Source organism: Lissotriton helveticus, chromosome 6 (genome assembly GCF_964261635.1).
Source record: "Lissotriton helveticus chromosome 6, aLisHel1.1, whole genome shotgun sequence".
Lineage (NCBI taxonomy): Eukaryota > Metazoa > Chordata > Amphibia > Caudata > Salamandridae > Lissotriton > Lissotriton helveticus.
Window position 1 is genome coordinate 1,378,060,518 of NC_136067.1, and position 556,255 is coordinate 1,378,616,772.

Here is a 556,255-nt window from a genome sequence, read left to right on the forward strand (position 1 = left end):
TTAGATGATGTGTTTAAAATCGTTTTTTTGAAAAATATTAGGTTTCTTGATATGTACTGCTAGAGCTTCATAGGTTGCTTGGGGTATATTTATAAGGCATTTGAGTCTCTCTGATGTTATTTTTCTCATTTTAATTAAAGACCTTTCCCCGTGGTGCAAGGTCCTTGTAAATACGCCCCCATCTGTGCTTGGCAAATTTAGATTTTAATTCTTTGACTAACATAGCCATGTTAAAAGTGACCCAGAAATGGTGCAAGGGCCTTAAAAAAACGCTTTCATGTGTCTTAGGCCATTTTAAGTCATTTCCCCTTGAATGTAGGTATATCATTGATTTAGATGATATGTTTAAAAACGATTTTTGAAATCAATTAGTTTACTTGATATGTAGTGCTAGAGTTTCATAGGTTGCTTGGGGTATATTTAACCTCTTCAGCGCGACCGCGATTCCCCCTCCGGTGCTAGGCCCTAATAAAAACGGGCGTGGTCATGACGGAACGGTTCCGTCATGAGCACAGCTCAACCGTAGCTCATGACGGAACCGTTCCGTCATGAGCATCGAAGGGGTTAAAAGGCATTTGAGTCTCTCTGATGTTATTTTTCTCATTTTAATTAAAGACCTTTCCCCGTGGTGCAAGGTCCTTGTAAATACGCCCCCATCTGTGCTTGGCAAATTTAGATTTTAATTCTTTGACTAACATAGCCATGTATGCCTCTTTTGCATCACTGTGCGTCACTTTTGTGACGCAGCTGCGGTGCAAAAGATTTGCTATGTGGCGACATATTTAAAAATTGATGCATCTAGGCAGATGTGTCATGCTGTAAAGTCCCGTGCCACATGAAACCGTGCAGCAGTGATGCAAAACATGCACCATGTTGCAAGACAGGCCTCATTTAATCTCCAACAAGATAAGAAGCTGAATCTTCTGTAAATGTCAAAATTGTTGTATACACTGCTCAACTTATGTGTACTCTTTGATATGCTAGAGTCCATCTGCACTATGAGATACCTAAGCAAAGGAAACACAGGTGATGTGATTGTGAAATGAGGAAAAGAAACTCCACATTTTTCAATTACATCACCTGTGTTTCCTAAGTTTACGAATGACATTGTGCAGATGAGGTTTAGGTCTGTCCACGGACACAGAAGAGGTCTGGCCTTTGTTCAAGAGTGAAGTGGACATGACTTACTTCATTGGTAGGTCTTCACATGTATTATCTCCTCTATACTCTTCAACAAGCGTAAATTTAATCTGCAACCCTGAGTAGGCCTCACCTTAAACAAACCTCTGGATAGGCCACACCTTATCGTCATCCTGAATCAATCATTTAACATGTTAGGGACAGATTTATGATAGGTGTGTGCCTCGTTTGCGCCGCTGTGCATCACTTTTGTGACGCAGCGGCGGTGCAAAAGATTTGCTATGTGGCGACATATTTAAAAATTGATGCATCTAGGCAGATGTGTCATGCTGTAAAGTCCCGTGCCACATGAAACCGTGCAGCAGTGATGCAAAACATGCACCATGTTGCAAGACAGGCCTCATTTCATCTCCAAGAAGATAAGAAATTGAATCTTCTGTAAATGTCAAAATTGTTGTATACACTGCTCAATTTATGTGTACTCTTTCATATGCTAGAGTCCATCTGCACTATGAGATACCTAAGCAAAGGAAACACAGGTGATGTGATTGTGAAATGAGGAAAAGAAACTCCACATTTTTCAATTACATCACCTGTGTTTCCTAAGTTTACGAATGACATTGTGCAGATGAGGTTTAGGTCTGTCGACGGACACAGAAGAGGTCTGGCCTTTGTTCAAGAGTGAAGTGGACATGACTTACTTCATTGGTAGGTCTTCACATGTATTATCTCCTCTATACTCTTCAACAAGCGTAAATTTAATCTGCAACCCTGAGTAGGCCTCACCTTAAACAAACCTCTGGATAGGCCACACCTTATCGTCATCCTGAATCAATCATTTAACATGTTAGGGACAGATTTATGATAGGTGTGTGCCTCTTTTGCGCCGCTGTGCGTCACTTTTGTGACGCAGCGGCGGTGCAAAAGATTTGCTATGTGGCGACATATTTAAAAATTGATGCATCTAGGCAGATGTGTCATGCTGTAAAGTCCCGTGCCACATGAAACCGTGCAGCAGTGATGCAAAACATGCACCATGTTGCAAAACATGCACCATGTTGCAAGACAGGCCTCATTTCATCTCCAACAAGATAAGAAGCTGAATCTTCTGTAAATGTCAAAATTGTTGTATACACAGCTCAACTTATGTGTACAATTTCATATGCTAGAGTCCATCTGCACTATGAGATACCTAAGCAAAGGAAACACAGGTGATGTGATTGTGAAATGAGGAAAAGAAACTCCACATTTTTCAATTACATCACCTGTGTTTCCTAAGTTTACGAATGACATTGTGCAGATGAGGTTTAGGTCTGTCGACGGACACAGAAGAGGTCTGGCCTTTGTTCAAGAGTGAAGTGGACATGACTTACTTCATTGGTAGGTCTTCACATGTATTATCTCCTCTATACTCTTCAACAAGCGTAAATTTAATCTGCAACCCTGAGTAGGCCTCACCTTAAACAAACCTCTGGATAGGCCACACCTTATCGTCATTCTGAATCAATCATTTAACATGTTAGGGACAGATTTATGATAGGTGTGTGCCTCTTTTGCGCCGCTGTGCGTCACTTTTGTGACGCAGCGGCGGTGCAAAAGATTTGCTATGTGGCGACATATTTAAAAATTGATGCATCTAGGCAGATGTGTCATGCTGTAAAGTCCCGTGCCACATGAAACCGTGCAGCAGTGATGCAAAACATGCACCATGTTGCAAAACATGCACCATGTTGCAAGACAGGCCTCATTTCATCTCCAACAAGATAAGAAGCTGAATCTTCTGTAAATGTCAAAATTGTTGTATACACTGCTCAACTTATGTGTACTCTTTGATATGCTAGAGTCCATCTGCACTATGAGATACCTAAGCAAAGGAAACACAGGTGATGTGATTGTGAAATGAGGAAAAGAAACTCCACATTTTTCAATTACATCACCTGTGTTTCCTAAGTTTACGAATGACATTGTGCAGATGAGGTTTAGTTCTGTCCACGGACACAGAAGAGGTCTGGCCTTTGTTCAAGAGTGAAGTGGACATGACTTACTTCATTGGTAGGTCTTCACATGTATTATCTCCTCTATACTCTTCAACAAGCGTAAATTTAATCTGCAACCCTGAGTAGGTCTCACCTTAAACAAACCTCTGGATAGGCCACACCTTATCGTCATCCTGAATCAATCATTTAACATGTTAGGGACAGATTTATGATAGGTGTGTGCCTCTTTTGCGCCGCTGTGCGTCACTTTTGTGACGCAGCGGCGGTGCAAAAGATTTGCTATGTGGCGACATATTTAAAAATTGATGCATCTAGGCAGATGTGTCATGCTGTAAAGTCCCGTGCCACATGAAACCGTGCAGCAGTGATGCAAAACATGCACCATGTTGCAAGACAGGCCTCATTTCATCTCCAACAAGATAAGAAGCTGAATCTTCTGTAAATGTCAAAATTGTTGTATACACTGCTCAACTTATGTGTACTCTTTCATATGCTAGAGTCCATATGCACTATGAGATACCTAAGCAAAGGAAACACAGGTGATGTGATTGTGAAATGAGGAAAAGAAACTCCACATTTTTCAATTACATCACCTGTGTTTCCTAAGTTTACGAATGACATTGTGCAGATGAGGTTTAGGTCTGTCCACGGACACAGAAGAGGTCTGGCCTTTGTTCAAGAGTGAAGTGGACATGACTTACTTCATTGGTAGGTCTTCACATGTATTATCTCCTCTATACTCTTCAACAAGCGTACATTTAAACTGCAACCCTGAGTAGGCCTCACCTTAAACAAACCTCTGGATAGGCCACACCTTATCGTCATCCTGAATCAATCATTTAACATGTTAGGGACAGATTTATGACAGGTGTGTGCCTCTTTTGCGCCGCTGTGCGTCACTTTTGTGACACAACGGTGGTGCAAAAGATTTGCTATGTGGCGACATATTTAAAAATTGATGCATCTAGGCAGATGTGTTATGCTGTAAAGTCCCGTGCCACATGAAACCGATGCAGCAGTGATGCAAAACATGCACCATGTTGCAAGATAGGCCTCATTTCATCTCCAACAAGATAAGAAGCTGAATCTTCTGTAAATGTCAAAATTGTTGTATACACTGCTCAACTTATGTGTACTCTTTGATATGCTAGAGTCCATATGCACTATGAGATACCTAAGCAAAGGAAACACAGGTGATGTGATTGTGAAATGAGGAAAAGAAACTCCACATTTTTCAATTACATCACCTGTGTTTCCTAAGTTTACGAATGACATTGTGCAGAAGAGGTTTAGGTCTGTCCACGGACACAGAAGAGGTCTGGCCTTTGTTCAAGAGTGAAGTGGACATGACTTACTTCATTGGTAGGTCTTCACATGTATTATCTCCTCTATACTCTTCAACAAGCGTAAATTTAATCTGCAACCCTGAGTAGGCCTCACCTTAAACAAACCTCTGGATAGGTCACACCTTATCGTCATCCTGAATCAATCATTTAACATGTTAGGGACAGATCTATGATAGGTGTGTGCCTCTTTTGCGCCGCTGTGCGTCACTTTTGTGACGCAGCGGTGGTGCAAAAGATTTGCTATGTGGCGACATATTTAAAAATTGATGCATCTAGGCAGATGTGTCATGCTGTAAAGTCCTGTGCCACATGAAACCTGCGTCAGTTTTCATATAGGTGTTTTGTTGCAAGGTATGCATTAATTTGCATGAAAGCCCTGTAAAACTAACACAGTGAAATTTAGAAGATTTCACTGAGTCAGCTTTATAGCATTGCTGAATCAAATCCTTACGCCTGTTTGAAACAGGCATAAGAAGTGATGCACCATGCAATGTGAGGGTTCCTCCTGTGCATTGCAGTAGACATGTCGCGCTTATGACGTGATTCCTGCAATGTGCTGCTTTTGCGGCACAGATGCGTGACGCATCTGTGCTGTTTTTGCTCAATGGTGCTCCACATTGTAAATTCGGCACACTATGGGTGGCAGAGCAGCGGTGCACATTAACTGGTGCATCCGTGGGGATGCGCCACTTAGCATAAATCTGCCCCTGTACATTTAAGTATGAGCAGGGGACACAGAGTCGGTGAGGCTTATCCAAGGTTAAGAAGAGATGAGTCCTGTTCACTGAAAACTTGGACATAGGCCTCACCTCCTCAGCATCGCTGGACATGGCTAAATAATAGCTGCAAAATGTTACTGTTGTTAAACAATTTTACTATTATAATCTCTGAGATTTGTCTCTTACTCTGCAACATCTCATTGTTGTTCTCTTTCTTTAAAGATAACGACAACATCAACCATGACTGACAACCAGCAATCAGTTGATTTAGACCTTATCATTGAACTTGTAATTGAAACGTCAGTGGAAGTAGATCCCTTGGATGATTTAAATTCTGAGGATGATGAAGAACATGATGAGGATGCCGATTTGTCAGAATTGTATGACATAGGGTGGGAAGCTGACGTGCTTGAGCCTATGGAACTATAAACATTTATTTTTAAAATTTATAATAAATGAAAAGTAAAAATGTAAACCGTTTTATTTAAAATTAAACACACCTTCAAAAACAGGTTATGTGTAGTGTCTTCAATAAAATATTAAAATATGCTCATAAAATTAGATCAGATTCACATATAAAACAGCACAGGTAAAATGAAGAAGAATTCCATTTCTTTTCTGCTATTTGTGTATTCTAAATTTGCCAAAGCACTAAAAAATATTCTATGTATAAATGTCAAGTAGTGTGTTAAGTTTTTGATGACTGTTATTGATTTACTGTTTGGTAATAGTGGTTAATAACATTTTTTATTATATTTTACCACAGATTCAACTGCAGATCATTTCAAAATTTGAGAATGCCAACCAAGGATAGACTTAGAAAGGCTGCAAAACGTCAAAGACAGCAGGTCCATGAAATAATGCAGCAGTCCTCTACAAAAAAAACTTGTCAAGTCACCAAGAAAGCACCGGGTAAGACCACGAAAACATTCATAAGAAACATTTGTAGAAAAAAAAGTAGTAGTACAGAAAATGTTTTAGTCCAGAAAAAGAGAAGCAATTTAAACGGAAAGGAAAGGCCAATCAAAAATGTTACTGCTAGAGCAAGAGATAACTCTGTGCATGAAAGTAGAAGGAAACAACAGTTTAGGGACATTCGTAGACGAATGTTGCGCAACAGGATAATTGGCAATTTGTTAAAAAATATTAAGAAAGGTCAACAGAAAGTGGTTTTTTATAAGAGAAAAAAAAAGTTGAGAAAGTTATTGATCAGGCATTTGAAATAAAGCGAAAGTTATTTATTTTGATAATCAATAGAATTAGGAAGCTAAACAAGGCAATTTATGATTTCAAAAGAAATAGTAGATGGAAGAGAATAGTTAATCGTAGTAATTTTTGTGAAGTTTTTTCCGGAGAATGGATGCATAGTTCAAGTTGTGAGGCATTTTTCAATGAGGAGAGTTATTTCCCGGATAATGATTTGGTGCATGCAGTTGACACCAGTGGTCGAGCTTATGAGGTGAAAGATGGTTGTCCAGTTGAAAAAGAAAAACTTGTGACAACAGAGACAGAAGAGGTGTTAGGTAATGAGGTTTTAGGAAGACGTCCTAAGGGTCCTGTGTACACCTGGAAGTGTAGTAGTATTTGCAGTGTACGACAGGATTCCATCAATTTGCTTTGTGATTTTGTACGGACATTTAATAAGAAAAGTTTGAAGCAGAAAATGATGTTGTTGCAAGAATTAGATCCTTGCAGAGTGAGAGAAGTGACAGGTTTGCATGGTCATTCACTGGCTTGTCTTTCCAGGAGAGTATGCCAGAGTGTTTTTCATCATTTCAGGATGCTAGCAGTGCATCATAATAAAGTGAGGAAATTAGTTAGAATGTTGTATTATGCTAAGAGTCCAGCAATTATGCTTAAACAATTATGCGCTGCTCTTTTGCATGGTTCTGAAATAGATGTGAAGAATATTTGTGAAGAAATTGAGTTTTGTTACTTTGGAAGTAAAGAGGAGAATGTTGAAATTGACCCAGAAGAAGAGGGTAATGTGGAAGACAGTGTACAGGTTTCCAGTACAGATAATTTTCAGAAGGAAATTGCCACGTTTCAGGTTAAATCAAGTGAGAGGCCTAATTTCACTTGTGTGTGTTGTCGACGCACTTATTATAAGAATCAGACTAAGTTAGTGGATTTATATGCAAAAAGTGAAAGGGAAAATAATAGTGAATGGAAGGATTTCGCAACATACTTGATGGTAGAAAATTGTTTTGATTTGGGATCGGATCAACGTGTGTGTACTTATTGTTGTAACAAATTAAATCAAAACCAGATGCCTGCTAGTGCGGTTCATAATAATCTGGAATTGGTTGAGATTCCTTCTGAATTGAAGGATTTAAATACTTATGAATCTATTTTGATTCAAAGTATCCATCCCTTTCAGGCTATTGTAAGAATGGAGCCAAAGACAGGGAAATTGCCTCCATCAGATTTACAGAGAGGATTAAAGGGAAGAGTTGTTTATTTGCCTCTAGATTTGAAGAAAAACATTAATACAATTGGAGTAGAAAAAGTGGAAGAGGAACCTCTGGTTATCTTAGTTAATGGGGTTCCGACAAAGAATAAGAAAATATGGCAAGATTTAGTGGATGTTAGGAAAGTCAAAAAGGCAACATTGTATTTGAAAAATAATAAGTACTATAAGAATGTATATGTTGCAGAAGAGGAAGTAAGTGAGGAAGAGGATAGCGATTTGTGTGCTGGTCAAATTGAGAAAGTAGAACCCTCTAAAAGTGAAGAAATATATGAACATTATAGTGTTCATCCTTTGCATTCCAAGGAAGTCATGGGGAATGCTATTGAGTTGTTTCAAATGAAACAAGCCAAAGGGAGTCCCATTAGTGTTTGGGAGGAAAGTTTGGAAGCTCGGTGTTTCCCACAGCTATTTCCAACAGGTCAGGGAGGAAGATATGATGAGCGACCTCATCAAATTCCTGCTTCTGAATACCGGACTTTACGATTGTATGCAGGAGATGCTAGGTTTCGACAATGCATTCCCTATTTGTTTGAAAGCGATCTGTCTGGACTGTCATATGCAGTGAACCACATCTTGAAAAGTGGTATACACATGCAAAACATCTCGGCAAGTGACTTTATGGATAAAGTCAATGTCCAAGAGAGTATTTTGGATTGTCACCTGATTAATCTCATGGCGTGTCAGCGTGGTACTAATGAGTACTGGTACCGTCGTCATGGTGATTTAAAATGTATGCTAAGGAACTTAGGAACTCCCACATGGTTCCTCACTCTGAGCTGTGCCGAGTATGGCTGGGAAGACTTACTTGAATTTCTACGAGAGGCAAATGGAAACATTGAAAACATCGAATTCAAGACACCCGGAGAACTGTGCTCTTTGGATCCAGTCAATGTATGCAGGTACTTCAATCATAGATTTGAAGCTATGATGTCTTTCATCATGAACAAGAGAAATCCACCTCTTGGAGAGGTGTTGGATTTCTTCTGGAGAAAGGAGTACCAAGCAAGAGGTGCTCCTCATATACATATGCTGCTATGGATCAAGGATGCACCTAAATTTGGAACGGATCCAGAAGACTTAGTGATGAGTTTCATACAACAGTATTCTACGTGTGCTGTTCCAAACGCAAAGGAGAAGAAAAGCCTAAGAGAAAAAGTTCTACGTTTCCAAAGCCATCGTTGTGGAAAGTACTGTCGTCGTAAATTCAGAAACAAGGACAAGTTCTACACCAAATGTCGTTTCGGCTTTCCACGACCGGTGATTTCTAAAGGAAGAGTAAACAGTTTGATGTCTTCGCTGCGACATAATGTGATGAAGAAATCACCTAAAAACACATACAATTTGAAGAGGAACGAAGAGTCCAAGTACATCAACGACTACAACCCAGTGATTTTGTCCATGTGGAATGCTAACATGGATATACAGTTTGTGGCTGATAACTGTATGGCTGTGGCTCGGTATGTGACATCTTACATCACCAAAAAAGAAAAGACAGAATTGAAGGATATGTGGGAGGACATTTCCCATGAAAAGAGCCTCAGTAAGAAGTTGTACAGTTTCAGTCTGAAGATGTTGTCACATCGAGAAATCGGAGCTTACGAATGTTCTGACCGGTTGTCTTCAGCAAGTCTCTATGCCAAATCCAGGAGTATCGTTTGGGCGAGTCTTGGTCTTGCTGCAACGCGTAATCGAGTTCTGAAACCTGTGCGGGAAATTGAGTATTTGGCGGAGAAGGAGCCAAACAGTACTGATATTTTGAAGACCAACATGTTGGATACATATTATCCAAATCGAAGCAGTCACCTCGAGAATGTTTGTCTGTATGAGGTTCTACAAAATTACATATTCAAGAGGAACATCAAAGAAGATATTGTGAAAGGAGTGTATGCTGTAATTGGAAGTGAGGGATGTCTGGTCAAGCAAAGAAAATGCCACTTGGTAAACCATCGAAAATTGAGTGGCGAATCTCCTGAAAAAAAGGAGTTTTTCTATTTAGCACTTTTGCAACTTTTCAAGCCTTGGCGTGCAGAAGAGGAACTGCTTGGAGATTTCCTCTGTTACGAAGACTCTTTCACTGCTGCCAAGGAGACCATAGAATGTCCTGCTTTTCCCAAATATCTAGAAATGTTGAATGCGGAAATCGAGCAGGAAGCAACGATTGCAGCCGAGATTGCCAGAGACAGTTCTCAGGACAGTCAGAGTTCTGTTTCATTGAGTCAGGATCCACTAGGAGGACCTGTTATCGAAAATGAAGCTGCCACTGCCATGAATGAAGTGGAAAGAGCCATGGCACATGCTCAGGAGGATGCGGTTAACTTAGAAGACTTGGAAAGACAACTCAACGTTGAGCAGAGGAAAATATATGACGAGGTTACCAAGCAAATTGATCATGGATTAAGTCATGAGAAGAAAGAGTGCTCATGTACGTCGTTGAAGCCTGTTCGACTGTACGTGAGTGGAGAAGCGGGAACTGGAAAAAGTTTCCTCATTAAAGCAATTTCATGTTATTTGCAGGAAAGGACTGAGTCATCGCTGTCTTGTGTTGTCACCGCTCCAACTGGACTGGCAGCACATAACATTAAAGGTATTACTTTGCATCGTCTACTGATGCTGCCAGTGGAGCATGACAACAAATTACAATACCACAAGTTATCTGGAGATGCTTGTTGTGAAGTTTCAAGAGTCTTGAGGAAAATGAAACTTCTTATCATTGACGAAGTAAGCATGGTTTCCAATGTCATGCTTGCCTTTGTGCATTTGAGAATGCAAGAAGTTCTCAAAACAGAGTATGATGTGTTATTTGGTGGCAAACACATCATTGTTTTCGGAGATCTTCTGCAGCTGACACCAGTGAAAGGACAACCTGTGTTCAAAATGCTCATGCATGAAGATACCAGGAAGTGCCTAGGGAGCATTGGCAACGTAAATATATGGTTAAACTTCAATTATGCTGAACTGCATGAAAATATGCGTCAGGCGAAGGATGAAGATTACAAGAATATTCTACAAGATGTTAGAATTGGAAAAGTGACCGAGCATGGGAAAGAAGCTTTACATGCACGATTACTGTCAAATTTATATCCAGAACAAGATGTTGTGCCTGAGAATATTTTTCAGAAAATTACTGAGAAGAAATCTGGAATATGTTTGATGCCAACTCTTGCAGAATGTGCCATCTTCAACAACAAAATGTTGCATTTAGAAAACCAAGAGATTGTGAAACTGGAAGCTATTGACAGAGTAGAGCATATGGGATCAACTATTATTTTGTCTGAGAATTTGAAAACAAAATTGGATTCATTAGAGAAGACTATATCTAAAACTGCAGGTTTTGAAAAGACTCTGAATGTGTGCTTAAACTGCCGTATAATTTTAAGAAGGAATTTACATGTTGAAAGAGGTCTGGTAAATGGATCATTGGGTAATGTTGTTGATTTTGTGAAATACAGAAATAGAGATGGAATTGAATTTTTAAAAAAATTTGATGGCATTGAGGAAGTACAGCTAATTGGTCGTTGTTCTGCTAGATTTTTGCTTGTAAAAGACTTATATGTTCGCCGTAAGCAGTTTCCTGTTTGCTTGGCATATGCGGTGACAATCCATAAATCGCAAGGTTTAAGTGTAGACAGTGCATTGGTGAATATTGGCAGTTCTGTGTTCAAGGAGGGTATGGCATATGTGGCATTGTCACGAGTTAGAACTTTATCGGGATTGTACTTGATTGAGTGTGATGTCACAAACATTTGTGCGGATCTAGATTGTGTTAAGGAATACAATAGGTTAAGAAGAGAGTATGCGCCACATTAGCCTCAATATCCTTTCTTTGAGAAACGTGTGGTAGGCCGGAAACAAAGAAATGTGACCAATACTAGGGAGGTTATAGCAAAAAGACGAAAAGTCGATGAACCTGAAATTATAAGCAGAAACAAAAAGGATTCTGTTGAAGATGTTGTTGGTTTTCAATTTGAAAACAGTTCTGGTGTCAACTGCTATGCTAATGTAGTGGTTAATGTTTTGTTTTCTCTAGAAAATGTAAAAGAAGAGATTGTGGTCAATTCTGATCAAAGATTTTGCAGTTTGTTAAATTCTGTGTTAGAGAAATGTAGCACTGATAGAACAAAAATAGAAAGTGTGTCTGAAATTCGAAATCTGTTAGACAGATGTTCAGGTCAAACACAATTCTCTCAAAATATTCAGCAAGATTGTCAGGAGTTTTTAATGTATATGCTTGATGTATTGCATGCTGAAGGTGTAGATGTAGATCACCTGTTTGGGCTTTCTTATCAATGGCAGCATGACTGCGAGAACTGTAGGGTATCAAGTACTACTAGTGTAGACTCAGAAAGATTTATATATTTAACTTTGCCAGACAGTAAATCAGTCTCCTTTAATAAGCTAGTAAAAGCAGCTGATCACAACATGGAGTGTAGCCAATGTAAATCTGAAATGATGTCAACATTATTTATACGAACATATGGCCAGTATGTCATTTTAATGTTCCAACGATGTAGGCCTGATGGAACAAAATTGACAACTTTAATTAAAAATGTTGTGGCTTCGCAGTTGTCAATATCAGGAAGGACTTTTGTAACTGCAGCAATTATATATCATGACGGTCCTTCAATAACATCAGGACATTACACAGCTTATTTAAAGTCTAGAAATGGCTGGTCATTCTGCAACGATTCTGTTTTAATTTTCAAAAAAAAATTGCCGTATGACCTTAAAAATTCTTACCTGGTGTTTTTAAAACCAAAATTTTAGGGAAAGAATCTCGGGATGTACTCTGAGGAATTTCAAGAGGTTCTAATGGCTCCTACACGATTTGGCCTTGAGGATAAGTGTAGTACAGAGACATAAGTTCTTACCATAACACTTGACGTCATGGAAAAATAACTGCACTTTGAATGAGTTCAGAAAAACTGTTTCTTTTTATAAGCTAATTCAAGCAGCCAATCAAAACATGGAGTAGAGGGAATGTAAGTCTGCAATGCTGTTTACTGTTTTATATTGCTTTGTGATTAAAAGTGATGTAGAGAATTAAATAATTGTAGTAGTCATAGAGGTAGTGTAAGTCTGCTTCATAGTAAGCAGTATCAGTGTCATAGGAAATGTAGAACATGAGTGAGCAAGAAGGGTAAGATATTACTAGTCCAGGATTGTGAAAGTGATCTTGAACGTTTTCTTTCTGAAAGTTGCGGAAATACAAAATGACGGGATTTGCTTACAAGAATTCCAAGAGTTATAAATGGCTCTTACATGATTTGGCCTTGTGGAAACGTGTGGTAGAGAGCGAGAAGTCATTTATTGTATGTAACATATTTTTCAAAACGATGGAGGTTTTCTTTCAGAAAGTGGCGGGCTGAAAATAAAAACAGCACAACCGAGTGTAAGCTGTTCATAGGACATCATTCGACGTCATGGAAAGTAAGTTACTTTTGAGGAGTTCTGATTTCTGATTGGTTATGTTATATGGGTTTTTTAAACACAATCATTTTGTTATATGATGAATACCTTCAAGTCACTGTTTTTAGTGAAATTGGATACATTCTGAGAACAGCAAAAATAAACAATTTAACATGTATAATTAATTCTGTACTGTTTGTATTTATGATGTACATGTAGAACTGTGTAAGAGGCATGGAGAAGGTGAGGCTTCTGTAAGTGTCAAAGTTGTTGCATACAGTGCTCACATTCTACGTAGTCTTTCATATGATAGACTACATTTCCACAATGAGATACCTAAGCAAAGGAAACACAGGTGATGTGATTGTGGAATGAGCAAAAAAAATTGCACGTTTTTCAATTATATTACCTGTGTTTCCTAACATTACACATCACATTGTGTAGATGAGGTTTAGGCCTGTTCCAGGAGACAGAGGAGGTCTGACATTTGTTCAAGAGTGCAGTGGACATGACTCACTTCGTTAGTAGGCCTGCACATGTATTACCTCCTCTATACTCTTCAACAATCCTAAATTTCATCTGCAACCCTGAGTAGGACTTACCTGAAACAAATCCGTGGATAGGTTACACCTTATCAGCATCTAGAAACAATTATTTAAAATGTTAAGGGCAGTTTTATGAAGGCTGTGTGCCTCTTTTACGCCGCTGTTCCGTCATTTTTGTGTAAAAGATGCACCATGTTGCAAGATAGGCCTCAGTTCATTTCCAGCAAGATACCGTCAGTTTAAAATGTATATAATTAGGACTGTGTAGGGGGTATGGAGAAGCTGAGGCTTCAGTAAGTGTCAAAGTTGTTGCATGCAGTGCGTACTCTTTCATATGCTGGACTACATCTGCACAATGAGATACCTAACCAAAGGAAACACAAGTGATGTGATTGTGAAATGAGCAAAAGAAATTGCACGTTTTTCAAATACATTACCTGTGTTTCCTAACATTACGAATCACATTGTGCAGATGAAGTTTAGGCCTGTCCAGGGAAACAGAGGAAGTCTGAACTTTATTGGTTGGCCTGCACATGTATTATCTCCTCTGTACTCTTCAACAAGTCTAAATTTGATCTGCAACCCTGAGTAGGCCTCACCTGAAACAAACGTCTGGATAGGACACACCTTATTGCCATCCTGAAACAACCATTTAAAATGTTAGGAACAGTTTTATGATGATTGTGCACCTCTTTTGCGCTGCCATTGCGTCACTTTTGTGAGACAACAGCAGTGCAAAAGATGCACCATGTTCCAAGATAGGCCTCACTTCATCTGCATCAAGATACTGTTAGTTTAAAATGTATATCTTTAGGACTGTGTAGGGGGCCTGGAGAAGCAGAAGCTTCTGTAAGTGTCAAAGTTGTTGAAAAACTGTTTGTCCTTCAATCTTTTCCCTTGTCTTTTCTAATTTTTAAATACATGTTTTAATATTTTTCAAATGTTTGTTATCTCTTTCACAGATTGAAAGTATAAAAATAACAAGTGAGTAAGTTAACGACAATTATAAGGTAAATGTTTTGTACTCTTTTCATTACATTTCTATCACATTCACCTACTATTAGTTCCACAGCTTCATTTCTTTAACCCTCAGTTTCCTGCCTTTGCTACTTCCCTCATTCCTTTCTCTATTACCTACTTACTCTACTCCTTCCACTCCTTTTCTCAGTCCCTCTCTTCTCATAGTTCCTCACTCTTGTTCACTCACTCCGTCTCTATTACTCTTAGTGTCTTTGACTGATCACTCTTTCACTACTTGTTCATTATGCTTTCTCTGTGTAGTTTAAGCACACTAAGGGGCATATTATGAACACAGCCAATAAAATTATTGCTGTTTTTATCGGCAGAAAAGTGCTGCAAAAGTGGTTTTAGCGGCAGTTTTCTGCCGCAAAAGCGGCTTTAGCGACACATTTCTGCCGATAAAAGCTGCAAAACTTTTATTGCCTATGTTGATAATATGGCCCTATGTTATTTACATTTCTTTGCTGTTTCAATTATTCTTTTTCTGTTACTTCTTCTTTTCTGCTTTCTGTTTTTTCTCTCTGTTATTCCACATGTTTTAATCTTATTTTGAACATTCACTTATATTCTCTAAGAAACTCTTCTTTGTTATTCTTCTACTCTCTTTTTTTTCTTTCACTTCCTTATCTATTTTGTTTTTCACAATTATACCCTCTTCCATCTTTTCTTCGGTAAATAAATCTATTAAACAGTATCTCTGGTTTACTCCCTATAGCTGTCTTTCTTTTAACATTACTCTCTGTTTACTTCCCTTATACTTACTCTTCTTTTTTAAAAAAAAAAAAATGTTTGGTTCACTCCCGGTTCGCGTACCGGGGAGCGAACGGGGAAGCGAACCAAAAGAAATAGAGGTTGCCAGAGTGCTAAACATTCTAGCAATTTTTTTATAAAGGGGAGGTAGTTCTGAAAAGAACTTTTTTTTAAATGTTTTTGTTGTTTTATATATTTTTTTAATTTTCTGAACATTTTTTGTTTTTTTTGTATTTTTCGAACAATTTTATGTTTTTTTTGTTTTTTTGGGAGGGGAAACAACAAAAAACAGGCATTGGAAAGGGCTCAACAGGAGCAAAAAAAAATTTTTTTGGGGGGGCGTTTAGAGCACTTGTGATTTTCAAATGCTCTGTTTACTAAGTTAATGCTCATATTGGCACATGAGAGTAAGGTACCGCAATATATACAGAAAATCTTCATGTGCACAAAGTTTTCCTGTATGTTTGGCACTGTTTCCCGTGCCTCTGGCCCCGACAGAGATATCTGTGTTGATGTCCTGGCCACAGGAGTTGGTGGGTTGTCCTGCAGGTCACGCATCTCTGCCCGGCTGTAATTTAATGGATGCCACCTCTGCATGTGACGGTGCATAGTATAGTTGCCGTAACTATACTTCTTATCTGTGCCTCTAGATAAGTCCTCTTTGCATATGAGGCACGTCACATACCGAGCATTAACTTTTTTCTGTCCTTCAGGAAAAGAAAAAAACTGCCAGATGAAACTATTTTTATGATGGGATACCCGGGGCTCCTCTTGTAAAAACTGTGGTGCCTGTATTTCCTCTTCCTCTTCTTGATCCTCTTCCTCCTCTGTGTTGGCAAGGAACTGTGGAGGTGGTCCTCTCTTCCTATGAGGAGGTGGTGGTGGTGGTGGGGGTCCACCAGCTGCAGCTACTAGAGAAGCCATTTTCCACTGAGCAAAATAGGTCTTCCTTTCACAAAGTTGAAAGTCAGAGTGAGAAAAAAGGTGGGGGCTTTCATCATTTGGGAAAAAAAATAGTTCTAAACCAATGAAAAGTGTTATTTTTAGGTCACCTGACCTAGCCTTACATCATTAGGAAACCAAAAGTGAAATGAACCAATGAAAAGTTTTATTAACAAGTCACATGACCTGTTACGCTTATGTTACGCGCTGCGGAACGCGCCCCGGATCGCTTCCGGTTCGCGCTTTGGAGCACTTCCGGGTGCGCTAACGCGGCGCGTCATAAGACGCATTACGCGGCAACGCGATACGTCGCGCTTTCGCGACGCGCCCCGGATCGCTTCCGGGGAGCTGCGCTTCGCGTCTCAGTTCGCGTACCGGAGCACTTCCGGGTGCGCTAACACGGCGCGTCATAAGACGCATTACGCGACAACGTGATACGTCGCGCTTCCGCGACGCGTCACGATGTTGATTTCTAACGCGGCAGTTGCGCAAACGGAACATTTACTGGTGCGCGGACCGGGTCGCGGCATCAAATTGAGCTAACGGGAAGCTTCCCGGTTCGCGAACCGGGAGCGAACAAAAAAAAATATTACAAAAAAAATTATTAATAAACATATAAAATATATTTTTTGATTTAAAGAAGAATACATTTTACAGCTACAGATATTAGCTTTTAAAAAACCAATGAAATTCACTGAAAAAACCATAGGTTATAGACCATATATAGTTAGGAATTAGCATTTACAAAACCTTGAAAATTCACTGAAAAAACCATAGGTTATAGACCATATATAGTTAGGAATTAGCATTTAAAAAACCTTTTTTTACTCACACAAAACCATTGAAATTCCATATATAGTTAGTAGTACTAACTATATATCGCGCACCCGCAATCCACTGCTGATCATGTCACATATTACATCATTCATGACATGGTCAGTGACATCACTGATGACATCACTGCTGCTCTCATCCGTGACTCACAGAGTAAATAATAAATAAAATGACGGAGAAACACCAATGAACTTACTGAAAGGAGAATTGCAACATGTGTTGGACTCCATCCCCCAACATACACCAGTGGGACGTGGATGCAGACACGCCCTTGGAGGCGGGTGGTTAATCAAATAAAGGCGAACATACAACACATGCTGGTTTCATTTGTGCTTTCTTCAGCCCAGGAAGAAGGGGCGGCAAGCCCTGAAACGCGTTGGCAGCAATCACACTTTTAACGGAGGAAACGACAAGGCTGCAGATTGAAGGCTGGAGGGTCGGGGGCAGAAGTGTGCGATCCTAATGCTTTGGGCACTTTGATGGTATATTTCGCACACGGCAGCCCTGCCGTGGGGATCAGCACCACCGTCAGCTGAGGAATACGACAATCTGAAGCTGAATGAGGCCGCCGTCGGGAAGGTTCCTGACATTGCGGCGCTGCCCTAATTGCGAAATTAGCCCTGCTGTTCCCATCCGTGACTCACTTAGAGTAAATAATAAATAAAATGACGGAGAAACACCAATGAACTTACTGAAAGGAGAATTGCAACATGTGTTGGACTCCATCCCCCATCATACACCAGTGGGACGTGGATGCAGACACGCCCTTGGAGGCGGGTGGTTAATCAAATAAAGGCGAACATACAACACATGCTGGTTTCATTTGTGCTTTCTTCAGCCCAGGAAGAAGGGGCGGCAAGCCCTGAAACGCGTTGGCAGCAATCACACTTTTAACGGAGGAAACGACAAGGCTGCAGATTGAAGGCTGGAGGGTCGGGGGCAGAAGTGTGCGATCCTAATGCTTTGGGCACTTTGATGGTATATATATATATATATATATATATATATATCTAGCTAGTAACATTTAAAAACACATATCATTTCCCTTGGTATGGGGGGAGAGAGGGAGAGAGAAATAGAGAGAGAGAACGAACTGGGGGAAACTTGCCCTATGTGTTTTTTGCTGCCGAGAGGCTCACTGGCATGTGACTATAGCCTTCTCAACATCAACTTGCACAGCACCTAAGCCAGGCTCAAATGCAGAGGAAGACCAGTAGACGGTCCAATCCCATCAGGTTGGAACTGTAACACAGACCACCCAAACAAGGGGCTGGGCTTCTCTGCTTGTTACTGTTCTCCAGACTGGAGAAAGACATGCCCCAAGGCTGCAGAGTGAGAGTAAGATGGGCTCCACCTCTCGATGCATCAGACCTGCTACATTGAACCCCGAAGGAGGGAATGGCTCAGTCCTCCGGTGCAACGGCAGCTTGGGGCCTATGCACCAAGATGATGGTCCAGGCTTCGCCCAGTGGGGCGACAAAGCCTCTGTAGCAGGTGTCTAGTTCTCGAAGAAACCTTTGCCCTCCAGATGTTTCACCCTTCCCTTGGATCATGATAACTGGTTAGTGATCAGGTACTGATGGATATAGTCTACCGAGCAGGTACTTTAGCCTTACCCTGGTTACTTACACCAATTGCATAGGGCCAGATAGGGTGACCTCCACAAGTCATGGGGCAGGCATGAAGGGTGTTCAGTGCCACACTCAGTAGCAGAGACCCAGTACTTACCGCCTATTTCTTCCTCCTGGTGATGAAATGTAATATCTCTTTTGAGATCTGTTCCTTACTTTGATTTTACTCCGTTTGCAGTACACCAGATGTACAGGTGTACACTGGATTATTAATCCTAAAACACGAGAAGCTGAGCGGTTATGTGGGTCAGCAACTAGAAACAGTCAACATTACAAAATGCTACTGCAAAAATGACAATCTACCAGGTCTGAAGAAAGGAGGATGAGATGCATGGCATAAAATGGCCTAAAAAGCCCCCAGAAAAGTAGACATACGTGCTTTCCAACAAGCCAATTCTTTTGCGGAATGATCCCCTTTGTTCTGTAACTTCGAACTATTTTTGCACAAAAGGAATGAACTGCCCAGATGCAAATTTCAAAGAGATGATGCAGGCCAACTAATAGACATTTTCTGTCATAGCATGAGCATGGTTCAGGCCTAACTAAGAGACCCAGGCCCAATCATTAAGGGGCTGTTGAAGAAACAAAAATGTTAGAGTAAAATGGACAGAGCTTTTGAGGAACCGAATCGAATCAAAAGGGGGAAAATCTCAAACATTAAACACACTGACCCAAACACAGTCACTGAAGTAGAACAAGAAGCAGCTTCAGGTGCGCTTGGCCTACTGGAGAAGCTAAAACTAAAGTGTTCAAGTTGGAAATAAAAAGTGGAAGTAAAAGTACCAAAGCTAAGAGGAATGGCGAGGAGATCACTTTAAACAGACATCTAGGTTCCAGTACTAGCGCTTTTTTAAATATGGAAGACCATGCTGATGCTTCCAACAACTTCAGGCTAAATTTGTCACTGTTTGCATCTACCAGCACCATCCTACTTTCACAATGGATGGTGCTGTATGTCATTTATAATTGCTCTAGTAATCCCCTTATTAATGCAGCTAGAGGAGCTACAAGGAGTCACTAAATTACAAACATAGGGGCCGATTAGGATTGCGGTGAATCCGCATCCTCCGGGCCGGCGGAAGCCACCGCCGGCCCGGAGGATGCGGATTCACCGCTGCGGTGATTGAAAAGACCCCCCGCCAGATTAGGATGGCAGGGGGGTCATCTGCGGAAGGGAAGACCGTCCGCCGCACTCGCCTTCCGACCGTGGCGGAAAAGCTCTAATATGGTGGCGGTGTCTATCAGACACCGCAGCCATATTAGGATGGGGCAGAAAACATGCTTTTCCGTGGCGGCTTTTCCGCTGTGGAAAAGCATGTGATCTTTTGTGTTTGGGGGCCTGTTGCGGGCCTCCAGGGTTGATGGGGGGTGCACATGGGGGTTACCTATGGTACCGCCCTACCTTTGAATGCACAAAGCTGCAGGCACCGCGCAGTGCCTGCCGCTTTGTGCATGCAAAGGGAAAACATGCATATTTAACATTGCGGAGGGTGCTGCTTCAAGCAGCACCCGCCGCAATGTTAACTATACGTGATGTGACCGCCAGGGTGGCGGTCACATCCTAATTCTGAGGGAGGGAATGCCGCTCGCCCTGCGGACGGTCCCTCCACCTCGGGAGTGGCGGACGGACGCAGGTCCGTCCGCCATCCTAATAGGCCGCTAAATTACTTTCCTAAACCTAGACACAGAATGGAACCATAAATAAGTGCACCAGTTAAATTTGTTGTCCATGAAGTGACAAACATGATATTATTCCCCTTTTTGAGGGGCAAAAAATCCTTGGCACACAAACGGCCAGGATACCCTCATGGATGAATTGTGTGCTTTACAATTACACATAACATACACATCTATCATACATAACAGCTAACTTTTTAAAATTCTGCAATACTGCCATTAATGGGTTTTGGTGAGATCGAGCCATGTGATTTGTACATCACCAGACCCTCGAGATGGCAATGTAGGACCATATTACACAAGTTGGCAATTTTTTTTTATATTTAAAGTTTATTTTGGATAGTCATCTTGAAAAGGTGATTTTTTTGTGTTTAAAATTGCTTCTAACAATGTGCACTAATTGCAATATAAATATTTAGGTTTCCTGCAAAAGCTGTTTATAAAACAATGGACAATCGGAAAGGTCAGAGGACTGCAGGATTTACCAGATTTAAGAATTAAATGCATTTTACACATGATTTGACAGATAATTTGCGAAAGTTTCAGATTTTATGAAAATGGCTGTCAGAAATGGATGAAAACAATATTGACAGAGACTGTGCTGCATAATTTGCAATTTTTGCTGCATAATTAAGAAAACAATTCAACATAATTTGGTCCTTGATGCAACATATCCTAGTAGCCCATGCAATGCTAAAGCGGTGCAGAGTGTTTTGCGGGCTGCCATTATCATGACGAAATCGGTATTTCACAAGGAACCATGAAAGGTTTTTATATATCATTGCACTTTTGCAATACAAGTATCCAAACATATGTATACAAATGCTTTAAATAACATAATGAAAGATACAGACTCTTTCTTGCCCAGTCCCTTAAAAAAACTTTACTTTCTTTCGAACGTAGTGTTAAAAAAAACATTTTTACAGTAACTTTTAAAGTCCTCTGGTTTTGCCTGATTAAACATGGTCATGCCTAAACCCATTTCAGTTCTGTGATGCAAGACCAGCTGCATAAAATGTTAACGTTACAGGTGCCATCCTGCCAGTTTGTAAGTAGTGATGTAACAGACAGAAATGTCAGTAGGCTATTTAGTTCCTATCACAAAATGAATTACTCTCAAACAACTTAAGCACATGGTTCATGTATAAAAAACAACTTGAACACTTTCTGAAGGCATGGTATGCGGACAGCAATCTAACAAATGCAATCTACATGAGGTCCAAACCAAAAAAAACAACATAAAGATATGTAAAAATCACACATAAGCTATGTCCAAGCTGTGATGTAAACATATGCCGTTAAGAAAAAATAAAAAAAATAAAAATATATATGTGTATATATTTCAGTGTAAACTTGTAGCTTGAGGTACAAGATCAAGTCCCACATTTTCTCTTGCAGGGCAAGAGTGCAAGCTTCCGCTCACTGCCATGGCAACACGTTCTAAAATTGCTAGAAAGAAAATGCAGTTTTTAGCGGGTCAGCCGGTGGCTTCTCCGCAGATTGTCCTGTGCAATGACAGCCAACTACGATAACCTGCTGGTTCCTGACCCTGAAACCACAACTTGTCTCATACAGGGCAATGGCCTTGGGTTGTCATGAAGACGTCTGGTTGCATGGCCTGAGCTCAGAATGAACAGCTGATCTCGAGTTGAAAGACCTCATAAAACTAGAGCAGATTCAACACATTCTTCATCTCAACAATGTCAGATGTAGTGCAGATATACACATCAAGTAACATCAGTAAAGCAGGGTGCCGTCAACCTGGATGGAGATCCAGCACCAGAATGACTGTTCCATGATTCAGAAAACTAGGGGCCCATTATGATGTCGGGCGGATTGCCCCCGCCAGACTGGCGGGGGCAATCCGCCGACAACCACACTCATTTCCCCCCCGCCATATTAGTTAGTATGGCGGGGGGGACCACGGCGGACGGAAAGACCGTCCGCCGCTTTTCCGCCCCTGTCGCCTTGCGGCCGGGGCGGAAAAGGAATAATAGGGTGGCGGTGTCTATTAGACACCGCCAGCCATATTACAATTGGCCTGGGCAGGTGCCTTTCCGTGGCGGCGATGCGGTCTTCACTTTGGGGGGCCACGAAGGAGGGGTGGGGGTTGCACACCGGGGGGGGGGTACCTGTGGTACCCCCCTGCATTTGCATATATAATGCGGTAGGCACCGCGCGGTGCCTGCCGCACTGTGTATGCAAATGCATACATGCATTTATGGTATTGTGGGGGGCGGTGCAGAGAGCACCGTCCGCCACAATGTTATAAATGCAGGATGCGGCCACCACTGTGGCGGCCGCATCCTAATACTACCCACGGGACCCCCGCCCTTATGGCGGGTGGTCCCTAGTCCCGATAGGATGGCGGGCGGACTAAGTCCGCCCATCATCCTAATGACCCCCCTAGACACCACTAGTGGAAATAGAAGCTGATCTTATATTTTTTTTGTAGTTTTATATAGCACGATCTTGACCCGAAGGTATCAGAGCGCTTTACATGAGCACCAGTTGCGTTACACAAGGACACATTCATTTTTTTTGTTAGGCACGGGGAGAATAAATGATTTGCCTAGAATCACAGGATGTCGAGCGTCATTGCTGAGACTCTAACCCGGTTCCTCAGATTTGAGATTGACCGCCCTAGCCTTTATACCACATCCTCTCCCCTACTGCACAGATTCCTTTATACCTTTTTGAATCTGCCAAAGTGAATCATCAGCTGCAGGTTCATTTGAAAAATAACCCAGCAGACAGTGTCCATCACACATGGTGAGCAGTCAAAATATCGAAAATTAAATATCGACCTATACTAATATCGAGGTGACAATATCAAAGGGACAGAATATCGATTTAAGAATATCGATGGACAGAATATCGACCATAAGGTAAGTAATATTGATTTTTTTTATATCAATGTAAGTAATATCGAAGTTAGTAATATCGATATCCACTATATCGATGTTACTAATATCGATGTTACTAATATCGATATTTATAATATTGTTATGTATTTTATTATGTATTTAATATGTATGTGTTATATGTGTTATGTTAGGTGTTCTACTTGTTTTAAAATATATATATACAATTTTTATATGTTAATAAGGTTTTTTTAAGGTATTTTTGTTTTTTAGTACCGTAACGGGTTGTTTATAGGGGAATAGGGTGAGAAGTAATTTAATTATACTTATTAATTATTAATTTTTAGGAATTATAGATTTGTTTTAATTATTTTTTGCATTTAAGTTCTGTAGCGGGTTGTGGGTTTATAGGGGAATTGGGAGTGAAGTAATTTAATTGTAATTGAGTAATCATTTATTTTAATTCATTGGTATTAATAATGATATTATTGTTAATTAATTAATAATGGGTAATACATTTGTATTAATTGGTAATTAATTTGTATTAATTGATTAATTGATAATTTTGTTACGTGTATTATTTTATTATGGGAGTGTGTTGTGTATTTATAGGGGAATAGTGTTGGAAGTAATCGAAATCGAATTAAGTAATTATTAAATGTATTGTTTGGTATTGATAATTAATTTATTGGACATTAATTATTAATTGGTAATTATTTTAAATTATAATTTGATTATGAAACTTAATTTATTGTTGTTTTATCATTAATTGGTAATTAAATATAAAATATTATTTATTGATACATGTAAATTATTTGTTTTGGTATAAAAAATAATGTAATTGTTCAATATTTGTTAATTGGTAATTGAGTATTAATAATTAATATGTTTTGTTATTAAACATACTTTATTGTTCAATATTTATTATTTGGTAATTAATATTTATGTATTATTCTTTATTGGTTTTATTACTTTATTGTTAAATAATTATTCATTGGTAATTATGTTTTTTATAATTATTTATTGCTATTTGTAAATAGTTTAGAGTTATTTAATAATTAATTCCTTAATTATTTTTTTTAAATTATTTGATTTATAACTATGTTATTTTTAACTTCTACGCTATTCAACACTTTCCCTACTGTTGCACTCTCTGGTGTTGGAACAGTAATTTTTACCCCTACGCTATCCAACACTTTCCCTACTGGTGCACTCCCTGGAGTGGGAATAGTAATTTTTACCCCTACGCTATCCAACGCTTTCCCTACTGTTGCACTCACTGGAGTGGGAATAGTAATGTTTACCCTCCTGCTATCCAACGCTTTGCCTACTGTTGCACTCTCTGGAGTTGGAATAGTAATTTTTGCCCCTACGCTATCCAACACTTTCCCTACTGTTTCACTCTCTGGAGTGGGAATAGTAATTTATACCCCTATGCTATCCAACACTTTCCCTACTGTTCCACTCTCTGGAGTTGGAATAGTAATTTTTACCCCTATGCTAGCCAACACTTTCCCTACTGTCACACTCTCTGGAGTGGGAATAGTAATTTTTACCCCTACGCTATCCAACACTTTCCCTACTGTTGAACTCACTGGAGTGGGAATAGTAATTTTTACCATCCCGCTATCCAACACTTTGCCTACTGTTGCACTCTCTGGAGTTGGAATAGTAATTTTTACCCCTATGCTATCCAACACTTTCCCTACTGTTCCACTCTCTGGAGTTGGAATAGTAATTGTTACCCTTATGCTATCCAGCACTTTCCCTACTGTTACACTCTCTGGAGTGGGAATAGTAATTTATACCCCTACGCTATCCAATGCTTTTCCTACTGTTGCACTCCCTGGAGTGGGAATAGTAATTTTTACCCCTACGCTATCCAACACTTTCTCTACTGTTGCACTCTCTGGAGTCGGAATAGTAATTTTAAGCCCTACGCTATCCAACATTTTCTTTACTGTTGTTTTTTTGGGAGTTGGAATAGTAGTTCTATTCCCTCCACTATTTAATATTTGTTGTATTCTTTTAGTTAATGTAGTATATAATAAATTTTAAAAATATTAAAAGTACATTTAATTTTTTTAATTTGTTATACATAATTTTTATTTTATTTATGTTATTGTTTTATGTGTATAGATGTTTTTGTAATGTATAATATTTTTAGATAATTTTTAAGTTATTAAAATAATTATTTAAACTCATTAAGTATATATATTAAATGTATATGTTTAATTAATGTTTTATTAAATTATATATATATATTACTTATTCATTTTAAACATAAAATATTTTTAACTATGTTTATTTTATTTATAAGTATTATTTAGTTCATTTTACATATTTTTTTTAACTAAAAAAATGATCTTTTTAATAACGATATTTTTGACATCGATATTTTTTTTCTCGATATTTTTGTACTTACCATGTTGTAGATAGGATATCGATATTCTTGTCATCGATATTCTTGCTCCGATATTTTTGTAGGTAGATTTTTTGATCTTCGATATTTTGTCAGAGATTCATCACACACTAGTCGTTTTTCTCTCCGTCAAGGAGCTCTTTCAGGGGTGAGCTGCCAGAAACCAAGAGAGACAATCGGACAGTCGAGTTCTTCACCAAAGGCTGGCTTGCTGCTTTTACCGGGGACTCCACTGGGATAACCAGAGAAGTCTCTAACATTGACTTTCTCCTTGTGTCATTCATTCGAATCATCTCAAAGTCTACTTCTTTCCAGTCTCGCGCATCGTCGTCGTCTTCGTGATGCCCTGGCCCCGACAGCAGCGTTTTCCTGTCCTCGCCGTCTCCCATGTGCTTTGCAGCCCTCTCCGGTGTGGTGGTTGCTAATTTGTATGCGACTGGGAATATAATACCTGACATCACAGCACATCCCAATATTGTGTACATGAGTACGGGCAATTCCTCAAATTTACCTTGTAGAAATCCCACAGTGACAGGAATGCCCATCTCTCCTAAGGCTGAACCGATGACGATCAGAGAGGCTGATTTACCGCTGATTGTAGTGTACTGCTTGGCCCAGGAAATACCACAGGGGAGAGCGGCAGCCATGGAAGCACCATAAACCATAGTGCCTGCCCAAAACACGATGAGGTTCTGATTGAAAAGCACCATAAGAAGGGAGGACGCTGTGCAGCCTATCAAGCTGAAGAGAATCATTGTGCCGGGATAAATACAAACTGCAAAAAAGATGGCAAGGCCTCGGACTGCAGCAAAGGCGCCCCAAAAGAGGGAATTCAGCTCTGCTGCTTTTGTCTCCTCCATGTGGACGAAGGTAGTAGCATAAGTATATACATAAGAACCGTAAGCAACCTCTGCACCAACGTAGACTAAAAAGAAGAGGAACAAGAGGAACATAAGAGGGTTGTGGTACACTGCAGCTTGCTGCTCATCTTCCGATTCGTCAGTTTTCTCACGTTTCTGGATACTTCTTAAAAAAAAAATTAACAAAACCAAGGAAACCAACAAAATGTAAGTGCCGATTACAATATAGGGCAACATGGCAATTGAGATTTCAAGTCCAAACAGCTCCATGTTTCTGTTGTGAAGGAGTCCGCTTGTATTCTTGTTTTCACTCTCTTGCAAAGATATCAGGTCCAGAGCCATCTTGGAAAGCAATGGAGCAACAACGGAACCTAAAGCAAAACTGAAGTGAATGGCCTGAATATGGGGCCCAGAATTCTTGCCCCAGGTATCCAATATAACGACGTTTCCACCTGCAGAAAAAGAAAAAACATTTACATCAGTGTAACTACCAAGACTCGCACTACTGAAAGCATTCTAATCACGCCATCATATTTTAAACCACAAATTGTTTTTTTTTATTTTTGGAAATGAAAAGACACAAACATGATTTTCTACCTGTCGATGGAAAAAGATTTATAAGTGTGTATTTGGTAACATACATTTTGCTTAATATTTAATTAGTCAGTAGAATAATGTTTAATAAATAGAAAATAAGTATAACCTTAATGTTTCTTCCTGAAACAGCAGTCTTGCAAGATTTAAGTCTGGGCAGTGAACTCCGCTCCACTCGCGGAGCTTGCGGAATTTTCTGCACTCCGTGTTACGCGAAGCTCGCGGAGTTCCGAAAAACTCCGCTTCGTGTAGCGGAGATTCTTTCCTTGCATGCGTTTGTCAAGGTCAAGTTGGCGAGCGAAGAAAATCCATCTCCCGGACGGATTTTTCCTCGTTCGCAATCGTCAACATCAAGTTGGCAAGTGCAAGCATGGAAAATCAACCTCCCGGTGAGATTTCTTAACGCGGGCGGTCAGATTTCTCATTGCGAGTGGTCGCGTATGTTCGCGACCACTCGCTTTGAGAAACCATCCGTTCGCGTTGAGAAAGCTGCTGCTCGAGTAAAAATCTACTTGAGCGGCAGAAAGGAAGCAGAGCCAACTTGCGCTTTGCATGGTGCCGTTTGCAATGATTGCACAAGCACCTGGCACTGGAAATCACCACAAACTGCATTTATCTAAAGCACTCCGCTTCTGCGGAGCTCCGCGTAGCGTGGCAGAGTTTTCTTTGCACTTCATGGAGTTCCGCAGAACAGAACTCTGAGAATTCCGCCCAGGCTTAGCAAGATTGAGAAATACGGGGGAGAGAAGTTGATGGTCAGGGTCAGGGTCAAGAGAAGAGGGTGGACTAAGAACTCTAGCTATTTTTAGAGAGGAAAGCATCATCAGGAAGCATCCGGCAGAGCATTTAGTTTGTTGAGATTTATTTCCTTGTGTCCTTTTGGGCCATAACTTTTTCATTGCGATTAAAATAACACAAATATATCTGAATAGAATGCCATACTCCATCGCGATGATAAATCAGCATCACACAGAATAGTTGTGCCACATTGGGCGGACAAGTGATTTGTTACAAAAACTCATTTACTTATCTACTTCTGTATCAATAAGTTCATAGTCCTTATTGAATAAATTAATGGAAATGGTCAAGAAAAGATAATAACAAGAACAAAATCTAAAGAACAAAATGGGAATCACACTCCTTATCTCTTAGTTGCGGGTATGACGCTCCTGTCTTGAAAACAATAATTATTACACAGATTATAATCATCAGGTGAAGCCTCTGTTTATTTTTGGCTCCTGACAGTCTTATGTAGAAACTCTCCTATCTTAATGCTTTCATTGGCAATAGCTTACTCAATAGATGTGGCATTGTATTTATGCCTTGGAAGCACTCACACACCCACTGACAGACCCACAGAGGCACTCACACCCACATACACCCATACAGCCACTCACACACCCACCCACTCACAGACCCACACAGCCAGTCACATACACACTGACATACCCACTCACAAACCCACATATACACCCACATAACCACTCACACACCCGTACAGCCACTCACACACCCACTCACCAATACAGCTACTCCACAGCCACTCGCTTACCCATATAGCTACTCACACCCACTTATTCACTTATACACGCACTCACTCATGGATACACACAGTCACACAGCCACTCACATAATATATACTTGAAATAGTATCACTCTTTAGTAGTGCACAAGGTATAATAATTTAACTTTTTGTAGTACCTTAGTATAAATGTTTAACACTCAAACTTTTACGAAACACTCACAATCACTGGATGATGTCATCATTGTGACTGGATGATGTCATCAGCGATGTCATTTGAGATGCGTCAGTGATGTCACTGACCATGTCATAAGTGATGTAATATGTGAGGTCATAAGCAGTGTATTGTGGGGGTGTAAGTTAGCTTAGGTAACTATAACTGCTGAATTTCTATAGTTTTGTGTGAGTGAATCTGAATATAACTATAACTTCTCTGCAACCTCTGTTTTTTTCTGCCAATTTCAAAGTTTTAAAAAAATTCTATTTTTTAACTATAACGATCCTGTCCTGTAGCCTTTGTTTTTTTCAGTGAACTTATAAAGTGTTTTTAATTCTATTTTGTAACTATAAGGTTCCTGTAACCTTTGTTTTTTTCAGTGAATTTCTACAGTTTTAAAAATGTTATTTCTTTACTGTAACCTGTAACCTTTGAGAGTGGGTATGTAAGTGGCTGTTTAGGCCAGTGAGTGGGTCTGTGAGTAGCGCTATGGGGCGGTGAGTGGATGTGTGAGTGGCTGTGTGAGTGTGAGATTGCGCTCTAATACATCAGTGATGCATTCACCTGCATTAAGGATTTCATATCGTTTTTCAAAGTGTAATACAAGAGGAAACACATTTGCTTTGCGTTTGCGAAGTCCAAGAAGTTAGGATAATTTGTGCTTTACTGAAGTGGAGCTTCAACTGGGGCATATGATATGTTTATAAGTGCTTCCCATTGAGGTTTAATTTCTGTGAAATGGCCATCAGTGTCAGAATGGAACCTTATCTTTCCAAGAAGAGTCCACAGTTTTGCTGAAAATGTCTACCCAACTGGTGTACTTTCTACTGGTTAACTAGTAAGTGCTACCTCGTTGGGTAAATGTCTAGTGCATAATCTACACTACATCTGCATAATGGACTAGGAAGTAATGTCTCCAATGACCTTGTGTGCATGACATTTCGGCAATGTGATTTTTCCTGCTGCATCTATATCCACAAATCTGTGATAACATGAATCCTCATCAAGAGAAGATGATGAGACTACAAAGAGGTGAATCTCCACCAACAGGGGTACTTCCTCTTAACTATATGAAGTAAGTGCTTCTTTCTTTGGTGGAGATGTCCTCGACATTATAAAAACGGCACCAAAATTCGGGAAACGCACTTGGAGGCTTTTGGTAAACTGTCCATCAATGTGGGAAAAGGTGGGTAGACCTTTGTATACCACTAAGGAAAACGGGGTTGGCCAAACGAGCGGAGCTTGCTGATGATTTTGGGCATTTCGATTCTCAGGATAATTAAAAGGGAGAACCCTGGATTCTGCTCTCACTAGGAGACGATGAGAAGATTGCGTTCCAATAGATCAACGATACATTCATCACTATTAAGGATTACAGCTTGTTTTCAAAGTGGAAACACACTTGCTTTGCGTTCCCCAAACCCAAGAAGTTAGGATAATTTTTGCTTTAGTAAAGGGGAACTTATCCCAGAGGGCCCGACCTCTACATCCTGGGTGCTTTGGAGACCACCCAAGGCACCCAGTGTGCAATGTTAGGGACCGCGGGGGGAGACTCAATACCCCTGGGGTCCCTGCCTTCTCCCCACCTCCAGCGATAGTTGGCATTACTCCACACACAGGGAGCAGCCACAAATGCTGCTCCCTGCATGCAGGAGCAATTCTTTCATCTGTTTTCCTGCCCTCTGGACAGCACACCCCCCTCTCCTTTCAATTTGCATGGGCCGGGCCCGGGAAGGTGGCCTACGGACAAATATTGTCCGGGAGGGAAGCTGCGCGGCCTCCCTCTCTTTTTTGAGTACTTTTGTGCCAAAGGGAGGTAGCGATCCCCAGAACAATTAGGAACTAACAGTGGGGTCTGCCACCCCTCTTTTAATTTACAAGCCGCGGGACGATGGTGGTCCCCGTGGCCTTTAAAGGCCTGAGTCCCCCTCCTATTATGGAGGTGGTGGACCCTGGGGAATGAACTACACTTGGGGAGGGAGGCTACATGCGCCCCTTCCCTTTTCTTTAATAATTAAACCATGCCCCTGGAACCAGGCTCACCAGGGCGCTGAAAAAAGAACAAGCACAGGAGAATGTGCTTGATTTTTAAAAAAATGTTGCAGCAAATTCGTAGATCCTCACGATTTTGCAGCAAAAAACTATTTAAAAAAAGGCTTTTTGGCCCTCGCGGTATTCCTGTTGACCCCAGCACCAGGACTAGGGGGTCAGGGTATTCGTACCCTGTCCCCTTTTCTTTATTTTTAACTTTCTTTTTGAGACTTGAGTCCCAAAATGACTGCCCGCGCTTCCTGGTTGAAGTGCTGTCAGCAAATCAGAGCTCTGCACGAGATCTGCAGGATTTGCTGAAAGTTTGTGCCTCTAGATATACACATTTTTTTTCCCTTAAATATCTCAAAAACTACCAAACAGACTTACACCAAATAACAAAAAGGACACTTTCTGGGCAAAGAGGTACGTTTATGCCAAATTTGGTGTAATTCACTCCGGTGGTATGAGCTGTATTCGTGTTCAAAATCCCTGTGAGAATTTGCATGGGAAAAACACATTTTTGGACCCCCACACTTTTTCTCAGCCCTTGCTTGACGCATCACCTTAAAACTTTCAGCTGTAGTGAGCGGCAAACTAGTTTAGTGAAGATTCGTAAAAAAAGCTTCTCCTATGGAAACTAGGTCCTAACTAGAACCACCTGGCAACCGTCAGTTGGTTAAAAAAAAGAAATTAAATTAAAAAAAGAAATATATATATATATATATATATATATATTCCCTCGCAATTTGCCTCGTCGCAAGGGGAGCTCTGTTGTGCTGGTGCCATCAACGGGGTCAAGGCAGTCTCCCGTTATTATTCAACACAAAGTTCCAAAGGATTGATGGCACTCCACTCGGGGATGATTTTCAAAGTATTTTTCACTTGTTGAAATAAAAATACTTTGAAAATAATATATATATACCTGTCTGTTTCGATCAGCAGCCCGCCCTCAATCTGGAACCGCGGCAGAAGAAGAAACGGAAGACCCAGCATGCAGGTGAGTTTTTTATTTTAGGCACACCTCGTCAGCATAACGTTTCGGCCTGCCCAGAGGCCTTTGTCACATGACGCAATGAGGGAAGTGAGCAAAATGTAAAGTGCAAGTGCATAAGAAACAGTACATTTCATTGGCTGACACTGTAATAGGGGGTGTGTCCTGTGATGATGGACATAGAAAACACATTATCCAAGATGCAATAGTGAGGTAATCCCAAAACATTATCAAAAATTCCTGTGTAAATACATATACTATTTCGATTATGAAGAATGCAAGGTGCCAAATCTATATTTTATACAATAAAATATGTAGATAAAAGCTAATAAATAATTTTATATTTTAAAAAACCATTATATTAAATCTCATCGATTTTAGCACACCTAAAACATGGGATATTTGTGTTGAAATACACATTTACCTATCATAAACAGATTATGTACTCTGGATATATGTGATTTGGGGCCAGAGAAATCATGTTTACTTAACCCTTACTTAATTTTGTTATTTACCATCATGAGTGGCTCCGCTGATGTTAACGTCTACCCGAGCCACCCAACCCTATAAAAAAGATCGGGCTCAACTCCCAACTCTTTTTTTGAAAAAAAGGAACCCAGACAGCAAATTATTTGTACATTGTGATGAAAAGAAACAAAAATGTGTTGGTAGTGAAATTATATATACTGAAAAAAGACCAATTACGGTGCAATCTAACATATGGATTATACATAATTCATATGGTGTGATACCAATTCCGTTAAAATAGAAAAACCAGGAACATTCTAATACTACGTACACCACCGGTCAACCTAGCTGTTAATACATAAATAGTTGAAACAGTGGAAAGATACAAATAATATCAAGGTTAATGTCTGTGAAAAACTATATACATCAAGTTTTCTTCATGGACGATTGCAAATGCTTAATGGAACATCAATTGGATCCCTAGAGACAAGTATAAAAATCCTCTGTAGAGTTGAGGCCACGAGGAGTTTTGCTGTCCATTTCTAAAATATATCTTGTCTCCAGAGCTCTCAAGATACCTTCCCTGTTGCCACCTCTCCTCAAAGGACCAACCGTGTCTATGGCATAATACCTGAGGAGTCCACTGTTGTTATTGTGGTACTCCTTAAAATGCCTGGCGACTGGGTACGCGGCATCATTTGTATTGATGGCTCTTATGTGCTGGAGTATCCTCTTGTGGACCTGCAATTTGGTGCTACCAATATATTGCAGGCCACACGGACACTCCAGCACATAAACCACGTACTCGCTCTTACATGTAAGTTGTTTATTAATTTTCCGGGGCACCACGGAAAACGCTGTTAGGAACTCTGTTTTGTTAATTCCGTGCAAGCATGCCTTACAACTAGAGCATTTTCTAAAGCCTTTACTTGCAGCCATCCAATTTTTAGGGGGGGATCACCTCAGGACTTGATTTTACTAATGCATCCTGCATGGAATATGCCTTCCTGAAAGTGATCGCTGGTTTCCTAGGCATAAACTCCCCAATCACTGGATCTAATCTAATCATGTTCCAGTGTTTGTTCACTATCTTCCTTAGTGCCCCGTGTTGTCTGTTATAGGTCCAAATGAGTCTTGTTGGTTGATGTACCTCGGTTTCAGGGGATATCTGAGCTTTTTTGTGGATCAAAGCGTCCTTGCGGGACAGGGCATTTGCTTTATGAATAGCTGTATCAATTAAACTCTCTTTGTACCCCCTGGCTAGAAAACGTTGTTTACTAGCTAACTGCGCCCTTGTGCAGTGATTATCTGTACTACAAATGCACCAAATTCTGAGCATCTCCCCATAGGGGATGCTTCTGATTAAATGCGGGGGTGATGGCTATCAGCATGCAATACAGTATTGCCCGCAGTGGGCTTTCTGTATAGTTTTGTTTCCAACCTGTCCTGATTGACCGCAATCGTAATGTCCAAAAAGTGTGCCTGAACCTGAATGAGATGAGACGTAAATGCCAAGTTAAATACATTGCAGTTCAAGGTTTCAACAAAGTTAATTGCCTCCTCATGTGTACCACGCCAAATCATCAGGACATCATCGATGTACCTATACCATCTTACGATGTGGCGGGTGCAGATGTCATGGTGATCACCATAGAGGACCTGTCTCTCCCAGTAGCCCATGTGCAGACAGGCATAACTAGGAGAGAAACAGGCCCCCATGGCTACACCTCTGACCTGCTGATAATATTGATTGAGGAACATAAAATAATTATGGTTTAAACAAAAACTGGTCATAGTTAGCAACATTTTGTTGTGTTCAGCAAGTTCAATCGGACGTTGGCCCAGATAAAATTGTATAGCTCTCATTCCATCTGCATGCACAATACTGGTATAAAGAGATGTTACATCAAGTGTTATTAACCAGCAGTCTTTTTCCCACTTTACATCATTAATTTTTCTCAAAAAGTCACTTGAATCTTGTATGTAAAATGGGAGTGCTGCAACATATTCCTGTAGAAATGAGTCAATATAGGTCGTGGCATTCTCTAACAACCCACCACATGCCGAAATGATTGGTCTTCCAGGCGGTTTGGCGGCATTTTTGTGAACTTTAGGGATTAGATACAAGACAGGAGTGATTGGATGGTCATTTTTCAGAAATTTTAGTTCATCCATGCTGATGAACCCACTCGACCGCCAACCCATTAACATGGAATAAAAATCAAACTGTGCTTTTCTCATCACTCCAACATCACAGTGCGTGTAACAATTTGGATCATTTAGTTGCAAGAGTGCCTCCTCCATATATAAATGTCTAGGCCGGAGCACGACGTTTCCGCCTTTGTCAGACTGTCTGACTATCATGTTGCCATCCTTTTGGATTTTTTTGACCAGTTCGTAATATTCATTGTTGCACCTTTGATTGTGTTGTTTAGATATCAGTGTCTTTGCATGCAATGTCTTGACTTCCTTTATCGTGGCATCATGAAAAATGTCAATATTGTCAAAGGGCGTTGTAGGTGTGAATGTGGAGCGCGGTTTACATTTTGTTAGTCTGCCTACAGGAGCAGATACTTCCTCCTGTGTGTTTTGTGAGGAAGATGCTTCCAATCTCAACGTTTCCATATCCTGCATCAAAGGGATATCATTCACCACTAGCCCCATAGTTGTTGGCGCACCAGCAGACCTGCCTGCTGTATTGCGTTATTTGTTGTTAGCAAAGTGCTTCTGCAACTTCAGCTTACGCGTACATTTAAAGAGATCTATTCTTACATCAGCGTAGTTAAAGTCGCTCGGGGGGCTAAAAGATAACCCCATTGACAAAATTATTTTCTCAGAGTCAGTTAAAACAGTAGAAGTGAGATTAATCACAGACAAACCATTATCAAGTGTATTGGATGCATTGCTTACTTCTTTTTGTTGGAGTTCCACCGCTTGTAGTTCTTTTTCTTCGGTTTTGCGCCTTGTGTTGCAAGTTCTGCGCTCTCGTCGCTTGGTGCTAGCGCTCTTGTTTGAGGTGGAATTCTGGGGCGCAATGTATCGCGTCTGTCCTGGCGTATGCAATCCAATTCTTGAGCCAGGGTGTACCGGGTAAACCCCAGCCGCGGTGTGCCTCTGGAGGCATCCGATTCAGACCCACTGTCCATATTCGAACTAAGGTCTGTATTAGTTGAGTTTTCAGGTGACTTGGAACGCGATGGTGCATTGGGCACTGAGGTGCTTGCCACTGTTAGCGAACTTGTTGCTTTATTGGCTTTGATAGCATCGTATTTACGGGCAAATGTGAAAATACGGCCCTCGTTGTAATCAGTCTTATCTCGCTGGAATTTAAATGTTTTTCGTTTCCTGATTACATCTTCCTCTTTCTGAACCCTCTGCATCATTGCTTCTCTGTGTATTGTACTCTCTGAAACGGCGTCCGCATTATCTGTGCACAAACTTTCAATTTCAGCATTAATCTCATCAATTTGCGCTTGGATTTTCACCCGGTCACTCTCCGCGTATCGCACCAGCATTGTTACCAAGCGACGATACGAGTCTAAACTCCATTCAGCCCAATCCCTGAGCATTTCCGGGTCTAAATGTTCGTAACTGGGGGCTAGCATGACTCTTAACCCCTGAGGAATCCGATTAACCTCGAGATATCTGCTCAGGGAGCGGTGCTCCCACCACTTTGCCTGTTCACGCTTAAGGAGTTTTTCCAAAGTTTTGAACTAATCACGAATGCCGGAACCTCCAGTAGCACCTAGTTCCTCGGAAATGTTCACAAACGACCCCCCAGCCGGGGAGTCGTCAAAAGCTTAGAGAGCTGCCACCTCTCTCCCTTTACGTGCGTCTGCTGACATGGTGTTTGCCGAATTAAAGTGCAAAAATGCGTTTTTCACTCAATACGGGGAATAAGCCTCAATAGCTTCCAAGCCGCCGTATATTGCACAACTTCCCCACCGGAACAGTCCTTGTATCGCCGCTCAGCAGCGGGTACTCGGCACGGTTCGAGACAACCGTCCCACCATACCGGACCCGATCTCGGATGCGGCAATAATCTTCAGTGTCCAGGGGCTGGAGCAGTCTCTCCCCAACGGAAGAAATAAACGACTTCCGGGTAACCGGGAGTCACGGCTTCTTGCTGCTCTGCCACTTTGCGGGGAAGGGGTCTTCCAACACCGGAGAAGCACTCAATCGGTTGTGTAAATGCCTGTCTGTTTCGATCAGCAGCCCGCCCTCAATCTGGAACCGCGGCAGAAGAAGAAACGGAACACCCAGGATGCAGGTGAGTTTTTTATTTTAGGCACACCTCGTCAGCATAATGTTTTGGCCTGCCCAGAGGCCTTGGTCACATGACGCAATGAGGGAAGTGAGCAAAATTTAAAGTGCAAGTGCATAAGAAACAGTACATTTCATTGGCTGACACTGTAATAGGGGGTGTGTACTGTGATGATGGACATAGAAAACACATTATCCAAGATGCAATAGTGAGGTAATCCCAAAACATTATCATTATCCATAACAGCTCCAGCCACTTCCGAATCCCGCCAGCGGCGGTACGGCGAAGAAGGAGGCACAGACCCCGCAGTTTTTTAAGGCAAGAATCTTCTTTATTTATTTATCGACCCAAACACAACGCGTTTCAAGCCCTAAAACCCTTGTTCACGTATATATATTCACAAAAAAAAAGGTTACAGGAACTTTATAGTAAGAAAATAGAATTACAAAAAACCTTAGAAATTCTTCAAAAAAACCCAAAGGTTACAAGAACGTTATCGTTACGTTCAGATTTTACGCACACAAAACCACAGAAATTCAGTAGTTATAGTTATCTCAAGTTACAGTAACTCGTGACTCCGCTATGCACAGTTTTCTCATCAATAATTTCACGGCAAAAGTTGCAGTGATATTATCAATGATGTCATAGAAGATGTCATGAGTAATGTAATACATGGGGTAACTGATAGTGCATGGCAAGGGAATGAGTTATAGTTACTTGAGAGAACTATAACTTTTGAATTTCTATGGTTTTGTGTGTATAAACTTTGAGCCTAACTATAACCACCCTGTAACCTTTGCTTTTATTTCTGTGAATTTCTAAGGATTTTTAAATTCTATTTCCCAACTATAATGTCCCTGTAACCTTAATGTTTCAGTGTATTTGTATGGTTATTTAATGCTGTTTCCAAACTATAATGTCCTTGTTACCTTTGTTTTTTTCACTTAATTTCTACAGTTTGTAATGCTATTTCCTAAATGTAATGTCCCTGTAACCTGGATGTGTGAGTGGTTGTGGGGGGTGGGGGGGGTGTAAATGGGTCTTGGGGATTGAGGCTGCAGGTGGCGCTTCCATTTTCTTTAATAATTAAACCATGCCCCCAGGATCTGGCCCACCTCGGGGCTGAAAAAAGAACAAGCACAGGAGAATGTGCTTGTTTTTTGACAGATGACTGGTGTACATATAGGGGTGTGTTGATGGACTGGCCTTTCCTTTCCGACCCTGCTTTTAAAATGACAAGTGTGCATATAGGAGTGTGTGGAGGGACTGGCCTCTCCTTTCAGACCCCTTTCTATGACTGGCCTGTCCGCTCAGACCTCTCTCTTGGATGATGGGTGTGTGGAGTAAGGAGTGGAGAGGGACTGGGCTCTCCTTTCAGACCTCTCTCTCAGATGAAGGGTGTGTATATTAGGGTATGTAGAGGGACTGACCTCTCTGCTGAGAGCTCTCTCTAATGATGGGTGTGAGTAGCAGGGTGAGAGGAGGGACTGGGCTCTCCTTTCAGACCTCTTTCTCAGATGACAAGTGTGCGTAGTAGGGTCTTTGATAAACACCATCTCCAGTAAAATTCCTTCCTACATTAACAAGTGTTTATAGCAGATTGTATTAAAAAATCACCTACTCCTTCCTATTTTTCACGATCCCGCAAGAGTCATGCAAGATTGCAAAATGTTTTGAAAATAAGAATGGACTATTTACTCATCACAGTACCTATTTGTAACACACTTCTTCTAAAAAAAACAAGGACCACGATATACATTCCTAATAATAGAGTGTATTGAGACTCAACTACTCCTTTTTACTATTCATGACCCCACAAGATCATAAAAGTTAGTAAAAACAAAATACATTTATTTTCTTCACAGTAGTGTTCCTTTAGGCATCTCTTCTCTAAATCTAGGGGGACAGCATGCCGTTCTGCTGCCCCTTATATAACTTTTTTTTACTTCATTTCCACAAAACCTCAAATGTTCCACAGTAAATCAGTAATGGCAGCCATTATATTTCTAACATTCCAACAGCCAGCCAGAATGCTTGTTTCCGGTCCAGGGAGGACCTGGCTTGGCAGTTAGGTCTGGACTGTTCCCATGAGGCACAGGGTCAAGACTGATTTGCATATGGCTGGGTCTAAACTGGGTAGCATGGTGAGCAAAAGAACGATGGATTTAACCTAGATCTTTTGACTGAGGGAGAATGTTTGCATTGTCAGCATTCGTCCATCATTTGTTAGCTGTAACACTTTTCACCCTAAGTGGGATGGGTTTGCCCAGACGTGGGTCACTTGCTCACTGTGCCACTGGATTCAAGCTAGCCTGGCTGAAGAAGGGTGACATAGCCTAAAACCTGTCGCAGGATGCTTGTTTCCGGTCCAGGGAGGACCTGGCTTGGCAGTTCGGTCTGCACTGTTCCCATGAGGGGCAGGGTCAAGACTGATTTGCATTTGGCTGGTCTAAACTGGGTGGCATGATGTGCAAAAGAACAGTGGATTTAACCCAGATCTTTTGACCTGGGAAGAATGTTTGCATTGTCAGCATTTCGTCCATCATTTGTTTGCTTTAACACTCAATCAGATAGTTAGCAGTAAATAAAGGAGAAAAGAGGCATGTTAGGTGGAACCACTCTCCAAAGAGGTATACATGAAGTAAAACATGAACCACTATGAAATAGAGCCATCAGATAAAACCCCAGTGGGAATACACACAATCAAAAGAATAATTTTTTATAAAAACATCTCACAATGAAACAAACGAAAGATAATCCGTACCTTAATGAAAAAGGTGATGTAAGACTGAGAGCTCGACAGCAGCATCTGGTTTCCATGCTGAATCCAAACAGTAGTATTTGGTAAGGATAGGGGCATTCGACCGCGTTGTCTGGAATCAATACTCCAGCAAACAAGGCTGTGATGTAGCCATCTTTCTGGTTCAGTGTGCAGCAACTTACGTGAACAGCGGTCTTCCTGCTTTGTCGTGCCAAAAAGCAATAGCTGGTGATACCCAACAAGCTACACTGCCTTTTGAGAGTATATAGCCCTTTCTGGGATGTGCTTAAGAGACGAGAAGCTGATCAGATTTTCTGAAAGGTTTTGTCTTTTGAATATAGAATTTCAAGCAACAGTTGACATATAGAGAAAGGGAAGCCTTCTAAGCAGCAGAAGAAGGGTTCTTAAAGTATGTTGACAAAACTATAGGCTCAATCAGATGGACAGAAGTCGGAACCTCAAGGATGAATATTGGGTTTGTTCTCAACAATACTTTATACTCCTGGAACTGTTGAAAAGGCTCAGTGCCTGTGAAGGCCTAAATCTCGCTAGCTCTCCTGGCTGACGTCAGGGCCTATAGAAGGGCCGTCTTCCATGAGACATACCACATATCCACTTATGGATAGGTTTGAAAGGTGTTTTCATGTGCTGGGAAACAACCATATTCAACAGCCAGGATATTGCAGGAGTTTTATTGGTGTGAAGGCTCCGAATAGGCCCTTCATGAATTCCTTTACAGTCTAATGGACCATAGTGAGATTTCCCCAATCTTTCTGCAGAAGCTGGAAATTGCTGCTAAATGCACCTTTATGGAAGAGTGTGCCAAGTGAAGGAGATATGGTAACAGTTGCTCTGGAGAAAAGTGAAAGGGATGAAGATCATTCTTGATGCACAAGTGGTAGAATCTTTTCCATTTCACCACATTATTTATTTGTGGAAAAACTTTACTGTTCCTGGATAAATTTGGGTTCTGTTTGTATAGCACGAGATCCAAACTCATGGTCATGAGGTGCCTTGCAGACAAATTGAGAGACTTTATTTGTGGGTGCAATATCTGGCTGTAGCTCATGGAGATCAGGTTGACCGCCAACTGGAATTGGTTGGGTGGACACACAGACATTGGGAGAAGTTCCCTGTACCAATATTGTCTCTGCCATGCCTGGTTATGAGAATGAGATGAGATGGCTTTCTCTTCATCTTGCGCATCACCCTGGGAATGAGAAGGAAGGGAAGAAACGCATCTGTATCTGAAAAGCATTCCCCCCAAGAACCTCTCTGAGTGAATCTGCTTGCAAACGTGTCACATTTCTTGTTGAATACATTTGCAAACAGGTCTATGTTTGGGGGTACCCCTTTCAAGAAAACGTGAGAAAAGTGTGATCTATTTCCCATTTGTGGCATTGATGGGTTGCCCTTCTGAAATAATTCATCCATACATTAGCTATGCTGGGGAGATATTCGATGTGCAGCAAAATACAGTGTTTTAGTAACCACTTCCAGATTTGCTGGGTTTGAGCCTACAGGTTTTTTGATCTCATTTCCCTTTTTGGGTCTGAGACTACAGTTTTTTTTTATCTCAATTCCCTTTTTGGTGAGATAAAACATAGTTGTGGTATTGTCAGTTTTCAGCAGGACAGATGATCTGCAAATTCTGGGCAGAAACGATAGGAGTTCTTGGAATATGGCCACCAGTTCTAGAAGGTTGATGTGCATCTGTGCTCTTGGACGGACCACTTTCTAGAGGTGATGTCGATGACATCTTTGATCAAGCCGTGAATCTGAATCCACTGGGCATTCAGCTGCTCCTGTAGGTGACAGCTTGGAATTAATGGGATGCATGAAGAAAGCATCCTCAATATTGATTTGCACATCTTCACTGTAGTGGATGTTCTTTTTTTAAGGGAAGTGGGTGTCTGTATTATTCTTTGCACTCTTTCTGTGGTCGGTTAAGCTTTGGCGACCGTGGTGTCCAGATTGACCCCAAGAAACACCAATGATTGGGTTGGAATGAGAGATGATTTTTCCGTATTTAGTTGGAGTCCAAGAGACTTGAATAGCAACCGACAAGCCAAGGTAGATTCTTTTGTAGGCGGTAATGTGGATCCCTTGACCAACCAATCGTCCAGGTAGGGGAATACCTGGTGCCCTTGTCTTCTCAAGAAAGCAGCAACTGGTGCCATGCACTTTGAATTGATCGTGGCATCCTGTCACCTTGAACCTCGGGAACAGACGATGATTTACGTCAATGGGAATGTGAAAGTATGCATCTAACAGGTCGAGAGACATCATAAAATCCCCTCTGTTGACAATTAGCAGTATCTCTTGCAAAGACATTATTCTGAAGGGTGGCTTCTTTATGTATTTGCCCAGCTGCCTGAGATCCATGACCTGTCGCCATTTCCTGTACTTTTTCTTAATGAGGAAGAAGTTGGAATATAAACCTTTGCCATGCTGCTGGAAGGGAACTTCCTCTACAGCTCCCTTCAAGAAATGCACAGAAATCTACTGTTTTAGGGGAAAGAGATGTTGATGTGCTCTCTTGTGGTGAGGATGACAGCAATGCTTTTGAACAAATTCCAGGGTGTGATCCTGATGTATTATTGTGAGAAGTTGGCCTGATGTGCAGTGTTCACTATTCTAGTGATCACTATATATCAGTCCAAACAACCCTTATTGATGATTGGTTGTAAGTCAACCTTATAGACCAGCTATCCTAGTAGCATGGATACGAGCAGTCTAAGGCTAAGACTCTAGAGGGCGTGTTAAGCCAGCTGTTTTACCATCACATTACCCCTTGAACACCCAGTGAAAGGACACCACACAAGTGTTATGAAAATAAACAATGTATTTATTAGAATCACAACAACCCTGTACTCTTTATGAGGACAGGGTGCTAAGCACACAACAAAACTCTTATGAAAATACTTAAGTTAGCACGTTATACACAAATGCCCGAGGGGCACGAAAAACCATATACTCTAAAAGTGGAATGCGAATTACTAGCAGGTAAGTAACGATTCTCAGAGGCTTTGGGATCGCTAGGACTAGACTACTGAACCTTTAGATTACTAGCAGGAGGCCTAGGGAACTCGGGTGCAGAGTGTGCACTCTCACGCGGGAGGCGGGACAAAGTCTATGGAAGCTAGAATTCACAAAGTTAGTGTTCACGGGCGAACCCGACCTGGTAGGGAGAAAACGACAGTGGATCCTGACCCTTGAATAGTGAGGCTATGCTGAGACACCGAAGTGCCGAAGTTACCTAGCCCAGGGGCTGCAGCTGCATAGGTCTGAAAAGACGTCGGGAATCTCGTTGCCGGACCAGGAGCCTGGAAGAAGGAAGTTGCTGGCAGGCGACCAGTGAAGGAAAGTTCGATGGATCTAAGCCTGGATCAAGGAAGAAGGAAACCTGAAAGCAGAGGGGACCAAGTTCTTGAATCACTAGCCAGTGATTAAGTGGGCACCAGGATGGCACCGGGCGAAGTCACCGCAGTCAGGTGAGTGGGCGCTGCTGGGCTCTGCAGTCTCTGGGACCAGGAGGCGTTGTCGGCGACCAGGATGGAGGTGCGAGCTGTCCCACGAAGGTTCTTGCTGTCGACGTCGCTGGACCCAGGATTGGGCAACAAGTCTTGGCAAATGCAAGGCCCACGCGGTGGACCTAAAATGGCGTCTTAGCCGGACCAGGAGGGTCCAGGTTACTTCTCCGATGGAGGGAAGCAAGGGCCAGTCTGGAGCAACCAGACCAGCAGCAGTGTTGTCGTCGGGCGTCGTTCGGAAGGCCACAAGCCAGCGGGCTAGTAGCCAAACAACGCGGTGAGCAGCAGAAAGCAGAAGGGCCCCACGCCGATCGTGGAGATGCTGGGGGGCTGCTCTTCGGTGCTGGAGCTGCTCAGGGTGGGGGCTTCTCGGACCCCAAAGCACTCACCAGGAAATTGCTCGGTGGGCTTGCTGTGCAGAAGTCGTGCAGTCTTGGCGATGGCCGGTCCCTCGAGGTCTCGTCGCACCCACGGTTCTCAGCTGTGCTGTAGAGGTGGGTAGAGGTCAGAGGTGCCAGGGAAGCCGGGTCTCGTCGAGCTGGGCAGTCGGATTCCGGAGGAAGGACGTGCAGCAGACCGCAGTGTTCTTAGATGGTGCCTGCGGATGCAGGGTGACTACTCCTTAGTCACAAGGGAGAATCTTGAGGAAGAAATCGTGAAGTCCTTTCGTGGAAAGTGGTATCTTGATTCCAAAGATGATCTGATTTGGAAGGGGGCCAGTCTCTACCTTTATCTTGGAAAAGGGGGCTGGCACGCGACTAAGTCCTGCCCTAGGGGTGGGACCAGGAGGGGGGTGGTTACACCCACTTCCTTGGCGGGCTTTTCCCCAGCACAGGGTCTGGAGTGTCCCTGGAACTGGTTTAAGCCAGCCTATGCACAGTGAGCACCGGGGTGCCACGTGCAGTCACCTTCCTCTGAAGCCCTGCCTACCTACAATACACAAAACCCTGTCTGGGACGGTGCTGGCACCGCCCCTGGCAGGAAACCCTTTGTCCTTATCTCCTGCTCTGGGAGGACTCCCAGCAGCAGGAGGGCAGACTTGTGTCTCGGTGGCAGCATCCATTTTGTGGATGCTAAGGCTCTGTCTGACTTTTAACCGGGTTATAGGTTACATGCATGTCTTGTCCCTCTAGAAGGGTGGAATGCTAACCCCGTCGCCAGAATTGGCGAGGGGTTAGTATTCCAATTCGTATGACACCTTACTCGACATGTTTTGATAAAGCGATACCAGAGTTGGCATTTAACCGCGAGGATTATAATGCACTTAAGAGTATATGGTATGCGATATCATGGAAACGGCTAAGGGATAGATCCCGAAAGCCGCAGACAGGCTCAGCTCATGCCAGAGCACCATCTCACACGATTCCAAGCACTCTGCCTTCAGGATTGTTAAGGCCTGCCATAGGAGTGACTGATAGGAGATCTGTGTGTCCATTTTAGGGTTAGATATAGGTATACTATATCTAAAGCAAAGGGTGAGTACACCACCTTGCCCCAGCTGTCGTGCAGCCAGTTGTGCCAGTTTAGTTAGTCAGCCCAGGGGTGGCATAATACATGCTTCAGCCCCTGGCAGACTTCTGGGTACACCTCAGCCCTGGGTACAGGGACTTGGAGAGGGCCCAGTGCCAATTCAGTACCTGAGTACAATTTGGATAGAGAGAACAGCTAGGCTGTGGGTCTGATTAGCAGGCCCACAGCCAGGGAAAGTCGTAAACCAGTGCAGCAAAAAGCAAAAATCTGGGTGATCATAGGATTGCAGACCCTACTCTCCTACATGACCCCCCCCCAAACTTTGGGACAATAAACTAACCTTGACCAGGTGAGTCGTCTTGCTCTAAGTGGAAATACCTGGAGAGCCCATCAGCATTGCTGTGATCAGTACCAGGTCTATGCTCCACTGTAAAATCCATCCCCTGTAGGGAAATGGACCACCTAAGCAGTTTGGGGTTTTCACCCTTCATCTGATTTAGCCACAAGAGGGGCTTATGGTCTGTCTGAATGGTGAAGTGAGTGCCAAACAAGTAGGCCCTCAGCTTCTTCAGGGCCCAGACCACAGCAAAGGCCTCCCTCTCAATAGCTGACCAATTTTTCTCTCTGGGTGTCAACCTTCTACTAATGAAAGCAATAGGCTGATCATTACCATCAAAATTCAGTTGAGACAGAACAGCCCCCACACCCAACTCAGAAGCATCTGTTTGGACAATGAATGGCTTGGAGTAATCTGGACTCTTTAGGATAGGTGCTGTGCACATGGCCTGCTTTAGGTCATTGAATGCTTTCTGACAGCTTGCTGTCCGCTGAACTTTCTTTGGCATCTTCTTGCTTGTCAGGTCATTAAGAGGGGTCACTATGGACCCATAATTTCTGACAAACTTCCTATAGTACCCAGTCAGGCCCAAGAAAGCTCAAACTTGAGTCTGGGTGATTGGAGGAGTCCAGTCCTTGATGGCCTGTATCTTACTCTCCAGTGGCTGAACCTGGCCTCCACCTACAAGGTGGCCCAGGTATACAACCTGTGTCTGCCCTATCTGGCACTTTGTGGCCTTGATAGTGAGGCCTGCCTTTTGCAGAGCCTCTAACACTTTCCTCAGGTGGACCAGGTGATCCTCCCAGGTGGAGCTAAAGACAGCAATATCATCAAGATAAGCTGCACAGAAGTCATCCAGCCCAGTGAGGACTTGATTCACCAACCTTTGGAAGGTGGCAGGTGCATTTTTCAAACCAAAGGGCATTACCACAAACTGATAATGCCCACCAGGGGTAGAAAATGCTGTCTTGGGTTTGGCCTCCTCAGCTAACCTGATTTGCCAATACCCAGCTGTCAAATCAAATGTACTTAAGAATTTGGCAGAAGCCAATTTATCTATAAGTTCATCTGCTCTTGGAATTGGGTGGGCATCAGTCTTAGTGACTGCATTGAGGCCTCTGTAGTCTACGCAAAACCTCATCTCTCTCTTACCACCCTGGGTGTGAGGCTTTGGCACTAGAACTACTGGGCTAGCCCAAGGGCTATCTGAGGGCTCAATGACTCCCAGCTCCAACATTTTCTGCACTTCAGTTTTGATGCAGTCTCTAACATGATCAGGCTGTCTGTAGATTTTACTCTTGACAGGCAGACTGTCTCCAGTGTCAACATCATGGGTACACCAATCAGTTTGGCTGGGTGTCAGAGAGAACATATGTCTGTAGGATTGCAGAACTTGCCTGCAATCCTGTTGCTGATGTTCAGTGAGGCTGCCACAAAAGACAACACCATCAACTGATCCATCATCAGGATTCTGAGTGAGCAGGTCTGGGAGAGGGTCACTCTCTTCCTCCTGTCCCTCATCTGTGGCCATGAGCAAGCTCATGTCCTTCCTGTCAACATATGCCTTGAGCCTGTTAACATGGAGCACTCTGAGAGGGCTCCTGGGAGTTCCAAGGTCCACCAAGTAGGTAACCTCTCCCTTTTGCTCAATGATGGTGTGGGGCCCAGACCATTTGTCTTTCAGAGCTGCTGGGGCCACTGGCTCCAGCACCCACACCTTCTGTCCTGGCTGGTACACAGTCAGAACAGCCTTTTGGTCATGCCAAGCTTTTTGAAGTTCTTGGCTGGCCTCAAGGTTTTTAGATGCCTTTTCCATGTACTCAGCCATCCTGGAGCGGAGACCAAGTACATAGTCCACTATGTTGGTTGCAGGCTTTTTGAGAGGTCTCTCCCATCCTTCCTTCACCAAACACAGGGGTCCTCTTACAGGATGTCCATACAGAAGCTCAAAAGGGCTGTAGCCAACCCCCTTCTGTGGGACCTCTCTGTAAGCAAACAAGAGGCAGGGGATCAGGACATCCCATCTTCTCCTAAGAGTTTCAGGTAGTCCATGAATCATCCCTTTCAGGGTCCTGTTGAATCTCTCAACAAGCCCATTGCATTGTGGGTGGTAGGGTGTGGTGAACTTGTAGTTTACACCACACTCCTTCCACATTGCAGTCAGATATCCTGACATGAAGTTTGTACCTCTGTCAGAAACGACCTCCTTGGGGAAACCCACTCTGGAGAACACTCCAACTAGGGCTCTTGCCACTACAGGTGCTGTAGTGGTCCTAAGGGGAATAGCTTCAGGATACCTGGTGGCATGATCCACCACCACCAGTATAAACTTGTGCCCTGATGCTGTCTGGGGTTCCATTGGACCAACAATGTCAATCCCCACTCTTTCAAAGGGAACCCCCACCACAGGTAGTGGTATGAGGGGGGCCTTTGTTGTGCCACCTGACTTACCACTGGCTTGGCAAGTGACACAGGAGCGACAAAACTCCTTGGTATTCTCATTCATATGGGGCCAGTGAAAGTGTGAGACAAGCCTGTCCCAAGTCTTTGTCTGACCTAAGTGACCTGCAAGGGGAATCTCATGGGCCAAGGTGAGAAGGAAACCTCTCAGAGACAAGGGGATGACCAGCCTCCTGGTTGCACCAGGCTTGGGGTCTCTTGACTCAGAGTACAGGAGTCCATCTTCCCAGTATACCCTGTGGGCACCTGTGGCATTCCCTGCAGCCTCAGCAGCAGCCTGCTGTCTGAGGGGTTCAAGGGAAGGGCAGCTCAACTGTTCCTTCCCCAGGTCTGCTCTGGAGGGTCCCCCTGAGCCCAGAAACTCAACTTGATCAAGTTCAAGCTCTTTAGGCTCAGTTTCCCTCAGCTCTTCCAGATCAGCCTCCTCAGAGACTTGATCCTCAACCTGGGGCAAGGGGGAAGGCAAAGCCTTACCCTTACTGCTCTTCTTCTTGGAAGGTGTCTGGTCCATAATTTCAGGATCCAGCGCCTGTTCAGTGGGGCATCTTCTGGCCTGTGACCTAGTCACAGCAAGCACATGTGCTGGCAAGCCTAACATCTCCATGTGAGTCCTCTGCTCCACTTCTGACCATTGTGATGACTCCAAATCATTGCCCAACAGACAATCAACTGGGAGGTCTGAACTGACTACAACTTTCTTTTGTCCCTTCACTCCACCCCAGGAGAAAGCCACAATTGCCACACTATGACTAGTAGTGACATTGCTGGCATTGGTCACCAGGAAATCAGTACCTGGCATGATCTGTCCAGGGTCCACAAAGTTAGGTGTCACCATGGTGACACTGGCACAAGTGTCCCTATAGGCCTGAGCCATTTTGCCATTTATCAAAGGTGTCTGCCTGTATTTGCCCAAAGTATTGGGACTTATTTCAGGGGACATATCCATATCCCCTGTACAGACAAGGACAGCCTGAGTGAGTGTGCCAACTAAGTTGTCAGACCCCTCAGTACCCAAGGTTAACCCAACTAATGCCTTGGGAGGTACACTACCACTACTGACTGTACTAGGGGGTGCAGTTGCCTTAGGGGCTGTAGTGGCAGGAGTTTGTCCTCCTCTTTTGGTGCACTCACTAAACCAGTGAGATTTACTTTTACAGTACTGGCACCACCTTTTTGACTGGCCTTCTTGAGTCTTCTTCTTCTGGGAAGCCTGACCCCCACCCTCTTTGGTTTGTTGGGGACCTGGTGAAGACTTCTGGTCATTTTGCTCATTCTTAACATTACCCTTCTGGTCTGCTTTCTTCTGACCACCCTGGTTCTGGTTCTGGTTCTGCTTGATCCTTGTCCTGACCCATTTGTCTGCCTTCTTTCCCAATTCTTGGGGAGAGGTCAGATCTGAATCAACAAGGTGCTGGTGCAACAACTGGTTCTGACAATTGTTTAAAATGTGTTCTCTCATCATTAGATTATACAATCCTGTGTAATCTGTAACCTTGCTACCCAGCAACCAGCCCTCCAAAGCCTTAGTGGCACAATCCACAAAGTCAGACCAGTCCTGAGACTGAGTTTTCTGGGTGTCTCTGAACAGCAACCTGTACTGCTCAGTGGTTAAACCAAACCCATCAACCAGTGTATTCTTCAGGACCTGGTAATTGTTAGCATCCTCTACTCTTGTAGTGAGGAGCTTATCTCTACCTTTACCATCAAAGGAGAGCCACAGTATAGCTGCCCACTGACTCTGGGGAATGCACTGCACAGTGCAGGCCCTCTCCAGAGCAGCCATCCATTTCTGGATATCATCCCCTTGCTTAAAGGGGGGCACTATCTTAGTCAGGTGTTTAGTATCTAAACCCTTCTCTCTATCTCTTGGGAGTTTGCTGCCACCAGTGGGAGCTAGCCCACTCATCTGCTGCTCTCTAGCAAAGGCAAGCTTCTCTTTGGAGAGGGCAAGTTCTTCCCTTTCAATCCTCAGTTCAGCTTGTCTCATCCTAGCTTCATGCTCCCTTCTCTGAGGGGAAGTAAATCTCCTCTGTGGAGGATTCCTTCTCCCCTGAGAAGAGGCATTAGAGTGCAGAGATCTATTGGAGTCCCTAGAAAGAGATCTATCTCTCCTAACTCCAAGGTTAGGCCCACTTCGGGTTAGTACTGGGGGTCCCCCAGATCCTAGCCCAAGTAAGTCTAAGTTGGCCCTGGTTAGCCTTCTGACTACCTCAAGACCTTTGTCTACCTCATCCCCAGAGAGTTCCTCTTGATCCTCCTCCTCAACTGCAGTAGCAATGTTGGGGAGATCTGGATCCTCAGAGGTTCCCTCTAAGGCTGGCATGTTCTCATGTAACTGAGAAAGCTTTCTGGCATCATATGTCTCTAAGAGACCTATCAGAAAGGGAATGGTGGGGTTAGACCCCTGCTTCAGTTTCCTGGAGACACAGATCTGTCTCATCTCCTGGAAACTGAGAGCTGCATATCTTGAAGTGACCTGTGGAGGGTCAACACTGACCAGGGGAGTCTCAGTAGATTCTCCCTGGGTAGACATGCTTTTCTAGTGAGGTGTAAGTGGTGCACTTACCTACACTATATGTTTGCCTACTGATCCCTTGCTAGAGTCGTAGTTTAGGGTGTGCTAGGCCCTAGGAGCTACAACAGCTGGTTCAGTAGAACTCAGAGTATTCTAAGCTAAGTTATATGTACCTTTAGTACTTATGTGATCTTTCACAAGATATTCTTAGGGCATGTGTGGTAAAACAACAGCAAGCTCAAATCCCAACCGCTGCTCACCAATGTGAGAAGTTGGCCTGATGTGCAGTGTTCACTATTCTAGTGATCACTATATATCAGTCCAAACAACCCTTATTGATGATTGGTTGTAAGTCAACCTTATAGACCAGCTATCCTAGTAGCATGGATACGAGCAGTCTAAGGCTAAGACTCTAGAGGGCGTGTTAAGCCAGCTGTTTTACCATCACATTACCCCTTGAACACCCAGTGAAAGGACACCACACAAGTGTTATGAAAATAAACAATGTATTTATTAGAATCACAACAACCCTGTACTCTTTATGAGGACAGGGTGCTAAGCACACAACAAAACTCTTATGAAAATACTTAAGTTAGCACGTTATACACAAATGCCCGAGGGGCACGAAAAACCATATACTCTAAAAGTGGAATGCGAATTACTAGCAGGTAAGTAACGATTCTCAGAGGCTTTGGGATCGCTAGGACTAGACTACTGAACCTTTAGATTACTAGCAGGAGGCCTAGGGAACTCGGGTGCAGAGTGTGCACTCTCACGCGGGAGGCGGGACAAAGTCTATGGAAGCTAGAATTCACAAAGTTAGTGTTCACGGGCGAACCCGACCTGGTAGGGAGAAAACGACAGTGGATCCTGACCCTTGAATAGTGAGGCTATGCTGAGACACCGAAGTGCCGAAGTTACCTAGCCCAGGGGCTGCAGCTGCATAGGTCTGAAAAGACGTCGGGAATCTCGTTGCCGGACCAGGAGCCTGGAAGAAGGAAGTTGCTGGCAGGCGACCAGTGAAGGAAAGTTCGATGGATCTAAGCCTGGATCAAGGAAGAAGGAAACCTGAAAGCAGAGGGGACCAAGTTCTTGAATCACTAGCCAGTGATTAAGTGGGCACCAGGATGGCACCGGGCGAAGTCACCGCAGTCAGGTGAGTGGGCGCTGCTGGGCTCTGCAGTCTCTGGGACCAGGAGGCGTTGTCGGCGACCAGGATGGAGGTGCGAGCTGTCCCACGAAGGTTCTTGCTGTCGACGTCGCTGGACCCAGGATTGGGCAACAAGTCTTGGCAAATGCAAGGCCCACGCGGTGGACCTAAAATGGCGTCTTAGCCGGACCAGGAGGGTCCAGGTTACTTCTCCGATGGAGGGAAGCAAGGGCCAGTCTGGAGCAACCAGACCAGCAGCAGTGTTGTCGTCGGGCGTCGTTCGGAAGGCCACAAGCCAGCGGGCTAGTAGCCAAACAACGCGGTGAGCAGCAGAAAGCAGAAGGGCCCCACGCCGATCGTGGAGATGCTGGGGGGCTGCTCTTCGGTGCTGGAGCTGCTCAGGGTGGGGGCTTCTCGGACCCCAAAGCACTCACCAGGAAATTACTCGGTGGGCTTGCTGTGCAGAAGTCGTGCAGTCTTGGCGATGGCCGGTCCCTCGAGGTCTCGTCGCACCCACGGTTCTCAGCTGTGCTGTAGAGGTGGGTAGAGGTCAGAGGTGCCAGGGAAGCCGGGTCTCGTCGAGCTGGGCAGTCGGATTCCGGAGGAAGGACGTGCAGCAGACCGCAGTGTTCTTAGATGGTGCCTGCGGATGCAGGGTGACTACTCCTTAGTCACAAGGGAGAATCTTGAGGAAGAAATCGTGAAGTCCTTTCGTGGAAAGTGGTATCTTGATTCCAAAGATGATCTGATTTGGAAGGGGGCCAGTCTCTACCTTTATCTTGGAAAAGGGGGCTGGCACGCGACTAAGTCCTGCCCTAGGGGTGGGACCAGGAGGGGGGTGGTTACACCCACTTCCTTGGCGGGCTTTTCCCCAGCACAGGGTCTGGAGTGTCCCTGGAACTGGTTTAAGCCAGCCTATGCACAGTGAGCACCGGGGTGCCACGTGCAGTCACCTTCCTCTGAAGCCCTGCCTACCTACAATACACAAAACCCTGTCTGGGACGGTGCTGGCACCGCCCCTGGCAGGAAACCCTTTGTCCTTATCTCCTGCTCTGGGAGGACTCCCAGCAGCAGGAGGGCAGACTTGTGTCTCGGTGGCAGCATCCATTTTGTGGATGCTAAGGCTCTGTCTGACTTTTAACCGGGTTATAGGTTACATGCATGTCGTGTCCCTCTAGAAGGGTGGAATGCTAACCCCGTCGCCAGAATTGGCGAGGGGTTAGTATTCCAATTCGTATGACACCTTACTCGACATGTTTTGATAAAGCGATACCAGAGTTGGCATTTAACCGCGAGGATTATAATGCACTTAAGAGTATATGGTATGCGATATCATGGAAACGGCTAAGGGATAGATCCCGAAAGCCGCAGACAGGCTCAGCTCATGCCAGAGCACCATCTCACACGATTCCAAGCACTCTGCCTTCAGGATTGTTAAGGCCTGCCATAGGAGTGACTGATAGGAGATCTGTGTGTCCATTTTAGGGTTAGATATAGGTATACTATATCTAAAGCAAAGGGTGAGTACACCACCTTGCCCCAGCTGTCGTGCAGCCAGTTGTGCCAGTTTAGTTAGTCAGCCCAGGGGTGGCATAATACATGCTTCAGCCCCTGGGAGACTTCTGGGTACACCTCAGCCCTGGGTACAGGGACTTGGAGAGGGCCCAGTGCCAATTCAGTACCTGAGTACAATTTGGATAGAGAGAACAGCTAGGCTGTGGGTCTGATTAGCAGGCCCACAGCCAGGGAAAGTCGTAAACCAGTGCAGCAAAAAGCAAAAATCTGGGTGATCATAGGATTGCAGACCCTACTCTCCTACAATTATGTCCAACACCTATTTGTTCATAGTGATGCTCTCTCATTGGTTGTAAAAAGAGGAGGTGATGGTTTGAAGGTTGACTGTGGTGGTTCGAGGTGAATAGCGCCGGAGAAACTACACTGTTTTCTTAAAGTAACTTGGACTTTTACCCCAGAGGCCACTGAGCATGCTGTCTAGAGTATACCGTGTTGGAGGCACTGTATTACTGTTGTTGCCTGGTGTCTTGGGTTCGATATCCTTGCTGTGTGTACGGCTGATACCTGTACAACTGGTAAGAGGATCTCTGAATGTATTGTCCTCTTCCTCCATGAAAGGACTGAAAATGCCTTGCTGCAGCGTTCCGAGAGAGCGCACTGTGTCCATGTTAGGCTTGATGGCCTGAAAGGTGTCATCCATATGCTTGCTGAATAAGTTCTCCCCATCAAAGGGCATATCCAAGATCTTGGCTTGGACTTAAGGGCGGAACAAGGTGGCCTTTAACCAGCCCTGTCGGCGCAGAACTGCCGTGCCTGCCATCTGTCTAAAAACGGCGGAAGACATGTCTATCGACAAATCAATAACCTCAGACGATGCCATGGCACCCGCTTGCAGAATTTCTTTTGCCCCCTTCTTGTCGTCTGGAAGGTGATCGAAGAGAAATGCAAGATCGGACCACATTTGGTGGTTATAGTGACCCAGAATGGCCAATCCATTTGACACACTAATAGAGGTGGCTGCCTTTGCTGCAAAGTGTTTGCCGATGTTGTCGAGCCTTCTGCCTTCCTTATCTGGTGGAGCTGAACAAGGGGCAGAAAGATTTCCGGAGCATCGCTGTGCCTCTTTCATAACCACTGAATCTGGGTGTAGATGATGTATCAATCAGGCAAGTGAAGAGTAAGAGGCCTAATATTTTTTGTCTATCTGAGGAACCAAAGCGGTAACTAAAGCTGGGTTCTTCATTAACTTTAAGCCTTCTTCACACATATAAGGGGGTAGATCTTAAAGATTTCCTTGTCGAGTTCTAAATCTAATACAGAAAATATTCTGTTTGCTTGATTGGGAGAGGCAGATCGAATCTCTTGGATGAACATTCCAGTAACTCAAGAAAAATTCCAATATCCTCAGGAGAACTCGCTGGGGAAAGGGAAGGTGAAGGTGACTATGGAGCAACATAGTAATTCCATTTCCAACCTGATGTATTTGGGTCTTGAAGCAATTCTTCCTCAAGCTGATCATCTGCATCGCTGTGTATGCAATCATCTCTGAAGGTGATGGTAGGAAGTACAGATCTGACCTCTTGTGTAAGAATGGGCATAGGACTTGTAGGCAAAGGTGCTGTAGCAGGTGACTCTGTGCGACCCAGAGTGAGAGGGATTGGCGCATGTGTTTCAGGAAAGCGTTTATAATAATAATTTAGCACATGCCTTAAATCAGTGACCAAAGATATGGGCATTGCAATGGTGTCTCTCCTTGAGTCTTGTGGTTTTTTATAGGACTCTTCGTAAGGGTAGTGCTCTGGGAAAAAGTAGTATTGATGGGATATGGGCTGCTGGAGAGCTGTGAATGAATAGTCCCCTTCCTTGTAACTGGGATTGACCTTGTCCTTGAACTTTACCCTTAGTTGTGAAGGCTGGTAAGCAGGACCGAAAAGCCAGTTTTTTCCTGATTCCTGCATGTCGAGACAGTGGGCCAGAGGCAGAGGAAATACCTTGCTCGACGACATAATTTCTAATCTAATCTTCGCAGAGAAATTCTCAGCATAAAATTCAGCTTCTTTTGTGCCTTGTCGACGGTCTGGTGGACAAAGAGATCTTAATAATGGTTATGGTTGCCGACACTGGTCTCGTCGACGGTGATGGAATGGTCGTATTTGGAATGACCGTCCACGAGGTGGTGGTGGTCGTCATGCCTTTCGTCGACAAAGCTGTTGTCGTCCTAGTCCGAGTGACCATCATCACCAATGTTATGGGAATAGCCATCGACAAATTTCTCATTGATTCCACAGCCATAGACGACGGGTTCGTTGACTGCCTCATTTTTGTAGATGGAGCATTTTTCTGAGGAGTGAGAGGCACAGAAGAAGATGAAGTGAACGATTTCTTCTGAGCAGAGCATGAAGAGGAGCCATTACAAGCTGGTTTATCAGATCTTGATTTTTCAACAGCCTTCAGTTTTTTAGGATCTTTTACAGATGGGGTAGAACCCTAATTATTCCGTTTTCACTCAGGTGGAGAGCGACTTGGACCCTCCTCCTCATCTGAACCAGATTCTAATCTGGTCTTTTTCTTCTTGAGCCATAGTAGTAGACTGGCTTCTCTATCTTTAGGAGTTTGGGCGAAAAGGTTCTGCAGTGTTTACATTGCTTTGGCTTATGGTTAGGATGCAAACAGTATAGAGACTCCTTATGGAGATCTTCAGAAAAGAGTGTTGCCTTTCATTCATTCATTATATTCTTTATTTCGGTTGTGAGACCATAAAAGACAACAATTCAGGTCAACAATTAAAAATATTTAGAAAAAAGGTTTAAGAGAATAAAATACATTAAAAAAAAAGAAACGATCTTTCATAATTTATGAATAACCACAGATAAAAAATAAATTTCATTAAAGTTTTAAAAATTGCAGACGGGCCCACCACATAGCAGCAAGAAATCGTGAGGAAGCAAATACTATATGCATACTAGTGTCATGTTTTAGGAGCCTATACGCATCTGTACAATGAGCAGCACCAAGATTCTTACATAATTGCTGTAGCTCTCTTCTTCTAATCTTGGTGTAGCCTTGGCAGACAAAAAAAACATGCAGTTCTGTTTCCTCGGCTAGACCACAGGGGAGGCAGACCACGGGAACATCTTTGGACCATTTTTTAACAAATGAATACAGGGGGAGACAACCATGTCGAAACTGCAGATAAAGTTTCCTGGCTATGGTTCGACATATAAAATCCAAGCACGGCTCTAGTTGATAAATGGCTTTTATATCCATAAACTGGCGGGTCACAGAGACGATATTAGGGTCCTCTAAGATGTTATCAAGTTTCGTCTCCCAGTACCTGTTGCATAAATATGTGCACGTAACCCTGGTAAGGGCAATTAGGGGACCCACCCATAGCTCGGAACAGCATATCTCATTTATGCTTTTCTTGATGTGCATTGGCCAGGGTAACTTCCCTGCCCCCGGTAGTCTAAGTACCTCTTCCAATTCGGCTCTGTACTCCGTCAGCTCATTTGTTGCTCACAGACGTCGCCTATCCACAAGACCTGCATGGCCTGAAAAGTCTTTTCTTACATCCCTCTGACATACTGAAGGTCATCTTGAGGAAAAAGACAGTACCTTAGAGCTGTAACAGCCCAAAGTTCTCTTCCTTGAGAGGAAGAAAGGGCCAGAAGTTCACAATTTGTAACAACTGAGCAGAGCTCAGGCAGTCTCCCTCATACACTACGTGTGGTTAGAAATCTGAATTATAATGGCTCTGTATTTACATTTACATTTACATTTACATTCAATCCTTATTTCCCTGGCAATCCACCCATCTCCTACTTCTGGGATACCATTCCCATGAATACAGCACATCCCAAATGAACAACCTATACTTCTTCCCTTTCAACTCACTTGCTCTAATATATTCTTCTAAATTATCCTGTTTATTTTCTCTCCAATATCCCTTCAATGGGGCACTGCCATGTTAAATCTTTTGCTTATGAGGCGGACCTAGTCCTACAAGTGCAACCCTGTGTCACAATCCCTTTTTTGTCCTCCTAACATACCATACTGGTGATCCTATATCCGGTGTGTGGCTGAGACTGGTCTAGCATCTTAGACTCTCTACAACATTTAGACATATAAAAATATCTTATTTTACTCTTGCAATCTCAAAAATAACATACTTTTATACTGCAGTTTTAGTCTGCTGAGTCCCACTATTATCCCTCCTTGGAGCAAGGACAGTCATCAGTGTATACTTGTACCATTCCTTGCAATGTTTTTCTATTCCCTTAATCCCTAACAGATATATCTTCCTCATGCATTCAAGAGAGGTGCCATTTCTAAAACTAATTCTATATCGTTGGCCAGTCTGGGTCAAGTCTGTGAAGGTTATACCTCCAGTATAAAACTAGATAAAACTTCAACCTAGCTCTTCAAGTGTCCAGCAATGGGTGATCCACAATCCATTTTTAATCTTCCGGTCTAACCCTGGTAAAGCCTCATTTCATATTTTCCTAGAAAAGGAGGAATCCAAATACACAAAACCATAAAACATTTACAGCCTGATTCATCAACGGGCCGTTTTGCGAGCCCCTAATAGCGATTCATAGCGAATCGCTATTAAGGACTCGCAAAACGGTATTCATGTAGGAATTGCTAAATAAATAGCGATTCCTACACATTCCTTATTTGCGAGTAGCAAATTGCTAATCGCAAATAAGGAATAACTCCCCATTCATTCCTATGGGCCAAAAGGCCCATAGGAATGAATGGGGAGTATTCCTTATTTGCGATTAGCAATTTGCTGCTCGCAAATAAGATAGCGATTTCAAGGGTGCCAGGGGTGTCCAAAGGACACCCTGTAGCACCCCTGAAATGTAATATACATTGGAGTTGCGCACACACATGTCCAAAGGACATGTGTGTGTGTAACATGCAAAAGAAAAAAATGCACTAAAGTGCTTTAATCTATTTTTTCGCTATTTACCATGAAGTCAGACTTCGTGGTAAATAGCGGCCAAATATAGCGAAATAGCAATTTAAAATTGGTTGATGAATTGCATTTAAGGAATCTCTAATAGAGATTCCTTAAATGCAATTCCTCGCACAATAGCGAATTCTGTAATAGCGATTATTGCATTTGGGATGATGAATCCCAAATGCAATATTTGCACTCGCAAAGGGCCAGATTCTCAGAATCTGGCCCTTTGCGAGCCGATTTTCGTTTCATGAATCAGGCTGTTGATCTTCCGGTCTAACCCAGGTAAAACCTCATCTCATATTTTTCTAGAATAAGAGGAATCCACAACTACAAAACATTTAGGGCCTGATGTAGGTAGCCTAATACCGGTCAGTATTACCAAATTTCGGCCGTTTCCGACCGGTATTAGGCATTTGAGATGTAGGGGCCAAATCTAAGGATTCGGTAATTTACCAAATCGGTAATTTAAGGAATCGGTACATTACCGAATTCTTAAATACCAATTTGGTAAATTACAGAATCCATAATGTAGGGAGCACTCAAGTGAGTGTATTTTACATGTAAGGATTTGGTTTTTACCACCAACTACAAGTTGGTGGTAAATATCGAAAACCTGTGGAAAAGCAAATTTGTGCTTTTTCAAAAGTGCCATGTGGCAGACATACATGCCATTAGGGCATGTATGTGTGCCACATGTGCAACCATGCACTATACAGGGGTGCAACAAGGTGTCGATGTGACACCCTGCCACCCTTGTAAGTCTTCCCCTATTACCGATTGGGTATTTACTGAATCAGTAATTCTCATTCATTCCTATGGGCCTCCAGGCCCATAGGAATGAATGGGGAATACCAAATCGGTATATACCGAATCGGTATTTACCGAATTTTACCGATTCTGTAAAATTTACCGAATTATTAGCTACATACTATTTACCGATTCTAAAATACCGAATCGGTAAATTCGGTATTTTAGAATCGGTAAATAGTATTTACCTACATATGGCCCTTAATCACCCAGTATAACTTTGGATATTTCTCATTTCATTTTTTTTCCAGAATATGCGGCGTCCACAAATACAAAACATTTAATCATCCGGTCTGACCTGGGCTATGCCTCATCTCATATTTTTCTGAAATAGGAGAAATCCACACAATATAAAACATTAAATCATCTGGTCTAACCAAGGTTATGCCTCATCTCATATTTTTGTAGAATATGATAAATCCACAACATATAAACCATTTAATAATCCGGTCTAACCCGGATTAAACATCATCACATATTTTTCTAGAATATGAGGAATCCACAAATACAAAACATTACTGTCCTGTCTTCTATTTCTCTATTGACAAAAACATGTGTCACATAAAGTGGTACGGAGTCCGAGACAGTCTTATCTATGTGACGATTCAAAAAGTGGGGGTGGTGATGGACAGAGTATCTGAATTAAACAGAACACTCGTACCCAGTCAAAAGATCAGGGCTTGATCCATCACCGTTTTTTAGCTCACTGCACCATCCCAGCTCAGAACCTGGCTATATGCAAATTAGTCTGTCCCTGGCCCAGTGCATCATGGGAACAGGGCAGACCAAACTACCAAGCCAATTCTTTACTGGAAAAAAACAAGCTTCCGGGGACCGGTTTCTGGCATTGCAGCCGTCTTCGGCCCGGCTTGCTTGAATCCTGATGGTGCAGAGAGCAAGGGACTCACATCTGAGTATACCCTGCCACACTTGTGGTGGCTAAAACGATTCAAAAAGTGGGGGTGGTGATGGACAGAGTATCTGAATTAAACAGAACACTCGTACCCAGTCAAAAGATCAGGGCTTGATCCATCACCGTTTTTTAGCTCACTGCACCATCCCAGCTCAGAACCTGGCTATATGCAAATTAGTCTGTCCCTGGCCCAGTGCATCATGGGAACAGGGCAGACCAAACTACCAAGCCAATTCTTTACTGGAAAGGAAACAAGCTTCCGGGGACCGGTTTCTGGCATTGCAGCCGTCTTCGGCCCGGCTTGCTTGAATCCTGATGGTGCAGAGAGCAAGGGACTCACATCTGAGTATACCCTGCCACACTTGTGGTGGCTAAAACGATTCAAAAAGTGGGGGTGGTGATGGACAGAGTATCTGAATTAAACAGAACACTCGTACCCAGTCAAAAGATCAGGGCTTGATCCATCACCGTTTTTTAGCTCACTGCACCATCCCAGCTCAGAACCTGGCTATATGCAAATTAGTCTGTCCCTGGCCCAGTGCATCATGGGAACAGGGCAGACCAAACTACCAAGCCAATTCTTTACTGGAAAGGAAACAAGCTTCCGGGGACCGGTTTCTGGCATTGCAGCTGTCTTTGGCCCGGCTTGCTTGAATCCTGATGGTGCAGAGAGCAAGGGACTCACATCTGAGTATACCCTGCCACACTTGTGGTGGCTAAAACGATTCAAAAAGTGGGGGTGGTGATGGACAGAGTATCTGAATTAAACAGAACACTCGTACCCAGTCAAAAGATCAGGGCTTGATCCATCACCGTTTTTTAGCTCACTGCACCATCCCAGCTCAGAACCTGGCTATATGCAAATTAGTCTATCCCTGGCCCAGTGCCTCATGGGAACAGGGCATACCAAACTACCAAGCCAATTCTTTACTGGAAAGGAAACAAGCTTCCGGGGACCGGTTTCTGGCATTGCAGCCGTCTTCGGCCCGGCTTGCTTGAATCCTGATGGTGCAGAGAGCAAGGGACTCACATCTGAGTATACCCTGCCACACTTGTGGTGGCTAAAACGATTCAAAAAGTGGGGGTGGTGATGGACAGAGTATCTGAATTAAACAGAACACTCGTACCCAGTCAAAAGATCAGGGCTTGATCCATCACCATTTTTAGCTCACTGCACCATCCCAGCTCAGAACCTGGCTATATGCAAATTAGTCTGTCCCTGGCCCAGTGCATCATGGGAACAGGGCAGACCAAACTACCAAGCCAATTCTTTACTGGAAAGGAAACAAGCTTCCGGGGACCGGTTTCTGGCATTGCAGCCGTCTTCGGCCCGGCTTGCTTGAATCCTGATGGTGCAGAGAGCAAGGGACTCACATCTGAGTATACCCTGCCACACTTGTGGTGGCTAAAACGATTCAAAAAGTGGGGGTGGTGATGGACAGAGTATCTGAATTAAACAGAACACTCGTACCCAGTCAAAAGATCAGGGCTTGATCCATCACCATTTTTAGCTCACTGCACCATCCCAGCTCAGAACCTGGCTATATGCAAATTAGTCTGTCCCTGGCCCAGTGCATCATGGGAACAGGGCAGACCAAACTACCAAGCCAATTCTTTACTGGAAAGGAAACAAACTTCCGGGGACCGGTTTCTGGCATTGCAGCCGTCTTCGGCCCGGCTTGCTTGAATCCTGATGGTGCAGAGAGCAAGGGACTCACATCTGAGTATACCCTGCCACACTTGTGGTGGCTAAAACGATTCAAAAAGTGGGGGTGGTGATGGACAGAGTATCTGAATTAAACAGAACACTCGTACCCAGTCAAAAGATCAGGGCTTGATCCATCACCGTTTTTTAGCTCACTGCACCATCCCAGCTCAGAACCTGGCTATATGCAAATTAGTCTATCCCTGGCCCAGTGCCTCATGGGAACAGGGCATACCAAACTACCAAGCCAATTCTTTACTGGAAAGGAAACAAGCTTCCGGGGACCGGTTTCTGGCATTGCAGCCGTCTTCGGCCCGGCTTGCTTGAATCCTGATGGTGCAGAGAGCAAGGGACTCACATCTGAGTATACCCTGCCACACTTGTGGTGGCTAAAACGATTCAAAAAGTGGGGGTGGTGATGGACAGAGTATCTGAATTAAACAGAACACTCGTACCCAGTCAAAAGATCAGGGCTTGATCCATCACCGTTTTTTAGCTCACTGCACCATCCCAGCTCAGAACCTGGCTATATGCAAATTAGTCTGTCCCTGGCCCAGTGCATCATGGGAACAGGGCAGACCAAACTACCAAGCCAATTCTTTACTGGAAAGGAAACAAGCTTCCGGGGACCGGTTTCTGGCATTGCAGCCGTCTTCGGCCCGGCTTGCTTGAATCCTGATGGTGCAGAGAGCAAGGGACTCACATCTGAGTATACCCTGCCACACTTGTGGTGGCTAAAACGATTCAAAAAGTGGGGGTGGTGATGGACAGAGTATCTGAATTAAACAGAACACTCGTACCCAGTCAAAAGATCAGGGCTTGATCCATCACCGTTTTTTAGCTCACTGCACCATCCCAGCTCAGAACCTGGCTATATGCAAATTAGTCTGTCCCTGGCCCAGTGCATCATGGGAACAGGGCAGACCAAACTACCAAGCCAATTCTTTACTGGAAAGGAAACAAGCTTCCGGGGACCGGTTTCTGGCATTGCAGCCGTCTTTGGCCCGGCTTGCTTGAATCCTGATGGTGCAGAGAGCAAGGGACTCACATCTGAGTATACCCTGCCACACTTGTGGTGGCTAAAACGATTCAAAAAGTGGGGGTGGTGATGGACAGAGTATCTGAATTAAACAGAACACTCGTACCCAGTCAAAAGATCAGGGCTTGATCCATCACCGTTTTTTAGCTCACTGCACCATCCCAGTTCAGAACCTGGCTACAAAACGGTGATGGATCAAGCCCTGATCTTTTGACTGGGTACGAGTGTTCTGTTTAATTCAGATACTCTGTCCATCACCATGAAATTATTTTGGCCACCATAAATGTGGAAGGGTATGCTCAGACATGAGTCCCTTGCTCACTGCACCATCAGGATTCAAGCAAGCCGGGCCGAAGACGGCTGTAATGCCAGAAACCGGTCCCCGGAAGCTTGTTTCCTTTCCAGTGAAGAATTGGCTTGGTAGTTTGGTCTGCCCTGTTCCCATGATGCACTGGGCCAGGGACAGACTAATTTGCATGTAGCCAGGTTCTGAACTGGGATGGTGCAGTGAGCTAAAAAAACGGTGATGGATCAAGCCCTGATCTGTTGACTGGGTAGGAGTGTTCTGATTAACTCAGATTCTCTGTCCATCACCACCCCCTTTTTGAAATTATTTTGGCCACCATAAGTGTGGAAGGGTATGCTCAGACATGAGTCCCTTGCTCGCTGCACCATCAGGATTCAAGCAAGCCGGGTCGAAGACGGCTGTAATGCCAGCAACCGGTCCCCAGAAGCTTGTTTCCTTTCCAGTGAAGAATTGGCTTGGTAGTTTGGTCTGCCCTGTTCCCATGATGCACTGGGCCAGGGACAGACTAATTTGCATGTAGCCAGGTTCTGAACTGGGATGGTGCAGTGAGCTAAAAAAACGGTGATGGATCAAGCCCTGATCTGTTGACTGGGTAGGAGTGTTCTGATTAACTCAGATACTCTGTCCATCACCACCCCCTTTTTGAAATTATCTATGTGACGGCACAACCTTAGGACGACCACCCATATGAATAGATAGACTTTAGTCAAACAAGGTCTCTGCTTACTTTAATTTATGTACAATTTTATTCATTTGGAGAAGGCTTTATTCCTTCGGGCGCCGTCGGTCTAGACAGGTATAATGTAGCCCAGGGCTTTACAAAATGACGCATATCCCTAGATGCGTCACATTGTAAATATGTTGCAACGTGGCACATTGTTTACGACACCGCTGCGTCACAGAAGTGCCCCAACAGTGGCGTAAAGTTGTCGCAAGGGGCTTCTAAATCTGCTCCAAAGAACTAAAGACTGTGTCAATTAGCTGCAGCAGGCAGCTGTGTATATATTCACAGAAAATGCTGACTTCATACATATCTTAAAAAGCAATAACAAGCCACATAATAATAGGTGTTAATAATAATCTTTCACAAACGCCAGATCACCTGCGTCCTTAAACATGTGTCCTCTTCTCTCTCCTCCCCATATAGTAATCTTAACAGAGCTATAATGAAACATTAACCTTTCCTCCCCAGATGGATAAGTGTTTATTGCTCTGCTTCCAAGAGTTCTTATCTGGTATGTTAGAATATGTATTAAGTGCTCGATTACATGTGAGGGTGACTTATTGCTGATCACTGGAAGGCAATGTTGTACTAGGTTAGGAGGCCTAATGTGGAGAATTAAAGAGTCAGGTTTTAAGGGATTTTCTAAAACCTAAGAGGTTGGAGGAAGCTTTAATATAAAAAGGAAGTTCATTCCAGGTGAGAACGGTGGTCCACACAAAGCTGCGGCCACACCATGTAGCTCGTTTGAAGCTGGGAACTGTAACTATTTTAGTTGAAGAGGATCTTGGTGACCTAGTACGCTGTACCAGTTGAAACCATTTTTTGAGAAATAAGGGTTCTTCATCATTCAAGGCCTTAAAGACAAGGCACAGAGCCTTGACAGTAACTTTCTGCCTGATCAGTAACCAGTGAAGCTTCCTTACAAGCATGGCAACAGAAAGACACTTTAGAGTTTTCAGTAGGAGCCATGCGGCAACGTTTTGCAGAGTCTGCGGTCTGTTTAGCACATGCTAATGGGCAGTTAGATACAGGCTGTTGCAGTAATCCAGTCGTGAAAGAGCAAGGGAGGTCACTATAGTCTTCTGAAGTTGGGGAGGAATAAAAGGAAAAATCTTCTTAATAAGCTTTAGGGTATAGAAAATCTTGAACGAGACTGCACTCACTTGATCGGCGAGGGATACCTTATCATTGATTATGATACCAAGATTGCGGGCTTTGTTGACAGGTAGTGGAAGAGGGCCCATGTTCCGAGGCTCCCAGGTGGGCGTCTAAAAAGAATGGTCAGTCCCAAAGAGCAGAACCTCCGTCACACCTAAGTTCAATTGGAGGCAGTTATCTGCCATTCAGTGATAAACGGCCTGCATACACTTGCTAAAAATTGTATCCAGTTTCTATTGAGTCACTGGCCAAGGACACCACGATTTGAGTAGTGTCTGCGTAGGCAGTAAGGCAAAAGCCAAACAAGTGGATGAGTTTCGCAAGGGGGAGGGTAACATAAATGTTGAAAAGCGTAAGGTAAATGAAGAGCCATGCGGGACTCCACATGGGAGGGAGAAGGAGTGAGATACAAATTTCTCCAATCTGACCGTTTTTTTGCTGCCAAGAAGTAACCAACTAAGAATTTTCCAGGCCCTGTCAGTGACACCGATAATCTTTAGATGATTCAATAATCTGTCATGGTGTACAGTGTTGAATGCCACTGACAGGTCCAGAAGTATCAGTAGAGATTTTCTAAGTTCCTCATTTGCTTAGAGCCACCTCTGTGCTGTGTCCGGAGCGAAAGTCAAATTGAGTTTCTTCCAGATGATTGTTGTCCAGGATACATTTTACTAGCTGAATGTTCATTTCCTTCTCAATAAGCTTAGCAGGCAAGGGGAGACACAATATAGGGCGCAAATTATTTGACTCTGCGGGATCAAGGAAGAATCAATGTTTTTTTCAGATAAGCGGAAAACTAGCAGAGTGAAACATGTAATGGAAAATCTTGGTCCTGAAGGGCGCTAATGTCTCTGCGATGGAAGTCGCTATCTTTGGTGGGCAGGGGTCCCCTGGGGATTCAAATCTTGCGGCTTTCATCACTTTTGTGATAGTTTCAATAGAAGGTGGAGAAAAGGATTCAAACTTGGACCTGTTGGAGATGGGGTTGAGGCTGATGTCAGTGTTGGCCGACAAATTGCTAGGATGAGAAAATGTGCTATAAATGTTTGATACATTTTGGAGACAAAAGTTGGCTAGAGATTCACATAAAGATTGATTGGCACTCAAGGAAGATCTAGTAGGTTATGTTGTAAGCTTGGTCACGGTTAGAAAAAGTTCCCTGGAAGAGTTAGAGGCTGCTTAGATATTTTTTAGAAAAGTACCCTTTTAGCCAAAAAGATCATGGCCTTGTAGGTGTTGAGGCAAGCCTTGTACTTAGTTCATTCCTCAGTCTTATAGTGGCATGCCACTCCTTTTCTTGCCTTCTACAGGTTTGTTTATATGTTCTCAGGTCTTTAGAGAACCACAGGGCTGTGACCTTATTTCTCTTAAGTTTGATTATCTTGAGAGGGTTAATGTGTGAGCAGCCGAGTCAACCCAATTGGTGTATTAGGTTGCGGCAATGTCCAGATCTTCCGAAAGAGTAGATTGTGAATTGTGTAATAGTTTTGAAAGATTATCAACATCAATTTTGTGCCAGGCTCGAGAAGCTACCATGTGAGGAGATGACCTGCTGGGCGAAGGAGATCCCCTACCTGTGTTCAGGAATAGAATGGCTGAATGGTCTGTCCATGTTAAGGGTAAGATGCTACTGATACTCAGAGAGGAATGATTAGAGAAAATTCCATCTAGAGTGTGACCAGCAGAGTGTGTGGGACTGGTGATCATCGGAGAGAGTCCCAGGGAGGTCATTGTCTGAAGGAGCGTAGACGTGGCCAGGTCAGCCAGGGCTTCCAGATGGAAATTAAAATCCCCTAGCACAGTAAAGTTGTTAAGGAGGATATCTGCTTCCACTAGGCTACCAATACTTTGGTTGAAATTAGAGCCAGGGCCGGTGGGCGATATATCAGTGTCCCCTTAAAAGCTTGAGCACTGGGCAAAGAGATGCAAACAGAGAGCGCCTTACAGAATGTGGCAGTCAAAGAGCGAAACAAGATGGATAGAGTGGTTAGGTAAATGATAGCCAAGCCTGGCCCCCTCTCTGTTATTGGGTCTGTCTTGGCGATGGATTGCATAGCCTGCAGGAACCACTGCAAAGATATCAGGGGCAGATGTAGAATGGGCCCAAGTTTCCATAATGAACACCAGGGCGGGTTTGTAAGTTTCCGTAAACAAGAGGAATTCTGTATTGTGCCTGACCAGCGAACTAGCATTGACAAGTGCACATGAGAGGTGGATGGCGACAAAGGGAGAAACAGTGGAATTACGAGGGAATATTGGTGGACCGGAAATGGGAGCGAGTGGGTCCAGGGATAGTTTACACTGTGGACAGGTGAACCGGTCAGTCAGATGTAAACTGGAAATATCGGCGATAACTGGGTTATTGCAGTTACTTTTAGAGTGTAGGGCTAGAAATGCTTTACGGGTGTAATTCCGATGTGGTCCTAGACCTAACATGAAAGATCCAGGGGGACTGACGCTCGGCGCGATCTAGGTACTGGTGGACTTGCCTTTAGCGTGTCTGCTGCGCGCGGATACGCTTTTCCGTTCTAAAGTATCCCACCATAGATGGAGGGGGGGGGCGTGTTGAGGGGCAGTGACTTACCGCGCTCTGCAGCGCACAGATTTGATAGAAAGGGTGGGTAAAATTAGGATTCAAACTGGGGTCTCGCAACCCCTGGGAACATCAGCAGGCTCTCCTGATTGGTGTTTCCTACTGCTAAAGCAAAGTACAACTAAATTAATAGTGAGAAAGGTTAACCACATAAAGTTAAAATAAAGGGCATCAGCCTTGTCCGTTATGGCGCTCGCCGCACCTAGAACTGTTGGGGGAGACAACCAACTCCTAAAAGATGGCAGCCGAGACTGCCTACAAGGGAATAAAACCTTCAGTTTGACGTTTGCCAGCAGTAAGTCGCGTCTGCTTCTGCTGTGATGGCTCACCTGTTGTGGTTTTGTTTGTGTGCTTATAAGTCTCTCTAAACTGCATGAGAAAAAAGAGTGGAGCAAGAACATTTTACAAATGTGCTGGCATAGGGAAACAGTCTCCTTTGCAATGAAGGCAAAGCCTACCAGTACAAATTAATTTGTCCATTTTAGAAGTAAACCAAATTTAGCAAATATATCAAAAGAAAACCACATTTGTTTAAGCCAAGAAACAAACATGGTTCACACTTTCTTCAAAAGACATTTAACTTTCCAATTTCTGAGAGCAACTTGACAAATAAAGTAAAAAGCGTGTTTTGGTGTACAAAAAACTCTACTAACACAATCGATAAAATCTAGCTTTCATTTGTATTTGTTTAAAAACTAAGAATTTACCTACAAAAAGCAACGCTAATAGAAACACTTTCATTAACTGGTATCAGACTCTGTATCCTATATGACTTTGACTTAGGTTTTATTTGACCATATATTTCCCAAGTTACAACTCAGCTATCAATGGGAATGGAACCCCCTAATCTACCTCCACTTTACTATACTCCAATCTACCCTACTCTACCCCAAACTCCCCCTCCCCAATTCCACTCTAACCTACTCCAATCCTCCCAATCTACCCCACTCCACTCTACCCTACTCCAAACCACCCCACTCTACTCCAATCCAATCTAGCCCACCCCAATCTACCCCACTCAACTCTACTTCACTCCAATCCAATCTATCCCACTCCATCTACCACACTCCCCTGTAATTCAATATAACCCAGTAACCCCCAATATACCCCACTCCAGTCTAACCCAATCTACTCCACTACACTTCAATCTACTCTACTCCACCCCACTTCACTCCAACCTACCCCAGTTTACCCCGCTTCAACCTACCCCAATCTACCCCACTCTATTCCAACTAACCTACTCTAATCCACCTATTCTACCCCACTCCAGTCACCCCGCTTCACCCTAACTCACTCCACTCCAACCAGCCCCACTCTATTCCATTCCATTCCATTCTAAACCACTCCAATCTACCCCACTCCATTCAGCCCTACTCCACCCCACCCTTCCCCAATCTACCCTGATCTACCACACTCCTATCTAACGCAATCCACCCAAATCTACTATCTACCTCAATCGACCCAAAGGTACCCCACTCCACTCCAATCTATTCCACCCCATCCCACCCCCCCACTGCAATCTACCCCACCCCACTGGAATCTACCCCACCCCACTGGAATCTACCCCACCCCACTCTAATCTGCCCCACCCCACTCCAATCTGCCCCACCCCACCCCAATCTAACCCACTCCAATCTACCCCACTCTTCTCCACTCTCATCTACGCCACTCTACACCACTACAATCTAAACCAATCTACACCACTCATGCTACCCCAGTCTACCCCACTCTACTGTAAACCAATCTACCCCACTCCATGCTTCTCAATCAAAACCAACCTAACCCACTACACGCTACTCCAGTCTACCCCACTCCATGCCACTAAGGTGTAGCTATGCTGAACAGCAGCCACACTGGTGTACAACATAGCTAAAACACATTGCCAAAGCCATAGCTCCAGCATAGGCGAGACCTATTGACTTTGCCAATGCTTTTTTTCTACACCGTTAGAGGCAAAGACGGGGAAATTCAATCAATTGTGACAATACAATACAGCAATGTATACTGAAACCATTTTAGCGTCACCATCCTTCAGAATGGGGGTGGGTGGGTGGGAGTGATACGCAATCTGTAGGAAAGAGAATATCCCCCAGAAAGACCATTACTGAAGGTAACTAACTTTTTGTTCAGATGGATACTTCTATCGAAAGGTTACTCACCTGTTGGAATAGATATCAAAAGAAGCACCCTGCCAGGTTTTGGGCCTAAAGGAATGGTCAAACTAGGACATCTTGCATTTCTACTGGAGTGAAATGGCCACACTTTTTGTAGCTGTCAAGAAGAATTTGACAACTCTAACCTCTGAATCCAAAAAGCAGTGTTGGCCGAAGGTGTGAAGGGAATCCCATGTAGTTGTACAATAGATGTCAACCACTGCAACCCTCATGAATTGGGTGGTGGGTCAATCAGCATCAGCGTTCTGCCAGCTGTGACAGACTTGCTTTTAAGGGGAAGGGAGAAAAGGAGAAGTGGACACTTCAAAATAAGCAGAACCCCAACATACAACGTCAAAGACTCAGACCCTAAATGACATTTGGTGTCTAGAAAAGGACTATAAGAAGGGGAGGTTGAGATCCCAAAACCTGACAAGCAGCCAGACAGGCTGTGTGAGGAGGGGACGCTCTGCAAGACTTCTGCCTGTGACCAAGATTGGGGGCCAAGGTCTTCTAGTCTCCCTGGTAGGTGAGGGGGACGTCACCCATGAAAAATCAAGATCACCTGCCCGGGAGCACCAGGGCCTGCCTTCTTGCCAAGACCAGGGTGCCCTGTGAGGAAGAGGAGAGTGTTGGAGGGAGCAAGGTCCAGTGGGGAGCCCTACTGAGAGCACTCCTTGAACAAGGTGTGAGGAAAAGGGCTATGCACCAATCAGGTCGTTGCCTGTGTGAAGGAACAGCCTGGCGACTCCCATATGCCAGGAGAGGGCCGCCGTTATCCCAGCCATGTGAAGTGCTGTATAGGAATCGCCAGGCCCACACCACCGTGACCCCATATGCCAGAGTGGGCCACTATTTAACTTTTATGAACCTGGAGCGTGAGAGTTGTCCTCATCGAAATTAGTGACTTCGGATGCAGGAGGGACTGCTTTAGTGAGGGTGATCACACTGGGAGAGTCTGTGCCCAACTGTAACATAGCAACCCCCAATGCCAGGAGGAGCTGCCGGTACCACTGTGGCCAAGTGTTCGGGTTGTGGCCCGGACGAAGAGGATTACTGCTAGAACCAGCAGATCAAGCCTGCTAAATGCTTCCCTGAGGATCACAAGGACAACCCCGAGGACATTGAACTCTCGCCGGAGCTTCAGTTGGGAGCCAGATAATAAGCCCATACCCACCTTAAGGGAAGAGTGACTTACCTTGTGTTGGCTGAAGAAGCCAGCAGCGCTGCTAAAAGGAGAGAGCCTGTGCCTGCCGGGTACTGCTGCATAAACTGCAGGCTGTCTGTCTTCACCAATCAGGATCTGGACTCTGAAGTACCCACAGAGAGGGCCTTTGCTGCACCACTGAACACTTTAATACCACCGGAGTGGGAAAGACCAGACTGGGCCTGGGCCTAAAGGGCCCCGCAGGTCCCGCTGCTAATGTTGCTGCAGCACCATACACACTTCTAACTAATAACTAAGGAGTCAAAGGGGAACTCTTGAGTACGGCCTACTTGTTCACATTCCCTGGATGCGGCCACTGATGAATGGGGAATAACCACAAACACGTTACAAGTAAGAAGGTAGGACAAGGATTGGCTTGACAACTACTAGAGCCGTGACCTCCATGGGACTGTGTTATTGCTTGTGCATATCATTATTCCTTTGCATGTCTCGAGCTAGAAATAAAATACTTATTTTTCTTATAAAAGCAAGTATATATACTGGACATTGATTTATTATTCGTAGTGTTTGCACTTTGAGTTATGAATCGCATTCCCTTACCTGTTTACACTCCCCCCTCAGGGGGAGCTTTCGACTGCTCATCCACAGCTAAAACTGAGAGTCAAGTGCAGAAGGGGTACTTGGCCCAGTTCCACCAGATCCATAGTAGACCGGGGACATTAGGAGTAAAAGGCCTCAACCATCCGGGTTGGGGCCAGTTACACCTACAATCACTGAGGCCCTCTGAAAGGGGTTCTGAAAGCCTGTGTTACCCACAAACAAAACTAACCTCCTTTCAGGGTCTCAACCGGTGTAATCTCACCCCCATCTTAGTGAGGCGAGGTGGAGGCTAGACAGTAAGGAGGGTAATGGACTGACCAAGGGAAAGGAAAGCTCTGAGGACTAATTGTCTGGGAAGACACATGTGTAAGGCAGACGGACACACAACCTTTGCAACTCACTTAATTGTTTTGCCTAGGTAACAGCCATAAGATAAACTGTTTTAAATGTCAGTAATCTCAACTATCAATCTGTGGAGGGGCTCATAATGAGAACCAATAAAAGAGGTCAGCCTATGGTTTTGATTTTATTGTGGCAAAACAAATGGGTTTGGTGGAAACAGATTTTTCAATCCAGTCAAAAACCGAGTGATGGGAGATCTGAACTTAGGTGGTTGGTCTAGAAGTTTGAAAAAATCTGACAAGGATGCAATGTATCCTTTGACCGGGCCCACGGCAAATCCCTGCTGGACTAGTGGGCAAACTGAAGGACCGATCTCCATGCCATGTCCGGGTAAATCTATTCTACATTCCCAAGTAGACCATCTTGGTAGAGTGGGTCAACAAGCAGACAATATCACATCAAACACCTTTGGTGTCAGCTGAAAGGAAAACTGGTGCCCCCGCTTAATCTCCAGGTGTGAAGGTGGGGGCTCTAGAGATGGCGACTAGGATATGAGGTTTACCCTCAGTGAAAGAAGTAGGGGACACCAGAAGGTCTGCGTACCACAGCCTTCTAGGCTAGTCCGGAGCTACAGAAACAATTTAAGCTCAGTGTTGGCAGATCTTCCTCAGTACCCAAGGAATCAAGAGTATGGGACAAAACATGCAGTGAAGTGGAACACTCCATCTCAAGCAAATCATATCCTCCAAGGCTCCCGGCAGCAGAAACCAGAGTGCACAGAGAAGGAGCATAGTCTCAAGTGGAGATCCATCAGAGGGGTGCCCCACAGGGCAACTATGTGGTGTACCCCTCCGGATGGAGATACCACTAATTGTCAACAAGATGAAACTGACTTAGACTGCTGGTCCTGGTGTTCAGACAGCTGCCAGATGGTTGGCAACTAGTAATAGTCCTTGCTGGTGTGCCCAGAGTATTGGCACTTCCCAACAGAGAAGCCAGGACCCCATTCCTCCCTGCTTGTTGCTGTACCACATCACAGTTGTATTGTCTGTCAAAATCTGGATCCAGAAACCATGAAGAGATACAGGAATTTTAAGATCCCTGAGCTCCTGAGATCGGCCATAACAACTGTGATCACCATTGTGAAGAAAGTGGTCATTAAAGTCAAGTTTGGAGGACTGCAAACTGGTAGTGAGTGGACCTGCTGAGCAAATGAAGATCGGCATTAGGAAATACATGTCCTCCAAGTCGAAAGACACCATCTAGTCTTCAGCTCTGAGTGCCCGAAGAACGTGAACCAGCAGCTTTAACTTTTCTTTGCATATGTAACAATTCAAGGGGCTGCAATATTTTCTGCTCTAGAACAAACCCCACTATTCCTCCTCCTACTGGATCCGCAGAAGATCTTCTAAGTGAAGGGGCAGTTAGGTAGGGATCAAGTGCGGGGGAAGATGGGGGAAGTGTAGGGACACTGGTGGAAGGGTAGGATACCCCCTTTCTACAATCTGAAGGGCCCAATGGTCTAATGTTACAGCCCTACAGACTGGAGGATACCAGTTCTCCCAGAGGATGCCCTTGCTGTTTCAAGGGGAAACTAAAACTGCCTTCCAGGTGGCGCTAAGAGAAAGAAAAGGATTGGTGGGTCTGATAGGCCCTACTTTTTCCCCTGCCTCTGTCCTGCCATAGCAGTGGGTTCTGTTTTTCAGAGTGCAAGAAGCTCATGGATCTGAGCCAGACATGCCAATGCAAGAGGAGCCCATGGCCTTGTCCATTTAGGACCACCTCAAAACACTCTTTAAGGTGATTTGGTAAACCGGTGAAAACGATTGCTGCATATCCCGAAAAGCAAGCATATATCTGCCTAAGAGATAGGCAGCATTAAGGAAGCCAGGTTACTGAACGGAAACATTTTCCTACAGCTTCTAGCTTTTTGATTTTCTGTCAGGAATTTGAGAAAGGAAAGCTGATGGATTTTCTTTCGTTCAGGAAGATGCCTGCACCACTAGACTTCTGTAGAGGGATAGACTGTCAGGAATAGTGGACCACCTGGAGTTGGCCTTTATCTCCTTGCCACCTCGTGGTTCACTCGAGACTGAGTTGGGCTTCTCCCTCACACCACAGATCACAGGCACAAATATGGTGACAATCACATAGAGATGCTGCAACATGCACCTCCAGACAACAAATGGCATCAGATTTCACGCGAAACATACAGACCAGGTCAGCCTTGGAGTGGAACAGCCACAACCATTCAAGCGCTGCGAGGCCTTCGGGTATGTACGCGCTATATAAATATAATTTTTCATTTCATTTCATTTCACCTCTCCCTGGTTTCAATACTGCCTCATTAAAAGGCTGTAGAGGTTCTACCGAAGTGAATGCAGGTTGAAGGACTTCTGTAGTAGAGTTTGATTTAGATTCTCCAGAAGAGGTAATTCCAAAACAGCAGCCGCCTTCCTAAAGACAATATGAAAAGGTCAGTTCTGTGGAGACTTGCCCTGAGACCTGAGAGTCAATGTCCAGTGAAGTATCTAGCTCACCAGTGTTTTAGATTAGGTGGTCTGCAATGTCTGAAGAATGGGGTGGTAGCAAAGTAGCAGCCTCATAGCAGTCATCTGTGCCATAAGGCATCCCTTCTGGCATCTCCTTGGGATCTGAATCAGACCCAAATTGTTCGCGCAAGGTCTGCCAGTGGTAATGGCGGGTGGAGGCATGTTCCTTTCTGTATCTTTCTTCTTTCATAATTCTCTATGCCTCTCTTCTGGACCTCAAAAGTATTTCTGCAGTGCCCAGTGCTGGCTGTATCATGGATGACAGAAGCGGCATCGGCAATGGTGTTGGTAGCGATTCCCACAGCGGAAGCGATATCGGGAACAGCAAAGGACCTACTGGTGAGGTTCTCAGCGCTGTGATGAAAGAGGATAGAACCGAAGGTGTTCCAAATAAAACAAAGGTAAGCTTGTGGTGGGGGAGGACCCACCAGCAGAAACCTAAGTGGAGCATCTGCTGGTCCAATGGGGCTCTTTGGTGCACCTGCGGGGGCAGATACGCCCCAATATCTCCATCATTACATGGAAAAAAAGAGCCGAATCGGCCGCTGGAAATAAGGACAGCTCTGCTATGGAGAGAACAGAGGCAGGGATGGGACTGACAAAGGCCCTGGAGCTAACAACGACAGCACTGCTGGGGATTGGTTAGTAAGGAAGAGTTATATCCACCTCTGGTGGAATCAGAGTGGGCAGAGGGAGTTTGCACTCAATCAGCGTTCAAGGAAACCACCACCAGGTCTCTTATGCTTCTTCAATTTTACTCTGGAGGACCTGGTGGAAAGAAAAGAAAGAGAGGAGGCCGTGGAATGCGAACAACGTTAAGAAAGACAATCGTTGAGGGCCATAAAAAATGTGGCCTTGTGTTCCTGAAATGGCTTAGGCTTTCATACTGGGACTCTGCTCCCGTGACTTTGAGTCTTGCCTTGAACCCAAACACCGGAAACAAACTTTATGGGGGTCAGTGACAAACATTTGACCATCACAATAGGGCTTCAACCCTGAACTCCTGGGAAGGGACATCCCTGAAACACTAAACTGAAATAATTTTAGAGAGAATTCTCTGTGGAGAAACACCAGAAATTGGGAGGACAGATGCACCGGATCTGCAACCAAGGCTGCAGAAAAACACAAAATTAAATTGATGCACTCACCGCTGGTGGATGTATTATTGCTCAAGTGATGTCACAGTGAATTTATTTCAGGAACTGAGAAAGAGCCAACTTGACCACAATGTCCAGTCTGGCACCTGGGGACCTTCAAAAGGTGAGGAATTTGCAAGTATTTGTATCCATCAGAAAAAAACTATTTAAAACAATTTTAAACAGCAATGCTGCAGCACAGAATTTGAACATGTACTATGCTAAGCAGTGCTTAATATAGACTTTGCATACAAAACAAGGAGAGGGCAAAATAGTTATATCCGTTTTAGAACTATTTCTAAGAAGTACTTCAAGCCAACTGCAAGCAGAGACAATGCAAGGCCACTAGGCTACTCCCTCAGAAACATGGCTGTTTTAAAGTGTTCAGAGTGTGAAGTCGATCAGCCAACCGAATAAACAAACTCAAGCCAGATGGATAGCTACAGCTAATCTGTTGCAAACCAAAAGCAACCTATTTGTAGGTACTGGACACTTCAGGCAATCCCAAAGCCCACCCCAACAAGGGTACTCACCTCACCTTGCTCTGTTACTCCTCACACCATTTACAGATTTCCAGTGCTGCACCAGACTCAGTCTGGGAGGCCTGTTAAATCTGCTCAGCTGTACAGTCGCAAGCTGCACAGAGTGCGCTTTCTCCCCCAATGTAGCCTTCCTACTCTAAAGGCAAAAAGTATTACTTCATTATTTTGTAAATTCCACACTTGTTAACACTGTCTGGCCATTGGTTACACTCCATTAGTACTAGTTTAACACCCAAATATAGCAATAAGCAACAGAAAGCTGATCAGTCAACTTTTGCACAGGGCTCTCTGCTGCCCAGCAACATCTTGCTGCGTTTTTTGTTTGTGCTAGAATCTTTTTTTTCTTAAAATCAACAGATTATGCAGCAGATGAGGGATTGCGAGGAAAATGTGCAAATCTTTAATTATGCAAAAAACACAGCAGCCGTATAATTGCATGATTCCAATGGCCCTTTGCATAGGGTTCAGGATGTTCTGACTATTGTAGCTGAGCACACACCTCATCGGGGAGGGTATCCAGGCGCTACCTAAGAAGGCGACTGAGTTGGCAGTTTTAGGTCTAGATAAAAATCTAGATTTTCAGTTTCTTGCAGGATTCAAGAACTGAAGAGGTGGCTCTGATGTGTAGAGTGAGGTCGTTCCAGGCCCAGGGTGCGAGGTACAAGATGGTGCGGCTGCCAGCCATGGTTCTACGGATACCAGGAGTGTAATCGAGCAGGGGGCAAACATACGCTTCTGTAGGGGAATGGAATGCTAGGTTTTGTAGACGTGGGTGAGGAGCTGGAAGAGTACATGTTTGTGGACAGGGAGCTAGTGGAGCTCTTTGAGGTGCGAGGTGAGGTGATGTGTGTGCAGGGAGGAAACCTGAGTGTGATTCAGGCTGCTGCATTGTGTATGACCTGAAGTCTTCTGGTCAATTGGGCGGTGGTGCCAACAGAGTATGTTGCTGTAGCCCAATATGCTGACGATGACGGCTGCGGTGACAGTTCTGCATGTGTTTATTGGGAGCCATCTAAACACTTTCTGAGTATTTGTAGGGTGAAGAAACAGAATGAGGCCACCAAGTTGGCTTGGCTGGTTATCAAGAGATGGTTGTCCATCACTATGCCCCGGATCTTGGCTTGATTAGCCAGGCAGTGTGTTGGTACCACATCTGCTGGCCACCAGGTAGAATTTCATTGCGAAATGTTCTTGAGGAAGAGTACTACTTCTGCTTAGTCTGCGTTGATTTTCGGACATTTGGTCTTCATCCAGCTGGCGACTTCAGATAAGCATTAAGTGAAGTTCTGATTGTTGGATGTTTTATTGAAAAGCCAAAGTATGAGCTGGGTGTCATCTGCATAGGAAATTATGTTTATTTTATGGGATCAGATTATGTTGGTGAATGGTGCCATGTAGGCCTTGATCAGCAGAGAGCCCTTTGGGAACTCCCCAGATGAGGTTGGCGGCGGCTAAGGTGTAGGAGAACCGAGACTGGGTGTGTCTGATGTCAGAAAAAAGCACACCATTGCAAGTTTACTGTCCTGTTCATTATGTCTCTTGTCACAGGGATACGTTTTTAATCATGTGAAACCCTTTTCCGTGTTACGTAAAAAAGACTCCAATGGCATCAAGTGTATGGCATTTGGACATAAACATCTTGTATCTAATTCCCAGGTTAGCTTTCCCTTGAAAGAAATGGCCAATAATTAATCCACAGAATTTTGTAGGTTTATTTATATTTAGTTTCCTTCTTTTTTTTGGTTCACAAACGTTTGAAACTCCAGGAATAATGCACGTGTTCATTTCCATGCTGAAATGTGCGCTCAAGTACTTTCTCACGTTGCAAGCACGCTTTGATAAATGTGACCGGCAACGTCTGACAGCAAGCTTTAAATAAGGGCCAGGCTAAGAACTCCCCACTTGACTTAATTGAATCTGGACTTGAGTGGAATTCATTTTTGGCGCCCGGCACGAACAACAGAGTCATTAGCGCAAGATCCACAGGATTGAAGCATCTAAGGAAGAAGTCGGCTCCAGCGTGGGACTTCAAAGGATGAAGACGGCTCAGCGCGGAACTTCAAAGGGAAAAGACAGCTCCAGTGCGGGACATCACAAACCTTCACAGCTAAGTCCGAGAACTCTGAAAGGATTACGGGAGCCTCTGAAAAGCTTTTTGTTTTCCTTTTATTTAGTTTTGATCACGTTTAACCCATGACATTCTGGAAAGGTTAAATAGGCCTTCGGACAAGTTTTGTCTAAATGAAAGATATCGCAGCAGATATTATAAGAAAAGCATCACAGCAGACATTGTATTATCTAATTTATTGTGCCAGACTCTAGTATTGTATTTACAAAATAAGTGTGTCTATCATCTTTTACGAACAATTGTTAACTGGTTAATTCAAAGATGATTTTCACAAGTAACTAATTACAGATCCTGTGTCAGAAAAGATCCATAATTAATAACTGTATACAAGGTAAAGTGCAACTCAAAATAAGACATTTATTTTTTTAGGTTGGCACAGCCCATGTGATACTTATAAGATACTTTATCTTTGTCTTTTAGCAGTGAAGATATTTGTAAATCATTTGCACAGGATATGTTCATAGAACTCCGGAAACCGGTTCTAACAATTTAAGATCACATAGAAAACCGAGCATTACCAAACAGGTGAATAGAAAGAAATAATTAAAAGTTTTAGAAGGTAGAAAACTTAAATATCAGATAAGGAACTCCTGAAGTAATTTGTTTATTCCTATTTCTACAGTCAGAAGTAGACGATTCAGCACACACCTTCTTGGCGGGTCCAGACAGCAGAATCAGACTGGATCTCTTCTCTCTCTCTGTTTCTCGTCCCATAACCCCTTCCCTCCTTCCATATTTGCCAGGTTCATTATTACACCAATCAGTGTAATCTGAGAAATATACAGTGGGGGTTGGGGTACATTCATCGTCCCTGTCGACTTCCTGGATTTCAGGTGAGTGGTGAGATCAAACCAACATCCGGGTAGGAAGGAGCAAATCCATCAAGCAGAGGTGCCCTCTTATGCCAGCTTCGGGCGGCGCTGAATGAGTATTGAGTAGGAGACAACATCGGAGGCAGCAGACAGGTCGAGTACATTGGGAGCTACAGTGGCTCCTCTGTCCATGATCAGTTAGGATGTCATCTGTGGCAGCAATTAATGTGGTTGCGGTGCTGTGGTTGGGCCCAAATTCAGATTGGGAGGGTTTGAGGAGGTGGTTGTTCAGGTGGTTGGCCATTCGCTTTTTGTTGACTTTCTTTAGGACTTTGGCAGGTTAGGGCAGTAAGGAGATTGTGGCTAGTTAGCTCAAGTTTTAGGGTCTGCAAAAAGGGGGGAGTATGGTGGCGTATTTCCAAGTGTCCAGGAAGGTGGCTGTGTTGATGGAGTCATTGAGTACTCCAAGTTGAGTCAAGGTTGTGCCTTTGTGATCAAGTCCTTTGTTAAAGAAGATGCGTGGGATCCGAAGGAGCTAATGAGTGAACAGATCACAGTCACTGAGGTTACTCCCATGGGGATGGGCAAAGGAGGTTATGTTGGTTTCCAGGGTGCTTGTCTTGTTGGGCTGGAGGACTACAATGGTGGATACATCCAGCTTGGGGCAAAATGGTTTTAGATGTTGCTGATCGTGTGGCGGAAATAGTGGGAGAGCTCGGTACAGAGGTCCTGAAGAATGGGTGATTGTCGATCAGGCAGTGGATGTGGTGCAAACCTTTAGGATGGCAAAGGTTCTTTGGAATAGTTTGTGCTATTTTCAATGCCTTCGGTCATTGCTGCCCACTTGGTGGATCAGATTTGCTGGTGGGGGAACCTGAGGGCTTACTTGCATGTGCTTATATTGGTGTGCCTGGATCTGTGCACTCAAACCTGGTCTGTCTTTTACTGAGGAATATGCATTTCTAGTTTGACCCTTTGTCAGACAAATGATCTTATCATCCACAAAACTGATATTCAACACCTTGAATTAAATGACTACATTTTAACAGACTGTGCTTTGTGAGGTAAACTGAAAAGCAGGAGGCAATATTAAAAACGGAGGAACTAAAGATAATTAAGTTGCTGCAGTTTTTAGTGACCTACTATTCACTTACATTAAAAGAGACCTGCTCAATGGATGCCGTTACCACAGTGTCTTTTGGTCTTGTCACCTAGGATACTCCTCATACATTCCCCCCCCAGTAGTATGAATGAGACCAGCAGGAAACACACCTTGTCAAAACAAAAAAAAATACTAGCAACACCATGAGAGTATCAAACAATGATGCAAGAGGCATCCATATCAACAATATGCTGGAAAAATAGCAAGCACTGATACTGTAAGCTAGGTATCTAGTGTTTGTCTTTTTGGATGAAAACAGTTGAGAGCCATGGATACCGATTAGCAAAAGATGAAGGTGTACCAGATTTTAACTGTCCATCTAGTGGGTAAGTATAAATATAGTAGTGCAGAACAAACAGAACTAGTGTTCCTAAATAGGAATCGTAGTATTTTGACAACTTCACTAGATTCCTGCTATCCACCTCTCTTCCAACAGAACATCCCCACTCGCCTGTGTCAGATTTAATAGGACCTGTGAGTCTATCATCTACATACACAATCATAGCTATGTGCAAGAATACTCAGCAGCATTTTTTCTTTTATTCTAAGACAGCTATTTTCACTAAACACTCAGAGATCACAACTTCTAGGCAGTTCAATGCCAGTTTTACATGTTTATATTGTCACCTATGGTCCGGGGGTCCTGTCCCTCTCTGATTAAGTGCACTATGACAGCTACAGGACAGCTTCACTTGTGGCTCAGTTATTCTACTAGTGCGGCTTCTGGTTCACTTCTTCACAATGCAAAATGTTGCTATTTCTGAGAACTATTGGGGTTTGTGTGGCTCTCTAAACCTGACCCTAGTTTGTTTATACTGAAGGATTCATGTTGCAGTAAAGTAAACATAATTACAGATCAATGTTTTTTTTCAATTAATTAATCTGTCAGTCACAACATTCAGCTATTAGCAGCAAGTTGCATGCAGCACCATGAAATATTACACGCAGCACCCTGAAATGTTGCTCACCAGATGGTCTGTCTTTTGGGCGTTTCTTTTGTAAGTGCAACACTTTAAAGGTACCTATTTTAGGAGGGGGTAATAAGTCTTTTCTTACTGGTTGTTCTGATTGTCTCCTCACCAGACATTTGGTAGACAAGGAAAGAGTATGGCTAAAGGTCCATGATTTCAGGTTACTGGAACTCACAGAACCCTGTTGAAAGCCTCTGTAATGAGGATTCACGCAATCTTAAACAGGAGCTTTGAGTTTTATGCTCTATACACATACAAAGCTAAGTGCACAAGTTGGCAAGTGATAGCAAATGAACTGCAAATTCGTATAGGAGAGGAAGTGTCTCAGCTATCCCTGCTATCCAACTAAATCAAGGGTCTTCCACACCACCCACAGTCTAGATTACATGCCTGCTTGTTTCAACTGGAGCAACTGAGTTCAGTACTTAGGCAGGGGCACTCCACAGTATACTGCAGGCAATCTGGGAAGAGGTATTCATAGCCTGACTGACTCTGCTAGCACCTCACATAGGCGGACTTCAGGCCAGCCAATATGCTAAGCCAACGAGGCCCAACAAATCAAAGAAGAGTAAACTTGCATGCATTGTGCTAAGTGGGGGATTACTGGCAGTGAAACTGTGCATATTTGGCAAGATTCTGGGAATTTGCAAAGCGTGCAAACAAGGAATTATGGAAAAATGTAAGGTATAGTAATTGGAGATTTTTAGCAAACAGTGAAAATTTACTAACCGGGGCATCATTGAAACCGCAAGTATGCAAATTAGTCAAGAATGTTTCGGGATTTCAGACTTACGGTCTCAGGAGTCTACTTCTCGAGGTATCTGGGTTTTCAAGATGTGAGTGTCCAAAAAACTACTTTAAAAACACAGCTTTCAATTGTTGAGTTTATTAGTAGCCAATGAAGTTTTATTAGTGCTAGAGTAATATGACACTGTCAGGGCAAAGCTACTACAGCTCCAGCAGCACGATTCTGTCTCTACTGTAATCTTGAAAGAATATTTTAGAGAAAATGAGTTGCAGTAAACTAGGTGAGAATCAACCGTATATCTCTGCATTACTGCCCTTTCTTTTGCATAAAAAACAAGAGTAGATCAAAAAGATTTTTCAGTGAAAATTACAAATCCTGATTAGATGATCATAATGCTATTCCATGTCTATTTTTGAACCAAAGGGTAGGCCAAGCATTTGGACCTCATGAGGCAAGCCCATCTGCAGATCTTCCACCTGCATTAATTCATAATTATTCTAGTTTGCAATCAAATGTTTTCAACCAAGCATTAGTAGTTTTTATCATCCTCATTTAGAGCCAGCCCATCATTTGTGATCCAGCTCCCCAACATTTGAATAATTTCATTTAGTGTAAGGACGTCTTCACTAGGTTATTACAGAGTGGTATAAAAACTTGAGTTATCATTGGTGTATATGTGAAGGTGGCTTATCTGAGCTGGCATGGTGAGCAAAGAATGATGGACTAGAACACTACCTGAGCAATTCCTCCCATTACATTTTGTGTGTTTTTGGGAATAAGACAATATAATAAAAAATAAATCAAAGAAGCACCAGCTCTTTGGCCGTCGCTAATCAAAGATGAACTATGTGCCAAGGAGTGGTAGAAACTGTGTGGTATATTAAGACTTGAAGGTAAAGAAAACGTTTACATTGGATACAGTTCCCTAGAAAACACTGCTTGCAGCTAAGTTACCAAATCGCTGTATACCACACTCTAAAGTGGGTACAATTGTAGCCTATTTCCTAATGGGATGACATATTTTATTAGTAGGTTAACCACAACAAAATGATTTTATACGGGTGCACTTTATACAGGTGGATCCACACAACTGAGTGGTTTGTCCTCTGAATCGCCCGGATTCAGACCAACACCTTCTTCCTTGGTTCTGTTGTCACAGATGTGCAGTAAATCCTCACAAATGTACTTTTTGTATTACTAACAGAATCACCTGTTGCATTACTGCTGATATGCTGCTGCTGTGGCCTGAAAATAACTTATTTTTTAAATTAACATTTACAGTCTGTCTTTGTCTTCTGAAGGTTTCCATACACTTTAAACCCAAACAGTGGCCTGCTGCTGAAAGGCACATTAAAGACAACTCTTTAAAGCATGCATGAACAGCAGTACTGTATCCAGAGTCATGGTGCTGTATTATCTATCAGAGACTGTATGGTGGAATGCCCATCTGCATCCAAGTCAGTTTCAATGAATTTGACAGATGCTATAGGGAACAGCTTAGGACTCATGGATTTGTTAGTCTGTCAGAAGATTCATCAATACAGACATCTAAATCACTCTCCAGTGGGAAACATCCTTAACCACGAAGGCTTTACTACGTGTTACGTTTACAACGGTATATTTACCACGTAAACGTCTTTGCAATGTATTCTCTCATAGTACTGATCTGCTCTACTCCCACCAGTATGTATTGTCATGGTGACAAAGGTTTAGCAAAGTTTAGCAAATCATACATTCCTCTCCAGTATGACCTGGACGTTTCTTGGACTGTGGCTGCAGCTGTGGCCATACTCAACACTGAGTGATATATTAGCGAGGGAGACTGAGGTGCACATAAAAAGGTGAAAAGGAAGAAATACGTTTGTTTGACAACCTGTATCTAAGATTCCCATGGTCATCCCAACAACGAACATCATAGCCGTCAGTAGTAAAGCTTTTGTACACCATGGAATAACATAAAGGCCAAGGGATGTTGTCAGCATTGCCAAACCTACAAGAAAACAAAATCAGTATGTATTAAAACAAAAGCAATTCTACATGTTGGCAACTCTGCATAATGTTCTTTGTCTAAGTCAACATTTTTTTGGAATGCATATAAAAACGTGGTAAGAATTAGAAGAATCATAGTCCTAGGAAAGCAAACATTAAAAAAATCTGCATAAGTCAAATATGGAAACAGTTGCTAATAACTGATGTAAGGACCTACTGTTGAATACATGATTTAGAAAAAAAGCCCAAACTACTGCAATCCTAGAAGGAAAACTCGACGAGAATAAGACTTCATCAGCATTCAGAATTCAACCTCCAACCAACTAAAGAGGCCTTGGGCATGGCATAGCAAAACAAAGAAATTCCATGCAGAACCCCGAAGGAAGACAAGGGGTTCAGAGGCTCCCTAAGATTCGAGAAAACATGTTACTTGTTCTGCCTACGTCCTCCAAAAAAGTGGAGATGTTTGGCACAGGTATGAAGGTTGACCTGAGATCCATCTTATATATCACATTTAAATCATTCAAGGAGTGCACACACAATTGAAACTGCAATTCATCTGTTTACATGTTTGATGTATGATGGGATTGTTACCTTGGCATCACGTTGTAGTTCTCATCATAGGTTTGTGACTGCAAACACCTTTGATAGACCTCCAATTGGGATGTAGTGTGCAGGTGATACACCAAGGTATCATTGCGTATACTCTCTGGGTGATGATTATGCAGAGTACCCAGCCTGAGGGTTAACCAGGCTCAGTCCATTCTATAGGGGGACAGAAAAGTGTTTTCTTAAGAGTTTACCATGTATGAAGTGAAAGCCTTCTTCAAGGGGGCTTGTCTGGTTCCTCAGATGTGGGCTAAGGGCATTCCAAAGCTGCAAGTCCTGTGGTAGATGGTTCTACCCCTGTACTTCGTATGATGCCTTTAAGCGAGCTTAGGCACCAGGAACGTATTGCCACATCAGCCTACAAAAAGTTATTGCTCAACTACTGAACATTCACATTGCTTAAGTTGCCGACTTATGTTAACAATGTGATGCATGCGCTCAATCATTAAAAAGGTATTGTAGGAGGGTCTCTGTGTACAAAGCGCAGAGGATAAGAAATACATGTCCTGTGCTGCAGCTAAATAAAGTCTCCAACTTGCACATTACATAGCCTGGAGCAGGCTACGCATTACTACTGCAAGTACACATGCACAGGGGAACTGGTCACTTTATTGTCATGGTGACAAAGGTTTAGCAAAGTTAGAAATAAGGTTGGTGTCCGTCCAGCATTAATAAGATAGCATGCATGCATTTATGGATTACATTATTAATTACTATGTAGAGCAGCACTAAATATTTGCTGCCCCTTTTAATGACACTGCTTAAAGGTCCAAGTGACCGTCCCCCAGATGCATCAAGCATCCATTTTGCGATTCCTTATTAGCGAAAAATAAGGACTCGCTAATAAGGAATAGCAAAATGCTATGCAAAAATACTCGCTCAAAAAATAGCGATTTCTTAAAATTTCTTAATTGAGACTCGCAAATTGCAAGTCGCAATTAAGGAATACCTCCCCAATCATTCGTATGGGCCTAGAGGCCCATCGAATGAATGGGAAGACATTCTCAATTTGCGAATCGCAATTAGCGAATCCAAAATTGAGAAAGCAATTTCAAGGGTGCAGGGGTGTCCAAAGGACACCCTGTTGCATCCCTGAAATTGATCTGTGCACATATGTTGCGCACACACATGCCCTTAGGGCATGTGTGTGCACTACATGAAACTTTGAAAAATGCACAAAAGTGCATTTTTCAAAGTTTTTGCAAATTACCATAAAGTTGAATTTCATGGTAATTTGCTACTCCTATTAGCGAAATCGCTAATTTTTTAACTTTGATGCAATGCATTTAAGGAATCTCAATTTGAGATTCCTTAAATGCAAGTAATCGCAATTTAGCAAATTCTTAATTTGCGATTTTTGCATTTGGGATGATGCATCCCGAATGCAAAAATACCGGTCGCAAAGGGGCAGATTCTGAGAATCTGCCCCTTTGCGAGCGGATTTTACCTTGATGCATCTGGGCCTATATGTACGCCGGCACTGGTGGGAGTAGCGCAGATCAGTACTATGAGAGAATACATTGCAAACAAAGGTGTTTGGAATAGCAGCTGCTTTATAGGCATAGGAGGAAAGGCATGCAAGACAGACTGATACAATTCATCAAACAAGAACTTTGTCCTGGCATCTCTTCTCGTCTTCAAAAACCGTGGCTGGAAAAACACTGCTTGTAAGATGCTGCTAAAAGCTGGAGTGTGCAGAAGGACGTACGTCCAGAGTGCTCACCGTGCCCAGGACAAGGTGCTATGCCACAGCAAGATGGGCATACAGCTACACAGATGGCGCTTTTAGATTAATGCCACCAGCAGAATGACAATTCAGCGAAATCCTGGTTCCCCAAGCAGTCTGTCAGACATGCAGTAGATATCTGAATAGCCGATTCCCTACCCCTCTTTAAGGTCCATTCGCAAAGCATTTAGGGCTACTGTTGCAACTGACTCGGTTACTTACCGGTAATGTTCATTACTCCGAGTCATAGTCTCCCTCGTCACAGTAACCATGGAGCACCCAGTGATCCGGAAACAGCATTCACCCAATCAAAAAGGTCCTCACCCAAGATGGTTGCCCGGCAGGAAGTACCTGCCACCTGACCTATAAGGGTGGGACCTAGACAGGAAACATCCTGAAATATAAAGCAAAATCCATTGTTCGTCCCCCCACCAGCAAGGGCGGGCTGGAGGGAATAAGACTGTGACGAGGGAGACTATGACTCGGAGTAATGAACATTACCGGTAAGTAACCGAGTCATTACCTACCTCGTACGTCTCCCTCGTCACAGTAACCACGGAGCGCATACCCAAGTGAAAGAGGAACAAAGAACAGACACCAAGATGCCAGAATTGTTTTTTTTTTTAATCAATGCAGACAAGAAACACAATTAGTGGACAGCCGCAATGACAGCCGAACAAAAATCCCCAGAAAAAACGCCCCCATCCTCAACCGATATTGGGAAACAAAAGTGTGAGGGGAGGACCAGGTAGCAGCAGCACAAAGATCCTTAAGGGAATCCCCTTTGAATGAAACCCAGGAGGAAGCCAAACCCCGGGTAGATCGACCCTGAAAAACCGGGGTAAGGGACACACCTGAATGGCGGTAGGCCAGGGAGACAGTAGTAATGCACCCAACGGGAAAGAGTGGCCGTGGTAGGGCGATGACCCTGCCAGGCAACACCAAAGGTAACAAACAAAAAATCCACCTGGCCAAAGGAGGCAGTACGCTCCAGGTAGATCGCCGGAGCCCTGTTCAAATCCAGGGAATGGAGCCGAATTTCCTCATCAGTAGAAGGGGAAGGGAAAAAGGCAGGAAGGACAATATCCTGAGACAAATGAAAAGCTGAGGAAACCTTGGGAAGAAATAAATCAGGACGAAGGACCACTTTGTCAGGAAAAAAACTTAAGAAGGGAGGATGACAAAGCAAGGCCCCAAGTTCCCCCAAACGACGGCCAGAAGTAATGACTACCAGAAAGCAAACCTTCAGGGTCAGAAACTCCAGAGAGACCGAAGTCAAAGGCTCAAAGGGAGAACCCTGCAAGGCATGAAGGACCAAGGGAAGATCCCAGGGAGGGACAGGAGCAGAAACGACAGGCCACTGAAGAAAGAAACTGCACAGAAGGAGCGAAGCCAAGGTCTCAAAGGGAACGAGAGAGGACCCCTAGAGAGCCTTCATGGTGGACCACTGGCTGTTGGTGCTTTTGGTGGCTCTCCTTTGGCCTCGCCAGTCTTGGTATCCCCTCCTTCTTCATCCGGCGGTTGCTCCTCCCTTTAGGCCTCTGACTTCGGTCTCTCTGGAGTTTCTGACCCTGAAGGTTTGCTTTCTGGTAGCCATTACTTCTGGCTGTTGTTTCGGGGAACTTGGGGCCTGGCTTTGTCAGGGTTAGGCTCTGGAGGGCGGCTTGGTGGCCTCCTCAGTGTGCCTCCGTTGTGTACATGAGGCGGGGACTCTGTGACACACCATATGGCACTGCTCAGCGCTCGCACGATTTTGGAGGGGAGTTCTGGCTTGTCTCTCTGAGGTATTGGGATGGGAACTTCCTAGGTCGCTGAAGCTTGTCCTCCTTCATGTGATGGAAGCGATCAGGGGGAATATCTATAAGCGATATCTCATGCTCCTAGGTTTCATGTTAGCGAAGCGGGATATAGCTAGAGCCTGAAAGGCGGTGGTTGCCCCCTCCGTTTCAATTTGGAAGAATGGACTGGACTTCTGTATGGGCCTTGAACTCCCCATCTTTGAGGCTAGAGGGTGCCCCCGGAAACACTATAAGATCTGGAGGGGCTGGGCGGATTATCGGGGGCTTGAGCTGGAGCCGCCGCGGGGGGGGGGGGGCTGGGGCCGAGGCCCTGAGTAGCCTGTTGGCCTCTCCCGTACCTTACGTTCCTTACCTGTGCTGTTCGCAGTTCCTTGGTGGGAAATGGTATTGTGAAAGTCAAGCTCTTGTGTAGATCAATGGCAGTTCGGGTCTGTGATATATTGTTCCGGAATAAGGGGACGATACGTTGGGGGGAGGGGAGGGAATGGGGGTATGTTGGTGGTTATGCAGGGGTTGATTTTATTTGTATTGCCTTTCATATTCTTTTGTTTATAAATGTGCAAAATTGTCAAGGTCAATTTTTGTATCTTATATGCCACAGTTGTCTCTGGGACTCAGGGATCTGCGTGGTATGTGCCTGTGTAAAAAAAAAAAAAAAAAAAACTACCACTCTACTTTCAGTGCAGAGGGAGCCATCAATAACTATTGACATGAGGTTGGCACTAAGCAGCTTACAGCGCCATCTTTTTGAAGACTCTGTGATGGATAAGCCTGAAACCCATTTTTAGGTCTCGCCTGAGCCAGCGCATGCGTTGATCTGGCGAGACATTTAGTGAGTGAGCTTTAGAAATCCCACTCCCATTTTGCCTGTGGCCTAAAGCTTGCGGTTACGCGCACGGACACGCCCACACCCGCCTTCTGGCTTTCCTCGTGGCACCCTTACAGCGCGCGATCAGGCGCCATCTGGCTTTCCTCTCGCTTGCTCTCCCAAGCCCCTCACTACGCCCCTCCCCCACCATAGAGCGAGTCTCATGGCCGCACATCTTGTTTTTTATGGCTGTCTGCCTGTTTGCTTTTCATTTGGTTTTCTTTTCGTGACCCTACTTTATTTTGACTCCAAACTGATTGCTATTCAAAAAGGTTTGGCGGAGTTCTAAGCATGACTCACCTATGTGCGCCTCGGGGACTGGCCTGTGTGCGTGTATCTATCTGTGTGGAGGACTGCACGTCTGCGCGCAATCGCGATCACTTTCACTTTTTTACGGCCGCGTGGCCATGTCACTTTCAGGGCAGCTAGGCCAATGCTTGTTCTTTTTTACAGCTGATTAAGGGGGAATTTGCTCATGGAAGCGGCCGGCAGGGTCCATGCAGCACGGACTCGGCACTGATTGCTTTTCGAAAAGATTTGGCGGAGTTCCAAGCATGACTCACCTATGTGCGCCTCGGGGACTGGCCTGTGTGCATGTAACTATCTGTGTGCAGGATTGCACGCCTGCGCAGGATGTACAAACGTCTTCCTGAATTACTGTGTGTAAGTATACAAGTCTGTGTGTCTGGATGTGTCTCCTTGTCTATGTATGCACGCCTCCCTCTGCTACCGTTTCCCTGTGCTTGAGTGTGAGTGTGTATATGTGTGTGTCTCTAAGGGATATGTATGTATTCGTGTTTGTGAATGTGGGCCTATAGCTGCCCCTCTGTATGCACACATATGACTAGGTGTCAATGCAAGTGGGCATATGTCTATGTTTATATTTGTATGTATTCTCCTATATTACTGAGCATAGTGCCTATGTATGTGACTGTTCCTACCTGAGCATGTATCTGTGCCTAAATGTGCATTTATCAGTATTTAGATATGTACATGTCTGTATATGTGTGCTATATGTTTGCACCGTGTGAATATCAGCATTAATTATTCACTCTTGCACATTTGGAGGGAGTTCTTTACCACTGTAACTAGCAAACCCACAGCATCACTCATCATCACACAGGATCAACACAGCATCACTCAGCGAAACCACAGCATCATTCAGAGCCAGCACTGCATCACTCAGCGCAACTGCAGCATCACTCAACGCCACCACCGCATCACGCAACGCCGCCACAGCATCACTCAGCGCAACCAGAGCATTACTCAGCACAACCACAGCATCAGTCATCGCCACAACAGCATCACTCAGCACCACCACAACAACATTCAGCGCCACCACAGCATCACTCAGCACAACCACAGCATCACTCAGCACCACCACAGCATTACTCAGCACACAAAAATATCGCTCAGGGCCACAACAGCATCACTCAGTGCCACCACAGCATCGCTCTACGCAACCACAGCAACTCAGCACCGCCACAGCATCACTCTGCACCACCACAGCATCACTCACCAACAGCACAGCATCACACAGCATCACCACAGCATCACTCAGCGCAACGACAGCATCATTCAGAGCCACCACAGCATCACTCAGCACCACCACAGCATAACTCAGTGACACCACATCATCACTCAGGGCCAACAATGAATCACTCAACAACACCACAGGATCACTCAGCACCACCACAGCATCACTCAGGGACACAACAATTTCACTCAGCGCCACCCCAGCATCAGTCACACCACCACAGGTTCACTCAGCACCACCACAGCATCACTAAGGGCCAGCACAGCATCACTCAGCACCACTACAGCATCAGTCAGCACCACCACATCATCACTCAGCTCTACCACAGCATCACTCAGGGCCACTACAGCACACTCACCTTCACCACAACATCACTTTGCACCACCACAGCATCACTCAGGAACACCACAGCATCACTCAGTACCACCACAGCATCACTCAGCAGTGTCACGGCATGAAACAGCATCACCACAGCATCAGTCAGCACCACCAGAGCATCACTCAGGGCCACCACAGCATCACTCAGGGCCAGCACAGGGTCACTCAACGGCACCACAGCATCAGTCAGCACCACCACAGCATCACTCAGCACTACCACAGCATCACTCAGGAACACCACAGCATCACTCAGTACCACCACAGCATCACTATGCGCTACCATAGAATCACTCTGCAGTGCCACAGCATCAATCGGCGTCACCACAGCATCAGTCTGCACCACAACAGCATCACTCAGGGCCACCACAGCATCACTCAGGGCCAGCACAGCATCACTCAACGCCACCGCTGCATAACTCAGGGCCAGCACAGCATCACTCAACGATACCACAGCATCACTCTTCTTACACTTTTTAATTACAACTTCTCAGCATGCTGCACAGCAACCACACTTCTCTACAGCACAGCTTAAAAACGTTGGTAAAGTCAATAGCTCTACCTAAACACTTATAAGGCCCCCCAATGCATAGCCAATGGGTCTCGCCTTTGGGACATTATAAGTGTTTAGTTATCCAGCACAATATCCTTCATTAAACAACATCAAGTGTTGCATGGCTCATCACTTATAAGGTCCCAAAAGCTAGACCTATTAGCTATGCTAATGCTTGTTTAATGGCTGTGCTGGAAAGGGAGAGTTTACATTTACTAAAAAAGAGCCTGCCCCACTTGAAAGAATACAAATTGGCACTGGCATAAATGAAAGGTTTATATTTTTTTCTAGTTTAGCATTTTTTTATTGGGGTTTTACAGTACAGGTTTCCGTTTGAGACCAGCAATAATGCATTTTAATAAACATTTGCGAGTATTTGAATATCATGTACAGTTACAAAGTTTGTGATGTCATCATATGTCTAGCCCATTAGGTAGGTTATCTTACAGTAGTACAGGTGTCATCTCCTTGCTAGTCTCGCCTTATGTTGGTATGGTCTGCTGTGTCTGATTAGGTGAGTAACTCGGGGCGGAAGTTGGTGTGTCGCCCTCTCCTCTATCCTTGTATGATGTACCCATTAGGATACCTGAACATCTTCTCTATCGGATTAGGTCGGTATCGGAACTGCCAAGGGGGAGAACAGAACTGTGGAACTGTGGGGGGGAAATTGGGTGGGGGGGATGCGCAAAGCATATGAGGTGTGCGTTTGTGTCAGCTTGTGATGTGACTAGCTACAATTTGGTTGGTCTGTGCTATTGAGTATGTGGGGGGAGGGAGAACTCGGTTGCAGTAATGGGTGAGAACCCTTCGGGTACGTTCCAGGTGTGCCGTCTGTCATGAGTGTCTTGACGTTACGCAGTGGTGGCTGGTGTTTGCACCACGGGGATAGGAGCGGAGTTTGGGGTGGGGGCTGCGAGGCTTCAGGTGTTTCTCCCTCTGCTGTCTCTTGTGTGAATTGGAATAGCAACTGTGCCCATTCCATGGATACAGGATGTTTACGTGTTCCTTTCACTTCCTCCTCCCTTAGAGTCTCTTCTTCCACTGCCCCCCATTTTCTCATTACGCCCACCCAGGCTGCATCCGTGGGCCCAGTTGGGGCTCGCCAATGCATGGCTATGCCCCTCTTTGTGAGGAGAATAGCTAGGGATGCAAAGCGCCATTGTAGTTTTTCAGACTATCTTTTGCGGAGGATTCCCAGAGCGCATGTTTCCCATGTGGATATGTTCAGGAGATTGACTGTCACACGGAGTGTCTGGTGTACCCTATCCCAGTATTTTTGTATTATGTGGCAATCCCAGAACATATGTCTAAAGTTCGACTCTGGAGTTTGACAGCGGGGGCACGCGAATTGTGTGTCGGGATAGAAACGGTGTAATTATTATTATTTTTTTTGGTTCGTAAGAGGTTTATTAACATTTGTCATCAATACAGCTATTGCGCCTACAACCCGGAGGCCGGCTACTCTTTCAGTCATGTGTTATTGAATATGTCACACAGCTATTTAGCCGACAACCAGCGGTCCGGCAGCATCAATATCAGAGTACGTACACGTGTGAGTAAACATCGGTTCTAAGCATCAATACCTCTTACTTTTGTATTTTATAAACATAACTGTAACTCTTGATTCAGTATTGTGAAGAACATCATACAGCTCTGCTCTGCGCACGTGACTTGCTCTCCCTGCGGTCCCGTCTGTCATTAAAATAGGTAGTCCCTCCCAGGATTCCACCCCATTGTGTACCTCTCCTAGGAACCCCCTAAGGCCACAACATTCACCTTCATTCATCCAGGTCCTCCTCGTCTGAACTGTCGGTGTCATCTTCATCCAGCGGGTCGCATATGTCTCCCCGGTATTTATTCCAGGGTGTCCATATTGCATTCCATTTACGCGGGTTGGCTCTCTGTTTGTACACCGCTCTTTCTGTCACCATAATCATATCCATGTTGTTACACCACTGGCCCAGTGTAGGTGTGTCTGGCGCCCCCCACTTTTGTGCTATATCCCGTTTCGCTACCATGTATCCCACTGTCGTCCACAATTTCCCGTGGCGTGTGAGGTCCGTCGGTCCCCAGATATGTAACAGGGCCGAACGGGGGTCTGGTATCAGTGTCGTTTCTAGCGTCTGTGAGATGGTGCGAACTATACGTCTCCAATATTCCGCAATGTTAGGGCACTCCCAGAGTGTATGTAGGAAGGTACCCTCCCCACCACACCCCCTCAGGCAGTGCGGGCTGTCTGCCCTGTGCAATTTGCACAAGGTCGTCCTTGTGAAGTATATTCGGTGTAGGACCTTCAATTGGACTAGACGGAACCTCGCCGATATGCCCGCCTCCCTGGGGGAGGCTAGTGCCTCATTCCAGTCAGTTTCATCCATGTCACCCAGTTCTCCTACCCACTTCTCTCGCAATTTGAGTAAGGGGTCCGGCAAATTGTGCAGTAACTTACGGTATGTGAGGGATGTGGCGCCCACCTGCATGTACCCTGTTAGCAGTCTGTCCTCCAACGGTGAGGACTCCGGAACTGTGGTTCCCGCTGGTATTGCTGCCATAAGTGCATGACGAATTTGGATGTAGCGATATGTTTCGTTTGGGCCCAGTTGGTAGGTCTGTTGGAGTTGTGGAAATGGGACACCCGCCGCCCACATATCTCCCACCGTTGATATTCCTATGGTGTCCCATGCATTGAAACCTTTGGATTGTCTCAGGCTTCCGAGCGCCCTAGTGTCCCACAACGGCGTCATCTGTGTTATAACTCCCCTCCATTTAAGCTTCGCCTGTGCGCTGTGCCAGAGAGTCACTGTGTGCTTGGTCTGGCCCATTAGCCTATTTGCCTTCCCCCTATGATACAGCGGTGCGAGCAAGCCCGGTACTCCTAGTTGATGTCTGTCCGCCAAATACGCCGGGTCGCCCTGCGGGGCATGTAACCAGTTAATAATGACTTTCAATTGCGCCGCCCAATAGTACAGTTGCATGTGAGGCAGAAGAAACGGTGTAATTTATCTGGCGCGAGGTATGCTCGGTGAAGGCCATTGAACTGTATATTTTTGAAGTGTGCATTCCTGGAGACCTTTTTCAGATATTCTAGTGCTTGTTCCCGTTCTTTATCGTGGAATGCCCGACCCACGTCGTCTTCCCATTTCTGTCGCAACCCGTCTAGGGAAGTGTTAGTCAGCTCCCGGATTGCCCTGTAATGCCAAGTAACTAAGTGTCTGCCTATCCCCATCCGCAGAAGTGTGTGCAGCACTGGGTGCGTCTGAGGTTCCCCGTCTCGAAGATACCAGTTTTGGCAGCCGCTATCTAAAAGTTGCCTGTGCAGTAGGAATTGTCCTGGCGTGGGGTCATACCACTCGACCATTTGGGCATATGTCCTCAGTTGTCCATCGTGGAACAGAGACTCTACCTCGTCACGTCGTGGTCAGCCCAAACCTGGAGGGCTCCTGTAGTGTAGTATTTGTCTTTCCGGGGGAGTCCTACTAAGGGGAGTAATGGGGAAAATAGGGGCTGTCCTTTTGACATGCGGTGTATCCGTAACATACATTTGCGGGCCAGGGATACCGCCAGACGCGTTTGTGCGCAGTGGTTTGGTACCTGGCATTAACATTATCCTGATGGCTGGGAGGGGTATTCAGCCTTCATCGGTAATTGTTTGCCCTATATGTCTTTCCGCTGTCCAGTGAGACAGCCATTGGATTTGTGCCGCTAGGAAGTATGCCTCAAAGGATGGAGCTCTCAGCCCTCTGCGTGTCGTGGGTAAGTATAATGTGCACAAAGCTACTCTATGGTGGCCGTCTCCCCATATCAAGGCTATGAGTAGTGTGTCTAACTCCCGAAAGAAGGAGCGTGGCGGTATCACTGGGAAATTTGTGAAGTGATAGAGCAGTCTAGGAACCATGATCATTTTGGGTATGTCTACGCGTCCGATGGCAGTGTTTTCCAGAAGTTCACCGCCGCGCGTAGTCCCGCCAATGTTTTACGCTGATTCCCCTTGTAGAGGTCTTCGGGGGAATGGTATACCCGCACTCCTAGATATTGAGGGGCTACGGTACTCCATGTGATTTTCTGGGTGCCCACTGTGATGTCCATGGGTGCTAGATGAGGACTAGTGGGAAAATCGTAGATTTGTCCCAGTTGACTTTGAGACCCGAGGTCCCTTCGAAGTCCTGCAGCATTGCCCCTATCAAGGTGAGGTCATCTGTGGCGTCCCGAACGTAAATCAGAAGATCATCGGTGTACAGCGATACGCAGTGCATCGTGTCTGCTATTGGGATACCCCACGCCTTCCCCTCCCGCCGTAACCGTATGGCCAAGGGCTCTACTGCTAGAGTAAATAGGAGGAGGGAGAGGGGGCACCCCTGCCTGGTCCCTCGTTCCACCAGGAACGAGGCAGATATAAGTTTGCCGATTCTTACCCTGGAGGTGAGACCCTTATAGAGGAGTTGTGTGTACGCCAGTAGAGTGGGGCAGACATTTATTTTCTGGAGGACCGCGAACAGATGTGGCAATGTTAGTGTGTCGAAGGCCTTTTCGAGGTCTAGGATTAGGCACGCCGCACGCGGGAACCGGTCTTTTACCCTGTCTTGGATGTGAAACAATCTGCGTAGATTTTGCGAGGTGTTACGCTGTGGGACAAAGCCACATTGGTCTGGGTGTACCATTGCTGGAAGGATTTGACTGCAACGGTCAGCTAATATTTTCCCCAGGATTTTACAGTCTGCATTTAATAGCGTCATTAGTCTAGTCTATATGAGGCTGGAAGCGTGGGGTCTCTATGGCTTCGGAAACATCATCAGGATCGACTCCCGGAGCGAGCCCGGGAGTTCACCTCTGGTCAGTGCATCTTCATACATGGATGCCATTCGGGGTGCTAGTTGGGTTGCGAAGGTGCTATAATACTCGAGCGGGAAACCGTCCATACCGGGTGCTTTGTTTCTCGCTAATGTTCTAATCGCCTGAGTTATGCCCGAGGGCATGATCTTCACCTCCAATTCCTTCTTGTCTGCGGGTGGGATTCCGGGCATGGGCGATGGGCCGAGAAACGGAGTCAGCTCTTGGTGTGTCGCCTGTGTTGGGGCTCGGTAGATTTCTGCATAGTACTCATGAAATATGTGCATTAAGTCTACTTGCGAGTGCTTAGGGTTACCCGCCTAGTCTGTCAGTTCTGTGATCGGATTTACAACTGTGTCCTGTTTGGCTAGCCAGACCAGGAGTGTCCATGCTCTATTACCCTCCCGATGTACTCTGGTTGCATATGTGCGAAAGTTATATTTGCGGAGGTCGCGCATGGTTTCTGTATGGGATGTTTTAGCTTCTGTGATTTGCGCCAGAGTGGCTTTCCCTTGGTCCATGTCTTTTGACAAGCCCGCCAGTTTAGCCTCTGTATTTTGCAGTGCACTTTCCGGCATTCTCCGCACTTCTACTACTTGTTGGATGCAGTGTCCACTGGTGCTGACCTTAAACGTGTCCCATTCTATTAATCTGGAGGACGCCGTGCCGGTATTAAGTATAAAGTGTTCTTGGATGTGGTCCCCATAAATTTGACGAACCGCCTGATCAGGCATGCACTCTCATGGTAGTTTCCACGTCGGGACGGGGGGTTGGGGCGGTCTCCATCTAAGGGTCACTGTGTGTGCATCATGATCTGACACAACTCTGCCTAGGTAGTCTGTGTGTTGCACCTTAGGTAGGAGGGCTGCGGAGCAAAGAAATCTATAGAGCCTGACTTGTAAGTCGTGCGGGATGGAGTGAAAGGAGTAGATTTTAGTGGTTGGGTTCCGTGCTCTCCAGGGGCTAGATGTAGGTAATTCTATTTTACCACTTCTTAAATACCGAATTTTACCGATTCGGTATTTAAGAAGTGGTAAAATAGAGGGGGGTGATGTAGGTATTTCAGAATCGGTAAATACCGAATCGTTAAGATTCGGTATTTACCAATTCTGTAAATACCGATTTGGTAATGCCCATCAATCAATCAATCAATCAAGTCATTTGTAGAGCGCACTACTCACCCGTAGGGTCTCAAGGCGCTGGGAGGGGGGGGGGGTGCCGCTACTGCTTGATTCCTATGGGCATTGAAGCCCATAGGAATCAATGGGCATTACCGATTCCAGGAAGGGTGCAGGGGGTGTCACTTTGACACCCTCTAGCACCCCAAATACAGGCATGTGCGCCATGTGGCACACAGACATGCCCTAAGGGCATGTCTGTCTGTCACATGGCATAGGTGTGCATGCACAGATGTGCATGCACACCTGAATTCGGTATTTTACCACACAATAGGATTGTGTGGTAAAATACCGAATTCTGAAGGCCTGTAGCACTGTAAACAGTCCTACCTACATCTTGGATTTACCGAATCGGTAAAATTACCGATTCGGTATTTTACAGATTCGGTAAGTTTACTGATTCGGTAAATTTACCGAATCTGTAAAATGATGCCCCTACATCGCAAAAACCCATTTACCGGTCGGTAACGGCCGAAATCGGCCGTTACCGGCCGGTAAATGACCACCTACATCTGGCCCCAGGTGTCTACCAGAGCCCACTGATCCACCCACTGTCGGAAGTGTTCCGTCTGTTAGAATGCGGGTGATTGCGCTGACGGGGGTGAGATCTGTCTAGGTGAATGTCCAGGGTACAATTGTAATCCCCCCGTAGGAGCCATGGGATCGATGTGTGTTGGGCCAGTACGCCCGTGAGATGACTCCAATATTGATCCTGCTCTACTTTGAGGTCGTATATGCTTCCCAGTAGTATTGGTTGGCTTTCTAATAGTCCCATCATCAGAGCGTATCGACTATCTTTGTTCACTAGTCTTGTTTGTTCCCTGAGTGGTACCCCTGATCTAATCCATATTGGTGAACACCTGGCGAATGCGGAGTACGTCGTGGCTCACATAATGCCCCACCATTTTTTATGGAGTTGGCCTACCTCTGCCTCCGTCAGGCGTGTCTCTTGTAAAAGAGCTATCTGTGCTTTTTGTCTCTTAATATATGCTTAGACGATGGTTTGTTTGTTTGCCGTGTGCATACCTCTAACCTTTAATGTGATAAGGTTGATGTCTATGTTAGGAATCTTGGTTGTCATGTTGTCTGGTGTCTAGTCGGAGCTTTCCCTAAGTGCAGTGTTCTCCTCGTCCATTGTCCCCTCCCCTCAACATGTTGCCAGTCGCTTACATATTGTTTGCATTGTCCGCTTCGGTTTTCTCGTTCCACCAAGGGCATCTGGGGAGTTGGAGAGAAGGAGGGGGTAAACTCAAACAACGGGAAACATTCCCAACTTGGGGGACCCATCGCACGGGGCAATCTGTCCAAACTGTATTTCATATACTAACTTTAGTTTGTTGCTGGAGGGCGGCGGCTCTACATCCCAGCCAGTTGCTAACACTACGGCTGCCCGCCTGTAGAAAATGTGACAGAAGTGCCCACGGATGCTGTTTCTGTTCTCAGACACCCATTTCAGTCTGGATTAGTGTTCATTTTGTGGCTTTTGTGACAAGTGTGAATGTCTGAGGTATTGTTATATCTGGGTGAGATATTGTCATGTCTGCTAGTGTCCCAGACATAAGCTGAGCCATCTTCTCTGTTTACAGAAGCCTCAGTACTGTTATATCAGTGTGTCCGTCATTTGAGGGGTCCCTATCGGGGGTGTCATTGAGCCCTCTCGGGATGTGTGTGCATCACTACCATCTTCTTCCAAACTGAACAAGTGTGGGCCTCCCTCTACTTCCGCACTCTCTCCTGTTAGTTTCATTGTTGCCGCTGCTTGCAGAGCTCTCCTGCGCTCCGTCATGATTTGTGCGAGGTAAGGAGATTTGGTAGTGGCTGAACTGGACCGCGCGCTGAGTTGAGTGAGAGTGACCCTTCTAAGTTGTCGACCTTACCGTCCAGGTGGTTGATTACTTTGCGTACCTGGGGGTTTTGTAAAGTTGGTCAGGTGCTGCTTCACCCAGGTGTTCGCTTCTGCTGGGTCTGTAAAGAAGTGCGTGGCGCCATCGTGGATCATTTTGAGTCAGGCAGGGAATAGTAGTGCGTATTGTATGTTCTTTTGACGCAGAATGCGTTTAACTGCTAGGAAGGAGGCTCTCTGTTGTTGGACGGTTCGAGAGTAATCTGGGAAGAGCATGACCTGTTTGTCTTCTACTCGTATCGTCCCTTGCTGCCTGGCTGCGTGAAGAATGGTGTCTCTGTCCTGGTAATGAAGCAACTTCAAGAGGAATGGTCGGGCGGCAATCCCTGCTTTGGTCTACGGGCCGGGACCCGGTGTGCTCTCTCTATAGAGAAGTAGGGGTTTATGTCCTTCGCTTGTGTGAACGTTGTGATCCAGGTTGTAATGTATCCGATCGGATTAGAGCCCTCCACTCCTTCCGGGAGATTCATGATTCATATATTGCTCCATCGGGAGCGTCCCTCCAAATCGTCCGTTTTATTTACCAGGATCTTTATTCGCGATTGTAGATCTTTTATAGCATTGTACTGTTGCTGCACTTGTGGTCCCATGATTTGAAGCGTTTTTCCCCACTTGGGCGACTTTATCTGCCAATTTACTGTGGTCATCTCGGAGGAGGTTGAGCTCTATGGCCAGTTCACCAAATCTATTTTCCATAGTTACTCTGGAGTGTTCTATGGCAGCGAATACCTTATCTAGCTTGCTGGACATGGATTCTGAGCAGGATGATTCTCCTCCTAACCGGGTTACATAGGAACTGGGGAAGTCACTGCTGCTTCGGGGCTTGCGACGTTACTGTTGCGCGTTGACGTCCCATGGCGGGTGCTCTTCCTTCGCCTTTTAGTGGATGGGGTCTGGTGTCGTGTTCCACTGATTCACACCTCGGGGGATAGCAAGCTGTTGTGTCAGGCACCTTCTGGCTTGTTGGCATCACTCTTCGTCTCCCCAGGGCCAACCACACAAGCCCAACCGCTGGTGCATCTCGTGCACGATCGGGTCTCCCCCCTGACCTGTTCAGCTGTGAACGTCCCCAGGCGAATACGCACCCGCCCGCACGTCTCAGATCCAGGCTTTGTCACTGTTGTGATTCTTCTGCCCCGATCAGTGCTTGTCACCGTGCGTTGAAGTGTGCGGGTGGCCGGGTTTCGTGCTGTTCAGAGGAGGAGACCAGGGAGGACCCCGTGGTGTAATTCCCTGGGTGGAGCACATGCGCTCAATCTGTTCCCGTTGTCTGGTGAGTCAGGTCCGTGCCAGTGGGGAGCAGATCGATGATTCCGGAGGGGAAAGATGGCGGCTGGGTGTACCAGGGGAGCCAGGGCCCAGGTAGTATACTTTCGACAGTCAGTGCGCCCCTCCCTAGTACTAGCCACTATCCCGGGCTATGTAGCCACACTCCAGGGAGGCCCAAATTGGATACAGATAGCAGCCGATGGTGTCATAGAACACCCGTGTCCAGATATGTGACGCTTGTATCTGGCTGGAGGTCGCTATGTCTCAGTTCCTGGTTGTCGTGCTTTATGTAGGGCTTACCCCACCTGGTGTAGCTGGTCCACGTTGGGTTTCATCTAAGGGGTGCACATTATGCAGTGCAGTGGATGCACAGGTGGAGAGTCGCTCCCAATGGCGCTGCCAACATGTCACCCCCCCTCGAGTCCCCCGCGCCGTGCAGGGAGGGGGTTGTGTCTCAGGGTGGTATTTCAACGGGGGGTCGCTGCGGAATTCATGCAGTACAGTCTGACACATGGAGGGGGTCGTAATGGCTGTTTTCTGATTTTTTGCACGCGCCCTAGAAAGTGCTGACGACCCCTCTCCCCTTCTCACTGCGCGCCTCGAGTCCCAGTGCCGAGAAGAGGAGGGTCACCGTGCCTCAGCTTCCAGTCGCCGTGTCCGTTACGTGCGCAGAGATTTCCCTATCTGGTGCTGCTGGTCAACTCTGTAGGGCCTACGCGGTGTGTGGCTTTCCCTCCCTAGAAGGTTTCATTTGTCAGGCGCACATTGTGTAGCACGATGGGCATGTGGGCAGAGGTTTGCTCGCGGCATCACTGTCAGGGTGATACCACTCTCTGCGCGCCTCGAGTTCCGGCGCCGTGCAGAGAGGGGGGGGGTGCGCTGGCGGGAGGTGATTTGGCGCTGAGGTGGTGCGGGGCTCATGCACTGCAGCCCGTCGTGTGCAGGGGCGTCCCTCGTTGTACCGGCGAGTGGGGACACCCGAGAGCGGGTCGATTATCTGCTGCTCTCTCACCTGTCACGCCAGACGGCTCCCCCGCTGGTTCTGCCTGCCGGTCACGCCTCTTCGGCACTGGAAGGCAGGCGCCCGTCCTTCGTTCTGGTTGTTTCTCAGAGTTTCGGCGGGGACGCCATCTTGTCAGCGATCCGTAGAGGCCGCTCCTATTATAGAATTTGTGGTTGCAGCTATGGGTCCAGGCTCATCAGGCCGAACCCTGTACGGCGGCAGCTCAAATGCAGGGTTTTACATAGATTGAAGGCATTTGGGGCTTGGATTAGTGGAGATTGCCCGGGAGGCCTCAAGGAGCCTCAGGGAGATGCGTCCGCCATCTTGGCCGGCTTGGCCACGCCCCCATGAAAGATTTATATTTATATGGCATTCTTTTTTTTTATTAAGTGTGGGATACTCAATGACTCACAGTAGTGACCCCTGTACTATTAACCATAAATCCAGCACGCAGGAGCAATAGCACACTTTACAAGCAACTTTTTTATGTGGCAAGAGTAACTCAACTTCAGGCCATGTACAAGGATCCGCAATGGTGTTAGGTGTCTGCAGCCATATGATGGGAATGGGGGTAGTAACATGCAACCAGGACAGTACAGTGTGCAGCTGGATGTTAATGTACACAGGCAGGCTGTCCAGAAGTGGTAGATCAACAAACTGTGCAGCAATTGTGCCTGGTTCGAAAACTGTATGGCGCTTAGGAGCTCAGCTCCACCCAGGTTTACCGTATTTACATACCTGCTGTCATCACACCCAAGAGCCGCTCTCTCTAAAAAGGCTATTGCCTAGTCTTAGAGCAGGGTAGGTGGATGTCATCATAAGGAATATGGACTTTGTACAAGATTAAATTACTGAGACTCGTACATTTAAACCTCCTTCAGCTAAACCTGTGAGAAATTTAAGAGAATCCAAACTTATCAGCGAGGCAGGCAGCCAGGAAAGTATTAAGAAGCCAAAGGTCCAGTCAAAAAGGTTTATTGTAATGTTTGGATGAATGAAGCATCAGTTCTAGAGCCAAAACCCACAAAATTGTGTTTTAAATAGCATGGGGAATGCTATGCCCATCACCAAATGCACATGCAAAGTATAGACACAACCTAGTGAGGGAAGGAGGCCTCAAATGCCAGCTTGTACAGAGAAATGCCAGTATATGCGCCAAACAGCCTATCAGATTTATTATGTGCTTGGTACACTTTGTAACCCAAAACAGATGAAACAAAGGTTTCCTTGCTGGTAGCAAAAATTGCGTGCTGCAGCTCACATTTATAGTTAGATCATCACACATCACTCCATCATCACATGCAGGGGTTTAGCATGGTACCAGAACAATGTCTCGCATTAGTAGTAAAAACCTAAGGTGCACACACACAATTCAGATATCAAAAGCACCTTGTATGGTTCTTATTTCAATTCCCAATGTTTCACCTGCATCCACACCTTCTGCCAAGGTGTAAATATTAAAGGGGCACCAATACCAGTCAATAAGAATACACCATGACACCGCGTTTAGCCAACTGGTGACCCAGCCTGACCACGTCAGTGCCGGTCGCTCTACCCGCCGCGTGGCCCCCTCCAGGAAGTCACCCGGTCCCCTGCTGCCACCGCCGCCCGATCCGCTGCCCTGACTGCCCCCGCTGTGGACGGTAGTATCGCCATAGCACTTCTGTTGCTCTGCTGCCTTTTGTGCTCTGTCCCCTGTTGCCGTTTTGCCATTCTGTACTGCTGCATTGTATTGTTGTGCCGTTTTTGCTCGTTTTGTATTGTCTAGCCCCACTGGTATCGTTCTGCTCTGCCCCCTGTTGCCGTTTTGACCCTCCTTGAACTGCTGCATTGTATTGTTGTGCCGTTTTGCTTGTTTTGTATTGTTTAGCCCCATTGGTATCGTTTAGCTCTGCCCCCTGTTGCCGTCTTGCCCCAATTGTATTGCTGTACTGTATCTTGTTTCCGTTTGCCCCATTGTAGTGTGTTGATCTGCGCCATTTTGTGCTCTGCCCCCTGTTGCCGCCGTCTGCCCTAGCCCCAACTTCTGGCCCCGCTGCCCACCCCGCTTCCTGCCGCTGCACCCCCGCGGCCCCGCCCCCACTCCTGCTGGTTTCCCCGAGCCTCTCCCATTCGCCACCCCGCTCCCACCTCCCAGCTGCTCCTCCCTCATTCCGCCCCCTCCACTCTCCATTTATGGCAGAGTCAGCGCGTACGCCAATGGTGTGCCGAAGGCGCGCCAAAGGTAAGCCCGTCTGCGCCCGTCCGCGCCTGGACCGCGCCCAGCGCCAGACCCCCTGGCCCCCGCAGATGCCACCCCACCTGCCGGACGTACAACGCCGCCACCCTCAGCGCACTCAACACCGGACGCCTCCCCGGCTGCCACCGAGCCACCCCAGGACGCACCCACGGACCCATCACCTGCCTATCCTGCAAGTTCGCCTGCATCCGGACCTGCACCCCACCCGCATCCGCCAAGCCAAACACCAACAGCAATCACCTGAAGTGCATTCTGCTCAACACCCGCTCCGTCCACAGACACGCCGTGGAACAATGGAACCTGCTCAACACCACAACCCCAGACGTCGCCTTCCTCACGGAAACCTGGATGAACGCCTCCTCAGCGCCCGACATCGCCATCGCCATCCCGGATGGATACAAGATCACCCGGAGGGACCGCGTCAACCAAACCGGAGGAGGCATCGCCATCGTCCACAAGAACACCATCCGCATCACGACCAACTCCGACGACACCCTCACAACCGCCGAACATCTTCACTTCAAGATTCACACCGACCCCAAGACCACACTCAGAGGCACCCTCATATACAGACCCCCAGGACCCCGCACTCAATTCAGCGAAGACATTGCAGACCTCATCAGCCCACATGCCCTTCCCTCCGCCGACTACATCCTCCTAGGAGACCTCAACTTCCACCTGGAGAACAACAACGACAACAACACCACCACCCTACTGGATAACCTCGCTAACCTTGGACTCAAGCAACTGGTGAACACCCCCACCCACTACGCCGGACACACGCTTGACCCGATCTTCTCCTCCAGCAAGCACATCTCCTTCAGCCACTCCACCGGACTCCACTGGACAGACCACAGCTGCGTCCACTTCAGCTTCAGAAAGACCACAACTCACCACCTCCCGCAACAAGTTCCCCGCAGGAACTGGAACAAGATTACGACCGACCAGCTCATTGCAACACTGAACCTGAACCCTCCCGCCAGATCAACGGACCCCAACCAAGCATCCCACAACCTGGCACAGTGGATCACCCACTGCACCGACGACCTCGCACCCCTGAAAACCTATCCCATTAGGCCCGGAAGCAAGAAAGCCCCGTGGTTCAACGACGACCTCAAGAACTCCAAGAATAACTGCCGCACCCTTGAGAAAGCCTGGCGAAAGAACCCGACCATAGACAACATGACCGCCCTCAAGCACGCCTCCCGCAAACACCACCAGCTAATCCACACCACTAAGAAGACAGCTTTCAAGGAACGATTAGACAACAACGCACACAACAGCAAGGAGCTCTTCAACATCGTCAAAGAGCTCTCCAACCCCTGCACCGGTAACAACGACATCACTCCCTCACAGAACCTCTGCGACTCACTCGCCACGTTCTTCCACAGCAAGATCGCAGACATACACAACAGCTTCGGTGAACAGTCCACACACCCAACCACAGAACCGACGTCCCCCACCACCTCCCTCCGCGACTGGACCCAAGTCAACACCGAAGACACCATCAGGACGATGAACACCATCAACTCCGGCTCACCAACCGACCCATGCCCCCACAACGTCTTCAACAAAGCCGATTCCGTCATCGCACCCCACCTCCGAGACATCATCAACACCTCCTTCGATACCGCCACCTTCCCGGAGAGCTGGAAGCACGCCGAACTCAGCGCCCTCCTGAAGAAACCATCAGCAGACCCCACCGACCTCAAGAACTACCGCCCCATCTCGCTCCTCCCGTTTCCTGCCAAAGTCATCGAGAAGACCGTCAACAGACAGCTGGCTGCCTTCCTCGAGACGAACGGATCCCTCGAGCTGGCTGCCTTCCTCGAGACGAACGGATCCCTCGACCACTCACAGTCCGGCTTCCGAGCCAATCACAGCACCGAGACCGCCCTCATCGCAGCCACTGACGACATCCGAACCCTGCTCGACAACGGGGAAACAGCGGCCCTCATCCTCCTGGACCTCTCCGCAGCATTCGATACTGTTTGCCACCGCACCCTAGTACAACGCCTCAGCAACGCCGGCATCCAAGGGAAGGCACTGGAGTGGATCATCCCGTTCCTCGCTGGAAGAACACAGAGAGTCCGCCTCCCCCGTTCAGATCTGAGGCCTCCGAAGTCATCTGCGGCGTGCCACAAGGATCATCACTCAGCCCCACCCTCTTCAACGTGTACATGAGCCCCCTCACAGCCATCGCACGCCAACACAGCCTCAACATCATCTGCTACGCCGACGACACCCAGCTGATCCTCTCCCTCACCAACGACCCCGTCACCGCCAGATCCAACCTACACGAAGGGATGAAAGAAGTAGCTGAATGGATGAAGAACAGCCGCTTGAAACTGACAAAACGGAAGTCCTCATCCTTGGATCATCACCGTCTGCCTGGGATGACTCCTGGTGGCCCCCGGCCCTAGGCAGCGCACCCAAACCAACGGATCACGCACGCAACCTGGGCTTCATCCTGGACTCCTCCCTGTCGATGACCAGACAAGTGAACGCTGTCTCGTCTTCAGGCTTCAACATCCTAGGCATGCTCCGAAAGATCTTTCGATGGATCCCCACCGAAACCAGGAAGACGGTCACCCAGGCACTTGTCACCAGCCAACTAGACTACGGAAACACCCTCTACACCGGAACCACAGCCAAACTGCAAAAAAGACTCCAATGCATCCAGAACGCCTCCACACGACTCATCCTGGACATCCCACGCCACAGCCACATCTCCGGACACCTGAAGGACCTGCACAGGCTCCCCGTCAGCAAAAGAATCACGTTCCGCCTCCTCACCCACGCACACAAAGCCCTCCACGACCTAGGCCCCAGGTACCTCAATGACCGCCTGACCTTCTACACCCCAACCCGCCAACTACGATCGACCAACCACGCCCTCGCCGCCGCTCCACGCATCCGAAGAGCCACCATGGGAGGAAGATCCTTCTCCTACCTGGCAGCCAAGACCTGGAACTCACTCCCCATCCACCTCCGTCTTACCCACGACCACCTCTCTTTCAGGAAGCAACTCAAGACCTGGCTGTTCGAGCAGTAGCGGACCCCCCCCCCTCCCCCAAGCGCCTTGAGACCCTCCGGGTGAGTAGAGCGCTATACAAATTTCTTGATTGATTGATTGAACTGGGAAACAAACAACAGATCATCATCAAATTAGGAGGACAGGGGGATGGTTTTTAAATTAGGAAACAATGGTATGACTGGATTCTAAAGATCAGCATATGCGAGAATGTTGGTTCTAGGCACTAAGGGGCAGATGTATCAACAATCTGTTTTGCGAGTCCTTAATTGCGATTTTTTGCGAATCGCAATTTCGGAATCGCAAAATGGGATGTATGTACATTTTTGCGATAAATTAGCGATTCCTCAAAAATCGCAGAATATTTTGCGAATTTACTGTGATTTCTTAATTAGCGAATTTCGCAAATTAAGAAATCGCAAAAACGTGAATCTGCAATGCAGGAACAGGCTGATGACATCACAACCGGGAAGTTTCAGTGATTGCTTGCACCTGCTTGCCTGAGCCACACCCAGTGGCAGTTGGAAGGCTGTTGTGAGGCAGAGCAGACCTGTTTGGAGGGCAATGGAGTCCCAAAACACACAGGAGGAAATGTCTGCAGAAAAGAGGAAAAGGAAGCAAAAATTCTCTGAAGAGGAACAAGAAATCCTCATTGAAGAAATGGTTTGTAACCATGAGGTTCTTTTTGGCAAGAAAGCACTTAAAGTTCCTGATTCAAGAAAAAGAAAAATCTGGTTGGAGATCCAGGAAAAAGTAAATTCAGTTGGAGTTACCACTCGCTCCATAGAAGAAATAAAGAAGAGATGGTATGACATGCGACTAAGATCCAAAGAGAGGCTTGCAGAAAGGATTAAAGATGCGAATAAAACTGGTGGTGGTGCATCATCTGCAGACCAACCTACACCCCATGAGGAATTAATTGAATCAACCCTGCTTCCAGAGAGTGTGAGTGGAGTGGCTAACATTGATAGCTCTGACCCTACACCAACTACACAAGGTAAGATGCATGCAAAGAAGTCCATAGATTGTGTATAATGCATGTCTGTGTGTCCTGTGCTTATACTCAGTTTGAGAAAGGTAGAAGTCTAGTGAGACTGTTAAACCTGTAGCAAGCAATGCATCATGGGATTTGTAGTGCAATCATGAATGTCACACATATCATCATAGAAACACATGAGTTGTTTGCAATTAATATTGAAGGTATAAAAACAGTGTAGTCCAGGTTATTGTTATCAACGAAAACACTTTATTTGTTAGAAAGACACACTCATATATCTCACTCTACATCCACAGAACAATCAAGGGAATCCAGGGAAGAAAGTGATTTGGATAATTCACCTCCCCATGTTACAACTGATACAGAAGGAGGAGGCACTGATGCCACTGCCCTCAATCCAAATATGCACAGAAAGCGCAGACATGTTGCTCCTCTGCCACCAATGGAAGATGATGATAATGTAGATGCAGGTACCGTACCCAGTGAGACTGACACAGTGTTCGCTCAAGACTCACAAGACCAACCACACATACCAAGGAGGCCACGGTCATTCAGGTTGGAGACATGTAGGAGCAGCAGTGGGCAAATTGAAGGAGGCACTGTTTTTGCTGGCCTTGAGCAGGATATGCTTCATGTACAGCGCCTGCAACACAAGGCCCTCAGGTCAATCAAAAGGCAGCTTTTGAAATTAAATAAAAATCAAGAAGGCATGGCTGCATCAATAGAAAAACTCTGCCTGACCCTTGAATGCACAGAAAGTGCTCGCAACAGGGCTGCACAGACAGCACATGTGAGGATGCATGGGTATACCAAGGCAATTAACAGGCTTTGTTCTGTCACTAGCAATTTCACCAGGCGCAGCATTAACATGCAGTGTGAAATGAGCGACTGCACACGTGACATGGCTAAAAGCTTGGACAAAGTGACCTCTGTGGTAGAAATTATGCAAACATCCAACTCTGGCGCAAGCGCTCTCCTGGGCTCAGCTGATAGTGAGGACACCTGCAGTAGGAGCAGTAGGAACCCCACTCCAACAACTCAATTGACCCAGTGCAAAAGTGGAAGGCGTGCTAGTACAGGACCTGCACAAGAAGGCATGCAATCACAGGAACAACCTGCTTCAAGCCGCCAGCGCAAGAAGTAACATTTTGAATAGCAATTTATTCAGCATTAATGCATTGTGGAAGCTGTCTTTATGTTCCACTTATGGCTATTTTCATTTCCTTCATTATAAAATTTAAAATTTTTGCACAATGCACTATGGTTTGTCTGTTGTGGATTAAAACAACAATTGCAAACATGAGTCTGTAGTTTGGCTTTTCTTACCTAAAAATAATTTCTTGTAATCTCTGTCCTTCTTTGTCGGCCAGCCATTGCTCCAGCTCCTGCTACAGCCATTCTAGGTGGAGGTATGTCATCATCATCAGATGAGTCAGACTCACTCACTTCAATGTCTGTGCCTTTGCGCATGGCCATGATGTGCAGCATTGCACATGTTGTAATAATTTTACAACAGGTTTCAGGACTATATTGCAAAGCTTCTCCACTTTTGTGTATGCATCTGAAACGGCTTTTTAAAATTCCAAATGTACGTTCAATGACCCCACGTGTAGACCGGTGTGCCCTGTTGTACCGTCTTTCACTTGCATTTGCAGGATTCAAGTAGGGTGTTAGGATGAAATCACGCACTGCATAGGCACTATCACCTGCATGTGAGAAAAAAAATAGTAACTGTATGTTCCATTTTCAAATGATGGATGGATGGATGGATGTTTGCATGAGTGTTACTCACCTAGCAGGTATCTGTCTCCAAACTGACCAGCACTCAGACGTCTATGAATTGCGCTATGTCTGAAGATATAGGAGTCATGTGTGCTCCCTGGATACTTTGCCACAATGTCACTGATAATGTATTTGGCATTGCATATGATATGCCCGTCTGCGCCCGTCTGCGCCCGTCCGCGCCCTGACGGGACCAGGGGCCACCCCCCCTGTCTCCCGGCATAGTTACACCACCACTTTCTTAAAATCTCTGGCATCTGGCATTCATCATGTGGATAGGCGGACCCTTGAGAAGCTCTATGTACATCGGTTACTGAGAGATGAGGCGACCTTTAAATCGGAATTTACCGCTGGTAAACCATGTAAACTCAATATACGTGTCCTGAATACACGCTCCTTGCACAAACACAATCTAGAAGTGTTTACCTTGCTTTATGAGAGCGACATTGATGTCCTAGCTCTTACGGAGACCTGGTTAGGGGACTCCTCAGCCCTGGATATCATTGCAGCCCTTCCAGACGGCTATGAAGCACTATGGCTTAATAGGCAGGGAAATGAGAGAGGAGGAGGAGTGCGCATTATTTTTAAGAAACATCTCACGATCACTAAAGCCCTTGCTGAACACCTTGAGGGGGCTGACCTATTAGGGGGTAGGATTTTGTTTAAAAATTCTTGCCTCCTATTTATGGTAGTCTATCGCCCCCCACAGTCCCCTCCCACTTTCACAGACCTCTTCATGGAAGTGGTTACGGACCTATGTACCCGTTACGAGAGACTTTTAATTGTAGGTGATTTTAACTTTCATTGGGACAGTGCTTTAAAGGATTCCGCAGTATGCTATCTTGACTCTGCAATGAAAGCACTTGACCTCTGCCAGTTAGTCGATAGTCCCACACATATTAAAGGTCATATACTGGACCTTATTTGGTCGTCACCGCCCTTGGCTAGCCAGATACAAATTACCCCGTGCGCTTGGTCTGATCACTTTCTTCTGAGTTGCCGGGTCCCGAGTGACTGCCAGCTACCACGGCCACCCCCAGCCTGGAGATTAATTCACGATTGGAAGAAGGTTGAAGCTAGCTACTTAGCCTCTGCCCTTGATACAGTTATTGGCACCCACTCACATCCAGGTAATTTGGCGCAAGAGACCGACCAACTCACGGCTACTATCTGTTCTGCTCTCGACCTAATAGTACCTGTGAGAAAGGTAAAAATCAGACATCAAGAGCATGGCGCCCCTTGGTTTAATGATGAACTTAGAGACCTAAGAAAAAAGCTTCGCCAAGCCGAGAGGAGGTGGCGGCTGGATTATAAGCCGGAAGATCTTAAGCTATATAAATCTTTTTTTTCTTCCTATAAACATGCAATCACTGAAAGGAAGGCTGAATATTATGAGGGTAGAATTCAGTCTGCTATTAATAAGCAAAAAGAAACCTTTAAAATTCTGAAAGAACTCAGTCATAATAAGGAGGTTAAGTCATCAGATACTCCGATTGACTGTGATGCTTTCCAGGTTTTCTTCCTACAAAAAGTTGATGACATCCTTCTAGAAATAGAAAGTTCCCCTCTGAGCCATGGCTCCCCTTTCCAATCCATAGCCTCCCCTCCTCCTGAAACTCGGCTTGCCGACTTCCCTCCCTTGGATGTTCAAACCTTATCCTCATTGGCAAACCGAGTGAAATCAGGCTCACCAGCAGACCCGTGTCCTCCAAGAATTTTCCAAATGGCTTTGCCGAGTCTAGAGGGTCTCATTCTTAAATTACTGAATACCTCCCTGGATACAGGCTACCTTCCTCCTGTGCTGAAAGAGGCCAGAGTTATTCCCCTACTTAAAAAGTCAGGTGCAGATACCTCTGTCCTCAAGAATTATAGGCCGATCTCCCAGCTTCCGTACTTAGCTAAAGTACTTGAACAACATGTCCTCAAGACACTGACCATTTTTTTTGAGGAACAAAGAGTGTTACATCCTAGACAAGCTGGCTTTAGAGCTCACCACAGCACAGAGTTGGTGATGTTATCTGTCCTGGATGAGTTGAGAATAATGGCTGACAAGAAAGTATCGAGTGCCCTGATTTTATTAGACCTTTCAGCGGCATTCGATACGGTCAGCCATAAAATTCTCCTGTCTCGCCTGACTAATGTAGGGATAGAGGGACCTGCCTTTCGATGGCTTGAATCCTTCCTGACCGACCGAACGCAGAGGGTACAGTTGGGGGATCAGGTATCGATTGCCGGTTCCCTGACATGCGGTGTTCCACAGGGCTCGGCCCTGTCACCCCTGCTTTTTTATCTTTATCTTCAACCGTTGGTGGAGAGTCTGGCTCAGTTGGACTGCCAGGTTTTCAATTACGCAGACGACACTCAGCTACTTGTACGGATTAATAACACCAGTGTCAGCCAGGATCACGTACAAGAAGTGCTGCGTTTTACAGCAAGCTGGATGACCGATAATTCACTCAAAATAAACCCAGACAAGACGGAAATCCTGGCTGTTCCATGTATCAACAGCCCTTGGTGTGACCTGTTTTGGCCGCAGGAACTAAGAGTTTCTCCTACCCCAGTTTCAGTGGTTAGAAGCCTGGGTATTAAAATCGACGCCGACCTCTCTATGAACAACCAAGTGTCGGCAGTGGTTGGCACCTGTACAGGGATACTGGGGAGTTTGCGGAAGCTTGTCCCTCTTCTCACTACTATTTCCCTCCAGGTCATTGTCTCGTACACAATACTGTCTAGGCTGGATTATGGGAATGCCCTTTACATTGGCCTCCCCTGGAAATTATTAAGAAGACTACAGGTTGTGCAGAACGATGCGGCACGCCTCATTTTTAACCTCCCTAGACGGTCCCAGGCTTCCCCACTGCTCTCCAAACTACACTGGCTACCTATCAGGCAGCGAGCATCTTTTAAGGGCCTTTGCATCGCCCATAAGGCCATTTATGGACAGGCCCCAGCATACATCAGGGATCGCCTGATGCGTTACACTCCTGCGCGGGCTCTCCGGTCTTCTGCTGCCTGCCAGTTGGTTGTCCCACGGTTTAATTCGGCTCGCAAGGGTGGGATAGCTTTTTCCACGTTGATTCCACAGTTTTGAAACAATCTTCCCGGAAATCTGCGTAAAGAACCGATTCTCCTTCTTTTTAGGAAAAAACTTAAAACTATCTTGTTTTTGGAGGCACTGACCACAATTTAAGTCTGGCCTTTCCGGCTCTAATGCACTGTCTGTTGTAATTTTTTCCCTAGAAGCGCGAAGAGACCTGATGGTGAACCTGCGCTATACAAGAATTAATTAACATAACATAACATAACATAACATAACATCTGGATGTTGAGAGAGTGGTAGCTTTTCTATTACGAAATACATATTCTGTGGCTGCAGGTGGAGTGATAGCAATATGAGTTCCATCCAATCACATGTGGAAAGCGTGCGATTTGATCGAAATCCATCTTTGTTTCCTGTAAGGCTTGTTGTGTATTTGATAAATATATATGATGTTGGAGTCTCCTCAGCATTGCATCCAGGAACACATGAAAGAAGCGTGATAGGGAACTTTGTGACACTCCACCAACCTCTGCAATGACACTTAGAAAAGACCCTGAAGCCAAAAGGTGCAGTGAGCACAATACCTGCACATGTGTTGGGATTGATTGTGTCCTGGCTGTAGGATGTTCCAAAAAAGGTTCCAATTCATTCAAGAGGTCCAAAATGGTGTGTGGATGAAGTCTGTATTTGTCATATATCTCCTCCTGAGTCTGCTGGAACAGCGTAATGCGTATTCTGAAGATTCTCTCCTGTCTCTGTCTCCTCTGTGCAAGAGCTTGAATGCGCAGCCTCCTGGCAATCAGGTATAGTCCAGCCATTTTGGAATTGAAAATAGTGCATTCTGGGTGCCTTTTTATACTTTTTTTCTGTTACCACCTGCTTTATTTGGTGTTAATTGCGATTTCTTATTTTGCGATTTTCGGAAATTCGCAAATTGCGATTTTTACATACATCCTGTTGCAATTTCTTAAGCTGTGATTTCTTGTTTGCGAAGTTCGCAGAACTAAGAACATGCAAAATAAGGAATCGCAAACAAATTCTCAGAAAAACACTTCTCGCACACTAAGAAATCGCAAATATTGCGATTTCTTAAAATGCGATGCGTTTTTTTGATACATGCCAGTTACACTTTATTTTGTCGCAAACGCTGCGAAATTGTGATTCGCAGAGTTTGCGACATAAAAAAAGCTTGATACATCTGCCCCCTAGAAACAAAACACTACCAGAGAAACGACTGCTATTAAAAAGGATACCAATGGGTTTTCGGATGGTCCTAAAAGAGCAGCTTCAGTGATGCTTCTGTTGGTCTAACATCAGAGCCTTCAAAATATGGTCATTTGGATGAAGATAGTCCTGCCCTCGTCGTGTTTGTTTTTTCATTTTGGGATAGTAAATACCTATAAACGCTCTCATACCAAGGATCATAAGGGCTGGTGGCTTGAGCATTTCTTGGAAGGGTTTATAGTGGAAGGATCGCTAACCCCAAAATATGTCCGGAATTTGATAGGCAACAACATTTGGATTGCAGCTTTCTACAGGCACTGTAAATTGTGCAAAAGGTAATGAGGAATACATGGTCAAACAATGATTTCATAGGCAACTCTTGTTTGATGTTCCTTGAGTGTCTTACTGGCATGACTGGCTGGAGCGCATTGAGAAACTCAAACGAGAGCACTATTTTTCAATAGTTCTAAGATCACCTTGATTAAGCTTGAGATCTGAGGTGGAGGGAAGAGGAACTTCTTTTATTAGACACTGGTGGAAAGACTCCTGGCTGCTTGGAATATTTGCAGATTGGAGACCCCAAATGCCCTTAGGTCGGTGTTCAAATAGCACCCTTCTAATGGCTGCATGCTATTGTTGATAAAAACATCATGGGTATATGGGGAATCATTTACAACGAGGACTTTTCAATTAAAATTCAATTTCAGGCAGCATAAAAGTAGAAATGTCCTTGTTCGGTAGGAAGAGATTCATTTTTCCAGAGTGGTACGAGTGGGTTGGCAGACATGTGAACACATTTACTATCAGCATGAAACAATTCTGAGGGCTGCTGTGTGTCCCAGGAGACATCATCCGGAAGGCCAGAAAACGTGCCAGAAATAACAACCGCCAGGGCCTCCTTGAAACCAGGGAGCACCGGACGAGTGATGACACCACTTGCGTCACGACCTTCACCCCGCTGTCTAACAGGATAAAGCAGATCATCATACACAACTGGAAGATGCTCAACGCTGGCTCACTCAAAACATTGAGCCGCCCAGATTTGCCTTCAAGCGCACAGCTAACCTACCAGACCAACACAGAGCCACAGCCCAAGAAGAAACCCCAGGACAGCACCCTGTGGAACTTGCCCCCTGTAGCAGGACATCATCCATGTGGTTCATGTAGTGCCTGTTCCTCGACAAGACACACCAAAACTCTCCAGATGTAGGACTTCTCCTGGGAACAACGCACACACGCAAATTGTAACACCAAGAACTGCGTGTATATGATCCCATGCCCCTGTCAACTCAGATACATTGGGACGACCACTACACCCATCAAGACCAGGATCAGTGAGCACAAGAGCACCATCTGTCGCGGCCGAATCACAACCAAGATGACAAACCACTTTATCGAAAAAGGACACTAGTGTTAGGAGATACAGTGGACCATCCTGGAGGCTAACCAGACATGGAGTAATTCTTCACTCCTGAGACGTGAGCAACAATGGGTTCATCGCCTATCTACCCACACACGGGGTCTCAACAATGAGATACCGTGGGTTTAACTAAAACACTCACTGCACTGGCTTTGATAGCCTTCTGACCCCAACAACCCCACCTGAGGTAGGGTAGCTCTATCTGCCCGTCTGTCTTATTCCAGGTGGCTTTAGAACTGTAACGCCTACTGACATAGAGTAGCTTACACTACCTTACAGTCTAACTCCTGGTGGTCTTACCACTGTTACACCACCCTGGCTCTCCCTATCACCCAGTGGGTGTATACTGCACACCCCTCATCAACATCCTGACTATGGGCTAACTTGACTGCTATGCACTTTGTTCCACATTTCGCTTTGGAACACACTTGCTCACTGTCTTATGTAACTGCATATTGCCATTTTCCATTTACCGACTTTTGTTACTGACACAGCTTTCTTTTACAACCTGCTGTGCATCATATAACTTGCTTTAGCGAATCACTTGCAGTGGGCTGTATTCTTAGTTTTCACTTCTATCATGCCTCCCTCTTTTGGCAAGCTCAACTGGAGAGTACGCATACTTTATCTCCGTGGCAACCGCAATAGTTAGTCTCCCCTACGACTCAGTCACAATGCGCAGGTCTACTTTAGCAGTTTCGACACCCCACGCAGGCACAACATGCAGGGACACCTACACTGCACCCCTACGCCTCCCCGCTTAATGATGAGGCATTCCGGAAGGGGGAGCCGCCCCAACCGCCAACTCGCTACTATATCTGGACGTCCACCACTGTGGCCAGATAACATGCTGGCCGGCGTCAGGACAGGGAGGTGCTGAAAGGCAGCATTCAAACTGAAACTGTAAGTAAACTCATGAGACCGGTGCCCCCAAGCTCGCACAGTAAGTTGCTGCTGCGCTTTTGTTGTGGCGCGAGTGTACTTCTCTCACACCTTTCTTCCCATAGCCCGTAAAGGTGTGGGTCTACCTACGCCCTAGCCCATGGAGTAATCCTCCACGTGACTCTAGGTAAGAGCATTTCTCCTCTACTATTCAGCAACGCGGCAGTGTTTCTATCACTTTACATATACAGCACCACTGGCTAAGTGCAATACTTGCGCGTGTTGGGCCCTCGGGACGGGCAATTTGTCTCACGCCGCAGCACTGCAACAGTGTTTCTAGCATGTTATTCTGAATACCCAGCACCACTGGATCAGTGCATTTCTTGCGCACCGTGGCCCCACGAAATGGGCATTCCTGTCACAGCGCTTTCTCACACAGGGGGTTGCTTCTCGAGTACCGGTAGGGCCGCACTCGTGTTCCTCAGCTACCTGGTGCAACCTGTAGCCTGCTTGCTGTGTACACCTGGACGGCCACCACTGTGAGGACCACTTCCATGAAATAGGCAAAGTCAGTCTCACGTCTCATGCGCCATGTGCGCGGATTTTATGTTCTCTGTGGAGGCACATAATAACGTCTCTGATTTATGTTTCATGTGTGTCTGTTGTTTTTCATTCCTAGGTCACATCAGGAGCGGTTCAGGTATTTAGTTGTAGCCCAACTGTAGTATTTAACCGCATCGATGCGGCGGCTTTTCCCGCTGTACGCGGCAATTTTAAAATCACCGCGTTACATGACGAGCTCTGCTCGTCATGAGCGCACGGCAGGTTACGCTCATGACGAGCTGAGCTCGTCATCAGCCTGGAAGGGGTTAACAGTTGTAGCCCGCCCTGATCTCACAAAGGGCTCCATCCCCTCCACTCACTTGCACTTTCACACCACGACTTGTATTTGGTGCGGATGAAGCGCAATGGATCCTTGTGACCATCTAGGCGCGAAACATGTCGACCTTTTAGTTACTGGCGCACATTAATGCCTATTGGAGTAACGCACGACCTTCGGGTTTTTTAGTATGACAAGGCTACCGTCACTATAAATATACCCTTTTTGGAATCCCTTAGCCAGTTTTATCCTTCACAAACACTTTCACTCTTCACATAGGACTCACCCCACATACCCGTACTCATCTGATGGCTGTTCTCAAAAGATCTCCACCAAAGTGACCCTTCGGGGGTCCTGTAGGGCATTGCAGCGCCGACCCGACGAGGAGCAAATGCCCGATGATGAATCATGACATCCTTCGGGATGTGTGAGGGCAACAAGAGACAAGACCTGTTCTTGCCTCTGAAAAGTGGATTCTAGACCTAAGACCACCCTCTTGCTCATTCTCTCCTCTTTTCCTTTCGGTGAGAGGGTGACTCCTTTGCACCCCTACCTATGGAACAGTGACCCCCTTTTGGGTTTGATGCTCTGTGAATGGAACACTTGATCTGTCAGGACTTTTTGAATCTGGAACTGAAATGTTTAAAACAAATAAACAGCAGCGAGATGGTTTCTTTTGTGTTCTCAGGAAGAATAGTAACTCCAGAGTTGGCTTAGAAATAAGCATCAACCTTGGACCCCTTTTCTGCAAGTCAAGGATGTGTGCCTATGTGTCGTGCATTTGATGGGCAGGTTGACACCCAACTGATATCTAAAATAGCAGGATAGGAGGCTTCCTGATAGCAAATGAGGAATACAAGTGTGAATTGCTTAGCAAAGTTTTAAGAAACCACACTGTCATGCACAAAAGTATGCGAGTCACATATCACTACTTGCGACCGTAAGAAATGACCCTAAGATTGTATAAAAGGGCTGATCAGTCAGAATTGTTAAGACTGAAAAGAATTGCAAAACGATACAAAATTGCAATAACGCTACATCGATACTGCTGATCCCCAAAAAGTGAATCATTAACATCAATTTGCACACCTCACATACAAACACTTTGCAGATTGCACAGTCACAAAACAGTAAAACTGCATGTGCAAAATACCGTCAAAATTAAGCATGTCATGATCAGGGGCAAGGTATAAAACCACATCTAAAATGCAGCACAAGCAGCCATGATGACTGGCCTTTATGTGATTGTGGTGAGGAGTGGATGCACTGGAAGCCCTGCACTGGAGGAGAAGTTAGGAGCAGATTTTTAGACAGTCGCCTTTTTCGACCAGATAGAGGAAGAGGCCAGATACAGACATAGAAAGGCGTCATACTAGACTTAATTGATGAGTTAGAGCCGACGCTAGCTAGACAGACAGATTCGACATAGGCCACCCATCCCTCGACACATTCAGGTTTTATGCTCCCTGCGTATCGAAGGAGGAGTTTCCAAGCGACTATGGAGTAGCAGGATGTATACCAGAGTGCACTGTAAATGGCATGTACCAATTTTACGCATTCCATGCTGTATACATAGACATGTAACTCTCTCCGAGTTCCCCAAGGGATTTGCATTTCTCTAAATTATAATTTTACAAAACTGACAGATATTTTTTAACATGATAGGATGCACTGATGGTACACATATTTCAATATGCCTCCAACAGGAACAGCATACCTGTGCAGGTATAGGTAAAAAACAGCACTCGCTGAACAACCAGGTGGTGTACAATTCTGAATACATTTTCACTGACCAGTTGACAGTTATCCTGGGAGTACACATAACGCTTTCATGTTTCAGTATTCCGCACTTTGCAATCAACTTGGAAGGGGAGATGGGAGTTTTAATTTTTTTTGTTGCTAGGTGAGTGTCAGATTCCATGGTGCTGTCTCACGCTACAAACCTCGTGGGTGTGTTTCAGGTCACACAGTGTGAATGCCACTTAACTATTGATTCTCACCCCATTTCTGAATCTACTGACAGAGAAGGACTGTTGCTACAATGCAGCACTTAAGCCAACCGGTGCAGTTATTGAAAGAACATCTGGCAAACGGAAGATTGAAGCATAGCCCTGTCATATTCTGTAAAATGAGTGCAGCTTGTGAAATGCTCCGCAGCACTGCCATGCGAAAGGTCTTGCCAGGACAATCTGTAGATGATGATCCAGAAGTCAAAGAGGGTCCTCCCTCCTGCTTGTATTGTAGCTCCGGATAAGTCATTGAGAAAGCTGCAGAGGGGAGACATAGAAGAGACTCAATTACGTTTTTCAGTCTCGCCTCTAGACAGCGCATGTGCCATCTTGAAGAGACATGTTCTATATACTTTGTGGGCTTCAGCCTGCCCATAGGCTTCCCATTTCCTGGCTCCATCATTACTGGCTCCATCATCGCTCTCCTATTCTTTTTCCCCATATTTCCATGGCATGCATGCCCCTTCCTATGTTTAGCCCTCCCCCAGAGCATGGCCCAATTACTACTATCCATCCACTCCTCTAATTTTAGGAACTTCTTTTTTCTTTGTTTAAGAGCCCTCGTCAGGAGTGTTCGTGTTTTCACTTGCTCGGAGCGCCGGTAAAAAGGCCTGTAGATCTTCTTATCTCATCCCATGTGCTGAGCTGTTATTTGCTCTGCCTTTAAACTTTTCCTCCTCCTTTTGAAGTCCTTCTTATAAAGTTGGCTCCTGAAGACTCCGACGAAGCCCAAAAATGATCGACACCAACCGGGTAGATTTAAATATAAGTACGATATTTCACCACTGCCTATAATAGTTCTCTTGTGCTTGTTCTTGGACTTCGGGTAGGAGTGGTTATTTGCATCACAGCTCCTGTCCCCAAATTATCAAAGCCACCAACACCTTCTTCATTACCGTGGGCAAAGCAGGTAGGCACGGTGCTACTCTTCTAAAATAACTGTACCTTTGTACTGCACTACCTCGAAATAAAAGCTGCACTCGGAGCCATACCGGCTATGATTGCTCTCTATCCCAGTACATTGCACAGTTACTCACCGTATGCTGGTTGCTCTGCTCACCCTGAAGAGGCTGTAGAATTAAGGTAATTCATACATTCTAAACAAGATTCAACAAACATCTGATTGCATGGCATGAGCTCAGTTTATCAACATTATCGTGTGTTAATTCCTGTGTAGAAGATATATTTTCAGCAAAGTATTTCTTGTCCCTCCAAGGAACACAGCGTTCAGCACTAATGCCTTCTTTGTATATCCTGCGGTGTGTCTGTTACAAAACGAATTCCTGAGCTACACCTTCAAGTAGCCATTGCTCATAGGAGTTTTTGTGTAACATCTTTATCACATATTATGATAGTAAAGTTCAAAATATGGTTTTAGGTTTGCGATGACAATTATATCAAATAATGGAAGATACAAAATAGCTTTATTTGCCTTTAAATTATTTTACATGGCAGTGCACGGGGTTCGTAGCCTCGGTAAACTGGCTGCTGTGTGAGTCTGCATTTTCAAACAATTAGTCCATTGTTTATGTCAATGTCAACCCTTGTCTAGATTGAAAGTGTATTGTACGCTGTTCCTGACACAGCAGAGTCTGCCTGCTCTCTTGTCCGCTTTGCTCTCTTTGCAGTGGAGGTGTGCTTCTAAGCAACCCCTGACGCTGCAGCGCCAAGCGTGTCCCAGCTTTTATCAATGTGACTGAGGAGGACCAGGTGAGGGTCTCTACCGATCCTGGGGACTGAATTTGCCCCCTTTAGTCTACTTGTGTATCATTGCATGCAGCGTCTACTATTGTAAGCCTCTCTATAAAGAATAATGTGTGGGTTTCTTTGACACCTTGCCTCGCTCTTAATGTATAGAGAATACTAGGGGATTATGCCCTTGCAATAATCTGACATTTATTATGCCAGTACTTAGACCCACAGATCACCAACAATACACCTGGACAACTGCGATTCATGCTCTTAGTTCCGTCTGCCCCTGCTACGTCACCACTCCCCCCATTGCTGAAGGTGATGCCCCCCTTACGCTCGCAGAGGGCTACATGACATTAACATTGACAAAGACAATAGCTCTCTCATTGCCGTGACCTATTGGCTTTGACAAAGCTTGTTTTGGTGAGCTATGTACAAAGAGCCCTTACTGAAGACGTACAACCAATAAAGGGATTTCAATAAACAATTCCTTTTATTCATACGTTCATCTCAACACTGAAAATCCACATGGGAGGATCACAACATTGTCTCACACATGGCAAATACAATTGTAATTTTGTGTACCTGGAAGGGATGTACGTTTTCCATTTTTTACCTCACCATCTGACAATCCATGTGGTGAACCCCACCTGTCTTACACCTGCTTGTACATAATAAGGTCTGCCCCTGCTGCATGTACTAGTTGCATCCTCTTGAACTGAGACTAATCACACTGGAACCTTCCTTGCTACCTGGAAATGGAGTGCAGCCCTAAAGAGCAAGTTACTTACCTTGAGTAATGCCTTAACTGGTGGAGTATCTATCTACCCACAGATTCCCTACCTTAGAATATCACCCAGACGTCAGACTGGATCCGGAATTATTTTTAGCAGTCCCATTGCGCACCAGTAGGTGGCATTGTTAAGCCTGCATGGTGTTGTCAGCCTTTCTGGAAATGACATGCACTGTGCCTACAGAGGAGGCATCTCAGTACGTAGACCTCAGTTTGTAACTATTTGCCAATGCTAGAAGCACAAAGTGTGGTCCTAAACGATCTCTTGGAGGTGAAATGTACAGTTCGTAGAACGGGAAGATGGGAGGGTCAGTAAGGAATATGCATGTAGATAGAGTCTCTACCAGATAAGGCAGATCCAAAGGTAAGTAACTTGTTCGTTTGATAGAGACTTCTAGCTGCAGATTTCTCTCCTTAGAATAGATACCAAAGCAATCTCTGCCTGCGGGTGGGTTTGCAAATCTGTTAAACTAAAAAATCCTAAAGAGCTATACTGACAAAATGCCCATCACAGCAAACCTTTTCGTCCAGACAGTAACACATGCCAAATGTGTGCCGCGATGCCCACGTAGCTGCCTGACAGATGTCCAGGACTGGACTTCTCAAGCTAGCACAGTGGTCACAGCTTTGGCTCTGGTGGAGTGAGCCTTCAACCCCTTACGGGGTTGCTTCTTGACCATTGCGTAGCAGATATTTATACAGAGGACAATCCATCGGAGGATGGTTCTCATGTGTACATCATTTCCTTTCTTTGCACCCACAAATCCAATAAAGAGTTGATTGCTCATCTGGAATTCTGTGGTGCTATCAATGTAGAATGATAATGCTCTTTTTGGATCCAAGCAGAGAAGTCTCTCGTCTTCCATGGTAGGATGGGGGGGGGGGGGGGGGCGAAGAAAGTTGGCAGTGTGAAGCTTTACCTAATGTGAAAAGGAGTGACCACCTTGGGTAAGAAGAAGGCAGCCTGTCCAGAAAAAAGGAAGTATATGGGTAATTGACAGAAATAGCCTGTAATTCGCTAATCCTCCTGACAGATGTTATGGCCACAGGGAAGAATATTTTGATGGTTAGCAGTTTCAAGAGGGCAGCTGAACATGGGCTCAAAGGGTGAACAAATTAAAAAGGTGAGAACTACAATAAGATCCAATGGGGGCATAATGAAATGTGTAGGGGGAAACGTGCTTCAAATCTTTCAGGAAAAGAGGCACAATGGCTGACTTGAATCCGGAACCACAAAAAAAGCAGTTACTTAAGCTGTGCCCAAAGCAAAGCTTTAACAGGCAAGAGATAAGGCTAACAAAAGGACTTCAGACAAGGGTGCAGACAGAGGAACGCTGGATGTGGCCAAACACCAAGCTACATATATGTCCCATCGGTAGGCATATACGGTTTTCATTGAGGGATGCCTGGCTGCCAGAATGACATCGCACACTTCTGGAGAGAGATCAAATACCCTTACCTGTCACCACTTAATGTCTAAACATATAGATGAGGAGTGTGCAGGTGCGGGTGCAGGACCCTGCCATGTTGCTGTAACAGCAGATCCTCCCGAAGGGGCAGCCTGATCGGAGGACAGATGCTCATGCGGGAGTTTGGGATACTAGAATCTCTATGCTCAATCCAAAGGCCACCAAAATGACTTGGGCTTGGTCGTTCTGATCTCCTTGAGAACTCGGGCAGTAGTGGTATAGGAGGAAAGGCATACAGGTGTCTTGAGCTCCACTGGGGAAGAAATGAGTCTCCAAGCGAAAGCCACCTTGCAAACTCCAGCAGACAACATGCTGACATTGCGTGTTCTCGGTGGTGGCAAATAGATCTAACCAAGGTTCTCCCCAATCTCCAAAGAGACCTTGCACCACCTCCAGACAGAGACACCATTTGTTATCCAAGAGGCATCAACGGTTCTTCTACTCAGGTGGTCAGAGAGCCCGTCAGGTGTTCAACCAACAGGAACATTTCCCGATGTTCCAGCCATGTCCAGAGACACAGGGTCTCTTCACAAAGGGTTCACAACCCCACCTGCTTTACCACATGGCGGTGGTGCTGTCCGAGAACATTTGAACCAGCCTTCCCTTGATGGAGAGAAGAAAGGATTTCAATGCTAGGCGAATCGCTCTCAGTTACAACAGGTATGTGTGGAGAGGAGATTCCACTAGAGACCAAAGTTCTCTGATCTCCTTCCCTCCCAGATGGATGACCCAACCCAGAAGTGATACATTTGTCACCACTGTAAGTTCTGGGTGGAGAAGGTAGAGAGGTCTGCTGTTGATCCAATCACGGTACTTGAGCCTCCACCATAGAACTTTTGTAATTCCTTTCAATATTTGCACCAAGTCAGAGTGAGTACACTGATGCTGCACCCACTGGGACTTAAGAACCCACTGCACAGCCCACATATGCCAATATAGATGTTTTACCACCAGGTTGCAGGGGGCCATGAGACCCAGCAGCCTCAAAGTTAATCTCAGAAAATCCAGCATAGAGGCTGAAACATCGGAGGAATCACAGCACGAATATCCTGGCCTTGCTGTTCTGGATGACAGGCCAGAAACTGCCTTGTATCCAGACAGCTCAGATGAATGGAAGTGCCTGAGAGAGAGTCAGGTGTGAGTTTGGTACGTTTATAGTTAATGGCTGAGAATGCAAGGGGTCAGCCATAGTCTGGAGGTAGGATACAAATGCCTGGGGCAAGTGTGCCTTTATCAGCCAGTCTTGGAGGTAGGGGAAGACTAGAACCATTGACCTCCACAGATGTGCTGCAATCATTGCCATCATCTTGTTGAACACCCAAGGGGCGCTGGTAAGACCAAGGGGAAGCACACTGAAATGATAATGCTTGTGGCCCACTGTGAACCGCAGATAACACCTGTGGGCAGGCAGGACAGGATATGGAAGTAGGCATCCTGCAAGTCCAACACTACCATCCAAGTCTCCATGGTGGAGTGCAGACAGAACCTGAGCCAGAGTGCGCATCTTGATTTTTTCCTTTACCAGGAAGTTATTGAGAGGCTTACTATCGGACAGCGGAATCCACCCTTTTTCTGCAGCAGAAAGTAGCGGTAATAGCAACAATGACCTACTTCTGATGCGGCACCCTCTCAGTTGCTCCTTTGCCCAAAAGAGCCAGCACTTCCTGGTGAAAGAGCGAAAGGAGATCTTCCATCAGCTGAACAGGGAACGGTGGCAAAAGTGGTGGGGTTTGTTGGAAAGGTAGAGCATAACCCCACTGGTCAATCTGAAGCACCCCTTTGTCCGATATTCTCTCCTGCCATTGGGACAGTTGGTTTGAGACTGCAGCCGCCAGAATGGGGAGCGGATTTGGTAGACATCTGGCCTTGGTTCCCACAAGGCTTGGGGGAGCCGTGTATGTGGCCACTAAAGGACTGAGGTGCCTGCTGACTATGGAGGCTAGGGAAAAAAGGACACAGCTGATATCTGCTACCACATCCATGGAAGGAGCGGAAGGCGGAATATGGCTATCACAGGGCTATAGTGAGACCTCCCTCCCCACAACCCAGCAGTGGTCGTTCTATCCTTGGAAACATCAAGAAACAAATCTGCCTTCTCACCAAAAAGGCAAGTGCCATTGAAGGGCATGTCCCTAAGGGATGCCTGGACATTCCCTGAAAAGCTAGTATTCCTAAGCCAGGCATGATGTCAAAGTGTCACAGTGGAAGCAATGGCTCTACCCAGTGAGTCAGTCTTATCTAATTCACATCTGATTTTGAACTTTGTTGCATCTTTCCCGTCAGCAATAGCTTAGGAGACTATGGCTCAGGCCTCTGCCGAGACCACGGGCAACGCTTTTGCAACCATATCCCATACAGTATGGGAATAGTGGCCCAATAAGCATGTTGTGTTCACTGACTGCAGTGCAAGGATGGTGGAAGAGAATGTCCTCTTTCCAAAGGTATCCAACCTCTTCCCTATCAGATGGTATGGTAGGAAACATGCCAGGATTCATTTTGGAGGTGGAGGCCTGGACCACCAGGCTTTCAGGGGTGGGATGCAGGTTGAGGAAGGCTTAGTCCCAAGTTGCGGGGTGATGGCTGCCGGCGATGGTCCTATGCACAGGAGTGCCTGTGTAGGGCTTGGGCCAGCCCCAAACAGGACATCAGTGAGGGCTTCATAAGAGGGGAATAGGGGTTCTGAGGAGAACAACCCAGGTTAACGCACCTCTTTCAAGACGTTGCTCTTAACTTTTCCAGTGGGCAGTGTCAGGGTCAGGACCTCAGCCGCCCTCCGGACCACCATCCCAAAGGAAGCCCCTGAATCCGTAGCTACCAAGGGAGGTGAAAGGAGGCCAGTGTCTGGTGAGATGTCCAGACCACAGGCATCCAGCAGGTCCTCATACTGGCTGTTGTCAACCATAGAGTCTCCTAGGGGGGTCTGAATAACCGTAGGGATGCTCAAATATCTTCTATTCGTGTTCCTCTGAGGGTCCTTCAGGAAAATAGGGCTCCATCTCCAATTAAGGCCATGTGGGCCTGGTGGGTCCTAAATCCGACATTGTGTGACGCTGGCCTGGCTCTGTATCAGAGTCTGGAATCACAGTGGCATTGGTTGCACCAGGAACAGCGCCACTGGAATGATCCCCAGAGGAGGTCACAAAGTCATGTCCAGGGACAAACTGAATACACCAACGGATCCCAAGGGTCCGGCTGGAGCACAGTATGAACCTGTCGGCGAAAACTCAATCAGAGTCCTGGCGCCCAAAACTGAGGCTTGTTGCCTCATAGAATTCTTGGAGTTGGGTGGGGGTTGCTCCGGGAAACTAAGTGCGGAGTAGGCTCAGCAGGGACAACCTGGAAGTGGGGCCTGGACTTGTGGCGTCGTTCCCGTGCCTGCTCCAATGAATGGTATCATTGTGGATGAGTTAAAAAAAAAACGCTTTTACTTCTTCTTATGGGACTTACTTGAAGAAGTCCAAAATGATGGCCAGTGCAAGCGACTCAGAGAGCAGTCCGGGGACTTACCTCACAAATAGGCCATGGACTGGTGTAGAGTTGCATTATGGCCTGCTCGTGGATAGCCTTTGGATTCATCATTGTACTGCATTCCAGGAAGGCTTTGGAGTTGTGATCCTGCTCCAGGCACCACACACGCACCAACTGGGGGTCTGTTGCAGACATTTGCCTGTGACAGGCAGCACAAGGTTTGAAAGCAGTCAGTTTCTTGGAAGACATTCTTCCTAAAAAATGCATAAAAAAGAAAGACAGACTGGTCGATGGAAGTCGACAAAATGGTAAAAAAAAAGTAATTAAAAAAGCAACTGAGCTTGATCCCTATCTGCGTTGGAGTGCAAATAAATAACTGAGGCCAGCACACAGGGGTGTCGCCTATATAGGCACGCAAAAGTCACTTCCGGGACGGACGACACCACGTGGAGCGAACGAAGCCACCTGCAGCTCGCAAGAGGGCTGCTAAAAAATGTCTGGTTCTAGTCTGACGCCTGGGAAATATTCGAAGGCAGCGGTTCCCAATCTCTGCACCGCAGCACCCTGGTGCACTGTTAAAACTAGCCAGGGGTACCCCAAACAGATGTGCACCAGTTTGGGAACCATTGCAGCAATCCTTTCCTTTAGTGTCACTGATACTGTGCTTCATGTTGTAACTTCAACCTCGTGCAGTCTGTGGACAGTTCATTTCCAGCTGAACTTTTCCTTCCGGTGTACTCACTTCTTTGGTAGTTCACAGCGGCGCATCCAGGCAAAGCACTGTCCCTCCCACCCGCTCTTGGTCTTGCGCTATGGATGACGTTCTCTAAGAGAAAGTGCAGGGTGCGAAGGAAGTAGGCAGTGCTGATGCTGCAATATAGCAGGTACACCAGCAGGAAAGCCACTGCCAGTATAAGCCAGAGGCAGTTCAGAAGGGTCAGTTTAGTGTCCATGCCCTAGCGTACACAACATGGCTCGGGCAGCTGACTTGCAAGGGTAAAAGTGCATGTGGTCAAAGCTGCCTCCTGTTTCATTAGTCTGGAGGAGAGGACCAGCGTGGAAGCCCTTTATTTAATGCAGGCTTGCGGTTACCATGTGTGCGAAGCCTGCAGGCTTTAATACTGGAAATACAAGTTGCTTCACCTCATCTTGTGCTATTAGCAATTAAATTAAAATAGATTAGTAGTACTTTCTGAAGAGTTGTGTACCAGCTCTGCAGTCCTAAAGCGATGAGATTCCAGGAAAGAGATTTAAGAGATTGCAAGCAAGAACAAAAAAAAACATTTTCCCAAGAACTAAGGGGCATATTATCAAGCAGGGCGATAGCTAATTATCGCCGCTTTAGCGGCCGTTTTCGGCCGCTAAGCGGCGATAATCCTATCGCCCTATTAGCAAGCTGTCGCTAACTGATGTTAGCGACAGCTTTTAGGCGATAGCGAGCGGTTTGGGGCCCGCTTTGCATGTCAGCAATGTTTATCGCTAATGACATGCAAAGTGGGCGTACCCAACCAGTTAGCGACTGAAAGCAGTCGCTAACGTCGCTATCGCCTATTAGCAAGGCAGGCGTAGCGATGGAAATATTCATGCTAAGCGCGAATATCTCCAAATACTAACACCTGCCCAGACCAGTTCTTAGCTATGTTATCCAATGGGAGGTGGATAACATGGCTAAGAGCATTTCGTCGCTAATGCGTGAATATCGCTGTATTCTCAGCAATATTCACGCATTTCGCCGCTATTGCTGGATATTTTAGCACAATGGAGAAAAACGTTGCTAATAGCATGTTTTCTCCACTAACATATCCAGCGATAGGCAGCGATAAAAAAATCGTTGCTAAGCCTATTTAGCGATAATTATCGCTACTTGTTGGTTATATGCCCCTAAGAGTTTCTTGCGTAGGTAGAGTGCTTTAGAGCTTTAGTGGAGAAGCGATAGCAGGCCCAGGATGACCACTGCTCCTCCTGCTCACGGTGTGTGCCCTGCAGACATCCAGGAGGCTAAAGTAAATACTGCCTCTCTGAGATGCTCTAGGAACACAATTGGCACACAGCATCCAGCAAAGGCTAGAGGGAAGGATCTAGCAACTGCATCCGTGAATGTGCTCACTGTTGCCACTGTAGGCAAGAGGGAGGCCGAATGATTATAATACCTTCATCGGCTTGATCCAATTATTTTCAGGGAGGAAAAATGAAAGTACTCCAGAGCCAGGCTTACATCCCCGACCAGCAGAAAAAAAAGTAACATAATGGGGAGCCGTGGCCAATAGGTCAAAGGAGATGCAAGTCGAAAAAGTTTAGGAACTGAGAGAGCGCAAACTGATCTAATTGTATGAGTGCACCACACTTACCTGTAGTAAGCACAAATCATGAGGAGAAATGCCATGAGTGCTAATAGTATCTGCAAGTATATTCTAAATGTATAGCTAATGTAGAGATTTAAGTAGAAGTGGAACTAATACAGAAATGTGTGACACTATATGATTTTATTAGATGTGATTATTCTTGAATCTATGTCGTGTTTCTTTTAAAATATAAGATGGTAGGTGGTTAAACGCAGAATGTGGTAGGCCTCAGGGCCAGAGCTGGAGGGAAAGGGAAGGTGGTTCTTTTCACGACACAGTTTGTATTAATGTTTTGGTCATTGCATTAAATGGGCCATGATTTATAAAAATGTTTACTGAATAATAGAATAAGAGTATTAACATGCTTTAATTAATGAAGAAGTTGAATGCTATAATCATTATGAGAAATATTGTAGGCCTGAAATGTTTTAACGTTGATTTACACGTACATGTCTGGGCTGAGAAATGTTGCAAGCCTTTCTTTTTGGAAGTCTATGAGAGTTGGGTTCTTGGCGGCAGATATCTGTCTGCAACAGGAAAGGGGGGATCCAATTATAAATGAATGAATAGAGGTCTGTTCAGTAGACGGCCCAGACATGGAGGAGGGTTCTGGAATGTTTAAGGGGTATCAGCGGGCCGGAGAAGAGTCTGAGAAGCAAGGTCAACTCTAATGTATGAGGCCCAATACAAAGCATCATGGAAAAAGCCAGAAGCTACACCACGTGAGAGGCGTCTCGCAAGGGGCGTCTCAAATGTTGTTGACTGTTTTGTATTAGGGACAGCACCCCTGGGTGGAGTTAGAGCAGAGACCTGAGGACCCTTTAGAGAGCGGATGGGTAGGCAGAGAGGGGTCATGACTGGAGAACTATAGGTTTTCACCAAGAGACTTAGAGTGGGTGACTTCCCTTGGGGGTCATTCACTGCTGACACCTTTGTTAGGTTGGGACTTGGTTAAGTAGGGATACCATCTAGAGCAGGGTAGGGACAGCCTAACCTTTGCGTTTTCCTCCAACCTAAATGAAGGAGAGATATGCGTCTATGCTGATAGCTTTATTATTCTTAGAACTTGTGTTAGTGATTTCTGTTGCTCGTCTGAGGGCTTTCCGAGAGCACATGTATGTAATTGGACCTGTGTATCTCGTGAATCTCATTTTGAGATGCCTGTATTTGCAGCTTATCATATCTTTACAATAAACTTTTGAAAGCTAGAAGTTGTTTGTGATCTTTGGGAGCAGAGTCCTTTATTGGGTGAACTAACTTGCAGATGGGTGTACTGTTTTCCTCCAAGACAGGCAACAAAGGTTCAGTCGACCAGATCGAGGTTTGGATCAATAGATATAAGGTATCGATCAAAATCTCGCCCTTTCAGTTGGTAGCAGAGGATGGTTGCCTTCTTGAGGACGGTGACCTAGGCCAGGTTAGCTTACCCCAAGGCCCCTAGAGATCGATGATCGGAAGAACAGCCCGCCGAAGAAGATCCGGATGACGTGAGACAGAAAAGGCAGCAGTATCGGTCGAGAGTGAGTATAAAGGGTTATGCGTGTTAGATTGCGGTGTTCTGTATTGTATCTATGTTGTAATGTCTGGCGGAGTTGAATGTCTGTAGAGTGACTGTGGAACAGGTTGTGAGCGCGCGCAACCGGTGGAAATCTTAAGTTCAAGGAGAGCTTAAGTGGTTCGGGTGTATCGGACACCCAGAGTAATTGTCAACTAGTGTGAAGGGGGTCATGAGGTACCATTGATCACCCGAAAGACCGAGATAGGGGGAACGTAAGAGTGAGTGCGTGAGTAACGGACGCTGGTCGGAAGTTACTGTGTGTGTAAGCAACCTATCAGAGAGCAGTTGTGTTGACAATTACAGATAGACTGTGGACGTACAGTCGAGAGAAGTGACCGCTTGGTCGGAAGTAGTCATTTTTCGGTGTATGAATGGGACGCATGCATAACCGGGAGACGAGTTGAGAAAGGAGGGGTGCTGCTGCGAAGCGGAGAAAAGTGACGTCAGAAAGTGTCGCGCAGTGATTGGCCGACCGGAGAAAGACCGCGCTGTGATAGGCCAGCTAGCAAAGACGTCAGACAGGGTCGCGACGTGATTGGCCGACCGGAGAAAGACCGCGCTGCGATAGGCCAAGCTAGCAAAGCCGCGACAGGATTGGTGGATTGTCATCAGGAAGTAAACAGAGTAGCGAGGCTGGATATTGTGCGCATAATTATGAAGTGTTTTAAATGGCTGAAAGCGGTGTTTAAAAAAGAGAAGCGGGGATCGTATGAAGGGGAAGAAGCCCCGCCGGAGGGTACGCCAGCTCGTTACATGGCAGTAAATGTTGGGTTGCATACGATCCTTTGGATATCAGAGTGGAGTAAGATTACTGAAGGAAATGAGGAACTGACGTTCCCGAAGTACGGGACGTTCAGATTAGAGGTGTTACATCGATTAAAATCAGTCATGACCTCAATGAGACCCTTGCCTAGACCAACCCAGTTTGAAGCTCTTGATGCATGGATTAGGGCAGCGCATGAAAAGAATATGAACAGACGACAAGAAAGGGTGAAACGATCGGTAAGGGCAGTGCAGGATGCCAGGTGGGATGCGGATGCTAAAAGATGGAGAGTGCATAACATGGAAGTAAATAAACTGTACCCAGTGTTAGAGGTGTCCGTAAATAAAAGTCCCCTGGAAGAAGATGATGAGAGCGAAACAGAGGACAGCCTGATAAACAGATTATTGACAGACAGGCCACCCCCGTATAATAGAGCAGGGGGAGAGGTCGAGAATACTGAAGGAGAAAAGGGGGGCAATGCAGGAGAGCATAGACCGCTTCCCAGTTCAGAGTGGGATCCTGAGCCAAAGAAAGAGCTGTCCCAGCCTAGTCAGGTGCAACAGGTGGTCGGTAGGTTTGTGGTACAAAGAGCGCCGGAAACGGAAAGTGCCACATCCTACCCATTACCAGATGCACTACAGGTACCTGTTACCATAGGTCCTATAATATCGATATATGACCAAGAGAGAGCAAGAGGGGAAGAACGGAAACAGAAGGACAGAGAAAGAGCAGAGAAGGCAAGGAGGAACGATACCACTAATTCCCCAAGTCAGATGCCGATACCCAGAGAGTGGAGCACCCCGATGCACACAGAAGGGGACCCAGGAGGAGATCCTGGGGGCCCTAGATGGCCAATGGATCTGAGGGGATCTGGACGAAAATCCTTTCAAGAGCTAAATGAGTACATGAAGCAGTGGGATGAGGCAGTGAAGGCTCAAAAGTGCATCATAGCTGCGGAAGCTGAAAGGGAAAGTCAGGACAGCCGAGCTCGGACTCACTGCGGGGCTGGGGAGAGCAGCCCGGAGTGGGACTGTAGAGAGAGAGAAAGTAGGGGAGTCACCCATTGGGCCCGGAGTGGAGGTAGAACAGACCTAGAAAACGGGGGCTCCGGGAATGGGAGGGTGGCGCGCCCAATAATCAGTGAAGAGGAGAGAAGAGCGCAAGAGTATAGAAACAGCTTTAAGTGTCCACACTGTGTGCCCGGCACCAGAGAACTGAATGGGAGTTGTGAGAGGACGCACCATAGTCCCTGTGATGACAGAAATGAGCGCAGCCCAGGGAATATGGGGAACCAGGAAGGATCGTATCAGATACTGAGCGATACGAGGCAAAGAGAGAGTAGAGAGCAGAGGGAAGATAACAGAGAGGTGTGCGGTGAGAGGAGAGAAGAAGAAGAGAGTGGGGGTAACAGGCCCGTGTTCCATCATCTTCCAAGATCGGATGGCCGAGCATGGGACCTGGAGAGATGGGAGCAAGGGAGGGCACCCATTAACTCTCCCGAGCCCAAACGCAGAGCTCGAAGTTGGGATGGTAGGGAGACCAGTGAGCCCCCTTCGAAAGACATATTGCGAGCTGAGATAAAAGCCAAGAGACTCGATGTCGCCAGTTTAAGGTCAGACCTGGATGACATGGTAGATGGTACCCTGCCTTTAGAAAGAATGGAAATGTATGAACAGGATGAAATACTGTATATGGCAAAGGACATTACTCGAAAAGCGAGAGCAGTCCATGAGAAGTTAGTCGAACTAGCAGGCAAATATATGGTGGACTTGTCAAGAACCAAAGCATTACAGGGTAACCACAGGCTACATTACACAGATCGAGACTTAGATGAGAGGAGAACGATTGGGCTGAAAACGCACATAAGGGAACTGATCGCTGGAATAAGGACATGGAGGGCACTAGATAAGTGGGAAGAGAGGTGGTCCAAGAAAGGGACCGGCAGGAGAAGCATGATTGGTATGACACCAGGACAGCAGGGAATAGAAGCTTACCCTTTGCGTGAAGTTGCAAATGGGAACTATGTGCATGTCCCTTGGAGTAGGGGAGATTTAGCTGCTTTTACCAACTCCTTCCCCAAACTACGGGAAAACCCAGTGGAGTGGTACAAGCAAGTGGAGAGATTTGTAAAAATCTCAAAGGTCCTATGGATAGATCTGAACACGCTGTTTGACATTGTAGTACCAGGCGATTTGTGGACAGCATGCAAGGTTAGCGCTGAGTGGCCCACAACGGAGCCAGAGAGAGATGCTAAGACTAATGGGCCGTCCGAGATTGTGATGGCAAAATTCGAGAGAGTGATGACTTGGCTGAAAGAGAAAGTGCCAATGCAAGACATAGATTGGGTCAGAATAGACCGAACAAGACAGGAACCCAAAGAGACAGTTCACGAATATTACGAGAGATTGCTGAAGGCGTTTAAACAGTATAGCGGCTTGGATGTAATGGATCCAAAAGACATAGGGCAATTTGTGTCCAAGTTCGTCCTGGGACTGAGACCGGATATTAGTTTAATGATTCAGCAACACTCGATTTGTTGGCAAACTAAACCCCTAGATGAAATACTGAGATATGCCAGGTACTGCTGTGATGAGATAGACTCCAAGGCTAAGAAACTAAAAGAAAAGTTGATGGTGGTACAGATGCAGGCAGCAGGAAAGGGGGGACAACAGCAACAGCAGCAAGGAACAGGTACAGGAGGAAAGAAGCAGTACAGTCAGAACAAGGGCAATGAGGAGAGTTCCACCTTTAGACCCAGAATAGATATAGCTGCCTTGAAGAAAACGACTAGGTGCCACCAGTGTAACGAGGTGGGGCATTGGAAACGCGAGTGTCCCTACAATGTAGAGATAGGAGAGCAAGAGATAGAGGAGGAAGAGGTTCAGAGCGCGCCTACAAGAGGGGTAACGCCATACCAAGGAAAGGTGCTCAAAGGGGGGGGGGCTCCTCCCCGAGCCCAGTTCCCGCAGCCTCCTCGAGTAGGGACTGTGGGTAAGACCTATAGACAAATGCCCCTGTTTGTGGAAGGTGAAGAGTGCTATTATGTGGACCCATTAACCGGACAGAGAGTGGAAAGAGAAGACTGCACCCTTGGGGCAGCCTTAGAGGTGGATCAGAGGGGACCCTATGTCGAAGCAGAAGTAGCAGGGTGCCCTACGACATTTCTGGTGGACACAGGAGCCACTAGATCCACGATCAGATCAGCTGCAGTTCCAGACCTGCCCATGTCTGGAGAGACCATACAAGTGGTAGGGGTCGCAAACAGGAGAATAACCAGCCAATTGACAGAACCGGTGCAGGTGAAAATAGGGAAGTACAGCGATGAGCACCAGTTTGTGGTTTGCGATTCAAGTCCTGTGTGTCTGCTAGGAAGAGACCTGTTGTGTAAATTGAATTGTACTATATACTGTACACCTCAGGGAGTGGAGGTATTGACTAATGATGATGATGCAGATTTCAAAGTTGCAAACTCAAGAATATGCGTGGAGCTGTACCCTACTTTGACAGTAGATGAGCTCCCCTGGGACTTGAGAGAGACAGTGGCACCAGAGGTATGGGATTTCACTGGGGAAGAGATAGGTTTGGTCAAAGGGGTGGACCCAGTGAAAATTGTAGTGAAACCGCATGCTGAGTTCCCAAGAACACCCCAATATAAATTGACTCCAGAAACGATTGCAGGCATAAAACCCGTGATCGAGTCCATGATTAAACAGGGAATACTGAAAGAAATCGTGGGTAGTCCATGCAACTCCCCGATTATGGGTCTGCAGAAACCAAATGGGAAATTTCGGATAGTACAGGACCTTCGAAAGATTAATAACATAGTCGTTTCGTGTTGTCCAGTGGTACCGAATCCATCAGTGATACTGTTTCAGATTCCATTCCAAGCTGAGTGGTTCACTGTGATCGATCTTTGTCAGGCTTTCTTTTCGATCCCTCTGGACGAAGAAAGCCATTTTCTTTTCGCATTTAAGCTGGAAAATCGCGTCCTAACATGGTGTCGTATCCCTCAAGGGTATACAGAGAGCCCATCGATCTTTAACCAGCTTTTGAAGAAAAATCTTGAAAGTCTAGTGCTGCCCCAGAAGTCAGTTCTGGTCCAGTACATAGACGACCTCCTTGTGGCGTCAGAAACAGAAGAAGCTTGCAGGGAGGACTCCATTGCTTTGTTAAATCACCTAGCTGCCAATGGGCACAAGGTGTCCCCGGGAAAATTGCAGTACTGCCTGACAGAAGTGCAGTACTTGGGACACAGAATAGAGAAAGGCAAACGAAAGGTGTCACCAGACAGGATAGAGGCGATCATGAAAATGAATGCGCCTAAGACACAGAGAGAGGTCAGGATGTTCCTAGGGATGGTGGGTTATTGCCGACAGTGGATCGTGAACTTTTCACTGAAAGCAAAGCCCTTGCAAAAACTGACGCACAAAGAGGTGAGTGATCCGGTACCATGGGACAAAGACTGTTTGATGGCATTCTTACAGCTGCGAGAGGACCTGTGTCGTGCTCCGGCATTGGGAATGCCTGATTACAATAAACAATTTTTTCTTTACTGTTGTGAGAGAGAAGGTTGTGCGTTGTCTGTGTTGGTCCAAATCCATGGGAATGCCCGTAGACCAGTTGCTTATTTCTCGGCTACTTTAGACCCAGTAGCCGCAGCGTTGCCCGGATGTCTCAAATCCGTTGCTGCAACGGGTGTCAGCATTGAGAGATGTGAAAATATTGTCATGGGGCACCCGTTAGAGGTGTGCGTGCCCCATTCTGTTGAACTGTTGATGACCAGGACCAAAACACAGCATCTGACCAACAGCAGGCTCACGCGCTATGAGCAAGTTATTCTTGCTGCAGAGAACGTGACCCTCAAGAGATGCTCTGTTTTGAACCCTGCCACCTTGATGCCACTTCCAAATGATATCGATGATGATGATGAATGTACAGACCATGACTGTCTTGATGTGACTGAACTATGCACCAAACCCAGACCCGACATCGTAGATGAGCCACTGACTGACCCAGATGAAATTTTCTTTGTCGATGGCTCATGTGTAAGAGACGAAGTTGGGCAGTTGAGAGCAGCTTATGCTGTATGTACAATTACTGGAGTTGTGGAAGCTGGGTGCCTGGAAGGAGTACACTCCGCTCAGGTAGCCGAGATTATTGCCCTGACACGTGCTTGCTTAGCAAGCAATCAAATTCGAGTTACCATATACACCGACAGCCAATATGGGTATGGGGTAGTTCATGATTACGGGCAGTTATGGTCTCAAAGAGGTTTCATGGCCTCCTCAGGCTCTCCCATTCGCAATGGAGAGTTTGTGCGCCTGTTGTTAGAGGCATTGCAATGCCCAGCAAGTATCGCAGTTGTAAAGTGCACCGCACATACCAGAAATGAGGACTTTGTTTCAAAAGGCAATAGATATGCAGATGAAGTTGCACGGTATTGCGCAGAGCAAGGGTACTCTTTCACAGAGGTGGAAGTGGGTGGAATAAATGTAAGAACTGAATTAGCCATGATACTGGAAACTGTTGATACTTGGGATGAACTGTCAAACATGCAAGAAAATGCTCCTGATTCTGAAAAAGAAACATGGGAAAAGGCAGGATGTGTAATGGGTGAGACCCATTTTTGGGTCTCAGCAGACGGCAGAGCAGTGTTGCCCAATGAGATGGTGAGTCCAATGGCCAGACTCATACATGGTCCCGTACACTTAGGGAGAGATGCTATGCTGAGAGTGTTTAGACAGACTTGGTACAATCCTAAGTTTAGAATAGCAGCAGAAGCAGTGTGCCAGCGTTGTGTGACCTGCCAGCAGCTGAACGTAGGAAAAAGAACACCAGTTGCATTAAGTCACATAGGAAGGTCTGGAGGTCCATTCAATCGAATGCAGATAGATTTCATTGAAATGCCAAGGTGCAACCGCCTCCGCTATGTCCTGGTGGTTGTTTGTGTGTTCTCCAGATGGGTTGAGGCATACCCTACACGTAGGTGCGACACCCTCACAGTGGCCAAGTTACTGCTCAGGGAACTTATTCCTCGCTTCGGGGTGCCGGCCTTTTTGGAATCAGATAGGGGAACACATTTTAACAGCGAGCTGGTGAAGATGATTTGTGTAGCGCTAAATATTGATCAAAAGTTGCATTGCAGTTACCGACCAGAAGCCTCAGGGATTGTGGAGCAGATCAATGGCACGATCAAGGCAAGGATAGCGAAAGTGTGCTCCTCAACGACCCTGAGTTGGCCTGATGCCCTGCCATTGGTTCTCATGAGTCTTCGTAGTACCCCAGACAGAAGAACGGGGTTGTCACCACATGAGGTGTTAATGGGGAGAGCAATGAGGCTGCCATCTATCCCAGCTACTGCACTGTTAAATATCACAGATGCTATGATCCTGGACTATTGTAAGGGGCTGTCTGACGCCATTCGTTCTGTGTCCCTTCAGGTGCAGGCTGCCGAGGTTCCAGCGTGCCAGGGCCCGTGCCATGACCTGTACCCTGGGGACTGGGTCCTGGTGAAGAAACATGTGAGAAGAAGCTGCTTGGATATTCGTTGGCGTGGGCCCTTCCAGATCATCCTGATCACGAATACAGCTGTAAAGGTGGGAGGCCTGCCCAATTGGATCCACGCGTCACATACGCGAAGGGTTCCAGCACCTCTGGAAGAAACAGCTCCTCTCTCGGATAGACGTCCAGCAGAGGACCGAGAAGCCATAGAGGGGGCTAGCCAAGCTGTAGAGGTGCCAGCGGAAGCAGGGAACGAGTCTGACCAAGCTGAGGACGGTCAGTACAACAGCGAAACAGAAGACGCTACAGAAGGAGAAAGTAGCTGGGAGTACGAGTCAGACCCTGACAGGTCTGAGAGAGAGCGAGAACAGACAAGAAGGAGAAGGAGTAGAAGGGCACGTGGAGAAGCTAATTGGCCGCAAAGAAGGAGCTCTAGCCTGAGGTCAACTCCAGAGGTAACCCTTCCTCCGATATCAGAAGACTCAGACCCAGAAGAAGGTGCTCAGGGCGCTGAAGCACCGGACCGAAGAAGGTCAAGAAGAGTGCGTGTGCCTAACAGAAGATACTCCACACCTGAGTGGACATATCTGGCGACAAATGTCTGTGAAACCGGAGACAGGGAGGATCCGAGCGGTGGTGGTGTCCAGTTCTGAGCCCATTATCACCGTGGAAATACGACTGTTGGTACCCGGTGTCGAACAAGAAGGGTCACTAACATTCATGCTCCCCAGACCTCCCCGCCTCAGCAAGTTAAAACACATGTTTCTTACAGAATTGCAATTCCCCGACTTTGGTACAACGATAACAGCACATGAAGAGCACAATCTTCGCTTGGAAATATTGAACTATGCTATTGAAGCTGCCACAACAAATCTGATAGTAGACTGTTAAAGGACTTTGTAAATAAAGCAAGCAGAAAAAAAGAAGATTACCTAGCGCCCAGGAAGCAGAGAATTTTAGGGAACTTCCCTTGAGTTGATGGAGAAGGGCTAGGGTTGTCTTTTTTGAACTGTTAAAGGACTTTTTGCGAAGAAGGTTGTCAGCCTCCAGTTGTGTGGATTCTAAAGACAAAAGGATTAAAAAGAGACTGTAAAGGAACGAGAGGAAAAGAACTTTTTGCCAAGATAAGAGAGAGCCATATTGTCTGACGAAATGGAGGCCGGCACCCCGAACCGCAGAGCTAAATGTATAATAGGTACACTAATAGTAGGAGTGATAATATTAATAGCTTTAGTGGTAACAATTTCTTATGTAAAGGGACATGAGGAAGAGGCAAAGGTAATTGATGTGAATTCTGTAGAAACGCTTACACCCACTGTTGCTGGTGAGAAAAGGGAAAATACTCAAGAGAAAGCGTTATTAGCTGCAGAAGCCCGCAGGTTACACGTAGATGAGTCCCAAGGAGACTTTAGGTCAAATGCTTATGCTAAACTTTTATATGAATACGTGGATGCCATGGAGGTTAAGGATTGCTACGTCTGCATGCAGTTGCCGGCGTCTGTAGATGAAGGAATTCGCTATCATCACCTCCCTCTGACATATGGCATTACATGTAGCTTATTGCTTAGTATATTTTATGAGAGAGATAGTTTTGAATACTATTTCTCCAATTATGATTCAGTGTTGCCAGAAGTCCCAAATTATAAGCAGATGAACAAATGGGATTACTGGAAGAGTGAAGACAGATTGGCCAAGTTCTTCATTCCTTGGATTACCTTAGATACTTCACATGCCCGTAGAAATAACCTGACATGCAAGGTGTCAGAAGTCGAGAAGAAGTTCATAGGGCAGGTGGATGATCGATACAGAAGACAAAAGATTTTGAAAAAATCAGGACAAGGGAAAACAGATTGGACCGAGGAAGAGAAGTCACACCAGAGAAAGGGTAGTAGTGGTCCAATAGCTTTAGATAAAGCGCAGAGAGGAAAGCTATGTCTTCACAGAGCCAAACGTATTATGAAAATGTATACGTTGGAGAAGTTGACTGTGAACATGCTTTTAATTTAGAGTACTATACTAAGGATTTCCTGAAGGGAATGCAAGTGATTCCAAATGTGTATTTTGTATGTGGAAGAAATGCTTACGTGAGACTACCTGACAACTGGTATGGATCATGTTACTTGGCAATTGTCTTCCCCAAAATATATCATGCACAAGACTTAGTGATCATTGAGGGCAAGACATCTTCGAGGGGAAGGAGAGATGTAGGCGATGCAGAAATGGTTGGAGATGTCTTTGGAGCTATGTTCCCTCTTTTAGGTTTAATCCTTAATGATGTTAAAATTAGACGACTGGCAACAGTTGTCGACAGGTTGTCTGCCAGCACTGCTCAGTCCTTAATGCTGGTAGAAGGAGAGATGCAATCGATAAGGGCTATGGTTCTTCAAAATCGTCTTGCATTAGATGTCCTACTAGCAAAAGAGGGCGGAGTCTGTAAGGCTTTGAAGGTCCAGGAATGTTGCACTTACATTCCAGACAATTCGAAGCCCCTTGAGAAGGTTATTAGGAACATAACTAATATTCACAAGGAGATCGAAGACTTGAGTAGAGAAAATGTCTGGGAAAAGGTGGGCCACGGAATGAGTACAGTTGGAAGGTGGTTTTCCACCTTAGGCAAAAGCTTTGTTTGGTATATTCTAAAGCCTATCATCATAATATTGATCTGTGGGATTATATTGTGGGGATTGGTGAGGGTATTCAAATGGTACAGAGCAAGAAGGTCAGAAAGGGCCCAAAGAGAGCAGCTGCAGAGATTGGCTGCCATACAAGATAATCAGTACAGGAGTCTGAGGGCTCTGGAAGCGCAGAGAATGCTACCAATAACTTCAGTTTAAATGTTAGTGATGACCCCGAGAGGTCATCAAAGGGGGGAACTGAGAGAGCGCAAACTGATCTAATTGTATGAGTGCACCACACTTACCTGTAGTAAGCACAAATCATGAGGAGAAATGCCATGAGTGCTAATAGTATCTGCAAGTATATTCTAAATGTATAGCTAATGTAGAGATTTAAGTAGAAGTGGAACTAATACAGAAATGTGTGACACTATATGATTTTATTAGATGTGATTATTCTTGAATCTATGTCGTGTTTCTTTTAAAATATAAGATGGTAGGTGGTTAAACGCAGAATGTGGTAGGCCTCAGGGCCAGAGCTGGAGGGAAAGGGAAGGTGGTTCTTTTCACGACACAGATTGTATTAATGTTTTGGTCATTGCATTAAATGGGCCATGATTTATAAAAATGTTTACTGAATAATAGAATAAGAGTATTAACATGCTTTAATTAATGAAGAAGTTGAATGCTATAATCATTATGAGAAATATTGTAGGCCTGAAATGTTTTAACGTTGATTTACACGTACATGTCTGGGCTGAGAAATGTTGCAAGCCTTTCTTTTTGGAAGTCTATGAGAGTTGGGTTCTTGGCGGCAGATATCTGTCTGCAACAGGAAAGGGGGGATCCAATTATAAATGAATGAATAGAGGTCTGTTCAGTAGACGGCCCAGACATGGAGGAGGGTTCTGGAATGTTTAAGGGGTATCAGCGGGCCGGAGAAGAGTCTGAGAAGCAAGGTCAACTCTAATGTATGAGGCCCAATACAAAGCATCATGGAAAAAGCCAGAAGCTACACCACGTGAGAGGCGTCTCGCAAGGGGCGTCTCAAATGTTGTTGACTGTTTTGTATTAGGGACAGCACCCCTGGGTGGAGTTAGAGCAGAGACCTGAGGACCCTTTAGAGAGCGGATGGGTAGGCAGAGAGGGGTCATGACTGGAGAACTATAGGTTTTCACCAAGAGACTTAGAGTGGGTGACTTCCCTTGGGGGTCATTCACTGCTGACACCTTTGTTAGGTTGGGACTTGGTTAAGTAGGGATACCATCTAGAGCAGGGTAGGGACAGCCTAACCTTTGCGTTTTCCTCCAACCTAAATGAAGGAGAGATATGCGTCTATGCTGATAGCTTTATTATTCTTAGAACTTGTGTTAGTGATTTCTGTTGCTCGTCTGAGGGCTTTCCGAGAGCACATGTATGTAATTGGACCTGTGTATCTCGTGAATCTCATTTTGAGATGCCTGTATTTGCAGCTTATCATATCTTTACAATAAACTTTTGAAAGCTAGAAGTTGTTTGTGATCTTTGGGAGCAGAGTCCTTTATTGGGTGAACTAACTTGCAGATGGGTGTACTGTTTTCCTCCAAGACAGGCAACAAAGGTTCAGTCGACCAGATCGAGGTTTGGATCAATAGATATAAGGTATCGATCAAAATCTCGCCCTTTCAGAACCACTGATCTAAGGTAAGAAATCTGTGGCTAGAAGTCTATCAGACGTAGCAGTATCGAGTTTTAGTTTCTCCAAAACACTTGTGATCTGTACCAGGTTTCTTGTCAAGTTCTCATTTTTGAGAAATTACTCTGCCTGGAGATTTGCTGAGCGCCTACACATGGTGGATGTAATAGCTACTAGTCTCGCTATAGATACACCAAATTGATGAAGACAACTGTCAAAGCGAAATCCTCTGTGCTTCCCTAACACACTACAAATTCATGGAGTTGAAGTCATATTGTACAATATTTTGTCATTTCTCGTCCCTATCGGTCAATTCATAAACAGTGTTGCAGTTTTCTTTTCCTGGGAACGTCCACCAAGCTTTGGGAAATGTTGAACAAATATATCTCGTCCTCTTTCCTGGGAGGACACTCCTACATGGCCTTGCGCTGATTAGTAGTGGCTGGAATGTGGTCTCTCTTGATGTGACACAACCTACGGCAGGAGTGGGTGTGGCTGTTTTTGAAGGCTGGCACTTAATTTTGGTGTTTCCGTAACTCCCTCATTTGTCTCCATTGCCATGCTTGTATGGTTTCTAGAGCACGGTGTGCTTCCTGTGCTTCGATATGGGGTGTTTATTTCTACACTGTCCGTGGGTCCTCCTCCTTTGTCTCACAGCGGTGACACTCTGGAAAGCTGCATCTGTGTGGAGACAGTAGTCCTGATGAGTGTTGGGGCAACGCAAAGGCTCTTCGCAAATTTTGCATATGACATTGATAATGTATGGCTGCTGCCTACATGTACCGACCACTGTATATGATTATTTTCTATATTACATCTGTGAGCTTCTTTGCATGAATGTCAAGCTATTTACCGCCCTAGGACACTGCAGTTTAAATGTGGTGGAGAACGATGCTGTGTGATCCCACTGTAAATGATGTAGGCCATTACAGAGAGTAACGTATACAGTGGAGAAAAACACATTAACGTCAACATGATACATTTTGATCCTTTCTGACATGTAATTCTATCAATAGAGTCACTACCTGAGGATGAGGAGGAGCCAATAAGTAGGAAGCTTCAGTTTACTTAGTGGTGGTGCACCTTTACCTCTTAGTTTGTCATGGTTTTGTTTGCCTTAATGAGAGGGAAATGTAAACAACTCTTGCTGAACTCTTTTCAAATGAACTCTTACTAAATCCTTTCTCTAATTGGAAACTGGAGTCTTGAATTCCAGAACTCTTCAACTTAATGTACCTTTAAATGCAATTAAGGATGGGCCATCTGTACAGAAGGTAGAAGAAGTACATACCTATCTCCTCTAGTCTAGAGGAAGATTTTTAGGGAGAAACTTTAAGCCAAAGAGCAAGGAGTAGTGTACCATCTCGTTCAACAAAAAATGCATCAGGGTAAAAGCGCCCTGATTATTGCCATCAAGAGTCATAAGAGGGATGATGTCCAGGAAACAAGAGCTGAATACAAACTAGTTACAGCATTGGCAAAACAAATATAGGACTGCCAAAATTGGGACCTCCTCTTAGCCGCCTCTAGGGGAAACAAACAAACCCTATTTTGGAACTTAATTGCCTCCGGAAATAGGGATGGAAGCTCTAGGATTGATAATGGTGTAGCAGCAGATGCTTGGATTGCCCATTTCACCATTTTATACCAACAAAAACCTGTGACACGCCTACCCTTAGAATTTGCTGACACTCTATCATGCAATGGCAAAGTGGGGGGGGGCGAAAGCTGTCTCCCGCTGATAACTTGTAAGGTAGTAGAAGATGCTATTAGAAAGATAGCCCCCCCAGGAAGGCATCCGGTATCGATAAGATACCAGGAAATATGTTTTTATCAGAAATAGAGATGAGGGCACCTTTATTTTACGATAGTTTTAAATGCTATTATAAAGGGTGCTAGTATCAAAAATCGTGGGCTGGGACGAAATCCTCCCCATATAAAAGAGGGGTTGCCCCTTGGATCCAGCCAATTGCAGACCAATTAGTTTAACTGACACAGTGCAAAAACATTTTAGCAAGGTCACACTGGGAAGACTGCAGCATTGGTTAGAAGACTATCATATTCTTTGTCCCCTCCAAGCAGGTTTCCTATCAAATACCCCAATGGTGGATCAGGTCTTCAGACTGCAGATGATCCATTACAAGAGTGTTAACTTTGAAAAGGCAAGGCTGTATGCAGTCTTTGTTGATCTAAGAGCTCAATTTGACCTTGTCCCCAGATGCTTGCTGTGGAAACGCCTCGCCAAACTGGATATCCTGACATACTTGTGCAATATAATTGAGAGACTGTACCTGAACAACTATGATCAAATTTGATGTGGCAAGTTGGGCGAAGTTACCAACCATATCCCAGTGAAGCACGGCATAAGGCAGTGATGCGTATTAGACCTCACCCTTTTCACTTTGTTTTTAAATCATCTCTTAGTATTTTTGAATAGCTGCGACAATGATGCCCCACACCTAGCCGGCCAGAGGGTCCCAGCCCTCATGTTCGCAGACAACACTCTTGTGCTGTTAAAAACGCCCATGGGGCTGCAGAAAATACCTGATGGCTTTAGCAGATTCTGTGGAATGAGGAGGCTGGAGACAAACTACAGCAAAACAAAATATATGGTTTTTAATCCCCGATCTTCCTCGAGTACTAACCCTACTTTAGATGGTGTTCCCCAGGAACAGGTCCAGCTTTTTCAAAAAGGTGGTCCTGTTCCAGGGGAACTCTAGGGGATTACTCTAGATGTGACACTAGACTGATCATCACATGTTGCAAAAAGACGATTAAAATTAGAGCAGCACTGTGGGCCTGCTGAAGCTGTACAAAAAGTATTTCTGTAAATTTGCAGCTCCAGGTGCTCAATTATATTTGCAACAGGCATTGGCGGTAGCACTCTATGGTGTAGGGATCTGGGGCCACAAGAACAGCAAACCCATGGAAATGGTAGAAAATAGATCCATGTGGAAAATCCCATGTCTACCAGTCAAAAATCCTTTAGTCCCCATGAGGCTCGACAATATATTGAAAAGATTGGACTTCGTCCCTTAATTTTCTGGAGATGCATTTGGGCCACCCTTGAACTATTATTGCCCTTTCGAAATGGGCTGGCAGATATCCTTAGACATTGCTATCTCTTTACCTTGGATGAGATTTGTTAAAGATTCTCTAGTGGGAATGGGCCCGATTCACAGAACTAACTTAAGACAAAATCCTAAACGTACAACTTTTAGTATTCACAGAATGCACTTACTACTTTTGGTATTCACAGAATGGATTTACGACTACTAACTTTACGTCCGCACTCGGGCCGGAAATTCTGGCCCGGAGGTGGAGCTTCCGGCTTGGGGCGGAGCTTGCAGCCCAGAGGCAGAGCTTCCGGCCCAGAGGTGGAGATTTCGGCCATGGCAAAATCCCCATCTCCGAGCCAGAAGCTCCACCTCCAAGCTGCAAGCTCCGCCTCCGGTCTGCAAGCTCTGCCTCCGGGCCGCAAGCTCCGCCCCCAAGCCAGAAGCTCCGCCTCCGGGCTGCAAGCTCCGCCTCCGGGCCGGATTTTCCGGCCCAAGTGCTGACGTAAAGTTAGTAAATCCATTCTGTGAATACCAAAAGTAGTAAATGCATTCTGTGAATACCAAAAGTAGTAAGTTCATTCTGTGAATACCAAAAGTAGTAAGTGCATTCTGTGAATACCAAAAGTAGTACGTTTAGGATTTTGTCTTAAGTTAATTCTGTGAATCGGGCCCGATGAGTTTGGACAACCTGTGGAACGACCCTATGGGCTGTTGTAATCTCATCTCTGCTAGAGAGCTAAAAACAATACTACACTTATAAGCGCAATCTCCTCTTAACTTGGCCAAAGGCACTTTAACAACTCTGTTTCTTTTGATAACAGACAACTATAACTACAAGTCTTGTTTAGATTACATGAATCCTAATCTAGCAAAGAAACTGTACATTCAGTTCCATCATGAGAACTTGCCTGTCAAATGTTTCACTTCAAGATGGTCAAGCTCCTTGAGCAATCCAGACGAGGGGTGTAACCTCTGTGGGTACAAGAAGGAGGACATACCCCATTTTTTATTTTTCTGCCTATCATATAAAGAACCGCAAGCAAAATGGCTGATTCCGATTTGCCGGAGGCTGAGTGTTAGAAGATATAGGGAATCCCACAGGATCCTCAAAGCTGATACAACTTTTTACTTGGTCTTTGCAATGTCTAGGTATTTGCTCCATACTTGGCTAATGAGGAAGAAAAAAATAGAAAACCGACAATTTGTAAGTAAATAGGCATACTTTACAAGTTTTATCCTAATCATATTTCCATTGATATTTATTTTCTTATATGTGTTTATGTATGGTTATGTGCACATTGTACCTGAATTCTAACCAATTGGTCTATGGTTGTTACCTTTTAATATAACAATGCTAGTATTAAGAATTGTTTTTATATTTCAAACTTTATCTTTGCATCTCTTTTATTGTATTTTACCAAAATAAAGAGTATTTGAATGAGAAAAAGGAGACCAACCCCATTGTGCTTAGTAGGGGCAGAGGACTTGTATATCAAGGAGTACACCTTATGGTGCAGTCTATGATCTTCCTTGTGCTTTAGGTGTGTCTCTTGCAAAGCTACTACGTCATGTCGCGGTCAAGAAGAATTTTCCATAGCTTATAACATTTGCCATGAATTGAATCCTTTAATGTTCCAAGTCAAAGTGGTGACTACCATGATGTCTCGGCAGAAACTGTCTCATTCTACAGCCAAATATCTGTTGTGAGGACCAACCTCCACCCCTCCACAGCTCGAGCGGTCAGAAAATGTATATTAGACCCTTGAGCCTCCTTTCATTACATCCCAATCCCCCTACCTCCCTCCCTTCTGCCACTGCAGATTTTACCCACCCATATACCATTAAACAAGTGTTAAACAAATGGCAGAGCCATTTCCATCATCTCTCTCAGCGTTAGCTTTGCAGTTTCGGTGCTGAAGAGTCGGATGGCAGATCAATGCTTTCCCTGTCATTTCGGGCGATGCTGTGAGAGCCACTGCCCTCTTTCCACGCCGGTCACAGAGCTTGTGGCTGCTCTTTCCAAATCCTCCTCAGGCCACATATTCTCAGGGGTCACCACCACCAGCAAGGCAGCGGCTTCATTCAAGTCTGTGAAGTGATGTGATTTGTTTTGGTATTTGAAGGAAAGGCCAAACGGATAAATCCACCTGTATTTGATGTGATCTTGGTGAAGTCTGTCTGTGACAGGTCGAAACTGTAGGAAACGGGTCAGAGTAGCAGGGAGCAATATCCTAAAATAGGGAACAAGTGGTGCTCTAGAACGAGACCACTTCTGCTTTCCATGTGGCCTGTAATATTGACTTTTTTACCTCGAAGGAATGGACTTGTGCCAACATGTCGCTGGGTCGCCTCCCCCTCCAGGTGCTAGCAGGCTAACACGATGGACTCTATCCATCTAAATGTTCATCTGATCATTAGCCAGCAGTTCCGAGAACAGGCCCACCACAAAGACCTCCAAGTCTGGCCCTCCGTGCCCTCTTCCAGATTGCGGAATACGGCGGATAGCTCGAGCCAGGCAGACCCATCTACGTCTGCCTGATTCGAGCTATCCGCCGACTCCACGCTAGCTCAAGATGAATTCTCCCACGACCGATCACCCCCGGATCGGCTGTTTTCCATACGATCTTTCCTTGACTGAGCTTCCACGCCACGTCTGAGACGTCTCTGCCCACGGCGATTTCCTCTCCGTGGCATCTGACCCAGCACTGCACTCGAACCCAAACCAGTCCTGATGATGATCCCGATTCATGTGGATCGAAACGTCGTCGACACACCAGCGCAGCAATAGGCGCTCTACATAGAATGGTTCACGAACATAACGATTGTATTTAAATCAATACGAACTCTTTAAGTCATCCGGAACCATACTGTGCTAAATTGTTCACTGTATATATTTCTGCATTAACCACCTCGAGCCGCCCACGCTGTTCACTTTGTCACCTGAGCTGCTACTTACGGTTTTCACTCACAAACCACGAGCACCACGTGCAATTTGGGTTGCTATAATTGTTTTTATTTATGTAATACAGTGCTGATACAACTGTAAATTACTTTCCTTTTCCTTTATACATCTACCTCGAATGATTTATAAAAATGATGCCATGAGCACATACTACAATCAAATAGAGTCTCCTTGTCTCCTTGTCTCCTTGTAGATAACAGCGTATGCATATCCTTATTAATCGCCTCTGAATAATACCAGTTGGGACACTTCTTGTTTCTATCATACATCCAGGATGTAGCATAGGTCGCTTCACAGGAGGATCTGCAGACGCCGCATGTAGGCAAAGTTGTAAGGAGAGAGAGTGGCTAGGGTTGGTTTTACAGGCAGCAATAGACATTAAGAGGCACGCACCCCTGGTTGCATAGTAATCTAGGCCCTACACTTCACCATGCAGATCTCAAGGGCATCGGGCACTGCATGCATGCCCGCAGCATGTGTGGTCTCTCCATGTCATGGTCTCTCTATAATAGGCCTGGGCCTTCTCACTGTGAGCCTGCTGCATGGCGCGGCCGCTATTTAAAAGTCAGGCACTGTAACCTGCAACGGCTCTTCAATGTTCAGTGTGCCACAACCCAGCCTTCCCAATCATAGCACACTCTCAGTTCGAGGAGCACAAGGCCATTAAATAGCACTAGCGAATCTGGAAGTGCCGGCGCAGTGTAGCTGTGAAAGCACGTAGCTTGGCTGGTGCTATCGCACCGGAATCCATTGCCGCCACCGGTCAATGTTCACACCTTCCCTGGTTGCTCGTGATACTGGATTCACCGGTACATGGCATGGGGTGGAAGAGCGAGGGTAAGGCGGTCCCACCCATTGTGGTCAAAGGGCCATGACTCAGCCGTCGGGTGCCACCCACACAGTTCTGTGGAATCCGCCACCAGGCGTCCCAAGGCGTAGAAAGTGGCCCCCGCAGAGCCACTCAGGTCCTTGTCAGGGCTACATCTCAAAACGCCACTATTTAAAAGGCTTTGGCGCCACTCACCTTGTATCGGTGTAGGAATACAGTGGAGCCCATGTGACTCACTTCCACTTGTATAAGCCTGTTTGAAAAGCAATAAAAAGGTTTCCCCCAAAAAATTTTGGACTGCAAGGATACAAACATCTGAACTTTGGCATTTCCATTGCTGCCACATTATTTCAGAACTGTGCTCAGGTGGTGTCAATCGCCATACTGAGACAGAAAAGTATTAGCAATGACAACCTGTTTTATGCCACCACAATCACTAAACACAACACAAAGCTATGGCTCATAATCTAAGTGCTCACTGCAAATTGTCTGAAACACAACTAAAATAAATGAGAGTTCCTTAAATCCAGCATGGAATTCTTTGGGCACCAATTCTATTCACAGTAATGTTGCACCTGGCCACATGTAAGTTGAAAATGTGGAGGCTGATAGCCCTTCTCCCCCTGAAATTATTTTCTGAAGTATTCTAGGCATGGTAGCCTACTGTGGAAGGCTACTCCACAACATGATATCTCCCACAGGTCTGCTACATCACCTTCTCAAGTGGTCATTGGCGTGGTGTTGGTAAAAAAACCAGGAGCGGTTTGGGGTACCAAAGATGCCCTCTCAGCAAACCCCCATCTTGAAGGTAATGATTAAACTAAAGAGACACAATTTGCAGTGGATGCTAGCACTACTGGCAGTGGAGCAGTCCTACTACAGAAACCAGGAAGGAAGCAGTTGCCATTTCATGGGAGTGTTGCTACTTCCATATGTATCTGCACAAGCATCTATTTCAAGTCGCCACTAGCCACCAGCCCACTTTTCTACGTTTCGAGGGCATCAGTTAAACCACAGAAGGATAGAGAAATAAATCTAAGAGCTGTGGAAGTATTCCAATCATGGTATACAAGCCTGGCTCCCACAACTCAGGGGTCTACTGTTCTTAGCACACAAACCAGCCAAAAGACATGAGGCGCTATTGGCAAAAGAAACTGTGAGATATGTGAAACGTGGTGAAAGCTTCCTGACCCCTACCCATTTCTATCCAAGATATCTGCGTGGCAACTGCTGATGACAATTACTTGCATTTGGAGCCGGCTGGGACTCGATCTGTCTTCTGAAAGTCCCTTCTACAAGGAAAATGTTGCTGTACACCAAGACCAACAGATAGATCAACTTGGTACTAGGCAATGTCTGCCCTAAGCAATCAGTCACAGAAGATAGTCTTTCTTGTGAGGTACACCCACAGAAATACCTGTGTTTGTGGAAAGAACACATTGTGTAACTGCAAAAAGAATGGATGATGGACAGAACGCTGAATAAATCAAACATTCACCCCAGTCACAGATCTGGGTTGAATCCATTGTTTTTTGCTTGCCAAGCCATTCCAGTTTAGACCCAGTCATATGCAATTCAGTCTTGACTGAGCTCCCCATAGGAACAGTCCAGCCCAAATTGCCAGGCCAGGTTCTCTCTGGACCAGAAACAAGTATCCTGGGATCGGTTTCAGGGTATCACCCCTCATAAGCTAGGCTAGCTTGAATCTGGTGGCATAGAGAGCACGGGACCCACGTCTAGGCATACCCTTCCCGCTTAGGGCGACAACTGCAAAAAGAAGATATGATGGATGGAATGCCGAACAAATCAAACATTCACCCCAGTCACAGATCCGGGTTCAATCCATTGTTGTTTGCTTGCCACACCATTGTGTAACTGGCAGATATTTAACACAAGGGTAATTTCGCAAAGAAAAATAAATCCACACTAAATGAAAGTCAGGTTTCTTCATCTCAAAGCTATAAAGGAAATCCTGGTAAACTGATGCACCATTTGCCAGGCATCAGGTGTACTATGAAGTCCTGCCCAAATCATCACCAAAACTACCCTTCACAGTTTTGGACCAGGATCAGTGTGGAAATCAGTAGTCTGCCAAATGTCCATTATTTTCAGGTATTGAATGATGACTACACTAAATATCCAGAAGTAGGGATTGTCAGCTCAAAGTTGGAGAAGTGTCTAGCCACTAAGAATAATCCAAGCAACAGGAACCAAGAATAGACAACCATTTCATGAGCAAGAATTTCCACAATACCTTGCCTCCATGCGAATCGAGTCTTCCAGAATCACACTTCAGTAAACCCTCCCCGCTCAGTCAAACATGCACATAATCTTTTACTTTTATTGTAAACGAGCATTTGCACAGACTCCACCAACAAGTGAACAAAGAACTTTCTGAAGGAGTAACAGAACATCACACGTGACAATTAGTCATGCACTACATTCACTAAGCATGGGTTAAGGTGGTGGTGGACTCAGCCTTGCATACTCTTTCCTCAAACCTCAGGCAATTGAGGAAAACACTAAGCTCCAACACTTAATGAAAAAAATAAGAATATCAGCAGAAGGAGGGGTTCCCATGAATCAAAACTACAGACTGGGAACCTAGTTATCCATGAAAGCAAGCATCCTTTGAAATGGCACCATGTATTATTCCAGAGGTGAAAAGTACTGTGATCACCATCACAAAAGGCTGAAAAGAGGTTATAAAGAGCATCTCACAATTCAAAGCACTGAATCAGCAGGCATCTGCGCCAGCCGGACTATCCCTCCAGAGATCACCTTCTGAAGAGAGGTCCGCCCAAAGACTAGACACCGATGAAGTGACATACCAGGTTGATGTCCTTAAGGCAACAGTAAGCACAGATGGAGATTATGTTCCTGTGGCTGATGACAGGGTGTCTCATTGTATACCATACCTGTCAATCAAAGTATGGTTTTAGACTCAAAAGGGCTCCCTCCAAAAGACTGAGACTACATCTTGTACAGATGAGCCATAGTCAGTTAGATCGTGAGCAATCTTGCCTCTGATAAAATGTATTCTGCCCCTTCCGTTCCCACTTTGATTGTCCATTCAGTTGGTGAAATACGGCTTGCACAGTGAGATCATGCCTGAAACCCGCATGGATAGGCATCCATGATGCCCGCTTAAGAATGAAAGCTGTAAGCAAGCAGTCTGACATAAAATGAAACCAGTTTATGTAATTTATTGAGCTTTATAAGGTCATGGATTTCTGAAGATGACTTGCAACAGCCTTTTACCTTACAACATGTGGTATTTTACTACTTATAATGAAGAGGCCCACCATTGTGCTCTCTCTCTCGCTCTAAACAGCTTAATTTCTTAGGTCTCTGGCTTTTTCATATGAACCAATATGGTTGCAAAGGTGTAAAATAAATGTAGAATTTGTAGTACAAAACTAAATGGAGAACGAACAGCTAGTAGCTCATGCAAAAAATATGCAGCATAGTTGAAGACTTTACAAAAACAGCAGTAGTTCATCATGTGTGGTAACATGCAGAGAGTCCTGCCCTGGACTAACATACTATACCCACTGCAAGAAAACAAACAAAAAAACAACTAGTGGACTACTACATGGGCCCAGTATACCTGGACAGGGGATGCCTACAGAAGCACACGAAAGTTTGGAAAGATTGGCCCGGGCATAGATGGCTATATTTCGAGCCATATCATCTCCTCAATGGTCCTTGGAGAGGGAAATAAAAGCACTTGTGGTCGCTTCAGACGGACTTCATGATTAGCCTCCAGTGGGGCAAACCTGTGTGGCACACTCTGAGGCACTGCAGTGTGAATTGTGGAGATTTTGTTTTACTTAACTGCTGGCTCTGTACGAAGCTGAGGTGTGTTCTAAGGTTACAACTCAAAAAGTACAAATAAAAATGAATGATTGCTTAAGGTCTCAGTTATTCTAATGTAGGGAAACATCAGACAATCTGGTTCACCCTTTCGTTTGTTGTACGAAATTGGGTACTATATGACACTTTCCCAAGGACTGAGTGCACAATTCTGCCAGGTCAAACACAAATCATCCCCCTAGTAGCTATGGCACTGGGCAGCCAGGCAAACGTACACAAAATGTGTAAAGTATTTAACAGTACTAAACAATTAAAAAGTCAGAAAACATAGAGAAGTCCCACAACAAATTTCTAAAAATTAAGAAATATTTAGTAGGAAAACTTACAAAAAGGATTAAGATCTAATAAGGGTAATGGGCGATAATGTTTAAAGCTTTTATTTAAAAAGCACAAGAAACAGCATAGCGTCTATGGGCGTGGTTTACTTGGATCTAGGTACAATCTGAGACAGACAGCAATGTATTGGAAGCCCGCTAACTCTAGTGGTTCCACTCAGTCAAAGATTTTTACCTTCTGATGCAGTCTTTTAAATAAAAGTAGAAATCCTCTAGTGGGGCAATGTTGAAGGCTATAGCCGACGAAGTCCTCTCAAAGTCAGACAGCAGTTCAACAAGGTCCTGCTTAAGCCATTTGTTTTGTGAGGAAAAGCTCTCATTGGGAACGTTCAAATTCAGGCATGCCAAAGTCCTCTAGCTGGCCGGATACGTTTAATGGTTAAAACTTCTACTGTGGTACAGTCTCCCTTTTTATACTTCAAAAATCTCTAGCTGGACAAGTGGGAGGCTGTAGTCAGATAAGGTGCATCTAAACCAGAGACCTTTGCCTCGAGGGTATGTCTACTGAAGTCTTCTTTTGGGCAGCAGGAAGTTCTGAGCAAGACAAACCTGATTTTCTTGCCCACTCATACTGCACCTGGGCAGATAGCCTTGGTTGGTTAGTCCAGGTCCACTGCAGACCAGAGTCTCAACGTTCTCTTCTTTTGGAGCAATTCCTCTTGATCACTTATTAGACTCCCAGGACCTCAGGGATAGACCGTAGAGCCCAGGATGCATTCCAGTGGAGGTCACCAACAAACTTCATTCAGGGTCCACTTGCCACTGGTCAATTATCACTTCAGGAAAATGCAACTTGAAGGTTTTGGTGTCCCTGTAGCTAAACAGGAGCTTAGCCAACTGACCCTTAGAGTCCAGTTCTGAGTACCAGGTGCAAGGAGAAGAGCAGGTCCATCCCTTTGGGTCTCCACACAGGTCAGTCAGCAGGCGTTGTCCTCTTCTGTAGGTCTAGAAGGTTCTGAGGAGTGGAGGACGAGTTGCTACTTTTGTAGAGTACACTAGCCACTGGGTAGGAAGGACTGGTGAAATACTTTCTGATGAATAGTTGAAAAGTTTCCAAGGTCAACCTTTCCCCCTTTTCAGCACAATATGTTTGCTTTACTTCAAACTATCTTAAAGTACACAATTCCTATTGACTTTTAATATGGCAGAGCCTTCTGCTTCTGGAGTAGGCTGGTGCTCCTCCCTGGAGTATATTCGTCGTAACCACAACAAAGTGGTTCTGGGACTAGCTTCCCTCCCACTGTTAATGGAGTCAACAGGCTATAAGGTGCCCTGGGATTGAAAAACCCCTCTTCCTCAGGTCTAACTTGTGGATGAATGGACAGGTGTAATCCTGGTTCCTTTCAAATGAATAAAGTTTCTGGACATTCTAAAATGACCCGTCCTGAAATGAGCTGAACAGCATTCCTCATACCCATGCCATCCGGCCAAAAAGCCCAAGTCATTGTCTCTGCACTGGGAGCAGTTTCACACCTCGTCAGGGGTGAAGAATTGTCAGGAAGAGCAGCTGCAGACATGCTAATGCTTTATCCTACTGAAGCTTTAGGCAGGAGAAATATATCTTTCCAAAAGTCACTTTTCTGATATAGGTTATCAAGAGTCCACCTTCAGGAAACCTTTGGGTTTTTCGTAAATATAAAAAACAGAGGTTGAATGGACTTAGTTGCTTTTTCTAAGCCATTTGCATTGTAATTTAACTTTTCTCATAGAAAAAACTATAACACCTACACAGTGAAATGCTTTTGAGGGCTAGTAACTTAGGCACATGCAAACCACAAGATCCTACACGTTTCATTTTTGTATGGTAAGCACACTACCTTGTCACCTCCATGGCCTACTTAGCTGTATCTGACTTTGTGTCTGGCAGAGAGGGTACTTCATCTAAAAGGTGATGGAGCATCCTCTCTGCCAAACTAAAGTTGCATCTGCCTCATTCAGAGTGGGGTGGAGCTTCATTATGTCAGCGCCAAAGACTATGCCATCTCCACCAGCGACATACATATGTGACTGACCGAGAGAGTAAGGCTCATTTGAGGTATGGCCATTTGAGCGCTCACCCGATTAAGAGGGTGGTTAAATGGCCAGTTTTCATGTCTGTCCCTTACTGGCTATGACAGTAAAAACATTTTAAAGACCCCCACATCATGGGAAAAATCTCCTGTGAGGAGGAGGGTCATTGATGTTTTTATTTGCAAAAACAAAAACCCACTTCAGGATTTTGTTTTTAAAAATACCCCTTCCCTCCAAAAAATACTGAATGTACGCCATACAATTCCATCAAGTTGATGGAGCTGTCCATCAAACTTTCAGTGCATTGACTGGAATTACTGTGATGGCAGTTCTTGCTAATGCAAAAGATATCTGCTGGGCCATCGAATATATCTACGTTCAGCTTGCAAAAGCTCCCTCGGGGTGACGCAATTCTTTACTCAGTAACCCTGACAGGGTAAATCCTGTCCCCTGAACTCTAAAACAGACCCTACAAATTTTAAAGTGTGTTTCTCCCCCGGTATTTTGACAGATGCGCCTATAGGTTTAAATGCTGAGGCAGGCAAGCTACTAATATAGGACTGAAGTCACGTTTCCTTGTCGGAATAGTGGATGGTAAAATATGTGCTGCAATCCACAAGTGACATTTAATGTCCATGTCATGGGTGTATTTCCTGCACCACATACCACGTCTCTACTGAACAGTTAAATATTCTAGCTGGAGATAAGCCAATTTTTTTCAAATCTTAATTTCATATTTCCCTATACTAATTCACCACTAATGCTTTTTTTGGGTTCTGCAGTAGTATGATACTCGCAGAAAAGCGATTCGACGCCTCGTCAGTGGTAGTAAACGCTATATAAAAATGCAATTTACAATTACATACAATGGGGACTGGACAGCAGTGCTCCAGTGTGCAGGGTTAAAAAACCAGCAGCATCAGCCCACAAAAAAATGGGGGTGACTACACAAAAACAGGCATTTATCACAAATGTTTGAACAGCTGTTGTAACTCTGCCCCATGATCTGTCTGTCTGTTGGTTCTAGCAACAGGCACAGTGACGTCAGAACCCAACTCTAAGTGGTTACAGTTGAGCAGCTACATAATTTTCTTATTACAGCTTACCAATAATGTCATAACTACACAGGAATATGAAAATTTATGACAGATTTTATGCATGTATTACAACTTTCCACGTACTATTTAGTTATTACTAAGTATATGAATTTGTTCTCAGTATCCACAGCGCCCCCAGCATTCTATTCTTAAGAGGAGAACTAAAACCCTCGTATTATGCAACTTGCTTCCCCCCCACCACCGCCCACCTCTTTAACCCACTACTGTCTCTAAAACTTACACTATAGAGCAATTCATTGAAAACTTGCAGCCTCCTATTATGATGCGCCCTTCCTTCCAATAGGAGTTTAGTGTTGACCTTGCCTACCTCACCTCCACCATGTCACTTCCGCTACAAGGAGTGGCCAACGTGTTATCAACTATCTCCTTATCTCAATTACGAGTGCCTAGTAGCAATTAAATTCTGCAGTACGCAGAATACAAAAAGAAAAAAAAGCAAACAAATCCCTGCTAGACGTTCTTGTTTCTCTCAACCCAATACCTCGAAACATTATCAGACAACCACCTTCATAACGTTTCAAAAGCCTGTGTGAGGGAATGATTAGAGTTCAGGGGAGGGATGGATAGGCAATTTTATTTTTTCGTTTCAGTTTGTGACAGGCATCAAGCAAATTACAAAAAAAATAAAAATCCTCACCTTTGGGGGCGTGGCTAGCAGCCGAAGATGGCGGCAGCATAATAGGCGAGCTCCGCAGTTGAAGCGGCCTCCGGTAAAATCCGCATATTGATCCATCACACTAGGATCTGCAGCGGTGTGGTAAATAAATAAATAATACCCTATTTTTGAATGCATAAATGAATAACAGATAGCTCAATAAATAAGAGTCAAGATTCGAGGTAGTAGGAGTTTTGCAGGTTTAATACAGCATACGGACAGGAACAGGACAACCTGCACGGGAATAGGATGGCAGCTGCCGGGGGCAGGATCGGGACAAGGGATAACTTTTTAATAACAGTACATGAGCATATATACATAGCGCAAACACATAGCATTACATTGCAATAGGCGTAGCAGTGGGTGGAGCAATGGGCGTGACGCATAGCAGTCGCGAAAGATAAGGGTGAAAAGAGGTGTAACAGGGCGTATACATAGACATGTGATGCAAACGTAACAGAATATGTCATAAATGGGGTGGAAACCATGGAGGGGGCTACCTAAGGAGCCGGGACCTCTAACCTGATGGTGCGCGCAAACTGGCAATGACGTGTTACTAGGAGAAGCTGGGGCTATGAACTCTGTGCTAGGAGCAGAGACTGAAGTCTGGAGAGTCAGGGCGACATGTACCTAAGCAGTATCTAGTATCTGATGTTTAGAGAACATGTTGATATAAACTAGAAGTCAGGAGGGGAAAAGCTAACAGACTCTAAGACTGGAGCATGCATTATTCTACATGTAGTGCGTGATGAAGAATATTAAATGACCATTAAATGCAGTATTTCTCTTACATGGAGACGTAGAGGCTAGACAATGACGGAAACTATTGATGCGATTCAGTAGCTTTAGGAATGCAGAGAAGGAGGGCTGTACTGATAACTCGAATCATAACATACTCTTGGCAGACTCAGAGGCAGAGCCAGGCTGAACCGGGCACTGTGAGGCAGGAAGTAAGTGAAGGGTCGAGGATACAGGCGGGGGCTGTATCGCTCCTCAGCGAGGCTTCAGGGGACAGGAGCTGAATCTGGTGTCCAGGCCCTTTTGAGGCCTAGAAACGGAGATTTTACAATGGAATAACGTGCACACTGAGAAACGTGGCAACGTAGCTTTACATAGGCCTGATATTCGTAGTATTCACGAGAACTGGAAACTGACATACTAAAGGTGGACACAACTATAATTGCGTCTTTAATCGAACATGGGGAATAACATATGCATATTAATCATGCACAGATAACATATGATGGATGACACGTAGGGACACAGAACATAGCAAAATTTACTTTTCCACATTCCCTCCTTGTCACTACGTTTCCATCAGCAAACATCAATATTCATGATACCATCTATCATTTCATACAGTATCATTTGCTCGTCTCGAATTTTCTTGGAACGGGTTTTAGAACGGGGCTTGGGACTAGGAATACAAGAGGTAGCACAAATGCCGCAAATCGCAGGGCCACATTGTATACAGAGGCAGCAGCTAAATATGATCGCTACTGCAATACCTAGAAAGGACAAGACTTTCCATCCCCAGGCGGAAATTATATTCCAGAACCAACCGGACCATGTCCAGGTGCCTGGATTTTGGTGTAACAGATGGGCAATTTTATGAAGTCTGGTTATAGCTGAATAAACAGACGGCGCGTTATTTGGAATGAAAATGCAGCAACTAGATCCGATGACTCTACAGGCCCCGCCCCTATCGGCCAATATGACGTCAAGGACGAGACGATTCTGGAGCACGACAATTCTCATAAAGGATTGTTCTTCGGTTAAATTACTTAGAGCAGAAGTAGTCTCAATTACTACTGCTTCAAGGGTTCTGGTTAACCTACGTATCAGTTTACTATTCACAACTGTACCTAAATAAGGGAAGACACCTTTATTGATATCTATATATTGTTCTAGAGTAGTTTCAGTATAATCGACAATCGGGAGGTTTCTCTTGTGTCTTGTATGTACTAGGTGGGAATTCCTATGGTAGTCGGGTGGGGCTAGAAAAACAGGTGGCAGTAGGAAGGCAATGTAACAGGTTCCCTCCCAATCGAGGGGCAGACGAACATATGCGGTCTGACCACAAATAAAATAAGAATGACGTGAAGCTTTGAAAATAGATTTCCCACTGTCACTATACTTGACAATAGTAGTACAATCACTATGTCCTACATGTACGGAACCATTATTTCGGACACATAATTCGCCTTTGACTGGTAGTACTGAAATTGCAGGTAAGTCTGGAGTAGTATCAGACTGAACATTCAGGACCATGAAATTCGAAGAATAATTACCTAAATTATACACTTCATTTTCTAGATCTAACCCGGTTCTGTGGGGGAGACCTTGCTTGTCTGGAAAACATGTACTGTTAAGAAAAGACATATCTGTTGAGGATGACGTTAACGTGGACCATGCTCCACACGAACCATTATGTGAAAAAGGATAAGGAAAGAGTGGCAGAACTCCCTTCGGTGTCTGGAAAGGGGGGAGTCGACCACACACCCAACAATTAGTGGCATTGCTGGTCTGGTGTGAATAATGTAACATGCGGATGAAAGAATTATTTCGCATAGCGAGGCGGTAAGAGAGTTCATGAGGAGGCAGATCACTAAACGTGTGCTCCACCGTAACATTAGCAGACTTATTTACATGAGAAACTGGAAAATACAGGTAAAATGCATAACTGGTGCAGGAAATCATAATGCTGAGAAATAATATGAAACATAGAAAAACGATACATCGGATTGAGTTTTGACTAACTCTCTCACTATGGGGGTCTATTTTATACATGTCAGAAACAGTCTAACCGTTTCACCTAGGGGAGGACTTAGACAATCAAACTGGCTGACTTATTTTACTAGACCGGAGTTTCAACTTATACTCCTGCTGTGGAGTTTTCTCTAACGGGGAGGGTGCAGTATCATTGTTCTTTGCGGGACAGTCCTTAAGAATAGTACTTTGGTAATCCTTCAAATCCTGGGAAATGTTCTTTGAGACCGGTTTCAGTCCATAAAATTTCTTTATATGTGAAAGATGCACCCAGCCTTTGCGTCCCTCCAACTTCACGGCTGTACGGGTGGCGAGGAGGACCTGTCGGGGCTCCTTCCAGCGAGGCTCTAGCGGACTTGAGCGGTCAAAATTTCGCACCAGGACCATGGATCCTGGAACGATTTCATGCGGTGCCACCTCGGTATTGTCTGGAAATGCGGCGGCAACCTGTGAACGACAAGAGTTGAGGGCAGACATCAAGGAAGCTAGGTAATCTGTCAGCATATTACTTGAAACATCGGTAATACTTCGGGGTCTGGGTGTACCCCACATGTTAGGGGGGCGGCCGAAAACGACCTCATACGGGGACAGACCTGATCTGGAATGTGCGACCATGCGCATATAGAACAAAGCGACTGGCAGAGCTACTAGCCAGTCCACACCTTTCTCTTTACATACTTTGGCGATGCGAATTTTCAGGGTCTGGTTATGTCTCTCTACGAGACCTGCTGCTTCAGGGTGGCGTACACAATGGAACTTCCACTGGTACCCTAACAAAAGGGAAACATGCTTCATTAACTCTGAGGAGAATGGCTGGCCGTTATCAGAATATACGACCCTAGGGAGTCCATAACGGGGGAAGAACTCACGAACCAACTGCTTGGCAGTGGTCGCGGCTGTGTAATCTGGGACTGGATATGCTTCTGTCCACCTGGACAAAGCGCATACAACTACAAGGACATACTTGAAACCTCGACATCGCTCCATCTGAATATAATCCATCTGGAGGACTTCAAAAGGGTGGTCAGGAGGTTGGAATCCACCTTGTTCCACCGGGACACTTTTACCTGGATTAAACTGACAACATATCATACAGGTACGGACTTTCTGCTTGGCTGCAGCTCGTAAATGCTTGTTGAACCAAATGTTCTGGATACTGTCTAACATAGCTTTTTCTCCTAAATGTGCTGGACTATGTGCAGTATTGATAATGACTTGAACCATAGAGTCGGGGAGAAACCAAGTGGCTTTTCCTTTCGTTAACCATCCTTGATCTGTCTGGACCCCTCCTTGTTCGGACCATTTCTTGATTTCTTCGGGAGTAGCATGTAACTGGATATCTATGACATCTTGAGTAGGGTCCTTAACTGTCATACATGTAGTCGGATCTGGAGTGTGTGTCATGTTAACTGGAATGTCTGGAGTCTGAGCTGTAAGCTTGGCTGTGCGATCTGCTAGATCGTTACCCTGGGAAATAATGTCAGTAACTTTCGTGTGTGCCTTGCATTTCATGATAGCAATGGATGTCGGTAAATGTATTGCATCTAACAGAGCTTGAATAAGGAGACCATGCTGAATCTTGGTTCCATGAGAAGTCATGAAACCTCTCTCCTGCCAGAGCACTCCAAAGTCGTGTACGACTCCAAATGCGTAGCGTGAATCTGTGTAAACATTAACTTTCCGGTTCTTAGCGTGTATGCAGGCTTGTGTCAGAGCAACTAGCTCTGCTGCTTGAGCGGACAGGGTGTCAATACGGTGTGTCTTAATAACTTCGGTGTCGGTAGTCACTGCATACGCGGCGACTAGTTCTCCTGTACTTGTTCTCATACATGAACCATCCACATAAAGTGTCAGGTCGGGATCTGGTAATGGAATATCTGTCAGATCTTGTCTTGGCTTTGTCGTAATATTAACTACTTCCACACAGTCGTGTGTGTCCGGACTTAAAGTAACTGATGGTAACAGTGTAGCAGGGTTCAGGATGTTGCAGCGTCTGATTTCTATATGTGGCTGAAACAGTGTCAATTCATAACCTGTTAAACGTGCAATTGTCAAGTGCTGAGTCTGTGTTCGGTTTAAAAGAACTTCCACGGAGTGTGGAACTTGTACTGTCAGGGAGTGTCCTAATACTATGGAATCACTTTGTCTGATAGCTAGTGCTGTGGCTGCAACTGACTTGAGGCACGCAGGGAGAGCCTGGGCTACAGGATCTAATGTGCTCGAAAAATAAGCACAAGGCTTGTATTGTCCTGCTTGATCTTGTGTGAGAACAGATAATGCTGTACCTTCGCGTTCTGTGACGAAAAGTGTAAAAGGCTTACTGTAGTTTGGTGTAGCTAGAACTGGAGCTTGACATAAAGCTTTCTTTAACTCATTGAAACTGAGTGTATGTTCAGATGTCCAAGGGAGGACATTCGATACGGCTGCCTCCTGTGTCGTTAACTGTATCAGTGGCTTGGCTAGAAATGCATACTGAGGAATCCATTGTCGGCAGTAAGAAGTAAGGCCGATAAAAGCACGTACCTCCTTCTGGGTCTTGGGCTGAGGAAGACTCGCTATTAACTGGATGTGCTCGAAAAATAAGCACAAGGCTTGTATTGTCCTGCTTGATCTTGTGTGAGAACAGATAATGCTGTACCTTCGCGTTCTGTGACGAAAAGTGTAAAAGGCTTACTGTAGTTTGGTGTAGCTAGAACTGGAGCTTGACATAAAGCTTTCTTTAACTCATTGAAACTGAGTGTATGTTCAGATGTCCAAGGGAGGACATTCGATACGGCTGCCTCCTGTGTCGTTAACTGTATCAGTGGCTTGGCTAGAAATGCATACTGAGGAATCCATTGTCGGCAGTAAGAAGTAAGGCCGATAAAAGCACGTACCTCCTTCTGGGTCTTGGGCTGAGGAAGACTCGCTATTAACTGGATACGGTCAGGTGTCAACTGCCTACCCCTCTTGGACAGTAAGTGTCCTAAGTAGACCACTTGCTGGACACAGAATTGAAGCTTCGAAGGGGACACCTTGTGCCCCATCTCGGCTATGAAATACAGAACTGTGAGGGATGCTCGCTCGCAAGCACGTTCAGAACGGGCTGTGATCAATAGATCATCGACATACTGGAGCAGGGCAGTGTCAGTTGGCATGTGAATGTTGTCCAGTTGTCTCTTAAGTGCTTGACTGTAAATACTAGGACTTTCTGTGAAACCTTGAGGAGCTCGTGTGAACATATAGCTCCTTCCATTTAAACAAAATCCGAAAAGGAACTGGCTGTCTGGATGAATGGGGACACTAAAAAATGCATTCTTGAGGTCGATTACAGTAAAAAATGAGGCTTCTGAATCAATGGCTGTTAATAGGGAAGAGATATCTGGGACAACTGGGTACTGGGGAATAATACATTTATTAAGCTCTCGTAGGTCAATCACTAATCGATATACTGGGGGTGCATTTGGATTAGTACGTTTCATGACTGGAATGATCGGAGAATTGCATACATTGGAGTCAGTTTCTACAACCACTCCTTGAGCGATGAGCTCGTCAATAATTTTGGATAAGGCTGCTACAGCCTCCGGTGGCAATCTATACTGTCTGATTCGTGGTAACACTACACCTGGCTTGAGAGTCACACGATGGGGTGTGATTTGCATATAACCAACATCAGTTGGACCTTGTGCCCATAGATGCTGCGGAACATTGGACAATCTGGGATCAAAATCTCGTAATACATAGTGACCCTTAAAGTCACGCAGGAACAGACGTATTCCCTCTGGGGAACAGCATATAACTGCACCTAACTCTTTCAGTGTTTTAATACCTAATAGATTCTCTGGACATGACTTAGTAAGTAACAGATCAGTAGTACGGGACAATGGACCTACTTCTAGAGTAACTGGCTTTGATATTTCATTTACAATGGGTTTTCCTGAAAATCCAAGGGAAACATTTCTTGAGCCTGAGAGCGGAGCCCCTGGAACTTCGGCGTGGCTAATAGTGGTCCTACTTGCCCCTGTATCAATCAGAAACTTTCTGTCTTTCCCTAATACTTGACTGTGAACATAGGGACCTTCTTGATCTACAGGTATCTCGATGAGAGGCAAGCCTACCTCCCTCTCTAGGCTGTTTCATGAATATGGCTGATACTCTGGATACTCAGACTGTGCATACTGGTACATCTGCTGTGTAACGTGCTGTGTTGCAGCGATGGGCTGCGGTGCTGTAACTGTCTGTGGTGCATTCTGTGGCTGAGGAATCTGTGAAACTTGTTCTTGTCTAGGCGGACGTGGTCTTTCTTTAGTCTTACCAGTAGCTATGTTGTGTTTCAGAACTGCACACTCGTTTATAAAATGACCTGGCTGTTTACAATAATTGCAGTTCCCTTTAACGGGAGCTGCAGGATGACTGGCTTGATTCGGACCCCTCTTCTGACTGTCTTGAGGAACAGATTGTGCAACTAGTACTTTCATTTTCGTGTCTTTCATACGTTTTCTCTCGTGTTATTGCTCTTCTCTGATTCTATTCTGGTGGTATTGGAGCATCTGTAACATCTGGGACGGGGTATTAGCTTGCCAGGTACTTTCGACTTTCAAAACTCGATTCTTAATTTGTGGACTTGAATTCTCGACTAATTTAGTAACAAAAAGGTGAGGGTATGACTCACTACTTGTCTTGAGGCCACTGTTGATGCTAAAACATTTCTCAAATCTAGAATAAAAATCACTAATGTCTTCGTCTTGTTTCTGTTTACAGGCTGAGATTGCATCCCAGTCTTCCTTTTTCGTTGTTAACAATCTGGGTAAAACTTGAATCAATAATTCAGGTAATTCTTTACATTTCGCTCCAAGACCGGTACCTGGTACTCGTGCCTTATCTTCAGCTTCTAGAACTGCCCAATCGATCTTTTTCTCTCCCACCTCCCATTCTTTTTCCTTGAGCTTTTCATACACCCCTGCGGGCAGCAGAACCTTTAACATTTTAATTATATCTGGATACGTGTATTCTCCCATACGGAGCATGTCTTTTAATTCTCGATGGAACCCTGCTGGATCTTTATCATGACAGGGAATTAATTTTTTCATCTCTAAGAGTTCCATCTTTGTGATCGGGGTGTAAACAAACACTCGTTCTAGTTCGCCACCCGTTCCTCTAACTGGGTGGACTTCTCGTAACGGATTCTGTCTCTCTATGTAAAATGGTTTACTTTCTGGGGGTGAGACATGAACAAAATGCGGGTTCAAAAACGTTCTATATTTGTGACGCTGTTCTAGAATGACACTAATTAAATCGGTACCTAAACCTTTCCATCTATACTGGAGTAACTCGTTCAGGATATCATGTAACGGGCCTGGATCAGAGTGCTGACCCTCATACAATGTAATGAGGTGCTGAATCATATACATACCCGCCAGTCGTTGCTCGGCTGGGGGCATTTTCAGAAACATTTGTGCCACTATTTCGTCTGGAAAAGTGGTAGAATCAGTAGTCCATCGGACTGCTGATCGGGCTAGTTCTTGTTCATGCATAGTACTTAACTCACTGTAACCGATTCGTGATTTCAGAATGTGATCGGTAGCTTGAAACACTTGTTCTAGAGAACCTTGTTCTGGTGCTGGATGATGGAAAGTTGACTTGTGTTCTAGGCGTAAATGGCGATCTGGAAATCTAGATTTTCCTACATACGCTATTCTGGCGGGATTCTCGTCGTCTACCTCTTCAGTATCAGAGTTACTTTCTTTCTCGCTTACTTGTGCTGCTTTACGCTGTTCGTGTAACTTTATTATTTCTTTACGGATTTTCTTGTACATACTTTCCATAGCACTGATGGTCCTGTGCTTACCCTCGGCTATATTATCACTCCACTTTGTCAAGGTTCTCATTTCGGCTTGATCTTTGGACGGGTAATCTTGTTCTCTTATTAAACAATTAATCAAAAACTTTAGTATCATGAGCTGGATCTCGGCTTTCCTTTGAGACATGACTTCGCCAATGCTTTCTGGATCATCCCCTGTACGGATGAAACGATATATTCTGTCTAGATCTTCTTTCATATTCGGTAGGGTGACTAGATACTCGGCCACCTTTCTTACGCGTAATGAATATAAAACCATATTATCCTCGCCTGGGACTGGATCATAGCCGCATTCATTAAGGGCTTTTCTTATTTCTGCTACAGACTGATGTCTGGGCGTACGCTGTGACGCTTGTGCATGTAATTCGCCTGACGTTAAACGCTTATGTGGCGGCGGGGTCTGAGGAGGACCTCCTCCTGCGGCCCCTAAACTAGAATCGTCGACTGATCCTCTTCGTACTAGTGTGGCAGGAAATTGAAATGCAGGCTGAACTGGTATGGCGGGCTGGACCGGGGGGACCGTAACAGGTACTGCAAGGGGTACCCCGGTGTCTGGAGAAACGGGGAGTGCCTGATTTACAGGGACTGGCGGAGCGCGAACAGGATTTGCATATTCTGGGACTGTGTCGTCCAAATAGGACGAAATGAAAATATCAGCTGCGGTCGGTTTGTGACGTAGCTTGGTCGGAACTAATGGTGGCGGAAAGTTACTGGATGCCTCCGGGGTCGCTTTTGGCAGGCCCTCGGCAAGAAGAGGATACATACCCTTAATAAGAGCATGCCTCTGTCTGTCTGACTGTTCGGTTTTAACTTGTTCACCAATCTCGATTAATTCCCTTTCTTGGGCTCGTTCCAAGGATTCTTTACTTAATTCTGACTTTCTGATTTCTTTTTTGGTTCTTTTATGAGATTCTTTGCGCCATAACTCGATGGCATCTTTCTGTGACTGTCTGGCTTTCTTTTTCCATAATGCTTCTTCTACTCTCATGATGCACTCGGCATCCCATGTGCCTGACACAGGCCATCTATACTTTTCCTCTAACTGTTTGGTATACTCGACCCATAAATCTAGATACAATATGGCGCTTATGCCATGCTTCTGATACATAAAATGACCTGGACTGTCCCTAGGCGGGACAGGAACTGCTGCTTCCAGCAGACCCTTTCTAGTTTTTAACTGACGTAACTTAGAAAACAAGGGCATGACTGAACTGTAACTGAGACACAATACGTAATTACACAATAAACACGAAAACTACTTCACACTCATACCACGACATCAAGATACATGAAGAACATTCAGAATAACAGTTCGAACAGAATACAACCTGGAATACAGGACACAGAATACCTGAATTTTCTCGAGAACAGAACTGACTAGAACAGAAACTAGATGCACTGCTGAAACAGTACGAAACTTACCGGTCTCATAAAGAGACACGTCAGGACCCGCATCCACCGAAGTGGACACTTCGTTTGTGGGTCTGTGTACCACCAACCCACGGACCAGAGTCAATTAAATTGACCCTGTCTAGATACTACCCCAGTAACGGTACTCACCGGGCAGCAAGAACGGAAGGCCTCGGACTGGACTGGACTGCTACGACGACGGACGACGACCTTCGGACTTCAGTTACGGGTGGACCTGCGGATACCTCGGACCTTGGACTCTCGGCTTGGGCTCTGGTCGGGACTCGCCGCGTTCCTCCACCGCCTCGTCTGGATGCTGGACCGCCTCCTCCGTCTCCTCCGTGGGCCTGAGGGATACTTGAAGCAGAAATATCTGCACGTGCACGGTATGGTTCCGTCACGGCTGCAGAGGGTCAGGGGGCCGGCGTGGCTTCACCGGCGCGTGGGGAAAGGGCAAGTCCCTGTTCGGGCGCCATTATGTGGTAAATAAATAAATAATACCCTATTTTTGAATGCATAAATGAATAACAGATAGCTCAATAAATAAGAGTCAAGATTCGAGGTAGTAGGAGTTTTGCAGGTTTAATACAGCATACGGACAGGAACAGGACAACCTGCACGGGAATAGGATGGCAGCTGCCGGGGGCAGGATCGGGACAAGGGATAACTTTTTAATAACAGTACATGAGCATATATACATAGCGCAAACACATAGCATTACATTGCAATAGGCGTAGCAGTGGGTGGAGCAATGGGCGTGACGCATAGCAGTCGCGAAAGATAAGGGTGAAAAGAGGTGTAACAGGGCGTATACATAGACATGTGATGCAAACGTAACAGAATATGTCATAAATGGGGTGGAAACCATGGAGGGGGCTACCTAAGGAGCCGGGACCTCTAACCTGATGGTGCGCGCAAACTGGCAATGACGTGTTACTAGGAGAAGCTGGGGCTATGAACTCTGTGCTAGGAGCAGAGACTGAAGTCTGGAGAGTCAGGGCGACATGTACCTAAGCAGTATCTAGTATCTGATGTTTAGAGAACATGTTGATATAAACTAGAAGTCAGGAGGGGAAAAGCTAACAGACTCTAAGACTGGAGCATGCATTATTCTACATGTAGTGCGTGATGAAGAATATTAAATGACCATTAAATGCAGTATTTCTCTTACATGGAGACGTAGAGGCTAGACAATGACGGAAACTATTGATGCGATTCAGTAGCTTTAGGAATGCAGAGAAGGAGGGCTGTACTGATAACTCGAATCATAACATACTCTTGGCAGACTCAGAGGCAGAGCCAGGCTGAACCGGGCACTGTGAGGCAGGAAGTAAGTGAAGGGTCGAGGATACAGGCGGGGGCTGTATCGCTCCTCAGCGAGGCTTCAGGGGACAGGAGCTGAATCTGGTGTCCAGGCCCTTTTGAGGCCTAGAAACGGAGATTTTACAATGGAATAACGTGCACACTGAGAAACGTGGCAACGTAGCTTTACATAGGCCTGATATTCGTAGTATTCACGAGAACTGGAAACTGACACACTAAAGGTGGACACAACTATAATTGCGTCTTTAATCGAACATGGGGAATAACATATGCATATTAATCATGCACAGATAACATATGATGGATGACACGTAGGGACACAGAACATAGCAAAATTTACTTTTCCACAGCGGGACGGTACCGACGCCCAGGACCGGGCGGCACGGAAGGGGACAAACGGAACAGAAATCCGACGTCGGGAAGCGAGGTTCAGAGCGCAGCCCGCTTGGGCCGCCAGGAGGTGTTGGAGCCGGGGAGTTGCCAGCGGAGGTTAACTGACGGGAAGTGCGGCAGGCTGGGCGAGACTGCACCGGAAGTGCCCGTCCGAAGGCGAGCTCGAAACGGCAGAGGACTCGGCGATCCGGCATCGCCATTGGACTTAAGGGGCCGGGGATCAGTGGACCAGACATCCCTGCAGGCTACTCGGGATCACACCCGGTCAGCATCCGGAGGTGGAAGATCCCGCGACCTCGAGAGCTGAAACCGCCATTTTGGGTGTGGAGTACGACCAAACCCAGGGAGGAAGACGATGGGTGTCCAGTAACAGCCGAAAAGGGACCCGATTACACCGGCAGAGGGCAGCGGAAGTCGTCGCATAGACCGGTGAATACCCGGTAAGAGAGGGCGCCACTCCCAGGCCACACACCGGGCGGGGGCGCAGTTGCAGGAGGTGGACCGCCGGCGCCTGCCCAGAATTACTGTCCGCTGCCTCCCGATCCCGGACCCGTCTTCTCGAGGCACCCGCACCCCATCAGTTGCAGTGGTGTAGAGAGGGGGCGCGAACTCCAGCGCCGGGACATAGCGCCTCCCGCCTCGGCGCTGCTGCTCTGTGACAGAGCCCCTGCATACGGCGTTGGAGGTATACTACGCACATGCCTCATGAGGCAGACTCTTTGGTGATTCCCTGCTGAGACCAGTGTGCCGCCGGCATAGACACTGCTACAACCGCGGGCGGCGCCCGCCACCGATGCGCTGGAGACGACCGAGGGGGCTGCCTCACACTAATCCTTGTCACAGCGGGCACCACGCACCGGAATATACAGGGTTACCTGGACACAGCGGAACCATAGGCAACATTCAGTAGACTGTGGATTGGCGACCGGCTGGGAGAGGCAGAAGGCACAGATCATACCCGCCAGTGGCTAGGCAGTGAGAAGGGGACGAACTCAGTCACCCAGCAGACATTGGGACCAGCCAGCCCACTGCACGTGACGGTCGGCGTCTACAGGAGCTGCTCCCCGACGGAGTCGACACCTCTGGTGCCGTTCTACGCGACAAGAAACCCCTGCGAGGCGTAACGGACGGGACCACTGGGATGGCCGGCAAGGGGTCGAAAGGCGGAGCTGCACAATCCCGTCTCGAAAAATACGCCTATGGCCAGAACCCTTCCTCCCCGCCGGACGCGAAGGCACAGTCGGGCAAGACCACGGATGCGACAGGCGGCAAGAAAGCGACCTTAGACGATGTGATGCGGGCCCTCACCCAGGTACAAGCAACAGTGGGGTCGATCTCCACGGAAATCACGCTAATACGTGCAGACTTCCATAAAATGATGGAAAAAGTGAACACGATGGAACTAGTGACTAAGTCGTTGGTGGAAGATGTTTCTGAACTGCAATTGAGTGTGGAACGGATCTCAAAGGAAAATAAAGCACTGTGTGACAAGCTGGATGACCAGGAAGGGCGCTCGAGGCGCAACAACGTCCTTATAATAGGGGTTCCAGAATCGGAGGACACGAGAGCAATGGACTTATATGTAGAAGACCTAATCAAACAACGCCTCCAGCCCAAGGGTCTCTCGGCCTTCTTTACAGTGGAAAGGGCGCACCGAGTCCCCGGGGGACGCCCGAAAACAGGCGCTAACCCACGGCCAATCATAGCGCGACTCTTCAACTTCAGGGACAGGGATGCGATCCTCCAAGCAGCAAGGAACTCTCCCCTCATTAGAATTCAGAACTCCACACTGGCATTCTTTCCGGACTATACGGCGGAGGTCGCACGGAGGAGGAGAACATTCTTTGAAGTTAAAAAAGAACTCAGGGCAAGAGAGATTCCCTACTCAATGCTCTTTCCGGCCAAGCTGCGAATAGTGGCAGACAACAAAACATGGTTTTTTGACAACCCGGAAGTGGCGACAGAATGGCTGGATGGTTGGAGGCCAGTGGGCCAACCTCGCCGCTCGGCCAGGTCGAACACGCATCGCACTGGTGGATCCCGTCCGGGCTCCCAGTCACCCGGAGGAGGAAATGGACCACAATCGCCTCTGAACGACATTCCAGAAACGGAAGATAACGAAGATCAATAACTTCCTGAGATGGCCTTCCCGGCCAACGCTGACCTGAAGTGCCGCCATGGACACTGGGCGGAGAGCCCCCGTGTCCTAGAGAGGGGGCCGCCGACTCCGGAGAGTCCTTCACCCCAGCGAGCAAGTACTGTGTTTTTGGGTTGGGATCAGGCACTCTGCTAAGTTGGGGGGCGGGCAGTTTCAGGTCCGTTTAGCAGGGGGGCAGGGAGGGGGGGTGTTGGGGGTTGGGTGGTTTGGGAGTTAAGACAAGGTTTCAATGGTCAAGAGTGGAATCACATGGCACGCACGCGTAGTATAATAGGTATCGGGCAACTCATTAGACCTCAGTCGCTACGTCACATTGGTGCTCACAAGCACAGACACTATGGCACACGTCACACGAGCTGACACAGGGGGGGGGGACTCCATAATGGGCCACGTGACTCCGTTGAGCCTCATGACCTGGAATGTGAGGGGCCTGGGGGACAAGGTCAAACGAGGCTTAGTAATGCAGAGTATAAGACGATCGAGTCCGGCCCTGGTCCTGCTCCAAGAGACGCACTTAACAGGCACAGCAACGCAGGCCCTGGACAGGAAAGGTTACCGGATGATCGTCCACTCGGAATTCACCAAGGGGGCCCGTGGTACAGGAATTCTAATGCACCATTCCTCCAGATTCATAGTCCAATCCACGGCGACAGACACACAGGGACGTTTTGCAGCGACACATGGGCAGTGGGAGGGGAGACAGCTAAATGTAGTCTCTGTGTATATTCCGCCAGCGCTTCACACGGTCGCTCTTCCGGAATTAGGGAAATTCCTTCTGGAACTGCCGGAGGGGGACCTCATCTTAGGTGGGGACCTCAATGCAGTGGCACATAACACACACGATAGATTCCCGAGGCGAACTCAGTCTCCTGGGCCCTCCCGGCTGCACGACTTTTTGGAAGCTCAGGGCTTGGTAGACCTCTGGAGGCAGTTCCACCCGGACGATCAGCAATACACATATCACTCGGCGGTCCATGATAGTTTATCACGGATCGATTATTTCCTAACACTAGGGCATGGACGTCTCACGATAGCTGATGTACAAATTAAACCCAGGGGTATATCAGACCACTCCCCGGTGACACTGGTCCTTTCCAATCCTGACCGTACCCGCAAACGCATTTACCCGATCTACCCAGGATACCTTAAAGTGCCTCTAGTGGCCAAAACACTGAAGAGGGGTACGAGGTCCTACTTCGCAGAAAACGAGGGGTCGGTGGCCTCTCCCACTATCCTATGGGAGGCCTACAAAGCGGTGCTTCGAGGACAAGCTATCTCCACTATCACAAACCACAAGCACACACAGAAACAGGAATTACTAGACTTAGAAGACAAACTGGCCAGGGCCAACGCAGCCCATGAGCTTGACCCGACGAGAGACACGCTGCATACACTCCGGCTGAGCCAACAGCGTCACACCGACCATATCCGTCACAGGGTAGTGGACTCCATAGCAACGACGGCACACAGGTTATACGACATGGGGGAAAAAGCTGGTAGGCTCCTGGCCTGGTTAGAGAAAAAACGGGGGGGACAAAGGGCCATATTGCAATTGAGAGATCCTGCGGGTGTACTACAAACCCGTCCATCACTGATAGTTGAACTCATGGCGGACCATTTTCAAACAGTATACTCCCCAGAACTCGATGTTACGCGGGAGATGGCGGAAGCATCCCTCGCGGGGGTACCCACTCGCGTCTTGTCGCAAGCAAACAGAGACGAGTTGGAAACTGACCTGACTGTCGAGGAGATACAGATGGCGATCGCGGCACTGCACTCTGGGAAAGCGTTGGGCCCCAACGGGATACCAATCGAATGGTACAAAACCATGTCGGAGACGCTCGCTACGCCCCTACTTCACATGTTTAAGGATTGTCTGGAACAGGGACAGCTGCCGCCTGACCAGCGTGCGGCGACCATAATAACAATACCGAAACCCGGCAAGCCACCGGAAGAATGCGGGTCCTACCGCCCAATCTCCCTCCTTAACGCTGAAAGTAAAATTTTGGCGAAATTGCTGGCCAACAGACTGTTGCCCCATCTGCGACACCTAATTCATCCTGATCAGTCGGGGTTCATGCCTCACAGGAGTACGGCGATGAATCTCAGACGATTGCATGGGGTACTGGCGCGGGCCCCGCTGTTGTCGGAGCCAGCGGCGATACTCTCGCTCGACGCCAAAATGGCGTTTGACATGGTGGAGTGGCGCTACCTATTTGCGGTGCTGGTACATCTAGGTTTTGGCCCGAAATTCATAACTTGGGTTAAGCTCTTGTACACATGCCCGGTTGCGAGAGTGGCGGCGAACGGCCACCTCTCGAGAGAAATTCCCTTAGCGAGAGGCACAAGACAAGGGTGCCCACTCTCGCCGTTATTGTTCGCCTTAGTGCTGGAGCCCTTAGCCACTATCATTCGGTCCACCCGGTTACTGCGTGGCATACAGTGGGGAGAAGACTGGGAAGATAGGGTGTCGTTATATGCCGACGACATGCTAATTTACCTAACAGATCTAACAACGGGTATTCCGGTATTGCTTGCTTTGTGTGAGAGGCATGGGACATTCTCGGGATACAGGATTAATTGGTCAAAATCGGTACTTTATATGCTACACGGCACACCGCCGACCCTGAGTAATGATTGCCAGTTGATACTAGAGACCGTCTCCTTCAGATACTTAGGGATCCAAATTACACGGGATCACGCGACATTCCAAGAATTGAACCTTAGGCCGCTACTCGACAGGTTGAAATCGGATGTGCGTCATTGGAAAACCCCCCCATTGACGTTACTAGGCAGAGCGGCACTTTTCAAGATGTTGGCATTGCCCCGCTTCTTATATGTCCTGGAAAATACGCCAGCGATGGTCCCACCAGCATTCTTCCGACAAGTGTCAACTCATCTGTCTGGTCTACTGTGGGGCAATAAACCGGCTAGGGTCGCCCAGTCGAAACTGATTAGAGACTGGTATAGTGGAGGGATAGCTCTCCCCAATCTGGAACTATACTATTGGGCAGCCCATCTTAAGGTGATCAATCAATGGATACATAGTCCACAAGATGACCCGGCTTACTTATCAGACAGACGTCAACTAGGCACAAACACCCTTCTAGCCCCACTCTATAACAAGGGCCTGACGGCGAAACTGAGTGGCCCAACCAAACACACAGTAATAATATGGCATAAAGCCCAAACACGACTAAAGTGGGAGGGAGTGATTACACGACTCACACCCTTGTGGGATGCAAAAGCTCTGGGTACTTTGAGGCATAGTAAAGGTTTTGATCAGTGGGACAGCATCGGGATTTCTACGGTGGGGGACATGTGGACGACCAATGGGGTAGTCTCCTTCGAAACGTTGAGGGAACAATATGAAATGGGCCTTACTGAAACGTACCGCTATCTACAGATTCGACACGCACTGCTGACGGCGATAGAGCCAGGTACTACTATTCCAGAGTCGGCCCCGTTAGAGGACCGACTACTCACGGACTACATGGAGGCCAGAGCCACCTCCCTCACCTACCGTAAACTGGTCAACAATCTACCCGACCCGTTGCAAAAACTGAAAGAGAAGTGGGAGAACGAGGTAGGGGAGTTAGATGAAACGAACTGGAATGCAGCTCTGGCATCACCTAGAGAAGCCGGCATCTCGGCGAGATATAGGCTGGTTCAATTTAAAATACTGCACCGAGTATACTACACTCGCACGACTCTACATAAAATCCAAAGAGCAGATGACCCATACTGCCTCAGACACTGCGGGGAGGAAGGCACACTGTTCCACACCCTATGGTCTTGCCCCAGCATGGTGAACTACTGGCGGCGAGTGACACGCCCGATCTCACAGGCTTTACAAATCCCAATCACACCAGACCCGAGGGTATGTTTGCTGAATGTATGGGGCCCGAACAACTTGACTCCACATGGAAGAAAATGGGTAATCATAGACATGATGCTAGCAAAGAGAGACATAGCACAGAAGTGGGGGGCACACGAAACACCAACCCTGGCACAGTGGTGCAGAAACATGGACATGCTTATGATGGTAGAGAGGGCGGTCTATCAACAGAGGACGAACCCACGTAAATGGAACAAAATTTGGTCGCCCTGGAACACTTATAGGGGGGATATATGTGACCCACTGCCAGAAGAGGAGGACGTAGACAGCTCGGGGGAAGAGGACGATACAGAGTAGGGGTGGGACGGGAGGGGGCAAAGGGCGATGTCAAGAGGGGCACTGAGCTCTAGTGCACACAGGGCTGAAATGGTGGATGAGCAAAATGTGATGCAGATGCCTTGACTATTCTATTGCCTCTAATGACACTATCGATATAATGCTTGAATTGGGCCACACTTCCACTCAATGACCTTGCAGTTGAAAGTTATTTCATTAAAATGAAAGTTGCGTTAAGGGTTGGCTGCAGCTGAATGTTGAGGCTGCACCGACGAATGTACAATCTTGTGATTATACCAATATAGATGCAACAATAAAATGTTTAAAAAAAAAAAAATCCTCACCTTTTATCCAAACAAATACAGAAACAGCTGTACACAAGTCACCAAAACTATTTGGCATTTTTAAACGAGGTTATTCAATGTTTAACCACTTGGATGCTAATGACAAGGGTAACTCGTCATGGAGTTTCCATTGATTTCAATGGAAATTACATGAAGAAGAACAAATACCCTTAGCATCCAAGTAAATATGCTCACACTCCAACATGGCTAACTCGAACAGTCTCTGGACAAAATATTTTGCCATCATTTCTAGCACAGCAATTATCATGCAAAAGACTTGTAAGGCAACTTGCAATATACATTCCAAGCATGGGTATGGCTTATTTTGGACATGGATGCACAAGTGATAAAATACCGCCCGCAATATAAAAACATATACACTTTGAGGTAGCTTTTACCTAGTAGAAGTTGCTGATTCATGCAATCAAAAAGAATCCCTCCAATCATCGAACCGCCAAGATACCCCAATGACCGGCCAACAATAATGTAGGACATGTTGGCCACATTGGAATTCACATTCTCAGACAATTGTTTAAAAGTGGGACCCAAGACAGCAATGGCCATTCCCTAGAAGAGAAAAAAAGGAAACAAAACAATTTAAAATCCTAGTTTAATTACACTAAGTACTATGCATTTAAATGTTAATACAAGAAATGTGTAAACAGAGAAATCGCATCCCCGTCTAAAAGCTGCAGAATGCATGTATAAGTAATGCAAGTATAAAACTGCCCTGTGCGGTAATTTAGATGGAATAAATTGTGCATTTCTAGGTTGTAGGTATTAAAATCAAACAGCTAGTAGCTCTACTACACAGCTGTAGCTGTCTGCCATCGACCTCATGTTACACTATATGCAACATAGACTTATAATACCAACAAGAGTTGGCTTTTGGAGGCTATCGTATGCTGCCATTTTTTAAGAGTTGTCATTGCTTGGATGGGCTTTAAGTAGTAACCTCTATTGGGCCACCAGAAGCCCTCTCGTGTCCATGCCAACATTTTAGAAGGGGACAGAGGGAGATTAAAACAAATAATAATCGGGAGAATGTATTTTCCCCATTGAAGGAGAGTCAAAATGAAGCCATTTTTGGCTTTAAAAAAATCGGGGATCTCCCACCTGTATCTGGTTAATTGGCATGTATGGTCTCGGGCCCGATTCACAGAACTAATTTATGACTAAATCCTAAACTTTCTACTTTTGGTATTCACAGAAGGCATTTAGTAGTCTTAAATTCGGATTTTGTCTTAAATTCGGATTTTGTCTCAAATTCAGATTTTGTCTTAAATTAGGATTCTGTCTTAAATTATGATTTTGTCTTAAATTATGATTTTGTCTTAAATTAGGATTTTGTCCTAAATTACAATTTTGTCTTAAATTACGATTTTGTCTTAAATTACGATTTTGTCTTAAATAAAAATTAAGTTTTACTTAAGTTTGTATTAAGTTTAACTTAAGGCAAAATCTTAACTAAAGACACAATCGTAATTTAAGACAAAATTGTAATTCAAGACAAAATCCTAATTTAAGACAAAATCCCAATTTAAGACAAAATCGTAATTTAAGACAAAATCCTAATTTAAGAAAAAATCCTAATTTAAGACTACTAGATGCCTTCAGTGAATACCAAAAGTATTAAATTTAGAATTTTGTCGTAAGCTAGTTCTGTGAATCGGCCCCACGGTGTCTGTACACCCCTGCAGGATGTGGCCCTGCTGCTCTCATGCTTTTGACTTTGCCAGTGCTTTGTGATTTTCATCACAAGCATTGGCAAAGTCAATAGTGTAATCTTGCCAGCAAGACTGAGAAAAAATAAGGGTGAGCAATCACTGCAAGTGCAGCAGATGCCGGAGGGAGGGAGAAAAGTGGGGGGGGGGGGGGTTAGAAATAACGCTCGGTATAATAATACGATATGCGGAAGCACAATCTTTCAAAATGTTTGTAATATTCAAAATGCCACTAAAAAGATGTTTTGAAAAAATAATAATTCCAAGATGGGCACCTAGCATGCATACAATGCGACCATCTCGTAATTATAAAAAAACAAGCATTTGCAATTCAATAGGTCTTGCATTTGTGAGAGTTAGAGCTACTGGCGTTGTAAATTAATGTTTTTACCTATGTGTTTTGTTCTTGAATATAGTGTATGTATGAGGTGTGGTGTGGAGTGGAATTATGTGGGTTGTATTGGAATTGTTAGTTGTGGAATTGTGTAGTGTGCAATTGTGTGTTGTGTGTTGTATTTGTGTAGTGGAATTATGTGGTATGGTGAATATTTCAATTCAAAATCTTTATTCGGACATACACAATCCATAAAAGCACAAACAATTCTCACAAAATTAATCATTTCACACATATAAAAATTATCACAAATATAGCAAATTATAAATATAGCATCATCAGAAGATAAAATGCCAAAGTACAGAGTACAAATAGTTTTCATACCAGCAGGGATGTTTCAAGTTGTTTATATAGCACCATCATTTAATAAAGTGACGAAGTGCAAAGTGCAAATAGAAATAGCAGCAGAAGGGAATCGGCTGATAAATAAAACATCCAATCCAATATAATTATCAAGAGTTCATTGAGGCACGCGAACGAATAGATAGTGGTGAGAGCTGCAGAGAATTGATAGAAAGAAGAATGTGAGGGATAGGTAGTTTGTGTAGGAAGCGGTCATTGAACTTGAGACAGAGGAGCAGAAATAGTGGATGAGACATAGAAAAAAGGCGAGAGCAGGCCGCAGATGAATAATGAGGGAGGTGTTGTGTATGCAGAACCAGAAACTGGTCTTGAAGACCTTAAGTTAACCATATGAGAGAGGCGGGAATAGGGCGTGAGAGAGCGAGAGAGATGGGTGGGAGAGAGTATGTGAGAGAGAGATAGAGGGACAAGTGGAAGGGGCACCTACAAGGGAGGGAGGTGAGAGGTGGAGTAGTGCACAGCGTGAGCAAGTACATGAAGGTAGCATGTGTGAGTTGGTGGGATAGAGAGGAGACAGGTAGTGTGAGGGAGGGATGAGAGAGGGCAGTGGTAATGCGAGATGAGAATGGGTACTGGAAGTGTGAGAGAGAGATGAGCGCTGCAGTGGGTGTGTGGGGACAAATGACAGTGTTGGTAGAGTGTAAGAGAGAGATGTGTAGTATTGGAATTGTTTGGTTTGGAATTGTGTAGCTAGTAATTAAATCATATTAAGTGTATTGGAATTATGTACAGTGAGAATGTGTGTTACGGATTTAATAATAATAATAATAATTATAATTATAATAATAATAACTTTATTCAATTTGATACACAAACCATAAAAGCATATAAATAACAATCATTACAAATGTTTCACAGGAATACGTTTGACTAAAATAAGCTAAAATCAAATATCATTTGCATGATTCCATAATTTACTGTGTGTTAACAGGGAAATAAAACTCCGTCATATGCTCAATCCCCCCCTTGTTATTTGTAGCTTTAAAAAGTTTATCACACAATAGAGAGTAAAAACATCAGTTGACATTTTTAAAAACAACAAAGCTACCCGGGCCTGCCTGAATCGAGCTTTCCGTAACAGGCCCTTCAGAAACAATTTCCTGGAAAAGGCGTAAAACTGGCAGAGTAAAACTAAATGAAGGGTGTCCTGCGGAGACCTATTGTCGCAGCCGCAGGGCCCTCTCTCCTCTAAATTTATAATAAAACCTGCCGGTACTGCCAATAAATGATGGATGCAATTTAATCTAAAGAGGGTGATCAAAAATCGGTCTTGGACACTTGTCATTAGTATTAAATATGTATTCTATGCCCTGTGATGTTTTAACTAAGATATGATCTCTCACTGAATGTTTCCCCAATTCGACTATTTCGTGCTGCGCCATAGCAAACTTTAGGTACAGCGCTTTAATATCACCTTTGTCTTTTGATCTTATTGTCTCTGGTTTGTCAAACAGATCTGTGTGCCCTAAGTTAACAAAGAAATCCCTAACGTATTTCAACCGTGGGCTTTTCCACGCATACTCCAGGGAGAGACAATCCCGCACTACCAGCCTTGTCAGACCCACCTCTGCATTGATCCAAATCGTCAACCAACATACTAGGGGCTTCACTCCCACACTATCTGATATATACCTAACCTGCAATTCCTCATGCGCACAGTATGCGGGCGTACTATGTGGGACCTTCAGCATCCGCCTCAGATATTTATTCTCTCCCCTTTACAATTTGGTGGGCTTAACAAATCCCCACACCTCGCTCCCATACAAGACTTTAGCACAACAGATGGAGTTATATAATTTTAAAATCAAGCCTGGTGTCCAACACCCCAGACTTTAAGCATAATTTGCAATTGAACCCATGGACTTGTTCAAAGTCAGACACTTTTCCTCTATTAAATGTTTGAAGTTCAGGTGATTGTCAAAAAACATACCCAAATAGGCAAAGGCTGGGGCTTTGCCTAAGGTGTATGAGCCTATGGTGTATTTATATTTTTTACTAGGCTTCTTTCCCATCTCCATTACATATGATTTTGTAAGATTAGAGGACATGTCCAAGTGATCCATGAATTTCACAAAGCCCTCTATTAAACGCTGCAAACTATGTGGGGTACGGGCAAGAAGCACCGCATTGTCTGCGTACAGCAGAACCGGAACTGTTCCATCACCTATTCTAGGTATATTAGCCTCGATGTTACGCAAGTTGGCATCGAGCCCATTAATATATATAATAAACAAGAATGGCGCTAAAATGCAACCTTGTCTAACCCCACTAGAACACTTAAAAACTCTGTAACTTTCCCCTCTTTTGTGTATCTTACAGCTGCTGTTATGTTGGAATGCAGTCTATCACAAAAAGGAGCTCAGAGGGAAAAGAAAGAACAGGGTTGCCCTTCACTCAAAAAACATCAATACCAATGAAACCCTGTCTTGTGGACGCAGATCATGTCAGTGTGCCATGCAACAGATCAGTCTCATATGAGTGTTTGCCTTGGCATTACCCTCTTAGCTATCATTTTTTCATGGGTATCTACTGCAATGCGTCCAACACCTAAACTATTTTTTAGAAAAAACGATATTCTTTATAAAAAACGGGGAAGAAGATTTGGTATATTGATTAACATCTCTTGACAGTCGCACGGAACGCCACAAAATGACTGAAAATTCAGTCTAAGTAGTGCATACACCAAATACTATTGACAATGTGTTAAAGCAAATTCTGCACAAAAATCATCTGCCCAAAAAATGTGTAGCGAAGAGAGCGACACCTCACGGGAACACCACCCTCGGGGTAACTGGCAAATTCTCACCAGACTGGGCCCCTTTTCTCATCACTGGTCGTCATTCACTTCAACAAAAGAAGAAAAATGTGTCCAAACAGGACCCAAAAAAGTGAAAATGCGCTAAAGCAGAACCGTTGGAACTGCTAGTGACAATGCAGTGTGATTAAAATCAACAGGCACACCTATTCGCAACCTTTTATTCCTAATTTTAGGCGTGGACTGTCGAATTAAAAAGGCTGGTAGCTAACATCGCATACCATTACCTATCGCCAACATGTTTCTCTGCCTCAAAAGTAACGGCAGATTCATCAGGGCAACACACCTTGTCACCACACCACTGTTGGACACTTTGTTCTGTAGCGACCTCTAGCAGCTTTCTTGAGTCATACCAGCTGTCGAGGAAAGTGGGCTTAAACGTGATCCTCCTGTAGTGAGGTTTTCTTAAAATACACTTTGGCCCTCACGATTGTGATCATCAATCAGGCAATTGAACGCCGCAGACTGATTTGCATATGACCATGTTTGAACTGGGGTGGCAGAGTGGGCTAAAGAACGGTGATCCACACAACACCGATTTTAGACAGTCCAATGGTGTCCCAGTGTTTGAAGCCTTTGAGCCCGTTAACTTCTGGGATCAAGGTGCAAGCCCACAGGGGGTCTCTCAAGTAAATTTCAGATACCATATTATTGACCTCAGGCTACTGTACCAAATGGTTAGCGAAGTTTTGGTAGGGAGGGGGAGGAAGTCAGCTGGGATCCTGCTGTACAGGTGGGTCAGGACTCCCCGACCCTCCAGTGAGCTAGAGCTGAAAGGCCGGATCGTTTTACTCCCTGAATTGCCAGTCATTGATTGGAAGCATCTGAGCTGTCCTATACTAGCATTGCAAATCAGGAATGCCCGGCCCTCCTTCTTATGTTGATTGTACAGTACACCAGGTGCCCCAGTATGAATCTCAGCTGGGACTACTAGGCCTCGTGGGTGTCCTATCAGGAGTAGTAGCAAATTTAGATACCCACTCTCCCGAACCCATAACTACATCTGCGCCCAAAAATAGTTTTATAATGCAGGTAGGAACTATAGATGCAGAAAAAGAGCTGGCGCCCTTACTAGCCCGGAACCCCTCGGGGCAAGTGCAAGTTGATACTGCGAGCCTGGGTCTCCAGTTGAGGGTGTTGTCGTGGAATATTGCTGGGATTAAAAACAAACTCCTTAACCCTGATTGGATGCAATTCGTACAAAACTATGATGTATGCATGTTTCAGGAGCCTTGGGCTAGAAAGGATAACGTTATGAGGGGCTTTGCAACATTTGATGTGTTAGCCACTATGGAAGGTAGGGGCAGACCTTCGGGGGGCTAGGCCCTTGGGTTGCTACCCATCTGGACTGCACTGTTGAACTGTTGGACGCCTCCTCAGATGATATCCAGTGCACCATTCTTACCCTTAGTGCCTTGATTAAGATTGGTTTCATTAATATCTATTCCCGTCCGGTTATCACTGGACAGGAATCAAAGACCATAGGCATCCTTTCTACACTAATTGATCAGGTTCCATCGAACACGAGGATAGTGATAGGAGGTGATTTTAATTGTCAATTTGAGCCTCTAGCTTTTCCCACTGATCCTCTGCTTACCGCTGAGGACTCTCTCTGGCTAATTTCTGTCCTGCAAATTACCCCGGTTAGAGCTTGGACCCCCCTTGTTTTACAGTTAAATGCAATTACACTAACAAACGCACTGGGGGCTTGTAATGGGCGTACCAAGTCAGACCAACCACGTAATCATACATTTAATAGATCTGGCCAATCATCTCTGCTCGACTACATCCTAGTAGAAGTGGGCATATGGCAATGGGTGATTGACTTTGCTGTTCTCCCAAGGCATGATAGCGACCATAACGCTCTGGTTCTTGACCTCAAGCTCCCAGACCTTCATGGTCTTCCTGCTAATGGCCCCCGTTCTGATTCCACCCTATCCTTGCATAGCAGCAAAAGGAGAATTAGGTCTGATATATTGAAGAAGTCACCAGGTAAGGTGGCTACCCTCTATTCCCTAATTATTTCCCCTTTGTTGGCTCTGGAAACAGCAGCGCAGAGACTTAACTCTCCCGATTCCATTACCCAAATTATGGATGTCCATTCGGCCCTGATCACTAGTTTAACCAACATTTTCAATCCCTTGATGCACTCTAAGGGCGAAAGGTCCCTGAATCTGATCTGGTACAACAACTCTTGCCGTATGGCAAAAAGTGCCCTTATTGATGCCATAAAAATCAAAGACAGACCGCTGATAAAAACCAGGAGAGTTCTCTATAGAAAGTTGGCCAAAGAAAAGTGGGAGTCCGAAAGATGGGATGCGATTAAACAGGCCCTTACTAACAGAGACATGAGGGAGTTTTGGTCCCTGGTCAGAACAGGTAGTTCCACAGGGAGCTCACCTACTGAGACAAATATGGCTGCAGAAGCTTGGAGACTCCATTTTCAATCACTGTATTCCACCCAGGATTCCATGGAGCCCATAGATGACACCCCGCCAACTCCCATGGAGAATCCTACAGAAGTTCCTGACTGGTTCACCTTGACTGAGGTTTTAAGTTCCATTGGGAAGCTTCCCTTTGAAAAGGCCCCTGGACTTGACAAAATTCCCGGGAATCTATTTCGGGAAGAGGCCAATATTTGGGGCCCATACCTATGCGTAATATTTAATGCCATCTTAAGTGGCATGAAAATCCCGGATACCTGGCTAGGGGCCGAAATCTTTCCAGTACACAAAAAGGGATCCCCCTCCTGCCCACGAACTATAGGCCAATCAGCCTGATTGATGTAACACAGAAGCTGTTTGCCAGGATTATTTTAGAGCGCCTCCAGTCCTGGATGGACGAGCGCGAGATTTTGAGTGTTTATCAGGCAGGCTTCCGTAAAAACGTCTCTACTATTGACCAAATCTTCAGGCTCCAACTGTTATATTGGAAGACGGTGACAATAAAGGGTGGGAGCCTCTATTTGATCTTTGTTGATCTTAAATCAGCCTTCGACTTGGTCCCCCGTCATAAACTATGGGTAGTCTTGGAGGAACTGGGCATTCCATCTTACTTGCTCTCCCTGATTAAGTGACTGCATACTGGTAATTTTGCACAGGTTAGGTATGGGAAACACGGGGAACCGAATCCTCGCTTCTTAGTGGACAGGGGTGTACTCCAGGGGTGTGTTCTGACCCCCACACTGTTCTGTCTTTACATCAACGCTCTGGTGGAACGACTAAATAAAGTCGCCAATATTGATGCCCCAAAGCTTGCCTGTGACAAGGTGCCAGCAATGATGTTTGCGGATGACACTTTGTTACTTTCTAAATCGCCGATGGGCATCCAAAGGTCTCTTGACTCCTTCTCTCTATTCTGTAAAAACAGGGGGCTAGAGATTAATACATCAAAAACCAAGTTTATGGTATTTAATCCTAGCAAATCTTCTCGCCCTAATCCTACTCTAAATGGCGTCAAGTTGGAGAGGTTAGCAATTTTCGACTATCTGGGTGTTACCTTGACGGAAACCTTTGGTTGGGGTCAGCAGCAAGAAAAGGCAGGCTTGAGGTTAGCGCAGACGAATGGGGGCCTAGCAAAACTATATAGGAGCTTAATTTCTAGACAACCGGGCTCATTGATAGAGATCTATAAAGTTCAAATCAGGAGTGCCATAATGTATGGGGTGGAACTTTGGGACACTGCCCTGTAGGTGCACTGGTTAACTCCGAGAACAACTTTGCGAGACAGCTCTTGGCCCTACCCCCAAGTACCCCTCTCGTCCCCCTACAAATGGACATTGGGCTTAGACCTATAAACGAGGAGATTGGGCTATGACCCTTGACCTTTTGGCGCAGATTATGGGCGACCAAAGAATTAGTAGCTTATCAGTTGGAAGTAAAGGCGATTCTTGGGCTCCCTGAGGTGGGAAAACTATCCTGGTTTGCACGTATAAAAGACCTGTGCTTTAGACTAGGATGGACAAATTTATGGACCCATCCCGAGGAAGCATCCCTGACAATCTCACAACGTGGCCTAGTCAATTCCTACAGATCTTTCTGACTGGCTGAACTCAAAGTAGGCATAAAATCTGGCGATCTAACATCTGAGTTTTTTAATCTCAAAGACCAGTATCTATTTGAGGTTTTTCTTGATGAGGTCTCCCCGCACATGGCAAGGAAACTTTATGCCCAGTTTAGGTGGGGCTGTTTGCCAGTAAATTCATTTACAAATAAATGGACTAAAGCCCCCCAATGGGCTGTCCTGTTTGCGAGAGTCACAAAGAAACCTTTAAGCATGTCTTTTTCTACTACCCAGGCTACAAAGCACCCAGGAGGTACTGGCTTTTACCACTATGCAGGAACATGGGGTTTAGAGAGCTACGGGTGGCCTTTAGAGTTATGCGAACTGCAAAGCACCCCCCGATTGTTTTCGCTGTGTCCCGCTTCCTGAACTCCATGTGGCTTAGGCATCGCACGTTTTTAAATCCACCAAGAACATGTTAAATGTTCAGTCCGTCTTCCATTGCTTTGTTCTTTTTAATAATGAACTCCATGTTTTAAATGTTTTTAAACTTTATCATTTAAAACAAAAAAACTTGTTATTAACTTGTATAATCAATTATTAATGGTATATTTTGTAATGTTTAAAATGTTGTGATGTTTGTATTTTATGTCTGCTTTTATGGTATTTTATGATCGAAATAAAGCTTGGAAATGGAAATGGATTTAAATAATTGAGGGGGTAGTCTGCAAGCGTATTGCTTTATTATAAACAATATTTAGGGAAGGAAGATCATTTTGTAAAGGGCACTTCAGCCCATTATGAAAAGCGGTAGTTTGCCCCAGCCCTCTATTTGGGCATTTAGTTTGCCCAATAGGGGTGGTATGTTCAGATTTCTGCTATCGTCTCGGTCTTGAGAGATGTAAATTCCTGGATAATCAAAGGGCCCAGGTTTCAGCTGTAAAGCGGTTGGGCCAGGAAAGGGAAACAAGCTTCATCAGTTTGGGGAACGATGATCAATTTGTCCCCCCAATTTACCCTCAGTCCCAATACCGCCCCCCAGATCTTGGGAATATGCATTAGACCCGAGATAGAGTACTGCGGTTTCTGTATGGCATCTGCAAAATCTTTGGTCGTGGTACATTGGCTTTTGTTTGGATCAATTATCTCAGCTTCTAGTCTAAGTTCTATATCCCAGTTTCCCAACCAGTGCACAGGTCCCCACGTCTTGTCATCCTGTTGAAATATTCTATGTTGTGTTGCGGTCAGTTTGCATCTAGTCACATCCAGTAGTTTCTCCCTGAGGGTTGTGGGTAGAGTCTCAGTTTTCCTATGCATGTCTTTGTCACTCTCGGTAACAAAGCGCTTATTCAGGTCCACTAGTGAGGTCTAAAGGTCTGAGATCATCTTTTTGTCCTATTAGTCTGTGTCCTGGCTGACCCTGTCTGAGAACTGACTGTCCAGGTACCACCAGGGGTTTAGTCTCCACTGCCCTTGTGACTCTTCACAAGGGTCTTTAAGTGTGAGTTCAATGGAGGAATGGTCTGACAAGCATCAGGGTAGCATTTTGTCTGCAGACACCTCCCCCAAGTCAGCAGCCGGGACTCGGAGATAGTCCAGACTCGAGCATGAGCTGTGAGCCCCAGAGTGGTATGTGAATGTATTGTCTGAGGGGTGAAGGATTCTCCAGGTATCACACAGCCCAAGTATTTCCGCTCATGTAGTGAGATCGGTATGACGGATGGTGGTCGAGCTATCCAAGGTGTCAATTTCCGGATGCATCACAGTATTAAAGTCCCCACCGACCACCATTATTCCCATGAGTAGATCAAGGAAGATCATTTTGTAAAGGGCACTTCAGTCTCATAGAGCCCCAAGGGTATTAACCACCAGTTGGAGGAAGGTACATACTTAAACGTACATACCTAGCAGGGACCAAAAGCCTCCCTCCAACACACCTAGTACTACAACATATCAGCCCAAAGGGTCATGTTGCAACTCAGTAACTGTCATAGGGATAGATCTATGCAGGAGAGCGGTACCCCCTTGGGCCCCTTGTAAGACCCGAGTGGCAGCAGCGGCTCTTCTGCTAAGGCGAGGAGCACTGCCCCACTGCATTTTGCGCAGTGGAAAAAGGAAAAATAAAATGGTAACAACACTATGTTATTATCATTTTATTTTTACGACGTCAGGCAGGTTTGCGCGGTGGGGATTGGCTGTTGTCACAGCCAGCAGGGGGAGAACTGTTGGGAACTTAAGTGTGCATGAATGTTTGCCTGGCTGTCTTGGGTCGGCCAAACAGTCATGCACGATTTGCATGTTACCCCGCCAGGCTGTAATACACCGCCTGGTGAGGAACATGCATAGGCTCCTACTGTCTGTCTGAGCGTCGAACCACAGCGCTCAGACCAAGCACAACATTGCATTTAAGTGTTGTGATTAGCTTAGGGGAGCCTGGGTGTGCTTCCTGCTTCCAGCAGGAACAGAAGAGGGCAACGTGAGGCGAGACAGTGGTCCGGCAGCAAGGTAAGTCATTTTTAGGTCTCGCCTAAGCCATCCCATTAGGGATGCTTGACGAGATTAAAGTAAGGGCTCTGAAAAATGCACCCAAAGGCGGATTGCCTACAGTGCATGTGAGACGGGCGCGTGCACATAGCACACCATTTGTTCAGCTTGTGAGCCTCGGCATCAGACTTCAAAGGAATCCGCTCCCCCGCCCCGTGCATCAGACGTCAAAGGAATCCGCTCCCCCATCCCCCACCACGCAATGCCGAGAGCTTGTTTTCATTCCACTTAGAGCCCTGTGTTATCTCAACCTCTGCATTTACTTCCCCACTTCAATGCGACCCCAATTGAATTGTTCATACTGTGAAGGACCAACCTGCTGCATACTTTTCATTTTGTTTTAATGAATTTCTTAAAGTGCTTTCATGCCATTTTGTTTGTCTGTATAATTTTACGTGAACTGGTTTATATAGTGCTGTATTATCTTTAGTATGACCTTTAAGCACCATGGAGTTCGTTTTTTTTTCACTACCTGGTTTTGAGGATTCCGTGTGCTGCTATGTCTCTTGAATTCACTCTTTACATGTGAAGAACAGATTGTATTTAACAGACGACGGTAAGTCGGCAATTTAATGAAAAGCCAGAACGGCCAGCAAAGCATCATGTCTTATGCGCTCCCATGCCTAGTAATGCATGAACGTGGATACATCACAGGTGGCTGCTTATCTGTTCTGTAGTTTCGCCTTTGGTCTCTGGTTGCAGCCAGGCTCGGTCAGTGGGTGCAACAGTCCCTGGGCGGGCGGCTCTCGGAGGATGTTACTGGCGCATTGTTTATTCTCATCTGTGCACGCATGGTCTGGCGTGATTGTGACTCAATGGAGGGTTGGCTGGTTTTAGAAAGCACACTTAGTTGAGAGACCAGTTGTGTTGTCTGATCCACACCCATTTTTTGTTTGATTGCCAATATAATTTCTTACCTTACCCATACATAAGCACATGGTTAGAGACCGTATTAGCCACAATCATAAGACATTGTTTTAAAAATTATATGAAATCCAGGGCTATTTGCTTTTAAGAGAAGCTGATGGACGTGTCCTGCACCCTCACTCGTGTACCTGAAGGCACTGGAGTGATTTACATGAGCACCATGTACATTATATTGATACTTAGATAGACTGCGCACTCAAACACTGTGCACTCACACACTGCGCACTCACACACTGCACACTCACACACTGTGCCCTCACACTACTTTAGGCCACACACAATGCGCACACACACACTGCGCACTCACGCACTGCGCACTTACACTGCTTAAGGCCACACACTGCGCACTCACACACTGTTCCCTCACACTACTTTAGGCCACACACACTGCACACTCACACACTGCACACTCACACAATGTGCACTCACACTACTTTAGGCCAGACACACTGAGCCCACACACTACTTTAGGCCACACACACTGCGCCCTCACACTACTTTAGGCCACACACACTGCCCCCTCACACTACTTTAGGCCACACACTCTGCACCCTCACACACTCTGCACCCTCACACACACTGCACCCACACACACTGCACCCTCACACACTCAGTGCCACATAATTATATGCTATATAATTACACTGCTATGCTATATAATTACACTGCACACAATGCAACATACACTCCAAACAATACCACACAGTGCCACATAATTACATGCCACACAATTACACTCTACTGAATACAACATACACTCCACGCAATACCACTCAGTGCCACATATTTATATATGCTACAAAATTACCACTGCGCTAAACGCAACATACACTCCAAATACCACTCAGTGCCACATAATTACACACCACATAATTACACTCTACTAAATGCAACACACACTCCACACAATACCACTCAGTGCCACATAATTATATGCCACATAATTACACACCACATTATTACACTCTACTAAATACAACATACACTCCACGCAATACCACTCACTGCCACATAATTATATGCTACATAATTACACTGTGCTCAACGCAACATACGCTCCAAATACCATTCAGTGCCACATAATTACACGCCACATAATTACACTGCACTCAATGCAACATACACTCCAAATACCACTCAGTGCCACATAATTATATGCTACATATTTACACTGTGCTCAAGGCAACATACACTCCAAATACCACTCAGTGCCACATAATTACACGCCATATAACTACACTGCACTCAATGCAACATACACTCCAAATACCACTCAGTGCCACATAATTACACGCCACATAATTACACTGCACTCAATGCAACATATACTCCAAATACCACACAGTGCCACATAGTTACACACCACATAATTACACTGCACTCAATGCAACATACACTCCAATTACCACTCAGTGTCACATAATTACACACCACATAATTACACTGCACTCAATGCAACATACACTCCAAATACCACTCAGTGCCACATAATTACACGCCACATAATGACACTCCACTGAATGTAACACACACTCCACACAATACCACTCAGTGCCACATAATTATATGCTACATAATTACACTGCACTAAATGCAACATCCACTCCAAACAATACTACTCAGTGCCACATAATTACATGCCACATAATTACTCTTCTGAATACAACATACACTCCAGACAATACCACTCAGTGCCACATAATTATATGCTACATAATTACACTGCGCTCAACGCAACATACACTCCAAATACCACTAAGTGCCACATAGTTACACGCCGCATAATTACACTGCACTCAATGCAACATACACTCCAATTACCACTCAGTGCCACATAATTACACGCCACATAATTACACTGCACTCAATTCAACATACACTCCAAATACCACTCAGTGCCACATAATTACACGCCACATAATGACACTCCACTGAATGCAACACACACTCCACACAATACCACTCAGTGCCACCTAATTATATGCTACATAATTACACTGCACTAAGTGCAACATCCACTCCAAACAATACCACTCAGTGCCACATAATTACACACCACATAATTACACTGTACTCAATGCAACATACACTCCAAATACCACTCAGTGCCACATAATTACACGCCACATAATTACACTGCACTCAATGCAACATACACTCCAAATACCACTCGGTGCCACATAATTACACGCCACATAATTACACTGCAATCAATGCAACATACACTCCAAATACCACTCTGTGCCACATAGTTAGACGCCACATAATTACACTGCACTCAATGCAACATACACTCCTAATACCACTCAGTGCCACATAATTACACGCCACATAATTACACTCTATTGAATGCAACACACTCCACACAATACCACTCAGTGCCACATAATTATATGCTACATAATTGCACTGCACTCAATGCAACATACACTCCAAACAATGCCAGTCAGTGCCACATAATTAGACGCCACACAATTGCCCTCTACTAAATACAACATACACTCCTCATAATACCACTCAGTACCACATAATTACATGCCACATAATTACTCTGCACTCAATGCAAAATACACTCCAAATATCACTCATTGCCACATAATTACACTGCACTCAATGCAACTCCAAATACTACTCAGTGCCACATAGTTACATGCCACATAATTACACTGCACTCAATGCAACATACACTCAAAATACCACTCAGTGCCACATAAGTACAAGCCACATAATTACACTGCACTCAATGCAACATACACTCCAAATACCACTCAGTGCCACATAATTACATGCCACATAATTGCACTCTACTGCTTTGAATTGAGCACGGGGCAATACCTGCACTACAAAGGGCTCCAGGAAGTAGCTAGAACAACGTGGCCTCAATTCCCGGAGGCACCCCCGCTGACCCATACCCTCGACATCCTCTTATCGTGTGGTAGAGGGAGGAGGCTGGTCTCCCTGTTGTACACAGCCATGCGTCGTGATTCGACCCCACTGACCGCGCCATCCTGGGCGGCCTGGGAGGTAGACTTGGGGATGGCTCTAGAGCCGGGACAACGCAAGCGTATTGGGCTCCTGACCCGGAAGGTCTCGTGTAATGCACGGTTCAAGCTCATCCACTTTAACTTTGTCCACCGCACCTATATGACCCCGGTCTCTTTGCATTGCATCTGCAGATAGGTGGCACAACTGCCCTAGGTGTGGGGCGGAGAGAGCTGGATTCTTCCATCTAGCCTGGGAGTGCCCGCAGGTCGGCAACTTTTGGAGGGAGGTGGTGGACCATATTGGTCGTGCTACAAAACTCCGGATTTCGCTAGACCCGCTCCATTGTCTCTTGGCCCTGGTACCCAAGCCCAAAAAGAGAAACCTGTCCTACAAGTTTATACAACTATTGCTAGTGTTGGCAAGACGGCGTGTGGCCATAACCTGGATGGGGCTGAGAGCTCCCGAGTTGTCCCTCTGGCTGAGAGATGCTAGAGAGTGGTCCCTAGCTGAGGAGACGCATATGCAGCGCACACGCCGAGATGGGAAGCTCCAAGATTACCTGCTTGCCTGGAGGATGATGTGTGCAGAGGGGTTGACAGATGATGATTCAGATGCCACCAGTGCCGAATTGTTCACCCCTAGGGAATCTGGTTCCGAGGGGGACGGGGAGGGAGACGGGTTGGTGGGCCCTGGTCCGGGGTAATGCCCTGCTCAACGCGCACTAAAGTTCCCTGTGTATATATCTGTGATTTGCTTTGATTCCCGAATGTCTACTTCTGGATGTGATGTCTGCACCTTCCGGGTCACACATGGATGACCTGATTTTTCCACATACTTTATTACTGATGCCACGCACGGGGGGTTGTTCTTTTTTTTTTTTTAAACATATTTTTATTGCAGAGTTAGAAACCACAGGAGACAAACAATCAACCAGTGCCCTCGTGACACCCCACCGTCCAATAATAAATTCAAACTGTACACAGCCGTTCAGCCCGCATCCCAGGGGCCGGGCGGCATGTTGTTCCAAGCAGTAGGAGAAAAGCACAGTGCCAGTCCCACAGGGACCATGGTCGAAAAGTCATTGTACGTATCTGCTTTTACCCCCCCCCCCCACAACAAAATCTCCGGCAGCCATCCCAAAACTAATACAGTGACATCCCGCGCTTCGGGGCCACCCCTAAGCGCCCCCGTCCCAACCCGCCTAGACGCTCCCCCAGCCCTCCCCTACTTCCACCTCACGCAGCCTCCCTAATAGAGCCTAGGCACCCAGGCGAGCCACCCCCTAATGGCTTCCGTCCCACCCCAAGTCCCATAAACCAGTCCCCCCCAAATCCCCCCCCCCTGGCAACTGCAAGGAGTACCCCTCGCCCTGTCGAATTAGATGGATCCACCACAGCGCGGAAATTAACTCTCCCGTGTGTGCCCCGTGGTGTCCACCGGCTCAGTTCTCCCCATCCCCGTCATCCACCATCGAGTCACGCAAGGCCTGCACCACCTGCTCCCATGCACGCGCCGCGTCCAAAACCCTCTCATTCCCCAACTTAACAGCCTGTTTCATCCGGAGCACACTCTCGCAGGCAGACCACCGCAGCAGTTCATTCTTCCACCTACGCAGCGAGGGCCCCCCCCTAGACTTCCAGTGCCACGATATCTCCCTCTGCGCCAGTATCAAACCCAGGTCAATAAATTTGCTCGTCACCTTGGTGCGTTTGGTGTGCGGGAACCAGAGCAACAGGCACGCCGCCATATCGAAGTCCACCTCCCTGGCAGACACTTCATTCAGGAGTTCCCCTACCTCTGCCCAGTAGGTCCCCAATTGCGGGCAACCCCAAAACAGATGATCCATGTCCGCACCCAAAGACGAACACCGTGGGCAGCGGGCATCCGGCACCCGGAAGTACCTTTGTAATTTCTCCGGGGTTAAATAGGCCCTATGAAGCACATAGAAATGTACTTGTTGAAAGCGCGCATTTCTCGTGCCCTTCCACGTACGCCGCAGGATGTGTCCCCATGCCGTATCCGGTATGGGGCGGCCCACGCTCTCCTCCCATTTAGTCTTGAGCCCTATGAGTGGCTCCAAACCCTCATGCAGCATCCTATTATGGAGGCACGTCACAGCTTTAACCGTACCAGCTGCCATCACCACATATTGGCACGCCATAGTCGTCGTTGGTTCTACGAGCCCCCCTTTCCAGTGCTTCTGCACTGCAGCCACCACCGCCGCGTGTAGGAGGAACCCCCCGTCAGGCAGCCCAAACTGATCCCGGAGTACCTCAAACGGTGCTAACGCCCCATCTATGTACAAATCGCCAACCACCTGCAATCCCATCTCTTCCCAGGCCAGCAACGGGGACCAATCACCCCCGTGCGGCAAGGCCGTCAGCATGCCGATCGGAATCTCCGGTGCATAAGGCCGCGAAGCTCTCGCTCTCCGAAGGCTCCTCTGCCAACACAAGCGGAGCGTCCTTTCCTCCACGGTGAGGGCCCGCAACTCAAGCCTCTGCTGCATGATAATATAGGATAACACATGGCGTCGTATCCCCCAATCCCGGTCCACCTCCGGACCCCTGAACACCCTAGCCACATTCTGTGTAAGAACCTGCAGCTGTGCCGCTAGATAATACAGCTCGAAGTCAGGCACAGCCATACCTCCTTCCATCTTAGGGCGGAGGAGCGTGTTCAGGGCCACTCTGCGGCGACCATGCCCCCACAGAAAGCCAATAATCATCGACCTCAGATCTCTGAAGATCCCCTGGGGAATCCATATGGGCAGCGTCCGGAAATAATAGAGAAAGCGGGGGAGTGCTACCATCTTCAAAAGGGCAATCCTGCCCAGAACCGTCAGCGGGAGGGTCGACCAGAAAGACAAGCTGCCCCGCAGTGCCCGGATACAGCGACCAATGTTACCCTCCAATAGGTCCGCGGTAGCATGATAAATGCGAACACCCAAATAGGTGAAACAAGATGGTTCCCACATCACGGCCAAGTCGCCGTCAGGAGCAGGTGATCCCGCTCGCAGCGGGAACACGCAAGTCTTCGCCCAATTGACCTTAAGACCCGACAGCCGGCCGAACTCCGACAGCAGCTCCATAGCACCGGCCAACGCCCGGGAGGTGTCAGCCAGGTACAGGAGTAAGTCATCCGCATAAAGCGATATATAATGCCACTGCTCGCCCCTGGCTATCCCCACGTACTCGACACCCGACCTCGCATGGACCGCTAGAGGTTCCATTGCCAGAGCAAACAACAGGGGAGACAGAGAGCACCCCTGCCGCGTGCCCCTGCCCACCGGGTACGCCGCAGACACCAGGCCGCCCAAACGTACTCTCGCCGTCGCCGATGCATACAAGACCCTTGTCCATCTGCGGAACCCCTCGCCCATTCCAAACCTCTCCAAAACTCCGTCTAGGAACGGCCATTCCAAACTATCAAAGGCTTTCTCGATATCCACAGACAGGACCGCCGGGGCACCCTCCCCGTCCAAGATGGCGTCCATTATCCCCACCAGTCGGCGAACATTCAGCGCCGTGCTCCTCGTGGGTATGAACCCGGCCTGGTCCCTATGTACCAGGCCCGTCATATACGGGGCCAGCCTGGTGGCCAGTATCCGGCTCAGAATCTTATAATCCACCGTCAGCATGGACAGTGGGCGGTAAGACCGCACGTCTGCTGCATCCCGGCCAGGCTTCAGGAGCGGCACAATCAAGGCCTCCTGCATGGATCCGGGCAGTGCTCCAGCCTCGAAAGCTTCAGCATACACCGTCAGCAACCTGGGTGTCAAACTATCCGCATACAGCTGATAAAATTCAATCGGTAGGCCGTCCACCCCGGGCGTTTTGTTGCGGGCCATATGCTTTATGGCCGCCCGTATTTCCGTGAGCGTTACCGGACCGCCCAGTTCCTTCGCGTCCTCCTCAGCAAGGACCGGAATCTGCCTCTCCCCCAAGTATTCCGCAATGGCCTGGACCCCCACCTCCAGCTGACTCCGATACAGTTCCTCATAGTACCCCCTAAAGCACTCCAATATCGCTGCCTGGGTGTACACCATCTCTCCCTGCGCAGTGCGAATGCCGAGGATCGGGGAGCCCCCAAGTACCGGGTTGGCCAGTCTGGCCAAGAGGGTACCCACCTTATCCCTTTCCGCATGCGCCCTGATGATATACTGCTTGTAGTCATAGCATCGCAAACGGTCCGTCTCAGTGGCGACCACCTCCTTCGCTTCTAATAGCTGGGCTTGTAGGTCCGGTCTAGCCGGCCTGCGGCGCTCCAAGTCCCTCAACCTATCTTCCGCTGTCACAAGGTCATTCAACACAGCCGTGCGAGCATTCGAGAACCTGCCCAGACACACTCCTCTCACCACCACTTTCATTGCATCCCATTCAATGGACCTACTCGTGGCCGAGTCCGCATTCATTCCGAAATAGCTATCAATGCCTTGCCGAACCACGTCTTGGAAGACGGGATCCTCAAGTGTCTCCGGCCGAAGCCGCCACGTTGGAATAACTGAGCGCTCCCTCTGCCACTGAATGTGCACCAATAGGGGATTATGATCTGAGATAGTCCTAGCCAAGTACTCCGCATGGGAGACCAACGGAGCTAGGGATCCACCGCAGAGCACCGAGTCAATCCTGACATGCAGGTCATGAAGTGCAGAGTAAAAGGAGTAATCCCTGGCCTCCCTGTGCCGTTCCCTCCAGACATCCAGCAGCCCCCACCTATCCTGCCAGTCCTTCCTGTGCGCGGTCAGCCTGCGCACCGGGGAGTCCACCAGAGGGGGATGGGACCTGTCCAGAGCCACATCCGTAATCGAGTTAAAGTCCCCCCCTAGCACTATCGGGCCCGCCAGGAAGGAGGCTAACGCCCCTGAGAGGCTATCCAGGTATCGAGCCTGATCAGTGTTTGGTGCATACACAGAGCAGAAAACCACATCCCGTCCATACAACCTCCCCTCCACCGCCACAAACCGGCCACCCGGATCCACGACTTGATTCAGCAATTGAAAGGGTATCCCCGCCCTCACCCAGATCAGCACCCCCCTGGCATACGCTGAGTAGGTGGTGCCAAACACCTGGCCCCGCCACCTTTTCTGCAAGGCAGTACATTCCTTCTTAGTGAGATGAGTCTCCTGAAGCATAGCAATCTGAACCCCCCTGCGTACAAGATATGCGTGGACTTTATGACGTTTCACCATAGTTCGCAGCCCCCGGACATTCCACGTTAGGCATTTCAGATTAGGTAATGTCCCCATTCCAACTTCGTACAGTCCGAATCAAATAACGAATGTTTATAACCCCCCCAATGCAGTTGCCCCTCCCCGAACACACCCAAAACAGAAAAACTTCCCAAACCCCTCTCCCCAGGACAGAGCACACAAACCCAATGTCCGCCCCCATCCAAACCTTGAAACAACTCCTCACACTCTTACCCTGTGGTCTCCACCACAGGCGGCCTTAAGGGCCCAAGGGGGGTGAGTCACCGCCGACCCCAGCGAGCGGAGCCCACGCCCCGCGCCTCCATCCCTCCTGAAGCACAGAACTCCCCCTCCCGGCATCCCGGCCCCTATCAACAGGATACCACCCCACCATGAAGTCCCGATCTAGCGAAATCCAATCCAATGTCAGCCACAAAAGATACCATCCGAGGTCTGTGGGGTCACCTCCGGCCCCTTCGAACTGTCCGCTTCCGAGAGTTCCTCTCCCGACCTGCCGCCGTCACCTCCCGAGTCAGTCTCCGCACGTTCACTGTTCTGTTGCGACCCTGTAATGGCCGCCGTCGCTGCGAGTGCATCCCTCTTTTCCGCCGCCATTTGAGCTTCCCGCCTCTCCCGCTGGCGCCTGTTGCGGGATCGGATGCGTTGCGATTGTCTCACCCGGGGCTGCTTGGGTACATCTCGCCTGCTTTTATGCGATCTATCCGTACCCGCTCTGTACAACTCCAGCCAGTGCCAAACCTCGTCCGGAGTCTGGAAAAAGTGCGTAGTCCCATCCAACATGATCCGCAACTTAGCCGGGTAGAGCAAGGAGTACTGAATGCTTTCCTCCCTGAGCTCCTTTTTCACTGCCAGGAACGATGCCCGGTTTTTCTGGACCGCTTGGGTGTAGTCCGGGAAGATCGTAACCCTACTATTCTCCACGTCATAGGGGCCCGACATCCTGGCCCGCTGAATGAGAAGATCCCGGTCCTTGTAATGGAGGAGTCTCACCACCATCAGGCGGGGGGGGCGACCAAGCCCCGGCGGGCGAGCAGGTACCCGGTGGGCCCTCTCCAGCGTAAAGAAAGGAGTGAGCCCCTCCGGCGCCACCACAGTGCGGAACCAGTTCTCCATATAGGCCACTGCATCCTCCCCCTCAATCCGTTCCGGAAGGCCTACGACCCGCACGTTGTTCCGCCTATTGCGGCCTTCCGCATCCTCTGCCCTCCGTTCCAACGAGTCCAACCGGGCCAACATATCAGTGATCTTATGTTCCGCGGCCACCACCGATGGTTTCAGGTCCAGCAATAGTTGGTCATGGTCCTTAACCTTGTCCGCTAGCTTCGCATGATCTGCGCGCAGCAGCCCCAGGCCCACGGCCACTTGGGCGATGTCTTGGTGCAACACGTCCTTAGTCGAGGCGATCGCATCAAGTATGGCATCTAGTCGCTGGTTCAGCCGTAGGTCTCGATCGAGCTCCGGGGAGGGACTCTCGCCCAGCCGGGTGGAAATCGCCGAGTCCCCCTCAGTGCATCCCTCGGCCATCGACCCACTCGTCGCCGCCATTCCAGAGTGCTGCGTCACAAGTCCAAGAGCTCGGTTATCATCAGCGCCCGTGGGCAGCGCCGGTCGCCGGCAATGCAATGTCTCCACCGACACTCACAGGCACAAAAGCCACGGCCTGCGACGCACACTCCACTCTGCCGCTCCCCTCGGGAGCCTGAGGGGGAAGGGAGAAGTCCCAGGGCGGTGCCCAGCTAGGGTCCCCAAGCTCCGGACGAGCCAAGGTTGCGTACCGTGGCCGCAGAGCACAGCCCCGCCGACCCTAGCGCCCCAGTCAGCGGAATGCAGGATCTCCCGGCAGGATCCCTCGCCAGTCGGCGACAACTCGGCTCAGGGTTGAAGTCCGGGGCCTTCCAATCTCCCCGCCGCCATTTTCTTCGCACCCTCGGCAACACCTCAGCCGTTGCTTCGACACGGTCTTCTCGGGGGCGGCAGTCCCCCAGCAGTTCACCAAGTGCACCCCGCTGTCCCCTCGCACTTCAGAGGGCAGGAGGATCGTCTCCGGGTCACCTAGGGTTCCGAAAACAGGAGAAATAGCGGGATCCTGCGCGGAGCTACGAGCTCACGCCGCCATCCCGATCGGCGTCCAAGCCACGCCCCCACGGGGGGTTGTTCTTGTTGTTTTTTGTTGAAATTGTGGTTATTGAAAAGCATATCTATCCAGAGTGATAGGAATAGGATTACATGGAGGACATAGAAGAGTGTGTGTATATATAAAAATCAGCGGATATCACGATGTATGCACACTGTTCATGTACGGCTATGATTATTTGAGACATGCTCTGATTCTACGCCGCCCAGCCTCCGGGATGTGGGCCCATATGGCTGTGTTTTACCCTGAACGTTACATGTGGCTAATCTTTGCCCTCGGTCTATCTGAGAGGCTCTGCCGACCTGTGCCTTCTGTGTTTCCGCAATAATAATATTTTTCAACAAAAAAAAATGACACTCTACTGAATGCAACACACACTCCACACAATACCACTCAGTGCCACATAATTATTATTTTTTTTTTTTTTTTTTTGAAAACCTTTATTGTACAGAAAGAGCTCACAAATACGGGCCTACAACCCGCCGGGCTGGCCACCACAGAGCCGAATGTCAGGAGCAATGCACAGAGTATCACAGTATACAAAGGCCAAGAAACAGGAGAAATAACAAGCATCTTAGAGCGATCACAGGAGATAAGAATTAGAAAGGTAGTTTTCTTATTTTTAAAGGACGGGTTAGGGAGTACAGGAGTATGGCGGGCCAAGAGACAATCCAAAGGGGCGGGGCCGCGGCGGGCAGCAATACAATGATCGTAAAAAACACAGGAGAAACAAACACGAAATAGGCATACCAATAAGCACCGGTCAAAACAACAGACATGAGGAAAGGCCAACGCACACACCGTCCAATGCCCGCCCACCGCAGCTACCACCCGTACCACCAAACAGCACAGAAAAAGACCCAAATGCAAGAACAATACGAAACGGACCCCCAATAAAGAAAGGAACCCCACATAAGGGGGGGGGGGAAAGGAAGGGGGAAGAAGGAAAGGAAGGGACTTTTATCCAAACACCCGCCCCCGGGCGACGAAACAGGAAAACCATAACCCGGTATAAAATAGACATTGAAAATACAGAAAACACACCCAGCAAATCAGAATCATCGTGATACCGGAAAAATACCCCAGAAAGACACCAGGGGGAGAGACGACGAGACAGAGCCCCGAAAGAAGGGATACACAAGGGCCATAGAACCAAAAAGGGAGAAGAAAGGAGGAAAAAGATTCCCCAAAAACAGCAACAGACCCCCCCACCCACCCCTCAAGCCCACCCTACACCCCTGCAGAAGGCTACGGCCAACCCCCCAGCAGCGTGCCTGTCGCCCTAAATAGAACCCGAAATATAGAAGAAAGAAACAAGGTAGAAACAAAGGCAAAAAGAAGGGCCAGGGAAAGGAAGAAACGTCACACACGGGAGAGGGCAAAAACAGGATAATCTGCAACCATCCCACCACCTGTGAAAAGGGGAGAGGCAGAGCCCACGGGAAGTTAAACGACATCAGGATAAGTTTCAGGAGGCTCACGAAGTTACGCAACAGCACAACAGCACATGTCGGTCATAGATCAGAAACAAGACTACCGCATATAATAAGTCATTTCAGCCCTGTCCGCTTTTGTCCAAGGTTGTAACCATCCAAACAAACAAAGTCCAAACGACGAGGGACACAGGGTTCAGGAGGAAATCCAGCGGCAGTCCTGAGGAGAGACTTGAAAGAAAATACGGAGAATATAAAAAAGTTACGGTACAATCTTCGCACCGCAGGCACAGTTCCATGAACAAGTCCAACGAGGCAAGCCCAGCTGGGTCGGCACAGGCGCCCCGGCCAGGGAGCCGACGCGATGAGAGACAGAAAGGATCATCGAGGCCTGGACAGGATGCAAACGGACCGCAGACCAGCGGCCAAGGCAACAAAGCAGGACGACAAAGGGCGTCGGAGAGTCTCCAATTCAAGGATGCGGTCTCAGCCGGAGGCACAGACACCAGGAGCACACCAGTCGTACCCTGCAACGAGGAAGCAAAATCCAACGTTGGGGGCCCGCCTAAATCAAAAAATGGGTCCGCCTCCACAGGGGAAACAGGCGCAGCCACGGAAGTCCGCCAGGAGTATAGTGCATCCAGGACAACTTGAAGTGCAGGAAACCCTTCACAAGATCCGACATCCGGGCCGTGCGGCGGGCCCCCAGTGCTCGCCCAGGCCCGGCAGAGACTCTCAGGGTCGGCCGCCATCTTAGAAACCCAGCAAGCCCTCGGTCGTCGGGGGCCCCGGCCGGAGCAACACCAGAGCAAAAGGAGGTTAGCCGAACTGCGGCGGGGCGCCCCAAGGCAGGAAGGAGACCCACCAGAAGAAGGATGTTCGGCGGTCCCCTCGTGCTGCCGGCCCCGTTCTCCGAGCCCGGGCGGAAAATTCAAAATGGCCGGGCCGGGGAACAAAGGGGGGGACCAAGCCGGATAAATGAGGAGGCTCCCCCGCAGGAGGCAGCGTCCGCACCCCTAGGCCCAGGCCAGTCGGGTCCGCCAACGGGCACAGCCGGCCTATTCGCACATCAGCCTCCGCAACCAGATCCACAGCGCCAGCAAAGGCCGACCATCGCGCTCCGTAACGTCCCGTCGCTGCCAGGAGGTCCAGGCCAGTCCGCCCCGAAGGCTCCGAGCGGGACCACCGCACAGGATCGACAGCACCCTGGATCACCGGAGCAACGGGTAAGTGTCCGCAAAGTGCCCGCGGTACCGAAACACCGCAAGGAGGGCTTCCCGGGGCAGGAGAAATACAGGATAATCGAAGAAAACAGGTGGTTGAACGGAGCCGAGCTAAAACGCGGCCATCTCGGTCGCGAGCTAGGCTCCTCAGTGCCACATAATTATATGCTACATAATTACACTGCACTAAATGCAACCCACACTCCAAACAATACCACTCAGTGTCGAATAATTACACGCCACATAATTACACTCTACTGAATACAACATACACTCCAGACAATACCACTCAGTGCCACATAATTACACGCCACATAATTACACTGGACTCAATGCAACATACACTCCAAATACCACTCAGTGCTACATAGTTACACGTCACATAATTACACTGCACTCAATGCAACATACACTCCAAATACCAGTCAGTGCCACATAATTACACAGCACATAATTACACTGCACTCAATGCAACATACACTCAATTCAATTCAATTCAAATCTTTTATTCGATTAACCATTATATTAATCATAAAAAGTACATCATATGTAAACATTTCATCATAAAATCACAGTTGTTATTAATACATTATTACACTTTAAAAAAGGTGAAAAAAGTAAAATAAAGGAAAATACACTTTTAGTCCATTTAGATAGTTAGTACAGGTATTCATAAAGTTCAGCTAGGGTTCGTTTCTAGAGCTTTACGAGTAGTTATACAAGATTTCAAAAACAGTGCTAGATTCTTTGCCACATATTGTGTATCGAGTTGCTGCAAAGCTAGAAACGCCGGGCGACAGGTCCTCAACCCCATTTGACGTAACAATGGTAAGACCCAACGCCTGCGTGCTGCAGCGTAATAGTGACAAAACAGTACTACATGCATGGTTGATTGAGGGGAGACTTTATCACATGGACATTTTTCCAATTCATGGGACCAGTTTAGCGTAATTGGGAAAGTAACCAATCGAAAAAACAGATTAAAACGCAACCTGGTTAATAGGTATTTTTCATGATTGGAAATGTAATATGATAAATAGGGCTGTGTGCCTAGAGACACTTGAGCCATCAAAATATGAGCGTTGGATTGCTTCGATATTTCTCCAGACATACGGAGTTCCCTTAAATGATTAAGACAATGATGTTTCAGAGATTGTCTACTCATCTCACTGATTGTTGAGGGCTCAATGGCATACTGTATAAGGTCAAGATCTTTCAAGAAGTTGACCACGTACGCCAACCATGGGATGTTTTTCCAGGACGCCATCTCGAGACATTCTGAAATCAGGGCACGTGTAAGGTGGCACTGAGGCTTTGTCCAGATACGGTGCCATAGGAGCATTGGTTGACATTTGATGTAATCAATTAGGTAGTCTATCCCAAGCTCTATATGGCAACCGTAAGTGGGGGCACTCCGTGGGAGGGCCAGCAGGTATTTGACAAAGCCATTTTGAATTTTTTGTAATTCAGAGGTGTTTACATAGCCCCATACACCAGCTCCGTATGTGGCGATGCTCAGGCATTTTGCTTGATGAATTTTGAGCAATACAGGGGGAGATGGTTTACCCATTTTTCTCGAAAATGAGACGAGGGCAGAAGTTGCTCGTTGGTAAAGCAATTTCCTTGTTACCATCGCCCTTTTCCATGTTAACTGGTCATCTATTAAGATGCCCAGATAAGGGTATTCCCTAACGCGTTCCAGTTTTGATTGCTCAATGCAAAGATGTTTGGAGCTTTTTACTTTGGGCCCTGTTTGCATGACAAAGGTCTTGGTCTTATTCACCTTTAAGCCAAGCGAAAGCATGAAGTTACAGTATTTGTCCAGCTGCTTCTGAAGTTGTACTAAGGTCCGGGCAAAAATTACGGAATCATCAGCGTAGAGAAGTGCTGGAATAGGGCGTTGATTGATGGTAGGTAAGTCCTGGCTCCCTTCTAGCATGGCTGCTTCCAAGCCATTGGTGTATAAATTGAATAGAAAGGGAGCCAGGACACAGCCCTGTCTTACTCCACGGTTTATTGGAAAAGAGGGTGTTAACTCCCCACCCGTACCAAATCTTACGCAAGCCGAGGCGTCAGTATAGAGCTCGCGCAAGAACTTGATAAGGGGTGGATCAACGCCCAACTCGTCCAGGATGGACCACAGCTTGGCGTGGATTACACAGTCAAACGCCGCGCTGAGGTCGACGTAGACCATGAATAGATTGCCTCGTTTTACCCCAACATACTTCCCTATTAAAAGTGTCAGGTTTAGGGCCTGTTCAACAGTACCCAGTCCCTCCCGGAATCCATACTGTAAGTCCGTGATGATGTTCTTTTCTGCCGCCCAATCCTGTAGGCGATCCAGAATTAGACGGCCCGCGACTTTACCCAGAGAATCCAGGAGGGAGATGGGCCTGTAGCAGGCGGGGTTATTTCTCTCACCTTTTTTGAAAATTGGGAGCAGTATGGAGGAGGACCAAGATTCCAAAAGGCCGTTATTTAGAACTGCCGCCATTAGTTGGGTAATTATTGGAGACCATAAGTCGATGTTTGATAGGAATATGTCTAAAGGGGCCCCGTCAGGACCAGGGGCCTTTCCAGTTTTTGATGAGGATAGTGCGCTTATGACCTCTCCAAGAGTGAAATGGAGGTCAATTGGATAGACCCCTGTTTTATGAGGTTCGCTCGCTGGAGTGGGATGCGCGGTGCTTGACGAGGGGGGGTCACTAAAGATTTTAGAAAAGTGTGTCACCCACTCGTCCGCAGACACAGCTACATCCAGGTGTTGATGTGAGCTACCATCAAGTAGAAAGGGTGATTTTACTACTTGCCAGAATAGAGAGCTGTCCTTACTATTGCAGCTCTCATGTAATTGGGCCCATAGTTTATTTTTGTTGTCTCTTTTACAGCTAGTTTGGGCCTGCTTATATTCAGATCTTAATTTAGTTATTTTAGATTGATCTCTAATTGGATTGTGGAGCTCTTTCTTTAGGGCGTTTAAAGCTTTCCGGCATGCCGTATTAAACCAACCTGGTTCCGTATGGCTGCCCGGTTTACAGGTTCGAAATAGAACCTTCTGGATGACTTTCAAGATTTCCCCGAAACTGGAAATAATTTGCTCTGAGGAGGATACCTCATCCAGACATGTATTTATCCATGGGAGAGCTTTAGAGATCACAGAGCTTGATGTTACTGCTGGATCTATCCTTGACCATTTCACGGAATAGCCGTTAGTTTTATCCATAAACAATGACTTTTGGGTCAGTAGGCTATTCTTTGTTGGATGGGGAACACTCGTAGCTAGCCTTAGTACTAATGTGTTGGGGAAATGATCACCTGAGATTTCTGATCCTGTACTAAACTGGGAAAGTGTACCCTTTAAGGAATATGAGCAAAGTATAAAATCTATGGTACTAAAACATCCCCTGCCGTGGAAAGTAGGATTAAATTCCACGGGAGGATCTACAAGTTCGTTGGCATAAGTCAATTCCAACGACATTAAACAATCATTAAGAGATTCACCTACAGGGGAATGAGTGAAATGTGTCATAGGGCAGTCGTTTTCATCTAGGAGGCCACAATCTGATTTCTTATAATGAGAGCACAATTGTACGTTGAAATCCCCTCCCCAAATTACATTGTACATAGCTGATGAGTGCTTAGCTCGTTGTTCGCCTAAAAAAAGTGAAATTGCGGACACAGTTTTGACACATTCTGCAGGAGATAGATTATTATAAAAATTAACAAGACTATATGACATACCGTTTTTAAAAGTAATCAAAAGAATTTGATAGTTCGAGGTAGAACACTGAACAGAAATTTTCTTTACATCAAGCTTGTTCGAAATGTATACCACAAGACCCCCCTTAGGTCTGCCGTGTATTGATGGGGTGGCCGGAGAGTGGAACGTTAGATATCCTTCTACGTGCAGTGGATCAACAGTCCATGTCTCTTGGAGGCACACAATCTGGTAGGAGGTAACATAAGCCAGCCAAGATGTCGATGATACTCTGGATCGCAGACCAGCTACGTTCCAGAATAATATAGGCACTAAATAGGCTGGCGATGTACCTTTGGTAGAAGGAGGCCTTCCATTTAGGGATGGTGTATTTCGTAATGGGCTAAGGTCGGTGTTAGGTGAAGAGAGCAGACTCTCTCGTTGTTTGTCAGGTGTAATGGTGGAACAAGGCTGAGAGCCAACGTGATAGAAAGTATGTATGTCCACTAAGTCTGTTTGCGTTGCCGAGATTGGTAAGGGCGTTGTTTCGTTCGGCAGAGTTGAAAGTACGGGAGGACTTGATGGTATCAGGACTAAAGGCCCTGTGGGGGAGAAATTCCTATCATCCATGACATTAGCTGTTGGTGGTCAGTCCACCATCTCCAAGCAGTCGAACCTGTTGTAAGTGGGAACACCCCTCCAGTCCAAAGAAGGCATGGCAGCTCTACCACCCTGCCCTTGCCAATTTATCCAATCCGGATTTTTGTTCCGGTTCCCGACCTGAATCCAGTTCCACTCTGGGGCTGGTGGTAGGGACTGGGCAGGAGGGTAGAAGAAAGCTAATCTTTTCGTACCAATTCCTTCGGTAGATGTTTGATCACCCCATGGACAGATGTGTTCTACAGTTTGGGGGTCTTCAAAGTTTATTATAATGCAATCCCCTGGGATAGTTTTTTGCTCTTTCCCTACCCAGGGGACTCTACGGACTGATACAACTCTGTTGTTAGCAAAAGGGGGAAGTGGTCTATTCATAGACAACCAATGGAGCACCTTGTTTTTTAGGGACCATCCAGGCTCTTCAGAGTTGACATGCAACGCTGGGACCCCGGTCATTATAACTACAAACGGCGTTGCCTCTGGGGGGAGGTGAACAGAGCGTGCTGCGTTACGTCTTATATTATAAGCCGCATTTTTGGTGACTGGAGTTTTAGCTATAGGTCGTGTAGTTGGTAAGCTGGTGGGTTTGCCCATTTGGGCAGAAGGACCAGAGAGGGAGGGGATACCCGAATTTTTTACAGCAGAATTAATTGTAGGTTGCTGTGGTTTAGTATTAATTATGGGGACAGGTTTTTGATGGACCACCGCTGTGGTAGTCACCACTTTGGGGGCTTGAGGGGTTTGTTGGGGAACTGTACCCCCAGGCTTTGTTGATTTTGGCTTGAGTTGTTAAACCACAGTACAAGAAGGCATAGGAATCGAGCTGTTCTTAGTTTTTAGTTCTGATGTTAGTGTAATTAATAGTTTCTCGATCTTTGATAACACTGATTCGATGGGTTTAAGATGCAGTTTAATTAAGGCCTCTATAGGGGCTAAAGTATGTAAATCTTGTAGCGGGGAAACCCGCCCACTGCATATTTTACCATTCGAATCAGGATTGAGAATGCCAGGTGGAGGGTTTATTATTTCTAGTGTTGTTAAGACATTTGGCTGTTGAAATATTTCTAGTTGGGATAAGTGATGAGCTGATGAGGGAGAGTCTTCATTGAATTGTGGCAGGAGAACCTGATGTGAATCAGTAATATTTGTGGAAAGGTTATTATTATCCTTTTGATCTTTTCTCCTTTTTGGAATGGCACCTTCCCGCTGTCCCCTAGTATTAGGAGATGGAGGGTTCTCCTCCAAGTTGGAAAAGAGAATCGGAGTTCTCTCAAGTGAACGGGAAGGACGGGATGCTGAGGTGGGTGATATTTGTGTTGTGGAAAGATCTATAGATACCGATAAGTCCACTATCCCGGGAACCGTTTGGGTCTCGTGTTGGAAGTCTGAGGCTAGGATGCGTTGCGGTGTTACAGCAGATGCCAGTAGGCCCAGTGAGGAGCGCCTGGCTGCAGCTAGGTCTTGTGAGACCCTCCTTTCCAACAGGAGCACACCCTGATTGATGGCATCATTTGCCTTGGCAATGAATTGGTCTATTGGACCTATAATCTGGGCGGCATGCGCAGCTTTGCTGTTTCTAGTTATTCTGGGAGACATAGTTATCAGGAACTATATAAACAGTTGCACTTCAAAGAGTCCAGAGTGAACAAAATCAGATGATATGTATTGTTGGGTGCCCACAAAATATAATGTTAATAAGGTGGCCCAGTCCAGTCTTACCCGGTCTGGAACGGGCTAGAACGGGCCCGCCCTTGGCCCGGGCTTCGCCCGGCGTCCCGCGAGACGGGGGTGACGCGCTATTTCAGCGCCTCCTGGCGCGCAGATGACGCGTGCGCCGCTCGGGATGCTGGGGAGTGTGGTTTCCTTACTCCCCTCGTCCCACACTCCACTCGGCCACCAGGACTCCGAGATGACAGAGGAGTCGGGCAGCGGGAGGCGGGGAGGCGCTCAACCGAGGGCTGAAGGCTGAAAGTCTCTGGGAAGGCTGGCGGGCGTCAGGGCAAATTGCGGCAACAGCTTGACAGTAACGGTGAGTGTTCCACCCCTCGACCGGGGTGACGCGCTATTTCAGCGCCTCCTGGTGCGCAGATGACGCGTGCGCCGCTCGGGATGCTGGGGAGTGTGGTTTCCTTACTCCCCTCGTCCCACACTCCACTCGGCCACCAGGACTCCGAGATGACAGAGGAGTCGGGCAGCGGGAGGCGGGGAGGCGCTCAACCGAGGGCTGAAGGCTGAAAGTCTCTGGGAAGGCTGGCGGGCGTCAGGGCAAATTGCGGCAACAGCTTGACCACTGCACTCAATGCAACATACACTCCAAATACCACTCAGTGCCACATAATTACACGCCACATAGTTACACTGCACTCAATGCAACATACACTCCAAATACCACTCAGTGCCACATAATTATATGCTACATATTTACACTGCGCTCAATGCAACATACACTCCAAATACCACTCAGTGCCACATAATTACACGCCACATAATTACACTATCTATCTATCTATCTATCTATCGCCCTCACTCTTTCTATCTATCGCCCTCACTCTATCTATCGCCCTCCCTCTAGCTATCTATCGCCCTCACTCTATCTATCACACTCACTCTACCTATCGCACCACCACAGCATCACTCAGGGGCACCACAACATCACTATGCGCTACCACAGCATCACTGAACGCCACAGCATCACTCGTCGCCACCACAACATGACTCAGCGCCACCACGGCATCAATCTGTGCAATCATTCAACAACAACTGGTTCAAATATGTTCTCTCAATGTTTCAAGCTTTATTACAAATGTCACAAAAAGATGTTAATATTTCACTTCTCTTCTTGGATTTTCGTCACAATAAAATATACTGAACATAATCTTCACAAACGTTATTTACAAATATTTAAGTTATTGATATTATAAATTACAATAACTTTTATTTAAGTATTAATTATTTAAAAAAAATAAAAGCCATTGTTATTTGTAATATCAATACATCTAAGTCACGTAAATACAACACATATTACATTACAACTGCTATAGGTGTCACATTTGCAAAAGTTATAACTATTGGCATTGTAAATGACAAAGCTATTAATTTCGCTATCTTCAAAACCAACACATAAATAAAAAAAGTTGTAATTTACAATACCAATAGCTCATGTGTAATTTACAATACCAATAGCTCAAACGTTCCTAATGCGAGACCTATTGCATTGCAAATGCTTGTTGTATTTATTTTTCTATTTCCCCCCAAGCCCCCGCAATACTCGTGCTTCTTGGTGGCAGCCACCACTGCAGAGTGGTAAAACATGGTGTACTCGTAGCGATCCAGAATGTGGCACTGTGTGCCCAGCAAATGGGCCTCCTGTAAGAGAAGAACATGGGAAGTATATATCTTGGCGCATTGGAATATCGCCCCTCTTTTATCCTGATGATTAAGGCCACTGGCATTGCAGAAAATTAGTTTGATATCGGCACTAGGCTGTGGGTTATTCATCTTTAGCATGTAGATTAGTGAAAATTAGTATATTCGATGATACACTCATGCAGGTAAAACAACAAACAGTAAGATAACCCTGCCCCCCCAACTGCCCCGAGCTCATACTTCCCAACTTGAAGCATCTGTTGCCCTGAACTTGAAACATTAAGACTTCCGGTTGACCTGCGGCACTTCGACCCAGAGTGGTCATTGTGGTGTGTGTCCCAGATATATGTGGGTATGCTGAGGAAGTATCCCACACAAGGGGTGTTTTGCGAATGTGGTGCCTCTTTTAATAAGTGCTTTAGCCAGTGGGGAAGTCAGACGTTGAGACCAGGGGCACGCCAGTTGTCAAAGCAGGGGTCAGGACCTCTTCTTTGCTCGACTCGCAGGAGGCTTGTGTCCCCCCGATCGCTCCCTCCATCTGCATGAGTTTTAGTGGGTGTGTCTCTTGCTACAGGATTTGGTTGTCTTGTGGGCTTGTGTCTTTTTGTCGACCCCGCAGCCCCAGGTGCATTGCTGCAATGTGGAGTAGGTCCGGAGACCCATCCATTCCCCCATCCATTCCCAGGCATGTTCCAGGGAATTGAAAAATAATGAATTTTCTTGATGAAGTACTTTCATCCTGGTAGGGTATAACATGCATCTTAATTGCATTGCTTTGAGTTTTGCTTGACTTTGTGGTAGGACTTCCTCGATTGTTGAACTTTCATTGTGTAGTCTGAAAATAGTGATACTTTAAAGGAATCGTATCATCGTTCGCCCTGTGGTGCAAAAGATCAAGGCCTGGTCTGCATGGTTCAGTAAATTCATTATTATTGGTCGGGAAAGGGCCCCAGGAGGCAGGGTGGGGGCGTGTGATCTGTGCACTTGTTCTAGGAGGAATCAAGATCAGAGCTGTTCCTCTGGCACCCATGTTTTGAGCAACGTCTGTTGCAAGAGAGCTAGTTTGGGCCCTTTTGTTCCATCGGGGAGTCCCAAGAGGCATAGATTGCTATAACTGGCTCTCCTCTCTGACCCTTCGACCCTTTTTTCCAAGTAGGGTGAGTTTCTTGATGGACCAGGACATTAAGTGGATTTCATCCTTGGCTGTGGAAATGCTGGATTCTGCTACTGTCGTGCACTAAGCACGATTTCTTATGTCTTGGCAGAGCCCCAAATCTTCTACTCTAGTGTTTTTTGGGAGGTCTGGATGGACTGCTGGAGAATTTCCGGTGAGTCCTGTGTCTGTAATGTGGTTGTGGGACCATGTCAGGGCCCAGCTGTCTGCCTGTGATTGGGGAGTGCCTATCACAATTATCTATCTTCCCATGATGCCCCAAGACAAGTTGCCCTGTCTTTGCCCATATTTGATGTCCAAGGTCTCACAGGTGGGGTGGGGCCAAAACAGCAGCCAGCCCTTTGCAGCACGAGGCCCTGTGATTGAAGGCTGCTGACTAGGACAGAGGGGCAAACGACCAGGTACAGGTCTCCCTGCAGAAATGTGACCACAATGATATCTTCTGGGTAGCCCCATTGTCCCAGTGAGAACCGGTACCGGCCCCGCCAGCGGCTTTAGTAGTGGGTCATTGAAGTGGAATCAGATGGGACCCCAATCATGCAGTGTATTCTTCAGATAGGAGGATGAGATGGAACCCCCACCCGTCCCAGCGTATCATCGCGCAGGGCTGCACCCGGCTCCATGCCTTCTGCTCACCTCCAGACTGTGTTGCCTGGCCAATCCCTGGCCAAGGTGCCCCCCACCCCCTTTGCTCATCCTGGCTATCTGCTCCCAAGTGAGCAGCAGAAGGCCCAGTCACACAATGCTTTCAGGCCCTCAAAGTGACAGCAATACTGGATGAGGTGAGGGTGAATCGCCCTTGTCAGCGATGTGTCACACATGGTCCAGCGCCCACCAGCCGCATCCAGATCAGTGTTGTGTGTCCAGCGTGGCCAGCGGGTCCTGGACCTCTTTTAGCCAGAGCATAGCATACTTTAGTACACAGGATGATCTAAGGATGGCTTCTGGATCACCATCCCCTTCTCAGCACCGGCAAAGCCAATAAACAGGTAATCATCTACCCAATGCTCCGTCACGAGCTCCTTGCATAAGCAAAGAATTCTTTGAGGCTGAGTCACAGAAGGCTCTCCTGCTCCTTAAAGGGAAATGGTGGGGTAACTAAGGCAGCAAGAGTTATGGACTTTCCCACAAGGAAAGCAACACCACTTTGGCCAAAAGGAACTGCGTGTTCACAGCACAGATTTATCAGGAAAGAAGGTGGTATTTAGAGGTTTCACGGACAGCGCTGGTAGCTCACTGACAAGGGGCCCAGAAGTCCTTGCAATATGAAATACCATCTTAATGGTCAGCACTCATAGTGACCAACTGCTCATAGGTTCAAAGAGCTCCCATTGAGGCATAGTGGGAGGGTGCTGGATGGAATACGGATGAGAGCACTTAAAAATAAACGGAAAAAAAACAATGAGTGACATGAAAAACAAAGGTTGGTTAGGCAAGCACAGAAACAAACACAGAGTACCTACCACAACACCCTGCTGGGCCAAAGATAAACCAATTACGCACAACTATGACGAAATGCACACCATGGTTTATCCTGTTGTATGAAAGTCACTTGTTCGTTGTCCTTAAATTTCTCTTTCTTTGCGTGCAGCCCGAAAATTATGGTTTTGCCTTCAAACCACTAGTATAAACAGTCACTCAAGAATGGAGCGTTTGTAACACTCCTTGACGGACGCACAGCGGATTACCATTAAACAAACGATGAGTCTGTTTGATCCATTTAAATCTGTATATTTATTCCTTCATTCCTCCAATGCTTAGAATACTGTAAGTGTGAATCAGCAATCACATATGCGACATTTAAATGCCTTTCCAACATTTCAAATGCTGCAGTTCGCCATAGGCATTTTCTTCCTGCAGCACGACGGATACATTTAAAAACATCCTTCATCCAATGCATTTCGGGCTATTCCTCAGCCCTTCGTCAGGGATTCACTGCAAATATTCAAAGCAACATAATTACCTTGTGAACCTCATTGTTATAATTTACTGTGCATTCAAAAACATTTATCGTGTCTATTTAGCCCCGGTCATTATTGAACGTTTTCCCTCTAATTGCGCAGTATGATGTCAGGCATCTAAACAAAATGTCTTTTCACCCCCACTGTGGCGTTACTCCATCCATAACTTATTGCTAGTTGGTTAACCTCATTCTATGTTGTCGCCTGACCCCTTTGTCACCCCTTAACTTCGTACTCACATTTTAACATTTTCAAAGAAATCACGCCGTTTTCCTTCATTCCTTGCTTCCTCAGCCGTCTAAACCTTCTGACTTCCATTTCTCCCCTTCTATATAGATCGTTATACTCTCCACCCACTGTTTCATCCAATCAGTTAACGCCCTCTTTTAACCAAACTACATCTCCCAGTATGCCTCCCCACTTTCAGAGACTGTGTAGATGTCGATACGCTGATAAGTACTGCTGGTATTTGAAAAATGACAAGTGTAATACCCCGCCCTCCCTAGAATGTATAATGTACGTTCAAAAAACCGTTCGCGCATTACTAGATTACATAACATAACGTTATCACAATAACAATCTGAATACAATTTCAGTGTTAGTCTAGGCATAATTCACAAGTGTTCATGTCCCTCGAAAAAATTGCTGATTTAAACCAGATGTCCATGTCTCACATGTGGTTATCCAGAATTTTTTGATGATCCTTGATGGGTGCAACATGTCGGGTAGGCAACTAGAATCAATTACGCACAACTATGACGAAATGCACACCATGGTTTATCCTGTTGTATGAAAGTCACTTGTTCGTTGTCCTTAAATTTCTCTTTCTTTGCGTGCAGCCCGAAAATTATGGTTTTGCCTTCAAACCACTAGTATAAACAGTCACTCAAGAATGGAGCGTTTGTAACACTCCTTGACGGACGCACAGCGGATTACCATTAAACAAACGATGAGTCTGTTTGATCCATTTAAATCTGTATATTTATTCCTTCATTCCTCCAATGCTTAGAATACTGTAAGTGTGAATCAGCAATCACATATGCGACATTTAAATGCCTTTCCAACATTTCAAATGCTGCAGTTCGCCATAGGCATTTTCTTCCTGCAGCACGACGGATACATTTAAAAACATCCTTCATCCAATGCATTTCGGGCTATTCCTCAGCCCTTCGTCAGGGATTCACTGCAAATATTCAAAGCAACATAATTACCTTGTGAACCTCATTGTTATAATTTACTGTGCATTCAAAAACATTTATCGTGTCTATTTAGCCCCGGTCATTATTGAACGTGGACAGAATGCAGAACAATGTCATACATTCACCCCAGTACAGAGATCTGGGCCTAAATCCATCGTTTTTTTGCACTCCACACCACCCCAGTTCAGACATGGCCATATGCAAATCAGCCTTGTCCCTGTGCCTCATGGGAACAGTCCAGCCCGTACTGCCAAGCCATGTCTTCCCTGGACCGGAATCAAGCATCCTAGGACCGGTTTCTGGCTATCAGCCGTCTTCAGCCAGGATAGCTTGACTCCAGTGGTGTGGAGAGCACGGGACTCACGTCTGAGCATACCCGTCCCACTCGGGGTGACAAATGCAAAACCAACAATTGATGGACAGAATGCAAAACAATGTCATACATTCACCCCAGTACAGAGATCTTGGCCTAAATCCATCGTTTGCTTGCAATAATACGTTTTAAACACGAAAATGGAAAGTGGTTACACACAGTGAACCAGCAATACCAAGTATGTGCACAGGAAAGCTTTGGGATACACTCCCACTACCTCACACCATTGCACCAACTGGACACCGAATACACCCCACCACTACGTCATTGGATGGCTAAAAAACTCAAATGGCTCTACTGAAGTTTGGATAGTTACTCTGCTCAGACGAGGTAATGGCCAGTCAAGGTAGTGACCAGGCCAAATCAGCTGTCCCTATCTTAGGGGCTAGAATGTGACATACAACTGTTTACAGACTTAACAGAAGTATGTAAATGCTGCAGATACCTCATAATACATATAACTCAAGGCACACGAAAACAAGATGACCTGAGTACTGAAATATTAATTATATCAGGGGTGTATACATCATTAGTAAAATAAACACCCCGGTCTACAGCATATAACCTAGTTGACATAGCAAGGGGTGCTATTGGCCATAACACAATAAAATGCAATTTCTTTTTTTCCTGGATGTTTACCAAAACACAGCCATAATGTGTTCTTTTTTTTTGGTGGGGGGAGGTCCGCTGGCAGTGCACCCATACCACTGATGCAAATCGCACTGTAGCTCGTGCACGAATCGGGTTTCCTGAACCTACTGCACCGAAGTAAAGAGAAACGTCCAAAAGTGTGAGTGTGGCTGCCTGGCAGCGGACATGAACAGCGCTGTGACCCCCAATAACACAAAAACAATAACGTAATTCCCGTTTGTAAGCAATATTTCACTACAGTAAAGTACTTAAGCGGTAACAATCGGTGGTGGCAGAAAAATCATCTTGGGTCTGGAAGTGATGTGACCATGATCTCAACTGCTGTGTGCCCTTTCATGTAGCTCCTACTTGAATTAGGAAGAGTATAAAATGAAACTTCTTTCTGCTGATAAACATGTCTATGTTATGGGGAGGGGGCAAAACGATGGACAAGAAAAACAGGGAGCGGGCGAGGAAAAAGGAGTGAAAGCAAAAGAGACAGATGGAAAGGTTAAGATAAAAGTGGAGAGGGAAAGCAAGTAAAAGAGTAATAAAGAAGGGGGAGAGAAAGTGGAAGCAGGGAAGAAAAGATGGCGTGAACGATGGACAGAAAGAACAGGGGAAGGTAAGAGAGTGATAGAGCAAGATTTCGCATATTACGCGACTTGCTTGAGTCATGAACCTCGAATCTGTCATAACCCGGTAATCCAATTGTATGTCTCACTAATTTCCTTTATTTTTGATATACATGTATCTTAGTGATGCTTGCCTATGTGTTTTACTAAAACGATTAACTCTCGTCCTTAAAATGGCCGCTGCTTTGGAATTTTGTTTCTGTGCATGCGTTAGTCACACTCACGTGACGTGACGTAATTGCAGTTCTGGTGGGAAAATGTGCGCACGCGTAATAGCCTCAAGATGGCTGCTTATGTATTAAACGTGGTGAAGCTTGTGCAGGTGCTCTCGTGTTATTGTTGGTTTGCACTAACTTGTAATTGCATAGTATATTTTTATAGTGAGAAATATAAAGTACCAACTCATGATATGTAGTACATTCATTTATTTCTATGTTTTAATTTGTTTTCGCTTACTTTTCATGTACCGCGATAACTGGGGGGTCTGAATGAAACGAGAACCATCTTGAAGGTCCCTTCTGCGCATGTCGCGCAGCCTGGGAGAGGGTAGCCTTGAGCAGTGGAACTTAGCCAGCTGGCAGCCACAGTCAAGATGCTCCTGTGAAAGCCACCTCTGACCCAGCAAGACGAAATCGAATGTTCTGAAATTGATACAATGATTTTGTTCTATTGTATTCTGTCATTTCTACCGGGAGAACCCCTAAATCGCTAGGCGGTCCCAGAAAATGGTAATCTTGGCTTGTAGAAGTTTGTTCTGATTGGTGTGTTAACTTATCCTACTTTAGGACCAATCGAAATTGGGGATTCTGACACTTTGCAACATTGGGGGGTGGTACACTGACCCAAAAACAGTATATCTAGCCTAGGTCTAGCTAGAGAATTTGTCCGACTTGTCTGAATAGCTGACCTGTCACTGACCCAACGCACTCAATAGGTGACTGATACAGAAGTGCTGCGGAGCACTCTGTCCGAATTTGACCATAGACTCTAAAGGTTTTACTAAACCTTAAGTGCTGGCGGAGCACTTTGCTGGGGAGTTCGCTAACCCAATCGGGGTTTTGACCGATAGCTGCAGAGAGGGTGGAGCGCAGGCGTTGCTTCCGAACTGCGGGTGCTGGTCGTGTCCTGGTGGTCCTGTCCTGATCCTAATCTGGTTTTCCTGTCCTGTCCTGGGTTATCCATTCTGCACCTGCTGTCCCATTGATGACTGTCCTTACTTGGGGTATTTCCTGTCCTTGACTGATCCGTGGCCAGGGTTGGTTTTCACACCATTCTAGGTAAATATTGCTGAGAACTCTATACTGCACCTTCTATTTTCTGTCTTTGCTTCAATAAAGACATACTTTTGCATACATAATTTTTCATGCTTTCCGCAAAATCTACTATATGAAGAATCAAAGCATTTATTTTCATAGCGTGTTCCTATGTTCCCCTACCTTTTAGAAGTACATTCATTTCATACTGTTTATGAATTTTAGATGTGGTTTATATATTTTCTCCTAAATTCTGAATGATGCTAGAACTATAGCATGTTCCACTTTTCTACCCTTCCTATAGATGTATAGGTTTTCCTAGATTCTCACTTACGAAATATGTCCCAACAGAGAAATTCTATTACGTGCATAAGTTTGCCCTTTATAGGTGTTCATCCTTAAATTTCATTTTTGCTTAGTGCATTCATTATTTTTCCCAGATTACAAGTCTTAAATGATTGCCCTTATATTTTTTCTGTATGGTTACGTACTTTTCGTTATCTTGATTATTGATTGCCTTTTATCTGTAAGCCTAATGCTCTCAGAAACTGAATACTAAGATAAACTTTTTAAACTTCCCAGTTGTCCGTGGTCATTTCAATGAATACAAAGTAAGAGATAAAGTTGGTATTTTGTATTTTGCCTACCTTTTCTTTTACAGCTAGCTCCCTGATCTATCGTGGTCATAGGTACCTGTAACGGTGGATGGTAAGTCGGGTACACTAGAATACAATAGGAAGGAATCAGGGTTACTGGTAGTAGAATTGTGAGGTCATCTGATTAATGTATAGTTTGAACTGAAATTTATGGGCCCGAAAACTATATGGTGAAATTATTTGTCGGGTGACCTACGATCTCTATCAGTAATTTTCTGGTAGCAGAGGATGGTTAGGGACTAGTTAAAGTTAGGTAGGACTAGTTAAACTAGTTAAATTGGATGCTGCTAAAAAGTTTTTGTGTGTGTTTATGCTGTTACGAAAAGTGAAACAATTCCTGTGACTTGATCACTCACGTGAAATGTTTTCTTTGAAAAATTATGAAATGTTTTAAATAGTTTTTCCTATTATTGTACTGATATATGTATTAACACATTTGTAAGTTAAGCATTTTATGTTGTTGGGAATCCCCGGGGAATTGAATAGCGAGTGGTGAAGAGAATCCACTTGCTTTGAGGTCACTGGCTCCAGGAAAGTTGGTGCAGGTTAGGCAGGACTGGAAGCACTAACTAGGGTTTTCTGAAATGTATGTTTGAATAAATGTTTGCAACGAGATCGCTGGCAAAACTTCTATTGTGATACAAACCTACTAAGGGTCACATCGGAAGGAGTAGCAGGTTCGTCGGAGCTTGGGTGACAGCAAAGGGGTTCACTGGTGAAACTTTAGACTTAGTATATATCCCGGAAAGAAGTGGATAAGTCAAAAGAAAGTAGCAGGTTCCCTAATGCTTGCGTGAAGAGTAGGCGGAAGAGATCTATCCGTAGTGTATGAAAAGTAAATGGAAGTAGTTTACTTGCAGTGAAACAAATCTTTTCTGTCTAGACACTTGGGTACAGTGGCGAATGTGTATTCGTTGTTAAATAACAAAAGTACTTGCACTTTAGAGAGAGAGAAATTAAGTTTCCGTTACCTTGTGAAGGAGGGAGTCAGTTGCGGAGCTGCTCTGACGTCACTCTGTGCCGCGCTGGGATTGGTAGACGCAGCGGGTGTGTAGCGGAGCTGAAATTGTAAAGGAGGGGTGAGCGCCGAAGCGTGAGAACCTGTCTCGCGAAAGGCCGCGCACCCATTGGTCGAGATTATTTGAACCCGTGCACTTTATTGGTTGCACGAAAATAAGAAACGCATTTAGATTGGAAGTGAATTTGTAAACAGAGTCACTAGCAGAAATCGTATGTGGCACTCGTATAGACCGCATACTAGACCTGATCCACGATATTTAGGGTTTGAGAACGATCAGTGGAAAGGGCATAAAACCGACATTATGTACGGAAATAAGAGAAAAATATCCCTTGTAAATAAGGTGAAGAATTATTTCAAAAAAGATAAGCCGATTAAAACCAGAGAAGGCGTTGTCATTCCGCCACCAAATACTCCCGCATCTTTCATGATGTTTGATAAAGGGTACCACTCGTGTGTATGGTTAGAAAACTGGGCGGAGTACACCAAGGATGACGGAATTTTGGCTTTTCCGTTAGAGGGTACATTCAATGGCAGAATTCTATTTAATTTGAGAACCCGAATGAATGACTTACATCCCAGACCTAGATTAACGCAGTACGAAGCTTTAGAGGAATGGGAGATCGAAGCTTTCGAGAGAGACAAGCCCCGAATGGACAAAGGGTTGACAAAATTTTATCCAAAGTTGAAGCAGGAGACACGAGACAAAAAGATGAAACAGTGGAGACAGAATATGATTGTAGAAGGGTTGTTTCCAATGATGTCTATGGGTGGTCCTCCCGCAGGAGAGAAGAGAACAGAAAAATTTAAACATTGGGTGCCCATTGGAGAATCGGATGATGAGTTGTTAGATGACATGTTTATGAGAAGTCCTCCTCCTTATAATGAAGGACACCGACCTTCTAGTGAAGGGGATAATTCCCGAAGACCTCCGCCCCAGGAAGAGGCCAGATCAGTAAGTGTAGGAGAGAGTCGTCAAATACCTCCATATAAGGAGGGTTTGGGACCTCTAGGTGCTAGAGATAGCTGTCAAAGAGCACCATTTTGTGGGGAGTCAAGATATTCGAGAGAAAGAGATTTCTGCTCTAGACTTCCCTACGAGGGTGAGGCAAGGCCTTCCACGTCAGGACTTCCGTTCTCAAGGCCCCCGTCTGAGGAAGAACCAAGATCCCTAGGTACAGGAAGTCTGTTCCCAAAACCTAATTACGGTGAAGGACCAAGTGAGACACATCCCACTGCCCCGAGTTATGCCACAACTTTGACCCCGCAGGTATTACATGACAATTCTTTAGACAGGATACTGGAGGACAGGGAACGAGAGGCTTTAGCTAAGCAGAGAGCCGAGATAAATCAGAAGATTTCCCAGTTAAATACAAGTCCTGAAGCCTTGACAATTCCGGTAACTATTGGACCAGTGGTTCCGCTGTATGGGGATAGACAGGGAAGTCCGAAGACTCCAGTTATTACTCCAGTTGTAGCTCAGCCTAGACCGGAGCCCTTAATTGTGGATGACCAGACCAGTGAATGCGAGTCCGAGGTCTCGCTGATGGATCTACCCATTAGGGGTGCAGGGAAAAGATTACAGAAAAGACACAATCCTTTTAACACAAGGGAGATTCAAATGGAATCGACTTCAGGCACCAAGAGTGTCACATTGGTGACTCCTGAAGAAATTGAAAGGTGGAGTCGAGAGTTAGAGAAACAAAATCCTCAGTCAAAACCTTTAGATATTTTCAAGCTCAGAATCGAAATGGAAGAACTAATGGCAGGAAATGTAGGGTTAGACAGATTAAATACCTATTCTGAAGAAGAGTTGCTGTTTATTGGCAAAAGTTTTACCCGAAACACCAGAGTGCTCCATGAAAAATTAACAGACACTGCAGCTAGTATGGGAATCGATATTTCAAAATCAAAGCCACTGCAGAGACCCTATAGAGCTGATTTTTCAGACAAAGATCTGGAAAATATGAATGTATCAGGGAAAAAGGCGCAGGTTAAAGAATTATTGACTGTGTTGCAAAAATGGGGAGACGTAGAAAAGTGGAAAGCCAGGTGGGAAAAGAAGAAAGATGAGGCCAGATCTAAACAGACGTCTTCCGAGTTCGTTTTAAAAGAAGCTGACAAACCTGAGCAGTTATACCCTATGCGTGAAGTGCCAGGTGGAAAATATGTGCACGTTCCATGGTCCCGACAGGATATTGTGTCCTTTACCAATGACTTTCCAAAATTACGAGAAAAGCCTGTGGACTGGTACAGGCAGGTGGAAAGGTTTGTAAAGGTGCAAAAGTGCTTGTGGAAAGACCTGGATGGGTTTTTCGACATTGTGGTTCCTGTAGATTTATGGACCGAATGCAAGGTTGCCATTGATTGGCCCAACAAAGAGTATGATAGGGACCCTGTAACAGGTGCACCCTCTGATGAAGTGATGAGGAAATATGATCAGGTAATTCAACATCTGAAGCAAAAGGTGCCTGCAAAGGAAACTGATTGGACCAAGATAGATAGAACAACGCAGGAAAGGGATGAGACTGTACACTCCTTCTATGAAAGGTTGTTGCAGGTGTTCAAAACCTACAGTGGTATAGATAACATCGAGATGAAGGACATGACCCACTTCATTTACAGGTTTGTAAACGGTTTAAGACCCGAAATTTGCCAGTGGATCAAAGATAATAAAATTTGTTGGCAGTCTAAGAAAATAGATGAGGTCTTGCGATACGCAAAGTATTGCGAAGACGAGATGGCAGACAAGCGAAAGGCTTTGAAGGAGAAGGTGATGTGGGCACAAGTAAAGTTAGCCGAACAGCAGGAAAAGCAATTAAGTAAAATGAATAAGAATACCCAAAATCAAGGAGCTGGGGGTGGAGGGAAGCCCAAGGTAAAAATTAGTAGAGAAGAAGCTAAAAAGAAATTTCCCTGCCACCAGTGCGGAGAAATCGGGCACTGGAGAGACGAGTGTCCATATTTACAGCATGATAATACCCAAACCCCTGATTTAATCCCACAGACACAGAATGAAAAACCAAGAAAGACCCAGCAACAGGTAAAAGCAAGTCAATTGCCCCGAGCGCCAAAGCCAAATTATAAAGGAAAATCACCGCAGGGTGACGACATAGAAATCTGGGGAGGAAATGAGAATAGAAATGCAGTAACTTCGCAGTTTTTGTTGAATGACACTTTTCTCTGTGACGACCAGTACTGACGGGGCCTGAGAGGGGAGGACGAGGAGTGCGTACTTGGCGCCTCCTTGCCGGTAGACCAGTCAGGGCCATACATTGAAGGAAAGGTTGATGGAAATGATGTCACCTTTCTATTGGACACTGGTGCTACCCGTTCTACTGTGAGAACAGCGGACGTTCCAAACCTATCCCTCTCGGGAGAAGCAATCCAAGTAGTGGGTGTATCTAATCAATTGATTAGTACCCCAGTTACCAAGCCCATGGAGATCACAATAGGGAACTTTAAAGAAATGCACAGATTTGTCGTTTGTGATACCAGTCCAGTAAACTTACTGGGACGCGATTTGTTGTGCAAAATGAACTGCACCATCTTTTGCACACCAAAGGGCGTTGAAATTCAGACCCCAGATGAAGATGGCATCTATAAATTAATGTTAATCAGACCTGACTCAGAAATTAAACAAATGACTATAGAAGACTTACCCGAAGAACTCCAACAGACAGTGAAACCAGAAGTATGGGACTTTACTGGAAAAGATGTAGGATTAATGGCAAATGTAGACCCCAAACAAATAGCCATGAAAGAAAATGCAGTTTACCCCAATACCAAGCCATATAAAATGAGTGCAGAAGTGAGAGCAGGAGTTGCCATTGAAATACAAAAGTTGCTAGAAGCAAACATCATACAAGAAGTTATGAGTCGTCCGTGTAACTCACCCATAATTGGAATCAAGAAACCTAGTGGCAAGTACAGAGTAGTGCAGGACCTGAGAAAGGTAAACAAGATTGTTGTTCCTTGCTGTCCCATTGTCCCAAACCCAGCAGTGATCCTATATCAGATTCCCTGGGATGCTGAGTGGTTCACTGTGATAGACTTGTGTCACGCATTCTTTTCGATCCCATTGCATCCAGACAGCAAATTTCTTTTCTCATTTGCTTTTGACAGTCACATGTATGTTTGGAATCGGGTCCCCCAGGGGTACACAGAAAGCCCCTCTATCTTTAATCAGATCTTGAAAAAGTGCCTTGAATCTTTAGTCTTACCTGGAAAGTCTGTTTTGGTGCAATATATCGACGACCTCTTGGTGGCGTCTAAAAGTCATAGAGATTGTGTGATTGACACCATTGCCTTACTGAATCACCTAGGTGAAAAGGGACATAAAGTGGCCCCTGAAAAATTGCAGTTCTGTTCAAAGTCAGTGAAATATCTGGGGCACCAGATAGAAAAAGGCATCAGAAAAGTCACCTCAGAAAGAGTAAGAATAATTCAAAAGATGCAGTTACCCCGTACTCGGAAAGAAATCAGAATGTTCCTTGGGGTTGTAGGTTACTCCAGGCAATGGATTGTGGGATTCGCAGTCCTGGCAAAGCCTTTGATAAATATGACAAAGAAAGGAGCAAAGGACCCAGTGGAATGGGATGATGAAAGCTTAACAGCATTTACTAAATTACGAGATTGTCTGTGTACAGCCCCTGCCTTGGGAATGCCGGACTATTCTAAAGAGTTTGCCCTGTTCTGTGACACGCGAGACAATTGTGCACTGTCAGTCTTAACTCAGGAGCATGGTTTGACTAGACGTCCAGTGGCATATTTCTCTGCCACTTTGGATCCAGTGGCTGCTGGATTACCCGGATGTCTGAAAGCAGTAGCTGCCACTTGCACGAGTTTAGAGCAAAGTGAATCCATTGTGATGGGACATCCTGTAACGGTGTATGTTCCTCATTCAGTTGTGATTTTGTTGACCCGAACTAAGACCCAGTATCTCACCCCTAGTCGGCTGACTAAATACGAGAGGATTCTCGTGGGTGCTGCAAATGTAGTCATTGCTCGGTGTAATATTCTGAATCCAGCCACCCTACTCCCTGACTCAATGATTATCGAAGCTGAGGGAGAGAACGAGCATGACTGCATTGACCTGACAGAATTCAGTACTAAACCACGTCCAGACATTAAAGAAATGCCCTTGCCTGTTAATGATGAAGAACTGTTTGTGGATGGCTCATGTATAAGATACGAACTTGTAGGCCTAAGCGCTGCTTATGCTGTAGTCACTTTAAACAGCATTAAAGAAGCATCCTGTTTATATGGGGTGAAGTCTGCACAAGTAGCCGAATTAATTGCATTGATAAGAGCCTGCAAAATTGGGAAAAACAAAAAAATAACAGTATATACTGATAGCCAATACTGCTATGGAGTTGTGCATGACTTCGGCCAATTGTGGCTACAAAGAGAATTTCTGACTTCATCAGGTACTCCCATTCGAAATTGATGGGTGGTACAAGATTTACTGGAGGCAATCCAATTACCAAAAGAATTGGAAGTGGTCAAATGTGCTGCTCATAAAAAGGGCCTTGACCATGTATCATTGGGAAATAATTTTGCTGATGAAGTGGCCAGACATTGTGCAATAAATCGAATGTCTGTAAATGTTAAACTGGGAGGATCTGGAAACAGCTGCCAACTTATGGTGTTTGAAGAGGTACCTACATGGGATGAGGTGAGAGATTGGCAGCATGCTGTGCCATCGGAGGAGAAAGAAAAGTAGAGAAAACTTGGTTGTCGACCAAGAAGTGAGGATGGTGTCATTGTGGGCCCAAATGGTATGCCTGTGTTGCCTAGACATCTGCTTGCTTCCATGGCCAGACTGATACATGGAGGTTCACACACTGGTAGGGACGCCATGGTTCTGGTTTTCCAACAAACATGGTACAATCCGAAGTTCAGGAAAGTAGCAGAATCACTCTGCCAAAGGTGCTTGACATGTCAGCAGTTCAACGCTGGCAAAAGAACAGTAGTTGAACTGGGGAAAATGGGAAAATCAGGGGGTCCCTTTGTGAGAATACAGATTGACTTCATCACCATGCCTCGTTGTGAGGGAAAAAGATATGTCCTTGTCATTGTCTGCCTGTTTTCAAAATGGGTGGAAGCCTACCCTGCCAAACAGAGTGACGCCATAACAGTAGCCAAACTATTGCTACGAGAATTGATACCTAGGTTCGGGGTTCCAGTCACTGTTGAATCAGATAGAGGAAAACATTTTCAGAATGAAGTAATCGATCAGCTCTGTAAAGCATTCGGAATCACACAAAAACTGCACTGTGCATATCGTCCAGAGGCTTCTGGAGTAGTAGAGCAAATAAATGGCACTATAAAATCGAGATTAGCAAAGATGTGTAATTCTACTGGCATGAACTGGATAAATGCCTTGCCTCTTGTTCTGATGGGACTCAGAAGTATTCCAGACCGAAAAACAGGCCTGAGTCCCCATGAAATCCTGATGGAAAGAGTGATGAGACAAGCATGGGTACCAGGATACAAACTGTTAAACATTTCTGATGATTTGGTACTTGAGTACTGCAAGCAACTAGGTGACCAAGTGCGTTCTATCTCTCGCCAGATTGGAGAAGACGCCGTCGCCAATCCAACGACTCCAGTCCACAAATTGGTCCCTGGCGACTGGGTCAGAATCAAGAAACATACTCGTTTGAGTTGCCTTGCACCGAGGTGGGGAGAAAAACGCCAAATAATACTGGTGACCACAACAGCGGTGAAGTGTGCAGGCGTTCCCAAGTGGATCAATTCCAGCCATACACAGAAGGTGATTCCAGACAAGAAAAAAGGCGCTGAAGGTTGTCCAGCTGAGGGGTCTGCAGACGTTGGTCCTGAAGTAGCTGATGACGAGCAACCGAGCACCAGCCAAGATGATTGGATACCAATAATCGACCTGACTGAAGACCCAATCAGAACAAGAGAGCGAACCTACGAAGATAGAGAGTGGAATAGAGAGGAAGAGATAGGCACAGGCGAAGAGCCTCAGATTATTGAGATTCACGTCAAGTCTGAGGAAGGAGAAGGTCAGACAGGGACAGAACAGGTGATTGATACACCTCCACAAACTCCTGAAACCGAAAAGGGACAGACTAGAACTAGTCCTAAAGTTCAAGCAGAAGAAAATCAAGAGATCGAAGTGCTTGAACGGGATCAGATAGAAATAGAAGAACGTGTTCAGGACTCAGAAATAGAGACATTCGAAAGCCAAACCCAAAATTCTCCTGAACCAGGCCAGCTTAGTAACCAGGCAGAAGAAACAGATACAAGACCTGAAACTAGTCAGACAGGAAGGGAAGAGACAGAAATAGAAGTGCCACAAACAAATGAAAATAAAAGAGCATTAGAAGAAAGCCAAATCACAGTGCCAGCTAAAAGACTCAAGAAAAAGAAAAATATTGAACCAGGATATATTAAGAAACTGAGACTGAGAAAAAAAACAGTAGAAGAAAAACTTGCAGAAAGAAGGAAAAGTCCCCGTATTACAGAACAAACTGGAGAAAGCTCCAAAAGAAGGAGTGATCGAATAAAAAGACTGAACGAAAAATACCAAGATCCTGAATGGACATACCTAATTTTGGAAGAGTTTGAGGATCTTGATATAACTGACGAAAGTGACGAAGAACAGATTGCTGATCTGTCTGCCGAAGAAGACGAACTCACTTGAAGTTACCCAGTGTAAGCTACCTGTGTAAAGTTACAAAGAGGGGTTGAGAAACTTCTTCTGAACGAAAATGTCTGATTCAAATGTGAATGGAAGGCCTAGACGAAATTGTTGCAAAACATGCTGCAAAGTATGTATATGTAGTATAGCTATAGTGATAATAATATGGATAGGACTAACAGTTTTTATTCCTTTTATGGTAAGCAAAAGTACTACTATTAACTCCACACAGACTGAAACTACTGACACTAAAGAACTGACAACACAAAGTGTAGAAAGACGTGAAAAAGCACTCAGACAAACAAAACGAGACTTAGAAGCATCAGATGAGGAAGGACTACATTACCACGGAGTTAGGAACCAAACTCATTTAAATGTTTTCGCAAACCTGTTAGTACATTACGTAGAAACTATGGAGATAGAATACTGCTATGTCTGCATGAAGCTACCTACTTCTGTAGCTGAAGGCGTGACTTATCATCACCTGCCCCTGACTTATGGAATTTCCTGTAGTATTTTAGCAAGCTTATTTTACAAAAGAGGACCGTTACAGTACTACTACTCTAACGCAGACGTAATATTTTCTGAACTTCCTATACGTGGAAACCTGAATCCTGTACATACTAAAAGTGACGTTACACGTTATATGGGAGAATACTTTCTGACTATAGGTACCATAGACTTAAATGAAGCACACAGAGACAACTTGACTTGTTCATTACATGAACAAGAGAAAATATTTCTAAACAAGGCAGAGAAAAGAAGGGAGAGTTTCCAAAGAAAGGCAAATGATAAGAGACAGAAAACTCCTAAATGGGCTGAAAACATGGAAAGCACCTCAAATGGTGGGGCTGGTCCTGCTTTGTTGCTGGATTTCGAAAAGAAAGGGAAACTCTGTCTTCACCGCGAAAAGACTAGTTATTATAATAACATTTTCATTGGTTCCAGTCAATGTGAACACAACTACAAGGTAATTGGAGGTTGGGGTTTCAAAAATGGGTCAGAACCTGTGTTTCCCGGAATTTATTATATATGTGGAAACAAGGCTTATTTCAAATTGCCGGATCACTGGTATGGAAGCTGCTACTTTGGCATTGTCTTCCCGAAAATATACCATGTGAATAAAATTTCTGGAAGCAATGAAAACACTAATGGCTTAGTGCGTAGTAGAAGAGAAAGCGTAGGTGAAATAATGGGTAGTATTTTTAGTGCACTGATACCTGGAGTGGGAGTGGTTCTGAATACACACAGAATTTGCAAATTATCCACAATAGTGGATGTGCTGTCTACTGACACAGCTCATGGATTTCTATTGGTCAATACCGAAATGGTTGCGATCAGATCAATGGTTTTGCAGAACAGACTTGCGCTTGACACCCTATTAGCGAAAGAGGGCGGAGTCTGCCGGATGCTGAAGGCGCAACATTGTTGCACTTACATACCGGACAAAAGTGTACAGATCAAAAGATATGTGAAAAACATTACTAATTTGGAAAAGGAACTCAAACCACTGGAGGTTGACAGTGCCTGGAAGAGACTGGTTGATGGTCTCTCCAATGTAGGTCATTGGTTTTCTAACTTAGGTAAAGGTTTATTGTTTAAGGTACTGATGCCAATTGGAGTGATAGGCTTCATCATATTCCTCATATTTGTCTGTTGTAAATGTCGCAAACACACAAAGAAATACACTATGAATCGAAGAGGTGTGAAACGAAGTGTGGATGAGCTTGAATTAGAAGACTTAAATAATAAGATTTACAAAAAGGTGAAAAATTCTCACCCTGATAAAGATGTGAAAGAGAAATTGAATCGAATGTTGGAAGAAATGGAGATGTACAAAGTGTGAGAAAAGTTGGCATCTGGTTCCATTAGTTTGTGATGATAGTAAATATCATCAAAGAGGGGATTGATAGAGCAAGATTTCGCATATTACGCGACTTGCTTGAGTCATGAACCTCGAATCTGTCATAACCCGGTAATCCAATTGTATGTCTCACTAATTTCCTTTATTTTTGATATACATGTATCTTAGTGATGCTTGCCTATGTGTTTTACTAAAACGATTAACTCTCGTCCTTAAAATGGCCGCTGCTTTGGAATTTTGTTTCTGCGCATGCGTTAGTCACACTCACGTGACGTGATGTAATTGCAGTTCTGGTGGGAAAATGTGCGCACGCGTAATAGCCTCAAGATGGCTGCTTATGCATTAAACGTGGTGAAGCTTGTGCAGGTGCTCTCGTGTTATTGTTGGTTTGCACTAACTTGTAATTGCATAGTATATTTTTATAGTGAGAAATATAAAGTACCAACTCATGATATGTAGTACATTCATTTATTTCTATGTTTTAATTTGTTTTCGCTTACTTTTCATGTACCGCGATAACTGGGGGGTCTGAATGAAACGAGAACAATCTTGAAGGTCCCTTCTGCGCATGTCGCGCAGCCCGGGAGAGGGTAGCCTTGAGCAGTGGAACTTAGCCAGCTGGCAGCCACAGTCAAGATGCTCCTGTGAAAGCCACCTCTGACCCAGCAAGACGAAATCGAATGTTCTGAAATTGTTACAATGAAATTGTTGTATTGTATTCTGTCTATTCTACCATGAGAACCCCTAAATCGCTAGGCGGTCCCAGAAAATGGTAATCTTGGCTTGTAGAAGTTTGTTCTGATTGGTGTGTTAACTTATCCTACTTTAGGACCAATCGAAATTGGGGATTCTGACACTTTGCAACATTGGGGGGTGGTACACTGACCCAAAAACAGTATATCTAGCCTAGGTCTAGCTAGAGAATTTGTCCGACTTGTCTGAATAGCTGACCTGTCACTGACCCAACGCACTCAATAGGTGACTGATACAGAAGTGCTGCGGAGCACTCTGTCCGAATTCGACCATAGACTCTAAAGGTTTTACTAAACCTTAAGTGCTGGCGGAGCCCTTTGCTGGGGAGTTCGCTAACCCAATCGGGGTTTTGACCGATAGCTGCAGAGAGGGTGGAGCGCAGGCGTTGCTTCCGAACTGCGGGTGCTGGTCGTGTCCTGGTGGTCCTGTCCTGATCCTAATCTGGTTTTCCTGTCCTGTCCTGGGTTATCCATTCTGCACCTGCTGTCCCATTGATGACTGTCCTTACTTGGGGTATTTCCTGTCCTTGACTGATCCGTGGCCAGGGTTGGTTTTCACATCATTCTAGGTAAATATTGCTGAGAACTCTATACTGCACCTTCTATTTTCTGTCTTTGCTTCAATAAAGACATACTTTTGCATACGTAATTTTCCATGCTTTCCGCAAAATCTACTATATGAAGAATCAAAGCATTTATTTTCATAGCGTGTTCCTATGTTCCCCTACCTTTTAGAAGTACATTCATTTCATACTGTTTATGAATTTTAGATGTGGTTTATATATTTTCTCCTAAATTCTGAATGATGCTAGAACTATAGCATGTTCCACTTTTCTACCCTTCCTATAGATGTATAGGTTTTCCTAGATTCTCACTTACGAAATATGTCCCAACAGTGAAATTCTATTACGTGCATAAGTTTGCCCTTTATAGGTGTTCATCCTTAAATTTCATTTTTGCTTAGTTCATTCATTATTTTTCCCTGATTACAAGTCTTAAATGATTGCCCTTATATTTTTTCTGTATGGTTACGTACTTTTCGTTATCTTGATTATTGATTGCCTTTTATCTGTAAGCCTAATGCTCTCAGAAACTGAATACTAAGATAAACTTTTAAAACTTCCCAGTTGTCCGTGGTCATTTCAATGAATACAAAGTAAGAGATAAAGTTGGTATTTTGTATTTTGCCTACCTTTTCTTTTACAGCTAGCTCCCTGATCTATCGTGGTCATAGGTACCCGTAACGGTGGATGGTAAGTCGGGTACACTAGAATACAATAGGAAGGAATCAGGGTTACTGGTAGTAGAATTGTGAGGTCATCTGATTAGTCTATAGGTTGAACTGAAATTTATGGGCCCGAAAACTATATGGTGAAATTATTGGTTGGGTGACCTACGATCTCTACCTGAACGATGGACAGAAAGAACAGGGGAAGGTAAGACAGAGAAAGTAAGAAAGAAAGTGGGACAAGAGGAATTCAGTATGAGGAGACGAAAACAACAAGCGCAGGTCACACTCCGCTCCAGTCCCCCTGAGCGCGGCGAACGGGCTAATTGACATCTGTTTCAAATTAGCGTGGTGAAAGCGACCACGCTAATTCAAAACCTCGATTGTGAGAGAGAGGGGGAGGAGGAGGTAAGCACGCGCGTGGAAGGTCTCGTGCTTGTGGCGCACCGATGCGCGCTCCCGCAAGCTGGTGCTGCCACAAGCACGAGTGTGTGCTTCCAAAAAGAGCTGAACGACGGCTAAAGGTCCTCCTATGCAGAGCATTCACGCTGCATAGGCGAGACCTAAAAATGAAGTGAAAATCTAAACTAATGAATACGTTTTTGCCCGAAGACACAATATGTTTTATTGTTTATCCATCTGCCTATTATTCCGATGCTCTGATTGACCACTAATCTGATGTGCAACCATTGACTCCAGCTTTAGCATGCTACTCCCATATATTTGATGTTTGTTTGTTCCTACTACTGTATCCCACATACCCTATAATGTGATGTCATCAGTGATGTCATTTGAGATGTCATCAGTGATGTCACTGACCATGCATGAATGATGTAATATGTGACGTCATCAGCAGTGCATTGCGGGGGCGCGAGTTATAGTTAGCTCAACTAACTATAACGGGGAATTTCTTTGGTTTTGTATGAGTGAAATGTCCAACTAACTATAACGTCCCTGAAACCTATGGTTTTTTTCAGTGAATTTCTATGTTTTTTAAATGCTAATTTCTAACTATAACGCACTTGAAACCTATGGTTTTTTCAGTGAATTTCAAAGGTTTTCTAAATGCTCATTTCTATCTAGAACGTGCCTGAAACCTGTTTTTTCCAGTGAATTTCAATGTTTTTTATGCTAACTTCTAATTATAATGTTCATTTAACCTATAGTTTTTTCCGACACCTAAGAAGGACACAACACCCACTGCCACAACCATCAGGACCTCCCCCCGTACCACCCCTCTCCCTACTACCACCGAGGTAGTGCAGAACAGGACAGCGAACCCTCTAAAAACGGCATGCTCCTTCAGCCATGTAATAGCTCAATGTTGGGAAATGTGCCAATTGTTTTTTCAGTAAATTTGAAAAAAAAAATGTAAATACTAATTACTAACTTTAATGTTCCGGAGACCTATATTTTTTGTGAATTTCAAAGGTTATTTAAATACTAATTTCTAATTATAAAGTTAAAAAAAACCTATGTTTTTCTCAGTAATTTTGAAAAAAAATATATTACATTTTGTAACTTTAATATCCTAAAAATAGTTTTTGTAATTTTTTTAAATTTGTTATTTAAACTATATAATGTCTTCTTGTTTTTTAAATATTAAACAACTACATACAGTATGAAAGGGAGCCCAGCCCAGAGCCACATCTGAAGACCAACACATGTCATAGACCTACTGATCAAGCTGCTCCGACACCCAAGAACGCCACAACACCCACCACCAACCCAAGGACCCCTCTACCACCGAGGCAGCGCAGAACAAGACAGCAAACTTTCCGAAAACAACATGGCCCCTCAGCCACACAATAGCTGAATATTGGGACAGATGTGAACAAACTATATGTGAAGCAAGCAATTCACCCATGAATAACATTGCACACAATGCAAAATGTAGCAGTGATGTGCAGGACACATCTCATTATGCACAACACACACCTCTCCATGTGCACAAATACTACTAGTGCTTGTAGTATTGTGTACAGTGGACCCAACCATGTTACGTCAAACATTAGGGAAGATCTCAGTCATGTAGTTGTGTCCTCCCCCCCCTTCAAGCATAAACGTAACCGGAGTGGGCTGGTCCGACGTACGCCACTTCAGCGTAGGAGTGTGAATTAATAGGCCAGCGTGGTTCACTTGTGGGAAAGCCAAAGCGTCTGCCAGGGCAGCGCCCCTCACCCTGCCATGAGGCCGCTGTCATGACCGCCAGCCTTCTCAGCCACACAGGGTCCCCAGCGGCACAGCACTGTGGACTTATGTCTGTACAAACTACTGCCTTCGATATACACTGCGGACAGCAAAGCTCACAATTCACATCGAGTCGCGATTGCAGATGAGGCAGTCCAGTAGGCAACAGACATTGCTAAAGTCAACAACACGTGGCTGTGGACCCTTCCTCACTGCTGCCTCCTGCCTACACTGCGGTGAGTAGGGCTCACAATACAGATCGAGTCTTGATTGCAGATGGCGCAATCCAGTAGGCAACAGACATTTCTAAAGTCAACAACACGTGGCTGTGGACCCTTCCTCACCGCTGCCTCCTGCCTACACTGCGGTGAGTAAGGCTCACAATACACATCGAGTCACTATTGCAGATGAAGCAGTCCAGTAGGCAACAGACATTGTTACCACTACCGCCTGCCCGGACAACGCATCATCGGTACAGTAGATCCCACACGTGCAACCATGTCCTGAGTCCTGAATGGCAGTGACTCCAAGTCCGTGGTACCGACCACAACACCAGACTCCCTTCGATCAGTGAGGCATATTATCACTCGAAAATCGAATAGAGGCAGAATTCAATAGACAAAAGACATTGCTCCGAGTGCGTCCCACCCGGACCACGCATCATGACAGGATACGTACACGCTGAGCGCCATAGGTACTACTAACTCACTGCACCATAAGTCATCGCCACATGGCCGTACTGAAGCAGAATTCAATAGACAAAACATAGCTCCGAGTGCGGCCCCTCCGGACCACGCAGCATCGCAGTATACATACACGCTCAGTGCCAAAGGTACTACTAACTCACTGCACCATAAGTCATCGCCACGTGGCTGTATTGAAGCAGAATTCAATAGAAAAAAGACATTGCTCCGAGTGCGCCCCCGGACCATGCATCATTGCAGGGTACATACACGCTGAGCGCCAAAGATACTACTAACTCACTGCACCATAAGTCATCGCCACATGGCCGGACTGAAGCAGAATTCAATAGACAAAACATAGCTTCGAGTTCTTCCCCTCAGGACCACGCATCATCGCAGTATACGTACACGCTCAGTGCCAAAGGTACTACTAACTCACTGCACCATAAGTCATTGCCACGTGGCTGTATTGAAGTAGAATTCAGTAGACAAAAGACGTTGCTCCGAGTGCGCCCCGGACCATGCATCATTGCAGGGTACGTACACGCTGAGCGCCAAAGATACTACTAACTCACTGCACCGTAAGTCATTGCCATGTGGCCTTATTAACACAGAATTCAATAGACAAAAGATATTGTTCTGAGTGTGGCCCCCCTGGACCATGCATCATCGCAGGGTACGTACACGCTGAGCGCCAAAGGTACTACTAACTCAGTGCACCATAAGTCATCGCAAGGAAGAGTGAACAGTTTTATGTCAGCAGTAAGGCATACTATTACTCGAAAATCACCCAAAAATACTTATAATATGAAAAGAACAATCAAAGTACATTAATGATTACAATGCAGTGATTTAGAAGATGTGGAATGCAAATATGGACATACAATATGTTGCAGATAACTGAATTGCTGTTTCTCGCTATATCACGTCATATATTACCACGTCTGAGTAGACAGAATTGAAAGAAATGTGGGAAAAAATTTCACAGGAGAAAAAACTTAGCAAAAAATTGTACAGCTTCAGCTTAAAGGTGCTTTCACATCGAGAAATTAGATCCTACGAATGTTTGCGTCGATAGACATCTGCAAGTTTATATTCAAAGTCAAGAGGAATCATCTGGATAAGTCTAGGTCTTGCTGCAGCACGAAATGGAGTTTTAATATAAATGATATAAAACAACTTTGTGATGATATAGAGTTACGTTTTTTTGGTAGTCAAGAGAAGTGTACAGAAAATAACAGTTTGATAAGTGTAGGCGTTGAAGAAGAGATGGAAGATAATAGTGATGTAAAGTTTCAAAAAGAAAGAACAAAATTTAAAGTAGTTTTTGGTGAAAATCCCAACTAAGTATAACGTCCCTCAAATCTACACGATATCCTTTTAGTATCCTTACTTCAAGAACTTGTTTTATATCACGTGGTGCCACTGAACCTGAACTACACAAGCCAATCCCACACGTGTAATGTGTCCTGAGTCCTGAATGGCAGTTACCCCAAGCCCGTGGCAGAGACCACAGACACCCTTCGATCAGAGAGGCATATTTCCATATGCAAGGCCGGCGACACGTAGTCCCACTAACCGACTTTAACACAAGCCGATCCCACAAGTATAACTGTGTCCTGAGTCCTGAAAGGCAATGACCCCAACTTTGTGGCAGCAACCACAGCAGCAGACTCCCTTCGATCAGTGAGGCATATTTCCATATGCAAGGCCGGCAACACGTAGTCCCACTAACCCAAGACAACATAAGCCGATCCCACATGTGTAACTGTGTACTGAGTCCTGAATGGCAGTGACCTCAACTTCATGGCAGCGACCACAGCACCAGACTCCCTTTAGTTTTATTTGTTGTTTTCTTTAAATGAAATGTTTTATATGTAAATCTATACATGACTAAGATTCTTCTTTGTCCAACTGCACAGGGACACTTCCGGGCCCAAGAAGGTTGTTGGGGGTATGTTGGTAATGTGGGAAGAGGGTGCGTTACCTGCTGCTGTGGTGAGAGGCAGCGTGAAAGGGTTATCTCTCACAGAAAGAACTCCAGTATCTTTTCAGAAATGCCTCAGACAGATGCCAGCTGACGGACTGAATCACAAAATGATTTTTCAATACTTATGTAGCATGAGTTATGACCAGTTCGCACCCAGGCTCACAGAGAGACAGCTGCGGCCCCTGAGCTCGACTCGCAGAGGGAGAACTACGTGCCGTCCGCTCCCAAAGGAACAGCAGCGTAGTAGCTCGCAGAGATACAGGCACACTAGCGTACTAGCTCGCAAAGGTAGAGAGCTGCGAGCCGACAGGCTGGCTTCTAAGTTCTAACGGCATAGCTGGGAAGGGGTGATGTTGGGCAGAGGGAGCGGGAAAGAGTTATCTCGCACAGACAGAGCTCCGCTATATTGAATTGCCCCCGAGATCTTTCTTTTACATTTTCACTTGATGTGAGAAAGTGTGCTTTCTGGACCAAGACCTTTTTTCCTGCCAAATTTGGCACAATTGAGTTCAGCAGTTTGACCTGTAGCCTTGCCTAAAGTTTCCTAGGGAAAATCCATTGAGAAAACACGTTTTCACCCCCCCACATAGCTACCTGTCGCAGGTGTACTCGCTATTAGTGTGCAGGTCAGTGGTCTAGTTGTCAACATGTCACGGCCACTCCCTGAGGGCAGGTTTGCACACACACCACACCCATCCGGCACATACGTCACAGGCCATGTGACCACGCAAATATAATGGATTGACAAACTCATATCCTTTATTGCCGGTGCTGACTGGATGGCGGACGCTCCACGGATCTGAATCATAAAGAGTCCATGAAGAGTTGCGCAGAGGGTTAGTCGCACACTGAGCTGTATGGCCATCAGGGGCCTACTACCACGTGGCGCGACTTGAGTTGCACAGGGTTAGTGCCACCCAAAGCTGATGTGGCCGTCAGGGGCCTACCACCACGTGGCGCGGACTTGAGATGCAGTGGGTTAGAAGCTCATGTGGCCGTCAGGGGCCTACCACCACGTGGCGCGCACTTGAGTTGCACAGGGTTAGTGTCACGCACAGCTGATGTGCCCATCAGGGGCCTACCACCTCGTGGCACAGACTTGAGTTGCACAGGGTTAGTAGCAACCTAAGTTCTATGGCCATCAGGGGCCCACCACCACGTGACGCGCACTTGAGTTACATACGGTTAGTGCCACCCGAAGCTGATGTGCCCATCAGAGGCCTACCACCACGTGGCACAGACTTGAGTTGCACAGAGTTAGTGGCATCAAAAGCTGATGTTCTCTCCGCCATTGATGACTCAGGACTCAGCGACATTTGTGAAATCTGCCGGGCCGTGGAGAAACTGATGTGGTCTTCACCATTGATGACTCAGGACTCAGCGACATGTGTGAGATCTGCCGGGCCGTGGAGAAGCTGATGTGGTCTCCGCCATGTGAGATCCGAGGAGTTTTAAGGCATGTGGAGTGCCCACTGGTAGACCCTTCGGTGAATATTTGGTCATGGATGCGCGTCGGGCGGCAGTGTATCTCTCTCTCTCTCTCTCTCTCTCTCTCTCTCTCTCTCTTTCTCTCTCTCTCTCTCACTTCCCTCTCTTCATTCTCTCTCTCACTCTCTTCCTTCCTTTCCTTTCCTTCTATCTCTCTCTCCCTTCTCCCTTTCTCACTCCCTTTCCTTCCTTCCTGCTCTTTTTTGTTGGCTTATTTTTCCTTCTCTGTTTCTCTGTGTCTCACTACTTTGATATGCGCATTACACACGTCCTTATTTTGTGCTTTATTTTCCAGGCTCTGTCGTCGACATCCATGGTCCCCACAGGAGTGTTCTGCCTTGTTGTTTTGTATTCTTTTTGTTAGATTTATTTTATTAGTTTATCGTTTATATATATATATGTTTATGAAAAAATTAAGTTTGAAAAAAAAATGTAATAAAGTTTTGGGTTGTTTTCTTAAGTGCTGTGTGACTCTTTCTCGTTCTTATTACTGTTATTTGGTGGTGTCCACCATGGTGTTAAATTTTGGGGCAGTTATCGCAGGAATACTGGTGATGTCTGCAGTTTGCACCAATTTCTGAATAGTGTGTTAGATTTATCTCAACTTTAGTTGCATTAAAGTGCTGATAATGAAATGCAGAGTAGACGTTCCCGTGCAAAAAGACACGAGGTGCACCTTTGCGATTTATTCTAAATACTAAAATGCTGTATTGAACTGCACTGTGGTAGTGGGTGCAATTACAGTGTACACACGAAATCAATGAAGAAATCTCATTGTATTTATATTGATTGGGAATAGTAAACCTGGTGCTGGATCTTGACCGATACACTGCCCAGTTCGTTTATTGTTCTGTACACGAAAAAATCACATCACAACTTTCACAACTGCGATGCGAAACAAATTCCGGAGATAAGCTGCGTTAGCACCAGGGATTTTACACCTGCTTTCTGCTGGCGTTAAGCAGGACGACTACCTGCAGCATGAAAGGGAACACAGCCAAGAGCCACACCGGAACACCCACAGGTGCCATAGAGTCAATGAGCATGTTACAGGGATACCCACGAGGGCCACAACACTCATCGCAACAACCCCAGGACTGCCAACGCCCCCCGAACCTGCATCTGAGCAAGTGTGTCCATGTGGTCATTGTGTTAGCATGATAGCCACGGGCCCTGCACTATCACAGTGTGCTGTGTTCAGCGGATGTTACCATGTCACCTCAGCGTTGGCAGTGACCCTGGACATGTAGCTACGCACGCATCCTCCTGCATGCACAGGTCAGCGCTGGGGTGTTCCTATCTGGCAAGGGGAACGGGGTGTCTCGGACATGTCCGTGTGCAGGAAGTGCGGTAAGTGTGTCTCAGTGTTCTGGTGTGGCCTGCCACAAGGGCCGCAGCAGTCGATGTTGTAAAGTGGCATGCACCGCCTCCAAAGGGCAATGTCACGGTGTTGCACGTCTGCTGCATGTCCTGGGTGTGCTGCCTTTGGCTGTGCTGCTGATCACTTACTGGTACAAAAGGGGGAGGTGATGGATGAAGCATCTGAACCAATCAAACACTCACACCCAATCAACAGATCTGAGTTTAATCCATCAACGTTCTTTAGCCCACTCTGCCTCCCCAGTTCAGACATGGCCATATGCAAATTAGTCTGACCCTGTGCCTCATGGGAACAGTCCAGCCCGAACTGCCAAGCCATGCCTTCCCTGGACCGAAAACAAGCTTCCTAGGACCGGTTTCTGGCATTTCAGCCATCTTCAGCAGGTTGCTTGAATCCAGTTGCAAAGTGAGCAAGGGACTCACGTCTGAGCATATCCTGCCAACTTATGGCGAACAAAGCGATACAAAAGGGGGTGGTGATGGACGGAGCATCTGAACCAATCAAACACTCACACCCAGTCAACAGATCTGGGTCCTTCACCACCCCCTTTTGTACCGCTTTGTTCGCCATAAGTTGGCAGGGTATGCTCAGACGTGAGTCCCTTGCTCACTTTGCAACTGGATGCAAGCAAGCCTGGCTGAAGACGGCTGAAATGCCAGAAACCAGTCCTAGGAAGCTTGTTTCCAGTCCAGGGAAGGGATGGCTTGGCAGATCGGGCTGGACTGTTCCCATGAGGCACAGGGTCAGACTGATTTGCATATGGCCATGTCTAAACCCAGATCTGTTGACTGGGTCTGAGTGTTTGATTGGTTCAGATGCTCCGTCCATCACCAACCACTTTTGTACCGCGGATCACTTACTCGCTGAGCTTCCGCATTGCGGACGTCACCTGCGTTCAACCTGTATTCCAATGTTGCACATGCCTATCCGAGTGGTGCATGGATGTGTGCCTCTCCAATGAGTGGGTAGCTGACATGGATTACGACGGGTAAGTGCGCCCCCTGTTGGCCCACGACTTGGAGTATCATGGTGATGCCCGTTTATGTCATGCATGGATGTTTGGTATGCATGTTGGGAACTGGGCCTGAGAGATTGCACATGTCCTAGTATGCAGTGAGCAAATTGACCCACTTCCCGATTCTGCTTTGGTGCACATTGGGTACAGAGTTCGGAGTTGATTGAGAAGATGGCGGCCGGTCAGTGAACACGGTCGGGAGCTCCGTGTTTGCTCCGAGAAAATGGATTTGAAAAGATGAAAAACTCTGCTACAGACAAAAAACGCACTTGCTCGTAAACTCCTCATAGCCTGATCGACCTGATGAAGCTGGCGAGGCTGGTGGTTCTTTGGTGTTTCTTTGGCTGAGCGGCTGACCCGCAATATATAAAAAAAAACAAAAAAACACCGAAAGCGAAAAGCGGGAGGCAGCCGTCCAAAGCCCGGAGCCCGGAGCCTTTCAGTACTGCACAAAAAAAAAAAGAAAACGAAGGATATGCCAAAAACCACAAGGAGAGCAAAAAAGGAGGAGATACCTGGTAAACCCTTTCCACGATGTCCCACACCCCCGGATTGCACGTCTCGAGGTCACGATCTTCCCGTGTGTCAGACCTACGCAGGCTTGTGGGAAGCAGCGTCTGCAGCCCACAGGAACTGCCAGAGGGCAGCAGGCAGAATTGCTGTTTTTTTCCGGGGGAGAGTAGGAAGCGACAGAACCTGCAGTAGCAGCGGATCAAGCACAGACCAAATAGCATCCTATGCAGGTCAGCAGGGACGTTTTCCAGCCTACGAGATAGCGCTTGGACAAACAGAGGGGTACAACATAATCCTGCAAACGGTGGAGGTAAAAAAGAAATCAGCCGGGGGGGCCCCCCAAAACCAGCACATGAGTCAGGTAACCCACCAAAAATTGGAGGAAGGGAAAGAAGGGAAAGAAAAGGCTGTAGCAACGTTGGGTGGAGTAAAAAGTGCTGGCTTTAAACAACAAGTCATTAGTTTTGGGGCTACACCTGGAAAACTCTTTGAGGAGAGTGGTGAGGCTTCTACTGGGGGTTCAAAAAAGACAGACACGGTCTACCTTGTTGAGCCTGTCGAGGGGGTCCAAGTTGGGGAGGAAGGGGCACATCAAGGTTTTGAGCCAGAGGGGCGATCCACCTATTGCTTAAGGAATAGACATTTCTTTAAAACCAACCAACCTCCGGACATTAAACACCCTGTCATCCCGCGTAGTACAAAAAGACGGACTAAGAAGTCCGCAAGAGTCCAATTGAGGACAACCAAGCAAAACAAACAACTGGAGCACAAGGTAGATACAAGTGAGGGCCTTGACTGTCTAAAGGTTAGGATAACTCCCTCTTTAAGATCTTACTTTGAAATACAAGAACAGGGTCGAGACCAGTGCCAGGACCAGTGCCAGGAACAAGGTCAGGAGAAAATACAAGTGCAGAGACCTCAGGGTGAGTTAGCAAACGCTGAGCAAATCAGGATGAGGGATACTCCAGCCCATAATCATCCTAAAACCTTTAATCCTCCAGCAGTCCGAACGGATACAGCAATAGGGAAGGCGGATAGTCAGATAGCCCAAGCTAATCCTAGCCATGCCCATGCCCAAGCCCAAGATCAAGCCCAGAGCCAAACCCAAATGAAGAATCCCACAGATGTCTTTTTAGAGAAAATGCTAGAAGAAATCAGGTCCAGATTTGAAATCTCTGAAGGGAATCAAAACAAGATCCAGGATGCTTGGGAAATGCTAGATGCCAAATTAAATGCCCTAGGAGAAAGAGTAACGGCAGTAGAAGCAGCAGTGGACTCTTTAAACAGCAAAGTAGAATCAAATCAAAAAGTAATAAGAACTTTAAAAGTGAAAGACAAAACTGTCAATGACAAGCTGGAAGCATTGGAAAATCAATCCAGAAGAAGTAACTTAAGAGTCCTAAATGTACCAGAAGGAAGAGAAGGCTCGGATATAAAGAAATTCGTTATTTCGCTACTGGAGGAATATTTCCCTTGGAGTAAAGATCTTGGCCTAGAAGAGGACATCCAACGGGTGCATAGAGACCCGTTTGTGAAAAATAAGGAGAAAAGAAACCCAAGAAAAATACTAATTAAATTCAGAACATATTCTCTCAAAGAAAGAATCCTAAGCGAGGCTTTGAAATCTGGGTCCCACAACAAAGATGACTGGTCCTTTAGAAGACGTTCGGACATAGCAAAAGCAACACAAGACAAGCATTGGGAGGTAGGGCAGAGAATGCCGGAACTAAAATTTGTCGGGCTACGGTCCAAATGAAATTTCCGGCTTCCCTCAGGATTATGTGGAGGAATAAGATGCACAATATTAGAGATCCGAAAGAGGTTGAGACATTCCTGGAACAAATGCGTGACCAAACACGAGAAGAGGCTCAGAAATAGCAGACCGCCTGGGATGCACATAAGGCAGTGATCAGGGGTAAGATACGTAGCTTGGCCACATTTAAATCAAGGGGTATTAAACAAAAAATCTATAACCTGGAAAACAGTATCAAATACCTTGATTTACAGTTATTAGCAGAAACAGCGCCCCCTGTTAGAGAGAACTTGGAAGCAGAGAGAGCGAAACAAAAAGAAAATTTAACAAATACTGGAAGATAGAATAAGAGAGAAATGGGAAGTCAGCAAACTCTCCCATTATGAGTATGGGGAGGGATGTGGAAAAATGTTGGCATGGAAAACCAAGACCGACCAGACAAGAAATAAAATTGCTAGCATAGACCCGTCTAATCCCCTACATGATGGCTCAGAGGAAACCGTGATAAAACATGAGTTTACCACCTTCTTCTCAGATCTCTACATGGAAGACTGTAATCCTGAAATGGAGGAAATAAGGTCTTTTCTGGATGCCCAGGATCTCTCCAAGTTATCGCTTGCAGCAAGAGAAAAACTAAATGAAGAAATAACAAGTAAAGAAGTAGAGGAAGTCATAAAGAGTCTTAAGAGAGGGAAAGCAGCAGGGCCTGATTCCATCCCGAATGAGTTTTGTATTAGATTAAGGGAATCCCTGGTTCCTTTCTTAACGTTGTTGCTGAACGAAATCTTCCTGGAAAATGGTGCTCTGCCTGAGTCATGGAACGACGCCACAATTACTATCTTACCAAAACCTGGTAAAAATCCTAAAAAATGTGAGTCATACCGCCCGATATCCATCCTGAATTGCGATTATAAAATCTTTACGCAAATCATGGCTAAAAGACGTGGGAGAATAGCAGGGTTCCTGATAAATGATAATCACAAGGGCTTCATGGCAGGAAGGCACCTACAAGAAATGACGCAGGTACTGATCGGTGCAATAGATATAGCTATTAATGAGAAACTCCCCCTTTCAATAATAGCAATAGACACTGCTAACGCCTTTGACAGTCAGTTGGATCTACCTGAATGAAGTTTTAAAGAAGTATGAGCTGAGAATAAATATACAGAACATGGTAGAAACAATCTATAGCTTCCCCAGGGCTAAAATTTTAATTAATGGTAGTCTCACTGATAACATCTTGATACAAAGAGGAACAAGACAAGGTTGCCCGCTCTCTCCCCTGCTATTTAATTTTTACATCGAACCAGTGGCAGAGAGTCTTAGAAATCAGCAGTTAATATCCCCATTTATTTATCAAGGGTGGTCTAAGAAAGTAGCGCTCTACGCAGATGATCTAATGATATTCACCAACAACTTAATAGGGTCCCTGAGCATAATAGAAGAAACCCTAGTAAAATTTGGGAAAATCTCTGGTTATTTAATTAACCAAGCTAAAACAGAGACCATGAGTTGGAATGAACGGGAAGTCAGCCCCTATAATTAGGATAAAATACAGTATCTAGGTATAGATCTGGTTAAAGATCTTGATAAAGTAGCGCAAATTAACACACACAGAATTGAGGGGGGGAGTAAGGAAGTTGTTGAAAGTATAGGGTAGCTTACCGCTGACAATATTGGGCAAGCCCAACATAATTAAAATGTCTGTCATCCCAAAATTTACATTTGTGTTTGGTGCTATCCCGCTGGAATTCAAGAGAGAGACAATTAAAAAAATCCAGGGAGATCTCACAAGTTTTATTTGGTCTTCGAAAAGACCAAGAATCGCATGGAGCAAAATAAGGAGGAAGAAAGAACAGGGGGGGGTCGCCAGCCCAGATCTGTTGGAATATTGCAGAGCCTTCCAATTTAAATCAAGCAGGGTGATGCTAAGCACATATGATAAGTACCCAACATATCTCCAAGCAATGACAAATAAGACCAGCCATTTCATTTATAAATTCGGCCCCCCAAAATATTTAAAAAAAGTTAAATTGAATACCTTAAAGTCTATGGCAAAATTATGGTATTGTATAAGATGTACCCTGGATATTCCCTACTACAGCGACTTGGCCCCAATATGGGACTCCCCTAGCACCCCGGAATGTCTCAAAGACAAACTTTCATTACCATTGAAAACAGCAGGAATAACGGAATGGAGACAACTATTGTCACAGAATAAAATAATAGAATGGGACATACTATCACTATCAACAAATGCCTGCTTAGCAAAATTTAAATATTATCAGCTTTCAAGTTGGGCGAATTCTATAAAAGAAGCAAGAAAAGGAAACGTGACTATTGAATCCGGGATGTTGGAAAAAAAGTTTCTTCATAAACAAATTTCCTACTGGTATTGGGCCCTAATTTCAGCAGGGGAGGAGGATTTCCTGATCCCAGAGAGAACTTGCGGGAATGAACTGCCGACGCTGGATATAAATAACATATGGCAAGTATCTATGTGCAAATGTTGGTCAATCGTAACTTCAGCTGCTTTAAAGAGAAACCATATATTTACTACCCATAGAGCGCACTGGACGCCGATTTTTTTTCTCCAAATTCAGCGGGGCCTCAGTGAAGAACTGTCCAAAATGCGGGCTGGAAAAGGCCGATGACTTACATATGTTTCGGCAGTGCCCCCTTCTCGATGGCTTCTGGAATGATGTGGGTAAGACCTTAGTTGAGGTGTTTGGAAGACATCTGACTGTAAGTATCGACCTAGTTATTTTTGGGGTATCTAATTCAATTGTCCTAGATAAATTGTCTAAATTACAGGAAAACCTATTATTCCTATTGATATTATTGGCCAGAAGGGAGATTTGTGTGAAATGGATCAGCTCAGCTCCTCCGCTTCACAGAGAATGGCTGGCCTCAGTCTTGAAAATATATAAAATGGATAAAAGGATTTCAGCTGGTAGAAAGTATACATTTTGGGAGATATGGGAAGAGTATCAATTGAGATAAAATCAGATAAGGTACCGGAAATGTTGGAATAGAAAAGATTGGTATAGCATCTGCTGAGTCCAATGATTAAGTGCTGGCAATGTAAAACCAGGTGAAGGCCTGTAAGAGTAGCCAAAGTGGCTAGCTCAACTGCACTCGGAAAAACCTTCTTCAGAGTACTGGAACTAGGGGAATCTTTTATCTTCAAAACTCTGAGGGGGAACTGCCTAGACCCAGGCCCATGGCAGTGAAGGCAAAGGATAAAGATAGAGAAAGGCCCCCGACAACTCCTTACTCACAGTGTGGCACAATGAGGACAAAAAAACAAAAACATTGGGTACAGTGGTTGGAGTCAGCACTTCTGTCCCGGTCAACAGATGTAATACGTCAACGACATGTCAAATATTGTGGCCAACCATCACTCATTACAGATAGTGGCTTACGCAGCTGCATTCACGTTCATGGACGAGTGACAAGGTACCTACAACCACGACTCGATGTGCCACATTGCACGTGTCCCTCTGCATCATTGCACGTTGTACATCTTGTCACATGTCCCAAAACAAAAGTGGACATGGCTGCATTGGCGTCGAATTATGTCCGAGGCGCGGACAACCAACGCTGCTTGACACCAATGTGTGTTGGTGATGGACTACCCCGAGGTGAACATGGAAGTTTTCCTATGTTCCTTATTCAGGCATGCTGCTGCATTTGTCTGCATATCGTGGCACTGCTCTTGCCATACTGACACACACTTTTTTTTATAAAGTTTCCACATTTTCACTTGTCTCCAAATGTATTGTGTCTTGATTTGTATGCCAAAGTGTGTGTCACCCACTCTCTGGCTAACTGCCATACGTGAATTGCTACCCCATCCGGACTGTGGGATTGTACCTATGCGTTCTCATGTGCTTCTTTCGTACAGACGCTTTTGGACACTTATCCGCCCCAGGCGAGTGCATTTGTGTCCTGTGTTCGATTTTGCGAATGTTTGTGTTTGGACAACATTGTGTTGAATGTTGGTGTACTCTGCATTCTATTTGTGTGTGCTGCATTGTGTGTGAGATGTCCCTTCATGTGAGCTTTTCTTCATCGTTCTCCCTTTCAGGCAGTGTGGTTTTCCCTTCTATGCTCGTTCTGTGGTGTGAAGTTGGTGGGTTGTATGACTTGTGCTCCTTGTTGGTGTGTTTCATTTTGACAATGGTTTGTCTATAGTTGTGCTGTACTTAATTGTTCATGTGTGCCATTGTGCCCATTGTAGTGTAGTTCCTATTTTCCCAATAGGCTCTGCGCATTGGAATAGTACCTACGATAGTAAAGGCCTAGACCAGACGTTAACTAGGTCTACTACTGTCGATACTAGACTTAATTTTTGGGTTTGCCAGCTAAGCTCAGAGTTCGCTAGAAACTTTCTCGAATGTTCAAGGAAGGATTAACTCCCCTGATTAGACAAGAAGGGATTTAGTTTCTGACAACCATAGAACATGACAACTTTGCTCTCCCCTAATCAAGAGTCAATCTCAAGAGTCGTGTGAGCACAAGGCAATTATTTTACTCAGTCAGTACGTGCATTCTTAGTCTCATCAGAATGTAGAGAAAAGGAAGAGACGGGCGTGTTCAATAAAAGATGTTATTTATTGATCAGTCTCTTTTCTCGTACAAGAGAAATGGATCGATATTATTGCAATACTTATAGTTAAGTAAAGTGCATACATTAAAAGCAATAGTATAAAATAATACTGTAAAAACATTGATATGGTTTCTGAGCCATATGATGCTTTAAAATGATTAAAATATATTTACATACACATATACATTTGACTAAACGTACTCAACTGGTGTTTCTAAATACGCCTACCCCGTGTACCTGACCTAAGTCTAATGCGTGGGCGGGAATAGAAAGTTACAGTTTAAGTTAAGTTTGTTTTTGCCAAGTGAATAACTAAAGAATTCTCTAGGAGGGGTTATTCAGTTCTGTACCTGGAATTTAGGATGAATGAGGAATGGTATCTCTTTCTCTGCTCTCGATATTCCAGGCTGCCTGCGAGGGCTGCCCAGAAACGCCGGTGCTGGGTCTCTCGGCTTGAGATAGCAGCGCGTCTCTCAGCGCGTCAGGAAGGCGGGGCTGCTGCCTGCGGGGTCTGCTTCTGCTCTCGGCTTCGGCAAGTATGGCTGCTCCGTCTTGTCACCACGCGTGTGTTTGCATAGGGCAAGGTCGGCAATATTTATACCTTAAAGGTGCCGGGATTGACGTAAGGATGGACATAGGTACGTCAATAAAGATGTCATACGACTTGCTCGTTAGCACATTCTTTACTAAAGTTCTCTGTGAAATCAAAACAATGGCCGCACGGATTATCCAGGTTGTCATAGGTTTGATTTGTTATGAGAACGTCGTATGCCTTATCAGGGGCTGGAGGAATGTCGCTTGTCTAATTAGATCTCAAGCGTTATGACCTAATCAGATAACACGTTCCTGTGCCGTAGTGTGACTGCGTCAGATAACGGTATCTGCATCATGGGGGATTTCTTGCCTCATGGGCTGACTGTTAATTAACTAGCTAGGTAGTTTAACCAGAATAGGGTCAGGAATAGGGGGATCGATTCAGAACCTATAGAAATACACGACACCCACTCCACGCTAACTATGGTCATATCTACTAATCTATGCATAGTATAACATAGTACAACATACTATAGAGTATAGTGTATACCTTACCACCCCAAAATACATAAATGCATTTTGAAATTTTCAAATATACTGAAAAATTGCAGTCATATATATTGTATGCACTTAAGCTATGAATTAAATGCAAAAGTAAACACGCATTGTTATGCATTATTGCTTGTTGGTATATGAGAAATACACATGAAATGGCTCTTAATATGGCTATACAGAAAAAAAGTCGAAACCATTTCATCACATAAAATATATTGTGAACATACCAGCGGGCAGCTAAAGTCTATATAAAGTCTATAAAGTATCTAAAAAATAGAAATCTTAGTTCTCTAGGAATAGTTTCTTACTTTAAGCAGAAGATCAGTGTCCCGGAAAAAAAATATATAGAAAAATATTTTAAGGGGCTTTCTGAAAAAATTGCTGTCCGTGAACTGGATTGTAATTGTTCATGTGACTTTATTTTGAAAGTTGAAGGCCGGATTCAGGGAACGCCGTGTGCGAGTTTACTCAAAAGTCTCTATTTCTGTTCTGGAGAGAACATCATATCATTCAGGCTTTCGAAAAAACTGTCAACAGCTTCATGGGAAAGTTCCACTAAGTCGGAAATAGGGGTAACCATGCATTCATGCGCATGATTGTCTGCATTGACATTCTGATTTGCATTGCTGACAGAAGGTCGTACCTGTTCGATGCTGCTTTCATCTTGAACTTCACTACCCTTCAATCGCAGTGGTGAAGATTCCAGGAATGCCGTCATCAGAATTGGCAGCCTTTGAGGGCAGCACAAAGCGTGAACCTTGGTAGGAACCAGCAGTGTATCTGCATCCACCGGCGCATCCGATTGTAGCGTCAGACAGGTGTCTAACACGCATTCTTCTCCGCATAGCAGACACCTTAGTACAGGTAAAACACACCTTTGCCACATTGGTCGAAATGATAGAAACCAAGTCATGTTCAGGTCTCTAAGCCGGGAGAGTCCCAGGATTTTTGATATCCGGTCCCGGTATCCAATGGCTAGGATCGTTTCTTCCATTGTCGTGAGAGTTTGTTCTGTGACATGGGTTGCCATAACGAAAAATAAGGACTAGGAATAGGATTCCTGCAATTAGTCCCAGGATCAAGGGAAGTCCGCCAAAAATCGAATGGACGAAATCTGGAAAAATACCCAGTATGGCTTTGAATGGTGTTAATGCCATCGAAAATACTGTCTTAAATACCTTTGAGACCCCAGTGGTATCAGAAATATTTAAGATTTCGCTCAGGATTTCCGCGAAATGTACGGGGGAATTAGTTGATAATAATGTATGTATCTCTGCAGTCGTCCTTGCGACTTGTAGATCATACGTTTCTTTAGATGACGTGAGCCTTGTAGGCGTCTGAAGAAGCACTGTTTTCATTCTGCTTAAAGTGTCTATTCGAATAGAAGTAATTTTCAAACCGGGCCATGCCCTTGCCTCCCTGTCTGGAAAGGAGCTGGGGAACAAAGAACGTCCACAGCACTTGACCTTCGCCGTCGTAGTGACGAGATAAGGAGTCCCGGGCATAAGACTACAACATCTGCGGTCTACAATAAGAATGTAACTCCCATTATAGAGTCTTTGAAAGAATGGTTCTATTTCAGTTGCAGGTGCGCCTTGCTGGTGACATGAAAGGTTGTATGAATTCCCTTCACAGGCTCCGTGCAAACTAATACCGTTACACAGAAGCGTGCCGCTTAGTGACATAGCACAATTGTTGCCACTAAGAAACACTTTCTGTCCTTTGTTACTGACACATGCATGTGAATAGGGCAGGTTCCAAGTTGTTTTAAGGTACCCCTTTCCCAATTTCGCGTACATGCCAGCCTGTATATATTTTTGGCAGTATTGAAACCTGAAGGTTGAGATTGGAATATTTATGATTCCGTGGATTATCCATTCACTGACAGGTCGTTCTGACATTGTCAACGGTAATCTTTCTAGTTTTTCAATGCTCAAGATTGTATAATCAGCACCCTTCTGCGCCATACCGATTTGTCTATCAGTAAGGTTAAAGATTTGGAATAGTGACGTTGTGTTGATTAAACGCCAAGGCACATAGCCTGAACGCAGATTTTGTAACGTCCAGCCAAGCTGTACAATGGAACACAATTGTGACTGACCATGTTGTAATAACAGTAAGTCTTGCGATAATATATCGATTGCTGAAGACACAATGCTGTCCAATGAAAAAATTCTGGAGGACAGAGTCATTAACCCATTGTCCACTACAGAAAGTGATTTTTCCAAATTAATACGATCAATTTCACGTATTCTCTCTGCTGTTTCAATTTGAGTAACCTTCCAGGCCTCATTGTATGCTGCATATACAGAGGCTGCTATGAAACGCTTTTGACGCTGTTTGCGTGGTCCCATTATGAAATCACGCAAGTCAGCACCATCAGTAAGTAAAGTTAGGTGTTGCTTAATTTCAGGCAGTGTGGAAGACTGTAGCCATTGAAGGCATAATTTGCCCACACTGTAGGTTGTTATTATCCCTGGGTGATGTCTTTGGGGATATCTAGGGTCTGGCCTGGTCATTTTGAAACCCTGTGTTTTATTCAGGAATCTATTTTGACAGTTATTTGTATCTGTGGGCCAGATCAACCATTGTTTCCAATCAGGATGTGTTCTGTTTTGGTTAAGTATATGGTTTATGTCTATTTCTTCATCTGTATCAGAGTTATTGCTAAACATTGTTGGCTTTGGAATAGACGGGTTATTTAAATCTTTGATTTTGGCTAAGCCAAGACAGGTGGTTTGTTGAACAGTGTCATTTAAAAATATCATTTGTTCTGGGATCATGCAGGCTCTAAACAAAGCTTCTATACCCTGTACTTGCCATTCTTTTGTACCCCAAACACTTTTCAAATCAACATTTTTGTCCCAATAATCGAATCCAAAAGTATTCATTTTTTCAAAGAATGAATCAGAATAAATCAATTTTGTGTTGGTTATCATGGTTTTGGTCCCTGTCTTGTTTGACAATTTATAATAAAATGTTTCAGCATTACTAGTGTTAAAACCTTGAAAGTATGAATATTTGTCATAAACGGTTCTAGAGCTCCCTTTTGGAGGTGTAGCACAATGTTCCCATTGATTATAATTTAAAACATTTCTAGGTTGTGCAGATTTATGCAAGAAATGGTTACCATAGTGGTTATAGCAATACATACTATCATAATTTGTAGAACCTTGCAAATAATCATGTTTTGTAAATTTAGCAGACATTACTAAGTCAGACATCATATTGTTTATACTTTCAAAGTCCCAATCATCAGCAAATGAGTTTGGTTTTGCAAAGTCACTCAAAGAGATCTTAATTTGGTGTGGATATTTCAGGATCTCGACCGGACCATAAATTTCATAGTCAGTGTTGTCCCAGGCTACCCCACCAGGTATTGGAATTGCTGTGAAGTTGGCTGAAGAAAGTTCTGAAGAAAGTTCTCGTTTCTCGACGTGTGAAGATGTGTGTGGTTTGAGGACCAAGTTGATGTTCTGACTTGCTGTGTCCATTTTAGCATATTTTCCCTCAATGAAGCGTCCCAAAGTAAATACCATGATGAGCCAAAGTATGAGGATAAATGCACCAAAACCCACCCAAAATTCAATCCATGGAGAAATCAGATATGTTTCTTTTAGTTGTTTCAAAAGTTCCTTTGCTTTGTCTTTAAAGCATTTTGATGATGGCTGTGTCTTTTGTTCGCTGAAGCCTTCAGAGGAATCATCGAAGTTGATGAAGTAACCGGATGCAGTTCTGTCAATTGTTCCAATTGGTTCAGGATTTTTGATTTTTGCATTTTCACTTGGTACTTCAGTATAGATTGGTATGTCTCTGCTAAATCTCTTTATTTGGGTTTTCAGAGGTCTTAGTTCTATTGCATTGTTGCATAGTCCTTGTTGTTCTTCTGTAGGCGTTTCGAATGTGATGAGCCTCTTTGTTAGGACCTCTGTACTGGTAGCAAACCTTGGTGTTCTGCTACTTATTGGGAGTCCACTTGGCCTACTGTTTGTTATCGGCCACATGTTGTGGTTTTACCAGGTCGATGGATACAACTCGGTTCTCCTTTTTTCCAGCAAGTGGCGGTAGTACAACTGATCTTGTCCCGTTGACAGACAAGACAGGAACTGCTTTTCTGTAAGAAGGCCCAAATTCCTTCTTTACCGCGATCTTCTCCCTGACTAGATCCCCAACTTTTGGAATCCAGACAGGTCTTGCTGGGACAGGTGGTGATTCTTCAGTGGTTGTTGGCTGTTGTTTCAACTGTATGTTGCTCAGGTCTTTTCTTGTTTTGTTTAAGTCCTGCAAAATAGCCAAACGGTCTTTGACATCAAAGCTTTTTTCTATTACCACTGAAGTCTGACTATCAAGGTCAGAGATCAACATCCTAGTTCCGAATAATAATTCGTACGGACTGAATCCCTTCAGAGAATTTCTTGGCAAGTTATTTAGACTACGTTGGACACTTATTAGATGTTTGACCCACCCAGCTCCCGAACCTAATATCCTTTCTATTATAGATTGCTTTCTGTCTTGGTTTTTTCTTTACACCATCCCATACCCTCAGGAAGGAAGTGAGAAGATTCCCGCTGGGCTGTGCTCATTTGGCCATTCTTTCCCCCCCCAGGCTGGATTGCCTGAGAAAAAGAAAAAAATGGTCGAACGTAGCATGCTCTTAGCGTATATGCCATTTAGACTCGCAAATCTTGTATAACAGTCCGGACGTCAGCTGAGTGCTGTGGATCTACATTATAAGTGGGAACTAGCCTGTATATGTTAATCGCAAGCCATTCTTTTTAGTGGTGATGTTATCTGCAGTCAGATTCCACCGTATTTTATTTTTTCTCTCCCCACTACGATTTCTGTTGCAGTTTGGGCAGTTTTTTACAAAGATGGTAAGATGGAGGCTCATGCCTGGCCACCAGTACCGTGATTGTAAATCTTCCAGAGAATCTTTTAGTTTGAGGTGTTCAAGACCCTCACCCATATGTGCGTCTGCGATTAACAAGCTTCTCCTGTCCATGTTTGGAATCACTCTATCCCCCACTCCAGGGATTCGAGCAAAAGGGACGGAGTTTGCATCGATTATGTATGTATAATTGAGTGGATAGTTGATCGGTAACGCTGAGCAGTCGCCTTTTGATGACGTTTTCACCGCCAGCAATGTTTCACCGTCAATGTATTTTAATGTACGCTTTTTTCGATCTACGGGAGCCGATTTAGTGGCTGCCGCTGCGGCTGTCTCAGCCAATGAATTCCCCACAACGTGAACGCCATCACGTTGATGACTCAGTGAGTGAGTCACGTGAGTCTTTGGTAGTTCTTTCTTCAAAAGAGCTACTTGTTCCCAGAGAAGTCTCTGCTTTATTGGTGCATCTGTGTCATCTTTGTAACCGTTCTGAATCCATGTCTGCAAATCCTTGTTATATGCTTTGACGCAGAAATATGAATCTGACACTATAAGTGTCGGGAATTCGCGATCCACATTATCTAGCGCCATTTTCAAAGCTATTATTTCAGTTTGCAGTTCTGAATTAGTTTCTACTGAGTGTGATTTTGTTAATAGAGGTCTTAGTTTACCTCCGCGCCACACTTCTTTTGTGATCTCACATGTGGGATTGTATGCATGTTCTCCCCAAACGGAGGGTTGAGCATGTCCGTCTGTATAGATTACACAGGCGTAATGTCGTAGAGGCAGAATGTCGATTGGCAGAGGATACGTCTTTTCATATTTTAGATTTTCCAATTCTTCTAGTTCTGGATCAAAGTAGTAGTATACTTTGTCCGTTGTGATTGAATTCACCCATTGTATCCATTCCGGATTCAATGTTGTTGTTGGTAAATTACACGGTGTTGTTAGTGCCTCGAAGGCTGATTCAGCTGTTCTGACTGTGATATGTCTACCGTCAGCTATGTCTTTTTCTCTAGCTATTGCGGTTTGAACTGCTTGAACAATTTTTCCTTTGTTGCTGAATCTCTGTTCAGCTTTTGTGTACAAGTGTGATTTGAATGCAATTGGTACCTTTTCTCCCTCATTAGAGGTCAGGTATGTGAATCCGCATCTCCCTGGGATGACTCGGATCACAAGGTTGCGTGTATTATCACGTGTTTCTAATTTTGTCTTAATTAGCATGTCTGTTTGTAAGGATCTCAAAATGTCTGTGTGTGTTTGAGTCCAACTGGATCTTTTAAAATCTGGTTTAATTAGATCGTAAAGGGGTTTGACCCTTTCTGCGTAATTTGCAATGTAAGTTCTTCCGAAATTTAGGAAGCCTAGAATTGACTGTAGGTTTTTTAGTGTTTTAGGAGCTTGGATTACGGCACATTTCTCTAGGAAATTGTCTGCCAGGCTTTTGCCTTCACTTGATAACTCATATCCTAAGAATAGGACTGTCAGATGGGCAATTCTGGACTTTTTGAAGTTGAATTTGTAACCCTCTGCAGCGAAACCAAGTATTATGGTGTTCACTCTTTTCAAGTGAGTCTCCAAGTCATCATCTGTTAAGTAAATGTCATCGACATAAGATAATGCTTCATCATCATATTGTTGTAGTAATTCTGTTACTCTCGCTGAGAATACCCCCGGGCTATTCTTGTACCCCTGGGCTAACCGACAGAATTGTTTTTGAGTGCCATTTACTGAGAAAGCTGTTAAATATCTGCTCTCTGGTGCTATGTTTTGACAAAAGAATCCGTTGGAGATGTCCAAGGTAGTTTTGTATTTTTTGCGCACTATGTTATTCATTAGTGCAGCACTGTGTGAATTTTGCACTGCAAAAGTTTTGCAACATGTGTTAAGGTGTCGGTAATCCAAAACTAGACGGTATGAATTGTCTGGTTTGGAGACCGGAAACAAAGGATTGTTCATTTGTGAGGTGCAAGTTTCAATCACCCCCTGGTATTCTAGCTGATCTAGTATTTCATTTACTTGTTTTTTAGCTTCTTGCTTAACTGGGTACTGCCTTTGTGCAGTAGGTTGTGATTTTAACTGGATTTTGTGAGGAGGAGAATCCTCATCCCATCCTACATGATTTTTGTATAAAGCAGGTGCTAAGGCCACTGCCCACTTTCTAGCAAGTGTGTATTTTTTATGAATCGGGATTTGATTCGAGAAGGCAGGCATAATTACTTCTTCGCCATGAGGGCACTCCCTGACAAACTCTGGTGGCCAGTCTTTTTCAGCTAAAAGGATGTCATAACCCTTTGAGAGGTTATCCCAAAATAGTCCCCTTATTTTCCTAGTCTTATCTCCCTCTATACGTAATGTTATCTCGTATATTTTGTGGGGCTTGCTAACTCTGGTATCTGCAGTTTCCACTTGAAGGTATTCATTCGTGTCCACTGTCTCCAGATGATTCATAAGGACTTTGCGAGCTATGCTCACCTCTGCTGCGCTGTCTAGCATTGTCTGAGCCCACTCTCCGTTTTTCAGTTGTGTCCTCAGTATTCTCGGCATTGTTAACTACCTTGATACTGGCTACCTTCTTTTTTGGAAATTGTAATTTCTTTTTCAGTTGAGCAGGTTCCTTGTCTTTGGACTTGGCGTGCTCTTCTGATCGTCCTCTTCTTTCCGATTTCTGCGAGGAATTCTGAAAAGATTGAGAGGGACGTGTATCAATGTCTTGATATCTATCAGGTTTTTTAATATTATCCCTATTTCTAAGGTTATATCTATTCCCAGAGGGTTCACTCTGGGGTGACCTTTGTCTCGGGTTTGGAGATTTCTCTCTTCGCCTAGGAGACCTTCCTCTGGACTGGAATTTCTTTTCTTTAGGATTGGATTGTTTGTTCCCATCCCAGTTCTTTTTTGGTGAATTATTATTATTATTAAAAAACATTTTTTCTGGACTTGTAGTCAGTTGCGGTTTTACTGGTATTCCACCTAGACTATCTCTGCCTAGTTCTTCATAGGATTGTTCTATGATTCTGGCAATTTCAGCTGGTTGGTCTGCTATATCTGTCTCTTTTAACCTCTGGCGGATCGCCACGTTTGCTGCTTCACCTTTTATGTTGGCTAGTAATATAGCCGAGACCTGCTTGAAGTGTTTTAGTAATTTCATACCAAGAGTTAAAGCAGGTTCTGGACCGTATTCATCTTGAATTTGTTTTAGCACATCTGGTATCACCGAAATGGATGGAACACCGTGCGTTTTTGTGTAGATGGAAGCAAAGACTGTACCCCAAGTGTCACAGTCCTCAATGTGTGGTGCGATTCCCATTGGGAGACATATAGTCAGAATCCTGTGTTTTTCTAATGGGGTGGTGTCAGGAAACACCGCCTCTATTTGGGTAATTTTCTGTGCCAACCAGAATGGTATTTGTTCCCGTTTTGCTGGGACTTTACCTAGGCAGGATTGGATGTTCTGTGGTGTAATTTTATTTGTGTTCCCCTGGTGAGGGGTCAGCTGTGGAAGTTTAATCGCTGGCTGAATTGTTGAAGTCCGCATTACATACTGAACTAAATGTCTGTGAATTTTTAGTAGTTGTTTTAGCTGTATTAACAGCTCTGCTGCAGGCATTCTTTCGATGTCTGGATGTGGTGTGTATCCGGCTAGGACCGGCCACGTTGCTCCTGGTCTTCCTAAAGGACCGAGCCTTGTAATGTGATTGTTATGTATTAGGGCGCCATCAAATAAGAGCAAATGCTCTTGGAATTTGAGTGGTACTTCCACCTCCTCGAAAGGAGTGTACTCATTAGGAGGTTCCTCTACTTTGTAATAGTGGAAGTACTTTGTTACAGTATTAGCTGCTGGAAAATGTATCCATGTATAGTATACCTCTGTCTGCCGATATTCGTGTGCCTCGATTACGAATATGACTGTGCCACCTCTAGGTGTCAGTCCATTTTCTATAAGTTTTAAGGTTATAGATCTCCTTTTGGCGACCTGGATGAGTATTATATCCGGGTCTGCTGTTTGCATGGTAGCATCAGCATCTGCTATTTCAGTAGCTAATCTAGTAACCTCTCGTTCTTCATCGCTGTCCATTTTGCTGACAGGATGGTATTATGTTTATTTGCAGATCAGGTTTCTTTATGGAAACAGAGATTAGATGCACAATATTTTGGAACTGTTTTATCCTTCAACGTTGACTAGACCAAGAACCATACATAGGAGTTCCCTCCTGCGAGGTTTTGGAGGATATAATAACCTTTCACCCACTCCAGACGTCTTTGGAGTATTTGGGAAAAGGGGTCTGAGTGAGAAAGCACGACTGAGTTACTCTAAATGTCTTACGTTAGTTTTATCGCCCTTTCCAAACGCGTTGGGCGCCATGTAGTGTAGTTCCTATTTTCCCAATAGGCTCTGCGCATTGGAATAGTACCTACGATAGTAAAGGCCTAGACCAGACGTTAACTAGGTCTACTACTGTCGATACTAGACTTAATTTTTGGGTATGCCAGCTAAGCTCAGAGTTCGCTAGAAACTTTCTCGAATGTTCAAGGAAGGATTAACTCCCCTGATTAGACAAGAAGGGATTTAGTTTCTGACAACCATAGAACATGACAACTTTGCTCTCCCCTAATCAAGAGTCAATCTCAAGAGTCGTGTGAGCACAAGGCAATTATTTTACTCAGTCAGTACGTGCATTCTTAGTCTCATCAGAATGTAGAGAAAAGGAAGAGACGGGCGTGTTCAATAAAAGATGTTATTTATTGATCAGTCTCTTTTCTCGTACAAGAGAAATGGATCGATATTATTGCAATACTTATAGTTAAGTAAAGTGCATACATTAAAAGCAATAGTATAAAATAATACTGTAAAAACATTGATATGGTTTCTGAGCCATATGATGCTTTAAAATGATTAAAATATATTTACATACACATATACATTTGACTAAACGTACTCAACTGGTGTTTCTAAATACGCCTACCCCGTGTACCTGACCTAAGTCTAATGCGTGGGCGGGAATAGAAAGTTACAGTTTAAGTTAAGTTTGTTTTTGCCAAGTGAATAACTAAAGAATTCTCTAGGAGGGGTTATTCAGTTCTGTACCTGGAATTTAGGATGAATGAGGAATGGTATCTCTTTCTCTGCTCTCGATATTCCAGGCTGCCTGCGAGGGCTGCCCAGAAACGCCGGTGCTGGGTCTCTCGGCTTGAGATAGCAGCGCGTCTCTCAGCGCGTCAGGAAGGCGGGGCTGCTGCCTGCGGGGTCTGCTTCTGCTCTCGGCTTCGGCAAGTATGGCTGCTCCGTCTTGTCACCACGCGTGTGTTTGCATAGGGCAAGGTCGGCAATATTTATACCTTAAAGGTGCCGGGATTGACGTAAGGATGGACATAGGTACGTCAATAAAGATGTCATACGACTTGCTCGTTAGCACATTCTTTACTAAAGTTCTCTGTGAAATCAAAACAATGGCCGCACGGATTATCCAGGTTGTCATAGGTTTGATTTGTTATGAGAACGTCGTATGCCTTATCAGGGGCTGGAGGAATGTCGCTTGTCTAATTAGATCTCAAGCGTTATGACCTAATCAGATAACACGTTCCTGTGCCGTAGTGTGACTGCGTCAGATAACGGTATCTGCATCATGGGGGATTTCTTGCCTCATGGGCTGACTGTTAATTAACTAGCTAGGTAGTTTAACCAGAATAGGGTCAGGAATAGGGGGATCGATTCAGAACCTATAGAAATACACGACACCATCTCCCAACGTTCCCCACTCCCTGCTTCTTCCTCTTCCTGGTGCTGTTTTGTCTGTAATTTTGTTGCTCCACACATAAATACATGTAATGAACACATTGGAATAGTTCCTTGATTCTTTTAGGTTACAAAACTTCTCTTTATTGTTTTTTTTAAATTTTCCATATAAACAGTTTTTTTTAATATTCAAGGACACATAGAAGTCAGAAGTGCAACGTATTCTATCAACACACTTTCTAGAACATTCTACAACACGGGCAGGTTAAAAGTTCATCATTTTTTTTAAACCTAACGATATTTTTTTGCAACATTTTCTCGAACATTTAACGGCACGTGCAGGTTAAAAGTTCACGATTGTTTGAAGTTCGAACAGTGCCTTCCAAATGCAAGTAGCAGGTGTGGTTGAATTTAGAAAATGTTATCTTATGATATCTACTCCACGTTTAAACTGCTTTTTCTTTACCAATCACAAAGATGCTTTTCCACAAAACGAATGTGCACCCTACTTTTAAAAAACAATGCTTTTCATCTCCCAATCAGGTATCGTTTTGTATGGCAAAAAAAGTATTTCCCCATCTTTAAATATATCTCTTATTCTACGAACAGACTGCATGACCTACAGACATCTATCCATTCCGCCCAGCCATACCTTCAAAAAGCTAGTGTGGATAGTAGGACATAGCTATGTTTTCTGGTGCAAGAGGTATGCAGAACAGAGACATATTTACTTAGACCTAGGTTTAAAAAATGAGGACCTTAAATGGTTTGGACAAAGAGAATTGAAGTGGCACCTATTGTTGCCTTTGGTTAAAACTTGTTTGCATCTCCAACATCCTGACCTCATGATTGTGCACTGTGGTGGAAACGACCTAGGCACATTGACTGGGGTAGGTTTGCAAATGCTGATGAAGGACTCCTTTCGACAACTGATGTTGCTTTTGCCTCAAACTGTCATTGTATATTCCAATATATGCCAAAGACAGAAGTGGAAATGGTCAAACCTATTTTGTCCTCAGATTGAAAAATCTAGGAAAAATGTCAACAAAGCTGTGTCTGTATACCTCAGAGACCATAGAATGGGGTCGATCTACAACAACAACTTACGTTTTGATATGGCTGATATCCACAGAAGTGATGGAGTATATTTCACAGATCAGGGAAATCGAGTTTTTCTGAATAACCTGAAGCTGTGCATCCACACTTTTATGTAGCTCCAAATAATAAACACAAGGGCTCTTTTTAGAGCAGCCTTATATTCCAAATATCGTTTCGCACAGTGACAGCTGCGATCCGGCTAGCACAGGGAGACCTGTGGGCCCGTGAGCTCAACTCACACAGGAAGGCTATGGGCCGTCGGCTCGGCTCGCACAGTGTGAGCTACGAGCCGTCGGCTCGCAAACGCACACCAGCGTGCTGGCTCGCAGGGGAAGAGCTCGGCTCTAACTCGCAAAGGGACAGCCCCTCCTACACCATTCACCCCCGAACTTTCAATATAGGAGCTAATCAAAAAATTAGAAACTTTTTGGATAAGTTCATAAAGATTCATCAAACAAGGCCAAAGTTACAAGCACATAGAAGACTCCACGAGGGGTCGCGCAATCCCCTCTGAACATAAGTGAAGCCCCGGGGCTGCCCGGACCCCCTAAACCCCTGCGTGCCCCAGCTATTATTTTATAAGAAATACCCCCGGAACCTAGCCCACCCAAGGGCCTCATTAAAATGAAACGCGAGAACACGCGACCCCAGCGGAAATTTTTGCCAATTATTATTTTTTTTTTAATGATTTTTTGGGCCCTGGGGCTCCATCTGGAACTCCCAGAGCAGACCTAGGGGGTCAGGGTTTTTCTACCCTCCCCTCTTCTCTTATTTTATACCTTTGTTTCTCCGTTTTCGGATGACTCGCTTCTACCGAGCCACAAGATGGCTGCCAACACTTACTGGTTTGGAGTGCTAGCAGCCAATCACAGTGAAGCTCGTGCATGTGACTTAGGCTCCGCCCAGATATTGAAACTTTTATTTTTCAAATTTCCCAGCAACTACTGAACGAATTTACACCATTTTTAAAAAGCTCGCTTTCTGCCCCAATCACTACCTTTCTGCCAACTTTGGAGTAATTCCGTTCAGTAGTTTCAGCTGTAGCTTGTCGCACAATTTCCTATGGAAATTAACATGGAGAAAACGACTTTTGGGACACCCCTTTTTTCTCAGCCCCCGCTTGATGAATCACCCCCAAACTTTCAGGATAGGAGCTGACCTGGATACACTTTTTTTGGGGAGAATTTCAGGAAGATTTGTGGAAACTAGGTTCTATCTATAATTACCTACTGGCGACCGCCAGTAGGTTAAAAAATAATTAAAAAAATAATAATAAATATATATATATATATATATATATATAGCGATCCAATTCCTTTGTTTACAAGAAGAAAAAAACGCACTCCGGGGAGAGCTTTTCACAGCAGGCTTCTTTATTGCAAAGTGAACAAACGTGTTTCGGCTTCAAGCCTTCGTCGGTGTTCATGACACCACTCTAGTCACAGACTAATAAAGTTTCTTAGTCTCATGGCAACTGAAATGGGACCATACCCTGTTGTAAACACTGGGCGCCATCGTGGAGTGTACTCAGTAAATTATATATAACACTTGTTTCGTAGAAATATGCAGTCATGATATAAGCCACAATAACATTGAGCCGTAGATCGGCTTATTTTGGCTCCCATAAAATCATGTATTTACATAGGGTGTACCACATTATATATGTATATAGTTACATACAATTATGCCGTGGATCGGCTTGGGTCCCTTCTACATAAGCCACTATTATGCAAATGAAAACTTTCCTTTCTTTCCACCCAAAGTACACTTCCTTCAGATTTTCTAAATTCAAAGAATAATTGCATGACAAATCATAACAATTCTCCCAACATACAAGAATAAACATAAAGTACCCATAATTGCCACTCATTATCGTTGACCTACTCTGATCAAGGAGATATATTAGAAGTGTTCACTCATTGCAGATCTGTTTCTGGGCCTGCCTCTGCGTACATTATAAAACCGCCCCTATCTCTCTCTGTTGTTAATTGTTAGTGCACACACTCATACTTGCACATCACATGCGCAGTGCACGCCCGCTCATGTTAGAAGTGAAGGACATCTAACATGAACTTCGATTGGAATTCCATAGAGCATATTATCAAACACATTATCGCCACTTTAGCGACATTTTCCTTCCGAAAAAAGCGGCGATAATTTTGTCACCCAGGCTTGATATTATGGCCCAGAGTGCGTAGTGTACAGCAGCTTCTCTGTAAAATCTATAATTACCTCCGAGCAGTGACAACAGATAGGTTACAACAGTCTGACAAACAGATCCACAACCTTATTACGCCACTTTTGAGTCGCTTTTAACATGGGTAAAGTGACGCAAGGAGCTAGTAAATCTACGTCTGACTTTTCAAGAAAAAATCTCAACTCCAGACTATGCGACACAGTTTTAATGTTGTTTTCTCTCTCTCTCTTTCTCTCTCTCACTCTCTGTGACATCATTTCTCTTTCTCTTTTAAACTTAGAAACTGCTGTCTGCTTGGACGTGTAGAAGAATTGTTGAAAACAAGTTGTGACACCAACTGCCTGAAATGTTTGGCCACAAGGTTTATACAACGGTAAGCACAGTGGCCTAGATCTACAAAGCCTTCATAGCAATGCATTAGAAATAAGTCGGCATAACGGGCGTCAGTAACGCAATAGGCACTTCCATATAGACACCACTTGAACGCGGCACTATAACAGAACTGGAATGTACAAGTCACACTGCACACGTAAAACCGTAGAGTTACCAAAACTTGTAAGGGCACATTATCAAGAACGGCGATAAAATTATCGCCGTTTCAGAGGCAGGAAACTGCCGCTAAAGCAGCGATTATTGGCTTGATAATATGCCCTTGTGAATTCCCATAGTAGCCCAGGTTAACACCAGAACCTGGGCTGCTATGGGAATTCACAAGAGCATATTATCAAGCCCATTATCGCCGCTTTAGCTGCAGTTTCCTACCACTAAAACGGCGATAATTTTATCGTCGTTCTTGATAATATGCCCCGTAATGCTTCAGCTCATTTACTCACATCTACATAATTCTAAACTCTAATTTTCTTTTTTCTTTTGCAGATTACCAATCGGACACTTTTTGGAATCCATTTCACAATTTGTTTATAACATTGTTTGTTAAAGTTATTTTTCTAGTTCTAATATAGTTATAATTGAGTTTCGTTTATAATTATTGTTTAATAAAAGTTAATTTAAAAAAACTACATACTTTTTTTATTTTGTGATAGAGGGGTATGACGGTCCACAATAAAAATTATGTTGAAATACTATAGTAAGATATTCAAGACTAGGACTGAGTTCTAACTAACAGATATAATAAAAACAATGAACCACTAAAATGGTGGTGGACGGAGTACGTAATCAACGTTTGGCGCCTCGGCACTACCTTTCAAATAAATATAGAAAAAATATGATTAGTAATACTGTACAAAAGTACAGCAGCGGATGACACACATGAACCAGGATAAGAAAGCGACAGATTTACTACCTGAAATAAAGAAAGGTTTGCTTGTTGAACTTGAAGAAAATGAAAACGTGGGCTTCGAAACGACGCTGCACATGCGTAGAGAGTAAAACTGCTACACAAAAAAGGAAAGCTTTACATACTGTCATAGAAATGAAGGAGCATATTATCAACAAAAGGCGATACATTATCGCCGCTTTTATCGACAGGAAACTGCCGATAAAGCGGCGATAATGTGCTTGATAATAGGCCCTTGTAACTTCCCCTAGCAGCCCAGGTTCTGGTGTTAACCTGGGCTGCTATGGTTATTTCCTGCCGATAAAAGTGACGATAATGTATTGCCTTTTGTTGATAATATGGCCCTTTGCTCTCTTTTTGACCAGTAAACTTAGGTGCATATTATCAAGGACCGGTGTTAAAATTATTGCAGTTTTATTGGCAGGAAACTGCCGATAAAACGGCGATAATGAGCTTGCTAATACAGCCTTGTTATTTGCCATAGAAGCCCATGTTAACACCAGAACATAGACTTCTATGGGAATTAACAAGGACGTATTATCAAGCCCACCCTCCCAACATTAATTAAAAAAAACATAGGCCCTTGTAAATTCCCATAGCAGCCCAGTATTTGATGTTAACCTGGGCTGCTATGGTTATTCACAAGGGCATATTATCAAGCCCATTATCGCCGCTTTATCAGCAGTTTCCTGCCGATAAAAGCGACGATAATGTATCGCCTTTCGTTGATAATATCGCCCATTGCTCTTTTTTTGACCAGTAAACTTAGGTGCATATTATCAAGGACCGGTGTTAAAATTATCACCGTTTTATTGGCAGGAAACTGCCGATAAAACGGCAATAATGAGCTTGATAATACGGCCTTGTTATTTCCCATAGAAGCCCATGTTAACACCAGAACATAGGCTTCTATGGGAATTTACAAGGACGTATTATCAAGCCCATCCTCCCAACATTAATAAAAAACTCCAGACAATGCAGGTACCCGGAACTGGAAGGTCATTTTACAAATCACTGCCCCAGAAAGGTGGCGTTCCCCGCGACGTGTACGGGGAGAAAGAGAGAGAGAGAGCTCAAAGCATATTTTTTTATAAAAAAGACCCGAGGGGTGCCGCTCACAGAGACTGCGGGGAGTAGGACCGTAACCCCCCCCCCCGCATACTAAAAAATCAAACCAGAGGATTGCCATTCCCCAGTGCTCGGGGCACCTTACAAGCCCCCATTATGCAAAAAAATTGCCCCCGTAATTTGCTCCCGCCGGAACCTAATGAATAAAACGGACTTCTAGTTTTATTTCCACCTTTTCCACCGTGTACAGGTACTGCACGAGTACCCCGCCATTTTCTATTTAAAAAAACCATAAAATTGAGCCTAAAGATCCATGTACCACCCCCTGACCAAGACTATAGGGTCAGAATGTTTCTACCCTGCCCCCTTTCCTTATTTCTCAACTTTGTTTTACTGTTTTCTTGTGACTCTGCTCTCCCGACAAAAAAGATGGTTGCCAACACTTCCTGGTTTGGACTATTGACACCTAATCAGCATGCAGCTCTTGCTCGTAATTGTACGTATTTCCGTCTCTAGATATCGCTATGATTTTACTTGCAATTTTCTCAAAAACTACTGAACGGATTTACACCATCTAAGAAAAAGCACAATCTGCAAACAGAACTCTACCTCTCTGCCAAATTTCGTGTAATTCTGTTCAGCCGTTCGGGCTGTAGCCCTGGCTAAAGGTCCCTATGGAAAATTGCATGGGGAAAACAGGTTTTGGGACCCCTCTTTTTTCTCGGCCCCCACTTGACGAATCACCCCCAAACTTTCAGGGAAGGAGCGGAACCGAGCAGGCCATTTTCTTTGAGACATTCACGAAGATTCGTCCACCAGCGCCAAAGTTATTCCAGATAGAATGTTGTGGATTTCCTATGGAAACTAGGTCCTAACTATAACTACCTACTGGCGACCGCCAGTAGGTAATATATATATATATATATATATATATATATATAAATATATTCACTGAATAAAACATAGGTTTCATGAGTGTTATAGTTACCTGGACATTTCACTCGTACAAAACCATAGAAATTCCTCCGTTATAGTTAGTTGTGCTAACTATAACTCGCGGGCCCGCAATGCACTGCTGATGATGTCATATATAACATCATTCATGACATGGTCAGTGATATCACGGACGACATCACTGACGACATCTCAAATGACATCACTGATGACATCACTGGTGACATCATCCAGTGAATCTGGTTTAGTTTGAAATTTAAATATCTATTATATATATATATATATATATCTATTATATATATATATATATATATATATATATATATATATATATATATATATATATATATATATATATATATATATATATTACCTACTGGCGATAGCTAGTAGGTATATATAGTTAGGATTGTTTTCCATAGGGAAATCGCAACATTCTATTGGAAATAACTTTGGCGCCGGTTGAGGAATCTTCCTGAAATTTTCCTTAACTTTGCTTTGCGGCGCTCCGCTCCTTCCCTGAAAGTTTGGGGGGGATTCGTCAAGCGGGGGCCGAGATAAAAGGGGGGTCCCAAAATGTGTTTTCCCCATGTTAATTTCCATAGGGCGGTTGGACTCACTTTTAGCCCGAACGGCTGAATGGTTTTCCACCAAACTTGGCAAAATTGTAGGGACTGGTAGCCCGATGTGCCTTTGCTATGTCTCAGGATATGTGCTCCAGTGATTTTTACGAAAATTAACTTTGAAAAAATATATATTGGGCTACATTGGGCTATATATATGTTAGAGCCCAAATGTAGCCCAATGTAGCCCAATGTAGCCCAAAGATGGCCACCAGAGACAAAAAAAACAAATGTAGCCCAAATATCAGCCAGATGTAGCCCAACTATAGCCCAATGACAGAATGTCCCAGAGTGTTCTAAAGAACAACTAGAGCGCTAACAGTCTTACTTATGACAAAAGTATGGCACACCTGAAGTCATCTTGATTGGAATAAAGTGGTAACACTTAATACATTTAATTTGAAAAGGAACAAAATGAGGGGTTTCATTTTGCCATAGAAATTTTATATATATATATATATATTCACTGAAAAAAACATAGGTCACACACAAGTTATAGTCATTTGAGATGTCATCAGTGATGTCACTGACCATGTCATGAATGATCTAATATGTGACATCATCAGCAGTAGATTGCGGGTGCGCGAAATATAGTTAGTACAACTAACTATATAGGAGCAATTTCATTGGTTTTGTATGAGTAAAATGTCCAGCTAACTATAACACCACTAAAACTTATAGTTTTTTGAGTGAATTTCAAAGGTTTTTTAAAAACGAATTCCTAACTATATAACTCCTGAAACCTATGGTTTTTTCAGTGAATTTCAAAGGTTTTTTTAAATGCTAATTCCTAACTATATAACTCCTGAAACCTATGGTTTTTTCAGTGAATTTCAAAGGTTTTTTTAAATGCTAATTCCTAACTATATAAGACCTGAAACCTATGGTTTTTTCAGTGAATATATATATATATATATATATATATATATATATATATATATATATATATATATATATACACAGCAATCTGCATTGAAGATTGAGTGGATATATAACTGTCTGGATGGAGGATTTAGTAGCTGACTGACTGTTTGTTTGAGTGAGTAATTAAATGTGTCTCACTAAATATATGGGTTAGTAACCAAACTATGTGAATGTGTGTATTACTGTTGTATAACCTGCTGCTTCAATTGGTCACTAACTACATCAGTGTCTATATTAGTTATTGAATAGTATTTGTAATGGAGACTGAGTGTATCTGTAGTTGGGTGGGGGAGTTGTAACTCTATGCATAGATGTGTGAGTGGTTGATTGTCTAGGCATATGGGTTTAGGAGTGTTTATGGAAACAGTTGTTTGGGTGTCCGAGTGCGTTTATTTATGTGTTGGTAACAGTGGCGTAACAAAACTTGAGGGGCCCCCCTGCAAAGTAATTGGAGGGGGCCCCTCACCCTCCGGGCCCAGTGAGGAGTTCTTAGCTGCTGCCCGACGGTGCCGGAAAGGGCCCCCTGTTCCTTGGGACCACCGCCCTCCCTCCCCCCACACACACACACACATCGCAGGGCCTGTGGGACTTTTGTTAAGCCACTGATCCGAGAAATCCTTGAATTAATTTCAGACACTGAGTCAAGGTACTCTGGTCCCTGAGTACCCATGGGTTGCAGTTATAGTCCAGCGCTGTGAGGCCTGAGGAAAGAGTCCGGTTAGAGAGCCAAACGTGCAGCACAGTTTATTTGCGTTTGGTAGTTTCTTTTCTAGGTCTGTTGCAAAATTTGGAAAAATCACTGTATGCAAGCGAAATTATATTTATCTCAAAAGTACTAATTAAAGCTGCATCATGCTAATTTATATAAGAAAAAGTACTCTTGAACGGCCTAAGTTTATACTAATAATTAGTTTCAGAACTTTAAAAGCTGTAAAGAGGGTCAATAGGGAATTTGCGGCCAGAGCCCAGGGTACATGCCGTTGAATCATTTTAGCCTACATATTATGGTTTTCTGATATACTCACCTTTAACAATGTTAGTTTGGGTGGAAAAAATCTCAAAATGCTAATAGTGGTCAGACAAAACACCCCAAAATCATGATTTTTTTGTACAGAACTTTTTCTAGGTCATACCTATGCTTTATTAATCATTCAAAAAAAGGGTAAATGTATCAGAACTCAGATTTATAGCACTAGATCCCCATTACTTAATTGAACAGTGTCTTGAATGAAGCCTTTAATTGAAGTTTATGCTGTTTTCAACTGTTTTGCTTTGATATCTTTCTTGCTCGGGAAACGTCTGTGCCACACACCTTATCTTGAATGAGTATCTGGGAAACATTGTTAATTTTTAATCCTGCTTGCCCCCCTTAAGAACATTCTAAATGCTGCAGCATGCCTCAGTAGGAATTAGGAAGAAATATGACCACATGTTTTCCGTCTCCTTGATGGACTGCTATGCTACACATTAGAGAGGTCTGGTTTGACAGTGCAACTGTATGCAAGACCTATTACATGCAATATACGCAGCGTGGGATTTGTGATGTGAATTGGGAAAGCTGGAGGGAAGAGGTGACCATCAAGCCCTCACTCCCGTTCACCTAAGTAGATGGGGACTGAATCCCACTGTGCTTCAAAAGGTGCTTTGTACACCCGCAGCGCAGGATTTGCCCGGTGGTGGTCCGCATCATCGCACTGAAATGCACAGTCACGCATGTAGCACCTCCTCAGCTTTGAAGCTGCCCGGAGCACTGGCTGCTGAAATACACCATTTAGTGACTGAGAAAGCAGCAGCGCGCTGATCACGGCAGACTTAGTGGCTGGGTGAGCTCTAGCTGTTAGTGCTATAATGTAACAGACATGCCATGATTCAATCACGCGCGGCCGCGGAACATTTTTTATACATTTGCCGATGTAATGGATGAGATCATGCGATGCCTGTCCCAACCCGGCCGGCGGCTGACTGAACCATGGACTTCCTGGTGGTCGCCAGAGTAGTTAGCAATTGCCCAGATCATACCTCCCTGACTGCAGCTAGCTGAGCAGAGCTGCGAGGTGAGCCTCAATCATGCCTGGCGGCTGGCATTGCCGCGGGTAGGGTCAGTGTCGGGTTGCAACGGCCGGTCACCATAAAAGTAAGTGCTCAGCCTAGCCCCCTGATGTATCATTCCAAAGTTGGCTGAGTTCCTACGTAATAAAAATGTGCCTGCATATGCATAGCTGCCAAGGTTTCAGTTAGCTATGTGTGATATTCTCATAGTTTCAGTTTAATTATGAGTGACATTCAAGGACTATGAGTGACGATTTATCACAAGCAAAATCAAGCAATGAAGACGCAGGAAACATATATAAATATCAGGAATGACACCCATTTAATCAACGAGAAACTTTAAGAAGGTCTTAAAATTGCTGAAAAGAATCAGAAATGGAAGGGCACTAACTTGATACAGACTGCGTGACTGCAGTGCTCAGCAACAGAGGGCAGGCAGGCACTGCCGCTGCTCAGAAGAGGATCTCAGCTCTGCACCATGCAGATTGTGTGATATGGATATAGAGTGCACCAAGGTAACTGGTGGATGGCAGTTGGTCGGAGCAATTAACGCCAGAGAAAGCAACAAGATGTTGCTTAACTGCGCCAGAGAGAGCCATGTGTTTATTCTGCTGTGTCTCTCCCTGCCCAGAAAAACTGTATTTCGCCAGCCAGTTAACTAATTTCTGTAGTTTCAGTAAGTTGTTCTAGTTAGGGGGTGGGTGTTCTGGTTTCTGGCTGGCATGGGCATAGCTGGCAGGTTTTCAGTGTGCTCATGTGTGAATTTCTAGGTTTTTAGGATATTTATGAGTAACATTTCATTGCCTTATGTGCAACGCTTTGTAACAACTTAAAGGTAGCTCATAATAGTTTTACCCCCCCAATGTAATAGTTTCATAACTTCTTGTAACCAGACTTTCTCATAGCCCATAGACTGCACTACAAAATGACAACTCTTTTGACAATAACTTTCACCAATATTTATTCCTTTTCCTTTACAGACCGAAACCGTGTAAACATTCTAGTTGGCTACAGAAGTAGTCACCAATTTAAACCAGAGCGACTCATTAAGACCAAGAATATAACTCCATTCAAAAATGTTGTTAGATGTACATTTTTGATCAAAGGACGAAAAGCATACCTCTAAAGAAATGCACACTGCTGATCATTTTTTACTAACCTCTTTATAATTGCGGTCCGAGGATGGCAGCTGTTCCCAGAGCTGCAGCGGGGCTCTCCTGCTGCTCAAGATGTAGTAAAGAGGACAGGTGAAGTTTAACTTATCAATAAAGAAATCTGTGCAGTATGTACATGGAGCCTCTCGGCTCCTTAGGGTGCGCATTGATATAAAAGGGCGGCCTGCAGCTTCAGAAACAGACCGTCATTAAGTCGCCTGGGGCGGAGGGAGCACAGGAGCATGAGAGTCATCTTCGCTGTGCACAGGCTGTGAGGCACTCCAGCTCCGACTTGTGTGAGCGGACACAAGAAGGCCCAGGTGCAGGCCAGCACGGAAAGCAGCTACCACTCATTTTGGGGCCGATTATGATAGCGGATAATCCGCATACTCCGGGCCGGCGGAAGCCACCGCCTGCCCGGAGGATGCGGATTATCCGCTGCGGACTGGAAAAAGACCCCCTGCCAGATTAGGAAGGCTGAGGGATATTTTTTCAGGCCGCAGCTTTTCCGCCGCGGTCGCCTTCCGACCGCGGCGGAAAAGCTCTAACATGGCTGGCGGTGTCTATCAGACACCGCCAGACATATTAGGATGTCGGCGGTCCTATGCCTTTCCACGGCGGCATTTCCGCCGTGGAAAGGCATACGGTCTTTTCTTTGGGGGCCCGTTGCGGGCCCATTGGGGTGAAGGGGGGGTGGGGGTTGCACATGGGGGGTACCTGTGGTACCCCCTGTCTTTGCGTGCACGAAGCGGCAGGCACCGTGCGGTGTCTGCCGCTTTGTGCATGCAAATGCACTGCTTTCATTTTTAAAAAAATGATTGAAGGTTACGCACTCCGCTGGTAATAAAGTGAATGAGCTGTGGTGTGCACCCGGGATATCACTCCCCGATAAAAGTGTGGAAATCAGAACACAGTCAGCGACATCTAGGATAGGTGCCGACTCCCTGGACACAACCAATATGAACGTAACTCCTGACGTTCTGTAGAAATTTCAATCAATTAAGATCAGTGAGAGAGTTGAATTACATCTTTATGATTTATTTCATGTTTCTCCACATGAAGTTATTCAATGTTCATTCATGCTGATTCATTTGACAGTGATCATCGATCCAATAATGCATATGTAAGCGTCACTGTGAGTTCATCACCCAATTTCGGACCAGTTAGGTTCTTCATCAGAGGTAATCTGTAAACAATATAAACAAAAATATATGGAGTCCTATCCGTATAAATCTACACAAAAAAAGACGTCAATCAGGAATCTTATTAAGGCATGCTGTGTTAGTTTTCGATAAAGAGTCGTATTAAAAGGTTCAAGGAAAGAAACGGTGATAAGAAATCATCAATAAATCCATGAATGAAAACCAGTGGTAAGGCTGGAAAATAAACTCTAGTAGAAATGGTGTGAATGGTGAAAGAATAGTGAAGTCTATGGTGGAAAAAGCAAAACGCTGGATTAAAGCGTGTGAGGACTGTGAAGTATGAACGTGGATCTCCAATGTGCAGCGTAGTGAGGTAAAGTGCCGTCTAGTGTGAATGGATAATTGTACCCAAAGTTACTTTCAATCGAGAAATAGCGCTTAAGCGTCTCTTGCTGGACGTAATGAACGTACTTGTAGACAGCAAGATGCTGCATTTCAAAAACACGCGTCCATCACGGTGCCGTCGTGCGTGAGTTAGTATGGGAAGTGACGGATGTTAGTATCCATGCTTGTAGATGTCAACATAGAAAGGGGACGTTCGAAATAGCGGCCATCTTGTAATGGTTAATCATGAAAATAAAAAGCAGATGAAACAGATGGTGAAGGAACGAAGTATAATGAATTAAAGAAAGTGACATAATATACCAAAAAGTAAAGGCTGTAGATAATACATAAAACAAAAGAGACACAAAAGGATGATAAGAAAAACCTGGTAAACAGTGAGAGAAAAAAAAAATGAAGATCAAGATACAAAGTGAAGAGGCAAAAGACGACTGATGTTTTACAAGTAACACAAAAATTCCACGTGTTCATTCAAACCATGTGGTTTGGAAGATTGCAAATATTTGATCCAATGATTTCATTTTTAACATTGCGGCGGGTGCTGCTTCAAGCAGCACCCACTGGAATGTTAAACAAACAACAAGACTATGAGATGTTTCCGACGCAAGACGCAGGATTCATGTGGTTGCGAAGGGCGAGGCTAATTAATGTGCATGCTTGTGTGTCCCGTTCTTTCTGTGTGTATGTGAGCGAGGCATATGGGGGCCCCTTGGGGCGCTGGGGCGCGGCCCCCCCCCCGCAACGCGTGGGCTGCGGGGGCCTGTGTTACACCCCTGGTTGGTAAGTGAATATATGTGTTAGTGGTACATCACCAATAAAGTAGAAAAATAAAAGACATTGTATATGAGAGTTGGTGTTTATAAATAAGTATACGAAAGAGTCAGTGATTGTGAGAGTAACTGTATGAATGAGTGTATAATTGTAATAGTGATTTTTTAACATAGTAACTATGATTTACTATGTGTATGTATAAATCAGGTGTGTGTATAACTGTGTAGGTGAGTAAATGTAAGTGTGATTGATTCTTTTCATGAGTGAGTAACATCACTGCACAACTGACTAGGATGACTGCTGATGTGTCAATGTCTATATAGGTGTATGAGTACATTTGATAGTGTTACCATTGATCAGTGACTGCATGTATAGGTGAATCTATGGGTGAATGGACAGTTGTGTGTGTAGACTTAGGAATCAGTGAGTGCGTATGTAGTAACTGGTATGTGTGTGTCAATGCTTTCAGATATGGTACTCTGTATTTTACAGTGAGTGATCAAAGGTTATACTAGTGTGTGATGAGGTGTATCAGATTGTCACATCTAGCTCTACACCTCTACCTCTACACCTCTAGCCTCTTTACCTCTCTCTACCTCTCTCTACACTGACACATATGCACACACACACACACACACATATATATATATATATATACACATACATACATACATACATGTGCATTTATATATGTATGGGTATATATATATACATACATATATAAACATATATATATTCTAAATTTCTATATAAATACAAATATAAATGCATGCATACATATACATATACATATATGCATTCAGAGGCATGTTATGTACATGAAAGTTTGAAAAACACTAATAAAAGCAAAGCTAAAAAGCCACCTAATTACAAACAGAATTGCTTTAACTTAAACGAGGGCTAGACCTATTGCATTTTTAATGCTTGTTTACTTTGGTTCCATCAAGAGGGCATTCAGATGTGTCACACATTTGCCATGAATTCTGAATGTTAGCACTCTAGTTGCTCATTAGATCACTGTAGTAAAGCTACTGCTCACCAGGGAAGTCTGCTGCTGGTATTCAAAGTACATGTTTCAGTCTGCATGTCAGAATTTGTTTAGAACTTTTTTTATCAAAATAGAAGAGGATTTGAGAAGTCAAAATGTGCCCTAATTTTTTTTCTGCAGCACTAATCATAATTTCTATGGCAAATGAAGCCCCTCCCTCATTTTGTTCCTTTACAAATTAAATGTTTTAAGAGTTACCACTTTATCCCAATCAAGAAGTCTTCAGGTGTTCCATACTTTTGTCATACTTTTGTCATAAGTAAGACTGTTAGCGCTCTAGTTGTTCTTTAGAACACTCTGGGACATTCTATCATAGGGCTATACTTGGGCTACACCTGGGTGATATTTGTGCTACATTTGGGCTCTTTTGTCTCTGGCGCCCATCTTTGGAGACTTATTTGTTATGACGTTTCCTAATTTCCTCATTTACTACAGTCTCCTCAGTAGGAAATACTTTCAGTGTTTTACTTTGGTTCCATCAAGAAGGCGTTCAGATATGTCACACATTTGCCATAAATTCTGAATGTTAGCACTCTAGTTGCTCATTAGATCACTGTAGTAAAGCTACTACTCACCAGGGAAGTTTGCTGCTGGTATTGAAAGTGCATGTTTCAGTCTGCATGTCAGAATTGTTTTCAATGAAATAGAAGAGGATTTGAGAAGTCACTCAAAATGTGCCCTAATTTCTCTTTCTGCAGCACTAAACATACTTTCTATGGTAAAATGAATCTTCCTTTTTAAATGAAATGTTTTAAGAGTTCCCACTTTATTCCAATCAAGATGGCTTCAGGTGTGCTATCCTTTTGTCTAAGTAAGGCTGTTAGCACTCTAGTTGTTCTTTAGAACACCCTGGGAAGTTGCAGTAGAACACAAAGGAATCAACTGACAGTCTCTGCCCATGTTGGATGTACATGTTTTACTGAGAATGTCAGACTTCATTCTCACATGACTTAGAAAGATAATGTGAATTTACAGAAAATATGCTCTCAGTTTAGCTTATAGATCACCTTCCAAACCTCTGTGGGAAAAGCATGAGAAAATAGTTTTCTCTCAAACATGATTCATGATATCCCAGCAGAAGGCTTTTTCACATGGTAAAATCACCTTAGAACATACCACAATTCCTAAAATTAGTATGGTACCATCAACAAATGATTAAAACCTTCTATTAACTGCAATGCTTTTTAATGAGATGCTATCATGTATATTGGTCCCAAGATGGCTGCCAACACTTCTTGGATGAAGTGCTGACAGCCAATCAGATCTCACGATGAGATGTGTAGTTAGCCTCCGCCCAGATATATATGTATTTTAAAAAAAAACTGCTGAACAGATTTATACCATTTAACCAAAAGGCATGAGTGTGAACCAAGGACTACCTCTTTGCCAAATTTGGTGTAATTCCGTTCAGCAGTTCGGGCTGTAGCTGCGATTAAAGGTTCCTATGGAAAACTGCATGGGGAAAACACGTTTTGAAACCCCCTTTCTTTTTTCTCGGCCCCCACTTGATGAATCACCACGAGACTTTCAGGATAGGAGCGGACCCGAGCGGGCCATAAGTTTTAAAAATTTCGTGAAGATTCGTTGACCGGCGCCAAAGTTATCCCAAATAGAATGTTGCGGATTTCCTATGGAAAAAAGGTCCTAACTATAACTACCTACTGGTGACCGCCAGTAGGTAATATATATATATATATATATATATATATTCACTGAAAAAACCATAGGTTATAGACCATATATAGTTAGGAATTAGCATTTAAAAAACCTTATTTTACTCACACAAAACCATTGAAATTCCATATATAGTTAGTTGCACTAACTATATATCGCGCACCCGCAATCCACTGCTGATCATGTCACATATTACATCATTCATGACATGGTCAGTGACATCACTGATGACATCACTGATGACATCTCAAATGACATCACTGATGACATCACTGATGACAACATCCAGTGACTGTATTTTTCTGTAAAGTTAAAATATGTCTTGAGTGGATGTATAAGTGTCTGGATGAAGGATTTAGTAGGTGCATGACTGACTGTATGAGTGAGTGATTAAATGTGTCTCACTGAATGCATGGGTTAGTGACTAAACTGTCTTAATTTGTGCATCATTATGTCTGTTGTTCTGTAAACTGCTGCATGTGTTGATCATTAGCTATACGAGAGGCTATATGTGTTATTAATTGGTTGCCCAAGTATTTCTATGGGAGATTGAGTTTGTGTGGGGGTGGCTGGAAGGTGTGTGACTCTATGCATAGATGTGTGAGCAGTTTATTCACTAGGTGTATGAGTTCAAGAGTGCATGTGGAAACAGCTACATGGGCAGTTGACTGTGTGCATGAGTGTATTGATGAGTGAATGGATATCTCAATGCTACATGTCATAGTAAGTACATATGTAAAACACAGTACATGTGAGAGTTGGCATATATAAATAACTGTGCATGAGAGCCACTGAATGAGTGAGTGGTTGTATCGATCATTGTGAACTTGTATCAGGGATTGTATAAGAGAGTAAATATGTGTTAGTATATGTTTCAATAAGTAAGGTGTGTTTAACTGTATAGTTGAAGAAATGGAGGTGAGATTGTTTCTTTGCATGACTGACTGGGTGTGTGAGTAACTCCATGGATGAGTGGCAGTGTGTGAGTGTCTGTTTACACTGAGTGTATCTAAGGTTATATTAGAGTCTGAAGAGGTTTATCGTATTAGCACAAGAATGATGTCAAATGAGATGTCATCAGTGATGTCATCAGTGATGTCATTTGAGATGTCATCAGTGATGTCATCAGTGATGTCACTGACCATGTCATGAATGATGTAATATGTGACATGATCAGCAGTGGATTGCGGGTGCGCGATATATAGTTAGTGCAACTAACTATATATGGAATTTCAATGGTTTTGTGTGAGTAAAATAAGGTTTTTTAAATGCTAATTCCTAACTATATATGGTCTATAACCTATGGTTTTTTCAGTGAATTTTCAAGGTTTTGTAAATGCTAATTCCTAACTATATATGGTCTATAACCTATGGTTTTTTCAGTGAATTTCAATGGTTTTTTAATAGCAAATATCATAAGCTGTCGAATGTCAAGTACGTGGTAAGTAAAAACATTTTCGTGTTTATGCACACTGATCTGCTTTGAATACTGCCCCCCACCCCTCATTTCTATTAGGAGTACTCTCTCTTTGCAGATAGTGAAGGGTAGTTAACGCAGCCCTTTGCCCCCTTTGTAATACGTCGTGCCTGCTTCTCTCTCCATTTGATTGATTGTTCTCTTTGGTTCATTCTCTATTTACAAACAAGCACAGAGTCGCAATACTCTGTTTAGTCTTTGCAGATAGCGAAAAATCGTGTAAAAAAACAAAAGGAATCGAGCAAAATCAGTAGGCCACTAATGGGATCTCTTTTTGACCTCGCTAAAATAGAAACATTAGGAACAACCTGTTGAAAATAGCAATGCGTATGTACATAAGCGGCGTTCATTTGTGTTCACAGTACCCCTTGTTGATTGTTTCAATCGAGCATTGAATTGTTCGAAGTTAATTCTCTTAAGGATCTTCTCTACCTGCAAACGAGGAAGAATAGGAATATTCTCTCTCTCTTTGCAGATAGTGAAGGGTAGGTAACGCAAGCCTTTAACACGTCGTACCTATTTCATTCCTCATTGATTGATTGATTGTCCGAACATTGACTGTTTGGGAATTAGTTCTTTTTGGAGGTATTCCCTGTTTGCATATAAACGTAGGAAAATCTTTGCAAGTAGTGAAAGGGTACGTAATGCGGACCTTTCTCCCCCGTTGTAATCTGTCATGCCTATCTACTCCCCACTGATTGATGCACCTTTTTCACCCGGACCATTTACTAGAGATACGTCATCTGGCCCGACCAGAGAGCACCCCTAGTGAAAAGGACATATGCAATAATAACGAAGTGATCACTGTATCCTGTTAACAGAAACTTTACCATGAAACAACCTGGAAAGAAAAAAATAGGAAAACGAAAATCAGTAGGCCACTGATGAACATGAACTTTTATTAAACAACAAACAAAGAAACGATAACATAACGTAATGATAAAACCTATTAATGTCCTAGAAACAAGAAAACGTTAAAGTATGCCAGTGGTGAGAGACCAGAAAAACAGTCCGAGAAACCAAATCACCCCTCGCTGTCCCAACTCATGCACTCTGAAAGTTCAAAGTTTTGAGGAGTGCTTGTAACATTGTCTGAAGCCTATTTGCAATTGCTTCATCTTCACTATTCTTAAAGTAAGTGGGGGCTGTTGTGATGCGGTGCCACCCTGAACCGCTTGACGGAGGCCCCCGAGGGACGGTGTCATGTCGCGGACTCGGAGGGGGCGCTTGGCTCCGGCCCCCTCCCCAAGTCGTGTTGCCCTGGTGTGGCCTGAGATCGCCCCCGACATAGGTGGCCGGCTCCCGGGGTCAAGCGGAACTTTTTTCCTTTTGGTGACTCTTCCATTCTTCACCTTGTCCCACAATCCGTTTCACCTAAAGACACGCTGTAGTGGGGCACCCCTTTTCCATTTCATTTGCCATTCAGCCCGCTTTTGCTACACTGTGCCTCTTCCGCTATTCAGCTGTTTACCGCCCGCTCTTTCGACTACAGCGTCTCGCTCACCATGTACTTGAGTTGCTCCCGCTCTTGCGGTGCAGCGATAGGCGGCTGCCACAGGACTCTCAAAATGGCGGCCATCTCTTCAGATTTGGGCGTGGTCCACTAAAATGGGCCTGCGACACCTTGGAACTCGGACGCTTGTCTGCTAGAGCTTGGGCTCCATTCTCGAAAGCGTCCCCTCATCCTTGAAGATTCTACAAAAGTCTTGGGGGCCCCCGACTCCCGCAGGCTTCTGGTGGGGAGCGCCTAGCATGATTGCTCGTGGAATGGCCACGACGGAGCTACGAAATGGTGGTGCTCTCATGCTAACGCCAGCTTCAGTCTGAAACATCCAGAAACACTGTAGACTACCAATTCGATCAGTTCCGGTAGCGCTCCAACGTGACCCGGTAGAGAAGAACTTGCCCTCCCCTCTTTGACTGATGGTTCTTGTTGCCTGTCCCTTCTGTTGTCATTTAACAGAACTATTTAGCCTGCTGAAAGGGGTTGTGTGCCGTCCGCTGGTTGGTGGAGACATTTTCACTATATTCTGGACCTGCGTTGTCGCGTAATGCGTCATATGACGCGCCGCGTTAGAAAGTTTAATAAATTATTAAACACAATAAACAATCCTTAAAAAATAAAAAAAAATAAAAAATAATCAACAAAACCAACAATCAATTAACAACAGTATTTGAAAAGTCTATCATTCATTTTTCATTGCAGTACGCTGCCCAGAAAGCTTCCCGGTTCCCGGACCGGGCGCTACCCACGCAAAAAAACAAAAAAAAAATTTTTTTTTTTTGCCCCGCGAGGCCGTTTTAAAGCCTCCACATTAAACCTAGGGGGTCAGGGAGGATCTACTATGCCCCCTTATGGTTATTTGCCCCTTTGTTTTGGCCTCCTCTTGTCTCTCGATCCTACCGAGAGACAAGATGGCGGCAGCTACGGACTTTTTGGAATGTTGACAGACGCCAGAGAACCAATCAGCTTCGCTTCACAAAGCTCCGTTGCGCGAAAAGTACGCGTCCTGGAGCGCTGCCCGGTCCGCTGTTACAGATATATATCTTTTTTTAAACGTTAATTTCTCAAAATCCACTGGAGCACATATATTGAGACCTACAAAAGGCACATCGGGCTACCAGTCCCTACAATTTTGCCAAGTTTCGTGCAAATCTATTCAGCCGTTCGGGCTAAAAGTGAGGCTAACCGCCCTATGGAAAAATCAATGTTAAAAACACGTTTTGGGACCCCCCTTTTTTCTCGGCCCCCCCTTGACGAAACCCCCCCAAATTTTCAGGGGCTGCTCAGAAACAAAATGTGCCATTTTCCTGAAAATTTCAGCCAATTCCGTCCACAAACGCCAAAGTTATTAGACATAGAATTTTCAAAAAACCCATAGGGAAAAAATCCTAACTATATATACCTACTGGCGACCGCCAGTAGGTAATATATATATATATATATATATATATATATATATATATATATATATATATATATATATATATATATATATATATATATATATATATATATATATATATATATATTCACTGGAAAAAACAAAGGTTACAGGGATGTTCTAGTTAGGCTGATGCTTTCACTCATATAAAACCAGAGAAATTCCATTATAGCTAGTGAGTTAACTATTACTCGCTCCCCCGTAATGCACTGCTTATGACCTCACATATTACATCACTCATGACATGTTCAGTGACATCACATTTTTTTTTAATTACTTTTACAAAAGGGAGGTGGTAGCCCCCCACATTTATAGTATTTGATGCCCCAAGGAGGTGGCGGTCCCTGGGCCTTAACAAAAGCCTAGGAGGGGGGTTCCATGAGCCTCCCACCTTCATTAACTTCACGCCCGGGACTTGGCCCAAACGAGGGTTATTCTAAAGCAGGCACGGGAGCCTGCACTTGCTTTTCTAATTTATTTTGCCATAGATTTGTGGATCCATGCGTGAATCTGCTGCAAAAAAAAAAAGATAATGCATTGTACCCCCGGGCCTCCACCACCATATCTGGGGGTCAGGGGATTCCTACCCTTTTTCCTTCTTTTTTCCTTTTTTTGTGGGACTCTGTTTCAAGTTGAGTCTCAAGATGGCTGCAAACACTCCCTGGTGTAATTCCGTTCAGCCATTTGGGGTAAAGCCGTGTTCACAAAGACTTAACATGATGAAAACGTTTTGGGACCTCCCCTTTTTTCCCCGGCCCCCAATTGTTGAATCACCCTGAAGTTTTTAAAACTGCAGCTGAATCCAACAGGGTAAGTTTTGGAAAACTTCGTGGAGATTCGTCAAGAGGGGCCAAAGTTATTGGCTAACAAAAAACACTTTTCCTATGGAAACTTTGGTCTAAACCATACCTACTGCCAACTGCCAGCAGGAGATATATACATAAACACATGCAAGCACAAGCAGAAAAAAAACACCACTGTGCTTTTCTTAATGGCGCAAAGCAAGTTTACCCTTTGATAACTACTTATTCTCACAGGTTTGGAAAAATAGTGTAAAAACTCCTCCAAAATTCTCAAGAATAAATAGTGAGAACAGGTAACCTCAACCAATTACTCAGAGAAAAAAAGAGAAGTTATCTGGTTGTCAGCCCATTTTCAACACTTACCCTCCATAAAACAGTTAGCCTATTTAAATTTATCAGTAACATTTTAATTTAAACTAGAGTGTTCATAGTGCCTCAAAATTGGCTGCCTCTCATTTAATGAAGCATTCCGTTGACCCAGAGAATGATCTGAACACTTTCAACCAATTACCAGCCTTTTATTCATGGGAAAAAATAAACGTGTTGCACTGCCACACCACCAAGCAACTGGGCAGAAAGCACCGTGCTGGTTGAACACTAACTAACCAGGTTTCAAATCAGGGTGCAGCAGCAAGACTGCCACCCTCCAATTTCCATGCAACTCACTGAACATTCTGAATATAGCCAAGGTCCTCACACTCATCTTTCTTGGTCAGTACAGGATAGACCACAAGACATTCCTAACCACAATAACACACAGGGCTGCTCATAGATGCACATACATCTCTCCCTCTACTTTAGGCCATGGGCCCATATTTTTGTGTGTAAATAAGAACACAGCGAACAGGGGCAGTGGAGCAAAGCAGGAGGTGCTAGCGTGCCAAAATTACAACAAAAAAGACTCCATGGAACAGCAATGAGGTAGCAACATAGAACGGGAGGGGTTGTTGGGAAGCAACGAAAAAGTAGTTCCATGAATGCAAGCAGTGAATGACCACAATTAGCCCATTCATGTCACTGTAAAATAGAAAGGCTCCAGAGGTGGGACAAAGAATAGGGAGGGAAGTCACTGAATAGTTAGCAAAGTAATGAGATTGACAAGAAAATCATCAAATCAAGAATAAATGGCTGGCACAAAGCTCACTATACGTATATATTTTACTGTATAAGAGATAAAGGTTTACAGCTGTCAGTAGGCAAGACTTAAAAAGAAGTCATCTTTAACAGATTCAACTACTCACTGCTGATAGTGGAGAGCCTGGCAACCTTTCTACCACACATCCACACCTCTGCAGTTACAAATGAAGCAGTTTGCTAGCAAACTAACTAAGGGTCTTCTCCAATGATTCAGTTTAGAGGTAAGCACCAGTTTGAGGAAAATGATATTTTGCCTGACCAAATATGACCAAATATGTCCTCTACATATACCCTATGTTACATGTCATGTGCATGTCACCCATGCATATTTCCCGTAGTGGCCTGAATCACTAGGCCTCTGCAAACATGTCCTGCAAGTCAAGTCATCAAGTCTCCCAAAGGATAAGTTAGCATAAGGCCCATGTATTTGCATTTTGCATTGTGCTCTTTTAAATAAATATCGTACTGGTTGAGCCTGAAACCACTTTCTGAATTAATGTTTTCATGACTCCTGACACACTGAAGCTGCAGTTACGTCCCTCTGACCTCGCATACTTCTAGCTCAGCCGCAAGAAGCCCAGTAAGGGTTGCCAAGACAGTATATTTTGCTTAACAGTTATCTGCCTGCCCGGTGAGGAAAAGTAAACAGAACCCGTCCGAGGGAGATAGGCCTAGCCATTCTGTCTCCATTAAAGTAAATCACAGTGCTTGCACCCATAGAAAGCTCATGCAATGAACGAATAAATATGCCCTCTCTGTCTTTTAGTGACGAACAACCTTTTCTTCAGATAATACATCCCCTGACTCTAGATATCAGTTGTACTAGATGTGCTGGTCGCCTTGACATAAAAGATCTCTCTGCTAGGTTGTAAGTCAGCCTCCACCCAGTTACACGTCAATTGTACGTCATGTTCAAAGTTGCACAATTAGGGCACAGTTCGAGCTGGTCATGCAAACTCCTCCTCTGTGTACCACCCACCTATGACACCTACCTATCACACACCTATGACTCATCAAGTGTACGCCCACATGCTCTTATCTCATTTTCTGTCTTGCGCCTGCTCCTATGTACAAGGAGTAAAAAGTATATAATATAATGTTTTGTTATTAAATGTTAGAAGACTCTTCCTGAACCTCTGTGGTGATGGAACATATTCTCCCTTTGACTCGAGTTATTGGAATAAAGCCCATTTTAACTCAGATACCACGGACTCTGCCTCTCACTTGATGCATGATACTTGTTAATGCCTAGAAATTCTGCCAGGGTAATGTTTTATTTACCACATAATTTGGCGCCCGAGCAGGCACATATCCCTTTCCCCACTCGCCGGAGTTGTGGGTCTAGTCTTTGCCCCCTTCTACAGCCGTGACGGACTTCAAAGCGCACCAGCAGGACTTCCTGCCACTCCCTCAGGCCCACGGAGGAGGACGGACGGACCAGGCATCCATGTGAGGCGGTGAGGAAAGCGGATCATCTCAACCAGAGGCCCAGCCCGTGAGAGAGCAAGGTCCGAGGTCTCCAGAGGTCCACCTGTTCCAAGGCGCAAGCGTAGTTAAGTCAAGTTTCCGAGGCCTTCAAGTTTCAAGTTCTGCTTTCCCGGTGAGTACCACTATAGGGATTGCATCTAGTTTCAAGACGGGCCCACGGTAAAAGGTGGGCCCGGTAAAGACGTGCCCACGGTAAAAGGTGGGCCCGGTAAAGACGTGCCCACGGTAAAAGGTGGGCCCGGTAAAGACGTGTCTCAATTTTTTGGGACCGGTATGGTTGTACTGTATTTTCAGTGCACAAAACTGTTTTTCAAGTACATGTTTTATTCCATGTATCAGGTTAGACTGTGTCTGTTTTAGTGTTATAATGTGTCTTGTATGAATGATTGTTGAATGTTTCAGTCTATTCTTGTGTATTGTGTTTCCATTGTATTGGTTTCTGTTTTCAAAATTACGTCAGATAGGGACCAGAAGAGGTTTACTAGAATAGACAGTTAAAACCCGGCCTAGAGACACACCTGGTCATTTTATGTATAATAAGCATGGGCTAAACGCCATTTGGAAAAAGAAAGTCAAGACCCTCTCAGAAAGACGCCATTGAGTTATGGTGCAAAGAGTGACATAGGAGAACAAAGAATGAATTCAATAAAGCAGAGAGAACTAAACAAGCCAAGAAATGCCGTTGTTAACTGGTATTTATCCCGTTCTGTCAGAAAAACTAGCTAAAGTGACCACCTCAGAAAGACCCAGTAGGTAGAGAACGCCACCACCTGTACCCTTTAGAGTATGTAGAATTAAAGCCAACAACATCTGAAGAGTTCATTTCCTTGTATCTAGACAAGTCCCTTCTAGACTGCGAAAGTGCCTTGTGAGTAACTAGTTGGTTTATTTGTGAATTTGTGCTTAAGACTTGTGAATAGTTTGTTACATCCATGTGTGTAACGCTTTGTGAGTGGCTTGTAGTTCCTTGTAAATAGCGACTTGTGATTAAGACTTGTGAGTAGTTTGTTGAATTTTCTTAAGTATAGCTCCTTGTAAATATGCCTTGTGAATAGCGTGTCATTTTTGTGACTTGTTGAGTTTCTTGTAAATATGGCTTGTAAATAGCGCCATGTGGTTATGGCTTGTGCAGAGCATGTTATCATCAGGTCCCTAGCCATTACGTTAGGCAGGAGAGAGCTGGATCTCTTTCAAGTGCTTAGAGAAAATGTTTTGAAGATGTGCGTATGTGTTATGTGATAACGTGGAGAGATGAGTTCATGACTTTCCCATGTACTGCAGTCATTGGGGAATGATTGTGCTTCGGCTGCCAGAGGTAATATCTTTTATTGAGAAGGCAGTATTTGTTTTAACAAGGTGTTGAGGGATTCTGGCGTTTTATTTATTTTTTTGTGTTTGCGGGGGGGCGTGTTTTTGAGCGGAAATTCGTACCCGTTCCAGTGGAAGGATTTGGTTGCTTTTTGGTGAGGATTTAGGGAATAGCTTGGACTACTGTGATGCCAAATTTGAAAAGGATCTGAGCTGTGGAAGTGGTGAAAAAAGCATGTTTTGTGCGTAGGTGCGATTTGCCATGTTATCCAATGGGCGTATTCAGTTTGCAGATTGAATGGTAAAATGTTGCATGGAGAGTAAAGGAGTGTTTTTGTGAAGGGTTTTGCTTTGGAATACTTGATTTAATGTGTTTGGCTCAGAGGTCGGTAAAGTTGTAAATAGACCAGTCGAATTGAGATAAGGGTTTGCACAAAGAGTGCTTTAATGTTTTCACGGTTGGAAAGAAAATATGAAACAGACCCATCTTAGAATGCGTTTTTAATTAGTGTAATAGAACAGTGTGTTTTTTAAATAGGAATGTTTCTACAGAATATTTTTCCCAATGCAAGCTGCCCTTTAGAATAGCGTGTGAATGTTAGCCCACTCAATTAGGTAAGTGGCTCTTTGTAAATTAATGCATTACTAAGAGTCCCCTACATTAGTTTAATTTGCATTTAATTTCAAGGCTCACCTATGTACTTTGACAGACTGCTTCAATTAATATGTGCAGAGAACAGTCCCCACTAAAATTAGAAAACATGGCCTTTTGAAAAAGTATGAATCTGGCCCTTTTAATGGGTAGAATAGAAAAGCTGACACACTTGCTTATGAAAATATTGGTTATGCAATGCAGAATTAAGAAGTTCGACATGTTATTTTCAGAAAAGTAAAATATGGTGTGTTTCCATGCCATGATTGTTTTGTTCTGTTTATTTTTTCCCTTGCAGCTAGTAGCAGTACAGAATTATTTTAAAAATGCTAGCATGTCACTCAGTTACAGAAAAATATATGTCATTATTAATTTACTTTTTAACACGTTTTAAAGTTTGCTTCGGTTAGTTAGAGGATAATGGTTCTGGCCTGGGAAGAGATATGTTATGACGTACAAGGAATGTGTTTTTTTAACCTTGAGACAGTCCGTCCGAGACCGAGACCGAGATGGCTTGGTTCCCAGAATATTAATGTTTATATAAAAAGGGGGGGCTACTCCCTCTTGGAGCGAGCAGTGCCTGTCTTGCTGGCCATAACCCAATTCTTTCCGCGATCCCTTTGTTTATGTGAAGGGGGGGCCAAGTTGCTCCTCTGAAGCAGTCAACACTAAAAGCTTCATTGACTTCAGATAAAGTCACGCTTGCAAATGGATAGTTATTCCCTCAGTAGTGTAAACAGAATAATTGGCAAGAGTCTTGCTCTTGCGATGAGTTCAGCATCTGGCAGTCATTCAATTTTAGATCACAGTGTAGCCCGGCTTGGAATTGATTCAAAGCTCCGAGCGCGAACATAATTCTAGAGGGAGGGGCTGCTTCTCAAAGGAGTGAGTTTTTTTCAAGGCTTCTAGGCCTTCTGTTTCTAACACGAATAATGTGGATTAATTCAGATACATTTAGAGAACATATTGTAGGTATTATGGTCATACTGTTCCCAAGATCTAGAGTAGGATTTATTGTAAAACTGCAGAGGTTTTGGATAGAGGTTCCCCAATATAAAATAGTGCTTTTGAATTGAGAATTAATTTTAATTATTTATTTATTTATTTGTTTTTATGTATTTCATTTTTGCTAGATTGGTGCCAGTGAGCCCTAGCATTTACAGTCAGACACTGAAAAGACAGCTAGACAGTATTGACATGCCTACCAACACAGCACTAATACAGCAGGATCAGAACCAGACCGTGACATTGCATCTCTGACAGTCTTGCACTTTCTGTGTAAAGCAAGTGGTGTACAACACTTGCTTTCCAAGGAGGGTCACCAGGTAGACAGCTAACACAAGAATCATACAGCTCATTACTAACCTTTCACAGCCCAGGACACAGAAGGAAGTACGTGCCTTTATTGGCCTCACTTCTTACTGTAGGCAATGGATTCCCCAGTATGCATATCTAGCAAACCGCTCATACAGTTAACTACACAGGAGGCAGCCATTTTGACTGTTCTCCCTTGGACACAAGAACACACCTTGGCATTTGAGGAATTAAAAAGAGCATTATGTCAAGCGCCAGTTTTAAGCAACTCCATGTCACAGTAAACATTTTATGCTTTTTTATTTTTGTTTATTTTTATATTTGACTGTAGCGAGACTGACAGGATATGAACTGACATTGTTTCAACCACACATAGAGATCAGACGTTGTAACATTCTGAATCCTGCAACACTTTTGCCCTCAAGTACAGTACATGCATCACCACATGACTATGTGGAAGTAATGAATAAACCAAGACAAGACATGACAGATATTGCACTTCTGGGCCCAGACCAGACACTCTATGTAGATGGATCATGCATGAGAACAAGTACAGGAGACTTAGTAGCAGCGTATGCCGTGACCACTGAAGTCATAGAGACACAGAAAATAGACACACTGTCTGCTCAAGCAGCAGAGCTCATTGCTCTGACACAAGCCTGACAAGTAAACATTTATACGGATTCACAATATGCCTTTGGCGTAGTCTTGACCTCCCATGGTGCCAAGATTCAGCACAGCCAGCTTATTCAGGCCCTGTTAGAAGCCATACATTTACCTACAGCCATTTCTATCCTAAAATATAAAGCTTACACCAAAGTTACAGACACCATTTCCCAGGGTAATGACCTGGCAGACCGAACAGCTCAGACAGCACAGACACCAACATACACGGCAAGGAGATCTAAAATTGACACGACAAGGACAGAGGTACCATTACTGACATAAAGCATGACAGTCAGGGATCCCACTCAAGATGTACTCGACATACAGACACATGCCACCACAGATGAGATAAAGAAATGGACTTTACAAGGAGGGATCCAGACTAACCAAGGTTGGATGACTAAGGGAAAAAGCACATGGTTTCTTTCAGGTTCTATGGTACAAGTAATCATATGCCCAACACATAGTCCCGCACACTTAGGAGAGAAGGCAATGCTAGACTGTTTACAGTATATTTGGTTTAACAAGCACCTACGTGCAGCAGTGCGAACATGTACGAACATGTATGATCTATTGCCAGTTCAATCCAGGTAAAGGCATTCCGGTGGAACAAGGCGGATTTCATCCTCCTGGCCACCCTTTTGAAGTTCTCCAGATGGATTATATCCAAATGGACAGATGTAGAGGTTACAAGTACGTCTTGGTAGTTGTACGTGCACTGTCTAGATGGACAGAAGCATATCCAGTTCCAGATTATACTGCTGTTTCAACAGCCAGACAAGTAGTGCGCAGTACTTCCCCAGCTATGAATCACCTCATGTGATCTATTCAGATAACAGTCAGCCATTCTCCTCTGAATTAATGAAACAAGTGTCACTTCTGTTAGGAAAGAAGTTCCATTGTGTCAGACACCCAGAAGCAGTAGGCCTTGTAGAAATAAGACATAATCAGACCCTCAAGACAAAACATTGCTAAGATCTGTACAGAAATAGGCGTGGATTGGATGGTGGCCTTGCCGGTTGCCCTCTTTTACATGCGTATGGTAGCTCATTCCAGAACAGGCCTATCTCCTTATGAACTTATGAACTATATGTGGGGTACGCCTATGCCTAGAAAGAAAACTAACTGATGTTGACAGTAACATGCTGACAGATTACCTGGCTTCCTTGATTTCTGCACTACTCTCTTTTCATTCACAGGTTGCTGCCGCCTTCCCTGACAAACACCCAGGTCGAGGAACATGCCATAGCACCAGGAGAATTTGGACTCCTCAGGATCTTTGATCGTTCAAGTCCCCTTGAGCCACGTTGGAAGACGCCGAAGTTGGTGGAAGGACGTAAAGGCCGAACTCACCTTCATCACTATTTGGAACTTTGAACTTTGAAAAAAAAAAACTAAAAAAGGAACACTGACCTTTGCTAGAAAATACCCCTCAGCAAGAGTATAGGTCTAGAACTAGCAAGTCAGACGTAGTTTAATTGTTTAAGCCCACCCAGTGGTGAATCGGTTAGACTCGATTCTGACATGCATAAGATCACATATGAGAATAGCAAGAAGAGAGATAAGAAGGAAAAATACTGCAAGAGATTACGCAGTAGATGTATAGTTACTTTAATCATCCTTTTTATTCTGTGCATTGTTATAATTGGTGTCAGTTTATTGCTACATGTTTTCTTTCCCATTTCCTCACGTTTACACTCTTCCAGTAACAGCACCGCAGAGCACACATTTAGTGACCTGCCACCTCATGAATTGTCATATCGACTTGCACTACGTAACAATACATCTATTCAAATGTTACACCGTTCTCATCAGACCAGCAATGCGACCAATTGCTGGGTATGTGGCCAACTGCCCCCTTATCAAGAGACGAAGGGAGTATTGCCCTTCTACCCTTTACCGTTCTCACACAATGGTTCGTGTGGAGCATGGTTTGCTCTAATGACCTCAATAGATAGAAGGTACATAGCTTATCCAGGTGGCTGGATATATGGAAACCTGAATAAAGTAATGAATGAAGCATGCTTTCCAGACAAAGACGGATTCCCCCAAAGAAAGGGATCCGATTTAGAGAATGAAGAGTACGAACAGGGAAATGCATCTGTTAATTTTATAATGTTAAATGTTCAGCCCAAGCAAAACACAGGTCCACCGTTTATATCAGTCCTGCCAGCAAAAGGTGATTTATGTGTTAGTAAGAAAGGCTCAGTACATATGGGACACAGCAAGTGTAACACTGTAGAAGAGTTTAATGATAACGGACTATCTTCTTTCAAAACATCACGCCATACCTATTTCATTTGCGGTCAGACAGCCTATGTACATCTGCCCTTAGACTGGGGTGGGACTTGTTATATAGCATTCTTATTGCCACCCGTTTTTCTAGCCCCATCAAATTATCATAGAGATTCACGACTAGAACATGTTAGACAAAAGAGAGAGACAGATTCTGCAGGTATCGATCAGACTGAAACAGCATGGGAGCAATATACAGATTTCAACAGAGGATTCTTTTTCTTCATAGGTCCCGTCCAAAACAGTAAACTGATACGCAGGTTAACAAGGACTCTTGAAACAGTTGTAAATATAACTGCATCTGCCCTGGCGAACTTAACCCAGGAACAGTCTGCTATTAGACTTGTCGTTCTTCAAAACCGCCTCGTTCTAGACGTCATCTTGGCGGATAGGGGCGGAGCCTGTAGAGTCATCCGATCTAGTTGTTGCGTTTTCATCCCAGATAATGCACCATCTGTGTACGAAGCAATAACAAGACTCCACAAGATTGCTAATGCCATACATCAAGATCCAGGCACATGGACTTGGTCCAGTTGGTTCTGGGGTGTAATATCTGCATGGGGATGGAAAGTTATGTCCTTCCTAGAAATGGCCCTACTTATGGTATTTGGTTGCTGTCTCTGTCTGCAGTGTGGTCCGGCGATTTGCGGGCTGTGTGCTACTGCCTGTATTCCCCATCCACGTAAACAAAGGATAAAAGATGAAGAAATTATGCTGTATGATCAACTATACGGTCTCATGAATATAGATGTATCCTAAAGGGTTATGTAGGGAACAAGGAGGGAATGAGGAAAATGATATTTTGCCTGACCAAATATGACCAAATATGTCCTCTACATATACCCTATGTTACATGTCATGTGCATGTCACCCATGCATATTTCCCGTAGTGGCCTGAATCACTAGGCCTCTGCAAACATGTCCTGCAAGTCAAGTCATCAAGTCTCCCAAAGGTTAAGTTAGCATAAGGCCCATGTATTTGCATTTTGCATTGTGCTTTTTTAAATAAATATCGTACTGGTTGAGCCTGAAACCACTTTCTGAATTAATGTTTTCATGACTCCTGACACACTGAAGCTCCAGTTACGTCCCTCTGACCTCGCATACTTCTAGCTCAGCCGCAAGAAGCCCAGTAAGGGTTGCCAAGACAGTATATTTTGCTTAACAGTTATCTGCCTGCCCGGTGAGGAAAAGTAAACAGAACCCGTCCGAGGGAGATAGGCCTAGCCATTCTGTCTCCATTAAAGTAAATCACAGTGCTTGCACCCATAGAAAGCTCATGCAATGAACGAATAAATATGCCCTCTCTGTCTTTTAGTGACGAACAACCTTTTCTTCAGATAATACATCCCCTGACTCTAGATATCAGTTGTACTAGATGTGCTGGTCGCCTTGACATAAAAGATCTCTCTGCTAGGTTGTAAGTCAGCCTCCACCCAGTTACACGTCAATTGTACGTCATGTTCAAAGTTGCACAATTAGGGCACAGTTCGAGCTGGTCATGCAAACTCCTCCTCTGTGTACCACCCACCTATGACACCTACCTATCACACACCTATGACTCATCAAGTGTACGCCCACATGCTCTTATCTCATTTTCTGTCTTGCGCCTGCTCCTATGTACAAGGAGTAAAAAGTATATAATATAATGTTTTGTTATTAAATGTTAGAAGACTCTTCCTGAACCTCTGTGGTGATGGAACATATTCTCCCTTTGACTCGAGTTATTGGAATAAAGCCCATTTTAACTCAGATACCACGGACTCTGCCTCTCACTTGATGCATGATACTTGTTAATGCCTAGAAATTCTGCCAGGGTACACAGCCTAGCTAACCAGACTCGCGAACCATTGGCTCCCAAGCTCTTCTCTAAATGATGGGCAAACAACATACACCAAAGGCTGTCAGGAACAGCAAACAAGAGGACTTGGACATCTGTTATGTTGTTCTCTTGGAAGCCACAAAGAAAGCCTGCTTGTACAACAAAGGCAGGTGATACAAGACTACAGTTACTATGAGAGGTACACATCCAAGGCCAATTCGAATTTTAAATTCTCCCTAATTGGCATTTTGGATTTTTCTCCAAATTACTGTCCCTGGCTGCTGGTTCTACAACTGGAAGCATGGAATTTGAGCTGGACAACATATACTGTGGCCCAGCTCAGAGACTATTGTAAATAGATTTGGCTTCCTAGCAAGAGTGTCACCAAGATGGTGGAGCTACAAAAGGCGCTGAGGGCCTGGGTGGAAGCTCACTCCGAACAGGATGACCACACAGTTAAGGATGATGGATTGGCAGAGCCTGGGAATGGCTCTTTTGCGAAACCACCTGCAGTGGCTGAGGGTGAAAACCCTGAATTTGAGCTCTCGGTGAGGGCAGGGAGCAGTGTCTCTTCCCACGGACTATCCCAAGAGGAACTGGCCAAGAGGAGGGAGGAGACAGAATTTAAACTGTAGCTGGCCAAATTAACAAGCATTGTAAATGCAGTAGGTCTCTCATTTGTTGGAGTTGGAGCTATTGGCATTGTAAATGGCAATGTTTTTTACGTATGCAATAGAAATGCCCTTCCCACCATAATAAAATAAAGAACTCCATTGTGTGCTTTTTTTCTGTAGTATTTTGTATAGCAAGAAGTACCTGCTATTTTGAAAATCTCTTCTGTTGTATATATAATGTAGTGCAATTTTAATATGTAAAATAAACACAATAGTCCTCTACTGTACAAAGTGTAATGCTATTTGTATGAAAACCATGCATCATAGCAACTGTGCATAAATGTTTTAAAAGCACTGCACAATTTAGAAGAAATGTTTAATAACAAACATTACTGCATTGTAGGACATGAAAAAAATAATATCTTTAAAATTAAATGTGCCAACTGAAACAGATGAACTACAACCAATTTTAGGAAAATAAAGAACAATTTGGCAATGACCAACAGTAACACATCACCTTAACCTCTTGAACGCTCATGACGAGCTCAGCTCGTCATGAGCCACGGTGTTCGTGTGCTCATGACGAGCTGAGCTCGTCATGACCGTTGGAACGCTCGCACGCTGGGCTAATTCCCCTGCTGTGCGAACGTTCTACACAAACCGGTGTGGTCATGACGAGCTCAGCATACGTGGCAGGCTAAAAAAAATCCACGGCTAAGGCTGATATTCCAGACTCAATGTCTTCCCATCACTTCAGGAGATTTATAGTTAAAGGACTGTAGCGGCTCCATTATTATTGGAGTTGGAAAGTAGGAACAGGGTCTAATTGTTTGGAATGCAGAAAAACCTCAATAACAGACCTACCTGTTAGAAGAGTATATGGAAGCCACGGGTAGTTAGGTGGTTTCTATTAAAACAAGCATTTGTCATTGAATTATGAGCTGGAGGGTTTTGTAACAGAGCAAATAAGAAAACAGTTTAAGAAAGACTTCTTTTAATTTACTCACTGCCAAGGATTGGTTACATGCTTAAACCTCGTGTCACCCTGGCCCCCAGGGCCAGGCAATCTACAAACCACATATTATTGCAAAAGATGAATACGTTTAACAGACAAATCCACTCACGGAGGCCAGAATTTTCAAATTTAAAAAGGGAGACAAGTGATGAACATTGCAAAAAGATGGCAATATATCAACCACTGTCTCATTCATTCAAAGGTGAAGGTAAATTTTATTTAAATGCAGCAAGCTGCATGTACCAGCTTTGAGAGGAGATACTGCCCCCACCCAAAGGTACTCGTGGATGAAAGTTATTAAACTGGACCATGTTATGTTGTTATGTTAAAATGTGTTTATATAGCGCACGGCTACTCTAAAAGAGTGTCCCGGCGCTTTCCACAACAGCTACAGTGTAACACATAACATAAAGAACAGTTCCCAAAAGCAGGAAAAAGAAAATCCACCTAGACAGAAAGATTAAAAAGCCAAGTTTTCAGGTTCCTTCTAAATTGAAACAAATTGGGAGTGCTGCGAAGTACCAGTGGGAGCGAGTTCCACAAATGGGAGGCCTTGAGGCTAAAAGAACGCCCCCCCGTACAAGCCTTCCTCACCCGTGGGACCACAACAGTAAAGAGGGATTCAGAGCGAAGAGAGCGGGCAGGACGATAAAAAACCAATCTCTTCTGCAGATATCCCGCACCTGAGCCAAACAGAGCTTTGTGCACCAGCGTCAGGGCTTTAAACATAATCCGTTTACGGATCGGCAACCAATGCAACGTCTGCAGCAGCCCAGAAGCCCGTGTTCGTCTATGCAGACCAAAGATCGCACGGGCTGCGGAGTTCTGTGCCACCTGCAGGCGCTGGACCAGATAGTCCGGTAGGCCTAGAAAGAGAGCATTGGCATAATCGAGCCTAGATCCGATTAGCGCCTGCACTGTAATCCGTCTGTGCTCCGCAGATAGTAAAGGGAGAAACTTGCGGAGCATTTTCAGAATACCGAAACAGGTGCCGGACAGGCCGAGAACATGCGCTCTCAGAGAAAGCTTGTTGTCAAGCCTAACACCGAGGTTCTTGGCAACCAGGGAGGACTGCACCGGAGGGCACATAGCGACCGGCCACCACTGCCGCCATTCGGGATCGATGGCACAGCCGAAGAATAAAACCTCCGACTTGCTGGAGTTGGCCTTCAGGCTATTACGCTGGAACCAGCCGAAGACCATATCCAGACAGTCCCGAATTCTCTCCCCATCAAATGGCTGATCTTTGCCACATGTGAAGAGGAGTTGCGTGTCGTCGGCGTAGGACACGATCTGGGCTCCGTAAGCCTCCACCTCAGCCGCCAGAGGGGACATAAAGATGTTGAACAATGTCAGGCTCAACACAGATCCCTGTGGAACCCCGACTCCCAGTGGCGGCATCTCGGCGGAGCTCTGGGACACCCAGACCGTCTGGCGGCGGCCTTCCAGAAAAGATGTAAACCATCTGAACACCGTCCCCCTTAGGCCGATGTCATAAAGCCTGGCGAGAAGCGCCTCATGGGGGACGGTGTCAAAGGCCGCCGACAGGTCCAACATGACTAACATGGCCTTGCCACCCACATCCAAGGTCTCCCTGATGATCTCCGAGACCTCCACCAACGCTGTTTCCGTACTGAAGTTCGGACGGAAACCGGATTGGGATGGATGGAGCAAATTGTTGGATTCAAGAAAGCTCGACAAGACGCCATGGACATGTTTCTCCGTGATCTTGGCCAGAGCCGGGAGAAGTGAAATTGGCCTGTAATTGGCCAACACCTCGGCATCAAGACCAGGCTTTTTCAGGAGGGGGATCACCATCGCCCTTTTCCAGGTGCGTGGAACAATCCCCTCCCGCAAGGAGGCATTGAGGATCGGGTTGACCAAAGGATCTACCACTGCCGCCATCCCCGCCAAAAACTTGGCCGGGCAGGGGTCCAGTGGTGAGCCAGATTTAAGGCTGGCCAGCAGCGTCCGAGACATGTCACTGGAGACAGGTGGAAAGTCAGCCAGTACTGCCGTGGACATGGGCGATGTTCCAGGTCCTGCCCCAGGGCCGCAACCATCCTCCATTGAGCTCTCCGAGAAGGAGGCCTGAATTGCCTTAATCTTGTTGGTGAAGAAAGTGGCCAGATCACACGCCCACGCCTCAGGTGACACAGGAGGGGTGAATAAGAGGTCGGGGACGTGAACTCCTTCACTATCGTGAAGATCTCCTTGCAGGAGTTCGCCGACGCCTCAATCCTCCTAGCAAGGTAACCATGCCATGAATTAACCTCCTGAACTGCAGGTTGAATGGAGAATTTGACGAGTTATCTGAAAGTCTATCGTTAAGGAGTCATTATTATTATAATTACAAATTGACTTCAGGCAAAGTACCACCATCAACTTTAAAGTAATCACAAGTGCAAGTAGTTCAGGAATCGCACAAAGTATGTGCAATTTAAAGTAGTAACTTTCTGAAAACATTTAATCTGCTCAGACACAAAGCATTGCACTACGCCTTTAATTTGCAAAATAAGTCAATTCCATTGTAGACATTATTCCCAGAACTGGTAAAGTAACACTGCCTTCAAAAGCAATGGTCTGAAAGCATAGTTAAAAAAAAACCTCCAGTGTGCATGTTTAGTTATGTGTAGAGGGCTAACCTTACTAAATTGAAACTGAGCACTAAAAGGGGGACCGGAAGAGTGAATGAGGGCAGGGACCTTTACAAATGAATCAGGATCGTTTACAATTATCCGGATTTTGTATTTTACTTTTTTTTTAAAAGCTTATCAACAAAGTACACAATGCTAATATAAAATACCTGCAATGGTGCCGTAGCGCTGGGAGTGAAAATGGCAGTATAGACTCCACGTTAAAACAAGTAGTGCTGTGCAGGTGCAGTACCACTGGCTGCCCCTTGGGACCTCTTTTGGCCACATATGGCACTGCACCCTGCAACATAGCCAAGGAAAAGGACATGGTGCAGCGGTGAGAGCTGCCGACTGGGGAGCTGGGGATCCTTGTTAGAGTCTAGTGCGGGCCGATTGTTTAATTTCCCCCAAGCTCATGGATAAGTGCGCTATATATATAAGAGACTAATTTAAAATAATATAAGAATTAGTTTGTAAAGTAACAAAAAAAAGAGCAAAACAGCAAAGTAACAACAAAAAAAAGCAAAACAGCAGTGGCCTCGGAGGGGTGGTGGGGGCCTATGAGCAGTGTTGTGGGAGGGGTGAGGAGGAGGCACGGAGATAAAGTGATGCAACAAAGTTTCATTGCATAAGTAAACAGAAGTTAATGAGCAAAGAGACAGGCCAACAAAAAAAAGAGTTCTCTCCAAGTATAAATAACCTGAACTTTAAGAACACACGTAAGAGTGCCAGTCCTTATGGGAGGATACAAAATTCCAAAAGGAAGGACTACTAAGTGTATTCAACAATGAAAAGACAGCATTTCTAAAGGACAGCAACAGAAACCAGTGAAAACGATGGGCATTTTTTCAAGCCCATATCCTAGATACAGCATGTCCTGGAGAGATAGCGCAAGCGCTGCCTAGGCAACACCTAAAAATGGAGGAAAGGGAACTGGCCATGGAGGTGAACAAGGCTGAAAAGGCATTGGAAGAGAAAATGTTGTTGTTAGCTCATGAGAACAGCCTAAAAGAGCTGGATATGAAGTCCAGCCAGGTTAATTCCAGCAGTGATGGTGATAGCATACCCGCAGTATCTGAAGGAGAGAAAAGTGTTGGCATACCTAAGGATTTGGTACCCAGTTAAGTGGTGGGAGGTGACATTGACAAATAGTTTTCTGCTCATAAAGTTGCACTTAAAGTTCACTGGGATCCTGAGGACCACTGGGGGGTCGTATGTGGAAACGCATGCCTAATATGGGAAGGGGCACACGTCTTACACTAGAGGTTGGGGACGAAACCAAATCTACTCCTATGAAGGCCATTTTAATTGCCAAATTTGGGCTGACCCTTGAGAAGTATCGCCAAAGATTCTGAGGCAGCCAGAAGCTCCCCAACCTATCCTGGGTAGATTTTTCGGACTACTCTAATAAGGCACTAAATGGATGGATGTGGGGCTGCAAGGTTTTTGATTTAAATGGGTTGTACCATTTAACCATGAGAGAGCACATTCTCAGAATCTGTTTTCATGAGTTGAGCCTGCACCTAGTTAACAGTAAGCTGACTGGCCCCAGGAAGCTATCTGAGGAGGTGGACCTCTGGGCTAGCACCAGAGAGTGTCCAAGAAGGTATCGAGGTGAGGAGGGGGGACGACTCTCACAAAGGTGGTCAGTGTACCAACCAGAAGTAAGAGGGGGGGCAAAAAATAAGTTCTCAAAAGACCCCCAATGTAATTCTCGAGGGAGAAGTGGTAACCAAACCCAGTCTGATCCTATGAAAAACATGGTTCTTTAATCACAAGACAGGGAGGTTTGTACCCCAATGTAATCAGTGCTAGAAGTATGAGCACTCCAAGGGAGACTCCAAATGTCCCACGAAGCACCAGCCCCCCACCAGTGGGCAGATGCCTGGGTTGGCAAGTAAAGAAATCGGGGAGGAGACAGTCCCAGCTAGCTGTGGGGAACAGACAGAAGTAACCCCTTGTTTCCCAGGGGTTTTGAGAGATGGTGCCTAAAGCCCATATGCCTCCTAATACTTCAAAGTGTAGGCAGTGGGTCACCATGAATAGGCAATGGGTGGAGGCTCTGCGAAATACAGAAGCCAGCATGACTACTGTCCGATGCCAGCTGGTGTCTGCAGAGCAGGTCCTAATGAACACATTCCACCAAGTCATAGTCGAGGACAATCAAGAAAGTCATCTACTGGTGGCTTTGATTCCCTGGCGGGTTGAGGGGTGGCTGGGAATCCTGCAAAGCGCAGGAACATCCAGCTCGATGGCTTGAGGCGGCAGGCCTTAGCCCATGAAGCCTCTGGGAATCATCAAATCTACTGGGAGAATTATTTCCTCTATAGTGAGCCTAAAGCTCCTGGTGCGGGGTAGCACCTGTGCTGGTGGTCCCCTAGTGTTACACGACCTTCCTACTGGACTTGGCTCACAATATCCCCCTGACAGGACATTTGGGGCAAGACAAGACCTTCGCCAGGCATGTCTCACACTTTTAATGGCCAAGAATGAAGACAACCTCAGATGCATTTGGCAGGACTTGTTTCACCTGCCAGGTCAGACGGAAATCAGGGGGAAAAGCAAAAAGCTCCTGTGATCCAATTACTAGTTGCTGGCACCCCTTTTGATAGGGTGGGTATCAACATCATTGTACTCTGGATCCTAAGACAGCCTTAGGTAACAGGTTTGTCCTGGTCGTGCTGGACCATGCCACCCTCTACCCACAGCCCATCCCTTTGAGGTCAGTGACATCACCTGTGGTGGCTATAGCTCTGATGGGGATCTTTACCAGTGTTGGGTTCCCCAAGACTGTAGTGTCTGACAGAGAAACAAACTTCATGTCTGCATACATGAAGCCCATGTGGGATGAGTGTGGTGTAATTTACAAGTTCACCACACCCTATCATCCATAAACCAATGGTCTTACATAGAGATTCAACAAGACCTTGAAGGGAATGATTATGGGCCTGCCTCACCCCAAGAGGCATAAGTGGGACGTCCTCTTGTCTTCTTGCCATGCCTTCTCTTTGCCTACAGGGAGGTGCCATAGAAAGGATTAGGGCTCAACCCCTTTAAACTCCCCTACAGCCACCCTGTTTGGGGCCTCTGAGCTTTGTCAAGGATGGGCGGGAGCATGCTCCCAAGAAACCCCTCCAGAATGTGGTCAGCTACACGCTGACCCTACGCAACCAGATGCACCACTTCTGGAAGAAAGCAAAAAGTAACCTTGAGGCCAGTCAAGAAGTCATGAGGCTCTGGTATGCCCCGAAGGCCACTGTGGTGTAGTTTTAACTGCCCAGAAAGTACGAGTCATGGAACCAGTGGAGCCCAGGGCTCTCCGGGACCACTCGACCGGCCCATATTCCGTCAAGGAGCAGAAGGGGCAGTCCACCTACTTGGTTCTCCAGACCCCTAGAAACCTACTAAAGGTGCTTCATGTGAACAAACTCAAGCCTCAGTTCGAGCCGTTCAATTTGAGCATGTTCCTCATGACAAATGAGGGAGTGGTAGAGGAGAGTGAATCTCTCCCTGACCTCCTCTCTGCACAGGAAAAGAATGGGTCAGTGGAGGGTGTCAACTTCTCTTCCATCCTGACCCCAGAACAGCAGAGTGACTGTTACCAGTTGCTGGGAGAGTTTGCTGTTGGACTGTTCTCTCTCACCCCTGGACTCACATCTGTGCATCCTTGATATTGACACTGGAGACAGCGTACCTATGAAGAACAACATGTACAAGTTGCAAGACAGGGTGCGGGCCAGCATCAAGGGGGAAGTCTCCAAGATGCTAGTGTTAGGGGAGATTGAGCCCTCCAATAGTCCCTGGCCAAACTCTGTGGTGCTGGCACCAAAGCATGCCCCACCAGGCCCCACTCCAGAACTGAGGATCTGTGTGGACTACCGGGGTCTCAATTCCGTCTCCAGGACTGATACACACCCCATCCCCGAGCTTATTGAGTTTATTGACAACCTGGGCGCTGCCAGATTCCTCAGTACATTTGATTTGACAACAGCGTATTGGTAGATCGCTCTGACTGAGGGGGCCAAAGAGAGGTCAGCATTTTCAATCCCAGAAGGCCACTTCCTATTTTGGGTGAAGACCTTTGGCTTGAAAAATGTCCCTGCCACCTTCTAGAGGTTGATTAATAGGACACTGACTGGCAAGGAGGACTTTTTTTTTAAACCAACTTAGAACACATTGCTGTCCACGATTCCAGCTGGGAGGAACACCTGCATCACCTCTACGAGGTGCTTAAGGCCCTGCAACAGGCAGGCCTGACGATCAGAGTCAGCAAGTGCCAGATCAGGCAGGGTTCTGTTGTGCACCTTAGTCACCTGGTAGGTAGGAGCAAGGTGCAGCTCCTCCACCCCAAGATTGAATCTATCATGGCCTAGCAACCACCTAAAACCCAGACAGAAGTGAGAGCCTTTCTAGGCCTCACAGGCTACTACAGAAGATTTGTTCAGGGATAAAGCACCACTGTTGCCCCCTTAACTGAGCTGACTTCCAAAACACAGTCCAGATTGGTGATATGGACAGAGGCTTGTCAAAAAGACTTTTATACCCTCCAGGAAGCCATATGTACAACACCTGTACACAAGGCACCTGATTTCTGTAAGTAATTCATCGTGCAGAGGGACACTTCCGAGCATGGCATGGGGGCAGTCTTATAACAACAGAATGAGGGGATCCTAGACCAACCGGTAGCCTTTATTAGTAGGAGGTTACTTCCACAGGAACAGAGGTGCAGTGCCATTTGAAAGAGAAGCTTTTGCTGTGGTCTGGGCACTGAAGAAGTTGAGACCATACCTGTTTGGGACTCACTTCCTAGTTCAGACCGACCACAGAACCCTAAGATGGTTCATTCAGATGAGGGGTGAAAATACCAAACTGTTGAGTTGGTCCTACTCCCTACAGGGAATTGATTTTACAGTGGAACAACGTCCAGGGTCAGACCACGCCAATGCTGATGATGATGGTCTCTTCAAGTTATTATGGCTTACTGAAGAAAACTCCCAAGGGGTTGAGTAGCTCTGCCCATTTTCAGCTGGGGTGGGGGCATGTTAGACCTGACAGCCTTCTCCAATTTTCTGATCTCGTTTTTGCAGGCTATAGGACTTTGTGTACTTTATCACTGCTAATCAGTGCTAAAGTGCTTGTGCTCTCTCCCCTAAATATGGTAATATTGGCTCATCCCCAATTGCCATATTTATGTTATAGTAAGCAACTTTATTGAAAAGGTTTGCAGCAAGACACAGCATCGCACAATGCAGTGTATGATCGACAGACATGTATGACTGAGCAGCAGCCCAAAAATCAATAATGTATAACATTACAATATCAGATCGATAGACGATAATAGCCACACCATTTCCCCCATATACATTCATGCTTATTAGGACAGCCACAAGCTTCAAAGAGTGGCTTCTCCTGGTGGGCACACCAATCCACCCCAATTGGAATATTTAGCTTACTTATAAGTCCCTAGCAACGTGGTACTACATGTACATAGGACCTGTAAATTCAATGCTACTGTATTGTGAATGTATGACATTTTTCTGCATTTTGTCCATCAATTGTTCTTCTTTGCATTTGTCACCCGAGTGGGACGGGTATGCCCAGACATGGGTTTCGTGCTCTCCATGCCACTGGAGTCAAGCTATCCTGGCTGATGAGGGGTGAAACCCCGAATCTGGTCCTAGGATGCTTGTTTCCAGTCCAGGGAGGACCTGGCCTGGCAGTTCGGGATGGACTGTTCCCATTGGGTGCAGGGTCAAGACTGATTTGCTAATGGCTGAGTTCAAACTGGAATGGCATTGGGGAACAAATAAATGATGGATTTAGGCCCAGATCTCTGTACTGGGGTGAATGTATGACATTGTTCTGCATTCTGTCCATCGATTGTTCTTTTTGAACTAGGGGGCCTGCAGCACTGATTGTGTCACCCACTTACGTAGCCCTCTAACCATGGCTCATGTCTGTCATTGTAGAGCCTCAATGTGCAGTTCCACACTGCCATGTCGACCTGGCAAAACAGGCCCAAACTATCCCTTTTTTACATAGAAGTCTCCCCTAAGGTAGGCCCTGGACAACCCAGAGGGTAGGGTGCAGTGTATTTAAAAGGCAAGACATGTACTTTTATTCTTTACATGTCCTGGTAGTGAAAAACTACCAAGGTAATCTTTCACTGCTGCAAGTGTAACTCACAATCTGGAAATTATACACTTTTCACATTTGGCGTCTCTAGAATCATAATTTAAAATCACAACTGATGGTGAAGTCAGATTTCAAATTGCAAGTCTGAAAATGCCACTTTTAGAAAGTTCCAGGAGACAATGTACGTCTGTACCACAATTATACAATAGAAAAACGTTCATGCTGCCTGTGTGCCAACAGTGATTCCACCAAGGCAAAATGAATCATGTTATTTGGTAATCGTTATTGCCCTAAACTTTCATTTTTGTCTGATTGGGCTTAATTTGAAATCTTGGCTCCTGAACGTGCCTAAAGAGGAAAATCATTGATCCTGTGGCCTTGGGCCTGTTGGGTCTTCCAGTCTTAGGAGATACATATGCTACAAGTGATTCAATCGTAATTTGCAAGGAGGATTCCCTTGTAAAATTTAATCTAGTGGTTAGGTGTTTTGTTCAGTCATCATCAACATTTATGTCTTTTCAGCTCAAAACATTTTCTGTCCTGATGATGTACCAGTAAATTGTAAGGGTCGAAACATCGTTGATGCATCATTGGCAAATTGAGGAAGAAGCATTGTTTGAAATAGATTTAATCTTGTTCAGACCATTTAATAAATGTCAAAACTTCCTGCCCACCGTTTCTATTTATGTTTACACTGTACATTATTTGTATGTGATTGTTTAGTGTAATATGTTGATCACAAATTGCTTGTCTGTAATTCGGATATAATTTTTGGTAAATAATTATTTCAATAATAATTTCAATTTCTTTGAATTCTTTGTGTGGGCACTGTTTTTCTATTGTATAGTTTTTCTATTGTATAATTGTTGTACAGACATACTTTGTCTCCTGGAGCTTCTGTGGCTTCTATATGGTTTGACTGCCCCTGGTTCTAGGTCAGTAGGGCTGCCCTGTTGCAAAAACCTTTGGAAAGTTGGCATTTTCTTAATTTAGCCATTTGGTGCTCTGATAACCTGTCTAGGGTCAGTGACAGGTGGGCTTTGTGTATCCCCCTAGACATTAACAAACAGGGAGAAGGAGGGCCTGAGGGACGGTTTAACGACCCAACAACGCTACTATCCCTAAGAACAGTCACTTCAACAACAAATAGCAAGGGGTCAGCTCAAATGCAACCTAAGTTAAATTACTACGTGGTGATCAGAGGAAAATGAAGTGGAACTAATAATGTGTTATGGAAATCACACATAGGGTCTCTCTACTATGTGAAAAGATTCCCATCAGTCACCACTCGGATCCGCCCTTCATCATCTGGGATCCTTCACCATTGAAGGTAGATTGTGAGACCCACTGTGGATTGGCAGATGTTTAAAGCCTAATCCTACATGTGGTGCCCACTGTGAGGAGATCAAGTGATGTATTGTGGGGTGACTGAAAGCAGTGCTAAAAGTGAAGTGCAAAGTGAAGTTGGGAAAAACAATAAAATTAGCTAGAAAAGAGAAAATAATTTTAATAAGATTCTCTTCGGTCCCAAAATAAAAAGAGTGCGTAGTGGTCTAAACAAATAACCACTATTCAAGATGAAAGGTCGACATGTTTCTGCAGACTAATTAGATCCATGTGGTATCTAGCTGCTTCCTCAGGACCATTACCGCTACTGCTTATAGAACATTTGTGAAAAAGATAAAATATCACCTGAGATATAGTGATAACATCCTTCTCCTGACTTCATAGTTCAAACAGGATGTAGATCCATTACCAACGATACACACACATAGGAAAGAAACAAAGTGCATAAAAAATAAATGTAGAACACTGTATTGAAACAAATCTTTCTAACACAAAGTGATCTAATTGGTGACAGATGTGTAGTATCTTTAGTACAATTGTCATTCACATCCGTCAACAGCACAAATATTGTAGCTGCTCACTTACCAATTTGGCAGGAGAGAAAAGTCCCACCTCACCTGGCTGCAGCGCAGGTAAAACAGGGCATCGCTCTAAGTAGCGAAAGCAGATAAAAGGAAAGTTAGGACACATAAAGGTGTCACTTCATTCAAACCACAGCTATCAAGTCCAGAAACAATTTCAAGAAGTGCCCTATTTGATATTTATAAAGTACTGCCACTTCACTTCGAATCCTATCGTGACTGTTTGACACCATCACTCCAAAAGCAATAGAAATCAGACCGTTATATGGATCTTATGTGGGGGCACTAACGTGCATTGATTCACATGCATCTGCTTTATGAAACCCTTCGTAATGCCCGACATTAACTATTTTTACACAACGACCCCAAAGATTGCATTTTTAGGTCAGTTGGTAGCGTATACATATCTCATGGCCACACATCAGCCTTCTGCCTTCAACTCTACACTGAGGGCGTCAAAGACGCATTGCACAACACAGAAGCCGACAGACAGACCAGTGGCCATTAGTTAAGAAAGCCGGTATTTTTTCACGCATATCTGGCAGACTATTGGGTCACACGTCAAAAACAAGGGCTCGTGAGCCCAAATGATTCACAAATCGTGCTCGCGCTTACCTGTCCGTCGGTACCCCGGGCGTCCCTCTGGGCTGTCGTGGGAGGTACCGACGCGGCGCGCAATGGCTCATTATCTTTCCGTTTCATCGACGCCCAAAGGCGTCCGAATGACGTCAATCCCCACGCGACGCGAGTAGAATCTTGGGAGAAGTAGTTCAATGAAAAAACTACACATTTGTATCACTATTCAGCCATTAGTCAGACGCGCTCAGTGTGTCAGATGTTTAAGGAATTACGAGCAATTCACCATATCCCATACATTTAAAAGTCAGTTATTAGAAGTCGATTATTGCATCCTGCCGCCCTTCACTATGCTGGTTCAGCTCAACTGTCTTTTCAAGGAAACAAAATACCAGACAGCAGATTGCAATATACGTATGTGACTTAATTAAATGTAGGAATTAATTATACAGTAAATATGCTGTAGTACAATCTCCCGAGCAGGAAATGTTGAATATTATATTTAGTTACTCAATTGCACAGGAGATAGGCAGGGCGGACAGCACACTACCATATCATGGTCTCTCTAAAATGTATGTCTAGTAATGCACTGTCCTGTCAATACAAAGCACATATCTATTCATTTATAGATCTTCTCATGGTTCAAAAATAGAAGGGGGGGAAAATACCCTGTAGAATAGAAAATATTCCGAATCAATATGTTATTATACTTTCATTCATCTGAACCTGAGTAGCTCTTATAACAGTTGTGGCGACAGGCATTTCCATTGTCATTATTCATTAGAGTGACATCCATGGGATGTCCTCATTGAGACCCACTTTATCAGATTTGAGTTTATAGACCCATCTTTGTTCTTTTTTAAATAAGAAGCTGCTGATGTCAGTTACATGGGGTGGGATCAAAGGTTGTTCGATAACCGTCCATTTTAGGTCTGTGGGTAGATGACCAACCTCAATGAAATGTGTAGTGAGTCTCGTTGCCTGTTTGCAACATCTGATCGAACTCTTATGCTCTGAGATCCTTGTTTTAACTTTGCGCGTAGTCATCCCTACATACTGTTTGTTGCAGGGGCATGTGATGAGATAGATTACATTTTGGCTGTTACAATTTGTGAAGCGTCGTTGCTCCCAGGGACGGCAGGTGCCAATATCAATCTGTGTAGATTTGGCTGTCAATGGACAAGCCACACAATTGCCACAGGGATGGTGGCCAGTGACTGCCGGCATATCCCACAGAGTCCCTACAGTGCGGGAAATTGTATTTTTCGGTCTAGTGTGGACCTTCACATTTCGTCCACGCTTGAAGGCGAACAACGGCGGTGGTAGATTGACAGTGTCATTCCCGTAAGGATCGCCCAGTGCTTCTTCACAATTTTTTAAATTTGATTAGACTTTGTACTAAAAGTGTTGACACATGTTATCCTTTTTTGTGCCGGCTTGGGAGGCAGTAGTTCTAATAAGCCCTCCCTGTTGTTATTAGAGGCTCGTTTTTTGGGGGACCTGATCAATTTTTTGGGATACTTTTTCTCAATCAGATGTTTTTCTAGAGTCTGAGAATGTTCCTCAAATGCAGATTTGGTTGAGCAATTCCCTTGGATACGGAGGAATTGCCCATAAGGCAAGTTATCACGGAGTGCCTTAGGGTGAAAGCTTTCATAACTCAATAATGAGTTCCTTGCTGTCGGTTTTCGATATATCTCTCTATGCAAACCGGTGGGAGTGGAGGTAACCAACAAATCTAGAAATGCTAGCTGATGTCTGCTAAACTCCATGGTAAATTTCAAGAACGGGTTCCTCTCATTTAGCCACCTATGGAACTTGTTCAAATCATTGACTGAGCCACGCCATATCACCAAGATGTCGTCAATGTATCGTTTCCATAGACGCACACATTCTAGGAAGGGATTAATCTCATTGAGCACCTGGTGTTGTTCAAACCTGTGTACATACAGATTAGCGAGACTAGGGGCAAAAACGCTGCCCATGCTGGTCCCGCTAATCTGTAAGTACACAGATTCTTCGAACATGAAAAAGTTCTCTGTCATGGCCAGAGTTGCCAGAGTCATAATCATTCTCACAGGTGTAATGGAATTGAGATCTCTGGCTTCAAGAAGACTCTCTATCACTTCCAAAGTTTCAGTTTGGGGTATGGAAGTATACAGACTCTCCACATCAAAGGAGACTAAGAGGTCTTGTTCTGTATCAAAGTCAACATCTGGTAAAATTCTAAGCACTGCTTGAGTATCTTTTAGATAAGTAGGCATCTCTCGTACCAACGGTTGAAGAAAGCAATCCACAAAGGTGGATAAAGGTTCGAGCAGCGAGCCTATGCCCGATAATATGGGGCGCCCAGGAGGTGGTCTCTGGGGTTTATGTACCTTAGGCAGTACATAGAAGTATGGCATCACTGGATTGCTTGCACATAGATATTGTGCCTCTTTGGCCGTGAGTCATCCTTCGGCTAAAGCCTCTTCGACAATAGTGCCAATAATAGTAGTCAGTCTGGATGTAGGGTCTGTTGTTAATTTGTGATAGAATTTCTTATCACTCAGTTGTCGTAAGCATTCTTCCCGGTAGCTGCTAGAGTCCAGCAGGACTACAGCACCCCCCTTGTCTGCGGGTTTAACTGTGACAGATGAATTGGTTGCCAACCCTCTGAGAGCCTCTTGTTCCTTTCTGCTCAGATTGATAAAGGGTTTATGGTGTTGTTGGAGTAGCATCTGTAAATCATGATCCACTGCCTCTTCGAAAGCCATAACTTTCGCAGGTAGACCTATTGTGGTGGGGTTGAATCTAGAAGGTTTTCTTAAACCAGTGTTTTCATCAGGATTCTCATCAGTTGCATCATGTCCCTCTTTATTAGCGAACAGATAGTGTAACCGGATTTTTCTGAAGAACTTATTCATCTCAATGTTAGTGAGGAAGGGGTCAGCAGTGTTAGTAGTGACAAACCCGAGTCCTCTATTCAATACTTGTTCTTCAATTTCCGTCAGTGTATGGGAGCTGAGATTAATTACGAGGGAGGCCCCGCTGATGTCCCTGGTATTTCTTGGGGGATCTTTTTCCCATTCCTCAGGTCCATCGTCTGAGGGAGTAGATTCCATTGAACCTGTCCCTGCTGTTGAGATCTGCGTTGGCCTCTCGTTCTCCCTTGGCCATAGCCTAAAAAAGGCTGCTGATTATATTCTGGGTAAAAATGTTGAGGACCAAAAGGTCCTCCTGGCGGTGGAAAGGTGGTAGTGCCCCATGGCATGGGTTGCCACCAAGGTGGAGGAGGTGGTGGGCCGTAGCCCTGGTTGTGGCCACCCCAATTCCTCCTGTTATACCCTCTGCCTCTCTTATTGTTAGGTGTATTGCCGGAGTTTGATGTATCAGAGTCGCTCAACTCTGTTTCTGAGCCGTAAGTCGAACCCCCTTTCCGACCCAATCTCGAGTGCACTTCCAGGCGATCAGAGACCAATCGCGTAGGAAGTCCTTGTCATCCAGAAAAAGGCCCCTCGCCGAGATTGGCTGGTCCTTATCATCAAAACAGCCAAAAAAGCAGCCGATAAGATCTTAGTAGAGATCCAGTTACTTGAGGGCCAGATCAAAACGACCCTTACAACGAAGGTATTTTCTAAAAATCAGGATGAGGGTAATAAAGCTGCCAAAGAGTTTAGAGATTCTATCTTGTTCACTAAACTCGAGAAATGCAAAAAAGATCTTGCAAAATTCTCCATGGAAAAAGTATATCCATACACTAGCGATAGCTATACACCCGGGGGGGGCGCTAGAGGGCGCACAGCGGAATGGTTCCCTCGTGAGTCATCTCCGCCGGACGGGTGCCTGAAAAGCGGCCTAAACCCGTGAAAACTACTGCTGGAACTCCGAAAATGTCGACATGATACATCGGAAAGTGCTACCTAACGACTGGAGTGGCTAAATATGGGGACACGGTAGAGGCGGCGGAAATATCACCGAGAAACTGCGCAGGAGAGCGATGTGAGCCAAGATGGCGGATCCCGACGCTTAGACCAACTGACTCCCGAGGTTGCTGGAGGACCTGGCAAGGGTACGGACCCAAACTGCAAGCTGCCCCAAGGCGACACGACCAGCCTATGCCCTATCACGACTGCGACGAGGAGCCACGGGCTTCACGAACTCGAAATACCGGTTTGCGTTCCAGGAACCACAAGATGGCGGCTGCAGTGGAACGCAAGATCTGACGAGCGTCCGTGAATGCACACCGAAACCTCCTCGGGTCTTCACGGTGTAGCCGACTCAACAAGCAGGCGCATGTGGCCTCTACCGCCGGGAAAGAACGTGCATGCAGGTCAGTGCACCTCAAAACGCGCCCCTTGATGAGATTTGATGCCCGCCAGGCGAACCGCGCCACTGCTGGGACACCATCGGAGGAGGTGAGGCGAACTTTCCTGGGGAAGAACGCGGAAGGCGGGGCGGCACTGATCGTCTAGCAAGACGAGCTACTGCGTGTGAACTGCAATAGACAGCGAGCGTCCACAAGTGAAGCGCCAAGGGAACGAGAGACGCCATTTGTTGAACATGCATGCGGGAGATTACACTCTGGCCCCTGCGATGGCACGCATAGAAGTACATGAGCTCATGTGTTGAAGACTTCACCCCCAACGTACCAAGCACAGAAGGAGGGCCTCTTGTGAGCTCCGACTCCACGGAGGTATATCACGCGCTTCTACTGGCAAACCATCGCATTGCCCCGGCGCACTCGCTGAGTGCCTAATGAATAACACAGGTCTTCAGCGGACAACGAATACGCCGAACAACCGTCAGTCAAACGCATCAGATTTAACCAGAGTCACTGCGGAAAAAGCGCGGCGAAACGCCCTCTCGCGCTCCTGCAACATGGGGAAACCAGAAAAGCAACAAACTAAACTGCAGTTTGAGGCAAAAAAGCAACCACAGAACGCCGCAAGGACATCAGACATGGAGGGAGACAGTGAGGCATGCGATGGGACAGGCATGGAGACGGTCCTGCGAGCTATCCAACAAAGCCTACAAGAAATGAACAACAAATTAGATAATGTGGTACTGCGAGTGGACAATATGGCCGCCAAACGTGATAAACATGGCGAACGGCTGGTGGAGGCGGAGCAACGGATATCAAAAGTGGAGGACGAGTCTGCGACCACGACAAAGATATGTGGCGGTATGGAAAAAACCCTAGAAATATTGCGCGCCAAGGTGGAGGATCAAGAAGCTAGGTCCAGGCGCAACAACGTCAGAATAGCAGGCCTGCCGGAGTCCACAAACACGGGCAAAATGGAAGATTACATAGATAAGTTGCTAAAGGAATTGTTCGGCGCAGAACAGTTATCATCGGTCTTCCTTGTGGAACGAGCGCATCGCTCCTTGGCACCCACGCCAAAACCGGGTGCTCCACCACGTGTGATAATCGCCCGCATGCTAAACTACAGAGACAGAGACACAGTTCTTTGGCTGGCCAGAGAAATGGGCGTCATCACATATCAGGGAAACACCCTGCAATTTTACCCTGACCACACCATGGCTGTACAACTAGCACGTAAGGAATTCGCGCCTGTCAAGAAGAAATTGCGAGACCTAGGCGTTAAATATGCAATGCTATATCCAGCAAAGCTCAAAATCACCAATGCGGGAAAACCTGTGATCCTCCTCACTGTCCAAGCAGCGCATGAATACGTCAAAAAAATGGGACGACAACGAAAAACACAAGTACGAGAGGACCATGGAAGTGACAACGACCGAGTTGGCAGAGGGCTCCACGTTACGCCCGTGTGAAGGAATACGCTCTGCTAGACATGCCACAATTCTGGTGTCGGTTTAGACACAGCCTACTTGAAACTACTGTGACACACGACGAGCGAATTGAGGTGTTTGGCTTACATGAACTATGTGTAGTGGTGCCCAATATGAGGACCCGGACTGCGCTCCAGCACCACCCCCGCGACTTGAACAGTGAGTAACCTCATGGTCCGCACCGGACAAAGGGTGATGGAGGGAGGAGAGATCGGGGCGCGTTCCCCTGATAGATTCACTGCGACAAACTGAAAATGCACTGCGCCCACTGACAAATAGTTCTGTGTTGTAACATTGGCTACCAAGGGCGGTTGGCGGTAGAGGTGCGGGTTAGTCAAACACGATTTCAAAGAACTGCATATGCACCTGTCCACATCCACTATGTGGATGGAGAAGTGTGTACCTAGCGATACCCCCAAGCGGGTGCGCCCCTATTACAGTTCTATTGACTGTTCTGTTCTTTTAAGGGGATGGCTTTGGCAAAGTTTGGGTGCTAAAGTGGGTGGGGGGAGGAGAGGGGACTTGGGGGGTGTTCGAACTAATTCACTGTGTCTGAGAAGCATTGTGACCTCTGTCATCACCAAGAAAACCGTGAACCACTGTGCGCTACAATGTAGACTTGGGCTTTACCAAATACTTGCACCCACCACATTTAGTCACGTACAACCTCAGGATGACTTCCCATCATTCTGACATGGCACGATCCACCGCAATGAAATTCATAACATGGAATGTTCGGGGGCTGGGAAATCCAAAGAAGATACGTCAGATTTTTGCCTACTTCGATAGATTACATGTAGACATAGCATTTCTTCAGGAGACACACTTGGCTGCTACCACAGACTCCATCATGGGCGCTAGATGGGCAGAATCTGTTACCAGCTCACACTACGCCACATACTCTCGAGGTGTCAGCATTCTAATACGGAAGGGGGTACACTTTGAGATTTCGGCCGTACACAGGGACGCTGAAGGGCGAAGCGTTATTGTCATAGGCACGGTGAGACATGGACAAATTGCACTGGTAAACACGTATGGCCCCAACACAGATGACCCGGGGTTCTTTGTAAACTTATGGCAAAAAATAGCCCATCTTCAGATCGAGCATATATTATGGGGTGGAGACTTTAACATCGCACTACGAGATGGGTTAGATAGATCGCAGAACACATTAGAACCACATACGCGCGCGAGAATGACACTACTGGATGCACTAACTGATTTACAGATGACTGACATATGGAGAGTTCAACGCCCAGGGGAGTTAGTTGCGACACATATAACTGCGGCACACAATAGTTGGTCTAGGCTGGATTACTGGTTGGGCACGCGGGAGGTGGTTGCATGGACCGTCTCTGTCAGCCATTTGCCGAGAACGCTATCGGACCACAGTCCAGTACTCTTGGCACTGCAAATACCACACTATGACCCTCCGCCCTTCACATGGCGTTTTAATGCTGGAGCTTTGCGAGACCCACTGTACACTGACACTATACACAAGACAATAGTGGAGTACTTTGATCTTAATTGCCCCACGACGGACGATCCATGCCTCCTATGGGAAGCTTTCAAAGCTACAATACGGGGTGTGTGCATTAGTACTACCACAGGCATTCTGAAAGACATACGACAGCAATTGACCACGCGTGAAAAAGCTATACAAGCACTAGAACAGCGATATGCCCAGACGAGAGACATCACATTATTGGGGAATATTCAAACGCTCCTGAAGGAACATCAACAATTTGCAATAGATGAACTCAATGACATAACTAAGCGTAAGACTGCCAGAGTATATGGAGAGGGTGGTAGACCGGGTAGGGCGCTAGCCGAGAAAATATGCAAGGGTAGACCGCCACAACATGTCACCGCGATCAAAACTCGGGAGGGAGCAATCACACGTGACATTGGAATTATTCTGGGTGAATTCATGACCTCTTATGGTCAACTGTATGAGGTGCGCCCATCGCTGCCACAGGAAGATAATCCTGACATACATGGAAGATATAGAAATCGCGTGGCTATCGAATAACCACAGAGAATATCTAGCTCGCCCTATCACAGTGGAAGTTGTGGTAGACACTATCAAACATTTGCCAAACGGCAAGGCTCCAGGGCCTGACGGATTCACAATAGAATTTTACAAGACTTTTGCGGATCTATTGGCCCCACATCTAGTCCGGCTTTACGGTGCAGCACACGAGGCGCAAACTCTGCCGGCGTCTATGAGGGAAGCCATGCTGATTGCCTTGCTAAAACCAGGGAAAGATGGGGAACAATGCGACTCTTACCGCCCCTTATCCCTCATAAACGTGGACACGAAAATAATAGCGAGCCTCCTAGCTGCGAGACTTAAACCACTAATGTCACTACTGGTGAGGCCGGACCAGTCCGGCTTCATACCGGACAGGTCAACCACACATAACACGCGCACACTCTTTACGCTAGCCCATTATCTGGCGCCGGAGGTCAAAGCGGTAGCGGTACTTTTAGACGCTGCTAAAGCGTTCGACACGATAGACTGGAAATGTTTACACACAGTAATGGTACGGATGGGTTTTCCTCCTATATTTACACAGTGGATCTCCATGCTTTACACGAACTTATCAGCCCGTATCCGGGTCAACAAACATGTTTCAGGACCGATTGCAACAAGTCGCGGAACGAGACAGGGATGCCCACTCTCCCCGATGCTTTTTGCTTTAGTATTTGAGCCGCTGGCTTGTAAAATTAGACAACATCACCACTATTCGGCCATACAACTCCCGACACGCCCGATCCACATATCCTTATATGCGGACGACATGGTAGTTTATGTCAAAAACCCAGAACAGAACCTCAACCCCTTAATACGTGAATACATTAAATATGGCCACCACTCTGGACTACAGATAAACTGGTCGAAATCCCTCGTCCTGGCGATGACTGACAGCACTGCCCCGTTCACAATGGACTACCCACTAGAGTGGCAAGATGAACCTACCAAATATCTGGGAGTATGGTTCCACAGGGACCCAGAACAAGTCATTAGAACTAACTACGGTAGAGTGATATCGTCTCTAGAAGATAAAATCAAACGGTGGAATAGACTGCCACTGTCATTAGCGGACAGAGCTGCGATTGTGAAGATGGTACTGCTGCCCAAATTCCTATATCTCTTTGCCAACATCCCCATTAGACCCCCGACAGAGGTGTTCTGCAACATTAACAAGGTGGTACTGAGTTTACTCTGGGCAGGTAAGCACGCTAGAATAGAATTACAAACGATGACGCTACCGTATGAGAGGGGAGGTTTCAAGGTCCCAGACATGTATCTATATTATCTCTGCGCCCAGGCGCAATTCGCGCATTATTGGTTTCACGAGATACCATTTCTAACACATGTAGCGGTGGAAACAGGCGATACTGACCCAATCCCACTAGTCAACATATTGCCACATAAGCGACCTAGATTGCATGACCGAGACATAAATCCAGTGAACACCACCATTGAGGCTTGGAGGCTGATGGGTAAGGCAGCTGGCAAATTACCACTTTATGCACCAAAGCTCCCACTGGCAAATCACCCAGCTCTATCGGTCACACAGGAACCCGTGGGGATGGACTTGCTGCGACATGCTGGCATAGACACCATGGGGGATTTGTACAAGGACGGGGTCTTTCAAACACTGGACAAGCTGCACTACATTAGTCATCCAACATTGTTATTTAGCTTTAACTATTACAGACTACAGAGAGCAGTGAGGGACCATTTTACTACTTTCCCGGAGGAACCCCAAGCTCTGGACACACTGCAGCTGCTCCTGGTGGCTCCTACCGCCACACACCTGGTGTCCAGACTATACGTAAGCTTGCAGAGAGACATAGTGGGTAACACTGAAAAGATGAGAGGTAAATGGAGCACGATATTGAACGACACGCTGTCTGAGGAAGACTGGGAGACGAGGTGTTCACTCACTAGTCTGCTAACACCTAATGGAAACCTTAGGATAATTCATTATAAATACATACACCAGATGTACTACACACCTGAGCGACTCCATAGATATGGTTTACGTGAAGATTCGAGATGTGTGAGATGCCAACTAGAACACGCAGACTTCATACATCTAGCCTGGCAGTGCCATTTGGTGGTAGAGTACTGGGTGAGGGTGGTGCAGGCGATAAGTACGATGCTTGGGGAGAAGCTCGACTGTACGATCCTAATCTGTTTGTTAGGCCTTGTCCCGCAGCTCAGAGTGAAAAAGCGAAAGTTTTGTGTGATAGCTCTGTTAATGGCTAAAAGGAGGGTCGCAATGCATTGGAACGCGAAAATGGGGCCGAGGGTGAAAGACTGGCTGGAAGACTTAACATATTGTCGGGATACACTAACAACTTATGAGGAGGACTTGCCGGCTGGATCACGTCCTAAAGACTACTGGACGTACCTCAGGGATTATCTGCAGGCGCAATTGATGGCCAGTGATGAATGATACCAATGGGATGGTTTGTCATATAAATGCTTCAGGGGTGCACGGTGTTGACAACATTAGACTGAGGAGGGAGAGTGCTGTGACGCAGTGATTGAAGTTAAAATGGTTCTTGTTTTGTTTTCTGTTTTTAAGGTTCCTGATAAGGATCAAAAGTAAAATGTAAGTGAAAGAATATGCACTGTGGAATGTGATGCACTGTATTAACATGTACATTTTGGTTGCTACCACGCCGCCGGTCCTATGGATGTTGGCTAAATGGCTGTGTAAATCTAACATCACCCTGCACATGCTATCTACATATGCAGCCGGCCTGTTGAGGTTGTAGGCGAGACCATGTGCATTTACCTGCAAACTGTGCAATAAACGACTTACACTTAAAACATTTAAAAAAAAAAAAAAAAAAAATAAAGCTATACACCCGCGCCTTTTAACAAGAAGGGTCGGAAAGGGGGTTTGACTTACGGCACCTCTGGCTCAGAAACAGAGTCGAGCGACTCTGATACATCAAACTCCGGCAATACACCTAACAATAAGAGAGGCAGAGGGTATAACAGGAGGAATTGGGGTGGCCACAACCAGGGCTCGTAATTAATCTCAGCTCCCATACACTGACGGAAATTGAAGAACAAGTATTGAATAGAGGACTCGGGTTTGTCACTACTAACACTGCTGACCCCTTCCTCACTAACATTGAGATGAATAAGTTCTTCAGAAAAATCCGGTTACACTATCTGTTCGCTAATAAAGAGGGACATGATGCAACTGATGTGAATCCTGATGAAAACACTGGTTTAAGAAAACCTTCTAGATTCAACCCCACCACAATAGGTCTACCTGCGAAAGTTATGGCTTTCGAAGAGGCAGTGGATCATGATTTACAGATGCTACTCCAACAACACCATAAACCCTTTATCAATCTGAGCAGAAAGGAACAAGAGGCTCTCAATGGGTTGGCAACCAATTCATCTGTCACATTTAAACCCGCAGACAAGGGGGGTGCTGTAGTCCTGCTGGACTCTAGCAGCTACCGGGAAGAATGCTTACGACAACTGAGTGATAAGAAATTCTATCACAAATTAACAACAGACCCTACATCCACACTGACTACTATTATTGGCACTATTGTCGAAGAGGCTTTAGCCGAAGGATGGCTCACGGCCAAAGAGGCACAATATCTATGTGCAAGCAATCCAGTGATGCCATACTTCTATGTACTGCCTAAGGTACATAAACCCCAGAGACCACCTCCTGGGCGCCCCATAATATCGGGCATAGGCTCGCTGCTCGAACCTTTATCCACCTTTGTGGATTGCTTTCTTCAACCGTTTGTACGAGAGATGCCTACTTATCTAAAAGATACTAAAGCAGTGCTTAGAATTTTACCAGATGTTGACTTTGATACAGAACAAGACCTCTTAGTCTCCTTTGATGTGGAGAGTCTGTATACTTCCATACCCCAAACTGAAACTTTGGAAGTGATAGAGAGTCTTCTTGAAGCCAGAGATCTCAATTCCATTACACCTGTGAGATTGATTATGACTCTGGCAACTCTGGCCATGACAGAGAACTTTTTCATGTTCGAAGAATCTGTGTACTTGCAGATTAGCGGGACCAGCATGGGCAGCGTTTTTGCCCCTAGTCTTGCTAATCTGTATGTACACAGGTTTGAACAACACCAGGTGCTCAATGAGATTAATCCCTTCCTAGAATGTGTGCGTCTATGGAAACGATACATTGATGACATCTTGGTGATATGGCGTGGCTCAGTCAATGATTTGAACAAGTTCCATAGGTGGCTAAATGAGAGGAACCCGTTCTTGAAATTTACCATGGAGTTTAGCAGACATCAGCTAGCATTTCTAGATTTGTTGGTTACCTCCACTCCCACCGGTTTGCATACAGAGATATATCGAAAACCGACAGCAAGGAACTCATTATTGAGTTATGAAAGCTTTCACCCTAAGGCACTCCGTGATAACTTGCCTTATGGGCAATTCCTCCGTATCCAACGGAATTGCTCAACCAAATCTGCATTTCAGGAACATTCTCAGACTCTAGAAAAACATCTGATTGAGAAAAAGTATCCCAAAAAATTGATCAGGTCCTCAAAAAAACGAGCCTCTAATAACAACAGGGAGGGCTTATTAGAACTACTGCCTCCCAAGCCGGCACAAAAAAGGATAACATGTGTCAACACTTTTAGTACAAAGTCTAATCAAATTAAAAAAATTGTGAAGAAGCACTGGGCGATCCTTAACACCGGGAATGACACTGTCAACCTACCACCCCCGTTGTTCGCCTTCAAGCGCGGACGAAATGTGAAGGACCAGTTGGTCCACACTAGACCGAAAAATACAATTTCCCGCACTGTAGGGACTCTGTGGGATATGCCGGCAGTCACTGGCCACCATCCCTGTGGCAATTGTGTGGCTTGTCCATTGACAGCCAAATCTACACAGATTGATATTGGCACCTGCTGTCCCTGGGAGCAACGACGCTTCACAAATTGTAACAGCCAAAATTTAATCTATCTCATCACATGCCCCTGCAACAAACAGTATGTAGGGATGACTACGCGCGAAGTTAAAACAAGGATCTCAGAGCATAAGAGTTCGATCAGATGTTGCAAACAGGCAACGAGACTCACTACACATTTCATTGAGGTTGGTCATCTACCCACAGACCTAAAATGGACAGTTATCGAACAACCTTTGATCCCACCCCATGTAACTGACATCAGCAGCTTCTTATTTAAAAAAGAACAAAGATGGGTCTATAAACTCAAATCTGATAAAGTGGGTCTCAATGAGGACATCCCATGGATGTCACTCCAATGAATAATGACAACTGTTATAAGAGCTACTCAGGTTCAGATGAATGAAAGTATAATAACATATTGATTCGGAATATTTTCTATTCTACAGGGTATTTTCCCCCCCTTCTATTTTTGAACCATGAGAAGATCTATAAATGAATAGATATGTGCTTTGTATTGACAGGACAGTGCATTACTAGACATACATTTTAGAGAGACCTTGATATGGTAGTGTGCTGTCCGCCCTGCCTATCTCCTGTGCAATTGAGTAACTAAATATAATATTCAACATTTCCTGCTCGGGAGATTTTACTACAGCATATTTACTGTATAATTAATTCCTACATTTAATTAAGTCACATACGTATATTGCGATCTGCTGTCTGGTATTTTGTTTCCTTGAAAAGACAGTTGAGCTGAACCAGCATATTGAAGGGCGGCAGGATGCAATAATCGACTTCTAATAACTGACTTTTAAATGTATGGGATATGGTGAATTGCTCGTAATTCCTTAAACATCTGACACACTGAGAGCGTCTGACAAATGGCTGAATAGTGATACAAATGTGTAGTTTTTTCATTGAACTACTTCTCCCAAGATTCTACCCGCGTCGCGTGGGGATTGACGTCATTCGGACGCCTTTGGGCATCGACGAAACGCAAAGATAATGAGCCATTGCGCGCCACATCGGTATCTCCCACGACAGCCCAGAGGGACGCCCGTGGTACCGACGGACAGGTAAGCGCGAGCACGATTTGTGAATCATTTGGGCTCACGAGCCCTTGTTTTCGACGTGTGACCCAATAGTCTGCCAGATATGCGTGAAAAAATACCGGCTTTCTTAACTAATGGCCACTGGTCTGTCTGTTGGCTTCTGTGTTGTGCAATGCGTCTTTGACGCCCTCAGTGTAGAGTTGAAGGCAGAAGGCTGATGTGTGGCCATGAGATATGTATACGCTACCAACTGACCTAAAAATGCAATCTTTGGGGTCGTTGTGTAAAAATAGTTCATGTCGGGCATTACGAAGGGTTTCATAAAGCAGATGCATGTGAATCAATGCACGTTAGTGCCCCCACATAAGATCCATATAACGGTCTGATTTCTATTGCTTTTGGAGTGATGGTGTCAAACAGTCACGATAGGATTCGAAGTGAAGTGGCAGTACTTTATAAATATCAAATAGGGCACTTCTTGAAATTGTTTCTGGACTTGATAGCTGTGGTTTGAATGAAGTGACACCTTTATGTGTCCTAACTTTCCTTTTATCTGCTTTCGCTACTTAGAGCGGTGCCCCGTTTTGCCTGCGCTGCAGCCAGGTGAGGTGGGACTTTTCTCTCCTGCCAAATTGGTAAGTGAGCAGCTACAATATTTGTGCTGTTGACGGATGTGAATGACATTTGTACTAAAGATACTACACATCTGTCACCAATTAGATCACTTTGTGTTAGAAAGATTTGTTTCAATACAGTGTTCTACATTTATTTTTTATGCACTTTGTTTCTTTCCTATGTGTGTGTATCGTTGGTAATGGATCTACATCCTGTTTGAACTATGAAGTCAGGAGAAGGATGTTATCACTATATCTCAGGTGATATTTTATCTTTTTCACAAATGTTCTATAAGCAGTAGCGGTAATGGTCCTGAGGAAGCAGCTAGATACCACATGGATCTAATTAGTCTGCAGAAACATGTCGACCTTTCATCTTGAATAGTGGTTATTAGTTTAGACCACTACGCACTCTTTTTATTTTGGGACCGAAGAGAATCTTATTAAAATTCTTTTCTCTTCTCTACCTAATTTTATTGTTTTTCACAACTTCACTTTGCACTTCACTTTTAGCACTGCTTTCAGTCACCCCACAATACATCACTTGATCTCCTCACACTGGGCACCACATGTAGGATTAGGCTTTAAACATCTGCCAATCCACAGTGGGTCTCACAATCTACCTTCAATGGTGAAGGATCCCAGATGATGAAGGGCGGATCCGAGTGGTGACTGATGGGAATCTTTTCACATAGTAGAGAGACCCTATGTGTGATTTCCATAACACATTATTAGTTCCACTTCATTTTCCTCTGATCACCACGTAGTAATTTAACTTAGGTTGCATTTGAGCTGACCCCTTGCTATTTGTTGTTGAAGTGACTATCCCCCTAGACAGCCACAAACACTGGGAGTTTAGGTGTGACTTGATGGGCCATCCTGGGAGGATGGGACTGAGGAGCTGGACCCAGCCTCACTTACACCTGAATAGACTGTGTCCTGTTCCCACAAAATGGGCTGCATACCCCCCCTGTAGTGAGTCTGTAGCCAGGACAGGAAGGGCAGGACCTCTATGCACTTCAAAGGTCTGTCTTTGAAGTCTCACCCACTTCAAAAGCCCCACCGGGTAGAAGTACTGGACCTCAGACACCACCACTTCAGTACACTTCAGGACCTAATATTAGTCAGCCAGAAAAGAGGACTGCTGTGGGAATGAAGGACTGCCAATCTGCTGGACTGCTGCTTTGCTGGACTCCTACTTTGCTGTGCTGCCCTGCTGCCTGCTGTTCCCCTACCTGGGTAAGAAGGTATCGACTCATATAACTTGAACCTGAGTGACTTCAAGGGCTAGCTGGCTGCCCCCCTGACCTGAAGTCTCAGGGACATAAAAACTTCCAACCACCCTGCCTCTGCACCTGGACTCTGAAACATTTAAAAATCAATATCTAAAGTTCTACTTATTGAATTCTTGTCGTTTTGGTTTTGTTTTGTTTATTAAAGTCAGAACTATTTTTCAAGCTTGATATCTTTTTGTGTGGCATTATCACTATTTTAAGTGTTACACAAATACTGTACACACTGCCTCTAAGTTTAGCCTGACTGCTCTGTGCTAAGCTGCCAGAGGATGACCAAAGGTTAACTTAGGGTTGCCCAACACTTACCCCGACTAGGATTGTGTTTGCTGTTTGACTAAGGTTTACACCCCAGTCAACCAACAACCCAATTTTTAACACCCCCCTACCTTATTTTATTAGGGACCCAAAAGGTACACTAGATTAAAAGGTCCACACTGACAGCCACACAGCTGGCTGGATACTTTAAATCTGGCATATCTCTACACCAGCATAATACATGAGCAAAGCTTGGACACTCCGCTATATATCTTTTTTTGCACTCTAAGGGCGTGTTTTACCATGATTTAATAAATGGTTCCATTTAGTAGTATGCACACCACATGGAGCAACAATCAATATGGCTCGAATAGTAATTCAGGATTATACTGGTTCAGTCAAATGAAACACCAATATCTTCCTGGTGCGCCTAATTCTGCAGTGTTTGTAATGAGGGATATTTGACCCGGCTTTCAAAATTTGTTTTTCCACATATATAAGATGTTGCAAACAAATCCTTTTGCAAAGTACAATTTGTTAAGTGGGCTGAATTTATTACACCTCCCATTTGCTTTAAAAATCATGTCATTGAAATGCAAGCCTCTCATACTAAACCCACCAAACTTTTGGAAGTACTGACTAACGAACTAGTACCTTACAAACACTTGGCGTAAATGCTCTGTGAGGTATTGTCATTCACTTCACACCCACTTCCAGACCTTCAAGTTATACTGGAAATGCTACACTACCTTCCCAAACATACATCCTGTTCTGTAACATACATGAAGCATTATGTCAAGAAAAAAAAAAATTAAGCAAAAAAGACATCCAAGCTGGCAAAGCCTGACATCAAATGCTGACTCAATCTTATAAAACATGGCATCGCCACACTTTAAAATAAACAAATATATTCTATTTTCATTCGAATTGCTGCTCTTTTTAGCTTGTCTGTCAAACATGTAATTTTACACACTGTCATTGCATCCAATGTTGTACAACTGCTAGAGTGGTGGTTTTACATGTATGATTATTGAAGCAACGTGATTTTTAAAGAGTGGATTCTGTATAGGATGACGCCGATTTTAACGCATAAGTGTAAACACCACTGATAACACAGAAAACTACTGAACCAGAGGTAAATAGATTAACAAAATCTTATCAAGGAAATCCGGGAAAAAAGTATGACATACCCAGATACTCTGGGAAACTGGGAAATAGTTTAACAAAAGTAATGTTGAAAATCCTGCATTTGTATAAAGTAAAACCATGACTTCCCGACATAATAGGGTGCTACAGAAAGAACAGAAATACAAAACAAAAGCCGTGTATGAAGCGCAACTCATCTCCTATCACAGAGGTTTAAGGTAGCACTTCACAGAGTCTCGTTTCTGGTTCAAATGTGACCTGTAAATAGTATAATTTGCATTCAGGATATATATATATATATATATACATATATATATATACATATATATATATATATATATATATATATATATATATATATATATATATATATATATATATATATATATATATCAATGCTCGAAGGTGTCCACCTTTGAGTAGCACGCGAACAGCAGCTTGGTTTATGTATAGGTGAGGACAGGGATCCACTCGTAGACGCCGCTCCGTACGGGATCTGCCCGACGCGTTTCGAAGCTCCATATGCTTCTCTTCAGGGGCTTCAACGGAAGCGGTGTGCGCAACCGCCGACCCACTTCCCCATTTTATATATAACACACCCACCGATGGGAGGCTCAAATGAGACTGTGCATTCTGGGAAGTGTGGTCCGGGTCCTGTATATATAATCAGGGGTAAGGTGTCGATAGCCTGTGGAATAGGGGGATTAAGCCCTTGCCTGTGGTTTGGCTAGAGTACAAAACAATACAAATATATAAAATTTGGTCAGGTGGCTGTGCCTACGATATCAGTGTGGAAGCCACACCTGTGTATATGCCTCAGGAGATGATAGGGGGGTCCCTGAATGTGGACCCTGTATTTATGCCATGGGAGTGGTCTGTGGCATGTATAGACAAGGAACTACAACACAGGCAGGGTATATCCATAACAAAATTGATCATTCTGGAAGGGAAAGGTGTGTCCTTGAGTGTCAGAGGAACCCAAGTGCAATGTCAATGGAGAACAAAACTGTGTCACCTGGAGACACAGGAGATAGGTTGCACGGGTGGCTGATCATGGTGACAGGTCTTAGGAGGCAGAAGCAACATGGTTAGATATCACTGTCTTTGTATCAAATTCCAGGGTACCTCATCATTGAGGCCAGTAACATGGGTCCGGAGTTTATAGACCCAACGTTGTTCCTTCTCCAGAAGAGCGTTTTGTAGGTTGTGTCTGTTGCTCTCTAGTTGTTCTATGACTACCCATGTCATGTCGTTTGTGGTGTGTCCTGTGGTCAGGAAATGATCAGTTAACTTCGTAGTGTTGCGTCTACATCGGATATTGCTTCTATGCTCGCAAATACGCGTTTTGACCTTCCTGGAGGTCATGCCGATGTATCTTAAGCTGCACGGGCATGTGATCATGTAAATCACGTTGGCTGAATTGCAGTTCGTATGTCTACGGATTTCACATATTTTGCCTTCTTCAAGGTTCAGGTTTTTTGTGGTCTTGGTCAGATGACAAACGCTGCAGTTGCCGCAAGCGTAATGTCCCGTGATATTAGGTAGACCCCAGGAGTTGAGGACGGTTGGTTCTCTGATCAGATTTTGTCTTGGGCGTGTAGATACCAGGCTGTCTCGAAGATTTTGTGATCTTTTATAGGAGAAAAGTGGTTTTTCCCATTGTAATTTCCCAGAGGTCAGTATCCTCCAGTTGCTCTGGATAATTTTCGCGACTTTGGTTGAGATTGAATTATTTGTTGTTATGCAGGTCAGTGGGGGGGGGCAGTCTCTTGTTTTGCTGTGGGTTCCAGCAGAGCTTCCATATTTTGATTCCTTGCCCGTTTTTGTGCCTTCTGGACAATTCTCATGGGGTACCCTCTCGTAGTCAGTTTCCGTGTGAGGGCAGCTGACTGTGTTTTATAGTCTCTGATATCACTACAATTACGTCTCAGTCTGAGGCATTGTCCATATGGAAGGTTTTCACGTAGGGGTCTGGGATGGAAGCTATCATACCTCAGATGCGAGTTTCTAGCCATAGGTTTAAAGTGTGTCTTAGTGGATAGTGTGTGTTGTATTTAGCTATAAAAGTATGTTGGTTCAGTCCGACCCCCACTGTTGTGCCCCAGTTGGGATGACCCTTTCCCTACCTGTCAACGTTCTAAGCCGCACTCCAGCCAGAGCACTTGACTGGCAGGGTTATGGATGTCGTGTTTATTGTTCTTACCAATAAAGGACTTCAAGTATTAAGCCTGTGTCTTTGATTACAATACTGGCGACGAGGACTGGCGATTATTGTTGGGAGGAGGCCAACGCATGACATCCCCTCCAATCGTTACCCGGGACCAGTGGAAGGAAGAGTGAAAAGAAATGTAAACGGAACGGATTGTGAACATAAAAGAAGAAGATTACGAGGCAGAGCAAAGTGAGCCTGCAAGTAAATAAAGCGGAAAGTTTAATTACGTGGGAACGGGCGGACGGATTAAAGAGAAGTGTGAGAAATCTAGCAGGTTGGAAGGTGAGAATAGCTGCTAAGAGACTAATCTGCCGGTGATAACGAGCGGCGAGTATAAGAGCGTGGCAGCGCCAGCTGAGGCATATGAGCTGTGAATTAGAGGAAAAGACAAGTGTGCAGATATCGGCAAGCTGACAGTAGTGAACAGCTGCGAGTATACAGATCTGCTGGTGATAAAGAGCTGTGATTGGAAGAAAGAAAATACTCACAGTTGTCGGTGCCAGCTGAGGTGACTGTTTGACAGAACGGTTATGCACGGAGAGCAGCCATAGCGGTTACTGGTGGCATCCGCGTGAAGGTGACAGGCGTAAGCAATCGGAGGTGAGAGGATCAGGTTGAAAGACTGTGAGGCGGCACCTGGTGCGACAGCGGAGACCAGTGGGACGTGAGCGTGAAGAGATCCTCTGAGAGACTGAACCTCCGTGTGATAGGAGGAAGCTGTGACTGGTGTGAGACGACGGAGTGAGGCATCTTGTTGTGAAGAAGAAGAATCCTGAGAGGAACTGTACCGTCGTGAATTGGAGCGAGGCAACAGGTGGAAAGACGGCGAGGTGGCATTTTTGTGCGTCAGCGGAGGCCAGCATGAAGTAAGCGCGAAGAAATCCTGTGAGAGACTGAACCTCTGTGTTTAAAGGAGGAAGCTGTGACCGGTTTAGAAGACGGAGGGAGGCATCTCTGGTGGAAGAAGTGAGACATTTTCGTGCACATAAAGAGTCTTCCTTAGGAGGGAACTTTCTTGAAGAGCGGTGGTGATCGACTGTAACTGCGTGAGGCGAGTGACAGACGCAGTGAGGAAAAAGGGTTCTGGTTGTGACTGATTCGACAAAGACCCTGTGAATACCATCGGCAGATTCTTCACAGAACTGACTTAAGGAGCAGAGCAAGTTGCAAAGGAGTTTATTGTCTGAATTGATTTAATCCCTTTTAGGTCATTCTTATGGGGGGAAGCACAGTAAATTAAAGTTGAGGTTGTAGGTTAAATTGCTTAAGTAAGACACCTCACGGAAAACTGCTGGAGAAACTGATTTGCAGATTCCAAAGAAAAAATATATATGTGAAAAGGAGGTGAATTGGTTATGGTGGAGGGTCACAGAAGTTGGGGAGCACAATTTAAGGTTGCGACAAGAATTAATTTATTTCATGAGTACATTTATTCCAATGTATTAGTAAAGGACGTGAATTGAAATTGATAGTTTGCAGCATCCGGGGGTGGATGTGCAATGCTGTGAAAGAGAAATTGAGAGTGGAGAAAAGCTGTATATGGTGTTTAGTCACACTAGTTGGGGAGCACTATTAAGCTGTGACTAGAAATAACGTGGTTCATGAATAGTTAAATCCTAATGTTTGGTGGAGCATAAAATTGAAAGTAATAAATTGCAGTAATTGGCGGTGAAAGTGTAATGTTGTGAAGGGAAAAGTGAAGTTGTTAGAAAAGTGTCTAGCCTGAGGTAGTAAGGGTACTATAAGCAGCGTCATACCCTCTTATATACAGCGCACTATAGGTGTTGCATCACAGGGAGTTAGATTTTCTTCGTAGTCACCCTGGAGATGGCGGCAGCAAGCATGAATCAACCGCCACCATTCCTAACAGAGGAAGGGGAGCCAGTGCTGCCATGGAAGGATTGGAGGAAGGGATTTGAATCATACGTGGTAGCAATAGGAGCAAGTGGGTTTTCTGCCATCAGAAAGCAGAACATACTCCTGATAAATCTTGGGACGGAGGGAAGGAAAGTTTTTGACAGCCTACCAGAGTTAGAAGGAGGGGTAGGTGAAGGTGAGGATATGGACATCAACGAAAAAAGCTTAAAGAAATTAGAATTGCAATATGCAGATAAGTTAAATGTAGTGTTGGAAAGACACAAGTTTTATGGAAGGGTGCAAGGGAAAAACGAGAAGGTAGGAAACTATATAGCATGCCTTAGAGGACTAGCGAACACCTGTGAATTCAATGATCTTACAGAATCACTTATAAGAGATCAGCTGGTGAGATGCACCAACAACAAGAAAATTCAAGAGAAGTTGTTGGTAGGTACTCCTGATTTGAGAAATGCCATAGATTTAGCTAAGAGTGTAGAACACACTGCAGAATGTGTGAAGGAAATGAATATAGACGAGGGAAGCAAAGTAAACGAAATTAGTGGAAGCTGGGAGGTTAACCGAGAAGTGTATGCAGTAAAGAACATAAAGAGTAAAGACTCCTGTAGAGAACAAAAAGAAGAGAAGTATAAGGAAGAAGATAGACTCAAATGTTTTAGATGCGGCAGTTCCAGACATTTAGCTAATAGTACCAGATGTATGGCGAGATCAGCAACGTGCAGAAATTGCAACAGGAAAGGGCATTTTGAGAGAGCATGCAAAGAAAATTTTAGAGTTAAAAATGTTAATCTGGTGAGAAATAGTGATGAGTGTGAAGAAGGGTATGTGTTATGCATTTGTAATAAGGTAGAAGACCCTGTTGAGAGAGGAAATTTACCAAAATGTGTAATTGATTTAAATGGCGATATGATAGAAGTATTTACAGATTCTTGTTCTCAATTTACTTTCATCAATTCAAAGACGTACAAGGAAAAGGCTGGTAAATGGGGCACAATATTGATGGAACCTGATGTTTGCCCCATTGGCTACAATGGTGAGAGAATACCTCTAGAAGGAATGTTCATAGGGAAAATATCCTTTAAGGGTAAAAGCACGTTAGGAAAAGTCCTTGTGGTGATAGATGGTCTAAACTTACTGGGATGGGCTTAACAAAAGGACTTAAGGATGATCCTAGATGCCTCTAGTGGAGAACCAGTCATGATGTCAAGGGAGTGCGGTGAAGAGGTAATAGAAAGAAGAGGAAAAATGTGTAATGAGAATACCATTGGTGAAAAGGAAAACTCTGAAGGAGTTCAAAGAGAATATGTAAAGCAGGAAGAGATTGAACCTGCAGGGAACTCAGGCGGAGTCGTACCCATAGTAACAAGAGTTGAAGAGGGCACTTACAAGTGGAACATTGATGGGGTCATGGTCAAGGCTAAGGATATCAGCACCAGGAGGGAAGAGATCACCCCCAATCAAGAGATCAGTGGAGGAAGTGTAGTAACCAAAACCCAGGTTGGTCAAGTAGGTTGCAATTTAATGGTAAATGTAGAGAATGCTAGACAGTGCAGGTGTTCTGAGAGTGATGCCACGGCAGTAAGCAAAGAAGCCTGTTCCTTGGCAGCTGAGGTACTCACCTCTTTTGGCGAGAAATCAGTAAAGAGCAAGGTAGGACCTTGGGAGGCCAAAGAAGTGCAAGCCATATTCAACGAGCCTTTGGGGGTTATCATTCCCGCTGAGCAGGGGAAAAGTGCGTAGAATAGGAGACTAGTACCTTAGTGACTGTCAGTCTAGAAAGGTTAAGTAATTAAGGTGCAGCCCTATTATTATATTGGAATATGAGATCCTTAGTGTTCCACCACGGGTGAGTAAGGGACACATAAGTAAGTTCATTCTATGTTTGCCCTACACAGGTTGCTCGACAGTGAATAGTTATTGTGAAAGGGTATCAGGATATTGAGGAGACCCCTTTTGGTTGGTAACATATGGTCAACGGGAGGAAGCACGTAAAGAAACCATTTAGTGAATCTTACCTCATCAGCTTAAGAGCTTTGGCCATCCACGAGGAAATTACGGAAATAATTGACCAGGCACTAGCATAGGAAGCTTAACCCTTTAAGTTAAGGTGGCGGAATAGGTGACACGGGAAGTACCAGAAATATTTATGAATGTTCGTTGGGGCACTTTTATGCCAGCCCTTCTATGTCGGGGAAAGGATATTGGGAGCACCCTACAAGCAAAGGTTGGTTACTTATATCTGTGTCACTGAAACGTTCGAATGTTGTCTACAGACCAAAATTCTATCTTGTTTTAACCCTGGTATGTTGTGTATTATGGGGTAGGAGAAGTGTTGTATTTAGCTATAAAAGTATGTTGGTTCAGTCCGACCCCCACTGTTGTGCCCCAGTTGGGCTGACCCTTTCCCTACCTGTCAACGTTCTAAGCCGCACTCCAGCCAGAGCACTTGACTGGCAGGGTTATGGATGTCGTGTTTATTGTTCTTACCAATAAAGGACTTCAAGTATTAAGCCTGTGTCTTTGATTACAATAGTGTGCCATTGTGTGCTCGTATGTCCAGGTCGAGGAAGGTAATACTCTCCCTGCTCACACTGTGGGTGAACCGAAGGTTGGGGTCCAGTGTGTTTATCCAGGCCAAAAATTGAGTCAGTTTTGCTTCTGTACCTTGCCAGATGAACAAAACATCGTCGATGTATCTTTTATAGAATATCAGCTCATCATGGAAAGGTGATGCAGTGTTAAGAACATGTTTGGATTCAAAGTTGGAAACATAGAGCCCCGCCACACTCGGCGCGAATGTGCTGCCCATAGATGTACCATATTGTTGTAGGTATAGTGTGCCTTCATATTCGAAAAAGTTGTCTTTTAGGGCTAGTTCTAAACATTGTAAGATGAAGTTCCTCAGTGTTCTGTGCGGCCATTCCACTTGTTCCAGAGCAATCTGGAGGACCTCCAAGGTGTCATCATGAGGCAAGCTGGTGTACAAACTCTCAATATCCATACTAACCATAATGGATGTGGCAGGATCAAATGGGATGTCTTGTATTTGTGCTAGTAGGTCTTTGGTGTCTTTTAGGTATGCAGGTGTTGCCTGTACCAGAGGTTGTAAGAAGAAATCACAGAACCGTGATAACGGTTCTAATAATGTTCCGATGCCGGAGACAATGGGTCGACCCGGTGGAAGGATTTTATTGTGTAGAAGTAGGGGATTCTTTTTTCTCCAGAGGTCAGGTACTGTGCTTCTTGTCTGCTTATGTCGCCATTTGCTTCCGCTTCGTAGACCGGAGTCACGCTAGAGTCAAGCTCGTCTGCGCTCGTCCGCGAGCGTCCGGGGCTAGGGGCCAAGGATACTACTGGTTCCTATACGTACACATCCGCTGATTTACAAGCGTTAAGACCTACCTTAATGATGTGTCCCCCCGTACCCCTCAACACGACGAAACGAACATCTCGTCTTGGCATCAGTAATCCTACCAACTTAGTTACTGAATCGCCCCTAAATACGCGGTTCTGGAAACCACGCCAAGTACTACTTGTAAATTTAAGTGTATCTATTTAAATACCCGCTCTATGATCAGACACCAGATAGATATTTTCCTGCTGCTATCTGATATTAAACCGGATTTGATCTTGCTGACTGAGACATGGCTCACTCCGGACTCCCTACCAGACATCTTAGCTACTCTGCCTGCCGACTATTACATTATCTCAGTAATTCGTCCGGCAGGTAAAATTGGGGGTGGAGTGGCCATTATTGTCAATAAGAAATACCAACTTAGACAATTTCCCTCTCTAGACATACCTAATGTAGAGAATATAGTTGCCAAATTAGACACTGCTAATGGGACTCTTGTGGTGGTCTTATTATATCGCCCACCTCAAACTATGGCCACGTTTCCTGCTATTTTTGCGGAGCAACTGGCTACGTTGGTTACAAATAATTCCAAACTACTTCTGATTGGGGATCTGAACCTTTGGTTTGATAATATAGCACTAGACCCCCAGGCAGCTGAGACGAAGGACCTTCTGAATGACATGAACTTAATACAACATATAGACACTAAAACTCATCAAAAGGGCCATAGTCTTGACCAACTCTGGTCTTTGAACTTACCCATAGATTTTATTGATATTAAACCCTGTAGTTGGTCTAATCATTTTAGCATTAGTTTCTCATTTTGTGTTGATAAAACTCCTCAATTTAAGCTGCAAGCTACCAATTCGACTCGGAAATGGTCCTCTATGGACATGTCAGCTTTTTAAAATTTCTTAAAGTCTACTTTGCCAGTACAGAGTTTTGATGTGGAGACAGCCGATTGTAGGCTTAAAGAATGGCTAATCTCGGCCATCAACATCCACGCCCCCCTCACTCGCTTTTGTAACTCATATGGCGTGGACGCACACAAGTGGTTCACGCCGGAGTTGAGGAAATTAAAACTAGAAGTGAGGCAGCAAGAGAGAATCTGGCGAATTAATTATTGCCCCCAAGCAAGGATTGTATATTGTTCAATCCGGAAAGCCTATCAAAAAACACTGCACACCCACAAGACCGCCTATTTCTCTACTAAAATATTAAATGCGTCTAATAAGTCGAAAGAAATTTTCAGGATTGTGACTGAGTTGTGTAATGATGATAGAACTTCTCCTCCGGTTGTCCCCTCACAATTACTCTGTAACTCGCTGAATGATTTTTTTAATGATAAGATATTATTGATCAAGGATACTCTATCCAAACTTCCAGTTTGTGCCCCGATAGATGATATCTTTTTTAATCCCCTAACATTGCACTCTTTTCCCTTAATCGATGATCAAACCTTTTTAGATTTACTCATTAGAGTTAAATCAGGATCTCCTGAGGATGTTTGCCCTCCCCAAGTAATGAGAGAAATTGGTCGGGCAATCCCAGATAGCATGATCCCTCTGCTCAATAGCTCCCTTACGTCAGGGATAGTTCCCAACAGCTTCAAACAGGCCTTACTGATTCCCTTAAAAAAGAAACCTGGCATCGACTCCTCAGACCTCTCTAATTATCGGCCAATTTCACTCTTGCCTTATTTGTCTAAGATCTTGGAGGCTCATGTCACCAACAGCTTCTCAAACTTTGTGGAAGTCTCCGGTTACTTACAACCTAACCAGGCAGGTTTTCGGCCTGGTCATTCCACCGAGGCAGTCATATTGGCCGTTCAGAACACCTTAAGGTCTAATGCAGATGAGGACTTGCACCAGGCCTTGGTGCTACTGGATCTGTCTGCTGCATTCGACACGGTTGACTATACCATCTTGGTCAACCGTGTCGAACAGGCCGGTCTTCGAGACTCGGCCTTGGCCTGGCTCAAGTCTTTCATCTCAGAACGCACCCAGTCTGTTCGGCTGGGTTCCTTCACAGCCCCAAAAAACACTTCCCTCTGCGGGGTTCCCCAAGGTTCTTCCTTGTCCCCCTTATTATTTAATTTATATATGCGGCCTCTTTTGTTCTCCTTAAGAGAGCACAAGGTTACTGTATATAATTATGCAGACGACCTGCAGTTGGTTTTTGTGCTAAATTCACTAAATGCGGCCGAGGACTTTCAAGCAACCATGTCTCTTATTCAAAGGTGGATGTCTTTAAATCACCTTAAACTTAACCCGGGGAAAACCGAACTCATCCTGCCTGGGAAGAGTGAGATCAGCTGGAGTCCACGTTTCTGGCCGTCGGACATGGGTTCTCCTCCAAAAAAATCCCAAACAGTAAAAAGCCTGGGAGTGACTCTTAATGAGGATCTTACCTTGAAAACTCAAATTGGAACGGTGGTTTCCTCTGGTTTTTTTCAATTGAGGAAGATCAAGAAAATCGCACACCTCCTCACTGATTTGGCTTTAATTCAGGCAGTCAGTGCTCTAGTCCTATCTCATATTGATTTCTCAAATGGCCTTTATCTGGGCGCGCCTATTGGCCAACTTAGAAGATTGCAATACCTGCAGAATCAAGCTGCTAGACTAATCTGCAAGGTACCTAAGTGGGAATCAATCAGACACGGACTAGAGACCTTGCACTGGCTGCCTGTGGAACAGAGAGCCACATTCAAGGTAGGTTGCATTGTGTTTAAGGCCTTGGAGGGTAAGGGCCCAATGTTTCTTAGACAACTGCTAAGGAGATATAGACCCCTACGTAGCTTGAGATCAGCTCACAAAGATCTACTTGAGGTCCCTCGTTTTAAAAAGAAACGACAGGGAGGTAGCAGCTTTCAATTTTTAGCTGCTTCCTTGTGGAATTCCCTCCCTTTGACTCTGCGACATAGCAGGGATCTTCTTGCCTTTAGAAAGGCATTTAAAACTTTTCTTTTTACTCAGGCCTATTTGAAATAGTGATTTTTTTTTTTTGTGCATTGTTATGTTTTGATTCTCTCCTCAGCGCCAAGAAGCCCTTGGGCGCTTTACAAGTAATAAATAACATAACATAACATAACATAACAGGGTGTCGATTTCAGCATATTTGTGGGGTCTTGGCCCAGTTGTTTGTAGTTTTTTTTTCATCATCCAGTAATCGTAAACACTCCTGATGGTATGCAGATTTGTTCTGTAGGACGATGCCCCCTCCCTTGTCCGCCGGTTTATTGACAATTGTGTCATTATTTTACAGGCTGCTGATCACCGCGTACTGTTTGGTACTGGTGTTGCGGAATGCTGGTTGTTCAGATAGGTCTTCAATTGCTTTGTAGGTGGCTTGCTCAAATGCCAGAAGTTCGACTGGTGTTGTATGTGATGGAGGAGTGAATGTGGATTTGGATTTCAGGTTTGTGTCCCCTTTATCCACTGTTTGTATCGTGGGTTGCTCCTGCTTCTCAAAGAAAGCTTTGAGCCTAAGTTTGCGGAAGAACTCGGATAGTTCACACTGTAACTTAAATTTATCCAATCTGGATGTCGGTGAGAAACCCAGGCCTTTATTTAGTAGTTCCTCCTCATCAGTGGTCAGTATGTGATCAGATAAGTTGGTCACTAGTGTTTGGAAGTGCTCGGGCCGTTTTGTTTGCTCCGTGTGTTGGCACTCAGGTTCTCGTTGTCTTCCCACTGTACTTGATTCATTCCTCGTCTTCTGCCTCGGCCTCTTCGGCCCTGGTCTAAAAAAGGATACCGCTGGTTTGGGTTCCCGAATTGCATTTGGGGTGGAGCAAAAGCGGGATTCCATCCATACATCATGTGCGGGTTCATGGGAGGTAGCATAGGTAGATGAGGGCCAAAGTAATTAGCGTGCCCCCCAGGATTACCTTGGGGCCAATTTTGTCGCCAATTCTTGTGTTGACCTCGTCCTCTTTGTCTATTCTTGTAATTGTTATTGTGAGATCCTTGACTGCCATTGTTTGAGTTGCTGCTTATTGAAGAGCCATCGTCAGAAGATGTGGCAACTCCTGTTTTATTTGGAGTTTTGTAATCAGCATCAGAGTAAGGATAAGTTTTCACATATGAAAATTTCCTAAGGTCCTTCTTGAATTGTTGAATTTTGGACCGGGTTAGGTCATCTTTATTTTCAGCCATGTCTTTGTTGACTTCGTCAAGTTTCTTTTTAAATGACGTCAGGGTGGTTTTGTAATGGCTCTCCGTGGCCTGGATGTCTATTAAGATGGCATCTGACAGTCTTTTTTCTGTCTGGATTATTAAAAGGATCCAGTCTCTGGTGCAGTGCCATGCAATCTGTGCCCAATCACGACGAAAGGATGCGTCGTCCAGAAAAATACGTGGTGCATTAGTCACTATAAGACCTCTTGGGGCGGTATTGGAGCGTAAGTATTCAGTGAGAATTACCCCATGCAGAATTGTCCTGATCCGGTTCTTCTTTTTTTCGGTGAGGTTTTCCCAATCGGCACTTTGTGAGATGGTTTGTGAGATGTTAAAGTCAGAGAGCAGTGGTGGAGCTGCCAAGATATTACTCACATCCTCTTCAGTAAACGTAAGTCCTTGGTTCTCTGCCATAGTGAAGGTGGATTCTCAAAAGTTAGAAGCGCTGCAGGGACCGGCTGGTCAGAGTGGATCTATGCCAGTGGAAAATATTTAAAAACGAAACTCTCACAGCTGTGCGCTGTCTTGATAGATAATCGCAACAAGAGAGTGAGGAATAAACAGAGGTGCTTGTCCTTTTCCCCAGATATATGCGATACAACAACGAAGACAAAACCTCAGGCAGGTACTGGTCAGGGTCATAGCCCTTGGGAGTCAACAACACTTTCTTGTTGTTTGGAAACCCCTCACCTAGTAGGTGGCATGCTTCATCATCGGGGCCCAGCTGGATCACCGACTGCGATCCAGCTGTGCTGCAACGCCTGTTTACAGCGGAGCAGGATTTTGTGTATAAGTAAACAGTGCTATGTGAGGTGAGGTATGTGTTAAAAATGCCTATAGGAAATACCCTTGTAAAAGTTTTAATGAAAGGGTCCTATGGCATGGGTAAAAACAATGATCGGATATATATGAGGTGGTAATGACCCTCTATATCACAATAAAAGTGTGTATAGGTCTACTAGTTTCAGCCTTCTACAGTCGTCGTGAGGCTTTCTTCAGGACCAAAAAGTGTGCGGTGGCCAAAAAAGGGGGTTGGCCCCAGCTGTGTGTCTTTTATATCAACGCGCACCCTAAAGCGCGTTGTGTATGTAGTGGGTCGGTATACTTACTGATCCCATTCGTAAAGCAATGCAAGGCATATCATATCAGCATAGAAACTATGACTGTAATGGTGCCTATGGTGAGTAAAAAATGACCGGGTGCTGGTACCTGCATTATATCAAATGGTCCATGCGCAGCATGCACGGTAACGCTAGAAAGGAAAAATCTTGCGTGGCTATGATGTGCCAACGTGGGCTTATATCTGTGACTGATACGTGTTTTTTTAGGTGATTTAGAAATATAACTGAGACTATGGCACATCCTGTGTAGTTATATCTCTAAAAGATTTAAATATTTGAAATCCGGTGTTACTATAATATGGCAAGCGCGTGGTTTATCAAGAACTTGAGAATCAATAACACTTGTGCAGTGACAATACAGGACAGACTAACATGTAACATAAAGTGCAATGCTCACGTTGTCTTTACTAAATAAATAGCTACATGGATCCTGACTCGAAAAATGGATAACTGAGGGACCCTGTGAAAGAAATGGTTGGGTCTTGAGTGCCAAAACGTCCGTATAAATAATGCGGCGCTGGCCTTGCGGCGAGCAAATAATGTGGAACGCTAATTTACTCACGTTTGTCTCCTCTAGTAAAGACCATCAAACCTAAGACGAGTTGCAGGAACCGGCAGCTCGGTGGAGGTACACAATTGTACTTACAGGAAGAAGGAGAGGTCACGTGATCGCAGTGGTGAGTGACGTGATAGAGGGAAAAACTGAAACACTAACTGCCAGGAACGTGGTGTCTTCCTGGGAGGGTGCTGCGCGTGCGCAGAGAAGTGGCAGAGGGCGGAGTCACGTACGCATTTGGGCGTGGTGCAGAAAAACAAGAATGTCGACTGCCGGTGGCGTCTGGACAGGCGGGGCGCCTGCGCAAAATGCTTCAGAAAGCACCATCACAACTTACACAATTGCTCTGCAAATCGAAAATAGACGCATAACAGAATACATACAAATTGATAAAAGAATGTGCTTTGATTGCGCCAGAATCTAAAGCACTCTTTGTACCTGACTTATGTGTCTAGCTAAAACTTAGTTAACATCAAATGTATTTGAAAGGGAGGCAGCTTTCTACATACAACAAAGACCATCCGCAAAGCTGTAAAAATTTACTGATCGCAGCCCACAAGTTGAAGCTACTTGTAAAGCGTAGGCAGGTGCCACTGCATTTCCTTTTTCAATACCATTCATGTCTATCAGTTAACCCATTGCTTAAGACATGGATTTCTGCTCTGTATTGCAAGTCTTCGATCTATGTCACAGACGGAATTTCATTTAGTTTGCCAGCAGGGATGCACTCAGAGGACCAGCAGAGCCGACCAGCAGTACCCACTCCTACGTCCACCAAGATGTCTCTTGTCTCGAGCATTCAGTTGGACAGAAACTGCTAGTCATCTTCTCCAAGCAGAACGCCTCAGACAATCACCCTATATGCATGTCAGGACTCACCACTATTGCGGCCCTTCCTCTACCAAGACAAATTCCAGGAAGACACCACTGACCAATGTCACCAGTGGTAGCCTGACCTGCCACTGGAGTACAGTGTACAACCTTACATTTGAAGGCCTCTCAAAAACTGTTCAAGCACTGTGGAGCAAATTATTAATAATTTGCTGGTGCAGGGTCACCACTTTATCACAGGTTCTTAACAAGTAAGGAGGAATCAACACTGGAGCGAAGTTCAAACCATAGGTCATTTATTAAGCATTCGTGAATGGGACTCTCTGTCCAACGAGCACCATGGAGATACTCAAGGAGAGAGCACACTCAACAATGGTTACTTGGGCTTTTATAGCAAGAGATCACAATCAAGGGACACTCAGAGCTACATAGAGCTTTGGGAAAAACACACAAACGAGGTAAGGCAAGAATCGACAGCCTTGGTGTCTTGTGCAATTGCCACGTCCTAAGACTGAACAACAAGATCTGCTAAATGAGTAGACTTTATCTAAGGCTTTACCATTGTTTATAAAACCCAGTGCAGACACCAGCTGTTCTTTTGAGCTGACTTTGCATGTTTACGCAGCCTACAATGTCTCAATTTAGATTTGTTACCTAATATGTATGCAGGTGTGGTGACAAGGATAGAGCCAGGATGAAAGCAGGGGAGAAAATGGATGAAGCAGAGCTTAATTAAAAAACGAAAGAATCAGATTTTACATTTCCACAGCACCTCTGCTAGACCTTACCTCAACAAAGCATTCTATGTGATGCACACCCTTGACTCCTTAATACCACTCAACCTTCTGCAGAACTTTCTCTACTGCCAGTATGGTTCACAAAATATATGACTGCACTTTAATCAAGTACAGTATTCTAAAAGTTTTAACTGAAGAACAGCAAAGAAGAAAAACAAAGTTCTTTGTAATAGACAACTGACAAGAGACAGAACCTCCAACAAGAATACAAAAAATAAACAGTTTGCCAGAGTTATATGTAATTTTGGTAAAAATCAAACCAGACTAAGCTAGTATCACTAAATCGGAATAATACTTGCACACTGGAGGGAGGGGGATGCCACAGAGTATGTGGCCTATATCCTGCAGAAGCCTTCATCTCATTCGAAGATGCGTAGGACACCTTTGAAGAGAAATCTGTTGCAAAGATTCAAGTTCTTTTGCCCGATTGTACGTCTGAGGTGAGATACTGTTGAACTGAGTTGCACGTGTGAACAGTTGGATTCACTTACGTGAGCTGCACGTGAGCCTGATTGATTCCAATGTCTGCATCATCCCAGGGGACTGCAGATGGAGATTTCTTTTAATGGGGAGAGGGTAATGAGCACCTTAGTGAAGATTGTAACTGATATTACAATTCTGTAACTCGATTCCTATTGAACTGTATTTTGTTTTGCTGCAAAATTAAAGTACTTTGATTTATAAAGCGGTACGCACTGTGCTGGACATTACATTACTGTTGGGTTACTCTTGATTTCTGAGTGAAGCCTTTGACTGTTTGTGCTCGCTACAATGAGAGTCAAGTTCGGAAAGTATTTTACTTGACCCAGCTGAGCCATAGTAGGATGGACTACAGGACTCCTGTGACAAGCTACCTTAACCACCGCAGTTGAGGCCCAGTAGCTACTGTCTGCCCTGCCCCACCCACCACCTCCCGAAGAGGGTCTGCCACAAATTGAGTTCAAATTGTGCAACAAGCTTGGTGCCCACTTTGACAAAATTGTTTATCATGACTTTCATAATGCCAAAAACACTGGCAAGACTGGACAACAACAAAAACATTTTATTTGGCCTTCTTTATATATTTCAGCTTCACCATGTTCATTTCCTTTTATTAGCAAACAAATCCTAATACTTGCTACCTCTAGTTGCATATCATGATCCCCAACTAACCTCTGTCTGACAGCCATTTTCAAGCAGCTTCTCTCGGTTTCCCATTACCTCAGCAGCACAAACCATTGTGAATAACGCTTTTTTTGAAGGAACATAACGGAAGAGTTGGAGGCCTTCTGCCTCAAACCACTTTGGAGAGGTCCACACTTGATCCAAATCACCAGGGCAACTATAGACAAATTGCCGGTGGACCACTCCAGAGTAAACTGATTGAAAGATAGAACTGCATTCATCAAATTCAACAACTGCATTGAGGATCAGGAACTCTGGTTGATGTCTTTTCAATTCATGCTTTGGGAAAATGTCCTAAGGTACTGCAAAATGGGAGCACTATGGAGTTCAAACTCAACAAGGACAATGCAGATGCCGTAATTGTTCAGGATCTCACTGCAGCATTTGATAGTTCCTAACAGATCATACCAACCACTGAATTAATTTGCTTATCCTGATACACCTTTGCAAAATGTACTCAGATCATGCTGAAATAAAATCCGCTCAGCTGCAGGCTGTCTGCCACTCGGATCTTTGACTGGATAACCACAAACCATCTGAGATCAGACACCCTGATGATAAAATTCCCGGACTTGCACATCACCGACTTAAATGATGCGCACAATTATGAGTCTCATGGAACTCAGCAAACCCCGCTCTCCAGCACCCAATGAAAAGTCATGAAGTGAATATGGGCTCCAAGCTAGACACAAAAGTAACCTCAATTTCAAAACTTAAAACTTCCTTTCTTCAAATGATCACCTCAAGGAAAAGCTTACATCCTAAGCTTTCTTCGCTAGGTTCAGGTGACTGTCACCCTTGTGCTTCCCCAGCTGGAATAAGCAAATCTACTCTACCTTGATGGACCCAAATAGTTCTTCATAGAATGCAACAGATCAAATTCAATGGAGCAAAACTCCTTCCTCCATATCATACACCAGCTTTCATTTACATGAGTCTTATTCTAGACCCCTCCAGGACCCATTTTGATATACAGAAACAGGACCTTTGTTCCTCAAGTGGAAAATCTGCCCCAGAAGATATCTCAACTCTAAACTGCACCTCGGCTTTGAAATCCCAATGTACAACAAATCACAGATTGGGGTGCTCAACCTTCTCAGCCACAAATGATCAACTTTGAAGCACGCTACCTACTCAGATAAGAAATCTTCCCAAACACCCTACCTTCCACTGAAGACATGACTGATCCTATTCACTTATGCTGAGCTTCCCCCTTGCAACTACATAACTGGAGCACATCTTTGATCCAGTCACTTGTCGCAGATACACCAATAGCAGACATCATCGCTGCACTCGCAAACTTATTTCAAACAGCAAAGCAGAAATTAAACCTCCTTTGGGGCAAGACCATCATCTTTCATTGACCTCACTTTATGTACAGGCGTTCCACAAGCATTAGGTCTCCTTTGCTCTTGTTTTATCTAAGTAGCATCCTTCTTAACTCCAAGAGGGCAGGGCATATGCAAAAATATGGATTATCTTCTTTTAACAGTAACCACATGAGTGCCAGCCGGGTCAAATTTCCCAATGTGAAATAACATGAATTGATGTTTTAATGCAAGTAAAAAATTAGTTGTCAGATATGCCTGAGGTTTTAAAAGATGGTGTGATACAGTGGCAGCTCCTCCGCTATGGGGGGAAGTGCCACCCAACTGCTCTTGGAGCAGTGCAAAAAGGAAAAATAATTTTATTTTTCCATACTGAGGCAGTTTTGTTTACTTTATGGGGCAGGGCTGGGCTGTCGTCACAGCCAGCAGGGGGAAGCGTGGTTGGTGCACTTAAGTCTTGGGCCAGCCAAAAGACATGCGCACTTAGCATTTCTCCACCCGGCTGTATTGCACAGCCGGGTGGAGAACATGCACAAGCTCCCACTCCCTGTCTGAGCGCCGAACCAGGTCATCCGAACCAATCACAAGGCTGCTGTCATGCTGGTGACAGCAGCGCCATGATTGGCTAGGGAAGTCTGGGAGTCTGTGTGCGTCCGTGCGTCAACAGAAGAGGATGGAAGAGAGGCGGAGGCAGCAGCCAGGTAAGGGACTTTTCTTTAAACATTTATAAACATTTGACTGTAACAAGTTTTGCAGGGCCGCATCTTTTCCGTGGATAATTTCCAACCCATGTGCTATCGGCGGTAGGGGCTGTGCAGCCATGACTGAAATCAAGCAATGCGATCATACAATTTTTAGAACAGTTTATGCGTCAAGATCATTATAGTTAGATCACGTAGATTATTCAAGTCACTTGACCTGCAGGTCTGGTAACATTTTTATGATTTTTCAGGGCCTGGCAAACATTTTAATCAGCTATTTCCACAGATTTCTTTTGGTGTTTAGCGTTTCTTATCCACTGCTGTATTCATTTACCCTTGCTACCACTTAAAAAGTCTTACCATGGCCAGTCAAGAAAAAATTTAGCATGTCTCCACCTTTAACCATTTCATCAATACAGCAAGTGTTTTTTTTTTGTTTTTTTTTGCTTGGCAAGGCGCAGGGGGGTGGGGGACTGAGTAGACCTTAAAACACGAGGGGATCTGAGCAATACATCACAATGTGCTTGACAAGGATCTGATCATAACTCATAGCCCTATCTAACTGATGCTTTTCATTGTGTGTAAGGGCTTTATGCCAGTTGACTATGTGAAGCTTATCCAGGACCCATTTGTTTGCTTGGTCAAATCGAGTATGATCATCACAACAAATATTCAGATACTGATTCCCAAGAGTAACGCATTTCCGCTTACGCCTTCAAGTAGGCAACCCAGAGCCTCCAAACCAGGTGATTATAAAACAGTCCATTGCACTGCCCTTGTTTTAGAACGCTAGACCGCTACTCTACTCATATGCAAAGTTTCACTTGTTTGAAATGTGAACAATGAGATTCAACTGAGCATCACATTATATGTCCGATTTTTGTGGTGATATCCTAGTAAACATAGGACTGATAGAATCATCACTCTAGTCGGTTGTCTAACAAATTTGGAAGATGTTTTTCAATTCCATCAAGTGATACCGTCTAGGGCACATACTTCTAGCACATTAGTAATCACATATTGCCCCATGTGTGTCTGATCAGCCATTTTAGTGCTAAACGGTTAAAACATGTTAAGACTATTGAAACCACATATTTCATATATTTAAGTTGTACAAAAACGCCTGCGATATTAATAGCCAAATACTCATCTGTTTAGCCAAAAGGTCAATCAAGTTATCACACATATGCAATAAGATTACATGTTATAATGTGCAAACTTGCTAAAGTGCATCAATCTCTAAAATTGGTAATTAATACTACTTTATGATAGAATCGTGCAAAATTGCTTAAAGTGCAAACATGTGGATATCTTTCTTGATGTCCATTTTTTACCGTAATGGATCAAATAAATATTATAATATACATAATTACTAGCAGTTAGTGTCAACATGTCACATAGATTGCACTATTAGCTCATTATTAATCTATTTTTCACATAGCTCGTTCAAATTACTAGGCATAAGACCATGATGTAGTAGTATAATCTGCAAAAACCCTAAAGTACAATTGATAGAGTATATCAATATCAAGAGCAGAATTTTACGCTGTGTATAAAAGAATGTGCAAAAATGCTTAAAGTACAAATCTATAGACGTAATTCACAAAGTCTACTTATGACAATAATCACTTACTGTGTAAATTCCATATACATAATTGCATCACTATTTGTCACAACGCTCCACTATTCTTCACAGTGATCAATCATTCATTCATTAAGTCTTTATTGCGATTCTTCATCGTAAAAGACAATAAATAGAAAATTATAACATATTTCATCCATAAAACAAATACTCCAAGGTTATGAAAATCTAAAACTCACAGATTTTACACCAACACAGATAATAAATAAGTACATATACATTAACATTTTTTAAAAACAGTTCTAAAAAAGTATTAAATATGTAACCCAGCATAAAGACTTAGAATATATATTAATATCGTAGTTATAAATTCAATTAAAAAAAAAAACAGCTACAATTTCAAATTTCAAAGACACAGTCCAGAGCTTTACATAATTATTTTGCCCCCCCATTTTTATCACGTAGCATCCATGCCCAGCTCAAAAACTTAGCAACTCCTATTACAGCGAGGTTGGAACAGTCAGATTTCAGGATTCTCTTCGCAACCATTGCTGATCTGGTTCCCAAGAGCAGGCAAACTGGTTTCAAACAGGTACTCCTTGGTTTGTGATAAACCGGGCATACAAATAAAAAGTGATCTATGTCTTCTATCTGGTCTTGGCAGAATAGGCACTTATTACTAATAGCAATGTACCATTTGCTTGTTAACCATTGCAAGGGTAGCCAGAAACCAGTCCTAGGATGCTTGATTCCGGTCCAGGGAAGACATGGCTTGGCAGTTCGGGCTGGACTGTTCCCATGAGGCACAGGGTCAAGACTGATTTGCATTTGGCCATGTCTGAACTGGGGTGGCTTGGTGAGCAAAATAACGATGGATTAAACCCAGATCTGTGACTGGGGGTGAATGTTTTGCCATTGTGCAACATTCCGTCCATCATCTTGTGTGTTTTTCTGGGAGCTTAACAAGATAAGGTGCAAAAATGTTGCTGGTGCATATAGGTACCAATATTTTCATCTTTAGTGTTGCACACGACTGCCAAAGTTCATATCGTTTAAGGCCAGGATGCAATTGCCCTCATGCAAGGTCAAGGTGGACGCGGCAGTCTACCACATTCATGTAGGAAATGATGTGGAAGGGAAAAGAATCACAGGTGCAATTACTAATGTGGAAAGTGATGTGGCGTACAGGCCATGTTATTTCTAGTTGTGGGCACTAAAAACTTTGCACAAAGTGCAGATTTTGAGACCCTTACAACAGTCCAGTTTTCTGGTTGCGGCTCACAGCTTTGGAGGAAAAGATGGGTTGAGGGACCCTTAAAAGGCAGTGGCATTTCTGAAAGACCAACTTTATCTATGGGTAAACGTGTTAAGAGATGAACGCAACCACATCTCTGAGATTGCAGAGATTAAACCTGATTTCCTAGAAAGGAGGGTACTGTGGATCTTATAAATTTAGATGATTGGAGATTGGCAATGTGAATTCATTTCATCTAGAGTACAAGCTGGAGTTTCCCAATACAAAGTAATCCAGGCCTGGGCAAACATCGTGCTCCATTCTGTGTGCCTAAATATATAGTTGCAAAGATAGATGTAGTCACCCCCCAATGAATCTGGTCTCTGCCATTTCCACATATAAACATCTGATTTAATGGTCCATCCTTGATTTATAAGCCACAAGCGTCAGGTTGCTCCACCATCAGCACAGGCCATAACTATTTTTTTAAAATATTGCATAGGGCTTTCCTAATGAATGCTATAAATATCAGGTGTTATTATCTCCTTAATTTAATGTAATGGTCCCCACGTGTCACTGACCATGTTATGAATGATGTAATGTGTGAGGTCTTAAGCAGTGCATTGTGGGGCCGTAAGTTATAGGAAGCTCAGGTAACTATAACAACTGAATTTCTATGGTTTTGATCATGTAAAATCTGAGCCTAACTATAACGTCCCTGTAACTTTCATTTTTTTCAGTGAATTTCTAAGATTTTTTAAACTGTATTTTCTAACTATAACATTCCTGTAACCTTTGGTTCCTTCAGAGAATTTCTATGTTTTTTCCAAAAAATGTTCCTTAAATGTAACCTGTAATTTTTCACAGTGGATTTGTGAGCACCTGTGTGGGCCTGTTAGTGGGTGTATAAGTGTCTGTCTGTGGCTCTCGGAATAGCAGTGGGAGTGTGCCAGTAGCTATCCGAGGTGGTCTATGAGTGGATGGGTCTGTGAGTGACTGTGTGAATGCCGGCGTGGATTTGTGACTAGTTGTGTCAGAGCCTGTGTGTGTCTGTGAGTGGAAGTACATGTAGTGCTTTGGGTGAGTATGTTAGTGAGTTTATAGGTGTACAAGTGGGTGTCTCAATAGTGTTACTGTTTTTGAACATTTTCATACTTAGTATATTTAAAAAACAAAACCATGGTCTGCTCTTACAAGGAGATGTCAATTTAGAATACATTCATCACAATCAGCGAAGTTCAGATTTTATGTGACTGTATTTATCATGTATACCCTTCTCTTAAGGATTTCAGCTTCTTTTGTCAATATTTTACAGTGATGATTTCTATATGTGCAGCTTTGAAGATAGATATGTTTCAATTTTTTTGAAGTGGAGCTTTTCCTAGGGCTTGTGCAATCTTTATTTTTGTAAATGCTTCATATCAAGGTTTATTTTTTTCTAAAATTAACCTAAAGAGTGAATGGAATCTTAAAAATAAAAAATAAATAAAAAAACAGTCAACTGACTTCAGAACTTTCTGTACTCACCTGTGTTACTTTCTACTGGGAATTACTTAATATTTTGTTAGTCAGAAATGTCTACTACATATTATGCACTGAACTTGCATAATGGACCACTCATTTATGTATTTGTGTGAGTCCCTTTCAAATTCGGCGTAACGTCACATGGGGCAGAGCTGACGATCTTGGCAAAATCGCAAATATCGCGAGTGGGACAAAAAAATGTTTTTCCGACAGATTATACTCAAAAGGGTTCCTCAAACACCCCTATGTTATTATCCTCGGGTCAGGACACATGCAACCTGACCCCTTATGCCACTTTCTGCCATTTGGTTTCAGCCCCAGGGTCTGTTGCAATGAGGTAAAATGGCAGCTGCAACTCTCTGCTCAGGTTGCGGCCCGCCAATTATAGCCTTTCTGTTGGTGTGCCCATTCGCGAAGTCATCACGAATTAGCCGCAGATATCCTTATTTTCTTTTCCTCAAATTTCTTAACTACTGAACAGATTTTCACCGGTTTACTGAAAGTGTGATCTGCGACCAAAATGTACCTTCCTGACAGATTTGTTGTAATTCCTTCCAGCAGTTTGGGCTGTAGCGTGTTGAAAGCTCCAATGGGATTTACCATGGAAAGAGGCACTATTTTTACCCCCCCCCCTCATCCCATTTTTCTCGGCCTAAAATTTTGTGAATATTCAGCAACTGGCCCCAAAGATATAAGCAAGTCAACAAATGCTTTTCCTAAAGAAACATTGTCATAACTATTATCGCCAGTCTAAGTATATATATATACCAAATCCACCTTCAATCCAACGTTACCTGCCCGCAGCATTGATACATTCGAAACATTGGTCATCAATGATTTCAAAGACTTGGCTAAAAAGAAATGCTGGATGAATGACAATTTAAGTAAATCTGAAAGACTGGCTGTGAAATCACTAGAATGTGACTCCACAATTGTCATTCGCCAATCAGACAAAGGGGGGAACGTGGTTTTAATGGATGTGGAAAATTATGTTAGGGAGGGTACAAGACAATTAAGCATGAAAGAGTGCTATGAAATATCTTCCCTACAGGCCATTGACAAAAGCAACAGCACTTATTGTGAGATGTTAAATGACTGGCGTTCAAGTGGTATCATTGAGTGGGATGAATACGCTTTTCTATTGAACCGCAACCCCAAAGTAGCAGTGTTATATCTACTGCCTAAGGTACACAAGGACCCCATAAACCCCCCGGGTAGACCAATTGTGTCTTCTATAGGTTCTCTTTTAGAGAATACGCCAAGATACATTGATTTCTTTCTTCGACCTTTTGTTGAGAAAATACCCTCCTATCTTAAAGATAGTAGAGATTTTATCAACAAAGTGACAGACTTTGAATGGCATGACAACTATCTACTTATTACACTGGATGTATGTAGTCTTTACACATCCATTAGGCATCAGGATGGTATTAAGGCTTGTCGCAAGTTTCTGAGCTCAAGATCCATCTCATATCTGAGTCATACTGAGATGATTGTCTAAATGATGAGGTTTTGTTTGGAGCAACATTTTTTGGTCTTTAATAATGTTTATTATAGACAACGACAGGGTACGGCGATGGGAACTTGCTTTGCTCCCAGCTTTGCCAATTTATTCATGGCGGGTTGGGAGCAGCAGGTAGAGAAGACCCATCCATTGTATCGCAGCCATGTTAAAATGTGGCTGCGATACATTGATGACTTGTTCATTGTCTGGGAGGGTCCACAGACTGAGGCAGAGTACTTCATCATGGACCTTAACAGAAATGACCTTAATCTTACCCTTGAGGGCGCAATAAATACCCATACCACGGTGTTCCTTGATCTAGCTGTTAAGGTATCTGGCAACAAACTAACCACCAGTTTGTATCGTAAAGATACTGCTGGGAACACTTTGCTACATGCGGAAAGTGGACATCCCAAGGCTCTGATCTGGAGTATCCCGTTTGGCGAGTTCCTCCGGGCCCAGAGGAACTGCAGCACTGACCAGGATTTTCTGATTGAAAGTGAGTGCATGAAAGAACGCTTCGCGGAAAGGGGGTATCAATCCTCTACCATAGAAGCAGCACTTAAGAAAGCCAGTGAGACTAGTCATACTTCATTACTGGTTGCCAATGAGAAGCAAGTATCAGAAAAGAGGGATGTAATAAGGTTTATCTCAACCTATCACTCTAGATCCTGGCAAATACAAAGTATCCTTAAACGTCATTGGAATGTCCTCAAGACTGAACCCACGCTGTTGGAGATCTTGGGTGACAATCCCAGTATGACGTATAGGAAGGCCCACTCATTAAAAGATAAACTGAGTAAGAATGAGGTGAGCAGGAATATAGCTAGGAACAGTGATATTCAAGGATTCTATACCTGCATGAAATGTAAGGCCTGCAGGTACAGTAATAACATCAAAAAAGTCTTTTACCCTGTAGAAGCTGTAGAAAAAAAACATCAGTAAGCATTTAACATGCTTATCAGAATTTTGTGTTTATGTGCTGGTATGCCCATGCTCTAGGAAATATGTCGGTAGCACTATGTTCCCAGCGAAAAAACGTGTCCTGGAGCACATGAGATCAATTGACAATAAAGACCAAACATCACCCGTTGCCCGTCACTTCGAAGAAATGCATAGGAGCAATAGAAATCTGCTCAAATTCTTCGTAATCGACAAACTTCCGGATATGAAAAGAGGAGGTGACAAAATCCGGAAATTGAGACAATTGGAGAATAGATATATTCTCGAGTTGGATACTCTTATACCTAGAGGGCTCAATTCTGAGGAAGAAATGAAATGGCACCTAGGGGAATGAGAGTTAACTAGTGTATGCCACACAGGGAATTTCAGTAATGTGAGAAGTTTGAGAATGTGTGTTCAAGGTTTATGACATGTTTACCAGTACTGCATAATGTCAATTGTTTGAAAGCAATTTAGGCCCATGGTCTACCTAGTGTTTCTTGCAGATTTTAAAATGTTGAATTAGTGTTACACTTTATGTTTGATTCACTATTATTGATGACTCAATTCCCGCTTAGGGCCTCTTGTGATGTTATCAGAATTTGGAACCATCTGACTGGCCAACCCCTCTTCTTCTTTTTCTTGTTTTGATTGTAGGATATGGGAGTGTAGCAGTGCACGAGACAAGAAACCCACTGGGGTCAAGAATATGGATTACTAAATCGTATGACCGCTTTCTTGTAAAAACTCACTTGAGGGTACAATGTTTATTGGCAGTATACCCGAGGACAATATTGAACAGAAAGGACTGTAACTTATCGAGTGTGGCTCACTTGAGCGAAAGTTTATAGAAATCAATTTGAATCTCATTTTCATTAGATGATTTCACTCATGGTGTAACTGTATGGCAACTCTGTATGGCATACAGCGTTACCTGAAATGTGGGGTCAATATGGAGTAATATGGCCACGCACTGGGGTAAATAGTAAGAGATTACCCTTGACAGTATTGAACATGAAGTACTTTTGAGTGTTGCCCACTGGAGCAAAAAACTTATAGATTTCATTTAAATTTATTTTCTATTACAAAAAATTCACTCATGTTATATATGTTACACATGTTGACTTAGTATGCATGGGATACTGCTACTGTACTGCTATTGTATTACTAACTGTGACCCACAATTTGGGGGAACTCATTGATTAATCCATGCCTAACAAGGCGGGTTGGTGTAAGAAGTCAGTTATGAGATATGGGAATCATACTCCACTCTAAGATGGCCGCGAAAATCGGGTTTTGAGTCCGTTTTTCCTTTCCATTACATATCACTTGTAACTTTATTTATTGTTTGTGCACTGTGTGGGAATCACCCGTGACCAAGGCGAGTGCTTCGCCGAAACGCGTTGGGTTTTTCTTGTTCGTATTCACGATGCTGCATTTGGATAATAAACCAGATTGAAATGCGCTTGGAATGACTGGAGTGATCGTTTATTTACCGCAGGAGAGTGCATTCGCGTAGTTCAGTGGTGACTATGCGCTGTGAACATTAATGTGAATACAGGGTCACCTTTGCCCCTGAAATGCACCGTTGTCCTGGTGTCCCGGCGCTGATGCAAAGGAGGTGAGCCTGATATATATATATATATATATATATATGCACTGAAAAAAACATAGGTTTCATGAGTGTTATAGTTAGCTGGACATTTCATTCGTACACAACCATAGAAATTCCTCTGTTATAGTTAGTTGTGCTAACTATAACTCCCGCGCCCGCAATGCACTGCTGATGATGTCACATATTACTTCATTCACGACATGGTCAGTGACATCACTGATGACATCACTGATGACATGATATGTGTCTTTAATGTACATATTAGGGCAAAAGATTATCTAAGGTATTCATAAAAATAATATATTTCTACTTGTAATAAACTTATATTATTTTTAAATATATTTTTGCGAAGTCGCGTCGTGTGCGCGCTTTGTGAGCGCACGGTGGGCTGATCCCATGTGACCTAACAAAAAAGATTTGGTTGGTTCATAACATTTCCCACTGTAACTATTGAAGGACCCCACCCATTTTAATTATTCTGTTTGGAGCAGTTGGTGAGAGACATCTCTTCTTCTTCCAGAGCTGGTTTTGGATTTTTTTTTGTGTTTTAAAAAAAATGCATTGGAGAAATGGCATCTGGTTCGCAAGCTCCTCATCATTCTTCAGATGAAGATATCTTGGAGGAAGATCCACCCAAGCAGAGGCCTGAATTAGCGGTATGGAAATGTTTCACCTTTCCTGCCGGAGAAAAAAAGTTCAAAGCAAGAAAAGTCACATGCTTGCTGTGTGACAGGGTCCTGTCGCGAGGCAGTGACAAGAAATACTCCTGTGGAACAGCGAGTATGTATAAATATCTGCGGACCATTCACCCGAAGAATCTGGCACAAGAAGAAATGAGGCGTGCAGCAAAAAATCCACCAACAGACATTGCTAGCACCTCCGGAGCGTCCACTTCAGCACCACCAGTAGACATTTACCCAGAATTTGATTTTCTGCAGCAGCACTGCACTAAGTGCAAAACCATCATCTGTTATGGTGAACAGTCAGTGGACGCTATTTGTTCAGCTCAACAGAACCACAAATGCAATTTTTTTGTTTGTTTTGTTTTTGGAATGATGTTGAATTCCAAAAGCTAACTGTTCACTTAGTTCCTTTTTTGTTCAATTTTTAAAAAACACCAAAAAAGTAGAAAATTGTTAAAAAACTACAAAAATAAAAATAAAACAAAAAACAGAAGAAAAAAAAAGTTCAGAACTACCTTATCTGGTTCAAAAAAAGAACGATAATTGCATGGAAATGTCTGAAAGTTTGGTTGAATGTATGTGTAGAGCGTGATTGACTGAAAGAATGCATTAGTACTGTATGGTGAATTTATAGGGGCAGATCTATGAGGAAGTGCTGCAGCGTGACACTGCAAGCCTTTTAGCTGCACCGCGCTGCGGCACTTCTGAAGTACAGGGATGTGACATATTTACATGAATATGTTGCAATTCTGTGCTCCCTCTGCACTAGCACACAAACTGCAGCCATGCAGTGACGCAGGCACCCTTGCACCATGGTGCAAGGATATCTATGTCGTGGGGAGATTGTTTTTGTGCAGGAAGGGACTACTTCCTGCACAAAAAGAATCAATAAAGGCATTTTCCTCCTTCAATGTGTGCTGTGGAATGCAGCATGCATTGAAAGAGAAAAAAACGAGGAGAAATGAAAACATTTCTCCTTGTTGTGCCTTGCTACACCACCTCTAGGGTGGGGCAGCATTCACACATATCTACAAATTTAACCTTTCTCGTAAATCTTGAGATGTGTTATTCCATGGGTGTTGTGTGGGAACAGACACATCAACACCCATGGAACGCCCCTTCAACGCAAAGTGCTGCGTTTGAATGGGTTGTATTTTCAAGGAGAGGAAAAACCACGCAGGGTGGCTTTTCCTCTCCTTGTAAATATGGAGGAGTCCCCAGCGCCATCACTATGTTAGAAAAAGAGACGTACTGGTGGCGTAGGGGGCTTGTAAATCTGCCCCAAAAGTGCTTAGGTATTGGCAGAGTGAAACAATAAGAACATAGTGCTGGATGAGTGATTGATGAACTGCATGAGACTAACAGGAGGTATCCTAGGCTGCATGAGTACTACTTCAGTATTTAGTGGAGTGTACCAATAGTATGTATCTGCTTAGAGGTTTGTAGGGATTGGCCACAGAATATTGTACATGTACTTGTGTAGGTGCCTAGGTCATTTTATAAGAACATCACTAGTAACTAGAATGATGACAGTGCTGCAAACAGAGTGCTCAGTTAATTTATAAGTGCTTAGGTATTGTCTCAATGCCTGAGTTATTCTGCAAGTGCATAGACAGTGACTGCGTTCCTAGAGTGCTAGTAGTTGACAGCAGGATAAGTTTATAAGCGCTTATATATATATAAAATCTTTATTCGGCTTGTTCACAGTGGAAAAACCATAAAAGTACACGAAATAGCAAACACAGTAAAAATACACTTGTTACATATATTTCTAATGAAATTCATTTCATGGTTAAAAAAAGAAAAGTTAATCAAAAATGTGCAAAGTACCGCTTATTCTCACACTGACAAGATTTTTAAAGATTCGTTCTGTGTTTCATGATACACTTTAAGAAACTACTAATAAAATAACAGACATTTGGTGTTTCCAACATTTGCAGTCTTAAAAGGGCAGGTCTGCATTGTCGCAATCCCCAAGATTTTAGTATCGGTAAGCGCTTATGTTTCAGCAGAGTGATTAGATAAGGACATGCTTCTGTCAGGATGATTGTAGGAGTGGACACAGACTCACAGTCGGAGTCCAGACAAGCATGACTATTACCTGGACTTTTGCAGGACTGACTCAGTAGTCTGCAAGGGGTTAAGGGACCGCATACATTGTGCACATTTGACTGTACCACTGCTTGTCTCAATGCCTGAGTCATTCTGCAAGTGCATAGATAGTGACTGAGTTCCTAGAGTGCTAGTAGTTAACAGCAGAATAAGTTTGTAAGAGCTTATGTTTCAGCAGAATGATTAGAAAAGTACATGTTTCTGTCAGGATGATTGTAGGAGTGGACACAGACTCACAGTGTGATTCCAGACAAGCATGACTATTACCTGGACTTTTGCAGGACTGACTCAGTAGTCTGCAAGGGGCTAAGGGACCGCATAAATTGTGCACATTTGACTGTACCACTGCTTGTCTCAATACCTGAGTCATTATGCAAGTGCATTGACAGTGACTGGGTCCTAGAGTGCTAGTAATTGACAGCAGGATACAATTGTAAGCACTTATATTTCAGCAGAGTGATTAGATAAGGACATACTTCTGTCAGGATGATTATAGGAGTGGACAGAGCTGCTTTAGAGCCATAGAACAGGTCAGCAGAGCCGTTGTAGAGCCAGAGACCAAGGTCAGCAGAGCTGCTGTAGAGCCAGAGAACCAGGTCAGCAGAGCTGCTTTAGAGCCATAGAACCAGGTCAGCAGAGCTGCTGTAAAGCCAGAGAAACCAGGACAGCAGAGCTCTTTAGAGGCAGAGAACCAGGTCAGCAGAGCTGCTCTAGAGCCAGAGAAGCAGGTCAGCAGAGCTTCTCTAGAGCCAGAGAAACCAGGTCAGCAGAGCTGCTTTAGAGGGAGAGAACCAGCTCCTCAGAGCTTCCCTAGAGGCAGAGAACCAGGTCAGCAGAACTGCTTTAGAGGGAGAGAACCAGGACAGCAGAGCTGCTTTAGAGCCAGAGAACCAGGTCAGCAGAGCTGCTTTAGAGGGGGTGAACCAGGTCAGCAGACCTGATTTAGAGCCAGACAACCAGGTCAGCAGAGCTGCCCTAGAGCCAGAGAAACCAGGTCAGCAGATCTGCTTTAGAGGGAAGGAACCAGCTCATCAGAGCTTCTCTAGAGGCAGAGAACCAGGTCAGCAGAACTGCTTTAGAGGGAGAGAACCAGGACAGCAAAGCTGCTTTAGAGCCAGAGAACCAGGTCAGCTGAGCTGCTGTAGAGCCAGAGAAACCAGGACAGCAGAGCTGCTTTAGAGCCAGAGAACCAGGTCAGCAGAACTGCTCTAGAGCCAGAGAACCAGGTTTGCAGAGCTCCTTTAGAGCCATAGAACCCGGTCAGCAGAGCTGCTCTAGAGCCAGAGAACCAGGTCAGCAGAGCTAATTTAGAGGGAGAGAACCAAGTCAGAAGAGATGCTTTAGAGCCAGAGAACCAGGTCACCAGAGCTGCTCTAGAGCCAGAGAACCAGGTCCGTAGAGCTCCTTTAGAGTCATAGAACCAGGTCAGCAGAGCTGCTTTAGAGCCAGAGAGCCAGGTCAGCAGAGATGCTTTAGAGCCTAAGAACCAGGTCAGCAGAGATGCTCTAGAGCCAGAGAACCAGGTCAGCAGAGCTGCTGTAGAGCCAGAGAAACCAGGTCAGTAGAGCTGCTTTAGAGCGAGAGAACTAGGTCAGCAGAGCTGCTTTAGAGGGAGAAAACCAGTTCAGCAGAGCTGCTTTAGAGCCAAGGGACAAGGTCAGCAGCAGAGCTGCTCTAGAGCCAGAGAACCAGGTCACCAGAGCTGCTCTAGAGCCAGAGAACCAGGTCCGTAGAGCTCCTTTAGAGTCATAGAACCAGGTCAGCAGAGCTGCTTTAGAGCCAGAGAGCCAGGTCAGCAGAGATGCTTTAGAGCCTAAGAACCAGGTCAGCAGAGCTGCTCTAGAGCCAGAGAACCAGGTCAGCAGAGCTGCTGTAGAGCCAGAGAAACCAGGTCAGTAGAGCTGCTTTAGAGCGAGAGAACTAGGTCAGCAGAGCTGCTTTAGAGGGAGAAAACCAGGTCAGCAGAGCTGCTTTAGAGCCAAGGGACCAGGTCAGCAGCAGAGCTGCTCTAGAGCCAGAGAACCAGGTCACCAGAACTGCTTTAGAGCCATAGAGCTGGGTCAGCCGAGCTGCTTTAGAGCCAGAGAAACAGGTCAGCTGGGCTGTTGTAGAGCCAGAGAACCAGGTCAGCAGAGCTTTTGTAGAGACAGAGAACCAGATCAGCAGACCTGCTCTATAGCCTACGAACTAGGTCAGCAGAAGTGCTCTAGAACTAGAGAACCAGGTCAGCAGACCTTCTGTAGAGCCTGAGAAACCAGGTCAACAGAGCTGCTTTAGAGACAGAGAACTAGGTCAGCAGAGCTGCTCTAGCTGACACTGGCTGACTGACACTGACTGATTGACACTGACTGACACTGATTGACTGACACTGACTGACTGACACTAACTGACACTGACTGACTGACACTGACTACTCTCTACTACTCACTCTCTACTACTCTCTACTACTCACTCTCTACTGCTCATTCTCTACTACTCTACTTCTCACTCTATACTACTCACTCTCTACTACTCTCTACTATTCACTCTCCACTATTCTCTCTACTCACTCGCTGCTGCTCTCTACTACTCACTCTCTACTACTCTCTCTACTACTCTCTACTACTCTCTACCACTCACTCTCTACTACTCTACTGCTCACTCTCTCTACTACTCACTCTCTACTACTCATTCTACTACTCTCTACTACTCACGTTCTACTATTTTCTCTCTACTACTCATTCTCTACTATTCATTCTACTACTCACTCTTTACTACTTGCTCTCTACTACTCTCTACTACTCACTCTCCACTACTCACTCTCTACTACTCACGGTCTACTATTTTCTCTCTACTACTCATTCTCTACTATTCATTCTACTACTCACTCTCCACTACTCACTCTCTACTACTCTCTACTACTCACGGTCTACTACTCACTGTCTACTACTCACTCTCTACTACTCTCTACACTACACACTCTCTACTACTCACTCTCTACTACTCTACTACTCTCCACTACTCACTCTACTACTCTCTACTACTCACTCTCTACTACTCTCTCTCTACTACTCACTCTCTACTACTCACTCTCTACTACTCACTCTACTAATCACACTCTACTACTCACTCTCTACAACTCTCTACTACTCACTCTCTACTACTCTCTCTACTACTCTCTCTACTACTCACTCTCTTCTACTCTCTACTACTCTCTCTCTCTGCTACTCACTCTCTACTACTCACTCTTTACTACTCACTCTCTACTACTCACTCTACTACTCACTCTCTACTACTCTCTATTACTCACTCTCTAATACTCACTCTCTACTACTCTCTACTACTCACTCTCTGCTACTCACTCTCTACTACTCATTCTCTACTACTCACTCTCTACTACTAACTCTACTTCTCTCTACTACTCACTCTCTGCTACTCTCTCTACTACTCTCTACTACTCACTCTCTACTCTCTATTACTCACTCTCTACCCTCTACCTCTCTACTTCTCTCTACCTCTCTCTCTCTACTACTCTCTACCTATACCTCTCTACCTGTACCTTTCTACCTGTACCTCTCTACCTCTACACCTCTAGCCTCTCTACCTCTCTCTACCTCCTCCACACGCACACATAAGCACATATATATATATGCATATAAATGCATTTATATATATGTATCTGTATATTACCTACTGGCGGTCTCCAGTAGGTAGTTATAGTTAGGACCTACTTTCCATAGGAAATCCGCAACATTCTATTTGGAATAACTTTGGCGCCGGTGGACGAATCTTCGCAGATTTCTCCAAGAAAATGGCTTGCTCCACTCCGCTCCTTCCCTGAAAGTTTGGGGGTGATTCGTGAAGCAGGGGCCGAGAACGGGGGGTCCCAAAACGTGTTTTCCCCATGCAATTTTCCATAGGACCTTTAGCCAGGGCTACAGCCCGAACGGCTGAACGGAATTACACCAAATTTGGCAAAAAGGTAGAGTTCTGTTCGCAGATCACGCTTTTTGATGAATGGTGTAAATCCGTTCAGTAGTTCCTGAGAAAATCATAAGTAAAATTATAAGTATATCTATAGGAGCTTACCGAACACGCTTACCTTCTCGAGCACGAGCTGATTGGATGTCAACTGTCTGTCAACACTCCAAACCAGGAAGTGTTGGCAGCCATCTTGTGCCTCGGTAGAACCGAGGAACAAGAAAGCAGAAAACAAACGTGCAAAACACGCTATGGGGGCAGGGTAGACACACCCTGACCCCCTAGGCCTGCTCGGGGTGTCCCACACGGACCCCCAAGGCCCCCCAAAATGTTATCTTTTTTAAAAATCACAGGGTACGAAGTACAGTACTCTGTACCTTCCTGAGCGCATACTCGAGGTTCCTGGTGGGCTAGTTGGCCCCCAGGGACCCCCAGTATGCAAGGGGAATTAGTTCCCCCTCTGCAAACACGCCAGGGGGCTGTGTTGCAGAGAGGTGTAATGAGGCTACGCCCCTTTTTACACCTCTCTGCAACGCAGCCCCCTGGCGCATACTGGAGGTTCCTGGTGGGCTAGTTGGCCCCCATGGACCCCCAGTATGCAAGGGGACTTAATACCCCAATTTAGAACGCGCTACGGGGCGTGTTTGCACAGTGGTGAAGGTAGGGGGCGGGGCTTGAGGTGATATGTGTGCAAACATGCCCTGTGGCGCGTTTTAAGTTGGGGAATTAATTCCTCTTCAATCCAGAGGTCCCCAAGGGGCCAGCTAGTCCAACAGGTACCTCCAGTAAGCGGCATGGAGCTGCGTTGCAGAGTGTTGTAAAAAGGGGACGTGCCCTTTGAACACCTCTCTGCAATGCAGCTCCCTGGCGCATACTGGAGGTACCTGGTGGGCTAGTTGGCTCACAGGGGACCTCAGGATTGAAGAGGAATTAATTCCCCAAACTAAAACGCGCCACAGGGCGTGTTGGTACACATGTCACCTCAGGCCCCGCCCCTTCCTTCATTATTGCGTGAATTATTACTCTAAAATCAGCCGAACTACGAATTCCGATTTACTCACCTGTTATCAGGAGAGACCTCAGTGCTGCATCTTTCAGACCACTACTGATCCTGAAAAGTAATTCTAACCATACTTACAGTAACTTGAATTTCCTTCCATAGGCTAACATTGACTGGTTTCACTTGGAACTTTTTCTAAGTGTGGAGTTTTGGAACTTAAAAAAATGCCTCAAAAATCAGCCGAACTACAAATTCCGATTTACTCACCTGTTATCTGTAAAGACCTCAGTGCTGCATCTTTCAGCCCACTACTGATCCTGAAAAGCAATCCTAATCATAGTTACAGTAACTTGAATTTCCTTCCATAGGCTAACATTTACTGGTTACACTTGTAAATTCTTCGAAGTGTGGAGTTTTGGAACTCAAAAAAATTCCTCAAAAATCAGCCAGACTACGAATTCAGATTTACGCACCTGTTATCAGGAGAGACCTCAGTGCTGCATCTTTCAGCCCACTACTGATCCTGAAAAGTAATTCTAATCGTAGTTACAGTAACTTGAATTTCCTTTCATAGGCTAACATTGACTGATTTCACTTGGAAATTTTTCTAACTGTGGAATTTGGGAACTTAAAAAAGTTCCACAAAAATCAGCCGAACTACGAATTCTGATTTACTCACCTGTTATCTGGAGAAACCTCAGTGCTGCATCTTTCAGCTCACTACTATTCCTGAAAAGTAAATTTAACTGAACTAAAAGTAACTTGAATTTCTTTCCATAGGATATCATTGCCTGCTATATGAAATATATATAAATTAAAAAAATATAAAATAAAAATAAAAATATTACAATTTCAATATTTTTAAAAACATTTTTTTTCAATTTATATTAAAAATATGTAATGTAATTTAAAAAATAAAATATCTTAAAATAAGTACTTTAAAACAATGTAGTAAATTAGTATAAAAAATATAACAATTAATACATTTAAAAATGATCATTTACAAAACCTTTGCAATTCACAGAAAAAACCATAGGTTTCAGCCACAATATAGTTCCGAATTAGCATTTAAAAAACCTTAGAAATTCACTGAAAAAACCATAGGTTTCACACATGTTATAGTTAGCTGGACATTTCACTCATACAAAACCATTTCAGCTAACTATAACTCGCGCGCCCGCAATGCACTGCTGATGATGTCACATATTACATCACTCATGACATGTTCAGTGACATCACTCATGACATCACTAATGACATCTCAAATGACATCACTGATGACATAATCCTTGTGAAAGAGTGGCAGACCGCCTCTCAGCGTAATATAACCTTTGATACACACATTCAAAAATAGAAACTAAAAATTTCAAAACAATGGAGATACCAATACCAGTTACAACAACCTATTCAGTAATTCCAAAATCTACATACACATACACTCATTCAGCAACAGTTCTATATAGTCACTCATACATGTACTAACTCATCATATGTACTCATACACCTATACATCCTGTTACACACCGATACTCATCCATAGAGTTACTCACACATACTTACACATGCAAATAAACTATCAAACATCCATTTACTCACATATACAGCTATACACACACCACTATACTTACTTCTACAGAAACGTACATATACTTACTCTCTTAAACAATCACTTATAGAAACACATACTTATTTATATAGGAACTCTTCCAATCTCTCACTCTCACATATACTCACTTATATACATCAATACTCACATATACTAGTTTAAAACATATGTACTTACTAATAAAGACACTGTTGAGACAGGCATTCACTCATTAACACACCCATACACACACTCATCCACCCATACAGTCCTGCACACATGCTGTCTTCAGAAAACATAGTGAGTCACTCATTCATGCATCTATACGCTAAGTAATATCCCCCACCGAACCATACAGACACTCATATTGATACTCAAAAAACAAACTAATAGCCCATATACACACTCATGTAGCTACTCACCAACCCATGCAGCCACTTACACACAAAGTGAGACACTGATACAGATATTTAAATATTTAAACATTACTCGTTAATACATGTATTCAGTAAGATACAATTAATAAGTCAGTTATACAATCAATTTTACAAAAAACCCATCTATTTAGACACTTATTTACCCATTTATTCTTCCATCGACCTTTAGATATACATATATAAAAAATATTTATTTTTCAGAAAGACACACATTCACTGGATGATGTCATCAGTGATGTCATTTGAGATGTCATCAGTGATATCATGAGTGATGTCACTGACCATGTCATGAGTGATGTAATATGTGACGTCATCAGCAGTGCATTGCGGGCGTGTGAGTTATAGTTAGCTGAACTAACTATAACGGGGGGATTTCAATGGTTTTGTATGAGTGAAATGTCCAGCTAACTATAACATGTGTGAAACCTATGGTTTTTCAGTGAATTTCTAAGGTTTTTCAAATGCTAATTCCGAACTATAACGTGGCTGAAACCTATGGTTTTTGTGTGAATATATATATATATATATATATGATATGTATACATATATATATATATATATGACATTACCACCTCCTCCAAACGAAAGAGACGTGACCCACAAAGGAGATTAAAGGGAGCACTTTAATGAACAGCAGTCACAGGCGAATGCATTTCGGCACATTTTGCCTTCCTCAGCGCCCCTCTCCAGCTGCTCCTTGTGCTGTTAATGTTCCGCCTGTCACGTTGTTTAAATCGGCAGCCTTACTCCGCCCCCATGATGTGCAGCCTTCAATTTCGTGTAGTCTCGTGTGGTGGGACTACACTTCCCACAAGGCCCCATGATTCAGCCTCGAAGGAATTCACAAGCTGCTGTGGCATGATGAAAATATGAGTCGGCTACAACTGACAGGCGCAGCCTAGGAAGTCCGTTGGTAGGTAAGACAGCTGGCCACCTTGGCGCCCCCTCGGGTCTCCCTTGTTTTTCCGCCACAACCGTTCTGCCTGGCTTTTTACGCGGGGGTAGGCACGGGAACCGGTCACCCAAACAGAGGATAAATATCCACTTGCCACGTTGTAGGTCAGGCGTCCTGGTGGGTAATGGACATAATTGCTACCGCAATCAACAGAAGATGCTCACACGAGCTTGCCAGCAAGTCCATACCTCTTGAGCGGCGGGGGTACACGTCAAGCGCTCTGGCTCTGCGCTGAATGTCTGACATTACCACCTCCTCCAAACGAAAGAGACGTGACCCACAAAGGAGATTAAAGGGAGCACTTTAATGAACAGCAGTCACAGGCGAATGCATTTCGGCACATTTTGCCTTCCTCAGCGCCCCTCTCCAGCTGCTCCTTGTGCTGTTAATGTTCCACCTGTCACGTTGTTTAAATCGGCAGCCTTACTCCGCCCCCATGATGTGCAGCCTTCAATTTCGTGTAGTCTCGTGTGGTGGGACTACACTTCCCACAAGGCCCCATGATTCAGCCTCGAAGGAATTCACAAGCTGCTGTGGCATGATGAAAATATGAGTCGGCTACAACTGACAGGCGCAGCCTAGGAAGTCCGTTGGTAGGTAAGACAGCTGGCCACCTTGGCGCCCCCTCGGGTCTCCCTTGTTTTTCCGCCACAACCGTTCTGCCTGGCTTTTTACGCGGGGTTAGGCACGGGAACCGGTCACCCAAACAGAGGATAAATATCCACTTGCCACGTTGTAGGTCAGGCGTCCTGGTGGGTAATGGACATAATTGCTACCGCAATCAACAGAAGATGCTCACACGAGCTTGCCAGCAAGTCCATACCTCTTGAGCGGCGGGGGTACACGTCAAGCGCTCTGGCTCTGCGCTGAATGTCTGACATTACCACCTCCTCCAAACGAAAGAGACGTGACCCACAAAGGAGATTAAAGGGAGCACTTTAATGAACAACAGTCACAGGCGAATGCATTTCAGCACATTTTGCCTTCCTCAGCGCCCCTCTCCAGCTGCTCCTTGTGCTGTTAATGTTCCGCCTGTCACGTTGTTTAAATCGGCAGCCTTACTCCGCCCCCATGATGTGCAGCCTTCAATTTCGTGTAGTCTCGTGTGGTGGGACTACACTTCCCACAAGGCCCCATGATTCAGCCTCGAAGGAATTCACAAGCTGCTGTGGCATGATGAAAATATGAGTCGGCTACAACTGACAGGCGCAGCCTAGGAAGTCCGTTGGTAGGTAAGACAGCTGGCCACCTTGGCGCCCCCTCGGGTCTCCCTTGTTTTTCCGCCACAACCGTTCTGCCTGGCTTTTTACGCGGGGGTAGGCACGGGAACCGGTCACCCAAACAGAGGATAAATATCCACTTGCCACGTTGTAGGTCAGGCGTCCTGGTGGGTAATGGACATATTTGCTACCGCAATCAACAGAAGATGCTCACACGAGCTTGCCAGCAAGTCCATACCTCTTGAGCGGCGGGGGTACACGTCAATCGCTCTGGCTCTGCGCTGAATGTCTGACATTACCACCTCCTCCAAACGAAAGAGACGTGACCCACAAAGGAGATTAAAGGGAGCACTTTAATGAACAGCAGTCACAGGCGAATGCATTTCGGCACATTTTGCCTTCCTCAGCGCCCCTCTCCAGCTGCTCCTTGTGCTGTTAATGTTCCGCCTGTCACGTTGTTTAAATCGGCAGACTTACTCCGCCCCCATGATGTGCAGCCTTCAATTTCGTGTAGTCTCGTGTGGTGGGACTACACTTCCCACAAGGCCCCATGATTCAGCCTCGAAGGAATTCACAAGCTGCTGTGGCATGATGAAAATATGAGTCGGCTACAACTGACAGGCGCAGCCTAGGAAGTCCGTTGGTAGGTAAGACAGCTGGCCACCTTGGCGCCCCCTCGGGTCTCCCTTGTTTTTCCGCCACAACCGTTCTGCCTGGCTTTTTACGCGGGGGTAGGCACGGGAACCGGTCACCCAAACAGAGGATAAATATCCACTTGCCACGTTGTAGGTCGGGCGTCCTGGTGGGTAATGGACATAATTGCTACCGCAATCAACAGAAGATGCTCACACGAGCTTGCCAGCAAGTCCATACCTCTTGAGCGGCGGGGGTACACGTCAAGCGCTCTGGCTCTGCGCTGAATGTCTGACATTACCACCTCCTCCAAACGAAAGAGACGTGACCCACAAAGGAGATTAAAGGGAGCACTTTAATGAACAGCAGTCACAGGCGAATGCATTTCGGCACATTTTGCCTTCCTCAGTGCCCCTTTCCAGCTGCTCCTTGTGCTGTTAATGTTCCGCCTGTCACGTTGTTTAAATCGGCAGCCTTACTCCGCCCCCATGATGTGCAGCCTTCAATTTCGTGTAGTCTCGTGTGGTGGGACTACACTTCCCACAAGGCCCCATGATTCAGCCTCGAAGGAATTCACAAGCTGCTGTGGCATGATGAAAATATGAGTCGGCTACAACTGACAGGCGCAGCCTAGGAAGTCCGTTGGTAGGTAAGACAGCTGGCCACCTTGGCGCCCCCTCGGGTCTCCCTTGTTTTTCCGCCACAACCGTTCTGCCTGGCTTTTTACGCGGGGGTAGGCAGGGAACCGGTCACCCAAACAGAGGATAAATATCCACTTGCCACGTTGTAGGTCAGGCGTCCTGGGGGGTAATGGACATAATTGCTACCGCAATCAACAGAAGATGCTCACACGAGCTTGCCAGCAAGTCCATACCTCTTGAGCGGCGGGGGTACACGTCAAGCGCTCTGGCTCTGCGCTGAATGTCTGACATTACCACCTCCTCCAACCGAAAGAGACGTGACCCACAAAGGAGATTAAAGGGAGCACTTTAATGAACAGCAGTCACAGGCGAATGCATTTCGGCACATTTTGCCTTCCTCAGCGCCCCTCTCCAGCTGCTCCTTGTGCTGTTAATGTTCCGCCTGTCACGTTGTTTAAATCGGCAGCCTTACTCCGCCCCCATGATGTGCAGCCTTCAATTTCGTGTAGTCTCGTGTGGTGGGACTACACTTCCCACAAGGCCCCATGATTCAGCCTCGAAGGAATTCACAAGCTGCTGTGGCATGATGAAAATATGAGTCGGCTACAACTGACAGGCGCAGCCTAGGAAGTCCGTTGGTAGGTAAGACAGCTGGCCACCTTGGCGCCCCCTCGGGTCTCCCTTGTTTTTCCGCCACAACCGTTCTGCTTGGCTTTTTACGCGGGGGTAGGCACGGGAACCGGTCACCCAAACAGAGGATAAATATCCACTTGCCACGTTGTAGGTCAGGCGTCCTGGTGGGTAATGGACATAATTGCTACCGCAATCAACAGAAGATGCTCACACGAGCTTGCCAGCAAGTCCATACCTCTTGAGCGGCGGGGGTACACGTCAAGCGCTCTGGCTCTGCGCTGAATGTCTGACATTACCACCTCCTCCAAACGAAAGAGACGTGACCCACAAAGGAGATTAAAGTAGGCACTTTAATGAACAGCAGTCACAGGCAAATGCATTTCGGCACATTTTGCCTTCCTCAGCGCCCCTCTCCAGCTGCTCCTTGTGCTGTTAATGTTCCGCCTGTCACGTTGTTTAAATCGGCAGCCTTACTCCGCCCCCATGATGTGCAGCCTTCAATTTCGTGTAGTCTCGTGTGGTGGGACTACACTTCCCACAAGGCCCCATGATTCAGCCTCGAAGGAATTCACAAGCTGCTGTGGCATGATGAAAATATGAGTCGGCTACAACTGACAGGCGCAGCCTAGGAAGTCCGTTGGAAGGTAAGACAGCTGGCCACCTTGGCGCCCCCTCGGGTCTCCCTTGTTTTTCCGCCACAACCGTTCTGCCTGGCTTTTTACGCGGGGGTAGGCACGGGAACCGGTCACCCAAACAGAGGATAAATATCCACTTGCCACGTTGTAGGTCAGGCGTCCTGGTGGGTAATGGACATAATTGCTACCGCAATCAACAGAAGATGCTCACACGAGCTTGCCAGCAAGTCCATACCTCTTGAGCGGCGGGGGTACACGTCAAGCGCTCTGGCTCTGCGCTGAATGTCTGACATTACCACCTCCTCCAAACGAAAGAGACGTGACCCACAAAGGAGATTAAAGGGAGCACTTTAATGAACAGCAGTCACAGGCGAATGCATTTCGGCACATTTTGCCTTCCTCAGCGCCCCTCTCCAGCTGCTCCTTGTGCTGTTAATGTTCCGCCTGTCACGTTGTTTAAATCGGCAGCCTTACTCCGCCCCCATGATGTGCAGCCTACAATTTCGTGTAGTCTCGTGTGGTGGGACTACACTTCCCACAAGGCCCCATGATTCAGCCTCGAAGGAATTCACAAGCTGCTGTGGCATGATGAAAATATGAGTCGGCTACAACTGACAGGCGCAGCCTAGGAAGTCCGTTGGTAGGTAAGACAGCTGGCCACCTTGGCGCCCCCTCGGGTCTCCCTTGTTTTTCCGCCACAACCGTTCTGCCTGGCTTTTTACGCGGGGGTAGGCACGGGAACCGGTCACCCAAACAGAGGATAAATATACACTTGCCACGTTGTAGGTCAGGCGTCCTGGTGGGTAATGGACATAATTGCTACCGCAATCAACAGAAGATGCTCACACGAGCTTGCCAGCAAGTCCATACCTCTTGAGCGGCGGGGGTACACGTCAAGCGCTCTGGCTCTGCGCTGAATGTCTGACATTACCACCTCCTCCAAACGAAAGAGACGTAACCCACAAAGGAGATTAAAGGGAGCACTTTAATGAACAGCAGTCACAGGCGAATGCATTTTGGCACATTTTGCCTTCCTCAGCGCCCCTCTCCAGCTGCTCCTTGTGCTGTTAATGTTCCGCCTGTCACGTTGTTTAAATCGGCAGCCTTACTCCGCCCCCATGTTGTGCAGCCTTCAATTTCGTGTAGTCTCGTGTGGTGGGACTACACTTCCCACAAGGCCCCATGATTCAGCCTCGAAGGAATTCACAAGCTGCTGTGGCATGATGAAAATATGAGTCGGCTACAACTGACAGGCGCAGCCTAGGAAGTCCGTTGGTAGGTAAGACAGCTGGCCACCTTGGCGCCCCCTCGGGTCTCCCTTGTTTTTCCGCCACCACCGTTCTGCCTGGCTTTTTACGCGGGGGTAGGCACGGGAACCGGTCACCCAAACAGAGGATAAATATCCACTTGCCACGTTGTAGGTCAGGCGTCCTGGTGGGTAATGGACATAATTGCTACCGCAATCAACAGAAGATGCTCACACGAGCTTGCCAGCAAGTCCATACCTCTTGAGCGGCGGGGGTACACGTCAAGCGCTCTGGCTCTGCGCTGAATGTCTGACATTACCACCTCCTCCAAACGAAAGAGACGTGACCCACAAAGGAGATTAAAGGGAGCACTTTAATGAACAGCAGTCACAGGCGAATGCATTTCGGCACATTTTGCCTTCCTCAGCGCCCCTCTCCAGCTGCTCCTTGTGCTGTTAATGTTCCGCCTGTCACGTTGTTTAAATCGGCAGCCTTACTCCGCCCCCATGATGTGCAGCCTTCAATTTCGTGTAGTCTCGTGTGGTGGGACTACACTTCCCACAAGGCCCCATGATTCAGCCTCGAAGGAATTCACAAGCTGCTGTGGCATGATGAAAATATGAGTCGGCTACAACTGACAGGCGCAGCCTAGGAAGTCCGTTGGTCGGTAAGACAGCTGGCCACCTTGGCGCCCCCTCGGGTCTCCCTTGTTTTTCCGCCACAACCGTTCTGCCTGGCTTTTTACGCGGGGGTAGGCACGGGAACCGGTCACCCAAACAGAGGATAAATATCCACTTGCCACGTTGTAGGTCAGGCGTCCTGGTGGGTAATGGACATAATTGCTACCGCAATCAACAGAAGATGCTCACACGAGCTTGCCAGCAAGTCCATACCTCTTGAGCGGCGGGGGTACACGTCAAGCGCTCTGGCTCTGCGCTGAATGTCTGACATTACCACCTCCTCCAAACGAAAGAGACGTGACCCACAAAGGAGATTAAAGGGAGCACTTTAATGAACAGCAGTCACAGGCGAATGCATTTCGGCACATTTTGCCTTCCTCAGCGCCCCTCTCCAGCTGCTCATTGTGCTGTTAATGTTCCGCCTGTCACGTTGTTTAAATCGGCAGCCTTACTCCGCCCCCATGATGTGCAGCCTTCAATTTCGTGTAGTCTCGTGTGGTGGGACTACACTTCCCACAAGGCCCCATGATTCAGCCTCGAAGGAATTCACAAGCTGCTGTGGCATGATGAAAATATGAGTCGGCTACAACTGACAGGCGCAGCCTAGGAAGTCCGTTGGTAGGTACACATATATAAACACACATATATATAATCTGCATATCTATATAAATACAAATATAAATGCATGCATGTATACATATACATAAACATATATGCATACATATGCATGTTATTTACATGAAAGTTTTAAAAACACTAATAAAAGCAAAGCTAAAAAGCCACCTCATTACAAACACAATGGCTTTAACTTAAACGAGGGCGAGATCTATTGCATTTTCAATGCTTGTTTACTTTGGTTCCATCAAGAAGGCATTCAGATGTGTCACACATTTGCCATAAATTCTGAAAGTTAGCACTCTAGTTGCTCATTAGATCACTGTAGTAAAGCTACTGCTCACCAGGAAAGTCTGCTCCTGGTATTCAAAGTGCATGTTTCAGTCTGCATGTCAGAAGTTTTTTTAATGAAATAGAAGAGGATTTGAGAAGTCACTCAAAATGTGCCCTAATTTTTCTTTCTGAAGCACTAATCATACTTTCTATGGCAAAATGAACCCCCTCATTTTGTTACTTTTTAAATTAAATGTTTTCAGACTTACCACTTCACTCCAATCAAGATGGCTTCTGGTGTGCCATACTTTTGTCATAAGTAAGACTGTTAGCGCTCTAGTTGTTCTTTAGAACACTCTGGGACATTCTGTCATTGGGCTATACTTGGGCTGCATCTGGGTGATATTGTGCTACATTTGGGCTCTTTTGTCTCTGGTGGCCATCTTGGGAGACTTATTTTCTATGAAGTTTCCTAATTTCCTCATTTACTACAGTCTCCTCAGTAGGAAATACTTTCAGTTTTTTACTTTGGTTCCATCAAGAAGGCATTCAGATGTGTCACACATTTGCCATGAATTCTGAATGTTAGCACTCTAATTGCTCATTAGATCACTGTAGTTATGTTTGTTATGTTATGTTATTTGTATTTTATAGCGCACAGCTGCCCCAGCAAAGGGGCGTCCTGGCGCTCTGACAGACGCTGTAACATAACACACAATAAGAAAAAAGTTAGCTAGACACTGGAAACAGGAAAGTTTTAATCGCCTGCCTGAAGGCGAACATATCCTCAAGAGCTCGGATGTGTACCGGAAGCGAGTTCCATAGGCCTGCCGCTAGCACCCTAAAAGAGCGGCCGCCCATCCTGCTCAGCTTAAATCGCGGACAGACAGCCAGATGTAGCCCCTCAGATCTTAAGGATCTCGAAGGCACATAGGGCAAGAGTAGATTGGCAAGTGCCGGTGGCGAAAAAGATTTCAAAATTTTGAAGGCCAGACACAGCGCCTTGAACTTGATTCGCTGTCTGACCGGGAGCCAATGCAAGGCTGTGATGGTACCAGACACTGAACAGTGTCTGGGAAGGCCCACAATGGCTCGTGCCGCGGCGTTTTGTACTCTTTGGAGCCTAGAGGCCTCCGCTTGATTCACCCCTAACAACAGTGAACTGCCGTAGTCCAGCCGAGATAATATTGAGGCCTGAACTACAAGCTGTCTGGTAGGGGGATCAAAGTACTTTAGGACTGGCCTAATACCACGCAATATTCCATAACATGTGGCAGTCACCCTCTTGGTGTGGTCCCTGAAGGTGAGCGCAGAGTCCACCCAGACTCCCAGATTTCTCACTCCAGCCACTGGAATAGGAGTGACACCAAGCTCTGACGGCCACCACTGGTTACCCCATAGCTCAGCGTGCTTCCCTAGAACCAACACCTCCGTTTTGGTGGCATTCAACTGGAGGCAGTTGGTGCGAAGCCAGCTGGCTACTGCCAAGAGACCCGCACGGAATCTCGGAGCCGCCACCTCGGGGTCTCCACTAAGTGTCACCACTAGCTGTGTGTCGTCCGCATATGAGGCCATCGTAAGACCCCACTGTTTGACGACACCAGCCAACGGTTTCACATAGAGGTTGAACATTGTCGGGCTCAACGAAGATCCCTGTGGTACCCCCATCTTCAGGGGATAGGTGGCAGATTGGCCAGGTGGTATGGCCACCTTAAAAGTACGGTCTGCCAGAAAGGACCGAAACCACTGGAGAGCGACATCCGTCACTCCCGCCTCCTGTAAGCGTTGGATAAGTATTTGGTGGGACACAGTATCGAAGGCAGCGCTTAGATCTAAAAGTATAAGCGCTGCAGTGTGACCTGAGTCAAGTACCTGGCGAAGATGTTCCAAGATGTAAAGTAGTGCCGTCTCGGTACTGTGTCCTGACCGGAAGCCGTTCTGACTGGGGTCCAGAATCTGGTTACGAACCAGATGCTCAGACAGAACCGAGTTGACGTGGGCTTCTGTTACTTTAGCAATCCAAGGCAACAGGGAAATAGGTCGGTAGTTTTCTGGCAGTCGGGGGTCAGAGTTAGCTTTTTTTAATATGGGAGTAACCACTGCCTGTTTCCAGGCCGTAGGTACTGTACCAGAAGACAGAGACATATTAATGAGATCCAATATAGGGTTGCGACACAGCAGGGAAAGTGTATTAATAAAGGCTGGCTTTAACGGGTCCGCAGGGGAGCCTGACTTGACCTTGAGGCTGAATCTGTCGAAGGCCGCAATCGACAGTTCAGGTAGGATAGCCAAGGGCTCATGATCCAACGTATCAGAGACAGTGGCTTCTTGGTCCTGGTTGAATGTATCGAACCCGTGATATATTTTTTCCACTTTCTCCACAAAAAAGGAGGCCAATTTGTCACAATGTGAATCTGTGCAAATCGCCTCTGATGAAGATCTGTTTTTCATAAGGTCCTTCAGTACCTTGAAAATCAGCTTTGAGCGGTTGGTGCTGGTAGCAAATTCATGAGCATAGAATGCAGCTCTAGCTCTGCAGATAGCTCTGTGATAAATTTTTAACTCAGTAAAATACCGGGTTTTCAGAGCAGGGTCATATGATCGTCTCCATTCCCTCTCTGTTTTTCGGCAAGATTTCTTCAGTTCTGCAAGAGACTCATTATACCAGGGACTAGATGTTTTTGTCCGGCCTTTCGCCCACCGTAAAGGTATAAGAAAGTCCAAGGCATCGGTGATCCAAGTGCAGAACTGTTGGTAGCCTTGTTCCACATTAGTGAAATTGCTCAGAGGTTTCTGCTCTAATATACCATAAAACTCTTCCAACGTAAGTTTATGCCACGGCCTTTTAAGAATTGGCCTTTCCATGGATATGAAAGGCTTGTCGTGGACCGGGCAGAGCGCTTCTACTAGCAGATGATCAGTCCACCCTATCAACCTCGGATCTGACACACTTAACCCATCAAGTGTGGAAAAGAAGGGGTCAAGGATATGACCTCCAGCGTGGGTTGGAAGGGTGACGAGCTGGGTAAGTTGGAGAGCTTCCAAATCGGCCAGCAGGGAGCTCACGGTAGTGGATGACCCATTGTCGAAATGGATGTTGAGGTCACCCAGGATGTTAAAATTGGCACAGCCAAGTGCTATAGGACTGACCATGTCAGCCAATGCGGATCTAAATACAGAATCATTGCCGGGGGGGCGGTAGATCAGCATCCCACTGAAAGTAAACTGATGGGAGAAGGCGACTTTAAAAATAGCACTTTCACATGCGGGTAGTCCTGACGGCTTCCATTGAGCCGGAAAACAGGATTTAACGGCCATAGCGATGCCACCACCTCTTGTGGTCCTGTTAGAGGTGAAGATGGTGTAGTTCTGGGGGAATGCAAGGTTCAGTATGGCAGAGTCAGAGTCCTGAAGCCAGGTTTCTGTCATTAAGAAAACATCGGGATCCTCTTTATCTATCAGGTCATAGATAGACAGATGGTGCTTTACAAGAGATCTCACATTAAGGCACCAAATACGGAGATCTCGCGATACAACACGAGGCCGTGTAACAGAGGCGACATTTTCCAAGGAGCGTATTTTGGTTGGGCTCTTAAGAGACCAGCCTTTACAGGCGCAGCAGTAAGGTCCGACTAAAGGGTCCACAGGCTTACACGCACAGCCTTTGGACGAATGACCTATGGCCAACAGCTCTGGCCGTGTGTAAGATACCATGCCTGGCAAGAGTAGCAATACGACGCTAAGAATAAATATAAGACAGAGCCTGCCCGGCCTCGCGCTGTCTCGACGCGGACGAGCGCAGACGGGCAGGACTCAGGCACGACTCCGGCTAAGCGACGGCGTCCACATCTGCGCGTCCCGCTGCGCGGGAGGGGGGAGCTTTAAGTAGGCTCTCCAATCCTGGCGCGAGCGCGAGGACGCTCCAAGATGGCGCCTAAAGCTAAACTTACTGCCCAAACCAAGATGGCGCCCACAGTGACCCACCCCCGGGATCCAGACCCGCCAAACGGCAGTGCGGGAAACAATTATGTGCAGAATGAGGACGGGGGCAAGACCCTGTTAAAACCAGGGGAGAAGTGCTACAAATTAAAATAAACAAAAAGACAAAATCAGGTAGGTTAAAAACGAACGCGCTAGCAGTAGCGCTGACAATAGCAATTGCGCGGTAGAATAAGCGTCTGTCAAGACCTGTCTTGAGTCTGGGTCCGCCTTAAGTAGGCTCTCCAATCCTGGCGCGAGCGCGAGGACGCTCCAAGATGGCGCCTAAAGCTAAACTTACTGCCCAAACCAAGATGGCGCCCACAGTGACCCACCCCCGGGATCCAGACCCACCAAACGGCAGTGCGGGAAACAATTATGTGCAGAATGAGGACGGGGGCAAGACCCTGTTAAAACCAGGGGAGAAGTGCTACAAATTAAAATAAACAAAAAGACAAAATCAGGTAGGTTAAAAACGCTAGCAGTAGCGCTGACAATAGCAATTGCGCGGTAGAATAAGCGTCTGTCAAGTAGTAAAGCTACTGCTCACCAGGGAAGTCTGCTGCTGGTATTAAAGTACATGTTTCAGTCTGCATGTCAGAATTGTTTTTTAATGAAGTAGAAGAGGATTTGAGACGTCAGTCAAAATGTACCCAAATGTTTCTTTCTGCAGCCCTAATCATACTTTCTATGACAAAATGAACCCCCTCATTTTGTTCCTTTTTTAAATTAAATGTTTTAAGAATTACCACTTTATTCAAATCAAGATGGCTTCAGGTGTGCTATACTTTTGGCATAAGTAAGGCTGTTAGCACTCTAGTTGTTCTTTAAAACACTCTGGTAAGCTGCAGTAGAACACAAATGAATGAACTGACAGTATCTGCTCTTGTTGGATGTACATGTTTTACTGAGAATGTCAGACTTCGTTCTCACATGACTGAGAAAGATAATGTGAATTTACAGAAAATATGCTCTCAGTTTAGCTTATAGATCACCTTCCAAACCTCTGTGGGAAAAGCATGAGAAAATAGTTTTCTCTCAAACATGATTCATGATATCCCAGCAGAAGGCTTTTTCATATGGTAAAATCACCTTAGAACACACCACAATTCCTAAAATGAGTATGGTACCATCAACAAATGATTTATAATGTAACTAAAGTCTTAAAACCTTCTATTAACTGTAATGCTTTTTAATCAGGTGCTATCATGTATATTGGTCATAAGATGGCTGCCAACACTTCTTGCATGAAGTGCTGACAGCCAAACAGATCTCACGATGAGATGTGTGGTTAGGCTCCGCTCAGATATATATATATATATATATATATATATATATTTCCTTTAATATCTATTAAATATCTATTTAATAAAAAACTACTGAACAGATTTACACCATTTAACAAAAAGGCACGAGCCTGAACCAAGGACTACCTCTTTGCCAAATTTGGTGTAATTCCGTTCAGCAGTTCGGGCTGTAGCTGCGACTAAAGCTTCCTATGGAAAATTGCATGGCGAAAACATGTTTTGGGCCCCCCATTTTTTCTCGGCCCCTGCTTAACGAATCACCCCGAGACTTTCAGAATAGGAGCGGACCGAAGCTGGCCGAAAGTTTTGAAAATTTCGCGAAGATTCGTCAACCTGCGCCAAAGTTATCGGGAATAGAATGTTGCGGATTTCCTATGGAAAATAGGTCCTAACTATAACTACCTACTGCAACCGCCAGTAGGTAATATATATATATATTATATATATATATATATATATATATATATATATATATATATATATATATATATATATGCCTGAAGACTCGTTCCAAAGATCCCGCTGTTCCTTCGTACCCGGGACTCCAGAGGAGAAGAAGCGAGAGCCGACCCAGGATATGCAGGTGAGAAATCTTTTTATTTAATTTTACAGCTGCCTGATATATATATATATATATATATATATATATATATATATATATATATATATATATATATATATTCACTGAAAAAACCATAGGTTTCAGGCCTTATATAGTTAGGAATTAGCATTTAAAAAACCTTTAAAATTCACTCAAAAAACTATAAGTTTTAGGGGTGTTATAGTTAGCTGGACATTTCACTCATACAAAACCATTGAAATTGCTCCTATATAGTTAGTTGTACTAACTATATTTCGCGCACCCGCAATCCACTGCTGATGATGTCACACATTACATCATTCATGACATGGTCAGTGACATCACTGATGACATCTCAAATGACATCACCAATGACATCACGGATGACATCATCCAGTGAATGTGGTTTGCTTCGTTATTTAAATATGCATTATATATATATAGCAATTCGCATTGAAGAATGAGTGGATATATAAAAATAAATATTTGGATGGAGGATTTAGTAGCAGTGTAATTGACTGTTTACTTGACCAATTTATAGTGTCTCACTAAATATAGTGGATAGTGACTAAACTGTTTGCATATCTGTATCACTTTGTCAGTTGTTGTGTAAACTGGTTCTCCAGTTGGTTACTAGCTATGTGAAAGTCTATATTAGTTATTGATTAGTTAACTGAGTATTTGTATGGGAGAGTGAATGTGTGTGTGGTTCGGTGGGGGGTGTGTGACTGCCCAAAGATGTGTGAATAGTTGATTCACTAGATATATGAAGTTAAAACTATATGTTCTAACAGTTGTTTGGGTGAGTGAATATCTTTATGGGTGTGGTGATGAGCAAATATTTCTCAATGGTACATGTCCAACAAACTAGAAAAATAAAAGGCAGTGTATGTGTCAGTTGTTGTATATAAATAAGTATACATAAGACTCAATGATTGTGTGAGTGACTATGGACAACTTTATACTTGTAATAATGATTTTATAATTCACTAAGTATGACTTACTATCTAAATGAATAGATGAAGTTGTGTTTGTATAAGTGTGTAGCTAAGTAAATATGTAAGTATGATCCATTGTTTGAATAAGTGAGTAGGATGACTTCATATGTGAATAGGATGTGTGCTGGTGTGTAATGTCGATTTAGGTGTATAAGTATTTTTGATAGTGTTCTATTGTTCATTGACAGCATGTATAAGTGAATCTACAGGTAAGTGATTAGATGTGTGTATACATCTATGAATCACTGAGTGGGTTTTTAGATACTTGTATTGCTGTAACAATGGATTCAAATATGATACTCTGTATTTTACAAAGAGTGATGAAAGATTTTACTAGTGTATGAAAAGGTTTATGTGATTGTCACGTGGATGATGTCATCATTGATGTCATCAGTGATGTCATTTGAGATGTCATCAGTGATGTCACTGACCATGTCATGAATGATGTAATATGGGACATCATCAGCAGTGGATTGCGGGTGCGCGAAATATAGTTAGTACAACTAACTATATAGGAGCAATTTCAATGGTTTTGTATGAGTGAAATGTCCAGCTAACACCCCTAAAACTTATAGTTTTTTGAGTGAATTTTAAAGGTTTTTTAAATGCTAATTCCTAACTATATAAGGCCTGAAACCTATGTTTTTTTCAGTGAATTTCAAAGGTTTTTTAAATGCTAATTCCTAACTATATAAGGCCTGAAACCTATGGTTTTTTCAGGTGAATTTGCAAGGTTTTTTAAATGCTAATTCCTAACTATATAAGGCCTGAAACCTATGTTTTTTTCAGTGAATTTCAAAGGTTTTTTTAATGCTAATTCCTAACTATATAAGACCTGAAAGCCCACCAGGAATCTCCAGTATGCGCCAGGGGACTGCACTGCAGAGAGGTGTAATGAAGCCACGACCCTTTTTACACCTCTCTGCAACGCAGCCCTGTGCATGTTTGAAGAGGGGGAACTAATTCCCCTTGCATACTGGGGGCCCCTGGGGGCCAACTAGCCCACCTGGAACCTCCAGTATGCGCCAGGGGGCTGCATTGCAGAGGTGTAATGAGGCTCTGCCCCTTGTTACACCTCTCTGCAACGCAGCCCCCTGGCGTGTTTGCAGAGGGGGAACTAATTCCCCTTGCATACTGGGAGTCCCTGGGGGCCAACTAGCCCACCAGGAGCCTGCAGTATGCGCCAGGGGGCTGCATTGCAGAGAAGTGTAATGAGGCCACACCCTTTTTTACACCTCTCTGCAACGCAGCCCCGGTGCATGTTTGAAGAGGGGGAAATAATTCCCCTTGCATACTGGGGGTCCCTGGGGGCCAACTAGCCCACCTGGAACTTCCAGTATGCTCCAGGGGGCTGCATTGCACAGAGGTGTAATGAGGCTATGCCCCTTTTTACACCTCTCTGTAATATCCAGGGACCCCTTGCATACTGGGGGTCCCTGGGTCATATCTGCCGAAACGCCAATATTCCGAACGATTGAAAATGACTTTTCTTGAGAAACATTTGGATTTGGATTATCATGTCCTATACTTTGGAATTTTTGAAAGACTGACTTTGAGGATGCTATAAATTACTCAAGTCTGCCCGAATTGTGTGGGTAAAATTGATACCTAGTCACTTTGAATAAGAATGTACTTACGTCTCGTCTAACATTTGGAAGAAATATCTAGTTATATGACAACAGGATACCGACATAACTTGAAGGAAATAAGAACGCCCTGAAGAAGTTCTGTTGTACAGAACGAAACGCGTCGGCTGGCTGTGGTACATAAACTTAAGGAAAATAAAAGCATTTGAATATACACCAAGATTCAGCGCTTCAATAAGGACTCTAAGTGATATGATTTGATTGGACTTATTGTGCAAGTGGTGCTGTGCCAAACTTTGGAATATTCTCCACTACTCTCTACTACTTACTCTCTACTACTCCACTACTCTCTAATACTCACTCTCTACTACTCATACCTTCCTATTTTCTGCAGTTTAGTCCTATTTGCTGGTTTTATTTGCTGGGTCATCTCTACTATGTTGTGTTACACAATCTCCAAAGCGCCGGGACGCCACTTGGCTGTGGCAGCTGTGCGCTATATAAAAATAAAATAACATAACATAACATAACATTCTCTACTACCCTACTACTCTCTACTACTCTCTCTCTACTACTCTCTACTACTCACTCTCTACTACTCACTATCTACTACTCTCTACTACTCACTCTCTACTACTCTCTACTCTCTCTACTCACTCTCTACTACTCACTCTTTACTACTCACTCTCTACTACTCTCTACTACTCACTCTCTACTTCTCAACTCTCTCTCTACTACTCTCTACTACTCACTCTCTACTACTCACTCTCTACTACTCTCTACTACTCACTCTCTACTACTCTCCTTCTACTACTCTCTACTACTCACTCTACTACTCACTCTCTACTACTCTCTACTATTCTCTCTCTCTGCTGCTCACTCTCTACTACTCTCTACTACTCACTCTCTACTACTCACTCTCTACTACTCTCTACTACTCACTCTTTACTACTCTCTACTACTCACTCTACTGCTCTCTACTACTCACTCTACTACTTACTCTCTACTACTCTCTACTACTCACTCTCTACTACTCACTCTCTACTACTCTCTACTACTCACTCTACTATTCACTCTACTACTCTCTACTACTCACTCTCTGCTACTCTCTCTACTGCTCTCTACTACTCTCTACTACTCACTCTCTACTCTCTATTACCCACTCTCTACTCTCTACCTCTCTACCTCTCTCTACCTCTCTCTCTACTAGTCTCTACCTCTCTACCTCTACCTCTCTACCTCTACCTCTCTACCTCTACACCTCTATCTCTCTACACGCACACATATACACATATATATGCATATATATGCATATGCATTGATATATATGTATGTGTATATATAACCATATATAATCTGCATATCTATATAAATACAAATATAAATGCATTCATACATATACATATATGCATACATATGCATGTTATTTACATGAAAGTTTTAAAAACACTAATAAAAGCAAAGCTAAAAAGCCACCTCATTACAAACACAATGGCTTTAACTTAAACGAGGGCGAGATCTATTGCATTTTCAATGCTTGTTTACTTTGGTTCCATCAAGAAGGCATTCAGATGTGTCACACATTTGCCACAAATTCTGAATGTTAGCACTCTAGTTGCTCATTAGATCACTGTAGTAAAGCTACTGCTCACCAGGGAAGTCTGCTGCTGGTATTCAAAGTGCATGTTTCAGTCTGCATGTCAGAAGTTTTTTAATGAAATAGAAGAGGATTTGAGAAGTCACTCAAAATGTGCCCTAATTTTTCTTTCTGAAGCACTAATCATACTTTCTATGGCAAAATGAACCCCCTCATTTTGTTACTTTTTAAATTAAATGTTTTCAGACTTACCACTTCACTCCAATCAAGATGGCTTCTGGTGTGCCATACTTTTGTCATAAGTAAGACTGTTAGCGCTCTAGTTGTTCTTTAGAAGACTCTGGGACATTCTGTCATTGGGCTATACTTGGGCTACATCTGGGTGATATTTGGGCTACATTTGGGCTCTTTTGTCTCTGGTGGCCATCTTGGGAGACTGCATGTCAAAATGTTTTAATGAAATAGAAGAGTATTTGAGAAGTCACTCAAAATGTGCCCTAATTTTTCTTTCTGCAGCACTAATCATACTGTCTATGGCAAAATATACCCCCTCATTTTGTTCCTTTTTAAATTAAATGTTTTAAGTGTTACCACTTTATTCCAATCAAGATGGCTTCAGGTGTGCCATACCTTTGTAATAAGTAGGACTGTTAGCGCTCTAGTTGTTCTTTAGAACACTCTAGGAGGCTGCAGTAGAACACAAAGGAATCAACTGATAGTCTCTGTCCTTGTTGGATGTACATGTTTTACTGAGAATGTCAGACTTCATTCTCACATGACTGAGAAACATAATGTGAATTTACAGAAAATATGCTTTCAGTTTAGCTTATAGATCCCCTTCCAAACCACTGTGGGAAAAGCATGAGATAATAGTTTTCTTTCAAACATGATTCATGATATCCCAGCAGAAGGCTTTTTCATATGGTAAAATCACCTTAGAACACACCACAATTCCTAAAATGAGTATGGTACCATCAACAAATGATTTATAATGTAACTAAAGTCCTAAAACCCTCTATTAACTACAATGCTTTTTAATGAGGTGCTATCATGTATATTGGTCCCAAGATTGCTGCCAACACTTCCTGAATGAAGTGCTGACAGCCAATCAGATCTCACGCGTACCCCGCGATTTAAAAAAAAAAAAATTGTGGGGCCTGGGGGTCCTTGTGGGACCCCCTGAGCTGGCCTAGGGGGTCAGGGTTCTTCTACCCTGCTCCCTTTTTGAGTTCTACACGTTTGTTTTGTGCTTTCCTGTGCCTCAGTCTACCGAGGTACAAGATGGCTGCCAACAATTTCTGTTTTGGAGTGTTGACAGACATTGGCAGCCAATCAGAATGCAGCTCGTACTCGGGAAGGTACAGAGTACAGTAAGCTTACAGTAAGCTTATATAGATATATATGTGTTTTTGAAGTTCATTTTCATAAAAACCACTGGAGCAATTTTCACCAAATATAGAAAAGGCACTTCTGCGTACCAGTCCATACAATTTTGCAAAGTTTGGTGTAATTCCATTCAGCGGTTCGGGCTGTAGCCCTGTCTGAACGTCCTATGGAAATTAACATGGGGAAAACACGTTTTGGGACCCCCCTTTTTTCTCGGCCCCCGCTTGACAAATCCCCCCAAAACTTTCAGGGAAGGAGCAGAACTGAGCTGGCCAAAATTTTGGAAAATGTCACGCAATTTCCTCAATGGACGCCAAAGTTATTCCCAAGAGAATGTTGTGGATTTCCTATGGAAACTAGGTCCTAACTATATATACCTACTGGCTATCGCCAATAGGTAATATATATACATATATATATATATATATATATATATATATATATATATATATATATATATATATATATATATATATATATATATTTGGGGTTGTATACATAACAGCACAGGGCACTGAAGAAGGCGAGTGTGCCGAAATGCATCTGCCGCTGCTGGGGTGTATGAAATAAAGGGTTCCTGCACTGCTCTCCCCTGTGGCCTCTGATCTTTTCTTCGTGAAGGGATGTTTCCGGATATATATATATATATATATATATATATATATATATATATATATATATATATATATATATATATATATATATATATATATATATATATATATATATATATATATATATATATATATATATATATATATGTATGTATATATAAAGAGAGAGAGAGAGAGCGAGCAGACATGAATACCACCATATAACATCTAAAAGCAATTAGCAATCACTTAGCACAGGTACAAAATCATCTAAACCCATGACAAATCGAGCCAATTAACCTGCTATGTCAATATATTGCATTAGAAAAAGAAAATCTCAAGCTGCCGATGTCGTTCTTAAATAGTACTTTAAAAAAAAGGTGTTAAAAATGTACACTGCGTACTTAAAAAGTAAAGGCAATCTAATGCAGTATGAGCATTATATATATTTTTATTTTCAGCCCACAACCACACAACCCTTCTAAATGTTTAAAGGATGCTATCCCAGAAGGGTGGGATTGGAGAAGGCGGAGACCAATCCAAAACCTTAAGATTATGTTGCGCATGTCTCGACTGGGCAAACCATGAAGATACTGAAAGGTGGAAATGGATTGCCAGGGTTCACATTGATCAATTACTGAAGGCTTTCGTATCATATACCCAAAGTCTTTTTTTCTCCCAACCAACCCCGCACGCTTCTTCCATTCTTTTCTTGAGAGAGCGGTGGGACGGACAGCATTATAATTATTTATGTAAGGATTTTTATCACATTTTGCAGTAGCCTATTAACTACTTTTGCCCATCCAAATTCAATTGTAATTATTTCATCTCCACATAATGTTGCTACTTTGGGATCCTCAGGCCTAGTCAATTCAACCCAAAATCTCATAGAGACAACAAGAGCATTAGATGATCAAGAATTCAAACCAGATTCGATTCTGATTGCTTTGGCCATAACACATTTCAGGAGAGACTTAAGGTTCTTTAAACAATATCCCTCCTTCTTTTCTCAATCTCTGTGACCACTCAGACCCAGGACCTCCACCCCATACAAGAATTGCGGGGAAACCAGTGCACTATAAGTAGCAAGGACTGGATGGTGCAAAGGGCCATCATAATCATTTTTAAATATTTTCAAGCCTCCAATGGTTGAAAGTGCTTTATATTTCAGAGCACCAATTTGCAAATTCCAAGAAAGAAATCTATTGAAGGTCATCCTTAAATAGGTATATTCAGTTACTTCCTCAACCAGAGTATTCTCTATGGACCATCCACTCCCAACTTGCTTCCAAACAAATGTCATCTTTTTGGTCTCATAGAAGTTGATTTCTACATCACTACATTGACAATATGTATTAAATTCCGCTAATTTCCTTGAGTCACACATCCGTCATGTCCAATATTACTATATTAACAGCACAGAGAAGGCATGGGTTGTGACAGCTCCCCATTTTAGCTGAAAATGAATGTGTAGCCCTTTATGTTTCTAGCAGGTCAGCTAAATAGAATGCAAATAGGGCTGGGGCCAACACACACCGCTGCTGCAAACCATTCTCCATGCCTATCTTTTTTGACAGGCACTCCCTTGACCCACAATTACTCTGGCCTAATTATTCAATCAATCAATCAATCAATCAAGACATTTATAGAGCGCACTGCTCACCCGTAGGGTCTCAAGGCGCTAGGAGGGGGGTGCCGTTACTGCTCGAACAACCAGGTCTTGAGCTTCTTCCTGAAGGAGAGGTGGTCTTGGGTCAGGTGCAGGTCGGTCGGGAGGGAGTTCCAGGTCTTGGCGGCCAGGTAGGAGAAGGACCTTCCTCCTGTTGTCGCTCTTCGGATGCGTGGGACGGCGGCGAGGGCGTGGCTGGTTGATCTGAGGTGGCGCTTGGGAGCGTAGAAGTTGACTCGGTTGTTGAGGTAGCTCGGGCCTTGGTCGTGTAGGGCTTTGTGTGCGTGGGTGAGGAGCCGGAAGGTGATTCTTTTGTTGACGGGGAGCCAGTGCAGGTCTCTCAGATGTCCGGAGATGTGGCTGTTTCGTGGGATGTCGAGGATGAGTCTGGCTGAGGCGTTTTGGATCCGCTGGAGTCTCTTCTGGAGCTTGGCGGTGGTTCCGGCGTAGAGGGCGTTGCCGTAGTCCAGTCGGCTGGTGACGAGGGCCTGGGTGACAGTCTTCCTGGTCTCGGTGGGGATCCACCAGAAGATCTTCCGTAGCATGCGTAGGATGTTGAAGCATGACGAGGAGACGGCGTTGACTTGTCTGGTCATGGAGAGGGAAGAGTCCAGGATGAAGCCCAGGTTGCGAGCGTGGTCCGTCGGTTTGGGTGCGGAGCCCAGGGTGGGGGGCCACCAGGAGTCGTCCCAGGCGGAGGGCGAGGAGCCCAGGATGAGGACCTCCGTCTTGTCTGAGTTCAGTTTCAGGCGGCTGGTCGTCATCCACTCGGCTACATCTCTCATCCCTTCGTGCAGGTTGGCTCTGGCGGCGGCGGGGTCGTTGGTCAGGGAGAGGATCAGCTGGGTGTCGTCGGTGTAGGAGATTATGTTGAGGTTGTGTTGGCGTGCGATGGCCGCGAGGGGGCTCATGTAGACGTTGAAGAGGGTGGGACTCAACGAGGATCCTTGAGGGACGCCGCAGATGACTTCGGTGGCCTCTGACTTGTACGGTGGTAGGCGGACTCTCTGTGTTCTTCCGTCGAGGAAGGAGGTGATCCATTCCAGCGCCTTCTCCTGGATTCCGATGTTGCCGAGGCGCTGCACTAGGGTGCGGTGGCAGACAGTGTCGAATGCCGCGGAGAGGTCTAGGAGGATGAGGGCCGCTGTTTCTCCGTTGTCCATCAGGGCTCGGATGTCATCGGTGGCAGCGATGAGGGCGGTCTCGGTGCTGTGGTTGGCTCGGAAGCCAGACTGTGAGGGGTCGAGGGATCCATTCGTCTCGAGGAAGGCGGCCAGCTGTTTGTTGACGGTTTTTTCGATGACTTTGGCTGGGAACGGGAGGAGCGAGATGGGACGGTAATTCTTGAGTTCGGTGGGGTCCGCTGTAGGTTTCTTGAGTAGAGCGCTGAGTTCTGCGTGCTTCCAGCTCTCCGGGAAGGTGGCGGTGTCGAAGGAGGTGTTGATGATGTCCCGCAGGTGGGGTGCGATGACAGCGTCGGCCTTGTTGAAGACGTGGTGAGGGCAGGGGTCGGTCGGAGATCCGGAGTGGACCGAGTTCATTGTGCGGATGGTGTCTTCGGTGCTGATCGGAGTCCAGGCGCGGAGGGTGGTGGTGGGTGGCGTTGTTGCGGTCGTGGCGTGCGTCGGTTGGATGCTGAAGCTGTTGTGTATGTCCGCGATCTTGTTGTGGAAGTAGGAGGCGAGGGAGTTGCAGAGGTCTTGCGACGGGATGATGTCGTTCATATGGAGTTCTTTCAAAATCCATGCAATACCACCCAGGATATTCATGATTTATAATTTTGACCACAAGATTCCACAGTTTACCAGATCAAGTGCAGATCAGAAATCAACAAAGTATAAAGAGCCCCCCCACTTCCAATGGTTATTTATGTACACTCGCTCAACAGCTAAAACAATAATCTATAGTTGAATGCCCTTGTTTACAACCACTGTATTCTACTGGGATCAAACTCTTCTCTTTGATCCATTTTTCCAGACTTTGAAGCAATATTTGTGCATGTATCTTTGCCCCCACATCAATTAGACTAATAAGATGTCTGAGGATAATGTTGGCACCATCATATGAGAACCCAGACCCCCGGATGTTGGCTGAATGGGCGGAGAGTAACCTTGAGTCCTCTCGGCATTTGGTGGAAATACTAGTTAAGTACGCCGAGAGTGGCAGGGTTACCTTACAAAAGGAAATTGACGCCTTAAACGGAGAAATAGATAATCTTCCTAGCGCTCCTCTCACTGCCAAATATCAGGAGGACATGGCAGTGCGTTAACATCGAGAAGAGGAAATAATTAAGAAACGTAAGACATATAAATTCCAGCGTGATCGTCTGGATTACAAGCATGGACACATTTTTACTTTTGCTAAGAAATATGACAGTTTAAAGGCAAATAAACCAGTTTCCACGAGTGTAATAGGTAATACTAGCAGTGAAGTCCCTGAAATGTCTTCACTTTCCGAAGCGAGTTCAAATGTCGATAGTGAAGCCGACAATGAGCAAGTAAGATCACAGCGATTGGGGTTTCGAAAATTTACCCTGGCCCAAGAACTCGATGTGGTACGCGAAGATCGGAAACAAAGCTTGCACTCGAGTGCACGAAATGCAAATGCAGGCAGAGCGCCAATTGGAAATGCAGCGCAAGGAGGCGATGCAAAAGACAGCGGAAACAACAATACCAAGCCTCCCATCAGGAAGAAGAAGCAGTGGAAGCGCAAGTAAGTGCGCTGCACAGTGATGCCCAAACTGTAATTAATTTAACTGATATGAAGCTCAGTAAAAAGGAAACCAACATCTTGTCCTTAGGGCTTTCATACAGCGCGAAAACCAATTTTGACTATGCCAGCACTAAAATCGATTTTTACAAGTATGTAAGGAAGCTTAAACTCCAGAAATATCATTCAACTCACAAACTATCTAAAGCAATCCCTCCTCATGTGTCTAATTCCAATTCACCTCCATTGACAGCGGGTGATTGCGACTTATTGCAGATTTTATTGCAAACACAGAATGAGAATGCAGTACCAGCTTTAAGTTTAGACACGGGTCTCAGTGTTGTTACAGCTTCTACAACATTTAAACCGAAATCCACATTTTTCCCTCTTATGCTGAAAGATAACATCGATATGCTTCACGAAAAAGTCTCTCTTGAGCTCAAAAATCTATATACAAAGCAAATTAAAATCAATAAAAGATACCACTATCGTGACTCTGCGTACCATCAATTAATCAAAAAATTGCAGGGCGATACTAACATCATTATCCGCCAGTCGGATAAAGCCGTAAATGTGGTGCTTTGGCCGAGACATCTCTATATGGAAGAGGCTCTTGGCCAATTAAATGATAGAGAATGCTACAAGAGGACTTCAATGAATGAGGTGAAATAATCTTGGGGTTTGGTTTACAGTAAACTTATGGCATGGAGAAGTATGGGATTGATAACCATGGATGAACTTAAATTTCTCAAAAAAGACAATCCGGTGATGCCCATGGCTTATTTAATTCCGAAAATCCATACAAACAACTCCAAACCTCCGGGCAGTCCGATTATCTCGGCCTGTAACAGCATTTTGGAAAATGTGAGTAAATATGTGGATTTTTTTCTCCAGGATTTTGTTACAAAACTGCCATCATTTGTTCTCGATACAGGAGACCTATTGAACAAATTGGCTGATATTGAATGGCAATCTAGTTATTTGCTAATTTCCCTGGATGTTTCCTCCCTTTATACTTCTATTCATCATAGGGATGGACTAAAAGCTGTGCAACACTATTTGAATTCTAGACATCATGTTTGTCTTTGTGAGCATAACAATATGGTACTGTCAATGATTGATCTCTGCTTGAATAATAACTTTTTTCTTTTTGCTAATCAAGTATTTCATCAGGTGCGGGGTGTGGCTATGGGGGCCTATTTTTCTCCCAGTTACGCCTGTCTAAATATGGGGTCCTGGGAGGAACAGGTCCTCATACCCTGTTACCCTGTAACAATGTCCACCAAGGTTGTCAAATGGTTAAGATATATCGACGACCTCTTGATTATTTGGAATGGGTCTGAGAGTGAAGCTGTCCCTTTCATTAGTTATCTGAATAACAATGGGTTGAATTTGGGTTTCACTAGCCAAATCAGTGCAAAGGCAATTTTTTTCGCTCAACGGCTAAAACAATGATCTATAGTTGAGTGCCCTTGTTTACAACCACTGTATTCTACTGGGATCAAACTCTTCTCTTTAATCCATTTTTTCAGACTTTGAAGCAATATTTGTGCATGTATCTTTGCCCCCACATCAATTAGATTAATAAGATGATACTTTTTAAGATCCATTAGATCATCTTTTTTCTTTATGGACTTAATGATTGCACATTTCCATATAGAAGGCTATGCACCTGGTAATGTAAATGATGTATATGTCTCTGAAAGAAACTTTGCCCACCAGTCCATATTTGATTTTAATATAGTCGCCGGCAGTTTATCAGGCCCTGATGCTCTAGTAAGCCTAATGTAGGTGACTGTATCTTTTACAAATGCTACTGAAATGTGTGCTAGGACTTCATTTTTCCATATGACTGTGGACCTGGGGTGCAATATCTACCTTTCCCTTATAAAGGGATGTTATATACTCCACCAATAATTCCTCAGTGACCATACTGTCCTCCTTTTATCATAACCATGGGAGCCGTATCTTACCAATTTCCAAATATTTTTAACATATTTTGCCATAACTAAGGATATTTCCTCCCAATTCCCCTTATAATATAAAACCTTATTGCGTTTAATTCTAGCTTATACTGTTTAAGCAATTCACAATAAATAGGGCTTTCCTTGGTGTGCCTCTTACATCACTGTAACTTCCTTAAATGAAATATTATTCAGCTTTTGACATTCCATGACAAACCACCTGATCCTTTTTGACCTTTAGAACAAGAGGGCTTAACTTCTACAGATTTCTTCTGCCAATCATTAGTCAAGCTTGGCCTTATGGTATTGACATACTTAATTACTGGGATGACTGCAAACATTGTGGTTCCAAATTTTTTCTAAGTCCATCGTAGCTGTATCAGCTGTGCACTTATTTGAGTATTAAGACGCCTTGGAAATCAATGTCCAAAGGCATAAATACATCTCTTTGTGATATTTTTGTTGTAAGGTTCTCTCTTAAGAGGAAGTAGTCACTAATTTGAAGATTGAGAACTTGAAAATCCTCAAACAGAGGGAATAACAGGCAACCTTGGGTGACGATGCAATCTATAGGTTCATTCAGATTACGATGACTGAAGGTCGGTTAGCAGATTTATCACAACTGAAACGGCCATTTAGGCAAACAAAACTCCAACTATCTAATGCTCTTTGCATTTTCACAGATAATTTGGACTTTTGACACCGTGGAAAAACAGCAGATGGTAACTAAAATGCTCTCAGTAGATCCCCGAATACGCTTTTTTTTAATACGGTTTTAGTTACATATTTAAATCTCCCAGGATTAATAACATTGTTCTAAAGAAGCATGATTAGATGTGGCCCAGGTCTCCTCCCAGGAATGCATATTGCTCAAGATTATACATATTATCCCTTTTCATATTATCACACTCTGAGGCAGGGCAGCTTCCAGTGCTGCTCAAGATCAACACTTGCCTGTCTTGTTGCACGGTCACTTAGCGCTCTGAGGAACAGATGCAGCGAGCTGCGCTGGTTGGTGGTGCGCCTTGCGATACAGTTGTCCAGGGCAAGTAAGATTTGTTTTAATGCTGGGACAGTATTACATAACGAAAATGTTTGAATGCATTCTCCATGGGATGAAGAATACAGCATAAATATCAGTGCAACTTCTAGTTCACAAATAGCTTTTCCACACTGCAAATAACTTAACAAGCTAGCTTTGGGCAGTCACACAGTGTCACAGCAGCCCAGGGAGAAAAACTGAGAAAATGAGTGAGAGAGTGAAAGGGAAAGACAATGGGCTAGATGTAGGTAATTTTAATTTACCGATTCGAAAATACCGAATTTTACCGATTCTGTATTTTCGAATCGGTAAATGCAATGTAGGTAATCAATCGGTAAAAAATACCGAATCGTTAAGATTCGGTATTTACCGAATCAGTATTCACCGATTCGGTATTTGCCATTCATTCCTATGGGCCTGGAGGCCCATAGTAATTAATGTCAATTACTGAATCGGTAATTACCGATTCCGTAAAATTGGGAAAAAGTCAAGGGTGGTAGGGTGTCACTTTGACACTCTGTGGCACCCCTGATTAGTGCTTGTGTGCACATGTAGCACACATACATGCCCTAAGGGCATGTATGTCTGTCACATGGCACAGGTGTTGATGCACAGATTTGCATTTACATAGGAATTTGTTATTTACCACCAACTAATAGTTGGTGGTAAATAACGAATCCTTAAAGCCCAGAAACACTCTTTGAAGTGCTTCCTACATTTCATTTACCGATTCGTTGCTTACCGAATCGGTAAATGTGCCTCCTACATAGGAAAAGTCTATTACCGGTCGGTAACGGCCGATTTCGGCCGTTACCGACCGTTAATAGCCTTCCTACATCTGGCCCAATATGAGGTAAAGAAGAGAGGAATGATATAAATGAGAAATGAAAAGGAAACTAGGGAAGTAGATGGATGAAGGAGGGGAAACAAAGGAGGGGCAAAATGGAGAGAGGAGAGACAGGAGGAAAGAACGAGACTAGCGAAATGAGAGCAAAGGGAGGAGGGTAGAAACTGAAAGTAAAGGGCAGGGTGACAGCAAAGAAATAGGAGTGACTGCCAAAGTAAAGGCTTGAGAGGGCGTCCGGAGTTACCAGCGTTGTAACAACAAGAGAATAATGGGGAGTGCCTCAGACGCACCATCTTAGTTCACTTGCAGTCCAGCAGCGTTGGGCCATGCGTTAGAGCCGCGTAGTAATCAGAATTCTCAGGTTTCCTTCACCGTGGGGATAGTATAGTGAAAGGAATTTCACAAGTAAAATTATTTTTCAGTTTTAGCACTTCCCCAGAAATGCCACAAAATTCTCAAATCATTTAAAGGCATGGTCAATTCAAGATGAAAAATATGACCTGTGTACTTGCCTAGCAACCTGCGGAAGTGTGTAGATCTACAGGCACTCACATGACCACAACAGGCCACTAAAAGTCTATAGAGAATGGTTCACAATTGCAAATTTCAGAGTCCACTACAGCAGGAAGTCACAGATTGCTACTGTAAGTATTTGTTTTGAAATTGTAGTGACTGTCTTTCACCGTCTATCCAGATCCAAACCCTTCCACTAGAATGGAGCCAGGAGGAGGTTCACAGTGGAAAGATAATGTCAGTACCATTGCTTGTCAGAAAAGGTTGGTGAGCTAGCATAGGCATAGCAGGAGATTATAAGCTGTTTTAGACAATTACGTACCACAATATGGGAACCTTCAGACATCTACCTCAATACATGAACACATCTGCTTCGATCTACTCGCTATTACGGTTTGCTCACTGTGTGTATGTGTAAGGCACTGAAATACCACACATTAAATGTGTTTAAAACAGACTTGTCATGAATACGCAAAATGAGAACTTGCAGCTTTGTCACTATTCTTATGATAAAGGGAGTCAATTATTTCAGTTATATAATACATACTATTTTACTATTTAGGCCTAAATTACAGGTGCAGTATAAACAGGTGCCTCATCAGCTCAACCCATCTACCGAGACATCCCCTCTGCCACTGGATGAACATTTCCAGGTGTGAAACACTAAAAACACTATGGGATGGATCCAAATGTCACCCACAGGACAAGGGCATTTAGCAGAAAAATGCTTTAATCTTGGGCCGATGTACTGTACCTAATTTCCACCCCTAAACTTAATAATGTACTCTTGAATAAAGCGCCATTCCAGGAGTACTATACAAGGACATCCTAGTTTGTACTTCCAGTAAACCTTACTGAGATGCAACTATAAGCCACAGAAAGAACAAGTAATGTAAATAAGGAACTGTTGTACGGCATATTTACTACAATCATGAACCTAAGACATTCGAGAAGATAACATGCAACTTGCATATCACGTTACTAAAGTACTGGGCCTGTTTAATATATGACAAATCTATGGTTTATGACCTGCCCAGGTGTGCATCTGCAGAGCTCTCCTGGGGCACTTTGTAATATACAAGGAAGTCCGCAGACCAGCGTTCTCTTACATCACTCTTGAAGCGCGGAACAACATCCCTCTCCAACGCAGAGACTTCTCCTCCTCTCTTCTTCAATTCCTCAAGAAACTGAAGACCTGAGTTTTCAATTAACCAACCTACCAAAGGCAATATTAGGAACACACACCTGCTCAGTGCCAGTGTGGGTCCCTGGGCGTGGCATTCATATGGAAGGCTAGCCTCTATGTTCCTTGGGGAGGTAGCGCAGTCCAGATCCAGGGTGGTCACAGATTGGAGGATTTGGGCACAGCGGAGGAGCTATTAAGGCAGTTGGTCTTGTGAGGTGGCAGTTGAGGACACAACATGTCACGCTGCAGTCCGATAAGCAGGGAAAGCTGGTGAGGCCGGTTTTTGAGAATACTGTATAGGACGGCCTGTTGTAATGCAAAGAAAATGTTGCTAAGGCTTTAGGTGGCTGGTAGAGCATGTCAATGGAGGGAGAAGTGGTCAGTGATGTGTTAAAAATGCTTATCTAGGCCAAGAGGGAGGATTTAATTTGCCCTGGCATGCTGTCCCAAGCATGGTTAGGCCTCAACGGGCCCAGATGAGAAGAAGCAAGAGGAGTGGTCGCACTAGTATTGGGCTGCTCACCCCCCTAAAAGTAAGGACTTGGGGAAAGCTAAGTCCACACAGCGGCATGTGGAGAGAACATTAGTGTCGCCGCAGAGATCAACGCTCTTCCCGGGGTGAAAAACTCACAGGAGCTGTGGTGGATAAGGGGGTGCAGCTCCTCACAAGTGGACTTGCACTGCAGGTATGAAGGGGAAAAAGCTATTAGGGGGAACAACGGTGTGTGAACTGATGAAATGGTGGGGTCTACATCGACAAGTAAAATACATGATGGTGTTTTAGGAAACAATGAAAAATGTAATAAAGGGAAATGGAAATGTGTTAAGGACAGGAAAGTGCAGAAAGCAGAAGCTGATTCTAGGTAGCAATCGTTTAAATCAATGTTTAAAGCATGCTGCATGGTTTTTAAGTCCCTGTACTTGAGCTACCCTGCCTTTGTGAAAGCAAGACTTACTGAATACTGCCCAACTAGAGCCTTAAGATCTAGCAACTCGCACCTCTTGACAGTTCCGCCGTGGAAAAAACAAAGTATCGGCTGGCGTCTGTTTGCCGTTATCACCCCTCGTATATGGAATAGCTTGCCTTTGGACCTAAGGGCCTCAATGAACCTTGCCACGTTTAGGAAATTCTTGAAAACACTGCTCTTCAGACAGGCTTATTGCTAAGAAAGGTTGAAGTTGACTGGTTGCCAAGCGTCAAGAGACCGTCTGGTGGATGTGTGCTTTACAAATGTGCAATAACATAACATAACATAAAAATCAAAATGTTTAAAGCGCTTGCCTTGAATGGGGTTGGCAAGGTCATTGGTTGCACATCTTTCATCAGCCACTAATGAGAAAATATGGAAGGGAGAGTTTGTAGAAGTGTATGAGTTATTGCTTAGGGAAATGCAGATCAAGGAGGGATACAACAAAGAACCGTGAGAGTTGCTAAAAAGCCCTAGGGTACCCATTTAAAAAATTGTTTTTATTAATTTTGCCATACAACAACAAACCCATATCCAGCATTACTTATAAACATTCCTTAACATGGAAACCATCATCTTGTTCTAGAGTCACGTGGTGCATGGGCCTCTCTCTTATCCACTATCAGGAGTATCAGTTCCATGTTAACTGTCTCACAAAACACAATATGCTGTCACGCCGCCCTCCCCCCACCCATCCCACCCTCTGCCACCAGTGTGTCCCCTATACTGACCGTCTATACAGTCTAGTCTACTAAGTCCTCCAACAGAGCGTATCATAGTGTCAATGTTATAGGACATCTGAGCCTCCAATCCAACCCGTATCCTAGTTGCGCCACATGGCTGCACGAGGGGAACACCTTCCACACTTATAATTCAGGGTGATCCTATCTGTGCAGTCATGTCTGACTCTGTATTCGTACCCGCCTCTGGAGCTTGCAACGATATAACCAATTTCTCCCATGCCCTTGCAGACTCCAGCGCTTTGCATGTTGAAGCCGAACTGTACTCTCACTCACTGCCCATTTAATTAATTCCGCTTTCCACCTTTCGAAACTAGGTCCCCCCTTGACTTCCAATGCGCTGTGATATCCCGCTTGACCAACAGCAACCCCAAGTCCAGAAACGTACTTGTCACTTTCGTTTTGGGGGTGTGCGGGAACCAATGCAGAGGACAAGTACCCATATCATTATCAATTCGCCATTCCGTGACTTCATAGAGTAGGTCCACCACCTCCTCCCAATATGTACCCAGTTGCGGAAAGCTCCACATCATGTGTTTGAAATCAGCCCCTTCTAATGTACAACGGGGACACTGAGCAGTATCCATTTTAAAATACTTATTAATCCTTGCAGGAGTAAGCTATGTCCTATGTAAGATAAAAAAGTGAACTAGCTGAAATCTAGCGTTTCTGGTACTCTTCCACGCTCTCTTGACTATTTGGGCCCATGTTTTCTCGGGAATCTCCTTGCCTAAGTCCGCTTCCCATTTCCATTGTAATTCCCTCATAGGTTCCATTCCCTCTCCCACCATGCGCCTGTATAAACAAGTAACTGCCTTGAAGGTCCCCGCCGCCATCACTATATACTGATAAGCCATGGACGTTCGCGGCTCCGAGAGTCCCTCCCTTCAATGTCGCTGTATCGCTGACACCAAGGCAGAATGTATTAAGTAATTTGCATGTGGAAGATCGTATCTATCCTGCAAGGTCTGATAGGGCAATAGTGATCAGTCCTCATACAAATCCCCCAATACTTGCACTCCCAGTGCCTCCCATTCAGCCAACGTAGACCAATCCCCTCCATGCGGGAGTGCTGTGCACATACCCAACGGTATCTCCGGAGCATAGCGACGGGCAATTGCAGCTCTGCGCTGGCTCCAGTTCCAGCACAAACTCAGCGTCCGTTCCTCATTGGTGAGTGACTCGAGACACAACCGCTGCTGGAGTATTATAAAGGACAATACATGGCGCGATATCCACTTCCCCTCCGGACCGGCAGGACCTCTGTACTCTAATGCCACCGCTTGGGTAAGCCATTGCAGTTGGACCGCCAAATAATAGTACTCAAAGTCTGGCACCGCCAGTCCCCCATCCGCCCTTGGGCGCATCATTGTGTCCAGCGCTACCTGCCGTCTTCCCATCCCCCATAAGAAACACCCAAGCAGGGAACGAAATGTAGATCCCGGCAACCAGATTGGTATTGTCCGAAAATAGTACAACAACCGGGGGAGCGCCACCATCTTTAACAGCGCTTCTCGATCGGCCACAGAAAGCGATAGACTGCTCCAAAATGCTAAGTTACCTTTAAGCCCTCGTAATGCCCTGCCTATGTTCCCCTCCACTAAATCGGCAGGCGAATGATAGATGTTGGTTCAGAGATAGGGCAAACAACGAGGTTCCCATCTAATTCCACCTATCTGAGTGAGGCCACCCTCTGAAGGTGCCACTGGAAACAAGCAAGTCTTCGCCCAGTTCACCCCCAGCTCTGAAACCCTACCAAATTCACGAAGCAAAGTTGTAGCACCACTTAACATAAGTAAATCATCGGCGTATAGTGATATATACTGCTCCACTCCTCGGCAGGCAAGCCCGAAATAGTGTCGCCCCAATCTAGCATGAGCTGCCAGCGGCTCAATGGCCAGTGCAAATAACAAATGTCGTGTCCCTCATCCTATTGGGCAAGTAGCTGAAATCATAGCCCCCGTCCGCACCCAGGCCGTCGCCGAACTGTAAAGGATTTCGGTCCACCCCACGAATACCTCCCCAAGATCAAACTTCCGCATGACATGGAAGAGGTACGACCACTTCAAGCTGTCAAATGCTTTCTCAATGTCTACTGATAGGACGGCCGCAGATGGACACACCCCGTGCCTCTCGTCCATTATACGAAGCAAACGGCGCACATTGGTAGCTGTATTCCGGGTTGGGATAAATCCCACTTGATCTCGATGTACCAGTTGCGTCATATATGGGACGAGCCGAGTGGCGACAATCCGACTCAATATCTTATAATCAGATGTAAGCATAGATAAGGGGCGATAAACTGTCTTATCAACAGCATCCTTCCCAGGCTTCAGTAGTGGAACAATGATCGCTTCTCGAGTGGAGGCCGGTAATACTCCCACCTCTTTTGCCTCCATGAACACCGCCAACAACTTGGGAGCCAATAACTCAATATACGCCAAGTAAAATCCTATGGGCAGCCCATCCGTGCCAGGCGTTTGGTTTTGTGCCAGGTGCTTAATCGCACTCTTAATTTCCCCCAGTGTAATCTCCTGTCCGAGTAATTCTGCGTCTTTTCTAATTGCGGCAGCACGATGTCCGCCATGAATTCGTCCAAGTCGCCCCCGTAACCCGTAGCTTGCTCTGATATAACTTGCTATAATAATCCAAGAACAACCCATTAATCCCCGCCTGAGTATTCACCAGGGTCCCCGTCGTGGAGGTCAAATTCAATATGGGAGTGCCTCAGGAGGCCGGGTTAGTCAACCAGGCCAGTAGTAAACTGGCTTTATCTCGCTTTGCGTGCGCCCGCACCAAGTACTTCTTGTGGTCAAAGCAACGTAACCTCTCTAGCTGTGCAGCCACCGCTTCCCTGACATCTGAGACTTCCACCTGTGCCTCCGTGTTCTCAGGGCGGGCCCTCTCAGCTGTTCGTAGGCATTGCTCTGCCAGCTCTATGTCCCTCAATAGCATCTTCCTAATTCCTGCCATTTTAGTGATACATATCCCCCGCACTACCACCATAAAAGCATCCCATTCCATTGCCGTCGACAACGCCGTACTCTCGTTCTCGAGGAAATATTGCGCGATTCCACTCCCTAAGTCGACGCGGAAGACCGGGTCGTCCAGTGCCTCGGGCCGTAACCTCCAAGCATGTATGGCTGGCCTCTCCTGTGCCCACTTAATCCTCAGCAATAGTGGATTATGATCTGAGAGTGTTCTCATCAGATATTCACTGTGACCCAAGTCAGGGGAGCATAATATCGCATCCAACCGCACACGTAAGTTGTGCAGTGCAGAAAAGAAAGAATAGTCCCGTTCACCCAGATGCTGCGCACGCCACGAATCAATTAACCCCCATCTATCCTGCCAGTCTTGCCTAATTTTGTAAAGTTTATGGATGGGTGCTTGCGGCAATGGTGGGTGAGATCTGTCCAAACCGGTGTCCGTTATAAAGTTAAAGTCGCCTGACAGTATTTCTGATCCAGTCAAGAATGGAGCCAACCTCCCAGATAGGTGGGTAAAAAAGGTGACCTGATCCACATTGGGGGCATACACACTGCACAACGTCATATCTTTCCCGTTCAGGCGCCCTGCCACTGCCACAAACCTTCCGTCTGGGTCCACTAAGTGTTGCGTCGGCTGAAAGGGGATCCCTGCCCTTACCCATATCAACGACCCCCTGGCAAAAGCTGAATACGTTGTGTAAAAAAATTGCCCTCTCCATCTGCGCTGCAGCGCCAATCCTTCCGAGCGATTAATATGCGTTTCCTGAAGAAACGCAATCTTAGCTCCCCTGCGCACCAAATAAGCGTGCACCCTATGGCATCTGAATATTGTATGTAAACCTCATACATTCCATGTAATACATTTAATTTAAGATAACGTCCCCATAGCGCATTTGTAATCTCATGCAAGACTGCTCGCTCCCGTCAAACACACTGGTTGCCCCCAATTTCTCAGCAAACCCCCCATCCCCCAACATCCTCACCCAAAAACTCCCTGAACCCCCCTTCCCCATAACAGGCACTAGCATTCTAGTTCCAGCCAAACCTAAACCCCAACCTAAATCCCCCAGTATCTACTGAGGACAAACAACCCAAACAGCAGGGGAAGCGACCAAGGGCCTAGAGGACCTGATTAACTATAACCCCTCCACCCCATGCCCTACCCCCATGTTTAGCTATATAGAACAAGGGAAACCCAAAGTAGCAATAGGTTTGGGACCTTGGGGGTATACAATATTTCATGAGACAGTGGTCCCAAACATCAATTGAGATTTAAAAACAACGATAAATATAGACCAAAGTTGAAATCTATAATCAAAGTCCAGCCGGACATATTTAATAATCAGTACAATCAGATGTGGCAAAATATTAAACAATTTCCAAGTGGGACACAAGCCTGTGTCCAACTACCACATACATACTAACATAGAGAAGCACAAACAATTACAAGGCAAGACAAAGTCTGTGAATTGATCAAAATTAAAACAGACAGTTATTACACCGAGTAATTTCTCGATCACATACCTTATTTTGGTATTGGACCCCCTATTACGGGCTTCTCACATTATCATTCCGGGACTGACCGAATACTATTCTGAGCGATTGCTTGGGCGTTGCCTACATTCGTCTTCACGACCCCCCAATTGGGCATGCTTACACTTGTTCATCGGAGTGCACATCGAAAGTAACCTTAAGTGCCGACAACCCTGTTTTAATCTTTTGGAACTCATTATTGATTCAATCTGGCAGCTTACCGTTTTAAATACCAATATAAGAATCTAACATTATTGGAGTAAAGGCATGTATTGATATGTCCTGATGATGGTCCTGCATTTATAAAGGATCGAAACGTCGTCGACAGCTTACACTTGATGATTGAAACACCTTTTTATTGTGAAATCACAGAAAGTGTACTCAAGTAATAACTGTCTGTTTTAATTTTGATCAATTCACAGACTTTGTCTTGCCTTGTAATTGTTTGTGCTTCTCTATGTTAGTATGTATGTGGTAGTTGGACACAGGCTTGTGTCCCACTTGGAAATTGTTTAATATTTTGCCACATCTGATTGTACTGATTATTAAATCTGTCCGGCTGGACTTTGATTATAGATTTCAACTTTGGTCTATATTTATTGTTGTTTTTAAATCTCAATTGATGTTTGGGACCACTGTCTCATGAAATATTGTCTACCCCCATGTTTATGCAGCCCGAGTCCACTAAGGACCCACTTTGTTGTGAGAGCCGCCACATTTCCCAACTAACATCCCCAGGACCTGTTGATTGTCAATGCCCCTGTGGATAAAGACCAACCCCATACTATTGGAGGGAAAGGCACTAACTGCTTGCGGTCCCAGTCCATATTCGTCAGAGTGCTCTATCTTCGCTTTAGGCATCCACAAGTTCGTCTGCTGTCCCAGGTGTTACATTTAGCATAGCTGTACCTCCAGTTTCAGTCCCATCTAAGTCTGTCCCCTCCGAACCCTTCTCCGATTCCGTGTATATCACCGACTGAGAGAGCCTGTCCTGGGAGGTTGCCGAGACAGCTTTCAACGCTGCCGACCACTCTGTCTCCGTTTGGGTCCCTGTGGGTCCTCTCCTACCAGGATGGTGTCTTCGGTTACGCTGTGATCTACGGGAACGCGGTTCTTCTCCAGGCTGTCTCACACCACGCCCTGCCTCTCCCGCACCTACATGGTAATGCTCCAGCCATGCCCACACCTCCCCTGGGGTATCGTTGAAATATGTTTCACTGTCCATTACTATTCTCAGGTGTGCAGGGATCATCAACGAATATTGCAGTCCCTCGTCCCGCAGTGCCTTTTTGTCTAAGGTCTTTTTATTAGAATTTTTTAAGCGTACACAACCCAAAAGGCACAACGTATCATCACAAGGTCCCACGCAGGGGACAGAGAAAAAAAAAACCTCAACAAAGATTTGATAGACATGCTAAGTACCATAATCAAAGTAAATCAGCTCCTCTCACATGTAATAGGCCAGATAAACGATACAGCTGCTAAATGACCCGGAGCGTAGCTTACCAGTCCAACATAGAAAACATTCAAAGCATGTATCATTGCTGAGCAGGTAGACAGGACATTACGTTACTTAGCAAACTTCCGTGACATCTCCTTTATCAAATGGTGCCTCTGGGGTACTGCAAAAAGGATAGACATAGCATAGGGAAACTAGTCCCAACGTGGAACATGTGTCTATGTGACAGTGAAATAAACAATAAACAACCCTCCCCTTACCCACCCCCCACCCCCCTGTGATGGCGGCAGCCTACACATAGCCGGGATATTAGGTGACACTGGCAGAACGATCAGAATTGAAAGAGATGGAGTGCTCTGACGGTAGAGGGGCACACTGCAGATGGCAGGCCGCGAGAAAGAAAGGTAACCAGGGGGCCCCATTTGAATTCAAAATTCTTGTAGTCATCTCTAAAGATGTCGGCCATCCGCTCCAGGCTAAGTAGCCTCCAGAGGCGAGAATCCCAAAGAGAAATAGCCGGAGCCTCCCTCTTCTTCCACGCGGCTGCCAAAGTGACTTTAGCCGCCCCAATGCAAAGCCACGTAATCATCTTATCAGCACGGGTCTGGTGTTCAAGGACGGGATCACAAAGCCCCAAGAGGACCTCTGCCATGGAGGTCGGGATGGGATAGCCCAGCATCTCTTTTACGAGGGCCAGGATTTCCTCCCAAAAAGGAAGAATAGACGGGCAATCCCACCATATGTGGCAAAATCACCCAAGAGCCCACACCCTCTCCAGCACCTATCCGATGAAGCGGGGAAGATCATCGTATTTTGGAAGGATGTAAATACCAGTCCATCATGGTCTTAAGATAGGCTTCCCTGAGGTCTTTGGAGTGATTAAAACGAGCAATGTCGGACCAGAGGTGGGCCCATTCCTCATCAGAGATCGGGCGTTGGATCATAGCTTCCCACATGGACATATATCTAGGGCGTGGGGAGAGGCCAGTTTTAAGCAAGAAGCTGTAGATAAAGGATATCACACCTTTCATAGTGGAGGCTCTGGCAAGAAAAGCTTCGAATTTTGTAAGGGGCCTGGTAGCCGCCTTCCGGATCTGTGGTGAGAGGGCCCAGTGCATCAATTGAGTGTAGCGGTAATGTTCAGTATTTTCCAATTGAAAATCTCTTGTACAATGGTCGAAGGTGAGGGGGTCAGAGTTGTGGAACAGATGTGTAAGTGCCAGGCAACCTCCTTTCTTCCAAGCCTCAAATGGTCCCTCATGGAGGGCCGGGGGGAAAGCAGGGTTATGGTGAATAGGGATAAACGGGGATGGGAATGAAGTCCACCTCTTGTCACTCAAGACCGTATCCCAGACCTTAAGTGTGGTGCGTGTAGGAGTACTGATGTATGTGTTCGGGGGTCTGTCCTTACGGGGGCGCCATACTAAGTCCCATATAGTCCGACCCGTCACGCTACAGTCCATATGTAGCCAATGTTTCTCAGATTCTTGCTGGGTCCACTCAACCAACACTCTCAACTGGGTCGCCTTATAGTATAGGTGGATGTCTGGAAGGCCAACTCCCCTGTCAGAGCGGGAGCGATGTAGCAGGGAGTAAGAAAAGCGCACCCGTCCACCCTGCCAGATAAAGCGCAGGATCATAGCTTTTACTTTCCGGAACAAATCACGCTCAAGCTCTATAGGCAGAGCTTGAAATAAATAGAGAGCTTAGGCAGGAGGGTCATGTTTACTGCATGTATGCGACCCAGCCATGAAAGGAAGAGTGGTTTCCACTTCGTAAGGTCAGCCTGGATGCGTGCAAGTATGGGAGGAAAGTTGGCCGTGTAGACCCTATGGAGTCTTGGAGTCAGTTGCACCCCCAGATATTGAATAGCCTAAGAAGCCCAAGACAATGACGTGAGGGGTTTGATTCTTTGGACCACCCCAGGTGGGAGGGTGAGATTAAGTATATATGATTTACCTAAATTAATTTTAAAACCTGACACTAGCTCATAACGTTCAAGCTCAGATTGTAGGCTCGGTAAGGAAGTTTCAGGTTCTGATAAACAAAGAAGAACATCATCCGCAAAAAGAGATATTTTATGGGATTCCCCAGTAAACGGTATTCCCTGGATGTTGGGGCTATTCCGGATTGCTAGCGCAAGGGGTTCAATACTCAAGGCAAAAAGTAAGGGGGAGAGGGGACAACCCTGCTGAGTGCCTCTTGAGTGGGGAAAGGTCTGGGGAAAGGTAGGTGAAGACACCCCATTGACCACAACCCTGGAGCTAGGAAGGCTATAGTTAGCTCTTATCATGTTGAGAACTTTGGGTGCAAAACCAAATGCTGAAAGTGTACGAAATAAAAAGGCCCAGTCGACCCTATCAAAGGCCTTCTCGGCATCCAGACCCACTAGGACCACTGGAATTTGACGCCGATTCGCCTTCTCTATGTGGAGTATAATTCTGCGTGTGTTGTCGTGAGTCTGGCGACCCTTAATGAAGCCAAACTGGTCAGGGTGGATAAGGGCGGGCATGAGGACATTTAAGCGCTTGGCAATAATGGAGGAGTAAAGTTTAGCATCCAAGCTCAAAAGGGCTAACGGCCTATAAGAGGCACAGTACTGGGGATCTTTCCCCGGTTTGGGAATCACTGAGATCACTGCTTCCCCCATAGTGCCGGAGGTCGTACCATCTTCCGCCATCTTGTTAAAAAGTTTTACAAGATAGGAAGAGAGATCAGGGGCAAAGGTCTTATAAAACAGGGCCGTGAGGCCGTCGGGCCCAGGGGCTTTGTTAGGTTTCAGAGCTTAGATAGCTAGGGTAACATCCTCTGTGGTAAAAGGGGCAGTGAGGAGGTCATTCCACTCAGACGATACCTGGGGCAAAGGGAGGGACTGGAGGTAGTCCTGTTGTGCATCCGCATCTAAGGAATCCTCGGTGTAAAGGTCCCTATAGAAAGACCTGAAGAGTGCAGCTTTGTCTTCGTCCTTATGCGTTACCCTCCCCGCAGAGTCCTCAATTCCGCCTATGTATTCCCTCTCTCGCTTGTCCTTCAGTTGTCGGGCTAGGTGTTTACCCACTTTGTTACCCTGAGTGTAAGACAGGTGTCGCAACTTGAGGAGGGTGAATTCCGCCCTGTTGGTGTAGATTGCCCTAAGTTTGCCTCTAACAGCTGTGAGTTGGCGTAGCGTTTGCCTTGTGGGGTGAGTTTTATGGGAGCGCTCAAGGGCAGACAGTTCAGACTCCAATAAGTCACGCTCTCGAGCACGTTGCTTGTTCAGGGCAGCGTTGAGGGCGATGTATTCCCCCCGAAGAACAGCTTTCAAAGTGTCCCAGGTAGTGTAATCAGAGGTATCCTCTGGGCGGTTAATCGTAAAGAAGTCAGTGATTGTAGTCCTCAATTTGGTACAAGAGTCTTTGTCGCGAGTGAGAGAGGGTGAGAAATACCATTTGGGCGAAGCCCGGGCCTTACCCCGCCAGTCAATGCAAATAGAATATAAACTATGGTCGGAGACTGAAAGGGGAAAGATTTTAGCGCCCTGCAACTCGCCCTGCAGTGACTGACTGATGAAAATATAATCTAGTCGGGAGTATGAAAGGTGGACATGAGAATAGAACGTGTAATCCCGTGCCTGGGGATAGAGCGTGCGCCAAGTGTCTGAGGCCTAGGTCCTGTATGCGTTGTTGCGTGTCTCCAGAGAAGGCACCCGTATCAGCCCGTTGTACGGACGAGCAGTCTAAGTCCTTCTGCCAGATTAAGTTGAAGTCACCCATAAGAATCAGTGGACCTTCTGCAAAGTCCGTCAGTTTCCCAATAGGTGTATGTAGGAAAGTCATTTGTCCAACATTGGGGGCATACAGAACAGCAAAAGTGCAAATCTTCCCCTGTAACCGACCCTTAATCAGGAGCCATCGCCCGTCTTTATCAGTTTGGACTCCTAGAGGTTGAAATTGGATAGCAACGCGAAACATTATAGCCACCCCCCGGTGTTTCGTAGGGGCCGAGGATCTATAGATTAGTGGAAATTGTTTGTGCTTAAGGCGCATTTCGTCGGCTCTGGCTATATGTGTCTCCTGTAAGGCTACAATGTCTAAGTGATGATCTATAATGTATTTCCACACTTTGAGACGTTTCTGTGGGGAGTTAAGGCCTTTGGCATTCCATGTCGCAATCATGATCGGCATTAGAGCACTAATGGGTGAACAGCCCTCCCCTACCTCTGATGTGACCCGCAACAGCCCCTCCCCAAGCCACCCCAACTGAAAGACGTAGGGATCTAGTCCAGTGTCAATGTCTATCCCTAACAGCACACAATCCGCATATGCAGTCCTAAAAAAGCCGCCACCACAACCCACCCCATCCCATCCTAAAACCCCTAGAAAGAAAGGAACAGAGAAATAATGATAACAAAAGTAAATATCATTCCCAGTCTCGCCACGGAGTCGGAAGGGCCCCGTGGAGACCATGAGGGACTACGGGCCCAAGGGCCCGGTTCACGCCCGCTCCAGTGGGCAGCCAAGTTAGAAGCAGTGAAGGGTTGTAATTGAGACCATAGTGGATGAAGGGGAGCCAAAGATTGGGCCCAGACTACTTCCAAGGATCGCTGGAAATCGAGCTCAGCTCCCAACAAAATCAATGGCTGGATTACAAACCCTTATACGTGACACATGTCAATGAGTGATCAGAGGGCAGCCCCATAAACGTATAGTCAGAAGAAAGCACCCTCAATCTTACATATAAGGTCCATTGAGGATAGTAGTCGTCTCTCCTGAAGAGTATTCACGATGACAAAGGCAGGGGCCGCAGCGGGGCTAAGGGTAGCGAAAAGACCCGGCTCACCCGGTAGATGCAGGCCCCTACCGTAGTAGATCAGCAGGTACTAAAGCTCACAGTCTGCATCACTGGACAGCAGTGATATGGGAGAACCACCTGGATAGGCAACTGAAGGCAATCACCGTCTCACCCTCCGCGACCAAGCAGAAGAAGAAGAGGCACCTCCAATTTTGCCTGGCGCCGGAGCTTCCTCGGATGAAGAGATGCCCAGCAGATCAAGACCTTCCTGAAGGTCAGTGACATGGCGTCGTTTATTCTGGAAATCGAAGCTCAGCCCAAAAGGATAGGTCCACCTACACCTGATTTTTTCGTCTCGGTGTTTAGAGGTGATGGGCCTGAGAGACTGCCTCCGGGCCAGTGTTGAAGGTGCGACATCCTGGTAGATGCTACAGGAGTAATTTTGAAAAGCGATGGTGTCCTTGGCCTGTGCTGCCTGGAGGACTGTCTCCTTGGTCTTGTAGGAATGAAATTTAACCAGGATGTCTCGCGGCTGCTTCCTCTCGCCCTGCTGCAAAGACCCCACTCGGTGGGCCCTGTCTAATTTTATCTGAAGGGATTGTGGGGACAGGATCTCGGAGAAGAGACCGGTCACGAAGGCCTCCAGATCTGGTCCCTCAGCGCCTTCCTCCAAATCTCGAATACGTGGATTCTCCCTCCGAGACCTATTTTCGAGATCCTCCGCCATAAGTTGCGACTGAAGAAGTTGCTCCTTAAGCGACCGAACATCCTCCCGCAGCTCGGCAGCAAGATGCTCATGTTCCTGATGATGCGTTTCGAGGTCGAGGACCCTAGTGCCACAGAGTCCACATCTTGTTGTAAGGAGGATAAGCGGTCCGTCAAATCAGATCGCAGCTGATCAATGGAGGACTTGATGTCTTGGTCGATGTCTTTACGGAGGTCGGGTTTGAAATCTTTAAACATGGATAACAGTTCAGACTTTGTGAGGGCCATCGTCGCAGTGCCTGCTTCCCCCCTCAGTGACGTTCGCTTACCGTCGAGAAGAAATCCGAGACTTTAATTGGAGTCTTGGCCGTCAATTTTTTTGCCGGCATAAGGCGTCACCCTCTGAGTTGCGGGAGTACAGCTAGAATCGGGAAATCCGCGACCAAGGCAGTGACAACTTGAAGTGGCGGCCAGAGAGTCAGCCTACTACACAAGGGCGTCGCTTCAGAATGACCGCTGGGGGACCCACCTCCAGTATTTTAGACCGTTAAGCCCCAAGGCCTTAGGGTTGCTTTACTGTCTCCGAATGTCGGGAGGGCAGAGGGCATTGGCCGGACGTTGGCGCCGAGTCATAGGGCCCCCAGGTGTGATAAGATCTGGGCTGCCGGTCCTTCCCATTCGTAGGCCATCACTGCCCTGCTCTCAGCAAAACATTTTAAGGCAGAGGGCCTGCAACAGAAACCAGGCACAAGCACCACTCAGTAGTTAGCCCAGCAGGCAGGGGTGAGGGCGCGGTCTTCCGGAATGAAGTGGCGGCCTGGGGACGTAACTCCAAAGAGAGCGAAGGGCAGCAGGGCTCCGTAAGTCACACGGTGACCCCCTCATCAGATGTAGGCCTGGGGGTCCCCAGTCCGGTAGATAAATTGATGCTGCACATGGGGGGGGACAGGCTCCCTGCGGCACCAGGGGTCGGCGGCAGCCACTAGCACCAGTGGTCAAGTCAGGTAGCGATGGGCAGTTTCCTCCCAAAGTGGCCCTTACATTATGCCCTCAGCGCAGCAACATGTTAGTCCAAGAGAGGCAGGGGGAGCCGCATGAACTCACGATCTTGATTGCAAAAGGGCGCCAATGGCTCTATCTAACATGCTGCAGCTGCCATTTTAGGGTCAGGCACACTCGGGACACAGAGCACAGTCCAGCCGTGTCCACTCGTCTAACGAACTCCACGCTGCAGCTCACCTTCCAGACAGGACCCCCGGGCCCAGGAAGAACACACAACCAGCCAGGTAGGGCCGATGCAGTACGGAGTCGCGCAACCCCGGGGCTCACGCCGCCATGTTAGCTGCGGCTAGAAGCTCGCTCTGCAGGGCAGCGGAATCCCACCGGCTGATCCCCGCAATGTAATGCCTCAGGACACTCTTCTTTCCGATCAGGCCACCAACCGAAAAGACTGCCCTCCGCGTGCGGTGACTCATGATCGCCAATTCAGCCCAAATTCGCCCCAGGAGCAGTGCGTGGACCGGGAGCCGAAACAGTCTACGTCTGTTCGGCCATCTTGCCCGGCCACGCCCCCGAGCAGTGCCTTCTTGACTGCCAAGAAAAAGGCTCGTTGTCGTTGCACTTCGAAAGTGTAATCTGGAAACAGAGTCACAGTGCCATTTTCCACCTTGTAAGTGCCCAGCGACCGGGCGTTGTGCAACAGCAGATCCCTATCTTTATAATGCAGCAGTCTTGCCACCACCGGTCTAGGGGGTCTTCCCGGGACCAAGGGTCGCGCCAGCACCCTATGTGCTCTCTCCAAGGTATAGAATGGAGACAGACCTTCTAGTGCAACTTCAGTGTGCAACCAGTGTTCCAGGTACTCCACCATATTAGCCCCTTCCACTCCCTCCGGCAGCCCCACCACCCTTAACGTGGTTCCTGCGGTTTCTGCCTTCAGCGTCCTCAGCCCTACTTTCCAGTGCCTGTAACCAATCAGAAACATCCCCCATCTGGGCTTCCAACTTCCGTTGCGCCGGCTCCATGGAATTCAAGGTCGTCTCTGACCTCTTCACCCGGTCCACCAGCTTAGCATGATTTGCTCGCAGGAGACCCAGGTCCGCTGCCACTTGCGCAATGTCCAGTTGGAGGGCAGCTCTTGTATCAGTGATGGCTTGCAGTATTTGATCTACCTGCTGTTGCATCAAGGTCCCAGGTGGTGATTCCACTGCCTCGTTTTTCCCATGATACACCGCTGCACCTTCAGTGTCCAGGGATGCGCCTCCCTGCTTCCCCCGTGGTTTCCCATGCCTAGTCAAGTTCCCTACTTCCAGCTCCAGGCCTGTGCTGCAATACAACAATGATGTTCACAACCCCCGGTCCAGTCAGTTCTACCAGAGGGTCCCCTCCCTATGCTAGGCAGCTCCTTGGACTCTTCTATCCACTTAAGGATGGTCTTGTTCTGGAGTCCGCACTCTTCCCAGTCGCACTGTGGACCACCAGGTACTCCAATGTTAACGCACCCCTGCTGCCGACCGCGCTCTTCCCCCACTGAAGATTGCAGCGGTTCACGGAGCAGACAGCTTGTCCCAGTCAGGGGCTCAACCAGTGCCCCCGACCCCCTTGTGATCCTTGTCCCGCTTCCTCAGGCCAAGAATGGCAGAGAGGATGTTACCCCCTTCTCAGCCCGAGTGCGCAAGCTATCAGGTGTGCCGCATCGGCCCCGCTTGCCGTAGCCCTTACACCCCAGCACGATGTCCTCCTATCAATGGCAGTGCAAGATGTCAACCAGGTCCTTGCTGCTAGGCTCCCAATTGTGAGTCCGACTGGAGCTCAGAGGCCAGTAGACTCCACCATAACGCCCCCTCGCTGGGTCCCGATCCTCACCTGGGCTCCGGCCGTGCAGCTGTCCTGTCCGACTCTCTTTAAGCGGGGCCTTTATTGAGCTGAGGTTCCCTCCGCCGGCGTTTCTCAGCCGCTCCAGCCGTGTGCTACCGGCGCCCCTGCACAACACAGTCTGCCCAGCATTCTCAGGCGCCTCTTTAGTGCACGTCCAGGTGTAAACAACAGGCAACTCGACGGACCTCTCCAGTCAGCCCCTTTCTAGTCCTCCAAAATGGCAGTTCCTTCGGCTCTCCGCCCTCACAATCCACTTTGCAGGGAGCTCCCGCCGGGCCCCCCTCAGGTTTCCGTGCAGTAGGGGCTGCCGTCACCTGTTTGGCTGCTGCCTCTCAGCGCTCCGCCAGTCACCGCTCGGGCTTCTCTGCTAGCTGCAAGCCCCCCATGGATCACTGGGTCCACCGGCCCCGCTCCGCTCTAACCTCCATTATTGTGCCAGCAGCAGTCCGGACACATCTTTCGGCACTCTCGGCTAACAGATCTCCGATCTCCTCCGGGCTCACTGTCGTGGCCAGCTCGTTGATGCCAGCGCCATCTTGGGGATGCCCATTGCGAGCTCTCTGTATCACTCGCCCTCCAGCTGTCTCCGACCATGCTCGCTCTGATAGCACCCCTGCCTTCAGCTCCTAAGTCTGTTTAACACATGCCCCGGCTGCCGAGTGAATCCCAGCGGCTCTCAAATCAGAAGAATCATCGGGGTAGGGACGGAGCCCTCGGCTCACATGTCCATCTCCTTCGGCCCTTTAGCCACGTCCCCAACCACGCCCTAGGGTACCCATGAACAGACACATGAACGTCAGCGTTTCTAATCTACACAAGTGTCTATTGTGAGAAATGTCTGGGCAAATTGGTGTCTACATTTAAGTATGTGGATATTATTTTTTAAAAATCTAATAAAAATTGCACATGGATTTCAGAAGTTATGCGCGGCTACACTATGATGATTTCATAACTAGGCTAAGCTTGAAGATAGATAAACCACTGGGGTGAAGTGGATAATGAACTGTGGCTGCAATGGATGTATCCTCCACATTCTCTTCTAACTCTGAACACTGCAAGTGGTCCAGCACTGCAATATCGGCCCTTTCTTGGTAGACTCACTCTTGGGAAGGTATGTTCTTCGAAAAGGCAAGCCCGTCCGTGCCCGTTCACGCCTTGACCGAGCCCAGCACCATGGACCCTGGTTCTCAGAGCTTCCACCGATACAACACCAGCAACCTCCTGGCCCTCAGAGCAAGACGCTACACCACCTGCCACCTTGCATTGCCAGAGTACACCACAGGACCCTTCTCCTGCTGCAACTGCAGCTACACCCTGACCTACCTCCGTACTGCAGCACCCCCCCACGCCTAATTGACCGACAGTGGATTTGACCGGCTCAGGTGCATCCTCCTCAACGTGCGCTCCCTCCACAAACACGCCACTGAACTCTTCGATCTCCTAGAATCTGTCTCTCCCGACATCGCCTTCCTCACAGACACCTGAATGAACCCCAGCTCTGGCCCAGACATCGCCATCCCCGATGGTTAACAGATCACACGAAAGGACCGCACCAACCGACCAGGAGGAGGTATCACCATCATCGACAAAAACACTGTCCGCTTGACCACCAACTCGGACAACCCAACGGCTACCATGATAGACAAGAAGAGGGAACCTGTAACTATGAAGAGGTTAGTTGATGTGGTAAAAACACTAAATCAGTTGCCTTTGTCAGAATTTGAAGCACAGCTAAAAAAGCTTTGTATGTTATGGTTGTTCTTTGGTGCATGTCATATTTCAGAGTTACTGAGCAGAAGTTCAGCAGATGGTATGACGGTGGAGGATGTTAAACAAAAAATGTGTGCCTTTATATGAATAGAATCCAAGACAGATCAAATGGGAAAGGGTGTATAGGATTCACAACAGCATATGCCCAGTGGATGCCTGGGCAAGGTTCAAAGAGATGGGGGAGCTTGTTCGGGCTTAATATTTTGCCATGCAGATGGAAAAAGACTTCTGGCCGCACAAATACTAGCGGGAATGAGAATGATTTGGCAAGCATGGGAGAAAATTCAATGGAATTTGGAACCCATTCATTTAGGATTGGAGAAGCACCAGAAACAAACAAACTGTGCTTTACCCCTAGCATAGTTATGAAACTAGGCAGATGGTCTTCTGCATGTTGTCAACGTTATATTAGGTCTACTGAAATGCATTTTTGAGTTGTTTGGTTGTAATATGTTTTCTTTTATTTGCAGGTTGCGTAGCGGGGCCCGTTCTTGCATGGTTCTACATGTGGATTATTGGTCATTCTTTAGTAAAATGGGCAGAAAAACAGGTGGAAACCGGTCATTTCAGAGCAAATTTGGGCTTTCGGTCTACAGAAGTAAAGATTGAAGGTGGGGTAGAGGGGGCAAATGGGGTCAGTTATTACCATGGTTAACTATGATAGAGGGCAGGAGATCATTTTATTCAATCTTTTTCATTCACCTTGGGGAAAATGATTTGGTGCAGTTATTTGGTTTGGGGCTATTGAAAAAAATGAAGAAAGATTTGGATGTGATCCTCAGAATGTGGTCAAGCACATACAGGTTTTGGAAAGCTTTGGTGGCAAGGAGGGTTTGGAGGGGAGCAGTAAAATACCCTGCAGCCAAAAGGGTTAAAAGGAAAGTTAATCGAGAAATTAGGCATTTTTGTAAAGGTATGGACATCAGGGTGGTAGAACAAGTAGACATCAAAAGTGAGGATTTTATGTTTTATAGACAAGATGGGGTGCACATGTCATTCATGGGAAATGAGCTGTACTTGTTGGCTCTGAAAGGAAGTCTGACAACACAACTGAATGTATGACGTTGGTGTTAATAATTCTTTTAGGTTGTTGGGGGCAACAGTCTACTGTCCCTCAGGCTTGCAGGAAGCTGTTCGAGCGACAGAGTAAACCATTTTGTTGTTACTAAACTCGTCATGAGCACCAAGGGGGACAGGAAAACACCTTTGCAGGGTTTTTTCCTGGATGGCAGGGAAGCATAAGGATCATGAAATGGGCTGGAAGAGTTGGGGCATGGCAAGGCAGACCTTGGCAGAGAGAGCACAGCGGAGAGATGGTTGGGGCAGGTGTGAGTGTACAGTGAATGAAATGACAGGGGTATGGTGAGAAAAGTTTGGATTGTTTGTTTTGGGGTTGGTTCATGGTGGGTGGGGTGCTTAAGGGTGGGGAGGAGAAAGTTGAACTTTGTATTAGTAAGGCAGGGATGTTTAAATATGCGGTATGTATTTAAGTTTCAACTGTGCACCTGTCCTACTAAAGCAGACTACTGATCTTTAATCGGAGATGGTCATTATGCATCCTCCTCGTCTGATGTGGGCCCATGGGGGTGGCATCCGTTTGGATGTCCACCCCTTTGGTTCCTCGGGAGGGTGGCGCAGTCCAGACCCAGGGTGGTCGTGGACTGGAGTATCTGGGCACAGGGGAGGGGCTATTATGGCAGTTGGTCTCATGAGATGGTAGTTGGGGACACACCGTGTCACGCTGCAGTCCTGATAGGAAGGGAAAGCTGGTGAAGCTGTTTTTTGAGCCATCCCTCACTTCCTACTTTTTATTAGGGCATCTGAGAAACTCATCTTTGTGAAGCAAAAATCTTACAGCTTGCTCTGGTGGGTTGTTCATGGTGGGTAGCTGAAGCTTAGTTGCCGCTTAAGACAGGTGGTAGGGAAGCATTGGGGGAATACAATACTGGTCCGTGACCAATTGTTTAGAAATAGCAGTTTTTGTGTTGTGTAAAACACCACAACACTGTTATTTAATAACCCACCAAAGAATTTTTATGCATGTACACAATTACTATTTATGCATATATATGTGTCAAGAGACCACACATGAAACGAGCGCCAAACTGTATAGTTCATTCCAAGAATATCAACATTTATTTTAGAATTAATCAGGAATCATTTTCAATAAACATAGGTTGCGCGCAAAAAGAGTGAAAGGGTAGCAGGGTAGTGGTGATGGGTAGTGAAAGTGTAAATCAAGGAAATAAGGATAGAGCCTGTTAGAATCGGAGGTCTCTGGTTGGCACAGGTATGCACTTGTGACAAATAGGGACCTTCTCCTCTAGTCAGGGCAAGGGAACTACTCCGTAAGAATAACCCCTGCTCACCCTCTAGGTTGCATGGCGCGAGCGGACAAGGCTAATCCTCAGGGCGATAGTTAGTTAAGCATTTATGATCACATACAGTAAGTAAACCCACTGACCCACCACAGACGGACACCAGTCGTAAGGTTGTATCAAAAATACGTAGACTTTATGTAAAAGATATACTTCATATGTAGGATTACTTTACAACACCATATAACGTTTAGCGATTGAGGCCACCAGATTTAAATAGGCAATAAGTCTTAAAGGTTCTTGGTCAGCAAGGTACGACGACAGGGAAAACAAGCGTTGCGGACCCTGGACCCGATATGAACTCGGGATAGAGTTCAAGTGTACCTTGCGTCGAGTGTCCGAGGCGTTTCAGGCGCGGCTACTGGTGAGGGCGGACCCGGGACGAGGCCGACGGTTCTCCAAAGGATCTATCCGGCCTGGAGCCCCCTCGAGGTGCGAGGCGGGTGAGCGGGACGGTGTGGAGGGTTGTGGCGATCTGGGGTCTGATGCAGCTCACGGGGCGAGGCGCCGTTCAGGCCTGTGGGGCGTACTACTTCTTAGCACGCTAGGTCGTACCTATGGATCTGTGAGGGGTGTCGCGTTCTCGGGCAGACGGGTACAGCACCGGGCCTCCGGTACCAACGTACGGAAGGCCTTTCTTGAGGTGCGGCACGAGCCTTGGTATGCAGGAGGGCAAAGCGAGACAGTTGGGTGCGCAGCAACGTATGGACCGTCTGGGGCTATCAGATGTGCTCCGTGCCGATTCTGGCGGGAGAAGATGAGAGGCGCACAACACACTCCATGGCAGGCGAGGTGACAGGAGAGCGGGCGGCCCGGCACTGAAGCGGAGAGCGACTCAAGCTTGAGCGGGGCTCTCTGCGGCGGGGCGAACAGGCTCCGAGCTGTCACGACCTTAGGAGGGACGAAGGCACTCGAGTCACAACTCCGGCGAGGGAAAAGAACTAAAGGCCCAACAGCAGACGGGCACAGGCAGAATAGAACCCAATGGCCCTGGGGTTCCGTTCAGGGGGCAAGCTCGAGATCAAGCCCTTGGAGATCGTTTCAGGCACAAGTCTTCAAAGTCCTCTCTGGTCTTTTCCACTCCGTTCTCAGCAAGGCACCACCTCAGGCCAGTCCGTCAGGGCAAAGGCCGGTTTCCGTCCTTCAGCTTCTCTTGGTCCTTCTAGTGAGGCAGAGGTTCGTCGTGGTCAAAACAGGATCTGATTTGCTAGGAGCAGGGCTCCTATATTTATACTCAGTTTCTTTTGTCTTTGCAGGCCAGGGGGCCTGAGCCTGGTTCAACCCGGTTTTAGAGCACCCTGTTGACAGGAAGCTGCCATCTTCTTTCAGGGTGCAGGGCAGGGGCATCAGACGCTCCGCAGGAGGTGGAGCCAGCATTGCGGTGGTGGAGCACAACCTTATTCAGAGTCAAGGACTACTCCGCCCACCCATCCTGGTGTAAGCACCCTATTCACCACCTGGTAGCCCCGACTGTCCCTGGGAATTCCCCAGCCCTGTCACTCACACAAACCCAGACAGCAGATACACATCCTGGCAGAGGCGGGCTGAAATAGTTAGGCGAGCAAATGCTAACTTTCTAAAAGTAGCATTTGCAAACACAGGATATTAAAATAAACCTTGCTAAAGGAAGTATTTTATTATTCTGAGTTCAGGCATACTAAACTTGACGTGCCACCGTGTTCCCTGAGCCTGCCGGGACTATAGCGTGTAATAATTCCAGCAGCTCACCTTGGCCTAAGAGAACAGGCAGCTCTTCAATAGTGAAGAACAAAAAGGGCGGTAATTCACTATTAGGACATGCCACACACATCATGGCTTGTCCTACCTTACGCTTACAATGCACCCTGCCCGTAGGCCTACCATAGGGGTGACTGATATGAAGTTTAAGGGAAGGTGTAGGGACTGGCAAGTGTGTGCACTTGCGCAGTCAGCGTGACAGTACCAGACTGTACGCAGGGTCTGCAATGGCGGACCCGAGACACATTTTACGAGGCCGCTTCTGTGGGTGGCGCATCCAGCGCTGCAGGCCCACTAGCAGCTTTTGTATCTACGAGCCCCGGCACTCCTCGTGCACGTTACTGGGGACTGATAGTAAACCAAATAAGCCAATCATGGAAATCAATTACAGATACACTTTATATGGGGAGCACTTGCACTGCGGCACGGATTGGCCGTGGCGCAGTGCCCTGAGCATCGAACACCAGCGAAACATCTGAGGCACATCAGCAAAAAGTGGAAGGGAGACTCATGCCAAGGTGCCAGGTCTAACAGAGACAATTAGATATTTTGACAATCACTGGTAACGAAGACCAGACAATGCAAGCATGTCCGTATTTCATTTACATGTATTCTTTCAATTAGAATGTGCACTCAATGCATTTTCCAATGAAATAGCAAAATAGGATGTAGGTACAGGTCTTGATCAGAAGGAGAGCGTTGACGTTTCGACTCGACTGTGCCATGAGGGAATTCAAGCCTTTGCTGAGAGCCTTCATCAAGACTGTGTGTTGCAACCTATGATGGAGAATGCTAAGTTAGATGAAGCGCTTGTATGTATGTGGTCAAGTAGGGAGGTCAAGTAATACTGTTTCTACTGACCTAAACCTGGAGCCAAGCCTGGCTACTCAGGTGTAATTCCATAGATGTGCCCAGGGCCCAATGTCGCCAAGGGTACGAATGTTCAGGTGTGCTATGATTACAAGTTCATCAAATGGAGGATTTCGACCACTTTCCTGAAAGGTATGTAAAGCCATGTGTCAGACAGGGCTAGGTGAATCTAGTACAATTTGATCAAAAACGGGTCTAAGAATACACGAAAGGTAGCCCCCATATAGTAAACATGTTAACAGGAAAAACCTTGTTGTATACAAGGATCACAGGAAAGAGTAGTAAACTTAAAGATTTAAGTTTATTTATATATATATCAAGTACAGCACCAGATCAGTCAGAGTGTTCTTCCATCAGGCATCAGTCTTCAACTGAAGATTACAAGCTTAACATTCTATAATCACCTAGCAACCTAAGCACTAGGACAAAGCAGTCTAATGGAGACACCTGCAATAACTAAGAGAACATAGGATATGAAAACACCTGTAATAACTAAGAGAACATAGGATATGAAAACATAGGATATAACACGCCTCCCTTCCCAGAACACAAAATGAAAGAAAAGAAAATTAAGAACAATCCAAAAACAAAACATGGTCAGCTTTTTAAAAAACATACTTCTGAAAATAGAAATAGTGGCATACTCTTCCAAATATTTAGGTTTAGACCTAACTCTAGAACTGGATCTGGAACAAGAAACGGACGCATCAGACGAAGAGAATTCACTTTTGTCAAGCCCCAAGTTCTTTTCAGGATGTTCAGAAATATTCACACAACACCCACCCCCCTGTGAATTCTGGAAATCACTCATGTATGGAGACAAGACATCCAATTTCATCTCCCCATCAACAAGATCTAAACTAGAATTTTTTACCTTGGCAATCCTTCTTTTGCTCCACCATTTTCCTCCAAGAACTTTAACAGCATGTTTGCTGACTTGAACAACAGTTGTTTCAGGATAAAACGTTGACCCCTTCGCTTTACACGGTCTTCTAATTTTAACTTTGTCACCAATATCCAAACAAATTTCTTTCACATGTTTCTCATGATCATATCTGATTTTAGACTTCACTTGAGAATACTCAACATTTTTTTAATTTGATCCAAACCAGAAGCACACCCTTCATGATAAGTTTTACTGATCACCCAACCAGGAGACAATTCATTAAAAGACTGTCTCCCTCTTAACAAATAGAACAGAGTAACTCCAGTGGTTGAATGTGGGGTGTTATTATAAGACCATATTCTGTCACTCACCACTTCTTGAACATTAAGTCCAGAAGAAATAGCTAACTGAACAGCATCCTTCAAGACACGGTTCACCCTTTCTACTAAGCCATTACCTTGAGGGCTATATAAGGCAGCAGTAAGGTGCTTGATGACCAAATTCTTCAAAAAATCCTTCATGTCATGCGACACGAACTGTACACCATTATCTGACACCAGAAAAGTTGGTATCCCCTCAGACTGGAAAAGTTGTTTGAGACATTTAATTACATTCATTGTATTAGGTTCCTTTAAAAACCGGAAGACAACCCATTTAGAATGATAATCAACAATAGTAAGAATACATCTATAACCTAGATTTAAGCCTCCAATCGGTCCTAAAAAATCCATGCCTAATTTCTCCCATGGACTGTCGGGAAAAACAACAGGACACAAAGGTTTATTCACAGTGCGTAAAGATTTCTCAGCATGTGAACATTCAATACAATCATTCAAAAAGGAATCCACACAAAGATCCATCCCCGGCCACCAATAATGAAGTCTCAATCTCTTCTTGGTACTTGTAATCCCACCATGGCCTTTGTGAGCAATATTAACAATCTGACTTCTGATGGACACAGGAGGAATGAGAGAAAAGCCTCTCAAAATAAAATCACCCTCCATGCTTAATTCCTCTCTAACTTTGGAGAATGGAATAAGATCCTTATCAACTTGATTCTCTCTAGGCCAACCTTCAGCAATGTATTTTTTTAAAATGCATAGATAATTGTCCTGTAAAGATGCCTTAATCCAATCAGATTCAGAAACAACATCCTTAGCCAACTCTAAACCATCCAATAAATTAACTACCACTTCCTTGTCATCAAGAATAGGTACGAAATCTGAACAGCTTGAAGGACATCTAGACAAAAAATCAGCCGTGAAGTTCTTTCCTCCTGGAATGTGTCTCATCACAAAATTAAAATCATAAATTTTCGAGAAAAGTCGAACCAATCTTGGGCTTGCATTCCTTAAACCCTTGTCATTCCAAATAAAAATCAACGGTTTATGGTCTGAAACCAAGACAAATTCACGACCCCAAACATAAGTAGAGAAATGCTTAACTCCCCACACACAAGCTAGAGCTTCCTTTTCAATTGTACTATAGTTTCTTTCAGAAACCGTAAGTTGACGGGAAGCAAAGGCCATTAAATTGTCATCACCGGCATTAACTTGGCTCAGAACAGCTCCTAGCCCAGCATTACTGGTATCCACAGTAATATATGACACAGAATTCTCATCAAAAGGTTTAAAAGCAGGAGCTCCTATTATCAAATCCTTTAAGGATTGAAATGCCAATTTGTGTTCCTCACCCCACAGAAATTTGACGTTGTTCCTGGTGAGCATCCTTAATGGTTCACTTAAGTGTGCAAAATTCAGGACAAATCTTGAGTAAAACTCACTTAACCCTAAAAATGGCCTTAACTGGTCCTTATTACTGGGTTGAACACAATCTCGAATTCCTTGCAACAGGTCACGTTTGGGAGTAATGCCCTTATGAGAAATAATATGACCAAGATACTCAACCTCATCTAGGAAAAACTTACATTTTTGTTTTTTAACAGTCATACCATGATCATTCAAGATACCTAACACCTGATCCAACTTGATAAGATGTTCCTCAACAGTGTTAGTAGATATCAAGATATCATCTTGATATGCTAAAACATCACGAACCTCTCCAAACAATTGAAACATCAGTTTCTGAAAGACAGAGGCCGCCGAGGCTAGGCCAAAAGGTAACCTCAAGTATCGGTAAGGACCAAAAGGAGTGTTGAAGGCTGTTAGGTCCCTAGAATCTTCACATAACTCGATCTGATGATATGCTGCCCTCAAATCTATGGTAGAAAAAACTTTAGTACCTCTTAACTGAGCTAACATGTCTTGGATACGTGGCAGGGGAAAACAATCCACTTGTATGTTCTTATTCAAAGCTCTAAGGTCTACACACAGCCTAAGCTCATCACAGTTCTTTTTAAGTGCGACCACAATTGGCGAAACCCATAATGATGAATTAATGTGCTCAATAACTCCATCCTTGCACAGCTGATGCAGATGAATTTTTAACTTCTCCCTAATGCTAAGAGGGACATGCCTGACCTTGTGGATCACCGGCACAGCGTCAGGTTTCAAAATGATTCTGTGTTCAAAACCCTTAACTGAGCCAAGAGTGTCAGAAAACACAGCTTTGTACTTCCCCATAACCTTCTCTAATGACAATTCCTCAGTAACCAGAGCACTAACTGCACTAGAGCGATCCAAAGAAATAGGATTGTTGGTACCTGGTCTCAAAACTAAAGGGAATTTGCCTTGATCTCTCCATCCAAGAACATTATAGCCATTCTTGGCTACATAAATTTTAGCCTGCACAGTGCAATCTTCAAAAGTGAGATTATCAATGAAATAACCTATTAAATCGATAACCTTCCCATTGAACGCAACAGTGCGTATATCAGGAGGTAAAAGATGAACTCCCTTCCACTTTTCTAAGAAAAGAACATCAGTAATAATGGTAATGGGAGATCCTGAATCCACTGTAACTTTCACAACAACCTCACCAATTTTTAAATCACAGATAGGGTCAGAGGAATCTTCTTGATCATCTACCAAATCTACAGACAATAGAATCTTCCTAACAATCTGTTCTTCACTTACATTAGGCACCTCCTCAGAATTCATAACTTTTAAAAACATAGTTTTTGTTTTGAATTTGCACACAGCAGCAAAGTGTCCAATTTTTTTACAATTAGTACATTGTTTTTTTAAAGCCGGACACGATGTGGAATTAGCCAGATGCGACTTTGAACCACACCTGAAACAGGCAGGAGACTTGTCAGTTTTCTTCCATTCAATTTTAGAAGATTTATCACGTTGGTTCACACTTTGAGATGAAACTTTGTTCACTAAATCAACATGTGTAGGTTTACTATTACTCAATTCTTCAGAAGCAGAAACAGACCTTTCTATCCCTCTCGCTAGTTCTAATGTTTCCAAAAGAGAGGGATTCCTACAACATAAAATTCTCTCTTGAACTTTGTTACTAAAGCAATTTACTACTATTTGATCCCTAAGATACTGTTCAATAGGACCCTCAAACTCACAAGTCGCAGCTAGGACCCTCAATTCAAATAAAAATGTATCAATTTTTTCAAACTCTCTTTGCTGACGAGTATAAAAATTGTGTCTCTCAACAATTATACTCGGTTCATCTCTAAAATACTTTTCCAAACGTGCAATGGCTTCAGTATATTCATTCCAATCATCTGAAGGTGGTCTAACTACAGGAGGTTGATGGTCAAAAATTCTCTGACCCTCAGCACCCAGAGCACTATATAACATCGCATTTTTCCTAACAGCAGAAAAATTTACAGCATCAATGGCAATAATATAGCTGTTGAAAGATTTAAACCATTGAGTTGACTTGATTTTTGGAGTGCCAGGTTCAGGAAGAAATGGAGATGGAAGGACTACAGTTTGTTGAGCCATACTAGAACTGAACAAAATATGAAGAAAATGCTTCAAAATAAATAAAACAACATCAATAAGCGTAAATTAGTGTAAATGAAGCACAAAATTATAAACTCATTGGAAGCTGTGTGTATCAGCGTAATTGATACACAAAAATTATGAGTTTGTAATGAGCTGTGTGTATCAGCGTAAATGATACACAAAATTTGAGTTTGTAGTAAGCTGTGTGTATCAGCGTAAATGATACACAAAATTTGAGTTTGTAGTAAGCCGTGTGTATCAGCTTTAAAATAATGTTAGAACACAATGTTAGTAAAGTCCTTGAAAGCTGTGTGTATCAGCGTAAATGACACCGTGTTAGCGTAAATGCAGGAAGGACAATTGTAGTAAGCTGTGTGTATCAGCATGAACAATACACAAGTTTCAGTAGAAATTTGAAGTAAAAGAGGTACCTTTTAGGTTGCGCAGTGATCAAACCTTCAGACAAGTGAAGCACGAAGAGGTTTGTGCGTCGCTAGGTTACGGAAGATGGCTGAAATGTCACGTGATGACAAGCACGTCAACGTGAACACGGAGAGACGCTTCAGTGTTTTGAGAAGGAATGAAGATGGCAGAAGGTTCGGAGCGTCACTGAAGTGCAGGGAGAGAATAACGAACAATTTGAATCAAGTAAGTAACGGTTATCTGGCAACTTTGAAAAATGCAACCAAGGAAAGTCTCAAAATAGATGAAATTGTCAATTAAAAACGCCCGAAAAACCCCAAAACAAGGCGTTTAAAATCGGGGGTAGGCAAAATATCGCAAACGAAAAACAAAAACAAATAGCAACTGTCTCTTGAAAGCGTGCTAAAAGTCAATTAAAGAAACAAAGGTGAATCTATGAGCCTGCATCGAGGTATACAATGACAAAGAATACATGCAGCGAGGCTCCCAATAGATTAAAATAGAAACACAAATACGAAGCTTCTAATAAGTTTAAAATTGTTGAAATAAGAATAAACTTATCTTGAAGATAGTAGTAGCAGGTAGTATTCGAAATCTTGAAGGTTGTTCAGTAGAAGTAAGTTGAAGTGTTTAAGGTCCATGAGAATTTTAGACAGTGAGTGAACACTGAAATCTGTTTCCCCGAATAAGAGGCATGAATTCGGCAATGTCTACTCGAGAAGCGTGCATCGCTGTAATATTCAGGTACATAAGTGGAAAACGTGCTGCTCAGGGTGTTGAGTCAGTCAAAACGCTAGGTGAATCTAGGCCTCATGTATATTGTAAACCCCTCAAAAAAGAACCCATCGGTTGCTCCGAATATGTAAATGATAATCCCACAGCGCCCACTTAGAGAGTCATGTATAACTAAAATTAGTAACTCAGAGCCACAGGGAATTGATGTAAGTGAGAAACCCAAGAGTCGCATGGAAATGGACCCAATGCCACAACCGTCTAGCACAAAATCCAGGTTGAAATACCTTACTCGAAGGGGCCTCCGGTTACAGCATGCCGCTCACAAGAGATGCTGACAAGGAATGATGGATCGGCAGGCCCGGTAGTTAAGCCGGATGGGGGCACGTACGTGACATGTACGCTGTTGTTCCTCAGAGAAATCGAGCACAGAGGCTCAGATCGTAATTCAGACGGAGGGAAGCGATACCTCGAAACTGATCCCTTCTGTTTACGTGGATGCACTGTGCCAGTGTGTATTAACAGTGCAAGTGTGTTATACGTACAATTAAATTACTGGGCAATTATTATTCAACAGTATGGCATTATATGTACAAATACAGAACAATATAAACACAGTGACATAGAGCACAGTGGTGATTCTATTTACATAATTACATTGTAGATACATTTGTGAGTCTATGTACATGTGCAATGATAACCTAGAGCACAGTGGTGATTCGATTTACATAATTACATTGTAGATACATTGGTGAGTCTATGTACATGTGCAATGATAAAAACATTGGAAAACTGTATTAGAACAAGGACATAAGTAGTGCTCATTGTGTCCATAGGACCTTGTACATAAGCTCAGAGATAAGACCACACATTAGCCAATGTGTGGCTCCTACTAGCAGTATACAGTGTACCCCGGGTGTGATTCTATGTTATCAAATGCGTAGACTTGCTGCTTGGCGGGCAATTTCCTCATATTCATTCAATCCTTTCAGTATTGTATTAAAAATGTGAATCCATTTGCATTCACATTAGTTAAGATTATGGGTGACACACCCTCCCCTAGGGTTAATGTGTACCCTTTCAATCACCCACCATCTCAGGCTTTCCGCAATGTGACCAAATTTCGTGAAGTGCTCAACTAATGGAGCTCCCTGTGTGGCACATCTTATTTTGCTACAATGTTGCAAAATCCAACACTTGACTTTTTGAGTTGTCTGGCCTATGTATAAAAAATCGCAGGGACACTGGATGGCATATATAACTTCAGAGGAGTTACAGTTGGTGTGTTCTTTGTGGGTATAGGTGTAGTTGTTATGTGTAAAGGATTGGATTTCTTTAGTCAAAGGGCAAGCCTTGCAACTCCCACACTTGTAATGACCCACGATGGGAGGAATGTTCCATAGGTGTGTCTGGACGTTGTTTTTTTTGGATGGAAGTAGGGATTTCACCAATGTGTTCATAAGGCTTTTGCCTTTGCGAAACGCATGCATGGGAGGTTCTACCATATTCAGGTCGTCAGCAACCATGTGCCAGTGCTAATTGATAGTTTTTTTGATCTGGTTACTTTTGGTACAGAATGTAGTAACACACGTGAGCCTGTTTTGTGTGGTGTTGTCCTTTTCTCTAGGTGTCAGAAGGAATTCCCTATGGTTATACCAAGCTCTTTTTTGGGCCTTTTAAAGGAGCCTGGTAGGGTACCCCCTGTCTCGCAGTCTATTGAGTAGATCGGTGGATTCAGAGAAATAGTCTTCTTTTTGAAACAGTTAAGCCTCACCCTTAAAAATTGGCCATATGGCAGGTTGTCTCTTAGGCTCCGAGGGTGATGGCTGGAGTATCTTAAGAGTGTATTGCGCTCACTGGCTTTTCGGTAGAGTGTGGTATGGAGTTTCCCTTCCCCCGCTTTGATGGTGATGTCTAGAAAGTGAATTTCATTTGTGCTGTGATCTAGGGAGAATTGTATGTCGGTAGATTGGGTATTGAGCCAGCAGTGGAAGGTTTTAAGTTGAGTCTCAGTCCCTTGCCAGATCATAAGCACGTCATCAATATACCTGCGCCACAGGGCAATACTGTTCCTGTGTGGGTTATAGGTGTTCAGAACATATCTTTGCTCATAGGCGTCCATAAAGATAATGGCCAGATTTGGGGCAAAACTTGCCCCCATGGCCACACCTTTGGTCTGGTAATAAAAACTGTCTTGAAATGGGGGCGTGGTTTGGATGCCGGAGAAGATGGCGGCTTGAGACCTTCTCTCCTCCCGTGGCGCCGAGTCAGAGTAAAATTTCGGTGAATTCCTGCTATTACCGGCTACTCTGGAGGCTAACGGCGGTACTCTGACTATCAGGGGGTGACTCTAACTGCTGATCTGGCGACCGACTCCTGTGCCCGCATGGGATCCTGCGCGGGGCTCTGCCCGCCTTGCTGACTCACCGGGCAATCGTTTCAGCCTTCCCCGAGCGGCCGCTCGGCTTCCGATGCCTCTTACACCGGCCCACTAAATCGGACCTGCATAGATTGCTTGATGCCTGCGGTCCCGAAGCACGCAACGAGTTTGGACTGATCTGCCTTTCAGGTACCGCGCGCAGTAACACGCAAGATGGCGGCCGCCCAAGTCTGCACCGGCCCGTCCCTGCGAGGCGATCATCCCTTTTGCCACAGACTGCTTAATAAGCTTGCATAACAGTAAGGTGGCCGAATCTCCACATATTCATGCTTCCGGCTGCTGCTTTAACAGTGCATCTAACTCCTTGTGCCTCGATAATGTATGCCATGCTATGGGCTCAGTGCATCTTTCGGCTACCTACCTAATCGCGCATGCAACACGCCCACATCTGCCCTCAGTTTGTGCCACATCCAATGCTGCCTTATTTACCTGGTGCCCACGAGGTGATCTGTCTACTTGGCCTTCTCAGTGACGAGGGGAAGGTTCCTCTCCATGTTCAGCCTTGCCTGACCCTAAGACGGCCGACGTTTGGGACATTCATTCTCAGTAACCATTGACTGCTACTGGATTTGAGGCTGGTTTCACTCCAGCATTTGTCTGGATGGGCACAACTCAAGCGACCACTGGTGTGCCTCAGCCTCGGCCTTGCTTCACCCTCCAGACATTTAATTTACGGACAATCCATAGTCTACGCATGCCTCTAAGTATCTGAGTCCAACCAACCACATGTCGAACCAAGTCCTACCGCTGTGCTCCCACTGCTTTGCACCACATCTCCTACACCATGGGAGAAAAAAAAGCCAAAAATCCTAAAAGGCTGAAAGCTGAGCCGCCGAACCCAGTTTCACCGACCAAAGGCACGCGTGACATTAACGCGACGCTAGACAGTATACTACCCAAACTTGCTGAAGTTCACGAGATCACGAAGTCCACCAGAGAAGAGATTGCTGCGGTTAGGCATGACATTAAAGATACAAATGTCAGGCTCTCAGAAACATAATGTAGGATCAGTCAACATGAGGATTCAGAGGTGAAGGTAAACAAATCCCTCAAAGAGCTCTCTCTATCTACAACCACCATGTCACGGCGCCTCTCTGAATTGGAAGATAGAAATCGCAGGGGGAACCTGTGTATTTTTGGTATTCCGGAAGGTGCAGAAGATAAAGACGGTTCGTGCATACCTTTCCTGGAGTCCTGGTTTCCGCAGGCCACCAACCTCTCCTTCAGCAATCCACTGGAGTTCGATCGAGCTCATAGAGTCCCTGCTCGTATCACGCCAGGCCAAAGGGGCCCTAGACCGATTGTCTGTAAACCTCTCAGGTACCAGCATGTGGAGCAAATCTTGTCGTTCATGCGCAAACATAATCACATATTGTGGAAGACTAACAAAGTATACATTTCCCAGGATTACTGCAAGGAGAATGTCAACTTGAGGAAGAACTTCCTGGCTCTCCGTCCACGGCTCCACACGCTTAACTACCAATATGGCTTTGCAGGCCCTGCAAGATTCCGAGTGCTGATTACAGGGGTGCCACAAATATTCACAGACCCAACACACCTGAAGAAATTTCTTGGTGGCCCGTATGAATCTTCAATGGACACTGCTGCATCGAATGCTCCTGGTGCTGGTACCTAGATCACGTGGCCCATGTTGTTCCTATAATAATCCACCTGCGAGCCCACCGACACTCCTCTTTCATTGATAATCACTCCACAGTGCTATTCTTGTTCCTATTTTTTAGGTCTGGGGTGGCATGGGATGATCGTTGTCTTGCACATGGACTTACAAAGACTGTACGTCTTAATTGTCCTATGTTACAGGAGGTGGTTTGCAGTGTGGTAGGACGCACGTTTCATTATTATATGGCTAACCTACTGTTACGCTACTCTACACTGCGTGCTAGCACAAGGTTTAGATGCCTGCCCTGTTATCCACTTGATTTTCACTTGTTTATTAAACGAGGTGGGTGCTGCATATATCAGGGTCCCACACTTAGAGTCTGTGGGGGGTTGTACTGTAGCCGCACACTGCTCGTCGAGGTGTTCCACAATGCCGCATGACAAGCTGTTGGCATACTCGCCCATCTCGCACCAAATCCTCCTTGGGAGGCTGGCGGAGATTGGTGTTGAGGGCCCAGCACTACTTTGGATAAGAAGTTACCTGTCCGATAGGCGCTCTAAAGTGCAGATCGGAAGGTATTCCTCCGGTTATCAGGATAACGACAAAGGTGTCCCCCAGGGCTCAATATTAAGCCCAACGCTTTTTAACCTATATGTATCTCCCTTGGCGAAAGTTATCAAATCTCACGGCTTCGACACGGTATCGTACGCGGATGATACCCAGCTGTTATTTACCATTGGCCCTGACCCCACTGAAACTAAATTAAGATTTTAAAACTGCATGGTTGAGATAGATAATTGGATGACCAACAACTTTTAAAAACTAAACGCAAGCAAAACGGAAATTCTCTTTTTTGGAGCAGCAGACAAATTCTGGACCAAGGACTGGTGGTCCACCACTCTTGGACCTTGTCCAGCCCCCAGGTCCTCGGTCAGGAATCTTGGGGAGATAATCGACAACAGACTGTCCATGTCAGAACATGACAACAAAACATCACAGACTTGTTATGGCTTGATGCGCAGACTTAAGAAAATCTTCAAATGGCTTCCCCTCCCTTCCCGCATGCCCCTAGTCCAAGGCTTTATTATAAGTTGCATCGATTATGGGAACGCCCTTTTCGCTTTAATTAATGAAAACCTTCTGACTAAGCTGCAGGTATTGCAGAACACCGCAGCCAGAATGGTATTAGACCTCCCCCCCCCCCGTACTCCATCTGCTCCCTCTCTTAAGACCTTGCATTGGCTTCCCATTAGGAAACGGATCCAATTTAAAATGTGCTGCCTAGTCCATAAGACCATTCATGGACAAGGACCAGCTTACCTAGAATGTAAGCTCAAACCCCACCTACCCACAAAGAGCCCTCAGGTCAGGTGGCAAGCAGCTCCTAAAGGTTACTAAAGTGCGTACTGTGAGAAATGGCGACAGATCCTTCTGTAAATCTGCTCCTCTCTTCTGGAACTCTCTGCCCCTATCAATCAGGGTCCAATCCAACTACCTCAGATTCCGGAACAATCTGAAGACCTGGCTGTTCTAGCGATTTTCCTCACTTTTTTGCCCCTTACTCTCTGTCCTGTGTTGGTGTCAATGCAAGCGCTCTGAAACCTACGGGTGATTTATGCGCAATACAAAAGCAATTTACATTACATTACATTACACATACTCCGATTGTTCTGGTTGTATCTTGCTTTCTTTGTGGTATGTTGCACCTCTAGCTTTAGTACTGCTCGTTCACCAAATACGTTAGAATCAATGACTCATTTGTGATCTTACGGTTAGCTTAGGCAGCCATCACATATTGCCTCAGGTCACATCTGTGAGAGACAAGGGGATTAGGTTTGTTGAGCCAACTGCCTTTTTGCGCTCTTTGATGCAAATTGTGTTCGATTCTTAGTTGTGTTCGCCAATTTGAAGCGATGTATCCAAGATGTGTTCCTAATGCCTGTTAACGTTACATGTTTACATTTCTGCAAAATGTAAGCAGGGATATCCTGCAGTCGCCACGGGGGAGAGAAGTTGGTGTTGTTGCTTTTCCCCCTGGTCGCCATGTCCTTAGTATACTTTTGGGGTGGGGAGGGTGGGATTGGGTTGTGGGGGGTTCTTGGTTACATTGCTATTTATTATTTTTTCTTTGTTCTTGTTCTTATTTCTTTGTTTGCCTTTGTACTTATGCAGCAGCGCTCTATATCTCAGTGACAATGACAGTGCCCAACTTGTGTACACCTTCCTCCATTGTTCGTCCAGTCTGTGGTCCTTTAGCCTCATCTTTGATAGGCGCATAATAATTAGTCCATCTTACGTTATGAATAACGTGGCGCATTACATATCATACTTCCTCCCTCCTCATGGCCCTAAATAGACAGTCTATCAAAATAGTGTCACTCAACGTCAAGGGTATTAATCGCCCAATCAAAAAGAGGAAAATTCTCGACTATCTACACAAACAAAAGGGTGACATAATATTATTGCAGAAAACTAAAATCGACTCGCCACAATTTAACTCTATGAAGAATAAATGGTATAGCGAGGCAATTGGTTCTGATGCCTTGGGGAAAAGAAACGGGGTTCTAACTTTAATTGCGAAAAGAGCCAACATTGACGTTCTGCACAGTAATGCCGACACAAAGGGTAGATGGGTCTCTACAAAATTGTCAAAGGACAATAAAGAATTTTATGTAACTAACGTCTATGCCCCAGTGAGAAGTTGGCCTGATGTATGATGTTCACTATTCTAGTGAGCACCTTATATCAGTCCAAACAACCCTAATGGTGGTGGTTGTAAGTCAACCTTATAGACTAGCTATCCTAGGGGTAGCATAGACCTAAGCAGTCTTAGGCTTAACTCAAGAGGGCATGTGAAGCCAGCTGTTTTACCATATGCAGTCCTGTAATATCAAATGAAAGGACGCCACACAAGTTATATATTATAAAAATATATGTATTTATTACTAGAATAATCCTCTGTACTCTTTATGAGTGCAGAGGCACAAGCGTTTAAACAAAAGCACAGTTAAACATACAAAAGTTGCACAATTATGGATAGGCCCGGTGGCCACTCAAACCATATATTAAATAAGTGGTATAAGAACCGCTTTACGAACAGTGGTAAGGCCTAGGGCCTAGGGAATCGCTGGGACTACACTGGACTAACAGTAGTTAGGACGGGAGTAGCCCGCGGGATTCGGGTGCAGCGCTAAAAGCACACGCATGCATCAATGCAAAGTCAATGGTGCGTAAAAGTTACAAAGTTACTGTTTTAGAAGTCTTCCGACTGGACTAGAACTTAGCCACTTAAAACTAGGACACTAGAGGTGTAAACCACTACAGGAGCACCGGCGTTCAATCGTTACCTCACCCACAGGAAGCGGGTGCATAGGTGCCAAAGTGTGTCGGGTTTCGTCGTGGAGATCTATGGAGCCTGGAGATGAAGATGCTGCAGGCGGCCAGGAGAGAAGAGTCCGGTTGGATCCAAGGGTGGATCGAAGATGTAGAGTACCTGAAAGCAGAGGGGACAGAGTCTGGGTCACTAGCCAGTGACCAGGATGGAACCAGGAAGGAACCAGGCGATGTTGGGCGCAATCAGGTGGTTGTCGAGAAGCTTGTCTCCGCTGCCACGTGGACTCTGGGGCACCGAGGATGTCCAGGAGTGAATCTTGGCGGTGTCGGCTTCCGGATCGGAGTCAACAGGCCTTGGTAAATGCAACCCACGCAGGATTTAAAGATTGCTTATTACTCGGACCAGCAAAGTCAGAGAGGTTGCTCCTTTTCAGGGGAGCGAGGGCCAGTCTGGAGCAACCAGACTAGCAGAGTAGTTTCAAAGCTTCGTCATCGTAGTGACCACTAGCCAACGGGCAAGTGACCAGACAGACGCGTCAAGCAGGAAAATGCAAAAGGGCCCCACGCAGCACTCGGTGAGTGTGGAGGGGTGATCTTCGGTGCACGAGCTGCTCGGGGCTGGGGCTTCTCAAACCCCAATGCACAGCTTCGAGGGTGCCTCGGGAGCTGCACAGTCAGCACTTTGCAGTCTTTTCAAGATGGCCGGTCCCACGTCTCACGTCGCCTCCACGGGTCTCAGCTTTGCTGTGGCTGTGGATCGGGCTGTTGGATGTCTGGGAATCCAGTTCTTGTTGATCTCTGTTGCTCGAGCTCTGGATGGAGCTACAACAAATCAAACCGTTGGGCGCTGGATGGTGCCTGTTTGCACAGGGTGGTCACTCCTTGACCACAAGGGAGATTCTTCAGTCTTCCACGTTGAGTGGGATGTCGAAGGGTCCAGAGTTCTGTATCAAAGTTTCAGTCAGGATTATCTGTCTTCTATGGGCACAGCTCCTACCTTTATTCCAAATCAAGGGGCTGGATATCCTGCTAGGTCCCTCCTTTGGGTGGGACCCAGGAAGGGGCTGGTTACACCCCTTTCCCTTTGTCCAGTTTCGCGCCAGAGCTTGGCCTGGAGTGCCCCAGCACCGGTTTGAACTGGGCTATGCATGGGACACCTTGTGTGCCCCAGGCAGTGTCTAGTTTCATTCAGCCCTGCCCCAATCCACTATCTCCTGTCTGGGGTGGTGTAACACCTCCCTGTGACAGGAAACCTTTTGTCCAAGCCTCCCCTGCCAAGTTTCGGTCAGCAGCAGGAGGCAAGACTTGTGTCTGTGGCAGCAGCATCCATTTTGTGATGCTGAGGCTCTGGTTAGTTTTAACCGCATTTACTGTTACCCACATGTCTTAGCCCTCTAGAAGGGTGGAATTCTACCCCCGTCGCCAGAACTGGCAAGGGGGTAGTATTCCAAAGTGTATGACACCTTACACGACATGTTTTGATAAAGCCAAACCAAAGTTAGCAATAACCGCGAGGATTATAATGCACTTAAGAGTATATGGTATGGCAATACCCTGGAACAGAATATAGCTTATGGGGTCGTGAGGCGCACTCGTAATTATTCAGTTTTTACTTTTGCCGCGTACCTATATTTTTTTATATGTGGTGCTGCGGCTTGTCAAGGTGAGTCACCCCTTGCGTAATGTAAAGTGAAACTAATTCCAAACTAAATAGCTTGAAAAAACCGCGCACTATTCACTTGGTGTGTTAACACCTAATCTATGTAATCAAAATAAACAATATTTTCATTTTTCAAATTTGAAATGTTGTATTGTACATCATCCTCAACTTAAATTGCTACATTTCTTCATTTTCTACTACATGGTATTCAATACAATCTCATACATTTATACAATGCGTTCACAGTTCATTTTTCAAACAATAAATGAATTCAAAGTCATTCCTTGAGCGTTGCCCAATGCATTTCGGAACCTTTCGGTTCCTTCGTCAGGGGCTAATCTGAAAAACATGTATAATAATGTTTTGTTAGTGTCCATGATGTGTCAATATCCCAAATGTATGTATTCGAATATGTCTTAATGAGTGCCTACCTTGTGTTGACCGAAACAAGCTTTGAATACCTGTTATATATAAAGCCAAAAAATCCAATCACTGCCCCCATGTTAACTATGCGTGACATTAAAGGAGAAATTTAAGATGCTCAATCATGCTGTTCTGTTTATAAAAATCGCTTACCGTCCTGAAAGCAGTTCTCTAAAAGACCGGTCTGTGAATCAAGGAATCAAAAATGTACACGGTTTAAAGTGTTGTGTAATACGCTCAATTCCATTTCGTGAAAATTATCAAAGAAACACGTCAGACCTTCAAGTCCAACTCGTTTGCTATGCTAAAGAATAAAAATAACAATGCATAAATCACTGCCCAATACGACCAAAACCTCCATAACTTATAAGCTGTCTGTTCTTACCCTGTGACGAGGTTTGTGCATCCACTCTGAAAACGATGGCAAAAAAAGAGAGGGAGAGAAAAATGTCCTCGTTAAACCGATGTCTACAAAACTTAAACCGTGTACATTTTTGATTCCTTGATTCACAGACCGGTATTTTAGAGAACTGCTTTCAGGACGGTAAGCGATTTTTATAAACAGAACAGCATGATTGAGCATCTTAAATTTCTCCTTTAATGTCAGCCATAGTTAACATGAGGCAGTGATTAGATTTTTTGGCTTTATATATAACAGGTATTCAAAGCTTGTTTCGGTCAACACAAGGTAGGCACTCATTAAGACATATTCGAATACATAAATTTGGAATATTGACACATCATGGACACTAACAAAACACTATTATACATGTTTTTCAGATTATCCCCTGACGAAGGAACCGAAAGGTTCCAAAATGCATTGGGCAACGCTCCAGGAATGACTTTGAATTCATTTATTGTTTGACAGTGAACTGTGAACGCATTGTATAAATGTATGAGATTGTATTGAATACCATGTAGTAGAAAATGAAGAAATTTAGAAATTTAAGTTGAGGATGATGTACAATACAACATTTCAAATTTGAAAAATGAAAATATTGTTTATTTTGATTACATAGATTAGGTGTTAACACACCAAGTGAATAATACCCTGGAACAGCCATAAGGAAATGGTTCCGAAAGCTGCAGACAGGCTTAGCTCATGCTAGAGCACCATCTCACATAAAACCAAGCACTCTGCCTCCAGGATTGTTAAGGCCTGCCATAGGAGTGACTTATAGGTATATATGTGTCCAGATATAGGTTTAGATATAGGTATACTATATCTAAGCAAGGGGTGATTACACGACCTTGCCCCAGATGAGTGATCAGCCAGTTGTGTCAGTTTGGATGGCCAGCCAGGGGTGGCAAAAAATATGCTGCAGCCCCTGGTAGGCCTTGGATGCACCTATGCCCTGGGTACCTATAGTACACTGTACAGGGGCTCATAAGGTGACCCAATACAATTAGTTATGCACCTAGGGTACATGGAGTCCATTTTAAAGAGAGAGCAGATAGCCTGGGACCCGGATTAGCAGGATCCCAGGCCAACTAAGTCAAAAACCAGCTAAACACAAGGCACAAAAATCTGGGGTAACCATAGTCAGGTATCCACCTTCTTACAGCCCCCAATAAGGATGACCCAGGATTTTGGAAGAAGCTCTGTGCCCACATCGGTACGATACCAGGTAATGCAACACATGTCTTTGGTGGTGACCTCAATCTTCCTATGGATCCTCTCTTAGATAGGGACTCCCGCTGTTCCTTCCGTCCGAACAGCTCGCACAAAGCATTCCTCAATCTCTGTTCCCGTTTTAATTTGATCGACTCCGGGAGATTGATGAATCCAACAGGTAGAGACTATACCTTTTACTCTCCACCTCACAATTCATACTCACGCATAGATTATCTCCTCACCTCTGGTCACTCCTCTGCCGACATTGAGGAAACCTCCATTGAACCGCGTGTAATTTCTGATCACTCATGCATCACGAGGACTCTGGCAGTGCACAATGTGGTTAAAAAGTCGACTCTATGGAGATTCAACAATGCGGTCTTGAAGAAGGAAGCAAATAGGTTGGCTATCGAGACAGCCATAACTGAATATCTTATTCACAACAAAAAAGGGGATACTACGGATCTTACAAGATGGGAGGCTCTTAAGACCACAGTCAGAGGGGTATTAATCAAAATTTGTGCAGCCATGAATAAGGACGCCAACACCACTCTAACGCGTCTAGAGGAGGAGATCTCGATACTAGAAAAATGACACATAGCTTTTAAAGACCCTCTGGTCCTAAATGACATGATGAACAAAAAGTATGAGTATAACAAAATAGTGAAAGGGCAGGAATTTGGCTTAAGCACCACAAAAACTTCAGGCTCTGTCACACTAATAAGACAGGTAAGAACCTTGCATCTTATCTGAAATTCAAGTTACAACAAACAGCTATCAAGAGCATAGTTGACAAATTAGGGATTCCGCACTCAGACCCCACCAAAATTGCTGACATCTTTAAAGACTTCTATAGCGACCTATATAGTAAAAACATAGAGCTTGATGGCTCCAAATTAGGGAAGTACCTAGACAATTGCAAGCTTCCTTCTCTTTCGACGCAAGACCAGACCGAACTCAACCGTCCCATATCCTCTGATGACATCGAACAGGCCACTAAATCCCTCAAAACCGGGAAAGCTCCGGGCCCTGACGGGTTCAGTGCTATGTTCTATAAGAGTTTCGCCTCGGCCCTGGTGGAGCCACTCAAGGACTTATATGAACACTTCACCATGAGTGGTCAAGTCCAAGGTACCCCTGCGGAGGATATTATTGCGGTTCTCCCAAAAGATGGGAAGGATCCGACATCCCCGAAGAATTACAGGCCAATATCGTTGATCAACCTTGACTATAAAATTTACGCTATGATACTGGCCAAACGGATTCAAAAGGTTTTGCCCCAACTCGTTCACCAGTCCAGGTAGGGTTTCTCAAAAACAGATTATCCAGCGATAAATAACGAACCCTTGCACACATTTAAGAAAGAGCGAAGTTAACTACCTCCCCCACTGTGGACGTGACTCTAGACGCCGAGAAGGCCTTTGATAAGGTCGACTGGTCTTACTTGGAAGCAACTCTACATAAATTTAATTTGGGGTCCGATTTCATTCGTATGGTAATGGCCTTATACTCTAACCCCTCAGCGAGAGTAAGAGCAGGTAAATGCCTGTCGTCCTCATTCGACCTGAAACAAGGCACAAGACAGGGCTGCCCCCTTTCTCCCTCCCTTTTTCTACTTGCCATCGAGATCTTCCTCTATTCTCTCCAGAATAACGACCAAGTTAAAGGAATTTGCTTTGAAGGTTTCACAGTCAAAATTTCAGCCTATGCCAACGATGTTTTGGTAGTATCCGAAAATGCAGAATTGGCAATCCCAGCCCTGATGTCCTCTATTGCAGATTTTGCGGAGGTGTCAGGCTACAAGCTTAATAAAGATAAGACGGAGGTGAAACTGCTTAATAATATAGGTGACAAAAGCATTATGGGGGGATCGGGCTTGTTCTGGCAACCTAAGAGCTTTAAATATCTAGGGATAGAGTTTGAAAAAGATTTAATTAGCACTCTCAAAATGAATGAACATTCCCTTCATAAAAAGATATCCTCCCTTTTGGATGGTTGGTCCCCGAAGTTTTTGTCTTGGAGGGGCAGAGTGGAAACTCTGAAAATGATGATCACACCCCTTGTCAATTATCTAGTAAGTATGATGCCTATGCTGCTCTCTGATGATTTCCTCGCCAAGATATACAAACTTTTTAATAGTTTTCTATGGCAGGGTAAGAAACCAAGAATCTCCTTGCGGAAACTCCAACTTCCAAAAGATAAGGGGGGTATAGGTTTACCAAATTTTAGGTGCTATCAGACGGCATACCTATACAAGCAAGGTGCAAACTGGTTCCAAGCTCATCAGGACTACACTCCTGTATGGGTCCACATTGAGAAGTCTATCATCAACAACTTACCGCTATCCGCCATAATGTCGATGGATGTCCCAGCCTTTCCTCATTCCAAGTATATATTTCTTAACACTAAAAGTGCTCTTCTTAATCTAGAAAGACACTGTAAAGTTAAAATCAAAATAACCAAATCCAATATAACCTCATTTTGGTTTAGTCCGGCCTTCAAAGATGAAGGCAAATATCTTTATTGGGAAAATTGGTCTATGAAGGGACTGAACTTATTGAAAGATCTCTATGAGGGGTCCTCACCCCTATCTTTTGCCACCTTACAGGCCCGGTTTGATCTCCAGCCTCTTGACTTCTATAGGTTTTTACGTCTCAAAGCCCTTGTCTCTGCCAGAGCCATCAAACCACACAAACCTACACTTTGCAGTAAATTACTTCAACTCATGTCACTCATATGGTTTCAAAAGTTTGCAAACTTCTCTCCCCTAACCCTCAGAAACCAGATAGGAAGTGCAAGATAGCTTGGGAAAATGAAAATAACTCCTCTAATATGATATTCGACTGGGATAAGATTCACCTTACCCCTTTCTCCAACAAAATATCTCCGATACTCTCTCAGACCAAATTCATGTTGATAAATAGATCGTATTGGACTCCAGACAAACTTTTTAAGCTCAAACTCCTTGATAGCCCCCTATGCTGGAGCTGCAAATCCCACGTTGGTGACCTGGCCCATATGCTCTTTCAATGCCCGTTGCTCCAAACTTTCTGGGATAAGATGTATAACTATATTCTACGAATCTTCCACTACCGTCCTGCTAGGGACTTCGCATACGTCTTATTGGGGACAACAGATCCAAGATTAACAAATGAACATGATCGACACCTACTAGATCTTATTCTTACACTTGCTGTAAAGTCATCCTGAGTAAATGGAAGAGTGGCCCGATGTTTCTTTCAAAATTTGGCAGGAATGGCTGGCTTCATTGAGGGGTGCAGATAATGACGTCCTCCACTCCTCACCTTGGCGAAAATCACACACCAAACTCTGGAGTTCACTTGATTCACTGGAGTTTTGCTATGATCCGCCTTAGGCTTGACTAGCTGTCATTTTTCTTGATACATACCTCGTTTCTGTCACCCATATAGACACAGATATCGGTGCTGTGATCCCGCTGTCTTGAACTGGGTTTCCTAACACATGTTACGTTGCTGCTGTCTAGTTTTATTTTCTTTTCTTCTCTCTTCCTTCGGACCAGCCTTTCTTATCTTCTCCCCTCGTTTTCCTTCGTTTCTTCTCCTTTCTCTCTCTATCTCATACTACACCATCCTCCAGGATCAAATTTCATATGTATGGATATTATGTTCATTGCTTACCGACTGAGAACTATCTGTTTATGACTTGCTATATATATATTTCTCTCACAATGTGTATCTTAGGTTACATTATCCTCATGTATGTATCTTAAGTGTATTCCCATGCATTATTCTCTGTTTCCTTTTTCTTTTTTTGGTAACTTCTGCATTCTTAAATAAAAAAGACTTGAAATTAAAAAAATAACTGTCTTGAAACATGAAGAAGTTCTTGCTCATAGCAATGTCTAGTAATGTGATGATAAAGTCATTGGGGATTCTGGTGGGTTTTGGTAGTTTGTCCAGGGCCACCTTAATCACCTCCAAGGCTGCCTCTTGGGGGATACTCATATACAACGAGGATATATCCATTGTAACCAATAATTCATTACTAGTGTTAAATGGAAGATTGTCAACTAGATTTATGGCTTCCATGGTGTCCCTAATGTAGGTGGGGGTGGTTATAGCAATGGGCTTGAGGAAGTGGTCAATGAATTTGCACAATGGTTCTAACAGTGAACCACATCCTGATATAATAGGTCTTCACCGGGGGATTCTCCATTCGTTTATGAATTTTGGGCAGCGTATATATGGTAGGCATCCAGGGTTGCTTGTTATTGAGGAAGTCGTGTTTGTGTTTGCTCAAATAACCTTCTTGTAGTCCTATGCTTGTGGCTTCCTTGATGAGCTGAGAAACCTCTTTACTGGGATCATTTGCCAAAATATTATAGCTCTCAGTGACTCCTAGTTGGGTAAGAATTTCATGTCTTTAGTCAGTGGTGTTTTGGACTACTATAGCCCCCCCCCCCCCTTGTCAGCTGGTTTGAGCGTTTGAGCGAGGTGGTGGCAGCGCCTTGTGACAGCGCTTGGGGAAAACAAACAAGGCGTGCAGACTGCGAGTTGAATCTCTTCTGCCCTCCTTCTCTGTACTGAACGAATGCAGCAGGCGCTTTTAAACGTCGTTTTTTAATATTTTTAAAGAACGATCTTGACCCAATTGATTTAATAATTGTGGAGTGCTGATATCAACTGTTTGCTTTTTTTAAACTTACCTAACTGCTGTTGCTTGATCCCCCTGCTCCCCGGTCCACCGCGGCTTGTCTGTGCCGATTGTGTGGAGGGACAGGTCGGGCGCCATCTTGGTAGTCCCGGACCCCTACTGGACCGGAGTTAGCGCTCCAGCTCGGGGAGGGGCTTGTGTATCAAATAGGACCTGTTCAGTCAGTTCTGGGCGTTTGAGCGAGGTGGTGGCAGCGCCTTGTGACAGCGCTTGGGGAAAACAAACAAGGCGTGCAGACTGCGAGTTGAATCTCTTCTGCCCTCCTTCTCTGTACTGAACGAATGCAGCAGGCGCTTTTAAACGTCGTTTTTTAATATTTTTAAAGAACGATCTTGACCCAATTGATTTAATAATTGTGGAGTGCTGATATCAACTGTTTGCTTTTTTAAACTTACCTAACTGCTGTTGCTTGATCCCCCTGCTCCCCGGTCCACCGCGGCTTGTCTGTGCCGATTGTGTGGAGGGACAGGTCGGACGCCATCTTGGTAGTCCCGGACCCCTACTGGACCGGAGTTAGCGCTCCAGCTCGGGGAGGGGCTTGTGTATCAAATAAAGATGCCTCCTAGGACGCGCAGCGGTCGCGCGCAGCGGGCGCGCCGTCTGCGCGCCGAAGGAGCGCCAAAGGAGGGCCCGTCTGTGCCCGTCCGTGCCTCGGACGGGCCCAGGGCCTGCCAGTCTGCTTGTCAATCCCCGGGGAGGGCACTACTAGGGACACGCAAGTACTCGCGCTATGATCTCCTGAAACTCGCACCCCCCGCTAAGGGTTTGCCGTGCATACGTGCGGGTCCTGAATGTGCTCTGGATACCTGCCTTACCTGTGGTTTCTCTCCTCAACCATTCCCCCCCCTACGCTTAAATCGTAACGATACGATCACTAACATTAGGGCGGGTCTGATAAATGCCAGGTCGGCGGTGAAGCACACAGCTGAGATCTTTGAGCTTTTGGTGGACGGTCAGTTGGAGTTGCTGTTCCTCACGGAGACGTGGATGACCAGCTCCTCCGCTCCCTCTGTGGAATTGGCTGTCCCCAGGGGGTTCAAGATCGCCAGAGTTGACCGTCCCTCAGGCAGAGGAGGCGGACTTGCAGTTATTTTTAAGGAGGGGTGGAGTCTTACCTCTGAGCCCCCGGTTGAGGGTGCAGGAGGTGAGGTCTTTCACTTCTCTATTGTGACTTCCCCCCATTTTACCTTGGGTGGTTCTTTAATTTACAGGCCCCCAGGCCAGGCCACTCATTTTTTAGACTCCTTGGAAGAATACATTGTGCCGCGGGTCCTGGGTTTTCCTAAGTTTCTTTTGGTTGGCGACCTCAATATTCATATGGATACTCCTGACTCTCCTGATGCACGCAGGCTAGGTGAAATCCTTGAGCTCGCTCAGCTAAAGCAATGGGTGACCGTCCCGACGCATTCGGGCGGCCATCTGCTTGATCTGGTGTGTTCCAATTTCCCTATTCAATCGGTGGCCATTGAAAAAACAACCTGGTCCGACCATTCATTGGTTAGATTTATGTGGGAGATGGAAGAGCCTAGCCCTCCACCTCTTACCTGTTATTCCCAAAAAATTAATCTACCTCTGTTTAGACAGGCATTGCAAAAAACCCGTCCAAACTCGGGGATAATTTTGGAAGATGCGGTTGGCGGGTTTAATGAGTGGATACGGCAGGCGGCTGCTGCCTCCACTAAGCAAACCACGCTAGCCAGAGCTAGACGCGCTCCCTCTCAACCCTGGTTTTCCCCTGACCTGAGGGAAATGAAACTGGGGTGCAAAAAACTCGAACGCGTGTGGAGACGTGCATATAGCCCGGAGGCCAAATCTGCCCTACGATTTGCCCAAAAAGACTACTATGCTGCAATCAAGGTGGCTAAGGGGAACTATTATGCGGGGCGAATTGCCAAGGCAGATAACAATGGCAGGGAGATCTTTGCCATTGTTAAAAGCTTTGTTGCACCTGTCGCTGAGGCTGCTTCTCTCGTACCCTCGGCGCATTGGTGTGAAGAGCTGTCAACTTTTTTTTCTACCAAAATAGCAAGGATCCAGCAGGACCTGCTAGCTGCTCTCCCCAGTGACAGCTCCGCAATCTCCCCACTACCCTCCTACTGCCCATACTCGGGACAGCAACTCATTAATTTCATGCAGATTGAGGAGGATGTTGTTCTGCCCCTCCTTCAGTCCCTAAAATCTGGCTCTCCATCTGACCCATGTCCGGCCCGGGTGCTGTCGGAGGTGGCAGATTTGGTCTGTGATGAGACCACGCAGATAGTGAACCTCTCCCTGGCTTCGGGCGTTGTTCCTTCTGTTTGGAAACGGGCCAAACTTCTGCCGCTCCTGAAGAAACCCGGACTGGATGTGGCGACTCCGGGGAATTATCGTCCGATTTCCTTGCTACCGGCACTTACTAAAATTTGTGAAAAGGTAGTATTCCAACAATTGGAGAGCTTTGTGGAAACCTCTAAGGCCCTCCATCCCGCTCAATCGGGCTTCAGGGCTGCTTACAGCACCGAGACGGCCTTGGTGGAAATGACCGAGGCTATTCGGGACTGTTTAGACGGGGGTGGCAGAGCGGTCCTAATTTTATTGGACCTCTCTGCTGCCTTCGACACTGTCCCTCATGACCTCCTCCTCGGCCGGCTGTCGGCTGTGGGCATCGGGGGTGTAGTCCTGGATTGGCTGTCCTCTTTTCTATCTAATAGGACCCAGCAGGTCTGGCTGCCTCCCCATGCCTCGAAGCCTAAACCTCTGTGCACAGGTGTTCCGCAGGGGTCAACTCTTAGCCCCTTACTGTTCAATGTTTATATCACCCCCCTGGTTTATCTAGCGGAACAGTTTGGGGCTAAGATCATAGGGTATGCAGACGATACCCAACTGCTGTTTACCTGGCCCGATGCCGATCTGGATACATCCACGGTCCACCTGTGTTTGTCCTCTGTATTTCGCTGGTTAACGGAGGCCCAGCTGAAGTGCAATGAGGACAAGTCAGAGGTGCTCTTTTATGGCTCCTTTCCCCCCTCGTTCAAGAGCTCACTGTGGCCTTCTAACATTCCCGGCCCTAGTGAGATGGGGAGACCTGCCAAAAATCTTGGCATTTGGTTCACGGAGGACCTAAAATTTGAGCATCACATTAAGAAGCTTACAGGCACCTGCTTCGCCACTTTGAGAATGCTACGCAAATTCTTCCCCCTACTTCCTAGGGATGCGAGGGAGTCGGTTGCTCGGGCGCTCATCTTGGCTAGGTTGGACTATGCCAATGCACTGTTTAGTGGCATACCCGCCTATTTGGTGCAGCGTCTGCAAATTATTCAGAATGCGGCCGTCCGTCTATTATTTAACATACCTAGATGGAAGAGCGTGCGCGTGGAGATGCGCACGCTCCATTGGCTCCCGGTCAGACAGCGCATTATGTTTAAATCTCTGGTGCTGGCTTTCCGGGCAACCCATGATCAAGGCCCCATCTATTTGAGAAAGAGATTTGTCAGATATGTCCCTGCACGTACCCTGAGATCTTCTACTCTGTCTAAATTGTCTCTTCCACGTTTTAAGCGGTTCAGACTTGGTGGTCAGTCGATTTCTGTGATTGTGGCCCGGGCCTGGAACGCTCTCCCTTTCCATCTGCGTTCCTTGCCAACAGTGGCTGCATTCAAAAAACATCTAAAAACTCACCTCTTCAAGAGTACAATCTGATGTGTTTTCTTTCATTCTCTGAGTCTTGATGTCTGTTTCTTTTTCCCTTGTCTCGCGCCAGGATACTCCCCAGTAATGGAGCGCGTTATAAAATGGTTTAAAGTAAAGTAAAGTAAAGTTTATGACAATCTCAGTGTTATTACTGAGTGAGGAAAGGGCTGAGGTTAGTTTTTGGAAATGTTAAAGTTGACATATTCTTTTTGCTCTACCAAGTGCATAACATCTCTCATCAGTATGTATTCAAATGCCATGATTTTATGGGATATCATGTGTGAGGGAGGGTTGAAAATGGACGGGGGTCTAAGGCCAGTGCTGGTTGATGCTGGATTGAAGGGTGTCTTCATAAAATGATATTTTAATCTAACCTTCCTGAAAAATTGGTGAAATTCAAGTTTTAAATTGAAACTGTCAGGTAAGTTGGTGGGAACAAAGGATAGACCTTTCTGAAGAATGGTTTCTTCATCACCGTTCAATGTTTACAATCGGGTTCCGGGCATATTGTTTCACCACAGGTAGTGTCGTCGTCGTGTTCTGATGTCCCTGTGTATCTCTGGAGGGAAATGCACCTGCTTCTTCCCTCTCCCCCTGCCTCTGTTCCATGTTGGTTTGTTCATTCCCCTGGGGTGAGCCCAGGGCCGAACTCTTCCCCTGTATTCTGTCCATTGAGCCCGTCTAAAAAAGGGGGGCTGTTGTTCGTTATGTCCCTGTGGATATGTGTTTGTGCTTGTTCCTGGTCTCTCGTTTTCGCTGTCTGAACTATTACTAAATGAGGAGTTTGAGAAGGTATTGTATCTTCTGTACCCTCCCCTTCCTCTACTTGTGTTTCTTCCTTGTATATCTTGTTTATGGTACCCTTCCTGAAGGTATGGATATGTTTTTTTTATCGTATTGGGGTCACACAATGGTCCAAAAAAGCTGGGGCAGGCAAGGAAGACCTTGGCAGAGGTAGCACATGGGGGAGATGGTTGGGGCAGGTCTGAGTGTAGGGTGAATGAACTGATAGGGGTATGGTGAGAAAGGTTTGTATGGTTCATGGTGGGGGTTGCTTAACAGTGGGGGAGTAGATGAACTCTGTATTAGCAAAGAGGGGATGTTATGTAGTTTCGTTTTGACTGTCCTAATAAAGCGTCCTTCTGCACTTTAATCTGACATGGTCATTATACACCTTCCTCGTCTGACATACCTTAGCGGGTAACAGTGCGCTTCACAACTACACATAACATAACAACAGTGTTGTAGTGAGATGCCATGTTACACAGTGCACCTGCTACAGCACTGCACTGCGCAGTGCACCTCTGGAAGTATTCCGCCGCTGCGAAGACTTCCTATTTCACGGCGTCTAACCCTGACCTGCCACAGCCAGTGGGCCTTCCCTACTAACAGTGCTTTAAATGGGCCGGTACTCACCGGTACTGAGTACCGGCACTTGTCATTTTAATCGCTCTGAGTACCGGCACTTCTCTGCTGCCAAGGAGAGTACCGGTACTCATCAAAGGTAGGCTCATTGTTGCTAGTGCTCAGGAGCACGAACGAGGTTGTCTGACAGCCACAGCGCCTCTAGCCCAAGCTGAGCCACCTCCAAACAATTCAGAATGGCTCATTTACATAATGTCCCGTGTTCAACACCACGCTTTGTTTGACAGAGCAGGGTCCATTCAGGCCCTGTGCTGTCAATCACATTCACACAATGGTGTGTATTTGTGCACAAGCTCGAATCCAGGCTGGGTGCCTGGATTCGAGTGTGTGCAGCAATAGCAGCAATTAAGAAAGCTGCGGGAGATAAGGAGTGTTGAATGTCCTTTATCCCACCTGAGTGTTTTGAATGAGTGGTCTGTCTGCTTGTGTCTGGGTGTTTGCCTGCTTGTGTGCGCATGTTTTTGTGTGTGAGAAAGTGAGTGAAAGGAGAGACTCCAGACACTAGGGAGGTATTTTAAAGGACATTCTTAGAATGCTTTGTGTGAGATTGCTGCTTGTTTCTGTGAGTGCGCACTCAAGAATATATAAGTAATCGGCCACATAGTAAAAGTGTTTTTATATGTCTTGTCCCTAGCCCCGCACATTTGCTACACTCATAGCTCATTTTAAGAGTACCTGCACTTATTTTTCCCATTTAAAGCACTGCCTACTAAGCCACAATGCATGTAACTACCTTCTTCAAGAAGCATGCTCCAGCCTCTTCAAGGCCGCCCGCTACGTCACAGCGCCATCTTACAGCCCCTCAGTGCACCTCCATTCTTCTCACCTGCCTCCCACCCAATAACCCTCCATTCGGCCCCAGCGGCTCACACGCCTCTCTTACCAGTCCCAAGAAGGCTGCACTTATGACTGCGGTCAGACACCATCGCTCGGCATTTCGCCGTCTCCGGGTCTGGCTGACCAGCCTCCCCCTGTCCGCCGTCGCCTTGTCCCATGCACTGTCCTCGTCCCGGTCGGGCAGCAGCGGTTCCGCGTCGCCATCCTCCTCGCGCGCCTCTCCCGCGGCGGAGCCCAGCAGCTTCATACTTTCCGCCGGTATGACACCCTCAGCGGAGCCACTCCAACCAGGATCAGAAGTTACAGCCACGCCCACAAGGGAAGAGCAACTTGTGGCTCGAGGCGTCCAGCCTGTCACTGCTGTCACGCCGTTCCAAAACTCTGTACACGCAGAAGAAATGCATTTCACCTCACCAAGTTTTCCACGACACCGGCCTGCTCCGGCTCGCTCTGAAGCTGTGGAACATTACGCCTGTGGTAGGGCATTGCCTTATGTATTTACGTACCTGATTATAATTGTATTGAACTATCAATACGTATTTCTAGAGATACCCACCTGTCTGCCACCGTCCTACCTACTGACTGCGCTTTGCAGACTGTAATTAATTATCAGTGTAATTGCATGTTTATAGAGCTTACTGCCCCTCATGAGGCGTTGCAGCATTTTATGCTGGACAGCACTCCAAGGTTAGTGGTTAGTCCAGTGTTACCTGTTAGTGTTGTTTTTTGGGATTAGTTTTGTGTAGCAAAACATCCAATGAATTCATTGCGATTAAGGTAAATATGCAACTGACTTAGAGTAGGTTGTGTCCAGAGAGAAAAGAGATGCATAGGATGGTAAAGGAAGAAGAGGGTCATTCGAAGGAAAAAGGAGGGGCGATAATTTAACATTTTTAATTCAACGTTCTTCATGCCTGATTCTATGAATAAAGAGGGCGTTTTTTGAGGCTGCAAGACTCTAGATAAAATCAACTTAATTTGCATGTGAAGATTTGGCACTAGAATGTGGGGTACAGTCTGTGCTGGCTACCATTAAATCAACAGCTTCAGCGAGCACAACAGATCAACGCAAGCGTTGAAGCTTAAAATAATGGCTGGGTGCAAACCCTGAAAGTAGATTCTGCAAATGCTGGAGCGAATGTCTTCTTGACTTTGGCTCGTAGTATAAATTGTAGAGTGAGGTTGGATCCATTTTGGCACTGCCCTTTGGTCGATAGTGGGGGCGGAACTGCAAATTCTGTTGTGCAAGATGAAGGGGACGTTTCAGAGTGGTCCAGCATTTTTTCTTCCTTGATAACATTTTAAGATGGGCTGATGTCAGTCAGTGCAAAACCTCACACCTCTTTGCGATTTTTTTGTGTGGGTGCTCCAGTTTGAGGACTACCCTGCAGTGAGGGGCGTCACTACACAAAGGCATGAAAAGGTTACTTGGAAATCAGCCAGCATTAAGGATAGAAAATGTACTCAGGACCGTCTGTGGCCGTCCGGGGCCGAAGGAGGCCGGGCTGGGCTACCCCCCTAATTCCCACTGACTGCTTATTATTCTGTAAGGTATCGTATACCATCGCGGTATCGCATGGACCATCTAGCAGTAATTTATTGTACTTGTGGGACTTCCTTCAACTTGTAGTTGTTGACATTTTTCATGCCAATGTCTACTCGCTCAAAGGGTGGGAGGGGGGAGGGGAGGTTATGTCAGTGGCACGCTCGACCAGTTCATTACTCGAGCATACTCGGTACTTGAAAAGGAAATTGTCATCACCGAGCGTCGCCTTTCACTAGAGCCACTGAACCGCAAGCGTTCCTCCTTGGGACCGCTTGCGATGGCATCCTCCCCGGCCAACACTCACGACCTCCTACATGGTGCTACTATCGGAAGTAGGCAGACCAGTCCACACAGTGCCCAAGCGAACCAGGAGAGGCCTATTGTGCTACACTCACCAAATCAGGCGGACACTCCGCCTGTGCAGGAGGCGGAAGCTGTATGTAATAACGTCCATGTGGGTGCTGTTAACATTACGTCTCTCCAGGGAACCTTAGTATACCCAAAGGTGGCAATCACACGAATAGCAGCCACCAAAAGGAAGAGAGTTGGTAGTGGGCTAAGGGGGGATACTTCAAAACCGCAAAAAAGTTGAAGCTAAAAACACATAGCTCACATGGAAAAGCATTGGGCTCATGTAGATCTGAGAAATCCTCTAACATCCCAGTAAGCATTGAACCAACTAGTGCTAATATTGCCCAGCTGCCAACCACTTGCCCAAATCTAGGTTCCAATCCAAGCTCTGCAAAAGAAATTCCCCTTATTGCTCATATCGAGCATGTTGTGAAGTCCCTCATATTGCCGGTACTAGAAAGGGTAAAAGTCTTGTCAGAACGATTGGACCATTTTGAACAAGGGACCCTTGACAATTTTTTCTCTGTAAATGCTTTGATCAAACTACACTCTAAAAATAGCCAGGATGGAGTTGAACAGAAGCAAATTCCATCAGTTGTTCCCTTACAAACTGGCGAGTCCGTATCTGTAAACCGAAAAGACATTTCTGGGACCCTGAATTGAACTAATTCTCCAATGACAGCTATCACAACCCGCATGCCAGAAAATCTATAAACCAATCATTATCTAAAGGGGATAAAGGAGCCCGTGAAAATGTACCACACAGAGCCAGAAAGGTGAACATAGCCGTACTAATGTAGCGAGGCAGTGCAACGACCAATTTATATCACCCCAAAAGCCTGATATACCAGCCACCACCGATACTAATTCTACACATATTAATTTGCCACTGGCATGTTTGCTCTATGTAGTTGTCCTGACGGGACTTCCACGGCTTATGCCGGGTAATTCTGAATCATATCATGAACTCAAAAACAATACTACACACTGGCTAAACAACAATAAACCTCTCCCAAGCCAATTTGATGGCCAGGTTCTCTTTGTAAGAAGGGTTAGTTGGGTGGGTAGTAGGACTAAGGACATCCCCGGTGATTGCATCCTTGTTAACTTTAGGGATGCCCGAGTCGCAAGGCTCATTTGTAAACAACAGAATGGGTATGATGGTAGTGGAATTAGTACATACGATCTGGGTTACTTTCATTTGCAGCCTGCATATTGGCAACATAGACAGAGCAGTCGAAATAAATTTGGGGGAGGGTTCATAAGCGACTCCTATATTTATTCAACGCCTGTCTTTGGTAGAGGATCAGGTTGTTATGGAATTGATGGTGGGTATTGACAAAGCGATCACTTACTTGTTAATCCCGCACCTGTCACCTATGATAATATTAGCCCCTATAGGCCCTGGATCCGTTAAACCTCATGGGATCCCCCTCACCCCTCCCAACCTTGCTCTCTTTGATGCAATTAAATCGAGGGAAAGGCTAGGGTCTGTATGTTCAATTACTGAGAACAATTGTTGGAGCTCTGAGGTTGAGGTATTAGCTAATAGGTCTAAGTCTGGGATCCGACTGTCTGTTTACCAGGCTATGCAGGATGGTCCCATTGGTACCTGTAAGACGTCAGTAGGCCAAACTATCGATCTGTGTGAGGCCCCTCCATTGTATGTTTCCATCCCGCTGCATATGGCAACTGAGACTGTAGGAGAGCAAATAAATCTATCTAGAGTACCACCACACCTATCCCAGGAGCAAGCTGTGGCCGATACCACGATCAAGGTTATTAGTTGGAACATAGCGGGTATCTCCAGGAAGTTAGATCTCCCAGATTGGAACACCCTGGTGGAGTCACATATGATCTGCATCTTCCAGGAGACCTGGAGTCTGGAACCCAACCACAGAGTCGGCTACACTACCTATTTTTTGCCAGCAATACCCCCAGTATCTGGGAGGGGCCGTCCTTCAGGTGGGCTCTTGATTTGGGTGAGCATTTCTTTGGAATGCAGTATTTTACAAAAGCAATGTAATTCACCGGATCTATTAAGGATCTCACTGAGAGGGCCACACAGAGGAAGAACTCTCGAAATATTTAATATATATGCAAGGGGCAATAAAGGCGGCTCCTTATCCCCTACAGTTACAATGCTAGAAAGCGAACTTAGAGAATGCCATGATGGTATGTATGTCTTAGTCGCGGGGGACTTTAATTGTACATTTGAGCCCCTCGCGTCAGAGGACATCTTAGATCTTACAGAGGACGATGCCAGGAGGGGCATACCCATACTTGCAATTCAGCCAATAAAAAGATGGTCGCAACGGGCCATCTAGCTGAATGCATAGACTATGGAGTTTGGTCTGAGAGCGGCAAATGGTAGAACTATCTCAGATCTTTCCGGGGCTCATACCTATAACAGGGTTAACCATACGTCAAGGTTCGATTATATTCTCCTTGACTTAAGGCTTTGGCAATTTGTGCAGGATATGGTAATATTACCAACCATAGATAGCGACCACAACCCACTTTCTTTGAGCTTGAACCACATGTGGCCAATTGATGGCCCAGTTGCACCAATTAAAATAAAGTCTACCTCCAATGTTTGTACATCGAACTGCGGAAGGCGCCTGAAGTGGCGCAAAGTTGCCCAGGATGAGGAGGAGAACGTTCAGTCTATAGGGGCACTTTTGGTAGCCGCACAAAGTAAGCTGGACTCGATCGCCTTAGACGACTGTGATCCCTTAAGGGCGACAGCAGTATTTCAGGATACCACTGAAGCGGTGGGAAACCTATTTTTGGTTCGAATAAGAGGGGGGGCTGAAAGAGGGGCCCAGAGGCTCAAGGGCAACCAGGGGTGGTATACACCAAAATGTAGAAATAAGAAGTCTGCACTAATCAAGGCAGTTAAGATGAAGTCACAAGCCTTGATCCAGCAGGCTAGGAAAGAGTATAAGCTGGTGGTAACAAATGCCAAAAAGGAGTGGGAGGACCAATACTGGCAAACACTAAAGGAGGCCAGTGATGGGAAGGAGGTCGTTTCTGGAACATCATAAGAGCCAAGAATAGCCCTGATAGCGACCGCATCACATGTAACATTACTGGCCAAGTGTGGTTCGACCACTTCTCTAAATTGTACATGTGTGAGCAAGGAGCTGCTAACGATTCCCTTCAACATAACTTCCAGATATCCCCAGGAAATAATAATACATATCCTTTTACAGTCAAGGAAGATGAATACGCGATTAGTCGCATTGTGCCACAAAAGGCAGCTGGTCATGATGGCATCCCTAGGGACCTGCTTCGTTTTGACTTGCCCGAATGGGGGAAGCTTATCCACATGCTACTTATTGCCATCGACAAAGGTGCCGCCATTCCAGAATCTTGGAAGGGAGCTGAGGTCGTCCCAATTTTTAAAAAGGGGTCTAGGGACGACCCTTCCAATTATCGCCCCATAAGTCTAATAGACTCAACCCAGAAGGTTGTTGCAAAGGTGGTACTTGAGAGAATCTCACAATGGGTTGAAGAAAACAAGATTATCTCTGATTACCAAGCGGGATTCAGGGCCGGTACTGGGACAATAGAGCAGGCATTTAGACTGTTGTTAATCTATTGGAAAGTGATTGTTATAGGCAAAGGCAGTCTCTACCTTGCGTTTATTGATCTAAAGACTGCCTTTGACCTTGTGCCGCGGGAATGCCTTTGGAGAGTGTTGTCCGATATGGGGATTCCTTCTAATATTTTGTCAATTCTAGTGAGGCTCCACAAAGGAAATTTTGCGCAAGTGAGGTGGGGCACTGAGGGTCAGAAGACTAACAGAATCCCAGTGGAGAGAGGTGTCCGCCAGGGATGTGTTCTTGCTCCCACCCTTTTTTCGCTATATGTGAATGGTGTGGTTGAGCACTTGCTGGATAAACCATCTGATGCGCCATCCCTGGCGGGCGAGCGAATTCCTACACTCTTATTCGCTGATGACACGCTTTTAATATCTAAGACCCCCGTGGGCCTCCAGAGCCTCCTAGACAATTTTCAGGTCTTCTGTACCCAACAAGGGCTTGTAATTAATACAGATAAGACAAAGTATTTGGTGCTGAACCCCCCGAAAAAAACTTGGGCGACCCCCATTATTAAACCATGTATCCCTGGAAAGGGTCACTGTATTTGATTACTTAGGTATACGTATTTCGGATACCATGCAGTTGACCCCTCACCTTTGCAAAATGTTATTAAGCCACAAGAGGGTAGCGGGGGCGCTCCTTAAGGAACAGCGCTCTTCCTCAACTAGACCCATTGCCCTCGTCATTGATATTTATAAAGCGAGGGGAGTCAGTTCTGCACTTTATGGGGCAGAGCTGTGGGGTACCTGTAATATTGATCAATTGGTAAGGTCCGAAAACAAGTTTTTAAGTGACCTTATGTCACTCCCGCAGAGCACCCCATTGGTACCTTTGTTACTCGATTTAGGATGCCACTCGATTAAAGATCTAGCAAAGCTCCGGCCGCTGCTGCTATGGGCCCGGCTGTGGCGAGTGCCAGAACTAGCAAAGTATGCTGAGGGGCTTGAAGAAGTAATGTCAATGACGGGATGGCACAAAATAAAATGGCTCAAAGATGTAAAATTCCTACTTGGTGAACTGGGCCTTAATGAAGCCTGGGCAAGCAGGTCTTCGCCCCCTAAGGCAACACTGAAGAGCCTCTATTGGAGTTGGGTCGCAACCAGAAACAGCACTGACCCAACCCTTGGCAGATTAACGGAAGACTTTTTAAGGTTTAAGGATGTGGCATTTCGGGAACCCTATCTTGATATTGTATGGAAATCTGTTGATAGGGCTTTGTATTTCAGATTCAGGGTTGGGGCCCTTCCAGTGCGCGACTTAACTGCCCGATGGAAGGCACCGCTCCAAACAACACAATTTTGCCCTACCTATAAGACAAAAACAGAATCTGTTGCCCATATCCTGTTCGCCTGTCCGGCATATGCGTCACCAAGGAAATGGTGGCTCAAACCAATATGTCGCCTGTTGGGCACCAGGCATCATAATGTGGCATTGCGTATCCTGATGTCTGACACCCGGTTATTATATGTATGTGGACTCTCAAAGTTTTTATCATGGGCTTGGTCCATTAGAACAAAAAGGCTTAAAGAAAGTGTTTAATTTGAGATCTTAAAGCAAATGTTTAAATTTCGATTTTAATCTGTAAATTGTGATTTTTCTTTTTTGTTTGATATATCTTATTTTTGTCATTGTTTTTAAATTTGGTGTAATTAGATCAACATATCTTTTTTAAAACGTGTAAATGTATTTTTAAATGTGATGCTTTTAAGATTTGTTTTTATCGAATAAAGCCTTATACTACTACTACTAGTGTAGTAGTGTGGAAGTGTTTTTGGGTTGGGGTAGTGTAGGGGTGGGAGTAGTGTGGGTAGCGTAGTAGTGTTTTAGGGTTTAGGGTAGTGTAGGAGTGGGAGTAGTGTGGGTAGCGTAGTAGTGTTTTAGGGTTTAGGGTAGTGTAGGGGTGGGAGTAGTGTAGTAGTGTTTTTGGGTTGTGGTAGTTTAGGGGTGGGAGTAGTGTGGGTAGCGTAGTAGTGTTTTAGGGTTTAGGGTAGTGTAGGGGTGGGAGTAGTGTGGGTAGTGTAGTAGTGTTTTAGGGTAGTGTAGGGGTGGGTTTAGTGTGGGTAGTGTAGTAGTGTGGTAGGGTTTTTGGGTTGGGGTAGTGTAGGGGTGGGAGTAGTGTGGGTAGCGTAGTAGTGTTTTAGGGTTTAGAGTAGTCTAGGGGTGGGAGTAGTGTGGGTAGCGTAGTAGTGTTGCAGGGTTTAGGGTAGTGTAGGAGTGGGAGTGGTGTGGGTAGTGTAGTAGTGTTTTAGGGTAGTGTAGGGGTGGGAGTAGTGTGGGTAGTGTAGTAGTGTGGTAGTGTTTTTGGGTTGGGGTAGTGTAGGGGTGGGAGTAGTGTGGGTAGCGTAGTAGTGTTTTAGGGTTTAGGGTAGTGTAGGGGTGGGAGTATTGTGGGTAGCGTAGTAGTGTTGTAGGGTTTAGAGCAGTGTAGGGGTGGGAGTAGTGTGGGCAGCGTAGTAGGGTTTTAGGGTTTAGGGTAGTATAGGGGTGGGAGTAGTGGGGGTAGTGTGGTAGCGTTTTGGGTTGGGGTAGTGTAGGGGTGGGAGTAGTGTCGGTAGCGTAGTAGTGTTTTTGGGTTTATTGTAGAGTAGGGGTGGGAGTAGTGTGGGTAGTGTAGTGTGGTAGTGTTTTTGGGTTAGGGGTAGTGTAGGGGTGGGAGTAGTGTGTTGTGTAGGTGTAGGGGTAGGGTTGTCTCTTACCTTGCATACTTTCACCACGAGTATAGCTTTACCACGCATGCCTTTGCGTTATAATGGCATGCGTGGTAAAGGCATACTCGTGGTAAAAGTATGCGATGTAATGGCATGCGATGTCATTGACATTGCGTAGTAATACCTGCATTGTAATGGCATGCGTGGTATTAGTATGCGATGTAAAGACATTCATCCGTAGTGAATTATGTGGTTACCATGCTGATGATGTCAGCATTTAAGAAGCAGGGGTGTAGTTAGGATGGATGGGTTGGTGGAATGATAGATGTTTGTATGCTTTCTTGAATGGATGAATACCTATATGAGAACATGGATGGATGTCTGGTTTATTAGATGAATGAAAAGATGGTAGGTGATGCATGGGTAGGATAGTTACAGATGGTTGGTATAGAAACAAAAAGATGGATACATCAGCAAAAGTTTTATAAAAAGAAATGGTATTACTTTATTGGACATTTGGTCAAAACTAGACGAATTCCATATTACAAATCTTGAGCCCTAACTGCATAATTAACTGTATGAATGATTTTGTTATTGAAACTGTTTGTGTATCACTTTTTGTAAACCCACAGAGACAGTAATTAGAAACAAGGCTATATATATATATGCCGAAATGCATTCGCCGCCATTGCAGAAGTGAGGAATAAAACCAGCTGTTGCCCTGAAATCCCCTTGGCCTCTGCGTCCTTCTTTCAGAGGGACGGTTTGTTGATATTTTCTGTGCCCGCCAGAGACACAGTACGGATGGCCCCGCTGCGCTAAGGAGTCTCGGAGTGCAAACTGGCGCCCAAGCTGCTTGCAGCTTCATAACTGCATCGAGGAATCGATAATCTCCGACGACCGCCAGATGACACAGGCCACTGATGGGAAAAGCAAGGTATTCTACTTTGGAGGAGCGATATAGCCCGCATTGGCTGCCCCGACCCATCAACTTGCCTGGGTTGTTCTGGCTGCAGCGGTACAAAGGGGACCAAGGACTGCGGCTGGTGACCTTTTCTCACTTCAGGGCATTGAACCTATCACCACCTACCTGATAGCCAGCCGGGACCTACTGTCTGCCTCACTCCCCCACGCCATCGACCCAATTGTGCCGGTACAGTGCCTTCTGGGAGTTGGAGTCCGGCATTGTAACGAACTCCAGCAGGATGTGCCGACTGCATTAGGGGGAGGAGCGTTTGGTGCTGGAACAATGATTTAAGCAGGAAGGAGCATTGCGTGACAGGACATGCTGCTATGTTGGGCGCTGAAGAAGGCAATAAATGCCGAAATGCATTCGCCGCCATTGCAGAAGTGAGGAATAAAACCAGCTGTTGCCCTGAAATCCCCTTGGCATCTGCGTCCTTCTTTCAGAGGGACGGTTTGTTGATATTTTCTGTGCCCGCCAGAGACACAGTACGGATGGCCCCGCTGCGCTAAGGAGTCTCGGAGTGCAAACTGGCGCCCAAGCTTCTTGCAGCTTCATAACTGCATCGAGGAATCGATAATCTCCGACGACCGCCAGATGACACAGGCCACTGATGGGAAAAGCAAGGTATTCTACTTTGGAGGAGCGATATAGCCCGCATTGGCTGCCCCGACCCATCAACTTGCCTGGGTTGTTCTGGCTGCAGCGGTACAAAGGGGACCAAGGACTGCGGCTGGTGACCTTTTCTCACTTCAGGGCATTGAACCTATCACCACCTACCTGATAGCCAGCCGGGACCTACTGTCTGCCTCACTCCCCCACGCCATCGACCCAATTGTGCCGGTACAGTGCCTTCTGGGAGTTGGAGTCCGGCATTGTAACGAACTCCAGCAGGATGTGCCGACTGCATTAGGGGGAGGAGCGTTTGGTGCTGGAACAATGATTTAAGCAGGAAGGAGCATTGCGTGACAGGACATGCTGCTATGTTGGGCGCTGAAGAAGGCAATAAATGCCGAAATGCATTCGCCGCCATTGCAGAAGTGAGGAATAAAACCAGCTGTTGCCCTGAAATCCCCTTGGCCTCTGCGTCCTTCTTTCAGAGGGACGGTTTGTTGATATTTTCTGTGCCCGCCAGAGACACAGTACGGATGGCCCCGCTGCGCTAAGGAGTCTCGGAGTGCAAACTGGCGCCCAAGCTGCTTGCAGCTTCATAACTGCATCGAGGAATCGATAATCTCCGACGACCGCCAGATGACACAGGCCACTGATGGGAAAAGCAAGGTATTCTACTTTGGAGGAGCGATATAGCCCGCATTGGCTGCCCCGACCCATCAACTTGCCTGGGTTGTTCTGGCTGCAGCGGTACAAAGGGGACCAAGGACTGCGGCTGGTGACCTTTTCTCACTTCAGGGCATTGAACCTATCACCACCTACCTGATAGCCAGCCGGGACCTACTGTCTGCCTCACTCCCCCACGCCATCGACCCAATTGTGCCGGTACAGTGCCTTCTGGGAGTTGGAGTCCGGCATTGTAACGAACTCCAGCAGGATGTGCCGACTGCATTAGGGGGAGGAGCGTTTGGTGCTGGAACAATGATTTAAGCAGGAAGGAGCATTGCGTGACAGGACATGCTGCTATGTTGGGCGCTGAAGAAGGCAATAAATGCCGAAATGCATTCGCCGCCATTGCAGAAGTGAGGAATAAAACCAGCTGTTGCCCTGAAATCCCCTTGGCCTCTGCGTCCTTCTTTCAGAGGGACGGTTTGTTGATATTTTCTGTGCCCGCCAGAGACACAGTACGGATGGCCCCGCTGCGCTAAGGAGTCTCGGAGTGCAAACTGGCGCCCAAGCTGCTTGCAGCTTCATAACTGCATCGAGGAATCGATAATCTCCGACGACCGCCAGATGACACAGGCCACTGATGGGAAAAGCAAGGTATTCTACTTTGGAGGAGCGATATAGCCCGCATTGGCTGCCCCGACCCATCAACTTGCCTGGGTTGTTCTGGCTGCAGCGGTACAAAGGGGACCAAGGACTGCGGCTGGTGACCTTTTCTCACTTCAGGGCATTGAACCTATCACCACCTACCTGATAGCCAGCCGGGACCTACTGTCTGCCTCACTCCCCCACGCCATCGACCCAATTGTGCCGGTACAGTGCCTTCTGGGAGTTGGAGTCCGGCATTGTAACGAACTCCAGCAGGATGTGCCGACTGCATTAGGGGGAGGAGCGTTTGGTGCTGGAACAATGATTTAAGCAGGAAGGAGCATTGCGTGACAGGACATGCTGCTATGTTGGGCGCTGAAGAAGGCAATAAATGCCGAAATGCATTCGCCGCCATTGCAGAAGTGAGGAATAAAACCGGCTGTTGCCCTAAAATCCCCTTGGCCTCTGCGTCCTTCTTTCAGAGGGACGGTTTGTTGATATATATATATATATATATATATATATATATATATATATATATTCACTGAAAAAACCATAGGTTTCACACCAGTTATAGTTAGGAATTAGCATTTAAAAAACCTATTAAATTCACTGAAAAAAACATAGGTTTCACACCAGTTATAGTTAGCTGGAAATTTTACTCGCATAAAACCATTGAAATTCCCACGTTATAGTTAGTTGGACTCACTATAACTTGCGCGTGCAATGCACTGCTGATGACGTCACATATTACATCACTCATGACATGGTCAGTGACATCACTCATGACATCACTGATGACACCATCCAGTGAATGTGTGTCTTTCTGAAAAATAAATATGTGTTATATATGTATATGTAAAAGTTGATGTAAGAATAAATGTTTAAATAAGTGTTTACATGGATGTTTTATTTTAAAAAAATTGATTGGTTAACTAGCTTATTAAGTGTATCTTAGTGAATACATATATTAGTGAGTAATGTTTAAATATTTAAATATATGTATTAGTGTTTCACTTTGTGTATAAGTGGTTGCATGGGTTGGTGAGTAGCTACATCTGTATGTATATGGGTTATTAGATGTTTTTTTTTAGTATCAGTATGAGTGTCTGTATGGTTTAGTGGGGGTATTACTTAGCACATAGATGCATGAGTGACTGACTCTCTCTTTGTATGTGTTTTGAAGACAGCATATGTGCAGGACTGTATGGGTGGATGAGTGTGTATATGTGTGTGTTAGTGAGTGAATGACTGTCTCACTAGTGTCTTTATCACAGTATACAACCTTTACCACGCAACTTTTACAACGACCTACCATTACCACGCAATTTTTACAACGCAGGATCCATTACAACGCATACCATTACAACGCATGTATTTACAACGCAGGTACCTTTACAACGCATACCATTACAACGTAAGTATTGGTAAGTATATCATTTTATCAAAAATATTATAAGTTTGGGTTTTTGGGTAAAGGGGTATTTTTAGGGTTCAGGGTCAGTTTTGGGTTTTTGGGCAAAGGGGTATTTTTAGGGTTCAGTGTCAGTTTTGGGTTTTTGGGCAAAGGGGTATTTTTAGGGTTCAGGGTCAGTTTTGGGTTTTTGGGCAAAGGGGTATTTTTAGGGTTCAGGGTCAGTTTTGGGTTTTTGGGTAAAGGGGTATTTTTAGGGTGCAGGGTCAGTTTTGGGTTTTTGGGTAAAGGGGTATTTTTAGGGTTCAGGGTCAGTTTTCAGTTTTTGGGTAAAGGGGTATTTTTAGGGTTTAGGGTCAGTTTTCAGTTTTTGGGTAAAGGGGTATTTTTAGGGTTCAGGGTCAGTTTTCAGTTTTTGGGTAAAGGGGTATTTTTAGGGTTTAGGGTCAGTTTTCAGTTTTTGGATAAAGGGGTATTTTTAGGGTTTAGGGTCAGTTTTCAGTTTTTGGGTAAAGGGGTATTTTTAGGGTTCAGGGTCAGTTTTCAGTTTTTGGGTAAAGGGGTATTTTTAGGGTTTAGGGTCAGTTTTCAGTTTTTGGGTAAAGGGGTATTTTTAGGGTTCAGGGTCAGTTTTCAGTTTTTGGGTAAAGGAGTATTTTTAGGGTTCAGGGTCAGTTTTCAGTTTTTGGGTAAAGGGTATTTTTAGGGTTCAGGGTCAGTTTTGGGTTTTTGGGTAAAGGGGTATTTTTAGGGTTCAGGGTCAGTTTTGGGTTTTTGGGTAAAGGGGTATTTTTAGGGTTCAGGGTCAGTTTTGGGTTTTTGGGTAAAGGGGTATTTTTAGGGTGCAGGGTCAGTTTTGGGTTTTTGGGTAAAGGGGTATTTTTATGGTTCAGGGTCAGTTTTCAGTTTTTGGGTAAAGGGGTATTTTTAGGGTTTAGGGTCAGTTTTCAGTTTTTGGGTAAAGGGGTATTTTTAGGGTTCAGGGTCAGTTTTCAGTTTTTGGGTAAAGGGGTATTTTTAGGGTTTAGGGTCAGTTTTCAGTTTTTGGATAAAGGGGTATTTTTAGGGTTTAGGGTCAGTTTTCAGTTTTTGGGTAAAGGGGTATTTTTAGGGTTCAGGGTCAGTTTTCAGTTTTTGGGTAAAGGGGTATTTTTAGGGTTCAGGGTCAGTTTTCAGTTTTTGGGTAAAGGAGTATTTTTAGGGTTCAAGGTCAGTTTTCAGTTTTTGGGTAAAGGGTATTTTTAGGGTTCAGGGTCAGTTTTGGGTTTTTGGGTAAAGGGGTATTTTTAGGGTTCAGGGTCAGTTTTGGGTTTTTGGGTAAAGGGGTATTTTTAGGGTTCAGGGTCAGTTTTGGGTTTTTGGATAAAGGGGTATTTTTAGGGTTCAGGGTCAGTTTTGGGTTTTTGGGTAAAGGGGTATTTTTAGGGTTTAGGGTCAGTTTTGAGTTTTTGGGTAAAGGGGTATTTTTAGGGTTCAGGGTCAGTTTGGGGTTTTTGGGTAAAAGGGTACAGGGTAAAAATTAAATATAATTGAATTTAAATTACATTAAATTAAATTGATTAAATTAAATTAAAATAAATTAAATTAATTAAATTAAATTAAATTAAATTAAATTAAATTAAATTAAATTAATTAAATTAAATTACATTATATTAATTTTAATTAAATGACATTTTAAAAAATATTATATACTTACCAATACTTACCTTGTAATTGTATGCGTTGTAAGGGTATATGCGTTGTAAATACATGCGTGGTAATGGTACTTCGTTGTAATGGATCCTGCGTTGTAAAAATTGCGTGGTAATGGTAGGCGTGGTAAAAGTATGCGTTGTAACGTCATACATCCCTTTATCACTAACTACATAGGTTTTAATCTAGTATATGTGAATATTGATGTATATAAGTGAGTATATATGAGAGTGAGGGATTGTAAGAGTTCCTGTTTAAATTAGTATGTGTTTCTATAAGTGATTGTTTAAGAGAGTAAGTATGTGTAAGTTTCCCATGCACCCGCTTATACACAAAGTGAAACACTAATACATATATTTAAATATTTAAACATTACTCACTAATATATGTATTCACTAAGATACACTTAATAAGCTAGTTAACCAATCAATTTTTAAAAAATAAAACATCCATGTAAACAGTTATTTAAACATTTATTCTTCCATCAACTTTTACATATACATATATAACACATATTTATTTTTCAGAAAGACACACATTCACTGGATGGTGTCATCAGTGATGTCATGAGTGATGTCACTGACCATGTCATGAGTGATGTAATATGTGACGTCATCAGCAGTGCATTGCACGCGCAAGTTATCGTGAGTCCAACTAACTATAACGTGGGAATTTCAATGGTTTTATGCGAGTAAAATTCCCGCTAACTATAACTGGTGTGAAACCTATGGTTTTTTCAGTGAATTTAATAGGTTTTTTAAATGCTAATTCCTAACTATAACTGGTGTGAAACCTATGGTTTTTTCAGTGAATTTCAAAGGTTTTTTAATAGCAAATCTCTGTAGGTATGATATTTTTTATAATGAATTTAATATTGTATATTTATGTAATACTATTTTTTTTATGTAAATTTTTCCCTTTTTTAAAAATGTTTTTGCCTAGGTGCGCGTACCGATGCGCTCACCGGTAAGCGCAGTATTGCCGCGCCCCAGTTCGCGTACCGGTGAGCGTCCCGTTAGCGCTATTGCCGCGAACGAAAACATCATCGTGACGTATCGCGTAGCCGCGTGATGCGTCTTATGATGCACCGCGTAAGCGCACCCGGAAGCGCCCGAGCGCATACGATCGCGCAACGTTAGCGCCGCCAGGCGCGCCCCCTGGCGCGCACCGGGGCGCGTAGCGTACGCGCGTCGGGTCATGTGACCTGAAAATAACACTTTGCATTGGTTCAGAACACTTTTGGTTTCCAAATGATGAAAGACCGGGTCATGTGACCTGAAAATAACACTTTTCATTGGTTCAGAACAGTTTTGTTTTCCAAATGTTGAAAGCCCCCACCTTTTTTCCTCATTCTCACTTTGTTCTTTGAGTGAGGAAGGCCTGTTTTCATTCATTGAGAAATGGCTACAGTAGCAGCAACAGCAAGAGCATCTGCACCACCACCACCACCACCAACACAAGGACCACCACAACACCACATTGGTGGTGAAGAAGAGGAGGAGGAGGAGGAGGAGGAGGAGGAGAGGAAGACTTTCCTGCCTGAAGACAATCCCCCTTACAAACCGAGAGAGCACATTGTGTGGGAGTTTTTTAAATTCCCAAGAGGCCAGAAGAAAGTCAATGCGGCAAAAGTGACTTGTCTGATCTGTGGCTGTGAACTTTCCAGGGGGAACCCTACAAAAAAATATTCTTTTGGAAATTACACCATGATTCGCCACATGCAACGCAGGCATCCTAAGAACTATTCTGCGGCAGAGGTGAGAGAACTGTGCAGAAACCTTCCCCAATCTTCTTCCAGAACCTCAACAAGCAAAGAACCCACTCCATCGGGTCCAGAGGCAAGGGAGATGGTCCCAAACATACAAACCAAGGGGCCGATTAGGATGGAGGATTTTCCGCCTCCTCCGGGCCGGCGGAAGCCACCTCCGGCCCGGAGGAGGCGGAAAATCCTCTGCGGAGTCACCAAAGACCCACCGCCGCATTACGATGGCTGGTGGGTCTTGGTTTCTGTCCGCTGCTTTTCCGCCGCGGTCGGATTACAACCGCGGCGGAAAAGCTCTCATTTGGCTGGCAGTGTCTATCAGACACCGCCAGCCAAATTAGGAAGCATTAGTAAACATGCTTTTCCGCTGCGGTTTTTCCGCCGTGGAAAAGCATGTGTACTTTTGATTTTGGGAGCCCGTTGCGGGCCCCCAGGGTGTGGACGGCTGGGGGGTGCACATGGGGGGTACCTATGGTACCCCCCAGCATTTACATGCACAAAGCGGCAGGCACCGCGCGGTGCCTGCCGCTTTGAGCATGTAAATGTTAAACATGCACTTTTAACATTGCGGCGGGTGCAGCTTGAAGCAGCACCCGCCGCAATGTTAAATATCCAGGATGTGACCGCCAGGGTGGCGGTCACATCCTAATTTGCACGGAGGGACCGCCGCAGCCCATGCGGACGGTCCCTCCACCTCTGGGATGGCGGACGGACGCAAGTCCGTCCGCCATCCTAATCGGCCCCCAAGTTTGGATGTTATAAAATTGTTTGTATCTATCATGGGACTACAATTACGTATGGCGAAAAAAGAATAAACCTAATCAACTGTGCAGGAGATAACCATATCTGCAGAAAAAACCCTTAATTTTTTTCCTGATTTTTTTTGCTCCAGTTGAGCCGTTTACAATTCCCTGTTTTTTGTTTCACCCCATAAAAATTAAAAAAAAAATATAAAACTGTTCATAAAAGCCAAAAAAAGTAAAAAATGTTCAAAAAAAAAAAAAATATAAAAGAACAAAAAGAATAAAACAAACAGTTCTTTTTAGAACTACCTCCAATTTATACATTTTTTAAAAACTCTGTCATTCTTTTTCCTCCACGGTACGCGTACCGGTACGCGAACCGGGGCGCCCCCCCCCTAAAAAAATAAAAATAAATAAAGGAGTGAGCATGAGGGAAGGACACAGAGAGAGTGATGTTAAGAGAAAGAGAGCTAGAGGGAGTAACACAGAGGGACTGTTTATTACATAGTAAGACAGAGAGAAGGTGTAATAGGGTGTAAGTGAGAAAAGGAAAATGAATAAGGGAGCGAAAGAAGGGAAGAGAGAGGAAGAAGACTAAAGCAGAGGTACTGGGAGAATGTGAGTGGTTGTTGAAAATAAAAGGAAGGACAGTAAAGGATGGGGAATGAGGGGTAGTGACAGAACCGGAGTAAAGGAACAACGGTAAAGGAGGGTGAGAAAAGAGCAGTGAGTGTAAGTAAAGAGGGGTAAAAGAGGGTGGATAAAAGTGAATAAGTGTAGGACATGGGGAGTGACAGAGAGAAAGGACAGAGAGAGTAAAGGAAGGAGTGACAGAAAGGGACTGAGTGAAGCAGCAAAGAAAGGTAAGTGAGAGAGTGTAGGTGAGTTATAGGGAGTGAGCATGATGAAAGAGTAGTGACAGAGTGAGGAGACAGAGACAGTGAGGGTAAGAGAGACGGAGTGAGGGAACGGGAGTGAGGAACTGTGAGGAGAGAAGAAGTGTGAGGAGTGGAGTAAGTGAGTAAGGGAAAGGGATTGAGTGAGGGAGCGAAGGAAGGGAACAGAGGGTAAGGGAAGTAAAGCAGGGGGACTGAAAGAAGTTGAATGTGGTAGGAGAGTAAGGGAAAGAGGAGTGAACATGGAGGATAAGAATAAGTGAGGGAAGCAGAGTAAGGAAACAGGAGTGAGGTACGGTGAGAGAATAGTAGTGAGGTTAAAGCAAAGGGTAATGACAAACTACATTTTTTTAGTCACACTTACCATATAATTAATATAAATCTAATTACATGTTTTTACTACACTTTGTATCTGTGAAATAGAGAAGAAAAAATAAGTTATAATTAGTAAAATATATATTTTAAAATAGAAGAGACAAGTCAAGAGGTTAAAAATCTTAAAAGTGTACTAAGAAATAAAGTAAGAGTGAAGGACACAGAAAGGCAAATAAAGCAATGTAGAAGGACAAAAAGAGGGAAAAAGAAATAGAAGGAGAGCAAATTACTAAGAGTAAGGCAGATACATTCAGTGATAGAGAGGAAGAGAAGAAGAGAGAAATAAACTGAAGGTAAGAAAGATACTAAAAGAATGTGAGTTAGCAAAACTAAATCAGGAAACAGGAGTAAGTAAAAAGGGAATGACTGAGAGGGAAAGGAGTCTGATTGAGGATGCATTTACAAGAATGAGGAATGGAAGATGACTGAGAGTGAGTGAAGGGGAGTCACAGAGTGAATGGATGAAGGGAGAGAGGATAATATAGAAGGATTGAGGGAAAAGGAGTGAAGAAGTTAGTAGACAGAAGGACTAAGGGAAGGACTGAGTGAAGTGGAGTACAATGAGTGAGGAAAGGAAAATGAGTAAGGGAGCAAAAGAAGGAAAGAGAGGAGAAGAGGGCTAAAGCAGTGGAACAGAGAGAATGTGATTCGGTGATGAAAGTAAAGAGAAAGACACTGAAAAATAGGAAATGAGGGGTAGTAATGGAACCGGAGTAAAAGAAAAGGGGATGAAGAACGATGAGAGAGGAGCAGTGAAGTTGTTTTAAGAGAAATGATAGAAGGTAGATAAACACAAGTGAGCATAACATAAGGAGAGTGAGGAACTGAGGACATAGAGGTAGTGAACAAAAAACAGAGAGAATAGGACAAAAGAAAGGAGCAAAGAAAGATAATTCAGGGAGAGTGGGTGGAGTTATAGTGACAGACTGCGACAAAAGAGGTGAGTGACTAAAGAGGAATTACTAAAAGAGCAAAGGAGGAAAAGACGATAAAGGGAAATAAAGCAGAGAGACTGAAAGCTGAAAGGTGGTGCAAGGGAGAGAGGGGATGCAGACAGTTGAAATGGGAATGAGGGGTTGTAAAAGAAGTGGAGTAAAGGAATGGGGGTGAAACACAATGAGAGAAAGACAGTGTGAGTAGTTTATTTTTGCTGTTGTAAGAATATATTGAATTTCACTAAAAATAGTGACTTCAAACTACTCATCATATGACAGCGGGAAAAAAAAACATATAAACATATAAACTTACAAATCACATATGTACACTAATCTTTGATTCACTTACTTTTCTTTTAAGCCAAATAGTACATCATGAAGGTCCTTTTCGTTGGAAAATACTCTACTGTCTCTAAAACTTCCATTTCATCGACTTTCTATAAGAAAAGCTCCAAGAACATGTGAAATATTTTTCAATGTTTTCATTTCCTTCTTGTGTTCAGTCATGACTCTTTGCTTATTCCTTCACTTTTCCATAAGGCCAAATAGTGTCAGATGTATCAGTATGTTTTCAAATTACTCAAAACAAAGTCTGAAATTACCGTTTTCCCAACGTTCTGAAAGAAAAGCTCATACAACATTTTCACAATGTTTAAATATTCATATTTCCATCTCTGGCTCACTGATATTCAACATTTCCTATAATACTGATATCACTTACTATGAGATCCACTTACAGTACCTATATGACAACTAGAATTTTTATATTATCTTCAACACTTTTACTCACAATATAATTTTAAACAGCAGACTAACTTTTATTAACTGCTCCCGTCTTCATAGGCCAATTACCTTTACTTAAATTTTGGTTGTAAAAACACTAGGTATGAATTTTTTAAGTCAAAAGGCAAACGTTGTTTGAAAGTCATACGAGTATCTTTACAGTTAGTCCAACCTTTTCGACATTTTAAATAAATTGTATAATGCCCTGATGTTGTTGAAGGACCGTCATGATAAATAATAGCTACAGTTGCAAAAGTTCTTCCTGAAATTGATAACTGAGAAGCCACGTAATTTTTAATAGAAGTTGTCAATTTAGTTCCATCAGGTCTACATCGTTGGAACATTAAAATGACATACTGACCATAATTTTGTATAAATAATGTGGACAGCATTGCAGACTTACATTGGGTACACACCATATTGGGATCAGCTGCTTTAACTAGATTATTAAAAGACACTGATTTGCAGTCTGGTAAAGTCAAATGTATAAATCTTTCGGTGTCTATTGTAGTACTACTTGATAAACTACAGTTGTCGCAGTCATGCTGCCATTGATAAGAAAGGCTAAAAAGATTTTTTATATCTACACCTTCATCTTCCAATACATCAAACATAATCATTAAAAATTCCTGACAATCTTGCTGAATATTCTGTGAAAATTGATTTTGACCTGAACATATGTCTAAAAGATTTCGAATTTCTGAAACACTTTTTATTTTTGCTCTATCACTGCTACATTTCTCAAACACAGAATTCAATAAACAGCAGAATCTTTGATCCTGATTTTCAACAATCTGTTCTAGTAAAGTTTGAAGAAAAAAAACAACATTAACCACTACATTAGCATAGCAGTTGACACCAGAACTGTTTTCAAACTGAAATCCAACAACATCTTCAACAGAATCCTTTTTCTTTCTGCTTATAATTACAGTTTCATCTACTTTTTGTCTTTTTGCTACTACCTCACTGCAATTATTCTCATTTCTTCTTTTTCGGCCTACCACAGGTTTTTCAAACAGAGGATATTGAGGCAAATGTGGAGCATACTCTCTTCTTAACCTATTGTATTCTTTAACACAATCTAGATCTGCACAAATCTTTGTTTCATCACACTCAATCAAGTACAATCCTGATAAAGTTCTGACTCGTGATAATGCCACATATGCCATACCCTCTTTAAACACAGAACTTCCAATGTTCACCAAAGCACTATCTACACTTAAACCTTGAGATTTATGAATTGTCACCGCATATGCCAAACAAACAGGAAACTGTTTTCGACGAACATATAAGTCTTTTACAAGCAAAAATCTAGCAGAACAACGACTGATTTGTTGTACTTCCTCAATGCCATCAAATTTAATTTTTAAAAATTCAATTCCATCTCTATTTCTGTAATTCATAAATTCAACAACATGACCCATTGCTCCATTTACCAGACCACTGTCAACATTTAAATTCCTTCTCAAAATGATACGACAATTTAAACACATAGTTAAAGATTTCGTTAATCTTTGTAATATTATAAAGACCCTTCTAAGTGTCCCCAATAAAAGCACTAATTATGAACCCAGGTGGTTCGATAGTTGCTGCTCAGCAGCAAATAAGGCCCTTCGCAGGGCTTTAAACTCAAAACCTAGGTGTCAAATAGAAGTACGGGCTGCCAGACAAAATTACAAAACAGCTATAGGGGCAAGGAAGGCTGCTATAGTGGAAGAGCATTGGGAGGAATTAACTGTCTCCGCCGCTGTGGGGAATGGTACTACCTTTTGGCCTGCAGTAAGAAAGATGCGGGATATGGGTAAGCATCTATCCCCAATAAGTTGCACCATTTCAAGTCAGCAATGGGAACAACATTTCTCCACAATATACGCCAACCCGGGCACTGTCATAGAAGATTATAGTCCTGGTAATCTGCAACCCTTAGACATAACTCAGGGGGAGGTCATCGTGGCTATTAACCAGAGCCTTGGCAACAAGGCACCCGGGCCTGATGGCTTCCCAATAGACATAATCAAACATAAGCCGGAATTTTGGGGACCAATCCTTGTAAATGTTTTTAATAGTTTCCCGTTGGTATCAATTCCTGACACCTGGTCAACAAGTATAATAGTCCCTATCTACAAAAAGGGCGAAAGATCTGACCCCGCAAATTACAGGCCCATCTCGCTCTTGGATAATACCCTGAAAATCCTGGGCCGGGTACTGTACAATAGAGTGAATGACTGGGCTGAGGAAATGGGGGTGCTGGACCGATGCCAAATGGGCTTCAGAAGCAAGGTTGGGACTATTGAACAATGCCTGAATTTAAATCTTATAATTAGCAAACATAATATAGCTAGGGCATCGCCTATTTACTTAGCATTTATGGACTTATCGTCCGCATTTGACTTGGTAAATAGGTCTAAATTGTGGTCGACCCTTCTGTCCTATGGTCTTGACGAGCCTTTAGTGCATTTCCTGGCCTATTTACACACAGATACAAAAGCGCAGGTACGGATTGGCATGGAGGGCGCAATTTCCGGGGCAATCAAGGTCGAAAGAGGTGTGAGGCAGGGGTGCGTTTTAGCACCCCTGTTGTTTATTATTTATATAAACGGACTGAGTGATTCTCTGAAGAGGGCGACTACTGATGTCCCGAAAATTAAAGGGGAACTGTTACCCGCACTTCTGTACGCCGATGATGCGGTGCTCATGGGACTAACACCAAATGCCTTACGTGCTCTGGTTAAGAATTTCGTATATTATATGGGGAACCTTGATCTTAAAGTAAATTTTAAAAAATCTTTTATTATGTCCTGTGGGCCGGGGTCCAGACAACTTAATTTTATTAATGTAGGACAGGACAAGTTGCATTCAACAAAAACATTCCCCTATTTAGGTATGGTTTTTGCTGCGAACGGCCTGTGGAGTGGGCATCTTGCCCACGCGACAGGCAAGTTCTCAAAAGCCATAAATTCAATTCTTTCCCTCCCACGGCCAAAGAGGACAGGAGCAACTAAAGCGATTTTAAAGATATACAGATTACAGTGTGCCCCGGTAGCAACCTATGGCGCCGAGATCTGGGGGATAGTAAAAACTCCCAGTCCGCAAATAGAAGAAAATCGGTTGTGCAGGAAACTTCTGGGAGCTCCAATTTCTTCATCTGGGTACATTTGTCATGTTGAATTAAATTTGCCCTATATAACTGACTTCATTGCAGCAAGACCTGCCTTGTTCTGGTTGGCTATTTGGGTCAATGATTGTGCTAGCCTAACACAGGACATTCTGAAGGAGTGCTTGGACTGCGACAAAGGGATGAGCATTCCATGTCTTCGAGTAACACGGGAAAGCCTGTCCAGTGTTGGCAAAGGCCACCTTTTTGATGATCCCTCTCAGATTAAGAACACCGACAAAAAGGAAATTCAATCTGAACTATATGCCCTTTTCAGGAAAAAGAGGTTGGAAGAAGAATTGCGAAAACAAACTGTTGAGTTTTATGTGAATAATGTAAGTAATGATCTCTTGCTGCAACAAATCCCTTTATATTTGATATTGCCAATGACTAATTGGGAGAGATCGTTATTATTTCGTATGAGAGCAGGGACCATAAAATTCTCACTTTGTTTTCCTCTGGGTCATGGTATAATGAACTGTGGAAATATGCCATGTCCATGTGATGGAGTTAGCAGGCAAAATGATTTACATTTCTTTTTTAATTGTAAATTTTATATGAAATATATTAAATGGTTTTTGGCCCCATATTTTAAAAAACATAGACCACTTTCCCTGAACCAATCCTACTCCATGCTCCTAAAATTAGAGAACGATGAATTGATTTTTCGTGTAAGCTCTTTTCTGAGAGTTATCTTTTATACACGTAAAATGATGGAAGGCCTCTGAACTATTTATGTGTCCCACAGTTGTCAAAGCACTCTGCACTTTAATAACTGGCTTTATATAGAATGTTTATACCTGTGTCCGTATGCACCTTTTGTAGTATATAGTCCTTGAAATGAATTTTAATCCTTATAATTCTTATGTTTTTTAAATGCATTGCTTTTATGGATTTGCTTAAATCCGAATAAAGATTTTTGAATTGAATTTAAACACACATTCACAGTCTTTTCAAAACCAGCAGTTTTAGATATAGTCTTCTCTAATGAATTCAATTTTGATTTAAAATTTTCTGACAAAATAATTGTTGCTCCCATATGCTCTATTTTATCTATAGCTTCCAGTTTCACAATCTCTTCATTTTCTAACTTTAACATTTTGTTGTTGAGTATGGAACATTCTTGCAGAGTTGGCATCAAACATATCCCAGATTTGTTCTCATTAATTTTCTTAAAAATATTCTCTGGAAGAATGTTTTCATTTGGATACAAATTTGAAATTAATCGTGCATGTAAAGCTTCTTTCCCATGCTCACTCACTTTTCCGATTCTTACATCTTGTAGAATATTTTTATAATCTTCATCCTTTGCCTGTCACATATTTTGAAGCAGTTCTGTATATTTGAAATTTAACCATATATTAACGTTTCCAATGCTTCCTAGGCACTTCCTGGTATCTTCATGCGTGACCATTTTAAACACTGGTTGTCCTTTCACTGGAGTCAACTGCAGTAGATCTCCAAAAACAATAATGTGTTTCCCTCCAAATAACACATCATACTCTGTTCTAAGAATTTCTTGCATTCTCAAATGCACAAAAGCAAGCATTAGATTTGAGACCATGCTTACTTCATCAATGATAAGAAGTTTCACTTTCTTCAGCACTCTGGAAACTTCAGAACACGCATCTCCAGATAGCTTGTGGTATTGCAATTTATTATCATGCTCAACTGGTAGCATCAGTAAACGATGTAAAGTAATCCCTTTAATGTTATATGCTGCCAGCCCAGTTGGAGCGGTAACAACACAAGATAGCTGTGATTCAGTCCTTTTCTGCAGATAAGTTGCAATTGCTTTAATCAGAAAACTTTTTCCAGTTCCCGCTTCTCCACTCACGTACAGTCGGACAGGCATAAATGATGTACATGAGCACTCTTTTTTTCTCATGACTGAATGCATGTTCAATCTGTTCTGTGACTTCGTCATATATCTGTTTCTGCTCAAGGTTTAGTTGTTTCACCAAATCTTCTAAGTTAACTACATCCTCCTGAGCTTGTTCCATAGCTCTTTCCACCTCATCCATGGCAGTGGCAGCTTCATTTTGGATAATTGGTCCTCCTAGTGGATCCTGACTCAATGAAGTAGAACTCTGACTGTCTTGAGAACTGTCTCTAGCAATCTCTACAGCAATTGTGGCTTCTTGCTCTATTTCTTCGTTCAACATTTGCAGATAATTCGGAAAAACAGGACATTCTATGGTATTCTTTGGTTGCATTAAAAGAATCTTCGTAACAGAGAAAATCTCCAAGTAGTTCCTCTTCTGTACGCCATGGCTTAAAGAGTTGCAAAATAGCTAAATAGTAAAATTCCCTTTTGTCTGGAGATTTGCAACTCAATTTTCGATGATTAATCAAATGGCCTTTTCTCTGCTTCAGTAGACAGCCTTCACATCCAATTACAGCATATACACCTTTATTGATGTCTTCTGTGACGTTCTTTTTAAAAATGTAGGTTTGCAGAACTTCATAGAGACAAGCGTTCTCAAGGTGAGTACTTCTATTTGGATAGTATGTATACAACATGTTTGTCTTCAAAATATCTGTACTATTTGGTTCTTTCTCCGCCAAATACTCAATTTCTTGTACAGATTTCAAAACTCGGTTTCGTGTTGCAGCAAGACCTAGACTCGCCCAAATGATTGTTCTCGATTTGGCATAGAGACTTGCTGATGATAACCGATCAGAACATTCATATGCTCCAATTTCTCGATGCGACAACATGTTATGTTATGTTATGTTATGTAGCTTTTATATAGCGCACGGCTACTCGATATGAGTGTCCCGGCGCTTTCCACCTGCAGCTCAGAGTAAAAATAACACAACACAGCTAAAATGAGGAAAAAAAGCAATAGAGGAAAGCAATAAGAGCAATAGACAGTAAACACAGACTAAAGATTAAAAAGCCAGGTCTTCAGGCTCTTCCTGAACTGGAGCAAATTGGCAGTGCTGCGGAGCGGAAGAGGAAGCAAATTCCACAGCTGAGGGGCTCTGCAGCTGAAAGATCTTTAGACTGAAACTGTATAATTTTTTACTTATACTCTTTTCATGTGAAATGTCCTCCCACATTTCCTTCAGTTCTGTCTTTTCTTTTTTTGTATCCAACATGTTTGTCTTCAAAATATCTGTACTGTTTGGTTCTTTCTCCGCCAAATACTCAATTTCTTGTACAGATTTCAAAACTCGGTTTCGTGTTGTAGCAAGACCTAGACTTGCCCAAATAATTGTTCTAAACTTGGCGTAGAGACTTGCTGATGATAACCGATCAGAACATTCATGTGCTCCAATTTCTCGATGCGACAACATCTTCAGACTGAAACTGTATAATTATTTACTTATACTCTTTTCATGTGAAATGTCCTCCCACATTTCCTTCAGTTCTGTCTTTTCTTTTTTTGTGATGTAAGACGTCACATATCGAGCCACAGCAATAGAGTTGTCAGCAACAAACTGAATATCCATGTTAGCATTCCACATGGACAAAATCACTGGGTTGTAGTCGTTGATGTACTTGGACCCTCCGTTTCTTTTTAAATTATATGTATTTTTTGGTGATTTCCTCATCACAGTATGTCGCAGAGAAGACATCAAATTATTTACTCTTCCTTTAGAAATCACTGGTCGTGGAAATCCGAAACGATATTTTGTGTAGAACTTGTCCTTGTTTCTGAATTTTCGACGACAGTACTTTCCACAACGATGGGATTGAAAGCGTAAATCTTGTTGCCTTAAACTGTTTTCTTTGGTAGTTTTCGGAACAGCACATGTTGTATACTCTTCAATGAAACTCATCACTGTTTCATCCGAATCTGTTCCAAATTTGGGTGCATGTTTAATCCATAACAACATATGTATGTGAGGAGCACCTCTCGCTTGATACTCCTTTCTCCAAAAGAAATCTAAAACCTCTCCAAGGGGAGGATTTGTTTTGTTGGTAATAAAAGACATCATAGCTTCAAATCTATGATTGAAATATCTGCATACATTCACTGGATCCAAAGAACACAGTTCTCCAGGAGTTTTGAATTCTATATTTTGTATATTTGCATTTGCCTCTCGTAGAAATTGAAGTAAGTCGTCCCATGCATACTCAGCACAGCTAAGAGTGAGGAACCATGTAGGAGTTCCTAAGTTTCTTAGCATACATTTCAATTCCCCATGACGACGGTACCAATACTCGTTTGTACCACGCTGACATGCCATGAGATTGATTAGATGAGATTCCAAAATATTATCTTGCAGATTGACTTTCTCCATAAAGTCCCTCGCCGAAACATTTTGCAGATGTGCTCCACTTTTCAGTATATGGTTTACTGCATAAGAAAGCCCAGACAAGTCACTTTCATACAGTAGATGGAACAAATATGGAATGCATTGACGAAACCTTGGATCTTCAGCATATAATCTTAAAGTCCGATATTCAGATGCAGGAATTTGAACTGGTCGATCATCATATCGTCCACCTCGACCTGTTGGAAATAAATGTGGAAAACAACGAGCTTCCAAACTTTCTTCCCATACACTAATGGGACTTCCTTTTGCTGCTTTCATTTGAAACAAGTCAATTGCATTCCCCATTACTTCTTTGGAATGCAATGGATGAACAGTATAATGTTCATATATTTCTTCACTTCTAGACACATCAACTTTTTCAATTTGGCCAGCTGAACAATCACTGTCTTCTTCTGCAGCTGTTTCCTCTGCTCCAACACATACATGTTTGTAGTACTCATTGTTTTTGACCAAATACAACGTTGCCTTTTTGACTTTCCTAGCATCCACTAAATCTTGCCAGATTTTCTTACTCTTTGTCGGAACCCCATTAACTAGAATAACCAGAGGTTCCTCTTCCACTTTCTCTACACCAATTGTATCAATATTTTTCTTGAAATCTAGAGGCAAATAAACAACTCTTCCCTTTAATCCTCTCTGTAAATCTGAAGGAGGCAATTTCCCTATCTTAGGCTCCATGCGAACAATAGCCTGAAAAGGATGGACACATTGAATTAAAATACATTCATATGTATTTAAATCCATCAATTCAGGAGGAATGTCTACCAACTCAAGACTATTATGACCAGCTCTAGCAGGCATTCTGTTTTAATTTAATTTATTATAACAATATTTACAAATACGCTGATCAGAACTCAAATCAAAAGAATTCTCCACCAACAAATAAGTTGCAAAATCCTTCCACTCATTATTATTTACCTTTTCGCTTTTTACATATAAATCAACTAATCTAGTCTGGTGCTTATAATGAGTTTGTCGACAACACTCACAACTAAAATTTGGCCTCTCACTTGATTTCACCTTAAACGTGGACATTTCCTGGTCAAACTTTTCTGTACTAGAAATCTGTACATTGTCTTCCACATTACCTTGAATTTCTGTGTCAATTTCTACACTGTCCTCTTTTTCACCAAAGTAATTTAACTCAATTTCTTCACAAATGGTCTTCACATCTAAATCAGTTCCATGTAAAAGAGCACTGTTTAACTGTTTTAGCTTAAGTGCTGGACTTTTTGCATAATACAACCTTCTCACTAATTTCCTCACTTTAGTATGATGTACTGCTAACATCCTAAAATGATGAAATATACTCTGACATACTTTTCTAGAAACACAAGCCAGTGAATGCCCCTGCAAACCTGTGTTTTCTCTCACTCTGCAAGGATCTAAGTCTTGCAACATCTTCATTTTCTGTTTTAGACTTTTCTTACTATATGTCCGTAAGAAATGACGAAGCAAATTGATTGAATCCTGTCGCACACTACAAATACTTCTACACTTCCAAGTGTACACAGGACCCTTAGTACGTCTCCCTAAAACTTCATCAGCTAACACCTCTTCTGCATCTCTAGACACAAGTTTCTCTTTTTCAATCGGACAACCGTCTTTCACCTCATATGCTCGACCACTGGTGTCAACTGCATGCACCAAATCATTCTCCTGGAAGTAACTCTCCTCATTAAAAAATGGCTCACAACTTGAACTATGCATCCATTCTCCTGAAAAAACTTTACAAAAATTAGTCCGATTAATTACTCTTTTGCATCTACTGTTTGATTTGAAAACATCAATTGTCTTGTTAAGTGTCCTAATTCTATTGATTACTAAAATAAATAATTTTTTCTTAACTTCAAAAGCCTGATCAACAATCTTCTCTACACTTTTCTTTTTCTTATAAAAAGCAGCTCTCTGTTTACCTTTCTTAATATTTTTTAACAAATTTAAAACCACCCTATTGTGAAACATTCTTTTACGAATGTCCCTAAATTGGTTTTGCCTTCTATTCCTATACATATTATTCTCTCCTGCTCCAGTAGTAACATTTTTGGGGGGCCTCTCCTTCCTTTTCAAATTTGCTCTCTCCTTCTGTATATTCACATTCTCATCAACATTTTTTTTGATCTACATATGTTCCGTAAGAAAGACTTAGTTGTCTTACCAGGAGCTTTTTTCCTGTTTTTTGAAGTATTTGTTGTAGAGGAGTGCTTTAATTCCGTTGCTGTTTTTGATTTTTTCCGCTTGGCATCTTTTCTTCTCCTCTGCCTTGAGGGCATATTTCCTTACTATTGAAATCTTGATTTCAATCTGTGTTAAAGAAAAAAATAACACATTATAGACCACTATTACCAAACAACAAAGCAATGACAATAAGCAAACGATATAAACACTAGTTTACAACATATCTAAGTTTATATCACAGCAACTATGTAACTAGGAGTAAGATAGAGAAAAAGAGCTAGAGGAACTAACACAAAAAGACAGAGGGAGTCAGACAAAGAAACAGGTAGAGGGAGTAAAACATAGAGAAGGAGTAAGACAGAAAGAGTGTATAATATGTTGTAAGACATAAAAAGGATGTAATAGGGAGAGGAAGTCAGTCAAAGAAAGGGACAAAGGGAGTAAGTCAGAAAAAGGATGTAACAGGGTGTAAGACAGAGAGGGTGTAAAACGATGTAAGAAGGAGAGAGGGTGTTAGAAGGTGAGAGAATGTAAAAGAGACTAAAACAGAGAGAGGCTGTAAATGGTAGAGAGAGAGAGTAAGTTTGAGAGAGGGTGTAAGAGGAAGTAAATCAGAGAGAGGATGTAACAAGGAGTAATGAGAGAGAGGGAATAAATCAGAGACAGGGTGTAAGAGAAAGTAAGTCAAAGAGAAAGTGTAAGAGAGTGTAACACAGAGTCAGGATGTAAAAAGGAATAAGTCAGAGAGAGGGTGTTAGAAGGGGACTGATGGAAAAATAGAGTAAGTCAAAAAGAGAATATAAGAGAGACTTATACATTCTTGGTAATACTTGGTAAAGAAATCTTGGTGCATAAAGGAATTGTATTTTATAAATGAGCGAGGTTTCAGTAGTGTAAGGAAATGCTTATACATATGACCTTTTCTCTGTTTTTTAAATGTTATTCTAAAAAACCAATTCGGGCACATGAATTGGTTTTACATTATTGACAAGGATTAGATAGTATCTACATGATTCAAAACATGTATTAGTACATTTCACAATCATGTCACCTGTGTTTTCTCAGATTAGTAAATACATTGTGCACATGAGGTGAGGCCTGTCCAGGGGTGCAGAGGAGGTGAGGCCTGTGTCCAAGAGTGCATTGGACAGGACTCACCTCCTCTGACCCTTGAACAAGCCTCACCTCCTCCGTGCACCCTGGACAGGCCTCAATGTATTGGGTATACAGGGGAGCTGAGGAGGTGAGGCCTGTGTCCAAGAGTACAGTGGACAGGACTTTATAAAGCCTCTCCCCCACTGCACTCTTAGACACAGGCCTCACCTCCTCAGCAACTTTCACAATCATGGAAGCCATTTCGACTTTTCTCACCTCCTCTGCACCTTTCGCAATCATGTCAGGTGTGTTTCCTCATATTATGAATCAGATTGTGTTTTTTTATTGTTGCTTTCTGTTATTTTTTTGTTAATGCTTGGTAAAAAATTTCTGCTGCATAGAGGAATTGTATTTTGTAAAAAAATGAGGTTTCAATAGTGAAATGGAATGCTTGTACATATGACCTGTGCTCAGTTTTTTTAATGTTAATATAAAAACGATTAAAGGGCAAATGAATGGCTTTAGCATTTTTAGAAGGATTAGAAAGTGTCTGCATGATTAAATAAATATACCTGCACTTTTCACAAACATGTCAGCTGTGTTTTCTAAGATTAGGAAGCAGATTAGGCTTTTTTATTCTTCCTTTGTGTCATATTTCTTGATAATACTTGGTAAAGAAATGTTACTACATAGAGGAATTGTATTTTGTAAAAAAAATGAGGTTTCAGTAGTGCAATGAAATGCTTCTATATATGACCTGTGCTCTGTTTTTTAAATATTAATTAAAAATCGATTTAGGGCACATGAATTGGACCCCTGGACAGACCTCACCTCATGTACACCCCTGGACAGGCCTCACCTCATCTGCACCCTGTTACCATCAATTATACCCAATACATTTAGGCCTGTTTAAAAAAACGATGTAGGGTTGCAGATGAGGTGAGGATTGTCCAGGGGTACAGAGGAGGTGAGGCCTGTGTTCAAGAGTGTAGTCGGAGAGACGTGTGTCCTGGGGAGCACAGCTGGTGAGGCCTGTGTCTAAGAATGCAGTGGGCTGGACTTCATGAAGCCTCTCCCCCACTGCACTCTTAGACACAGGCCTCACCTCCTTTGCAGGCCTCTCCTCCTCTGCACCCCTGGACAATCCTCACCTCATCTGCAACCCTGAACAGACCTCACCTCATCTGCACCCCTAGACAGGCCTCAGCTCATCTACACCCCTGGACACGCCTCACCTCATCTGCACCCTGTTACCATCAATTATACCCAATACATTGAGGCCTGTCCAGGGGGCACAGAGGAGGTGAGTCTTGTCCAAGGGTCAGAGGAGGTGAGTCCTCTCCACTGCACTCATGGACACAGGCCTCACCTCCTTTGCACCCCTGGACATACCTCACCTCATCTGCACAATCTACTTCCTAATCTGAGGAAACACAGGTGACATGATTGTAAAAGGTTCAAATATATTTATTTAATCTTGCAGACACTATTTATTCCTTCTCAAAAATGTAAAAGCCATTCATTTGCTCCAAAATCGGGTTTCCAATAACATTTAAGAAACAGAGCGCTCGTCCTATGTACAAGCATTCCATTTCACTACTGAAACCTCACTATTTTTCAAAATACAATTCTTCTATCTAGGAAATGTTGATACCAAACATTATCATTAAACTTAACAAAAAGCAAAAAGAAAAAAGCTCAATCTGCTCCCTAATCTAGAGTAACACAAGTGACATGATTGTGAAAACTGCAAATATATTTATTTAATCATGCACACACTATTTATTCCTAGTCAAAAATGTAAAAGCTATTCATTTGCCCAAAAATCGTTTTTCAAATAAGATTTAAGAAACAGAGCGCAGGTCCTATGTACAAGCATTCCATTTAACTACTGAAACCTCACTATTTTACAAAATACATTTCCTCTCTCTTGCAAACATTGACACCAAGCATTATCGAAAACCATGACACAATTCAACAAGAAAAAAGCTCAATCTGCTTCCTAATCTGAAGTAACACAGGTGACATCATTGTGAAAGCTTCAAATATATTTATTTAATCATGCAGACACTATTTATTCCTTCTCAAAAATGTAAAAGCCATTCATTTGCCCCCAAATCGTTTTTTAAATAACATTTAATAAACAGTACGCAGATCCTATGTACAAGCATTCAATTTCACTAGTGAAACATTACTATTTTACAAAATACAATTCCTCTATCTTGCAAATGTTGATACCAAGCATTATCAAAAAACATGACACAAACCAACAAGTAGGAAGCTCAATCTACTTCCTAATCTGAGGTAACACAGGTGACATGATTGTGAAAGGTTCAAATATATTTATTTAATCATGCAGACACTATTTATTCCTTCTCAAACATGTAAAAGCCATTCATTTGCCCCAAAATTGTTTTCTAAATAACATTTTAGAAACAGAGCGCAGGTCCTATGTACAAGCATTCAATTTCACTACTGAAACCTCACTATTTCACAAAATACAAATCCTCTATCTTGCAAATGTTCATACCAAGCATTATAAAAAAACATGACACAAACCAACAAGAAAGAAGCTCAATATGCTTCCTAATCTGAGATAACACAGGTGACATCATTGTGAAAGGTTCAAATATATTTCTTTAATCATGTAGACACTATTTATTCCTTCTCAAAAATGTAAACACCATTCATTTTCCCCAAAATCTTTTTTCACATCACATTTAAGAAACACAGCACAGGTCCTATGTACAAGCATTCCATGTCACTACTGAAACTTCACAATTTTACAAAATACAATTCCTCTATGCAGCAAAAACTTTTTACCAAGCATTATCAAAAAACATGACACAAAGCAACATTTAAAAACCACATTTTGCTTCCAAATCTTTTCCATAGAGTATACAAGTCTCTGTCTATATTAGATGAATCATTACTCACCTTTACAAATGCTTTGGGAGATTGAGAACAGTGTCAGACACACACATCAATATTTCTTTAGCAGAGCAAAAGGTATGCACTCCAGGCACTGCAACCATGAATGGCACAGAAACCTCTAATTCTACACACATATCCCTCATGTTAACCAATTAAAACTCTTCCCTCTCTATTTTCAAACCAACACCCTTCCCCCCCTCAGCCCTTTCTACCTGTTACCATAGCAACTCCCTCCTCACTGAACTCTCAGGTTTAAAAGTTTATTCTACAATGTTGCAAATGAACTCAGCAAGGATGTTTGACCTCTCAATACACCAGCTTATCCGGTGCAATGTTTCTTTAAATGACTTTTTCTTAACCATTCAAATTACTTCTTTCACAGAACAGAAGCATGCACCCTAACTTTCAGTTTTCAACTATCTGAATCCACCAATCATTGCTTGTGATTCAAGAGCACTGAAACTCCACATTTTTTTTTGCAAACTCCTACTGTTCCAACTGCCATTTCATTCCTACACTTCATCTGACTGCACCAGAACCTCCTCTCATCATGTATTCTGTCTGGATTATTGGACATAGCTACATCCACTGGGCTCAAAGGTATGCAGCTATCAGAAATTTTCACAACCTTGATTTACCAAATTTAGACATCAAGTGGATTGGCCAGAGAGGATTGAGATGTCATCAATTGATACCATTGGTGAAAACCTTTCACCATCTGCCACACCCTGACCTCATAATTTTGCACTGTGGTGGAAATGACCTCGGCACTTTGACTGGGGTAGGTCTGGAAATGCTTTTAAAGGACACCTTTGGGCAATTGATGACACTTTTTCCACAAACTGCCTTGGTATATTCCAATATATGCCAAAGACAGAAATGGAAGTGGTCCAACCAATTTTGTCCACAATTTGAGAAAGCACGGAAACATGTGAATACATCTGTTTCTGCTTACATGAGAGACTATGGAATGGGTTCAATATACAACAATAACTTGCGTTACAACATGCAAGATATCTACAGAGGAGATGGTGTGCACTTCTCAGATGAGGGGAATAGAATATTCCTCCTCAATTTAAGACTGTGCATTGGAACCTACTTGTAGGTACCTAAATCAGCCACAGAACCCAAAAGCTCTTTTCAGGGCTACCCTACCTCTTATCACTCAAAATGATTACTATACTCTAACTTTTTTCACTGGTTTTCACCAAAGTACGCTCCACGGTACGCTTCCGGGTGCGCTCCCCGGTACACTCCCTGGTGCGCGTACAGGGCGCATCCCCACGAAAAAAAATGTGTAAAAATTTTTTGGGGGCCTATATGGGCCTCTTAAGCCCCCCTCAGAAAACCTAGGGGGTCAGTGGGTGTCTACCGTGCCCCCTTTTACCCATTCCCAATGTTGTTTGTCCTCCATCTTGTGTCTCAATTCTACCGAAACACAAGATGGAGGACTCCCGTAGCGCTGCCGGTGCGCGTACCGGGGCGCGCACCGGTAAGCGCTCCCAAAAAAATTTGGAAGTTAATTTACATAAAAACCACTGGAGAGACTTTCACCAAATATAGAATAGGCCCTACTACATACCAGTCCCTACCATTTTCCCAAATTTGGTGCAATTCCATTGAGCCATTTGGGCTGTAGCCCTGTCTAAATATCCTGAGGTAAATTACATGACAAAAACACATATAAAGTGTTAGGATTTACAACCAATTAAAATGTTACTTTCATTTTCTACTTTTATATGCTGACATTTGATTGGTTATGTACATGAATATATATGAAAAATGAGAGGGAAACACGGCCATTTTGACTAGAACTACCTCAGGTACATTTATACAGGATATTCTCAGAAAACTTCAACAGCTTTCTGTAAGGTAAGTTGTTAAGTTGTTAATTTATAAGGGGAACTATGTTGTGCACTTTAAGTTAATTTGGAAAAACGTTTTCTGATACTTATTTACTGTCCCTCTGTTATAGTTATAGATTGAGATAGGCTTCTCTGTTATAGTTATGGATTGAGTTAAGCTTCTCTGATATAATTATGAATTTACTTAGGCTTCATCACATGCACTTTTTTATATTTCTACTTCCTGCCTGAAAACATACACTGCCCAAAGATAACTTCACTGTTAAAAACTCAGAAGTACCTGTCTGAACTTAAACCCAACAGTGCCCTAACTCTACTGATATCGTTATTTTTTATGCAATTTACAGCAAGAAAATGGAAGGAAAACGAGACAAAATTAATATTTCTTTCGAAATTGTTGTTGAGAACAATTCTGAGGAAGATATGGATGACTTGGACTTTATGGATCAGTCTCTGGACCAACAATTACTTGACTGTGTTGAAGCAATAGAATCATGGAATCAAAAGGAGGAGATTCCAGATGATCTAATGTTGGAAGTTCTTTTAAATTTTGAAAAATCAGAACAATAAATTTATATTTAATAATTAAAAATTGTTCGAGACATTATTCATTTTTATATGTAATTCATGAAATAGTACCAAAATGATTATAATATAAAGTGAGACTTATAGTATACTGTGCAACTTTTTTGTGTTACATAGTAATTTTGCTCATAGTTACTTCCTTTCTCCCACTATATTATCTCCAATGTGTATTTCACATCTCTTTTTCATCTTCTGCCTCCATGTTGTTTCTGCTTTCCTGACAGACTATGGTATAGATTCCATATACCACAATAACTTCTGTAACAACATGCAAATTATCTACAGAGGAGACAGTGTACATTGAATTTAAGACTCTGCATTGGTACCAACATGTTGGTACTTAAATCACCCACACAACACAACAACTCTATGCAGAGCTACCCTACCTCTAAGCACTTTAAATTATTATTTTACTGTTTCACTGGCTTTTCCCATGGTACGCTCCACGGTACGCGCCCGCGAAGCCCTTTTATAGCTCCCACATCAAACCTAAGGGGTCAGGGGGGGTCTACACTGCCCCCTTTTGGTCATTTCCCCCTTTGTTTTTGCCACATCTTGTGTCTCGATCCTACCGACACACAAGATGGCGGCCGCTCCGGACTGTTTGGAATGTTGACAGACACCCGAGAGTTAATCAGCTTTCCGCTCGCGAACTCGCGTAGCGCGCTGGTACGCGCCCCGGTGCGCGTACCGGGGCGGGCTTATAGATATATATATTTTTTTGAACCTAAATTACTCAAAATCCTCTGGAGCACATATCTTGAGACATAGCAAAGGCACATCGGGCTACCAGTCCCTACAATTTTGCCAAGTTTGGTGGGAATCCATTCAGCCGTTCGGGCTTATAGTGAGTCCAACCGCCCTATGGAAATTAACATGGAGAAAACACGTTTTGGGACCCCCCTTTTATCTCGGCCACCGCTTGACGAATCCCCCCCAAACTTTCAGGGAAGGAGCAGAGCGGAGCAGGCCATCTAATTTGAGAAATTCGCGAAAATTCGTCCACCGGCGCCAAAGTTATTCCCAATAGAATGTTGCGGATTTCCTATGGAAACTAGGTCCTAACTATAACTACCTACTGGCGACCGCCAGTAGGTGATATATATATATATATATATATCCACTCCGTTTTTTCCTTAGTGCATCCACGCACAAACAGGAACACAGACTCGATTTTTGCTGTTGCCAGGATTCAATTTATTTTAAAACAAAGTGCTCGAACAGTGCATTGGCTAAAGACGCGTTTCGGACACGAGGCTGTGTCCTTGCTCACTGGACAAGCGGTAAAGCATAGACCCTGTATTTAAAACACCCTTTTTGGTGCCAAAACGCTACGCCCGTTCCCATCATGGACATAGAGGACATACTTGTGAAAGACAAACTTTCGCCTCAAGTCGTGTTTACGTCGCATGATGTCTAAAATTCATAAATTCATTTAAATAAATACATAGTCATTAAGATGCAATATCATAACAGTATTTAGGTGCGTATACACAAAACTGATCAAATTCATTACACTTCCCAAATGCACGAGCGACCTTATATCTCCGATGATGTTTGTCAATCCGACTGTGCAAATACCTTTAGAAGATATAAATACATAGATATATCAATATATAAACATATCATCATAAAATAGATTTATATACATATGTACAATCCAAAAACACTTGGATATACGTAGAAAAAAAGCGCCCAGTCTTATGTTGTAATTGAGAAGTCAATCATCAGGCCTATATACAGAACTGTGCAAATTACGCTACAATATGAGAAACTGTTATTGCAATCTATTGTGCAAGTGCATTTACCCACTGAATAAAGGCAAAACAAAACTAAACGACAGGTAGGCTTTTCTGTACCAAATTGATAAGTGTCCTTAAGGCGCCACTCTAGTGCCATATATCACCAAAATATACATATTTTTTGTTTTTTCATAATATTGATTATAAAGTGCTCGTTTAGTGCAAAAGAGTGAAGAAAAGGAAATCAGAAGTGTATAGTGTATAAAAAACTGTCATGGGAAATTGGTGGCGGAAACCCCTATTGTGTGCTAGATATATGTCTGACACCGTAGGGGGCAACTCTGTGCTTACTCCGTGCCTGATCTCAAGATCCTAGGTTGATAGCACCCTTACATATGGCTCCAACTATTATAATGTGTGATCAGGTATATCAGAAGCAAGCCTCGACATGTAAAGTGACTAGGTGCTAAGCTGTACAATGCAAACGTTCAAATACAGATTATGTACAGATTGGAAAAATTTGGAAAAATTTCCGCAGGGAATGTGGTTGTAAACAACATAAGACTAGCGACTATCAGTATAAAGAATATGGAAAAGAATGCTAAAGTGCCAGATATTGTTAAACTAGACCTGAATGCCCCTGCCGGGTCATGTATGTCTAGGACATAATGGCACACAGATGTTATCCAGGGAAATACTGTACAGAGTTTCTACCAATGATGTATAGGTAGTCCAATTACAAAAAGTTGTAAAGGTCCTCCCCTAAATTCGGCCCCAATGGTAATTTACAATCTAAATCTACTATATAGCGTGACTCCGATTGCTGTATTGTTCTCTCCCTGTTGCCCCCCCTTTTGTTGAGGGCTACCGCATCTATGATGAAGTATTGTAAACACTTTAAATTGTTCTTGTGGGTGGTCTTGAAATGACAGGCAACAGGGTATGCAGGGTCGGAGTTCACGATTGCTCTTAAGTGCTGCAAAATGCGCACGTGTGCTTGTAATTTTGTACTCCCTACATAGTACAAATTACAGCTGCATCTTAAAACGTACACAGCATACTCTGTGCGACAGGTGTAATGTGCTTTAAGAGCTGTAGGGTCTTTAGAAAAGGGGGTAGTATAGGAGGTGGTATTTATGCCAAATTTGCATGCTCGGCATGAGATGCATTTAAAAAAAACCTTGATTGGGGACAGCCAGTTACCAGTAGAACTGGATTCCGGACTGTTCCTCACCAGTTCATTCCGCATTGAATATGCTCTCCTAAAAGTAACTGTTGGGGTTGTGGGGACAACTTCTCAATGTTTGACCAGTGAGTATGATGGGCCATTCTTTTTTAATGATATTCTTGATCTGCTTGGCCTGCCTGCTGTAACTAGTGATCAATCTGATCTCCCCTTTGCTGTTGGAGCCTGCATCTGCCACATGTGTATTCCTACTGGGGTCCAAAAGAGAGGAACGATTAGGGACATTAGCTTTCCTCATGGCTATTTCCAGGCTACTGGAACTATAGCCCCTGTCCTCCAATCTTGCCTTGGCCTCCGATTGGCAATGCTGTCTATCCTCAATGGTACTGCAAGCTATATGTATTCGTAAGAACTCGCCGTTCGGAATACTGGCAATAGTGGATTGGGGATGAAAGCTTCCTGCGCGCAATATGGTATTCCCTGATGTTACCTTCCTGGATAAACATGTTTCGATCTTCTCATCTATAGTCTTCACTTGGATATCGAGGAAGTTGGCCACCATTGCATCAATATTAGCAGTAAAATGGAGATTTAATTCATTTGCATTGATCTTATTAACAGATCTTATTAACAAAACTCATTGCCTGATCTTTGGTCCCTCTCCAAATAATGAACACATCATCGATGTATCGCCAATATTTTACCACATGAGCTGACCATAGTGAGGCATGTGTTACCCTGAGGACATGTTCCTCCCACCAGCCAACGTGGAGCCCCGTGTAGCTGGGGGAGAAACATGCTCCCATGGCCACACCTCTCAATTGTTTAAACACCAGATTGTCAAACATAAAAATATTGTTGTGTAGACATTTGCTGATCATTTTAATCAACATTTGATTGTGGCGATACATATGGATTGGTCTTTTACCGAGGTAAAATTCCACAGCTCTTATGCCGTCCATGTGGGCGATACTTGTGTATAAAGCGGATATGTCCATGGTTAAAAAAAAAAATCATCTGACCACCCACAGTTACTCAATAGGTGTAAAAACTCCGTGGTGTCCCTGATATAGGCCGGTATTACTCAAACCTTCGGTATTTTAGTGCCAAAGAACTTATCCCACATCCACTTTGCGTGGTAGAAATTCATTTGTTGCATCAAATGGCAAATCCTTGCCCGACATGTTTCGGAGCGGAGTTCCTTTATCACGGGTCATTTGTGTCCGTTTCAATAAACTATATATAAATAAAGTGACAACATCACAGTAACATAAACAAAGGACTACTGCACCACATCCAGGGCTTCGTTAGATTGGCAGCCATCTTAGAATAGTGTTATTTAAGTTGATGCTGGCCTATTCAGATTCATAGAAACAGGACATCAGCTTCATTGTTTCACATACAAACAAAGTGTACCTGATTTAGGCATACATTTGATAATTCATTCACATTATAATGCACAGTATCATTCTCTATATTTCACAATTCAGCCCAGGTGGGCAAACAATGATAAATTGTGTGTATATAATATAAGCATGATCATGATGCACTGCACAAAGCCCACTGGGGCTTCAGAGTCATTCTGCTGCATTTTGCTAATCACCCATGATTAAGAGGCAGGAGCCTCGAAACGCGTTGGGACATTTATATTTTGAAAGCTGATGCCTGTTCTTTCGTGAAATTAAACCGGAAGGCTTTCCCCTGAAGTTGTGTGCGCTCTCATTGCTTTGGGACATCTTTGGATTTAAATATATATATATATATCCAAAACTATCTGCTACCACAACTTCCAACCCCACGCGGTGGCGAAGAAGAAGGCGGCTCAGACCCCACAGGACTTCAGGCAAGATGTTTTTTATTCAACCTCACACACAACCCATTTCGAGCAAAAAAGCCCTTGTTCACCTGTAATCTTGGTAAATCGCCATAACTATTTTATGTCTATAGTGACCACCCCCTTCACCATCATAGATCACATGGCCATGATCACAGAAGAAAGACTACATTTTTGTGGCGGTTCACATTTAAGAGCCAAGAATGCATTCATTTCTACATTTAAATAAAGCATGCTTAGAACACATAAACATTTCATAAATATGTGCAAAACATGCTAGCTTTAAAAAGGCAGAATATATGTTCTTCGAAATGTATAAGCATTGCTGGATAAATCCGCATACTGCATACAATAGTAGTCATAAGTGGTCAAAAATACTGTCTTGTAGAATAAATCCAATATCTGACCATGTGGAAAACTGTACATGTGCAATAAATATATATATATATATATATATATATATATATATATATATATATATATATATATATATATATATATATATATATAAATATATATATATATATATATATATATATATATATATATATATATTTTATGTTCTTGGTGCAGGGAGAGAATAAGTGATTTGGCCAAAATTACAGGATGTTTAGCCAAGTTGAGGGAACCTGGTTCCCCAGTTCCAAAGTCGGCAGCTCAGGTTGTATGGTCAGATCCTCCCCATCAAGAAAAGCACACATGTAGCTGCGTCAGTGAAGAAAACAAGCAGTCATGATCAAATACTAGCAAAATACTGTTCCAGTGCTTTTTATTACGTAAGCTTGTATTACTGCTGCCCATGATCTGCCTGTGTTGTATGTAAGTGAAACTCGGTGAACCTTTTCACTATGTGAAATGCAAATCAATTGGCACTATCAGCCAGAGGCAAAGGGGAGGGGCCACTTAGGGTGGAGTAGGAAGGGCAGCAAAGGATGGCCAAGGGGCAATGCAGTATGCAAATAGAAGCAGAACAAACACAACAGACAGAAGCAGTGCACAGTGGAGTACAGTGCAAGGGGGCCTATGCGGGGTGCAAGGTGAGAGCAGCACAGAGCGCAAGATTTCGTTGCACACTAATACACTCAAGGAGCAGGCAGCAGTGTGTTAAACAGGCCTCCAAGGCCACCAAGTAAAGACACTAGTAACCACATTTGAAAGTAAGAAAGCAACATCAATAAAACAGCATCTGCTATTTTGTTATGTGTTTTTTCTCCCTTTGATAGGAAACCATATACAAAGTTACCGTAACAATAAAGCAGATATACCTTCATCTTGGTGAAATAACAAGAAGCGTAGAACAGTTGTCCCCAAAACTTGCATACAGAACACAAAGTTCGAGATTTAAATCTTGAATTTAGCACAGGATCACAATTGGGTGATCTTGGCCAATCAAGTATTCACGCCTGTATGTGTTATTTGCTCAAAAGTGGAGGTGCTTAAAAGAAGCATTCATAAAGCAGACTGTACACAGGGCGCACACAAATATGTCGGTTAATGTCGAAAATCAGGGGCCACTGCTAATTATGTACTGTTGAACACTAATAAAGAACGTTTAAGCACATACAATAATGTGCTCACAAATACACCTGCACTTCACGTTACAAGTACACTAAAATGAGAAATTCTTAGACTTTGCTATATAGAGATTGTTTCATAAAGTGGCCATACCTCAATCTTGGTTAAATAAAGACGAATCATAACATGTGCCATAAAACATTACATATGAAACATACACATTGGTATCTTATTCTTGGTTTTAGCACAGGACGAAAATGGTGTGATATTAGCTAATCACTCATCCACGTTTGCAGGGTGTTCTTCCCTACCAAATCGGGGTGCTTAGAAAAAGCCTTCATAAAATACACTGAACACAGGGCTTAAAAATATATATCTATTAATCCCAGCACGAGCCCCTGCTAATTATGTACTGTAGCACACTAATCAAGAACGTTTAAGCACATATGATAATGTGCGCACAGATGCATGAGCACTTAACGTTACAAGCACACTCAAATGAGAAATTCTTTTATAATTAAAAAAATGTATTATTACATTTAATTTAATTAGGTCAAACACTGGCATTTTTATTTAGCTACAGACTGTTTGAATGTATCTTTTTACTTCCAATTAAATGCTTAAATAACACTGCACAATGGTCTAATTGACAATTATAACCCTCTGTTACCCTCCTCTGGCTCCCTCCTGAATATTTGTCTCTAATATGTCAATGTTGCATGTATTTGCACATTTACCCAAACATATTGGCTATGCCAGGGCCATACCTCAATGTTCGTGCAATAACAACAAACGCATAACATGTGCCATATAACCTTGTATACAGAACACGAAGGTCGGGATTAAGCTATTGGTGTCAGCACAGAACCAAATTTGTGTGATATGGAACAATCCATAATCCACGTTTGCATTGGTGTTCTTCGCTTGACACACGCACACACACGCACACACACACGCACGCACACACACACTAATGTTTTTCAAACATGCATATGAAGCATGAATAATAAAGTAAAGAAAGACGCCCTGCACTAATGATGGCACATGATAACATCTTCACTTACTGACCCACACTTTTTGTTTTATGCTTTGATTTTCTTTCTTGTTCAGTGTCCCACTGTTGATTTGTTGGGAAATTAGTTTTAATGTTTTGAATATCGAGATGTGCTTCTATTCCTTATTGCCTTTGCCTAGCGGTTGATACTGCATGTCATCAATATTCCGAGTTCCAACTGTACAATGCTGTGGATTGCTGGAGGCATGAGAGCGGAATAATTATGTACACAAGCGTTGTGGCTAACTAACATCCATATGAATGTCCTAATATGGTTATGTAATGTAATGACACAGTGTCACTTCGGATATTGTGTATTGTGTATTTGTAAGCAACATATCAGAAAAAGCAATAAAAGATATTCAAACAAAAAAATGAAAATTAAAGTAAAAAGTAACGCTTACGATACACATTTAATAAGAAAAGTGTCCTGTTAGTAATTCCCTAAGGTTCAGGTTAAAAAACAAAAAGAGAACAGCAGGCATAGCCAGCACGGTTGGCAGTTGTTAAAACACAGTAGGAGATTGCTGTAGAGCCTCTTTAGCCCCAACGACACCAGTATGGAGAAGACTGCGGTAGACGCACACCTTTTGGTTCCATTCATCAGCAGGATGGAGTCACATGTTGCTTACAAATGATGAGTCAATCTATCAGGATTTGTAGAGCGTGGCTGCTTCACCCGTGAGGGTCTCGAGGTGCTATCAGATGTTGCTGCCAGTTCTCTAGTGGTTCAACATCCAGGTATTGAGGTCCTTCCTGAACTGCAGGAGCGATGGTGAGGCTCTCAGGTGCAGGGGAGATCTTCCAGGTCTTGGCACCAAATGGGTGAACAAGCAGCCTCTGCTGTAAGTTCGGGGATATGACAGGTGGCAGCTAGGGCAAGGGATCCAGATCTGAGTTTCCTGGTTGGCTGGGGAAAGGTAATGCTTTGGCTGAGGTATGCAGGTTCTTCTTTGGGTACTGCCTTGTATGCGTGGGTGAGTAGCTTGTACTGGCATCTCTTCATGACTGGTAGCCAGTGGAGTTTCCTGAGGTGAGGGGTTATGTGCGTCTGTCTGGGGAGGTTAAGGATGAGCCGCTGTGTTCTGGATCGTCTGGAGTTTCCTCATGAGTTGGGCTGTTATTCCAACATAGAGGGAGTTGCCGTAGTCGAGTCTGCTTGTGACGAGAGCTGGATGTCAAAGATGATGCCAAGGTTGCAAGTGTGTTCGGTGGGTATCGGTATTGGGCCCAGCCTGGAGGCCACCATTCTTTGTTCTAGTGTATGACCTTGCCTTTCTCAAAGATGAGTACTTCTGTTTTGTCGGTGATGACATTGAGACAGCTGTTTTTATTCCAGTTTGCAACATCTTTCTGGCATTGTTGGAACTTGTCTTTAATTGTTCTTGGATTATTAGTCAGAGAGAGGATGAGTTGGGTGTCGTCCGCTTAGGAGATAATGTTGAGTCCGTGGATTGTGACGATGTTGGCCAGGGGGTCATGTATGTGTTGAAGAGCGTTGGGCTGAGGGATGAGCCTTGAGGTAACCCTCAGGTGATGTTCTTAGGGAGCGAGCAGTAGGGAGGGAGGATGGTTTTCTGCGTTCTTCCAGTGAGGTATGATGCGATCCACGTGAGGGCAGCTCCTTGGATTCCGATCTGGTGGAGCCTGTTGATTAGTATGTAGATGAATTAATACAGGCTTTGTTTCTAATCTTTTACTGCATGAAAAGATTCTTATCCTGAGTACAAGCTGCATTTAAGATCTTTCGAAGCAGCAAGCCATAAACTACATTCCCATTAATCACAGGATGTTAAACAGACCTCCAAACAAAGACACTAGTAACCAAATGTGAAAGTAAAATCCAACAGCAATAAAACAGCATCTGCTGTTTTTTTTTACATGTTTTTCCCTTTGATAGGAAACCAGATACAAAGTCACCGTAACATTAGGAGCATGTCCCGGACAGAAAGTAGCCATCGCGCATAATATAAAACTAGCTCACATCAGCCATTATTCATTCTATGTCACTCATAGACAAGCATTTTGAAGTAGGCCACACTCCTCAAAGCACTTAGAAGTGGCATTCCTGAAGTGAGGCTGTTGACTTTACTGCACTGAAAGTGATATTTCTCTGTCACTGTTTACGAGCACGTGATTCCTATGCCTGCCAGAGCGCATACTGCCCACCTGAACACATGAAACAAAACAATCAGTTTAAAACTTGAAAGGAGGGTGAAAATGGTGCTTGTGACGCCGACATCCAATGCAACGTAGAGGTTGACTTGCATTGAAGTAAAGGCAATTTGGATATGGTTCAGAGGAAAGATGGCGGCCGCCCGCATCAGATGCTCTTGCCGGACCTGCCGGCTCTCAGGAGAGGAAGAGGCGGAGTAAATGCCAAGTACCGCCCGGCTGGTCCCTCAGTAGCGGAGCTGCTGCATCGGACTAAGGAACCGTCTGTTGGTGCAGCAGCTTTAATCGCCGTGAATAGCACTGGGAAAGGCGGGGCTCGGAGCCGCGACAAGGAGGTGGGTCTGGTACATACCCGGGTGGAGACTCAGGGTGTCCCAGATGGAGTGAGCATGGAGGTCAGCAATCTGAGTCATGCGCTGATACCTGAGAGCGCGCTAGAACCCCCCCTCCCAGCCTGCCGGATGGCGCTGTAGATAAGGGAAAGAAAAATGTCAGTGTTGTACTCCCGGATGAAAGTACTCTAGCTTTAACACGCATTGTTTCAGTAGCCCCACCTGAGCACTCAGATACCGTAGTGGCAGCAGAGGATTGTGATATTGGCAATAAGGGCAATATTGGCAGCAAAGGGAATGGGACTACTGATAAGCAAATGGTCGGTCCAGCCCTGGCTCAGGAAGAGGAAGAGGAGAATCAAAGCAGAAGGCAGCCCATGATCTCTGTTCCAGAAAGTAACAAACTGATTGTATCAACCGAGCTGTTATCGGATAAAAATAAGGGTGAACTGGATAAAGAGCCCAGTGACTATTTTTTTTCAGTCTCAGAGGGAGCAGAGTGGTCGGATAATATCATGAGCGCGTCGCAGGGGGCTTGTAGCTTAGAATCGGATCCCGAAGATAGTGAGGAGGACCGCCCCTTAACAGCCCAAAAATTCTTGGGCAAAGTGGTACGCAGAACAAAGGGAGGAAAGACCTGAAATGGGACTATTCTTCTGCCACTCCGCTTTCAGGTTCACCTTCAAGTAAATTACCGGTGGTAGCTGATGGAACCCCCCCTACGTTGGATATAATACACCAAGCTATCCTGGCACACAGAGAGGAAACAGAACAAGATAGCCGAAAAGCTCAGTCAGGGATGAGGAAAATGCAGGGGGTTGTTAGGAAGCTCTCTAAAGCTTTGTCAAACATAGGAGAGAGAGTGGCGAATCTGGAAGAGAGAATCGTGGCTATGGAAGCAGATGCGACAAGTGCTATAACCCTGGTGGAGGCCCAAGGTGCACAAATCAAAGACATCCACTGGAAACTAGAAGAGTTTGAAAATAGACAAAGGAGAAACAACCTCAGAGTGATGGGGGTTCAGGAGGGCTTAGAAGGTTCTGACACTAGGAGATATATAATTGATCTTTTTAAGACGGCTGTTCCTGAACTATCAGAGTGGAATTGGTTGGCAGAAATTCAAAGAGGGCATCGCACTCCGCTTAAACTTCGAGCTCCAGCAAAGGAGGGTGACAGACCACGAGCTATATTGGTATTTTTCGGGAATTTTCTCCTGCGGCAAACAATTTCTGACAAAGCAAGGCCTGACGCCAAAAGATCAAGCCGAGGGGTCTAATTGTTTGTACGGCCCGATTTCTGCCACTCAACGGTAGTAAGGCGCTGGAGGCTGAGGCAACTTCTAAAACCTTTCCAGGACAAAAGTATCCAGGCCAATCTTATTAATCCAGCGCAACTAAAAGTGATCAATTATCGGATTATGCGATACTTTTCATCGGAGATAAAAGCAAAAGAGTACCTGACTCCCTGGACAAATAAAGATGCTTTTGCTGCTTCTCACAGTGGGGGGAAAAGGGATGGAATCTGCTTGCTGGTGGACATAAAGGGATGGGGGAAGTCGGGGTTGGAGCTGTGGGGGGAAAGATGTGGTATAGTAGAATTGGAGTGGTTTGAGGATTTCTTGATGTTAGGGTAATTATAAGGGTCTATTATAACCTATTCAATGTTATGTTTGAAAGGACCCACCGGCCACTAGAACTGCGCACATCAAATGCACAGACTTAGGTCTGAGCGTCTCTATGGGGTGGGGGGCGAGTTGAGCTAGAGGAGGGTAGGGTGGGGGCTTCACGGAGAGTGTGGTGCTGGGGGAAAGGAGGGGTGGTGGGTTGCACTTCACAAGGAAGGGAGGGATTAAAAGGGAAAAAATACCTGGTGCTATACTGTTTCTGTTTGGTTTAAAGTGTCTTCTGTAAAACAATGGTCTCGGATGAGACAATAGTCAGGCGATAATTCAGTAGAGAACAATGGGAAAGCTTAAGATCTGCTCAGTTAATATAGGGGGCTTGAATGATTGGAGTAAGAGACAGAGACTGGGGCAATTTGTTAGATCAAATCAGTTAGACATGATTTTTTACAGGAGACTCATCTACCCTGGGTCAAAAAACATTTTGTTAAGTATTAACGGGTTTGATCTGTTGGCATCCTCCTCACAGACATCTACTGTTAGAGGGGTGGCAACACTGGCTAAATACAGTTTGGGTGGTGCTAGACGCTGCCTGGCAGATACCTTGGGCAATTGTGGAACTTGAGGTGGGATTTACACTTTGCACAATCTATGGCTCCAATCAGGATGAACCGGAGGTTTTTGATCAACTGGAGATAGAATTATTGAACTGGCCATGCCCCCTCGTAGTGTGTGGGACTTTAATAATATCTCTGCAGATCTCACAAATATCGATAACAATATAAAGTATGCCGGCTGTAAGCCCAAGATATTTAGAGCTCTGAGCTCCCTAATTAAATCACATAGTATGATGGATGCGTGGGGGGATAAAGAACCTCATAATCCACGGGTCACCTATTTTTCATGCCCTTTTAGGAAGTACACTAAGCAGGACTACTTTCTTATTTCTTCTACAGAAGCGCGAAGAGTAGGCATTAAACAATGACCAAAAGTGATCTCCGAACATAGCCCACTAATTTTACAATATGAAATAAATAAGGTTATTAACTCTCGTTCCAGATGGACTTTTGAGAGGAGATTGCTAGTAGATCCAAAATTCGTAGAACATCTAAAGAACTGGGCCCAAATTATTTTTGACATAAACGGTATAGTGCATCCCGAAATAGTGTGTGGGACTCATTTAAGGCAGCGGTGAGAGGTGAAACGGTCAGCTTCTCTGCTAGGCTGAGGAAAGAGGCCTGAGAGGAGCATGAGAAATTGGTGGGTCAGCTGGCAGAGGCAAAAGAGCAGCATATGAGGTATATATCACATGGAAATGAGGCTGATGGCAGTCAGCAGAAGATATTAGCTATCAAGGCAGAATTACATAAGTGGATAGCTCAGAAAAACACCGATGAGTGCCAGTCACACAGGGGTAGGATGTATGAAACTGGAGAGCAGGAAGGTAAACTCCTAGCACTAAGGATTAGGCAAGGCTATAGCAGAAATATAATAACAAAAATACATGAAGGAAACCAGCAGTATGCCGAGCCGGAGGATATCCGCAAGGTTTTTAAGAATTTCTATCAAAAATTATAAAAGGAAGAGGACAGGGCAGATTTTGCTAGTTTGGCGTTTGAAGATTTTGGCCCTAATATGGCCGAGCAGGATAGAGCGGCGTTGGATAATGATCTGGCCCTAAGTGAAGTGGTAGAAGCACTTCAGGATTTATCAGCAGGGAAGGCTACAGGGCCAGATAGTATCCCGCTTGAATTATACAAATGCTTACAGGATGTGATAGCTCTCCTGCTGGTGGACTTATTTAATGGCATAATATGCTCTGGGAAAATTCCAGATTCCTGGAAAGAAACGACTATCATTGTCTTCCATAAAAAAGGCAAGTCTAAGGAAGATCCTGGTTCATATCGTCCAATATCCCTCATAAATATGGATACTAAAATCTATGCTAAGGTCTTGGCTAAAAGGCTGGGAGGGGTCATTGGCGGTCTTTTTTCCCCGTGGCAGCATGGGTTTATCCCGATTTGAGGGACAACTGACCATATCAGGCGGGCCATCAGGTTGTTTGATGTGCAGGCTGTCACGGGGTGAGGCAGCCGTAGCCGGTGGTTGGAATACCTGCGGGCGGTGATGTGGGGATGGGGAGGGGCAGGGTGGGGGGCAATAATGTATGGATTATGGAGTTTAACAGATAAGTAAACATATAAATAAATAAAATTAAATTTGCCCACTGCATCGCAGTGCAAGCAACGGAATTCTACCTCCACCATGCCACTCCCCCTCCCCACGTCACCACCCGCAGGTACTCCCACCACCTGCCGCGGCTGGGGGACGGATTGCCTTGATCCTTCTGGATGCAGAAAAGGCCTTTGATCGCGTCACGTTTAAGTATTTGTGGGGGATATTGGAACGGAGGGGCTTTGGCCCTAAAATAATGAGTGCTATAAAAGCTATGTATGCTGATCCAATAGCCAGAATTCAATTAATGGGAGGTAGCTCAGATGAAATTTATATCTCACAGGGGACTCGACAAGGGTGCCCCTGCTCGCCAATCCTATTTGCCCTGTACATTGATCCACTGGTACGGAGGATACTAGGGTGTGAGGGTATTAAGCCAGTGGTTTGTGAAGGGTTTGAAACCAAGGTGCTGGCTTATGCTGATGATTTGCCTATAACAACTACAGAACCAGATACAGCTTTGACTGCTCTTATAGGGATAACTACGGAATTTGGTTGTTGTTCAGGGTACCTCCTCAATGAAAGTAAGACCCAGATAATCTGTTCGAGTAATATTATGAAGCAGGATGGAAGATACACGGATTCAGCAGTTTATCTCGGGGTTAGGATTAGCCCTGTAATGGATACAATTATTAAAGAGAATTTTATCCCGCTTGTTACCTCAATTGCGGCAGAGCTAAAAAGAATTGACTCCATACATTTGTCTATAATAGGGAGAGCCAATGTGCTCAAGATGACCATGCTCCCTAAACTACTGTATCTTTTTCGCTCTATCCAGCTTATGGTGGGGGAAGGCATGCTAAAATCTATAGAGGCAGTTTTTGTGAATTTTATCTGTCAGTATGGGAAAACTAGACGATCTATGAAATATCTGTCTCTGCCGCAAGATAAGGGAGGGCTGGCAGTCCGCAATATAAGATTTTATCATGTGGCCTGTCTTTTTAGTCAGATGGCGATATTATTAGACTGTGCCACAAACCTGTCTGGCTCCCCATTTGGGAATGTAAATCCCCCATCCATCTTTGAACTGCTCTTAGGTAGAGAACCGTGGGGTTCCTGTTGCGTAAGACCAACAGACGCTATTATAACAAAATGCGATATAAGGTGCTAGACAGCGTTTGGGGGGCCTGGAAAGTAATTCAGAAAAGGATGGCAATCCCAAAAATTAACTATTACACACCCCTCTGGAACTCCAGTATCTTTCCACACCTTAGCAATGACAGGCTGTGGAGATTGTAGGAGCATCAAGGAATTAGAAGATTAGTGAATCTATTTGAAGGGGATAACTTGATGAGTTTTGATGATATTGAACGGAAATTTGAAATCCCAGCTAATGAAGGTTTTAAGTTCTTTTATCGAACGTTAACGAGTATTAGGCCACGGATTTCCCCAGGAAGTAAAATCAATATGGTCGAGTATCTATTGGGAGGGGGTATTAAAATGAATATGATTTACAGGTCACTAATCTCAACAATGCAAGACGATATGGATAAGGTTGAGGCCCCTTGGATAATGAAATTAGGGGATTCAGATGTTGACTTAGATTAAGCACTGCAATTAGCTGGTAAAATGTTCCTCTCCACGAATCTGAGAGCTCCACATTACAAAACTTTGTTTAACTTATACTTTACACCAGCCAAGCTTTTTGATTGGGGTAAAAGGGACGACGATAAATGCCCAAGGTGTCACGAAGGGCTTTATAATTTAGTGCATATGTTTTATCACTGCAAAAAGCTAAGCGAAATTTGTGCTGAGATTGAAAAGTTTTGGGAGGGGCTGCTAGGTGTTAAGATCAACCTATCCCCTACCCTAATGATAATAGGAACTGATTGTAATTTGGGTCTTAATAAGGAGGAGGAAGCCTTTGTTTTTATATGTGTGGCGGTTCTTCGGATATTGCTGGCTGCAGGCTGGAAGGACACTATGGCCCCCTCCTTCCAGATGTGGCAATCTAGAATCCTGGGGATTCATAACATAGAATCCTCCTTATATACCCGGAGAGGCAGGAGAATGAGGGAGATGAAGCAGAACATCTGGGCCCCCCTTAAGGGCTGGAGGGATTCCTGTCTATAAACAAGCCATATGCTAATATAATATGTATTTTTATCATTTGCTCTCTGATCATGATACCTTTGTAGTAACGCTGTGTATATATATTAAGTTTCCTTGTAATGAAAAGTCTAATTTTAGCTTATATATTGTTTGATTCTTATTGGATATAAATAATATGTGTATAATGACTTTCTAAATGAAATATTTATAAAATGTATGGATTGTTGATCGCACCAGGTATTTAATAAAAATATATTTTTTTAAAAGAAGTAAAGGCAATTTTAGGTGGAGGAAAAACTAAAGTAAACCCATTTCTGACTTTGAAAATCAAGAACCTCCTGCCTGTATAGGGAAAGTCAGCATGTATGGTTCTGTAATACCCTGCAGTAAAGAGAGGAAAAGAGGTGATACAGGAATATTTTCTTAAACTGCAGCAGGAGTGTGCTTCACTGCAGGTTTCAAAGAAATGTTGCAGTAATTACTGGTAACTACAGTACATTCTACAGAACCAACTGCCTCAGCCCTACTACCAGGCTTAGGGGAGCAGTCGTGAGCAGTTTATTTGCAGCCTTGCCAAGTGCCATTCATCACAGGACAGGCTAACCAAAATTGTTCACCAATCCCATATTCCTCATCTGATACATTTTTTGGTGCAATTTTGAGAGCTCCTCTGAGCTCGGAAGCAGTCGTTCTTTGATTGCCAACCAGTGTCAGCAATTATTTGTCAGTGCGCTGAGAAACTCCTGACAGTCAGTATTTAGTTGTGTTGTTACAAAAGTCTGCAGGCCAGACAGATAATAAAGTGTTGAGGAAAGCTAGATTGTTGTTATGGTTACAGCTCTAAACAGTGTGCACTGTTTAAGGAGGCTGATGGTAGGTGGTCTTGGTCTCTGCAGATAGCTTTCAATTCAATGACAGCCTGCCACCAGTGAGCCTGCTACTCAGTGTAAGTAAGTAAATACGGCACTTACGTCTAGAGGTTCATGTTGCACCAAAAGGGGCACATTCTGATATTTATCCTATTACAGAGATTTTTTTGTTTGGTTTCAATCACAACTAAGTTTTACTTGAAATACCTCACACAATGCATGGAAACCCACTTAAACCATGCTAATTTCACACATAAGCAATCTGAAAACTCAGCAGCTATTTATTTGCTAAAAAGATGATACAACACTGTGAGGAGGGGTTGGACCTCCTTGTCTTGCACAAGGTGTGATCTGCTGCATCTGTTTGATGTGTTGTTCTTGGTACTTGTTAATATGTAATTTAATTAAATAAAGAGAAACATGTTGGCGATACATTCATTTTTGGTATACAGATGTGGAATTGTATACAGATCCATGATGGCTTTAGTAAACTCTTTTTATTATCATAGAAATTGGGTATCTGTGTGGTGTATGTTTAAATTTTAAAACCTTCACACATGGCATTGCTTGTTAGGTTTGTAGGGCAGTACATGTGGGAGGGGAAGCAGCAGGCTTCATAACAATATCAGTGTGAAGAACGACTTGGAATCTCCATAGTGCATATCTACGCATGGCACACATAGGCTCTTTATTGCTGCATTACATTTCTCTGTTGCACATTGTTATACTTGGATTGTGGTTCCTGCTTGAGTAGGGGTTTACCCCTCTCAACCAGTAACCCAATTTCTTACATTGGTGGCGGCGGTGGGATTAGGACATGTGTTTATGCACTGCCATAAAGTGATTTTGTGTTACACTGAAAATCCAAATGAATATTCTGAGACCAGTTTGAGCTTTAAATTCTCCTTGATTGGCCTTTTTATGTTTTCCAAATTCCTTCTCATTGTCCTGACTGTTGTGCCAGAAATCACACCTGTGAGGATGGAGTTTGAGCTTGCCAAAATTGATGCCTACACTGTGGCTGAGCTCAAGGAGTTCTGCAAGGAGGTGAGACTTCCAGCCAAGAGCAACAAGAGAAAGCTGGAACTCTAAAAGATGCTGGAACCTCGGAGGAGGTCCACCAGTCACTGGCTACAGCAACAGAAGGGCATGATGATGTGGAAAGGCAAGGAAAGGACATGGATACCAGGCCTAAGATGCAGCATTCACAACTGAAGGGTATGATTTTACCTCTGAGTTGGAGCTCCTTGCCAGAGCAGAGAGCACTGTCTTCACAAGGCCTGTTCCCAGAGGAGCTGGTGGACAGGTGGAAAGAGAATTCAGGCTGCAAATTGCCAAATTCAAGGTGGAGGCAGAGGACAAGAAGGCTGAGAGGGCCTTAGCAATGGGAAAACGGACCATGGACGAAAGGAGACCAGCGATGGAGGAGAGGAGAATGGCCCATGAGCTAAGTCGCAGAGAGCTGGACATAAGAGCTAAACATGTGGGTCCAGAAATATTGGTGGCAGAATACCTGCAGTGCCCTTTGGGGACAATAGGGTGCACATTCCAAAAGGTCTGGTGTCTGACTTTGTTGTGAGGGATGATATTGACAAATGGTTTGTAGCTTAAGAGGTAGCTTTTCAGATGCATAGGATCCCTGAGGAGGATTGCAAGGAGTAGCCTGTGTAAGGATATACCTAGTGACGTGAGTGATATCCTACTAGCCCTAGAGAAGGGGGACAGGATGGGTATCCCCATGAAGGAAACCCTTGTCAGGAAATATGGTCTCACCCCTGGAATGTATAGGCAAAGTTTAGGGACAGCCCGAAGCTAGTCCATCAGTCCTGGGTGAAAAGTGTAGAATCCTTTGCAAGACACTGGATGGTTGGATGAAGACAGTGAAGTAAAGTATTACCTGGGGATGTATAACATAGATTGCAAGAGAGCACATGTTCCAGCTTTGTTTTGTTGATCTGCATCAACACCTGATTGACAGTAAGCTCACTGGTCCCAGGGAGCTTGTTAAGGAGGCGAACCACAGGGTCAGCACCAGGGTCCACAAGAAGGTACCTCGGAGTGACCCAAAGAACGGTGGTTCAGATCCCCCCCACCCACAGCAGAGTAAATGGGAGGTTAAAAGTGATACAGGCAAGTCCCGTAATAAGGAGGAGGAAAGGGTTCCCATGCCCCTTCTAAGAAAGAGGGAGGAGGTTCTGGTGGACAGTGCCCAAGGTGCCCCATTTCCAACCCCGGTTTAAGTGTTCCCAGCTAGGATACAAGCGAAGGGACTGTGTCTACCCTAAGAATTCACCCAGTGGCGGGACCTCTACAGGGGTGACCAATGTGGCTTTAGGGAACAGGTAGTTCACAGGGGCAGGTAATAGACCAAGACATGATTTCCCTTAGCTGGTAGGTAGACTCAGAGGGTGAGGTTGGAATTAATGGGATTCCTGTCACTCCTCTGAGAGACACCAGAGCTAGCCAAACCATGGCAGTGGAAAGCCTGCTTTCTCCAGAGCTGAATACTGGTCAGGTGTGTACGGTAACTCAGGTCCAGGGGCAGGACTCTTTTCGCCCCATTACCCGGCATCCCTGGAGTAGGGTGGAGAAGTGACATGGAGAAGGGTCCTATTTAGTCCCCAGAAGCACATAGACTGCATTCTGGGGAATGAGTTGCCCCCAGTGTCAGGAGAGCTTGGAGGGGCAGCCGTCGAGGGCATCCTGACAGTTCAGTTGTTTGGGAGTTCCACTCCCACAGGGAGGGTACAGAGGCCTCGATGGAGGGACAGAAGGTTGACACAAACACAGTGGTGTAGTGAAGGCAGGGCCTTGTTTGCGTACATTGCTACGAAAGCCTAAGCTTATTAGATGTTTAAACACCATTTTGCCTTTCTGCCGCTTTTGCATATGACACTGCATGTAGCTGTTATTGTAAGTTTGACTTTGTGAATATCTTCACATGACAATGGCTTGTTTTCAACATCCCTAGACTTACATCGCGACCTTAGTCTGTACAGTGAGTTCTGAAGCCTCCAAGGTTATCATAACAATGTTTAGCTGTTATTCGGACTGATCGGCTCAAGCTTGGACACAACATACACCCTGCTGCAGCTAACTGAAATTCTGGCGCCTTTAATATTGCACTGCATACATGATTTTGGGCACTTGAAGAAAATCAGTTTCCAGGGAGACAGAGAGCTTTTGCAGATCCTGCTGTGATTCACTCCTGCTGATCTTAAAGGTATGGGGTCCCCTATTCAAGCCTAAGACACCGTCTATATTTTATAAAACATAGTTCCTAGCTAGGGAGGGTGACATACAAGGCACTGAGGACCTGTTTCCACTATCATTATAATATGATTTCTCCTTTTGTGTTTTATGGAATTGTAACAATGCTGATCGTATTATTTTTTATCATATGCCTGCTTATGGTAGCAAAAATACTGAATCTTAGAGAACGTCGTTAAAATAAACATTTTAAACTTTACCGTGTCTCTTTTTTACCCATGTTGTGGACTGGTATGAGAATAACATACGAAAGAGTGTTCTTGATTCCCACCATTCCTGAGAGTAACCTAAATCGCATGTTCCGGGTTGTCTAATCATTGGTCACTTTGCTATAGGACGAAGAGCTAATGTGACACTGATGCTATTCGGTTAGTGGTTCTAGATACTGAGGTGAGTTTTTTGGTCCACCACAATTCACTGATGTCCTGGGTCTGTGCACAGTTCTGTGTATGAACAGAATCCCTGCAACATGGCTCACCTAACGTAGTGGTCTTATTTTTGAGACTCTCGAGTGGTGCTTATATCAGTCCACGATCCCTCACTATTGTTTCCGGTTGACAGTGGTGACAGATTAACCTACCTATAGTTACATAGGTCTTTTCAAGCTTGATCATTTAAAACGGTTCATATTTAGAGTTACTACCCATTTAGTGTTACACTACATTTTCTTTGTTCTTCTTCTCTACTGTGTCCTAATGGCTGACGTTGAGACCTCCCAATATAGTAGGGTGGCTGTCTGCAATCATTTACAGGCATTTGGCGTCACCGTTGGTGGCATGGCGGTAGTTTTTGTGGTGAGTGCTGAGGCGGCGTACCCATTTGAGCTCTTCTACTCATGGGTTACCTGTCCTGCGGTAGATGCAGGTTCTGGTACGTTTCATAATTATACTCCCAATGCTGTGCCTTCGGTCTATACCCCATATAGGACACTGTAGATCCCTATTACTGCCTGGCAGCATCGAGTTTGGTTTAATGGCGCCCTTCCCTATTCAGTAACGGCGGTTCGGTTGGGCCCTGTGTCTATCCCAGGAACAACACAGGGTCTTGACTCTTCACCCAGCAAGGCTAAGTCAAATATAAGGAATCAACAACACAAATGCCAGTACTGGAATTGACTTACCATTTTTTTAGTCACCCCTATATGAATAAAACATATCAGTCCGTTTTCTCTAACGTCACTAGTTTGTTTATTTATTTATTTCACTAGTCACTTTAATTTTTTGTTTCTGAAAAATACTTATTTTAGGTGCATATACAAAAATATACAATGAGAAATCAATTACAATAAAATATGATCACTGTACATATTTACAACACATCCAACAACCACTATTGACTAGTCCATTCATCACACATTCACACAGACATATATATAACAAAAAACATATAGTATGGCCCTTTGCCAAAACAAAATATATCAATGAGCAATATTGTGAACCTTATTACACATCCTAGTGTGACTATGTTACATGAAAATATACAGTAAGAACTCAATTTCTTTTTATCCTAACACAGTCCTTCTAGCCTTATTATTGACTCAGGGCCAATTGAGGTCGACGCGTTTTGAACCCCTGATTGCGGGGTTCTCCTCAGGACCAAACATTTCTTATGTCTAAAGATATGGAATCCCTTGGGAGGTTGTAAGATGTAATCACAATGTTCTCATAAAACTGGTGTTGAGACGCTTATTCATGCGTTGGTGGGGCTCATAGTGCCCGGTCTCAAGCGAAATGTACCCTCGCCGGGTTAATAGATCGCTAGCGGTGCTCTAGTCACCTGGCGATTTTAAACGCTCGATGCTTCTATCGGAAAGACAAACCGTCGGATTGTCTTTCCGGGAGAAGCATTGAGCGTAATTTTTGGTCCTGAGGAGAACCCCGCAATCAGGGGGTTCGAAACGCGTCAACCTCAATTGGCCCTGAGTCAATAATAAGGCTAGAAGGACTGTGTTAGGATAAAAAGAAATTGAGTTCTTACTGTATATTTTCATGTAACTTACAGCCTGATTCATCAAGCTGATTTGCGCTCGCAAAGGGCCAGATTCTGAGAATCTGGCCCTTTGCGAGTGCAATTTTTGCATTTGGGATTCATCATCCCAAATGCAAAAATCACTATTACCGAAATCGCATATTTGCGAGGAATTGGATTTAAGGAATCTCTAATAGAGATTCCTTAAATGCAATTCATCAACCAATTAGAAATAGCGAAATCGCAATATTTGGTCTCAATTTACCACCAAGTCTGACTTGGTGGTAAATTGCGAAAATAGTGTAAAAAGCTCTTTAGTGCATTTTTTTTCTTTTGCATGTTACACACACACATGTCCTTTGGACATGTGTGTGCGCAACACCTGTTCAAATGTGCATTTAAGGGGTGCTACAGGGTGTCCTTTGGACACCCCTGGCACCCTTAAAATCGCTATCTTATTTGCGAGTAGCAAATTGCTACTCGCAAATAAGGGATACTCCCCATTCATTCCTATGGGCCTTTTGGCCCATAGGAATGAATGGGGAGTTATTCCTTATTTGCGAGTAGCAAATTGTTACTCGCAAATAAGGAATGTGTAGGAATCGCTATTTATTTAGCAATTCCTACATGAATACCGTTTTGCGAGTCCTCAATAGCGATTCGCTATGAATCGCTATTAGGGGCTCGCAAAACGGCCCGTTGATGAATCAGGCCGATAGTCACACTAGGATGTGTAATAAGGTTCACAATATTGCTCATTGATATATTTTGTTTTGGCAAAGGGCCATACTATATGTTTTTTCTTATATATATGTCTCTGTGAATGTGTGATGAATGGACTAGTCAATAGAGGTTGTTGGATGTGTTGTAAATATGTACAGTGATCATATTTTATTGTAATTGATTTCTCATTGTATATTTTTGTATATGCACCTAAAAAAAGTATTTTTCAGAAACAAAAAATTAAAGTGACTAGTGAAATAAATAAATAAACAAACTAGTGTCGTTAGAGAAAACGGACCAATATGTTTTATTCATATAGGGGTGACTAAAAAAATGGTAAGTCAATTCCAGTACTGGCATTTGTGTTGTTGATTCCTTTGTCTATCCCAGGGCACGTGGGTGGTTTTGGCCGGTAACACGCCACATCCGCGTTACATGCAAGTCACTATAGATGAGTTGAGTGTGCTCTATACCTCTTTGGTTGTAGTGCACCGGGCTCTTGTGCAATACGTTTCCCGCAACGTCCTGGTGGGGCCACCTGGTGCTGCGGCCAACCAGCTTGTCATGCCGGGATGAAGATTAATCCCGTCATGGTTGATTCGGTTATGGGCAAGCGGCCCCAGGATAATGATTATTTGCCTTTCTGGCTTGCAGAGAAATTTGACCAGCTGGAAGCAGTATTTCCTAAAACGACTCCTGTTGAAAAACAGACGATTCTGACGATAAGTTTGCAGAAAGACTTTATACCAGAGGTGACTAATTGTGAAACCTGGGGTAAGATTTTTGCGACAGTCTATACTAAGTGCTTCAGCACACCGTCCATGGCTGTCATGCCCTCTGTCATTAAGCGTGTTCAGGATGAATACGGAGCGGAGGCGGCTGTTGAGTTGGGAATGAGACTCATTGAAGCGTTTGAAGTTGTTTCCAATCTCGTTCTTGCTAATGTTAAGGGAGATGCGGTCAGCTTCCAAGTGTCTAATGCTTTACGCGATGTCCCCGATGCCGATAAACCCAGACAGTTGCCAAAAATCATTGCGGAGGCTTATAAGACAATTGGCCGCAATAGTTTGGGTGTTAAGCCTTTTGCTAAAGCAGTACAGAAGCAAACTTAGGTGGCAAATTCTGATAAAGATGAGCACCCCAATTTTCCAAAGCAGAATTGGAATAAGAATAAAAAACAGGGGGAAAAGCAACAGAAACAGGGGTCACGTCCTTCTTCGACGGTACCTGTGTCTACTGAGCGCACATATGATTTGCGCGACCGTGCTAATATCAAGTCACTTGATCGTTTTCAGGTTCCTGATCAACGTTCTCCTCGCTCTATGCAGGATACATCGGTATCACCAACCGGTGGGGGAGACAGCGGCAAAGATCGGGGTGCCCAGCAAAGCCGTGAGCAACCCCGCAAGACTGAAGGTAAAGGCAAGCAAGACGACTTTCAACGTCCTCGACCCCAGTTTCAGAAGAAGAAGGTTGCTGCTTTAACAGCGAGGTATGCCACTGATAGTGAGAACACAGCTTCGGAACCTGACATGGGCGCTGACGTTGTTAGACAGCGTGGCGGAAATTACAGTAGTGAGGGAAGCATTACGTCCATTTCTGAAGGTGACAGCAACTGACACGTTCGTTACTGTTGAGACAGTTGTCACTAGAGTGGCTCCCCCTGAAAGACTCTATGAAATAGTATTTTTAATTGAAGGTGACATACAACGTACCATATAAGGGGTATTTTGGGAAAATCTAACGACTACCTATGACATTTTGTTAGTGTAAGTAGATTGGCCCCGCTTTTCGTTCTAGCCGCTCTGCAAGGGGAGGAGGTGGTCCTCCCTGCTTTCGCACATACAGTGTCGAAGGAGCAGGCCCTGCATTTTTTAGAAGTGTGGGCTAAGGTACTAGCACCCGCAGTGTACCGTACTTAATGTGGATGGGACAAATTTTCGCCCAGACATGCGATTCCATTGCGGTCTATGCCAAAGCCTCAACCCCAATACCCCATGCGACGTGAAGCGAAAGCTCTCGTGGCTGAAATCCTTGAACAATTGGAATATCAAGGTGTGATTGAAACATGTGTGTCTCCGATGAATAACCCTCTTTTTACGGTGACCAAGCCTGATGGCTCGTACCGTTTGGTGTTCGATTACCGGCACTTAAACTCCCATTGTCGGACCTGAGCGGTACAGAATACTCACAGTTCTGCCCTTGTGAAAAGTCTTGTGCGTAAAAGGTTTAAGACCATGCTTGACATATCCAATGGCTTTTTTAGCCATAACCTGTCCCCTATTAGTAGTCAATGGACAGCTTTCACCTGTGGCGGTACACAAAAACAGTTCAGAAGATTAGCTAGGGGCTATAAGAACAGTCCTGGTGTCTTTGCCACCTGCATAGTCTCTCTTTTGGAGAGACTCGACCCTGATGGGTGTTCGTATGTTGATGACATTTATCTCACAGACGACGAATTGTGGATGCATCTGTGTCGCATTGACCGCATCATTTGCATGTTTACGGACTTTGGTTATAAATTTAACTTTGCGAAATCACACATTGCAGAGTACACAATTTTGTTCCTGGGCTATGAGCTCAACAATGAAGGTCAAGGTTTGGCACCTCACTTCCTGGAGAAATGCGCACAATTGTGCGCTCCTACAACTCTGAAAAAACTACAATCTTTACTGGGTTTTTTTAACTTCGAGCATACTTATATTCCGATTATGCTCAGCGTATCAAGCCACTTTATGCCTCGGTACAACCTACTTTCTCCAAATCTTGCTGGCTGCCTGAACATTCTGCAATTTTGCGATCTTTGCAGTCTGATCTTCTTGAATCTAGATTCTTACTGACTCGTGACAACCATACCAACCTGGTAATAAGAATTGTGCCTGGGGCGGTGGGTTTCACGTACCTGACTTTTAATGAGGGTGATACAGTCCCTGTTGCTTACAAGTCACACTTGTACACTTTGACTGAAATGCGGTTTTCCTCTGTGGAAAAAGTTCTGACTGCAGTGCAGATGGCGATTCTAAAGGAACGTGCGCTATCGCAGGGGAAACGCATGTTGGTTGTTACACCGTATCCTGCCTTGGAGGCAGTGACGAAAGCCAGTGTACCTAATTTAAAAGCTTTACACCCTCGGTGGATACAATGGGCAACATCTTTGACGTCTCCGGATGTCACATTTATTTTTGAATACTCTTTGCAGACTCAAGAGTTCTTGCAGTATGAATTTGTTCATTCTGCTTCGCTGACCATGTGCCCGCTGGAGGATTTCCATTGTATCATTTACACTGACGGATCGGCGCAACCCGCGACGAGGTCTAAACATGCGTATTCAGCGGCCTGCACAATAGTGGTTGGTACCATGGTGAATGGAGAGTTTAAGTCCGATGTTGTGCATACACAGACCTTAGGGGACTGTATCACCCAATTGGCAGAGCTACGTGCTCTGGTGCTTGCACTGGAGTACGCTGATCCTAGTGTGACTACTCTTATTGTAAGCGACTCTTACTACTGTGTACAGTCTTACAACGACAACTTATTCTTTTGGACTCAGAATGACTATCGTGTTTCCAAAGGTAGCACGATTAAACACAAAATGCTATGGGTTCGAGTGGCTGAGCTTAAAGAACGGCTCCCACTCGTGTTTGTGATTCATACTCTTGGTCACCACGCGTGGGGGTACACGCTGTTTGTAACGGTCTTGCTGATGAAGCAGCAAAGACAGCAGTTGCGACATACTTAGTAGCAGCAGTTACACGTTCCAAAAGTAAGATTGATGATGAGATCTTGGCAGCTATTGCCGTAACAGAGACGGGGGATAATTACCCTAGAGGTCTCTCTTCTAAATACTCTAATCATTTAAGTCCTCATAAAGTTCCCTATGTGAGAATTAACAACGTTGGTGACAGGTTGGTTCCCAATGCGGACCGCAGTCAGACTTTGATAACAGCGGCTCACGAGGGTATGGCCTCGGCGCATGCCGGCGTGTCAGCTACTGTATCTCTCCAGCAGATTAAACCTTCAACTGCTGTGCGCCCACCCCAGACACAGTTGTACATATCTAATAAACCACTTGGGGGTGTTTATTTAGATCACTGCGGTCCTTTCTCTACAGATACTGCATATAAGTACATCTTAGTTGCAGTTGATTCGTGCACGTGCTTTGTTTGGGTGTGGCCACAAAGTAGTGCTGATGCCCGCACTGTCATCAAGGATTTGCGGGAATTTTTGCATGTGATACCCTTCATTCGGACCAGGGTCCAGCGTTCCCCTCTAAGGCCTTCAAGGATGCCATGGCTTATTTGGGGGTTCAAGTCAAATTTTCGTCTCCATACAGGCCTGAGGGCAATAGTGTTGTGGAGCGGATGAACCCTGACTTAAAGCAATCCTTGACAGCTAAGGTTTTAGGTACAGGCCGGAACTGGCTAGCCCATCCCTATAGCGTACAACGTGCCCTTAAGAATCTCCCTAGAAGGTCTCTGGGTGGGCGGACCCCATACGAAATGCTCTTTGGCATCAAAATGTTTGTTCTGGACCTTGAGGGTATAGATATGGCGGCGTCTGCTGCATCCTTTGACGTAGATGAACATTCGAATGTTTTACGGAACCTAAAAAATACCAGAGACAGTCTTGCATAGGAATATTTTCCCTCCACATCTGATGCTGCTCTTCAGATTTCGGTAGTTGGCTGGCTACCCCGAGTTGGTGATCTGGTCCGTGTGGAGAACAAGAAGGAGTTCGGCCCCTAATTCCTAGCACCAGTTCCTGTACTTGGCGTGCAGGGCACAAGAACAGTCATTTTACCTCCACTTCATGGTCACAAGTAAAACAGGTACATCTCCATTGACAATGTGTGTGTATAAATCTTTATTCGGTAAAATTGATCACCATAAAAGACAACATATACATTTTAAAATACATTTCATCAAGATGTACTAGCAACAACAAAGGTTGACCATAATTAAAATACGACTGAACACTATCACAATTAGTAAGACCACGGGCAAAAATACTCCAGGCACTCAAAATAAGCGGCTTCAAATAGCTCCACTGAGGGTGGATAGTGGCCTTGCAATCATTCCCAGGGATCTTGATCTAATAATCCAGGCACTACTTAAAAACTTTGCCACCCCGCATATCAATGAGGTAGATGATAGATCCGTTGTAATCACTCGTAGGGCCGAGCGATGGCACCTCATCCCCAGTCCTTTACAAACTGGTTTCAGCCAGTTTTTCCGAGCCACTTTATACGCGGGGCAGGCAAAAAGAAGATGGGCCACAGACTCTTTAGGGGCCGCACAGCCGGGACAAGATCGTGAGGGGCCATCCTGATTGGACCATTTTGAAGTAAATTCGTGTACCGGGAGAGTGCCGTACCTTAATTTTAAATAAAGGGCCCTGTCTAGCGGCTTGGTTATCAAGTCAAGAAAGGGTTCAAGTTTCCTTACCCACTTACACTCAAGAAAATACTCTGTAAGTGAACCCCCTGAAATACTGCGTGATGCTTCGGCCTGAACCCAATCCCAATATAGTTTCTTGATCACCATTTTGGGCGGGGGCGCTTGGGACTCCCATACATCTCTCAAACCCAATTGGGAGACTAATAGCCTCAGATTTTTCAGCCAGCCAATTTTGAACCCAGAATCTAATAAAATTAGCTCGTCCAGACCTTCGGCGTATTTGGCCAGCTCCTTAGTCCTTCTCAGGCGGACCCAAAAGAGCAGTGGGCGCAGCCTCACTATATCCTTTAAGGCACGTCTACCAAGGTCTAACCGCAGGGGGATCAGCGGGGTGGAAACAGGGAGGGCCACCACATCTCTAAAAAACTTATTTTCTGCTATGGTTAGCTCATTAACATTGTCGAACCCCCATAATTCGGAGCCGTACAATGCAGCCGGGAGTATCTGGCCATCGTAGATGGCCATTACCGGGGACACTGGTTTACTAATTGATGCCCGGTACTCTCGTAAGGTCACCCCCGACACTCTTTTGTGGCCCAATAGCATTTTGGCCAAGTGATCCTTCCAGGTCATTCGGCTATTTATCCGGACCCCTAAATAGTCGAATGCCTCGACCAACTCCAGGGGAGTCCCGTTAAGCAGAAAATTATTTTTAAAATTTTTGGCGGGCGAAAAGGCCATCAGTTTGGTTTTGGTGGTATTGATGGTTAGGCCTCTCTCTGTACAAAAGGAGGTGAATCGCTGCAGAAGTTTTTGCAGGCCTATCGGGGATTTAGCTATCAGTAAGGTATCGTCCGCAAAGAGCAGAGTCTGAATCTTTTCCCCCGCCAGGGTTGGGGCATCCGTCTCTTCTCCTCTCAGATGGTCCACCACTCCATTCACAAACAAGGAGAAGAGAGTCGGAGCCATGACACACCCTTGACGGACTCCACTCCTCACAGGTACCCTGTCTGTCAGTTGGCCCTGTGTACCCCATCTGATCCTAGCGTATGTCCCCTCATGGAGTCTTACAATTAATCTCAAGAGTGAGCCAGGAAAGCCCATACTTTTCAGAATCTCCCACAGTTTAGCACGGGGGACCAGGTCAAAGGCCGTCTTGAGATCTATGAAGGCCATATATAGGCTGCCCTTCTTGATGGTAACTGCCTTCCAATAGATCCCAAACAGCCGAAAGACCTGGTCCATCGTGCCCACCCTCTGGCGAAATCCGGCCTGCAGATGAGAGAGAATACATTCCTCCTCCATCCAGTCGCCCACCCTGGCGATAATGACCCTGCCAACCACTTTCTGGATTATGTCTATCAGACTGATCGGTCTGTAGTTGGCAGGGTCATCTCTTGCCCCCTTCTTGTACACTGTGACCACCTCGGCACCCTTCCATGAATCTGGCACGGGGTGTCCCTTTACTAACAAATTCATTATGGTGGCTATTAGATTTGCCCAGGCAAGGGGTTCAGCGATCAAGAGGTCCCCAGGGATCCCATCCGGCCCAGCTGCCTTCTTAGGGGTCAAATGTTTAATTGCTGCCACTACTTCAGAGGCCGTAAATAAGCACTCAGTCTCCCCGCCAGGATCCCTTCCCTCCCCACAAGCAACCAAGGGGCCAGTTGTATCTTCACTACCGCCATACAGGGATGAGAAGTGATTGAACCATTGCAGGCTGGTTATATGGGATGCTAAAGGCCGGGTTTTACCCTGTCTAGCTCTATTGATTAAATCCCAAAATAACGTCGAATCCCTCCTGCTGACGGCGTCTGTTATTTCCCTCCAGTGCTCCTCCTCCCAATCGCGCTTTGCCAGTGCAATTGCTCTCAAGTACTCCCTCCTGGCCGCTCTAACCAGAGTAGGATTCCTTGCGAGCAAGGCAACTGACAAACTTTTCCTCTTCCCCTTGCAGTCCGCTGAATACCATGGATTGCTGGAAATGGGGGGGGTCCTATTTAGTCTAGGGGATTTCCCTTTAGAGGTGAAATAAAGACTCACTTGGTCTATCGTGCCTTTGTATGCAGAATCGAGTTTTGAGGAAAGGCACGGAGAGCTAGCAACCACCCGGTCCATTGTCTCCAAGTCCCTATACAGGTCTTCAATGGTAGATTTAATGGTCCCTAGTTGGTCTATATTTAACTGAGCCTTATCCCACTTCAATCTACGATTGTTTTCATAAGGGATGACCTCTTTGGTTAATTTCAACGGCGCACTCATCCCTTTCACTTTAATTTTGCCCCATTTAAACTTGCAACAAAGCGGATTATGGTCGCTATCCTGGGTGGGTACCACCTCCATATCAATGAGGTCAAGCCACATACTAACGCTCATTAAAATGTAGTCAATTCTGGACGGGGCCGCTAACCTGTTAAAAGTCATTGCGCCTGATATATCAGACCGGGTCCTGCCATTAAGGGCTCTTAATTTGTGCTCCCTAGTAAGGGCATTCAGTTGGATTGCCCTAGCAGACCATTTCCGAATGGGGGGTACCGTCAAGGGGGGGATAGACCACCTGGAGTCGTCCTCCTCAGTACCTAGTGGATCATCACCAAGAAGGGGTTCGAACGTACAATTAAAATCGCCACCCGCCATAATTCTGGCTGAGGGAGGGCAATTAGCTAGAGCAGAATCAAGGCTCGATATGGTTGCTGAAGTATTATCCCCCGCAGCCCCTCTAGCGTACACATTAAAAAGTTCAAGCCTAATCCCCTCGATGTGACCCCTAGAAGAAAGGTGCATTAAGTCATTACACTGAGTGTCATTGGAAACCATGTCCCAATCTAGGTCAATTCTTAACCAGACTAAAAGACCTCCTGCTGGTCTACCCTTCCCTTTACTTATCGCTGGGGAAAAGAAGGTAGTATAGCCAGATTTATCAATTGGTAACAGGCACCAAGTTTCCTGAAACAGGCAGACATCGAACTTCTCGATGAATGCATGCCATTCAGGAATGTCTAACTTCCTTTTTAGCCCAGCTACATTCCAGGAAATCAGGTTTATTACCCTAGGACCCTTGTGCACTAAGGAGGACCCATCCGTGGTCACCCCCCCAGCTCCAATCCCACACATCTAAATTGGTGGCTATTACTCACACAACAAGATTGCCTGTCAGGTTCAGAACAATCAACAGCAATAGACATACCCGGAGCAGCAAAAAGAGGCATATTCGGGTGGATGACATTAGAAACATCTGTGGTTACCTCCTGGGAATTGTCACAAATAATTCCTCCTTGCTGGGGATCCACTCCTTGTCGACCGCATCCCTCCTCCTTAGGCTGTAAACATCAATCGCAGTCCTCCATACCAGTAAGCTGCGAAAACCTATTGAAGGTATCTAAGGGGGTGAAGGGTCTAAGATGCTCCATTGCACTATTGTGACTTAGGTGATGTCTCTGTGGAATCGTGGACCAACCAGATTACCATTAGGCTGAAACTGATGCTGGCCAATTTCCTGATAAGTACTATTGTAGCCAAACTGCTTGGGCCATGGGGCATAAGACTCTTCCCAATATTTGGGGGGGTAAGGAACCGGCCTCGGGTAAAAATAGGTTAAGGGCCTAGGTGTAATAGAGTTTCCTCCTCCTGCATATGGCCAATTTAAAATATAGTCTACTGCCCGAGGATCTCTAAAATTGACCACCACTAGATCCCCTTCAATATCTTTCCTTGTGTTACCCAACCAAGGGATCCGTCTGACATGTACTATATCTCCATCCACATTTGGGGCTATGGGCCTGAATGTCCTCAACCAATGAATTATTTTATTTTTCAATTGGACGTAACCTTCCTTCTTGTTGTCTGCTAATGGGGGAACCCCGGTCATGACTACTACATAGGGCACCGCCTGAGGTGGAATTTCCACTTGTGGTACCCTAGTTAAGGGACCTCTGGTGCGTCCCCCTTCCCCCTGTCTCTCACTTCTGTTAACTGGGGGAGCCTTTGTCGTTGGCCTATGAGGGCCACCTTCTGTCCCAGATACAGACATATTCGGGTTCTTTGTGGGGTTTTCTTTATGAGTAGCAGGCACCACATTTCCCTGATGCTGAGACGACTGTTTAGACATCTGGAGCGGAGCAGAGGGGGTAGCTACTGGGGATTTTACAATCTGGTTAGACGAAACCCCGGTACAAGGTGTTGGTTGTATTCCCCCACTCCCCTGGGCCTTGGTCACCGTGGCCATACTATTTATGGCAGCCTCTACTAAGGTCAATCTATTTTCAACTTTCCTAAGACTCTCAATCACGGGTAGCAACAGAGACCTCAGTAAAAGTTTGAAATCCCCTACAGATGGAGAAGGGGTCGATGTGTTTGTAGATAAGGGCCCCTGACTGTTATCTAATACTACTATATTGGGGACCTCGACGAGCGGAGTAGCCACCAATGGTGATGCCTCAGATGTTACTGTAGTTGCAACTACCATGGTAGCCCTTACATGTGGTGAGGATAGTTTAGGGCCTTTGCCAAAGTCTAGATGGGAAATTTTAACTTTGCCTTGTCCCACCCTTGATTTCCTCCTTTTTTTATTTGGTGGTGGGCCGTGTATCTGTGCAACCACTAGTTGCTTAGATTTCATAGATTTAAGCTTCGGGGGAGCAGCAGTGTGGCATGGAATCTGGGAAGGGGGGTCAATCCCGATAGAATCAAGGGGCATACCAGGGGAAGAGGTGCAGTCACGCAGTAAAAGTGGGAAACCTTCTTGACTAACGGTTTCCCTCCCGAGGTCAATTAGGTCCCCCTCAGCGAACAAAGAAGCAGGCGCAAAGTCAATAAAAGATCTGTTTTTCAAACTTTCGATTGAACGCCGCCGCTCAGCCCTGCGTTCGGCCATGATCAATTCCTTCTCCCCATCGGACAGTACCTTGGGGAAGTAATTGTCTAGTGAATGTAACAAATGACAAGAAGTCCCTAGTTGGCCTATAGATCAGGCAGAGAGGGAGATTCCTCAGGTAGAATGACAAGGGGTGAAGGAGAGGGAGGGGGAGGCTAATTAGCCAGCAGATGCCATAACCACATGAAAAATAAATCACAGATATTGAGGGAAAATTAATAAAAACACAATTCAAATTACAAAGTGTATGTACTTGTACAAATTTTTAATTCACGATATACAAAAGTTAATATACAATACCAGTTTAAAAAAACATAAAAATGTACTTGTAGATGTACATGGGTGCAGTAGAATAATTTAAAAACACAAGAACACAAGTTGTCGACGCAGCGTTTCGGTTTCTATGATTTTGACCTTCATCAGGACAGGGTTTCTTTGGAAAAAGAAGACAGGATCCTCTCTATTGGGTTCTGTATACGTGTTGTTGCATCCAAACTTTTGGAGGCACGTTCCCTTGAGTGATGCGGTAATTCTTTACAGTTAGTCTTGTTGGTGTATCCTTTAGTTCTATTCACCAATGAGATCGTTCAAGTCTGAACTCTGTAGTAGCTATCTTCATCAATTAGATAGTCTCTGCCGGAGCCCTTGAAAGAATTCGGTATTCCTGGTATACGTGTTGATATAAAACGTTACTCAGGTTGATCAGATGGATCTCTTTAGAGGTTACTCTCTTCAATTAGTACTGCTCTGTCGGAGTCCCGAGGCGTCCACTTATGTCTTTATGGAATGAAGTGGGAGAGTGCAGGTAGCCACCGATAATTCATTAATCACTGGTCATTTCCGAATATGTATCATTTTGAATGTATTTTGATAAATAAATATATAGTGATCCAGGAACTGGTGTCGCGTCGCAGGAAATTCGTGGACGGAGAGACGCGAGGTAGCAGGGAGGCCGAAGTGCATCCTCAAGCCTGGTGATATTACTTACCCAGCGCAGAGAGATATATCATTTCCCCGCAGCAAGTTATTTCCTGCGACGCGACACCAGTTCCTGGATCACTATATATTTATTTATCAAAATACATTCAAAATGATACATATTCGGAAATGACCAGTGATTAATGAATTATCGGTGGCTACCTGCACTCTCCCACTTCATTCCATAAAGACATAAGTGGACGCCTCGGGACTCCGACAGAGCAGTACTAATTGAAGAGAGTAACCTCTAAAGAGATCCATCTGATCAACCTGAGTAACGTTTTATATCAACACGTATACCAGGAATACCGAATTCTTTTAAGGGCTCCGGCAGAGACTATCTAATTGATGAAGATAGCTACTACAGAGTTCAGACTTGAACGATCTCATTGGTGAATAGAACTAAAGGATACACCAACAAGACTAACTGTAAAGAATTACCGCATCACTCAAGGGAACGTGCCTCCAAAAGTTTGGATGCAACAACACGTATACAGAACCCAATAGAGAGGATCCTGTCTTCTTTTTCCAAAGAAACCCTGTCCTGATGAAGGTCAAAATCATAGAAACCGAAACGCTGCGTCGACAACTTGTGTTCTTGTGTTTTTAAATTATTCTACTGTACCCATGTACATCTACAAGTACATTTTTATGTTTTTTTAAACTGGTATTGTATATTAACTTTTGTATATCGTGAATTAAAAATTTGTACAAGTACATACACTTTGTAATTTGAATTGTGTTTTTATTAATTTTCCCTCAATATCTGTGATTTATTTTTCATGTGGTTATGGCATCTGCTGGCTAATTAGCCTCCCCCTCCCTCTCCTTCACCCCTTGTCATTCTACCTGAGGAATCTCCCTCTCTGCCTGATCTATAGGCCAACTAGGGACTTCTTGTCATTTGTTACATTTGTTTTTCTCCTCGTCCCCTAACGGATTGTGAGGAGACCTCCCTTTGCATTTAATTGTCTAGTGACCCATTGCGAAGTTTGCCCTTCTTCCCAGGTGACCCCCCATCAGGTAGGGTAGCCATTAACTAACCTGTAACACGAGCCCACGAAGTAAATTTTAGAGAATAGGCCCAGCACAGCCTTCTTCAGCCTCTGAGGGCCTCAGAGGGCCCGCCCTTTGCCCGGGCTTCGCCCCGGGCGCTCCCGCGCAGCGTGATTCGATGGATTATATGGGCCCAAGACTGGAATAAGCTGGGCGGGGCGGTCAGGGAGAGCGGGCCAGGTGACAGGCCGGAGGATTGCCGGGACTCCTGGGAAAGCGAGTCCCGGTTCCTTCGCTCGCAGCCCTGTCTCTCGCTCTCACGCCCAGCTGGCTCCTGTGACTCCTGGGCTCCGGTGGCGGCAACAGCGCAGCGGGACCCGCGAAGCGGGTTCCGCAAGTAGTAAAAATGACCTCCCAGCGGCAACAGGAACAAAGTACAGCAAAACGACCCCAATGTCAATGGGGGGCGGAGATTTCTAAATAGGTGAGCTGGGCGGGGCGGTCAGGGAGAGCGGGTCAGGTGACAGGCCGGAGGATTGCCGGGACTCCTGGGAAAGCGAGTCCCGGTTCCTTCGCTCGCAGCCCTGTCTCTCGCTCTCACGCCCAGCTGGCTCCTGTGACTCCTGGGCTCCGGTGGCGGCAACAGCGCAGCGGGACCCGCGAAGCGGGTTCCGCAAGTAGTAAAAATGACCTCCCAGCGGCAACAGGAACAAAGTACAGCAAAACGACCCCAATGTCAATGGGGGGCGGAGATTTCTAAATAGGTGAGCTGGGCGGGGCGGTCAGGGAGAGCGGGCCAGGTGACAGGCCGGAGGATTGCCGGGACTCCTGGGAAAGCGAGTCCCGGTTCCTTCGCTCGCAGCCCTATCTCTCGCTCTCACGCCCAGCTGGCTCCTGTGACTCCTGGGCTCCGGTGGCGGCAACAGCGCAGCGGGACCCGCGAAGCGGGTTCCGCAAGTAGTAAAAATGACCTCCCAGCGGCAACAGGAACAAAGTACAGCAAAACGACAATGTCAAATTACAGCGAGTGGACGATTCTTCTTAGTATGACACCTGCAGTCTCTTGCCCAGCAATGCTGAGAAATTCTGTTTTGGCTCCGGCAAGTAACACCGGCCCTGACGTTGTCATCGAGATGCCTACAGTTAGAAATCCTTTATTGAGTTCACCGGCTGGTGATCCCCTTGATGATAGTGAGTATACTTACCCTACAGACTTGTCAATGCCTGATTTGCAAACGTCTGCAGTTATCCAGTCACGCTTTTCATTTGACACTGACTATACAACATCAAAGTCACCCTCAAATATCTCTATTTTTGCTGTTTGGTTTAAAAAACATTTTTTATACCCCCTTGGACTTAAATTTGGCTGGTGCTTTTTTCAATTTTTTTATTCATGTCCATTGGATTTGTGGTGTATTTTTTCCGCATTGTGAACGGTCCTTATGTTAAAGAAAGATCTACAATTAGACTTATTGATGGAAATTTGGCACCCCACTCCTCAGCTCACATCATGAAGAGGGACCAGACTAATTAAAAGCTGGAGACCTCTTCTATCGCAGTTGATGCTCCAACAGGTTTCACCCATGTCTGTGGAGCATTGGAGGATGGCTGCGGAGTACCAGGCCTCCGAGTAGCCACAGGTGATCTCTGCCCCCACTCCAGCATTGGTGGATTGTTTCTGGCGTGCGTCAGACTGGTGTTCTTGTTCTTGTGAGCCCTGCTGAGCGCTTGCGATTTTGCGGCTGTGCCTTGGACCAAGCAGCGGAGCGGAGCGCTCTTTTGTTTCTGTGGTGCTTTTCCCCCTGCTTAAACGCTTTAGCATTCTCGACGGAAGCGCTTATGCTCCCCTGGCGGGTTTGGACGGAGCCCACAGCAGGTGAGGAGAAAGAGGCTGGAGCGGCGGCAGAGGCTGCTTTGATTTGCGAGTGCATGTCCCCAATTAAAGCCACACAATGCAGAGTGCTGGGCGCAAAGTTGTGAGCCCCGCAGACGCCTGCAGTGAATGCTTACATGAATGCCTTGGTGAAAAGTCAAATAGATAAGGGGAGAGAAAATAGAAAAGCGACCTACACATCCAGCACAGCCTGCTGTAATCGGAAGCAGGGTAGATTCCTGCTTCTTCCTTCCTCCTCCATAAGGTGTATCCTCTGTGCTTTTTTCAGTGTGTCTGTATCAACTCCACGCTGCATCCTGGGAGAAACTGTGTATTAACTTCACGCTTCATCTTGGAAGAACCTGTATTAATAAAAGAGGCATACATTTATATGTGCCGTCAAAATTATCTCGGGAGTTGAAGGAGTTGTAAGGAGGAGCAGCGGAGGAGCGGCGGCTAGAATGGGAAAACTGCTATTGTGGATTGTTCTTGGTGTGTGACAAGCTGGCGTTCCTGAAATTCCTGCTGAGCGATTGTGATTGTGGCAATCGCGGCTTTGCCTCGGACAAGCTGCTGCGCGTTCTTCTGCTCTCACGCCTTCTTTGTCGCTTTTCGAGGATAAGGTTTCCAGGCACCCCCGGCGGGTTCGGACTGAGATCCTCAGCAGGTGAGGAGAAGGAGGTTGCTGGATCTGTGAGCGCTTGCCTCCCTTAAAACCCAACAAAGGCAGAGTGCTGGACTGACGCTGAAAGGGAATTTCCTGGTGAAAGTCTAAAGAGACAAGCGGGGGAACAATAGGAAAAAAGAACGACTTGCTTAACGTGTGCCTGCTGTAATCCAGAGAGCGAGATAGACTTTTTTTTTCTTTTTTTCCCCTTCTTCACAAGGTGTCTCCTCCGTGTCTCCTCTTTGTGTATATTAACTCCACACCTCATCTTGGGAGAAACTATATTAATAAAAGAGGCATTAATTCATAAGTGCCAGCAAATTATCACAGGGAGTTGAAAGGGGGTGCAGCGGCCAGAATGGGAAAACTGCTTAATGCCCACCTCAAAGTTAAAACCCGCTGAGCCCTTGCTAAGGAAGCAAAGGAGGTAGCCTGTTTGGCCAGTAAGGAGAATGCCCCCAATCTGCTGGGCCTTGACTCTACACTTGAGAGCTCAGAATAGAATGATTTATCCTTTGTCGCATCTTCGGAACAGGTAGGCACGGCGGCCGTGGCAGATAAGAATGTCGCTACAGCTATGCCTGTAACATCCCTACAGATTAATTTGGGGTCTGAAGGTCCTAAAAAGGCGAAAGCGACTAAAGAAGCAAAACAATTTGCATTATTTTTGAAAAAAGCAACCCTGCGATCCCCCTCTTTAGGCTCTAGTCCAGCCTCGAAACTCTTCAAGGAAACTTCAGCCGTCAAATTACCATCAGCTCTGGTACCAGCAGGGCCCTATTAGTCAGGAAAAATGGCAAGGTAACCTGAAAGCCCATCTCCTTACAATCACAGAGACATCTTTGGGACAAATTCCTAGTCAGGATGAGCCGACCTCCTTAACTTTGCCAACTGCTCAGATCGGGAGACATGTGGGGCAACCAGATACATCAGAAGCACCTGTTCAGACTGTTGTTACCTCCGGTGCTCCCGGAACATCGTTGACTCCCCAAGCCCAAGCCAAGACACCATTGCAGCTTCAGGTTCCTACACAAGAACTGGTACCCCTGACTGGCCTGAGGTCTCCTGAAGGGATTATAGTAGGGAACTTCTCTTCCGCCGCGGACCCTCCTCATGTTAGCTCTAGTCCAAATGCAGAGCCAGCTAGCGAATTTCAGATGAATGTCAAAGACATGTTGAATCCAATTTTGGAGGAAATCCGTGAGTTGAAGAGAACTCAGAAAGCTGAATTTGCCTCTCTTCATCAACGATTAGAGAAAATCGAAGGGACAATGTCAAGCTTTCCAATTAAATTCCAGGAGGCAGAGCTAGGATCTCAGTTCTAGAGGACCAGATGACTATTGTAATGGGAGAAGCTAAAGCGGCGGCCAAAAGCAAGAATCTTCTTGAGAACAAACTGGAGGAGCTAGAAAGTCATTCCCGGAGGTCCAATCTCCGGATAGCTGGGATTCCGGAAGGTATTGAGGGCTCTCAAACCTTGCAGTGGGTCAACTCATTTATTAAACAAAGGGTTATCCCAGAGATTGAGGGTGATCTCACCATTACAAGGGCTCATCGTATTCCTGCCTGCCCATTTCCCAGCTCTACAATGCCACAAACAATATTGTTAAATTTCACAGATTATCGTGTAAAAGAGAGAAAACTGACTAAAGCATTCGAACAGAGACAGTTTGTAGTGAATGAAACTGTAAAATGTCGTATTTTCTCCGATATGACTTCTGTGGTGGCACGTAGGAGAAAGGAATTCGAGAAGATCCTGTTTAAAGCTAATGGGGCACAAGCTTCTATTGCCCAGCAGTCCAGACTGAGAGTCTTGGTTAAGGGCACATTTTTCATGTTCTCTGGTCTGGATGAAGCCCATTAAAAGAGATCTCGCAGGGCTCCAGGGCTTAGAAGGAATTGCTTGATTTAATATATTTGTCACTGCCATAACTTGGGGGGTCAGGTGGGTAAGACTCCCCTGCTTCTGTCCCTAGACGGTCAAGTTGTTTGCTAAACTGTTATTTGACCACAATTGGGGCTCTACCCATATAGCGCACGTTTGCTTGCATGTCTTATTAATACTTCATAAATTTAAGAATTGCTGGGGGCTACGGGTAGGATCACTCGGGTGTAATCACATGACACCCAGGTCAGATGGGGGGGTGAAATGTGGTTAGTGTGGTCGTTGGTGGGCTTTCCACATTTTGGAGGGACGGGTCACGAGGGGTGGCATGGGAGCATAAGGGAAAAAATGAAGTCCTTTTTTTTGCAAATTCACTCAGGTTTTATACATCCATTCTCTAGTTTGACTCTGGGTAGGCTGTTTAGCGGGTTTAAGTTTTGGTAGGACCATAATTATGGCTAGCAAGGAACTGCTGAAAGTGGTTTCTTTTAATGTTAATGGTCTCCACAATAAAAATAAAATGCGGGCAATTGAGTTATGGATTAAATCAGAAAGCCCAGCCGTGATTCTTTTACAAGAGACCCATATATCAGCTGCAAAGCTGCCAGATTTTTCTATGTTCAGGTCCTGGGCAGCTTATAGGGGGTCTCTTCGTCCTCAGCTTCCCAAAAGGGTCAGCAATATTTTTAAGTAAAAGATTTCAGGCGGAGGTTGTTAACTTTGATAAAGATCAGTATGGTCGCTGGTGGTGGGTTACCTGCATTCTTAGACAGAGTCAGAGACCAATAACTTTTGTCAGCATATACGCCCCAGTCGAGGACAATCCCAAGGTCTACGAGGATTTGTTTCAATCCCTAATTCAGGTACCGGGTGAGCTGATTCTGGGAGGCGATTTCAATGTTTTAATGAATCCCAAAATCGACTCCTCAGCGCGGGCTAAATAACAGTTGAAACCTAAAGCTTTAAGAACTATGCAACATTATGGAGCAACCCTGGACCTACAGGATCCATGGCGTGCGGACTTTCCAACTAAAATAGCATATACTTGTTGGTCAGGTAGATTCTGTACCTCGTCACGTAATAATTTCTTTTGGTCTTTCGGAGATTGCGCTTTAGCCAGCAGAGATTCCTACAGAACGGATTCTCTGATCATGCCATGTTAGTGCTTGAGCTACAAGTAGGAGATTGTGCTAGGACCCCTAAAAGATGGTCGCTGAACAGACAATACTTTAATGAAGAGGACTGGGTGGGTTACATTGGGGCAGAGATCAAGGAATTTTTATCACGAAATTGTGGATCTGCACCACTGAGTGTGGTTTGGGACACTCTTAAGGCCTTCATCCGGGGGTTAATCATGGGAAAAGATGCAGAAAATATAAAAAAAGCCAGGGAAAATAAGAGAATCTTGGAGCAGAAGGTCCAAGGGTCTTATTCTGTATTCCTTAATAACCCCTCGTTTTTAACCAGAGTCAGCTGGATCAGGCCAAACATGATCTCAGCTCAAACAACTACACTCAGAGTGAAGCCTTTTTTCAACAACACCGCCAGAAAACATATGAGGAAAGTGATTTTACGGGTAGGTTCTTGGCCTGGCAGGCTAGGGAGCAGGCTGCTTCTAATCAGATCAATGTGTTAAAATGCCCCTTAACCGCCTCTTGCACAGATGACCCAGTCAAAATCGTTGAAATAATGCTACAGCATTATGGGCCTATTTATGGTCAACAACAGACGGTGGATATGACTTCTCTGAAAAGATTTTTGCATAATAATGGTTTACCGACACTCTCGGAAACAGAACAACTATCTATGGCAAGTCCCTTTACTAGGAAAGAGCTGGAGGAGGTCATTAAGAACCTGCTGAATAGCAAGGTATGTGGCCCGGATGGGTTTACGCCTGAATTTTTAATTTTTTTTTATAGTTCAGTTGCAGATTTCTTCCTTTGTTTAGTAAACTCTATGTTGGAAGGGGGGGTAATACCAGAATCTTTTAGACAAGACAACATAGTTAGTTTTCTGAAAAAAGGTAAAAACAGTGAGGACCCGAACTCCTATCGTCCGATAACGCTGTTAAAATCAGACTACAAAATTGTCACTAAGTTGTTATCGATTCGGTTTAGTCAATACGCTGCACAATTGATCCATCCGGACCAGAATGGTTTTATTCCCAGTAGGCAGCTATCCACCAATACTCATTATTTAACTGAGGCGTTGGATTATTTTTACACTCAGAGGATACTCACATTATTCCTTTTATTAGATGCCGAGAAGGCTTTTGACCTTGTTGTGTGGGAGACATTGTTTATGATTCTAGGTGATTTTGGTATTTCCTCAAAGACCACAGCCCTGATCCATAATTTATATCTCAACGCTGAAGCCAATGTAATTATCAACACTTCAGTGGCCGGGCAGGTTAAAGTAAAATGAAGCACAAGGCAAGGGTGCCCTTTATCGCCGGGCTTATTTGCTTTCTTTATCGAACCGTTGGCGATAGCAATAAGGAACTGTGCTGATATTCGTCCTCCAATTCCATCTATGGTGAAATTAAAACTATACGCCGACGATATCATGCTGATTATTAAACCTGAGATTGAGGTCCAGGCTAAAGTTTTCCAGGTCTTTGAGGATTTCGAGGTTTTAGGTGGGTATCGTATTAATAAAAGGCAAACTGAGATTTTACAATGTGGTGGAGCAGGCTTGGATCTGCACCCCAATATTCTTTCTTGTGTCAACACCAAACCTAAGAGATAACTGGGGGTATATTTTTCCGAAAATGTCAGGGACCTGAAGCACCTGAATTTTGCACCGCTCCTTCGAAAACTCAGGTCTTGTTTTCACGCTGGAACTCTCTCCCTTTATCCATCTTGGGACGGGTGGCCTTGATTAAAATGTCTTTTCTTCCTTTGTGTAATTTTTTGTTTTCAACAATCCTCTGTAGTTTATCTGGCTCCTTTTTAACCCAAGTTGAGTCTATGTTTACAACTTTTCTTTGGGCAAAAAAATCATCGCGTATTGCACTCAGCACTTTATATGAAGAACTAGAACAGAGAGGCTTAGCTGTGCCGAATCTCAGGGACTACTATTATGCTTATTTTGCACAATTTGTATCTAGATCCAAGCCTCAAGTACAATCACATCTTTTTATTAATAGTTTTATAAATTTAATGTGTAAGGAAAGCCAGATCCACTACCCTCTTCAAATCCTCTAAACTGGTCCGCTATAAGTGTCTTCAATGGTTCTTTAAAAAACGATAGGCCTTTTATAAAAGAGATTCCATGCCCGTAATGAACTCAGTCACTTCACTATCTGGCATTTTACCATTAGCAGGGGTTGTTCATTCCTCTGAACTTATATCAAAGTGGGCCTTGGCAGGATTTCGTAAGGTTTCAGACTTTTTATGGAATGGAAGATGGTTGACTATGACCGAAATGTCGCAATTGATTGTTAATGATTTTATTCTTTTGGGGTCATATAACATCTTCCATAAAGTCCTTGCTGTACTAGACCTATCTCAAATTGCTGAACATCATCAGCTAGTCCATGAACTTTTAGAGGATGTGCCAGGTAGGAACCCTGGGGCATGGAAAAAGCATTTAGCCCTAGTTAGGCTATAACTCTGACTTTCACGTTGCTACCAAACGGTAGTTATTTGCTTTTAAATAATGAAGATTGCTGTGGTATGCTGGCAGGGATACCGTACATTGTGGCTGTTTCCCAACGTGTAGTCTGTTGCAAAAATGTGCTATTCCCTCCTCCCCATGGAAGCTCGATGTATCCATCTAGAATTCCATTCCGACCTTGAAAGCAGATTTCAACAAGATGAGTCGAATAAGGGCTTTAATGTCTCAAAAGGAAGTCACCCTTACCTCCTCACGTGAAACATTTGTCCTTCACGTAGCAAACACTCGCACCGAGGTACATGCCCCTTTGAATACATATCTCCCCCTGCATTTTGGTGCTTTGATTCACACTATATTCAATGCCTCGTCGACCACAGGCTTGGCGCACTTTTTTAAAATAGTAAGTTCTGGCCTTGTGACCTCATTCCAAACTATATTTGGTGTGATACCAGCATTTTTTCATTCTATTTTTTCCAGCATCTTCGGCGGTTTACCGTTAATTCTCGCCTTGGCTGCCAGTGTACTGCTGTTAATTTGCTTGCTCAAAAATGGTTGCACATTCTGTGCCACACGACAACCTGCCCCGGCTGCTCTAGCTTCGTAACCGGATGCTTGAATACTATGGAACGCTACCCCAGGCTACCTTGAGTGTGGCCTATGGATTATCTTTCTGGTTTTCGTACTTTACGTGCATGCAGCCTGTCTTCAATTGCCTGGATTGCAGTTTCGAATGGGCTCTGGATTTGTGTCTCTGCAATACGGTGTCTCCTAAACCGGATTATGATCTGCTAATGAGTCCCTTAGTTGCTCATGAGTTAGACTATTCTGGTGTTGGAATAATGGCCTGCTCAGCGGCACATGGAGTCATAGGTAATTGGATCATATGGACTGCAGCCCATGACTTTCTGGCACTCAGTTATCTTGAAGAACACCCGAATTGTACTCTGATGGTGCTAGAGGCTCTGGCTGTTGAGGAACATGTGTGTTCTTTTCCGTTACTGAATTGGAAGGCTGAAATGTTCTCTGATGATAACAACAACTTCCTATTGGAGGCGGTTGCAACGTACTGTGCCTATACTCTGTTGGAATGAGGTGACACTTTTTCTACTTCATAGACACGTAATTTTTTCTTGCTCTTGACATTATATGTGTTGGACGCTATCCGAAAACCTACTGGGTTTTTGAAAGTTTTTTGTGGTTACTAATTTGGACTTTTACTCCCAATTGTCCAGTTTGGCAAGATTTTTGAACTTGGTTCTATCTCATTCGAACTTGAACTCTGCGTTCCAAAATTGACCCCCTTCTTGTGCGTTTTCTGATCAAGGGAGGGTGCAGTGAAGGCAGGGCCTTGTTTGCGTACATTGCTATGTTAGCCTAAGCTTATTAGATGTTTAAACCCCATTTTGCCTTTCTGCCGCTTTTGCACACGACACTGCATGTAGCTGTTATTGTAAGTTTCACTTCGTGAATATCTTCTCATGAGAATGGCTTGTTTTCAACATCCCTAGACTCACATCGCAACCTTAGTCTGCACAGTGAGTTCCGTAGCCTCGAAGGTTATCATAACAATGTTTAGCTGTTATTCGGGCTGATCGGCTCACGCTTAGACACAACATGCACGCAGCAGCAGCTAACTGAAGTTCTGGCGCCTTTAATATTGCACTGCATACATGATTTTAGGCACTTGGAGAAAATCAGTTTCCAGAGAGACAGAGAACTTTTGCAGATCCTGATGTGATTCACTCCTGCTGATCTTAGAGGCGTGGGGTCCCCTATTCAAGTCTAAGAGACCTTCTATATTTTATAAAATATAGGGGCATATTAGCAAGGGTAGTATCTCCGCTTTAGAGGCACTTTTTGCCGCTAAAGCGGCGATATTTTTATCGCCCTATCAGCAAGCTGTTGCTAACAACTGTTAGCGACAGCTTTATGGCGTAAGCGACCGTTTTGGGTGCCACTTTGCATGTCAGCGATATTTATTGCTAATGACATGCAAAGGAGGCGTTCCCATCTTGAAGGCGACTGAAAGCAGTCGCAAACACACCTTCCGCCTATTACTAAGGCCCACGAAGTGATACAAAAATGCACACTAACCACGTTTATCGCTGGATCTTAACACCTGCTACAATTCTGACTTAAATTCTAAGTACACAAATTGCCAGCCACACACTTACTCAAATCCTCTATTTTTGAGGGAACAAACCATAAGAGACTTCCTGGTTCGTTCGGGTATATCACTCAAACCCTTTTATTATTTATTTGTTTTTTGTCTTTTTTTAAAGTATTGATGTATGAAAGGGACACCTTATCGTTTGTACACCTTATATACAATTATTTACAATTCGCGATTATTTACAACACAAACACATACACATACACATAACTAGTTGTATTATACAAAGTGAATTGCTCTGATATATATACACTCAAATATTCATACTATGAAGAAAAAATCATCCGTAATTCCATAAAGACCAGAGTCAAAAGTATAAACTTGATGACAATCATAAATCAATGAACTACAGCTGAATGTAGGCAGTTCAAATAAGGAAAAATAGACTCCAAATTAATTCATTCAGTCCATTCAACCAATAAATGGCTAATCTTTTTACGCCAACGCGTTTCGAATCCGGTATGTCACCTCTACGGATTCTCATCAGGGCTCTGTCTTAATACGGGATATTGTGTAAGGTATTAGTTCTGACTGAGAGTCTTAAAAAGTGAGCAAGAACAGGTTACCTGCGTTTGTTTTTAGATCCCGAAAAGAAAAGAAACTCAGTCAGAACTAATACCTTACCCTTGACCGGCGGCTGCTGGTTCAACAGGTAATATGAGGAATCTGAGTTAAATGTAGTTGGAAGCTAAACAACTGTCAAAAATGTAGCTAAAACAAGTCTTATTTTATACACTTGCTGATATCCCGTATTAAGACAGAGCCCTGATGAGAATCCGTAGAGTTGACATACCGGATTCGAAACGCGTTGGCGTAAAAAGATTAGCCATTTATTGGTTGAATGGACTGAATGAATGAATTTGGAGTCTATTTTTCCTTATTTGAACTGCCTACATTCAGCTGTAGTTCATTGATTTATGATTGTCATCAAGTTTATACTTTTGACTCTGGTCTTTATGGAATTACGGATGATTTTTTCTTCATAGTATGAATATTTGAGTGTATATATATCAGAGCAATTCACTTTGTATAATACAACTAGTTATGTGTATGTGTATGTGTTTGTGTTGTAAATAATCGCGAATTGTAAATAATTGTATATAAGGTGTACAAACGATAAGGTGTCCCTTTCATACATCAATACTTTAAAAAAAGACAAAAAACAAATAAATAATAAAAGGGTTTGAGTGATATACCCGAACGAACCAGGAAGTCTCTTATGGTTTGTTCCCTCAAAAATAGAGGATTTGAGTAAGTGTGTGGCTGGCAATTTGTGTACTTAGAATTTATATTAATGGTCCAGCTAGCCCCACGTCCCTGGACCTGACTCCCCCATTCTTCAAACAATTCTGACTTAGCCATAGTTTTCTATGGGAGGTGGATTCTACGGCTGAATCCTCATCTGCCTATTAGCGACCTTTTCTTTAGTGATGGGAATTAATCACTGGAATTCTCGCGTTATTGCTGGAGAATGGCCGCTCTCGCTGGTTTATTATCGCCTTGGAGATAAACGTTGATAACTCGTTATCTCCACGATGTAAACCAGCGATAGCCGGCGATAAAAAATACAGCGCTAAGTGCGCTTTGCGATAGTCCTTGCTAATATGGCCCACAGTTCCTAGCTAGGGAGGGTGGAATACAAGGCACTGAGGACCTGTTTCCACTTTCATTATAATATGATTTTTCCTTTTGTGTTTTATGGAATTGTAGCAATACTGATCGTATTATTTTTAATCATATGCCTGCTTATGTTAGCAAAAATACTGCATCTTAGAGCACGTTGTTAAAATAAACATTTTAAACTTTACCGTGTCTCTTTTTTACCCTTGTTGTGGACTGGTATGAGAATAACAAACAAAAGAGTGTTATTGATTCCCACCATTCCTGAGAGTAACCTAAGTTGCATGTTCTGGGTTGTCTAATCATTGGTCACTTTGCTATAGGACGAAGAGCTAATGTGACACTGATGCTAGTCGGTTAGGGGTTCTAAGTACTGAGGTGAGTTTTTTGGTCCACCACAATTCACTGATGTCCTGGGTCTCTGTGCACAGTTCTGTGTATGATCAGAATCCCTGCAACAGTGGGAGAACCAGTTGATCAGGGATTGCCAATTCTGGGAACAGAGTCCACCCATGTCTGACCCTGGTGAGTCCACTTCTGACCTGGAGGTGCTCCTTGTGCTGTCACAGAGACAAAAATCTGGAGACCTGCACCAGGCAGACCCCTGTATGACACAGACAGACTGTGTCAACCTTGAGGGGGGGTGATGGCTCCCCCCTGAAGGCTCTGTTGAGCCAGGCACCTGGTCATCCTCAGGGTACAGACCCTGGGCTGAGTGACCAGTCTCAAGCTACCACACCTGGATTCCTGGGAAGGAGATTGAAAAAAGGGCGTCTAACTCCTAGGGCTGTTGCCCCCCTCTCTGAGAAACCTCAGAGGTCAGAGAACACTGGATAGTCTGGGGCCTGGCTCTTGACACTGACAGCTGTCAGTGAGCTATGTCAGTTATTGTCCTTGGGTTGGGGACAGACGTCTGTTGGCCATGGTGGTACTTTCTGTCTACTAGGATGCATCTGTGAACAAGTTAAGGGTAGGTACTTCACAAATGGGGTCCACACACGAGGAGAAGGGCTCCCCATGGGTCAGTTCAGTGACTTAGGAGCGTGTAGACAGAGGTATTCAACTGAGTTCACAGAGGCATAGAACTGATAAATGCCCCTGCATAACAGGGCTTTCATCTGTGTTCTATCTATCACCTAAGTAGGGAAGTCCATCAAGGTACTGAATAGTCTATCCTGTCTTTTGGTTAGAGGGGATCTATGTTCCACTTGGCCCTTTTCTGCAGGGTCATCTCCAAACTTTTTGCCTTCACCCTCCTGTTTTATGAACCCATTTTTGTTGGATTTTATGACTCTGGAAACTTTACCACTGCAGCCAGTGCTAAAGTGCTTGTGCTCTCGCCTTTAAATGTGGAAGAATTGGTTTATACCCAATTGGCATATTTAATTTACTCATAAGTCCTTAGCAAAGTGGTACTACATGTATCCAGGACCTGTAAATTAAATGCTACTACAGTGCGTACACCACTTATTGTGCCACCCACTTAAGTATCCCTTTAAAAAATGTCTCAGGTCTTCCATTGCAGCCTATGTGTGCAGTTTTTAAATTGCCATTTCAACCTCGCAGGTCCAAATCTTCCTTTTTATACATATAAGTTACCCTTAGGGTAGGCCTTGAACAGCCTAGAGGGCAGGGGGCAATGTATTTAAAAGGTGGATATGCACTTTTAAGTTTTACATGTCCTGGTAGTGAAAAACTCCTAAATATGTTTTCTACTACTGCAAGGCCTAACTCTCCTATAGGATAACTTTTGGCCATTCTTTTCGTTGTCTTGTCTTAAATGTTGTGTGTCACTGCTGTGCCCACTTGTTATTAACCTGTTCATACTGTTTTATCAATCAGAATGCTAAAATAAATTCCTTGTCCGGCTGGACAAAAGACATAACACTTATCAGGTGTATGATTATTGGTTCTTTACACCACTGTGTCCATGAGTAGGGACCACTGTTTTGTATAATATAATACTGCCCAAGGTCCCTATGGCATACCTTTTGGGTTCCCTTGTTCTTTGTAAACACACTTTTAGAAAGTTGGCATTTTCTTGTCCTAACCATTTTGTACCTGCAGCCTGATCCTGGGCCACATGACTAGGTTTAGCTGGCAGTTGATCTTTGTATATTGCTCCCAGACAGTGAGACAAAGGGAAGATAGCTGTTGGCAGGATAGGCTGCTCTGAGTTAATTAGGGAGAGGAGCTATCACCTTCCAGACTTGCACATCACAAAGGCTTTGCCTGCGCACTCTCACAAAGGGTTTGACACTGGCCTTTTGTGACCCCAGACAAGCTGGGGCCAGAACAAGTGGTGCTGGAAGGACTGCCAATTTTCTGGGCTGCTGCTCTGCTGCGCTGACCTGCTGTCCTGCTGCCCTGCTGACCTGCTGCCCTGCTGCCCTGCTGCCCTCCTTGCCTAGGTGAGAAAGACCAGACCTGCATCTTTTAAATCCGAGGCCCAGAGAGACTCCAAAGGATTGTTGGCTGGCCTACTGATCAGAAGCCTCAGGGACATAACAGACTTCTATCAAACTTGATACCAGCACCTGGAGTCTGCCATCTCTGAGTCCTGCCCTCCCAAGTGGTGCCATCCCAGTCCTGGACCTTTGGAAGTGGATTTTTGTCATTTTGTTCTTGATTTATTTACTAAAATCGACTCTATTTTTCTAAATTGGTGTGTAATTGTTCGTGTGTTGTATTTTCACTGTATTAGTGTTTGAAGTGCTGCTTATATACCTACACATTGGCGTCGATTCCGATCCGGTAAAATATTTCGCCGTACGATTCGTATTCGTATCCGAATCCGTACGAATGAGAAATTACCGTCCGACCTGCGAATTCCTATCCATTTCCGTCGATTGCCGTACGAATATCAGCGAACCGTACGAACCACAGTCGATGACCCGTACGAATAAGCATCGTGAATCCTACCGTACGATTTGTAACCAGGCCGTACAAACACACTAGTACGATCCTGTACGAAAAGCCTGTCCGCGATTCGTACGGGCCAAAGTATTCGCGCATGAAGATTGATTCGTACGGGATCATTCGCCTCACAGCAAGCGGCATCAACACATACCTCACGTGTACCCCTCGATCAAGCCTACGCGAACCCCCCACCCGCCAACGGCCCGTACAACTCCCCCGCACGCACAAGTACGACACGCACACACCCCCATCAAGCCCACGCGAACCCCCCCACCCTCCAACGGCCCGTACTAGTCAACCGCATGCACAAGTACGACACGCACACCCCCCTCGATCAAGCCCACGCGAACCCCCCACCCGCCAACGGCCCGTACAACTCACCCGCACGCACAAGTACGACACGCACACCCCCCATCAAGGCTATGCAAACCCCCCCACCTGCCAACGGCCCATACAACTCACCGCACGCACAAGTACGACACGCACCCCCCCCCATCAAGCCCACGTGAACCCCCCCACCCGCCAACGGCCCGTACAACTCATCCGCACGCACAAGTACGACACGCACCCCCCCCATCAAGCCCACGTGAACCCCCCCACCCGCCAACGGCCCGTACTAGTCAACCGCACGCACAAGTACGACACGCACACCCCCCTCGATCAAGCCTACGCGAACCCCCCCACCCGCCAACAGCCCGTACTAGTTAACCGCACGCACAAGTACGACACGCACACACCCCCATCAAGCCCACGCGAACCCCCCCACCCGCCAACGGCCCGTACTAGTCAATCGCACGCACAAGTACGACACGCACACCCCCCATCAAGCCCACGCGAACCCACCCACCCGCCAACGGCCCGTACAACTCACCCGCACGCACAAGTACGACACGCACCCCCCCATTAAGCCCACGCGAATCCCTCCACCCGCCAACGGCCCGTACTAGTCAACCGCACGCACAAGTACGACACGCACACCCCCCTCGATCAAACCTACGTGAACCCCCCCACCCGCCAACGGCCCGTACTAGTCAACCGCACGCACAAGTACGACACGCACACACCCCCATCAAGCCCACGCGAACCCCCCCACCCGCCAACGGCCCGTACTAGTCAACCGCACGCACAAGTACGACACGCACCCCCCCCATCAAGCCAACGCGAACCCCCCCACCCGCCAACGGCCCGTACAACTCACCCGCACGCACAAGTACGACACGCACACCCCCCCCATCAAGCCCACGCAAACCCCCCCACCCGCCAACGGCCCGTACTAGTCAACCGCACGCACAAGTACGACACGCACACCCCCCTCGATCAAGCCTATGCGAACCCCCCCACCCGCCAACGGCCCGTACTAGTCAACCGCACGCACAAGTACGACACGCACCCCCCCCTCGATCAAGCCTACGCGAACCCCCCCACCCGCCAACGGCCCGTACTAGTCAACCGCACACACAAGTACGACACGCACACACCCCCATCAAGCCCACGCGAACCCCCCACCTGCCAACGGCCTGTACTAGTCAACCGCACGCACAAGTACGACACGCACACCCCCCATCAAGCCCACGCGAACCCCCCACCCGCCAACGGCCCGTACAACTCACCCGCAGGCACAAGTACGACACGCACACCCCCCCATCAAGCCCACGCGAACTCCCCCACCCGCCAACGGCCTGTACAACTCACCGCACACACAAGCACGACACGCACACCCCCCCATCAAGCCCACGCGAACCCCCCCACCCACCAACGGCCCGTACTAGTCAACCGCACGCACAAGTACGACACGCACACCCCCCTCGATCAAGCCTACGCGAACCCCCCACCCGCCAACGGCCCGTACTAGTCAATCACACGCACAAGTACGACACGCACACCCCCCCATCAAGCCCACGCGAACCCCCCATCCGCCAACGGCCCGTACTAGTCAACCGCACGCACAAGTACGACACGCACACCCCCCTCGATCAAGCCCACGCGAACCCCCCCACCCGCCAACGGCCCGTACAACTCCCCTGCACGCACAAGCACGACACTCACACACCCCCATCAAGCCCACGCGAACGCCCCACCCGCCAACGGCCCGTACTAGTCAACCGCACGCACAAGTACGACACGCACACCCCCCTCGATCAAGCCCACGCGAAACCCCCATCCGCCAACGGCCCGTACAACTCACCCGCTCGCACAAGTACGACACGCACACCCCCCATCAAGCCCACGCGAACTCCCCCACCCGCCAACGGCCTGTACAACTCACCGCACACACAAGCACTACACGCACACCCCCCCATCAAGCCCACGCGAACCCCCCCACCCACCAACGGCCCGTACTAGTCAACCGCACGCACAAGTACGACACGCACACCCCCCTCGATCAAGCCTACGCGAACCCCCCACCCGCCAACGGCCCGTACTAGTCAATCACACGCACAAGTACGACACGCACACCCCCCCATCAAGCCCACGCGAACCCCCCCATCTGCCAACGGCCCGTACTAGTCAACCGCACGCACAAGTACGACACGCACACCCCCCTCGATCAAGCCCACGCGAACCCCCCCACCCGTCAACGGCCCGTACAACTCCCCTGCACGCACAAGCACGACACTCACACACCCCCATCAAGCCCACGCGAACCCCCCACCCGCCAACGGCCCGTACTAGTCAACCGCACGCACAAGTACGACACGCACACCCCCCTCGATCAAGCCCACGCGAAACCCCCATCCGCCAACGGCCCGTACAACTCACCCGCACGCACAAGTACGACACGCACACCCCCAATCAAGCCCACGCGAACCCCCCCCACCCGCCAACGGCCCGTACAACTCATCCGCACGCACAAGTACGACACGCACACCCCCCCACCAGGCCCACGCGAATCCCCCCACCCGCCAACGGCCCGTACTAGTCAACCGCACACACAAGTACGACACGCACACCCCCCTCGATCAAGCCTATGCGAACCCCCCCACCCGCCAACGGCCCATACTAGTCAACCGCACACACAAGTACGACACGCACACACCCCCATCAAGCCCACGCAAACCCCCCAACCCGCCAATGGCCCGTACTAGTCAACCGCACGCACAAGTACGACACGCACACCCCCCTAGATCGAGCCCACGTGAACCCTCCCACCCGCCAAGGGCCCGTACAACTCACCCGCACGCACAAGTAAGACACGCACACCCCCCCATCAAGCCCACGTGAACCCCCCGACCCGCCAACGGCCCGTACAACTCCCCCGCACGCACAAGTACGACACGCACACACCCCCATCAAGCCCATGCAAACCCCCCCACCCATCAACGGCCCGTACTAGTCAACCGCACGCACAAGTACGACACGCACACCCCCCCATCAAGCCCACGCGAACCCCTCCACCCGTCAATGGCCCGTACAACTCACCCGCACGCACAAGTATGACACGAACACCCCCCCATCAAGCCCACGCGAACTCCCCACCCGCCAACGGCCTGTACAACTCACCCGCACGTACAAGTACGATACGCACCCCCCCATCAAGCCCACGCGAACCCCCCCCACCCGCCATCGGCCCTTACTAGTCAACCGCACGCACAAGTACGACACGCACACCCCCCTCGATCAAGCCTACGCGAACTCCCCCACCCGCCAACGGCCCGTACTACTCACCCGCACGCACAAGTATGACACGCACACCACCCCCATCAAGCCTACGCAAACCCCCCACCCGCCAACGGCCCGTACTAGTCAACCGCACGCACAAGTACGACACGCACACCCCCCTCAATCAAGCCCACGCGAACCCCCCACCCGCCAACGGCCCGTACAACTCAACCGCACGCACAAGTATGACACGCACACCCCCCCATCAAGCCCACACGAACCCCCCACCCGCCAACAGCCCGTACAACTCACCCGCACGCACAAGTACGACACGCACACATAACGCCAACACCTAAACCAGCACAAGGACTTTGCCAATGAGTCGCACATCAACACTGAACATGTCTCCTGTGTACACACCATTGAGAAACAATGTCCTGGTCACAGCCAAACAGGCAAACAGAGGTCAACACTAACACCCACCCCATATAACACACACACCACCAATTCAAATTAAGCCACACCCACAAACTGACCAATAAAAGGGTCCACACATACAACCCATCATCCTTTGCAACATACCCATTCTTACGAAGACACAGACATCTCACCAACAATTGCAACCACACACCTTCACACATACACCCTATCTCATTGACCACCACACCACCCCCTTCACAATCAGACCCACACACCCTCATCCATACACATCCTCACCCCCTCAATCACATACACCCCACACCATGACCACACCCAAGAATCCAAAGTTCACAAACCCGGAGAATGAGATACTTACAGATGAAGTCATCAGAGTCGAGCGACAGCTGTTTGGCGCATTGGTCAGACAGACCAGCATGGCAGAAAAAGCACGCCTGTGGCAGAGGATCGTAGACAAGGTCAATGCTGTTGCACCCATCAGGCGCACCAGGCAGGAATGCCAGGCCAGGTGGTATGATCTGCGGAGGATGGTCAAGAAGAAAATGGACCAGCACTACGCCAATGCACACTACACTGGAGGTGGTGGTCCCCGTAGACCTCCTGAATACCAGCCCTGGGAGGAGAAAGTCATGGCCCTGCTGCCACCGGTGGGAGTACACGGAATTGAAGGAGCAGTTGAGTCTGGTGAGTGTACAAAAAACACATGTTACATGGGTGGACTTACAACAGTGCCCAGCAGCATGGGGTGGGTGGCCATGAGTCCCAGCAGGACACAACAGAATGGGGTTAGTTGCAAGGGGGAGGCACAAAGGGTGGAAGGTGTAGGGTAGGAGGCTGCTCTCATCCCATATGTCCCGGGGACACACCCAAGCACCATGCCCAATGCACAGGGATAGGGAAATATCACACAACATAGTAGACCACAGCTTCTAAACAATTTCATGTTGCTGACACACCTTCCGGAGATGCATCATTTTGTGACACAGTAAGGCAGTGTAGCAAGCGAGCGAGCACAAACAACCTGTCTCCATCCCTCTGTTGCCCTCCTCCCTCTGTCTGTCCCCCTCCCTCTGAATGTCTCCCTCTGTCTGTCACCCTCTGTCTCACTCCCTCTGTCTCCCTCCCTCTGTCTTCCTCCCTCCCTCTTACTCCCTCCATCCCTGTCGCCCTCTCTCTCTGTCTCCCTCTCCCTATGTCTCCCTCCCTGTCTCCCTCATCCCTCTGACTCCCTCCATCCTTGTCTCCATCCCTCTGTTGCCCTCCTCCCTCTGTCTCCTTCCCTCTGTCTCCCTCCCTCCCTCTGACTCCCTCATCCCTGTCTCCCTCTCCCTCTGTCTCCCTCCCTCTGTCTCCCTCTCCCTCTGTCTCCCTCCCTCTGTCTCCCTCCCTCTGTCTCCATCCCTCTGTTGCCCTCCTCCGTCTGTCTCCCTCCCTCTGTCTCCCTCCCTCCCTCTGACTCCCTCCATCCCTGTCTCCCTCTCTCTCTGTCTCCCTCCCTCTGTCTCCCTCTCCCTCTGTCTCCCTCCCTCTGTCTCCCTCACTCCCTCTGTCTCCATCCCTCTGTTGCCCTCCTCCGTCTGTCTCCCTCCCTCTGTCTCCCTCCATCCCTGTCTCCCTCTCCCTCTGTCTCCCTCCCTCTGTCTCCCTCTCCCTCTGTCTCCCTCCCTCTGTCTCCCTCCCTCTGTCTCCCTCCCTCCCTCTCTCTGTCTCCATCCCTCTGTTGCCCTCCTCCGACTGTCTCCCTCCCTCTGTCTCTCTCCCTCCCTCTGACTCCCTCCATCCCTGTCTCCCTCTCCCTCTGTCTCCCTCCCTCTGTCTCCCTCTCCCTCTGTCTCCCTCCCCCTGTCTCCCTCCCTCCCTCTGTCGCCATCCCTCTGTTGCCCTCCTCCCTCTGTCTCCCTCCCTCTGTCTCCCTCCCTCCCTCTGACTCCCTCCATCCCTGTCTCCCTCTCCCTCTGTCTCCCTCCCTCTGTCTCCCTCTCCCTCTGTCTCCCTCCCTCTGTCTCCCTCCCTCTGTCTCCCTCCCTCCCTCTGTCTCCATCCCTCTGTGTCCCTCCCCCCTCTGTATCCATCCCTCAGTGTTCCTCCCTCTGTCACCTCACCCCAGCTCCCTGGGCACACACACAGTTGCACCCGAGCACTGCACAGGCCTTATAAAGACCATAGAGCAGAGTGTTTAGGGATGTCTCCTAATTACCAGCAGTCATGTACTAAGTGCCTGCGACACACCCACCATTTGCAGGTGACACTGTACTGTGTCAGGACACACAGTTTGGAAAGCTCTGTAGTACACAATGGGCACAGGTGTAGGCAGCACAAGTCCCTCCTGTGATCATTGCAAACACAAACACCAGGACAAGGTCACACATCCTGTGCAGGAACCCACAACCACGATTATGCCAGCATGCTACATGAGGGGACAGCCAAATCATGAAGGATGGGCGCTTGCAAATCACACGCAAACTACTAGCATGGCCTGTCATAAATCCCCCTTACAGAAACTCATCCCCTGGGGACAGGCAATGGAGTGCAACACTTTCCCAATTGTCATGTACCACAACTAAATACTCACTCATATGAATACACATACAACTTTTACATGCACATTGCAGATGCTCCAGTCCATTGTGCCTCTCACACAATGCTCATGCCCCATCTCATGAACGTTGTGGATGCACTTAAGTACCAACATGGACATGGGTATTGACAAGGTGATGCGTCTTGGAGAAGTGCCACGTTCTAAAGCCATGATCTAGAAATGGTTGTAAAGGTCCAGGGGTGTTGGCATTGGTTGGCCATCACGGAACAGCAACACCTACCCAAAGTTGAAGAATTCATCCCAAAAAATGATGCTCTGTCTCTGACATGAACATGCAGCATCTAAACTCTGTGCATGCTTGACGCAGACATAAGGATTAACACTGTATCCTGGATGTTGCGTGAACCAGAGCACTGCTGTATATGTGTTGTGCCGGCAAGACAAGACACAGCAATGGCTGTGTCAGTCATTGTCAAGAGAATGGAAGAAGGAAAATACCCCAGAGTACATGTCAATTTACTACCACTACATACACAACTGAACAATGACAACAATGTAAAGCTTGTGGAACTGTGATGCTGATAATGGCTAACTAATTAAGATATCACTTGATAGTGCATTAACAATGTCTGTCTCTCCCACACACAGGGCAACGTGTGGAGACCCCCCCAACCAGGGGGGAGAAGGATCCCAGTCCCAGGCTCAGCAGGACCCTGACCCCACCGACAGCGACGCCACTCAACGCACTGTGGATGACCCCAACCAACCTGGCTCCTCTGGATCCCAAACCCCTGCAGCAACTGTACCAGCGACATCTGTGCCAACCACCGGAACCATTCCCACCACATCCGAGCAGACAGCAGGGGCGGCCTTAGGCATGTGCAAGCAGTGCACCTGCACAGGGCGGCCAAACCCCAGGGGCCACCATGCCAAATATATATCCTTTATATAATAATCCTCTGAGGATGGATACATATTTGCGTGGCGGCCCCTGGCAGGGATTTGGTGGCCTCCGACTCTGTTCCACTTCCAAACACCCTGATCCCTCCCTCTTCACTGGCCTCCGCGCCTGTGTTCCTCCAGGGGCCCCCTACCTACACCCCCTGCCCAGGGCCGCCATGAGCCTAGAGCCGCCCCTGCAGACAGGTCAGAGCCCTGCCCATGATCCACCAGAGAGCCTGTCTGAAAATGAGGGACACCCTTTGTCGGGCACCCCTGTGGTGGCAGACAACATCCACCCTGCCAGCACTCGGGGGGGCCCGTCGATCGGATGTGCCCACAAGCTCAGGCCGTGCCCGAGTGGGTCAGGGTGGTGGGAGTGGCGCAAGGCGGAGGCGAGATTCTGGCCAGTCAGCTGCAGGGCCCGGTATGCCTGAACTGACTAACATCCTGGAGGCATACCGGCGGGACACCAGGGAGGTAAGCCAGCTAGCGGAGGCCCTCAACCAGGTGAAAGAACAGCAGGCTGAGCAAAATGCCAGGCAAGACCAACATTATGGACGGGTGGAGGCAAGTCTGGCTGGGCTCTTGACGGTGCATCGGGAAATGAGCCAATCACTACGTCAGATTGCTGCCAACATGCAGCACCCTCCCTGTGTCACCAGGCCAGCTACACCGAGGCAAAGTGCAACACCAGCCACAGGGAGGGAGGAGAAGGAGGAGGAACTGTCTGACGTAGCGTCCCATGAATCGTCCATGCCTGCACGTGAGGTTCCCCCAAGGAAGAAGGGTCGTCCACGGCTAAGACGTTGAGAGGCAGTGGGCCATGCACAACTCCCAGGACACCTGACCTGGCATATTGCCCTTGGGTGCAACAGCATCACCTATGAGACTCTCCCACATGGACTTGCTGGTCACAGTCTGCCCAATGATGCCAAGCACTGTGGCCTGGACTCTGTTGACTCAAACTGTAAGGCATCTCATCTACAGCAGTGAACTTTGGATTCCCCCCTTTCTGTACAGCACCTATTCACGTTTCCTGCACAAGATCACCCAATAAATATTCTAAACATCATACGCATTTGGTGAGTTATCTTGTACCCACAGTATAAAAGAATATGTGTGTGCAAATGTATGAAATGCAAGGGTATCCAACAAACTGCAGCCATCCACACACTTGGATCTGAGTCCGGGTGAGGACACACATCGGTCATAAATTCCTAACAACTAGATACATGGATGGAAAAACACACCTGTGAGGGATAGTAAATGCTGGAGGGGGGTTTGGATCACAAAACTGCAATTACAGCCAGGCCCAGGAGAGTCACTTTGAGGTGTATAGATCAGTGTGACAAAACTAGTTGTCCACGTAGGGAGTACCTACATCTGTGTCCTCAGGTATGTGAACTATCATCAGCATGATGCTGTACTGTGGATGTGATGAATGGCGCACAGGACAAGGGTGGCAGGACAGACTGTGGGCAATGGGCTGTAGCACTCTACCCAAGCTCACCTGATTACGTGACCTCCCCCTATGGAGCTACAAGTACTAAACTCCTGTGATGGGTGCAACGCATCCAGAACAACTACCCACGTCTGACAATTATCTACACCAGAACAGCTAAATCACAGCACACCCAAGAGACGTGATCATGGTGTGTGTCCCCTTTGGCTACTTGACTGACTGTGATGGCTATGTTGAAGTGGTGTGACCAGGTCGTGTACTGCCACGTGACTGTAAGGAAGCCGATTTTTGCTGCTGTGGTGTTGACAAGGTAACACTGTACAATATTGTGCCTATGGAAGGTGTGTGTGTGCTGTACAAGGCACATGACCTGGTGGTACGTAGACACACTGTCATGTGGCTCAGCATAGTCTTGCCAGTATGTGTTGCACACACAGGCATAGAAGCTGTAATGGCTGAGTTTGAGGCATACCAGGAGGATGATTGTCTGGTGTTCTCTGTGTGTAGGGTGGCTGGAGCATGCTCTACAAATTGATGGAAGGAGGGGTATCCTGTAGGCGTGTGTGGTCCTGGATAGTGTGCACTGCATTGTGGCTGTGTATGCAGCAGCAGGAATGAGTGAAGACATGACGGCAGGAGGGGTGTGACAACTTGCAAAACAAGCACATACCACAAGGGCATTGGCAAGCCACAAAGTGACATGTGTATGTGAATGCAGGAGTGTCTGCTTCACTCAGGGTCACTGCAAATAAAATGGCACAGTAATCACCAAAGATCACGGTCACTGGATCAGGCCCCTTAGGGACAAGTGGGGCACAGGACACACAGCGTCAGCAGGTGTAGACTACAGCTAGTGTGTTCCAAGCTAAACAGCAGCTACACAGCCATCTACCTCACACACAATATAGTATTTTAGACTTAACCAACATCATGCATGTAGTCACTGTACACGTAAACACATAACAAGCATAAACTTACTTCATGCCATATAGTATACATGCACATTAGAAGGACATGTGCGTTGACATCAAGGAGTCACAATATTCAGTTGAAATCACACGTCATGCACAACATGATGATTTACCTTGTGAGCCCATGGAGCATTATCAAACATACATGGTCATTGGCATTGGCAAGAAGACAACAAAAGTCTATGAATGATGTCACCTGTAATGCAGCAGAACTATTCGCTACAAGCCTGCCAGGGACTGGCCGTACCTTTCTTCATCAGAGTGGTGTGATGCTCAAAGGGTTCCACCTCCAAATAGCCCCTTGGTCTGAGTACAAATGACAGACACAAAAGGGTGATCAGGCGAGGGAAGGAGAGGATGGGAACTGCAGGGAGGGAGACCTGAAACAGAGGCAAATAACCATTAGGAGTAGTTTCTCATGTCACTGACACTACAAATACCTCATGAGATACACTGCACCAGTCACACCTGTGAAGTGTAACGACTGTAACCAATTAGAGATCACTCATCATGCTATCACATGATATCCGATGCTGTAACACGGACACATAAAACCTAGGACAGTCTGTCATCTATTTAAGTCTTGTGTAACGCTCACAAGTCAGCTACCATGCCATGAGATCTATGTGGACAAAAACTAATTCACTGTCTCTGATGATGTGGACCCTACAAACAAATTAAAACATATGGCAATGCTACTTACGCAAAGTGTAATATCTGTATTTGATTATGTGTACCCGTAAGGGCCATGTAGGCAAACTTGACATCACCCCCAACAGCTGTAAGAATCACATATGATGAGGAAGCTAATGACCTACATGCAATAAAGGCACTCTGTAGCCAGTCTTTTTCTCTATCAACTTTGCATCACTATGCCAAACATGACAAGCAGGTTGAAAATAACTCAACAGCAAGTGATGTTGATCCAAGCCACATAATGATACCCTACCATCGCACAGAAATGCTGCACGGGACAAGAGAATCATGTGAATGACCGCACTCCACTGGCGCAACACAATAATTCACATATGCATCATCCCAACATTGTCATGTCTAATGCTAAACATACATGGCATCATGTGAATTAAAACAGAACTGCTACTCACTGTGAAGGCTGGCGTAGCAGTATTCTCAACCTGCACGGAGGTAACAACATGACAGTGACATGACATTCTGCAACAAGGGGCAATGCATCCATGCAAACAGAATCACAGGACAGTTGTCTTAACATGTGGAACATACACTGGGCCACACCTACACGACATGGTTTTGTGGTAAACAAACTGGACTGGCCCACAAGGTGGAGGTGAGGAACCAGAAACATTCTAATGCACACAGTGAGGCTGCAATCCCCCACGGAGTTCATGGTTGTGACCTCTAACACAATGTCAAACCATGGTATATGCAATGTTGCAGTGCCAATGTCTATACACATTGATGTATTCACCAGAGTCTAAAACTACAACAGATGACTGTCAGATGGGGTGACTATCCTGTCATGGGAGTGGGCCTACATGTAATAAGAAACATGATGTTGCTGCATGTATGCATGGTCTAACAACATGCGCATGAACATGTACCACACATTTGAAACCATACCAACGCTAAACAGCCACATATGAGTCCTTACCCAAATTGACTTTTCCACATGTCCATGCATGCTCCGTTGATTTGGCTGATGTTGCAATCATAATGAGCAATAGCAGGCTGACCACGATGACACCAACGGACAACAGGCAGGGTGAGCTGGGGATGAGAGGCACACAAGGGGTCAAGTTCCGTATAATGTCATTCTGACATTGTCCTGTTGAATAGCCTGATGTTGTAGTACACCTGTACATTCCAAGTACACACATAGCACGTATGTGTGTTGCATTACATCTGCACCTGTGTGACACTGCACAACAAACATCCAAGTGACATTGCATACAGTCAGTTGCATACACAGCATGCTACCCATGCAACTCTATAGTACATGTTTTACCAAAATGCACCTATGACTCACCATTATGAAAAGAAGTTGCGGATAAGGTGACTCCGGATATCATCTTCATCCTCCTCGTCACTGGCTTCCTGGGCAAGGCCTTCATCCTCAACGGGCGGATGTTCCAGCTCATCAGGATCAAGGTAGAGTGGCACGGCCTTCTCCACTGCCATGTTGTGTAGCATGCAGCACACGGTGAAGATGTCACACACCTTGCGTGGGGTGTATTGAAGGGCTCCGCCTGTCTTGTCCAGGCACCTGAACCGGCTCTTCAGGAGTCCAAATGTTCGCTCGATCACCCGCCTGGTCTTCCCATGAGCATTGTTGTACCGCTGGTCTGCAGCTGTCCTGGGGTTGCGTAGCGGAGTCATTAGCCACGGCATGTTTGGATATCCTGCGTCTCCTGCAAATTGACATCATGGAAATGAGTGTGTAATATGATGCAGTCCATGAAGTTTTGACATACTGACATACATAGCTGACAGAGTTTACCCATCAACAAGACATGTCCGATGGTTGTGCAGCTGCATCATCATCTGTGGTACCCTGCTACGCCTCATGATGAAAGCATCGTGGCACGATCCTGGAAAACGTGCAGAAACATGTGAGATAAGCATGTTGGCAAGACACACCACCAGGGCATTTATCGAGTGGTAGTGTTTCCTGTTTCGGTACGCTTGCTCCTGAGCCTGTGGTGGCACCAGAGTAACATGTGTACCATTAATTGCCCCAATTACATGTGGCATGCGTCCCAGGGCATAGAATTCCCCCTTGACATGGGTCAACTGTTCTGGAGTAGGGAATGTAATGAATTCATCTATGTGCAGCAACATCGCTGCCAATACATCGCTCAATACCCGGCTAACCATTGTCTGAGACATCCCTCCCACATCAGCTATGGTAAATTGGAACGTACCTGTGGCAAAGAAATGTAGGGCTGCCATCACCTTTACCTTGGGTGTCAGCGCAGTTGGATACCTGTGTCGTGGTTGCAGGTGTTGTGCCAGCCTGTCCATCAGGTCCTTGATCAACCGTCTGCCGAAGCGGTAACGCCGTATGCAATTACGTTCCCTCATGGCTTCCAAGTCTGGCAACGGCCTTTCCAGAGGGGGTGCTCTGCAAAACATATTTAGTAGAAAATGTGTACAACTGTCAGATAAAGACAATGACAATGTACATGGCACAAGCAACACTGCTTCAACAAATCTAGACAATTTTGAGTGTGGTGTGGGATAAACACAGAGGAAACATGTGCCAGCTGCCAGCCACTCCTCCGTGAAAAGTAAAAGACCTGTGGTCTGTGGAATGGATATGACATGCATACAAATGATCTGATGGGAAGGTGTGAGTGAGCATGACAATGTATGACGTCAGTGACACACGTCACGTGAATTGCATTAGGAGGTTGTCTGCACATCCAGACAGCTGACAGCAATACACACACCCACATCACATGTGGCATCATTTGCACAGATCAGACATATTCCTATTGCGGTGCGATATTTCCAAAACTATTCCATGGACATCATCAGACAGCAGAAGTGTGTTATTTGTGACAAATGGTCTGTGATGCCATCACGCATATGAGCGGTTCATTTGCACAAGTGGCATGGTGTGCGTACATGTGACACCCTGTCATCACGGCAAGGACCCATCATACATGCTCCTACAACAGATATACTGAACAGTATGAACAAGTTACTTACCTTATGTAAATAAATATCTGTAAGGAACAGTAGTTAGTACCATATTCCAACCTTGGAATACATACCAGGCTTGGAAACAAACCACCTCCGTGGATGCCATCGCTCTGCCCAGTGAGTCAGTGCTATCCAGCCCACACCAGATCAAATACCGTGCCGCAGATCGGCATTCTACAAGGGCTTGGCCAAGTATTGCCCGTACCTACAACCCGCACTCTGGCAGCAGTTCCACAACCGTGTCCCACAGAGAGTGTGTGTATCGGACAAAGAGGCATGTGATGTTGGAAGACCTCAGCCCCAGACTCAGGGAGGATGATACCATCTTTCCGTACTGCTCATACCTCTTGGATACCCTGTCCAGCGGAGTAAATGGGAATGCGGTCTGTGATTTGGAGGCCTGGATGCCCATGCTCTCTGGGGTGGGGTGGGAGGACAGGAAACATGGGTCGTCCGGGGACGGGTGTGGGCGTCTGGCAACGCGCCTATCAACAGCCAAACCTGCAGCGGGCCTGGACATGGTGGCCAATATAGTGTCATTCAATGCCTCATGAAACGGCTACAGAGGCTCAGCCGAGCTTGACTGCAGTTGAAGGACCTCAGTGAGGAGGTTGGTCCTCACGGCCGCAACGGGGAGATGAAGGGGCAAGGCTTTGGCCACCCACGTAAACACAACACTGTACATTGCCCGCTCATCCAAAGACACGTTTGGAGTAGAGACATTACCAGTGTCTGGCGAGGTGTCCAGACCACTCGCATCCCCCAGTCCACCTGTCCTGTCGTCTTGGGACTGACACTCACGTGTCAGTGGGTCTTCAGAACCCTCCCAATACTCCTTATCACCCATTCCCTGATAATCAGGGTTCTCATAAGCTGTGCCCGGCTCGTTGAAGTTTAACTCCCCATGCAGCATTAAAAGCGGTGTTCTACCGCGCAGTTCCCACGCCGGAGCCGTATAGTGTGTGGTATCGGGGACAGCACCACCCGAGGACGGCGCCAAGGGTGACACCTGGGGAACTGTTGCCGGTGAGGTCGTGAGGTGAACCAGCGAGGACCAGGATCACCGATTGGATCCTGTCTGTCCCTGCGGGGCCGGGACGAAGGCGCCGCCAGCGTCAGAGCCAAAGCAAGTGACGGCGTCGGGGGCAAAGCACCAGACCCGCTAGTGCCCCCAGACGGGTCCGCTGGGCCCTAAGCCACGGCGTAGCCCGTCGGTGGAGTGAGGGACATCATGGCCATGAGGAAGCGCACTTACTCCTCCTGCGTCACCGCATGCTGGCCAGGGACCGGAGGTCGTGGTGCAGGCTACGACGGCTGCAAATCTGACGGAGCCGCGTGGGCGGTGTCACCAGAATCCCATGCAGCATTGCACGTGCATTGTGGTGAGTTTGAAGTGCGATGACGTCTCTTTGACTTCTTGTGGTTACCTGACGACTTTGCCCTGGAGGACTGATGTCAAATCCCGGGGCTCTGATGTCTCAACCCCCACGCCCGGGCACTCGACCTACGTACAGACCATGAGCTATTGCGGTGCAGGGCCAACTGCTGGAGTCCTAGCCGCTTGCGGGACCACTCACACCTAGCTTCATATGTCTGGTCCCGGCAGTCCGAGCAGCTCTTGTTGTCGTGCTTGACGTCAAAACAGTGGAGACACCGACGGTGAGGGTCAGTCACCGACATGAGTCGGTCGCAATCCTCACAGGCTTGCAAACGGCCATCCCTATTGGTACCGTCCTGAGTTAGACAATCCAAGTTAAATGGTCAGAAGTGATCGTACTATGATTTGAAAAAGAAAAATGAGTAAGGTTACACTTATACGGGAACTGCGCTGGTGGTGTTAAAAAAGAGGACCTGACGTGAGCACGCAGAGGCGACGTATGAGTACTCAGACAACGTCATCACGGCGCACACAACGCCAACGACACACGCGGAGCCGCAGGAGATACCTACCGACACACACGTGTACTGCTATGCCGAAATTGGCATATCCAGTATGACACTTGGGGATATTCTAAGGTGAGGAATATAATACTGACCTGTTTATTTCATATGCAAACAGCATGCACAATGTCGCACATGGCACACACATGACGCGGTCACACAGGGTCATGCTGTGCGTCAATTCGACCTCTGTGACAGTGGGCATGTTGCTGTCATCATGTGCATCACAATATGTTGTAGACGTTACTCAGGTGCAAAGTGTTGAATGTTTGTGATACACATGTGCACAATGATTAATGACATGTCTCAACAGCTCTTCACACATCAACTGAGCCACAAGGTCACAGTCCCTGTGCTTCTTCAATGTCTGCCACACCTGGGGCCTGCTGATGTAAGGATGCCATGCTGATGTATGCATCCACATCATCAACATGAGTGTAGACTACATCCCTGCAATGTGATTTCCTGGGGTCACTCTCCCAATGGTGACATGAAGGAGGTCAGGAACGCAGCCTACACAAGCGTTCACTTGAGCATGTCTGACGCACTGTACCCCAATGGTACGTGCGTGTGTACGCCTCGTTTCCCTATTGCATTTTAGCCATATGCGAGCACAGCGTACCCCAATGGTACGTGCGTGTGTACGCCTCATTTCCCTATTGCATTTTAGCCATACGCGAGCACAGCGTACCCCAATGGTACGTGCGTGTGTACGCCTCATTTCCCTATTGCATTTTAGCCATACGCGAGCACAGCGTATCCAATGGTACGTGCGTGTGTACGCCTCATTTCCCTATTGCATTTGAGCCATACGCGAGCACAGGGCACCCCAATGGTACGTGCGTGTGTACACCTCGTTTTCCTATTGCATTTTAGCCATACGCGAGCACAGCGTACCCCAATGGTACGTGCGTGTGTACGCATTGTTTCCCTATTGCAATGTAGCCATACGCGAGCACAGCGTACCCCAATGTTACGTGCGTGTGTACGCCTCATTTCCCTATTGCATTTTAGCCATACGCGAGCACAGCGTACCCCAATGGTACGTGCATGTGTACGCCTCGTTTCCCTATTGCATTTTAGCCATACGCGAGCACAGCGTACCCCAATGGTACGTGCGTGTGTACGCCTCGTTTCCCTATTGCATTTTAGCCATACGCGAGCACAGCGTACCCCAATGGTACGTGCGTGTGTACGCCTCATTTCCTTATTGCAATGTAGCCATACGCGAGCACAGCGTACCCCAATGGTACGTGCGTGTGTACGCCTCGTTTCCCTATTGCATTTTAGCCATACGCAAGCACAGCGTACCCCAATCGTACGTGCGTGTGTACGCCTCGTTTCACCATTGAATGGGTTGCATTTGCAACGGCAATGGCACCGTACTTGTGTGGGTATTCAAATAAATACATAGGGAACAACTAGGGGAACAGTGGAATGATCAGAATGCAACCAGGTTGTCATGGATACAGAGAGTGTTGAGCCTCCTACAGGTGTTCTAGAAAATTCAGTTGGACAAAAGTATACAATGTTGCAAAAGTTGTTGTTCAGCTCTGGCTCAGTTTTCAAACCATGCATATGTGTGTCATGGCCTTATGTGTGATGGGATTGGCTGAAACATAGGATGCTAACTATGGTGGCCTATCACACACTACACCTTGGACACGCAGACCCTCTGCAGCACAAATATAAGGCAGCATGTGGCTGTGTGAGGGCACTTGCCTGCACAACATTGGAGTGGTAAACACAGCTGCTGTCTCTGTATCCTCTGGACCCTGATTAGCTGAGCATGGAGAGGGCACCTGCATTCAGTGATGGTGAGAACAAGGCCCTGCTGGATGCCCTCCTGCCTAACTACAGCAAGCTGTATGGGAGACCAGAGGAGCAGGTGAGTGATGTGTGCACTACCTTGGAGCGTGCACCTGTTGTGTGTGTGACATTATAGCCACTGTGTATGTATAGTGGATAGATGCTATGTTGTTGGGAGTGAGTGCCAGGGTGTACAGTGTTGTTTCAAGAGGGTTCTTTGTTGTAGTGGGGTGTGTGACAGCATGTCACGTGCTGCAGTGCACCCAGATGTAGCATATATTGCTCAGTGAGTGCCATGCTCAAAGAGTGGTTTGCACCCCTCATGTCATCTGTAGCCTTTAAATGGCATGTAATGCAGTTGTGTTTGCTCACAGGCCACCTACTCCTGGGCAATGATGCAAATGTGTGGAGCATCCGATGCCCTGTTGTCCTCGAGTATTTTGTGCACATATGTGTGTCTTTGTAACATGGACCAGGTGTACTGATGTTCTTTTACTTTACATTCGTGACAGGTATCTGCCTATGAGAAGGGTGAAACCTGGATGGCCATCGCCAGGGCTGTCAGGAGTGAGGGGGGGCCTTGCAGGAGGCTCAGAAACATCAAGAAGAGGTGGCAGGACATCCGGTTCTGGACCCGCCGCATCGCCAGAGTACAGCTGAAGCTGGAAGCTCCACGCCGGCATGGCGGCACCCGCCACCTCACCCCCCACATGCTCCGGGTCCTGGAAGTAGTGTTCCCAGACCTCCATAGGCAGTTGCAGCAGGGACAGCAGCAAGAAGGTGGTAGGTACATGTCTGTTTGTTGTCATGTGTGTCACATGCTACCTGCAGTGCTCCGAGGCATGGTAACACTCCCATAGTTGGAGTCGTGTGGTCAGACAGGCACTTAATGCATTGGCATAAGTATGTCCCAGTTTCAGCAGCTGCTTCTTTACATGCCTTGCCCTACTCCACATTTGACCAGCGCTTTGGCTAATGATTGTTTTTCACATGTACTCCTATGGTGCAATGTCTTAGTATGCATATTCCTTTGCACATCATCATGTTGGAGGGGGGTCTGTGACACTTGTTGGTACCTTACATGTAGCACCACATGTGCACTGTGTCTGCCCTTCTTCATATTTTGGCACTGATCTTGTGTCTCAACATGTGTTTTCTGCACGAGTCAGCCTCAGTGGCATTTGTCCATGGAACACTTTCTAATTGTCATGTGTTAGCTACAGGTGCACACTGTACATGTGCACTAATTTTGGCTTGTGCATACTCACACTGGCCAGTGCGTGTGTGCATATTCTCTAAATATGTTGCATGTTGTTTGTAAATATTATTGATGGTCAACCACACAATGTGGCTTTGGGTGTAGACAGCTGTGATGCCAGTGTGAGGTGATGGGGCACTTGTTTCAGGTCCCAGGATGGCATCACATGGCAGTTCAGGCAGGACTTTTCCCATGTGGCACAAGGTCAAAGCAAATCAAACATGACCAGGTCTGGACTTGGGTGTCAGGGTGGGCAAATGAACTGTGATGCATCATCAGCTATCCTGTTCTCAGGCAGTGGCTCATCATTGTGTCTCTCATACAAGTTTTGGCCTTGCCTGTTGCTTGTATCCTACTATACATTGAGCGTTGTGTCTCTTACAATTGCCCAAGACTAGACTTAGCATTGTGCAGAGTTCAGTGGCATGTGACTCATGATGCATGCCATGTTTAGAAATTTGCCCAAATGATTTTTGCTGATATGTCTGATGTGTACAGGTGACTGATATGTTTTTCTTATTCTCCTTGCCAACAGCATCATCATCAGGATCCGGAGGAGACACAGGCGCGGACCAGGCAGAGGGACCCAGCGACAGTGCCACCTGCTTTGAGGAGTCAGAGGGAGGCAGTGGCAACCCCAGCGCCGGAAACAACAACATCACTCCCTCGCAAGACCTTTGCAACTCACTCGCCTCGTTCTTCCACCGCAAGATCGCCGACATACACAACAGCTTCGACGCACAGACCACGCACCCTACCACCGAACCAATGCCCGCCACCACCACCCTCTGCAACTGGACCCCGATCAACACCGAAGACACCACCCGCACGATGAACTCCATCCACTCCGGATCACCAACCGACCCGTGTCCACACCACGTCCTCAACAAAGCCGACGCCATCATCGCACCCCATCTCCGAGACACCATCAACTCCTCCTTCCACACTGCCACCTTCCCGGAGAGCTGGAAGCACGCCGAGCTGACCGCTCTCCTGAAGAAACCAACGGCGGACCCCACCGACCTCAAGAACTACCGTCCCATCTCGCTCCTCCCTTTTCCGGCCAAAGTCATCGAGAAGATCGTCAACAAACAGCTTGCCGCCTTCCTCGAGACGAACGGATCCCTCGACCCCTCGCAGTCCGGGTTCCGGGCCAACCACAGCACCGAGACTGCCCTAATCGCAGCCACCGACGACATCAGAACCCTGATCGACAACGGGGAAACAGTGGCCCTCATCCTCCTGGACCTCTCTGCGGCGTTCGACACTGTCTGCCACCGCACCCTAGTAAAGCGCCTCAGCAACATCGGAATCCGAGAGAAAGCGCTGGAGTGGATCATCTCGTTCCTCACCGAAAGAACCCAGAGAGTCCGCCTCCCTCCGTTCAGATCCGAGGCCACCAAAGTCATCTGCGGCGTACCACAAGGATCTTCACTCAGTCCAACCCTCTTCAACGTCTACATGAGCCCCCTCGCAGCCATCGCACACCAACACAACCTCAACATCATCTCCTACGCCGACGACACCCAACTCATCCTCGCCCTCACCAACGACCCCACCACCGCCAGAGCCAACCTTCACGAAGGGATGAAAGACGTCGCCGACTGGATGAGGAACAGCCGCCTTAAACTGAACTCAGACAAGACGGAAGTCCTCATCCTGGGATCATCACCCTCCGCCTGGGACGACTCCTGGTGGCCCCCGGCCCTGGGCACCGCTCCTAAACCAACGGACCACGCATGCAACCTGGGCTTCATCCTGGACTCCTCCCTGACAATGACCAGACAAGTCAACGCCGTATCATCCTCGTGCTTCAACGCCCTGCGCATGCTCCGCAAGATCTTCAGATGGATCCCCACTGAAACCAGGAAGACCGTCACCCAGGCACTCGTCACCAGCCGACTGGACTACGGGAACACCCTCTACGCCGGAACCACAGCCAAACTACAAAAAAGGCTCCAACGCATCCAGAACGCCTCCGCACGACTCATCCTGGACATCCCTCGTCACAGCCACATCACCGGACACCTGAGAGACCTGCACTGGCTCCCCGTCAACAAGAGAATCACGTTCAGACTCCTAACCCACGCACACAAGGCTCTCCACGACCTGGGCCCCAAGTACCTCAACGACCGCATGACCTTCTACACGCCCACCCGCCAGCTACGATTGACCAGCCACGCACTCGCCACCGTACCACGCATCCGCAGAGCCACCGCTGGAGGAAGATCCTTCTCCTACCTGGCAGCCAAGACTTGGAACTCCCTCCCCACCCACCTTCGGCGAACCCAAGACCATCTCTCCTTCAGGAAGCAGCTCAAGACCTGGCTGTTCGAGCAGTAACATACCCCTCTCCCCCAGCGCCTTGAGACCCTCCCGGGTGAGTAGCGCACTTTACAAATGCCGTGATTGATTGATTGATTGAGTAGCACGGAGGGTGAGGAGAGTATGCAGGCCGGACCACATGTGACTGACACATCCTACCATGCGGACGGCTCTGAATCAGACTCTCAGGAGGAGGGGGAATATGCAGCAATGGTCACTTCTTCATCTTTGGCTGGCCTCCCCTCCTCCAGTACCATCTTCACCCTCCCAGTTGTTAGTGTCCCTATGGTCCGTGCTAGCCCCCGTGTCTCCTTTGTTCCCAGCACCGCAGCCCCTGCCCCTGTGTCCCCTGCTGCCCTCAGTGCTGAGTCTGTGGACCTACTCCAGCAGATTGTAGTAGGTCAGACATCCATGTTGACTGTCCTCCATGGACATACATGACTCATTACACAGTTGGTGTCATTCATGGAGGGCATGTCATCTGCCATGTCTGATCTACGTCGGAGTGTGGCTACCATAGAGTCAACACTGACGGCAGCTCTGTACACCCAGCAGCCTCTGTCCCCCCCCATCTTTCAGACCCATCCACCTCTGCCGCTCCCATACCTACACAACATACACGCAGACCTCACAGGTCAGACACAACAACAGACACACCCAGCACACCCACACGGCAGAAGAAGCTCAAATCTCCACACACACACAATCTCAAGGGGATGTAGGCACACCCACAGAGAGAGGGGACACACCTCACACACACATCCACAGACCCAGGAGAACAGACTCATAGCCCTCTACCTCCACCCCCAATGTGTCCCCGGGTTCAGGTGGTAGTTTTTCCGAACTGGCTGAAGTGTGCAGCCAAGTTTATCTTGCTACTTTCAGCGATGCACCGGCCAGTGTGGATGAATCCACAACACCTGCACCCACTCCACCTGTCCTTCCCTCTCCTGTCCATGCGGTGCCGGAGGATTCCACAGATGATGTCCCCAAAGTTACCACAGCAGATTGAACTCCATGTGCAGGCAAGTTTGGGTGTGAGCACATCCATGAAGGCACAAACTGTTATTCAGACTTGTTTGGACTGGCCATTGGCCTTTTATGAGCAAGGACTCTCATTTGCGTTTTCTATTTTGAACCAGCTGAATAAAGCTATTTATTTCAGTTTCTGAACATTAGTTTGTCTGATAATGTATGTGACTGCTGTGTGCCTGGGAGCTGGTGTGATGTTCAAATTTGGGTATGTTAACATGTGTCTATCTCCTGATGGTAATGAGGTTAACAATGGTATGTTTTTGATTTATTGGCTGGGCACTGCTGGGCACTGGTGGGGGTCTTAGCCACACACACACTCTAATGCTGGACACTGCTGGGCACTGGTGGGGGTCTTAGCCACACACACACTCTAATGCTGGGCACTGGTGGGGGTCTTAGCCACACACACACTCTAATGCTGGACACTGCTGGGCACTGCTGGGCACTGGTGGCGGTCTTAGCCACACACACACTCTAATGCTGGGCACTGGTGGGGGTCTTAGCCACACACACACTCTAATGCTGGACACTGCTGGGCACTGCTGGGCACTGGTGGGGGTCTTAGCCACACACACACTCTAATGCTGGGCACTGGTGGGGGTCTTAGCCACACACACACTATAATGCTGGACACTGCTGGGCACTGCTGGGCACTGGTGGGGGTCTTAGCCACACACACACTCTAATGCTGGACACTGCTGGGCACTGCTGGGCACTGGTGGGGGTCTTAGCCACACACACACTCTAATGCTGGGCACTGGTGGGGGTCTTAGCCACACACACACTCTAATGCTGGACACTGCTGGGCACTGCTGGGGGTCTTAGCCACACACACACTCTAATGCTGGGCACTGCTGGGCACTGCTGGGCACTGCTGGGCACCGGTGGGGGACTTAGCCACACACACACTCTAATGCTGGGCACTGGTGGGGGTCTTAGCCACACACACACTCTAATGCTGGGCACTGGTGGGGGTCATAGCCACACACACACTCTAATGCTGAACACTGCTGGGCACTGGTGGGGGTCTTAGCCACACACACACTCTAATGCTGGGCACTGGTGGGGGTCTTAGCCACACACACACTCTAATGTTGGACATTGCTGGGCACTGCTGGGCACTGGTGGGGGTCTTAGCCACATACACACTCTAATGATGGGCACTGCTGGGCACTGGTGGGGGTCTTAGCCACACACACACTCTAATGCTGGGCACTGATGGGGGTCTTAGCCACACACACACTCTAATGCTGGACACTGCTGGGCACTGCTGGGCACTGGTGGGGGTCTTAGCCATACACACACTCTAATGCTGGGCACTGCTGGGCACTGCTGGGGGTCTTAGCCACACACACACTCTAATGCTGGGCACTGGTGGGGGTCTTAGCCACACACACATTCTAATGCTGGACACTGCTGGGCACTGCTGGGCACTGGTGGGGGTCTTAGCCACACACACACTCTAATGCTGGACACTGCTGGGCATTGCTGGGCACTGATGGGGGTCTTAGCCACACACACACTCTAAGGCTGGGCACAGGTGGGGGTCTTAGCCACACACACACTCTAATGCTGGACACTGCTGGGCACTGGTGGGGGTCTTAGCCATACACACACTCTAATGCTGGGCACTGCTGGGCACTGCTGAGGGTCTTAGCCACACACACACTCTAATGCTGGGCACTGGTGGGGGTCTTAGCCACACACACCCTATGCTGCTGGGCACTGCTGGGTGTGTTTTCTACACACCTCTTACACTTACACTGACATAGCAGACGTATGTCCCACACGTCTCCGTATTACACTGGTGATGTGCGGTGACGTACCGTACCCCGAGGTCGATGACGTAGGTGCGACACGTCTCCGTATTACACTGTTGATGTGGGGTGGCGTACCGTACCCCGAGGTCGTTGACGTAGGTGCGACACGTCTCCGTATTACACAGGTGATGTGCGGTGACGTACCGTACCCAGAGGTCGATGACGTAGGTGCGGCACGTCTCCTTATTACACTGTTGATGTGCGGGTGACGTACCGTACCCCGAGGTCGATGACGTAGGTGCGGCACGTCTCCGTATTACACTGGTGATGTGTGGTGGCGTACCGTACCCCGAGGTCGATGACGTAGGTGCGGCACGTCTCCGTATTACACTGGTGATGTGCGGGTGACGTACCGTACCCCGAGGTCGATGACGTAGGTGCGGCACGTCTCCGTATTACACTGGTGATGTGTGGTGGCGTACCGTACCCCGAGGTCGATGACATAGGTGCGGCACGTCTTCGTATTACACTGTTGATGTGCGTGGCGTACCGTACCCCGAGGTCGATGACGTAGGTGCGGCACGTCTCCATATTACACTGGTGATGTGCGGGAGTGTGTGGCGCAACGTACCCAGATATTACAGTCATGCAATGGAGATGTGCGCGTGTGGCACCACGTACAGGTATGTTGGACTTCGTTGTACTCACCTTCTGCGCCGTCGTCGGTTTCTATGTACAAGGTGGTGGCCGTACAGGATTGGGATGACACGGACAATGGCGTTCATGTCCTGCTTGTCGCGTACAGGGGTGCGGTTCGTGCCGGAGTCTGGTTTTACGGTAGTTTTGAGCTCTCGTAGAAAAAGAGCCGTACGGAGTGTGTTCAACACGGATCGTACTTCCTGGTTCGGAAGACGCAGTCTATTTACGTTCGGACGTAGCGTGGAGCCTCAGCCGAATGCAAATCGTATGGACTTTCGATTTGTACGGCGTTTTTTACGAGGCGTACGGAGTGACGCTTTTGGTTGGGATCGTACTTGCTGAATCGTACGGGGACGCTTACGGGTACGATTCGTATGGGGAAAAACGCTCTGAACGGCAATTCGGAGCGCTTTTTACCGGATCGGAATCGGCCCCATTATGTGAGGTTTTGAGCTTATTCTATGGTATGGTTGTGTGACCTTACCATGTAATACACTAGCAAAAACTGTCTTGGGTCAAGTCAGGCTCATTTGCAAAACCTTTAGCTCAACCCTGGGCAGCTGTTGCTTCAAGCAGAAAGGCTTAAACAACGAAACTAGTTACAAGCATTTAGGAACACCAAACAACCAAATAAGAAACTCACAAAACATTAAAGAAATCCAACACCAATTTATAAAAATAGATTCTATTCTTATACATTTTTGGAGACTAATATGAGCAAAATCCACTGGTAGGCTCAAGGGTATAGATTAAAAAAAAATTAAATCTCAGGCCCATTCCAAACAAGCATTGGTAACGGTAACATTTAGAAAAAGTTGAAAGCGCTGTGTTCAGCTCCTCCGGCCAGGCTGGTGTGACCAAATCTGGCAAGGAAAAGATCAGGGGGCCCACTAAGGAGTATTTTGACAGTAACCTGACCAACCACAAAAGCGTTCTCCAGTCCAGTTCTCAATCAAATCAATGTTATTGGTTCAGATTTACAAAAAAGCCATACAATAATAAAACATACAATACTGAATACAGATAAGAACCCCCGAATTTGTAGAATCGCTAAAGGTCATTTCCATGAAAGTACAAAATGGTAAAAATCTTAAATAACGAGGCAATCAATGCTATCATATGCTTTTGTAGGCCGGATACATAATGTAAGATCTAAAAAAGTAAGTGCAATCAATTATAACCACATCAGGTCAAACATAAAAACGATTTGGAAGATCCTAAAGGATGAATATTTCTGGACATGGCTCGGTCCCTGAGCCTATATCGAAATACATTGATTTCCTCATGAAACCAGTTGTCGCAAACACAAAATCATACTATAAAGACACAAGATACACTCATCAAATTTTGAAAGATTCTCATTCAAAATTGAAACACAACTTCTTGTTGCCATGACCTTCCAGCCTCTGTATACTAACATACCACAAGAGCGACCTTGAAAGTGATTGAGCCCTCCCTGAAGAAAAGAAGAAACCCCTATTGAGTACCCCCCAACGTCATCATTCAACTAATAAGATTGGCCTAAATAAAAACTTCTTTATGTTCAATGACAAATATTACTATGGAACTAAAGGAGTGGCTATGGGTTGTTGCTTCACTTCTGAGAAAGGACATTTGGTGATGGCTGAATTGTAATATATATATAGAGAGCATGTCTTTGCCCATAAGATAGCACAATAGAAAAGAGACATTGATGGCGTGATATTTATATGGAGAAGGTCCAAGAAGAACTTAATCATTTCCATGAATGGATCAGTGAACACTTACCAGACATCTAAATCATAATGTGCTATGAAAGACAGTTCTTTTGACTTGTGGATACAGCACAAAGATCAAAACATCTGTACCAACCTCTACAGTAAAACAACAGACAGAAACAGAACTCTAAATTTTACGAGCAATTTCTGATAGTCAAAAGTGAATGTTTTAAAAAAAGAGGCCTACAACAAAAATGCAGCAACAATTAGCACAAGACTGCAAGCAAGGAAGATATTCCAAGAAGCTGTTCTCAAGAAGTGCAAAAAGAGCATAGCATACTTCACAAGCAATCCTCCTGGAACCCACAAACTTACAACAACCAGAAAATGTGTGTGCTTCACAACTTTGGAGAGCATACTTCAGACATTAAAAAGATCAACTTGAAAAAATGCCATCCAAATACTTGATACGCTAGATATTCCCTTTGAAGAAACCACTGTTTGCAGTACGAAGACAATAAAATCTAAGTGACCATTTGGATAAAATTACAACCAATTTGACAAAATGACAGATTTTGTGGGGCCTCTCACCAGGACACCACACATGTGGGACATGCAGCATATATATTCAGACAATCGATGGTGGTTGTTAGACTTGGCATCTTTGCCGTGGTTACCCCTAACCTTTTGCTTCTTCCTCCTGTATTTTGTTTTTACACTGTGCAGGAATATGTGTTGCTAGTTTAGATGCTTCGGGCACTTTGCCACTGCTGATCAGTGCCAAAGTCTGAGTGCTCCCTGGAGAAATTGTGTTGTAATTGGTTATCCATGATTGGTATATTTGTGTTTCCTGTAGGTCCCTAGTAAAGTGCACTACATGTGACAGGTCTGGTAACTCAAAGGCTACTAGTGGGCCCGCAGCGCTGATTGTGCCACCCATGCAAGTAGCACTGAAATGATAACTCAGGCCGGTCATTGCCATGCCTGAATGCACTACGTTAACTGCACAGTCGACCTGGCCGGTGTCCACACCAGCCAGGCCTTATCCTTCCCTTCTCGAACACATTAGCCACCCCTATAGTAGGCCCGAGGTACCCCCCCGGCCAGGGTGCAGTGTATGTAAAAGGCAGGACATGTACTAGTGTGGGTGACATGTCCTGGTAGTGAAATACCGCCAAATTCGTCTTTCACTATTGAGGGGCTATCTTGCCCAATAGGACAGAACAGGGAAGGCTGAGTATCATGGTTACCTGTCGATCTTCCCATAGGAGCGAGATACATAATCAGAGTCTAGTACTCCTGAACTCAGAATTTGATAACGCATCTTTTAGGACAGATGTTTTTTAGATTCTGTGTTTCAGAATGGCACTTTTAGAAAGTGGCTGTTCTCTTGTTCAACCTTTGTGTGTGCCTCAGCCTGTTTGTGAATTGGCCGTCTGGGTTGTGAGTGACAGGGCTTGGTGAGGTGTGCATGATCCCTGGGAGGGCAGGATGAGTCAGCGCTAGGCTGAATAGGCCAATCAACACTTAGAGTGGTGGGAGGAGTAGCACCTGGGTTTGATTAGGCCTGCCTTCCACAGACCTGGCTCCACCTCCTGCAGTGCGTCTGAAGACCCTGGCCCACATTCACAAAAGAAGAAGATGTGCCCTGGCTGAAGGCACCCCGAACTGGTTTGAACTGGGTCCAGGACCCCTCACACCTTGAGAACAAAGACTTTTGGGGTATAAATATTACAGCCGAAATCCCTGAATTTTAGACTCATCTGAATAGACACCTTTGTGGTCCAGAGGATTCCCTGCTGAATAAGATCATCTGAATAGCCTCAGGAGAAGACTGCCCTTGCTGTGTGTCTGGGGTTGGCCTGCAGTTTGCTATTTCCACTGAGGAGAGGACAAAGGGACTTTGCTGTGTGCTGTGTCCCCCTGCTTGAAGACAGACTTTGCTAAGTGCTGTGTCCCTCTGAAGGAGAAAGTCTCCAAGGGCCTGAGTAGACCTGGCCTCCCGTTTCCGAAGTCCCAGGCCCAAAGGAACTTCACCATCACCCTCCCTGAACTTCCTTGCTAGAAGTTCCAGTAGTTAGGAGGGCCTGAAACTGAGTGTGAGGCCTTTCTACTATCGGGATCTGTGCAAGCGCAAGTGGAGAAGAATCTGTTTTGATCCACCGGAACTGCTGACGTCGCAACTTCGCCAGAGATGACATCATTCTTCGCACATGCCGTGCACCGTCATCAACATCCTTGTCCGAGGTACTGTTGTTCGGGAGTCTGGGTGACACCGCTGCTGCGATCCTTGCAAGCAGTGTTGTACTTTGGACTTTGCTTTGTCCTGACGCCGAGATAGTCCAGTGGGTGCTATCTGATTTTATTTTTCATCTTTGCAATGATCTATCTAAAGACATTTCATCAAGTAATCTTATATGTGGAACTTTTTGTTGTTTTGGTCTTGTTTCGTAAAGAGAATTTATTTTTCTAAAGCAGTGTGGAGTCTGTTTGTGGTGTTATCACTGTAATACTGTGAGTGTTGGTACAAGTACTTTATGCCTTGCCTTTGAAGATAAGCCTGTCTGCTCGAGCCAAGCTACCGAGGGGGTGAGCAGGTGTTATCGACAAGCATGTATCCCCCTTACCCTGACTAGAAGCAAGGGTCCCTATTTGGTCTAAAGTACCTACCTCGGCCAACTAGAGACCCCCATTTCTAACAGTGGTGAATTCATGCAAAATATTACTGCTGTAAAACATGTAGAGTTCACGAATGTCAATCATAACGTCATGTATACCAGTTTGTGTGCTTGCAGAGTCACTTATATTGGAAAAAATGGATCAACACATGGCAAGATGAAAAATGAAAATAATTCAACATTTAAATCTTGTATCAAATTCTCAACTCCTAATCTCCTGATGCACATTTGACAGACAATGGACTGTCTTAAGGAAGGTAAACTCAACCTAGTGGAGGAGATCCAGATCAGGAATTTTTGAGAGCAGAGGTTTACATTATTCTGACTTTTATCTGTCATCAAACCAGGCGCTATAGAGATGAAGAATTTCAGAATTTACACTGTACACAGGCTGCAATACTGCCCACAATTTGTTTTGTTGATGATTTAGTTGTACGTTTGTTTGAATTACAATCTCCTCATATCATGTATACAGTATTTTTAAAATGTCTCATGCAAATCTATACTAATTCACAATGAATGAATGAATGAATGATTTGTGAAGCGCATGGCTGCCCTTAGGCTTCCCTGCGCTGCGCAACCAGATACTGAAATTAGACAGTAGACCCTATGGGTATTGCATGAACAGCCATGTTTTTACCTTTTTACGGAATTGTAGCTCCCCCTCTATTAGCCTCAATCCCAGTGGGAGGGAGTTCCATAGTTTAGGGGCCAAATGGGAAAAGGATCTTCCTCCCCATTTTTCCCTACATACCCTGGTTTGAACTAACCTCTCTTCTGCGCTAGAGCGTAGTTGTCTCTTTGGGATGTAGGACGAAATCAGATTTCCTATTTTTTGGGGGCCTTTCCTATATCGTGCTCTGTGGACAATGACTAAGGTTTTTCTAGCTTTTACTGGAAGCCAGTGAAGTTTCCTCAGATGCTTTTTCGCTGATTCCCACAACGGGATGTTGCACAGCAATCTTGCAGCTGCATTTTGGGCTAGCTGCAGCTTCTGGATGACATATTTGGGTGCCCCTAGGAAGAGTGAGTTTCCGTAATCCAGTCGTGCGGTGACCAGCGAGTAGATCACTGTCTTCCTTAGTTGAGTGGGTATTCTGTCTAGAATTTTCCATAGGCTTCTAAGAAGCCCGAAACAAATTGCCACGACTTTATTGGCTTGTGTGGTCATGGAAAGGTTTGTATCTACCCAGAATCCCCAATTTTTCACTGTATCTGCTGGGATGGGTGGTTTGCCCAGATAGACTGGCCAGTTTATTATTGGTCTTGGAATTGACTTATTTCCGATAAGTAGCAGCTCTGTTTTTGCGCCATTTAACTTTAGACAGCTTGCCGTCATCCATTCCTTGACTTTAATCAGGCATTAGGACAGCCTCTCCCCATCCCTACTGTTTTTTTGATCCAGGGAAATGACCAGCTGCATGTCGTCAGCATACAAGGTCATGGAGATATTGAATTCCTGCCAATCTTGGCAAGTGGCTCCACATAAACATTAAAAAGTGTAGGGCTCAGGGATGAGCCCTGAGGAACTCCACACTTAAGTGACATAGTTGTGGAGCAGATACTATTTTCCTGTACGTGGAATGAGCGTCCGTCCAGGAATGAGGTTAGCCACTAAAGTGCTACACCTATTACTCCCTTATCTGACAGCCTTCTACACAATATGCGGTGATTCACCATGTTGAAGGCTGCGCTTAAGTCTAATAGGAGCAGTGCCGCCGGTTTTCCTGTGTCTAGTGACTGTTTTAGCTCTTCAACCACTACCAACAGAGCGGATCCGGTGCTGTGTTGTGTCCTGAAACCCATCTGTGAGGGGTGGAGGCAGTGGTTGGTCTTCAGGAAATCTTTCAAGTTCTTGTTGACATGTTTCTCCAGTAACTTGCCCGCATTTGGTAGTAAGGAAATAGGGCGGTAATTTTCTGGTAGTGATTGGTCCGCATTGGCTTTTTTAGTAAGGGTATTATCACAGCATGTTTCCACGACCTTGGGACTATACCAGTGTCAAGAGATTGATTCATAATCTTTCTAAGAATGGGTGCCACAATTGGTGATACAGTTTTTATGATATGGGGTGGTGCTAGGTCCAAAAGCGATCCCGACTTCACTATGTCTAGTTTCCCTATGTATCCTGAGACATATGCCCCCATGAAACTCCAATTCCTGGCAACTCACTGGCACACCATTACAAACAGACCATGTTGAAAGAAATAACTCTACTGTGACCCAATTATATAATGTCCCAGAAGGCATTCCTCTTCCTGAAGGTTCTGTCTACGTACTAGTGTCTGCACCAATCCATTACATTCTGACTCACCATCATCACATGCCATGCTTCATAGGTACCTGTGAAATACAAACCTTGCAGTAGGTAAGGTACATCTCCACACTCTGTAGGCTCAGCCCACACACCACTTCAATTAAGGTTTTGTTAATTCTTTTTAACAGTTCCCAAGTAATTTCCACTTTAACGTAAATTGATTTTGACCTTTTGACACTGAAGCAACTAGAATTCTTTGCCATTATTAATGCCCATTAAATGCCCTTACGCCTACTGTAGAACCATATCCTGTTCTAATGTAGAACAAAGGAAGCAATCCCCACGGGTTGAAACATACTGCATAGGCTAAAGATGTTAGAGGACCACAAGACCAAAAATATAACTCTGTAGAGTACTTTAAGACAACATTCAAAGACTAGTTGTTGAAATTGTTTAGAAGGGTGCTGGTGTCAGACGTGGGTTGCTAACATGAGAGATGTATTCCAGCATTATGTTGTCTATGGAGTCGTCTATGGATCTGAAGGTTTAGTCTTCTCATTTGTGTTGACCTTGGTTTGTCTGTGTGATGCTAAGCATGGAAAGCACGCTAGTGGTGGGTCCAATTCGTAGGGGGCATGAGTGCATTCCATTAGATTACTAGTAATGTTTAGAAGACAATGTCGAGGATGTGCCCTGTGGAGTGTATTGGGTGTTTGACAAGCTGTACCATGTTGATTGTATTAGTGATGTTGAAGAGGGTATATCTTGTTTTTTCTTTTGCTTGTTTTGTCTGGGAGGTTGGAGTCACCCAAGAGAGTGGTGTAGGCTTGTAGGATGGATGAGGTGGTAAGGAGATGTAAAAATTCATCAATGAAATCTGTGTTCTGCATGAGAGGCCTGTAGATGAGATGGAACATGGCAGCCTGTGTTGCAGAGAGTTGAAATTCGCATATGGGTCTATGTGTTGCGCAAATCTTATGTGAGTTTTGGATCATCTAGATCTGGGTGTGATTGGCATTATGGGGTTCTGAGTGATGCATATGTTTTTATCTTACCTTGTAAGTATTAGTGGAACAGAAGTTCTGGCCAAGCCCTATCTGGCCCGGACAGTTACAAACAGGCAGTTCCCTTGTCTGCCTTTTACTGAGATGCCTGGGCGATAGGATGCTCTTAAGAGTTGATTGAAGTACAGAAAAGGCAGGAAGTAATGTCACTTCCTGTGCAGATAGATGATAGGAAAAGCAGTGGTGTCACTTAATGTGCAGAGGGATGATGGGAAATAAAGTGCTTTTGCTTAGCTACTTCTTTTAAAGATTGTTTAGGTAGAAAATCAGTAATGCACTTCCTGTGAAGATAGATAATGGGAAATAAAGTCATCTTTGCTTTGCCAGGAAACCAGTGACGTCACCTCCTGTGCTGATGGATTTTGGGAAACCCAGGGATGTCACTTCCTTTGCAGGTGGATGATGGGGAGTGCAGTAATTCCAGTTTCTGTACAGATGCATGATGGGAAATGAAGTCCTCTTGCTTGTCTTCTTCTTTTAAAGTTTGTTTTAGCAGAAAATCAGTGATATGAATTCCTGTGCAGCTCGATGTTGGGAAATTCAGGAATGTCAGTTCAGTTCCTGTGCAGATGAATCATGGGAAATGAAGCGGTGTCGCTTCCTGTGCAGATGGATGATGGGAAAGGAAGACCTCTTGCTTGGCTTCTTTTTTTTAATTTCAAAGTATTTTTATTGAATTTTGAGAAAGAAACTGAAAAGAAAAAGATGGAAGCCATGATACAGCAATGTGAAACACATATTGGAAAATGCAGGTAAAGAGTCTTATGTTTTGTACAAAAATGCATTTCCAAGCTCAACAGAAGGAGATTAAGGAAAACCATAGCATAAATTGACCCAAATCTTCTATGAGCAATAAAGAAAAGGAAATATAAAAGTAATAAGTCAATCAGGCAAACACAGCATCAGGTGGGGCAGTCCTGTAGATGAAGGTAAGAACAACTTTGTGACCACGGACAAGGGAGAATGACCATTGGACTGCGAGCAGAGATCTCAAGGCAGTTTAGTAGCAGGAGAATAGTTTTCTAGTGTCTTCCATACAGATCTTGATTGAAGCTTCCAGGGGATGTTTTGGAGAGAAATGTTGTCAGCACCCCTTAAGGGTTCCATGTTTAAATATCGAAAAAAAAATATATAGTCAACAAAAAAATCGATGTAAAAATATCGATTACAAAAATATCGACTCCCTATACTTAAACAGGTAAGTACAATAATATCGGCTCAAACATATCGATTTAAAAAATATAGATGTAAAAAATATCGACTTTAAAAAATAACATAACTTAAATTAAATTAATAATATTATTATTATTAACAAATTAAATTAAATGTAATATATATTTTAACTAATTATAACAAATAAACTTAATTTAATAAATATAAACACAAAAAAGTGTACATTTACATATTTAATAAAATACATTTTATTAACTATCATCTGTATTTAATTTATAAACACATATATGAATAATTTTAAATAAAATAAAATATTCTATATTTAATTAACACATTAAACTATAAAAAAAATAATACATACATTTAATAACAAAATAAAAACATTAGTAGCTAAAAGATTGGATAGCGGGAGGGTAAAAATTACTATTCCCACTCCAGTGAGTGCAACAGTAGGGAAAGCGCTGGATAGCGTAGAGGTAAAAATTACTATTCCCACTCCAGTGAGTGCAACAGTAGGGAAAGCTCTGGATAGCGTAGGGGTAAAAATTAATATTCCCACTCCAGTGAGTGCAACAGTAGGGAAAGCGCTGGATAGCGGAGGGGTAAAAATTACTATTCCCACTCCAGAGAGTGCAACAGTAGGGAAAGCGTTGGATAGGATAGGGGAAAAAATACTATTCCCACTTCAGTGAGTGCAACAGTAGGGAAAGCGCTGGATAGCGGAAGGGTAAAAATTACCATTCCCACACCAGTGAGTGCAACAGTAGGGAAAGTGATGGATAGCGGAGGGGTAAAAATTACTATTCCCACTCCAATGAGTGCAACAGTAGGGAAAAGGCAGGATCCCAAAACAATAAAAAGCTAAACTATCAACATTTTTATTAAATTTCATTTCCAATTTGAACATATTTAATATATATGTAAATATATTATTATTAAGAAAGATAGTAAAAAATAATTAATTACTCATTATTTAGCACTATAATATCCACAACACACACCTAAAATTAATTACACAATTACACTTAGGGGCCGATTCCGAATTGGTAAAATCCTATTTCCCATACAAATCGTACCCGTAAACGTCCTCGTACGTACGATGAAGTATGATTCGGATCCAAAGCAGGTCTCCATAAGAATCGTACTATACACCGTACGACAAAAAAATACATGCGATTTATATCCGGAACACGCATTACGCGACATCGGTACGTAATTAAGCAGCAGTTTCCGGCGCAGCAAGTACGATTGGTCTCTGCGACACTCTGTACGACCCTTTTTCTACAGGAGCTCAAAACGTCCGTAAAAGCAGAGTCCAACTTGAACCGCATCCCTGGTACCCAACATACACGCCCTGAACCCCATTGCCAGTGTCATCCAAGTCCTGTATGCCTATGACCTGGTGGACAGAAACCGACGACGGCGCATATGGTGAGAACAACAACCAGGGGCGAATGGGGGGGGGGTGAGGGGCGGTAAACATTACCCATACCAAAGTCCCACTCCATAATCTGGATGACATACATCACCACCAATGTCCGGGTACTTGGGGGGCATGTCCAGCAACCCCTTCGTACCGCAACAACGGAAGTGTACTTGTACGGTGCGTTTTACACGCTCGCTTATAGCACCATTGCAATAGTAATACGAGGCACACACACTCCATGAATGTAGGGGTATGGTGCATTTCACACGCTCGCGTATGGCACCATTACAATAGTGATACGAGGCACACACACGCCAGGAATGTAGGGGTACGGTGCGTTTCACACGCTCGCATATGGCAGCATTACAATAGTGATACAATGCGCACACACGCTAGGAAGTTAGGGGTACGGTTTGTTTCACATGCTCGCGTATGGCACCATTACGATAGTGATACAATGCGCACACACTCCAGGAATGTAGGGGTACGGTGCGTTTCACACGCCCTGTGTACCGCAACAACAAAAGTGTACTTGTGTGGTGCGTTTCACATGCTCACGTATGGCACCATCACAATAGTGATACAACGCGCACACACGCTAGGAAGTTAGGGGTACAGTTTGTTTCACACGTCGCGTATGGCACCATTAAGATAGTGATACAATGCACACACATGCCAGGAATGTAGGGGTATGGTGCATTTCACACGCCCTGCGTACCGCAACAATGGAAGTGTACTTGTACGGTGCGTTTCACACACTCGCATATGGCACCATCACAATAGTGATACGAGGCACACACACGCTAGGAATGTAGGGGTACGGTGCATTTCACACGCCCTGCATACCGCAACAACGGAAGTGTACTTGTACGGTGCATTTTACACGCCTGCGTACGGCACCATAACAATAGTGATACGATGCACACACACGCCAGGAATGTAGGGGTACGGTGCGCTCGCGTATGGCACCATTACAATAGTGATACCATGCGCACACATGCCAGGAATGTAGGGGTACGGTGCGTTTCACATGCTTGCGTATAGCACCATCACAATAGTGATACGAGGCACACACATGCTAGGAATGTAGGGGTACGGTGCGTTTCACATGCCCCGCGTACCGCAACAACGGAAGTGTCCTTGTGCGGTGTGTTTTACACGCTCGCATATGGCATCATTACAATAGTGATACGATGCACACACACGCCAGGAATGTAGGGGTGTGGTGTGCTCGCGTATGGCACCATTACAAAAGTGATACAATGAGCACACACGTCAGGAATGTAGGGGTACGGTACATTTCACATGTTCGCGTATGGCACCATTACAATAGTGATATTAGGCACACACACGTCATCAACCCCATTGTTCCTGTCACCCCAGTCCTGTACGCCTAGGACCTGGTGTGAGAGCAACAACCAGGGGCTAGGGGGGGTGAGGGGTGGGAAACATCACCCATACCAAAGTCCCACCCCATAATCTGTATGCCATACATCACCACCAATGTCAGGTTACCTGGGGGCGTGTCCAGCAACCCCTGCGTACCGCACAAATGGAAGGGTACGCGTCAATCTGGCCCTGCATATTACCTTCACATTGGTATGTGCAGGTCCAGGCCAGCAGTGTCCAGCTCCAAGGGGGGGGTGGGTGTACATCACTACCAGCAGTGGCCAGTCATATGGGGTGTGGGCAGAGGACTCCCAGCAGTGGCCAGCCACATGAGGGGTGGATGGATATGACTCCCATCAGTGGCCAACACTATAGGGGTGGGTGTATATGACTACCAGCAGTGGCCAGCACTATGGGGGTGGGTGCAGAGGACTCCCAGCAGTGGCCAGTCATATGGGGATGGGTACAGAGGACTCCCAGCAGTGCCCAGCCATATGAGGGGTGGGTGGATATGACTACCAGCCTTGCCCAGATATAGGGGGTGTACATCCTCATCAGCATACCACAACTACATGGGGGTAAGTGCACATCCCTAAATTGTGACTATAATGATAGTGCTATAGCAACACATCACTTACAGCAGTGTCCCACTCCCTGGAGGATGGATTACTTTCACCCACTGCATGACACACCACATGTGGCTGTGATGTCAAATACCACATGCATACCCACCCATGGTGGCTGGAGGCTAAAAACACACCCTACCATCATGACACAATAGT

At 45.0% G+C, this 556,255-nt stretch overlaps 1 protein-coding gene across 1 annotated transcript; it reads right to left on the minus strand.

Moving 5' to 3' along the window:
* Positions 1-25,731: 25,731 nt before the first annotated feature.
* Positions 25,732-434,281, minus strand: LOC144761746 (sodium-dependent glucose transporter 1-like). The gene is made up of 4 exons (XM_078646994.1): positions 434,055-434,281; positions 174,652-174,820; positions 82,857-82,973; positions 25,732-27,078 (listed from the first exon to the last, which is right to left on the minus strand). The coding sequence occupies exons 1-4, from the start codon at positions 434,253-434,255 to the stop codon at positions 25,877-25,879; spliced, it is 1,689 nt and encodes a 562-aa protein (XP_078503120.1). The 5' UTR covers positions 434,256-434,281; the 3' UTR covers positions 25,732-25,876.
* Positions 434,282-556,255: the final 121,974 nt, after the last annotated feature.

Bases quoted from the DNA above. Each gene is read 5' to 3' on its own strand.
- LOC144761746 (XM_078646994.1), bottom strand. From the start codon at position 434,255: ATGAAGCTGCTGGGCTCCGCCGCGGGAGAGGCGCGCGAGGAGGATGGC. The intron at 174,821-434,054 runs GTAAGAGAGGCG...TTTCTCTTCTAG, and splicing joins GTGCAGCCTTCTTGGGACTG to GGAATGGCCATTGCTGTCTT. The intron at 82,974-174,651 runs GTAAAAGCTACC...GTTTTCTTGTAG, and splicing joins GAATCAGCAACTTCTACTAG to GTTTGGCAATGCTGACAACA.